Source organism: Buteo buteo, chromosome 11, assembly GCF_964188355.1.
Source record: "Buteo buteo chromosome 11, bButBut1.hap1.1, whole genome shotgun sequence".
Lineage (NCBI taxonomy): Eukaryota > Metazoa > Chordata > Aves > Accipitriformes > Accipitridae > Buteo > Buteo buteo.
The window spans coordinates 36,680,486-37,257,201 of NC_134181.1; the positions used below are offsets into that span (position 1 = coordinate 36,680,486).

At 40.7% G+C, this 576,716-nt stretch overlaps 6 protein-coding genes across 36 annotated transcripts; 3 read left to right on the forward strand and 3 right to left on the reverse strand.

The window, feature by feature from the left end:
• Nucleotides 1-5,060: 5,060 nt before the first annotated feature.
• TANGO2 (transport and golgi organization 2 homolog) lies at nucleotides 5,061-47,578 on the reverse strand. 3 transcript variants are annotated; one of them, XR_012652328.1, is made up of 10 exons: nucleotides 47,503-47,578; nucleotides 38,230-38,351; nucleotides 32,052-32,140; nucleotides 30,003-30,122; nucleotides 28,899-29,013; nucleotides 19,063-19,133; nucleotides 16,702-16,855; nucleotides 13,115-13,219; nucleotides 8,862-11,348; nucleotides 5,061-8,092 (listed from the first exon to the last, which is right to left on the reverse strand). XR_012652328.1 is itself a non-coding variant. In XM_075041532.1 (9 exons), exons 2-9 carry the CDS (start codon nucleotides 38,283-38,285, stop codon nucleotides 11,228-11,230), a joined length of 831 nt encoding a protein of 276 aa, XP_074897633.1. In that variant the 5' UTR covers nucleotides 38,286-38,351; nucleotides 47,503-47,578; the 3' UTR covers nucleotides 8,176-11,227. The 3 variants fall into 3 exon arrangements, 1 of the variants encoding a protein (XP_074897633.1); XR_012652329.1 differs by lacking the exon at nucleotides 5,061-8,092 and adding an exon at nucleotides 14,261-14,312 and having other exon boundaries at nucleotides 11,332-11,348; XM_075041532.1 differs by lacking the exon at nucleotides 5,061-8,092 and having other exon boundaries at nucleotides 8,176-11,348.
• A 139,446-nt stretch (nucleotides 47,579-187,024) lies between these two features.
• ARVCF (ARVCF delta catenin family member) lies at nucleotides 187,025-339,072 on the forward strand. Of its 3 annotated transcripts, XM_075041533.1 has the most exons (18): nucleotides 187,025-187,158; nucleotides 238,302-238,340; nucleotides 246,868-247,026; nucleotides 255,205-255,812; nucleotides 264,539-265,038; nucleotides 273,642-273,825; nucleotides 288,442-288,559; nucleotides 289,828-289,999; nucleotides 296,779-296,850; nucleotides 323,050-323,177; nucleotides 324,133-324,283; nucleotides 325,644-325,836; nucleotides 327,048-327,159; nucleotides 327,761-327,851; nucleotides 329,063-329,116; nucleotides 334,449-334,540; nucleotides 336,647-336,760; nucleotides 338,186-339,072. In XM_075041533.1, exons 2-17 carry the CDS (start codon nucleotides 238,302-238,304, stop codon nucleotides 336,746-336,748), a joined length of 2,775 nt encoding a protein of 924 aa, XP_074897634.1. In that variant the 5' UTR covers nucleotides 187,025-187,158; the 3' UTR covers nucleotides 336,749-336,760; nucleotides 338,186-339,072. The 3 variants fall into 3 exon arrangements, with proteins under 3 accessions (XP_074897634.1, XP_074897636.1, XP_074897635.1); XM_075041535.1 differs by lacking the exon at nucleotides 336,647-336,760 and having other exon boundaries at nucleotides 187,028-187,158; XM_075041534.1 differs by lacking the exon at nucleotides 238,302-238,340 and having other exon boundaries at nucleotides 187,055-187,448.
• A 9,232-nt stretch (nucleotides 339,073-348,304) lies between these two features.
• On the reverse strand, nucleotides 348,305-373,975 carry COMT (catechol-O-methyltransferase). Of its 9 annotated transcripts, none has more exons than XM_075041550.1 (6): nucleotides 370,372-370,433; nucleotides 356,942-357,018; nucleotides 355,374-355,656; nucleotides 353,415-353,608; nucleotides 351,303-351,434; nucleotides 348,305-348,716 (listed from the first exon to the last, which is right to left on the reverse strand). In XM_075041550.1, exons 3-6 carry the CDS (start codon nucleotides 355,654-355,656, stop codon nucleotides 348,537-348,539), a joined length of 789 nt encoding a protein of 262 aa, XP_074897651.1. In that variant the 5' UTR covers nucleotides 356,942-357,018; nucleotides 370,372-370,433; the 3' UTR covers nucleotides 348,305-348,536. The 9 variants fall into 9 exon arrangements, with proteins under 9 accessions (XP_074897651.1, XP_074897644.1, XP_074897650.1 ...); XM_075041543.1 differs by lacking the exon at nucleotides 370,372-370,433 and adding an exon at nucleotides 367,487-367,667; XM_075041549.1 differs by lacking the exon at nucleotides 370,372-370,433 and adding an exon at nucleotides 366,073-366,407.
• TXNRD2 (thioredoxin reductase 2) lies at nucleotides 373,897-419,665 on the forward strand. 11 transcript variants are annotated; one of them, XR_012652330.1, is made up of 20 exons: nucleotides 373,900-374,042; nucleotides 375,198-375,263; nucleotides 375,973-376,029; nucleotides 376,677-376,821; nucleotides 377,133-377,207; nucleotides 378,068-378,146; nucleotides 379,161-379,223; nucleotides 379,749-379,819; nucleotides 384,579-384,598; nucleotides 384,981-385,072; nucleotides 386,838-387,012; nucleotides 395,645-395,781; nucleotides 401,182-401,277; nucleotides 401,523-401,615; nucleotides 402,945-403,016; nucleotides 404,822-404,919; nucleotides 406,975-407,120; nucleotides 410,482-410,643; nucleotides 417,495-417,699; nucleotides 419,483-419,663. XR_012652330.1 is itself a non-coding variant. In XM_075041540.1 (17 exons), the coding sequence occupies exons 1-17, from the start codon at nucleotides 373,967-373,969 to the stop codon at nucleotides 406,994-406,996; spliced, it is 1,437 nt and encodes a 478-aa protein (XP_074897641.1). In that variant the 5' UTR covers nucleotides 373,900-373,966; the 3' UTR covers nucleotides 406,997-407,158. The 11 variants fall into 11 exon arrangements, 6 of the variants coding, with proteins under 6 accessions (XP_074897642.1, XP_074897643.1, XP_074897641.1 ...); XR_012652331.1 differs by lacking the exon at nucleotides 402,945-403,016 and having other exon boundaries at nucleotides 373,897-374,042; nucleotides 419,483-419,665; XM_075041540.1 differs by lacking the exons at nucleotides 410,482-410,643; nucleotides 417,495-417,699; nucleotides 419,483-419,663 and having other exon boundaries at nucleotides 406,975-407,158.
• A 12,732-nt stretch (nucleotides 419,666-432,397) lies between these two features.
• GNB1L (G protein subunit beta 1 like) lies at nucleotides 432,398-477,425 on the forward strand. 7 transcript variants are annotated; one of them, XM_075041554.1, is made up of 9 exons: nucleotides 432,406-432,489; nucleotides 454,490-454,585; nucleotides 455,508-455,612; nucleotides 459,451-459,578; nucleotides 459,826-459,951; nucleotides 461,985-462,147; nucleotides 465,952-466,050; nucleotides 470,833-471,048; nucleotides 475,823-477,425. In XM_075041554.1, exons 4-9 carry the CDS (start codon nucleotides 459,463-459,465, stop codon nucleotides 476,087-476,089), a joined length of 987 nt encoding a protein of 328 aa, XP_074897655.1. In that variant the 5' UTR covers nucleotides 432,406-432,489; nucleotides 454,490-454,585; nucleotides 455,508-455,612; nucleotides 459,451-459,462; the 3' UTR covers nucleotides 476,090-477,425. The 7 variants fall into 7 exon arrangements, with proteins under 7 accessions (XP_074897656.1, XP_074897655.1, XP_074897654.1 ...); XM_075041553.1 differs by having other exon boundaries at nucleotides 432,421-432,489; nucleotides 454,487-454,585; XM_075041555.1 differs by lacking the exons at nucleotides 454,490-454,585; nucleotides 455,508-455,612 and having other exon boundaries at nucleotides 432,398-432,489.
• Nucleotides 477,426-486,289: 8,864 nt separating this feature from the next.
• Nucleotides 486,290-502,070, reverse strand: TBX1 (T-box transcription factor 1). Of its 3 annotated transcripts, XM_075041562.1 has the most exons (9): nucleotides 501,709-502,070; nucleotides 500,289-500,417; nucleotides 498,655-499,117; nucleotides 495,136-495,237; nucleotides 493,537-493,708; nucleotides 493,142-493,297; nucleotides 491,670-491,737; nucleotides 491,369-491,469; nucleotides 486,290-490,564 (listed from the first exon to the last, which is right to left on the reverse strand). In XM_075041562.1, the coding sequence occupies exons 2-9, from the start codon at nucleotides 500,320-500,322 to the stop codon at nucleotides 490,113-490,115; spliced, it is 1,548 nt and encodes a 515-aa protein (XP_074897663.1). In that variant the 5' UTR covers nucleotides 500,323-500,417; nucleotides 501,709-502,070; the 3' UTR covers nucleotides 486,290-490,112. The 3 variants fall into 3 exon arrangements, with proteins under 3 accessions (XP_074897663.1, XP_074897662.1, XP_074897661.1); XM_075041561.1 differs by lacking the exon at nucleotides 501,709-502,070 and having other exon boundaries at nucleotides 498,655-499,066; nucleotides 500,289-500,556; XM_075041560.1 differs by lacking the exon at nucleotides 501,709-502,070 and having other exon boundaries at nucleotides 500,289-500,556.
• Nucleotides 502,071-576,716: the final 74,646 nt, after the last annotated feature.

Here is a 576,716-nt window from a genome sequence, read left to right on the forward strand (position 1 = left end):
TGCTGAAGGCTTTTCCTCCCTACACTAGCTAGCTAAAAAAAAACCCAAACACAAAACCCAAAAAACCAAAACACAAGCCACTTTTCCCTGCAAACACTGCCTTGTATCTTTAAGCAGCACAACTACAGCATTACCCCTTTAGAACTGATTTACTTAAAAAGGGCAAATCAAACTAGGACCATCTTTCATGCCATATGTACCAAGCAGTTCACAGAATAAGCCTGAAATCTGATTGTTTACACACAATTCCTAAATAATTGTAGAAAACATCTTACACAATTCAGGTAAAATTACTTCTAAAGGGTTAATGAACATTTGCTGTTCTAATTTGTCCTGATACTTTATAATTTGCTTCCTTCCCTGAAACAGAGAAGTATAGTACCTTTTATTGATACACTTAAATTACAGGGTTGCCTCTTTTGTCCTTCACTGTAACACTGATTGAAATCAACATCAGACAAATTATCATAATATATCAGTATAATAACATTTAACTGATAAATGTTTTTGTTTGCTTCCATATGCAGTTTCAGAACATTTTTCTAGTATTTCACTCATCTCATGTCTTTGAGATCCCCAAACACTGTTATGAAAGATAACTAATATTTTAATAATATTTTAAAATATTTTGAAGACTGCTGTTAGGCCTTTCATATTTGTGTTTGTCTGACTGGACCAACGTATCTAATGATATGGTGGCAATTCATATGGACATAACATCATGGTACTGTATCAATACATGATAAGGTTACTGAAATTGGTTTAAATCTTTGCAAGCTGCCCTCAAAAACTGAAAGCAGTTTCTAATTTTTAATTCCTCATAACACGCTTCTGCATTCAAGCCATTACTTTAGAGTGGTTTTTAAATTATGACTGCTTTTATTAATGTTAAACCACTTCAGAATGCATATTTAATAAATATCCATGGTTTGCAAAACTGCCACTTACATCACACTTCAACCTTCAAAGCTGAGGAAAAAATCTCATGATTAAGTACAGAATTTGAGTGGATGTTGCCATTTGCTGTAAAGTAGCTGTGTCACATCACCTCATAAATTGCTAACATTGTGACAGAAGATTGTCCCTTTCAAAGGGTATATGAAAATGGAGGTATCATGACTCATTTGTATCCAGTTTATGTGACTGTGTAACTGAAGTATTGCACAGAGTATTGCACTCTTCAGAACATATATTAAATTTTTTGTGTGTACATAAACAGCAACATTTCAGTTAGGATCAGAAGCACAAACAGATTTGTGTGTAAAATCTGAAGAATTAAAGTGCCTGCAGTGCTTTGAAAGTGAAAAAATAACCAGTATGTTAGTTTTCCCATTGTATATCTGTTTTCAGAATCATAATACTATGACTTAAAGCAAGGATGCAACACCTGATTCTTTGAGACACTGACACTGCAGGGAAATACACTACTAACTTTTTATAAACAAAATCATAACAATCCAGTAGCAAAACAGTAGTTTCATCAAAACAATGTTAAAATTATTGACAAATTTTTAATCCAGAAGGCCTATGTGACCTCTGGAGAATTAAATCTGATTGATCTGCTATGTTTGACAAGGTGCAAATTCACCTGAAAATTTTGATGACCTAGACTTCTGATGAAAGACTTGTCAAACACGCACAAAAATCTGATCTTCCACCCAGACTTCTAATTCAAAAGTATGCAGGTCCACCTGCATAGTACAGTAAGGATTTACAATAGTATGATGAACTATCATTGTCATCTACAAAAAAATCAGTTCCTAATGACAAGGAGATTTTCATATACAAGATACAGGAAGGCTGGACAGAAACAATTGCTGTGAACACAAAATACAGAAAACAGGCCTGTAAGGAAAACCACTACAAGCTTCCTAATAAAGCTAACAGGCTGCATTCATCAGAATGAAAATTAGGTGGAGCCAGCGTCTTTTTCATATTCTTAGTTACAATGTCAGTAACTGCAGCCCATACTGTGCTGTTCCAACAGTGAAAGCTACTGGAAGACAAATTTTGCACAGCCCACATTATTTCAGCAACTTTTTTTTTTTGTTACTGGTAAACTGGTATTTGCTTGCATCATATATTTTTGTCTCTCACTTTTTGCTGAAATCTGCTTTCCTCAACCTAACCTCTCTGTCAGTCATCACCTGACAGCCATGGAAAGATGTCAAAAGGACCCCAGGAGCAAGCTCAGATCAGCCCTCTAATGTCAAGAGAGGTGGCTGATTGCTGTGGAAGATAATCAAAGTAGATGCATCCTTTGGCTCAGTGGTACCAGGGAATTACTAATCTCGCACTTGGCATCCATGCAGATTTAAGGCAAACTGAACTGTATTGTCCACAGAAGCACATCTAACATCTGTTTTTTTCTGCTGGAGAAACTTCAGCCAATGGGTTACTTCTCTGAAGCTTCAGATTGCTGTTAGCATTTTGTCCAATAAGGCAGGCACTTTTCTAAAGGCATTACTTGAAGTTGGATATGTTGACTAAGAGGTCAAGTAAAAAGTAACAACTCCTCCCTGTTATAGCCCACAAGTCAGTTTCTGTTCCAGGTTTTCCTCCCACCTGAATTACCTCTATCATATATAAAGTATTTTATATATGGAATGTTCTTGTGATAAATGCATCTGGATGCAACAGTGGAGATCTGAATTCCTGCCTGCTATACACTTTGAGTGACCTTGCCAAGTCACTCTAACAATGAAATCTCCTACCACTTTGGTGGAAAATTTACAAGGTAGATGCAGCTGCAGTTTAAATACAGGACATGTGCAATGGCAAGGCTCTTTCCCTCTCATCTATCCTGGAACACGCATACTGTTCCATGCAATTCTAACCAGCAGGAAGAGAGCAATTAACTCCACATTCAATAACCTGCCTTTGACCAATTTGGTTTAATTAATGTTTTCTGTTTTGTTTTTTTAAAAAGATATTCCAAATTTGGATTAAAAAAAATGCCTATTTTTAAGTAACTAGGTGACCTTCACATTAGCATCTGGACTGCACAAGTCACTTGTAAGTAACATTCTCTGCAATTGCCAGTTGGACCTGGATTGGTGCTATTGTATAATGACCAAGGCTGCCCTTGCTTGTTCTTGATACATAGAACAAACTTGTTCCTATGGCTGAAAATCCTGCATTCTTAAATGCACTCCATTTATCTATGGAAATATTAGAAGAAAAAATTAAACAACATCCATGTGGGACAGAATAGCAGTCTTCATACTTTGCTTTCTATAGGCCCTTTCATCCAAATAGCTCAGAGCACTCTTCTAGAATAGATAATATTTATCTGCTATTTGTAAAGATAATCTTATGCACAAAAGAAAACAAAATCCTCTCAGCCAGCCTTGTGGCTGCTTTCACATCATGCATCTCTACCATACGCTACTGTTCAGTTGTTAAACTAACCCTGCAAGTCAATCTTTGTTTCTTTTCAAGAGCAGTAGTAGTACTCCATTGACAACTAGTACTTCAAACAGTCTGGCTTCTCCCAAACTTCTCCAGCCAGTGACTTCTGTTGAGTGGCAGTTTTTCTTGTGAGTCATTATACATCATGATGTTTTAAATTCAACCTTGTGATAACAAAGTGTACTTTGTTGTTCCATAGGACTGCTGTGAACTACAGTTAAGCAACTGTTGCTCCAATTCTTTAGCTTGGTCTACTATATATACTGCTGGTGGCACACAGACATTAATCAGGAGCACAGTCTTTGGCTGCCAAGAATCCAGGTGTAGTTGCACTTACATGAGCAAAACCATAAATGTCAGTACCTTTGTTTTCCCCAACAGAGGCAGAGTAAGTTATGCTTCTGAAAGCACAACTCTGCTGGTATGGCTGTTTTTTATACAACTGCCATTCTGGGATTGCTTTGCCAGTCTAAACACATGCGTATTATACCAAGAGAGTACTCAGACTTGACTGGCACAATATATTGCTAAAGAAAACAGAAAAATTTGCAACTGCCATACTGCAAGGATACCAATGCAACACACATCTATCACATGTTACATCTATAAGTAAAACAGACCAACATAAGGAGATTTATACAGCAAAACAATTGGTGCCGAGTACTTAATCTCCATGCTATGTGCATTTCAGACAGTTTTGCTTCAGGCTAAATCTATTACCTGTTGGAGTACACTTAGTGCATTCCTGAAGCACATCTACCAGTTCCATTCCGTCTGAAAACAGTCTAGGCCCTGTGATCTGAGGTTGCCCTGAAATGTGAGCCAAAGCACAGTAAATAGGGACTATCAGAAAAATCATGTAAGGGTACTCACTACTAATCAAACTAAGGTACTAATGTAGACCTACCTGTCATTGACAGGACAGTTAATTCCTCACTAAATGCCAGCCATTCAAGTAAGACATGACAAACAGGAGCTGTATAAAAGCATTTGACTAAGACCTTGGCTCTATAGTTATTTCCAGTAGCTATTCACAGCAGAGCTAGTACATGGAGAGAAAAAAACACCACCACCCTAGCTTTCTCATTTACCTTTGTCTTGGAAGAGCACATTCAACGAGAAGCAAAAGCCTCAATTATTGAATACTAATTATAATGTTGTACCACAAGACGACACACTACTGGCTCCCCATATTCTCCAGTTTATTATTTAATCTATCTTAATTAATGTCTGAGGAGTGATGTGGTTTCCTCCACTGAACAGAAGCAATCAATGTGTTTACACAATCTGGAAAGTTACTGACCAAAGTTGGCTCTGTGCCCATAAGGGCTGGCATGTCAGACGAGATATCCATTGAAAACACTTCCTCTGTCACCAGAGGCAAGCTTGTAAAGCACCTTATTGCATCAGTAGGTGCTGTCATTCTCAGAGGCCACAAAAAAACCTCATAAAATAGTTTCATAAAACCAGCTCAGTTCCAGAACATTTTACTGAGAATATTTAAGCATGTAATGATTATCAAGAATGTACTGAAGTCCCATTAATTCAGAGCAAGTTAAATGAGGACTAAATAGGCTTCTCAGTGCTCGCATAAAGGCCAGCTTATACACTTGTTTAAATTCTTATTATTACATAATGATTGCAGAGTCCAAACACACAGTAGCATCATAACATTTCATATTAATTTTAATAGATAAAAATGTATTCTGCATAAATTATTTTCATAACAGTTATTTCTATGCTATTCAAAATAATTTAAAGTTCAAATCCTATACCTATGTAACAATCACAGCTTCAATGGAAGGTTTATTATCTGTATGCAGGCAAGTTCTGATTAGGGGTTTTAGGTTCGGTGTGGGTTTTTTGTTTTGTTTTAAATCAAAAGAATACATCACTGAATGCCATTTCCAGCTCAAACACTTGAAGAGAGAGATCAGGACTTCATATGCATTTTTATAATGTTTTAGGAAAAATCAAGGTTTTGCCTGTTGACACAAATACTTAATAATGCAAATATTACAGTTTTAATGAGTAATGTGATAATTCAAGCTATATTTAGTAAAGACACAAAGAAAGAAAACAAGATAAATCACACATTGAGATGAAATGAAATGCATGCTGAAAAAGGTACCATTTTAGCAAAGATATTCAGAATATGGAGGTTATTTTGTTTTACTCACCTGTTAAACCTAATGCCTTCATTGAAGTCACTATCAAGTATTCTTCAACTCTGCAGTCCTGCTTGCTGTTTATTTTACCTTTGTGTTGCAACCACTTCTAAAAACATACACTCTCTAGCAATACATTACAGAACTCTCTATGTAGAGTGACCTTTTTGGCATGGTTGAATGCAAGTTATATTAGAACAGGTACTCCATTCTGATGATGATTCTTAATTCTCTGCCAAATCCTTTGTAAATATATTTTTATATATGTAAATATATATTTTAGATATAATTTATAAATCTATAATATATTTATAGCTATATATATAAAACAGTAGCTTAGTCAGGCCACGCAAAACTTCATGTTTAGAATAAAGGTCTCAACAGAGTGCTAGTAAATATTCCTGATGTAGCCTACATATCTTAAAGCTATACTGTCCATCTTTGTCTACTTGTAAAATAGCCACTCCTTTTCCATTTGAGCTTTTGCAGATAATCTTCAGAACATCTTTCAAGGTAACGGATTTTCTTCATTATATTTGTTCTCTACTAAATTAAGTATGGCCTTCTCCTCCACTTTGTTTCTCCAATTTCTGATCTGTTTTTAGTTTGCATTTGTTTTTCTCTGTTTATCTTTCTAGTACAAAGAGACAAGAATTTAATGTGAATCAGCAGAGAAATTGTTTTTTTCTTATTCATGTTGTATATGACTTAGATAGTAATCCTTGTCCATCCTACTTAAAAGTTTACATTAATTATTATTTTTCTCCATCATATATGATCCTAAGTTCAGTCCTTATGTCTTCGGTTTTAAGAGATACAGTAAATTTAAGTACTTTAATCTGATAGAAACTGAATGAAAAAGCACTAAGTTCTTGATACAGGCTGTTCCAGAGATATATAGTTACTTTATATATTCATTTTAGATATTCAACATTTTCTTCACTCTGTTCACCTTAACTTACATTTCACAGCATGAGTCATACTGATGGGTTATATAATTCTCACAGTTTATTCTATTGCCTTTCCAGTTGATTACAAATACAGATTCTATTTTCACCAAGTCAAGACCATTTCCTAAATCCTCAGAGGCTATCAACAAGATTTCTCTGCAGAAAATTAATCAGGTGAAGAACGTTAGCAATGTTCTATTACATGAATCTGAATGATATAAAACTAATTCCTAGTAGCTAATATTCCATATAAATATGGAAGCTTGCTAAGCCACCAATGTGCATGATTTAAGTTCTTCAAGGTAAATTTGAAATGTAAGATGTTTTAATTATTGCCTTATTACTGCTTAGTATTTCATTGACTCATTTTGTAATTACTTATTTCCTTATGATATTATGAAAAGCGTGTTCCAAATCTTATAAATATTTTGTCTTAATATTTAGTTTGGTATATTTCATTTGTAACAACAAAATCAGTTAAGCTTTGAACATACTAAGGACCTCCTAAGGACCAACTCATTCTCTGGTCTGTTAAGAGTATATTTATTAAAGCTACTGTTAACAGGGAGACAAGACAATTACATCTTGACCATAATGTCCAGGTATGGCAGAACATTAAGGTAGTCTCAACTCAGTATAACAAGAGAGTCTCAGGTCTGCCCAGGATCCAGAGTTTTTCCACAGTGAACCTGGATTCTTGCCCTTCAGTAGCATTTAGTGAGGCTCTGGCTTTTCACTAAGGAAACGGGTTTGCTCTTTCCTTCCTATTACCTGTACTGTATCTCTGCTGCGATTTATCCAAATTTTTTTTTTTTTGGGGGGGGGGAAGCGGGGAGGGAACCCGAGCCCCTCAAAGTACTTTTAACATATTTATCACTACAATAATTTTCACGGTCCCTCATAATTAATAACTGCTCTTGCCACAAACATTTGATGCAACCACCTAGTTTCAAGACCAGTAATCCAGACCAAATTTATCTTGTTGCATAGGCAAGAATTGGCAGTGACAACTTTAGAGGCTTGTGAGTTAAGAAAGCTTTTCTTTTTGCAGATTTTGGGAATTCCCCTAGATTCCATTTAGGTTGCCACCTTAACAATGACAATACCAGTTGCTTGTCTTGTCTAAGTGACTGTCAGTCTGAAAAGGTCACTGCTTGTAAAGCTAAAGCTAGCTCTGAGACTGCTCCACCACTTTACAGGCAAGAATATGCCAGTCCCTCTTCCTTTAAGGGCTTGCTTGGCACATCCAGGTATTAAGATTTGAAGGATCCACTCCAGTCTGCAAGGGAGAAGGCAGATTCCAAGTACCATGAGGTCATGCAGGAAGAATGACGCTCCAGACATTGTTTCAGACATTCAGTGTTTGAGAACCTTTGTGTTTTCTACCTGATCTTACTGTGCTTGGAGTGGAGTCCAGGCAGGGCTAGTAACAAGAGGATATTTGCTTTTGGGAGGGGAGGTGGTGGGCACATAGTAGTTGTCAGAAGTTGGAGAGTATTTCACAGAATTGATTACTGTGACACTTGGTCTGGAAACATTCCAGTCAATACATTGTTTACTAACCTGGAAAACAAAGCAAAATGCCCCAAACCTGATTATTAGCTTTAAAGAAATATTTTCCAATTTCTTACCTAGATAAGACAAGTATCACCATGCAACAGCATAGAATAAAAAAAAAAAAACAACAAAAAAACCAACAAACAAAACCCAAAAACCCACAACACCAAAAAACCCCAAAACAAAAACAAAACCCCAGAAAAATACAGCAGTCTTAAAAAGGAATTAAGTACCAGAAATAGACTTGACTTAAAGCTCTTTCATTGTTAATACCTCATGAAAGATTTTACTTCATCTTACCACACAAAGTTACAGGCAAATTAACATAAACATATGTGCAAAAATGCACAATCTATTAATGTTGACAAAGACTGGTTACCAGATTGACTTTATTCTGATTCTAGGTTTTGAACACACATGTAAACAACAATTATGAAACAATTTTAAGCAAAAAAATATAACTGAGTTTTTACAGATATTTTAAAATTTCTTCTGCTACCATTTTGATAGAAAAGACAGGAACCAGAAATTTCTTGCAAATTTATGACTTTGAAAAGATGTTATATATAAGCAAATTTAGTAAAATACTGTGCAATAGATTTCCATATACTTTTTTCCTTTATATCCTTTAAAACTAATATTTAAAAATCCCCTTTTATTCTTAAAAATACTTTTGTAAAAATAAAATACTTGAACTTTAGCTACAGTTTACTTTTTCCAGTGGATTCATTACAACTCTAATTTGCATACAGTAAATTAGGCACTTCATGAATACCTGATCATTTCTATGGACAAGCACCATTTGCTGATATCTGCACTGCAGTCCTGATCCTGTTTCCACTGAAGCCAGTGACAGAACTCTCATAAGCTTCAAAAGAAGTTAAAAAAGCTCACTTTATTAACTATTCTGACATAATAAAAAATAACATCAGAGATTTTAGTTATTTACTGTTTATTGTAATTGTCAGAAAAAGCAAGTCCCAGATCTGGAATTTTGATTCAAGCAAAGCAAAATACATCATTATCATCTGTTTTTACATCTAACCTCTGACTTACTTTTCTTTTGCCTGGATATAAAAAGTAAGAATAAGTTTTCATTGTTACAGAACTACTATAAAAACTAAGGTTTATAAATGCTTTTAGCATGAAACAGCATGCAGCCATTTTGATTGCCAATTAGGTAATGTCTTCAAAGAGAATGTGTTGTTCAACTACACACTGATGATTTTTTTTCTTAAGATATAAAAAAAGTCTGCTATGCAAACTCTCAGTAAGAGCAAGCCATCAAAGCAGAGTTTTTTTTTAAAATATGCATTTGTCAAATTAAAATTTAAGACCGCTATGGCTATTTCTTTGCATCTAAAAATAACAATAACATTTTTTACTCATACAAATACATGATTTAAACAGTCATCAAAAAAGGACTAACCGTTTCCTACAGCTCAGAAGGACGGTCTGGAAGTCTCCAAGTTTGAAACCATGTACAACCCAACAAGACTGTATTGATCTTCTTGCAATCAAAGTGGTCAAAAAGTCATTTATATAGTACTGAATCAACAACCTGTGACTAGTCATGCAAGCAGTCCTGGTATCTAGAAGCTATTTGAATATGCAAATACAAAGGAAGTAATTGACTAAATGCTGCTTCAGCATCTCCTGGCAATTACAAATCTGGGAATAGCCTTTCACAATACTTCACCTCAATGGCAAGTCTAATTTACTGCTGCCTCCATTACAGACACACACACACACACACACGTGAGAATGCTCAAACACACAAACTTGAGTACAGAAGAATAGTTGCACATCTTTGTAAAGAATATCAGAAATCTTGCTACTTTGTAATAATTAATTAATAATCAGAGGCTTGTAAAAAGAATAACATTCAGCATATATAGAAAAAATAGCAGCGATCCATTACTAACTTCATATTCAGCATTCAAAATAAGTGAAAACAGAACACCAATAGCAGCAAAATAACTTAGGGTTTTAGGAGATTCTAGCTAACATCAAGATCCTTTATCACCTATACTGGCACTGAATAATTGAAAAAAGCATGCATTTAAATAGCTTTTTAATTCACAGGTGTTAGAACATTCAAAGTGCATCTTCATACCCAACTTTTTCAGCGATAAGACCACAATAATGTCACCTTGCAACAAATAGCTATTTTTACTAAAAAAAAAAAGAAAAAAAGAAAATCTATGAGCAGTCACTCTGGGCTTTAATATATTATACCAATAAAGAAATGAAGCCAAGATTGGACATGTAGAAACCAGCTGATATGTGTAAACTTTATATTCAGCTTCTCTTTGCAAACAGATACCTGTACCTTACCTGCCTGCTGGGGAAGAAAAGAAGAAAACCAATATTGCTAATTAGACTATCAGGAAACAGGATGTCACAATATAAATAATTTTATTCCGGTCAAAGATAAGCAAATCTGCTCCCATGATTTTTTTCAGTAATACCAAACAGACACTAAACTACATTTCCTACCTACTCTCAGATCAAGTTTTAAAAATAAGACGTATTGCTGTACTATCTGTAGGAAAACAAATGTAAAGAATGCCCCCTGCTTTGCCCTCCCCAGGCAGAACATTGTACCATGGCACTGCTAAAAAGTTTAAATGTTATTAAAGCACTTAATGCTACAAAGATAACATACATTCATATGACACACATTAGCATCAGCTATACAATCTTAAAAGCATATGTTGAAGGGAAAGCAAAGTGTGGTAAAACCTTCAGATAGAACAATAAAAGCAGCAAATATTTCCCCCCCTCAGAACTGAAAACATGTTTAAGAGTCTACTAAAACATCTTTAAGAAGAAAAAAAAAAAAACCACCACCCACAAAAAAGCAATGACTGTTTTGGGCAAAGATGACCTTGCCCTGGAGGCAGGGTGATATTTAAAAAATTATTTCTGATTATAAGTTCCTACTTAATGTAAAAACAGTTTTCTTCTTTTGGTTTTATCCAAAGGATTTGTGAGCCTGATAGGGTATGCTACCAGTTTATTTAAACTTTTGCTTTCCTTGCTATTTTTAGCTTGTGGAGGCTGGCACAAAACATTTACTAGAGCTTAATGGCTTGTTCTCTCATTGCTATTATTACAAACCATTCGAATGGAAAGTTGTTAAGCGTGCAGTTTGAATTCATAGGTGCTTGTTTTCCACTGGTTGACATCTGCATTGATCATGTTGCGCTCTGTGAAAGTAACCCGTCCTTCTGAATCAATGAGAATGACCGTGTTAGTCCTGAAACAACATAAGGGCAGAAGGTTAAGCCTTGTGTCTGTTATATAAATTTGCAGGGTCCCATCCCTCACCCCCAAAGATTTTAGCTCATTTTTTTTTCTTGACCACATCATCACCACACTAGCAGGGCAGAAATCATCCTGGCAAGTTCAACTGGGCATTTTCAGTCCCTTCTTCTGTCACTCCACTGCTCTGATTCCCTGATGCACTCGCAGCAGCTGACACACAAAGCTGCTCATTTACAAAGAGTACGATAAAGGTTATACTTTTTTTAGTGCCAAGCGTTCCATTCAGAAGTAGCATAAAACCAAGTTTTTCTTCACAGCCTACACTTACCCTGATGGGTTATTCATATCAATAGTAGTCTTTCATGCTTTCCTTTCAAATCAATTGTCCATTAAGATTCAAACATAGTTAATTATTATCATAGGACACTGATACACAATCACAGAAAAACTTCTCTCCCTAGAAACCTTCCAAAGAGGAAATTTGTTTTCATGAAAACCAGACTCCATTCATGCATCTATGCCACTTTGCCATGTGTAAGCTGTCATTTCTCTATGGACACTGCAGTAGCCTGCCAGAGAAAGATCACTGACATGGTGGGCTTCCCCAAGTCACTTCACAGTTGTTCACTCATATAAAAAAAGTGCTTAATTTCCTCAGAAGAATATCGTGAGGCATAATTAACAATCTCTATTCACTAAGCCATATTGCTAAGGGAAAGATAAGCGTGAGTGTACAATTCTAGTAGCAGGGAAGACTTTAAATACAGTGTTAATTCACCAGTAAGAGGTCAGTATTTCTACTGAGTTATCCCTGTTTCCTTTGAAATAGCTGGCCTGCAACCTGTGAAGCAAGGGGAGGAAGATGCTTCTTTACTATTTTAAGTCTTCATTATCCCATATTTAAAATGTTCTTTGAATACATTTTATAGAGATACTCAGCTTTTGTAGTGGTTTCTTTCTCAGAATACCAACTTAAAATACTTAGAAGTGAGTGCTCTCTGCTCATCAATTTACATCTCTACAGTGTAAATGCTATGGCTGACCATGCCAGAGACCAATCCGACAAAATCATTAGCACACTTTTAGAGTAGGAATTCCCTACCAGCAGCAACAGGGTTCACCTACAATTTTGTCCCATTGAGGATTAAATGCAAGATGCATTGCATTATTCTATTTTTCTTACAGCTTTGGTAAAACAGTCTGAGCAGAAAGTGAGAATATCTCAGTAAAAACAGCAGCATCAGTTAGGGGAAAGTGGAAATACATGTTCTTTTGAACAAGAGTAATAGGTTTTTAATGTATGAAAATGGCAGCTATGTATTAGCTATGCAGATGACATATTCTTGCTCTTGGAAGAGAAATGTGTTCTGCAGTTCCGCAGATATAGAAGATAATTGTGTTTTTCTGCTAAAAACATGCTTTCAAAGCTTTTCATGTTTTGATAAGATCAAAATTAGAGGTGGTCAGATCTGCTGCTACAGTGGAGAACCAGAACTGTATTATCTTGTCTTGGACAAACTGAAAATATGTCACATTCCCCACCAAATACAAATTACAATGTTTGCTTAAAATGCTCATCAGTAGCAAATCTAAGACACCAGAATACTGAGCAAGGAAATACTTCACTGAATTACACTTGATTAATATCTGAACAAATTTAAAGCAATCACTATAGAATTAAAACTTATAGCAGCATAATTTTGATTTGAGATATGCTTTGATCCGGTACACATCTATTTCTGACTATGATTTTTTTACCTTGTTCCATAACCTGGGCAACGAACACATACGGCTGCATACTTGTTCAATATAGGACGTATATAATCCTTCCCTTGGTCTTCAATTGCAGGGTCTGGTAATTGACTGAAAAAAAGTAGTAACATAATAAAAAAAAGTGATAGAATTCTCCAATATTAACACATTCATCCCTCTTGAACGAAGCTGTGTTGACCAAGTGGTTGATAAATAACAATCACTTTTCAAAAAAGTACAAGAGTGTGAGTTGTGTTCAAAACTAAAGTATGAGGAAAATCAAAGATAAAACAGCTTGTAAGCTCTTTCCCAAAGAGATTCTTTCAAGCTCTTGAACTTTTGTCTCACTTTAAGAAATATTTTTCATATCTTGACAAGTTTTTCACTTTTCTTATTATTCTTTGTCTATCTTTCTGTATTTTAGTTTTAATTAAAACATTAATGATCAAGTAATTTGAGGCACATCACATAAACCAGCATTTTTCCAGTTAGACTTTAGGAGTTCTTTTTGTATTAAAGACAGACCTCTCTGCTTCCTTCAATCTTATTTGGAATACCTGGAAAATACCTGGGACAATCCTTCAAATAAAATTTGTGAAGATGCAGCAGAAGACAAGGTAAGCTTACATGCAAATTTCTCGGTATATTTTCCTATCACAGCTTGAAAGATATTTAGAAGCTTAATTTTATTATAAAGCATATCAAGCTCCATTTACTGTAATTAAACAAGAACCTGCATCCCACAGAAGAGATGCTAAGGTCACAAAGGTTACTGCAGCAACCTTACATCCCTGGCTTTCCATTCACGTCACCAGAACATATTCTCAAATGCTAGCCGCAAGTACAGCTTCCTATTTCAGTAATTAAAGATTCCAATTTTATTTATCAAAATCCAATTTAACTATTATTATAGCAGGTTTCTGTGTTTGATTTTTAAGCTTCTTCCATCTTCAAGAAATAACGCCATTTCTACCTCCTAGCACAGACACAGTTGTACCTATTAAATAACAATAATAATTCAGCAGCCTATCAGCTGTACAGTGAATGTTGGGGAAGAGGGCAGAACAAAACAGACTGATGAATTCAACCCCATTTTCAGAGCTCATCCTGATCTGTAGATGAGACTGTGCAATTTATTATACTGTAACTGACCTTTACATCTAACTGGGATCATTTTCTTTGTTGTTGTGGTGGAGAAGAGGACCTGTGGGTGTTTCAGGGAGAAGCAAGATTAGGTGCAATTCTAGTGTAAACAGAGCAACTAAGCTCTTCTGACTCCTGTATTGGGCATATGGCTGGAGCATATCACAATATAACAGAGAAGGCACATAGCAGGGCACTTCAGCCCGTGAGAGCCGTCAGCTTCTATCTCACACTCCACCACTGGCAGTTCTTTGTATGCTCTGCACAACTGGCTGCTATCCAGCTTAATAACCCCAAGCACTTTTAAGGAGACTGGAAGGAGTTGCAGTACATCCTTGAGATCACAGTCAAAGGCAGGGCTGAAGCAGAAGAGGGGCTAAAGGACAAAAAACCTGTATCCAGCAGGAAAGAAGGGAATTCTAAGAGTAAACCAACCATTGTACCCACTTAATTCCTGTAACACACACACAAAGTGATCATAAAGTAATATGTAATAAGATATTTTAAGAAAGTTCAGAGCTAGTGCATATCCATGTGTTCATATTTATTATGAAAAGATCATTTATTCTTGAAGCATGCTTTGGAAAGATTACAGACTTAGTTTTCAATATTGCTTTTTGTAAGTAAACATTTCCATTTTATAGTCAGATGACTTCAGATGAGATCATACTGAATTACTGAACGTTAAGGGAAGATCATTTGGACTGTATTGTATCTTATACTTTACCTTTTGCTAGTAAAAGACAAAGGTTTAACAATTTTTTTTACAAAATCACTTGATCTTCTTTCAGATGAAAAAAGTAATTAAGACAGGTTAGTAGACTTCTCAATTACTACTCATTGCTCAGATGTCTGAGTTATTGTGTAAACATTTATTTTGAACCACTGAAAAATGCCACAAGCATGAATGTTGGCATTAAAATTTCCTTTACTTCTAAAGATCTAGGTTATGGGCTGAGGTTTACTGTGTAGCCAGCAGTGAGTGAGTGCAGGAACCTTATTTAGATACTCAAACTCATCTGTTGGGAACTTCCTTGACCAAAGGCCTACAGCTGAACTGTGCAAATACTCCCCTTTTCTCCTTCCCCCATTTAGCCTAAACCAATTGCACTTTTGAGGAAGGCGGCTGGTTCGACTGAAAATAGCTTGCTTCTCTACCCTCTGTCTACACTCTGGGTAGGAACACAGAGTAGCTGGCAGCTACTAACACAAACCTGCTCATGGGGTATCTGGACAGAGGGATCTGGACAGGCTGGATCGATGGGCCAAGGCCAACTGTATGAGGTTCAATGAGGCCAAGTGCCGGGTCCTGCACTTGGGTCACAACAACCCCATGCAGCACTACAGGCTTGGGGAAGAGCAGCTGAAAAGCTGCCCAGCAGGAGACCTGGGGGTGCTGGTTGACAGCCAGCTGAATATGAGCCAGCAGCTTGCCCAGGAGGCCAAGGCGGCCAACGGCATCCTGGCCTGCATCAGAAATAGCATGGCCAGCAGGAGCAGGGAGGTGATTGTCCCCCTGTACTGGGCACTGGTGAGGACGCACCTCGAGTACTGCGTTCAGTTTTAGGCCACTCACTACAAGACAGACGTTGAGTTGCTGGAGTGTGTCCAGAGAAGGGCAACCAAGTTGGTGAGGGGCCTGCAGCACAAGTCTTATGAGGAGCAGCTGAGGGAACTGGGGTTGTTTAGTCTGGAGAAAAGGAGGCTGAGGGGACACCTTATTGCTCTCTACAACTACCTGAAAGGAGGTTGTAGTGAGGTGGATGCTGGTCTCTTCTGTCAGGTGGCTAGAGATAGGATGAGAGGAAATGGCCTCAAGTTGCGGCAAGGGAGATTTAGGTTGGATATTAGGAAAAATGTCTTTACTGAGAGGGTTGTCAGACATTGGAATAGGCTGCCCAGGGAAGTGGTTGAGTCACCATTCCTGGAGGTATTCAAAAAGTGCATAGACAAGGCACTTCAGGACATGGTTTAGTGGACATGGTTGATGGTTGGATTTGATGATCTTAAAGGTTTTTTCCAACCTAAATGATTCTATTCTATGATTCTATGTAAACAAGTGCTTACTCTGTGTGTAGTAAGAAACTGAACCTTACCTTACAGTGAGCATCCACAAAGCTTACAGCAAGCAACTTACACATCCCTTGTCTTGCACTCATTACCCTTACTTAGAGAAGTGCAATCTTTAAACGAAAAGGGCACAGAGAAATCAGCGTACAGTCTATGAGTACTAAGACTACAGTAATAATGTCTACTGTGTCTTGCTTAAAAATCAATATTGTTGAAAGTCAGCCTCTGTGGCGAGAAAGAACACTCCTTTTGCCCTTCATTACCCACCTTTAGTCAATTAATGTAAGGCTAAAGTTTCTTTTATGTCAAAATAGTTTCTGTATGCAATTTTCAAACTGTCATATCAAATTCTGAGTAAACTCTGGCTATCATTTTCTTACGGCTCTTGATTATTCATCACTGTAAGAAGCTCCTGCACCAAGTCTTCTTTGGTAAGGTCTTGACTTCTCTTGACCACTTCTGTGAAAAGCTGCTTCCCATACTGAAGTTTCTTCCACGGTGTATCCAACAAAGAATTACTCAATCCATATATTCCTAGACACACACACAAAAAAAACCACCAAAAAACAACCAAACAGCCCAAACAACTTATTAAGCTCTGGAGCAAAGAAAGTTAATTTATGTACTATGCAAAAAATAACTTCATAATTACCTTATCCCACATAGTCTGAGGGACAAAACCAAACGTTATCAGCAAGTTCATCATGATTATCTTATAATTTGCTTATTCATCCTATTGCTAGCTTTCATTTTGCTTCAAAAGTGAGATCATTAAATTATGTATCAAAGATGTATATCATGTGACAAAATAAATACAACACCCCTTCAGATAGTAAGATTCTCCTAGGTGTGTAACTCATAATAAAATAATGCAACCATTTCTCAACAACCAACTCTTCTAGACCAGTATTTCTGACTGTTTTATTGGAGGGGGGGGAAGCCCACAAAACCACCACACAACCACAAAAAAAACCCCAAAACACCCACTGCAGAGCATCATCCCTTTAAGTTTACTAAAGTTAGCTAAATTTGAGGTTTTCAGCACTGTCATTAACACAATGTACACTGTGGTGTGAAATCAGGTGAAATATCAAAGCCTTTTTTTTCCTCTAGAACACAACACTAATAGAAACATTAGGGTATTACATAACCTAAGCACAAAATAGCTCCTAATCATAACATTGAGTTTATTTCTGTAAAGCAACTTTAACCCTTCAAGCTTTACATGTCATAAAATTAATGAAGTCTGTAATAAGGAGATTATGTGATAAGTTTTAGATTGAAAAGTAATAACAATCAACTGTTTACAGACCAGTCCCTGTGGACCACTTCTAGCTGCATAGTATCTACATACTTACTAAATAATTTTGGGGGGACGAAGGGGTGGCAGAATCAGTTTAAGTGGAAAGAGTATTCTGATTTGCAATTGTCATTACAGATTTCACAACGTTTAATACAATTTAAGTGATTCCCCAGCTAATCTTTATCTGCAGGTAAGCTATAAAACACATGTCCCATTCCTAAACAGGAGACTAGAGCAGGCATGCAGCTTACACTAAGCTGTGCGTAAGCACTGTTCTGTGCTAATATTCAGTACCTTGTTTCAGTTTCACTCTAATCCGTATTTACAGCAGTTACTTTTAACATCTGGTTTGCTTAACTATGAAGATAGTACCACAAAATAACATCATTTTTGCAGTCTAGTCTTTTCCAGTTTAGCTATATTAATCATAATTTATGTTTGCCTCTGATTTTACTCTTGAAAAACCACTGCAAAGCAACCTTTGATGACAAGAAGGAGCTTTCTCTGTAGAGGCACCCTATATTTCTCACCACAGTCCAAACAAGTAAGCACAAAGATTTCCAAAGCTTGTCTCTGCCTAAAGGCAGCCACACACAGAGAAAAGGAATTTACTGTTGAAGCATGGAGACCAGAACTCTTTGCTACAGTCTGAAGATACCTAAAATTTGTGATTCAGTTCCTCATTACAAGTGGCCAGATTTTTTTTTTTAAATGTTTGTATTAAAACATGTTTTGTGCTTGTAGCTGTACAAAATCTAACAGCTGTTTTCTAAGGATTTATGCTGTAATTGCTACAATAACTATTTGCTGACTGGCAGCATTAACCTAAGCAGGCAAAATAAGCCACTGTCATTAACTGTTATCAACCAGCTACACTGCTCAGAGCCTTCTATGTGTCCTTGTCCATTTAAATTGGCTTTTTGGTGATGAATTCTGGAGTATTGTTCTGTGTAGTTGGCTAGCAAAGGACTAGATTTTAAAAACTGTAAATCAATCCACCTAATAAGACAGATAATTTTAATTTTTTTTTTTTAAAGCCAACTCTGTCCCTAGGTGGGCACAGTCACACTATGCTCTTAACACTGCTGGGTAAGGAGAGTTAGGGTCAAATCCACAACCTTTTGAAAATTCCATTCCTCAAGACAGACTTCTGTCCTTCAGTCGTAGTTAGCTAAGGGGCATCCCACTAATTGCCATGCAGGCGGGTATACTGACATGGATAGAAGCTTTTAATGAACTACTGATTCTTCACTGAAATTTATTAGTAAATCCTTAAATGAATTTGAGGACATTTTTTGTTTTTTTTTTTAATGAATGCAAAGAAAAAGTTAGTGAAGACAATGCTTAAATAGCTAAATTACTAAAGCAATACAGCTACATTCTGACTCCTTTAAAATAACAAAAAGTTAATATTCAGACCTTTCTGATGAAAACCTACCAGGATTTAGGAAAACAGGTTCTGGTTCTCCTTTGTTTCCATAGTAGCAAATTACATCTCCTTTGGTGGTACTGAAAAATATAAACAAGAATTTCTCCTTGAAAAACCATCAACTTCTATATTTGATTATGCTCTAATTTCATGCAATCTTCAAACACATCAAGATGTTTCTCCCACTGTTACTACTATGATACCAGAGCCCAGAGATTAACTGATGAGTTATATTACTCTCTTCCTCTCAAAATATCGTATTAGCTGTACCACTATCACATAGTACCATTATAATTTTTAAACGTAACTGTAATAGAATTCAGTAAAAACCCAGAACTGCTGCATGAAAGTAGCCAGGCTTAATGACAAAAATCTGTGCAGTTTTGAATAACTGGAGATTTAGTTACCTGGGGGAAAGGGGCATGTCAAAACAAAAGCACAGTCCATCACAGCAAGTAACATTTTCCCATACTTTCTTTTGAACCACTACTGCATTCTAAGAGGCTGACTACTGTGGGACATTTTATCTGGCAGAAGTAAATTTTTTAGGCCCACTTACAGCAATGTTGTAGGGCATAGTTGGATCCTTTAAGTGACACATACGCATTTTCAGGCTGTTTTCAGAGAGTTGTAGTTACTGTTTGTAAGTCCTCTCTTGCACACAGTTTAGCAGGAAGGTTCTCATATAATGTTCAACAACAGCTTCCAACTTTGCAAGTAACTCTCACTTGGCAAAGGCAATATCAGCATATCCAAACAGCATAGATTTTTAAGTAGTTGTTCTGATATTGACAACACTAAAACCAAATCAAGTGATAAGGAAAAACAAACAACTAAGGTCATCAGTAAGCCTTGTGTGTCTTGTGGGAAATAGAGGGTGGGGGATGGATTGCCATTATATGGCTCACTCTCAGCAACCCTCAATCCCATCAGCTGACATGAAATAGTGATTCCTCAGACTGCTACCAGTTGGTGGCTTTTGGTGGTGGTTTTTTTTGTTTGTTTTTGTTTGGGGTGGTGGTTGGTTTTTTGTTTTGGTTTTTTAAATTTGCCAGGACACAGCCATGAGGTCATATAATTCTGTACTTCCCTGTAGTGATTTCCTTGTTCACAGTGGAAGAGTAAAGAGTATTATTGCAGTTACCAACAAATACATTCCGACTGTAGTTCAGCTTTTAATTTGTCCCTCAAGCTCTAGCTCCTTACACAGCAGGCAAGACTTTTTGAATTTAAAAAAACTCAAACACACACAAAGTTTGCAGTTAAGATTGAATTTGGATTGAGTAGCATAAAACATAATACAGTAGAGAAGCCATTTTCAGCTCCTCATTTTTTCCTAGGATGAAAAGACATATCTGTGCCTTGATGCAAATAACAGTATATAGAATGCAATCTCATTAATGATGTACTGGAAGTTAAATTGCTCTGCATAAGTTAGCACCTGCTACTCAAATCTTAGTAATGAGCAAAGCAGTCTTGATTTAGCTGTTTATATTCTTCTTAAAAGGCCATTCTGAAAGATATTCTATAGCATCCTTTGCAAAACAGCCAAATGAAGAGGGAAATAGTAACTTATTAATTATACACGTCCGAAGAGGCAAGAGGAAGAATATAAAAAACACGTAAAGCAAAAATAAAACTGCCATTCCTCCTCTGTGCACTATTCTTCCTCCTCCTAAACCCACAAGACTTTCCTAGTACCTTACAAAAAGATGTCCAAGTTTTTCGGCATAGTTAGAAGAGAGTAATTATAGCAGATGGTATTTGTGTATTGTTCCTTGTGTTGTTAAATAAGCTCTCAGTTATTCAATTTACAATTTATCTACTGTTAAAAGAAATGTGGCATTTTTTGAACTTTCCTCTAGCGGCTTAAGAGACATTTATTTTCCTTATCCTTGTTTTTCTTTTCAACATTAAAATCCTTGTTCAAATTTACCTTATGCTCAACTCAAGACTCCTCACTGAACACCCCAACTCTCCACAGACAACTGCCCACATCAGGATTGTGACAACTAGCATACTTCAGTTTCAGCAGGCCACTGAATATTGATCACTCTGTTCCTGTTTTGGCCCTAATTCTTATACACTGAAGATTTTTACTAGTCTCTGCTAGAGTTCTCATGTGAATGTATTACTTGTGATTTAGTAAAAATATTCTTATCCATCAACAGGGAAGAAAAAAAAAAAAGTATATTAGTGAAAAGGCCATTTGTTTCTTTAGTCTGTTTGGAGTATTTGCATTGGGAATACCTAGCTAGTCCATACCAAAAGCTGCTGAAACAAAGCAGAAGGAAAACACAAGATGCAACCAGAATTTTCCTTCCTTAATTTCTTGAGATGCAAATTTCTGTTCCACTACCACAGATTAAACTGTGTATGTGACCCATTTATGGAATCTGTTATAACAGTTGTACTTTCTTAATCAGAGACAAAAGGGGTTTTAAAATTATTATTTTTAAACACACTAAGGTAGAGAAATACAGCATCTTCAATGAATATGAGAAAGTGCTGCTGCAAAGCACAGGTGGAAGAAGAAAAATAATTCTATTAGCAGCAGCCTGAACTTCCCTTCTATTTCTTGAGACTCCTTCAGGTACAAACAAGTTCTGAATTAAAAGTTACACAGAAAAAAAAAGTATAGTTTTTTCATGAGCAGGTAAACACAGCAATCAAAACAACAGCTGTTTTCACCAGACACATAAGCTTATTCAATAAAGAAAATGTTAAGTATTAGAAATAAATTATTGGAAGAGGGAAGAAAACCTCTAATGAAATATTCACCTATTATGCCGGTTCAGCAAACTTTTTTGCCAGTATACTTGTCTGCAGAAATATTTGGATGAGAAAAAAATGAGCAAAAGGTGTATTTCCTGAAACAATTTTTGTAGTCGTGCCATATATAGTGAGAAGTCCGACTCTTTTTCCTATTACTAGCTCCCTCAGTTAATTTACCAAGATATTTTGCTTTTAAGCTAGATGGATAGTATTAAAGTTTTCTAAAATTTCAAATATAAAACTCCCATACATTCTTCCCTTACCTGGATTCTGCCTGGTCTTCAAGGAGACAGGAAAAACTTTAGATAGCCAGAGAAGTTTAGCCATACTTTATTTGGCTGCAAATACTAAGCTATATATCTGAAATGCCTGGGACCTTACAGGAGTGAAAAAAGAATGGAGTTCAAAGGGTCAACAGACATTCTATGAGATCTGGGTGTACGAGTTCACTTATTCAAAAACCAAAGCCTCTGAAAAACAGGATGATAGTCAACTTCCTCAAAGCATGTTATGGTCCTTGCAAAGCCTTACATAAATAAAGTCTAGACCCAGGCTGAAAACTGAACAGAAGTTATACTTGAAGTTCTCAAGTCCTTGTTTATTAATGTTTGGTTAGGACCAAGTGGCCATTTTAGAAATGTCAGGTTTTTCCTCTTCTCAGCATTCTTTATATTTTCTTTACAGCTAGTTAATGGTTCACATAAAGCGATGTTAACATGTATGATGCGTGTCTAACCCAGCTGGGGTTAGACACCTTCCTACAAGCCTGGTTCCAAACAGTACATTTAGAGTTGGCACATGGTTGGTACTAATACTAGAAAGAATTCCTTGGCAGCTAAAAAAGGAGAGCATTGAGCTGAGCTGTCATTAATAGACCAGTCTGACTTCTTGGTCCCAGTCACATGCTAGGATACAAGAAGTCATATACTTGTAAGAGTACACTGGCACACTGCATTTTCCATGAAGAGGGGCATGGAAAAAGCAACACACAAGTAAAGTATTTTAGGTCACCTAAAGTTACTGAATTGGTGTGTTTCATGGAGCAAACTATTTATAAATAAAATCCAGCTGGAATTAATACAATACAGACAACAACTAAGCACAGGAAGAACAAATAAACCAAAGTTAAAAAACAGGAAAAAAAGTTGTCTGCTAATGGCCTATTTTAACATTAGCACTAGAGTAATTAAAAAAGCTACAGTGGCAATTATAATACATGCTTGTAATATATTTAAGCAAATAAAGCAACATCATTAAGGTCATTCTAGTCTTTTTTTTCCAGTTAAGACACCAGCATTTACACAAACTATTTTACTGGTGCATTAAATACTCTCTTTTCAAATTGTCAAACCTGTATCTACTTTAGAAGGTCTATGAAGAGAAAAGATCAGGGCAATTGTTACCACCTGAGCTCTCAAAAGACAGAGTTTTAGATGGAAAGGTAGACAAATGGCCCAAGCAAGCCCTTGAACACAGCTGTAAGACAAGTCCTGTCATAAACGAGACTGCATGCTGAGTAAGTAGGCACTGCTGACTTCCTTTAGCAATGGCTTTTTATAGGAAAGAATATTGTCACCTAGCATGTGTTCTGAGATTCTCATGACTGACAAATTCAGTAACAAGATCCCCTGAAGTTCAACAAAAAGATGGGGAATACATACAAACTGCAGGGTCACTAATTCAGGACATCTGTGTCGTATTGTTTTTACATGCCACACTCCCCTGGATGCGCATTTTTTATTACCCTTACCTCCACTGCAACAATGCTGCTGTCTTCTGTCAAAACAAGACTAAAGTCTTCCAAAAGACTTCGGAAATGGGGATACTTCCAAAATTTAGTTCACTGGGCCAGTCAGCTACTCTTATCATTTGGCTCTGCCTACTGTCTTCCTACTGTTTACAGATACTCAGTACTGATGAACATCCAGGCAAAAGCCAAGAGGGGGGGAAAAAAAAAAAAGAACCCCCCCCCCCCAAAAAACCAAACCAAAAAACCAAATCACTATAAGCTTGATCACAGCAATAGCCTCAAAATCCTGGCCTGGACTCAGATTCTCTTCCTTCCCAGCTTTACAAGTATAGATAACAATTTCACTGGAGAAGTAATAAAGGCATAATTATAAATGATGACAATAGGACCCAGTAGACTTTTTTTTTTAAATCCCAGTCATAGATGACAGCAGAAAGAGAAGAAACTATAACTACATAAAAATTATGCTCTTAGATACATCATTCCATCAAAAACTGTAAACAATAATAAATGTTCTAGGAAATATTCTAGGCAGCATAATCTCAGGAGTAATAGGTGCTTCAAAGCCATGCAGAGTTTGCCACAATTACTTCTTAATGCTGATGAAATATAAGCAATATCCTTCTGCACCCCTGCCCTGCTTCAACTTCAAGGTGGCTCCAAGTCACATTCAACAAAAAATACAGACAGAAGAGAGAAAAAATAATGAGGCCATAAAGCTCCAGAGGGTGTGGTTATCACCAAGTGATCATTCCCCTGGGCACTGAGTTCTAATCTTCTAACAGGGTCAATATTTTACCAACAAGGACATTGGATTGTCTTATGAATAACACGTGCATGTATTTTTTGTCAAGGGGAAAAAGATGAAACTGGCAGCTTGAAATGCTGAAAAGTAGTTTCAACTGAGTAGTACAGTTCACAGTTTAATTTCCTTTTGTTCAATTTTCACGAGCTAATCAGAAAACTCTTTCTGTTCTGAAGCTAAAAACAAACAAGAAAACACAAACCCACCAACTATAAAGCCCAAACATTTTTGTACATATGCCACCTAGCATCAGATAAAATGGTGAAAAGAATACTGCTGGACACTCACAGCATACAAAGTCTGCTTTAAAGCACTACTCTGATTTTGTTGTCAGTGTCTAAACATTTCTTTGGTGTTGTCCTATTTTTTTGAGTCAGGCAGAAGCTGACACCAGAGGGAAGAGATAAAATAAAAAAGTTTTTCAGAAGCTTTTTTCCTCCTCTTGACATTGGACTGTCCATCTCATTCAACTTGCAAATGACTGAGGATCTACACAGAAATATTTCAAAGGTGGTAGTACAGAACACATTAGAGAAGCACCTGGACACCTTATTTTCATGAGGAAGTCACAAGGAGCAAGACAGATGTACTCTGCCGAAGGTGGTATTAGGACAGACATTGCATGAGAAGAAATGTAACTGAGCTTACAGAGCAATCATGACGACTTGCCCATCTACATTCTTTCCACACCAGCAGTCTGACCCTATCTCACTTTTCACTGGAAAGGCACCTAAGTCTAATCTCTGGAGAGCAATCAAATCCTGCCCACCTAGCCTTGTCTTGATAACCATACTGAATGAGACAGCCCATGTTTCTAAAACCTGGTCACACTGTGCAGATGTTTTAATCTTGAGGCCCTACACTATCAACAGTTCAGTTAAGTCTTCTCCCAAACATCTTTTCTTCAGTTTGCTTTTTTTTTTACCTCATCAATGATGTTGCTACATAACTAACAAGCTGTAGATTTCCATATTAAAATACATATATATACACAGTATATATTTATATATAAAAACACTTTTAAACATGTATTTTATTTTATATATTTGTGTATCTATTCCCCTCCCCTCACACACATTCCAACCCCACCGTTTTGGGGATCTGCAGCTTCAACTGGAACTCAGTCCTATCTATCAAGGATAATACCTATTATTAGCCAAACTTCACTCTTCAGATCAGAACGTGAAGAATACATTCTAGTACATAATCTCCATTTTCAATACATTACCAAATTAGTTAATGCAGGTGATGGTATAGTTTACTACATTTCCCCTAGAGGCACTGAAAACTGCCTGTCACAGGGGAGACTAGAAAAGCTCACACAAAAGGACTTTTTCTGCAGCTCCCTCCAGCTGTCTTGTTTTGTAAGGGACAATTCATCTATTCCTCATGGAGAAAGTGATTCACTCCTATTACACAGGGTTCTTATTGCACATGAACAATATGGGCTCTAACTGACAAGCTGTCAGAGACTCTAAACTTCCTGGGAGAGTGACAAGAAGCTGCCCCTTCAGTTTGTCCTTCAGGGCAGTCTGTATTAACCACTTGGCAGTATGGAACACAAGTGAGATGCTACCACAGCAGCCCTAACACAAGTCTGAGATACCCAAGAAAGTTTGAGCAACTGTAGCAACTAGATTTGTTGGACATAAACACAGGTTTCCCCAACGCAGAAATGCTGTCCCGATCATCAGCAAAAGCAGCTCACTATTACTTCAGATACTATCACAAAGGGAGAAAGAAGGAAAACTACTATTAATCTTAAGCGGCTATTTTCTTAGAGACCAGTCCAGCCTCTGATAACCTTGCTCTGATCTGATCAGACCTACTGATAGTCAAAATTGGAGTAGCAGCAATACTGCCTTCTTAGAAGCTAGTTTTACAGCCCCACAAGACTTCAAATAGACACTGTTTGCCATATGCCATACGTTCAACGTAAAAGTACATTTCGCATAATGGGGTAAGTATTCATGACTCATACTCAGCAGATACAGCAAGATGATAAATTGAAAATATTAGAAAACTTGAAGTACTAAGTATTTTTTCCAATACAATATTCTTATTTAAAAGAAGAATAGTGTTTAAATTGACAGCATGAAATGCCACAGAGCAAATAGATACACTAAAAGTGTCAAAACCCATGCATGTTTAAAACAAGTCACACAAAGCTGTGGAAATAAATGAGATTTTACAACCCATCTGGTGGTTTCCAGCTCTCCCTTCTCACATTATGACACCTGTATCATCTAGCATAGTGTCATCGTAATAATACAGAGAGAAGATAAAAATTTCTTTTCCTGAAATGTGTACCTGAAAACTCAAACACTGTAAATGTCTCTAAATGTGCTGCTTAGTCAGCAGTATGATGTGCTCAGATATACCCCTCCCCAACAGTGCTTCATTTACACTTTCCATTTGAGTTTCCTCCCCATTTCACACTACTCTAACAGAGCCAATCACTATTTGTTACACAGCAGAAGAACATGTTAAGAATAGCCTTCAATCTTTATGTTGAACAGTAACATGGCCCAACAAAATAGCATCAACTACAGTAACATTTTCTAGTTACATAGAAAAGTAGCTTCCATTTATATACTACATTTCTCTCATGGGTACTTCTAATTTCCTAAAATGACAAGTTTACATGTCTTATAGAAATTGCTCTGCATCATTAGTTTGCCAAGAATTTCATTTCATCAGAGTATCCAAGACTAAGGACATATCAAAATGGAGAAGTTAATCAACACATACAGCTTTCAGACTCATGCTCAGCAAGGAATTATGACCTGCATCAGTACAGAAAGACTATTCAATTGAGCATACAATTCCCTATCAGCCTAGCATAGAAGAATAAACAAACAAAAACAACACATGAATGACTGCCTTGTCAAGTAACATCAATCAAATATACTTTAATATCATTATACTAGTAGCCATTACAACTATTCTATTTACCTAAATTAGCACAAAGAAACTCAAACTTACTGCTTGCTACGTCACACAAACTTACTTTTTTTCTTGAAAACAGAGTAAGACTTATCTTTTAAATTACAGATAGCCTTCCAACTTATGAAAGCTAGCCAGGCAGCAACATGCAGCAGAGAGCACAACAAGTCAAATCCTCTGACCATGGTAAAAATTAATTTAAGCAACAGAAAAGTTTTGGAAGTCTATGGTGGGATAATGAACTTTGTAAAGTAGAGGGTAAAAATAACAGAGAAGCAGCAAACCCTGTAATTGCCTATCCTGCTTCTCGATTAAACTTCTGGAAACATAACCTATACACTTATTTCTAAGTGGGCACACCAAGCAGAAACACACTCCTGGTATCTTCACGGGTGGTACGTGTCTGTCTTTCTGTATTCATCCTTTTAGACTTCAATCACCTATATGAGTTTCATTTCACTTTCCCATCATATCATAGCAAATTAAAAAATGAAAACTAATAGCCTGGCAGAATATGAAATAAAGGCCTTTCTTAAAAAAAAGATGACAAAACACTTGCAGGGAAGTGGGAGAGTAGGGAGTGGGAGGCAAGTCTGAAGTACCAGCTGAAGGTGGTCTAAAACAGAAAGTGAAAAATCTAAACAAGATCAGTTAGCAATAGGGTGCTAGAAATTATTTTCACTGAAAACAGTAAACACTATGACCTTCTGCTTTAAGAGTATGTAGTTTCCCAAAAGCATGCAGAAAAGCTGAGTGGGAGAAAGCCTCACACCATCAGCTTGTCTAATATGATTAATGCTTCTGCAGAAAGTGTGCCAAAGCAGTAGTGTGCTCTTGGCAATTTATACCTGCTTATGGTCATGAAGTATGCACTTAACTGAGAATTGATCCATAGCCTGGAGATGACTTAGCCCTGGATGTCCGTTCTTCTGAATCAGGCATAATGCAAAGAAAAATCAGCATATATACTTGTGCATGCACACATGCATGTGCATGGGAAAGGATTGTGCCAGCCACATTGATTATAATCAAGTATCCAAGGTCCTTTCTTCAGCTACAGAAACTTGAAGAAGTTAATGTATTTGTTGTGTGCTGATTTTTTTTTAAACATTTCAGCAAAGATTAATGATACAGCCACTCTGACAGGAGTAATAGCTTGAAAGCTTTCAGCTGTTCTAATGCTGCCACCGCATGCCACCTCTCAGAGAAAAAAAATAAATTCTGAGAAATTACAGAGCCAAGGTTTTATGTTCTCCAAAACACAAGCCACACAGCCTTCAACGTAAAGACTGAGTATGGCCTATTAGGGAAAAGTTGCAAGAAGTTTTGCAGGAAGCAATGATTAGAATACAAGACAGCCCTCCAGTATCTGAAAGATGAAAAAATAATAAAGGAAATTATGACTAGAGTACCATTAGGACCTTACATGCCAATTAGCAAAAAAGAGCTCTCACTTTAGTTTGTCACAGGCTTCTGTATTGTTATGCTTCTGTGCCAAGAAGTAAATGTACATCAGTGCTACTATCTATCTCCCTTTGACATTTGAACTGTGATGTTTTGTAGACTTACTTCAAGTCAGCTGCTAATAAATTAAATCCATTGTAAAGATGTCCTTCTACTGAAACTTTCTTCAAGTAAGAGTAGCTGTCCAGATCTGCAGTCAAGAAGTTTGTTACAAGAGCACCTAAGAAAGAGAAGTACATAGAGTAATTTGTGTGAGCTCACTATTCTGACAGGCTTGGTAAAACAAACAGTATACAAAGGATTCTTGTTACCAATAGGGTATAAGAGTGAAGAAAGAACCCAGCAAAATCAACCGACCAACGAGCCTTTAAAAGTCTTACAGCATTGTATCATGTTCACATTAAGAGCTTCACTTTTTATTCTTAAGAACTCAGTCAAAAGCCCTTGCTCAATATTTCTACAGAATTCGTATTTACTAACTATTCTATACTGGATGTGCCTTTCTCCTCCTCCCACCTTGCCAAACTCTTTGTCTTGCTTCATTTCCCCGATCTATGACCCTAAAATGAAATACAAATGACGTGGTTCATTTGTTCCTCTGTATAACATGTTTTGCCATTACAATATATTGCCAACGCAGTACCACATGACAGTTACAAACAGACCTATTTTACTTTAAAAAAAAAAAATCCACAGGTTTCAGAAGACCTTTCTTTCCTATTATATCTACTCATCTGATTTATCAGTGTGTAGGGCAGAAGGGACTACAATAATCTTTCCGGCTAACCTCCAGCATAATCCAAGCTGCATTGTTTCCCTGACTTAGGTATTTGAACAAGGACTTTAAAAAGTCTACTGTAATCTAAATCTAGTTCAACGCTTGTCTAGTTGTTCTGTTAATTAGAATTACTTTCAAGAGAAGACAGTTGGTGCTGCATTTCTTGTCTGAATGTAACTTCAGGCTCTAGGCACTACATCTTGTTTTGGTTTTGCCTGCTTGATTAGAATATCATTATCCAAGTCAAGTTCCCCACACAGGTACTCAAAGTCCAAGTCATCACTTCACAAGTTCTGTTTACAGCACATAACCATTTTATTTGTCCATAAAGTCACGTTAAAAAAAATTAATATTGTAATCATCACTGTTTTACTAGGACACCAGGGCTTGTTTGTCCATTTTCTTCTTCCTCCATTTCTACTCCTTCATACCTCTTCCTTTTGCATTTTTATCAATCTGTGGCTGCATATAGTTTGTCAGGGCTGCCATCTTGCCTTTCTTACTGATTCCCAGCCACGTCCCACCTTCTTTTCCTTCCTCCATATCCAGACCTAATGGAATAAGTAAGAGTTAGGCTATTACATTCATTTAAAAAAAACCTCAAGCTTAAATCAGAATTTCTTAATGCAAATCCTGAGTCTTGATCAGGCTGGATAAAATGCAGTAAGTACGAGACTGTCTTTCTGGATAAGTGAGGTAAGCCCACTTAAATTACCTGTCCTCCAATTCTGCACTATCAAATATTTTCCAAGCTACTGCAATAATAGATGAGAGATAATGAGAAATTTAAATGTAAAAGCAAAATTATAAGCTTTGCCTATATGCTAAAATACATATAAAACTAAGTAGGCTCAGAATGCTTGTTAGCTCAAAAGCATATCTCAGAAGATTAATGTTATTTGCAAGTTTAAATTCACAAGTAACCAGAAAAATTTAGAGCAAGCTAGGTAACTGATAAAAATCTTGGATGCTGGTAACAGTAATTTACATTGAGAAGGACCCACAGAAGTGGAACCCACAACCAAACCCCTTGAAAGAGAGCATAAACTAACCCCCCCCCCATTTGTAATGAGCTCATGTTAACCAGCAAGCATTTAATGCAAAACCAAGAACTAGTTCAATGTAACATGTATATTGTTAGAAACCTTTTAATTCTGAATCATTATGTCATAAGATAACTTTCATTAGAAGATCAAAAGAATTTTAGATCCTTATTCAGAAACTCCTTTCTTTCTTCAGTATCCAGAACTTCAATATTGAATTTAGCCGTATCACATCTTTACACAATACTTTTACTACTGTGCTCTACTTTAACTGAAAGGCCCACAAAGGAAAACATACGGCTTTGTTGACCAATGCCCAGTGATTAACATATAGCAATTACTGTTTTCCTGAAATTGCTCTAAGTGCAAAATATTTTTCATTTTTAAGTCATAGAAAAAATAAATTTAATTTATTTTGGTTAAACTCATTGCTTTCATTTGAGAGAACATTAGTAACTCAAAGCCATATATTCATGGGATCTCCACAGATACACCCCCAGGATGGAGAATATACCAGTTTCATATGCCAAATACGGACAGAGCTGATGAGTATAAAAGATAAAAATTCAGGGCCCTTCAGTTTTCAGCATAGCTTTTTGTTTGTTTGTTTTCAATTGCTATATAGCAGGAGCAGCAGCATCCAGCATGTCTGGCACAAAACAGAAATGTCAGCCAGAACTTCAGAAGCAAGGGAGTTGTAGTGCAGTGGGAGTAATTTATCCTCACAGGCCCCCTTGCCAATGACAGTAACACACAGCACCAACAAAGAGTATTTGCAAAGTCAAAATCTTGCATTTAAACAATGCTTTGTCTTCCAGAGTGTCACTTCTGTTTCTGAAAAAAGGCAGAAGTATTGATTATACTTAAAAATGACTACAGATATAGATTCCCTACATAGGAGAACCACACAGCTGAGTGACTGTACTATCAGTTTAGAAAAATGTAGGCACGAAAGCTAATAAACTGATGGATCAATAACTAAAATTATTCTGTAGCCTATAAATTAACTGACAAGAAATGAGAAAGTTTTCACTTTCTTGAGGCTTAGTTTAATGATTTCAAGTCAGTATTACAGACAATGAGTCTGTGGAATAACTAATTCCACTTATATTAAGAACTGTTTCAATGTATCTGACAAAACTAAAGTAATCATCTGTGATGGACAAATTAATCTGATATATTTCCACTGCACTGCTCAGACTGAAATCAGTAAAAGAACGTAAAACTGGGAAAAAGCCCATAAGATATTAAAACACAAATAAGATAATAATAGCACAACTCATCTTTCAAACTTATGACATGTTTTCCCCAGCATTATTGGGAAGAAGCATATTTCTTATGAGAAATGCACCACCACCTCCCCAGTAACAAAAAAACAAGGCTGTAATTCCCTTATAAATTGTATGAAACCCACTTAAAACAACAAGACATACATACCACTAAGGATCTCATTGCTGCTGTCCCAAAAATCTGCCGATTTGGATGGTCTGTGGTAAAATTCATCCCTATTAGCTGCTAGAATAAGCCTGTAGAACACAAGAGCAAAAAGATACTCTTAGAAACAGGAACTTCACAGTACAGACAGGAACAGAATCCAACCTTGCCACAGCATTATCTCATTTTAAGTATGAAACCATTCTTTATCCTCCCATCTCACTTTTATCACTCAGCGTAAAGGTCAAATGACATCTGACAACAGCCTTCTCTCTCATTGTCTTGAGACATTCAGCAAGTCTATCTTCTTGTGTAAATCAGGCAGCTACTATTTTCAAGGAATAATACTTGCAATGCAAGAGACTGAATTAAGATCACATACGCAATCTTAAGATTCCTCAGCATCTGAAGTTACAGCTTAATTAAAGAAAATTAAAGGTAACCCACAGATTTATAGGTAACTTACCAAAAAAATCTGAAGCATGAGAGTATGTTGTTACTGGATCACTAGTTAGGATCATGTAGTCACAGTATTTTTTTAATCTAACTTCAACACCTAAAGCTCTGTTTATGTGGTTCAAAGATACAAGTCACATGCTTTTGTCTATAAGTACCCAGAACAGAGATAAATTTGTGATAGTCTCAAAGGTCCGGCCCCACTGAAATTCATTTGAAGAAAGGACAGCATGCTCAAGGATGCAGAGAAGTAAAGGGAAAAGGCATGGGTTTTTGTAACAATCAAGAGGTATTTTGGTGGGGCTTTTTCCCCTGATTTTTGTTGTTTATGGGATTTTTTTGCATGTGTAGTTGCTTGCATAATCTGAATTCTACCAGAAGAGTAGGACAAAATAATTGAATCATTAATGTGAGTCAGCCCTTACAGCACAGAAACTACAAGAAGCCCTGGAGGCTACACAATCAGGAGGTAGGAAAAAGTTATGAAAATAACATGCAATTGAAAAACACTGCCAGATGAAATCCGTTATTTATATTTAAACACATCACTCCACAAGACCAAATGCTGTCCTGACAAAAAGCGTGCTGCAGCTCTTCACATGCCATTTAAGATTTGATAATTTTAGAAAACAAACAGGTATTAAAAAATGCCAGACATTATTAGGAAACAGCAGTGACAGAAAATTCTGCTAGCTATGCCTAGTTCCTTCTGCTCTGTACTTTGATAATTATCATAAATGGCACCTGCACACTTGAAAGACCAAGTTCAACATGATATTTAAGAAGCAGCGGACATACAAGATAGGACAGGTCTTCCTCAAAAGTTCCAGGCATGTCAGCAATGCAGATCAGTCAAATTCAATAACACCAGTTCAAGCCAGTCAGGCTGTGAATGTAAAGCAGGTAAGATTTAAAGAGTCAGTACAGCCAGACAGCTTCAGAGGAATTTAGAACAGTCTCAGCTCTTCGAAAAGCAAAAACTATTTCTCCGTCCATTTCATCCAGCAGAAGTTATTAAAACAAAGCAACTTATTTGGTGTACTCCCTTACAGATCACACAAATACCTTACTGAATGTATGCCACAGTCATTTCATTAGCAGTGTTAGTACTGGAACACTAGAAAGAAAAGTCTAGGCTAATCTGACTGTGCACATCCATCTTTTGAAAGTGAGAAAATTAACATTTTCTGTTACTCAAAAGCAATGGAAGACAGCATCAGCAACTAAATGTAATGACTTATTGCAACATCAAATAGGCACAAGGTATCTATGAATAAAAGCTTGAGTTAGAAGTGTTACTGGGTTTCTATGCTGAGAATCAGCATTCAGACACTGCCATTTTCAAACCTGTAGATGAGCTTTCATTTGATGCTGCTCTTCCAGTCTTTTTTCAATCATTTTTAGAATTACAAAAAAAAAAAGTGTTTTTCATTGGCAGCACATCCTCACCTGAAAAGCAAGTAATGGATTTGGCTGATCCAAATAAAAGGCAAAAGACAACTGCAACCCTAGGCAAGCCATATGCTGGAGACTCAGGGCAACAGGTGACTGCAGACACACTTGCACACAACACCACACCATGCTGTGATCCAACAGCTAGAACTTCCAAAGTCCTGCTCATTATTACCCATAACGTGACTTGCCTTTATTTCAATTACAAGATTACGAGTGTTCGCCATTCTCTCCAGCTATGTTGCTCAATATTTAATTTTAATGAAATGCCATCTTTCAGAAACCTGTGGATTTTCTTAACCAGTTTCCTACAACCTCAGTACCTTCTTCACTGTCAGTTCCTCCTACCAGCCCAGCCGCATGTCAATTACATTTACACAGCAGAAGCCAAGTTTGCTACTGTAAACTGAAGTTAGACAATACAATTTTCTTTCTAAATTTTAAGCCACAAAATGCAAGAATTGGTTCCAATGAAATCTTATTACTTTACTCATTGTTCAAATGTACTGACATTTTCTGCAGGCTCCTGGACTTCCCTGCAAATTCACCTCTTCGTTAAAACATGATCATGAGGTACCAGTTGCACATTAGAAATACTACAGATAAAAGAATTATAATCAGCTATAGAGAAAATAAAAAAGGCTAACACTTCAATGGCATCCTTTCTGTAAGGAAGGTGCTTAGTATTTTGCCCAACAAAGATAGCATTTGTTGGAAAGCACAGCATATATATGTTTTTATCTTTTCAATGCCAAATAATCATAATATCATTCCTTTCTGACTTGCATTATTTCTCTTCTTCCAGCTGATTCTAGTCTTCGACCTATAGGCTTTCAGCTGGTTTACCCAATTTCTGTCATCTTTCTTGAATAACCTCCATTTACAGCACGCATCCTCCTTTTACAGATTGTTTTTTAAATTAACATCTCTACTGTTAAAAAATAATTTGGCTGAAGTGCATTTCTCATTTCCTGAAGCTCCAATTACATTATGCCTTCAATAATTCTTGACATGAAACCACGGTTTGTTTATAATATCTAAATACTAAAAATAAGCCAAGTCTTTCTGGTGTGATTAAATATTCCCCATCTCAAGTTTAATCCACAGACTCCTAAATTTAGCATAAGGCTAGTATTCAGGATCGCTACAATCAAAACATCTTCATTTTGTCTTTTATGAAACAATCATACTGAAAAGGAGCAATATTAAGTGACCCTCATCTTCTAATAAATTGCAAAAAGCCTATTCAGCTATTTTTATAGCTGAAATATTTCAACTGTATTAGGATTTACATATTAAGATTTATTTTAATGTTGAGGCAGAGATGAAAACATGAGAAATCATTCCATTAAAGCAATTTCCTACAATGTAATTCAGTTCCATAAAAAAAGACTGTGTGATTATAGCTCTGAAGCTTGAAACATGTATTTATTTGTAAGACGCGCACAGTATAGTTCAGAAAGATGTAAAGGCAGCATGTTACCTTTGACAATAATAATGGACTACAGTAAAGCTTTTGTTACACTGCACTAAACTTTACTACAAATAGGCCTGTAGAGATGACACCGAGGAAAAAGGGTAGAACAGCAAGTTGCAAGGGTACAGGAAGATAGATTCATTAGTGTATCACAAAAGTGAACTGTAAGCTTTTTGCTTAATTAGGTGCTCATGAAAATTGGCCAATGTACTGCTCTAGAAACCAAAGTCTACCTGGATGGAAAATTCTCTTGTGTTATGGAAAACATGTTTTAATTTGAAAAAGTTTATTGGCTACAAGAAAATGGCCAATGACATGCAGTTTGTCTTTTCAAGTTGTTATGCCTTTTCTAGACACTTTATTTTAGTTAGAGATGCAAAGTAGATGACAGTAAGAAGAGTAATTGTAGATGTCTCTTAACATGGACAGACAAATTAGTATGTCTGCAGGTATGGGAATCCCCTTTTGGATGGGAAAACTGTTCCAAGACCTCACCAGGAAATAAACAGCTATACCACAGTGTAACACACATGAGTTGTCAGGAAAAATTATGTTTAGCAAGGGACCAGTAGAGAGAGGTCTAACTTGGTCTAATGGCTATAATGCTGTTCAGAGACTTAGGAGGGCTGGGTACCATTCCCAACTGATACTCAGACCTACGTCCTTCAGAAAGCTGAGGCAAAAGTGAAAAAAATGTCAAGAACAATTTAAGAAGAAAGAACTTCAACATTTTTCCAAATAAAGAAAAGCAGAAAGATTTAATTCTGGTGTATTAAGGAAAAAAAGGGGACTAAAGTTATGCATCTGATGTTAAAATCTGACACCAAGAACAGTATGGCCTGGCACTTACCACTGAAACAGATGGCTCAGAGTAATTTATCTCAGAGGAAGAGAGCAAGACGTTGCTTAACAAAAGGTACTAACTTAAATACAATTAAATATTCCTGAATCTGGGCCAAAACATCTCAAAAGCATTTTCCTATTTTGACACTGATAGCAAGTTGTCTTCTGCTATTAATCAATAATTTCAATCTCGATGCAATTTTTTTATAGCAAGTAAACTACCGTAAGTTTTACTTTTAAGTATTGATCATGCCAGAAAGTTCCCTTGGCAAGCAACTACAGTTTACATCCAAAGGATTTTCCCAAGAGGCATCGAACTGATGAATTTGTCTTTTGCTAACTAGCCATACAAAGAAAGTCAGACCAAATAAATGGATATATTAATTCAGCACCAGTCCCATCATAAACAAAACCCCTTTTTAGGCAGATTCAAGATGCAGAAAGAAATGCACTCTATGAACAATTGAAGTTCCGCTTCTCTTTTCCTTTCTTTCTATAGAATGGCATCTGCTTCTCAATACAAAAAGGCAGAAAAACAAGTCAATGAAAGGTACAATGATTTACTGCGCATACCAACTCTGACGCTTTCTGGATGAATACCAATACTTGTACCCCACAAAGTAATATGAAACCTAAACAGTATGTAGAAATACAGAAAGCAATAGAACTCCACAGTCATCTTACTGGACTGAAGTGCTATCTTTCTATTACCCACTGAACGTACTTAAAGATACTGCTGTTGCCTATGAACTTTCAAAATTAAGGGCTGTAATGGGAGAGAATATTATTACAGGAAGTTTAATGTTTGGGAAACTCACTGTATGACATCAACATGTCCGGTAAAACTTACCTAAAAGCATGGATGCTTATTTTGTCTTAAGCTTTTGGATAGATATTCCATACACATGGTTATTAGTTTATTACCTAAAATTTTATTTGCAAGCAGATTTTTGGGAGGGGAAAGGCTAGGACACTTACTAGAAGTTCTCTTCTGCAGTTCACAGCACTACTTGTTTTACATTGATATAGTATAATCAGTTTGAAAGCAGTGAGATTTGATTTCCAGCATTTTCTGAAATTTTAAGTACTTAATTTTAGGACAAACAGCAACTGAGGATCTTTAAGTACACCTTGTCCCAAAAGTAAACTGCTAGGCATAAATAACTGTGAGGATATCTTGACCTCATCTATCCATATTTTAAAAAGCAACTGCACCTATTCATAAGCTAGCTAGTTCTATCAAAAACACAGCGGAAGAGTGAGTAGTGGTAGCCATAATGTAACATGGAACAGAGCAGTGAACTACACAGTGAACAAGAAGGTACTGTCCTTGGGAGGAAACATGACAAAGTGGTAATTCAAAGTTAACCAGAAGCTACATAAGCAGTTAAATTTCAGTAGTAGTACCTTCTGGACTTACAGTGTGCTGCTCCCTTGGCTTGCAAGACTGGACCAGCACATATTAACAGAGGAGAAATTAATACACAGAGTGGTTAATAACTGCAATACTTCTGCTCAACTGTCTGCCCATTACTTTCCAGGCTAAATTCAAATTGTTAGTTTAAAACTGAAAGCCCTACTGAAAGAAAGGTACAGCTACAGCTGTGATGCTCTAATAAACACAGTTCCCCTTAGTTTACGTGATAAAGTAGAAGACAGGACTTTCAAACTCTGGATTACAGTATTTGAAGGATTTATCCTACACCACATGATAGATCACCAGCAAAAGGTCCATGATCACAAAGCCCAAGTCTTTTGACAGTCTAAAAACAAAGGGTTCTCAAAAGGTTACAGGAAGTCCTCCAATAGGGAAAGTCATGAAGTTAAACATTACAAAAGCATAATTGAACACGTAATACTGACTTGAGTTTGTAATTCAAACATTGGCTACAAAAAGAAATTGTGTAAAAAAAAAGATAGAAACAAGTCTGTTTTAACTAGAACCATCTTTACCTGTATGCATTCTTTGAAACTGGTCGGGGGTCAAATTTGAATAGAAGGATGCACATTGAAGAATTGATGTTTAAATCTTGCTTCTTCCACAAAGGCTCAGTGCAAGGTCATTCTGTAATAGCCTACAAAGTAAATAAAGATTATCTATTATACTGGAAATTATAAAAAGATAACCTTGCTTCTATGCTGAAGCTTAAAGATTGCAATGTTCTCACTAATAGCTCACAGTAAAAATAAATAAATAAAATAGGACTTCCTAAATAGATTTGTTTCAGTGAATGGTTTACTACCAAAATTCTTATGGAAGTTGTTTCAAAGTTATGTTTGGCTAATTTAGATTTTTAGGAAAGAAACAAGCATCAGGAAAATACTGACGAAGTCTAGAGTGCTAGCAATACATGAAAGAAAGACTATTATGTAATTTTCTGCTCATTCCCAATAAACTACCACTACCTTTTTTTCCACTGTCTTAAGTAAGGCAAAATGCTTCTGTTAGAATAAAAGGAGAAAATAAGACTCAAACTGTTGCAGAAGCTGGAAAAAGCCTGATCAAAGACACTCCCAAAGCTGTAAATAAAGTATACTTTAGGCCAAGCTACTATTAAAGTCCAAGAAAAAGTATTATTATTTACCATTGGGAAAAACATCAGGTACAAACAAAAATATACTGGATCAGAGTGTACCTTTTGACGAATAATTTCCAGCACTTGTGGTATGTTTAAAATTCTGGCCATGCTCAGATGGCATGACAAATGTGCTTTCTATTTCAAAACCATGTAACAGCTTTCAAATACTTTGTGTTGCCCCAATGAAAATGTTTCTGGTAATAAAACTGCAGCCTGATCTTTACTTTTTGTGGCTGCTAAAACAATTATCAGGATGTTACTAACCAACCACACATAGCTGTTTTAGTGCTACTGAGAGCATTTCCCATGCAAGAGTTTTCAAGGTGGGCAAAGAAGAGAGGGGGACAGGCATAATTTGACACCACAACTCTAAAGCCATCTGAGCAACCCAGCGACTAAAGCAACTTCTGTACAAAAAGTAGGATTTTTAACCATACTTCTTCCAGATATGCAAAAAGTGTCTCTCTTGCTCTTTAATTTTCACATAATTTACTTTAAGAGGTATCAGGAAATGGATGATCTTGACTACATTTCATATTACCAGAAGCAGAGCTACAAGTGCAGCATTTATACATATTTTTTTAATTAACAGCTTGCCAGTAGCTGCTTGGCTCCTGTTAAGTCACAGTTCAGCACTACGGCCAGCCTGTTGTTGCTGTCATGGCACGGCAAGTTCAGTCTTGCAATCTAACGTTCTGCAAAGAGACTCTTCTGCTGCAGGAAATGAAGTAACTCAAAAAGAGGTGCAACACTCCCAACACGCTTGCCAAGACACACAAGAAAATCAGTGCAAAGTAGTGTGTGCGTGCTGTACATATCTCTATCTCACAAAGTATTATAAATTCTGTTCTGTGACAAAAGGAATTTTCCTCCCAAGATGACTTCATAGTCCAGTAGCCAAGAGCAGCAATAGCCTAGCTATCCCAACTATTTTCTGTTTAACAGGTTACAGAATAAGGCATTAGAGAAAATGGAATTAAATCACACCATAGGCTTTCTTCGCCTCTACCAAGTCAATCCCAAAATAACTGGTTTAGAAAGTAATCATAAATTGAAGAAGCAGACTTGGAATTTTGGATAACTGATTTATTAGTCAGTTATTTGAAGAGATCCGTAGCCAGCTTTATATAGAAAATCTAATCAGTTTTAAGAAGGTGTTATCACCCTTCTCAGACTCCTATCACTGAATTTTCAATAGACTGCAATCATCCTGGACTCATACAACCAAACTACCAGTTCTGGAAGACTTGGATTTTCTACATACAGATCTTGTTAGCTTTTCACAAAACTCGGGATCTTGTACCCCAGCTGCTTTCTGTCACTAAGCAGAAATAACACTGACCTGTTCACACCTTCCACTCCAACTCTTAAAAAGAAACTGAAGCAAAACAAAATTACAGTCACAGTTCAAATCACAGAGCACAGATTTCCTAGAGCAACAGACAGCTTATGAACTAGCGCACAGTGCCATTTCCAGAGAATACAATTAAAACATAACACAATTCTAGGTATTTCTGAAGCCTTTTATACTTATTTTTTTACTTTAAAATTTCTGATGCTGTCCAGATATCCATGGCATATCTATATGCCATACACTACCCCAGTTTCCTTATTCAGAATACCATTTCTTCTACCAGAAGGGATTTAAATTGCAGATCCAGATCCTCCTATTCATGATTTCTTCTCTGGAACCTTACATTGTTCTTTATTCTGCACCAGCTACCCTTCTTTTAAACTTATCTTCTCTCAGTCCAGAATCTTCTTGTCTTGCTTTATGTCCTTCCCTCACCTTCAAAAGTACTCTGCCTCTAGATACTTGCTTTGTCATTGGACATTTATTTTTCTGTTTGGTAATTTTTCTGTCCCCAGAAGAACATGGAAGATGGGTTTCTTCATGACTCAGGTTCTCCAGCATGCTTATTGTGCAGCCAGAACATAGTCATGAAGGTTATTCACTTCTGCAGCACATTACCATACAGTTGTCAATCCAACCAGCCTCCTGGATGAACTACACATTGGCTAACTGTAGGAACCTGGTATATCGTCAAGTCTGGCAGATTTTCCCCATCAGAAGACTGGGCTCCCAAATAACCTTCTCAGGGATGCACAATCCTATATAACACAAGCCTACAGCAAGGCTGGGACAATTAACAGTCACCCCTCTTTCCCAAATGATGCAAATCTCACTGTAGTTATCGTTTATGTAACTTAGTGCATACGCTACACAGAAATCAAACAGGATACTCCCCCCCCCTTCAAAAAGTGACTCTTTTTGCTGAAGTCATTACTGTCCTCTAATTAGGACAGATGAGACCTTTCAACTCCCACTCCCAACATTACAGTTAGAACATTGCAATAAATGTCAAACTAAGAACAAGGGTTTATTTTAGCTGACTGACTGCTGCTATTCTATTCCTCAAGCAATCTCCTCAGACAGCTCCACAAGTAAATGGAAACGGTACTCTGACCTTGACAACTTGACCGAGCATAAAACTGGGAGGAGGAGGAATGTCAACAAACACCTGTGCTGCACTAGGCTCAGCGCTGTGCAAGACATCCTCCTACCTGTTCCAAGTTCTGTACACTGGGAGTTGTACAGACAACTGCTCCCCCTCTCCCCAGCCCCCAATGTTTCAACAAGAGTTGCAGGCTGTGTTTATAATCCACACTGTAAAGATGCAAATAAATTGCTGCAACAAAAAGGAAAAGCAACGAGCTTCCTGTTAAGAAACATATTTAACATCAGCAGTTAGGAAAGCTAAACCTGGTAATAGCATTTTAAAGAGGCACTTTCACTTTAGTCACGTTTTTGAACACGCAAAGTCTAACATAGATTATTGGATCTGCTACTGCTAGTTGCGCTTCCACCAAAAAAAAGAGCAAGATTATCACATGCTGGTGATTTCAATTATGCAGATTTCAATTTTACAGTTCAAATCTCTGGTTTATCTTATCTTTTCCTTTTCTCCCCAATCTGCAGCCTACAGGGGAAGTAAACTTTTGTCTCTGAACCAGAAAGCCACCAGAGCCAAGCATTAGCCAGTGACTTGATGCCAAAATGATCTGAATTAGTCCTGGAAAAGTCTTTGCAAAGGAAGCAGCAGCACAAGACTGATCCTAACCATGGCTCTGAGAATTCAGATTGCAAAATCTTCCTTGGAAGTCCACAAAAAAAATATGGACAGATTAAGATTATCTGTCCTTTATTTTAGCAAACATTAGGAGCTTTAGTTTGTCTTTAAGACATGTACCAAAAAGCAATGTAAAAAAATAAGTCTAGACTGAGTGATTTCTTGCCTGTTTGTTGAGCAACTTGTTAGAAAAATAAGATAGTGACTTGCAATTCAGTTTAATAAGCAGCTTCACTGTAGTTACAGCTTTGCATATCCTTCGGAAGGTAAAGGGCTACAGCTTCTACCATCAAGGATATATAACTGTCTGCCCATCAGAAATGAACTTATGTCCATAAACCACATTAAATAAAATGCATTAACAACGTGGTTCATGGAGCAAGCAATACACTAGAATAATGCTGTATACTATTGTTCACTGGTCCCTACTTCACAAAGGCAGAAATATGGTAGCTTCATTCTTTTTGCCTTTTCCTCAGTGTGAGCATCAAGATTGACATTTATAAATATCAAGCCATGCTAGACTGTTTCAGAAACAACACCCATAGCTCAGAAGATATCCCCTTCAAATCTACAGTTGAGAGGTACCCATTTACAGTATCAGCATATTTATGGTAGGTAATCCTTAAAAAAAATTTTTTTTTTTTAAACAAAGTGCAAAGAAGCACACTTGCTGAAAGCAGGGATATAAAATACAATTTTAATGGGCAACTGTCACTGACTACTCTTGCTGACTATGGAGATATTGCTCCCAGTACTCATTAGTGTCCTGCCAGATAATTAAATGGATTACTCAAAAAGAACTGTTGACAATTAATCACTCATAAGACTACTATTTTAATAAACAGGTTTCTGGCTCCATTAGCTGATTTATTGAGTTCCTTTCAAATAATCAATTCAGTCCAGCTGTTTGTGCAAAGTTACTGGTCAACATAAAGCTTACACAAAAACTGCCAGTCAGCAGGAGAATAAGTTTGTAACACTCGCCACAATTATCTACAGGGACAAGTATTCTCAACACTTCAATGGCTTTCCAGAGTCCATATTCATTATTACTGGGTACTACTGCTTTGACAGAAGTATCTTTTTGTCACCCCATCAACCCTACTTGATGTTATTATAGTTCAAGTTACATTTGTGCTTTTAGTAACTCCAACTATCAAAACAGTATTATTTATCTTGGGCTCCACCTGCCGGCCTCAAAAAAAGCATAAGTGTTTATAGGTCCCATATAGGTCCCATCTTTTTTTTTTTTAATTCAGACAGAAGTGTTTAAGCCAGCTAAACCAGAGCTACCTCTTAAAATAGCAGCAATACTTAATTGGCAAAGGAAGCAACCAACATATTTTGGTATCTTCTTCTATCAAAGCTGACATTGCATTTGCAACACCTGTTGTGGTTTTATACCCAGGCTGGATGTTAGCCTTAAAATTCTTAAATAAAAACATATTGTAAGTCAGACTCAAATTTGGATATTCTGAAAATTAAGACAATTAACAAACATTAAGAGGAGAGAAAAACTGAAAAGGGGCTGTCATAGACATGATAGGCACATAAACATTTAATCAAAAAGTCTTTATGCAGGTGTCATTCTTTCAAGCTCATATTCACATAAAAGAGGGTGCTGCAGCTATGGGTATGAGAGGAGCATATTGCACAGAGCTGCCATTACAAAGCAGATGGGCTCAACTCAGCCTTCTCGTCATTCAGTGATAGTCTTCCACAGATCAAGGGGAGAAGATGAAGAAGATTAGGTCAGCACTAGCTTCCACACTTGCAACTTGATCCTATTGCAAGTCCAAAGCTTGATCAAAAGCTGACTTTCTAGCTCCATTTCAGCAGAAAATGTGTCTTCAGAACTATTCTTAGAGGTGCAGGAGGCAGCTTAGTTAAAAAAAAAATTCAAATAAAAACCGGTAAGTTGTGGCACAACACATGCCTTCTGGTTTTCTTTTCTGAAGACAATACAAGCCAGAATATACATACTGTGCAACCTGACAAGGTCTGCAGAATGGAGGGAAAAACCTCCACTCTAAGGTGGGACAGTGAAGACTTACTGCTCTCTGGATAATGAGCTTTTATAAAATCTAGTTGGATTATTCCCAGTCATCAAGACAACAGTTATCAAGGATTAAATGACAACAACAATCTCCTATTTCTGTAATATGTTTCTAGTTTGCTAATTTACACCAAATACACACAAACCAGCTTGACAAGAATTACAAACACCATGTAATTAAGCGTTCTGCTCCAAACAGCACTGCTGATTCGGAAATGACATTAAAGTAACTAACATTCTTATTCTGTGCTACTGTACTCTGCTAGACAGTACAGTGTGTTGTTTTGCTCATTTTAACGATCTGTTAAAAGCCTGAGTGGATACATGCCAGCATAAGGTAGCATTTAGAGGGACTATCAAGAGACCAAAGCATGATAGATTGTGTATGTTCTTTTCATAGGGTTCTACCATCATTTGGTTGATTAGAGGCAATCAGTTCACAATTTGGCATAAAACCATTTTACCCTTAAGAACTCCCAGTAGCAGCCTTTGAAAAATGAAGCCATTTGTTATGTATTTTGTTTTCACAAATGAAGCATCATAAATAACATCTGTCAGTTCCCACAGTGATCTCAATTGCTTCTCAAATGATCCAAAACTGTTGTTTAGGTGCCATCTAAGAGACAGCTAAAGATCATCAGTCACTGGATTCTGATAGTTTTATGTACCACAACAATAACTTGTGGTCAGCAGAGTCTAAAACTATTTTACTGCTTCTTTTTAATTTTTCCAAAGGAAACTGAGCACTACACTCCTCAAATGCCCATAAAAGAATAAAATTGGATGCATTTTCTTTCAGTAGTGGAATGATTTTTTTTTTTTGATATATATATAAACTGAACTTGAAAATCATGGAAAATAAGAGAAGCTTGATTCTTTTAAAAAAGTAATCTACTTTTTTTTTTCTCCACTTAAAAGCATCTCACAGTTGTATTTCTTAAAGCCTTTTAGTGGCTTGCTTTTGCACTTCCCTCGTGTAGCACGTGCTCCTGCGCAGTAATACTAATCATTAAAGATAAAGATGAGGTGGAATAGATGGATCCGCAATCTGATGCCTTTCAGACTGCTCTGTATAGACAATTAGTAACTAACCTAGGGTTTGTAACCCTACCAAGGCAAAGGGTCAGTCTTCACTGCAAGAGACAGCAATGCAAGATGGAACACTTATGAAAACACAGAAAGTAACATAAGGTGCATGCTGTTCCCAAGTTTAACGAGTTAATTTTATTTTCAGCTCCTCAATTTCTCTCTCTGGCATCTTACTAGATTACGTCCACTGTACAGCTCCCAAGAGAAAAAAAAAGGACAGTAAACATCACATTTCACCACACTATATTTTAAAAAACATTTGCCAGGCATGGAATAAGACAGCCTTTCCCCTAGTTTCTCAAGAGTGCTAGCTTCTCCTCTGCCACAGATCTGCAGACCCAGAGCCTTTTGCTAGACTTCTTCCTCCTTTTAGACAAAGACTGTTATTTTTAGCTTTCACAATTCTTAGGTTTTCTTCAGTGAGGAACCAGTTAGGAATCCTGTTTTGGGGAAAGAAAATTTGTTTTCCACTTCTTATTCATAGGAAGTATATGTTACAAGTAACTGGAAGAAACAATTAGTGGAAGATTCATATATACTTGCTGTGTTCTTATGCACTTCCCTAGAGATGTTCCTCTAGACGCTCACAGAGTAATACCAGTCTATATGGACCTTTGACCTGACCCAGTATGGCTGGTCTTAAATTCCTACGCTTAATTTCCTGGGACAGAAGGGCTGCAATCAACGCTTATATAAGTGTGTTTTCACTCCCACTCTTCCCACCTCACCTACAATAACTCTGCACTTACTACCTACCCTGAACAAAACTTAAGAGGGGCCATGGGGTGATAGGCAGCCTACAAACTTGCAAGGAAGGGACCAAAAGAAAAACACAAACCCACAGCAGTTAAGCAGACAAAAGAAGTCCTGCAAGTTATCCTTATGTAAGAAAAAACCACATTCATTTCTTTCAAAATAGCAGATACAAAATGAACATTGCAACACAAGAAGAGCTTCAAAGCTTTTTGCTTTGAGTTCAAATAATCCTTCTAGGAGACATAAGGCAAGGACAACAGAATTTTGTTAGTTCTGCTGGTAACAAAGTTATTTATTTAATTGTCATTTTAATATGCTCTTTAAAAAAGCATCCCCGTAAAAGTAATTTGGCTGATCATTATCAGCATTCAGCAGGTTCACTTTGAATTGCTCTCACAAGAGCAACACCACTGTCTAGGCCTACCTACTTTACTGCAGGTATGTTATATGTCTGGTTGTGTCCACTTTCAAGAATATAGTTGCTACGATGGTAAACATCCTATTACTGAGTCTGGAACAAGTGTAAGTAGTTAACAAGAGAGGTGCATAACTGCACTGAAGCACTGCCAAACATACCAAAACAATTACTGTGAAAAATACTAGCCCACCCTTTAGCCACTTCATTTAAAATATTAACTAATTACAATGAAAATAGATAGCAAGTTGGCTTCAGTTAGAGCCGAGATACTTGAATCACTGTATAGCCAAGATCAATTCAGTCAAACTGCTCCTCAGAACTGTGGGAAGTCTGAAAACAACTCAACTAAAAAAATTATCGAATTTAACTTAAAAAAAAAAAAATCAAGTTTCTGTATATTTTGACTTTTAAAACCAGTACAATACACAGCGGAGAGTGAGCTAGTAATCAAGTGCACTTCAGAGCAGCATGTGCCCTGTTGACCTCATGTAATGACAAAAGAAATCTCTCAAAACCCCCCCAGTGTTTTCAATACCTACAAACTGAAACATCAGTAGTTTTCAGTGACTTTTTGTGACTATTTCTTGACAAACTGCCATCAAAGAGTCACCATACTTTAAAACAATTACTTTATCAAACTGTTGCATGCGACACAAGTACCAACCCGCCGCCACCAGCGCAAGAATGATATGCCATCACACAACCAAAGAAAACACGCGTTGGTTGACACTTTAAAACAGCCCCGTAGTTGCCGTCGGATAAATTTAGGACAAGAAGTTTCTTCAGCGAGAGGCGCTCAGCACCTTCCCGCCACTCGCTGTGAGGAGAGGCGGTCACCGCTGCCGCCGGGGCCCTGGCGCTCGGCCGGGAGGGGCCCGCCGCCCCCTGAAGCACACACAGCCCCTCACCCCTCAAACCCGGAGCCCGTTAGCTCCCAGCCAGGCTGCGCCGGGGGCTCGGGCTCCCCACTCCTGACAGGTGAAGCGACTCAAAGCCATTTCTGAGGCTGGCCCCCGCCCTTCCCACCCAAGCGCGAACGGGGAGGGGCGCCGCCCCGAGGTGACTCCGCCAGGACCGAGCGGGAGAAGGGGACCGAGCGGGAGAAGGGGACCGAGCGGGAGAGGGGGTCCGGGCCGTCCGACACCCTCCCCAGCCCCCTCAGAGGGAAGAGCCCCGCGAGCGCTCCGCACTCACCCAGCGCGGACACCAGCCCATCCCCGCCGCACCGCTTCCGCGAGAGCAGCCAGTTCAAAACAACGCCCGCCCTTATTGGCTGCGAGCGCCCCGCCCTCCCGCGCGCTATTGGCTGTCATTGGCTGGCTCGCACACAGGTGTCCGGTGGGCACCGCCCCCTCCCAGTCCCGTCGTCCCCGTCCCCCCCGCCCCGGGCGTCATGAGAGGAGCCGTGGCCTCCAGCTCCTGCCCGGCCCTGCGGCCTGAGGAGGACTCTGGCCTTGGGGTGTTTCGAGAGGAGGCGGTACAGGGTGCCCGAGGCACGTCACCTTCAACACAGCCCGGTACCCGCGTCCGCCATAGCGGATTGAAGAAGTCATCTGTGGTATTGCGTGGTACATGGGCTGCTTCTTGGCCGCCTCAGCCTGTTTCCAGTATATTTTGTTTCAAGGTATGAAATAATAACGTCAAAGGCCTGATGTGAGCTTCAAAGGGCTCATACCTCTGAGGACTGGTACCCCCAGGACCGGGTTGCTGATAGTCTCAGTGAGTTTGGATGTAGCTACTTACCCACTTCTAGAATGAGGTCACTGTGTGGGACACGTGTTAACGTGACTACCTTCAGGGGAGACTCCGCTGCCAGAAAGGCCCCGAAGTCATTGAGCCCTGAGCTTGCAATGGTATAAATTCAGGCCAGGACAGCTTTCCTGAGGATTGAGGAAAACACAAGTGACAAAGTCAAATTTGCTTTCAGCTATTAAGCACAGCATGATCAGAACTGATAATTAAACCTTTAGTAGTTTTACTTAGATCTGCAGATTTAGGCTGGGATTGGATCTGTGCCACCTTTTTGTCCTTTCATACTGAAATACTAACTTGTGGGTTTTTCAAATAAGATTTAAAACTTTATTTCTGATTTTTTTCACAGGTGGCAATAGAGGGTTTCAGTGGAGCCTGTAAATTAAAAATGTTTTATGGTGAAGCCTGTAAGGGGAGACCACAAAAGCTTTGACTGCTTTTCTAGGTTCTAAAACTGATAAACGCAATACACATAAGATACGGAACACTAATGAAAAGAACTCCCAGGGGTATATGAGTGTGTAATGTGGCTTGCAAGGCAAAACCTTTCATCCTAGATGCAGAAAACCTGAAGTCAATTGTTAGCTTTACCACTGGTCTGGCATATGACATTGAGCAAGTTCATCTCAATACTTTCTTTCTCCATCAACAACAACGGGGTGATAGCATTGACCTTTGCAAGGTCTTTTGAGATCTACTGATGAAAATTGCTGGGTGAGTATATTATCACCGTTATTTGTACTATTGCTTTTGAAACACAATAATAGATTGTAGTTATTACCTACATACATCAACCTTGATACATATAAACCTAAAATATATTTATGTTTTCAGGTATAGAGTTATTTAAAACAGCTATCTGATTAATAAGTAGACAAATTATACAAATCTCTTCATCTCCATTACATTAAAATTGGTAAAATGCAAGCACATTAAATATAATTTGTTCTTTGCTGTCACTCTGTTGCTCAAAGTATAGACTCATCACTGTGACCAAAGATTATTTAGCTTCTATGCTTGATGCCCATTACAAATCTTCAGATGATAGGTCTGCATACCTTCAGCAGGAGCTAACGTCCGTGGGAAGAAGAAAAGGAAAACTGTCCATAGGCCTAAAACTTAATGGTGTAAGTTCTTACTAATTTTTAATTTTTTCATTCTTTTTAATATGTATGGGAAGTTAGAATAATTTCAGAGTAATTTAAAAAATATTTTTTAGGAGGCTTCACAAAAACATCTGCTCCAAGGATTTGTGAATACTGGATTTGGTGGCCATTCAGACTCTTCCTTCTATTTCTTGTGTCTACCTTTTGTTCTGCCTATACCAGCTCAGTTATTGTTGTCCCTTTTAGACCCTGCCCTAGGGGATCTGTGCATAGCTCCCATTGTTTTTCAAACTCAAATAGTCTGATCCCAAGTAGGCAGTGATTCTGTATCCACTTTAAGTATCTTTAATGAAGAGAGTGGTACTGGCTGTCAGTGCAGAACCTCTATTGGAGAAAGCTAAAACCCAAGCAGCTTAGTGAAAAACTTGTAGACTTATTCTCCTGAGTTAGTCTGAAAAACTAAAAGAGAAATAGTCCTGACATTTATGTAAAAACTTTGTTCTATCTTTTAAGTGCTGGAATGCATGTTGTTTGGAATGCACAAAGCACACCTTGAATGGATTAAATACCTTTTCCCTGAGAGCTCTCAAAAAGTAGTTGCTAAGAGGAGACATCAGTGATGCAGAGAGAGTCTTCCAGAGATCGGTTCTTGCTCTGATCCTATTTGATATCTCTATCAATTGTCTAGATGATGTAAGATCTTTACTAGTAAAATCTGTAGCTTAGTAGACTATCAGTGGATAATTCACATGACTGATTAGTTATAGAATCATCTGATGTGCCCAATTAAAACATCCCAGTCCAATAAAATGCATTTTTTAATGTCAGAAAATGTGAGCAAACACATCTGGAAATAAAGAATGCAGGGATGGAGGCTAGCTTGGCAAAAAGTACTTCAGAAAAGAATTTAGCTGTTACTATCTATAAAGGTTTCAACATGACCTCTCAGGGTAATATGGTGGTAAACTGGACTAATGTAATCCTAGAATGTATAAAATACAGTATAGGGGAGACAGGGGAGCGATACTGCCTTTGTTCACAGCACTAGTTACACTGGAACACTGCACCATTTCTGGCACCCACGGTTAGGGAGGAGAGGAAAAACACTAGGAATAATGCAGAGGAACGTAAAAATGATGAAGGGGATAGATAACAAGATATAAATAGGGGTGCAGGCAGCTCAACCTATTCAGCTAGTCAAAGAGAAGGCTGAGAGGCGACTCGATGGCAGCACACAAGACCACTGCAAACGGCAAAAAGGTCAAGTTAGACAAATCCACAGGGAACACGTGCCAGCATTACCTGGCTGCATTGCACCTGACGAGCCCTCTGTCACAGCACGCGTTTCAGACATTAGTTGGGCCCGGAATCTCCCCGTCTACAGCTGTGAAAAGTACCACTGAGCCTCCCCAGGAGCAGAAAGCCTTTAGCCGTACTGCAGGTCGGTGGGCTTAGCGCTGCAGGCCGCGTAGCGCGGTTCCGCCGTACCCATCCAGTGAGGTGACATAATGGTCGCTGCTGCTCCTGCCGAAAGCACATCGTCAGCGCTCCGCTCCCGCCCCGCTCTCTGCCGTGCGGGCAGCCCCGTCCCCGCTCTCGCAGCGGGAGCCGCCTCTCGCCGGGCTGCAGCGGCTCCTCCCGCCGCCCCTCCAGCCGCGCTGCTGCCCCGCGCTCCCGCCGAGGGACCAGCCCGCCCCGCTCGGACGGACAGTCCCGCCGGCCAATGGCGAGCAGAGCAGCCAGCCCGTGAGCGGCGCGGGGTGGAAACGCGCCAATGAGGTTTTGGTTGCTGGGCTCGATCGGCAGAGGAACTACCCAATAGGAAAATTCGCGGCGAGCTGGTTTGCGTGCCCGCCGCAGGCAGGCAGGCAGGCAGGCAGCGCGAGGCAGGGGTCGCGGCGGGACCGCTGGCGGGTGTGGGTTGCGGCCTCGCTGCCCTCCCCGGCCCGCCGGCCGCTGTGGCGATGGCGTGGGGGCAGAGGAGGGTGCCTTTTCCCTTTCGATAGTACTTCCTCCCCCCCAGGTGTGAATGCTGAGGAACGATAACGCCCCGCTTAAAAAGAAAAAAAAAAAAAAAAAAGAGTTGGAAAGAGGGTGCTCACAGGGGCTGACTGGGAAATGCGTTCCCCCCCTCCCGGCGGGCCTCTCCTGAGGGACGCTCGACCGGCGCTGCTCGGCGGGCGGTTATTTTCTGAAGCGTAGTTTCGGAAAGGGCACGCATTTTTCTGCGTTGCCCTTGGACCTTTTTTTTGGAGCGGCCTCGGGGGCCGTCGGGAGGACCGCGCTCCTCCGGAGGCGGCGGGCGGCCGAGCTGGGCTGAGGGAGCGGGGACCCGGAGGGCCTGAGGGCAGCGGGTGTGCGTGCTTTGTAGAGAGGAGGAATCCCCCCTGTGCTTTAAAAACGCAGCCAAAAATCTTGGTAGAAAAGGTGAATGCAAGAAAAGGGTTAACGGTCGCTGCCACCTCCCCCTCCTCTCCGCCGGCTGGATAAAGATGGTCTTGGATACCCTTTGTAAATAGGAATGTGGAGGTGGGAGGGGAAAATCAGCCCGACTCCGTCCGCTGTGTTCGTCTCGGTGGGTAAGAAGGCGATAGAGAGGCTGGCGCAGCCCGGGTGCTCTCCCGGGAGAATGCGCGGGGGGACGGACGCGCCTTCCGCGGGCGCCGGGAACCCGCGGGGCTGCGCCGGGGTGGGGAGGGCGTGAGCGGCGGGCGGGGAGCACCGCGGAGGGGGCTCCTGCGCCCGGGGAACGGCAGGCGAGAGAGGAAGACAAGGGGCTTGGGTTGATATGCTGCCCAGCGGTTGCCGAGTATTTTATTGAAGAGTTGGTGGGGTTTCCACCCCCCCTTCTTTTTTTTTTTTTTTTTTTTTGGTACACCCGCCTCCTTGAAGCCAGCAGAAGCAAGGAAAATAAGCTGAGAACAGAGAAATAAGACAAGACGGAGGAGATGGTGAGCAGATCTTTGGGTTGGGGGGAATGAATGAGGTTGCCGGGCTATTTTCTGTTGAGATGTTCTTGCAGGGTGTTGTGCGTTTGGGATAATTTTGCATTACGACTGCAGACTAGCCTTCTTTGTTTGCTAAAAATTGCTGTTTAACAGCGTTCATCAGTTTATTGTGAGATACGCAACGAGGAGTTGATATGTACGAATAGCTAAAATTACATACGCAAGCCACACACACAAGCAACCCCTAAACAACCCAACATTGTATTAATCCTGCAATATGATGGGCAGCTCTTGTCATGGAGGGAAGTCATTGCTCAGGTTATTTGTGGCATGCATAGATGAGTGTCTTTGTAGCAAAGACCAAACAAAACTAACCTATTTCTTCATAAACGTGAAATCTATTACAGATCTAAAAGCCAAAGTTAGGCAGTTTTTTTCCTCTTCGTTTCCCCTGCAGTATTGCTGTAGATGATTAAAATCTAATGTTTGCAAAACTTGACCAACTCTAAAATGTTCACTTCTAGCATGCAAATAGTAAAGATCATCTTTCTCCCTTTCTCGCTTTCTTTTTTTTTTTTTTTTTTAATGTAGGCACTTGTTTGTGTATGTGGAAGGGGGAATTCTTGTAACATGTACTTTGCTTTTTACAGTGTACTGTTGTGCCTTAGGTAGGTCACAATACAAAATGTGATTCTTCGTATGTTAAAAAAAACCTCTAAGTAGATTTTTTTTTTATATATATATATCAAGTGAAGACGTGTTTTATACTAAAAATATCTTAAACACTAGATAGAAGTTTGTGTGGAAAAACCCTGCAGTTTTGTATTAATGGGAATGCTTTATGGTAAAAATCATGACTCTAAATGACAGAATATTGACATTGGCTGATTGTATCTTCCTGTGGATGAAGTGCTGCAGTCTGTTTTAAGCACATTAGCTCTTTAAGCTTCCATAAACTTAAACATATTTTGTTTACAAAATTGTGCAGGACTGCATGGTGCAGTAGTAAAATCTGAAATTTAGTGGCTTTAGAAATGTTGCAAGGCACTGCAAAAGAGAAAAATTGCAGCTTCATATTAAATCTGCTGTGGACAAAAAAGGTTTGTTATAATAAAGTAATACAGGATATACATGGTGACTAACTGAAAAGGCTGGATAGTTTGGAGTTTCTACAGAAAAATAAGTTGTGAACTGTGCTGTGATCTTCATCATGCAAGATACTTGGATGGATGGCTGTTAAATTTATTTTAAGCAACAACTCTGTAAATGCTTGTCTGAAATATTTAAATTATATGCCCCATTAGGCAAATGGGTTTATCTTCCCATTGCTTGGCTAAAGGAATGTATTAAGAGGGCAAGGTTTAGAAGAACAATACAGTTTGACTGCATAGTTTCACTGCATAGTTCATCCTCATGTATTGTTCAGAGATGCATAGAATATATTTTATTTGACATTGGTGATCTTTATAAAGTTGACTTTGCTGATTTTATTTTTATGCCATAGTTGCTGTCAACATAAATACCTGAATTTCAATTAATATAACCATAGATTTGACCTACTATTAAGCTAGAATGTATGAAAAATAGTTCCCTTCTTTGATTTTCATCTGTTCATTCAAAATCTCTGCAATGGATTTCAGTCGCAGCAATTCTTTAATATTGGAAGAACTGGTGAGAGTTACAAATAGAGAGATTCCCATTATATTGAGTTAGGACACTGCACTAGAAATGGCAAAATTCCTGCCTTTTGCTTATACTTCAGATTTTGTACAGACTGCAGTTCGGAGAAGATATCTTATCCTGAAGACCATCTGCATGCATATTACAGTTATATAAAACTAAGCTTCTGTATTTGATTTTATGTAATGCAACACATTATTTTTGCAGTGCTTTTGGTGGATCTTGGTTAGTGCCAGAATTGATACACTGTGAGGAAAACCTGTTAGAATTCTTGTGCTACCAGGTTTATAATTTGTTGCTCTTAATATTTTATTGTGCGAGTATAAATCATTGACACAGACATTGTAAACAAATGCTGTAGCAGCTAAGTGTGAGATTACGTTTAGCTTATGTCTTTACAGTTTAACCAGAGTATGACAGTATCTTGTCTAGTGCGAGTGCATTCTATTCCTAACAGCCATCACAGTAATCTTCAAACCAGAAAGGTTAGGTCAAATTTTTTACTTTATTGCCTGTCTCTACAGAAGAAGGAGGAAAAAGGCCAACTCTAGGGTTACTCCAGTATGGATAGGGAAAGAATTTATCAGATGTGTTGTGTGCAGTTACCTTATTCAGACTTCGTGCGAGTCGCCTGGAAATTAGCATTGAGATTTCTGTTAAGATTAAAATTCATGTATGTTTAGAAAAAGCGTTCTTTCCATAATGCAAAACATTTAGACTATACATGTAACTTGGCAAACATATTTTCTTCAGAAAAGGGCATTAGCAATATCATGGGTTTAAGCATTCAAGTAAGAACAAGAAGATCTTGAAGTATTCTCTTAAATTCCAGGTAGGATGTGGTCTACATGTGTGCTGAAGCAAGAAGGTTAGCCACCTATCTCAACATCTGAAAAAAGTAGCAACCATCTCACGTAATGAAATGTTTTTCTTATTTCCCTCAGCTAATTTGTGTAAAACAAAGCCAAACCCCAAAAACTGTGGTGCAAGTTTTTTGTTTCTTGTTTGTCCTCTTTGCTCCTACCTTTCCATGTCACAAGCCATGCAAAACAAGCTGTAAAGCTACTTCTGGTTCTACGTGCTGAGGTTCTAGAGGTCTAGATCTTCTGCATTAGCATAGGTCACATTAATTTTGAATAGTATGTAAGACAAATAACTAATTCTAGTGAATCTCATTCCTTTGATGTGTCTGCTTTTCTGCAACATTGTAAGAACAGGCAGCTCAATTTAGTAATACCCAATCTTTTGAAAGGCTGGCAGTAACCCTCTGGCAGTCAACCCTCTATCAGTCCCATTTTCAGGAAGTAGCATTTTTGGTGTGTGGTGTGTAAATGGCTAATCATTTAATAGTAAGTGGACAGCATCTATTATTCATCATTAATTTATACACGCTACATCAAACAAAATATCATTTTAGAGTCTTGATGAGACTCATTGATTGCCACTGTGTTTCAGGATAGTTTCACATTTTGACCCACCAAAATACGTGCTTTTCCTGGAACATCAGTTAATCTTGTGGACAAAAAAATGTACAAGAGACCCGGTAGGAATGCATATATGGGTGGCATTTTAAATTTTTTTAATCTTTTGTAGAGAACACTTCAATTTAGTTAATGAAGCTCAAATCTTGTCACTACTCATTCCTACAAAGAACATAACTGAATATATTTTCTTACAATAGCTGTCATTACTGGGAGAATACCACTATTGAAACAAATGGCCTCTTCCTGAAAATAATGAATCTTAACTAAGTAAGGCACCATTATGCCCCTGAAATGACTGACTTTATTGATTTTTTTTAACTGGTTATTTTATCAAATTCTGTAAAAGTTGATACTGTGTTTATACCCTCATATTTTCCTATATAGTTATATTTTTGTTGTCCAATCTAGATAAAATTGAAGGAAATGTCACTGGTTCCAAGTAAGAGCCATCTAACGTTGGTTCTAAGAGGGTGGCAACAATGAAGTCAAGGGATCTGCTTAATCATCTTTCAAAATCAGGCCTTCTGAGGAGTTAATGTAGAAAAACAAAATCGGTGGATACTTCTGTCGATATCTAAATCTGTGTTTTCTCAAGTGTAGACTATTTGCACAAGATAGAAAATGTTTGTTAGCAATAGTACACTGAGGAAAGAACCTGTGAGCCTGAGTATGTCTGTTCTGCATCTCTCCAAATACCTCCTTGTGAAGGATCTCTTGGTCTGATTCTGCTAGTCTTAATCCTCTGTAATCAGCTGATATTAATTACCATGAGACAAGTTGAGAGATTTTGAATATGGAGTATATTTAGAAAGAGCAAAATTGTAGTATTTAGATCACAGGTTCCAGGCTGAGCAGCCCAAGACCATAATTTTCATCCAATGCTTGTCTAATGGTGATACTGCTGGTGGCAAGTACTAAGATCTATTAAGAACACCTGGGCAGGATTGTGCTTCTCTGCTTCACTTTCCTGTTTATATTACACTGTGAAGACCTTTCTGTTTCTGAACTACATGCAGTATGCTTTATCTCTACAGATAGGACAGCTTTCTTAGTTTAGGATCTTTGTTCCATAAGGTCCTTGACTGCAGTGTCAAAATCTTCTGTGCATGCTTCAGTTGATGTTGTTTATAATCATGGTTTTCCTGCATCTTGGAGAACATGTGCTTTGTTTCAGAAGCTGCAACAAGGTTTTTGTGAGCTACTGTGCAGATATATGCCAGTTCACCACTAATCTGTTAGCTTATGATTTGTAGGTCAGGGAGAAATTGAGATTTTGCTATCTAAACAGTATCATCTCTTTGCTGCTTCAGTGCTTACATGACATCTCAAGTTGGCTGAAGATTAAAAGGACACTGTCAAGGTATCTTTCACAATTTCATTTTTATTATTTATTTTGTTTGCCTTATTATTGCTGTCATAAGCCATTGGAAGCTTGAATTCTAGTGCCTTGCCAACAGGCCTTTATCCTCCAGAACAGTTACTGTTTAGCTGCTTATGGTTTATTTAGGAGTTGTGAAGCATTTACTGTCTTCTGAAATACATTACTGAAGAGTTACAGCTTAAACATTGCAAGCAAGTGAGAGGGAAGAACTGAGTAAATCAGTTTGGGCCCAGTCCTGACACTGTGTAGTTATGGTAAACTCAAAATATTTCTTCTTTTCCTTATTTCTTTCAGAATTTAAAAATTTGGGAGTGTAGAATTAGGCATCAGTGCTTCCTTTGTACGGCCATCCTTAAGGGTGGACTTTCCAGGGGATTGATATCAAGACCTGCATTCTTAGTTGGATATACTTTGAATTATCTAATGAAGTAATCCCTGTAAGAATTCTTACAGGTGCAGTGATGTTGTCTGACTTTGAGGTGCTGAGCAGTAGCTTCATTTGGAGTATTGGACAGAAAAAAATACCTTTGTAGGATCTGGGCTATGTATCAGATATGCCTTTTTTTTTCTTTTCTAAGCTTAATGTTTTTTTTTTTCCCCCCCTCTTATTTCTGCTGTCATAAAAGCAATGATCATGGGGGGTTTTTTGTACAGAAAAATGCTACCTTAACTTGTTGCTGTAAGAAGGTCTTTTCTTAGTTGGTCTATGTTCGTTGCAATGTAAAGTTAGTGAAACTAGAGCTATTGTTTTCAGTAATTTGATTGCCTGTTCTTCATCTGGTCTGGCGGTCTAATTTCTACCCATGAGTTGGAAACATATCAGCACAATTTCTCCATGGGACCTTCTCATTACAGTAAACATTCTCTATTTAATTTGGGTTATGTAGTGATAAAATTTTAAGTAACTGCTATTCAGAATAGTGACAGAAGTGATTGCATAGACTTTTACTGGATTATTCCTATGACTAAGAAACTGTATTGCCAGGTTTACCTAACCAATAGTGTCCACATCTACTGGATTCACAGCTTGATGAGAGCTGAATGTATGTAGTGATATTGGGTAGACTTATTTTTGCAGGTTTTAAATGAAAAAATAATAATCTTTTTGACAGTATGCAGAGTAACAGAGGTTACAGAGATTCCCCAGAGGAAAGTGAATCGCAGAATGACTTCAAATGCGGTTCATAAAGCACGGACTATCTTGGGGAAGGAGAATCTGAGTTGTGACACTTAAGTTGGGGTAGTTACAATAACTTCAGGCATGTCAATTAGATACCTGAGTTAGAAAGGGCACCCACTTCTGGCTGCAAATAAAAACAATGGATAGAGACAGATAGACTTCTCTGGAGGTTGATTTAGATTATGAATTTGAATCAAGTGTTTTCACTAGCACTTTGAAGGAGCCTCTCTCTCTGCTGACTAGCAAGTATGGATAGTATATGGAGACTAGCTTCCTAAATTAAGCATGTATGTCAGGTGCTGAAAGTGAGACAGCATGAATATTATTCCTGTTATGTATACATCAAAACTTTTAAGAACTTTCAGATGTTGTGTATTTTAATTGCTCATTGATTGGTTGAATCACTCATAGCTGTGTAGTAGAATCCGTAAGCTTGCTACTGCAAGAGTTTCTGTTTTGCTATTCCTGAGAAAGAGAGAGAAGCCTTAGACAAGTGCATATGGAGAGAAAGGTGGGCATGAGCATGACTTAGTGTTATATTGGGGCTTGTCAAGGAGTATCCCTCTAGTAATAACAGGAGATACATAGGAAAACAGTGTTCCTTTAAAATGGTGTGTTTTGTTGTTTTTTTTTTTTAAGCAGTGCTTCTCTAGAATGTGTACAGAACACTGTAATTATTGGTGTAGACATTTTTAACAATATTCTGCTCTTTCCTTTAACAAAATGTTAGGATTATGTATCAATCTTCTACAGTAGGTTAAAATGGCATAAAGATCAGATGGCTGAAAGTAAGAAGTCTTTTGTCTCATGTCTGGACCTGTTTCTCCATTTTGATAGGCCAGTGACAATGAGTATTCTTCTTTTGCTATGTGTCTTCTTTGAAGTATTTAAAAGAAAAATGCTTATATATGCTAACATTAATAAAGTGTTTCATACAATTGTGGTAATAACATTGTCTATACTTAACTTTTCAATACTTCACAAATCTTTGGCTTATGGTTAGTATTCTGCTGTTGTATATTGCTGTCAAGTTTTGATTTAGAAATGAACTCTATTTAAAAAAGTGAAATAATCTAACATTCCTTCTACAATTCTAATCTGATGCAAGGAAGCTTCAGTCATGTTGATCAGTAAAATGACAATAACCATCCATAAAACTTTGATTCAGTTTCGCATAACAGTAAGTGTATCCTAATGATGGTCCCAAGGTATTGCAAGCATAGTTTTATTGTATGCAGTAGCTATAAATTTAAGAGTTTTCCAGTATGTTTAAGACATAATGTCTTCTGCCTGAATAAATATCACATTTGACTTATTTTATCAATGTAATGTCAAGTGAAGTCTCAAACATGAATCCTAACTTAAACTGGCAGTGTTCTGCTTCTTTGCACCACAGGCTGGGTCATGCCATGCTGGTATAACTTCTCCACGTATTTTTAGACTGGTTCTTCTTTAATTCAGTGTGACAATACAAGTAGTGAGTTATTGACAGCAGCTAAAGTGAGACCATTATGACTGTAATCAATAATACACCTGCATAGAATAACAACTGCTACTAGGGACATATTTTGTATTGAATCAGAAATTTATGCTTTCTCCACTATACCCAGTCTGCTACTTCCATAATTTATGTAATAAAATCTCTACTTTAGAGAAGCTGTTACTAAGTTAAATACCAAGAAATTATGACATACCAAGATGTAAATTACATATTGAAGATTTTACTACAAGCAGAAGCAGCACTTGCTAAATTCCTGTGGGTTCTAATTCAGGACCAAGGCACTTCTTTACTGCAGCCTGAAAGATAATGGAAGTAAAAAAACTGTGTTCCCTCTCCTGAGCCAGTATTTTAGAGGTGGAGGGTGAGACACTGTTTTTAATGTGATTTGGTGATGGAAGCTTGTTCAATTGTGTAATCCATAAGTTTGAAACCTTAGTAGACTTTATCAGTAACAGTAGCCCTTATTACACTTCTGTCCTTAAACTGGAATGTAATTTTCTCTTAATACTGATACATCTCCTTATGTGTCCCTTACAACTTGAGATATTCTATGATTCTATAATCTTTCTGTGTCTCTCTCTCAAAGATTTACTTTTCCAAGTCTAAAGTCAGTGAAATTGATCAGAAGGTACAGATTATGTTGAAGAATTTGGGAATACCACTGTTCCTTGAAAGTAATACCTAGCTTCCTGGAGATATGTGTATATTCCCTTACTTGCTAACTCTCTGTTTTGTTGATCAGATGATTAGCTATGAGTCCAATGGAAAATTACTGTGTATTTATACTGCATAGAACAAAATCTCTTGGTGGGTTTTAAGCATGATAAGAAAACCTAAACCATGTGTCACAAATAATCTTGGCCTGTGAAGCCTGTATGAAGCTTCGAATTCAGTTGTTCATACAGATTCTTGTACGCTTTATTAATTCTTGATTTGAATGTCAAACAGAAAACTCAAATTTGCAAGTGTTGCACGCACTGGCTTTCTAGATATACAGCCTTCTGTTTTTGATGGTGTTACCATCTTTATATCCAAATATACCTACAATTTGTCAACGGGAGTAATCTCAGTGTAGTCCAGAGAAATACGGATGTCTTCAAATTTACAGTGCTTCAGGTTATTAAATAAAATCCTAGTTCTTGGTTAACTTCTAGGTCTTATTTGTTGCCTGTCTTCTGTTTAGTGGTATTATACCAAACTCTTCTCTGGTCTTTGAACAATTACAGTATAAAAGGACTGGTTTGTTCTTCAAGTGTTAAAGACTCAGTACTAAGAATCTCAGCATCAGGCCTGTTCAGTGAAACCCTTCCATACCAAGCTTAGATGAAATAAAATTCAAGTAGGATATTATATTCTTTTTTTATGTAATAGTATATTACGTGTTGTTTTGTTGTTTAATTCTGAGATAGAACTCCGAAAGTATGGCAAATAAGAATCCAGACAGAATGGATTTCCCCGGACAATTTTCTTAGTGGGTTAACGCATGTATAGTACCTAGTTCTTAAGAACATGTTTGGTGCTGGTATTTTGCCCTATACAAAATGAGGATATTTTCTTGGAAGAATTTTGCTACGTTATCTTTTTTTACCAGTGTTTCATGATGGTACGTTCCTGTAGGTAACAGAGTCTTCAGCTTTTACAGAGTACTTACTGTGTTGATGGTAGGGTTTCTGAATCCCAATCCATGCTAATCTGCTCAAGAAAATAACCACCTCATTTCATTTATGACACCACAAACTGCTTTTCACTGTTTTGAAGCAGAGAAGCAGTATGATAACTCTGAATTTCAGGAACTTTAGTTTTTAAGGGACTGAAGAAATAATGTTAAACAGAACTGTATTAGCTCTCCAGTAAGATCTAATGTAGCTTGTCTACTTATATACAGGCCAATAATAAAATTCTTGTTTTGTATTGTTACCAGTGGTTTTTAAATTGAAAATAAACATAAACTCTAAATATTAATAATTGTATAACGGTTAAGCTCTTCACAATGCTAGGCAAGTATTTGCATTTAAATGATCAGGAGATAATACAGGGTTCTGTTTTCCAAGGGATTTTTCCTTCCTGATTGTTTGAACGCACTCTCTTCTCAATGCAAAATTTTTATTTTTCTGGACAGTTATCATTGTACTTTTTCTAAGCCTTATTGAGGGGACGGAAAATTTACTAAGGAATTTCTTAAGCTGTTGGACCTTCTGCTAATAAGTAGCAGAGATCTGATGAGGTTTGCAGCCTGGCTTGCTCAAATTTCCTTTGAAGGAAGATCAGTGGTGATTGAATCCTGAGTAAAGGGAATATGTGACAACGTCTCTGTGATTTATAAATAAGTTGATACCTTGGCTGAGACTTTTAGTGATCCCTTTGGAATTTAGGTCCAAATTCTTAAAGGGATTTAGGCACCCAGTGCCTGTTAACTTCCATTATATTTCTTTATAGTATTGTCACTGAAGCCAAGGGAGTTAGGTTTAGGAATACTTCCAAAGGTTTGGATTGCAGGTATAAACTTCCCTTGACTTGTTTCATTTAAGTTTGTGTGGCTGTTTCAGCTTTATTTTGGAATAAAGATAGATTAATTTGGTAAGATGTATTGACAGGTATGTTTAAAGGATTAAATTATTGCAATTACTTTAAAAATGCACTTGCAGATCAATTTGAGGAAAAAAGTCAATTTCCTCAGACTACCAAACTAAGAGGAGCTTTTAGCATAAAACTTGATTTTTTATGTTGAAATATAAATGTATATTTGTATACATTTTGATTTGTAAGACTGGAGGTCATACAGTAAGCAAAAGAATTCCGTGGCCTTTTTCACCATGCTTGTTCAAAACTGCCCACAGTTTAGAAGGCATTTATTACATTCCCAAACCTGAGTAAAAAAAGTTCAGAGGTACTTAGAACTGTGAAGAGCTTCAGAATACGAAGTTTCTATTTATACTATTGTAAACTGTGTAATTAAGTCCAATCTCAAGTTGAGATTGTATCATTCAGAGAATATTGAACATCCACACTTGCCTCAGGCTGTCTAGTGGACTATATTGCCCACAATTAAACAGATGAATGCACAAATAAGGATAGGCATCCTTCCAAACAGTTCTAGCTATATTTAGCAAATTCTTCTCATTTCCCTCTCTGTAGGAGGGTGGTGATGTTGCTAACCTTAACATTGGCCAACAGAACTGTGAGTGTCTTAAGCCCTGTCCTACAAGATGTTTCACTTTCCCATATTATTTTGACCTTATATTCTCTCCTTTTTGGATTAAATGGTTTTATGTCCTAAATGAGAAATTTGCTTCACATTCTCCATCTGAATATAGAAATAAGTAGAAGCCAGGTCTCTGTGCCACAAAGGAGTAGGAAGAACTTGAAAGGTTCACAGTTTAAATGTTTTGAAATTTATGAAAGGTATAACCAAGGCAGGGGGTCAATATGAAGAAATCTCTTTTTTGTGGAAACCAAAGCTATAGATTCTGTAATTATGTACCTCATTTTATGTATCAATACTTGAAGGACTGCAGTGCCTTTTGTTAAAATGCAGTAAGCTTTCTATGTAGCATTACTTTTAGAAAATACTGAATTCAGTTTGTCTATTTTTCTTAACTGGCATTTGCATTTTCCTTTCGTAAACTTCTATATTATCCAAATATATATTAAAGTTGATGCTGTAGCTGGCAGGCTTGAAAGATGCAGTCTGATTCACAGTATAATGTGTATAATTTTCCTAAATAAATGACTGACTTCAATTTAAGAAAACAGGAATAACTATTTAATCTCATTCTTGCTACATGGAAGTGTGTTTCAGTAGGGAGACCTTGTAACTGTTAAATTTGGAAAGTAACTGGTGTGAATTGTTGTGGATGCCACCCCACCCCCACCCCACCGCTCCTTTTTTTTAATTGGGAAAGACAAGTATTCCAAACTCCCATCCACCTGAAGCCAGAACAAGAGTAGACACAGGTTTTCATGAAGTTAATTTCTTTCCTTCTGTGTTTTCATCAGGAAATAAGTTTAACATGAATTTATGGAGAATAATCTTTAGTTGTTGAACTCGCCACGTTGTTTGGCAGTGTCAAAATAAGATGCAAAAAACTTACTGTTGCAATGAATCTTAAAGAAATAGAGGGACAGAAAACAAGTCAGAGCAGATTAAATCATAGAGTAAAGACCTGTCCGACCATCTGGTCCATCTTTTGAAAGATTTCTCCATACAAGATACAAAATCTTTGCTTCAAACTGTAATGTTGTATAGTAATTCAAGGAGGAGACCTCAAACTTCATTCTAGGTCCCCTTTGCTAATTTTAGAATAAGTTCTTTCACTTGCTTCTTTGCCGTTTTTACTTCTGAGTACCATATTTCCTCAAGATTTAAGTGTTTAATGGCAGAGATACTGCTCCTGGGACCTCAGATTATGACAAACTGTATAATACTCATTTTGGTAGTATAGTATTTACCATAGCATATGTCATGTTTCCTGCATCAGCTGCACCTCTGAACCTCATAGGTCTGGGACAGTAGTCTGAGTTTAGCACTTCCTTCCCTTTCTTATACTTAAGGAAAATACTATTTCCTTTTCTTTCAAATATGAAGTTGTATAGATACCATAACCTTCATCTGCATTCCTACAGCCAAGTGCCTGGCTTTGGTATTTTAGGGGAATAAAGTAATACATAGTAGTTACATTTAAAATTATATTCTCTAAACTGCCAACATGTTACATCATTCCTTTGTCATCACAGAAACCTGAGCTGTAGAGTAAGCAAATGATTTCTCATTGGAACTTCCACTGAAGTTCAGCTGTGTGGGCTTTCCTTTGAGTCTAGACAGCTCTGCTGTTCTTCTGCCTTTTAAGCATCTTCTACATAACGTCAGCTTCCCGAGAACTGATCATTCGGATGGTTAAAAATTTCTCCGTACTTCAGCTTATTTATTTGGTTTTTTATTTAGCCAGTTCATATTGATTTGGTTTTATGTTTCAATGGTTCCTCTCTCTCTCATTTTCTCTCTCTGAGAAAATTGCATGTTTAGTATATATAGTGAGGACAGTTCTACCTCCTTTCAGCCTTTGTTTTGCTGGGCTAAATAATCCAAACTCTTATCCTCTGCTCATAAAATGGGCAGTGCATTCCCAAATAGTTTTAGTAGTTCATGTTTAGACTGAGTCAATCTTTCTTTAATATGGATCTCTGGGAATATCATACTGAATTCCAGATGCAGTTCTTCTATTGTCACATACACTGGTATTGGCAATTCCATCCTACTGAAAATAGTTGAGTTAGATCTTAGTATTTTGTTGTCCTTTCTCACATACAGCTCTCCTAGTTCTTATGTAGCTGACTAAGACTTTTTTCATTCTCTCCTGAAGAAATCCAGGCTAGGTCTACGGTTTCTAAGCTTACTGAAGATGTATGCATCTTACAAAAGAAATAATTTGGTTCTCAGATACAATCTAATATAGTGTGTTTTGTTGCTTTTTCCATCAGACTTGATGAAGGGGCTTGTATAAAGAACCAGCCACTAGAGATTAAACAATAGCTTAGATAAATAGGGAATATCCCAGATACCACTCAAATAAAATAACTAAGCTTTATTTAAGAGGGAGTATACTGCTCTGTTCCTCTTCTCAGTACTGTGACATTTCTCTTTTAGTGTGGTCAGGCTGAGAGAGGATTCTAGTATCACTAACCATCTCAGGACCCTATGTCTAGAAAAGAGGGAGAGATTTATGTGAACTAAACAGGGAGTATTAGAGGATGCTGGTGTACTAGCCAGGGAACAGTGAGACTGAGATTGTTTTCCCCATCAGGAGATGGGCATTAGTTGGACTGACAGAAATGCAATTATTGGCAATAGATATTTTAAGCATAAATAAGACTATGTATGGGCTTTTTATTGGTTTTACCTTTTGTGCTACTGGTTTACTACCTGTATGATAATGAATAAATACTGCTGCATTTTGAAAGTGCTTTGTCTTCCTTTAATAAACAAATTGGTTACTGATCCCTGCGATGAAAGAACTTACAGGTGCCAAATGCAGATGTCTCTGTTGCAGGAATTAATTTGGGAGAGGGAGGCTGTAGGCTAGAGATTTAGTGTATATGTGACTGTACTGTGTGGTTCCACCAACGATGCAGGAAGCAAGGCCTGTAAGAGAAGCCTTTTAGCCCTTGAGAGGCTTAAAAAAAAAAATGTAGGCTGTAGTTTGTCATGGTACTACAAAATAAGGAAAAGACTAATAAGAATTACAAAATAAACACGACTATTTCCTGTGAAAAGAGGTTGAAGTCAAGGGGAAAGTAGATGGTCTCACAAAGGAAAGAGTGTGGGTTTGGTTTTTTTTTTAAAGCAGTAAGCCAACATGTTTTGGTATTGTAAAAGCTTCAAAACCAGTAATCCGGGTATCTCTGTTAAAGAACAGAGCTCTTGTTTCAGAAGTAGACAAACTTTGGAACTGTAATCTGTAGGAAAAGTCCTGATCTTTGGATAGTTTCTGACTTTGGTTAAATTTAAAAGGATAAGTAATGTAGAGATCTCAGAAGCTTTACTGTCTGCATAGTAGCTCAATTAAGAAAACTAGAATTTCACCTAGTGTCTGATTTAAATGAGCTTTCTACTGTCTGTAGATCTATTAAGTATATCCACATGTACCCATGAGACTGCTATACAGAGAATGTAATTATTTTGTTTACCGTTTTGAGATTGATGTGAATGGAATCAATAACAGTTATTTTGCTTTTCATTACTGAAGGCATCTGAAATGTTGACCAACCTTATCTTACTTGTGTCAAACAGATCACAAAGCCCTTATGTATACAAACCATTTGACGTTCTAGGACATTCTTCAAAGAACTGGGAGGCTTACCATGTCACTTTTTTCACTTGAAGAAATTAAATCTCATTAGGAGCATCCTACTAATACAATGTAGATACAGATTACAGGTGCACACAGTGTGTGGAGGGCCCAGAATGGAAATAGCTGTAATGAAGAAGGAGGTGGGGGGGGGAAGACCCTGAAATACGCTGACTTATTTTAGAGTACAAGATTGATAATTTAGTGACTTCAGTAGCTGCACAGATATAAAATATTTACAGCAAGTTGGAGAATTCTAGGGGGAGAAAGAAATATCTCAAGGCATTTTTTTCTAGAGGATAGAAAATGAGAATGGAATTATGCACAAATATAACAATTACACAGTTTTAGTGTTAGTGACTAACTGCCTGATATTAATTTCTTTCTTCTTCACACAGGTGTAGTTTGATTGCATACACCTGAATTATGTGTTTTAAGAGGAGAATCATGAACAGAATTGACTTCTCCTTGGGAAACCTTTGACATTTCACTGCCTGTTAACATTGTCTTTTTTACAGCAAATGTCACTTGAGACTTTTGTAATAAAGAACAAAAAAATAATGCTTTTGCATTCTTGTCATTTCACATGAAATCAAGTGACTGATTTCTGATAGAAATCTCAAGAGCATTGAGTTTATACAGGTTTCTCCCAGTTCCACATCAGAATAACTGCTTGCATGTATTTTTGGAGGCAAAGAATGTTGATAAACTAATTATTTGAAGTATCTTTGACACTATGAAATTGAAAGAAACTTAACGGGTATGTACAATAACAAGACAAAACCCAACTGGTTTAAAGTAGGTGTAATATCCAGGAATAAAAAATGTATGCCTGTTTCGTATGTCCTTGAGTGACTAGGGAATTTAGAGCAGTCATTGGAAGATGAAGGAATTCAGCTCTCTGCATTATTGGACCCAGAGGCCATACTGTGTCATTACTAATGCATGCAGGCATGTTCAATAAATTTCATGGTTATATATCTCATTGTCATTTTCAGAGCTCATTGATTTAAGCAGCTCCCACTGATCAAAAATACTACAACAGGCAGCACAGCCTGATACGCTGATAGGTACAAAGTGGAGAAGTCTTATTTCAATCAAAAACTGAGAAAAAAAATTTTGCTGTTAGGGTGAACTGAACACTGGATCAAGTTACCCAGACAGGTTGTGGAGATTACACTCCTGGAGATTTCCAAAACCTTACTGGAAAAGATCCTGAGCAACTTGCTCATAATTGACACTGCTTTGAGCAGGAGAATTGTACCAGATGATCCCCAGCCGTCCTTTCCAATCTCAACCATTCTGTGATTCTGTGAAACTAAGATGCTTAATAATTGAATATCCTTCAAATTATTATGTCTTCTACAAGAAGCAGCAATGTTGCAAGGATCCTGATGGTACAAAGGGCAGGAGGTCCAGAAAGGAGTTTAGGGGATGCAAGACAATCTCCCTTTACATTTCTCACCAGTGAGTATAACCCATCAGTGAATCTCCCAGCATGGGCAAGGTGTATGAATGGAGAGCTGTGGGTCAGGCTGGGATGTGGCCGCAGTTCTGAGGGTACCATTAGCAGCTGCATTTATGAAACTCCAGTTTGTTTGGATTTTTAACCAACTTAATTGTATCCATTTAAATTGACACTTAAGGTCAAACTTCTGCCTTTAATGAAATAAAGAGTTTTAAAAGGCTTATTTAAATTTAAAGGCTTCTACTGTCACTTTATACAGCTGGCTTCAAAGCATATTGAATATAAACTTCTAATGAGTTTTGGCTTTGCCAGTAGATGCATGTTTCTTCCATTATCTTGTTTGTTTCTATTTGGTATTTTGTACTTTGTGAGTAATATTTGCAATTACTTTTCTACAATACCGTGTTAGTAACAGCAGCAGGAAGCCATAGTTAGCTCAGCTGGAACATTTTGGCCTCTAGAGTTCTTGTTATTGCATTCAGAGTAAGAAATAACTGCCTGCTTATCTTTGTGGTGTTCTGATTCCCTTCTTCCTCTCATCCCCTTTTCTTGTTCAGTATTACTTTATTGGTTAGACTTAAGACAGATGGTAGGAATAGTAAATCCAAGTTGATTGTAACAGATATTGTCTGACATTGGCATGTCTAACTAGGGAGATGAAAACAATGGGCAGTTAATATTTTGGACAAGCTGAAAGAAGATGTTAAAATAATTCATAATTGTCTCACCTCTTAGGCTGGATAAACAAAGTGAAAATTATTTCCTTTTATTTGTGCACATTTTTGAAGAGCCTCAGAACTGCTGTGATGGTGTATTGAGCTGTATTCCTGCTCAGGGCTCACTGCTTTTTGTTGACATATTTAATGTTACCTGTAACTTTTGTCAGTGCAATCCTCCTGTTGAGGATGTGGTACTGTGGCACAGTCATGGGACCAGAGATCTGTGCTTGGTTTTCACCTCTACAACTGGTCTGCATTAAAGTACCTTGAGGACATATTTGTAATATCAAAATAAAGGTGCTTAGCCTTTGTTTAAAATCCCGTCTCCGTGGAACTAGGTTACCTAATGGGCATGTTTTACTCATCTCATGGGGACAAAGCCTGAGCTGTTAAATCTGTGGCAGCAAAACAACAATTTTTGAACCAAGTCATCATTTTCAGCATCAATAGAAGGTCATGCCCTTGTCAGCCAGTGTTGGTTCAACATAAGGTTCCAGTCAGAATTGGCTGCATTATGCTTAGAGCTGTTCTTTAGGAGACCTTCACCCTTTACTATGTTTGGAACTGCTAATATGGTGGGTCTTCTGAATATTTATAAGAGACTTATTAAGGTAGTCCTTACTGCACTTATTCAGAGTATATACTCATTAGTTCTTGGTAACTGGTCTGGCAGAAAGAAGTTAGTTCAAGCTCATGATACAGCACTAGATTAAGTGCTCTTTTTCCATCATTTCTTCTCTCCTTAGTGTTGTGTGTTAAGCCATGATACTTATTAGGCAAGTTCAAAATACAACTCCACTTGTACTACTGTAGTTTCAGTGTTGGCTTGGTTCCTGAGAAATTCAGACCTTCTGGGACCTGGAGTCTGGCAGACTAAACTTTTTAAACAAGGTTATAAGTGAAGACTGGAAATCTTGTTCTCTTGCTTTACTGCTTGACTTACCTAGTGTTTTGCTCAACTGTACTGTACAAGGATATCCAAAATCATATTACATCCACACCCCTTGCAGTTTTAAGAGTATGTTATTGCAAACAGTTAGGGATATGTTTTAATGACAGGTGATTGTTCTCATCAAGAATTGCTCTAGTCTGATCTTTTTACAGTGCATGTATCATACACTTGAATTTTTCTTCCCATGAGTCAGATGCTGCATAGTGGTTAGTTTTTAATCAAGGGAAAATTACGAGAATGTGGAACATACTTGTTGAGCTATGTTGCTCAAAATAGAGAAAAAGTCATAACATACATATATGTAAGTTATAGATAATTATGATTTCTTCCTGAGATCTTCCTAGGTGCTACAGACATGTATAGGTAGCAGAGTACCCAGATCTGTAACTCAAGTGACATCTTGATTTATATTGAAAACATAAATTAAAACAGCTTGCTATTCAGTGTTCGATGTTCTTAATCAGTGAGATTCTTAATGGTGATTTTTTTTTTAAATATGCCATAATTTTCCATGTTTTTTTAAAGAGTAGAAGCTTTTAAAATGGCTCATGCAGAATTGCCATACTTATTAAAAATAAATTTACAAGGGTCAGTTTAGGATTTGTTGCAATGTTTTAACACTTAATCAAGCTATTAATGGCATTTTTTTAATCTGTAATATTACTCCACCTATGTCTGTTTAATATTATTTCTGATTGTTATCACTGCTTGCATTTCTTTTTGGTTAGGGGGAATCATGTGTTTATCTTATTTTTTTTGGAAAAAATTTTTAACAGGACAAGCAATGGCAAGGTTTTGCTTCTGAACTCTGGATTGAATTGCTCAGCTGGCTAAGTCTGAATTGCTAATAAAAATGAAACTTTTGAGGAAAATTCTTGCCTGAGGCTGGATTTGGACTGATTCAACACATTTCTTATGATTCTACCATCTTCCTCACTGCTGTTTCTGAAACAATATGACCCCTTTAATGAAATTTCATTTTGTGACAAACTAAATTTCTATGTACATTCCTTATCAGAGTTAAGATAAATAAAGCATCCTGTTTACTGATTGGATACATTTTCATCAAGTGTCATCCTAAAGTCACTGGAATTACTGTATTAAGACATAGTGTTGCCTTATAACTTGTAAATTATTAAATGAAACATAAAATTTACCATGGAAGGTGAAGGCACACATGGAGAATATATGGGTTTTGTAAAGCAGCCAAATGCTGACTGGCTTACAAGAATGGGGGTTAAAAAACAAAGTCTTCCTTCATAAAAGCAGTCTGCAGATAGCTTTGTTAATATTTTTTAGGTCTCTTAAAAAAAATAAATCAGTTTCTCTGATACAAAAAGCTGTTTTTCCCGTTGAGTGCACATACATCTTTTATGGGTCTGAGTGTTAGTCGTTTTTTACTGCTGTTAGTGGGTTCAGGTTGGGCCTTGTGTGTGAGCACTCTTCATTGAGGACTATTAAAAAGAAAAAAAAAAAACCCCACCAAAAAAACCCCACCCACATCAAAACTCCCCCAACCAAAACAAACCCTAGTTATTTGTGATACTGATTACTTAAATCACTTCTGTTAGGGGATACCCTATATGTCAGTGTGACGGTCCTACAAATCCAGTCTAGCCAGCAGTAGAAGGACCAATGGCCAGTGGTGCTTTGGCACTGTAGCGGCATAGCTACGCTTGGGTGTGTATATATATATATTCCTCTGTGTCTTGCCCAATACGTAGTGATAATCAAGAATTCTGTGGTACTACCATTCAAGTATCTTGCTTCTCTTTTTTTTTTTTAACTTCAGAAATTCTGTAGAGGAATTGGGGATCTAAAGTATTTTAGATTTTAAGGTCAGAGTAAAATTTATCCTCTTCTCTCTTGTAACCTCCATGCTGCTAGCTCTTAGTGTTCTACATTAGGTGAAGGCGCGACTTCCAACTTGCAGTGTACGTATGGAATCAGATGTATTTCTAATTTGGAAACAAATACAAGTAGAACAGTTGGAAACTTATGATTTTTGAAGTTAAAATAAACACAGAGAACAGTTGATCAAGACTTCACAAAACGTAGCCCAAGACAATGTTTGTGTTCCCTGGGAATTAACACCTTGTATTATTGCTAACTTGACTTGAAAAATTGTCCAGTTTCCTTGTAACTTCAAGTATGTATGTTTTCTGTAGAAAATATTCTTGTATGTATGTAACAAGTGTTAGGTCATTGAAATCAAGTGTATGATCGAGAAGAAATATATTTAAGCAAAGAGATAATAAAGACAAACATTTTGGCTATTTTGCATCTTGTTACTGTACACTTAAAACAAATTATTTTTGGATTTTGTGATCCAGAGTTTTCAGTAGAAACTTGTCTGCATACTAGAGTGTTCAAACCAGACAAGAAATTTCTACCAGGAAGGAAGCAGGAACTCTAGGCGCAGATTAAAGTCTTGACTCAGCTGTTTTGAACTAGGGATAGCAGTGCAGTTCTGGGAAGTGTTTGGGCTGTGAAGCGTTATATAGAGTAGTCTCATTACTCAGGCCAACAAGCCATTAGTCACATTAGTTACAGAGCTTCTATTCAGAGTTTGATCTGTCTCTTATGTTTTTCAGGGATATCCATAACTTTGAGTTGTGCTTTATGAACAAAGAAAGGAGCCTAACAACTCGCCTGAAAGGGTGGTAAGAGTTGTCAAAATTTCCTTACATATATTTTTATTTCTCTTATTAACTACACGTGTTCATGTCTATTAAATCTAAAAAGCAGAATTATTACTAATTTAATCCTTCTTGCTATTTACTGTTCCAGACAGTCTCACAATTGTCATTCTTTAGCCAACAATAAAGTGATGAAAGACTAAATTCATTTTATAGTAATAGTCTTTAGTGGCCTTTTTCTCAAACAGTTGGACTATTGAACTGAGTACGGTTAAAATATGCAAGAGTGTGAATTAGTCTGCTTGGAATAGCAAACCACCATATAAAAACAAATGTCTGTATAACCAAAATGTAGAATAATTAACTGCATGTAATGTAACTAATAATAAAGCTTCCAAAACTTTATAATAGGCCTTTTGAAACTGTTCTGTTCTGCTGCTGTCCTGCTTTTAGACAAGAGGTGAGCTGGCTTCTTACCTCCTAACTGCCTGCTCTCAGCCACTCTCTGTTTTGTGTTCACAGTTGTACCATTAGACGTCATTTGAGGTTGTTCTCTGAGCTCTCTGTGCAGGAACTTGTGGCACATTAATGTAACACAGGTATAAATTCAGTCGTTGTCTACTTGTGTGATGGGATGTATGGCTTTCTGCAGCATTTGACCCTTCTGCTAACTTACTGATTTTAAGTGAAGGGCCCTATTCAAAACAGTACAGCCAGCACAGTCAAAAGACCAAGCAATTTATTAATTTGTATGATTTCCAATGACTTGGGAAGTCATTCCTGAGATAACTAACCAGACAGAAGTTTTCTTACCCGAGGAAAAGCTGTCTATGTTGGGATAAAGGAACATAATTTTAAAAGTTGGTCTTTTAAATGACTAAACCCAGAAGACAGCTGTACTTGCTAAATGAATAAAATGGAGTGAATAATTAAAACTTTTGAAAGCCTGGATTTTTTAATATAATTTCTTTTAATAGTCTCTTACTAACTTTGTTTTAGGGAAAGTAGAATTTCGGGTGAAAGATGGGAATACAGTTTACACAGTACAAGCAAAACTGACAGTTACTGCTTCTAATATCCTAAACAGTACAGAAGAGGTGGGAGATTTCTTAGGAGATTTTTCACTGTAACAGTCATGTGGAGGTGAAATTTATAGTATTTAGAGCAAAGAAAAATAATTGTAGGGGTGAAACGGAATAAAGTGACAGGAACTAGGAGGAGTCATCTCCTACCAAACAGCCTCACTATTTGTTCAAAATTAGGAAAAAAGTAGCAGGCAAATGAGATGCTGTTTGTGGGTACATGAGCATCCTATTACTATTCTGCAGCATATTTATGAAGTAAAGGAATGTACAACTTTGAAAATGTTCCTGCTTCTTCTGTACTGAAGAAACAGTAGTAATTGTGCTATCATTACCAAAGATACTTTTTACAGAGTTCGTGACTAAGACTGATTTGCTTGTTTCAAAGTGAGGTATGCTCTGTACACATCTTAAAGAGTATGTCACCCTTAATGAGGAGTGCCATACATTTTCAGAGTGATGGTGCTTTCAATTTATTGCTTGTCAGCCCTGAAGAATGCTGGTTAGTTCCTTTACAAGTGCAACTCATTGCCTGAGACTGCTCACTTATAGAACAATTGTAGGCTTATTTTGATTGGTTGTTGGTTTGTGGCTTTTAATGATAAAATAGAATTGCATTTTTTTGCGATAGATGTCTTGGTGGAAAATCTGAAAAGTTGGAGCCATTTGGAACTGCTCTTGCTCCCACTGAGGTCAGCAGCAGAATTTCTGTGGCTTTCAGTGGGAGTAACGTTATACTGTCTGAATGTGAAGACTTCCTTTTCTTTCAAAAAACACTTATAATAGTCTGCTATAGCTAGGGTTACATGAAAACTAAGTACCTATTGTACTACTAGATTATGGAAAAAAAGATATTTCCTAAGTGGGAGAAAGAAGTTTTAACCCTTTCTGTTATGCCAGCATTTATTATTTTTTAATACCTACAGCTCTGAAAATCATTGCACCATAAAAATTGGCTATCTATAATTATTTTGCTTATACCATCCAGTGTGTTTTACTCTATTGTATGCAGGAGTAGGTCTAAAAAGACAGAGTGCCTTCTCACAGGGCAAGAAGGAGAATAGCAGGACGAATACTTATTGGAGTAATGGTAGCCATGGCTTAAATTCTACAATTACAAATATTACTGATTGTCTAAACAGGGAATCTAGATTAGAGTGAAAGCATGCAATTTTGTGAATAGATGTAAAGTCTTCACAACTGTGTATTAGTTCTCAACTCTTAATAAAAGCTTGATATAGTATTATTAGTGGCATTTTCATGGATGTCATTTAAGAAAAAGATTTTTCAAAGGTGAACATTTCAACAAGTGAGGTACTGTATTAGCTATGCAATAACTTTAATTAAAAATGTCTTTTTTTTTCCTTTTTTTTTTTCCTCTCCCCTCTAGGAAGATGCTATTACAAGTGAATTTGGTATAAAAGCTTCTAGCCAATGGTTGCCCAGAAATAATTTGTGAAACATTAAAAATAACTGCCTTTTCAGAAATTAATACCAAGTAGATATTTCCAGAACTGTGGATGTAGCATTTAAATGGTCCTTTTTGATTGTAAAGTGCAAAATGGAGTTGACTTGATTTGAAACTTCTTCCAGGCTGCTAGATTTCAGATCTGAGCCATCCAGAACATGCGTTTTTTATCTATTATAAACATTTTTTTCCCTGTAATTAATTTTTTTCCCCTAATTCATTGCTCGTACATTAATGTCTCCTTATTTTGGGTTTCTATGATCTTTTCTGGAACAATCAAGAATGATGCATTAGTCTTGTTTAATTGATGGATTGCTCTAGATTAATCAAACTCCTACTTAATACGCTTGATATTTCTTGTAAGCAAGCTATTTTTTAAAAAATTGTCTGTAGTTAAGTTTATTATAAAATTAAGTCTTGGCCATGTCAGATTCTTTGTCATGCTTGCAAAGTGCAAGATATGACCCAAATACTCAACTGACCAAAAGATAGCATTTTGGTTTATAAAGATTTGCAACATAAACAAGCCTGAGTTAAGAAATTTTAGAAAGGAATTTCCCTTCCATGTAGTGTATATTATATGTAGATGTTAATTAGTGATTTTTGATATGTAGTTCTTGGAAATTATTTCCATCTGCTTTATCTGACACCAACTTTATTTATCTTGAATTTGAACTTTTACTATTGTCTCTGCATTACATGGTTTACAAACTAAGTCTGATGACTTACTCGGTGTTGTATGCCTGAGAATTTACCTTTACCTGATTATCTTTAGTTAATGATTATGTAAGCCTTCCAGAATTGCTGATGAGTCCTAATTTTGCCTTTGTTATTATTCACGCAATTCTAGTGCCTTTGGTGGTGTTGAATGGATTTAAAAAGGAATGTTGGATTCTTATGTACAGTATGCATGGATTTAATTTCATGTATTTCTGGTAGTGTTGTTTGGAATCTTAATTAGGAATTATAAAGCGAATGGTTACTTGTTTGAAATAGTGGGGAATTCACCTTGGTGCTGCTTATGACCTGGCGTGGTTGATTGATGATGATGTGGTCCAGGCAGCTGAAGAGTTGAACTCCTTTGTTAACCTGTGTGAGGCCCAGGTTGCAAGCCACTGTGATGTTGGAAGCTCCTGCCCTACATGCTTAGGTCTTCTCCTAGTGATGGTGATGGTAACAAGAGCCAACCTGGTACTCTACAGCAATGGTGCAATAGGCTATTTTCTTTTCTGCAGTTCACTGTTTAGCCACCTATGCACTAACGGAAGATAGTTTGTATTACTACAAATAATATTTGATGGTTTGATCAGGTAGGGTTTAATAAATTATAATTCACGCTAGGGAGCATCAGAACTACTGGAATACTGATTTATGAAAACAGGCAGGCTTTTTTTTGGTAGGGTGTAGTTAATCAATTTCTTGATGTAGCACATAGAACCTACTTGTGAGCAAAATGTCTTGCAAGAGTACTTATCTGTCTGAAGTAGAATTTTATTGAATTGCCTGGATAAGGTTGACCTTAGAAGTGGACCTTCATGTAGCTGAAGCCTGTATGATACTTCATTATGTGCCTACTTGCTTTCTACTTCATGGCCCAGAGAAAACTTGCTTCATCTGAAATGCATTAGTATACAAAATTTGTATGCTTTTCTAGATACCAAAGACTGATCATCTGTAGACAGTATATGCATGTGAAACAAGCTAATGTACACCTATCAAAAGGAGTCGTACATCTTTGCACACCTTAGTATTGAAAACAAACATGTAACTTCTGATCCTTAAGATCTAACTGTGAGTGCTTCAGTTCTGATTAAACATACAATGTAACTAATTCCTCTGTGATATCTTTGCTGGCATATTCCCTGAAGCCATACTGAATTTCCCCATGTGGATCCAATTGGGAGATTAAAAGTTTAGGATTTAATCTTTACTTCCATAGCAAAAGCCATGGTAGGCCTTCTTAGTATTCGTTCAGTGTTCTTGGAGACATCTCTGGCAATACTGGAGTAATATTGGCATGGTCTATTAAAACTACAGTGAATAAAACTTTAAGACCCAATCTCTTGATTTACATTTCTTACAGCAACATCTAATAGAATCATCAAGGCATAAATGTTAGACAAATTTTCTCCTTTTAGATCCATTAAAGCCCCTTCCAAGCAGATAAAAGAAACTTAGATGATGAAAAGAATTAACAATAAATATAAAGCATTATCTTAGAAATACCTTACCATACCTGTTCCTTAGTATGCTCCCCCTCAGAAAGGTATGCTTTTTAGTTAACTTTAAATTGCAGAACAGATACAGATGCAATTGAAATGCAGCCATTTTCAACTGCTGCACCATGCCATGGTGACTGCTTTTAATTGTTGTTTCTTTCTTCAGGTGTTAAAAGGTATACATTATAAAAGAGGACAGGCAATTTTATTTGGCCTTTGCTACTTTCTTGATTTCTTGTAATTCCAGTATTATTCTCCCATTGGAAACTTTCCAATTATGCTTTAGAAAAAGCTTTATGGTAAGCACTGATTAAATATTGCTTTTTTTTTTCTTTAAAGCTATATATGTTGTATACATATTGGTGCTGTTGGCTCAATAGGGATGTTCATAGAACAAGTCTTCCAAAACTGACTTGCCAGCTTTGCAGTAGAAACTTGTTGAAAATTGTCAATAAGAATTTTGCTAGACCCTTTTTCCTTGTACAACTTAAGTAAAGGGTCTTCCTGTTAAAAAACCTGATGACTTTGCTAAATTTTGAAATAGGCTCTTAAAATACCTAAATAGTAATGTCAAAAGCATTAAACTCTAATAAAACAATCACCTTTGCCTTTTACATTTAAAGCTTAATTTTCCCTCCATCTGGAGGGCTATGCTTGAACAACTGCGGAGATGCATTTGTCCCATGAGGGTTCTGGCAGAGATTGTTTCCCTGAAACAGTGCATTCAGAAACAGAAGGGAAATACTCCCTGATATGTCTCAGAAGCTAAAAGCATTGCTTGTTCCTCCTCTCCTTCCTGACTGGAATTCCAGTAGTGGTTGCAGCTTTAGCATCGCCCACATCAGTAGAAAGGGAGACTTTTGTTTCTTTCAACTGCCACCTACCATTGCAAAGCTTGATCTCCTGCATTTTTGATTGAGGATATGAAGGCATATTTGTCTCATTAAAATGATCATTAGCATATTCTTCCGTTGACATTATCTTCAACATGTTCCTTCTTCTAATTAAATTGTAGCCTATTGTATGGTAATTCTTTTGCTTTCCTGAAGTGTTTTTTCTCCTTAAGATAGCTGTAGAGAATCAGAATTGATAGATAGTTACCTCAATGAGCTGCATGAGAGAAGATTGAATTCATAATGCTGTAATGGATTGCAGCACTTCTTGTTTTGAGAATTTCTTCTCTTGGCACTAGGCATTTGTGAAAATATCTGCTGGTATTTTTTTTCAAGTTTTACTATTTACATGTATGGGATGTTATTTTTGGCACAAAGATGTAACAATTTATTTGGTGACAAAGATAAAATTTTCAGCATTCTTGGAGGAAGTTTGGATTTGGTTTGGTAGTTGCACGTCACTTTCTGGGTATTTATAGATACAGGGGGCAGCACAAAGGCTAGATGCTTTCCAGTGTGTGTTAATGCAATAGTTTGTCGTTCAAGAAGATTTTTAAGGAGCTGGTGTGGAAATACATTTGAAAACAGCCTTGTCACACATGTCATCACGGTCAGAAGGGAGAGACAGCAGAGACTTCAACATTTCAACTAAGGTTTTGTGAAAGGAGTGTAGAATGTTAGCGTTTGCTAACTAGTAAACTAGACTCTTCGCGCCTCTTGAACAATCCTGCAGTAGAGATGACTCAGTTTCTCCTATTGCATGAAATGTTTAGATCACACTGCTGTTTGGGACTTGAACATTGAACTCGCAGTGAATATACTTCATAAAACCCACTGATGATGGATTATGAATCTGAAGTGTTAAAAGTGGTATCAGATGAAAGCCTGGAGTGTGGAAGAATCCCCAAGTGAGGTTGGGAGTGTGGTGTCTGTACTTGGAAGTACTCTACTTGTTGATGTAATGGAGAACAGAGATTAATTCACTCTCTGTGTTTATAGACAATGGAGGCTTTTTTGACAGAGCTGTAGTGCTTTGGAAAGGACCTCTTCCAGCTGTAGTACTGACTTTATCATGCTTTGCTACAATCAGCTCTGAAGAAATGAGAACAGTTGGTTTCATGTTACAGCAATTCAGTGGTATGTGGTGAATACCAGCTCATTCCTTTGAGTGGCTTGGAACACCTTTTAATTTCAAATAAACATCAGCTGAAAGATACTTTGCTGAGCATTGGACCTGATTAACACCATGTGTTTAGTAATTTAAGCTTATTACTTATAGTTTTGGGAAACTGCCATGTGTGTTGGTAGCACTCAATTGTTAATTAAAAAAAAATACATATTATCCATCAGTTAGACTAATATTAGGGCCCTAGATCTGGATGTATACACCCTTATCAAAAGCAGACTTTGTATAATAATCTTTGTGTGCCAGTGACATTGCAGGATAAATGCTGCTTTGTGTTCATTTTGTAACCAAGAAAAACTTCACTGATTTATTGGATTTATTCCAGACTTAAACCACTGCAAAAGCATACTACTACTGTGTAAACACTTCCTGCCAGCAGGTGGAAATACATATACAACTCATCCATTGACTTATTTCTCTCTTTCGCTCCCTGATGTCTCTCCCAGTCACTGAAGCTGAAGGTTTGTGAAAATCCTGTTTAAGGTTTGCAATATAATGGATCTTGCTGTGCCAAAATTTGCAAGTTCAGCTCTTTTATGGATGCCTACTGCTCTTGGACCTGTCAGGTCTTCCATCTCTGTGCTGTAGTATTATCACAGAACCTTCTTACATAGTCATGTATTAAATAAAAATCAATAATTATTTCAAATAAATATAAGCCATACCTTCTGTAGAAATAAAAGTGGATAGGAAAGAAGTAATTATTTTTTTAAGTATTAGAGGCTGATATTTTCCTGTCCAAAATACTTACCAGCAGTAATGATCCTCAACTGAATAAAACGAATAAAATGGAAAAGGGAATTGTGCCATCTAGAACCAGAGGAACAGGTGATCATGGGATCTGTCTGATGTTAGGAAATTTGAACTATATATTGAGGCAGATTAGGAAAGGAGCTTACTTTGAAAGGTGAGACTCATAGCTGCATATATTCCTTCTTGTTTGCCCTCCTGTTGTCAATGCAGTTACCATTCTAGGACTTGCCTGTGAGTGGAAGGTAGATCCTGAAGGAGGTAGTCCCAAAACCTGAAACTAATAAACTGTTCCTAGGTAGTTCTGTGGTCATGCATAACTCTTCTCCAAAGAGCATGAGGGTAAAGTATCTTTTACTAAAGGGAAAGAAATATGTATAGCTCTATCTATACGGGAAAGTTACTTTGTCTATATATGGGAAAGTAACTATGAAATAAGCTAGGATGTGAATTTATATTCTTTCACTGTTCACTGGACTTTCCATTCTTCTGTGAGAGGTAAAGAGAAGGACAGTTTTGAAGATTGAGAAGACCAGCTTGTGCTTTTTTGGGGGGGTTAAGAATGTCGTGGAGGGGAAAAAAACTCACTGCCTTCCCGATGTAGAGAAGATTGTAGGTATTTGTACGGAGTTTTTGTGAGGAGGCATTGTCTGCAATTTGTGTTAGTTGTAGCAGTAATAGTGGAAAAAGTGTATGGGTACTTTTGGGGAACAAAAAGTTGCTACTGTTTAACAAATCATAGAATTATCTTTCACTGTAAGTTTTCATCTCTTTCCATGCCAATACTTGCTTAATTTTCAGGGACCAATTTTTCAGTTGGTTCAAGTGAGTAGAGTTACTGCTGCCTGATTGTCAGGTTCTGTTTTATTTGGTGTATGTGATAGCAGTGGACTGGATAATATTTGACCAAAACACCTTCCTTTTCAGTGAAGCTATTATGCAAGTGCATACAGTCAAGATAAAGGAAAATGCACGTTACAGAGTGGTGAATGTTCTGGCAATCCTTTAGTCCTAGAAACGTGATGGGAAGAGTGGCGTTACCCTCACTTGTTGTTAATCCTTATTCTCTCCACTGAAATTTGACTCTTTTAGCAGTGATTTAGAAGAAATAAGGAGCTTTTACAGAGATGACTACAGGCAAAGCTATCTATAACAACATTACTGCAAAACTTAACTTGTTTTGATCTATAGATCCTGAATTAACTGCTTATAGTAAATGGGTGCTATTCTTCTTTTTGCTATTATCTTCAGAAACTGTTTTCAGAAAATGCATGGGCTAGTAGTCATTACATGTGATCTCTTTAACAGAAACTGGAGAGTCCAGACTTTCTGAAAGATAGGAGTATTAGAATAATGTGCTATAATACCCACTACAGGTAATCAAAAGTTGTAAACTATGGCTAAGATATCTATTGTCTATTGTTTCTGAAATGGTTTTCTGTGGTATGCATTTGTTCATTTGGCCTTGGAACTGTTGTATTGCAGTAAATATACCTGTGTTATAGGACTAGTCACATGTAAGGATGATCTTTGCCAATGAAGTTCGTAGTTAACACAAAGCTTATCCAGCTTTTTCGTGGCGATCTTGGCTATTTGGAATTCAGAACTAGTCATGCCATCTTGGCACAGTAGGACACATTTAATTGAAAATAACTTTGTGGAAGCAATTTTTACTTGTTAGAGCTTACATAAGATCAGAATTGGATCCTAGCTTTGTATTTCAGGTTGAAGTTTCCATGCTATTTCTATTACTATATAAATATTATATAGTAAAGAGTTGCTATTATTTATTATGGTATGATGGAAAGTCAGATTTTCAGGTCCAACAGAGTTGCGGGATAATCAGCTTGACAAGGCACTAGGTGAGATACCTTTGATCCAGTTCTTAAGTACTAAAAGCTTGGTTGGTCCCTGAGGAAGACAGTATTTAAGTCAAGAGCAGGAGAAGACATCTTAGGGGCATTGATACTTGATGTTCAGATGAAGGCAAACTTTAGAAAGGAATTTGGAAGACTGTTCTTTGAAGTGTGGCTGGATGATGGTGGAAGCAAGGGATGGAATAGTACATGTCTGGACTTACTCACAAAATGGCTAGAAAAGCTGTTTATTTTTATAAGGAGTGGTGACGCTTGCAATACTTATGCCATTCAGTTTGTATTAAAGAAATAAAGCAAACATGCTGGATTTTGAAGCTGACAGGCTGATTTATTTATTGTCTTTAATCCCAGAAGATACCAATGTGAATTCTCAAATTTGGGAGAGCTTGCTTGTAGATGTGTCATGTTAGCCAACTTTCAGGCTGAGCAAATTGCTGACTGTACGTGACAGGGTACATAATTTTTCAGGGGTGGAAGGAAAGAGTTACATACAAACTAGAGACTGTGGAGCCTTTACTCACAATGGAATTTGTCAGGCAGACACACATGTGCAGTGGAATTGTTCACACTTGCTAATGGCTAATCGACCACCTTACAGCTCAGCTTAAATATGAAAGCTTTTGCCTTCCATTTTTCTGTATAACACAACTAGAGGAGAGGGCACTACTGCATCACCTGGTGCATTTGGTGTGTTACATGGAGAGCTGATCACACCCTGCTTAACTTGTGAGAACAGACAGCTCACAGCATAACACTTTTTTTTTTTAAAATTTTTTTTTTTCCCCTTTTTTTCTTTCCTGCTTGGTAAATATTACAGCTATTTCTTTTTTTCCTGGAATAAACACAGAATTATTTCTCTGTACCCTTCTGATCAAGAGATAAAAAGGGCTTCTTTCCTAGTATACCACAATTAAATATGAAAAGGTTATCTAGCCTTTCTGAGGAAACTCATTTAAAAAGAAAGGAATAAGAATATTTTCTCTCATTTTTCTGAATAATAATGTGCACAGATTACATTTTGCATCTTGGTCCAAAATCCAATCAGTTCTTTTTATTTCTGAAAATAATGTAATTCCTTGGCATTTTGGAGAAGACGGCACTAGGAAACCAGTATGTATGGATTTTTATTCTTTTTTTTTTTTTTTTTATTGAAGCAAGTTATTTTGGTGTAATGAATTAGAAGCCCATCCTCAGTCAGAAACACTTGATCAAATGTGACATAAATAACCAGACTGCATTAAAGTCTGTGACTAAAATTGTAAATTTTAATATGATTCATCCAAAACTATAGGTGTAAAATACAGTAGAAAAAATTTTGTCTTGGTCCACTAAAGTCAAGTTAATTGGAAGAAGGACAGTGCAGGAGAGAGTGGCATTTTGTTTTGACATATTATGACCACAGGGTATTTCAGAATAGTTTGAGTTTGTTAAAAGGCAAATTTTGCTGGAAGGGATAAATGTGGGATTGTGTTTGTCAATTTATAATAGGAGTGGAATTTCATTAGCACTACTATTCATTTGTGTTGTGGGAGGAAGAGTAAAATAGATTCTCATTGACTTAAAATGTCACTGTCAATTCTAGCTGCTGGAATTCTCTGCAGTTTGTTGGCTGAATATATGAAAGAAAATAGGACTAGGGTCAGCCCCATTCTCTCTAATTAGGATCCTTGGGTTTTTTTGTGGGCTTACATGTTTGGGTTGTTGTTGTAGTTGGATAACATTGAGCTTTTGTCTTTTCTTCTAACACCCAGGTGCTCTTTGCTTTCTGATAGTGCTTCATTTTTATTTCTGTAATGCAAACTGTCCTCTCAATTGTAGAAGCATAATTTGTTGTGCCTGTACTTCATACCTTTCTCTCCCTGATCTCTTGTAAAGTGCTTGACATTTCTTCCCTTGGTCTATCCAACATAATGTTTACATGATTTTCTTGTCCAACTGCTCACTGTCCTTTCTTCAGTGTTTCTCGCAAGCTTCTGTTTATTCTCTCCTTCAAAGAGTTGCTCAACAAATCTGTGTATCCCTTTTCTCTCTTCACATTCATCCCATCTTCTGCTCTGTCTTTCTAAGCTTTGTTCCTTGTCACAAATTTCAGTATACTCCTTACAGGGCATCATTTGAAATCAAAGTCTGCATACTGGTGGAAAGATATATGTGGTTAGTCTTAGCTTTGGCTTAAACAGAAGAATTACCATCTCTGCCAGTTCCAAACACATAGAAATTGCAAGCTGGCTACCAGATCCTAAACTTTTTGGAATGAGATGTTTTGGGGCTTTTTTTGGTTTTTGGGTTTTGGTTGTTTGTTGGGTTTTTTTTTTAAGAAATACTTGGTAAAGATTACTGAAAAATACTGTCCTCCCTGCTCAAAGTGCCAGATTATATTGATCATGGAATTCTGCTAGTACTTATGAACAGCCTCGAGTGAAAGTTCTGTATGAGCGTGCAGTAAAGTGATTTTAAACCAAAGCAAATTAAATCAGAAATACCTGTTGTTAATTTCACATTCAGAAGTAGCACATTAGCTGAAAATCACTCTGGCATCTTCTGACCTTCTGCCCCCTTAACTTGTGAAGATAAAGGATCATTCTCCTGCCATCATTTTCTGTATCTTAAAAAAGAAAACTGTGTAAGGAAGGCCTTTCATTTATAGATGACCAATCTTCCCATCAAACTTTCTCTGTAATAACTGCGTTTTTTTTCCTGATTGTTTTTAAACTTGCAGAGTAAAAGTTTACATTCCTTCTCCCAATAACCCCAGCGGAAATTATATTACCTGGAAAGGATGGATTGCTTGTTCTGTTATTTTTAAAGTCGGTATCAATCACTGATATTCACCACAAGAATTGAAGACCTCAGCTCTACAGATCTTTGGGGAAAAATGAAGTGCCCCTTAAAACACTTGGGCACTAGTTCCTCCTTGATTCAGAGAGAAGAGTTTCATGTCTTTATAGTAGCAGTTATTAATGGTAGTGTGTTAGACAGGAGGTTTTATTTCTTTAATTCCAAACCAGCATATGTTAGACATAAACAATTAAAAATACAAGTATTGTTAATCCTTTACGACTGTTTTATAGTAGGTAAAGTCTAGCACTCCCTGTTTTAAATATGGCTTTAGATGAACTACTGCTTCTCAAAATATTTCCACTTATCTCTGAAGTCATAATTATGGCATTCACTGTATTTGAATATAATTGCTGCACTTTGCATTCTGTTAAAGTCATGGAATTTAAGTAAGGACTTAATCTCAGCTATTGCTTTTCTTGCCTACTGGAACCTACATTTTGGACCCCATCTCCTTTGGTTTTTATCAGTTATAGTGTAATGTTTCTAATGAGGCTGTCTCATATGTGTAGAGTATTACTCTAAAATGGAAAGAGACATTTACGAAATAATAAACAAATACCATGTACATGGTTATGAGGCTTACCCTTATCAGGTGCACAGAGATTTCTGGATACAGCAACTGCAACAGCTCCATGTTAATCCTGTTATAGACAAATTTTCCTAAATTATTCTACCTCGTTAAGAAATTAAATGGTGTGATCTACAAAATGAGAAAAATACTATCTCTACATAACAAGACTTAATTGATACTTGTCAAGTGTTTGAGGTGCTCTGCTTTGCAGAAGGTGTTGCTGGGTAGTTAAAAATATTTGTTCTACTGGATGCAGTATCAGTGAGTAGAACAGACGAGTAATAAAGGCATGCATCTTTAACATGTCTGAAAAGAATTAAAACTCACAAAGAAGAAATTGGAATGTCGAGAGACTTGTGCTCCTGGTAGATGAAGACCTTATGAAGCATTTTCGGAAGCCTGGTAAGTGCACTAAACTACAGATGCATTAGCATGTTCACTGTGTACTGGCAATCACACTGAAATTGGGATGAAGCTTTGAAGTAATGAAGTAGCTATATAATAATACTACTCTGTGTGCCTTTTTTAATGTGTGACCTTTTGATGGGAAGGAGTTGCACATACACACTCTGAAGTAGATATCCTCAATTTGGAATTAATTAGAAAGGAGTTGCTAAGCCCAGTCCTTTTCTGTCACAACCATGATGCTTTATATATTTAAATGTATCAAGCTTCTGCCTAAAAAATAATTAGTGTTTGTGTTTTGTTCCTGTTTATTTGATTTGGAGATGCTTTCAGGATGTTGTTTCTCTGATGGGTAGAATCATCCTGATTTCCACCAAAACTAATAGCACAAATAGCTCCTCTTTTCAAAGCAGTAGACTAATGACTCTGAAATAAGAACATTAGTGAGAACTTTAGTGGAACCTGATGACGCTTAACCTTGTTGTCCCTGTCACCTTCTATTTTCCTTGTCTCTGTTGAAGAAGAGACATTGAGTTTTGGGAGAACTTGCTCACAATAATAACCTTCTCTCTTGCTACTTCCCCATATGACCTGCAATGTTGAGAACACTCCTTTGATGCTGGTGAGCCATCTCTGGTGCTCTCTGCTTTGCTCTGCAGTGACATTCTTGCTGCACACACTGAAGAGAAGAATGTGCAAATCAAAGGCAGTGCAACAGAGGATTGGGCCTCAGACCTTTGTGGAGCATTACCAGCTCTACCCACTAGTTAGCCCAGGGAAGAGACAGGCTAAGCATATGCTGAGCACAAACCACTTTGAGGCTCTCTTTACATTTTTCTCCTCTTTATCAGTCTTTTCACTGGGGTACTCTGAAGTTTCTTAGTCTTTGGAAATTATTTCCATCTGCAGCCTTGCTATTGAGCAATGTAGTAATACCAGAGTCCAATTTAGCAGTATTTCTTCAAGAGCTTGGGTCCTTGACTGATTTGTAGAGGACAAATGAAAAGAGCAATTGCAAATGGGTTTCTGTGCTATTAGAGTTCTAAACAGGCTTCGTTCTTGGCTGTGTGTCAGATTATAACTCAAGGGGAGACGGGTGGGCTGTGAACTTTAACAAGATTTAAATACTTAAGTGCAGGGTCAAGTATTCGTATCAGTGGGTGTCTTAAACTGGTCTCAGAGTGCTCAGTAATAATAATTTTCTTTAATATTTTTAGGTAGCACTGAAAGTGGTAATTGAATAGCAAGTGTTTTGAGTTCTTACATTCTTCATCAGCTTTCCCTACAATTTACCTGTATCATAATTTCACTATAGAACCTTAGTTTTGGATTAATTTTATAAAGCATAGTGACAGGTGGTTGTGCTGTGGGGAAGACTTGTATCTAATATAGCAATACCTGCACAAAGAACTGGTAAGCCAGAGAATGAACCAAGCTAGGAGAGGAGGAGGTTGTTATTGTTAAGGTCTGTTAAAAAGAACTTCTCAAGGAGAGACATTAGCATACAACTTCTTCCCCCCTGTGGACTCTGTTTGCACCATTATTCAGCTATTTTAGGGTATTCCATCAATGCATAACTAATCAACAGAAAGGGAATTATTAGCTTGTGGACGCTATCCTGTAGCTCCTTGAGCTCTGCAGCCTCTCTTCCCATACATATATGTAGACTTCACCTCTTCTGGAGCCACCAGTTCCACCATACTGCAGTGTTTGCCATTTTCCTCAATGATAGCCCTATAGGTCTTTAAGCATTTTCTTTATTCCTCTCAGGTGTGCAGAAAGTGGTAGGCTTAAATTGACTTTGGCAAGAAGCCATAATAGATGGATGCAAGAAGGCTGTCATCTGCTAGTACAGACTAGTGGTTTCTAGATGTGAAGTCCATACCCTGATCCTTTGCTTCATCTGCTATTTCAATGGCCCTGCTTCAGTTTAGTCTACCACTGAAGTATATTTGCTTTGTTGTTTACAGTTGGTTCTCTCATCTCTAGAATATATATCTGAGCAAAATGATATTATAACAAAGGATCCATATGTTGCCATGGGAATCTGTGCCTTGGACTTACCAGAACTGTGGCTGATTTATGACTTGGTGTGGGGATAACTGCCCAGTCTCTTCATTTTTCTAATATTTCACATATGAAAAGGAAATACTGCCCACTATTAAAGAAGTGGGCTCATCAAAGAGAAAAGATAATTACAAATCAACATTAACATTCTTCTCTGAGGATAGCTAGTTGCAAGAATTCGGGAGGAACAGCAGAATGGAAAAGTTTAAGAATTTAAAGTATCAATATCTCTGACCTCCTGTTTGAGTATCAAGCCTGCCTTGTATAAGAAAAGCTATTTATAAATTGCTGCTCTGTTAAACGTGTACAGAATTTTATGATGCATAAGTTGGGAAACAGAGCCAGCGAAGGGACTTAGCAGAGTGATGAATGGATGACAGGGTGCAAGACTGAAACTTTGTGTTATTCATGGATTGTGAGGTCAAGAAGAAGAACTGCTGGGAAAGGCTGGCACTTGAAGGAGAAAGACACAGAACCCAAGAGAGAAAGAATCCAGTAATCTGAGAATTATCAAGGCACATTGTCACACTTCTTTTTGGCAGTTACAACTCCAGGTAGTAGCTTTTTATTTTTACTTTGCTACATTTTCATGAGTATTTTTAAGTCTTTTTCCCAGCTATAATTGCACCACTGTCAACAGCTGCTTCCAGTGTCACAGCCCTAATCCTCCTAAATCTCAGTAATTTATTCCCTTAGATTTTAAGCAACAGGTAAGAAGAGGTTTGGGTTTTTTCCCCTTTTGTTTTGACACCCTCCTCACAATTATACTGTGGAGAGTATGTGATCAAGCAACCGAAAATCGTAATCTTGATCTGGGGCCTAGCTAGAAGTTCATTAATCTGTTCAGCTGGTTGTCACTGCTCAAAAGACTGTTAGAGACTGATAACTCATTAAACTGCCATTTAATGCTATTGGTCATGCAGATATTCCTCAGCAGAATGCAGTTAATGCAACTTAATTGCAAACAGATGAGTCAAGTTAAGGTCACTAGGTTGCAATTATTCTTTGTAGTATTGTCACAGGGTATGTTCAACATGCAGGTGCATTTTGTATCCTCAAATACCACAGAGTAAAACAAATCAAAACAAGGCTAGAATAGAACTGTTTTGGACCAATGAATGAAATCTGATCTCTACTTGGTTTTTATTCCTCTCATAAATTTGTAAGGTCTTCATGTATTTAATTTAAAATTGGCAGATAGATTGTTTAAAGATACGTGGTTGCACTTCAAAATGGATGTTTTTCTATCTTTTATGTGTTCTCTCTGTCCTGAATTCGTAAGGATTTCTCCCAAAAAATATGGAAAAGGAAATTGAAAGAGGCACTCAAGATAATCATTACAAAGAGAAGAATTCCTTTATCTGGTAGGAAATGAGAAGATATATCCTGGTTGTTTTTACATTAGCAATGGCCTTGAGGTTTCTTCCGGTACTTGGTGGGTTAGTTTCTTAAATAGGTAGTGTACAGGACTTTTATGTTTGAGGAAGCTGCAGCACTTCTTCTTTCATGTAGAAATCACAAGAGATTCACTTTTGAAAGCCCCTGTGTCTTGACATACCCATGATATTGTTACCTTGTAATGCTGTAATTTGATTAGAAAAAAAAAAAAGGCAAGTAGTATTAAATAAAAAAAAAAAGTAGAAAATATTTGGTTGTGATTCTTTATAAATTAAATACATGTGACTGTGCCTGCAGTATTGCTTTTGGTCTAATTTGTGTGTTGCAGAGTAACAGTAAGTATTTGTTGGCCAGATTTCATCCTGCTTTTGGCCACCAGTGTTGCTGAAGGCCTCTTTGGAGCATGAAGAAAGTGGGTTGAAAGTGGATTCATTCTTTTCTTTAACATCTTTTACAGTAGCATGATATTTTTCAGGGAATGGCCTATTGCTGCCCAAGCTTGCAGTATGTCTCTGATGAGCCGTTAGGTTAGGAATAGGTGAGTGGGAGAGCCTTAGTTCCGTAGCAATTATTCAATAGACTGCATGCTGCTAGCAGACCACTTACACACTCCAGTTCTCTGGAATTGCTTTGCATGCTGACTGGTGTACTAGGAAAACTAGTTATGCTGTATGAAATGCTTTTCTCAGCCCTACCTTTGTCCTTGCAGCTATCCAGTAATATAGCATATATCTTAGTCTGCTAATTTTACTTACATGTTGAGCCAAAACGTTACAGGCTTGTTTGGTGTATCTGTCCTCACTGATTGAACTAAGGTCCTTCACTGTACAGTAAGTATTTTGATTTTTATGCTATAGCAAATGTAATTTAAGGGGGATATTAAAGTTTGTTTGCACTGATAATAATACCTTATGCTTGGAATAACATGAATGTCTGTTCTGCAAATAATTGCAAGTACAGCCTGCATGCTAAGCAAAATGCAAGGGGAGCATGATGATTGTTTTGTGAATGATTCAAGATCTTAACTTTTAAGTTAAGGAACTGTTTGTTCTATTTTTAAATTATATCTTTGAAAGAGAAGATCTGTCATGTTTTTTTCCAATAGTAATAACTTGACACTTGTCTTCTAAACTTAGTCAATGATGTTTCTTTTAAGGAAGCACATTTTCACTAGATAATTATTTTATATGGATATTTTATGGATAAAGATAATATGTATGAGAAATTTATTATGATAGTATCTGAATCAGAAATGACTTTGCCATAACTCTAGATGGGATTTGTTAAGTTAGCTGTAAGAACCAATGTTTTGGCTTGCAAATTAAGCAAATATTGCTTTGGCAATTTGAAGCAGTAAATGTGAAATTCCATGCAATTTTTAGACACTTTTCAGAGTAGGAAAACATTTTAACATGGAATAGGACAGTGTTTAGAATAGTTAATAACAGCATCTTTTGGAAATGCTGCAAAGATGGCATTGCTTGTTTCCACATATCACAATTGGCTCACTAAGTAGCATATTTTCTCTTCAGTGCTTTCCCTGATGTTATTTCCTCCCTGATATGTTGACAGTTGAATCAATCCCTAAAAGTAGAGTACTCATGTTGAGAAGCTAAGGATGCACAGGAAAGAAGCTTAGTGTAAATACTGGTGTTGGTTTATATACCAGTTGGTTTGACATACAGTAGTAGTGGTGCTGCACTATGATCGGCCAAAATGATGGAATGAAGATACTTTATTCCTTTAGCATCTGTTACTTTGTGCTTTCTGTATATGAAATTTTTATGAAAATTAGAGGACATGCACATTGTGCATGTGACTTGAAACATGAAGAGGGAAGGATAGTACATGATGTCTTATATAGGGCTCTGGGAAGGAAGCAAATTACATACCTGCCTGAAAATAAAAGGCTCACTAACATGGTGTTTAATGTGTTTTCCTAAGGAAGCAATTACATATTTTATTCCTGAAGTCTATGAAATACATGCATTACATGTATCACTTTTGTATACATTGATTTGCTTTTCTCTGGAATTGGCAAATTAGACTTGCTTTGGACCAAAGCCAAGTAATACATGAGGCAATTTCATGCCCTGTGAATTATTGAAGAGAATGTTTGGTACGTAAAACTTGTCTTCAGTTTGCTGGCTCCCCTCCCATTTCTCTTAATCCCTTTGGGAATCTTGGTTTAAACTGTCTTCCAGAGGCTTAACAATTTCTAAAGGCTGGGTAACCATTCCAGTGGAATGGAAGGAATTTTAAATATGATCTCCCTTTCCCCTTACATTTGTCCCTTTTTGGATTGCAGTCTCCTTTTTGCTAATTCCAAAGAGTAAGTATGCTAGATTGCAAAATATGCTTTGATCATAGTGGTCAACCCTGTCACAACAATTACTGTCTAAACTTGGGATCAGAGGATGCTCAAGGCAATAATTTGATTTTTTTTTTTCTGTATCTCTGCAATAAATTTATGAAAGATATTATGATCTGTTTTTTTACTAAAGCATGTGTTTCTCTTTTGTTTGTACAGTCTGATGAGGTTAGTTACAGGGCAGGACTGCTGGTGTTCTGCTGTAACAGCAGCATAAGTGAGGAAGACAGACAAACAAGTAAACTTTCCATATAATCATGGTGTTGGAATAGAGTATACCTCAGACAAATTTGGTCAAATGTGAACTTTTATAATAATTTTGGGCTGGACTTTGTTGGACACAAGTCCAATGAATTACATGAATATATTGTGAGATGAGGCTATATACAGGGGTGATTCTTAAGAGCACTAAAGATGCCTATTACACTTAACTTAAAGGCTTTTTTTTTTTTTTTTAATGGTATGATACCTCTCCTTTTATTTCTATCTTTGGACTTTGCCAATGTCTGAAATAGCATATATTTTAAATGGGAGGAGATATGCAAAGAGGTACTGAAAACATAATTTGTTAACCTCTTGGGAATTCATGGGGATATAAGTATAAATACAGAAAATCTGTTAGAGCGTTTTAAAGCCTACAAAACCACAATTTTAATAGATAGAAATTATTTATGTTGATTTTCAGTGTCACTCATAGGTAAATATTTTTCCCTCTTTCCAGATACTTGTTACATAACAAATTTAATGTATTGATCATATTTTAAGAAGTGATGGTTTAGATTTTTCTTTATTTACTCAGAATGCTGCATGGAAACACAATAAATGAGATGGGCATTGTTTATTTAAAAGAACTACAAATTGTATTAAAATGCTTACCATCTAGACAAGTTTGTATAGCAGTTTTTACTTTTCCGCCGTATGAGGTGATCTGTGTAATCCCTATTACTGATACGCTGTAGAAAGTTTAATAATAGTACAGTTTTATTACTGCATAAATCTCAGTTATGGCAACATAAATCTCATGTGACAAGCTTGAGACAACATCACATTAATTGTATCCTTCTATTGACTTCAGCTGAGTCATGTTCAGATTCTTTGACAAAATTAAATATGAAGAAATGCAAAGAGGCTGCTTGTCGGTTATGTCTGTACAGAAAAAGCTAAAATGACTTAAAATAGGGCGTAACAGTGCTAAGGCTTGCTGGAGAGAAGACAGAGGTATAGATATTGATGAGTTTGACTCTCTTATGATTATGAAGTCCTCATCCACACTTCTCATGTAACCAGCTTTAATGTAGAAACAAAGAATCTAGTATAATATTAACCATAGTAGTTGAGATTAATATGTTGTAGCAGGGAATCCTGGCAAGATGACCTGGAAGACAGGGGAAAAATGACATTTGTTCTGGTAGCATAAACTCATCAAGCCAAACCTGGATCTCTTCTCAGGATGGGTTACTGTCTATAGGGAATGCCATCACACTTTCCTTGTGATGCAAATGGCAGCCGCTAATATTAGGCTTTGGATCAATTGATTCATTTCTGACTGCAGTTGCTTACCCATGCTGTGCTATAATGAGCTTATTTTCCATAGTGATTGTATGTAGGTGTGTCGCAAAATGAGTGGTTCGGACCGCTTAAAGAATCACCGTCAAGGGTATTAGCAAAAATGATTTAATATGAATTTATAAAAAGTGCAACTTCAGAAAGTTCGATGGCAAGGTTCACTATTACTAAATACGTGGATGAAACATACAAAGAAAGTCAAGTTAGAATCAAACTAGAACGATTTATACAGAGTCTGAAGATGCAAAAGGGTAAGAGAGAAACATACAAAATTGAGCTAGAATTGATTTGTCATGATTTGCACAGAGATCAGGGATGTAAAAGGGTAGGGGAGACCCTGCCGTCAGGTCATGAGGTTCAGAGAAGACCCCCTTGCTTTCTAAACTCCTGTTGGAGCTGAGGTGCAGCTGCATCCACCCCTAGTCTCAGACTTGGTCAGTGGCTTATTTCTAAAGGAATTACGTGTGTAACAGCAGTCTGAGGTTCATTCACGGTTTAAGGTGAAGCATAGAATTTAGAGAAGGCAATATTTATACTATACTTGCTATAGGATACCCAGATTAATTCACACACACATGCACACAGACACTAATATATATATGTATGTATATAAGCAAAGGTATACCTGTCAAAAATTCTCCTTGGGTTTAGTGAAAATATTCATGTCAAGTGTTTTGCCATTTTTCTCAACAGGCGAAGGGTTGAGCCTCAAGGAGTGAAGGGTATTAGCCCAGGTCCTGTTGTCAGCTTTCAGCGACAGTCCTCTGATTTTCGCAAACTGGAGAGTTTGCGAGCTCTGAGAGGCATCCCACTCTGAGGGAGATGCTGGTTGTAGCACACTGCGGTCCAGGAGAGCTCAAAGGGCCTCACTTAGAACCACTGTTTATAGGTTCTCAAGATGATTGACTTTAGTCATCAGCAAATAACTGGAATTCCAGTAGCACTGGTACCGTTTTCACATGAGCTACGATTCAGATAAAGGAGGTTGCAAGGCTGTCAGGGAATGACTTAAGATTCAGGTAAGGGATGCTCTAAGGCTGTCAGGGGATGACTAATATTCCCGTTCCCGCTCCACGCCTCCACCATGCAACAGGAGTCCTTGGTACGGTCAGTGCTGCTCCCTGCTTTAGCCATGCAAGAGTTCCTGGTACGGTCAAGGGATGCTTAAGTGCCCAACTCATTACACAAATGCTAAGGCCTAACAGGAATTCACAGAGCAGCCCAGGAGGTGGGGGGAATGCACCACCACAAGGTGGGGGCAGTGTAGAGAGAAAAAAAAACAAACCAGAGGGGTTATAAAGAAAGCAAGGGAGGTGATTTAAAATCCTTCATGTGGAAAGAGAGAGATGGCTCTTTTTCCTCAGTTTTTGCATGGATACTTTTCTTAATTTTACTAGCATCTCTAATTAACTAGCTCTGTTTCAATGGCCTTCTATATACATGCAGGGATTTGCATGAAAGTGAGAAATGTTACTCATGAAGATGAAAATTTGGCTTTGCTTCTGCTCAGTCTGGTTATTTTGTTTTTATTGTAATGATTTAGATTCTGAGGATAATTACCACAGTATCTGATATGGACTAAAAGCTCACGGGAGAGCTATTTTTAACCATGGTATTAAAAGTTACAGTAAATTATTAATAAATTCAATATCTAATTTGGCAAAACCTGATAGTACTTGCATTAACTGTTCATAAGCTACAGAGTAGGCTGTTGAAGGAATTTCTTTAAAAATTAAGTAGAAGTAGCAATTTATAAAGGAAAACTGCATTCTTTGTTGTCCTGAATACTTCTGTTAGGGTGTAGATAATCAACTTGAGGATCATGAATAAAAACCTGAAACAACTGTGGAACAGTTTTTAGTTTTAGTTTTATAGTTATTATTGCTCATCAGAAATAGCCTGTTTGTTTCCATATGCTGTACTGGAAAAAAGGATCTGAATTAATTGCAAATTCTTCATAACTTAATTGTGTTTAATGGACATGTAATGTACTACTGAGGTTAGATCTCATGACAGGCAGGCAGATTTTGAATGAAACGTGGCAAGACTGGGATGTGGGACTCATGGCACCTTAAGAGAAGGGCGTGTAAAATGCTTCTGACTCCTAGAGCTGGAGACCATCGGTGAGCTACAATCTGTATCTTGTCTCTTGGTAAGGCTGCAGCTCTTAGTTCTGAGTTTCTACTGACATGGTTCACCTTTAAATTCAGGCATGCTAACTGTCACAATTAAAGTATAATCTGATGTCAAGAAACACAGACTGTTTGTGACATTGGATGAATGCCTTGGTCTTATGAGGAACAGAGATATTATTTGAGTAAAAAAGTTATTACCTCAGAAAGTTAGGATCACTTTTTAGTTTAACAAGTCAGTTCAGGAGTATGAGGTGTATGAGGATTTAGGTATTTTTAGAGTGTCAGGTGGTTATTCCACTCAAAGTATTCGGCAATCCTTTCATTAAATGTGCTTTCTCTTTCTTTCTTTTAATGTTTTTATTCATTTAATGACAAAAATAGATCCAAGAAGTTGTGGGGGAATTTGAAAACCCCGTGAACAACTTTAAAAAAACAGTTCTCGTGTTCATCTAGACTTGGTGTATGTCAGCTGCTCCGGCAGCTCTGAGTGCTGACACCTGGCTTAGCATCTGGGCAAAAGCAGAAAGTTTTCAATTACTGTTCTGGTGTTCCAGTTTTGTGCTGGTTCCTTCTTCCTCCCCCATATGAGAACTGCTGGCTTATCCTGCTTTGTCATTACTGGAAAGTGCAGCATGCCCTGAAAACACAAGATCTCAGTTTGTATCTCTCTTGTTCCTGTAGGCATGGATGTTTAATCCACAAGTGAAATGCTGGGCAGGAATGATGCTTAATATGGAGGATGTTACTACTACACAACAATTCAAAGAATGTTTTTGGCAAATAAGATTTCTTAAAAAATGAAATTTCATAGGTTCTGAAACTATTTGCAAAGAAAGTTGAACAGTTTCACCTAAGAAAAATATTGAGTTTAGATTTACAAACCAGAGAGAATGAGACATCCTTTCCTTTTATCCAAAAGTGTACTGATTAGAATACTACCCAGGATTTGGGAAACCTGATTCAGCACTGTGACTGTAAATCATACCTCTTCAATCTTGGGCAAATGCTTACTGGAGGCTTTCCTGGCCTGGGCACTCTCAGCTTCTTCTGTTGCTGTTGGTCCAAGATAATTAAAATGTCCTAGCTTGCTTCAAATCTTCTGTTTGAATTAACTGAAGACTAGATTAGAGTGGCAGGAGACTTGAGTTCAGAAAGATGTCTTAACTGCTTGCTTCTAAGGTAGGTCTCCTTTGGTCTCTTAATTGGAGAAGGTTCACTATGAATGCAGCACTTGATCATGGAGAGATTGGTTTTCTAATAGATCTAAGCTAACCTAATAGTTAGTGCTACCAAAAAGGTCTCTCCCACTTCCTTTGCTACTACTTGTGTTTCACAGTAGGAGCACCAGAATGGAGGTCAGGATGGCTCCTTTCACCACTAGGTAGCTGTTGCGTTGGCTTAGCTATCTTGAGGGTCGCAGGGACAAGGGAAGGTAGAGGAACATAGAGCTTTTCTAGAAAAGGGAACTCCTCTTTCTCCTCTCCATTTTGGGAATCTGGCCTTCATTTCACAGTTTTTGTTACAAGACTGAAATGGAATGTGTCATGTCAAAATGAAATTTTGAGAGGGTTTGAGCAAGAGAATGAGCTATTTCGTATTCAGTTTGATCTGCCGAACCGAGAAATGAATTATTCACACAGCCTGACTTAGGACATAAAATGAAATAGTGTATTATGTCCAGTTAACCTTTCTGTCTGTAGTTTTAAGCAGGATATTTGAGCTAAGACATTGAGGGGGGGAAGGTGTGTGTTAGTGGTGGTTTTTGTTTTGTTGTTTATTGTGTGGTGGTGTTTTGGGTGGGTTTGTTGCTGGTGCAGCAGGATCTTTTGTTGACTAGAATATGTGGCGAATACACTGTCTGGGATGGACAGCTGCTATTGACTAGATGGGGAGAATGACACCTGAATTCTCAAGGCAACTTAGTTCGTGTCTGTCCAAGGACGGTGTGAAGCTGAAACCACTTAGACTGAGTTCTAATGAGGTCATGGTCCGGGGTGCAGTGGCTGCAGAGCTGACACAAATGAGCAGAATGTAAGTACAAATGTGCTTTCAGTTATTGATAATCTGTTTCACTATAAGAACATAGGTCATTGAATAGCAAGAAACGTAAAAATGTTAAACTATATATATTTCAGCAAATGAGGCTTTTTTTCAGATCCAATCTTAGGCTCTTTTGATGTAATGCTGTGAAGTTTTTAATTTTTTTTTTTTTAGCTCCTATCCTATTATACTGTTTCTGAAAATGTCATGAATGGATGATTAATAATAAGACAGTATATTCTGCATGCTTTGACTTGCATCAGGCAATCCATACCCTAAAGGAACATTTGACCTAAGATAAAAATAGTGCAGCAATTAATTGGAGGCAATACACAACTCTATTGGTCCCTTTTAGGATGTTAGTGGATGCAAAGATGCTTTAGCAAATCTTTGCAGTCAGCAAGAGGGTGACAAATGACTGTCTGTCCTCCTGAAGACCCATCTATATAGAGATGGAATCATCTTTATTGTCTCCATTCAGTTACCCCAGGCCAGCATTGTCTCAAGCTCTTGCTGGGATTTAGTACTGTGGCTTCAAGCTATTTATATTAGGATAGGAGGGAGTAAGCTATTCATAGCTGGGCACAATTGGAGAGAGATACAGGGAGACAGAAATGGCATTTGTATTAGGATCCTTATGGTAGGCAGTGACTTTATAGCTTTTCAGCTCAGAATCTCTTGTTTGTAATGAACCTTCATTTCCCTGGTGTCATTTCTGCATCTTGTCTAGGATTTGTCATTCCATCATCAGTCCCTTTCTTCTTGAATTTTTGTGTTCCATTTTTACTTTTCTCTAAGAGTCTTTTCCCTGTCCATTTCACTCCAGCTTCCTCATTAGTTTTTAGCTTTATGCCTATCCCTGTGTTCAGTCCCACATCATTCTGGTCTAGGGCTTAATTTTTTGACACACTTTGCATGCCTTGTGTTCTTATATGTGCATTATATTCCTACTCAGAGGACACAGGGTTTTTTGTTCTAGTGTGTTATTTTAGTTTTCAGAGAAGGGAGGCATTAGGTGATAAGAAGCCATTGTTGTTTAAATTTTCCAAGATCCAAATATTCTCTAGATGATGATGTATTTGTTGTGCCATCTATCAGCCATTTCTAAGTTGCGAGAAAGAAAGAGTGGTATGCTTTTCCATGAAGTTCTCATAATATGCTGAATGAGGGAGGGAACTTAATTTTATGTTCAGGCAGTGATTCACAGTTGTAAATGCTTTTGTATAAAGCTCTGACTTAACATTCCCATATATGAAAATACCATACCTTTACAGATGTAACTGGGAGATGTAGCTGAATAAGAGAATTAGAAAGCTTTCTGTTCTGTTTATTTAACTTTTAGGATTGACTTAAAAATTCCACTAGGAAGATCTCACTTATTAAACAGAGTAAACTGAGTAGGTGTTCTGAAACAATTTCAAACCTATTTACAGAACTTAATTGAGATTATATCTATTTATAGATTTTCACAGGCTTAATGGAAAAAGTCCACAAATGTCTTATTCTTTCCTAAATTCTAAATAGTTTTTCCATGAGAGATGTGTTGTTTTCTTTCCCCTTGGTTTTCTCTTACTCTTTATTTTACTAGTCATTGGAATGTGCTAACATTCCTAGCATTGAAGAGATCTAAAAATTGAATCTAAAGCACTGGAAATGGTCTTCTGTCTTCCTTGTGCTTTATCTATTTACATGAAAAAGACTGGGTTATTGACACTGTATCATATTTATTGTAGGTTCCTGGATCTTGTTGCCATAGTTACATCTGGTAGTCAGAAAGAGTTTTGCTGGGTTCAAAGTTATGCTAATTGACAGTTTCTTAGGGAGAATAATCCTCGAATTTCAGGGAATAATCATTCTTTCTTTCTCTAAAACTCGAGGAAACTCTTTAGTTTACAACCACAACGATATTCCCCCCCAACCCAATACTATACCAAGGTTGTGTGTACTTAATTTTTCTCAGAGAATGTTTTTGTTCTTGAATGCTTTTTGCTATTTGATCAATCCTCTTGCCTTTTTCACCTTCCCCCATTTCAGAAGACAATAACCCTTTTCTGATGCTAGTATAGATTTTTCTGGAGAAGTGACAGTAAGACAATGTCTATCTTGAGTTTCAAGGTCCTGATTTTTGTCAGTAATGCAACCTGTTGTCCAAAGAAAGATAAGCAGGGTTAAGCACATGGAAAAGCAAAATATTATTACTGATGCACCATTAATCTTTTACACATTCCTAAAGTAAATTGACTTACTCTTACAAAACAAACAAACAAAAAACAATCAAAAAAACTCATCAGAACTCTAACGTTTGGTCCTAAGCTTTCTCTCGTGTAATTATCAAAGAAAAAGAAGCCAGGGAGGTGTAATTGAGCAGAGACTCTGTACTGGAGATTCATTCTAAACAACCCTTGGTATGTGTAAAAGGTACCTAACAGGAAAGCTGCATCTACAAAATCATCACAAATGCACAAGATGGGATAAGCTACAGAAATTATTAATTTAAGTTGTTTGAAGATACAATCAAGCCTCATCTACCTTGAGATTCCACCTTACATTAGTGTAAATGATTTGTAGTATGGGAGAGTTTTATGTAGTTTCAAGCAAGGACAAGCTATGCCTCCTGCAATTTTTGCCACCTTATGTGGGTAGCTAAAATCCTCTTATAGAAAAGGCTTTATTGGAGCAGACATTTAAATTTTATAATGCTAGTGTGCAATAGTACTCAGGCCTTGTACTTCCATCCTGTAGTAGAGTAGGGAGAAGAGGAACAGCTGCTAGTTCAGCTTCCTTGTAATGTCCACTTAATGCTGTATATTCAAGATGTTTTAAACTGAGTCTTCTGGATGATGTCTAGTGGTTACCCAATTAAAATGTAGAATCTCAGGCACTTCCAAGTCACCAAAGTTATCAGAAGAACTTTTAGAACTAGATAAACTTTAGTTTGTCTCTCTCAATGAAGAAGCTACTCAGGGGGAATTACTGCAACTAATGCCTTAAACACCTTTGATGGAAGTCTGATTTAAGAGCATTTAAATGCTTTCTTTGGACTGGTGATAACTAAAGACTTTGCAAAGGTGGAGTTTTTATTGAGGAGCAAGCCAGAGTCTTTTGAACATGCCTTCTTAACCAGCCTGTTCAGACTGCTTAGCTTTGTGAAGGGTTGGTAGCTTGTGGCTAGAGCCTAGCATATGATTTAGCAGTGACTGAGAACAATTGCAGACTCTGGCTAAGAATCTTGTGCTCAGAAGCTGCTGAGGCTGTTGGTATGGGGAGCTTCCAGAGACAGAGGTGATAGGGAAGGTTTGAGATGGTGTATTTAGGACATGGGGGTTGGGCTGAATAAGTCTGGCTTGGTATCTTGTAAATATTAGGCTGGATCTCTGGAGCAGAGGCAGTGTCTGGCTGCATTATACCAATGTGCATTCACTTGCCATGATTAAACTGGTGTCCAGGCATTCTGAGTTTGTGAATTTTCCTGTCTTCAGTCTGCCCTTTAACTCCTGCAGTGTGTGTCCACCCTGTTAAACTTATGTTCCTAGAGTGTCTTGGCAGACTGCTGCTCGCAGCCTTGGAGTATGCCATGGAGGAACCTGGCTGCCCAAGGAATTTACAAATGTTTGGGATTTTCATTTAAAGCTTAGTGACTAGCTAGTAGTATAAAATGTAACTTGCTGAAATGAGAGACATGGTCTAGTGAGAGAAATGATTTAGTGCCAGGAGGTCTGCATTCTATGCCTAGCTCTTCTATTGATTTGCTGCAGCATTACACATTTCATTTATGCTGTGTGAGCCTTTAATGACACTTTTTTTTAAACAGGAGGAAAATTTGAAGAGGAGTAGCAGTGATGGCTAAATGGCTCCTTTAATAATATTTAAAAGACCTTAGGTATTTAAGTTTGTAGAATACTGGCAATCCTTGTCTGTGACAAAGTGGTATATGAGAAATATATTTTTATTATAATTTTGTTGGAACTTGATAAAACAACAGTAGTGTTCAGTCTGTTGAGATTGACCAGGTTCAAACTGTAGCTTACACGTTCTGAGTTTGAATTCAAAATATAGTCTCTGTATTCTGTCTTAAAGCTATAGTTCCTTTTTACTATTGTTTAGCAGCATTTGTATGCCTGTCTCCCCTTATCACTAGCTCTGAAAGGCTGCTTTTCAAAAGTGGATGAATATTCTTAAATTTAGTGCTTTGTGTTACCAATTTAAATTTGTGGGTTTTTTTCTTGGTAATAACATATATAAATGTATATCGTTTTTTTGCCTTAGGTAGTTTAAACTGCATTTTATTAGCATTTGTTTGGAAGGCGACTCTTTTCTGCTCTTTCAGTGTACTGTGCTGTCCATTTGCTTCAAAGAACTTGTGAGTTAGACTCATGTATAAGAGATAAATTTAGCTACAGGATGGTGTTAAAATTATCTTGCAGTGTACCAATTTTCCTCTAATTTAACTTGGTTTATAATGCTACCTTTAGAGAGAACAGGACAATTAACAGGATTCTCACATCCTAAAATGTAAGACATTTGAATAAGTACAATTTACATTTAGCCACTGAGGTATTTAGAAAAATACACCTCCTATAAGCAGTGCAAATTTAAAATTAACATCCAATTTCTTTAATATTTTGCTTGTTGTACTCACTACCAACTAAAAATTGTAATCAATTCTCTATTACATGCATTCTAAATTTTCCAGATTTAGTTTAGTCTTTGCCTTTTTTTCCCATGTGTACTCTAGTGCTTAGTTTTCTTTGCAAATTTACATAAAAATGAACTCTGAAGGCCTTGAGAGAGGACTATACTAAGAATGTCATGTTCCTGAATGACTTGCTTCTTAGGTCTTTTACTATTGTCCTATTAAAATTGCAGAGAAATTTGCTTATAGTATTGTTTTAATTACATCATAGAAGCATGGTCTTCCTCTTCCTTTTTTGAACACTGTATTACGCAATGTCTTAAAAGTCTTTTGCCAGGCTTTTTTTTTTAAAATTAGTATTAAATTACTGATTTCTCGATAGTGTGAAGCTGTCTGCAGTTAAGCAGATCTTAGAATAAAATCATGTTTAAATCATAAGGCCACTGACTATGTTAAAGTTGTGGGGATAGGACTGAAACTTTCCTGAAGTTTAACAGTGTTTGAATTGTGTATTTTAAGTCAAGCACATCTTTTGTTCCCGAGTTGGGCAGCAGCCAAATTGTGCTATATCTATTTCTATGCCTGCAATTCACTGGAGGAGTTTTCAGCTTTATTTTATGCCTGGGTTGAACATGCTATATTTTTTGGGGTGGGGATAAGGGAAGAGAAGAAAAGAACCGGACTCTGAATGCTTGGACATTATACAATAAGCTATAGAACATTGCCCTGAAGAATTTGTAGTGACTTCAAATAGGTGGTCTGTAGCTTCTTGATTTGACCCCTCCATATCTGGTAGCTGCTTTGAAAAGGTGCATGGTTATAAATATCACAGTGTCAACAACAGAGAGATGTAAGCTTCTGCTATTGAGACTGTAGCCATTAGTGTAACAATAAATGGACCGTAACTTTGTTTGAGAACAGATTTGACTCTTCCATATGGCAATGCTCAGCTTAATTTCTGGAATTTTGTAATTGTGTATAAATAATAGAGTCTGTCAACCTGTAATTAACTTGTTGCTTTTTCCTCTACCTGCTTTATAGTTTTCTTTAAGAATGTATGTGTACGTTTATTATATTTCACTGGAAAGAAAAGCAAATCAAAACATTAATTTCTCCTATTGAATAAAAAATGCCAACCTAATGATGTTATCAAGATAAAGTGCTTGTGCATAACTTAGTCTAGATTTACAGTGTTCTGTTCACAGTCAGCTGCTTCAAAAATCGTTTTGTGGTGTCTGCTGGTCATTTTCTAACCCTGTTATGAAGGTCATATTGTCTGCCAGTAGAGAGGACCAGCTGCAGTACTTAAGTTATGGCCTAAGTTTATATTACATTATTTTGATGCATGATGATATGATTATGCAGTAAGCTACAGTGTGATTCATGAGATCCAATTTTGTACTGCCTCTGATGTTATTGAAGCTAGTGCTATGATTATGACTTTGTGTTAAGGCATTATTTCCAAAAACAATTTTTCTTCTTCTTAAAATATTGCCAGTGTATATTCTTATGCCAGCTGATATTGAGGATCTGGTTGTGCCCTTAAATTGACATTAAAGTTTGGGGTCAGAGAACTAGATTCTGAAAAGAGTAGACATAAGATGCAAAATGATAGTGCTAGCTCATGTTGAGTACAAACCCCTTGTCGGATGAATTGTGCAAGGTTTTGATACATGGATATTTCATGCTGGTAAGTAAGACTCCCAGAAAGTAAGTGAACTAACACCATAAATAATCAAGGACACATCATCACAAAATATTCTATGGTCTATTTATTTTCACATATGTAATTTAATTGTAATTATTTATGCTTCTTCTTTTATGCTGTGGTATTCCATAAAAGTAATGAGGTCTTCATAATACGAGACCTTTCTACAGCCTAACCATTAAATCTTTGCTGAGAGTTGTGGTAAGAATGACAGATTATTAGTAAGAATTATTATTCTTTAATTTGGTGAATTGTCTGGCTCTATCATACACTTGTCTGTCTGTACTCTGTATACCTTTTGGACCAAAGACCAATTCCACTTCTGTTTTGTAGTTGTCTGCCACTACGTGTAATATGAATTAAAGTATGTGCCCACCTTAAAGCGAGTGGGGTGAGGGTGGGGAAGGGGACAAAACAGCTGGACCCTCCTGAAACAGATGTTGCCAGAGGAAAATGACCACATATTGTCCTGCTCTGGATGATATGCAAATCTCTTTCCTGTCTAGGAAATAGGTTTATACATCCCTGGAGGTACTCAGAAGACATGTAGATGTGGCACTTAAGGACATGGTTTAGTGGTGGACTTGGCAGTGTCAGGTTTACAGTTGGAGTCAATGATCTTAAAGGTCTTTTCCAACCTAAATGGTTCTCTGATGCTATCTAGTTTGTGTGGCTCATTGCTGCAGAGCTCTCATGAAGCATCAGGGTACAACTCTACTGGTTCATGATGTGTCTGTTATTACAGTTGCTCTTAATACTCATTTAGCACTTTTTGGGGGGAAAAATGCACAAGAATTATATGCAACTTTTTTTCAGCTTAGACTTAATGTGGTGAAAAGTGAAAGCTTAAAGAATACATACTTGCTATAAACCTGAGAATTGTATTACTACCCGCAATATGTATGATAGTATGTAATCACGTAATGTAGTGAAAGTGTCACCAAAAAAGACTTTACATCTTGCCTTGTTTAGTATGTGTGGCAGATACACACATGGGGAAGAATTAGAGGTGAAATGAATGAGGGCAGTTTGACAGTTTTGACCTGTTCTAGAAGCTATGGCTATGCAACTTAAATATAAAGCCCAAACCATTTTCCTCAGCAAATCTGGTGTATAATAAATATATATGTGTGTATATATATATATATTCTGGAACTTTCTTATCTGTAAATGTGATATTTTTACAAACGTGCTTACTTGCAGTCTGCACAACCTGCAGTCAAATTCAGTGACATTAAATTAATTGGTGTTTAATGACCAAGTTCCATTTGGCAGACAGCAATGTGTTTTAGGTGAACAGCATAAAAGGATGGCTTTCTTTGTACTCTTCGTGATATCTTTGCTATGGTGAAAGTGTGCGTGTACATACATAGAAATATTAAAAATATCTGTAATTGGCTTACGGTCTTTCAGGAGATTCATAAGTAATTTTATGCTAAGATTTTTTTTTTATTTTCTATAGAATGCATTAATCACATATGTGTGAGCATGTATATATGAATGTCATAAATGAGATAATCTACACTGCAGATGTAAAAACTGATTTAAATTAGGCATAACAAAAACAGGGAGTGAGGAAAGAGAAAAGTGTATTTTTAAAAATTCATGATAATGTGAATATTGAAAAGCAGCATGCATTTTTAAATAAATAGGGATATAAGATGAAAAATATTCAGCCAGATTTTGCAAATGTCAGGTGTGTGGTTATGTGGAAAAAATATATGTAGTATGTATCTAATGTGATTGGGATTCAGGGATTTCTTATGTAAGAGAACTCAGGGATTAGTTATGTAACAAATGCTTGGGATGTGCTCACAACTGCAGTGAAGGTAAAATTTTTAAATAAGACACATAATTGTACACATCTTGCAGGCTTTTGTGTCTGCGTGTTGATCTTTCCCAAACCAAATTGCTAACTAGCAATGAAGTTAAGTAGTATAAAACTTCTTATAAAAACTAACTTCACATATTTCAGTTATATCACAATAACAACAACTTACTTTGGTTAGCAATATCCATATATAATTTTATGGCAAACAAATTAATTTATAATTTAGACTGTAATTATATAACTACATATTATGCTTAAAGTAAAGGAGCAGGTTATAAGGAAAGTTGTTCAGAAATCCACTGGAAACGATTTGCTTTTAGTACAAGTCTGTTATCGGTTTATGATTTAATCCTTTGTCTGCTATCACTGGACCTAACCCAAGAATGCCTGTGTCAACCCACATATACGTAAACCGTCTAATTAACAATGTTGTATTTGTTGTCTCATGGAGCAAGTTAAGGTCTAGGGCTAGTGTTATTTTATGTATTATGTTGAAGATGTAAAGCGACAAAAAAGGTCTTGGGTTGCTGTCATCTTAATGGGGTTTACAATTCTCAGAAAAATTCCTGACGCAGTAAAGATCAGGGTTTGGCTTTTTTTTAAAACTCCCACCCTGGAGTGTCCAAATTCATTGTTAGTGATTTGATACAACTGCACATGTCAAACTGTTCCTCAGTTTTTGAAGCAGCTGTAATCTAATGCAGATATGAGTGTGTGAGTTGTTTTCTGTGAAACTTAGTTGAAATAAAATAAATTCAATTTGGCTTTTCGATAACTATTTAAGGCATAAAGTTCCGTAATGCTGGAATCCAAAAGCATCTTACCTTGGCTAGGTGACCTGAGTCTTAGTTTATCTGGGCAATTCTTAATTATGTCTAGCCAGGCATAAGTGAGATTTTTCTATTGGTTCTCTGTCTCAAACAAATATGGGAATATTGGAACTACTTATCTGCTCCCTGAAAGTCAGTGGAAGTTGGTGTTAACGAGGGAAATACAGTGCAGAACTGTGATGGAGTCCACTGTGGTTTCCCTTAGGGTATTAATTACTTGCTAGACAGGACTTGCTCTTGCTCAGGGCAAGGTGCTAGGAACAAAGCCTTAGGGTGTGTTTACACCAGCAATTAGGCCTTCTCTCCCCTCTCAACATGAACCAAGCCATGCAAATAATTTCACCTTGACAGCACTTCTCTACTGTCCGTTCTGACTGTGCTGGGAAAGTCTATTGGAGCAAGATGTTGCAAGAGCCAGCCTCTAAGGGAGCGTGTCCTCCCTGTGTGCTAGTTAGTAGCTGGGAGATGGTGCTGTGTAGGTGCCTCTGTGACGCTATGTTTCTGCTCTTACTTGCAGAAAGTCAAGCAGGTTATTCTCCAGGAGCAACAGGGCTGAGAAGGAACACTGATCTGGGCCATGGTGTAGCTAGGAGGCTACACTGGTGCTTGCCAGTCGAGAACAGGTGACTGGTCAATCTTCCTCCTATCTTCTCTTCCAGTTTAAAGTTCAGTGATGATGTGTTGGGAGGTAGCAATTAAGAGAGAAATTATTCTGTCTCCAAACTGACATGTGCCTGTCTCTGTCCTAACCAGGCAACAGAAGTTGGCTGGTATGCTTGCTAGTCTAAGGCTAGGGCCAGTTGTGCAATGCACGGATACCTATATTTGCACCTAGTATTTGCGTAGTTGTGCTTCAGTCTACTGCTATGGCCCCAGCTCTAGGATTACTGGTTATGTTACCAGTTACCACATTAACATGTGGTAAGGACTGGTCAACTGTGCAAAGGAATTGCTTTATTAAATGAGCAAGGACGGTGGCTTGGTTGTGTGTCCTAGTCAAGGGAATAAAATCTCTGCTGGAAGTTAAGAGTAGCAGCATGAAGGTGTTTTGCCAGATAATTCAGCCAACCATATGCTGCAAGAAGTCTTCTGGGAATAGTTTTCATGTCTTGGTAAGATCTGAGAAACAAGTTCTGCTTTCAGATTTGTGCTTGTGTAAGCACGAGAAGTTGTATGAAAAATTTCAGGTGTCATTTTATAATTCTATGCCAGTTTATTCAGTACAGATATTGGAAGAGACCCTATCACAGGAGGGTACATATAGGGTATAGGTAAATATTTCACGTTTGACATTCTTGTACTTGTGTTTGAATACACTTTTTCAGTTAAAGTATGTGTCGAACTTCAGGCACGTACTCTACTTGTACTAACACTAGATGGGATTTAGGTACACAATTATGTATCCCACTGAAAATGCACCAGATCACCTAATTTCTCAATCTAAAACTACACATTGCTGTAACTTATGTATGTATTATTACATCATAACATACTTTAATGTTGCATAGAACACACTTTTTTTCATTCAAAGTAAGAATATCGGCACTACTTCTATTCCTTTTAGCTAGAAAAAGGACAGGATGTGAAATATTAGTTTATTTTAAATTATGTTTTTATAGGATAGGTGATAGGAAAACAGAGTTCTGTTTTTACCAAAGTACTTGACTTTTCTAGTGCATAGTGGAAAATAGCTATAAGGTACCTATTTTTTTTGTAATAAATGTTCAAAAGTTACCCCAACCTTCAACTTAATAAATAGAATAATCTTTCTGTTATGCATTTTATGTATACAATTATACTTTCTGGAAAGAGGAACTTCGGTTACTGAACAGTGAATTAGTTTAAAATAAATTGAACATCTTTTTTATTTAATGTACAGAACACACTTGATACAATGTACTATTTTTGGAAAATGTAACTGAAAATATCAATTCCAGTTTCATTTCCAAATAAACTGAGGATTTTAAGGGTAAATAAAACTACTCTGCAAACTGTCTTTCATTGTTGTTGTGTGCTATGGACATAATTCCTTAGAAGTTTGTGCACCAGGAAGAGAAAAGTACACAACAGTATTACTAGAATAAAAATGTTGAGTGTGTTTTCCATTTTGGCATGATGGCTGGCAGCCAACATTGAAGTGGAATCATTAAACAGTGCTGACAATGAACAATGTATATCAGTGTTGTACTGACATGGCTTCGTTTTGATTTGTATAGAGGGAGCAGGTGTAAGTGTGATAAGGAGCTCCGATCCTCTGTGTTAGAAACTGTCCACTTATCTGTGTCTTCTGATCCCAGAAAAGTAAATCGGCCACTTCTAACCTGAAGACACACAGAATGATCTGATAGCAAATTTCAATATGGTGTTGCTGCAAGCTGCATGGATCTGTGGGTAGTCAGCCACAGGGTAATAATAGCAATGCTGCTTTTCTTCCTAGCAATGCGTTAGCTTGTTGAATAAACTTAATTTACATTTCAGATCTTCTGAATTGATGATCACTTCTGACCAAAAATAAAAATTGTAAATAAGATTAACCTCCTTTACTAGAAATTAAGTATTTAGCCTCTCTTTATTTAAAGAACATTATGTTTGAGTTTTTCTGATATCAGTGGGACACTGATTCTCTGGTCTCAAATTATTATTCTGAAAGTAAACAACTTTGCTCAGATGCAAATGTTTGAATAGCACTAACAAAGATCTTTTGACACCTCTCTCTCTCCTTGGTATTGTAATGATAAAACAGTATACCTAGCAGGTCATACACAGTCAAGTTACTCAGCTGCTTGAGCAGATGGGACAGTTATCTTTTTGAAGTAGAGAGCTGACCTTAAATACCTGGCTGCATTTGTCTTAGAGAAAATAGTTGTTAAGAAGCAGGTAGACAGTACAGGCAGATTGTCAGAAGCACCCAGGGTACCAGTGAGGCATGTCATATCCATCTGGCAGTCAAAGTTAGGGTTTTTTTCTCCTTAACACTCAACTAGGATCCTGGAGAGGGTTATACAAGCATAAAATCATTAGAATTCTTCAGTAATGTGTGTGGGTTGTAGATATGGTAAGTTTACTCTCTGTATTCATAAGCCAGTCTGAATTTGATTGTATCCTGGAAGAGTCCCTTAGGTGTCTTCCTGCAGCTCCATTTTTTCTGGTGCACTCATTAAACTGAAGGTGAATTATCTGAGACAGAACCCAGAAACTCTAGTTGTTTTTTTCAAAAGCATTTTCCACTCCCTAGCAGACATGCTTTAGAGCTAGTTGTTCTTTCTTCTGTGTAACTCTGCTTGAAGTTTCCCAATCTGAAGTACAGCTTTATAATGGTTAAAAAATTAAGTTAAATTTGCTTTATTACAGCTGTTGGTTTCCTGCTTTAAGTACTAAAAAGAGAATGAGCTTGGGATACTCATTCTTTTTCTTCAGTTTCAGATACAAATGCCTAAAGCCTTTAAGTACTTCTCTTGAGTGTCCATCTTTTTTACTTGATTTGCATGCCTCTTGCAAGTCCTACTAAGCATGCATTTATTGAGGAATTATAATTATGACTATATAACTTCGGAAATACAGATATAATATGCAACTTGGTAAGACAATTTGTTTCCTAGCACACTATGTATGCCTCTATTCTTTTCATCTTTCCATTTCAATGTTTCATTATATCAGGTGTCTAAAGTAATGCTCTGTACTTACAGTGAGCACACTGCTTACTCTTCCAAAGGATTTCATTGAATTCAAAAGAACTAGTCACAGTAGTAAGCACTGTGCTGAGATTTTCTTTGTACCCATAAACTATGAGATCTATGGCATTGGGTCAACATCTTTATCTTCTCTGTAGGGCATAGCATGTTGCTTTAGCACCATGTATTAAGTAATGGTACTACCTTCTGCCTGCAGAGAAGGTTTTATGCAAGATACCTGTGTGTGCTACTTCATCTGCCTTCAAGGCAATACCATTGGAACATAAAAGTAAGGAATCGCATGAATATTAAAATACCAGCTCTTGATATGACAGGTACGATAGCTTATGTACATAGTATGGTACTTACAGAATCTGAAAGACATTTTTAGATGAAAATGTGTTTTGACTTTGTCTACTGCTGACAGATTAAGCCTATTTAAAATGGAGTATTTTTCAGTTTTGTGGCTTTTTTCCAGAATAGTATTAACTCTTAATTTGTCACAGGAGACTAAAATACAGAAGTTTGTTCTGATGCTAAGTTTCGGTGTGAGACTTTGACACATCCCTGCTAAAACCTGTTTACATGATGTTGAGGAAACAGTTCACATCTTGTCATGAATATCACAATGGTATACATTGCCAGAGGTGAGATGCTTTAATTTCACTGGTAGGATGACAGCACTCTGTGGGAAGCTATCCACTTACCCATCCATTTAAGCACAGCTGAGAGCCAGCAATTATGTTTAACTATGTCAATGTGCAGAAAGGTAGTAAGCTTTGATGAAATCACCTCACTAATTCAGAATTCAAAGTTACTTTCTCAAGGTTTGCTACTTTACGTAAACTTTCAAGATTACAGATTATATTCCTGTGATTCAAAAGGGAATTGTCTCTCTCTTTTTTTTTTCTTTTTGTCAAGACGTGTTAGATTCTTCTCATTTACCTGATGACAGCTATGATACATTAGGTCCTTTTTGTTCTTGACTGCTGAGTGTAAATCTTGCCTGATTGTTTCAGGCAAGTTATGTAGCTATACTCAGGTAAGTGACAGGAGAAGATGGCTAATAATCCTTGCTCCTAGCTTAGTCCTGTATTTAGTGACATGGCAAAGCTGTTGACATAAACTGATTTGCAAATTCAGCTGTTAAGATTTATTTGGTCAGTCATTACAGAGGAGAATTACGTAGTAATAGTGCATATTCAGTAAATTAATTGAAAATACAAGCTCATACTTCTCTTAAGAAACCTGTAGAGTTACAAAAATCATGCATGAATTCCTTCGTCTAAGCAACTCAAATGAGAAAGCACTATATGCTAGGTATAAACACCTTTTTTGTGTGTTTTCATATTGTTAAGGAGAGGACTTGATTAAGCCAGATCACACATAGGCTTTTAAAATCTGCAGTAGAAGATTTCACATTAGATCTAGACCAAAACCGGCCCTGTTGAGTTTTACTGGACCCTGGAATCATGTTCTTGAATAACTAGTTTCTTAAACTTCCAAATTTTGATGGGTACTGATCTGAGAGCGGTGGTTTCTGGACAGAATCTTGCAAATTGCTCCTTGTCTGTGAAACCAAGGTAAATGATCTGTGAAACCATTTTAAAATACTTTCAAGAGCATTTTAAATGAAAAGTTTTACGAAGATAGTATTTCATAAGAGATTGGAGAATTTGCAGTTGGTCTTTTGATCTAAACTTTAAGATTACACTATTCATTTTGGTGGAAGAAAAATTGTAGTCTGATTAAAATGAAAAAAATGTTTAACAACATCAACTGATTTATTACGAAGACGCATCTGCTCGGCTAAGAGGGAGGGCCGTATTGAACAGGAAGAGAAGACTATGCCAGCTCCTTGCATACTGTGAGGATAAAAACCATGTAGGAGTTGCTGAAGGTACAACCAATACCTGATGTTAATTTGCTGAGAATTTAATTCTACACAATGTGTCCCTAGAAGAGATATTGTTTAGACATTTGAGTAACTGCTCTGGAGTTACTCAATTTGCCTATTAGCTTGTGGAGGGAAGTGTGCCTTTTTCCTCTCAGCAGTATGTTTTGAACAAAACAGTTTACACAGTTGGACTCTCAGCAGGGAGAAAGTCAGAGGACTGGCATGTTATTGTAATAATGGCAAGGTCAGCAGCGAGATCTGCGGTGTAGCACAATTGAAAGATTAATATCATACGAATCTATTTTTAACATGAAGCATAAGATAATCTGTCTTTAGCTGTAGAATGTTAGTAAAGATTGTAATAGTATAGGGCCTGGTTATCTGTCAAGTTTCTAACAAGAGGGATCATATTTAACTGAAAAACAGATTGAGTTTTGCAGAAAATAGCCTCCTCGTTTAATTGTGAAGATTTCAATCAGACTAAGTACTCTGTATGAAAAATACATTTAAAAAATTAACTGTCCTTGTACTTGGTTGTCTGTGATCTATATTTAGAAGGAGTGGTCTGAAATTTTTCCTAACTTGTAAAAGTGTATCATGTTTAAATGTACCTAGGTATGGACAGCCTGTTGATTTTGATGGCTGTCATTAGTATCTTTGTGAATTTATATGCTGGATCTGCAAAAGAAGCTACATTTTTACTCATGTAATTGAGATTTTTGTCATAAAACCATTAACTGTAAAGGAAACAGTAAACTCAAAATTACTAGATCCATGGAAACAGTACATTTACTTAGAAAATCTAAACTTTCTTTCAGCAGTACTCTTCCAAAGACCTGTTGATTTAATTTTACAGGTTCATAGTTCTTTTTTAACCTCCTATTGATTTGTACTTAGGTGGGGCCAGACTCTCTGGAAGGTTAATCAGTCTTTCAGGAATTCCAGCTTGGTCTTGTTTTTCCTCCCAGCTGAAAGTGTGTCACAACCTCAGACTGCATTTAGACTGAATTAGGCAAACCAGAACTGATTAATGTAGCTATACTCTAAATTGGCAGCTCTTCTAGAATACTGTTTTTGACATATATCCCAACAGTAGCTTAGAGAAGCGCTAAACAGTGAGATGCAGAGCTTACTGAAAGTGGTTTTGAGGTAGAAATTCATGGCCATTCTTCAGTATTGAAGATTCTCGTGCTTTCTTAGACACAACTGTGAAGACACTTTAATTAAGTCAATATCAGTGTTTCTCTTAACAGATTTTTAGTGCTCCAGGTGTATATCAAGTTTTCTTTGATGATGGAGCTGGCTCAGGAAGCTAGTTCCTGGCCTCTGTTCCTGTGCCACTGTGACTGTGGCTGTATCACAGGGGCTGCACTAGATTGTTAGACCTATCTATGGTTAGAAAAAAATGAAAAAGACAAAAACTCTTAGTTGACACAGAAAAGGTCTGTGGGGAAGCTCTACTTTGAGAGGCATCTGTAAAGGTTAATCAGCCAAGCAGAAGGGAGTGACTGTCATACACATCTTTATCCTTCTGCGATTGGCTACTGCAGCAGTGATATTCCAGCCACACACCTTCTTGTGAGTATTAAAATAACAAGTGCATGTTGTTTGCACTTTGGTGATGGCAGTTTAAACTATAGCATGATTTAGTAACTACAGTTGGGCTTGTTAAGTATTACAGAAGAGATCAATTAATTTGTTTTCTCCCTCCTCATGACTGTGCAGCAATTGAGTCTGTATCTTACACATCTCTGATGCAATGCAACTGCCTGCTGACCATTCCTTATGTGCTGATGCAGATAACGAGCTAGACCTGTATCCTGTTGACATACTGTGTCTGATTCATGGAGCAATAAAGAACAAGAGGAGAGACAATGTGAATGTGCTGTAACTGGAGTCATGCTAACCTGTGAAGTTCTACTTACACAGACCTGATCCAGTGCAGTTTCCCTGATGTTTTGGAACTTGACCCCACACAGGCCATAAAAGTGTTTTGACACCTAGAGTAGGATGTCAGTTTGTTGTGTTCCTATTCCCGTTTTTCCCAGCCCCCCAAATACCATAAACAAATGAGCTTAATTGAAAGAGGGGTTCTGCTTAGTGTAAGTTTCTGTAGAGCCTTCCTCATGGTCCATGCCTGTCTCCATGAGATAACTAATTTATAAAAATCAGTTTACAGTTCTGCTGATGTAATTGTCTTTATTTGTTATGTCTCATTGTTTTTAGCTATTGTTAGAGATCAAATAGCATTTGATGCCTTCATTGGAACTTGCACTGGAGAGAAAATAAGTGGTAGGGGTCAGTACAGTGTTTGATTTTGTCTTTTGCTTAAACTTGTACTGAATAATACAGAGGAGAGCAACCTGGCTTTGTTATTTTTCTTCAGACTTGTTTTGGTTTACTTGTTTATAATTAACTATTTTCTCCAGCTGATAAATTCAATGCACTTCTAGAAAAAGAGTGTGGTTAGAGTTTTCACCCGCTGCTTCTTCCCCTTCCTTTTTTATAAAAACTTCTCCAGTGCTGGGAGACAAGCTTAGAAGTTTATGAAATACTGGGAGCTAATAGACTGTGTGATAGTCTCTTTTCATTTTAATAGTTGATTCTATTCTCTTTCAAACAGTTGATTCTATTTCCTTTTTAATTGTTATGTGTACCAAATGTACTGGGGGGGGGAATCTATTTGAGGGACATTGAGAATATATGTATATATTTTTTTCTAATCTGTGTATTGGGGGTATTAAAATTGATCATGAGTGTGAGTTCTTGCCATTCTTTGTTTATTGACATAAAAAAAAAAAAAAATCCCAAAGACTTCCTTGCCCAGATTCCTGCTTGAGGAACCGTATCTGAGAAAAATCTTTGAATAATATTTGGAGTGACTGACACAAAATTAGATCAATTGCAATACTGCTGACATTGATTGAGAGGTGTTAAGTGAGGGATGGAAAAAACATATTTGATCAAGCTTAATACTTTTTTCACCAATGCTCCTGAGACTCGTATAAATAATTTGTTTCCTATAAAGCAGCTTACAGAAAACTGAAAAGCCAAATCATGACTTGCTGAAGTCCATAGGAGTTCTGGACACAAAGGTCTTTGAAGACCTTTAAAACTTTATAGCTGTGTGTCCTTAATGCAGCTGAAACATCACTACAGTTTAAGATGCTGAAACCATTTAGTATTATGGATGCATAACTTTGTCTTAAAAATCCCCTTTTCTCATCTCCCTGGGAAAACTGAAGTGGAAAGTAAACTTGTAAATGCTTTGAAATGATTTGTGTTTTTAACTGGAAACCCACCCACAGTTTTCCCAAAGCGCAGGTTCACTGAATCCTAATGGTTCTTTTAAAGAGAAGGGAGCTTCAAAAATTGCCAGAGATACGGTTTGGAATCTGAGTGGGAAATGAAGTTACTTCTTGCGTTCGCTCCGTGCTGATGAAATTAAATCTGTTGTATTTGACATGTAGTCAAGAACTTTTAAATACAGTGCTAAAGTTTGAAGTTATCCAAAAGCAGATTTGGTTGCAGGGTTTTTCTGCAAAAGCCAAGGATTCACATGCGACTACTTACGTAAGTCTTGGATAATGTGTACCACCTCCAATCCTGAGAAGAGAAAAAAAAAAAATCTTTTTAATCATATACCACCTTTTTATCTTTTGATCTCAATGTTACTGTTGCATATAGCAGAAAGTGACTATTAACCTTGATAATAAAATTGACTCTTATTTCTTTGTGCATTATGAAAATAGTTTTTGCTGACTGTTGCATGAAAATACTCAAATACTGCGGTTATCAGCATTATTCACTTTCAACAAATACCTAATTAAAATCATGGCAAGTCTTTCTTAAAGAGGATTTTGCATCTGTGTTTGTGGACTTCCTGATATTCGGAAATCCTAAATCTGTCCACAGCTCTCACATATGTGCTTCTTCATCTTTCCCCAAACCCAATGCTTTGTCAGAGCACCCTGGATTTTCCACACGTGCATTGATATGAGCAGTCTATGCGCAGCAAAAAAGCAAACACTGATGCTGATGGAAATGTTAGATCTACTATATGTGTGGTTCAAAGTGCATGGCCCCCTACTTCTGTTGGGCAAATTATGTATGGGCAAAACAACTTCCTGTGAGTTTCATTATATTTCTCTGTTAAAGACGTAACAGAGCCAAGCAGGAAACAGGCCTCTTCTGAGAGTACTGGATTTCTATCAAAAAAGAGACCATGTTCATGGCTGATGCTAGCAGACAAATTATAGCAATAATAGACCCTCAGAAGATAATGGTCCATTACAAACAGTGGGTTTTCTGAACCCTTGCTGTCAGAGAGTTATTCAACATTAAATCAAACCTGTTTGTTTCCACTGGAGTTCTGCAAGGGTTGGGACTACTTGTCTGCTAAGACCAGGTGCTCGGAAGGCTTCTGATAGTTCCACATCTGTAATACCAACAATGGGAACTTTATTGGTACCTTCAGTCCAGATAAATTAATTTTGTAATTAAAAATCAACGGTGACTTTAAAAGGGCCTTTGCCTAATTTATGGTTAGCATTAACCACCAATTTTACTGTGGCAGTACTGCCAATCTGCACTATTAAACGTTTCTTTTGACAGCCAGCTGACCTAACTGGAATAGTTGGGTTAAACAAATTTGGGCATAGAGAGCAGTAGTCGCAAGTAATTGGACATAGTTTCCTTCTTGGTGATAAACAGATTTGCGTCCCTCTCCTAGTGGTTATGTCTAACACTATAAAATGAGCTGTCCAAATGAACAATAAACTTTCATGTGATTCTTTAACTTGGATGAACCAAATAAAAGCATTTAATCAAATCTGAGATGGGCAGGAACTCTTGGACATAAATTGCAAAGTACGTACGTGGATTATATTGCAGCAGCGACTGAAGTGTCCCTTCTTTTCTAGCTATCGGGGAATATCCTTCAATATTCTCAGGCCTTATACTGAAGCATAGTGATGTATGCTGCTTTACTAAAAGGAAAACTACACATTGGAATCCAAACTGCTGGGTAATTAAGCCCAAACTCGTACCAGTGGAGTGGAATGGCCTATTATAATGCTATTTACTTCCAGTATTTGCTTGACTGTTCTCTGCCCTTTTGTTTCCAAAGGGATGAAACAGTCTTCACTACATTATTTTGTATTTCCATGTTATAGGATCGTACCTGGAGTGCCAAGGATTGAGTGAGTCTAAGTTCATATGTAAGATAAATTAAGAACTTAAAAAAAAATTTTTTTAGATGAAATACTGCTAATCTTGAAATTCAGAGCAATAAGTTGAATTTGTGGAGTGAGCTATGTTGCTTCCATTAAAAGCATGGAAATTTCAGATTTAGATTTCTGGGTGTCATGCTGTAAACGTGCTCCATGATATGCTTGTTCTGGACTTCCATAATGCCCGTGTAAATTATTGTTTGTCATGTGTAAATCTGTTACATTACAGCAATTGAACAATAGTTTTGGTACTACTTTAAAGCTGAAGAAAAAGGTATTCAGAAAAAAATAATTACTGCCCCTTCATTTCCAGTTAGAGAATTTTTATTTTGAGCATGAACTGATGTATGCTCAGCTTTTACCTACAGTCAGATTTAAAGATACAAACAAATGTTCTTTTTCAGATAAACTTCTACTTTGTGTCAGAGAAAATGACAGACATGTCACTCTGAAAACAAAAAATTATTCCCTGTGTTTACCAGAATGGGTACAGCATTCCGTGTAACCTGTGCTCACTTTTATTAATTCTTTTTCTTCTTAAGTTATAGTATATATAAACTTCTATAAACGTAGATGTACATAAGCATTATCATACTTATAATTCAGGAGAAAGCTATGTCTGCAGAATCAGTATTCTACTCATCTATGAACAGAAGCAGAATAAGCAGAATATGGGAAGAGCCCATCACAAGAAGCCACTGTTTACACTTTAAGAACTTTGTTTAAAAAATAGAATGCTTCTGTTTATTTTAGTTCTCCTAAAATCTGTTCTTTTGCTGTTAAGTGAGTTTTTTTGTTAAGCTCAAATTCCGTGTTAGCAGTGACATTTTTGTTGCTAGTTGACTTGTTTATAACTCCTTTTTCTTCTGTGAGTAAGGCAACAAATTAAAAACTGGCTTGCAATATTAATACTTTATTGTTAATTGACTTGACTTGGTCCCTTGCAGTGCAAAATTAATGTCTGCGCCTTCTCTTTTTTTGCAGTCTTAATTGTAGCAGAGGGTGGTTTTAAAAAAAAAAAAAAAATTCCAAACAAACAAACTGGAGCAGCACTGTTCCCAGAAAGCTACTGGAGAAGGTCTTTCAAGAGTGGGGTTCTGTGAAGCATACTGCAAACCAAGGTGTGCAGGAGAGGGGCTCCTTGGGAAGAGGCAGGATTGCTTTTGTTCTGGTTCATAAAGAACAGCTGCGCTCCAGAGGTGGTTCCTGATGATGTACCGGTAGCTTTTCTTCTCCCTATGTATTGTGCTTAAATAATTCTGAAGTAGTCACTCTTCACGTTGTAAAAAGAGCGGTTGATATAAGCCAGACTATTTGCAGCAAGGAGGCCCAGCGGTGCAGCTTAGGCCAGTTGTCGTCCATCTAATGATTTAGGATGCAGCCGCTGTTGGTAGCCTTCTTATGGAGCTTCGGCTGCTGCTCTGAAACACCCCTTCCATGGAGGGCAGAGACAAGCTACCTTCTTTTCTCCTGCAGAAGGGCAATGTCTGAGTAAGTCAGCTTCTCCTGGACTCCAGAATATGGATCAGGTCAATGGCCTGGAAGGGTTCTGGGACCTGCTGGGTTTGATTTTTCTTGGTGTAATGCTTTATGAGGAATATATGACCACACAGTATAACAAAGGTACAACCCAGAGAATATTTTTAGCAGTACTGACATGGAATATGAACTTAAAGAAACATGCAGTTTCTGTAACATGATCATAGGTAATGGTTACAAACCAAATTAAGTCTAAATATTTGAGGAAATTAGCCTGCAAGACTGGATGTGAAGGAGTGAACACATACTAAATTGTTCTGATGAACAGAAATTACCTTCTGAAGTAATGTGAACTTGGGATGACTTTTTACTCTTTGTGTGATGAGGGGAAAATGGTTCATTTTTGCTCTTCAACAGATGCTGCCTTTGAATTGTAACAAGAAGGGGGGAAAAACAGATAATGATTTCCAGTGAAGTCTAATTTGTTAAAAGGCACAATTAAGCTTTGAGATAAACGATTTAGCTTTTAAAACACTGAGAGTGAAGGAATTAAACTCAATTTTCACCCACTGCCTGTAGGGTAGCTTTTTGACTTCTGTAAAAGGGAGCATTGTGCATTCAAAAAAAAATTTCATTTTTATGGTTGTGTTCTGTCTCTGAAACTACACATGTGCAATGACAGCTATTTTGCATCTATTTTAGGGCAGGTTATCTTATTTGATTCTTCTGAGAAGCTAAGCACGTTGCTATAGCTACTGAGCTTGTGGCTCTGGTGAGGTTTTTTCATCAATTTCTAAATGTAATTGTTAAATAAGGCTGGTATAAGGCCTGTGACATTCTGCTGTCGATTCCACTTGAAGATTTTTTTTTTCCTTTGATTTCTTTATTTAATTCTAACAGGTACATGGAAATAAGTACATACCATTTTTATGTAAATACGTAGAGACGACAAATGAAAAAATGAATGTTCAGGTTTTCTAAACCAGTATTTGCTTCAGAAAGCTCCTGTATTCCTCTTGTTCAGCTTGTGGTTGGGTGTGGACTTCTGGTCTCCAGAACATAGTAACTACAGTATGAGATGCTGCTGAACGTGACGGCTGTGTGAACCATATGCTGAAACTCCGTTCTTGAAAATGATCTTTTCTTTCTGGTGTACTACAGCTAAAACAGATGCACTAGATGAACTACTGCTAACAATATATTGCAGATACTAGGTACAGGCTTTTAACACATAAAGAACCATTTGAAACCAGATTTAGCTTGTCCTGTAATTTGTAAAGGCTGCTACCCGTTCTTGAACCTGCCTGCAGCACTTGATGAATTCTTTGTTCCCTACAGTTGTGGTCCAATTTTTATACTGACTTTACTAATATCAGGCAACATTACTGAAAATGTAGTATTGGATTTGTCATGGGTGGGTGTGGCTTTGGGTTTTTTCTTTTTTCATCCAAAGTCCACTAGAGGTCCAAGAGCTGTATGATTCTTATGACAGCATTGATGCCTTACAGTGTGTAGTTTTTCAGCCATCCTGGAGTATGGGCATTGGTGAAGTTCATCTGCAGAAGCAAAAGCCTTAGTACAAACCTGTTACAATGAGGGCAGGGTAGTGGATATTAGATGTTAATGGCTTTTTGTCAGGCAGCAGTAATAAGGAGTGGAGGGAAAATACCCTGTAAAGTAGCACCATCGCTGGAAAGCAAGGATATAGAAGGATGAGCTGGATTTGCAAGGATATTTAGCAATCAAAAGATACAGGTAGGTATCCAGTGAGATTTTTCAAGCCACTAGTGTAAATTAGGAGTCTAATTCTCACTGACATAGACAATGGGGGGCAGCTCTCTATTGGGTCTTTTAGTAGATTCCAGAACTTGCGTATTTGTAACTTTAGGTGCTTTATTACTGTTGTACATTGTGAATGCCTGACAAATTCTTCCGTAGCAGTGGTGGGTTTAGCAGCTACTGGCCAAACCTGAGTGTCTGGAATGCAGTGCTTCTGAGCCACTTGGGATAGTGTAAATGTATTCTTTACACAGGTTTTATTCAGTTGAGATTATTGTCCTATTCAGGCTTCAATAGCTAATTCCATCACAGAATAATTTATTTCAGAGCTCATAACTTTCAGAGAATGATATATATACAGTGTCCTGCTTTCAGCTGGGATAGAAATAACTGTCTTCCTAGCAGCTGGTACAGTGCTATGTTTTGAGTTCAGTATGCGAAGAATGTTGATAACACTGATGTTTTCAGTTGTTGCTCAGTAGTGTTTAGACTAAAGTCCAGGATTTTTCAGCTCCTCATGCCCAGCCAGCGAGAAGGCTGGAGGGGCACAAGAAGTTGGCACAGGACACAGCCAGGGCAGCTGACCCAAACTGGCCAACAGGGTATTCCATAGCATCTGACGTCCCATCCAATTTAGGAACTGGGAAGTGGGGGCAGGGAATTGCCGCTCGGGGACTGGCTGGGTGTCTGTCGGCGGGTGGTGAGCAATTGCCCTGCGCATCATTTGTACATTTCAATCCTTTTATTACTACTGCTGTCATTTTATTAGTGTTATCATTATCATTATTAGTTTCTTCTTTTCTGTTCTATTAAACCGTTCTTATCTCAACCCGCGGGTTTTGCTTCTTTTTCCCAATTTTCTCCCCCATCCTGGCGGGGGGGGAGTGAGTGCGCGGCTGCGTGGTGCTTGGTTGCTGGCTGGGGTTAAACCACAACATACAGACATTTTGCTCCTGTTGGAGAATACTAGGTATTCCAAGAATAGGAATAAACTACTGAAGAGATTATAAGAGAATAAAAGTACTGGAGGTTGATACTGCAAACTCCTTTAAAGATTGACTTGAAGACAGGTTCATAATAACCAAACTGGTGTTACATTTTTAGAATAATCAATCCACTCACTGTTGTGAAGAAAAAAATCCCTACTTCAGGAAAACCCTTTGATCATGAAAGCTCTTCCCTCTTAGACAGTCTTTATTTACATAAGGCCAGGGTGTTACCAGTCATCTGTGGAGTGGATGAAGTATCGGTCTGGTGGCTTGGGACATCTGCCTGCAAAGTGCTGAGCTGGATGTATGACTTGTAAGTTCGGTGCCCTCTATTTCTGTTCCTGAAATAGTAACTTCATTTTTAGGGAACTCTTACCAATTCCATACACAGGTACACGGATGTAACCTGTTAGGACATTATCATTGGCAGACAGCTCTTAAGGTAAGCAGTGATCATCCCTTTAAGGGTTTGGATTACCAGCATATTTCCTTCATTTTTTGTTGTTGCTTTCCTGCAGTTCCTTCTTTGTTGCAGAGTAGTCTTCATTTCTTCTACTCATATGATCTAAAATATCTTTTTAGAAAAGAGCTAAGAAATGATTATGCATGTAATCAGGGAAATGAACAAATGAATGCAAATCCTAGTGACCTAAGAGATATTTGATAAATTGTAATTGTGAAAAAAATTTTTTTTTTTTTCTGGTAAACAGTTACCCATCTGATTTCTGACTGCAGCAGTTGATTTAAAATGAGTAATCATGCAAAATTTTTAAAGGTTTATAACCTAATCTTGGTTTCACATAAATACCTGATTGTCAAATCATTTAGTAAAAAATACTATCATTTAAGATTGTCTCACTGGACTGTTTATGAATATGAGAAATATGTAGTGTCTATATTGTGTGTAAATGTATGCATACAGGTTAAATGCAGTTACACAGGCAAATTCCTGTCTCAAATCTAAAGTATTTCAGTCACTAAATTTTAAATCGATTCACGTTATATTAGTCTGATTAATTGCACCAATATCTTTAAAAATAATATGCACGTTTGCATGCATGCATAATCACCTAAGGTGCTTATCCTGTAATTTACTGAAGTGACTGTGGCCTATGATGTGAGAATTCTTGGCTTATAAAAATCCAACCTTTAATAACTACTATAAAAAATAATTGTAATTAGAGCTTAATCAGCTTATAAAATACAGAAATGTTTAAAATCTTACTTTTGCTTTGTGGCCATCGAGCTGGTGTAGAATTTACTGGAGTACTGCTGGTAGGTTACATCAGTAGCATTGCAGGAAACTAGTAATTTCATAGTAAGTAGAATTAAATGCGGAAATACAACTTTTTATTGGCAAAATTTGACTAGGGTACTGAGTCAGTTTCTGTGATTTTTTTTTTACCTTTTTTTTTTTTTTTTTAATCCCTGTAATATTTTAAAACTTGCAGAGCATTCCTTGATTTGCAGCTGAAGTACAGCCAGCTTTGGGTGAAACATAGAAGCTGTTTAACAGCAGGACTGCTCTGTAGCTTAGGGCAGGAAACAAGGATGCTCTTTCCAGTTAGAACTATAGAGGTGTAACATGCTGGTGAAGCCTGTCTTGTGATTTCTCAGTTGGCTGATCTGACTAGCGAAGAAGAGACTGCTACCAGTTTCAGCTAAAAGAATTACTCATTTAACTCAAGTGAACCAGCGTTGGTGCTTTGATGCTAAAGATTAAGGTTCAGTGCCTGCTGGCGGCCATTGGGGGTTGTCTACCATTGAGTATATGGCATAGTTGCTGTATAATTATCAATGCTGGAATTTGTTTGTGGCGTTAGGCTTGATATGTCTTCCATTTCAAAATCTGCTGTAGGATCACTGACTGTAAGATAGCTAGCATTTTGGATGAATTGCTGGTTATTGCCTTATCCTTCACTTGCATTTAGAAGAAGCATTTCACAGAATGAGGTGTTACTTTTCTAGGACAAGGTAAATTTCTGGCTCTTATTCACCTTATTTATACAGAGAGCTAAGAATGACTTCACTCATTCAATATATTCATTTGAATATTAAAAATTGTGCTTACCTTGCTTACCTGCTCCTTAATTTTTTTTTTTTCCAAGTGGTTGAATACTGTAGTTAGAAAATAGATAAATGGACAGTGGTATATAATGCACCTCTGTACTGTACTAAGAGAAATAAACCGTCATTTTCTCCATAAAAAAGCACATTGTTATCTTTCCAGTATCTGATCTCTTTCTCTTGCTATATTTTATGCAGAAATGCATAAAAATCCCAGGCTGGTTTTAAACTTACAGTATTGAAATGAGAGACAGATGTGTATTCTGCAAAGAATCCTCACAGAGCTACTCTGTCAGTAACCCTGATTCTTTTACAAGGATGGGAAATCTCTTATTCGGTTGTCTTCTGATACTATCGGTGATAGTTTTGCATAGAGTGAAGTTGGTATCAGTAGTGGAAGCCTATAGCTTTACTTCATCTCCAGATCAGGTAATGCTACCTGGAGTATTAGCTTGCTGTGATCACTTTAACAAGGCAGTGTCTACATTCTTGCTTTTTGTAGATCACAAGTTGTTTATATTTGTATTTTCTGGAATGAAAATATAAGTGTAAGAACATTATCATTCACTTAAGTTATCTTCCCATCATTTTTAACTCTCAAACTTTTTCTCCATACCATTTTGGACATAATTTTTGAGAAGGATTCTCCATGTGCTTGTCACCTTATTTCCTTGTAGAGTCGCTTGAAACATGCATATTCAGAACCTCTTTGGAGAGCCAAGGCCCTGCTTTGTTCTGCCTGTCAGAAGAGCTTGTGATTTTCCTGCATTTCCAGTAGAGCTTGAAATTAGTCATAAAGTGATGTTCTACTGAAACAAGCATGGGACTCAAAATTAACATGGGTTTTATTTGTAGCTTGTTTTGTGCATGGTCATAATCTATAACATTAGTACCATACTGCTTGCTGCATAGGTTTCTGAAGGCAGATCTGTATGTTGTTTTTTATGGCAAAGCCAGCTGGGTGGCACCGCTTCCTATCTGGAATCTTTGCAAACACGTTTAGCATGGCACTGAGCCTTGCTAATGCAACTCCCCGAGTGTCACTGAACCCAGGCTTTAGCGTGGATTCGTAGTTACAGCTGCATGGCTTCCAGGTGGCTTCAGCATGGGCAGAAACTGCCCTCCAGAAAACAGCATTGATGTGAGTGCAGAGGCAATGTGGAGGCTTCATATCTCTCTCTCTCTCTCTATGTTCTTTAGAATTGCTTTCTATTAATTTCTCAGTGGTAAATGTAGACATGGGTTTTATGAGAAGAAAATACTTGCAAGAAAGTAAAATTTGGAGCTTTTGATCAGAATTTCCTGCCAATGTCTTTTTAAAAAACAAATGAAATACAAGTCCCCCTTTTTTATTGCTGGAATCGACCTGTAGTCAACTCCTGCCTTCACCCTTCCTGGTAGCACACATACAACAGTTGTCAGTCTTGACCATCAGACATGCTAGATCCTACTTGTGGATCACTGGAATATTATGCCAATGCTTTCATTGTCACTGAATGTACCCTAGAAAAGTAATTGAAATTCTTCATATTGTCCTGGTGCCTTAGTGTTACAATATAATGGATGAGAGAGGTTTATGCATATGACAATTGCATCTATTAGTGCTTGCATGAATAGGATGGTTGTATTTAGTGACTGGGCAATAAGTGTATCGTACTTTGAAGGGATCATCCACTGGAGGGTTGTAGGGGTTCCACAGTGATAGTTTTTTTTGATTGAAGATCTAGAACTCAGGGGACATTCAAATCTACAGAAAAATGGAGGGGGCTTAGCAAGAATGTAATAAACCCTACAAATCTGTGATCTTTATTTTCCACTTTTGACCATAATTCTCTCTTTTCAAGTACCTACTGATTCGCCGCTACTGATTGCAGAGTCCTACCTGTGTGCACAGCCACCTTCACTGTGTTTCAGGTAAAATAAATGTTCTGAAGGTCACATATGAAAATGAGTGATTTGAGTGATTTAATAGAATTAAGTGTAAGCAGAACAGTGACCATTGTGTTGACTACAGATTGGGTTTAGTAGGTAGTGTTTTATTGTTTAATTGGTATGATACCTGCTGCCAGTGAAACCTGGTACTTCATCTGGCCATAGCACAGTTTCAGTGACCCTTATTGATTTTTTTTTTCTTCCACCCCTCCCTCCCTCTAACTCAAGGTCTTGTTACAGTAAAAGCTGATGTGTGACAAAGAAAATTACAGCAATAGATGCTTCTGGGACTTGCATACCAAGGACGTAATTGTTTCTATGCCTCTTTGAAATAGTTGCCTATCTGCAGCTATAATGATACTCCAGAGGAACAAATCAAAACCTGGTCAGCTCAGTACCAGAGTTTTTCTCTTAATCAAAAGAATGTATTCTTTCTGCAGAGCCAGTTTCTATCTCCAAGAAAAGCTGGAAAGTGCTGCCTGTCCCTCAGAAGTGTTTCCCTGCAGGCATGATTTTGATGGATGTATGAAGGGAATACCATCTGCCTTAGGGATGGTAGAAGGAGCTGTGTAACACAGGGCTCCCAGGGGGTTACAAAGCTGTAGGACATTTAGGAGTGTCAAGGAGAGAGAAAGGAAGGGCAAAGGGAGACTCTTCTGCTGAGAAGCAGGCTACTGAAGCAAGATGTGGATGCAATTTGTCTTGGGTTTTTTGTATCATCTCAGTACATGCTGGCTATTGTGTCTCAAGATTTTTACAAGGCTGTCTTCTTCTTATCCCCATAAGTCATTAGTGACTTATGATATAGCATCCTTTATAGCCTCTGCAGGCTTAGCTGTAATTTAGATCACTGTACCCATACACTAATTGGCTGCTTCCGCCTATTGTCATTTACTGACTCCGTAGGTGTCCTTGCCTTTCCTCCTTCATGAGTTTCATGATTCTACAGTCCTAAAGGCAAATGGTTGAAAGGGCTCTAACATGAATGCCTTGGCTTAGAAATGCCACACATTTTCTTGATGAATTTCTCTTGCATAGGTTGTAGACCTTGTCTTTTTGACTGGGTCTACTGACCATTCAGATCTCATGGGATCTCTGTTGAGCTTCACTAGTTTCTTCTAGGGTAGTTTAAAAAGGAATTTCAGCTCCATTTGATGTACTACTATTTCACCTGTCCTAGAGCATCTGAAGCTTGAGGTCCTCTCAGTTGAGCCCAATTACCTAAGAATATAACTTTATTCATGTCTGAAAGAAAATCTGATTTTAATAGAAAATTATATAACTGGAAAAGAATAAATCAGACAAAAAGATCTGTAGCTAATGTACACTCAAGCACAAATGCTGTGGAATAACTAACATTGTTAGTGCTGATAATTGTATCTGTATTGTGGTATAACGCCAATCCTAATCATGGACGGTGTTGCATTATCTACTGGTCAGGAGGTCACAAGCTATAATTCCCCCTGTTTGTGTAGGTCTGAAATAGACAAGTGGAAATGGAAGTGATTGTGTTTGGGAGGATGAAAGAATTGCTTATTTGAAAGCATGATGTTACTACAAGGGTAATTGAAGATTCTGAAATATTGAAGCATTCAGGGGAACTTTCTGCAGTGAGGTACTGTTAGAACAGTTTCCTCCATCACTTCAGTACAAGCTGTCCCCATGAAAGTAGTATGAATTGATACGGGAGCTTAATAAACGAGTATTGTACGTGTGGGTAGGTGTATCTATTGCATCAAGACTTACAGCCAAATAAGAACAAGAGCGATATATGTTGAGCCTTCACCTTTCATGCAGTAGTAGGTGAAATCAACAGCAAGAACAAACATTTTTATTTTACATCAGAGTTAAGGGTAATGTTTAATTAATGTTCAGATCCTTCAACCTTTAAATTTTCTTGTTTCATTACAATACTTCTTAGACTTAATAAAAACCTCAGTTCCCATGATTACCCCTTCACAGTATATCCCAGCTGCAGAGGAAGTTCTGCACAGCATTAATTATGCACTGAAAATACAAAGAAAGCACTTGACATTTTTCCCAGATCCATATTGTGTTGTTTTACTGGTGGTTGGATTTTTTCTTTGCGTTATATTTATTGATTCAAAAACCGTGGTTTGAAAACTTGTTCCAGAACTTGCTTTAGGTGTATAGGATTTTCCCCCAGTCACAGATAATGACAAAAAAAATGGTTATTTACTGTCCCTGAAGGTTGTTTAGGGCTATATCTGAAAGGCTGTAACTAAACATGACTAATGAGATCATTGGCAATTACTTCCTGTGCTTCCTTTCCTGGAAACAACGCAAACAGTAACATTTTGTTTGTTCATTGATTGCATTATTATTAAATAAGTAAATCAAATGATGTTAGAACATTACCATTTCACAGTATGGTCAGAAGACTCTTTAATTTTGTAGTACACTCAGGAGCAAATTATGTTTGGGGTCTGGTGCACACTCAGAGCTATAGCACCATTCATGGCTTGTTAGCTTCTTTACTCTTAATTCTTTCAGGAAAGTAGAAAGTACCACATTTAAAAAAATAATTAGCTGCAATAGAAATGAAAGCAAATTTGGTTTCTAACTACTTTTACACAGTTGAGCTAGACCTCTAAGGGTGGTGGCGTCATTTTATAAATATGAGAACTAAGGTACAGAAATAAAAATGAAGCCATAAAGGCAATCAGGAACAGTGCCAGTGATAAAAACTCGCATCATCTGACACAAAGCCCATCGTTCTGCGATTGAGAGGAATTCAGCTGCAAGAAGTGACTATATTTTTTCTCTCTAGCCTGGAATACTTACAGAAGCAGCAGCAGAATGGAACTTTTCAATTTATTTTCAGATTTTATTTCTTGTGTCACAATAGATGGAACAATGATAAGTAATGAATAAAGAAAGTTGATCTCTTAGGTGTTCTTTATTTAAGAACAAAGTGGTTCAAAGAAATAAGAGGGAACCCATTAACAATTCCCAGCTCCTCCTAAAGCACAAGCTTGCTCATATTTGCCACGTTAAGTCCTGTTCTGAGCAAGTAAACAACCCGTAAGTGAGAGCCAGAGATTAACTACATTCTCCTGTGGAGTTTCCAAAGCAGCAACATCTTTCATGGGAGCAATTTGTCTGAGAAGATAGCAACATACTCTTTGTCTCAGTGATGTAGGTCCTTGTGAGTCCAGAGAGAGAGGATCCTTTGTTGCCTCTATTAATGCTAGAATTATTTTGAATAGACATCTCCTATCTCTCTGTTGGTCTTGATCTCCATCCCTTGCAGCTACAGGCAGTTGTAACCATGAGGGTATTGTGCTGTGGCCAGCATGAAGCGGTGTTTACTCTGGATGGAATTTCCATACAGAAATCTGATAAAAGGATTGCAGTGGAAATTGAACTAGAATGTGTTATTTATGCACTGTAATTGCAAAAATACTTTGGAAGTACATACTGTGCTTTGAGACTTGCAAACAGATTTCATTTAAGTTAATTACATATTGGCATATCGGTTAAAAGGTATCAGGAAGGACTCCTCCTGCTTGATGCGTTGTATTAACTATCATACTCTGCTGTTGCAGTAATGTAAGTTAATTTGGAATGATCAGCTCAGACTTTATGCAGCCTAGGCTTGGAATTAACAATGCTGAAACTGGTTGTTATCTCATTTTGCCTTTACATATCTGGCTTTAAAATAAAGCTTCACAACAGCAGATGTTGTATATTGAAAAGCAGGGGGAGCTCTTTCTGTCTTTTACATTTAAAGAGATCAGTATTTGTGCTAGTTCTGAGTAAAAATGTTCACAGCCTCCTGATAAAACTGTAATTAGTAGGGCGTACTAGCTCTTTTCCATGAAGGTATATAGTTTTGAGATTATCCCATGATTAGTAAACCTTGGCTTTGTAGGTGGATAGGAGCGTGGAGTTTTGTCAAGGTAAGCCAGTCAACCTTTATGAGTGCTTGTCATGTTCCTGTGCTCTGATTCTACTGGTGAGTAGTAAAAGGAAGTGCTGTTTGTAAGGCAGATCAATAGGGTGAAAAAACATGTCTGATTTAGTAATGGAGACTGTATGCATGAATGCAGGCTGGGATGGGAGGGATAGAGTGAAAGAAGTTACACCAGAATTTTTACACCAAAGTCTGTCTTCATTTTAGTAGTCACACTAAAATCTCTTAAGCCAAAACCCACTGAAGGGGTGAGGGGCTATAATTTCCATTGACTTCAAAGGAATTGCTAATGCCTGATTTCTGTCAGCATTTGACCTCCTGAAAATTCAGAGGAATAAAGCCTAAAGGTGTGGGTCCTTTTTGAAGGCTTTGGAAACCGGAGCGTGTTTTTTGTCTTAGAATCACTGAATAATGTATGTTGGAAGGGACTTTTGGAGGTCATCTGGTCCATCCCCTGCTCAAAGCAGTGTCTTTAAACCTTTTATGACATCCTTGTAAGACTGGGCATTTGCGAGTAGTTTGGAGTTTTGTTAGGTTTGACTCAGTCATAAACCATAAACTGTAACCCTTTTAGCTTGAGCTAAACAGTGAGAAAAAAAACTCTTTCAAATATTGAGCACTCGCACTCACCACGGCTAACATACAGTTCTAACTTCAGTAATTTTAGTCTTGAAACACAACAGTAGTAGTTGTGGAAGTTACTGTGTACAGTTACTGTGGATGTAAGTTGTGATTCTTACAATTGCAGATTGACCAGGTAGGGGGCTGTGGCTTTGGGGAACAGAATTTCCAGTGGAAAGGTTTCAGGTCACACACATACAAAAAGATAAATAGCAAGTAAAATCATTGTAACATGGTAGGCTAAAACAATTAGTAGTTTGGCATGATAGCTAAAATGTATTATAAATGTTGAGTAGGCCATTTTTTTACTTTTAATTTAAAAATCTTTATGTTAGGGTCATTAGAAACAACATGCAAAAGTATGAGAAGTAGAATCACTCTAAAAATAAAGTAAAAATTAACAATGATGGAGATGCTAGCTAAATTTAAAAGAAAAAATTGAGATCAGGTGCTACTAAAGCTGATACATGCAGAATGCATGAAGCAAGATGAAATTTGCAGTTTGGAAGATTACTGTAGATTTACTTTATGCAGAACACCTGTCTGCATTTGCAGTTGTAGCTACTGCAAAATTTAAAGTGGTCTCTATTTCTAATCACATCATTAATATGTTTGATGGGAGATATCCACAGTAATAATTTCTGGTGCATAGAATAAAAAGAGTTGAAGTTTACTAGCTGGGCATAAGTTTTCTGAAAGATATAAATTTTAATCTTTAAGTGTATAGAACATTATGAGGCAACTCTGGTCTTTTGCTAGTGAAGATATAGTAAATTCATTATGACCTTGTGGTTATATAAAATTAAGAATGGCAAATGTTGGACAGCTGTGACTTGATATTTGCTTGATATCAATACCATAAATAGTTTGAAGCATATCAAAGGTGTGGTCCAGATTTTTTTGATAGCACCTGGGGCAGCTGGATGAACAACTGCAGGGAACTTGCCTGCATTTTTTACTGGCCTTGCAGTGTAACTTTCAAATACTGGCTGAGGATACTGTGTTAGCTAGCAAAGACATTTTCTTGGTTTGAGCTCTTCGTACGTTAAACACGTCTCCACTGAGGAATTCCTGTTTTATGTTTTCCTCATTCATCAGGGTTTATCTAACCTGGCCAACTGGGGAGGTCCTAGTTGACTGGAGGGTAGCAAATATGATGCCCATCTACAAGAAGGGCTGTAAGGAGGGTCTGGGGAACTACAGGCCTGTCAGTCTGAAGCTGGTGAAGGGTCTAGAGAACAAGTCCTATGAGGAGCAGCTGAGGAAACTGGGGTTGTTTAGCATGGAGAAAAGGAGGCTGAGGGGACATTTTATTGCTCTCTACAACTACCTGAAAGGAGGTTGTGGTGAAGTGGATGTTAGTCTCTTCTATCAAGTAACTAGTGATAGGACAAGAAATGGCCTCAAGTTGTGCCAGGGGAGGTTTAGATTGGATATTAGGAAAAATTTCTTCACCGAAAGGGTTTTCAAGTATTGGAACAGGCTGCCCAGGGAAGTGGTTGAGTCACCATCCCTGGAGGTATTTAAAAGACATGTAGACAAGGTGCTTAGGGACATGGTTTAGTGGTGGATTTGGCAGTGTTAGGTTTACAGTTGGACTAGGTGACCTTAAGGGTCTTTTCCAAGCTAAATAATTCTGTGATTCTATGATTCTAATGTGTTTTCACATGCCAGAGTTTTTGACTGTGTGGCCAAGTGAAAGCATGTAAGCTGTTTCATGTAAGTTGCTATGCTAAATCTGGCATTCTTCTAAATATATAGAATATTTGGGCCTGCATCTCACGTAGTTGAACCATTTTGTAGTGAAGAAAAGAATATAAGTAGAATACTTAATACTGATTTCCACATCTGAAGTATTGCAGAAGGATCTTACTTGTCAAAGATAACTTCCTCTGTCAGCTGCATAGTCACCCGATTCATTCATTTAGTCACCAAAAGTACTAGTCACCTTTCTCTTTTGCCATAGTAAGGAGACTAGATTAGAAATAGTGTTTGATTGGAAAACGTAGTGATCACAAAACTGCAAAGCAGGATGTGTTCCTTCTTATAGTCTATGGCCAACCTGATACCTTAAACACTCCAATTTCAGTTTTTGGAAGATGTTCTGCTCTGCATTCATAGTGCCTCAGGTGCTTAAGTTAGGCATTTGATTGCCCTAGACCTCCTACATGCAGAGAGATAGCCATCTCTTCTAGGGTATTCATAACTTATGCAAACATAGAAAAGGAAACTAATGGTACTTTTAGATTATTATCTTTGCTTAGCATTACTGTCACTTTGTTGTTTATAGGCGTAGGTCAGATAGATAGTCCTGTATATACTCATTCAGATTCTGTAACTGATGGATAATGCATCTGTTTCCTTTAAATTGGCATGCTAAGATGAGAATGTGAGCAGCTAAATAACTGGAGTCAAGAATAAGTGCTTAGCCCTTGCTTGGGTAATCAATCTCACAGACTCAATAGGAGGCATGCTACGGAAATAGCAGGAAAGAGAATCTGAAAAGATGTGGGATGATTTCTTTAGCGTAAATGTGGTTTCATGTCACTTTATTTCCATGACTCACTATATCTAATATAAACAATGAAAGACAGAAGAGGACTGGCTTTCCGAGGGTGGAATCAAATGTGAATAAATTTAACAGGGATTTAAGCTGCAGAGAGCTCTAGTGGAACTTTTTTGAGTTACGTCTGACACTTATCCTGTCATTACTGGCTGAAAAAGAAATGTTTCAGCCTTTTTATTCAGCAATGCTAGCAAAAAAAGGAAAAAAAAAAAGAAAAAGTAGAAAAAGGGCCATTTTAACCTTCTGTCCCACTGTACATAGTTCTTATTTTATGTTATTCCTGAGGTAAGCTAAGCACCTTTAGGAACAAATAATAAATGTAAACTATATCCCCAGGTAGAGGTAGTAACAGAAGCAGGAGAGAGAATGGAGGAGTAAGCAGTAAAAAGCAGGAGTAAGCAGCTTTATTTTAACAGTACAATCAAGTCATGTTTACCACTGTTGCAGTGCTTTATCCTCACATCTTTCAAGCTGCCTACTAAAACTGAGGAATTTTGCATTGAGCACATCAACTTGCTTGTCTGGTAACTACGTTGTGACAGTGCCTGGAGGCCTCAGTTGGGACTAAGACCATACTGTGCTAGGCATAGTACAAATGAGGAAAATTAAGTCAGTCCTTTCCCAAGAAACTCACTAGAGAAAAATCTAGCTGTGATGACAGTTGTGGTTAGGTCTCTATGGATGCATATTGAACTGAAAAAAGTTAGCTCCTGTTATAAAGAACATAAAGTACAAAACATTCCTATTTCTGTTTTGCAGTTGTCTGTATCTGTATCAATGTATGACAGAAGACAGCAGAGCAATCTACTACAGAATATCCACATACGGAGCATGCGTGTTTTATTTGTCTTGCATATTGATAGTGATTGTACTTGGATTTGTTTTTATTTACCCAGCACATACTACAGTCAATTCAGTGAACGTGTATTTTGTAGGTTTATCTGACCAGGATGGAAGGAGAGGCCCATCTGTGTTTTTTCTTGTTTCTGTCATATCCTCAGCATTTGGTGGGAGAGGGCTTTGCAACCGGAGCATTTTCTGACTGCAGGACTCCATCATTGCAGATGTTTTTTTCTAAGTAATTCCTCTTTACATTCTGCTCTGAAATCCCACTGGGTGCCTGCTCAGCAGTGCTTTAACTTCTGAATATTGAAACCAGCAGGTATGGTGAGAATGGAGTATTTTAAACAGCAGAAGAGACACTTGGTGTGGTGTATAATATCTGGCGCTCTGTACATTGCACTGGAGAGAAAAGCTCTTTGTGAGTAACTTAGGGCACAACTGCTTATGGAGAAGTGGCGAGGACTTCCAGGGTATGCAAAAGCTCTAGAAGAGGAGAGTGGTGCCAGGTGCTGGAAAAAAAGGAAACAGAAAGACATCTCTGGATTGGTAACTCTGCTTTTAAGACAAGATGGATATAATTCTAAATCAAAAAATTTTGCTTGGCAAGGGTGTAAGATGAGAGACATTTATCCAAAGGCAGACATTTATGGGTAAAGCATCTTCTTTTAGTGCCTGTCTGCTGTACAATGCGGAGATCATTATGGTAAATGCTCATCCTTTTAGATGAAGTTGTTGGCTGTGATATGCTCGGACTTTGTTACGTTCAGAGGTTTTTGTAACCAAGTGTGACTTTCAGCGGAAAAAGAAAAATGCAGTAGAAACTGCGTAAGCATATAAAATAGGTTTGTGTAGGTCAAGGAAGCAGAAAGAAGGGTGATTCTGGGCTAAAATATGATAGCTTCTTGTCAAGTTCCTGAATTTATGCTTTACTGGCAAGCAGGCATGCGTGCATGTGTAGGCGTGTATGGGAAAAGAGTGAAATAGATTACAGTCCAGAAATCGGATTCTTGAGCAAGGTGTTTTTCTTTTACTTGATAGGAGAAATAGCTGAGTAGTAACTTTTCTATGAAGTCAAAAGAGGGCACCTTTGACATAAGGTCTCTATGGGGAACAGTACAGAATGCGATCGAGAAAATAACAGGGGAATGTTTTTTAAGGGGTCTGTTTCTTTTTCTTAGGAGGGCTATTGAAATAGAAAACCTCCCTGAACATAGCAAAAAGCAAATTCAACCTAGTTATGGTACTTACACTCTTCTTCTGAAATGCCTTTCTCAGTTGTCTAACAAACAGGAAAAGAAATGCTGATTCAGCCAGTAAGATTGTTTTGTTGCTATGCTTAATTTCTTTGCGTGTTTAATTCACTCTGAACCTTAAAATAGCTTTCTGGTGTTTGTCTTGGTGGCCTCTTGTTGCTTTATTTGCTTTTGAATTGATGTGCAAGCTTTCACTCCCTCCTTTTTACATGAAGATCTGTGGGGATAAGGGGATTGTATCTCTTCCTCTCTGTCCTCTGCTGCCTTGCTTCCTCTCCTTCCTCTCCTTCCTCTCCAAAGCATGTTTCATGCAACATTGAGCTCATCAGCTGGGTTTTTTAATACTCCAAATGGAGGAGTTCTGTAATGGTTGTTGGGAAGCAATACTGTAATACAGTTGGCCTGTATGACTAATCAGTTAGATAAAGAATTCGGGCTGCAGAATAGCAGAGCCTTCATGCTTGATTGATGATAACAGCAGCCAACTGACTTACTGCCCTTACTGCTAGCATCCCCCACACTATTAGAGAGGATTTCCAGCATAGTACAATAGATTTGTCCTAGTAAGCATAATGCTGGGGTTTGTAGCGCATGACATCAAAAACAAAAGAAAAGCAGGTCAAAATGGATGATTCCCTGAATATACTTAGAAAAGCAGGAGTGGAAGAGTCTGGAACTAATGTTTGCTCATCCCCTACCTGCATACTTCCTACCAAAAGAAGTGGATTAGTCTCTGTACTCAGCACACCGTAAAGAATGTCTCTTATTCCTAATGACCTTTACCATGGAGCTTGTTTTTCTTTGGCAAATCTCCCAGAGCATAGGCAGGGCTGATTTCTTTGGCTAGTAGAAGTTATTCTCTTTGAGTCAGGGCTTATGGAACTGGCACTATACATAAGCATAGAATATATGAAGTGAAATAAAATATCTTTTATGGAACCATAAGAAAGAAGGAAAAAATACACTTGTTTAATATAAATACCTCTCAATTTCTTTTGTCTTACAAGCTGTAAATAGCTCTCAGAAAATCTTAGTTGCTGTGGGTTTGGGGTTTTTTGTGTGTCTAGTGATGTAAACTTACTGCCCTATCCACAAAGCCATGAATCATACTGTTACAGTGAAGCAAAGAACAGGTTGAGGTGGGAGAACTTTCTGTTGCAAAACGAAAGATGGAGGTTTTCCTGGATGAAACCAAAATCTGTTTATGAATCTCAGGAGAGCGATTCCACTCTCCTGTTTTATAGGAGAGTAAGGAGCCAAGAATATGGATATTTCTAACACATACACATAGTAATACATTTTATGGACACTGTGAACTTATCACGTGTCAGGTGTTAGTAGATTGATTGCATTCTGTGTCATTGCAGAAACCTAGCTGTATTTTTTTTCTTTTTAAATATCGTTGCGACCCCTGTTCTCATTGCACCTATTAAAACAGAAGCAAAAGACACCTAAAATAATATCTATAAGCTGGATACTAGATTTAGATTGATGTATATGTTGCTTGGAGCAGAAATCCACTGAGTGCATAAACTAATATTTAAGATATTTCTGTAATCAGACTTCAGTTGCTGGAATGAGATATGTACTTTGATTTATTATCTGTACAAAGAAATTGTCTAAACTGTAAATAGCTGGTGATGCTTTCTGTCCAGAATTTGAGCTTTGTGTTTGACTTAGTACCTGAGAGAGGAGTATTAAGCTGCAGTACTGATTTTGATTTGAAGTTAAATGCTGAAAATTCTTCATGAGGTTGTTAACAGCAGGGAGCTTCTTTTGTGAAGAACGAAATTAGAAGCTTTCAAATCTTTTAGTACTGACAGACTAGGTGACCTCAGCAAATGATTAAGTTTTTATTCTACCACTGATTCATTAATAGTTGTCCTTCCTTTCTGGGTCCATTATTCATAACAAAAATGTTTCGGTATAAAAGGGAACTTTACCTTTTACAATTAGCCTTCTCTTCCTGCTTGCTTCATTCCCCGTTGCCACTATCTAAGCCACAGAAATACAATTACAATATTGAATAACTGGAATTTATGAGACAATTTAGTTTTGGGAAGTGAATTTGTTGTTTGTGATGTATGGACCTCTCTGAGTGGCTGAAAGCTAGATACCTGTGGTGTGAATGATAGACAACCCTTCCCAAGCGACTTTGCTAATGGGAAGATTGCCAGTTGTACTGCACTGCGTGTTGTCTGACAATGGTTACTCATTCTTAGCAGTTTACTTTTTGATCTACATGCCACGTGAGCTTAACATCCAGCATATCACAGAAATGAAAATTGGGCACTGTGTGTTAACCTGCAGCTGAATCTAACAACCATTTTGATGCTGTCATAAAACTGCAGATCCTTTTGTAGCTTAAAATACACCAGATTGCATCTCTTAAGCTATTATGTTAATGTTTTGTATTTATGTATGTGCATTACCTAAAAGATGCAGAGTTCTCAAATCGAAAATAAAGAGTTCTACAATATGTACTCTGTAGTGCATCTGCACCATCTATTTATAAGCGAGGTTTGAACCGATGAACTTGCCTTATGCTGTGCCTCCCGAACAGATGCCAGAGATAGTCAGTCCAGTTATAGAGATATCATAAATCTCTATGCTGTATATTCAGTGTTTGTCTAGGTCGGTAGTACTCAATGGTGTGGCATGAGGGGGGAAAATCCTAGATTTAATGCCTGGGTGGAGCAAGGGATGTTCTGGATATATGACCACAATGAAGATGGAATTTTAAGCCGTTTTGTCCAACGGAAGCAGTTACACAATCTACTTAATACTAATTTTTTATATTTTTCAGGCTAGGCATGTGTTATAGACAGCTCTGAATGGCAAATTAATTTTACTTTAGTCTTTTGTGATTGACTTGGTCTCCTGGGTCTATAAATCAAGACAATTGATGTTTAGCTTGTTTAAAGTTCAGTCATGCCCAAGCTTTTGGCTTCAGCGAGCATTTTAGCTGTAGAGCTCTGCACCAATGGGGAACACGTGAGGCAAGAAACATTTTGTCATTTTCATTTTTCCTTGGGGAAAATAAGCTGGGGAAAGGATTGTAATCCTCCAGTGATTTGGTGAAATGGATGGGTGGTACAGAACCTGAAAAGAGTCTGGAACAAGAAATCTCCTCTAACCAAAATGTTACTGAGTTAGTTCTGGTGCTCTGTGGAAAGTAAAGGTAGGAAAAAAGGGACACAGAACAAGAATTGTGCTGGTTGGAAAAAGCAATAACACTTCAGAAACTCATAGTGAAGCATTATTGTGTGTTAACAGTGGTACTTGCTGTGTGTTGAGTGAACAGTGTTCCAGCATCTGCCAGGAACCAGTTCTTGTCCTACTGATCTTGGAGCAACATGTCCCTCTGCAGGAGGGGATTAATTTCCCATTTATGTTTACTTGCCGTAATCCCATATGGGGGAATGTGCAAACACTGGCATTGTCCTTGGGAAAATGCAGAAAGGATGTGGGAGAGGGGAAATAAGAGGGACTACAGTACGTTTGAGATTGTGTAAGATCTATTAAGGAACTGTGACAGGTAGAAGTCGTGCCTGTTTACAGTTTATGTACCTGAAGGAAGAAAATACAGATAAAACATTGCAGAGTGGTTTAACCATTAAAGAAACAGATAAATTTTTCTGTTATACTTGCACATTTCCCTTGTACTTCCACTTGTAGAGATCTTTAGAAATCTGTGCTTGGATCTCTTTGCTAAAGTCTCTGCTTTAATCTTCAGAGAAATCTTAGAAACCTCAAAGCCACTCCTTCCTGCTTAGTCCAGACACAGGTGGTTCTGTCAATGTCTTACTTCCTGACTCAAGCAAAGGTATCAGTTCTAGGTATTAAGACTTCATTAACAGATTAGGGTGGACTTGCACCATTTTTGGCACCGAAAAGCATTTTATCCAGCAGTATGATCAGAAGGAAACACAAACGCACCTGTCCTTTGTCTGAGGACTTTCATTCCTTTATTTCTTCTAGGAGGTGTCTTCATTTTATTGTCTCAAAGTCCAGTATTTCATAAGCCAGTTTGATCCCCTTGCCTTAGATGTTTCTTAGCAGTGACAGGAAATTTACTTTTAATATCTATACTTTTAATAAGTAGCGTTTATTTACCTGTGTCAATTCTCTTTTCTTAGTATCCATCTACTTCTATTCCATAATTACAACCTATTTTTAATATTCAGAATTCAAGCTGGTCTGGACTTGATGAGGTACGTGAGCCATAAGATTCATGCATCATATGTAATTTGTTAATGATTCAAAACTTGCCTTTCCAAATATATTTTTAATTTTTACTCAATGTTAACGTTTCTGTAAACATTCTCTTGGAAAAGTTGTTTGCCTGAATACTTAAGGAAGTGGAAATAGCATGAAAACTACTGAGAACAATTAAACTGCATAAAATAGAGTCCCGTAAAATATTTTGAGGCAATTACTCTAAACCTGCTGTAATTATAAGGTTAAAAAGCACAATACAAGTTCTGCTGACACTCTGCAAGTCCATTTCTCAAAGGAGGGTAGTTTCAAAGCAGCTCTACCCAGATTTACTGGGCTGCTCCGTGGAACCTACTTCAAGGCACTAATCGATTAAACCTATGCTGTTTAATATTAAACAGCATCCCTTCTGTCCTAACCTGCTTTTGCTTTTCTGTCTGCTCATGAGTGGCAGAATTTTATAGAGAAAGAGAGTAGCATGAATTTTATGGAGACAGTCCTTTGGTTGAGCTAAATGGGTACTGAATTAAATAATACAAAATCTTACTTCGCTTCTTCAGCAGGGTGGAGATAGGAATCCTATGGAGTAATGCCCATTATTAACAAAAAATATTAAAACCAAGAGAAGGTTTTATATTCTGGGGGTTTTTTTCCTCAGTCTTGGTCCTCTAATAGGTATTTTGATGACTAAGACTAATATCTCCTAGCTGTCCAATGATATTCCCATAGGTACTCCAAGGCCAGACTTACTCGAAAAATGCCAGGTTATTTGGAGTGCACATATGCAGTGTATTTTCTACAGCAATAATAACAGTTCATCGCACATTAATCTTTGCTAGAAAAGTAATAATAAAAGTCCTCTAGTAATATGCATTGATATTACTAGCAGAGGGACTAGTTTTCGTTCATCCAGGCGGGCACCAGCCATCCTAGAATATTGCTTGGATCTGCCAGAAGAGGGCACGTGTTATCCAGAGCAGGCAATGCCTCCCACTGCTGTCCTGCCTGCTGCCATGCACCACTGGGTGACTCCAGGGCCGGGGCAATTTCAGGCACTAGCCCAAAGAAAGGCTTGACGTTTTTCCAGTTTCTAAGTTAGGTTGCTTGCTCTTACGGGCTGGCATTCCTCATGGCAGTTTTCCCCCAAAATGTTAAATGACTACCATAAAAGAGAAGCCTTAAGATCAGCTGCAAGAGTTTTTAATCTTGATCCTACTCTATCGTAACAGGGTTCCCGAGAGATCTAATTTCATTTGTGTTGTGTGGGGTTAATGGCTTGACAGGTACAGGGATATTAATAAATAATTCTTAATTATAAGGTGTATTGAATTGCTAAAAGAGGAGATAATATCTCTTTATGACAATATTGTGCATAACACAGCTAGCCTACCAAATGAAAAGGGATAAAATAATAATTTGCACAGTCAGATGTTTTGAAGCCACAGAGACAGGTAACAAGATTTGAACATCATTGATTCATCTCTGAGCGGAACCAGAGTACAGGCAGTGCGATCAGCAAAATAACCTGCTGGTTTGTCAATTAAATGTCTCTAGTAAACAATCCAAACAAGTGAAATTCTGCTTTAGGCATTTGCTGCCTGTTTCTATAGCAGTAGCTTATTCACTGCTAGACAATTCTAGTGGTTAAATAGTATTTGGTTTTTTTGTGTCTTCAAAGTACCGTCTATCAAATAAGTTTTTGCAAGGACTGTTGCATTAAATTTCTGAGTTACCCCAATTTTAGACAGTCAGAATAAACAGTTAGCAAGCAAAGCTTTAAATGACAGGGGAAAAATAGAACAGAAGTTCATAGTTTTAAAACGTTTACCTGCTTGGACCACTATGTCTTGGACACTGCCTAAGATGGACACATATTACATACATTGAAAAAACATGTTATTTAGCACAAAAAATCATGATGTGATTTTTAAATTTTTTTTTCTAATCTCCATTCAGTCATTTTGTTTTTAAAAATAGATATGAGGATTTGAAATTGTTATTGAATGCCCCAAAAAGTGCTAGGTGAATTTTACGGGGTTTTTTGTTGTTTGGGTTTTTTTTGTAGCACCTCTGATGCCTAGTCGTGGACTAGCACTGCATTTAGGTCTTAGAGACAGGGATTTATGACCAACTGTTTAATATTTTGAAGTTACCATGAAGGCTAGGAGTTGAGATCCAAACTTGTTCTCTCTGTGTCAGCTTAATTAAACTTGGTTCTTCTATATTTACAGAAGTGGAAGGACTCAGTTCAACAGAGACATATTACAGGGGAGCGCCTTATATTAGTTTCATCCATGGTGAACTGTGCAGCAGTCAGGGATATGTTTAAAACTTTGTTTCTATTGCCTTATGGAAGTCCCAGGTGATGTCTGAGATTGCAATGCACCAATTTCTTCCTTGTCCTGGGGAACATCCAGAAGAAATTATCAAAGGTTGGTTGCAGGCAAAACAGACGTTTTAGAAGACCCATCTGAAGTGCGAAATACTGTAAAGACTAAGACAGTCTTAGCTTGTAAAAAAATAAATAAAAATAAAAAGTAGTTTTACATTACATCACATTGAAATGTAGGACCGTGTGGCTTAGCTCTGTTTACCTTGCTAAAAATACGGTATACTCCAAAATGTGCCCCAAGTTTCTCTTCAAAAACTGTGCTGCTTAGGTTGTCATGGGAGCTTATGACACAATACTGAGAAGATGATTAGGAAGAAAAAAAGAGGGAGCTCTGGGCTCAATGTTGTTGGGGTGGAATGGAGGAAGGATAAATCCGAAGTCACTTTGCCAATTTCTCCATGAGAAAACTAGTATAATGCAGTAGAGGAAATATGCAGGAAACGAATACCTTCCATATTCAAGTGTTCAGAAGCATCCCCCAAATTTGTAATTTGCAATCCATTGTGGATTGTATAATTCCCTGCCTTTCCTCACAAAAGAGATCTTTTAACTGAAAGCGTCCATGTTCAGGGATCTGTTTGCAAACCACAGTATTGCACCATGTTGCAAGGAGTTCAGAAAACTCTTCCTATGCAGTTCTGTAGTATTTGGGCTGTCCTATAGCTGCTTCTGCTGTGGTAGAGCATCTAGATTGATTATCCAGGATAGCAGCCTACATTCCTTCTGTGTGTAACATTATCCTGAGAAAGTGCTACTTACTGTAAGTTTGTCTCTATTCGTATTTTTCCTTGGCATCAGCTATTGGCCACTGTTAGAGAGTAGGAGTCCGGAGTCCTGGAACAGCTGAAATATCTAAGGCCAGTCTTATACTTCAGTAGACTTGCACTAATCTTGAATTTGTTCCAACTTCTACATATTTTTAGATATTGTAGCATGAAATTTCACACCTCCCAAACTGTGGCTTCAGGGCAGTAGCACTCATGTGGCCAGTTTTCCCAGCTCCAGTAGGACTAATGGCATGACTACAGCATGCAATTCTGCATCCATTCTTTTCTCATTATTTAATAAAACATGTTAACTGTCATAGCTTTGGTCTTCAAAGTAAGTTTTGACACAGTTTTTACATTTATTTATAAATTTCAAGTATAAAGGGGAATAGTTCTCTGTGTAATGAGAATCTTCACTAGTACCTGTTGTCCTGGGCAGTATGTGTATTAATAAAGAGTGGAGAAACTTAAGTCCAAGGGCTGCTGATGGTGAGCGATTCTGAGTAAATTGGTATAGTAAACTGAATGGAAAACACAGCACTTAGAGTGACAATTTTAGCTTTGTTCATGTGTTTCTGGATAAAGAGGATTTTTTTTAATGATCTGATTTCTTTCGCAATTGGACTCAGAAGAGCAGTTTTACATAGGGAAGGAATAATGTGAAGGTTACACAATTTTACAGTAGATGTAAAAACTTAGTACGGCTATGGCAGGGGAATGAAATTTCAGGGTTATGACTGGGTAACTTATCTTACTAAATATGATTCAAGATGAACACTGTACTGAGTTTACCTCATTTGATTTAACTGCATCTTCTTTAATAAAATGGAAATATAAAATGATCAGATATTTACTTAGGGACATTTTTCTCTAAATCATGAAAAAGTATTCCTCTAGCCCCTAAAATTAGCTTAATTATTTACATTTAACTGTGATTTTTTAAAGTCCCACAGTTTCAGATGCAGCTTCACAGTTTTGGTTGTTTTTATTTTACGCCAGCATTCCACTTCCGTAACTGAGAGAGTGACTTCATCTGATCCTACCTTTAGTAACAACTGTCTTGTTTATGTATGTGGGTAGCTGTTTGTCACTGCTGTTGTTTCCATCAAACCCTTATGTGTACATTGGACACAGACATGCAAAAAAAGAGTCATTTCTTTTTGAGACTTATTGCAAAACAGTTTCACAACATGAAGTACTGGTGGTATATCAACAGAGGGGAAATACTGTGGCTGACTTAATTGTGAAGAGCAACACACCAGACTATTCTTCATACACTCGCTCTATGGTGAATTTTATTATTGCTTCAGTGGGCTTTCAAGAGAGGAATGAAATTGTCACTTTTTTTCCAAAAAGTCAAACCTCAGACCAAAGAAACCTGAAGGAACACTGCCTCCCTCACCCCCATTCCCAAAACAAACCCCAACAAACCAACCCCCACAAACCAACCCCCGCCTCTTTCTGTACCGGATAAATCTGTATTTGATCTAGTTACATGCTGCTGTGTTACAGTGTTCCAGTAAACAAAATTTTCATCCTTTTCTGGTATTCCCAGTTTGCCAGATATAGCCTGGATAGTTTCTGCAGTCTAATTCTTTTATAGCCAATTAAGGTTGTCTTATTTTACAGTGAATGAGCTGATGTGATCTTTTTCATTTCTGTGATATGAAAAATCATTGGAGTTAGTGTATAAATTAAAAAGAATATTATATACATGGAAGTGAAATAGCTGAGTTGAAAGATACGTAGAAACTGCATGAAAAAATCTCTTCCTCTTCTAAAATTATGTAAGATTTCAGCAGTACCACAGTAAATTGAAGCATACTTATTAATGTGTGTAAGCCTGTATGTTTATCTGTCACAGGAAGTTAAAATCTTCAGATTCAGTTTCATTGTTCAGCCAGTGCATGCAGCAGGCCTAGTTATTGCTTCAGTCTCTTGGCGCTCACATGCATTGAAACTACACTTAATGAGGACTATAGTTACTAAATTTTCACAGAGGCCCTGAAAATGACTTCAAAGATGTTTGAACACACCAATTTGTGTGTGCAGAAAATCATAAATGCATGTGGAAATATATACTGTTATCTACAGGTTTGAATTTTAATGGAATTTTTTTGGTTCCCTTTTGAGCTACCCCATTCTTAGTACTCAGCATGGTGATCAAAGAATAGGAATATGGATATGAAAGTAAAAAAATATTTCTAATCCCAGGTTTTGCAATGCATTTTACCTTGGGTACATTGTGGTGTGTCTCCAAAAGCAATTACTGCTGATAACTTTACTTCCATTGGAAAATACATTGAAGTCTGAAGTTGAAAAAGATCTATAAATGTAAAATATTTGCATTGTGATGTTAATGGTGGTATTTCATTTAAGTTCTTACTGATGAATGGAATTACAAAAATTTCTTCTGCTTTTTCTATATTCAGCATACTTGTTTTTTTGACATCAGACAGTATTTCAAGTTTTCGTAGGGATTTGAAACTTTAGAGTTGAAGCAGCCTGTGCAGGTTGTGGAGAAGACTATGACAAAGAATTCGGTGAGTTAATTATCTTTCCAGATTGTCCGTTTGGAATGTAGCAAGCTGTCAGATCACTTTATTTCGTCTTTTGCTTCTGACGTAACCGACTGATAGGTTTCAGAAAGGGATTAAAAGGGGTTAATATATTTCATGCTTTCAGTCCAATAAAGCTGGAATCTGGAGTTGCTATTTGCCACTGTATACAGTCTTCTCTATAATACAGTTTTCTTTCTTCTTTTCCGTAACATTTTGGGAGAGGGGTGGATGCCACCCTTTTGACATGTATGAATAAATGTTACTGCACATTATTCAAATTCCTCCTCTTAGTCTTTCGTGAGTATGGACTTGGGTGCAGCTGAGAAATGAAGTTGTAAAAAGAAATGCTAGAGTTCTGTGTGATGTCTCCATTGTATCCAGACTACATATACATATAAATGAATATATTTAATTATATATACTCGGTTACAACAGCCAGCTCCTGAAACTGAGCTCACAGTCAGGAGTCAGTCCAAGTAATTTCTTTTTGCATGATTACATCATTACAGATATTAAAGACCAAGCATCCTCCTGACATTTGTGCTTTGAATTACATTGAAAAGTGTCAATAACTGCAGTCTATTAAAAGGGTGGGCTTTTGATAGCAGACCACTGCTTTTACAGATCTCTCTTTCAGGGGCCAAAACATAGGATTTGAAGGTTCATGTGGCATTGCAGCTGACAGATGCATACTCTGTGCAATCCATGTGCAGCAAGGCACACGCCTGCTTTATTGTATGTGCTGCATGATGAATGTGTATAAATAAGGAACGTGGCTTTTTTAATTTCAGTTGCTGACTAGTATGTGCTCATCAGTTTCTAAACAGTTTGTGCTCCTTCTGTAATCTATTCACAGTATTAATGAAAAAGCAGATAACCCAATCAAAGCATGGATAGCAAAACAGGAGACATAACCTATGTGCATAGGTTTGTGAGAAGGGGAAGAACAGCTGGAGTTCAGGGCAGTAATTTAGGAACTGAAAGACCTAGAAAAAAGAAAGAAGAAAATAGGAAGATCTGGGAAGACCTATAAGGAACCTTATAGGCTTCCTTTAAGTTTTCTATGTTACTTGGTTTTCTGTTTTACTTTAGATGAGTTAGTCCTAATTCCTCAACAGTCAGTGAGGATTTAGGTACCTAAAGAACTTGTTGAATTTGGGTCTGAGTTTCTCTCTGTTTCATCTCCCAGTCTGCAAAACAATGCTGGTAGCATTGCACTGCCTCAGAGGCAGATGCATCCTGTTGTGAGCATAGCCATAATTACAGATCACAAGGCAGATTTTTGAGGAATGGTAGCCAAGTAAGTGGGTTTTCTTGATTTGGAAAAGCAGTTCTGACCTAACTATTGTGACTGCTTTGGAAATCACCTGTCAAAGATACAGGGATATCACATTAATTGCTATTTTAACAATCACATTGCTTACTTGTCAAAGCAGTATATTAAGCATGATATGCCTTGCTTATGCCTTAAATTCTTGATTGACCCAGTTAACCTAATTAGTCGTGTTTGAGGGCAGACGAAAACCTGGGAGTCTTACAGAATTGAAGTATACCATATAAAAATCCTGCTAGCTTCAATACAATCAGAATAATGCACGTTTTCTACAAAAAATTTAAGTATCAAATCCATTTAAAGTCTTGGCAGAGCACTGTGTCCAGCAGCATGGCCATTACTGTGATTCTATTCAGCTTAATATATGCAAACCAGACAGTTTCAGTAAATTGCAGCAACTTTTGTTCCAGCAGCCAAGTTAATCATTTGACTGTTCATTGGAATGACTGTGTGTTACCATGACAATTGGATGGGTTTATGACTGACACACATACAATTAGAATCTGCCCTTCAAAAGTATAAATCGCAGAGACCTAATGAAAGCTCATTCATATTCTTAAACAACTTTTCATGAAAAGAATGTTAGATTGTGACTCTCACCAGCAAAGGTATTCCAATTTGTGGGTCTCAACACCAGTGAACACAGCAAAGTAATACTAAGATTTATTGTGGCCTTAGCCTTAGATTTGATCCCACCTAAATGTGGACTTCTATTCTCTTATTTATTTAAACCTCCGTGGGTTTAGTGATTTCTTTTAATTAACATCTAGAATGAAATTATGTAATTCTTGAACAATCTAATTTCCTATTGCCTTCATATAGAGCTGTGTGTTCTTAACAGTTGGAGAGACTGTTAGGTTTTTTAATAATAAGGTTATGCATATACCAACTCTAAGAAAATATATGCTATGGCTCTACCAAAATTTACTAAAATCTATGGACATTTTTGTGGACGATTAAATTTTATTTAATAACATAAAATTCACTTTATGTTATTAAAACTCTAGTACTATTAATCAAAGTAAGTTAATAGCAGGGTTTCAGTGGAGAGTGTATTTGCTTCTGTGCTTTCTTTTAGTGTCTGGGTGGCCTCTGGACACACGGAAAAGTCCATCTCCATTTCTAAGAGATCAAAAAAGTAAGACTTAGATGAGGCCTAGAGGGAATAGCAGATTGTTTTATTTTATCATGGAGATTTATTAGCATTATATGAATAGCTTAATATATAGAAGCTTTGCAAATTATTTTTTTTTTGCTTACTCAGAGTGATTACATTTTTTTTACATCAAGTTAAATATTATTTGTTCATTCATTACAATTATTCTAGCAAGTTGCAGACAAGTATATTTTTGTGCAATTTTGCAAGGCTGATATGGTGTCATTATATCTGATACTATATTCATAGGATCCATTTCATTCCTGTATGTTTTGACATGTGAGAAGCACCTACAGCTTGTGGCACTGTTGCAACTGGAAATCAAAATATCTTGCTGATTTCCGAGGTACTTGTATGAAATACAAGGTTTTTTGAGACTAGTATTTTTGGCCTCATCAATCCTTGGCTGCATTTTCAATGCCACAGAAACCAGAGACATCACTGAATCATTCAGGAGGAATAATATAATGAGAGAGGAGAAAACTAGCATCTGAACATTCATGGTCTGCCACAACCTTCTAATGACGGAGTCAGGCTGGAAGCTGGCGTGCAAAGTCCCACAGAAGTGTCGTGACTGTAGTGTCTGCAGTTGCTTAGCTGCTTACATTAAAAGGCATGCATTCAGATTAAAAGAACAGATGTGCAGCCATACCATATTCAGTCTCTTAAATCTGAAGATTATAAATATTTAAAATGCAAATAAGACTTGTGTGTTGGAGTTACTACTTCTGTATTTTTGATGGTTAGGCCTGTTCATCAGTTTTATCATACTTGGTGCTTGTTAAGCGGACACTGTCCAGGCTGGCAGAGCTAAAATTAGAACTGCCAGCTTTTTTACTGCTTTGTGGTTTCCCATGTCATCTTACTCCCCATTCTGCCTGTTCCATTCCTGTGAGCTTGAACTGTAATGAGCAGTGTACTTTGACAAAAAGGTTCTGTAAGGCACAGTACCTCAATTATATCTGAGACCAGAGCAATCAAGAGTGCAGCACAGTATATCCCCACTTCCAAATGCTATGGCACTGTGAGTTTCTCTGACCTCTATTGTTCTCATTTGATTTCTCTTTCTTTTGGGAGCAAAAGGAGAAAGGTTATACGGTACTGAAAAACTGATGCAACAGGTATATCAAATGTATACTGATAAATATATAAAATTTAAGTGCGATGCGGTTCCACACTTACTAATCTTACCAGGAATGTGTATTAATCCAACTGTCAACATGACTAGCAGGAACTATAGCATGGCACAAATGTATGTGAATTGTTTACCTGTTTATTTCTCTTCTATTAATTACCTATTCCCTTTCCAGAGCAAGCAGTAGCTTTCTAGGATGGAGTCAGTGTGTGCTTTCTTCACTCTTAACCTTACTTTCCTTGTTTCCCTGCTTGTGTGTATTTTTTTTCTGCTTATTTTTTGTCTGCCTAGCCACAAAGAAAGTTCTCTGCAGTCACTAAATCAGGTACCAAAAATATTAATTAATATTAATTAGTCCATTGCTACTTCATACCTTCCAATGTTTGTCTGGGCAAGTTCTCACAGCAGCCACATGAAATGCATACATTGAGAGGGGTAAATACAGTGATTCTGGCACTACTGACAGTTCTCTGGTTTTTAGCTCCAAATGCACTTTGGCACATGCTTCCATTGCCAGTTTACACTTGGCACTACTGCTTCTGTTTACAGTGGAAATGTGGGTCTCTTGAGCGCCTTTCCTTGCCAGTGTTTCTGTGTTCTTCCCACTCACAAATTTATTTGGTGTCAGCATATTTCATTGCTAGGCTTTCTAGCATGTGCTATACTCTTCAATACTACCACTGCTGTATTTAGTTGGTTAATTTTGCCTTTCAAAGACATCTTCGGTCTCTTGTTTGTATCTCCGCTAGTAACAGAATGCAGTATTTGGGACTGAGGTCAAGCTGTCACTGAACTAGATCAACCAGTTTATTGTAATTGCCAAATTTCTAGTGATCTGAGTCTGCAGGTTTTAAAAAATAGGCAACTGCTGAAATAAATACACTTTCTTTTTCCTTTTAGTACTGGCTTATTGTACTCTTTCAGAATCCTAACACTCTTTCTTGTTTAGGTTTTCTTTAGCACATCCCACGCTAATATTTCTTAGAAAAAGCAACAAGAAGTTGCTTGAAATTAGCAAGACGTCAGAGTTTTAGGAATATGAATTAATTTAATCTCCCTTCATTGGCTTAAAGATAAACATAAAGCCATGTGGGTCTAAGAAATTGTTTCAACTTCTTTACAGTAGGATTGTAATAAATTTTCTATATCAGAAGAGCTGCAGTATACATGATAAAGAGATGAGAGCATTCACCATAAAAAAGGAAACAGTATGGCAAAGCAAATAATTTGCTTCAGAAGTGTCTGGATAACCAAATTCCTACTGTTTTCACATTTTAATCCTTTTAAAAGAAGAGGCTGAAGTCTTTTTCAGTGTTTGAAGACCAGATTAAACCCAACAAACTGTTACAATTCTAGGATCCTTAAACTTATGAACTTGAAAGCACTAGGAAACAAGCTATGTTAATAAATGTATGTGTTTACCATGCTTTAATTAACATAAGATTATAGGTACTTACATAACCTTTTTCAAATGTGGAAACACATACTTTTGGAAGCTAATACTGCACATTTTAGCTGCTCTTGTTTCTCCTGGGAATTGAAAAAACTGTAGCCAAGTATTTGAATAAGTTGGTGTATCTTTAAATAGCCTAAGTAATATGACTGCCCAGTAGCCTCAGTGTATTAAAATGAAGCATACAGCTTCTAAGAGTTCTGGGACTTAGAATACAAATATGCTTCGTATTTCCTTCTTCAGTAAGCCATCTCTACTTTGTGTGTGAATTCCCAGTTTGCCACAAAGGTTACTAAGCTCTGATCTGTAACAACTACAAATGATTGATTTATTCTATCCTTAGATATTCTTCCTAGCCGTCTCTTTTACATTCATAGAGCAACGAGTTTGGATGCTATTTATATCTTTCCCTGGCAATTGTTTTTCATTTTAGGTTGCTACAGTACTTCACCTTTAATTTTCACTGTGCTTTATTGAAGCAATTTGTATTAGTGATCTTAACCTGTGCTAAAGTAACACTGTTTTGTGTGCATGACTGAGTAAAGATCCTACTTTTTCCTTTGATGTGAACTTCTCCCTTTGGGTCATCATTAATAAATAGAACTTACTAAATTATTTTTCAACAAAGGCAAATGGAAACATTGTTATGCAACTAAATGGAATATACATAATTTTTGTGTAAGTCAAACAGATGGGCTACACACTTTCCCTGTCACCCAGGTACAGATTTCACATCCCTGCAATTTCTACTAGCCAAAACCTCATTAGTAAAATCAAAGCTTCTGTGGAACATAAAATTTAAAAAATGGCAGCACATCTGAAATAATCTGACTACTTGTACCTTTTGATTTCCTAACCGTTTGTGTGTAGTTTGTTAGTTTGGGAATGCTCGTTAGGTTTATCTGCATACATATGCATCCACTTGATCAGTTTTCTGCAAGATGAGTGCATCTCCTACTGTCCACAAGCATGCTATGGATTCTGTAGGTTTGCTATGTGACTTCCAGTTGTTTCAAGCTAGTCTTCTGTGTTCTTGTTTAAAACAAAAATAAAAATCCTGCTTCATGTAATTAACTGTAAGACTTGGAGATGTGACTATGCGATTTCTCCAATCTTGCCTGTATTTTACATTCCTTACTTTTAACTTTGTTAGCAAGTAATGGTAGTCTGTCTATCTATGGTAGAAGGTCTTGCCAGTTACAGGGCTTAGGTACCATTGTAATAGTGACTGCTTTAAGTATTCTAGTTGTCAGCATGAACTAGTAAGACTGTTCAGGACAAGTGCAGATTTATGGAGAAAATACATTTCTTAAGGTAAGCTAGGCTACTCTATAATTATATTCACAAAATATTGTTAGTTGTTAAGCTTTCATTCAAGCTGATTTTCTTCTTCCATTTGGGCACAGAGAGTGTTCTCAGAAAGAACTGGACATTTTTCAAGCACATATTTTCGGTAAGAAATTTCCTAGCTTGACAAAATATCTGGTAACTGCCTTTTGTTCAGAGTTGAGACCTTGCCAGCTTAATTGCCAAGCCAGTAGATGTTAGCCACTGGCAGTCAGCGCAGCATAATTAACATGCTAGAATGATGTCAGATCAACACAGAAACATCTGACAATGTTGACTGCAGAGTGCTTCTGGTTATTGTAATCATAATGAAACTGTTACAGCATTGTGCTGTTTTATAGCAGCTAATCTATGTTGTATGAGTACAGTAAGATATTAATCGTAAATTGCAGTTTTCTTTTTTGAATTAAAATTGTCAGAAAAGATTTTCTTTTTATAGTTTACTTCTAAAAATTCCAGCTTGCTGAAGGAGTTATTTAAAGACACTCCTAACTTTATAGTTTGACTGTACTGTAAATGAGTTTAAAACCTGCTGGAGTAGCCATGACACACATGTATTAAACTTCCCTTTTTTTCTAGGCAAGACCTTTTTCCTCTTCATCAAAACATCTTCAAATGGGCGCCACGTGGGAGAGCTTAATTTCTCAGTTTTTTCCGTCTACTATTTCAATTAAATATGACGGTGAATTGAATAGGTCACCTCTAGAAATTCAAATACAAACCCTTGGCTAAATTAATGTCTGAATCTGCTGGATTTTGTGTCTTGCAGTCAGTGTTGAAATTGGCTACTCACCCACAAATTAAACAATTTGCTTCTTTTCTCTTCTCTCCCTTACTTTTGAGATTCCTCCTTTCTTATTTTCTCTCCTGGTCTCCTTTGGTGTCTTCTGTCCTTCTACTCTGTTTAGACTGGAGCCTGCTGGCCCCCTGCACAGGAGCAATAACCTTGAATTAGGAAGTCAAGTTTGGAAGCCATTTCTCACTCTCCACACTGTTAATTGGACTTCTTGATTGGTTAGGAAGCTGTGTAATGCTGAAGTTAAAAGTCTTCAATAAGCAAAGATCATTTGGCTTTTCATGATTTTTATGGCTGGGGATGGCTGCACTGAACAGTCATATTTTTAAAACGACTTTAATGGTATTTATATCACTTGGAAACGTTAAAAATAAATTTCATCATGTAAATTCACTCTATAATGTAGTTATTAATTAACAGGGACATGATTACTAGTAATAGTAACTAGAAACTGCTGGTTTATTTAGAAAAGACCTCTTCTGCAAAGCACATTTTTCAAATCTAAGATAATTCTTACACAAATTCAAGTTTATTAGTTTAATGCTAAGCTTATGTTTGGAGTTGAACAAGTTGGTGTGTAATGTGATGTTGGGAAGAAAAAAGTGTAAGCTGTAAGAAAAGAAATTAAACCTGTACTCGGATCTTACATAATGGTAAATTAATCTTACTGATTGACTCTTTGTGTCAAAATCTGTATTAAGTGCAACATTCTTCAGCAGATGTATTTGAAAGAGGAATGATTTTTAACTGCCACTCCTTGCAAGGTAAAAATGTTGGTTTGGGAGTTGTTATTTACTGAAATTTTTATATGGTGGGTGATTTAATCTCGATTAAAAAAATAATCTGGAATTTTATTTACAATCATGAACCTAAAGTTTTATCTTCAACATACCTCTGTCACCAGCACTTGCTGTTCTTCTCATGTTGTCCATTATCGCTTGGGTTTGCATGACACTTTGGAAGGCTCTACTCGTACTACACGCATGTTGTGGGCCAGTATCTCTAATTCTTGCCTAGTAGGAGTTGACCCGAGGCATATGAACCTAGCAGTAATTCAGCTAAAACCACTGAATCATGCAGTGGCCCTTCAGAGCTATGAAACGAAGATGATGATACAGATTTGATTTTGGGGTAATCATATACTCATGCATATACAACTTCTGGGAACAAGAAACAAAGCAGCTGGTATTCAGTCAGTAACTTCAGTGCTATTGTCTTGGAGTTTTTAAGCAGCAGTTACAGGCCTAACTGTGCAATTTCTATGCAGGCTGAACAGTCATGGAAGTGATTACAGGGTCTGGCTTGCTTGCTTGCTTTATGAGAGGAATTTCTCTCCCTGGAGAATATAACCAGCTGCAACCAGAGTTTCCCGCAGTTGTTGTAAACTTTATTGGCGCACTAAGGTTGTATTATCACTAAAACCAGTATTTAATTTTTTTTCTTCTTTTTTTTCAAGATTAAATTTCATTATAAATTTTTGGAAGGTCACCTTTGCCTGCAATTTAAAATGAATAAATTCATCCTGTTTCTGTAATACATGTGAAGTGACTGTGGTTACCCCATGAAAAGCTATCATGTTTGATTGGGATATCCTTAGTACACTGGAAAACAAAATTAGGTAATTCATCAGCTAAATGAAATGAAACTCCATATTCGCATATAATATAACAAAATTCCTTTTAAAAATTTGCATAAAAGGTGATCAAGTGCTGCGCCTTAATTTAATTGGGTGTGATGAATTCTTACGCACATTAGGCTGTAAAATTCTACATCACCTTTTTATAAAAGGTGTTCAGCTACAATTTTATTGCTACGTAAATTCTTGAAACATTGTTGGCAAAGTCTCACTTATTACATATATGTGTAATATATATGTGCACCTGTGTGGTATTAGATTCTGTGTATACCTAGTTGTTTTTCCATTCCTAGATGTTTATGATTGTAATGAGAAATATTAGGAAAGTAGTACTAGCAGCCATCAGCAGGATCTTGATAGGAAGATTATTATGCATGACCTTTAAAGAGTTATGAATGTATAATTCATGGCTGTTTGGTGGATTTTGCACATCTCCCAGTTGTATACAGTTGCTAATATGTATGACATGTTGGAAAACAAATCTTGGAAATACTGTCATTTAGGTTTGCGGCAATCAAGAAACTGCAGTTTTAATGCAATTTTTCTGTTTGATGTTTAGGAGAAAATCCTAGTCTTATATTAAAAACACTAAACTGTCTGGGAGACTTCTAAATATTAATTTACCAAATGCACAAAAGTCTGTGCTATTTCCTTCAGTAGAAAGGATTAGCTTTAATTTTACTTGCTTGTGTCATAGCACATTGAAGTGAATCACTGTATGTTGGCTTTTGTAGTTCTATATTTCATAAATTTTCTTTTAACATGCCATGTTTTTATCAGCACTAACATAGTCGAGGAAATGGGTGCATCTAGTTTGCCAAAGTTAGTTCAGCCATCATTTTCTTAATAAATGATTTACAACACTGTTAGCATGTAATGACTTGAGCAACATTTTATAGGCTGTTGTACATTTTCAGTCCTGACATTTTAAAAAGCTGCAGTTCTTATCTATGACATGTCTGTGTACTGATGCATGGGCTCTTTACTGCTTTTGTAATATTTATATAATATTTATTGGCAGTAACTGCTATTACCCAGAGCATCTATTTTGAAAGGCCTGTGTATCTATCCATGTTGCCTGAGCTGTTCAGAGGGGTTTTGTAACTTTCTGGGCATTTTGCCACTGCTTCTGTCCGAACTTTGTCTGCGTTTGTATCAGCTGGTTTAGTTAATGGTTGCTTGCTTGATGTTAACATGCTGATTTACATTATAATTAAGAATGAGTAGGAGTTTATAAGGGAACTCAAAGCTCATAAGTAACACAAAAATAATGCTGTTTTAAATAAATTTCTGAAGATAATTGGGTGTAAATATTAGAATATCAAATAGCTTGTAGTCCGCCTCTTTTGATGGAAAGCCTTATAATGAGCATACAGTGTTGCTGTTGTTAAGTGTGTTGTGTGGTAGCTGTGTTTGTATCCCATCTTTAAGGGGAGAGACCTCATTTCCCATGACTGTTTCATATGTTTTGATGCAAGTTGTGACAGAGTATATACCCACATACTGAGTTGTATAATGTAGATACTTCACGTTTGCCGTCTGATGTCTTATATAAAAGCAGAACTATGTTGTCAGTCAGAATATCCTATGTTTCTCTGTGAAATATAACATGAAGGAAGAAGGAGCTTAGGGGAAAAAAATTCCCTCTCCTCACCTCCTTGTCTCTTGGCTAAGGAAAGTAAATCACAGCAGATGCAAAATACAGCTCAAAGAATACTATTCAGCTCTGCCTATACTTCTGGTGATTTATCTGTGACAAAGTCCCTGCCGAGGAAAACATACAATTGGAGGGTATGAGCTTCTTGCAGTCAATACAGACAAAACATGGACAGACAAATTTAACTTGGGACCAAGTGAGCTCTTTTCCACTGGTGTCTTTTCCATTGGTGTAACTGTTCCTAACTGAAGTTGTGCTCTCTGCAATACACTGCTGTAAGCAAGAGAAACATTAGCTCCTTAAGGCTGATTTTAAGTGTGCAGTGAGGGCTGTAGCTATGAATCGGCAGGTAATTTTCTGTTACCAAATAAATTACATCATCCAAATTCTTTATTAGTTATTTTAGTGCCAGAAATGCCAGAGAGAAGCTCATTTGAGTGACAGAAGGAGCCAAAGATATACAGGCCTTCCATTCATGCCCTTGGCAAGATTTTGCAATACGTGCTTATAGTAGTGTTGCAGCTGAATTGAAAAGTAGTCTGCTTGTCTATCCAGACCATTTTATTGTCTCTCTCACTTATTTTGGACTTTACTACTTGCCTCACGCTTGGCAGTTTTAATTGCAGCTATTTCTGTGCACAGGCGAGGAATCTGCTCAGTGCCACAGAATGCATTTCATTAGTGGGTTTGTGTAACGCTGTCTCCACATCACTAATAAGCAGGCTAGCGCAGTGTGAACCAAAGGCCAAGCAAGTCCACTGAATTCAGTAGATTTATCCATGCTTTACCTATCCGAAGACTGCTTCTCACACAACTGACTGCGCAAAAATAATTTTCAAGAACTGGGTGCATGTTCAGAAGCTTTTTGAGTTGGGGACCAAGAAGGTATGATGAGTGGATTACCAGTACAGTCCAGACTTAGTGGATGATGCAAAATAAGACATTAGGAAAAACAAATGGTAGGACAGATGCTATAGTACTTTCCATCATGCTGTTTGTGTAAAAATACTGGTCTGTCACTGCTGCGTACACTTGTGATGGTGCAGCATCAAAATTTGTCCCTAAGCTTTCCTGTAGTCCAATAAGCTACTCGCCTTCTCACCACATTAGAAAGAAGTTTTAATAACTAATTATGTTCACTGGAGTAGGAAAAGAATAAAGTGGTGGTTGGGATGCAATTGTGGAACTCGCTGAATGGCAAGAAATTGTTTGCTGATAGATGCTTTACTTTCCCATGCATTTTGCAGTGTCAGTGTCTTGCTGTTCTGTTAAGTTCCTTATTCTGAAAATATTTATCTTAATTAGTTACTATAGCTAGAGACTAATTGTCTGATTTCATTTTTTTAGTCATTTGTTGGTGAGCGAACATAAAACTGCTCAGAATCTCTAACAGTGCGACTGGGGTAATTAGTTACAAGTGAGAGATAACAAGCAATTTGAAAAGGCATTACAGGTTTTTCTCCACCTTTCTCATCTGAGAGCTGTAAGATACTTGATTAAAATCAGCGATAAAAGTATATCACTGGAATGAAGCAGCATTTTCATAATGAAGTACAGGTGTTTCATTAAATGTCATGTGGTCCAAGCTGGTGGGTTTTTTCCCCTCTCCCCCTCCCCTGCAGTACAGGTCATGTTATCAAATGGACAGCAACCAAGGGCTGAAAAAGAGACTTTGCGATATAGCCATGAGCCTCAGCAAGCTCCAGCCTTCCCAGGATTTCGGGCTCAAGCTCTCAGCTGGCATCAGCCAATATAAACCCAACACCTGGTTTCCCAGTGTCAGTTAGCCTGCACCCATGTGAATATGAGAACGGCATGGTCTGTCAGCATTAGCCGATGCAGTTGTTTGCCTTAATCCAGACAACACATTAGGAACTGTCACTCATAAGAGTAGGTAGACTAGTGCCTGTCTTGCAAGAGGAGGTAGCCCATGTGGTTTTGAATTACTGTCCCAACTCCTGCTGACCCATCTCTTTGTTTTATCCACAGCGTGGATGTGCTGTATTGGCAATGCAGCCTCTTCCAGACTTGCCTTGATTATCTATTCTTATCTTACCTCATTGCTAAACTTTCTGGTTGCACAAGGTATTGAATGTTTTAACAAAAAATTCTGCTTAAAGAATAAAATGAAACAATTAGATTTGTATTGAAAAGACAAGAAGTTTTTTCTTGATAACCAACACTAAATTTCAGATTATACAAATATGATTATCACTAGAAGACCACCAGTAGTAATGTGGGTGGTTCTTTTCTGAAGTACCTGATACCTCATGGTATTTTTATATATATATATATATATATATATATATATATATATATAAAATGAGATGTTGTGAGGTAGGAAAATGCAGTTTCTTCCCAGATTATATGATAAAAAAAGGTTTAATAGCCCACAGCCATACATGAAGGCTGCAGTGGATCTGGGCCTTACCCAGGATGTCCCAAGTGAAGTCAAATGCCTTAGGCTGCTTGTCTTCTTGACTCTGAATCAACTAAAAGAAAAAATACAGGTGGAAAAGGAGGAAGGAAAAAATCAAGCAAAGTATTTTTTCAGTAGTTTTTGTCTGCTCCATGTGACACCTAAACATAAATCATGAATTATTTCTGGCTTAAAAATGGAGAATATTTTAATAAAATACATAAAATTAGCCTACTTAGAGGAAGTAGTCATATTCTTGTTACAAGACAAAAGCTAAAAGAAATTAGGCTTCAAAGAAGCCCTCATCTTGCATCAGAGATGTATAATTTTGTTTTAGCACCCGTTTGGTTCCAGTGCATCTGCAGGGTTGAAGTGTTTTTCCTTATTGACCACCGATATATTTATTTGGCCTTACTTGTACCTTCTAGCCAAAGGAGGAACGGAGGGGAAGGGTCTAATGATGAAGCCATGTTGCAGTCTAGAAGTGGAAGGGTAGTGGCATGTCTGTTTTATGGGTAGACTTTAGCCTGAGTGGATCTAAGCAAGGATGATCTGCAGGAATCACCTACTCAGATGTTCTTGGTCTCAGAAAGAGAGGAGGAGACTGGGAATCCGAGACAAGGGATCCTGCTTCTTACCTGTATGAGAAATTTCTAAGATAAGAAATGCTGTAATGGGAATATTACCTTAAGCTCAAACAAAAAATGAGATGTTGAAAAATGTTGAGTTCTTTCTGGTGAATTTCAAAGGTGAATGTTTTCCTGCCTGAATTTCTCTTATTTCCTGCTGCTAGAAGTAAAAATGTCAAATGGGATGAGGTGTATTTATGTAGCCACAGTTGACATTTTGAGAGTCACTATATGGTATTTAGACCTGGATGACTGAAAATGCTATGGTGTATGCTTATGAAGGAAACATTTTTGGCTTTAAGATCTATGAATCAATGGGAAATTAAATATATATCGGACTAAATTCTAAGTTTGGAAATGTTTGATATATGCACATATAGGTAGCACTGGGACAGAAATCAAGAGGATTGGAATAGGTAGTTAGCCAAACGAGCTCTTCTATGGAATGTACTTTCTGTACTCCAGTTCTGTGGGATTTTCTTGGGGTTTCAGATGATGGTGGAATAGATATCGCAAGTAATGTTTTTTTGTACACCAGCATGACTCAGGAAGGGAAGGACACCAAGGAGAGATACAACTAATAGATTTCCACTGTATTATGTAAATGTTATCAATTATTTAAAAATAATTCCCTCTTCCTACTTCCCCTAGATGGAATAAAAATGTCTTTTTTGTTATGTTTCTTTGTTTCTCTGACAGAGTTATCATCTAACCAAGGGAGAATTTCTATCTTAAAGCCACTACAAGAAAGGAACACTATAAAAGGTATTGTGCTGCTTTATCATTGTGTATGTTCTTAAATCATTGTCCTTTTATGTTTTTAAATTATCTATACACCTCTCAGAAATCCAATAGTTTGCATGCTATTGAAGGCCTACTAAAACTTGTTTTAAAATAGTGGTAGAATGGTTGAGGGGCAGAAAGAAGGAAATACCCGTGATAAATCTTAAAACCGTGGAACTAGGACAGGAACCTCTGTAATTCTGTATTGCATTGAGAGCTGAGGCACTGGCAAGGGTAAAATTCAAGTGCTAGCTGAGGAAAACATGGATGACAATTTTCGCTTGTGACTTCACACTGTCTCTGATCCATGTCTCCCTTCTCCTTCTACCATGGAAATCCTCATTTGGTTTCATTCTACCCCTGACAGAGCAGGGAATATCTCTTTCTGTGTGACTTCTGTGGCCACATTTACAGCAGGTGGACTCTAAGCATTCATTTCCTATCCTGTTCTCAGCTAGCGCTTTCCTAAGGTTTTTCTGTACCTGAACAGGCTCAATTAAAGGCTATGGTTATGTCTTGGATCCCAACTCCTTCTGCAGTAAGGGTCATCCTCTTAAGATGTGTCTTCCTCTCTCTGTCCCCTCCCTGCCAGCTATGTCTTAGCCTTTCTTGAGATCAAAAGGCCAGTCCTCTGGTTGCTTAGTGGATGACCACAAGCATTTTCAGCTGCTGTGAATTCACCTCAATACTTTGGTGAGTCTGTTTTAAATCTGGGGCCTTGGTGGTGAATAATGGGATTAAATATTAAGGTACTCTGTTGTTCGTTTTCCTGAAACATTACTCCCTTCCGTGTACTGCTTTATTTTTCTCAGTGTAGGTGGATTATAGTTTTAGCCAAGCATTCTTCGAAAATAATCCTCTGAATAACAAGTATCATGTTACTGAATTTTATAAAGTTCTTTCTGTTTCATTTGATTATTTTTAGATTAAACATTGTCCCTTTTATATGTGTCAAAACTGAAAGTGTATATAGCCCATTTAAAGTTTCAAAGCTGTTTGTAGGAAGGATTCTCAACAGAGTTTACGTTGTATTTACTGTCTGAATTGTTTGCTACTTACCTCTGTTACTTACATAGTGTTAGTGAAATGAGTTAAAAGCATTTATTATAGCTGGAATACATTCCTATTTATACAGTACAGGAATTTCATTTTGATAAAATAGAGGGAATTTGTTTGAAACATTTGAAATGGCTAGACAGTTAAAGCAAAATTATTATTTTTCCCACTCAGCAAAGTTATCAGCAGAATGCTTATTAAAAAGGGATGTTTGAATAGAAAGTTGGTTCTTGGGGCAGATCTGGAAGAAATATTTCTGCTTCCAAATAACTGTAATTAGGCATTAGTGGTAAGTGCATTCCTGGAAAGAAGAAATACTATTGATAGGCGATAAAAGCTACAAAAAGCGTTAAGATTTAGTCAAAGATACAAAAGCAGGATAGCCTTGGAAGGGATGAGATCAGTGTCTAACTATAGCTATCCGGAAGAAAATGATCTGTCCAAAAGACAATTGATAGTGACCCCCTAAATCTAATACTTTCCGCAGTTCCTACTGATTTTCAGATCAGGCTCAACCTCAGCACAGAAGAGGTAGTTTAAATGTTGTAGTTGTCCAGTCGAGATGGAGGCTTATGATAAGGTCAAATTCAGAACAGGTTTCACAGGCAGGAAAAGAGCGATAGGGAAAAGGGGAATCCCTGGAGGTTTGGTATGGGTGTTGGTGTGTTGCCAGTTCCAAGGTCGTGGTGATCTCTGCCACCCTTTCAGCTGCATACAGAACAGAAGGGAGACACTGCATCCCTGTGCTGGGCTGGCAGCCATAGGGTTGCTGACTGACAGCAAGCTGCTTGACCGTGTCTTCAGAGCCACTAATGGAAGAAACTTGCACAAAAATTTCCCTAACTGATATGAGAAATGGTCAAATTATTCTAGCTGAAGTTTTCATAAAAGAGAAATACAGCCTCAAGGAAAGATCTACCAGGGAAGACTTCAGCTCAAATGTTTAAATTTTGATAGAACTACAAGCCAATTAATAATAAGCTGTTATAATAAAGATAGGAATCTTAGTTGTGAAAATTGTTACTTGCAGTGATGTAATAAAAATAATTTTTGATTAATGTATTAATGTAACACTTCGCAGACTAAGCACAGCACTGCATTTCTGTTTCATGCAAGTGAAGTTCTAAATGAGTAAAGAACACTTGAGTCTGGACTAATCAATGGGGTTACTATGGCGTCTTGATTTACCCAATGATATGAACGATACGTGTCCTGAACATTATTCTCTGAAGGCTGTTTTGACTGTCAGTTTAACCCCAAAGAAGCCAATATGTTTGGCTAATAGAATAGAAAATACTTCTGATTGATAAAGATTTCTGCTTTCAAGATTCAGCAATGTCTTGCACCTGAAAACAGAGAAATTAAATTGGCAGTTCTCGTGACATTGTTTCTGCCCCTCAAACAGGCAGCAACACTCTGAAGCAGGATGTTTTTGCAATGCCTATCAAAGACTGTTCTGTTGAGAGATCTTACATGCCAAAATCCATCACATGGAAGGATGAGTCTTTCCAAGACTGCCATTAAAATCTATCTGTTTTTTCTGCCTTTATATGTTTATGCATGAACTGGATGTTTATTCAAGACATCAGATGAGCTAAATACTTTTATTTTGCTCAGATATCATTTATTAGTTCTCAAATGCATGTTTGCCTTGTAACACTAAAAAGCTGTGGTGTTAATCAGGACAAACTTGGATTGCATCCTTAACTTACAAGGGTAAAATGAACTTGGATTGCATTTTAAATTTTCAGATGCTGAAAGAGGGAGGGGTCTATCGCTGCCATCTTTGAATCTGCACATATGATTGCAGAAAGCAGATCTATAGTTTTGGTCTAATGGAGTACATTTACTTCATGCCTTAGGCTTCCAAATTTAGCTTGGTGAAAAAAATACTTGATTTAGAATGAGACAGATGTTACTGGGGAGAATTAGAGCTAGTGGGCCTCATTCTGTTTATTCCCTCTTTTTGTATTGCTTTAATCTCCTCTTCATTGATACTGTTCCTGGTTTAAAGCAATGTAAGGTCAAAATCTGGTTGTTATTAATGAGAGGGGTTGAAATATGGGAGAGTAATGCAGTAGAACTGGTTGGTAAGCAGCTAATAAAATTCATTTGATTTAGTAGCTTCAAGAATTAAATATGAATATTGACCTTTTTTCTTTCCTGTTTATACTAATGTCTTCAGTTCCCTGGTGGAGCAATAGAACAGCCACACAACCCACTAGATATGACTGTGAGAGTTAAACAAGACACACGTTTAGAAAAAACAGGTTTTTTTGATTTGTTTTTTTTTTTTTTTCCTGAAAGCAGTAAGAAAACCACAGGGAAGATGCTTCCTCTGAACACTTCAGAACTGTGATTTTTATTTTTTTTTTCTCCTAGCAATACCAGCTTGTTTATTGGCGTAAAATGCTATGGGAGATATTAAGTATTTGATTCAGATGGGTTAAAAGATCTATTTCCTTTTGATGCATTTATTTACATTAATCTTAAAAGTAGTAATTGGAAATGCCCTCATAAACCCTGAGATTGGAGCCTTAGAATTAAAAAACATTCATTATTACCCAGGAATGTAGCTATGCAGTTTTATTAGCCTTTATTCTACTGTAATCTATGGATCTCATTTAGCTGCACGCAGCCCTGTCCTTGTGAAACATAAAAGGAAGGAAATCTCTCAATAGCCTGAAATCAAATTATCTCTCTGTGTTAATCTACATGTAAAACACCCAAGACCACTTCTTTAAAGGAAAATAGTTTTACTGATAAGCAAAGCTGGGCTGTGTGCTTTGAATACAAAAATTAAGTGGATTTTTTTTTTTTTGTCTGCAGAGTACTATTTATAGCATCAATTAACTCCTCATGGTTGGGATAAGTCATTCGACACATCTGTTGCTGAGCTTAAACGCTCACTGTTCTGTGGGGTCACAGTTGGATTTTTTTCCTTTTCTCTCAAACTGTGTAGTGAAATGACGATTTTCTACCTAATGGCTGTTAGTTTAAATACACTGTCTGCTGACACCATTATTGGAGCATTTGGAATAGATGAAGCAGGCTGTTGGTCTACCTAACTGCATAGCTGACCTGATCTTTGTGGCTTACTATTTTGTTATTTATTTTATCTGTTAGAAGATAACACGATAGTGTCTTTTATGAAAGAATTATTATGACCATCTGCAGGATTTTCCAGCCTTGCTGCAATATTTCAGTTATTCCATTTTGCCAAGGAGAAACTGGTCTGGCTATGGAAATTGCTGCCTACCCCCTGACTCTCTTGTTCCTGTGCTTTGTGAAATGGAAATTTAATGCTTGTAAATATATGGCTGTTCTCAGCTGTAGTTCCACACATACAGACAGTTTCAGGCTGCATTCCTGTCAGTAGCTCTTCTCTTAAAATGGAAGCCCTTTTACCAAGACTCAAAACATCTAGAAACCAAGAAAAGTGAGGATACTTGTATATTGTTTAGCGAACTTTCGTAAGTATTCTGTGGAAGTACTTGCATAAGGTTGTAACAGTTTGTTTATGTGATTGGCTTATTTGTGGCCAAATTGGATTGTATATTAATGAAGCCAAGTTTTAAAATACTAGGGGAAGAACTACGGAGTGAACTTATGAACTATGCTGCTTTTGATCTTTATCTTTTTCACTTTCTCATTGAAATAGCTGTTCTAAGAATAGATATATTGATTTTTGGTGGCTCTGCTTGCAAGGTAGCCTCTACAGTAAGGAAGTGTTTCTGCTGAAAATGAGATCAGACCCAGTCCATCCATACAACCCTATGCAGTCAACAATGCCTTGATAGTTAATTTAATGCCTGATACTATCTAGTGTTCATATAAGCTGCTTGAGGTTTTTTTCCTAGCTGCTTCGAAGACAGTAGTCTAGTAAAATGGTTGTAGTGGAATTTTCTACTCAATAAAAGTTTGCACAGATTGTCTGTTTCTGCTCGCAGCAGAAGCACAGCGGCTAAAGCATCTATTGATGTCAGTGGGAATCAGATTGGGGTCAGAGGAAGTGGTGAAGCTTGGTACATATAGCTTCTGCTAAAAGCAGCTATGAGAATACTTGGAAACCTGAATATACATGAATCAGAAAGGGACCACAAAGTGCAATCCATTTTTAAGTAGAACTCCTTATTGATTTCAGTGGGGGAGACCTTTGAAAAATCAATGACGTGCAGCAGCTTTAGGATGCAACGACATGTGTTCTAGGGTGTTAAAGTGATTGGCCTATGAACTAATCAAGCTGGTAGCAGTCATGTTTGGAAGGTTCCAAGGCAGAAGAAAAGGTGTCAGAGGTTTGAGAAGCAGCAAATCTACTATTTGTATTCCAAAAGAGATAGCAAAGTATGATCTTGTTCATTCTAGCTTTAACTTCCCAGTGGCATTTTATTTCTATAGAAAAAGAAAAAAATATAAAGGGAAATATAAAAGTTTCTGGGGATATGTAAACATAGCCCTGTTCATTATGATGTACAGAATTAAGCAAATGGAACTGCTGAAATCAAAAAAATACTCTGAATTTTTCCATGAGTTTTGTGCACATCATTCAGCTCAGCTGGTTACTTCAGATTTGGCTGCTTGATATGGGGAGGTGGAGGAAGAGCTGTCTTCCAAATGCTCCTCAACTGAAGTACATAAATAGGAATTAAGTTGCGCAAAACAGTGATTGTCTTTATGTAGGGAATGGAGTATTAATGATGCTAGTATTTTCACGGTTGTGGCTGAGTTGACAGAATTAACACTTATTGATATAGAACAACAGCAAGGGATTCTAACTGTCACATTCAAATTCAGCAGACACATACTGAAGTCAGAATTCAGCCATCTCTGCCTTGTTCAGTCTTCTGATACTTACAAGGTTTTTAAAAAAACTATTCCGCTTAGACACTTATTTGAAAATATATGGGGAGTGTTTGTTTACACAGAGAATTTACAGTGCACAGTGTGAATTTATAGACTATCACATACCCCATTAAACCTTAGTGTGGACACTTAGTAGGTGTGAGGTAACGTGATGCCACTTTGCTGTGCTGTTTTATGCTTAATTAACACAAACACTGATCTTTGAAGGAAGTGTGGCATAATGAGTGCTCTGTGACAGAAGAGTTGAGCTTACTCCGTGTAGACAAGTTCTTAGGTCCTGGAGAGCAAGAGCTCTGCTTCAGAAAGGTGCTGTTACACTGTTCTGGTCTATAAATGATAAATTTCAAGGAGAAATGGAAATTTTTTTACGTTGGGTAAAAGTAATCATAAGCTAAAACATTTACTTTAAAAATTGCCCTTGTAAAAATATTTCAATTTGAAATTTAATGTATTACTGAATTATTTATGCTATTATATGTAAGCAGTTGTTAGAAAGGTGTTCTGTATTGCTCTAATTTATTTTCCTTTCCATTTGGGAGTACAGTATAGCAATTGAAATGTATCTTATTAGGGAAATAGAGCTACAGTATAATTAAAGCTATGTAGGCACACTGTATCACCAAGCCCTGAAGACACTGCATGAAATTTTGGAAGGAGAACCTGAAAAATTCCTAGTAGCAAACTGCTGAAGTGAGGAATCGTTACTGAAGGGAAGCTGTAGAAGGATGACTGGCGTCGTTTAAACATGCACTGATTAATCCATGAGAGAGATTTTATTAGATATAAGAAAATTCTGTATTCTTTTTTGCTGAGAACTGTATCTTTTGTAAGCTAACACAGTATGATTTCAGAGTTTTTTAACTAAGAGGTTAATTAAAGTATTAATTTTTAAATGGATTGGGAGCCATTGTGGTAAGATTGGGGATGCTATGGTGCTACTGACCAGAGCCAGTTCTGTAGCGAGTGAAGTGTTGGAACTGTATTGCACATACAAAGATGTATTTGTGTCTGGGTTCTTTTGTTGGTGTTGCCAGACCCAGATTGTGGTATGATATTCTGCAAATTTATTTGCAGAATGAATTTATCTCTATCCCTGCTGGATGATCAGATGAAATTTCCTACTGATGTAAAACTCAAATATTACGTATTGACTTTTTTTCTGCAATAATAGAACTGGTGAGCTGCGGTGTTCATTGCTATGTCCTCAAGATCCAAAGTTCCTTCTCAAGGAGTTTTCCTGTTAGCATTTCCTCTGCCCTTGTTCCTTCCCTAGTTTAAGCCTTGTTTCACAGACTGCTTCTGTCCAAAGGAACAAAAAAACCCTGACCAGCTTGTTTTTTGTTTCTTTTGACACCAACACAGTATGTCTGTCTGTGCCTATGAGAGAACTATATTGAAATAGCTTTCTTTGTGAATTCCTCATTGCTATTCATTGGTGGAGATTGTCACGTAAGGGTCAAATTAGAACTCAGTCAACCAGAGCAGCAACGAGAGGAGCCAGGCTCGAGATAGATTTCGCCATAAGGTCTGAGAAGTGGTTTATTTGGAATTTGTTATGTGTAATATATATATTTTTTATTTTATTTTCCAAAGTGTTGCTCTTTTGTCTGTAGAAACTGAATTATGCTTAATTTATTCCCTCTGGTCATTTACTTGAGAATTAGTCTTTCTCTCACTCTGCCTCCTGACTTTCATCTTTGGGCATATCTTTGCACAGTTTTGTTGTATCTAGTAAGTTTTGAGCATAGAATTTACTTCTGTTTGTTTAAGAAAAATGAGTATTCTGGCGTGATGGTTCCATGCCCTTGGAGATTGGATCCATGCAAAGAAAGGATCGTATTTCTGGTACTTTGGCTGAAACACAAGAAATTGTGTTTATGCTGGCTTCAGGAAGGCAGACAGTACCTGGTCAAGCATAAAATCTGCTGGGGCAAAACTGCTCTCTGAAAATGTTCTAAAACATTTGAACCAGCAAAGTGAGTTTGTACTGGCTCTGCATTTCATGCCATGTGGTTGCAGCAGTTTTGATGTGGTGGTAGCTTAAAACTGGATATACTGCTTCACAGAACCATGCCTTTGCAAAATGGATTCTGTTCTGTACATTCTCCAGCAAAAACAGGTACTGAATTTGCAGTCACTGACCCAGAGAAGTTTTGGTGCCAAATGTTTTAAGACAGGACAGATCAGAGATTTACAGAGCTACACAGATGACCTAATATCCCAAAAGCTACTTTCATTTGGGTTTTGTATAGGATTAGATTACAGACAGGTAGAACAAACAAAGTGGCTGTAAGGTATTGCGCAGCGTGCATCTTGTAGAAATTAATGTACCGTCTCTAACAGGTATCTATGAAATGATCTTGAGCTGTTTGCGGGCTCATATGTCAGACATTGGGCCTAAAGTTGCATGCCTAAATAATTGATCTCACTTCTGAGAGCATCGTGTTAGGTTTCTGTGTTTTAAAATGTTTGGCTAAAATATCCAGTTTTGTAACATTCAAAATCCTCATTCCAGTCCAGAGTTTCCCCTGATTTGGGACATTAACAGTAAGTCTTACAGGAACAAGCAAGTATTGATCACTGATAACATATCAGATTAACCGAGGTTGGTTTTTTTTTTTCTTTAGGAGTCTCAGGATTGGCTTCTCTGAATATTGGTTCTTTTTCCTCCAAGTTATGAGGAAAACAGTATAATAAATAATTTATACAACATAGTGAGGAGAACCGGGAGATAACTGTGTACAGAAAAGGCTGTAATACCTTATTAACTAACTGTCTTCTCTTTCCTCTCTTGTAGCTGGTTCTGCTTGAGGCTGCTCTCCTGCTTTGTCTATACTTTCCTAGTCTTAGTGGGTGATGTCACAGCAGCTCTAACATTCAGACCCCAGTAATCCACTAGGTGTGTATCACTTCTTTTTCTCTGCATGCTTTCTGATACTGCATGGGGGATAACAGTCATTTTATGCTATTCATCTCTTGTGGCACTTCAGGGTAAAAATATAATTAACATGCATTATGCTTCAGTTCCATAGATTATTTAAGCCCCATTTTTGCTTTTATTCTGATGCTTTTCTTCCCCGTAGAAGCACATAGCTACTGTTCCCATGCATGCTCATAGGCCTTCGTGTTTGCTCCTACAGCTGCTGGTTGCTCTATGTACAAGCTTCTTGTTGCTCATCATAGTACCATCTCTTGTCAGCAGGACCTAGTGGACTTGAATTGGGCTGGGAGAGGGCAACAGTGGGACAGCTGTGCTCAGTATTCAGACTATTGGACCGGAGAAATCTCCTGTGTGCCCCAAGAGCCACTTGCCCTCTCACTGAGAGATGCCTCTGTGATGTTCTGTAGCTGACTGGTGATGCTGTTCTCCTCAAACGCAGCTCACTCAAGTACCCGATTGCCTTAGGCAGGCACATTACTTTGAAAAGTGCAGGGGATTTGAGGTTCTCCAGGACTGTTAGGATTTAGGTGCCCAAATCTCACAGAACTTGACCCCCCCTTAATCTCAAGGGCTCTTTAAAAGCCCTTGACTATTAGCTACATCTTAAATTAGCAACATTAGTGGGCAGAGTTAACTCACTTTTTTTGCAGAGTACCAAGTGACCCTAGGCATGTTAATGTTTCCAAGAGCCTTCGAACTTGGGCATGGGCTGAGGTATTAGTAGTGCGTAGGATCCCCTTTTGGGGGGGTGATTTTCATCCCTGTTGAGCACCTAAGTTGTACTGACTTACAGGAGGCCATTTGATGCATTAGTTCTTCATGTGAACAGTCAGGAAAATACAGATCCTCTTACTTTGCTCTAACTCTAATGCAACACTAATATATTTAGAGTCACGTAGGCAGGAGAGAGATTTGCTGCTGTCAGCGTAGCCTTTGACACTCTGTAGGCAAGTGTTTGCCGTGTTTAGAAGTGCAGCCTAAGGAATAATCTTTACCTGGCTGCTATAGGTCTAATATTTTCATTTATTTATACCCTTTTCAATGTGCACTTTAATTTATTTACAAATGGTAGCAAATTGCAAGTGGCAGCCTGAGTAACTAACTCATGAGTCAGTACTTTTATTTTTCTCCTCTAGTCTAGACTGCTGATAATGTAAATTGTTGAAACCCTGGGTAAATAATTGGGAGTGCAATCAACAGCAAGCAAGTATTTATCTGCTAATAAAACATTTGAAATACAGAAGTCTGTCTTTGTCCAACAGTTCTTAAAAGGCACTTATTGGTCCTGCTGTTGTTTCTGCATAGCAATTAGGATATTTATGGTCACTAATTGTACATCTGAAAATTTATACAGTTTATTTTCTGCCTGTGTTTATCTTTGCACAGAGAAAAGAAGCACAATATTTATGGTTGTAAAGTTAACGTTATATTTTCTGCATGGAGATCTCTGTAGCTCACTAGAGATTTGTACCATTTATAGAACCCAAATTTTCTAGGTTCTCTCATGTGTGGCATCAAGGGCTTATAGCTCATTAAGGATTTTCTGAATGGGATCTTTGTCACATTCTCAGAATGTGACTTGAAAGTTATGTACCAGCTCAGTCATCAACTGTGACTTTTACTGTTAAAGCTCTTACTGCTTCAGAATCTGTATTAGAGGAGGTGCTTCTCGATTTTTCATGCTGCTATTGGTAATGTTTTTTCTTAGAACAGAAACTTGCATTATATATTCTAAAGGGAACCTGTTTTTTTTAAATTTAGTTACCGTAGTTTACATCTTGTCATCTTCTTCCTACATCTCTACTTGATTCACTTTTTGAAATTAGTCCATAGAAGTATCCAGCCTCTTGGGCCCCCAAAAGATAACAGCTATGTCATATCGTAGTCACATGTGAGAAAGAGCTGTTTCAGCTGCAGACAGTGAATTGCCTGAAAGCTGGACCCTGTGGGGAGTGATTGAGGAAACCTGAGTTCCTGCTCTGCACCTCTGCGGAGCCTGTCTCCATTCATTAATCCCTGACCCATCCAGACTCTTTTTCTTTTTTTTTTTTTTTTAACTTGGGCCGGGAGCATCCCCTCATCTGAGGTGTATTTGGATCTGTGTGTCAGTCAGGCTGTTCCTCTGCTGTAGCATAAGGGTGGTGATAATTAGTAACCAGGTAGCTGTCTTTAAGAATATACGGTTAGAAATGCCCCCCACCCCAACCCCCATGTATGTTTTTCCAAAAATATGACTAGTGCCTTGGTCTGTGAAGTCCCACTTCTTACAGGGAGTGTGAAAGGAGTCTGTGATCATGTCTGCACTACTGGGAGGAAAGGCAACAAACAGAGCTGTCTCCATCTGTGCAAAGCAGGGAAGCACAAAAGCAGAAACATACAAGTTGGCTGCATATGAGCCAGCTTAGGTCCAGAAAGTCTGGCTGTGTTTATGTATAGCTGTGCCAGGGCTAAATCATGCTGAGATGTAGCAGGTGAGTCACGCAGTCCTGTCCTGCGTTATACAGACTTCCCGTGAGTCACACTACCCTTTCAGGTGGTTGTGATTCTCCTTTGCAGAAACCAATGTACTCTCTGAAGGTTTTACAGACTTTTAATAATCTAGCAAAACAAGGTTCAGAGTGGAAGGTCTCTGAAGCTGACAGCTTGGTCTATATTTGACTAGTTTGCGACATCTGGAAAACCCTTTGGTGGTTTTGGTTTTCTTTCAGAATCTCAATAAAAGTTAAATCAATGCATAAATGAGAAAAGTCACTTTTGCTTACTGGTCTGAAAATACAAAAGGCTCAGATCGTGGTTATATGTAAACATTATGAGAAGAATACATGGTAATGCTTACACTGTTTCCAATGTGATTTTGTATCACCCTGATTCCTTTCAACAGCAGCTCCCTAGGACTTAACAATGAACCACAGAGCTACTGGCAGGTTATTTCCCATGAAGTCAAGGCGTATGTCATTGGGTTTGGGTCTGTTACTTCTGCCCCAGTGTCTTTTGGGCCGGTTGGATGATTTCAACCATGTATGACAAAAGAAGGGAGACTTCAGGCCTACTTAAAAGTTTCCAACAAACTGTGAAAACATGCAGCTTAATATCTACTAATACCCTTCTTCTGGGAATATAACAGTATACAACCACATTATCATTAGCTATCAAAGAATCAGCACAGGAGAGAGACCTGATAAATATAACAGTCATGGAAAGCGCATCATTCGAGAGCGCACATCATCTAACGGCACTGAACGATGAAATGCAAAGCTTCAGGAAACCAGGGTTTGGTACTATCAGTGCTCACAGAAATCCTTGTGGATTGATCGAAAACAAAGAATCTCTGGGAGCAGGAAGGATCACTCCTGATTTGCACATCAAGGGACAATTTCTAGGGACTTAACTCTCAGTGCAGAACATGAACTGTTTTTGAATTACAGGAGCTGGAGAAAATTCTACTTCTGTGCTCATCTCAGAGGTGCTCTAAGTAGTTTAGTAGTAAATGGTAGTAAGCTAGTTCCTTGTTTAGCTTTAGTGAAAAGGTTCTGTGGAAGGCACCATTTAAGCTTATATTACGTTGCTGATTTTATATTCTTATGAAAACATTTTAAATGATGTTCACATTATAGATCTGTGGAATCAGTGGGGAGTTTTGCTGCATGCACCACACAGATGGAGATAGGGTTTTAAATGGAATACTTCATAACTCTGCTAAGAGAAGACATAAGGCAGAAGATACTTCCCATCTAGTTGGTTTCTGAGTTTTTTCCTCCGTTGAGAAATAAGCAGTCCTGTGCGTTTTCCATGAAAGATGTTTGATTTTGGCTTTTTCATTTGCATTATTAACGAACAGCTGCATGAAGGACTGTTTCATTGGCTACCATGCTGAAATCATCAAGCACATTTCAACTGCAATTGCCCTGTCTGTATTTAAAAATATTTTCCATATTGCAGTGTACTCCTATAATTTAAAAATGAAAACTATTTTCAGCTACTGTCTGCTAAATTTGGGGAGGGCGGGTCCATTCACTTGGGAAAAATGGACAGAACTGTTTTCTTGTACTGTGAAGTTTCTGTCTTTAAAAATGTTGAACTTCTCATTTATGCTGCTAAAGACAGAAATTCCAGGTGTCTATAGTGAGAAGGATTGTGTTCCTCATTCCCTCCAAAGCTGTATCTTTTTTTATATATGTCTTTTAAATACATTATTATTTGCACAGTGAAATTAGCTTTGCAAGAGGGATGAAAACCCTTGTCAGAGCAATTTTAGTGAAAAGATCAATGGAATTAAATATAAATTATCTCCAAGGTGTGCATGTGGGTTTTTTTGAACAAGGAAGCCTTGGATTAATTACTTTTAATTTAAAGTCAAGTGGATGGAAAGGAAGTCTTTTCAAAGAGCACTGCAGTTTGCTTCTTAGAGTGAACAGTATTTTAGTAGGGTGACTAACAATGTGCATTTTTATTTTTAACCTCTGACCTGTGCCCTCCCCACCCCTTTACCTAACCCTTTCCATTTGCCCTGGTCAGTTAACAGGCAGCAGCATTTGAAAACAATCATGGATGACTATGATATCAGGTCTGCTGCCAGCATTTTAGCATCTGTTAAAGAGCAAGAAGCTCGTTTCGAGCGGCTTACCCGTGCACTTGAGGAAGAGCGGCGCAATGTCTCCTTGCAACTTGAGCGTGCCAATCAGCCAGCAGACCGAATGAGCATTTGCAACATTGGCAATGGTCAGCCACTGGCAACCGCCTGGCAGCAGCTTGTACTGCAGGTAACAGCCTGCTCATTTTACCTGTTGCTAGAGTTCACCTATACCAGAATTTCCCATTCCAGAAAGTCAGGTGCATCTTGTTTGTCGTCAGCATTTCATTCTGTAGCTTGTTTTCTGATACCCCAGAGTTTGTATGCTTCATTGATTAATTTGGTAGCTCAGACGTCAGAGCCTTGGCTTAGAAGTTGCTCTTACTTCCTCTTAGCTCATGGGATACTTTAAAAAATGTATGCATCCTTGAGTATTAAACCCTAAAGAGAGATCTTCACACCCTTCTCTAAATCTATGCACTTGCTGTAAGCATAGTGATGTGCTGGTGATTGAAAAAGAAGGCTGAATCATAATCTCCATAGCAAACAAAATTTCCATTAGAAATAGCTGGACTTTGAATAGAGGGAACAGCATGAAAAGCAGGGATTTCCCTCCTGCGAAGTCTTATTGTTTGCGTAGGGAGGACTTCATAATTTGTTTCTTCTGTTTATTGAATTGGTAGGCTTTGTTTTAGTGATGCAAACTGGTTTTGTGGTAGCCTTAGATTTCCAAATATTGTTTTGCATGATATGTGTTCTTTAACTGTTTAAATGTGCAATGATAAACTATTTACATCTCTAAATTACTTAAGCTCGCAAATCACTCTGACATGCAAGGTAAGTCATGCAGAAGCAATAGTACTGTTTGTGAAGGTCTGTTTCCTAAGAAAACATTGTTCAATTCGGAGAGAAACTCCAGGCTATGGGGATTCTAAAAGTTGTTTCCCAATTATACCAGACTGTTTTACAATTATACTTGCATTGAGCTGTGTTCAGGCAGTCTTTACATTGTATTATGTTAGCACGGCTTTCCTATTAACAGCTGCCATGTTTCTGTACATGTAGGTGCTTGAATATGGGACTTCATGTGAAAGCAGCAGCCTGCACTGGTTAGGCTAAAAGTCTGATAGTAGCTGGTAGGAGATGTAGGTTGTTATCGTCTGATCAGCAGCTGGGCTAGGGAGAGGGGAGATGTGCTTACATATTTTTTTATAGAAAAAGGACAAGTTCACCTTCACTTTTTCTGAATGACTTTGTGCAAAGTGCCTGATTAATAGCTCCAGAATGAAATTCCTTATCCACAAAACTGATGAAGCATGAGTTTTCTGCAGTGTTACGGCTTAAGGTCTAACCACTTCCAAAAAAACTTAATAAAAGAGTTTAAGTTACTGGGGTCTACGTGACACTTCGGGAGAAACAGCCCCTGTAAGTGACCCCAGACTGAATCTGTGTATGGTCAGCTCATTGCCACTGGATGAGGGGAGCTTTCGTTCACAAATAATTAGTGTTGAGGTTTTTAGAGTAGCTTGTACATGAGATAAAATGGTTGAATAGCCAAATATGTACAGTTAAGAATTAATGTAAGGTTATTTGTGTGAATTTTTATTAAATGCACTGAGAGCCAAATTCCTCCCTGACTTACTAGAATGAATTACATAGTGTTTAAATGAAGGATGAAAGCTGTACATTCAGTCTTATGCAGAATATATAATTTCACCTTTACTATAACATTTCATTGTTAAGAGTACATAAAGCAAAAGGTAGTCTGTGTTCTCTGTAAGGATTGCCCATGCACTATAGTGAAATGCATCTATCTCTGAAGCTATGTTTCAGTGAAGACTGACTGAATTCTGCTTATCACCCTATTCAACCTTTGTTGTAAGTAATACTAAAAACTAACTCAAGTAGTAGTTTTTCCATTTGGAAGTTGCGTAGGTGATCGTATGTAATCTAGTTATTCTGAGTAGAATTTGGGCAAAAAATGAGGGTTAACTCCATTTTATGAGAATGCCAAATAATCTTAAATGATCTCCACAACCAGGCATCAGTTTTCCATGTTGTTTGATTGTCAAAGTGGAATCTGTCAAAGGGATTTGTTAGAGAAGTGTGTTTAGTCAGGGCTTTGTTAACAGAGTTTATCTCAGTACTTTTTTGTAATATACGCTCCAGAATTTATTCCTTTCTTAGAAAAGAAAATAACCACGCTTTTTTATTGTAGAAAAGGAAAAAATAGTATATGGGCAATGTGCCAGAACTGTAACAGTTTTCTGAAGCCCTCAAAAGACAAAGTCAAGGTCTTATGCAAATACTGATTCTATTTAATTAATTCTGGATTTTTTTGCTGGCCACTCTTTTTGTTTGGGTTTTTTTGTTGTTTTTTTTTTTTTTTTATACCAACTTAAAACTCATTCCATAACAATAGCTCCTTGTCCTTGGCAGCCCATTTAGCCACTTCCTTCACTTAACTTACTGGTGAGTTCTGCCTGTTCAGTGTGAATTTAGAATATTCAAATGGAACATGTGAACTGCGGTGCACTTGTTGAGATTTGCTGGGAGTGTATATGGCATTGTGTCTATTGGCCCCTGACAAGAAATATCAGATCTGCAAATGAGGTCAGGGATGTGCTGTAATTGCCAAAAAACATGTGCATGGACTTCTTAATTCTACATTAAGAAAATGTGGGGGATTTTTCTAAGAAGTATCTTAAAGTTGTGAACGGGAGAAGTTGATTACTTGGACAATCTAAACAAATCATTAATGGTTTGTTCAGATATTAATTGGAAATAGCTGAGATTATTCTTTAATGGGAATTTTTCCCAGAGGAGAGGTTTCTGGGAGATACTGTCCTCAAAATAAGAGGTCCTAAATGTTGCTGAAAGGTCTCCCATTAATATCAGTGAGAGTCTTTTTATTGAGGTAGCGGCCAAAGCATTCGTGTTTTCATAGCCCGTTGTAGAAGGCAGTGCCTGCCAAACCTTCGGGCTGTGCAGAGGTTTTGTACCCATCTCTCCTTCCCGCAAGAGGCAATAATCAGCTACCACCATACGGGCAGCTAGCTTTAACCAGCCCAGTTTCTGGCAAATAGGTACAAAAGTGCTGTGTGTGGTTAATGCTGTTGAACAAGTCGGTAAATGTAACTTCTGCCCTATCTGGCTTCCCCAGTCTTAAAGGCTGGCTTCGATTAGAGTTTGTTGCTGAGCATACAGTCGGTGATATGAATTAGGATGTTTCAACTCCAGAACTTCTGGAAGGTGTGCAGTGTTATACATGCGTTACTGCAGATTTTGAAGTGGTCAAATAAAGTGCTCTTCCGGACTAAGAACCCCCTGGACAAAAGGTTATTAGTTACTCAATGAAAACCTTTGCATTACTCTGAAAAATGTGACATTTAATGAAATTTAATCATAGAGCTTTTATCTGGTTAATAAAAATCTCCTAAAAATCCTTCCAGTTTTTAAGGATGATCTTGACTACTGTTCCCGACTGTGGCTTTGAGTGGTGGCAGCCACATGGCTGGCTATTGTTACTTGTTTCTGAAAGTGAGAATCTGGTTGTACAAAAAAGATCGGAGCTGTCTGTTAATGTGTATTTGTGTTTGCTTCTCCAATTTTTACAGTAAAGAACGTAAAAAAAAATAATTTTTTGGTTGTTTTATCATCCCAAGCTGTAGGAGTCTTGGCAGTCTTTGCCTTCTTACCAGTTTGCCAATGCAGGCATAGTCCAATAAGCTTGTAAATCACTGGTGAGTAGCACCTATTGTGTCTTCTACATGTTAAAGTATCTGGTTGATAATGTTTTTTACAAGCTTGTTAAATCTTAATACTATTAATGTGTGAGGTATTTAGTTTAATCTACCTGGTTCTATTTCACTTCTTGTCAAATCAGCCTTCTGCTGCTCTTCAGAGTGGGAACTAAAGTTGGATAGGGAGAAGATAGGAAAAGTGCATGCGTAGGGTATGTACTATAGTGGGCTGAATGCACAAAGCTGCAATATTTTCACTGGTTAGCTAACCATTCAGAGCATTACTTTTTAATAATAGAATATTCTCTTTTTTTTTTTTACTTTTGTTAAAACATCAGACATGTGAAACTTGTTAAACACAAGGCTATATCCTGAGTTGGTTTAAATTGGCATGGCTCCATGGGTTTCAGAGAAGCTTTGTCAAGTCTGATCAGCTGGGGAGCTGAACAATGTTTGCATTCAAAGATTGTTTCCCCATTGGTACACATTGACAATTTCCATTCCTGTTAATTTTTCATAACCAAAATAAAGTACAGCATTCAATAAACCTTTTTTGCCACAAACACACTGTGACAATACTTTGACTTCAGTGATTTTGCAGTGACCTATAAGGATTTGAGAGGGGTTCCCATTATAAAAAAGGTAGGTATTACCCCCTTCTTACAGGTAGGAAAGCTGTGGGAGTTGCCAAATCTCAGATGGTATAAATAACAGAAATCAACGCCTTGCTTGCTGGTGCGGAGTCTTACTTATCAGATTGACTCTTATGCTTGTAAGAAGTAACGTAAGTTGATCTGAGAAGTCGTTGCATTGACAAAATCATCCATAATTAAAAATGTATTTCATTTGACTGTTATTTCTGTTATTTTAGGTTCCCCATGGTGGGTTTGTTGGGGTGTTTTTATGTTTCGTTTTTTTAGATATATTATCTAGTACATTTGGCTAAGGAGGTACTGGAATAGATTAAACCCAAAATGGAGATTGTGTGTGTGCATATATGTTAGTATAGTATAGATAGTATCACATGCTTTTTGCAAAGCCTGTTATTAAAAAAGCCTATCAGCATAAATTCACTCTGGTGTACTTTTTTTTTATCCTTAGAATTATATTTTAGTTTAAAACCTAATGGTATTAAATTGGTAGTCTTGTTGCGAGTTTTACAGAAATCTGCTGTACTTTATGGAATACTTTTTACTCATCGAACAGTAGTTCCCGTAAGAAGGGAGCTCCATTACAGTCCTGGTGCCGCAGAATTGGTAAAGGCTGCCAAGGAGTAAATAGTGGCTGAACAATGGCTATAGGGTTTGTGGTATGCTTTCTAGAGGTCTGTCAGTCAACAACATGTGGCAAGAGTACTATGACTGCAACTCTAAGTTAAATCAGTTTCAGTGACTGGTTTCTTCCCCTAAAAGGAGTGATAAAATATCTTCGTTTTCAAAAGCAAAATAAAGTTTTGGATCCTGTTTTGACTTTAAACTTCAATCCAGCCAGCTTCACTGATAAATTTTTGACTCAGCATTAGGCCAGCAGCTTCAAAGGTTTCATCCTGTCAATCTGTTGTGCTTTTTCACCCCATGTAAGAATGAGGCTTGCTGAGATTCTTAATGGTAAAGTGTGCAAGTGCGTTGTATGGGCTGAAGTTTCTAATAATCAAACCAAGCTGAATCAGCATGATGTGATACCGATGAATATAGCTTAATATCTTGCATTTGTGTAGCTATTACATCTAGTAATATACATTATTTTACAAGCTTCTCACTTGTCACTTGTAAAGCCAGCCCTGTGCACGATTGTGCAATTGCAGCAGTTAACATGGCATGAATATGGTGTTGGAGGCAGAACTGAGCTTGTTTGTACCTTTTGTGATACCATGCACAATAATTTGGTCCCTCGGACGTGCCTGAGACAGACTTCTCTGAAATAGCGCTTGTGATCGTGCCATTTATAAAGGCTTATTAATGATTCACTGAAGCCTGCTCTACGGTCATTTGGTACTAGCTTAACTATTTTTTCTCTCTGTTCTTTAAACTGAAAAGAATATAATTAATGTGATGCCAAGTATGGTAAGTTACACTGTTACAAATATATCTTGTCTAAGTCCTATTGGTAGGTTGTTCCCCTTTTTATACATGGCTGTCCTGAAAGTGGTGGAGTTAGAGCAATGCAAAAGCTGTTGCTTCTGAACTGAGGAACCACACACAATAATAAACTGTTTAAAAAACAAGGAAAAAGCAACTTAAATTATTTAAGTGATGAGGTTTTTAAGTCAGTCTTTTTTTATTGCTACTGTGATTATTTGTTAAGAGGTATGGTAATAAACACAGGCTCGAAATTGTCTATCGTGTTTAATTAGTGTCCTACCTCTATAACTGGTAAGAGCTTTTTTCATATGTTTCCCTAGATCTGACATATGTTTGACCATGCTTTTTTATAAATTGATACATAGTTTTGGTGCAAATATTACCTAACTTTGTGTTTAACCAAGGTATTAGCAAAATAGAGTTGAAAGGAAGGCAGAAAAGTAAGTGGGAATGAAGAAACTTGAAATCACATACTGTTTGGTTGGTTTTTTTTCTATTAACACCCTCGTCAAAAACCAGCCACCCAAAAAACCCCCTCCCAACAAATAATGCCCCAAAAGACCATCCTGAAATGTCAGTAATCAACCAAGTTAATAAAATTAATCTTTTCTTCACTTTGCAAATGTGATTATAGCTGTTCAAGGAAAATCAGCTTATGGAAAAAGCTACAGAATATTTTCATAGTTATGATTTGTATCATTTATGATTCAATTTATGTTCCAGAGAAATAACACCTGTTTAAAAACTAACACACACATTTTCATTTTTTAAATTTTTAGGCAGGTATTTTGTAGTGATAATTAAACACCAATATTCTTCAGTCTTTGTGTTAATCTGAGGTACCACTGACTTCTGCCAAAAATGACATTTTGTGAATTGAGGGTCACTTTCAAGTAAAAGGTGAACTCTAAAGCACACCAGAACGCATAGCGAGAATTTAAAAAAATACAAGAAGATTAGCTCAAATTGCTTTTCTAAGAAAATACCATCAGGTTAACCTTTCTGAGTTAGTTTGGGCAACAATAACTCTTCTGTCTGTATTTCATTACTTTTCTTTAAGATTCTCTGCTCCACGCTGACATAGTGCAGACTGTTAGAATATAGAGACTGCTTCCAGTGCTTTGATTGTAAGAACATGGGTGCATTTATATTGTATTTATGTTTGAACAACTGCAGAGAAGAAGCAAAAATGGGTTCTGAGCTGCACTGAGTCATCAGCTTACCTTTTTTTTTTTCTCCTTTCCATCTCATACAGAACGCAGTTCCATCTTTGCATGTAAAGTTTTATGTAATCAGTTGTCGTTTGTAGTGCCTCCTGGCTTCCTTTGTTATATAACATATTTGTGCTCGTATTAAGGGACTGACAGCATGGAAAATGACTTTTTTTTTTTTTTTTTTTTTTTTTACCTCACAGGTAAGGTCAGGTACAGACAACAATGCTGTTGGTTCATGACAGCTCCCTGGTGTTACAGTACTATTTCCTGTTACAATGCCAAAGAGCCAGAAAAAACCTCATCGGTAGTTAACCCATGCATGTCCTACTTCTGCTAGTACGGAGCAGATTGCAAAATGTTGAAAGAATTTGCGGGGATAGCCCTAATTCCTTTATAAAACCAGTTGAAACCATAGAAATGTAAGTTCTGACTCAGGGGTACAGTATGGTTCGGTGTCAAGAGTCATATCGTGCCAGTTCTCCAGCCAGCTGCTGGTGCCCCTGCTCTCAGCTCCCCTATCTCTGTAATTCAGCTCTTGTGTTCTTTTGGCCTACAGATCACTGTGCAGTTACACATGCGCTAGCTATGCCATCAGCCTGATCCTGTAAATTCAGTACGTATGAGTAGTCTTACTGAATTTCTAGGAATGACCTGGGTCCGGTTTCAGCTTCTGCATATGTGCAACTATTCAAAGGTTCCAGGGGGAAGGAGGGGGGAGATTTGGGAATATGATTCCCATGGGAGAATGAGTCCTTAGATCAGAATTCAGTGTGAGCTGAGAGATATTTGCAGTACCTATGAATCCCAGCACAGTTAGGTACTGGACCAGAAGCCATTACTCAGCTACTTTTCAGGGAGACGTGTTCCCCATGCGTGAGGTGTGATCCTGTCTCTGGCTTCTGCTGTGTTGGAGATGATAATAGTTGAGTTTAGTTTGGAGGTTGGAGATTTTGCTGCCTTTTTTATGGGCAGTGTCCTGTCTCTGCGAAAGCATCAACTCCTGATTTACAGTGAGAGTCAGGATCTTTTGCTGATAGCTCAGCAACAGTGGAAACTGGAAGCAAGGAACTGATGTTTCTCAGGGCCAAAGTACTGCAGATGGCTTAAGACAGTGTTGCTAAGCCAGCCCACACCTTACAGGAATTCAGCTAGAGCAGTAGCTCTCTTGGAATTACTGCAGGTGTTTGAAATAGAGACTTTCCAAAGTGACAGTATGGCATGTTGCACTCAAGGAGCTCCTGCTGTTTGCCCTTCTGCTGGGATTACCCAAATTCCAAAAGAAATCCTAGAATGTGCTTCCTGTATTGCAGGAGGAATGCGATAGCACAAGGCTAACAAAAAAAGAGAGTTTGTGCCACAGGCATCATGGTATGTCATATGAGAGCCTCTGAAGGATGGACTCAAGTAGTATTCCTGTGAGAATTTACATTTTCTGGTGGTTCTATTTCTTGTTTTAGCTTCTCTCCTATGATTATTCTTCAGTCTTCATTTAAGGCCTTAGATGGTAAAAACACGGATACAAAAGTGAACGGGAATATTGGCATCAGTTTCAGCAACAACTAGGAAGATTTGACCAGCTGCATCAGAAGCTGTGAAGTGCTTTCCAGAAGGGATTTGTTTGATAAGCAAACCACCTAAACCTCACTTATTAGAGTTATTTGGGGCTGAGGTCTGCTGGCATGCAGCAGACTTGACTCAAAATCAGTTGCGTTATCTGAGAAGTGCTTGTATAAAACTTTGTCAGCAAATCTAGTTTAAAAAGTATCTAGTTTAAAAATCCCAAAGAATTCATTAAAAAAATTTAAAAAAGGGAACCCAGCAACTGAGAAACTGACCCTCTGGTAAGGAGATAATTATTTTATTCTTTCCAACACAGTGATTTGTTTTTCAGAATTTAATTACATACTATTTTATAGTTTTACATGTGCAGGTTGAAAATATGTCTTTTAGCTCAAAGATGCATGCCTTTGCAGAAATCTCACTTTTCTCTCTAGCATCAACAGTACCTCACTTTCATGTCTCATACTTCATCTCTTAAGTATGTGCTCTGCAACTTCATCTGGTAAATACTAAATTCCAAAGTGCAATCTAATGTTTGTCAGCAGGACACCAGCTAGTTTATGCTAATGATTATAATAGTGCAATGCAATGACCACATTTACCCTAAGCATCTCCAAAATATTTTTGCAGTTTCATTTGCCTTGAAAAATCTCAACTTTTGTGTGGTTTTTTATTAAATGAGGTTTTGAAAGCAACTGAAAGGCAAGGATTTTCTTATTTTGTTTGCCAAGATTTGTGAACGAATAATTTTCCACAACTGTTAACCTTTCTGGCCTGGAACTGTGCCAGGTTTAAATTAAAATTATTTAATTTGAATGACAAATTCACAGTTTCATAATAATTTTCCATGATTTTACATTGCTTTACTAATAGAACTGTGTTTTCTTCTAGAAGTACTATAAGAGAAACATGTCAAAAATAAATTCTGTTTGCTGTGTGTACCTTATTATGTAAACAAGCATCCAGGTTGGTCTTTGCATGAGGTCTCTGAGTGTTGCAAGATCAGTAATTATTAAAAATGTCTTAAAACAGGAACATTCAAATGTAAACATTAAAACATTAAAGAGTATTATCAGGTTTAACAGGATTTTTTTTAAAAAAACAACTTTCTAGTCACATTTACGACATTTGCTTCTTGATAATTAAAATGAAATGAAAACATCTTACATTTTAAAGTCACGATTTATTTTTCATGTTCTCCTGCTTGTTTATTTCTCAGCTCAGACAGCAGAACATGATTAATTGTACTGGCTTTTTAAGATTTTTAATTCTCCTACATTTTAGTTCCCAAGCATACTGCTGTACTAGTTCAGCTGGGATGTTCAGGAAAAAAGCTTTTAAACCTTCACAAAACCTTTTTGCATGATATGTCTCAATTTTATGAAGAGATTTTGTTACTAATGTAGGCCTTGATCTGTACCCGTATAAGCGAGGCAGACCTTTATCCCTACAAGGCATTGCACAGGAGTTGGTCAGTCTTCATAAGCCTCTACCCTTGCAGATCCACACGTAGCCGCAAGAATGTTTTGCAGAAACTTTAAAACCAACAAGCAGGCAAACAGGCAATTTCCTCTGCCCCTGAGCCCTTTGAGCTTTGGACCTTAAGGGTTCAGCCTGGCTTCTAAACCCCAAAATTTTCTACAATTCCATTTCAGCTGTCTCCAATATCTATAAGCTCTTGTGAACGAATCCTGAAAGAGCCCAAAATGAATGTTGGGCTATGATGACATTGATAAATTACTGAGCCTTTTGCTAGTTTAGGCCATCTTGTTAATGGTCAAATTATGCTCTCGCTTGCTTTGTCACAAATATGGAGTAATTCACTGAAGTCATCGGTGTGACTGAGAACAGAATGGCCAAAGATGGCCATGTGCAGCCTGAGGCTGCGTGCCAACTATAATTAAAACCTTTGATCTAAATGTTACAATTTACTTTTTTTATATGTATATATTTTAAAAAACCCAAAAAACAAAACTGCTTCCCTTTTTAAGCTACCAAATTACTAGCTGAAGAGAACATTTTTTTTAACCATAGTTGTGGTGACAGGGAAATGCTGTAGAATACTGTCAGAGTTCATTTTAGGGACTTAATCTAAAATGTATCTTTAGCTGCTGGCAGAGTGGCATTTTTAGAATACTGTAGTTAAAGATTGAAAAGGACTACAGTCTCTGTGTTTCTAACACATATCGATTAGTTCTTCTCCATTTTTGCAGTCTTACTTTCATATGTAAGTATTTCAAATACAAAAACTTGCTCTGGTATAAAATTTCATACACAGAGACCTTAATTCTCTCTTCAGGAGAAAATTCAAAACAGCTTCAGGTTTTGATTTGAGGAGGATAGTAATTACTATAAAAATCGGTTGATAGTACAGAGGGGTATCAATCCAGTACATAATGGCAAACCACATTTTTTGCCCTCTGGATGAGAGAATGACATGTTAAGCTGGTATCTTCTGAGCAAGTGCTTGTAATGTGCAGCTTGAAATACAGCACAAATCATCTGGAAAATCAAAAAACCAAAACAAAATCTAAGAAATGAAAAATGGTTAATACTGGGTCTGTCTTTCCTGCATTTGAGTGTCTTTGTTTTCCTTTCCATTAACTACAGCATGAAATTATGGTCATAGTACCAACCTTAAATTTGATTTGTTTTCCTTGCTGTTGTCATTCTGTTATAAATGTAAAGCTATTTTAATTTTTTTTTCTTAAACTGGAGGAGATTTTTCTATTTTTATCCCTGTAAAATGCAGTTGATTCTTACCTAAATGAAGCTGCTGGGAAGAAACATAGGTCATTCATTCAGCTGTGACCTATATGCAGTGACATGTAGTTTCCTCTGTCCTTTATTTCTAATGTAAGCAGTGCTGTCACCAGACTGTCCTTGTTCTCATCCTGTCATATGACAGCTTGGATGAAATGGAGTTGACTGATACTAGATGTAGCAAGGTGGAAGCTCTTTTTGTATACATATGAAAACCCCCTGAACTTGCTGAAATGTCTAATGGTGTCCCCCTACAGAAAGTGTCCGCTTCCTCTTTGCCGTATCGTTCTTCAGCCTTGTGATCCTTTAGACCTCTTCTTTAATACTGTATTCTTAAATAAGGATGACACATAAAATCATCCTCCGTTGATATACAACTGCTCTCCAGTTGAGGCAGTCTGGCTTCGTCTCCATTTCTAACCTTACAGTATGAAAGCAAAAAGATTGTCAAAACCATGTTGATGGAAATGTTAGAAATATCCTGGTGGATTTGTCCTACTAGAGTCATGCAACCATTCTGGAGCAAGTACAGATGCTTTGAAAGGGCTCATGTAACTTTTCAAATATATTTTAAAATTATGGAAATGGTAACAGGAGAAGATTTCAAAATGTATCGTGAAGATACAATGTTCTATTTTCATTTGTCTGTATTAAAATCATTACAGTAGGGCACAGGGACACATCACAGTGTACTTACTATTCTTCAGTTCTCTCCCTCACCTTGTTTATTTGCTGCATGAAATTCCCAGAATAACAATAAAATATCCTGGCCATGGAAGCACCTATATGAATATAGGCTATCTAATTCTAAGAGTTGCCATGGGTGACTGTGGTGTTTTTACCTATAGGGTTAGCTGGGATTCTTGATTCATCTTGTGCCTTCTTGCTCTGTTGGGTTTATGGAAGTTACATATCACTGAAGCCATATGTTATGTTTCCAGGCAGAGCTGTAAACCATTTCATTTTTACTGCCTCTGAGAGCAGATCAATCTATAGTACAGCACTAGTGATGGAGAATTTTTTAAGGGTAATGCAAGAAAATAAAAAAAAGAGAGCTTGGCCCAGATACTATACTACTCCATCTTCTAGAGAATTAAATCCCTTCCTATTTATACATTTTTAATTTCTCAGAGAGAAGAAAGAACGTTTTCACCCTACTTTTGCAGCTGAGAAAAATGTGACAGATTAAGAAATTAAGGTTCATTAAAAAGAAGGAGGGGGAGGTTGTGGTGTAGTCAGCAGTCTGATGCTAATGGATAGAGTGTTTGTTGCCAGAATTTGGAAGTTCAGTATAACCTTAGGGATCTAATCTATAACTCTTATTTAGGTAATTAGTTCTTTTACTTCAGCATTGCCAAATCTCAGCATTCAGAATTATACGAGCTGGTAAAATATTGTAAGCCGCTAAGAAATAAGGGGACTTGAGATGTATTTTGCCTTTTTTTTTTTTTTTTTTAAATGTTTGGCTTTGAGTCAACACATTTTCAAAATCTACTTTACAACCAGAAGGCCTACAAGCATGTATTATATTTTTGAAAGGAAAATTGTGTTTTTAAATAACAACCTGACTCCAGAAGGTGGGAGTTCAAAATCCAGCAACGCTAAACTTGCATGGCTTGCACAAATACCTGTGGGTTTACAACATGAGAGACTTCTTATGTGAGTAAGAATTGGCAAGTCCATCCAGGAAGGTTTTCAGTTTCGTCGTTTTGCATGCAAGAGTAGCTACTTCAGTGCCCTATGGATACGGACTTTATAACGTTTTTTTTCTTTGACAGTGTATAAAGGTCTGGCACATATCCATGTGCATGCCTAAACTGAATGGTACTTTTCTATGCCAGCATGGCCTCAACAAAAGTTGAGCTATTTTAATTTGTTAACTGAAGATAAGTTGGACAAGGAGAACCCAGGGGAAAGTGCTGTACAAAAGTACAGGAGACTCGTACAAAATGCGTTCCTTTTGCTTTGCTTTGCCCTTTAGGTATTTTATTAACGGCTACCACCAGTTGCCTCTAAATTATTCCACTGTAGCTAGACTCAGAGCATATTTTTTCCCTCCAGTGAAGCAAATACTTTGCTTCAGCTAAACTTTGTGAAACATCTACCATTGCACTTGTCAACCTTTACGGCATTTATTTTTAAACAAATTAGGATCAGAGTTGGGTAACATGGTTCTGCTCTGTTCTCTGCTGCTAAAATACAAAGCCTTGGCTCTAATACTCAGCTGGAATGCTGACATTGGCAGTAACAGGAAGCCTGAAATTAGGATTAAATAGGTCTGAAACATTCCTTCCGATCTTAAAAGTCAGTATAGGAGATGCCACCTTTTAATGTTGATCTGGTAGGATTGATAGTAATTAACATGTTAATTATGTTGACACTGGAAGCATATTTTAGAATTTTCTGGGAACCTGAAGCTGGGATGAAAAGACACTTTTCTGCAAAGGTACCTATTCTGATAATTAATTAAAGAAGATTAAATTGTAATGTACCTTTCTGCTTTATAGCTGGTATTGCTGTCTCTGACTATCCCTGTTGTGCAGGGATAGTCTCTAATTTGATTCCAGTAGCTTTCAGTCCCTAATTACCATTGCTCAGCTACCAGCTGTTAGAGTGGTGGATTTATTTATTGCTTTGGTTTGCTGCAGGAACCTAGTACAGAAGAGGAAAAACAACCATTACCCTTTGGCTGGTGACTGCAAGCAGTGCTGGTTATTTAGCACTGGGGGAGGACTTAGCTGGCTGCCTCTCAGACCTGGTTAACTGGTTACAACTGAAGGGCAAGGCTTTAGTTCCAGTGCTGGGTAAGCATGCCTTCCTGCCCCTCTGGTGGGTGAAAAAGTCTTCAGGTTTAGTTAAGGTTGGTTTACACCTCCCTACCTAGGTGTCTTTCTTATAAGAGAGACTTGATGTCTTAGTATATTTATTAATACCTACCCTTCCTGTGGTTTCTTGGAAAAGGCAGAAAGAAGGATCAGATCCTAGAATAAGAAGTATGGGAAGCTCTCTTCCTTCCCTGGGACTTCATGGAGGTTCACAGCCTGGCTGCCTGTCCAAAGACTTGAATGTTAAAAGCTGGGTACTTTGAATTTACTCGCAATAAATGGACGTGAAAACCATGCTGTATCATGCTGTGAAGTCCCAGTGTTTGTTGCAGAATGTGGTGGATGCAAGGTATAGCACATCTGGCATTCATTTTGGTAATGAGTAATTTATCAAGACAATCTTTTAATGAATGTGGGACAGGTTTGTGGGCAGGTGAATGGTTTTAAAAAATGAGGCCAGTTGTACTTTGAGCTCTAAGCCTCACTGCATCTGTGTAAGATGGAAAAGGGAGGAGACTGCGATGGAAGAACATCTTTCTCCGGTGTCGGTGCCTTAGGGATGGCGTTCATCTCGAAGCGAAGTGCAAAAAGTAAGCAAGCCAGAGCGTTTCTTTTCGTGTGCCTTCTCCTTAGACCTCCCTGTAGTTCGCGAGGCAACTGCGCTTTCCGGGCAGACCGTATCTGAAGGGCTTTCTCCTCCGTAGCCAGCAGGTTAGCCTTTTAGGAGAGGCTGCGAACAGCCGTTTTGCTTCGCGACGTTTTCCCTCTTTGTCTTTACAATCCAGCGGGAGAGATCCGGGGGGGGAGGCGGGCCGGGAAGCGTGGGAACCCCGGGGGCTCCGGTCGGTGCCCCCCCCCCCCCCTCGCCCGCGGGCCGCCGCCCTCCCGCGCCCGGCCGGAGGGAACCGCACGGCGGCGCCGGTCACGGCGAGAGGCTTCGTCCGCCGGCGCTCGGCTCGCTCGCCGCCCCGGAGCCCGCAGCCCGCCGAGGAGCCGAAGCCGGCGGGCGCTCCCCGCTCCCCCGGCGCGCCGGGCGTGGCCGCGCCCCGGCCCCGCTCCGGCTGCGGCTGCCCGTCAGTGCCGCCCCCCTGCTCGCTCCCTCCCGGGACGGAGCCTGCCGGGCGGAGGGGAGAGCCATGTGAAAGGGACGCGTCCCCGGCGGTGGGTTTGGGTCGTTTTTTTTCTTTCCTCCCGCCGGAGCGGCGGCGTTGGTCGGTGGTCTCTTTTTCCCTGGATGGGCTCTGTCCGTAGGGAGGCTGCGGAGGGGCTCTCTGGAGCGGCGAGGTTGCTGGTCGGGTTACAAAAGGAGGGAGCTTCGCGGAGGGAAGAGACTCTGGAGGCTGTCAGAGGAGAAGGCTGGGTCCGCGGAGGGTTTGCAGGGAGCTGGAGGTGTTCTCTGCCGGGGACTGTGAAACTGGCACCTTGCGTAAATGCCTGCGGAACTCAAACAGGTTAGTGCTAAACTTGTGTCCTTCCCTTCGGGCTCTGGCAGTTCTGGGCGTCCGCATGTGCAGCGGTCCCGGCTGTGTGGAAAGCAGAAAGCTGTCAGGGGGGTGGAAGGGTTTGTTTACTTGTGTTTTCATTTCTTAGCTGAGAACTAAGAGCAAAAGCTGAGCTGCTCTTTCTAGCAGAGCATTCGAGAGAGATTTTGCTTTTGTCTCTGTTGTGTTAACTGGTGAAACACCCAAAAAAGCAAGCCATTGTTTTCTTTGACCTTCTTGTCCTGCTCGATAAATCTAGGGAACTCTTTGACACGAACAGCAAGAAATACTGCTTTTAAAAAAAGAAAGCTTTGCTGTTGGGCTTTTGTTAAATGTTTGCTTTTCCCATACAGTGTTCCGCTGCTTTCACTTTGATTTTGTTGTTGAACGTACCAGGGAAATAACTTCAGTTTTCGACTCTAAATGTTATCTTAAACAAAAAGCCATCTTGGCTGTCACGTTAATAATTATAATGGACTTACAGCTCTGTGTGAAAAGATCTCAAATATTATTCTTTACCTTGGAGTGTCATTGGGCATTGCAGACTAAAGCTGTTGCAGACTAGATTTAAAGAAATAGAGATCATGTAGACTCCTGTAACTTACAGGTGCTTACCTTATTAACCTCCTTCATCTACCTCGTGAGCCTCAGGAAACCCTATAAATTCAGGTGGTGGCAGGGTAGAGCTGCTCCTCAAACTAGGATGAGGTATTACCTGTTTCTTGACCCTCCTTTCTCTTTTCTGCCTTTTTATTAAGACAGAGTATTTTAGGATAAGAAAATGCAATGGTAATACATCACTGATAATACATCTATGAATTCGCTTAGGTTCGGTGCACTGGAATTGCCAGAGGTGCTTCGGTGTGGTGTGGTGTAATCGTGTTGTGTTCGACTTGCCCATCCCAGGAACAGAAGGCTGAATCGTTTCTTGATGCAAATACGATGTTGGTTCCCTTGAGGGAAGAGTAGCCCTTTCAGCTGGGCCCTTGAGTGATCATTTCTTTGTCTGTAGGCAGTCCCTGTAATCGCTGCCCTGCCTGCTAGAGGTGACCGAATCCTGGTTTTGTTTGGGTGCTTGTTTGTGTCACGCTACCTGTGCACTTCTTAGGGAGGAAGGGATTTTATCTGTGTACGTGGTCCCGTTCCTACTTCCTGACCTGAAGTTACTGTACCTGTCAAATTACAAGCAACGGGTTGTTGATTTTTAGGTAGATATAATTAGCAGCTCTTTGGATCTTGTTTTTGGTTGGGTTTTTTTCAATACATGAAGAAAATAATTGGAGGTAAGGAGCAGAATGCTAACTGTAAAAAAAGGTGTGTTTAATGTCTTTTGTGCAGTAGAGCTCTGTTCTTGTCTTCTGTTTTTTCTGTTTTGAGAGGAGGAAAAGCTTGAGTGAGAGTGGAAGATTATAGTTAATCACTTTAGGTCATGCATTTTAGTTAACTTGTAAATTCTTCTTCCATATCAAAACAAAAAAATCTCATGGTTTTAATTTTCATGCTGCCTGTCATAGTTGTGGATCAGACAGAGATATGTTATTTTATCTTTTCTGATGGAGCAAGGGTTATTGATTCATTCTGAGGTCTTTTTGCAATGTAACTGATCAGTCTGACACTGCAACAGTGTGTTAGAGAATGCTTTGCTTGATGAAAGGCTGTAGTTTTAAACAGTGAGTTGTCAGAGAAATTTATTGTGCAGTTACAGGGCCTCTAGAAAGTAATCTTTTTAGCTTTAATGATCACAATTAAGTAAAACTAAGCCAAATGGATAAGGGACTTCGAGGTGAATGGCAAGTCTACACAATCCATACAGACAGAAATAGGAGAGATGCTAGAACGGATTTCTGCCACATTATCTAAACACATTAGGTCTTTACTTAAAGACAGTTATGGAATCATAATTAAAAAGAACCAAGAGTAACTTCTAACTATGCTTTTGGCTTCTAATGGGAACAGTCACGCTTCCTGAAGTTTTGGGCCACAAAAGCAGCATTGTACCTGGGAGCACTGGTAGAAGAAACAAAAGACTGAAAAACTATTCTTGTGGCCATGAGTGGGCAGGGCAGGTGTCACCTTGGCATTCTCCCTTGGCCGTTCCCCTTCCTTCTGATGAGGGATGAAGACTGCTGAAGTTTGTGCCGAGTATCTGCAGTCTGACATTCTGCAGTGGCCTGAAAGGAAGTATAGAGCTTATGAATTCAGAAGGATCTTGAAGTCTGGAACTGTTAAAATATGTTTGGTTACTATATGACATACAGCTTTGATCTGGATCTGAAATCTTAAGTGCTGGCTTGCCTCAGGGCCATGAAGTTAGGAAGGGGAAAGGAGTCACTAAAAGTGATTTTTGCCAAAACTCTTCAGTTCTGTGTTATTCCTGCTTCAGAAAATACTTTGCTAACATTCCTAACTCAGGCACCGAACTCAGCGATGCTGCCATTCCTCAGCACTTTGTCCCTGAAGCATTTCGCTAGATGATGATGCTGATGTGAGAGAGTACGAAATCTTAGATCTGGCAGGATGAAAAAGTGGTTAATGCATTAGTGACATACCTGATATGAGTCTGCACTGCTGAAATGTTCATTGGAGGTGCAGCATGCAAAAGCATCATCATTTTCCAAACAGTTGGGCAAGTCATACTAGAAAAACCAAGTACGAAGGGAGCTTAATTTTTTAACATGGATCATTATACAGATTCACCCATGGATTCTCACATATAATAGACCTGAAACAGGTCTAATGTGCTCCACTACCTTGGAGCGAAGAGATGCAGCAGTCTACAATGTTGACTCCTCCCTACTTCCCAAAGTAAACCCTTTGCCAGCAGTTGTGACCTCTGTAGCAGAGCTGGGCAAAGGGAATATGTTTTGGGACTTGGTTACTGAGATGTTGAACTATGTACTGGAGCAACTGAGTGGAGGCACACGTTCCCTTCTGCTAGCTCTGCAACAGAGGCAGTAACTCTCTGCAGGAGGGTGGACGTTGTGACTCTTTAGGCAGCTACTGCTTAACTTGGGTATGAAACTTCAGAACTCAGGTGTGGGGATGTGCCGTTACCTCTTGATACAGGGGTTTGCACAGTGGGGTCCTTCCCCATGACTAGGATGCTCTGGAGCTGCAGCAGGATGCAATGTGTAGGTTGTGAGAATGGAAATGTTCTGTTTCTGAAAATGCTGTTGCAAGAACTGTGTTCTTCTAGAAGTGCTGTTGTGTGCTGTTGGGATATGAGGGTTTATAATGCCCAATTTGTGTGTCTGCCTGTGTGTATACAGCTTTGTAACAGCAATAGATATACCAAGCAAAGCATTCCAGCAATTGCGCTTCCCGAGGCCGTGTTGCTTAGCCACCTGTCCCAAGGGTCGTGAGGTGAGCTGGTGTACGGGGAGAATCAGGCTGTCTGCATTTTTTGCTTAAGTTACACTGCAGTTAACTAAAAATAAAACTGTTTGGTGGTTGTTTGTTTGTTTTTTTAAAAGTACACTCAACATCTTTCATAATGTAGAAATAATCATTACAGAAGATAAAACGCATGGGGAACAAAGCATGTTAACCACATTTGAAACTGCACAGGCTGGACATTTCTAACGAGGCTTCTTGCAAACATTTCATGTGAAAGACTCTTCTCTGAGGAGTTTCTGCCATTAAATTAAGGTTTTCATACTGACCGGTAAGAGTAGGTTCAGGGCCACTTGGTGAAAATAGTTGTGTGTCTGTATTTGGGTGTTACATAATGAGGCATATATCTGCATATGAGGATTTTAGCATGTTCTCAGTATGTCTTTACCTGTTCTTGCATCTGTTCCTTAGTTGCTCTAAGTTAATTTCCTCTGTGATAGAAAAATTGTGCTGGGAGACTTCTAAAAAGCTCCTGTTTCATTTGAAGCATGCCATAAAGGAGTAGGGAACATACCATATTTCACTTACTGCTTCTTCCCACCCCGAAACTGCTGAAATGCCTATGCTAATTTAAGGAGGTGTTACTCCCTCCCCTCACCCCCTAAGATACCACTCTGAGACACAGAATTAATACTTCTAAGATAACATGTATTTAACTAAGGAAACTAGAATTTCAGACTCCACCACTGCTTGTTCACCTTTCTGGAAACATTTGTGGGTATGGTTGTGTGAGATGGGAGCTTCAGCTTCACTGGGCTAAGAAGATCTATCCTTTTCTGCTGCTGGCTGTTGGTTTCCCAAATTATGCAACAGGTTACCCTCTTGCTCACGCAAACATGTGTTTTGAGGACTGTTCTGTGGACAAGACCGGTGATCCAGCTTAAAAACTGAAGCAAACCTTACATGCTTTAGGAAAAGAGGAATGACAGCTTGAGCCAGACTGTTTGAGGCCCTTGGAAGAGCTGTACCTTCCTCCTGGAGGTACAGCAGGGAAGAGAAACAGCTCTGTATTAAGCAGGTTAGTGGGAGAAAGAAAAGGACAAGGAATAAACAGAAACATATGCATAGGATCTCATGTAACTACTCTTGCTGGTGAAACAACATCAAAACAATACAGGGGTTTCACATCTGCAGTGACTTGGCCTGGGAGCTCTGTGTACATTTTGTTTGGTCAGATCTTCCCCAGGGCAGAAGGGAGTGTTAGAAAGACACTGTTGTTCATGTTTTTGAAAACTACTATTGTTTCAGTAGCATCTTTTGTGTGACTGATGTAGTCCAGCAAAACTCAGCTATGCCCAATAATGACTTTATGGAAAAATGGCAGAAAAAGTTAAGGTTGCGTATGAGGGTTGATAGTGGATGGGAACTTTCTTCTGTTTAACTCTGCCTTCCAAGGTATTTTTGTTAATAGGAAACTTCCTCATAATTTCATATTAGCCTCTGTATTTTTCATAGCATTGTATTTCGCTAGTAGGTTTTCTTTGGTTTTGTTTCTCCTTGTAAGGATGAGGGGGACCTGATGATTCCTCCCTGTGTCCCAACCATGGAATAAATAGCAAGAGGAGAGGTTTATGAGTGAATGAAGTGCCTGAAATAAATCCTGAGACTAGAGAGAGTGTATTTCAAATTCTTGGATAAAAAGAAAACTGAAACTCAAACTTTGATAGTTTTAAATTTCACGCTGTCCTTTGTGTCTCGTGTATCTCATTAGGTTGCAGCCAGGCTTTGGGATTATTTTTTTTATTATTATTCATTTGTCTGCATGCCTAAGTAGTGAACAACTGTAACTGTACCTGAGAGAAGCTTGATGAGCATGCAGAGGCTAAAGTCTCACTTTCTCTAAGGAATCATAATCTTTTGTATATACAAATGGGTGGGCAAGATCTATTCTGTCTTACTAGGGGGTGGTGATTCCGCAGACTCAGTGCTCCCTGTATACTGCAGTAATGTGAAAATTCATTACTTTCAATGGTGTTCTCTGCCTCTTTGATGAGTCAAGCCCACACCTGCTTACAGCAGGAAATTGAAATGCCTGAGTTTTCCCTTTTGGCTAATCCCACACATCTATCCTTAGCATCACAACGCTTCTATTTGGCATTCAGAAAATAAAGTGAAAACTGTTCTAAGTAAACCTGGAGAATTTTTGAGCTTGGGAATTTCTGCCTCCGCAAGCTAAATCACTTGGCATAGCTCTGAACTTTTATTTTTAGTAAAATTTTCACAGCCTGACTATTGTAATGTTCAGAGAAAGAGATATTCCTGAAAGCCTGAAATGAAACCAGAATGTGAGGGCTTATTTTTATACTGTAGAGAATGTATTTTCGTGTGTGTATGTGTGTTTTTATATATATATAAATATATGGAGGAAATGAGAAGATGATTTAATTTAATAGCATTACTTTGGAGCTATGTGTAGTATAACACTGATCAGTATCACCTGGAATGTTCAGAAGACTTTTAAACTTCCAAACTTGTAATTCATTGAGGAGCTGATAAAGATACACAGCAGAATTGATTTATGGATGGTAGAGCCCTGAGATGTAAACAGCTCCTGTGTGTGATCAGGATTATTCTGCTGTTTGACTTGTAAAGTCTTTCAAATTATTTTAGCAAGTTTTGCATCTGAAGTTATTTGCATCTCCCTCTTTTGATGATATGATTCTCAGGGGAATTCAGTGTTATGGGAATAAAGGCTCTTTTGGCTTCTGGGCATGGCAGCATGTGGGCCTTAGCTGGTTGGTTTTGTGATGCATTTAACAAAGACATAAACCACTGTTTATATCAGAACGTTATGCAGAGATGAGAGCTTTCTAAATTTGAATGAGATGGAGTTACTTGGTTTAGGAGTTTAATACAGGCTATTGAAAATATGTTAAATTCCAAGTAGCTTTGGAGAAAGGTTTGGTAAGGAAACCAGTATATAAGGCTACATATTGTACATTACACAGTACTGCGTTACAATAATGCAAAACAAATTGTTTTGAATGGACTAAATGACTTATAGAACAAGTTATGCAGGTGGCTGGATTTCTCCATCGACACCTTCCTGAATCCTTATTAATCGTTGGTAAACCAGACCCTAATTTTTTTAAATTGAAATGGTGGCTAGAACCTCTTGCATGGTACCACTGTCTCATATTGGCATGAATTCTGTAGAGCAACTGCTCTGGTTCTGCATCAGGTCATGCTGATGTTCTCCCAAGTACATCGTTTACTCCCAGTCACCTTGCTGACTTCTGTTAGTGTTTTGTCCTTCTTAAACCTTCTTCCTAGTGGTAGCAGTGGTGACCAGAATAATTCTCCTATTGTTCATATACATTAAATTAGGAGGAATGTATTACCATTTAAATTTATTCTAGCAGATGCTTTATGTTACTGGCCTCAATTACATTGGTTATCAGCTCATCTGTACAACCAGCAGTATGTTTTGAGAGACCAGTGTTTCCCAGCTAGGCTGTCTTGGTGATCTCTCTGCCATTTTAAGTCTCTGAGGAATCCTAGATGGTTTTCACTAGCTTAAGAGTGCAACTTTTTAGATCATTTTTTATGATGCTCTAATGAGGCAACAGTTATGAATACTCTTTTCCTGGGTTGTAAAAGATTTCAACTTAAATGCCAGCTGCTGTGAAAGTAAAGAGTGACTTTGTAAATTGTAGATTTTATTTATAAAATACATGTTGATGCTGCTTACTATTGTAAAATCTAACTCGCTGCTTCCACAGCATCCAGCCATGAGGTGTCCCCTTGAACTCTGGGATTGCCAACAGACTTTCTTTTTTAAGAGTAACTAATGATATTAAGAATTGCCCTTGGTGAAAAGGGAATGGTTATTTCTATGCTGGTAACTTCAAAAGCTATATGGTTTCATTGCTATCACTAAATGCTGCTTGGCTTGTGTATTATCATGCCTTAGTTGTTTTCTGTTGAGTTGGTAATACTTTGAAATTGGCTGGTGTGCTGCAAAATAAATTCTTTACTGTCTAGTTGCTTTTTTCCTTTTTTTTTTTTTTGCTACTAGATCTTATAAATACAGTCATATCTTGATATTTGAGGAGAGGTGGTCTTCATAACATACGAGAGTTATGTGGTTCTTAAATGCTCATGAAAGAGGTGATTGGACTTCATAGGTGAGATATTTCCCTTTGGGTGTTCTCACTTGTTGCTCATTTGGGTAAAGAAAGTGAGCAGGTGAAAGCCCCTCCTAAAGCAGCACTTGACTACCCTGTTCCTGACCTGTGTGAGATTGTAACCTTCCCACCTTACTGGGGCATCAGAATGGCAGTACTTCAAACATTCCCCAAACTTAAGAATACAAGACGTGCATAATACCTTGGTTTACATGTGCACTGAAACCTTCATCGCCATGATAAGGGCTTCAGAAGTGCTTTGCATAGTTCATATGCTGTTACGGAAGAACCCTGTGGCTGGTTTGCAAACAGGAGGGGAACAAAGTTCTGTCTTCCTCCGCAGCAAGGGAGGCAGCAAGCTGGGACGATGGGAGTGGCTGCCAACTAATGCTGGTGGTTGGGGGAAGTTAAACATGCAGTTTTCTGGATGAAATTTCAGTGAATTGGTTATGTGGAAAGCCTGTCCTTGCCTTCTAGCACTGGCAGGCAAGTTAGTAGATATTTAATAAAATATATGGAAACTTTAAGTCTGCTAGTTATGGGATTATTTCACTTCTGTGGGGTGATTGTGTCCTAGCAATAAGAGTGTCAGAACCTGATGCCACAGCTCCCATCTTTGTCGGGTTTTTTCTTTTTTTTTTTCCCCATCTTTTTTTTCTTTTTTTTCCCCTTGTTTTTCGTTTTTCTTTGTGTTTTTTCTTCTGCCACCCCTTCCATGCTTTTTAATAAGCTTATTGTACTTTCTGGTTCTTCATTTTTCTCTTTGTCCAAAAGGAATGGACTATGGTATGTTTCCAAGAGTTTTAAAAAATTGTATTTCTCACATTAGCATATGTAAATGTGAGTAAATACTAGATGAGAAACATTTTGCTTTTGTCCTTAGCAATTTCATCTCATCTGGGTCATTCTTTCTCTTTCTACCATGACATGTTGTTTTATTACCTGAGGTTAGAATGCATCTTGGTCATGGTGGCACATTTATCTTGTATTTTATGATGTGATCTTATCACATCCCATTTCTTTTCTTTTTCCTATTCAGCTTTTCATCTGTCAGTGACAGTCATGACACCAGCTAGTGGCATAGTAATACCAGGGCAATGTATTAGTGCGTACAGTTGGCAATTTTTAAGGGTAATACTTTGCTTCTAACGTACAATATTCTTTTTAGCAGGTTATTTCTGGAGGGAAGAGCTATTTGTAATTACATCAAAAATGGCAGCCATCAATCAATTTCAATGTAGGAGGTAGCAAAAAAAGGCTTCCTTGGATAACATTCAGTAACTATAAAGCAAACAGAAGGTGACACTACACCCTTCTCTCCTGGCTCCAACTACAAGGAGGTGCAAAGAAGTGCTAATTCATTATTTCCGTTATAGTGACAGACAGACCTTTGTATTTGCAGTTGCAGCTTCTGTATTTTAACATACAAAAATAAGTATTTTCCATCAACTCTATGAGAATGTGAAGTGAGAGGGAGAATGTTGTTCAGTTCCATTGTTGAAAATGTTATGGCCCTTTTTGATATGTTGGATTTAAAAATGTATTCTTTCCTGCCATTGCTTCAAGAGCCAAATCTTCAAAGAGAAAACTGCTGCCATATAGGCAACCAAAAATGAGGGACAGACTTTCAGATCTTTCAAGCTAGTATATACCAACTCCAGATCAATTAAAGATCAATTAAAGAGTGCTGCGTCAAGCCACTGAACAATTTTGAAAATCTGGCTGCTGGTGTTGGTGTGTAAATAGGAACTGAAGATCTGCCTACAAATTGCTTTAAGTCTAATGTGACACACTGTTAATCTAGTAAGTTTTTCTGCTTCTTGATTTTTGAGACTCCAGTCAAAATCATCTTTGTGTTTCAGTTACATGGGATCAGTTTATTTTTCTTTTTCTTTCTTTCACAAAGCTGATACTTTAAAATTTCAGCTTAACAGTGCCAACGCAAACTTTTCAATACTCAAACAAAATGTAATTTTCTTCCTTTGCTGCCTCTACCAAGAGGCACAGCGAATATTGTGTAACGCCCATCCCAAGCTTGGCTGGATTCCAGAGACTTTCCAGAAAGAGAGACATTAGTAAAATGAGCATCTGCGGTGTACATCAAGATAGTAAAAGAAGAGTCATGTCCACAGCAGCTGAAGTGCTGTGCATGCTTGTATAACTACATTGCAAATGCGTGGGTATGCTTCATGAATTGTTGCACTTTGAATTTTTTTGTGTTCAAAGAAACTTGGCTGAGGTACATTATGTGGATACTGTTTTGGCAACTGGAGTCACAAAAATATTTATGAAGACTGTTGGGTTCTTCCCCCATGCTCTTATCCCTCCTTCCTGTATTTAAAATTTAAGTGTTTTGTTTTATTCTTCAGAAAAAAATCCACAGTTTCCTCTTAAAGGGACAGGGAGAATTCGCTTTCTCCTGAGTGTGAACTATAGATAAATGCTTTTTAAAGATGCCTTGAAAATGTAATGTAATGATGGAAACACACCACTTAAACTATGTTGTTTTTTAATGTTTCGTGTGGATTACAAAGACTGTATTTTCGGGTGGCTAATGAATTGGGAAAAGGTACTTTTCCTTCCTCTTAAAATTCAACTCCATGTTCTACTGAGGAAAAATGTCAGGATGGCTTTGTTTGGCACTTCACACAGTATAGCTCAAGTAAAAATACTGTTTTGTGGTTCTGCTGTATTGTGTTTCCCATAATGGTGGTGGGAATGCAGTATGAATGCCCATAGGATCATGTGGGCTCCTGGTTTCATCCAGAGTGGAGGTAGGCTGTGAACTTATCTGTGAAGCATGGTTGGGATCAGACTGCACACGTGGTTAGTGCGTGGGAGGTAATGCGAGGTGACGAAGGCCAACTTCTCCATTGGACAAACTAAAGTAAATATTGGCCCTGGCAGCTGTTGAGGACAAATTCCTCAAAACTGTTGCACAGTTTGACTAGTTGAGCAGTGCACTTCAGTTGGTTATTACAATGCCACTTTCCAATTTTTTTACTGGTCCCTGAAATTCTAGATTTGCTTCTGATAGCACTCATAGCAATTTAGAGCTGGTTTTTCTGGCAGAACTCATGTCTTATTAATTCTGGTAGAAGTACTGTCACAGTCTGGACTTTGGGCTTCAGGCAGGTACAGGTCTCTGTAAAGTGTCTTTGGATCTAGTTGAGAATTGAAGGACAGGGAAGACTGCGATGAGCTGATCAATTGCATTGGAAATGAAAGAGTTAAGAATGGAAATCTGATTGCACAGCTGAAATCTCAATTTGAACTTGTGGTCTCTTGAGAGAAAATGCCATTCAGCACCGTTGCACAGAGTTATTTCATTCTTAATTTTAATTGACATGTCCCAGAATGCAACCTTCTCTTACGAATCCTTACAGTACAGAGATGTTTGTGAGTCAGTGTGTCTCTGTGAGGGTGATTTCTGTGTTTTAAATTCAGGTCATCATTAATTTCCCTTTTGATACCAGCATCCTTATTCACTCAATAGGTTTATGAAAATTGAATGAATCTTTCTCTAAGTAAGATGTTGGTTGCCTCCTGGGATTTCAGCTTACTGATCTGACCCTGCTCCTTTTTTTCCTTTCTTTCTCTTTCTCTCCCCCATCTGCCCAATGGATGCCTGTTGAACAGGTAGAAGCGATGCTTTCATGAAGTGTTAGCCCCTTGCCTTGGTGACAGGGGTATCCTGTGCAACTTCAGTAACAGAAAAGTAATTATTTTATTGTTGTAAAAATGGCATCAATGTTTCAACTTTATTGGGGGGGGCGGGGCGTAAAACCTCAAGCAAAAACTTGTTCTGGTGTAACATCAATTTTTCTTTCCTCTTCTGGGTTTAATTCAAATCCAGTTATCTATAAACGCAGCAATAATGTCAGAACTGGCAGCTCCATCCTGTAGTAGTTGTGAGGAGTAGAGCTATCTGCCTAAAATATTTTTTAGTATTTTATATCTCCAGTATTGATTGCATTTTCCAAATAAACTGTATGATTGTCCAGTATTGGCATTATCCCAGAACTTAATTAACTTTCTTATAGCTTTTGTCTCTGCTTCGTATCTGATGGGCATCAGTTTAAAGAAATACTTTGCAAATGGCAGAGAGCCTAAATGCATACAATAGTCACAAATATAGTGGAAAACTTGTGCTTCAGAATATCAACTTGCGTTTTAATTTGTTTTTAATCTGTAGGTGAGCACAACTGCAGGCAAATCTGGAACACTGAAAGTTTCATTGCAGTGCAGACTTTGACTACCATTCCAGCTTATAATGGATAGGGTTAGTGTTACAGGTCTAAATGCCTTCAAAATATAAATTTCCAGAGTAGAATTTGTTTCTAGTTATGTTTTTATATTTTCTGTTATTTATCTTCTTTGTCTTCATAGCTGTGTTATGTGGTACAGTATTTGGCTAGCATACAAGGTGTAGTAGCTATGATTTTGGAGAACAGTCTTCATTCTCTCTTGGATTTTTGCATAACATCAGCTCCATCACAGAAACCATGTAGTAGTGTTTGGATGGTGATGATGACAATCAGACTTACTGCATCTGTGCAAGAATGTTTCTGTTTACAAAGGGTCACTCTCAGTCCTAAAGACAGTAATTGAAGTCCTCTAAAGGCTTTGGCTTTTTTAGATGATACCCACTGTTCACATTTTCAGAAAAATTGATCAGTGATCATGCAGGTAGACTAAGTAGGAAAAAGGGCATGATATGGTGCATTCTTAATTGTTTGTTTTTTCCCTCTGAGCATAAATAGGATGTGGTGTGTTTTAACATACGAAGTGGTTTTGTATTGTTGTTACTACTTCATTGAAGTAAGCTATTGTGTGTGACCTACCCTTCCTAGTAAGCCTGAGCGTTGCTTCTCATGTAGAGTTCCTCACTTACCCCAAAAAACCCGTAACCTGTTTTATGTCTCTTTTCTGATAAGGAATTGAATGCCCCTAGATGCAAGGAGACAAAGCTCCCTGTTTTATCTTTGCAGCTGATGGGTCAGCTGTAATGTAGAAACGGTGCAGTTCAGTACAGTGTACCAGGTGATGGCTGGAACTGAGAGCATGCTTCACGGCCACTTTTCCTGCTTCCTACTTATGAAATGCCTGTTCCTAGGCTGGCATTAATTTCATAAACTCACAGCTAGACCCTATAGTCTCTATCACATCTTTCCATGAATCTTGATCTGTCACATACCTATACCTGCAATATTTCCTGGGTGCAAGCTTTTCACTGCTCTGTCGTTGGAAAGCAAGTGAATTTTACTTCTGGTGTGCTTTATGAGGTCCTGTAGAACTTGCTTTTACCCAATTTCAGTCTGTTCAGCATAACAGCAAGGCATGCAAATAATGATCATCTCTGGGTGTTTCTTAGTGGAAATTATCACTCCTGGCTTAGTTCTTCTGGTCTGAGCTTTGGAGCAGGAAGGGAGCCTACCTAGGCTTTGTCCATGGGTCATTTCACAAATAGCTACTGTGATCTGACAAAGTGTGTGATTCAGAAGAAGAGAAACTAAATTTAGTTCTGTTACCTGGTCATCTTTTGGTATTCTACTTCATTTTGAAAAACGTGTCTTTGTTTGAATTTTAAGCAGGTGAATTAAAAATACTGTGATTTGGTGTGTTTATACTCTTGTACAGCTGACTGCCTGCCTTAGCTGGGGTGGGGGCTTTATCAATTATTAAAGCATGGCCTTGTTTGGTTTTGTCCAGCTTCAGTGCAGAACACAGCCTGCTGAAGTTGTTGACAGGAGGTAAGTATGAGAGCTTTGTTCTCAGCAGAATCATTCCTCTTGTGTATGTTTCCTCAGAAACCTAAAGGTTTCAGAATCTATTAGTGTATACATGTGTCTGTTTCTCTACTAGAATGTGCATAATATTACAAATATACTTTACAGGGGCAGTGCCATAAAAATTTGGAATGTGTCCCTGTGTATATGGTTTGGGTTTTCTTTCTTAAACTTTCTTTCTTTCTTTCCTCCCTCCCCCACAAGATATCCATATGCTAAAGGTCTGGGGGGAAAAAAAAAAATCCATTGTTTACGTGCAGCCTATTGTTCAGCCAAAGTGCATATTGTCAATGGTCGCATGCTTTGCTTAAATATTTTATAAGATCAATGTATACTATGCTAACCCTGCCTTCTTTCTGTTGTCTGATTGTGCGTTTCCATTTATACCTAGTTAGTAATCTAGACAGGCTTGAAATGTGTAAGCTTTTAGCAGAGACTTGATTTCAGACATGCTTTGTTCTGGAAGCTCCCCTTTGTTGTGCTCAAATGACAGAGCTTTGAGTAGTAAGAAACTCCCCCCCCCCCCCCCCCCCCCCCGGGTTCTGACTGTACAACGCTGAAGTAATCTTGTATGTGTAAAGAACGGTGTTGTCTCCTGTCCCCTCATGCCTCCAACATGAGGCAAAAACCATGCAGGTTCATGCCAGTAGGATAAAATATGAAGGTGGGTTTTAGACACTGCTTCAAAGTGAGTCCTGTTGCAACTGGGTGAGGAGTACGTCCTGTGAAAGGAAAGTCTCTGCACAGCATTCTGTATACGGTAGTAATGTTTCAGGCATGACCACAGAAGTAACTCCAATAACAAAACAATCTGAAAGAAAAGTGGTAAGAAAGTAGGTAGAGGAACTGAGCTTTGATTGCGCTTGCAGCCTGAACAGGGCAGAGACCAGCAGTGAGCTGTCGGCACCTTCGTGACACCACACGGAGGTGGGTGCTCCACCGAACAGGGGACCTCTGTACCCTTTGCTCTGCACGGGGAGGGAGAAGCGGCTCTGGTGCTGCTCACCTCCCTGTAAAGACAGTGATTTCTATTCCACTAAATGGTTTTAATTCAACTGCCGTTCTTAGCAAAGGGGTTTTGACAGGTATTGAACTTGGACAACTCTCTTGCTTTGTTCCTAGAATTCAGAGCACTGCCGCTTCTACGATCAGGCCACAGAGTAGGAGAATAAAGAAATGCCAAGGAAAAATGGAGCTGTTGGAATGAATCTTTTCCTGGCTCTGGGTGGAGAAAGGTCTACATGCTTTCTTCTTGCTGCTCCTGAGTGCAGAAGTGTACAGTTGCAATGCTCTTTTGGTCTCTTTACAGAGGGTCTGCTTTCCACTTTTCTCCTGAATTTCCAGTCAGGTATTACAGAAATTTACAGGGGCTTTGTAACTAAATGTGACAGAAATAGGCCTGGACCATCTGCAGGATCAGTAGACATTAGACTCCAGAGTACAGGTCCACAGTGGGTGAAGTTGCGAGCAATAGTGATTATCCCTGATTATTTTGTTGTTGTTGTTCTTGAGTTTCATTCTTACTTGGGCCAGGACTACTACTTGTTATTATGTTAGGGTCATTACCCTGAGGACAAGTGAAAGCAGCTTATTGCTCGGGGTCAAGCTCTGGAGTTTCATTGTCCAGAGACAGCGGTTTCTGCCTTCTACCCATCCAGGCAGATTCAGCAGAATGGACTTTTGATTCTTTGCTTTTAGGAGCATCATTATCTCTGAAAGCAATTTAATTTACAGGAAATGCGTGCAACTTCTTGCAGTGTGTGCATCAAGAAGATTTGAGTAGATAATTAATCTGAGGAACTGGGAATTAATTGGGAGGGAAATTGTTGCTTTACAGATGTGCTAAATAATAACTATTTTACTATATTTAGCTGTCTATTGAAGTAACATTAGATGTAGGGAAGATAAACCTTTATAGCCTGGGACTCCTTATTTTGGAGGGACAACACAATACAAACAGCCAAATATTTCTTCCTTTAACTCATTGGACTTTCTTAAGTGCAGAAGGCTAGCTGTCAGCTGTCAAGAAAGTTTGGGAGCTATTGGATGCCTGGCTTGTTGTAATAAGCTTTTGAAAATTTCAGCTTGCTTTAGTTTTCCAGAACTGGAATTCATCCACATGAGTAAGTACTTTATAGCACTGGGGCCTGGAGGCCCTGCTGTTCCTCAGATTCAGTGATAAAGTCTGAGGAATGACCATGGGAGCAGTGTGACCCTTCAGGAGAGTCAGCTATACCTCCTGTTGAGTTGTCTTCGGAAAGCAAACAGCAGTGGCAAGGTATCTCTGGGCTCTCTCTTAAGGGGTAAAATAGAATGGTGATGCATTTGAAGAAGCGTTTCCTCAGTTTGCTTCTGGACTTTGCAATAGATACCCAGTGGTAAAGACCACCATTTGGCATGCTTTGAAATCACTGCTGAGTGGAAAAGGTGATATCCAAAGCATGCTAGGGACACAGTAATGCTGTTTTGAGGAATGAGATGTTTTGAGGAAATTCCTTTTGCTTGATGTTGTATTATCCTTACACTCCAAAAGGCTTTGTAGGTGACTTAAGTACTACAAACTATCAGACTAGATCGAGGCTCTGTCTTATCTTTGGGGTTTTTTGCTTTGGGGGCCAGTGAGTTGCTACCAAAAAGAGAGCAGGAGGCTGTTAAAAGGAAGGTGTTGATGGCACAGCAAGTTATTTTTGCTGGTGCTGACTTGGACTTTCAGCCATCTGGTGATAATAGTGTCACTCTTGAATTCAGTCTTTCCTTGTTAGAGAAATTTAATTGAAATGAGATGAATGAAGATTGTGTGCAATGTACCAGTTGCGTTTTTATGTCTGACAATAGCAAGGATCAATTTAGTAAGAAGCACATTGGAGCATACTATGGCTACTGATTTAGAATCTAATTGAGGATCTTTTTTTCTCATAAAGTGGCTGTGAATGTCAACATATAATAATATGGGGCGATGTGTCAATACCATGGAGACAGACTGTTAGAAATTATATGGAATTAATTCTAGACAACAATGATGTAAAGGTTAAACAAGCACAGAAGTGGGACAGAGAGCAGGTATTTGTTATACTATTAAGAATATATTGCAAATGTAAAGAACATACAAGAGAACATGCCTCTTAACTCACAGTTGGGACCATGTGCTTAAAGGTGCCTGATTTAAGGGGGTTGATTTGCAGGATGGGAATCTCAGAATCCTGTCCTCTAAATAAGTCAGTCACATAGGCAGAGAGTGGAGAGGGTTTATAGTGACAATTGATGATGAGCTGGATTTCAAGGAGCTTTTTAAGAGAGATTGTGGAGTGTATGTTTGCATGCTTTGGCTTCTTCAGGCAATCATGTTAGCAGGATCACAGTAGTCTGAAGCTTTGCTAGGCCATCTGATACAGCTGGGGAGAGTGCAGATGAGAAAGAAGAAAGGCAGGCTTTAAGGACACTTCAGCTTTAAGGACATCTCCACTTTCCTGGTGAACTGCTAAAGATAATTTTGAAAGATCCTTTTGCTGTTTCACCCAAGGTAATGAATTCTGAAGGGATTGTCAACACTTTGTTATTGAGATAAAGGTAAGCGTGTTACAGTTCCTGGATGCTGTGGTCTGCAATGAGGAAATACGGGAATGTAACTTTGGGGTTGTCTGAGGGAAAACCTCAGTACTTCTGATGTTTGAGAAGTCAAAGTTTCAGACCATACCTCAAAGTATATAGAAAGAGTAGAGATACTTTATAAACTGTGTGGAGCAGGTATTCAAGTGAATTTCTTGTTCTAATCTGTATCACTTCAGACTATGGCATATTAACTTAATTATTTGGACAGACATGTTGTGGATTGAGTAGATATCTGGAAGACAAACTGTTCTAAAGTGTTCCAGTCTTATTTTTATATCTACATTTGCCTGTCTGATGAGCAAAAGGAAACTCATGGTCTTTTGTGTCACAGTAAGAAAGCAATGCTGACTGTAGTCTGTTTATTTAGCCCCAAGTAAAAATGATAATTACTATGCATGCATTTATAGCTGCTGCAGACTTGAATGTGAGGGAGGCAATTCAGAAAGGCTTTGAGGTTTGGGGTGTTTTGGGTTTTTTCCTCTAGGCTTGTAGGTGGGGAGAGTCTAGAGAGGAACTGGAATGCACATTCACAATTTCAAAAATAGTAGGATATATTTTGGTGGCTAAAATGGAACAACAGAATCACCAAGTGGTTGAGGTTGGAAGGGACCTCTGGAGGTTGTCTGGTCCAACCTGCCTGCTCAAGCAGTGCCACCTAGAGCTGATTGCCCAGGACCATGTCCAGATGGCTTTTGAGTATTTCCAAGGATGGGGACTCTACAACCTCCCTGGGCAATCGGTGCTAGTGCTCAATCACCCTCGCAGCGAAAAAGTGTTTGCTGATGTTCTGACAGAACCTCCTGTGTTTCAGTTTGTGCCCATCGATTGTCTCTTGTCCTGTCACTGGGCACCACTAAGAAGAGCCTGGCTCCGTCATCTCTGCACCCATCCTTCAGGTATTTATTTACATTGATAACATCCCCCCGATCCTTTTCTTCTTCAGGCTTAACAGTCCCAGCTCTCTCAGATGAGAGACTTGTTCCTCCTATGAGAGCTATTCCAGTCCCTTAGTCATCTTCATGGCCCTTTGTTAGGCTCTCTCCAGTATGTCCATGTCTCTCTTGTTCTGAGGAGCCCGGAACTGGACACAGCACTTCAGGGGTGGCCTCACCAGTGCTGAGTAGAGGTGAAGGATCACCTCCCTTGACCTGCTGACAATACTTTACCTAATGCAGCCCAGGATGCCATTCACCTTCTTTGCTTGCAAGAGCACACTGCTGACTCACGTTCCACTTGGTGTCCACCTGGGCTCCTCATCCTTTTCTGCCAAGCTGCTTTCCAGCTGGGTGGCCCCCAGCATGTATTGGTGCCTGGGGTTGTTCCTCTCCAGGTGCAGGACTTGGTGCTTCCCCTTGTTGAACTGAAAGTGAAACTCGAAGTGAAATCTGTTGAAGAAAAAACACTTTGGTTTATCTTTAGATACTGTTTTTTAAACAACCTTTGGTCTGAAACACTGGGAAACAATGCTTTGAGCATGCCAAAATGCCAAAAAATTCCAGGCATTGCCTATTTAAAAAAAAAAAACCAACAACAACAACAAAAAAACAAACAAACAACAAAAAAACCCAAAAAAAAAACAAAAAAAAAACCAAAAACAAAAAACAAAAACAAACAAACAAAAAAACCCACCAAAATCTGGTGCGTACACCTTAAGCTCAGGTGATGCTGTTAAAACCAATCTGCTGATTTAGAAGGTTGCGTGTTTATTTCACGCAGCTTGGACCAAACAGAATACTGATTTTGATAGTATTCTGTTTGTTTCCAGAATGCATCTGTTGAAGTGACCAGCTCAAAGGAGAAAGGTTGCAAGGCATATCCACTTTAGCTTTTAGGAGATGTTACGGTTCACTGCTGCCTGTTGTCTTTTCAAGTAGATTGCTTATGGTTTCCATTTGAATGTTGTTTGTTCAGAGAAATCTAATGTAAATAAATCGGTGGTGAAATGTAGTTAGGTTTTTGTTCTGTAGTTCTCTTGATGCAGTTACAAGGATCTTCTAGAGAAACTGCAAACAACCTTACTTTTAGTGCATCTGTTTTGAGAATCATAAAAAGGCCTTAATTTCTGTGCTTTGGAACTTCTTCAGTTAGAGAAAAGGACCAAAATTTCGAACACTATGTATAAAAAGAAATGTGGATGGGTGGGGCTTGAGTCACTGAACTCAGAACCTCTGAATGACACGTAGGTGTTTTGTGTCTGTTGGGAAGCCTTGAGGGGCTTCTTAGCAGAAAGGAATAAGCACCTTCAGGGACTAATTCATCTTCTCTTCTGAGGCTCTGCGTGCCCTGAAGGCTTGCCCTTGCTGGAAGGGGCATGCCTGCCTGCGCATCTGAGCTGCTCATCTCGTGCAACCCCATGAGGCAAAATAGCCCTGGTGTTGCTTCATTTTTTCTTCCCTGCATGGTATGAATGGGGAGAGAATATGGCTAATCCAGGGGCATGTAAAACCTCAATAACTGTCTGTAGGCATGTGGAAGAGCAGCGAGGTAGGAAGACTAAATTACTAAATTGGGAAAACTGCGGGAGATATATTTTAATTATAACTTCTTGTAGGATGTTGAAATTTCTTTCTAGTCCAGCAGAATAAGAAATAGATGCTTTGAACACTTTGGACTTCCAGGGAAAAGGTGTGATATGTAGACATCCTTCTCATATTGTACTTCCTTTCATCTAGATGGCAAATAAAATAAAACTGCATACTTGATAAGGTTCATACTTCACCCTTGATCAGTAAGGTTAATTGAGTGACTTCTCTTCTGTGAAGGTAGATGTCATCAGTGACTTAGTCTAACATGGAGTTTTTTGTTGGGTTTTTCCCCCCCCTTGAATATGGATAACCAGCATGTGCGCATGTCAGGATTCCCTCCCTCACAAATTAAAATTGAATGTTTTACTCTTTTAGAGAATGATAAAAAGAATTTTAAGTCTGGATTCACTTCTACCTAAGCAGACTGGAAAACAGAGTTGTGAGATGTAGTTGGAAGCAAAGACAGAAAATTCAAGCTAAGTACTACTTTTGGTTTTATTGACAGTAAGAATTAGGAGGACATTAGTATTGAGTTTTCAGCTCTGAAATAGCATTACTGATACTAGGAGTTTGATTCAAATCTGTGAGAGCAATGATTTAAGGCCAAATGCTGGGGGTTTTATTGTCATACAATGATGGTGTATCTTCATCATAGGATAAAACATTGCACTGTACCTGTCTGGTAGGATATCTGTTAGACTTTTTGAGTGAGAAAAGGATGGTGGTTGTTTTAACCAAAAAGTTCCCAAGTCACATTCTTCATTGCATCTTTAATGGTTTGGGGCATCTATCATGTTGAGCCAATTTTGTCCTCACCAGGCTGTTCCATGGCCCGTGTCCTCGGTAGGCTTTAATGGGTTCTCACTGAAGTATGAGGCCTGTCAGGCCAGCATGGGTGCCTTTAGCCACAGGGTCAATACAAGTTTAGGCTGGAAACCCTTAACTCTGTGTGAATGAGCAATCTTCCTTTCTGTTCAGAAACATCTCAAATAAATTAACTAAAGCTGAAATTGGATCAGAATTGCTGTAAGCTTACAGAGGCAGGATGCAATTCTCTTGTTATTAATACCTTTTTAAAAATTATTTTTATTTAGAGATTACTGTGGAAGGGAATGGCATCAGGATCTTTTGAAATAACCTGGAATTGTGATAATGGTAACGTACAAGAGTTCGGTAACAGCAGGATAATGGAAGAAGTCTCTTCTGCTGTAGTGGGTGCACTGTCTGTGCTAGCTGCATGGCTTAGTATCTAGAAGTAGTTGACTTATTTTCCCTTCCTTGCCTCTTCCAAAGTCCTACTCCGTGCTCTTTCCAGAATAGGCATTTTGTATGAGCCTTGTGAACCATGAGTTGGAGCAATGATTTGTAGAGCACTGTAGAGAATGCTGGGCATATTTACGTACCATTATTTTGCGATACGTGGTCTACGTGTTGGATGCAAATTCTCTGTGTGGTTGTGACCTCCCTTTTCTGGGTTACCTATTTCTGCATTTTTATGCTGTGGATTTTATTGAAGGTGAGGCCTTAGTTAATGGTAATGTCTGCTCTAGCGAGTCTGAGTGTGGGAGATGAAGGATCTACTTTTATCCAATCGAAGATAGTTGGAGTTACAGGAGAGCCTTGAAGAGAGGTTTAAAAAGCTTTTATGAGTAAAAGAGCTTAATTGATTGTATTATGTCTAGAAAAACCTCACTGTTTTGGTTCGGAAAGTGATACATAATAGTTACAACTATTGCAAACTTCCAAAACTGACTATTGCCAATCGGAGAATGCAGTTCTGGAGGGGTGTTTTTGCAGAGGGAGTTGTAGAGTAATTGGAGGACAAACATTTGGTAGTTAGCAGTGTGGTTGAGTACACGCCAGCTTTTAATTGTGGTATGTGGATCCTGCTGATGTTTCCAGAGGCATTTGGAATGGCAGCAAATTAGTTTGCCAAGTGTAGGAGGATCATTGCTGGGGAAATGCTCCCTGTGAAATTTCCAGATCTTAAGGGAACGGAAGGGGGGGTTTTGTCTTCCTTTAAATGTGACAGATGCCAATCAAGGGGAGAAATGTTAAGATTTTCTTTGCTTTTTCCTGGAATTGATGTGAGATTTCCATTCCAGTGGTTTTGAATAATTCCAACTCCACATCTGCCATGAAGAAGATCTAGCATGATGTTGATGTAGCATTGAGGTACCTTAACTGCACCGTGGCTTTTGGAATGTGGTCGTTGGCATTGTTACCGCCTGGATTAATGTCTTTGTTTTTCTTTCTTGTGCTTGGAAGGTCTACAAAGAACATTTAGAACCTCCTGTGCCACAAGGATCCCTGGTTTTATTTATTTTTCTAGAGAAAGAATCTGAAAAAAGGATCCTAGGCTGTCTGATTTGTTCTCCCTCTCTCCACTTTCCACGTTGTATGCCTTGTTTTTATTAAACTGGAAAAAAATTAGTAAAACAGCCCACATATACTTAAGGGTAGAGCTCCTCTTGCTGCCAAGAGTCAGTACAAGCTCTGAGAGCCCATCACCAGGCTGAAGAAGGGTTTGGTACTGGCTCTTGTCTTGGGGAATCCTGCTCTGGTGTGTTACAGAAAAGTCTGTTAGCACAGCTGTGGGAAACTAATTTGGCATCCTCTGTGTTTGTTGGCTACCTCTATGAGAAGAGAGTACCAGGAAAAAGTTACTGAAGTTTGGGATAAGTTAACCAAAAATTGTTCTTTCTGAGTGAATGACAGGATTTCCAAGAGTTTTATGTGCAAAATCTGAGGTGATACAAATACTAAGTCTGCCAATTTGAATCCTAGATAACATTCTAGAAATCTTAAATAACGAAGTAGCAATATAAAGAGAAAAGGTGTATTTGGACATCTTGTAATGTCTTGCCCCATCCAGGGATCTAGACCAGGAGAGGTGTGCCCCCAGTTAACTCCCCCTTCATGTTATCTTTAAAGGCTCAGAGTATTTGCTTCTGCTGTAATCTCTTCAGCTGGGCACATTCCTCACAGAGCAGAGAGGAAAAGGAGCTGTAGGAGTTTCTTGTTCTTTCTTTATAATGATTAATTTCTGACCCCTCCCCTGTAGGGAGACAAGAGGACAGTCCTTGGGCAGGTTAAATGTCTCTGAACATTTTGGCGAAGTAAATAATACCTGCCCTATGTGGGCTTAGATGAAAGCAGGCAATGTGCCAGGAAGCATGCATGGTTCTAGGGCTGAAGATTGGACCTTCAGCTGTATCTGTGATGCCAGCAACAGTGATGCTTCCAGATGCTTTCCCTGTGTATTCTCTAGGTGGTAAGAGACATGGCAAGTGAAACATATGTAATAAAACACTGCCCACAAAGTACATATGTTAGGAGTTTTTGCACATACATAGGATGTCCAACCTGTTTCTGCTGGATAGGAAAAAAAAAATGAGAGAAATTTGTAAATAAATATGTGGTGCTTCTGTGCAGCAAGGCCTCCTACGTGCTTTCTCCAAATCAATCTCTCCCTGGGGGATTTAAAAAAAAAAAAAAAAAAACCAAACTCATCCTCTCCCAACCATCAGATTTTCCTCCTTCCTCTGTCTTTTAGCCACTCCTTATTCTGCTCGTCCTTCATCTGTTCTTCCCTTAAACTTCTGCTTCTTCCCCAGGTTGCCGTTGTACTAGCTGGGTCTCAGGCCTTGTGTGTAAGCATTGCTGTGTCTTTGGCTGGCCTCATCTGGTTACTGTTCTGGCTTTCCTCATCTTCTTCCCTGGGCATGAGGCTCCATGATTCCTTACTGGAGTAAGGAGAGGGTGAATCTTGTTTACTGCTACTGATTACCTTGGTAATCATCAAAAAGGATGGAGACTTAGCGGGAAGTAGGGAAAGGGGACACACTCAAAAGCGAGAAGTTAGGCTGGCATTAAAAGGAGGGTTCACACCATCTTGTGTGTGGCACACCATCTTGTATGAAACTCTTCGAGAGCAATATTTCTTTGCAAACTGCTGTTGTATCACCTGGATGCTGCTGAAGACTTAGGAGATTGCTCTCATGAATGGTTCCTGTACAGTGTTTTAAAGTAGCTTGTTGGAGATGGTGTCAGATTGCCATCCCAGCTGCTGCTGGTTAGGTTTTCTGTTTGAAAGATGTCATTTGAATACCATGGTACCTCTGTCCTCTCTCCATTTTTCTAGTTTATTTGGTAGTACACATACATCCAAATAACAGTACTAACGTATGTAGCTTTGTTCGCGCAATCAGATGTAACCGTGTTAGGTCCCCTGGCAGCTTGGGGTCTTTGGTTACCTGAAAGATACAGTTTGAAAGAGTAGGCAGAAGCATCGATGCTATAGAAATTGTAGGTACACAAGCTAACCCTGCAAACGGATCCTGACAGTTCCTCTTTGGTTTTCAGGGAGCCTTTGCAGTTGAACTCCTCTGTTCCCAGGCTCTTGTGAGGCACCTTCTCCCTGGAGCAATTACTTCCCTTGTGAGGGTCTTTCATGGGTCTCAGCCGCCTTCCTCTGCTGGCTGTCAGGAGAAGATGTGACTGCCTATGACTTATTGAAGGAACCCCTCTGTAAAGAGGGTATGGACGGAGAGGTTATTCATCTTAAAACAGATTCTTGCCCTTATGCTCTTTGTTACCAAAAACCCTGTTGGCAGCCCTTTATGGAAGAGGATAATCTGCTGGTGCTGCATAGTTTGATTAATGCAAGACATCTTTCTGGGGGGCTGTCTCGAGGTTGTGTGATGGAGTGATGTTTCTGCAAGTCTGAGAAAGGTAGAGTTATTTGAATAGAAACTCTCTATAAATCTTAAGTTGCATTGAACTTACTGATTGGTGCATCTCAAGCTTGCATTGCTCTTCCCTATGTACTTGGTGTTCCAAAGAGTGAAGATAAAAAATGTATGCAAGTTTAGGCAACACTTGGTGTCTGAAGGGCTTACTGTCAAAATTTGCACCATGTCCTATCAATTTTGCTGCTCAGTGGTGTCATGAGAGTGGCCACACCAAGAAAGGAGTCATTAGTCACCTGCAAAACTCTTATAAAAGTTGATTTGTTAACTGGAAGGGTTGCTCTTAAGAGGGGGAGGGGAGGAGAGAAATGCTTACCATATGTTCTCAGCTTGTTGCAAACAGAAGGCATTATTTACTTTATATAAGCCACTTTTCTGTCTGTTGCATAATTTCTGTCATAATTTTCATTTGGTTATTTTAAAAAAAAGGGGGGGGGGAAGGGGGCAAAAATAAAGCCACATTATTTTAAGGTTAAGTTAGTGAATAATTTTCTCCCAGTGATGGTGTTCTAGATTACTTCAAAGATATGTCCTCAACATTGAATTTTGGGTCTCTATAATAAACTTCATTGATTGGTTAGGGTGCTGTTCTCTGGGTAATGCCATGTCAGCTTAATACATATTCTAATGCTCTTGGCTAGGACTGAATGGAAGTTACTCGAGTGAGAATTTCCCCATGACACTAAAGCCTGAAAAATGGCATTGTGCAATACGCATGGTTACAATGAAGCAGCTTTACTGGAATACAACAAAACCACTATGTTCTTAATTGAAAAAAAGGAGAAAAAAAAAAAAGGCAGATTGATTGTTTTAGGTGATTCAGAAACTTGAACTTCTTTTTTACATAAAGGCTATTAAAATATCCTTTTGAAATCATTGTAATGAGTAAGTCTTACACTGCATTAATAGTTATCCCAATGAGCACACACAAACTAAAACCACATTTTTGAAATTCCTGCATCAATGCTATTTCTGCAGTAATGAGAAAGCCTGGGTTTGCTGGAATGGACAGACTTCATCTGTACAAGAGATAAATGGCTACCAAAGAAAAAGCTAGGAAGAACTTTTAATAAGATCAAGACACAGGAAGAAAAGATGAAAAGATTTCTGAAAAAGGATCTTTCCTGTTTTGTAATCAAAACCATGTCGGATATAGCAGGAAGAAGCAAATCAGGTTCCTAAGAATGCAACAGTTGGGATGGAGTGTTTTGGTTGAAGACAAAAACTGAAAGAAATGGGAATTCTTCATGGGAGATAAATCCAGTGAGTATAAACTATTACTTCTCCATCTAACCTGAGGGCAAAGAGAGGTAATTCAATGACCACTCTCTGGTACTTGGTAGGGCTAGCAGATTATAGGGTCCAGGTCTGGGCCTCTGTTAATTGTTTCTGACTCTTAGTTTTGCTGGCTTTTACTATTTTCACATGCTCTTGAGAAATATTTGCTTCCTTCATTGACTTCTACATATCTTTGTCTGGCATTATAGTTATTTGCAGACTTTAAGCAACTCAGATATTTAGTTTGTCATGATTGCCAGAAAGACTGAGTGATTTTAAAAGGAAACTGGGAAGCTTTCTCGTTCATCAAGATTATCAGCTATTTAGAAAATTCAGCATTCTTTTGTCACTTCATTTCCATGTGCATATGATTTCTATATGTTAAAAAAAATAAAAGGCAACCACAGGCTTGTAGTTGAGATGTAGCCTTATGTAGTCTTTGAATTTCTGCACTGAATTTTTGTCATTCTGTGAGATGGCATGACAATGCCAGTCCTTGCTGCTCTGCAGACTAACTCTGCTGAGCAGAAAACCAGGCCAGAGAAGGTAAGTGACAAACATCTGAACCTTGTCTGTCTTTGAGCAGGCTTTGCTATTGCCTTACATCTGTTTACATCTTAGGAAGGTAGGTATTAGTATTTATATAGTTAGCTGTAGCATTTATATCTCTTTAGGATCACTTTGAGTAGATATAAATGACTATTTCAGGGGCAGTAATGTTCAGAATTGGGAGAAGTCTGGAAGGATCTTTGTGTATAATAGTTCCTCAGAGATGCTGTGGAGAAAACATCAAATCCTTATAAAGGTCCAAAGTGCTTATTAGCTGTCAGTGCTACATTCTGGTTTTAGTCTTTATGTTTGAGAATTGTGGAATCCTGTAATTTACTCACATCAAAATGCTCTGATTGTGTCTTTATAGATTATGTGCCTGTAAATTTCTTGTAATCTTTAAAGAGGAAAGAAGCCATAAATAACTCGAGTTTTATTTGAGGTATACGTATCTGGTTTGCAAGGGAACTGTTCTTTGGGAATGGTAGTAAAATATGTCATAAGGGAGTAAATTATTGACAGGTTTTTGTGTTTCTTTGTTGTTAGGTTGATTTTTTTTTTTATTCTTTTTTTTTTTTTTTTAGTGTAGTGAAGAACTGTGTATGTGTTTGGCTTCACTGAGTTGCTGCCAGGCCCTTCACATTTCTGGTTACATTAATTTTTTTTATGTATGGTTTAATTTGGTTTTGTCTTGACATGCTGATTGATTCCTGTGTTTTCTGCAACCAGCTCTGATTACTGAGTGGGCACAAATGATAGCAGGATTCCCTGTTGTCAACAGGCTTTCTTCTAGCAAGCTGTTTTTTTCTGGAGCAAATGCCTCTTCTTTGCTAGGTCAGAAAGAGTTTTGCAAGACCTGTTCTGCTACTTCATGACCAACCATTTCTGCTGCTGCTGCTGAAATCTGGAAACTAGCCGCTGATCATATGAGCATCACACGGTGTTTTCATTAATTAAATACCACTATAAGCCACTGTGAAGTTGAGTCCTGGAATTGGTGATCCATCAGAAATATGGGGGGGAATGTTATTTTTATTAGCCTGATGGTTTGGTATTTGCCTCACATAGAGACTGGTTTCATTCCTGTATTCCCTGTCTAGTTAGAGTCACTCTGGTTTTGGCTGGCAAAAAAGTGCTACATTTTCTAAGCTCTGAAGGGCTGTCCAAAAACAGCTTTTTCACTCCACTGGACTGCAGGAGAAATTATTCTGACTGTTTTGTTAGGGATGAGAAACTTCCAGGGGAAAAGCATGTGTTTATTTCCAAACACATCGTTGGTATCCCTAAGGTTGAAGCCATGTATCTTACTTTGTTGGAGTAGCAGAAGGGTTATCACCCTTGTACTAGTATTATAGAGACAAGGCTGTCTTCGTTTTGCTAGCTTTACAGCTGAGCTGTGCATCTCCAGTTCATGGCAGTGCCTATGTGGGACAACTTTCCTTAGCAGAAGGCTTACAGAAATACTCCCTCCCTGCTTCTGAGACTTTTCGTAAATGGATAGGACCCCCTTCTGTTAAATTCTTTAACTTTTAAACATGTTTTTATTCCCCCTCGCCTTCTGTCTTCCTCCCCCAGAGGTGGCCCAAGTGTTTTAGAAACAACATAGTCAACTGGAGCTCATTGAATAATTCAACTGTTGCCTGAAGTGATAGTGAAAAGAGGACGACCCATTTAATAAATCAACCAGAGCTAAAAGCTCTGTGGTTTGTAAAAATGTTCATCTGCCCTCCCTTTGAACTACCCGCATTTCTCTTGTGAAAGACGTTTTTTTTCCCCTTCTCAGTTAGATTTTCCTAGCTCTGGAAGGGTGCCCAATTTACCTGCAGGTTATTCTTGCAAGTTGTTTCTGTTAAGCAGATCTTTTTCAGAGAATACTGGGGGTGTCGCTTCAGCAATATGGGATGTTGTGAACCGTTCTCTCCATCCACACAGTGTTCCTGGCTAGCTGTATTCCCTGCTGAGATGCTCTATCAAAACCATTGCTGCATTAGGAACTTCCCAAGAACTCCCAGTGTTGCCTCTGGGGTTCCTTGACCATTTTAAACCCAGGAAATAAAGATATTTTGGGGGCTACTGAAGTATGCCTTCTGAAGCAATGAAAAGTGACCTATACTTTTCATATATGCTTTTGCTTTTCTTTAAATAGATAAGAATTCTCTAAGTGCTCTTTATTTCTTACTTGTGCATTATGTCTCTGTTATCTAAAATGGATCTAAATGCAAAATACTGTTTTAAGGGACATTGTGCAGAAATATGACTGTCTAGGGAAGTTCATAAACCTTTTGCTAAAGACATTCTTCTGTCTATAGTCTGTGTCAGAGTTTTATTTAATCCCTTTGGACAGGCGCTTGCCAGTACATCAGTGTGTTACTATATAAATTGCTTTTTCATTGTTGCTGTAATTGTAAAAGAATCCCTCTATTATACCCACCCAATGATCACTGCATTATCTTTCTGCTGAGCTGCAACATTTTTTGGTGCCTCGTGGTGTCCTGCCTGTTGAAATGAGAGGTATTTATTAAATTGGCTTTTCAGTTGTGGCTCAGTTGAAAAACTGGCATAGTGATCAGTAGGAGAGACTTGCTATGTGCCTTGAAACATCATCATCTCCCTTGTAGTCTATTGGGTTTTATGTGGGTTTTTTGGGTTTGGTTGTTTTTGTTTTTTTTTTAAATGGTCCCTACTTCAATCTATTTATCTAGAGTCTTGCTAACCATATTAGGTTACTGAGCTTTGTGTTTCAGAGGCTGCTGGGGATGAATGTGTGAACGCTGCTGTGTATAAATAAATGATTGTAGGTTTAAAATCAAGGTCTGGGGAGAAATGATCCATTTGCTTCTCTTGCCTGTTTTGACTGGAGAGTTGAATTAGCAGCTAAAATGTGTGCTGTGGTGTGTTAAACAGCATTGAATACGAGGCTACAAAGATAATCCTCTGGGGACAGGCTGTTGAGGTTGGTACCTTTCAGCACTGAGCCTAGAGCAGGCTTTGCTGTTCTCTTGTCAATGCTGAGGTCGTGGCTTCTTCAATAAAATTTTGTACCCTTTGGAGCATCCCAAACCTCTTCCTTAATCAAGAGGTAAAGTGCGAAGTAACACTATGCTTGATCATTTTCAAGAGCTTTTGGCTATTTTTGTTTTCTGCTGTGTTTGTTTTTTCGTAAATTGTTGGATTGCTTTCTCTCTAGCTGTAAGGCAAAAAGTTTCCCATTGCAACATGAGGCTTCTTTGCCAGCACCTTCTCGCAAGTGTATTCAAAACTAGATTTAAAAAAAAGCCACTGGGTGTTCTAGTTTGTTTCTCTTGAAACACAATCAAATTCAGATTACTTACTCCAGACATAAACTAGAGAGACTGAACAGCATGTCTGTATTTTCTTGTACCCTTAATCTTCCCTCCAGGTTGGGATCTGCTTGTGTGTGCTGGTTGGTGTGCAATGTTGACAACCTGGTGTTTCAGAAATTACCCAGGTCTAGAAGAGAAGTTGACCTAAGTTTGGAGAGTTAAAAAAGCACAAAGAAATTCAAGCATCTCGTGTCTCTTAATATACTTTCTGCACTTGAGCCTTGAGAGAACTTAAGTTTTTGGTTTTGAAGCTCTTCTGTATAACTACCAGAGTTACAAATAATTCAAGCGAGTACTGAGCTTCCCTAAGAGGTCTGGATAACTTTTTCAGTGGCAGCTAGTGGCATGGTCCCTTGCTGTGCAAAGCCATCATTGCAGAGGTCATGGTGAGAAAGTTGCCAGCATCCTGGCTTTGTGGTGGGGAAGGATTGAGGAAAGGATGAATTGTTGCAGATTAAGAAAGCCAGAGATCGTGCATCCATGCTTTACAGACTCTTCTTGGCTTAAACCACCCTCACCTCCCCCTGGTAAATTAATATCTCCCTCCTCAGCCCTAAACAAAATACTGGGACTTTGCTCAAGAGGGAGGCAATAAATAAGGCAGAGTCAAACTGACATAGGCAGGACATGAAATACTAGGCTTCTTTCAGTTAGTAGTCTGAAATTAAGCTTTTCCTGTAAATGAAGCTTCCACTGGCTGCGTTGAACTGCAGGAGGAAAGGGCCAGTGACTAGCCTTGAAGCGCTCAATCTCATGTCTACCATCAGGAGTGGTTTGGAGCCCATTTCTTGTTTAAGAAACTACTTTTGAAGAAATATGGCTAATTTGGAGGTGTTTTAAGAGTGTATTTTCCAAAGAGAGGTCAGAGGTTTTTTGTTCTGGTCAGAAGTTTTTTGTTTTGGTTTGGTTTTGAGCTTCATTTAAAAGTAAGCCTGCCAGTTTGCAAAGATCAGCTTTAATTTTATTTTCCCCACTTGCCATACCAACAGCAAGATATGTTATCAAATGTATGACCAGGCCAAGTCAATAAATTCTAGATGCATCCTAAAACGTGCAAGGCAGACAGAAAATAATTTTATGAGGTTATTGAGAGGCTCACCTGATGCACGTTCAGATGAGCAGGGGAAATTAAACTGTTTTCCCCTTTCCTTCCTCTTCTCTCCCTGTGATAGACTGATATGCTTTGGCTTGAAATTACAAAATGTCCTTTAAAGGTCTCTGAAGCAGACAATAGAATTGGTCTCAACTGTCCTTTTTTAAAAGAATCTCTGTAAATGCTCTTTTTTTGTCTGTTTAGAAACTGAAAAACATAATATTTTTCCCTTGAAATCTTACTCTACTACTGAAAGACTGTCCTTGTCCTGATGGAAAATACTTTGCGTTACTGTAGGACAAAACATCTAGGGTATATGATTTTCTTACTGTATCACCTTGATGCAACCATGTTAAGGTAATTGTCCTCTACTATTTTTGCATTACCGTATTGAGGAATCTGGCCCCTACGGGGTTAAGAGCATCAAAAGATTATGATGTGTTTTAGTAAGAGGTTTGCTGTTGGATGTGTTCATACAGAAGCTGGCTGAAGCACAAGCCGTTGTTACCCTTACACTGCTGGGTGCCAGCCACACGTTCGCTTGGGCATACAAGTCACTGTAGGCTGCTGTTGTGGAAGCTGGTTCCAAAATGCTTTGCTCCATCTTTTATCACCTCCTTAGACCATGGTTGCCCTATTCATGCTTTCCTGTGCATAGGAGATGAAATCTCTTGTTACTGTAAGATTTCTTTGTTTGCTTATTACAAGCAAAATAATGCTTTTATACTGTAAAGGATGGTATTCTTTCCAGATGCGTATCTGCTTGCACTGGTGGGAGAAATACTGGGTGTCAGCACAACTTAGGTGCTTTTGAAAATGTTGCCCAATAAACTAGAAAGAAAAATGTTAAGCTTGGAAAAAATCAAGTAAAACCAAGGCTACCTAGTAACTTTTTTCATCTGCATCAAATTAAAGAAGTTTTATGGGTATCATTCAATCGCTATGTAAATAACTTACTTGTAAAGCCACACTTTTGACCAACAAAATGGATCTTTGCTGTAGACAAGTGGTGCTGGCCTGTTAGTCTGTCACACTGACTGCTGTTCTGTGCTTGGCTTTCCAACAATACAGGGAAATATTTGGGTAGGTTTCTGTATGAAACTCCTGACATCCTTCAAATGCAAAAACATTTTGTTTCAAAGCTCAGGATATATCTTCATGCTGAAGTAGTAGAGTGATTTGGATGGCTCAGTTGGAGAACAGTTGCTCTGTTTTTTGTGGGAGAAGGATGTGGTATTTTTAACGGAGAAGGATGATGATGTTGTTAGGCCAGCAGCTATTTGGCTGCCTGCCTTGCAGCCTGCCAGCAGATCTTGTTGCACAAGCCAGCCTCACCAGCGCAGCAGATGGTGAGACCAGTGCCGTGGTGAGCTGCGTAGTAACAAGGAATGATTGCTTATAGCGAACCACAGCTATTGATTAATTAACACAGAAATCGGCAGCAAGGATGCAAAGAAGAAAAAATAGTTTTCCCCAGAAGGTTCCCTATAAAGTAAAGGCAGGAGTGAGCCGGTGAGCTACAAGAAGAATGAGAGACTTCGTAAAAGAAGCATGTAAGCACGTGTACAACAGACAGTCAACTGTAAGACTAGAAAAATCCGTATACGGAGTGATGCTGTGTTTTCCAGCTGTTCATCTAAGCAGGACTCATGTTCACATGACAGGGAGAATTCTTTAGGTTTTGTACTTGGTACCACAGCCATGCTTTTTCTTCATGTCAATGTAAAGAAATAGCAGGGTTTGAGATTTGACCTATGGATGTATGAGGAGCTGGTTTCAGTTTGGAGACTAGAGGAGAACTTCTTTATTTTTTTGAAAAAAAGGTTTTTAAAAAGCTCTTGAATGATCTGCAAGATGAGAAAATACTTGAAAAGTTCATATTAGTGTTGAGATTGGACTTGCAGGACTTTAATCCAATGGAGAAGGCTTCTCTCACTCTGTAGGAATAAGAAATGTGGGACAGGGAGTGTTTCTGAAATACTTGATTTACCTTGGTAGATATGGAGTTTTCACTTGCTTGCCAACTAAAAGTTAAGAACTTCTCTAAGCTGGATTGTTGCCTCCTTTGTTGTTTGCTTTTTTCCTTACTTTGTTATTAGCCCGTATTAAAGAATCTGAGAGATGATTGTGTTGATACTTCCCAGGAGAAAAGAAGCTGCTATTAATAGAGCAACTTCAGGCAAAAAAATTGAGGTTAGGCTTTGTGGAATTGGAACTGAGACTCTTCAAACAACCTGAACTTAAACACTTACAGGTCATAAAGCTGCTTGTAAAGAAGATAAACATATCTTTTTGCCTCCATAGATGGATGCTGTTGGGTTAGTCGCTATACATCCCTGTTCCTCAGGCTCTCCATTATGCCAGTGGTAGAGTCAGGTGTCCCACTTCAGCATCCTGTTCCCTATAGGTCTCTTAAAATGAGCAATCTCTAAAACACAGTGCAAAGTAGACCCAGGTATGCTAAAAATGGCTGTGATGGATACTAGGTTGTAGGACTAATAAATGAGATGGTTTATTTTGGCCCAGTGCCTTTGATTGAAAGGGGCTGGTTAATAAAAACTCTGAGGCAGAGCTCCTGTGAATTCTGTTTGATGGTTGTAAAAGGTTGTGAAAGGGGAGGAAGAAATAGCTCATGCTGATGTATTGGTCGACAAGCTGGCTTTTCAGACTTACTAAATGGGAGGCTGAGTGCTTGAGGCATGTACTGAAGGAGATGGATGTTGGGCATCAGATGCTAAGGTAGGACGGGCAATAAAGCAGCAGAGACAGAATGCTGTTTGAAGATATCAAAGGATATTAGAACCGCTACAGAAATGATAGCTGATGCTGAGAATTTAAGAAAATTGCTAAATACTGAGGACAGCGAGTGCTTTTGGCACAGGGAATGCTTAGGAAAAGTTTAGCAAAAATACCTGAATTGTAGCTAAATGGAAGGAAAAAAAGTATGAGGGGAAGAGGACAAGATAAGGAAAGGCTTCAGGGCCCTAGCGAGGTGCATCATGCCAGTGAACTTCAGAGGACTTTAGAGTTTTGCTTTGGTTGTTTCAGTCTTTTAACTCTGGTATATTCTCAGTGCCCTGAGAGGGAATTGCTGTTAATGTTCATGGGAGTTTTGCAGTTTAAAGTCCTGTGGAGTTAATACTTCATATTTGAGTCCAACAACATTTTGCATTTTAGCAGGAGCCTAAAGTGATATGCAACATCTGTGTAGAGCATTGCTGAAATTCCTGATAAATGAGTTCCAGAGGCAACCTTCCATTTGTGGGACACTTCACAAAATCTGCCGCACAAAAAGAATAAACTTTTATCAGCCTAACTCTTCAGTGGCCTGGAAAGTTAAAGAACTGGAGTCTCCTCTTTGGGTGATGGGAGGGACAGGAGTCTGTCAGATGCTGATGCACTTGAGACTTACTTGCTGTTGCTGACAACTAGTATGTCACATAAGCTCAGCATAACTGGAGGCACTGAAACACTGGGGGATAGTTTGTGCCTAAGTTTTGTCTTCTGTGATACAAGTAGCCTCTAAAATGAATGCTGGTTTTGAACTTCTCAGGTCATAGAGAACGTGGTGACTGTGAACTGTAAAATATTATTGGAAGGTGGTTGAATCATTTTAAGTTATACAATACGAATGAAAACAGGGCCTTTGTTTGCTTCAGACATCTCCTGCAGTATTAGAGAGCTGTTGCTGTCCCTACTTTGTAGCAAGGTTGCTTCTGTCAATGCCATCCAGATGTGTATCCTCAGGGCTTGTCTAAACATGGTTTTCACTGTGTGGTGTTAATAGCTCTTACGCTGGCTCCCAGCGGGGTCCCACCCTTGTGCTTTCACCTCCGTGTTTATCCACTTTTTGCTACCCTCCCACTGCTTTCTATTTTTTTATTTTTTTTTTGCTATTCAGCTGTCTTGATACAATAATATTGGGGGAATAAATCTTGTCTCTTTTCCTCGTATGGGAGAGAAAAATAAACAAAAAAAGGAGGGACTAGAAAGCCCGTTAGAGAGGAACAGTGGGTAAGAGCAGACCTGAATATTTCTACCCTTGGGACTCTTTCTAGCAGAAAAGAAGCAGTGTAAATTTTGGAATAGGTAAAACAGTGCAGGATTAACCATTCTGGAAGTCATCTCCTATTAAGATACTTGTGGTATTCAAAATGGATTGATTTAAATGGCAAGCAGGAAGCTCAGGGCTCTGCTCATATTCACTGCATGGTATAACATGAATGGCAATACCTGCATAGGTACACTCAGGTGTTGCAAGAGAGGAGGTTCAAGTGCTTGCTCTAAGATGGCATTTGTCTGCTCTGCTCTTCTGTTGACAAGTACCAGGTGATTTTTAGTTAAGCTCAGGAAAAGGTTATGAAAGTTTTTTTCCTCTTCGCTAGTGGGTGAAGAAGGGATGCTGTGGATGTGCAAATGCTAAGGGATGAAACTGAGCACATCCTCTTCAAAATGTGGAACATGATAGTGTCATTGCTCAAGGCATTTAGTACTGAAGTCAGCGTAGGAGATAACTGCTTCAAGCCCGCATGGCCGTAATCCAATCAAAACTTCATTTTTTGCCTGATTGTGTTGGCCTGAGCAAGTCAAATGTTACCCAATTTTCTGACCTAGTTCTGTTTTGTGCCTCCAGGACAAACTGTTATATGCTTCTGTCTTTTCAAATATGTGTTTTTGAATGTGTTTGTGTGAGTTCCTGAACCATTTCAGAGGTGTGGGAGAGTAGTATAACAGTCAAGAAAAAATTGTAAAAGCTTCTAGCTGGATTTCTTCCCCCCCCCCTCCCCTTTTGTTTTCTTCTGATGGCTTTATCCTAGCAGAAGCAATGTGTTCCTTCATTTGTACTGTTGCAATGGCATGGATTTAACAGAGCTGTGCCTGTGACATCCCAGTATAGGTGATAGCTTCTTGCTGAAAGGTGTCCTGCATCATGAAGCTTTCTGCTCAGGTTGGACTTTTCATTTTAGGGTAGCTGCTGTGGTATTGGCCTGAGTTAGGCTGTCTGAGATTGCTAAAAGATCTTTTAAATGAGGTGTTAAGAAATAGACTGGAAGTAAATCCCGTGAGTTTGTGAAATATTTGTTCTTTGAAAGGTAAGAATGGTTCCTGGGGTACAGGAGTGGGTCAAAAGGGAAGGGCTTGACTCTAACCGCTGCTGCTGACCTAGCATTCAGCATGCAGCTGCCCATCTGCAAAATGGGAAGTGATTGCATTTTTCTCCGTTTTGTGAAGTGGCTGAGAATCTATGGCTTAAATGTGATGGAGTTGTAATTCAAAGATGCCCCTTGTCACTGTGGTTCATTTATCCTGGTTTATAACATTCAATTGAGAAATTTCTCTTCTTTCCAACATTTTGCTCGCCTGATACTTAATTGTGTGTTGGTTGCATGAGCCAGACTTGGCTCAACTGAAATGAAGCCACATTCATTTAGTAGAGTTATGCTGTAGATGAATTTTCCACTCAGTGCTAAATCTGGGACACTAGTCAAGTAGGTTCTGCTAGCCTAAAGATACTCTGAAGTCCTTCACTGCAGGGTCAAAGGTCAGCACAATTGTGTGTGTGCATGAGGGGTTTTTTTTAATAACACAGGTGCTCTAAGTAATGTGCCTACACAGCAGTTGGGAGGCAAAAATTTACAGACTGATGTGGTTGGCTTTTGCTTAACATTTTTAATTGGCATTTGGTGTGCTGTGTAAATTTGTCCTGGCTGTCCTTACAATATTTGGCTAGATTTCAGTCTTTTTGCTCTCTCACACCCAAATTACTGTTATTTCTCAGAAGAGTGTGTTGTTTTGTATAAAGCTTGCATACCTTGTACAGTTGTGTTTTTGTGGCTGTATTACAATATCGTTTTTTGCCTCCTGTGTAAATCCTCAGGTTAACATCCCTGGTGTGTGCTGGAAGTAATGATCTGCATCGTTTCAGGTGCTCAGTAAACAAGAGTAAACCATTTGGCAGTTCCTATGCTATTGCTAAATGGAAAATCAGTGTCACTGCTCTTTCATGCTTTAATTCATTATTAGCTTAAGAAGCTTTTATTTCAGAATGGAGAGAATGGTGTTAGTAACTGTGCTGTAATTGCGGTCACAATGGTACATATTCACCCCTTCTTAGAGCACAAGTGATTCTATGGCGAAAAACTGCTATGTGAGGAAGGGCAATTAAAAGGAGTTATTTAAATAAACAGTTTGTACTGCAGGCTTAGACTCCCCACACCCACCCATGCTGACCCCTGTTTGGACATACTTGAGGAAAACACCACTCCCTTAGTAGGAACTCCAGTGTGGCTGGAGTTTTGGGTTTTGTTTTGATTTGTTCCAGTTGTGTTCTGCCGCTTGGAGTGAAGTTGTCTTGGACTTGTCCAACAAGTAAAAGGCTCGCAGTCACTTTCCCATTTTTATTTTTCTCCAAGGCTTCAGCTATTGCACTCTACCTGAAGATTAGATCACTCCTCGGGAGTGGAAGAGAACAGTGTTTGAACTGCTAATACAACCTCTCAGGCCAGTAGGTGTGCCAACTTCAATTACCATCTCCACGAAAGGTGAAAGTAACCCAATTTGAGGCGCACTTAATCATATGTTAAAATTGCCAGAAAAGGTGTAGTTATCTTCTGAGCTATATAAATGCTAAACTGAAATGAGGCCTAGAAAGGTGAAATGCACTTTGTCTTTTTCTTAAGGAAATCACAAGTGCCACACCTTTTTGAAAGGGAGTGGATGGAGGATATAATGGAGGGCATGGGGGAGGTACAGTTGCAATTACTCATGCCCTCTCAAAGGTGTGTTGCACCTGTTTCCCAAGTGAGCTCTACTGTGTATTTATAGAAATCCTGATTTTCAGAGGAACAGTTGTTGCAGCTGTATGCAAAATAATGAATTCAAAAGCAACAAGTGAGGAGAAGGCAAGTAGATTAATAATGTAGCAATTCACATGTTCTCTCCCTTGGGGAATGTTGTCCGTGTTCATGCTGGAAGGCAACATTTTTTCCTGAAATAAAATTGGAAAATCAGAGGTAAGCATCCCAAAAGTCCAGACAAAGGCTATGAAGGAATTGATGTTAGAAGAGACAGAGGAAGCTTTCATAAAGCTGTGCTGTATTGCGCTGTGGAATGGTTGAACAGTCTCAAGGGGGTTAGAAACCCAGTAAAGCTGCTGGGTGAGGCTGCAGGGAACAGACCCACAATAAGCAGAAGGTTAGACAGTCTGAATGGGTGTCTTCAATGTCTCTGATCTCGACTTATGCTGAATGAGCTTATTATTTAGATGCTCATAATGAATTAAATAAACAGTGAAATGATTAACAAAGTAGGTACTTAAATGGTTATTGCAGGTTCTAGAGCTGACTTTATTTAGGTGAATGAGGTAGTTCATTCTACCATTAGCTGCGCCCTAGCAAAAAGGATTTTTTTTTCCCTTTCTTTTTAATGAATAAACACCACAAACTGAAAATGCAGTGGGGCTTTTACTGGAAAGACAGCACAATGGTCTGCTTTCTTTAGAGAGGGAACATCAGAGACTCTAAGTGACTTGCATGCAACTTCTGAAAATACTTCCTTGGTTCTCCCAAATGTCAAAAAATTCTCAGGCTCTTTGATAGAGTAGTAGTGATCATCAATTCATCAAGTGTTGGTATATGACTTTCTGTCTAACTAGATTATGGCTGTAACACAGTATTCCAGGTACTGTTAGGGTACATGCAGGAGTTGGTCTCCTTTTTTGCCATTCTCTGAACTGCCATTTCTTTTCCTTCAACTAGTCTTTAAGCCTGAGCCATCAGTCAGCAGAGTTCCTTACACTAGAATGCTCGTGGATGATTCTTGTTACCCCTAGTCAGCTGTAGGACTCCAAATACTTCATACCTGGTGACTGGATCCTAAACTAGAGATCTTTCATGCTGTGACTTCTGGCAGTATTCTAATGTCTTTTCCTGATCAGTGTATGTCAGCTTAACCAAACCTAATAGTCTCTTTATATGTTGTGTGGCTTTTATGAGTCTTACTCAGTACAGATAATTTAACAAGACTTGCAAGCTGTTTGCTTTAGCTTTCATTCTTTTACACAACACCATGTGTAGCCTACTGCTTGTCCCAATGAAAAAGAATAGCGGTTACCAGTGGTGTAAACCCCTGACCTCAATTCTGCAGGTTTTCTCTTTATCTGTTGCAATACAGCATCCTGTCTGTGCAAGACTCATGTATGTTGTGAGAAAATGCAAGGGGATTCAGAAGAGTGATTCAGATTACTGCAAAAGCTGACCGAGTTTCTGATACTTTAAGGTATGTCACAGATGCAATCTTTTCCTCTCTTCTTTTCTTTTTTAAAGAACAAAGGGAAAAAGACTTAGGAAGTTGACTGTAACTGCAGAGACCAGTCCTGGGAGTGGATGCTGCTGTATGTACTCTGTGTGGTTTGGCTTTCTCTTTAAAGGTGTTACCAGAGAGACAAAATGCAGCTGTCATGGAAAGCCTATCTTGGGAGAATGTTATTAGTAAATCCCTAGCTGTGAATTGTTCTTAAGCAATGTTAAATCAGATCAATCAAGGCAATTTTATTTCCCTGTCGTCTTTTGCATGCTATGTTTGCATGTTCGTCTGGCCTTTCCTTACTAAAACAGTCCAGCCATTTGGTACTTTGCATTCCCTAGTCATTCAGCTATTTTTTGCTATGACTGTTGCGTCCCACTGTTCCCAGAACCTCTCAGAGATCTGGAATGGTAACTGGATGGGGAAAACACTTTTGTCATTTGTCTTTGTGGATTGCTGCATCAAGAGGCAAGTTTCAGGCAGGAAACGGCATTTAAGCACGCTCCATAAAGCTGCTTCTTGATTATTTTTTTTCTTTGTACTTCGATATTTTGTGTGTTCTATGTATGAAATTGTCAAAGATTTTCCCATATATTCTTCTGAATTCCTTTTGCAAGCCTTTATACTAAGGAAAAAAATCCTGTGAATTTGGACAGACGCATTAGGATAGTTGTGTTGGTCTGTGTAGTCTATTCCAGTGTAAATTTTATACGTTACAGTTGTCCTTGCATGGATTTTATTATTATTAAAAGTGGCTTCACTCCAGAGTAATTGCTCTGCTTTACCAGTGGTTTAATTTTATTTCAAAAGAGCATGTTTTTCCTTCAGGACAGGGTGTTTGCATCAGGAATTACTCTGAGAAGCTGTAGCTGTATCTTTCCTACAGTCAGCCTCCAGGTAATGTACAACTACAAAAGACATCAAGAACTCATCTGACAACCCGTACTGTGAAAGCAAAAGTTGGGAGTCAGAAACTTTTTGAGAGTTTTTGGTATATTTTTATCTGACAAGAAGTCACTAGCACTTTTTGTCTGGAGAAGTCTTTGCAGGAAGTACCTTTTAACTCTGTCTTGAAAAACCTGAACAATGTTTTTGTTTTCAAGAGCAGAGAGACTGATAGGTGAAGTAAATCTAAATCAAATGGCTTGGTTCCACTGACTGCACAAACCATGGGCTTATAGATAAATTAAAATATAGCTGTGACTCTTTCCCTTTTCACCAATGCCTAATTGGTATTTCCTCCCTCCCTTTGTCACCTGCTTTCATGTTCTAGCAGTTGAGATGCATTAGCTTCTCATGGTCTGCTCAAGTTAGGTACTCCAGAATACCTCTAGAGCAAGAGCTGTCTGTAAGGGTCTGAACTGATGCTTAAGGAAGGGAGCGTGTGCTGCTTTTGCTGTCGGTTGCCTTTTGGGCTATGTTTAGCCATTCCCCAAAGCTGCACTGCAGACAGGAAAGAACAAATACGACATCTTTCAAAGGACTGGGCGGGGAGTCGTGGTGGATGTAATCTTTCACCATAAACTGAATTGTCTCTGCATGCAGAGCCTCCTTCAGCATGGATCTTGTATAAGTCCTTGCTCGCTCCTAGGGGTGAAGCTGGCAGCACAAATCACATCTTCACATCTTTTCACCTACTCTGATTTATATAAAATCCAGTTAAAATAATGTTTGCAAATTAGTCCACTGTATAATGGTTACCTTGTGTGACAGAAGACAAAGTTTGATCTGGCATGCACTTTGTGTACTTGAAATCATTTCTCCTAATCCATGGTTTCTGATTAAAACCTTTGACTTCCCAGCTATTGTGCTGAGACTGAAAAGTACTGCAATTTTTTAATATCTCTAACTGGAATTTACATGATGATGTTTCTGCTCTTTTTTCTTCAAAGCAAGCAATGAAGAAACAGAGGAAAACCAAGAGCTGTCTGTATTTGATTTGCTTGGAAATTAATCATTGATGTCTTCCAGGTGGACAGCAAAAGTGTTATGAAGTCCTCCATATCTGCATGCAGGGTAGTGAACCAAAACAGGATTAAGTGCATGGAAAAGATCCCTTCAAACCTGAATCCTTGAAAAGCAAATAGGTGCCTCTAGGAACAGCTCAGTCTGTATGCAAGGGGGTTACTGAGGTTATATTGACATGATGTTGTGGGTACTGTGGTTACCACTTCTTGAAATCCTTTGTGTAGGCTTATGCCGTATCAGAGTGGCTAGAAACTGAACGTTTATCATTTTTGTTGTTGTATGCTTTTTACTAGCATCTGGAAGAGAAATACCTCCTCCTAAATGAAATGTCAAAGGATTTAATCATTGGATGGGGCAGATATTTTGAATTAAAGAGGAGTGGTTCATAGCTTTAAGAGACATTTGCCATCTCTCAGAAAGATGAAGTGCTGCACCTAGCTCCCTGTGGCATGTTGCAGATCTTTTAAGAAGCAATAGAAGTCCCAGACAGGAGGAGTCTTCCCACCTTTGCATTTGCTGCATTCCTAACCACTGCTTTGTGCACTAATGTTTTATATGGATCACTTCAAAAGTCTTGCTTGTCATATGCTCAGTATAAAATGAAAATATGTTTGCCAGACAGGTAGTGAAGATCCTGCTGACTCTCATTTGCAGCCTGCTTCACAGCAAATGTTACTCTCTGAAGGTAGCTTTAATTTTTGTTCTAGCTGTTATGTACTTGTAAAGAAATTATTATTAGCAAGGCTCTTTCTGTAGCCCCTTCTGTTTATTACCAGCACAACCTGGTGGCATCTTCCTCTGTGGGAAGCTGGTTTTGAACATGTTACAATCACACCTGTGTATATTGATAAATGTTCTTTTTGTGGTGTGCTTTAACCATTTCCTGCAGCAGAATTGTCTTGTTGAAGTTCTACAGTAGGCTGTTTTCAGCTTCGTTTTCTTGAGGTCTTAAGCATAGTATTACGGCTGCACCCAAGACCTTTCTGATGTTGCGAGAGCAGTTTCTGTCTAAACAATGGTCAAATGAGTGGTCCTTGGGCCTGTTCAGCTTGTGGTAGACAGCGTGGTGGTGTACTGGTGGTATGGTAGTAAAACCTTGGAACAGAGTATTTTAATTTAGTTGGGACAGTGCTTTTCTACTATAGAAGTTGATTTCAGAATATTTCTGAAAGGGAGCTGGGGCAGCTAGCTTTGTCTGCATCACGGATGCTGTCGCTGCAGTCCAAGTTCACCACTGGGTGTGGTAATTGCAGTTGTTGGTGTTCAAGTTTCTGATTCGGAATAATTGGGTATTGCGTAGTGAGGGAATGCTGAAATTGGAGACCTGGACTAAATAAACATCAAAGGCCTTTGAATCTGCTAGAGAGCCTGCTGTAATGGGCACTTGTTCTCCATTAATGTGACAAAAAGGGTTTTGCTGGCCTGTGCACTGTGTAGGTGCATCCAGGGGTTTGGGAAAGGTGGCATTGCAGTGGAGGAGGAACGTCTTGGTGAGGAATTTGTCCTCACAGATGAGAATGCACAACCTGCGCTAGCGCGTGTTTACAAGAGGATGGCTGTAGGACTGCTCTCGCTCCTCTGCTGCTACAGCCTGCGGTTACTCAGACAGGCTGGTGAAAGATGACTACTATACCAGGAATGACCAGAGTTGTGGGCCTTACCAGCTGACACTGATGTGTGATGAATAAAGTCTCTCAAGGAGATTGATAACATTGGAAAAATGATGTCACTGTTCAGAGTTGTGCCAGATGTAGTCAGAACCCGAAAATACCTCTCTTGCACTGATGAAAGGAAGTGGGAGGAGAGAATATGGTGGATGTTAAGTTTAGTTTGGTAGTAGTGGCACCAGCTACTAGGAGTAGGTATGTGTAAAGAGTGTAACGGTAAGTGTGTGAAAGGAACACTAGGGTTACTGCAGGTAATGGGCCAGCAGATGAGCTGATGGCTTCAGATCAGCATCTTCCTTCTGTTTTTGTGCTGTATGCCACACTTGTGTCTGAAGTAAGAGCATGTGTTGGCTTTTTTTTTTTTAAGGTGATTATGGGTTGGAGATTTTAAATGCATTTTCCGTGACTTCTATATAGATGGACACACTTTGAATTTGGTGACAAGTAGAATGTAAATTAATCTTTTGGATTGACTGAAGTGTCCTGATGAACTTTCTGGGTAGTCACCACACCTGACACCTTCCAGTAATATCAACAGGGCTGCAGTTTTAGCAGCACAGCAGAGCATATGGGGAATCAATTAATACAGTAGATATTAATTGATAAACACTCCTGCTCTGGGGAAAACCTTTTAGCACATCTGCTGTTTGGCCCAAGATTGCATGCATGCACGAATGGATAGTGAACATGCTTTCCTGGATTGTCACTTGTTATTTCTCTTGATAGGCTGGGGACTACCTCTTCTAGACTACCGCTGCCAGGCTTTTAGAAAAGCAGACTGCAGTTAATGCTTGAGCTGTCTCTCAGCCACCAGCGTTCTCACATACAACTGATGTAAACACATGCTGGTTTTCACCATTGCCCTGTGGACTGCTTAGCTGAGTCTGGCCAGCTCCTGGCAGTCTATGGTCTCTTTGTTTTGAGAAGCACACTTCATCAGTGGTGTGCGTGTGAAATTACCAGCTCTGAATATAGCTATCTTATGTATTGAAGCATATACATACACTTGCAAAAAAGAGCTGCTGCATGAATGGGTAGTATATTGTCAGTGCCTTCCTCTTAATATGAAACAGCTTTGTTTGCATCTGTATGTGGTACTGCACTGACTTGAGCATTGTGAACTGAATACTTAATAGACACTGCAGGGCAATTCAGCTGAATTACAAGCCTCCATTTAATTTATCTTCTTTTAGAAAAAAGTCCATTGGTCTGTTATCACGATCATATAGCTCTGAGAGAGAGAACAGTAAACTAATGCTTGTGTTGTAGTGTGTTGATTGATGGTTAAGGTCTTAAAATATCTCCACCTGGTCCTGACAACAAATTAGTTCTCTTGTGAAACTTTTTTTAATAGTAGTAACAAGATAGAACTGGGTTACAAAAGCTATTTGCTACTGACCGTTTGAACTTGCTTGGCTGCTGAAGCTGTGAAATGCTGCTTAATGCTATAAGCAATGGATTTCACTGATAATTTCTTCTTCTGTGGTGTTGCTGCAGGTGTGAAGGTAATATTCTTGAAGCAATTCGTTCAGTGATTTGTTCTGAAGTTTTTAACTGTGTAAAATTCTGTTAGACTAATTATAAGGTTTTATATTGATATTTGCTTTACTTCCTGCTGAGTATAAAGATAGAAACCTATTATTGGAATGCAAATACCCTATGATGGAAAATCACCTTCATTGCAAAATATGGTAGTGCTTCAGAATTGGCAGTATGCTGAGATGTGACCTTACTTGTAGAAGATTGAACCAAAAATGCTTAAGTTAGTCTGCCTTTACGGTTTCTCAGGTTCTTCTTATTACATGAAATACTCTCCATTAAAAAATGGTCTTATTTCTTGTGGTATGTGTGCAACTGTGAAAAAGAGGAGAAATTTCTTCATGAAAGTCTGCAAAGAATACAGAGGCTTATCTGATGATCTCGCTTCCTCTTGGAGGAGTTACAGGTATAAAATGCATTTATGATGACAAAGCAATCTAATCAATTATGTCTTTTAAAAAGCAGTACAATTTCCAAAAGATTTGAAATTTAAATACCCTATTTGAACTTCATGGAAGAAATAGTGAAGTACCTCTTCAGTGCTTGTTCACTGTATTTATTTCTTTGGGAATTTTCAAAGCATCATTAGTACGGGACAACTTGACCTACTCTTGTAGATAAAATTAATTGTGAATCTGACTGTTGTCCTATATTGTAAATGACGGGCAGAATGAATGGAGGCAGTAGGGCTGGACACAAATACTGAATGAAGAGGTGTGTTTCCCAGTAGTAGCCTTGTATTGTGCCTTCCCCAGCGTACCTTCTGAAGTTGTACCACTTTGATACAATCATGGCTGCTCATGATGGGTCAGAGAAAGTAGAGAGCTCTGAGTTTAAATGTCTCATCTAAAGAGCAGCAGGTATCTGGGTTAGGGAAGGACTTACTGCAACAGCTTGTCAAAAAGTTTGAGAACTTTGAAATTAATTAGTTGAGAATAAAGCATCTTTTATTAATGTTTGAATATCTGTGGTCATGTATAAATTAGTATGATAGAACAGCTGCCACGTGCCCTGTTTCCCTTTCTGAAGGAAAAACTCTCTGAATACGCCTATAAATAGTGAATAGTAAATGAATAAGAAATCATTTGGTTATTTCAGAACACGATTCAATGCTCTAAGCAGTGCTGTGCAGTATCCAGTCACTTCTGGGTTGTTTATGTGCTTTTCACTTTTTAGTGAAGGACCATGGTTTTCATTAGTATAATTTATATTTAATGTCTTTATTGGTATAGTCAAATATCACCTATCAAAATGTCACCAGTCTTTTTCAGACACATGCATAACCTTTTCTACTTAGTAGTTGCAGCCTATATCCTTAGCAGGGAAAATCATTAATCCCTGATGAGTGCAACTGAAATGATATATGAAGTCAGCAGAAATCTTTCTACCCAGTGAGCTGGCAGGGCATGTTTATAAGCCAGCAAACTGCAGTGCTTTGCAAAATATTATGGATCCAAAAGCACAATGAATTATGTCTACAAGGTTTACAAAGCTAGGATTAAGAATAGCTGTAACGTCTACTGCTGAAGGTATACAGAGCACGTTATCTGGTATATTTTCTGGGTTTCCAAACACGTTTGAGATGTATACTGAGAGCCTGTCATAATATGTTGGGTGGCTTTTGTTAAGTGAATGATACGGTTATCCTTAGGTTTCCTTTAATTTTCTAAATGGAGCTGTACTAGTTTAACTTGGCAAAAATATTTTTCTGCATTTTTTTTCTGTGATCAGAGTTGCTGATGATTCCCTATCTGGAAGTTGATTTAATTTCTGCGTGTGTGAACTGATAAATGGTGGGAAGCTGTAAATACTGATGTGTTTGGTCACTGTTGACACGGATAATTGAATTAACTGTAGAATCAGGCTAGTTTTCTGCCTGTGGTGTGTGAAGTGTTCGTTGGTGTTTGACAGAATTTGTCATTCAGGATGGATATCTTTGTCTTCCACCCAGATAGCTAGGCTGTTGCATTTGCTCTTCCTGATGTGCTGTCATCCCTTGTAAGCAAGATTTATTAATTTGGCTCTGTTTCCGTGTTGTGTTGTTCTTGCACTTCCTCAGTACTTGTGGCTCAGGGCAATATTCCTCCCCAATCCTGAGCTCATGTGTCAGATGCAGCAAGCCAGCCTGCTGGGAGGCTGAAAATGGCGTGGCTGGCACATGAGCTTTTGGTGTGGGAGGTGGGTCCTGATAGATCTGGAGTTGTGGTCTCCAGGTGGGTCTCAAAAAGACCCTTTCTGTCCCTTCCTAAACGAATTGCTCACACGCCAGTATGGAACAGTTGAGGCACAATCGGTTCATCCTGAATGTATGCAGAAGTATCACGAAGTCACAAGGAAGGCATTGTACTGTTGCTTGTGCCTGTTCGCTTGTGTAAAATCAAATGCTGGGCTTGTGTTCAGGTTTCTTGTATTTTATAATCTCTTCTCTGTCAGTAAGTGCCAGTACAAGATATGCATCTAATGAGAGGTTAGCAACAAAAACATAGTCTAGGCAAACCACATAAAAAGCCAAAGAATGACATTGCATTGTTTGGAAAGCCTTAAAAAAGAATCTTAATATACTGCCGTGTGTGGCGAGAGCTACTGTTTGTCAAAAGACTTAGATGGTGAACTAAAGCAGTGTTAACGTGATGAAATTAAAGACTGAAATATTTTTTTAATACTTCCCCCCTCCTCCCCTTTTCCTATGACTTTTTTTTCATGTGAAAGCCACTGATTTTTCTTTCTTGTGGCACTGACTCTTCCCATTTATGGATTCTGTCTTTTCTCACTTTTTCCTGTTCTCCCCCTCCCCTTTACCTGCCATGCTTTATTGTTTTGTTTTTGCCCTCCCTGGATAGACTCATGCATTTTGTAATGCTTTTCTCCTCTGCCTATCTTTTCCTGATGTGCTTCTGGCTCCCAGCGTTGCTTTTGCATCTCCTTTCTGCCAGACTTGCTCTCTTCCATGCTTAGGTTTTGTCTGTTTTATAATTATGGTACTCCCTGATTTAACAAGCTGAGCTGTGGAGTACTATGGATTTCTGTCAGGCTGTTCTTGAAGATGTCTTCGTTTTTTAAAAATATCATTGTGAATGATGGGTTAGTCCAGATCAGCAAACCTCACTCGTGGGTTCAGCAGCACCTTTTTGGAGATATTTTTGTGCTGCTGGGGACTCTGGGAAGGGATTAAAAGACACTGTACTCCCCTTAGAAACAGGGTAAACCCGAAAGTTGAAAACTAAAGGAGAACGAACCCTACTAATGTATATTTCTGAGGATGTTTCCAGTGCTGTGCTCAGGGTGAGTCCTGGAGGCAGGAACAATGTTTATGGCAGGGTGTTCATTGCTGGTGGTGGGCTGGCTGCTGCTAAATTTGTACTGATTAAGTCTGTCCAACTGTTTAAAAAAAGGTGGGTGGGATGACTGGCTGTTTATTCTTTGATTCTTTGTAAAGAATTGGAAGAAAAATAAAACAACTTCATTTGAACTCTGAGAAAGACAGCTGTGTGTACAGATGATACAAGGACTGCTAATGCTTATGGAGAACTTTGTTCCTCTAATGCACTTAGAAGAAGTTCACTGTAAGAAACAGTTTATTTCTGCCAAAATTTTAGTAGTGGAGGTGGGTCTTATGGAAGCAGTTCCGTTTATCTAAAGGAGAGAAGACAAGGCTGGGTACCTGGGTGCTGGATATTCTGCCAGAACAGATGAAAATGGCATATCCTGCACAATCCTGAATAACAAAGAGAGTCTTAACGCAGGAGGCTGGTTCGCATGAAAGTGAGGTAGTCACTGCTGCCAGCATGTACATAGGGAATTAGGCGCTTTGAAGAGTTCTGGCCAGGGTATGAGCAAGCTGGCTAGAAGTTTACTAACACACCGTATCCTATTTGCAGCCTTAGCTTGGCAGGGTTCCTCTGGAAAAATTAAAGATTCCGTTTCCTGGCATAAAACCACAACAAGGAGTGGGAGTGGAACACAGCTGTCCTATCCCTGGGTTGAAACAGCAATCTTGCAGCTTGTCTTGCCAACTGTAGGGAAGTACAGCATTCAGAGCATGAATCTAGTTTTATGACTGATGCTTGTTAATAGCAAGTCCTTAATTTCATCCTTTGTGATCTGTTGTTGTTATCTGTGTGTGTTTAATTGAGAAATGGCTCTCTGAAAAGCCTTCTGAGAACCTGTTTGAAAGTGACTTAGATTGCTGGCTCTAGGGCTGTGTCTTGTCTTAATCCTTATCATATTTGAATTTCATTATGAAGTGCCAAACAAAAGCACATCAGAAATAATAATAAAAAAGATATTATGTAAATAATTGGGTGGTTGGCAAAAGCGATTGCATTTTACAATTCAAATGCTTTAATCCAGAAGTGCTGACTGTATGCACAGTGCCAATAGGAGTGGTCACAGAAAGATGCATATTTCCAGCAAGCGTGTGGAACACTTAGCTAGGGCTGATGTAAAGTGAAAAAAAGCCAAACATTTAACTAAGAAATTGAGAGCTATTTTACTTAACTAGTGAAGATATTTACCTCAGGGCAAATGACTTCCACCTTAGCTTAAATGACTTTTCCTTTCTGAGATTCATGCTCATCATGCAGTAATAGCAGTCCTTGCTAAATGGCCTGACTGTCGATATTTAGCATTCTTATTATACACTGAATGGACCCAGTGGTTTCCTGTGAATTTTCTAGGTGACAGTGCCTGGATAAATGGCCCTCATCTCTTCTTTTTTCCCCTTTCCTTCAGTCACTGGCTCCTACTGTTACGTAGCCATCTGTTACGCTGGTACAACAGGTTTTGGGAGCTGTGCTGTAGATAGCAAAGCTTGGGGCGTGGGACAGACAGTCATTCCTTGGTGATGGTGGTTTTTCAGTTGAGCTGAGACGATGTTCTCGTTTGCAACTTAGCCTTAGTTGAAGTACTGCTGCTCCAGCTGAGAAGGGGATTCATCATCGCTCACTGGTAGGAGGAGAGGGAACTCCTTAAGCCAAAACCATTGCTGAACACGGAACCTTCATTGGCCTCTTCTCTGTCTGACAAAAATCTTTGTTGCATTTAAGTATAATTTGCTGGGGGCAAGCTGGGGAGAGTCCTTCACAAGCTTTAAATAATTTGTTCTTAGACTGAAAAATCTTCAGGGCAGTGTAGAAGTCAAGTAGGAGTAGTTGTGTGCATGCACATGAGCACCTCTTCATTATCACATTTCGGATTAAATAGGAATATGTTTCTTAAAAATAAATAGGTCCAACCTGTTAAGTGGTTAGCAAAACTTCAGCATTTTTATTACTTGCACTGCTCACACTTGCTGTCTAAAAATTAAAACAAAATGTGTCTGTGTGTCTTGTCAGCCCTCAGCTTCCTGACATTGGGACTAGTTAAACCTTTATCTGTGAGGCTGAAGGCTTCTCTATCAACTTTCCATTACACCTTTAGGTACTTGAACTGTAATCAGATTGCCCCTTGACCTTCTCTTTGAGGTGAATAGCTTGGACCTTAGGGCTGGATGAGAGACCTTTCTGATCCTTATCTTGAGCTGTTCTGTTAGCTGTGCCCTGAGCCCACTGCAGCATATCCACATCCTTCCACAGCTGTGGATACGAGAGCTGAACAGGTTGTCCCATGCAGATGCCAAGTAGAGATGATTAAATGTTCTTACTCAGCATTTTCCCTAATATCCGAGTGCTCTCTTTCATTATTTTTTTTCCTTCTCTTTCTACTGTTTATTGCTAGTTTAACGCTGGCTTAGCAAGTCTACCTGCTGTCTTTCCAGTCTGTGTGAGGACTGTCCATGTACAAGTAGGGGTTGTAAGCTCAGTCTTACAAAATAAACAGAGAATGTGTGAAGTAAACGGACTACTGCAAAAAAAGCCACTGGTGAATTCTCTTGGGTAGTTGAAAAAGCACAGTAACTGCATCGCACTTGGGAAAATTGTCTTTCTGCTGTAACCTCTTCCATTTGGAAGATTTACAGCAGATGGGGCGGCCTCTGGCTTTGTTGGCTTGTTTGTGTCTCGGTGTTCAAATGGACTTGTAGTCATCCAGAGACCTCCCGCACAGTTTCTTTCGTGCTGTCACATATTTGCTCTCTGGGGTTAGGTAATATTGAGAGCTGGGCCTCTCTTAGGGGCTGTTCACACGTTTCCTGCTATGTTTTGTTTAGACGGTGGCTTTTGGTGTGGGGCTGGGAGGGAAGGAGTCGAGATGCAGGGGGAAAAAGTAGAATGTGATTTAACATGGGTAGTCTCTTGGGGAGCTGTTTGGACTGAAGCAGTCCTGCTGTCTTGGTGCCAAGCAAACCTGCTTTGGTGCTTAATAGTGGGAGACATTGGCAAGTACATTCCTTATGAGACGGGTGATTAGATTTATTGTCAATCACTTTGTATTCCCTAGAATGAGAAATAATTTATTAAAGAAACGGCTTTCTTGGAACACAGGCTTAAAAATTCATCAGTGATCTGTCTCCCTAAGGATTATAAAAGCTTTTTTTTTTTTCCTTTTTGTGTTGTGGCTGTGTGTTTTGCCGCAAAAAGCGTTTTTGTTGTGTAGTTCAGATCTACAGGCAAGATTGTGGGTGGGTGAGGAGATTAGTTAAATTTAACACTGATCTGATATGGCTGCTAGGACACCCAAATAATGTTCCCATCTTGGTCGTAATTCAAAGAATGCAGAGACGGTTTACATGGGCCTTGAAGTTAAAAAGCAAATCTCTAAGGTAGTTTTGTAGCAGTGCAAGTAAGCGTGCATTTGTTAGCCTAGAACTGACAGGCTGGGTCTGACAGATTTTTGGTTTAATGCAGTGGTGATGTGTTGAAGTGACTGGGGTAGAGTCTGGGACACACGGACTGCATAAAGAAACTTGCTGCTATATTCTGCCAAACTGACAGTTCTTTTTTTTGTTTTAGATGAAGGACCTAGCTTGTACTTCTGACTCCTATGTGCATGTAAGTTTGTGGACTTGATATCTAGTAATACATGGATCAGTTTAATTTGTTTCCCAAACTCTGTGGGGCCAGGAAGAAATGAAAGCTGAATGCCTGTCTTACAGAAAGGAATGTACAAATGAGTCATCCCACACCACCCTTAATGCCAGCATTGTAGAGGCAGCAGGTGGAGATGAAGGAAAAAACTTGCTGGAAAATTGTAATCCATGATGTAACCTCATCCCACTAAAAACCTTCCTAATTTAGCCTTGGTTAGTTCATCTGAAAGACTCCAGAGAGGAAGCAAGTCAGATCTGTTCTGGGTTTGGTCAAAGATTAGGCATGCAGATTTGCATTGTGTTTGTCTTTGGAAGGTAGTTTGGCAAATCACAGTGAACTCTCTGTACAAATCTTGGTGAGAAAGTCATTTCCTGCTCATTTAGTGTGGTTTCCTAGTGGGCAAACTTTCCAGATAAACACTAGCCATGCTGTTGACAGCTAAAAGAAATAGGGCTGGCCCTAACACTGTGTATGCCAGGTGTTCATTCTTTTTTTTGGCTTTATCATTTTCATATTAAAAATAATGGTTTATCCTTCTATTTACTACTTGATCTTTCTTAACCATTGGGGGAGAAAAAGGGCTTCTGACTAAGGGACTGAATGATGAATTGTGTTACCCTTGCACAGTTCTGGGTTCTACCACAGACGACTTATATCGGGGCTCTGAGGCCTGGATTCATCCCCCAGGTTTGATGCTTTCTTGAAGTGCTTGATGTCATTTCCCTGCATAATAGGTGTCAAGAGCTGGATGTGTCCAAGGAGGTAATCTGTCTAGTCTGTGCAAGATCTGAACTTTTCTCTGAAGCTCCTATTCTTCTTTTTGACTGAAGTGGAAGAATTAAGTTATTGTGCATTTAGATACCTTACTAAGCTGCCTGAAGATAGGTGCTGTGAATTTGAACCTATTATGCATCCATTTCCTTACCTGGAAGATGTGTGTCCTCACTGTTCCCTCCTAGGAGCTGTTTAGGTCAGCAGACTGTTCTACCACATTGCAGCAGTATTGCCCTTTTGTAGTACAAAAGTTACTAGTGATTGTTTTGTTCTGAAAAGAAATGGACATGCGTGATTTGCTGCGCATCACCTTTAGTGTAGTGGGACTGATTAACATGTAAGTTTTAAGTATATATTATCACATCTGTTGAAGTTGACCGAGGTGTAATGTCTTGATGTCTTTGGTTAACACCCAGTCAATCTGAAAAGCAGGGCAAGGCAATACAGAGCCCTGAGAGACGTCTTACTTGTCAAAGTGACAAATTGCCCTTTCTGATTCAAAGGACCAGCTTGCATGGCAGAGCTAAGTAGCTACTGGAAAAAGGGAAGGAGAGCATGGGAAAAATACCCTATTTGTTTAGGCCTTCCCCTGTATTTTTTGTTGTTTGTTGCTCTGAGTTGAAGTTCTTTGTTTTCCTTGGTCTGAAACAACTTAACAGCAGGTTGAGAGGAGCAAAGCCTCTGGGATTCTGTCTCTCCCACTTCTCATTCTTATAAACTGTTTACAATCTCCTTCAGTTTTCTAGCGTTGTATGGAAAAGTTCAGTGGGTCAGCTTTCCCTTTAGCTTCATCCATCATTCCAGTCAATTAGAAATAGTTGAGGGCCAATTGCCCGGTCTTCCATTAACTGAGACACTTCAGATTGTTTAAAATAGCATAAAAGCCCTCTTTGTTGACCGTTGGGCAAGCACTGTAGATTTCCCTGTGATGGGCAGTTACCGCGTGGCTGAACAGAACCCCAGTGTGTCTTGCAGTACTTGAGGGATGAATATTACTACTACAGGCCTTGTCTGGGTTTTGATTCTTTCTCCTTCACCTCCGCCTCTTGCTTTCCCTGAAAGGTGTGATGCCTTCAGATGGTGAATTACCATGCCTGCTTGCAAAAAAAGCTGCTCTTTGTGGCTTTTCAAAACTTCTGTAGTTGCGTTTTTTTTTTTCAGTTACTGAAATGTTCCTTTTTAACCTTGGTGCTTTAAAAGCTCTTGGCATTATTTGTTAGTCGCTTGTCGTGTGTGTTTCTAAAGGACAAAGGAAGTGTGTAAGTGTTCAGGAAACAGTTAGCGCATTGTGGTGTGTGGCTGAGTTCATTCTGGTACCCAATGCCAGGACAGCCTTCTTTCATTTAGGGCTAACATTTTCCTTATGTTCTGAACTGACCAGCCTTAGGGTAGAGCTTGTGTGAGAGCTCCAAAAGAGAGCTTGAAGCTTGTCATAGGTTAATGTGTTTGGGTTCACACTGAAGTGAGCTGAATCCATTGTGTATATAGATCGATATGTGTATTTATATATATATAAAAAACACATTTTGTTTCACATGACATTTAACCAGAGAAGTAGGCTTACTAAATGGAGATCAGTATATCTGCAACAAAGTAGATATTTCTGTATTCCCATCTTAAAATCATTGTCTATCTTGCAAACTCTCCTTCCAGCGGTGTATACTACCTAGGTTTCAGTACAGGCTGGTCTGTGTGCTTTTCATTGTTCCAGAGCCATTTTGCCTGAACGTGTCATCGTTTGATCCCAGCCGTGCAGCAGTGTTTCTCCTGATGGTGAGGAGTTTGGATAGGTGTGACTGAACACCTGTGCTTGGTGCTGAAGACCTGGACCTTGCTGCATTTTTTGAACTGGAGGCGTGCAGCAGTCCTTGAATGTAGGGCCTCCATGTTCTTCCAGAAGGTGCCCTGCCTTGCAGTATGCTGTATGCAAGCTCTGCTGTACGTGAGGGTTTACCTGTTTCTCTGTTCCTGAAGCATGATCTAAAAAGAGTAGGGCAGTTTACTGTACAGCTGCCTCTCAGATGACACAGGCTGAGGGATGTGCATGTCCTGGTTAGCTTGGATTCCAGCTGTTGTGCTACTGAGATGCACAGAAAGCTTTCTGGACAAATTCAGGGCAGAGAGCACAGCAGGGGTCTTCAGGCTGTGGTGAAAGAAAAGGGGCTCTGACAAGGCAGGAAGACGTGATAGTAATCAGATTTGAGAGTCTTCAGCTGCTGGGGAGCTGGATCTTTTACTGGAGAAAGATATGCCACAAATACACCAAGTTCAACAAACTCTAACAGTGGTTTTCTTCCTCTTTGATGTCCCATTGGGATACTAATCTGATGCAGATCTCAAGATAGACTTTTTCAGTTGGTGTGTTCCTGCAGACTTGCCTTTTTTGTCTTCCTTTCTCCTCCACATGCCTTCAGCAGATAACAGCTTGAGGACATGACAGAGCTGGAAGTGCAGCTCTAAGTTGGAAGGAGACCAATGGGGCAGACCATCAGCCTGAGACTTGACTTTGACAAAACCAATGTTTGCCTGCTTTGTACTTATAAATAATCTCATGCTTTGCCGAGATTGAAGCTTTAATAAGTAATTTAAACAAAGAGGAGGAGGAGGAGAATCCACATTTAATTCAATTAGCATTGTTGTCCAATGCCATTAATTATGCCCAGACTTGTAATGTGTTTCACAGGAGTTGATACACGAGCTTTGTCTGTGCTGGGGTCGACTGAGGACAAGTATGTCCACTGGTGTAGAATCCAGCCTTTGTGCTTTGCAAAAACCTTCAACTTTGGTATCTGACAGTAGCCTGGAGTAAGCAGTAGCCTGAATAGCCTGCACTGCAATCTACTGAACAAAGGGTATCTCTGGGAGAATGATGATTCGATGTACGTGTTTTCGGTGTTTTTGAAGAGGGACTGTTTTAGTGGAAGTAATAATCTCCTGCAATTTTATATTATTTCCAGACTGTTTTAAATTGTTTCATAGGCAGAGAATAAAGAACTTTGTTTACTGTCTTAAAGTAGGATGTCTGATCCTCCTGAGGGAGGTTATTCTTTTATTAAAAAAGATATAAAATAGCTACTTTGATGGAAATATAACTCTAGGAATTGAAATGGTGATGATTATAGAAGCTGTAGCATTTTAATGCAAAATAAGCCCTAGGAGATATGTGCCCTAAATGGTAAATCACTCTGTTTTCTAACAAAACAAGAATTACTGTTATTTTATGATTCTTGCTTATTTTACAAGGTCTTTAGCTATTTCATCTGCACTTAGCTTTTACAGGCTGGAGATAAATTGATTGTTGTTTTGCTTTTTAAATAGCTTGGCTTTTCTAAAGCACGCTGGAAATGCAAGCACAGATCAACAGGATAGGATTCATTTGGTACTCAAAAAAGCAGGGAGAAAAGCCATGACTACTGACACCATATGCAATAACTGGATTGGAATCTGTTCTCGTAATTTGGTGGTGTTTTATAATCTTCTTGGAAGGAGCCAAAGATGATTATTTGAAAGGGACCTCATGGGTAACGCTTAGCAATTTTGGGGTGGATATCACCTTGAAATGTGTGTGTTTATTACTAAAGAACTCCTGCTGCCGTTTTAGAGGGGCTGTGGGGATCCCTGAGGGCACTGATAGACCTCAGTGGCCCTGCCCAGCTTCATGTGGGGCTTCTGCCCAGAGACCTGGGAGCTCTGTTTAAGCTCAGCCCTGAGCCCTCAGTCCATGCTTGGGCTGTGCTGGAGGAGTACTGGTCTCCCGCTGAGCTACAGCCATGCCTGCGCCTGGCCACGGATGCCATTGATCCAGACCCCTGACTTCCCAGCCTGACCTCAGGCCTGCCTTGACACTGTGGACCTGCCTGGCTATCGTTGGACCCGATCCTAACCCTGACCTGCAGGTTTGCTTCCCAGGTTGACCTTGAGCCTCCCTCCTCCCCGCGGTACTGCCTCTCGGTTGGACCTGGCCGCCATCTCAGGTCTGTCCCGCTCGCCTCGCTCAGGTGCTGTGGAAGTGGGCCCCAGCCAGCGAGGCCCCTGCCCGGCTGTCCAAAAGATCCCCCTCAGCACCACCTCCCTCGGGGAGCTGCTGGCCCTTGAGGCTCCCTGGGACACGATATCTGCAGCTTGGCTGTTGTGCCAAAGGGAGGGTCCCTGGGGGAGAAGGGAGCCAACCTGCGGGAACTGTCAAGGATCTTGATTGTCTCCCGCTGAAGAGGACTGGAAAGAAGCTCCTTTTAGATTTGGTCTTCCCAGATGCTCAGCTGATGACAGCGATTGCTGCGGCATGGCAGATCCCTCTTCTGCTGGTGAACACCCTCTTGTTTGACAGTAGGGGAAGGACCACAGGGTCTTGGCCGGTGTGGTAGGAAAAGAGGAGTTGTCTGGTTGCTTTTGCTTTGAAAGCCCCAACGAGGTAAAGGGATGTTGTGTTGTACTAAACTGGAATTACCTATCTCAAGCAGGCAGGGAACTACTGGTAGAATTATTCATTAGGGGTGTCATGTTCCAGCTCTGTCTGGCAACTTTTGTTTTACTTTGAATAACTAGGCTTACCTGCCAAATGTTTGGAATCTGAGATGCTGAGATGTATTTAGCAAAAGAGCATCCTAAATACTGACTTAAAGCTGAGCACGGAGGAAGGTGGTTGAAAGGGGTAATGTGTCCCAGTTTCTGCAATTTGTGATGACCTAAAATCCTTAATGATGGAAACTAAAAACAGATAACAGAATCTTTGCATCTTTTCTACATTAATGTTAGCTTGTGACACCTCCAAGTTAGCAATGTGGAGAAAGTACTGGTTTTGGAGATCAAAGAACCACCTCCTTTAGCGAATTCAGGGAGTAAGCTGGATCGTATGCTGTCCTCTTTGCTCACTGCATTTCCTTAGTAGCTCACATAATAAGTAGGAAGACACAAGAAGATGCAGTCTGGTTAGTTCTCTGTGTGTTGGGATATCTACCTTGAACTTTGCAAGCTTTTATTCTTTCTGATGCTTAGGACAGTCTCTTGCTAACAATACTTTTCTCTTGTAGGAATGCAGATCTGTACCGTATCTCCCTGAATCTTCATTTTGGAAGCAGCCAGAGGATAAAGACTGGCGCAGTGCTCATTTAAAGTCAATATGCTCTAGTTTGCAATTTGCTCATGTTTAAGTGCCCAGCTTTAAAGGTTTCCTTTGCCCACAGGCAGTCTGAATACAAAGGGAGACACTATTTTTTTTCATAAAGAAAAAGTTCTGCAAAAGCTCAAAGGGCGAAATATTTCTTTCCACCTTACATCTCTTCAGGTTTATCATCACAAAGCAGAGGTTGCCTCTGATGAATCTGGAGAGGAGCAGAGAGATGTAAATTCACGCAATCACTTCTAGATGCAGCTAGAAATGAGGATGATGGATGAGATGTGTGCATGTACATACGTGTGTGAGAGGAGTGAGAAGGTCTCACCTTGAAGCAGTTTTGGCATTCAATGCCTCGGAGATGACGGGGAAGTTTACAGGGACAAGGTGTAATGGAGAAAATCTCTACATGTAACTGGTTTCTTCGCTGTTGCAAAGGCTGGGGTTGCATGAAGATGAATAGAAGTTCTGAGTCTTTATTGCAATATTGTGTAAATTCTTCTGTTTAGAGGGAAGTTTTACTGTGGGGTGGGGAAAAGGGAGCCGCAGTTAGAATATAGCATCTTCAGAGGGGTTAGTATATTTGTCCCAGGAGCTAGTTTCCCTTCTGAAGCTGTGAGCAGAAGACACAATGTGACATCTGAACCTTACCATAAAGGATTTGGTGTGTATAAGTTATTGGCCATAACGATTATGTACTGCAGACTGGAAGGAGTGATTTTCTTTAGGATTTCAGAAGCCTTTGTCTCATTGTTTGAGCCTGTAGCCTGAGTTATTCTGTGGTTTCAGTAGAAATGGAAGTAGTGCCTGCTTATATCACCTCTGGTAGTCCAGCATGTGTTATCTTTGAAGGCTGTCCATGTTGCATTTTGACTGAGATGATTGCCTGAGGTTTATTGTCATAGTCTTGGTTAATATTAGCGCTTATCTGAAAATGAAAGCAGCTTTCTTACTGAAGTCCAAGTTACAGAATGTCAGAATACAGCTGTAAGTAAAGGAAACTAAACAGGGGCATTTCAGCGTGTTTCAAAGGAAATGATAGATCATGCAAGGATTAAATTACACTTTTCACTGTGGAGCTTAATGAGACCTCAGTACCTTGCTCCATCTTAGCAGCATAAGGTCCCTCGGAAGGATACTGTTCTTCAGGGCTTGCACAAAACATGGTACAGTAAAAGGGGCAATCCAAAGTTCATCTTTGGGATTCAATGCAATTTTTCTAAATAAAATATTACAAAATAAAATATTGTAGTTCCCTGGTGATGAAGCTGCTCACAGGCAAAGAAGGTTTAAACCTTTATGTAATTACACTCGCCTCCTGCATGGCAACAGCTTCATCCCAATCACTTTGTTTTCCTGTGATGTGAAAAGGTATACTGAACTTGCCTACGGTGTTTTCTTTAGGGGAAGCGTGTTCACTTTGCAATTTAGGCCTCTGTGTCATTCCTTTCCTTTTTTCTTTTTTTTTAATACTAATATTTTTTATAAGTGTGTCTGTGTGTGTATATTTGTGGGGGTGTGTGTGTATAAATATATATATTCCCTAATAAAGGATGTTCTTTATGTGCCTGTTTGACAAGATGTGCAAATAGAAGCCCTGCTTTGGCTTTGAGGCCTGTGTAGCCCGATACCTTCAGGGCTTATAATGAAATGAACAGTCTGTCATTTCATTTTACATAGTTGAGGTTTCAAAATGCTGGGGAAAAGTCTTATTTCTCAGTAGGTAAGCCAGTTCTTTATTGGTCACTTGCTGTGAAACTTCTGAAATGTATTCATCTACCAAAGGGGAGCTTCTCTGGTTTCTGTGCTGAGACACACAATTGTGTAAGAAAAAGGAAAGTTCAGACATTAGTGCTGGTGAGAAGCAGAAGCGTTCTATTTGGGCAGTAGCCCTGCAAGAACCAGCCTTTGATCTACTTTTTTCCTGTTTAGTGTTTCTTTATGTTGTCTATCTATTAGAAATTTTAAATAAGCTTATAGCTAGTTAGATCTTATGGACTTAGTGAAGGGAAGATGTCAGAAGGGTAGCATTTCACATAATTCAGCTATTAATCTCTAGCTATCCATTTTTTTAAATTATCATTGCTTTGGACAGTTTGAGAAAGGTGTCAGTTTAATAGCAGGTCTTGATGTTTTATAGCCTTCTGTAGTCTGCAACTGAGTATATTTTATCAAATGGAAATAAACTTTTAATGGTGTGCAAGATTAACTGCTCTGAAAGCCAATGGTCCTGTTCACTGCGGAACTGAATAAATGTTTTTACGGACAAAAATTCCACTTCTCCTATACTGGGCATTGAAGGGAAAGCTTAAAGCAGGTGTAAATATAAGGTAGTAGTCTGTTAGTCTGTAGTAGGTTGCCTATAAATATGAAGATGCCTTGATAGATGCTTCATATGACTTCCATTTACTGAGCTGAGCCCAGTCATACCAGCATAGTTGCAGCATGCTTTTTTGAGACAGTAAATACTTCTTTCTCTGAATCTCTACTTGCAAGTTGTTGGGTAAAATGTGTTTTTCAATTGAAAAAGCTGAAATCAGTAGAATAGTTTTGCCATGATGGTAGAAGTGAAAAGTTAATTTTTTCTACCTGCTTCTTTAGGAGCAAAGCCCCAGTAACCAGACATCAATAGCAATGATGCAAGAGCCTCAAGAAATGGTGGAAGAGACAGTTACTGTGGAGGAAGATCCAGGCACTCCCACTTCCCATGTGTCTATTGTCACTTCTGAAGATGGAACCACAAGGAGAACTGAAACCAAGGTGAGAGGTTAATAACCAATGAGGAAAATGGCAAAATACCACCTAATCACAAAATAAAAATAGCAGGGAGTAGCATGAGTGATAACAATCATGCTGTTGTGATCCTCGGTGATTTTGAATGTTCTATTTGCCAGCAAAGCTGAGTCCAGGGCTTTTTTAGTATTGCCTCTATGTCTAATTTGCTCCCTATCAGCTGTGCTGATACAGCTGTTCACAGAGCTGTAGACTGAACAGTAGAAATTATCTAGGTTAACCAAACAAAAACACTAAAACCCCTTCCCAGACTGTTTATTCTTCTAAGATTCACTTTATTTTACTGAAACAGTTCACAGCATTGCCCTGCAAACACATACAATGATACAAGAATTAGATGAGTTGGTAGGGCTTGGAGTAAATTACTTTTGCAGCTGAGGAAAATGTGCTTGGAAATATGTCTTCAAATTAGTTACGATCTGTAATAACAATATGTGATTATGCATTTGTCCTTTAGAACAAGAAACATCCTATTTAAATAACACCATAGCATTTAAGTAATGCAGTAATCTTGTGAATGGAATTTTACTCCTGGTGCATGAGGAAAGCTGGGTGTATTCTCAAATGACCTGTACCTCAGGTTCGGCTGGATTACAGGTGTTGCATACGTTCTAATTTTCCTGATGTCTTTTTGCTCCCTTGTGTGAGATAATTTTGCAGTCTCTGTTCAGCAGGTGCTGTATATTCATGGCTGCCTTGCGTGCTTTCTGGTACCACTGGAACATTAATACGCCTTGTCATTTGAGTCTTGGAAATTGAGCTGAAATCTTTGTTAGATTTTGGTCTTGTGAAAGATTAAGGGCAACTCCGTTTTTTAAGACTTCTTAACAGCACTGATTAAAAAAAGAGACTTTACAACTCTTCCTGTGTTAAAAGGACTTGAACAGAGATCGCCACATAAATCAATGTTTTTACTGGCATTCCAGAATTGCAGTCCTCTAAGATATCTATTCAGGACATCAGATCCTCAGGTTGGAGTAAATGAATGTTGATTTCTTGAGGTCACTGGGCCTGCACACATTACTACAAACTGAGTTACCTGGTTTAAAATTTGTTGCAGTTAGTTAGAAGATAAATATAACTGGCCTGTTTTCTTATTGTTGGAAGGAGAGGAAGGTCTTAAAAATAAAAGACAAACAAAAACCTCCACATTTTGATTAGCTCTTCAAATAACCTAATGTATTTAGTTTGTGACTTACTTGAAAGAAATACTGTTTTCTTTCTAGTAGCAGCAACAACAACTGTTTACAGGAAGGAAGTGATAAAATTACAGTGGTGATGGACACCTTTTTATATGCACTAATAGGAGTGCATAGTTTTAGGAGACTGTAAGTGCAGCTATGCAAGGGAATAAAACAATAGCTATGACTGTAAAAATAGAGGAGAGGCTGTGCAACGGTCCCTAGATAACGGGACCACATGGAATGAAATAGTTTGTCTGAAATAGTCATGCCACTGATAAAGCTGCATGTTTGTCATAGCGTAAAAGGTGTGATTTTTCTCCTGTGTGGTGTACCTGCTATTTTTCCATCTTCCCACAAAAAAGGACAGTGGCAGCTCCAAAACAGGCATTGTATCTGTATGTGGGAAAAGAAAATTGAAAAAATAGCAACGCTAGAGCTGCTGTTCTATTTCAAAGAGCAAGGCTTGCTTCTGTTACTGTAGTTCATTCCAGGCACTGAAGTGTGTCCAGAATGGGCAGAGGGTGCATAGCTGTATTGCTCTGCATTTATGTTGTTTCAAATAATGCCATTGACTTCAACTTACATACTATCTGGAGGTGTTTCCTAGTATTTCATAGCTAAAAAGACCAACTCTTAAAAAAATAATTAGCAAAAAAAATCCATTTGTTGAGGAAAGTGGTTCTGAAATGTCAAAACACAGATGGGGTTGGCTTAGCCCTAACTCTATCAGAACAGGTGCTCTGACTTTGCTGAGGTGGTTGTCATCTCTGAAATGGTTTTGTTTTGACTTTTCCTTGCTGTGATAATATGGCATAGATTTAGATATGAATCTCAGGTCAGATTTTATAATTTTTTTTAATCACATTGGTCTTCAACTTGCTTTTTGTTTTGATAGAGAACGTGAACATGAAAACTGTTGTCACTGGGGTTTAGTAGCATGAGTTAAGTGTCCTGGAATTAATTGGCATCAACTTACTATCACTTCTAATAAGTATCATCATAGTGCTTTCATAGGTCATACTATTATATTTGTGAGAGCCTTACAGAGAAAATTACAGCAAAAGCTGTAAATGTGAATGCTCCTGTATGCCACTGTGCCTTTATTCCCCCTTCCCCGTTTCAAAAACACAATTTATAGAGGTTATTATCTTCAATATTGTATTAAGTAAACAACCTTAATCTAGAAGCATTGACAGTTTTGCTATGCTTTTCCCCACATCTTTGAAGATGCCTGTAGCAGTGATGCAGAAAGAAGGCATAAATAGAATTTAATATTTGACATATTTTAAATAGACAACATCTGCCTTTTCAAAATGAGATACCTCTGAGTAATTTTCCCCAAACTGTTATTCTCTTAGTCCTATACTAAAGTCCCTACATAACATTCATTGCACAAAAGATGTAGCAGATAATATTGCATTTCAACTTTATAGGAAGCCAAATACCTATCACGCTAGAACAGTGAAATTTACCTAGGGGAGAGACTACCACTTCTTGCCTGTTGGCTAGAATACTGCCATGTGTTAAAGGGAGCCTGTTTCTAAGTGGCTCAAGAGAACTCAGTAAAGCAAATTAGATGTGTGTGTGCTTATGTTAATGGTTGCTTTTTTCTTTCTTCAGGCACCTTTTATCTTTGAAATGCTGAAAGATTGGAGAGATTTAGGTCACTTCATTGAAAATAATGTTTTATGATAACAAACTGTGAAATCAATCTCTATACAAAGTTGTTTAATTTGTAGTCCATCCATTTGCCTTGTGCTTTCTAGTACTCAGCAAGGCCAGATCTTTCCCAACAGTGATTAACTGCTGCTCCCACTTCCTAGCACCGGTGATGTGAAAGTGCTTGTGACTGAAACTCTTTGGTTGTGGTGGTGCCAGGTACCCCGAGATGCAGTTTTTCGAAACTTTGCAGAAAATTCAAGGGAGTTGGGTAATAGAGCAGGAATGGATTTCAGCCGTAGTTGAGGGCCTTTTCAAAATGTGAAATGTTAAGCTTGAAATTGAAGGGGAGAAATTGAGCTGTTGTTTTGAAAACCTACGGGGCAAGTTCTTGCACAGCATTTAATAGAAAGGTAATAGCTTCAACCTGCTTGGGCTGATTAATTTTTACAGTCCGTAGTTCAAAAATGAGCTCTCAGAAATGCTTTTTCAGAATGCTTTTATCCTCATACATTCCCTCTCATCTGTTTTTTGGTTTATGACATAGTTTCAACAAAATTTTTAGCCCTGTCAGCTTTTATAATGTACTTAATCTATCCCCCCCCCCCAAAAAAGGGGGGGGGGGGGGGGCAAAACAAAACCAACCTCAGTAACAAAATGGAAGGCAAAATTATAGGTACTGGTTAAGATAACTGCTTTTGACCATGATAGCCTACTTCAGCTGAAATCTCAGTATTGTCTTTCCTCCTCTTGTGTCTGAGCACTGTGCACTTTGAAGGATCTACTTGTACCATCTGCACATGCATCCAGTAAGTCCAATTATTGGATATTTTCATGTTTGTTCTCCCATCCTTCAAGACAAATAGAACGATGAGGGACAGAAAAATACAGAAGATGCTTCAAATGTGTGATTATTTCCTTTGTGTTCTGTTGGCAAATATATTTCCAGAAACAGAATTAGTGAAACATTATCATGGGGCCTGCAGAGGAATTATTTAACAAATTGCTGTCTGGGGGGGGAGAACAATGGTAAGGTCAGTAAACTTTATATTCTGGGGTGGGGGAAGCAGCAATGAAAGCACTAACTTGCAGTCTCATAGGATTTTGGTTGCAGAGGGCCTGAATAAGTTGATATGTTGGAACTTTTTTTTACTGTGGTTGAAACCTTGATATGGTTTACAGGGAATAAAGAATTGAAAATATATTTTAGGCATACTTAGGCAACATCCTCATAGGGAAGTAATCTGAAGCTTTTGTCTGATACTCTGAGATTGTAGCATTGAAACAATTGAGCACCTTTGATTTGTAATTTGGCTAAAAAACCCTTTGAGCAGGTTTTCTTTAGAGATGGAAAGTAAACAGAGGAAATCAAATTACACTTGCTCAAAGTAACTTTTATCCCTAAATTTTTCATTAGAGCATATCTGTTGTGAGGAGTTCATGCTAATAAATCTTTCTCATGATTGGGTGCATCTGGAGGATCAGGTGTGTCTCAGATAAGACAGTCTGCTGGGACTTCCATTTGGAATAGCTTCGTTCTCTCTGGCTAATGTATCAGTATTAAGAAAACCACAAAAATGCTGGGGGAGAAGATTACTGTGCTGTCAGCTGCTCAAGACTGCCTGTGTTCTTTTAAGAGATATAAATGAAACATTCCCTTGAGCTGGATTTCCTGAAATAAAGATGTTTGGTTTGTTGGTGTTGTGGTTGGTTGGTTGTTTTTTTTTTCACTTGGAAACCTAATAAATGGACCTTTCTCTGTGTGCTGGCTAATTGCTTCCAAAAAGCTTCCCTTTATTGGCCTGTAGGCAACAAAGTCTGTTTATCACATGATGAATCTTCTATCTCAATGCCTACCCCTGACAAATGAGGCATGAGTGCAAATATTCCCCCTCTCTGAAAATATAAAAAGCCTTGGTTTGATTGCCACACCATAACACCTTTAGCACTATTGAATGCTTTTATGCTATGAGAAATGTGTACTTTAATGCTTGACTGAAATGTTCCTTTTTATGTGTCTGACAAGGGAGTTTTGATTGTCCTGATTCTTTCCACTCATTAATAGGGGCAGCATTCAGAAAATAATACAGGTGAAGCTGTGCTAACGTTGTAAACTTGTTCTTACATGTGCTAGCTGATGCTAAGTGTGCCTTTTTGACTGGCCACAGCCGTTGAAAACTTGTCTATGCTAGTCTTGAAGACAGGAAAATAAGGCAAATTGGGGAAAAAAATAGCAAATTAATCTCCTGCATTCTGTGTTGGTCGTATTAAAAAATATATCTCTAAATACTCTGTAGAGTACCAGAGCATGGTACTCATTAAGTGTAACTGGTAGGTCACAAATTGTCTAGGAATTGATTTTTAAAGTGTTCTGAAATTCTGCTTTCTTTTTTGTGTACATGTACTGAATATTGGTAGACAGTTGTCTTTGCTGTAATGTTTCTGCGTTGTTACTTCATCCTGTTTGACAATAACAATGATTCTGCAATACAAATTAAATAGTCAAAAATGAGCAAGAGTCCAGAACTGGCATTAGGAATGCTGGATGAAGACATACAGCAGTGATGCCTTCTCTGCAAAGCCTTTGTCCAAGGATCCTGCAGGTCAAAGCTTGTTCCTTCTTTCATGCTATTGCTGCAGCCAGATGTGGTATATTGTGTATCTTGCATTATTTGATCTTGACAACTTTATGAAAAATGATGCATGACAAACTATGCATGCATGGCAACATATGTCTTCAAAAGCAAAACTCAGAGTTAGATTTAAAATACCTGGCTCCCGTTGAATAGTTCTGAAAGAAAGGGCTTTGTGAGGTTATGCGAGTGCTGCTCTTGGCATCTAGAAAGCTGCCTCTGTGTTCCTTCCTGGGTGAAAGTATCAATTTCTGATTCATCAAATTGTTGAAATGCTACCTTACTTCGTGTTATTCCCGTTACTGGTTCCCAAATTGAAGAATGGAAAGGCCCAGCACTTTGAGCCCAGTTTTGTCATTGCTTTGCAAAACTCACGTATTTCAGACCTGAGAAATGTTGGGTTTTCTACTCTTAGAAGATCACTTACGAACATACTCTTTGAATAAAACTACTGTTTCAGACTTCAGTAGGAGAATACTGAGCCTTGCGCATATCCATTTTACAAAGAGTTACTGTAAACTACGTCAGCTGCTCTTCTTCTCTAAATGCTGTCTAGTTTTATAAGTGCCATGATGGTAGTCATGCTGTTGGAAAGTAGAAGTATTGTGTGCAGGTAATAAACAAAACCTGCTGTTGCATTCTATGTCATGAAATAAATATTTAGCTTCTAGTTTCCTTTCTTTTAGTTATTAAAATATGTACTTTAAAAACAGGGGGGGGAAAGAAGATTTGGAGGCCTGGAGGCTGGCATCTTTCCTGATGCTTAATTGCCAAGGAAATCCCTTTGGGTTAAAGAGGAAAATTCTTTCAGCTCTGGCCCAGATTAGATACTAAGGTCATGTTGGTACCTGGCTATGCTTTATTCAGCATTGTGATGCTGTTTAATTATGCTGTTGGTGGAGAGCCATTTGTGCTGTTTTCAGTCTTGCAGGATTTCATTACTTCATTAGGCTGAAGTATCATTTGCTCACAGATGTCTTTAGGAAAAGAAATGCTGTTTGGGTGAATTTTTGCTATTTGGGGTTTCTGTGTGAAAACATCTGGCTAGAGGACATCTCTGGAGCTGCTTCAAGAGGTATACTCTTAATTATTTTGTTTTAGCAGCAGCTTGGCTGATCTGGTGCCAATCTAAATGTTGAAATCAGAGGCTATAGGTCAAAATATCTATTTGGAGTTCAGAACCAGTGAGCAATCCAGGAATACATGTTATAGTTACTGTTTCTCTTGATCTACATGTTTCATTCTGCAGGTTACGTGAAGAAAAGTGGCATTTACTGATGTTTATTTACCTTCGTAATACTTTAGAAACCCAAAATACATCTTAACAATTTTGGTTTGTGTTCTTCTCCCCGTGTGTAATACTCTCTGGTGGATTGATTCTCCCTCTCATGTTTGTGGGTGTGTCGTTTTGTTGCTTGGTTGGTTTTTTTTTTTACAAAGGGCTGAAAGCATTTACTAGGGTTAGGGTAACTTTTTATAGGTTAAAGTAACTTTATTAGTGTTAAGGTAACCAAGGATAGATTGGCTTCTGCTGGACTTTGTATGTTCCCCAAAAGAGCTTTTGCTGGTCGCTCTGACGACAGTACAGAACTTGATGGACCCCAGATACCAACCAAAACAGAAAGTCCTTTGCTAGTTTGTAAATAGTAGTGGCTTTTGTCCAGTACTGTTTTATGCACATTACCAGACCTTTCCCATGAAGGCAGAGTGTTCTTGGAAACTCTTGAGGAGTCTTTGTTCTTACCCTTTAGCAAGAAACTCTGAACACAAGTGCCCTCTGGATACTTAACCATTTCCAGTTTTTGTCACTTACGTGAAATAGTCTAATTCTATCTGTGTTGAAATGAAATGTGATTTATAGGAAGAAAAGATAAAGATGTATTTGTGTACAGATTTTTCTTTAATGTTTTAAACAAGCTTGTCTAGTCCAGTATGTTTAGGGTAGTTGCAGTTGCAAAAGCTGTGTGGTGCTAGTGTTCGTTATTGCAAATTTGTTAGTCACCAAAATAATAGAATGACAACAACTACCTGTTGGGCTTGTATGGTGATGGTCAGACGTTAAGTATATCTTAAAAGAGAAAGTAGTTGTGCTGTCTAAAAGCTTGAAGCCCAAAACTTTTCTGTTTGAGATTGTGGTTCCCTAAATGTTACTGCCAAATTTGAGCTCCGTCAAGTTACACAGTGGTACAAACTTGATCCAGATCAGGCAGAAGCATATAACTGTATTTTTGTCAAACTAGAGAATGTGATGTGATATTTATGCTAATTGTGGGAGGATAAGCTGTGGCTCCTCAACATTGTAAAGTCTGCTCTAGGAAATATCCCTCCTGAAAATATTTTGGGCAAATTTCAACTGGTGTGATGACTTTGCACTGCTTCCATGCGTTGTCACATGGCTGCAGTGTTTTTGATTTGGTAGTAGGAGCTACAGGGTGCACTTAACTCTGGCTCTATGACCTGTCTTTTCAGCTTTCTATGGAAATATTTTCCCACTATTAAATCCTAAACCTAATAGGGGAACTCATGAGTACACTAGTGCTTCCATTCGACAGGCATGTAGTATGCTTTGTGATGCTCTCTCCCCATTTTACTGTTCTAGCTCCCTGTATGTCTCATCACATTGTGCAGCAAGGAGAAAATTAACATACTTATTCACTGCTTCTTCACAGGTTACTAAAATGGTCAAAACAGTCACCACCAGAACAGTGCGTCAGGTGCCACTTGGGCCTGATGGCCTGCCATCAATGGATGGCTCGTCTCCCATGGGCAGCTACACAGATTCAATAGACAGAAGGTACATGAAGAATGGAGAGCGGTACATCACACCACAGGCATCATCCACGTTAACCAGATCTTACAACAACTACAATGATTCTTACCCTGAAAGCCATGAAGGCCAGTATCGCCCTTATATTGGTCACGATGGTTATGGAGATTTATCTGATAACTACGGCAGCTTGTCTCGTGGTGTCAACTACCGTCCTCGCTATGCCTACGTGCCAGGAAACAGTTACAGGCCAGATGACGGTAGCTTCACTTTGCCAAGCAGAAGGGATAACTATGGTCCTGTTGCCCAGCCTCAGGTGCCAGTGGGTAGCAACGTTGACTTGAACCGTTCCCAGCCAGAACGCTTCCAGCCAGAGCCCTATGGACTGGAAGATGATAACCGCAGCCTTGGAGTAGATGATGAAGGATATGAACTGGATCCTGATTATTCCACTGTGAACCGGAGGACATCTGCGGGTGTGCCAGAGAGAGGAAGACCTCACAAAGGAAGGTAAAACCCATTTGTTTTTTATAATGCTGATCTGCAGCTGTTTTGCTTATTTGAATATGTGCATTTGAACTTTTAATGGTGTGGTAAGTTCTGGAATTACTTGACAGAAAAACAGGTAGATCCCATCATTTCATTACCCATAAATGCAAAACACATATGAAATACAGAAGGCAATGAGGGTAGTGCTTAAGAGCCCTTTCACTGTGTTTCTGGGCTGCTTAGTTTAGGTTGAATTTAGAAAGAAAGAGGTGATCTTGTGGAAGAGGGCTAAGTTACTTTTTTTCCTCTTCCTAAAAAAGAGTTATGACTGCATTGTTGTCCCAGAGCCATCTTATGCTAGCAGGGTGAAGAGAGAGATTTGTAGTCTGTGAGACTTGTGACAGGTCTGGTTATGTGTGCATGTGTCAAACAAAGATTTTGAACAGCTGGTTGGGGTTGCAGACAAGCTGATACTTGGTGGTGAAGGGATGCCTTGTTATATAAAAGCTGTCTTGTGAGGTGTTTAACAGCCTCAGCTCCTAATCCTGTGCTAACCTCACACCCTCAGCTGCATGACCAGGTTGTGCTGAACCTCATTGAAGTACTTCAACATTTTTTTTAAGACCAGATCATTATTTTTGTCCTGTCCTGTATAAAGGGGAGATAAGAGCTGTGTTGCACTTAATGTAACTAAAGTGACCAGTCACAAATTACTTCTGGTTCAGTCCTCTTTCTAAGGGGTATTCTATTATATGCCATATTTTCTGATATTAGTTGTTTATGCTGGGCTCACAGCTATCAGCCTTTGCATTAGGAGAGAAAAAAAAGCTTGGAAAGAGAGTCTTATCACTCAGCTGAAAGTCATCTTGTGGGTATGAACCTGAAAAACTTGTATACTTTGTTTTCCAAGCAGTGTACAAACTTTTGTGTGTGCCTGTGTGAAGTCATATCATCATGGTTCATGTTCTGATATGGATTTAGTTAATTTACAGTAGTTTCCAGAGCTGTAAAGGGAGTCTGGAACCCACCTGCCTCTGTGTGTGTAGATGGTCTTCAGACTTAATAGTTTTGACCAAAAGCTTTACTTCATCAGCAGTAGTTGTCGGTGGGGTTTGGGTAGGCCCTTTTGCTCTCTTGTCTTGGAGCGCTTCTACTTGGAGATGTTAGGTTGTTCATTGTTTCATTCATGCTTTCATAGGTCTATCTTCCTTTGCATTTCTGTAAGTTCATTTTAAAGCTAAATGGAATCAAGCGCCTGCAAATTGTCATCGATATTTAAAAAAAAAAGAGAGGGAGAGAAACGGTATCAAGGCATATCTCCCAGAACCCCCTTTAAGTCCCGTGTGACGTCTTTGATCTTGCAAGCTTACCAACCAGTGGAACCACACCAACGTTTTATGGGGCTAAAGGGAATACCTGCAGCCAGTGGGTGCCAAAAGACTGATCAATCTATCAAACTTTAATTGCTGCTCCCCTGCATCTAAGCAAGTTTACAGTTCTCGTTAAAAACAGTCAGGCAGCAGTTCTCTTAAATTTTTATTAACATTTTTCAAACTGTATGCACGATGAATAATTAAATGTATTCTCAGAACCTACCCATTTGCATTTTGAAAGGTGGCTTGTTTCTTATTTTTTTATTAAACATCCCTTTGATTTATTGTTCCTTGCAGTTTGGATAGGACCAATTCACAATTTTTGTTTTATGTGTCTTTTGTTGTGAGGGGTTTTTTCTGTATTTAATATGATCAAGAGGCTTTGACAAGTAATTAGCCTGACTGTGGCAGCAAACTTTAGCTGGAGAGAACATAAGATGATTGTATTAGGGCCTCTTCATAAGTAGTTACTTTTTGACATTTCAAAGATATACTCGAACAATTCAGTAAACCTGCATTTCAGACATGCTACTGATCTGCAAGAAACTAAAGACTACAAATGGTGCTTTGTACTAGATGAGGGTAACTACTACTTGATTATTTCTCTCTAGTTTTTTTATAAATAAATTATTCCTTATGAAAATGATTAAATGAATGTGAAAAATTGATGGCACTTTTGATTTCGAAAAGTTTGTACATGTAGGGTAGATAGAATAACAACACTGTTAGAAGCTTCTCTACCTCGCAGTGACTTTCAGCTTGGGGCATCTTCATCAAGTCACGAACAGAATTGTTCTGTTGGTTAACTCGCTGTGAAAACTTAAGTTATTCTCTCATTTGCTTCCCAGTAAGTACTGCCCTCATTTCTTAACAGTTTAAAGGTAGAATAAGGATCCTTACTGTCAGTTCCTAGTTTTGATGCTGTTCTGTCTCAGAGGACTGAATGGAGGTTTCTAATCTGAATCTGTGGTAGCGAATCTCACCCCCTATGTGATAAGAAGGCAACCCAGCTGTGTCTGGAGGGGATCCTAGTCAAGGGGATTACAAGTACAGATTGTTCTTTCCATCCCTTGCCTGCTCCATTTGATCACAGAGATAAATATCTGTTGTGATTTCCTACTGTCATCACCAGCCTCATTTTAAGCTACTTATATTTCATTTTAAATTGGGGGAAAATGTGCCTCCTCACAAACATCTACAAATCCAGATAAGTGCACAAAGGCAAATATTCCCTCTGTTGGCTCTTCAGTGCTTGTGGCTGGGTTTGTTTCTTGTTTTCTTTTATACAGAGTCTCTGTTGTAAGATATATTATTTTCTGCAAGAAGAATACCTTGCGCTTAATGTTCTTTTCCTCAGCATGTGCTCTGGTTTGGTTTAAGTCAGACTGCATAATAAATTGGGGTGAGAGAAAGGCACTTCGGGTATATAATACTGATATAATATTACTCAAATTTACTTGTGAAGGTATTTACACATTTTTAATTGGTTTTATGCCCTTTTTTTTCTTCATTTGGTAGGTTGCCTTTATGAAATTGGGGGGGGGGTTGTTGTAGTCTTTAAAAATTTGTAGTCTTATGGTCTTGCTATGTGTTTTATATACAGTCCTTTTTGAAAAGAAGCAGGAAGTACTGAATATTTTTCATTCACAAAAAACTTCTGTATTATTATTATTTGAGTATTTTTAATCATTAAATTGAAGTTAAGACAAATGAGCAGGAAAAAATGGCAAGTCATAATTTTATTTTTTTTTAATTCTGTTCAACTTTTCATTTCTTGCCTCTGTGGTAATTTCATTCCAGAGTGGATCACTACAGTTTGCACTTGTACTAGCATTCGTGGGATTTCTTTTTCCCTAAAAACTCTGGAGTAGCTATTGCCAGCATTACTATTCCAGACTAGACAGGATATGAATTTTTAATGTTGACTGAATAGACAACAAAACAGTTTTCTGCTGTTACATTTTCCATGGCAGAAGCCTGACCTAAGAGACTGAGACAGCATTTGGTGGTCACTTCATGGTACAAATTATTACTACCAGGAAACGAGCCAGATTTTTAGATTAAATAACTGTAACACTAGGTCTTTCTTGGTCCTGTTACGTATAGACAGTGCGAGCATATTGGTATCACGTACATGTTAGTCACGTTCTACTTCTGGTGTTATTTTTCAATGTAGAATATGAAGGCTTATATTTGTAGATAAACTTTCAGTCAGCACTTCTGGCCTGACTTTACCCATTTCAGGTGTGGTCTTACAGCAGCACCGATGGAGGCGTACTTAAGGCTGAGGAGGTATCTATGACTGTAGATAGGCCTCTCTGGTTTAATGACCAACCATAAGTGTAATAGCAGGATGTAGGCGACATTGGGATGTTGTCTAGTTTGGGGCAGGAGCATATGGACACGCCTGGGCAGAACGGGGTGAAGCAAAAAATGCAGTCAGTTTGGAAAAGATTTGTTTTTTTCTGAGGCTCCTCCTTAGAGCAAATTTGATCTCAGTTTGTTGATCTGGTAGCAGAAGACTGACCTATGACTTGAGTTTTACATGGCAGACGGCAACCTGAGTCAGCTCATCCATTAGCAGCTTTAGATGGTTCAAGTCAAGGGGATTTTGGTGTTTTAACCATATGGCTCATAACTCAGACTTGTCTCAGCAGAGGATTCAGTCCAGTTTGGAATCCTCTTGGGCATCCTATTGGGGAACAGAGGCTGGCAAAAGTAGGACTCATCTGCAGAGTCTTCAGATTTCCTCTTCAATGTTTGGTACAAAGTTCCCTACTGAAATCCCAAGCCTTTCTGGTCTTTTATCCTAAGCAGAGATCAGCTGCAAACTGCGATGAATGTAACACTTGTATAAATTGTTGAGGGTTAAATGTGTAAATCCTTTACCTGTTTACTCAAATGTGCTTATGTTGAAGCCACAAGGAAGGTGATAAATCCACAAGCTCTCTCCCAGTTTTAATCTATGCTAGAATGTGTTTTGATCAATTCCCTGAGAGAGGTGATTAGTGAGACCCATGGCTTCCTAAAAACTCGGCTGCCTTCCTACAAACAGATGGAAGGCAAGATGCTTATAGTCGGCAACTCTGACGTACTACCAGATCTCTTCAGTCCCGAGAGTAAAGAGCTCTTGGCTTCCTGAGCACAGATGACTCTATCTGCTGAAGCTCTAGTTAAGTCCTTCTTGTGTGTCAAGTGGCTTTCCATTCCAATGTAGCTGCTCTGCTGGTGTGAAAGTGAAAAATCGCATTTGATCCCCACCAGTCCGACTTGGAAAGATGATTTCTTTACTCTCTCTCTGTGTAAACGTATTGCTGATTTTACTCATTTGTCTTCCGAAACTGGGTGTGTTTAACTCCCTGATAGATACTTCCTTTTGACTTCTTCACTCTTTGCCTACTCTGTACTTCTCTGGCTCCCAAGCCCCCTGTTAAAGGAGGGGAGATGGGACTTGACCTGGGCCAGACCATCCTCACTCGCACAGAGAGTCGGGATCTGTCTGCCAAGGCAGTCAAAGGCCTTGTGGTAGTTCTGCATTACACTGCCTGATCAGTTATTTTGCTCCTTTGCAGTGCGGCTTGTTTGGGGGGGGGTTGGGTTATTTTACCTTCTCCAGACTTGATCACTGTATTTAGTCATGTGAATCTGAATTGGTGTGATACTTGCCTCCACTGAGCTTTCTTGTACAGCTCTTAAGTTCACACTAGGATCTTAGAGTTTCTAGATAATTATTTAGGGTCTTGAAGGGTGAAGTGTCCAGGTGTTATCTTTGCTGCCAGGTAGAGTCATTGGGTTTTGTTACTGGTGCATTAACGAGTGGCTCTTGATTCTGTTTCATCCTGCGAAGGTATGTTGCATCTGACCTGCGTGGGCTTATTTCAGCAATAGTGTTTCTTGTGTTCATCCTTTCTCTACAGGTACTTGAGAGACAGTGTCTTGTTTCAAAGTAGCTGTCTTTGTATACTAAAATGGTCATGTTAGACCTGCAATCCTTTTTTTTTTTCACAAAGGAAATGGTCCTGCAGAATCAGGTTGAGATTGGCAGGAACAGTTATAAGTGAATGGTTCATGTAAGAATGGGATTGTTTGAAAGTGCCAACGATTGTTAAAAGTCACTTACGGTTCAGGGTCTGTTTCCTAGAGAATGCTTTGCTTCTGCTGCGGGGATGGGGCCAGCAGTATGTGCTGTAGTCACCACCTCACCACAGAGTAGTAGCTGGTGGGTTCTAAGCAATGCTGCCCTCCCCACCACCACCTGCATGATACATCCTAAACCGTCCGCAGCTCTCTGTACCTACGGCACTTAGGAATGCAACCTCTTCCCTGCAGCATGAAACACTCAGCATCTTCCCATGTCCTTTTCTACCCCAGCTCTGTGTTTTGGGGATTTCATCAGAGAGGGATCATCAAAGGCAAAGATCATCAAAGCCTATTGGCTGTCTTTAGTGCATCAGTAGCTTTGTATTGGAACAAAGAGAGGAAAAAAAACTTTAAAAAAACCAAAACAAACTTTGTTAAAGTTAGCAAGTTGGGATGTGATCTTCTTTCTTTTTTTAATGACTGATTCTTTACTTCAGGTATTCACATTCATATTTAATAACTAGTGATTGACAATTAAAAAAAGTATTGTTGGTACAAGAGTTATGTGGTGCTCTCTCTTGTCATGATAGTGTTGCAATTTAAAGTCCTAACTCTGAAGTTTTCTTTTGGGTAAACATGAAACCAAGTTGCTCTGTGTGGGCACAGGGCAGAGGACACAGCATGAGGAAGATGGGCCTATCCGTGTGGTTCTGTTTGGAAGGCTTCATGGAAATAATGCAAACAAACTGCATCCCAAGACAGTAATTTTCTTTGTGTATTTGCATGGATGAGGAGGAGAGAGGAACTTAATTGTGCAGGTGTAATTGAGGTGGTGTACAGTTGTCTTGTGGGCAGCTCATAGGACTGAGGCGTGCTGAATTGCATGTTACCAAGTCAAGCCAGCAACAGCTGTGCAGAGGGCAATTATTAAAATTAATCTTCTGCTTCTTTTCTTTTATGCAGTCAACAAGAATTTAACATGAAGATGAGTTTGAGAAATGAGGTTTTGTTGTAGTTTTAATGCTGCTTGTCTCAAATTTGCATATGTAAAAACAGATTTTTTGTTTGAGGAGTAGTTAAGGAGTTTTGTTACTACTTCTGTGCTGTGTATATGCGCAGAAGTAAATCTTTTCAGTGTTGTTACTTCTTGGAATGATGGAAACAGCTTTGTTCTGTAACAGCTGTCCAGACGTTGTAAATTACTGTGTAGAGCAAGTACTGAATTAAACATACACAAATAACTGCATCTGTAAAAGGATTTCTTCAGATTCATTCTGAGTTTTGGATAGTGGCCCATTTTTATCCTTTCATTCAGTTTATGGTTTAGAACGGCAATTAAAGGAACTTAAAGTCAGTAGAGGTGCTTTTAACATTAAAAACGTTAATTGTACAAGACTAAGTTCAGTCTTCACCTCCGGTTGCTCTTCTCCCCAGAGTCTAGTTTAATTAGCAGTCCCTTTAGGATAACAGCAAGCTCCATTTTCTTTGAGTTCTAATGGTCTGTACTTCCTTCGGCATGACATCAGAAATAGTTCAGTAACATCAGTCAGTGCTTAAAATGAAAGTTTTTAAGAATCATTTTGTAACAATTAAAACTTGACTGAGATGATTACAGCACTGAGATGGTAGCTAATCTGTCCAGGACAAAACAGTAAGGCCAAAAGCTGCTGCTGTTTAAAAAGAAGATATATATATAAAGAAGTCAGTTTATATTAACATCTATTAAGAGTAGTATTAGAGGGAAGGGAGGATGAAGAAAAATCTTCTAGGCTTGAGATTTAAAACAATGGAATTCATTGGAATTCTGATTCAGCTTCCCAGTGGGTCACCTCAGCTCATCATCCCTCTAAGCCAGGTTAGTGAGCTGGTGTGAGCCTTTGGGGCAAAGCCTGAAAGAGGATAGATTGCAAAGTTGAAAGTGTTTGTGGGAGTTTGGAACTGTTAGGTGCAAGTCGCCTTATTGCCCTGTGGGCTTATTCACGTATAAAATTGAAGACTTTGTGACCAGTGGGTCACTGTGTGCAAGCGTCAGATTTCCTTTTGTACTCCTAAGGATTTAAGTATTCTCTCACAGATGGGTGCACTGCACATGCGCCAAAGCTCCTCTGCACAAACTATGCATATTTGGGAGGATGAAAGGTGTCACTGAATAAGGGATGAAGTATATCAGCAAATCTCAAAAACAAATTCTGAAGTTATAACACCTTTCCTTACAAATCTCTTGCAGAAATGTTCTGTCTTTAGCAGGTAGTTGTAGGAAGTGATCAGAGGGGGGCAGATTTTTTTCTGAAGGTTAGATATAGTTGCAGCGGTGGTTGTTAAAAAATTTGTCAAATACTGATGTGTTTTGTTTTTTAAAGAATACGGACATTTGTAGTGTGAGAATGTACTGTGTTAGAATATTTTCAGCTGTGTTGATTGTAGCTTTGTCTTCTATGTGACAGTAATATCTAAATAGGTGTGTTAGCCGGTTGTGACTGACCTTACTTCAGTTACACACAGTGAATTATGGCACAACGAAATGGCTGCTATTCATTCTAATGCTGTAAATGATCTTAAGAGCGTCTAACATCCAGGTTAGTTGCTGATCTGGCGAGGGATGCTTGGAGTACTGGAGTTGTTTTGGATGTCAAGCAAATGACTCTAGTGTTAAAACTTGGACCCAGGTCTCTTGATCATCAGCATTTTTACCTGTATTCCAAATGATTTTGTACAAGATAGACTTCTATTACATGCTTGGATTCAGGGTGTAGGTTTTCCATCATCTTTGACATTGTTACGTATATTGATGAGTTCCATGTTGATGCTCACACAAGCATACTGAAATGTAGCGGAACTTCCCAGACTTGCTGAAAAGTGTCTGTGGTCTCTGCTCAGGCCTTGAATGCCTTAATTAGAGTTTTGGTTTGTTGCAGAAGTGGCAGCATTAATGAAGCTCAGTGTTTCCTACTGAATGTAATCCAGCTCTATCATAATTGTTTTGCTAAGTGACCAAGATGAATGCAATCTGTTTAATGACTTGCAGTTCCTGTCATTGTTTCATTGCTAGCAAACAAATACTGTGCTGTAGTCCCATCACTGCTGAGTACTCAGCTATGGTTAATTTTCAAGTTACTACAAATAAATTATTTGAAAGTGTAAATACGCTGCCCCTAATGATGTTTGTGATATTGAAAGGTTTGCTCATAGCTAAAATCTCCATACTGACACAGAGGTACAGAGTGTTTAAATGTGCTTTTTTCTTTTTTACCCCCTCCCCCACTTTCTTTCTCTTGGGACTGTTGCTTCTTACAGGGGCTACGATGACCCCATCGAGACAGAGATGGTTGAAGAGAGGATACCTTACCTTCATGGTGGCTACGCAGCACCGTTGGCACAGCCAGAGAGAGGAAGCATGGCTAGTATTGACCGTCTAGGGAAGCGCTCCCCCTCTATTGACAGCATTCGTAAAGACCCCAGGTGGAGGGACCCTGACCTCCCCGAAGTAATTGCCATGCTCAGCCACCCTATTGATCCAGTCAAGTCTAACGCCGCAGCCTACTTGCAGCACTTGTGCTACGAGAATGATAAAATCAAAAAGGACGTGAGGCACCTTAAGGGGATACCTATCTTGGTGGGCCTACTTGATCATCCAAAGCCAGAGGTCCATCGTAAAGCCTGTGGGGCCCTCAGAAACATCTCCTATGGAAAGGATAATGAAAACAAGGTGGCTATAAAGAACTGTGATGGGATCCCTGCATTGATCAGACTGTTGCGAAAAACAAACGACATGGAAGTCAGAGAGCTAATTACAGGTCAGTGTCTGTAGTTTCTTTAATGAATTATTCTTTAGACGAGTTCTTTCAACTCCAGGAACAAGAATTCCTGGAGATCAGAGCATTGAAGGAGAGTTTAGATCAATTCTTAAGCTGCACCATGTTTGTGGGGTGACAAAGTCTAAGGCAAACGTGCCTTTCGGGAAGAAATTGAGATCGTCTGCGTGTGTAGCACACTCAGGTTTCCCTGGCTGCTGAGAGATGGATGATGCTTCTTGGATGTAGCATGCAACTGCATGTGGTTGAGTTACTGAAGCTTAAATGAGTAATAGCAACTTCATTGACAGGTAATTTGTAGTGTGCTTGCCCTCAGCATGTTATAATCGTGAGGTAAGATATGCTAATCTGAAACTTTCCTTGTTAATCTCGTATAAAACAATCCTGCCGCCGTGTCCCCACTACTTCATATTGATAGAACAGTCAGTCTCCTCAGGAACACTTCCAGCTCCTGGTGCTGGGGACTCTGAGGCTGTGTATAAAGCTGCAGCACTTCTGGGCTGGAAAACTCAGATTTTAAGGAGCTTAGAGTCTGCTGTTGAGTTGCTCTGGACACAGGGTTTTCTTGTTGCAATAATTGGAAAAGGGAGAATTACATTTTGAAGTTACTAAGTTTGTGCGCGCTTTGCAGGGAGTTTTCAATCACTTATAACTCCGTTATTCAACCTGTTTTTTATTTGAACTTAGTCTTGGACATAGTCCAAAAAGAGTGATAAAGTATATGCCAAGTTTCAAAGTTCAACCATTAAGTGGAATAGGGTGGAAAAGTATGTCAGCTCTTAAGCTAAGGAGAAATATATTGTTCTTTGGTCTACAATAACTCATGAGGAGTGAAATGGATTTCCCTTTCTTTTCTCAGAAGCAGCAGGGGATGTTTGGATGGAGAGCAGGGCAGTCGCAATGAATTTCAGTGCCAGAACAGAATTTTTCAGAAAGTTTCGTGAGTGTGAAAATGGGTACAGGGCTGAAACTGTTTAGCTACCTTATCAGTGTTGGATTCTGCAGGCAGACCCTATTGCAAACATGGATTAAGCCATTAGAAGTAAACATCATAATTCTATAATCACCTCAAAAAAATTATAGCAGGTCTCCAAGTTCTTACTGGTAATCATAATTCTCTGAGATGAACAGTGGCCTTGGGTGTTCCAACTGTTCTTCCCCAGCCATTATAGGGTATTTAGCAAACTAGGTCTAAATATACAGTGTAGAAAGTAGCAGGGATATTTTTCCAGTCCTTTGCTAGGGAGCTGGTATAAGAGAGCTGTCTGTTTTGTCAGAGAACCTCTAAGTAGCATGTATTGGTTATGCTTTGATTGCTGTCTGTGCTTTGTCTCTTAACATGGAAACTCTGTAGGTAATATTTATACTCTATTTTTTCACTCATTTAGTATGATGGCTGACTTTATTTTTATTTTTTTTTAAATAAAGAATATCTGATTTTCTGCTGTTCTGGTTTACTCAAAGCTCATTTCTGGAGTGCTGAGAAGGAATAAATTTATTTCTTTAGATTCGAGAAAGGAGAAGCCAGTCTATAATTTACTCTGAAGGAATATCATTATAATGCTAAGTGGTAATCAGTCACTTTTGAGATGGCAAAAACAAGCTGGATGTTTTCCCTTTTCACTCTAAATGGCGATTGCTTTGATTTCCAGTTGATTAATTAGTTTTACAGTTCAAATACGTTTTATTTGACAGTAGCTCCTGCTAATTAAATGTAGTATTTTTATTCCACTTCGGGATTTGCTATTTAAAGCTCTTTATTTCCCCTTACCGAGAAACACGAGGAATACTGAGGGCATTAACCTAAACAGATGTCCAGCAACAGATGATGTGCATTTAATCTCCACCTAACCAGGAATAATTTCATTCCACTTCTAAAATGATATCACCAGATCCGGTGTGAGACATTCAAGCATCAATATAGAAGAGAATAGTATTCCAGCAATGCCTCTGTGACTGATGCTCATGTACTTGCAGTCAGTGTTCAAAGCCTCAGCTGATAATGTGGAATTGTCCATTCGAAAAATGAGCTTCAAAAGTCAGTACAGAGAAACAAGAGCCAACTTGAAGTGCGAAGGGAGCATTCAGCCAGGGCTGCTACAAAAGGACTGTGTTTTGCAGCCTCAAAAATTCAGATCACAATTCTGATGTTCTCATGGTGGGAATCTTTCTTATCCAAGTACTTTTCCCTAATGGTAAACCAAAGTCCACCTTTGCCATGGAAGTTTTTCATTCTGTCTGGAGTGAAATCTCTGAGGACTTCTGCAACAACGCAAAAAAAAAAAAAAAGGAAGAAAAGACAACAGCATACAGGGTTTGCTTGTTTGTTTCTTTTAACAGGCTGCAAATTCACGTTTGGTATGACACATTGACTTTTCTGTGGTTTAATATTTCTTTAACTCAATACTGGCTGCTTTTTGAAAGATGAATAGTAATCATCAGCTGGTCATCCCAGATGTGGACAAATTATAAAATGATCCTGCTTTCAGAGACTTAAGTAATTTAAATAATTCAGATGTCTGAATTCAAGAGCACTTCCAGTCTTGAAGGTTTGCTTCTCTGGGTGTGGGACACTGCCTGCCTGCAGGACAGGAGGTATATGGGAGCATACAATAAGACTTGTTATTTGCAGCTGGAGAGGGTGCTTTCTGGAAAAAGAGAGCATCATTCTCATCTATTTTGAGAGTCAGTCCTTGGGTTTAGTACAGCTCCATGGCCTCTCATTTACTTGGTGATCTGATGCAGCAGCCACAGCTGTCCAGAACAGTATGAATCAGACCAGCCAGCTGGGTCTGGTCAGTGGATTAATGGAGTGGGAAAAAGTCATGCCAATATGTTAAAAACATGTAAGAGGTAGATGCAGTGGCAAGGGAGGAATTGGATGTGTGATGCTCAGCGCTGAACGAGTGAGACTTGATGAGTGAGAAGTGTGTTCACTTGACTACTTCTCGGAATAGATGCTTTGGAGAACACAACCTAGACAAACACACTGACATGCAATTCTGAAAGCAGGCTGAGTATATTGATACAACACTCCTGCCAGATTAAGCAAGTCTGTAGCATTTTTCTTTCAGATAGCACTGGTTTTAGCAGAATTTGAAAACCTTCTTGGGGTTAATGCCATCTCTGTTTTACCAGGCATTCTTGATATATCTGCACTAAAACATGATGTCCCTCAAGGTAAGATAGATAGATATGTGATGCATGTAAAAATACCTTCAAAACTCAAGATATATTCATAAAATACCACAAATCTCACTTTTCTTTTTTTTTGAAGTGTGGAGTTACAAAAAGTCTCCCATCTACTGCACTGAGAAGAGCTTGATTTAACTGTTAGAGTGTCCATAAGTAAATAATGAGTAGAGTTGTGATAACACATGTTCCATAATACTCTTCCTTGCATCGCTTTCTAGTCTTGGAACGGTACTACTGAACCTTCAGTGGATCATTTTCTTGAGAAACTGAGAGAAATGAGGATTAAGCTGATAAGGAATTAAATCTGTTCTGATTGGGAAAGCTGCAAAAGTTTTATCTTGAGTGATAAGGGGGTTTTGTGGAGGAAATGTTCCCATCAGATATGCAAGACCAAAATTCTATTACATTCTTTGAAAAGCAATCAGAAGTTGGTAGCTTTAATGAATAATTTTGTTCTTTGTGAGAACATTGAAAGTAATTTTGTTGTTTAACGACATTGCACTGATTTTAAGTGGTGCAGAACGTGATTTTCCTGATGCTGTATGTTGCCAAACTGGTTTTAATTGAAAAATGATTGACCTTCAAAATGCTCTACAGAGGAAATATTTTGATCTAATACTGTAATAGAAACTTGCAGATTGATTGACTTGCTCAGAATTCACACCTTCTGGGCATTTATGTACACTAAGATCCTGTCAGCTGATCAGACACTAACTTCTCTTTGAAGTACCATGCTGTTTTGAACTTTCTGATTACAGATGAGCTTACTCCTTCCATTTTCTATTAGAAGGCTTGTCAGAAGAAGGTTCCTTTTCTTTGTGTATTCCGTGACACAGTAGTTCACGTTGAGGTTCTCAACTTGACCACTACTTAACTTGAAGTAGCGCAGCTTCAGTCTTCAGGACTTAGAATGATATAAGCAAGTCTGTCAAATGCATACAGGACCAACATGCAACAAGAAGTCCTTGGTGTATGTAATGCAAAGTGCTTTATTTTTCCAAATGGTAAATGATTTGGCATATATGTATTCTGCCACAATTTCTTTAGAAATCTTTCCACAGCTCCAAGGAGGCGGAGATTTAGGAGAATATGGCTGTGGCCCTAATCACTTTTAATATTACATAAATCATATAGCTATGTTTATAGCTTATAGGTTTTTTCAATATATTTTTACAATAATCAGTACTTTTGAAATAAAAACTTGTAGCTCTTGTCCCTGCTTAACATGCTGAAAGAGTAGAGATAATGGTTGTAGTTAGAAATATTTAAGTATATTATGAACAGTATTTATGAATAAAATTAAGATTGCTAATGGTTGTGATCATCTTCTGAAATGTAGTAGTTCATCTTCTTTCACTAGTCAGTGGTCAAAAAGGCTAATACTTGTAGTGAAAGTACATGGAAAATTTAGATAACTTCATTTCCCTTATGCTGCTGTGTTAGTGACTTGATTTCTCTTGAGTGCTATTCATATGAATTGATTAAACTTAAAGTTTTAAAAACAGTGTTTCCAGCTTGTTAGATCATTAGTGTGTTATGCTAATAGAGATGGAATGATTTTTAAAGATGGATGTCAAATTTACAGGGATTTTATAAATTTTTTTTTTTGCTCATATTTTCTCTTACACTGGTAAAACCTACAGTCTGATCTGAATTTGTTTACTTTTTTTTTAAGTTTCTGTGGCTGTCACTATCAGTGTCTTTTCCATGGAATTTCCTTTCTCGAGCTGAAAGGATGCTGGGATTTAGACCTCTTTGTTTCATAATTTTGCCTAAGAAAAATATATTGTAACTGTTTTTCTGTATCCTTTCTCATGGAATACTTTCCCAATGAAGTCAAACTCCAATCTGAATTTTTTTTCTCTGGCTTTGGAACCACAAGATTCCCTCATCCTGTTTATCTTGGGCTACCTTTCTGTTAAGTGCTGTGCATTTTCCTTCACTGGATGCTGTTTAACAGAGGGATTCTTTCAGTTTTCCTCATGCAGCTGTCAAAGAGAATATTATAAATTTAAGTGTTTTGACATTTTTGAATAATTTGAAGAGTTTGCACTTTTTTTCTTTTTTTTCTCTAGTAAGACTGTCTTTTATTCCTCACGGTTTGTTGGTGTTTTCTATGAAACATTTGAGAGATGGGAGGCAGATGAGAAACTGAAAAGCTTGTAAACTGTTGGGGTTTTTTCTTCAAAGAGGATGGAGGAAAGGCATTCTGTTTAACTTCAATCCCTGTTGTCTGGTAGCCACTAAATGAGATCAACAGTCAAAATGTGTTTGCCCTAAATGCTTTATTACATAAATTGCAGTCAGCCTCTTAATAAAAATTCTGGATAAGTATGTATAAGACATCCTTTTGTAGGGACAGGTAGTTCTCTTGGTCCGGATGGGGTTACTAGCATCAGTGAAGCTGACTTCTGTGTGGTAGATTGGCAGGTTAGTGCTGTTTACAGTGTTGCAATCCAGTTAGAACACTATTGAATCCCAGTTGCGTTTAGTCTCTTGAAATAACTACTGGTGAATGAGAATATAGGAGAGAGGGAGTTTGGAGGTGATAATTTTATTTTACACGTTGGGGTTGAAAGTATTGAAATCTAGACACAAATCTCTTTAAGCAAAAGATTTGAGCACTGGAAAACTTCTGTATAGTCCTGTAATATTAGAGCTTTTGGAAATTTTATAGGTATTTTTGGCTTTTTAATTATATGTCTGCCTGATTTGTCTTAAGCAGTGAAATTTGCCCTTGTATTTTCACTATACAGACAACACATTATGTCACTCCTCCAGGAAAGGGGGCAAGGCAGAATCTCATTTCAGGTGCAGAAGAAGTATGTGCATTTAAGGAAAGAGATCTTAAAATTGAAGGGCTGTCAGATTTTAAAACTTAGCTCTTCCACATACAGATGATTTTAAATCTCCACATTGTTTCCAGTTGCAGTATTTTGCAGTTTCAGAAGAACAGAAATGCAGGATCCTTACAAACACTGTACTTGGTTCCTCAGTTGATGCTATCTTTTCCTAATAGTATTTTTTTGACCACTGCAAATACCTAATGCTCCATTTATGATCCTATGAGGGAACTCTGACATAACCCACCAGAACCAGGGTATTTTGCACCCATTGTTCTCAGTTTGAATCTAGGTTTGCTTCAGAGATGATTATCCTGTATAATTTCCTGGGATTTATCCATCTTGTTCAGTGCTGGATGTTCAGATTTTGCATTTGAATTTTGAAGTACTGAGCCAGCAATGCATTTAGGGATTAATTGTAATTATTACTTTTATATTGGTGAGTCTGATACGCTTAAGGAATTGCTGTACAATAACTAAAGGAATACTGTGTAGAGAAGTATTTAAAATTAATTGGGCAGCTTATATGTCAGTTTTTATAGTCTCATTATAAATATTGACTTATGTTTGTTTCTGGTATGATCTATATTTTTGAGCCAATTTGTTATGAGTAGTAAAGGGGGCCAGTTAGCATTTTCTACTTGGTTTTGGTTTTTTTTTTTTACTGTCCATTGTTTGGTGTTTTGTAATGACAAAGGGTGATTTATTGTAATGGGTACAAAGAGAAAATTAATTCATATTTCACCTATACAGCCTTATTTGAAAGCTAAAAAAAGTAGGTTATATTTCATACAGCGTGTTGTCTATGAATGGCAAGGGCAATAGGCCCTACAAAAAAAAGCAGTATTTTTGTATGGTTTTAGAAAAAGACTGAAAGAAACATTATGGTGTTCATTCTGTTGTCTGTCTCAGAGTTTCTCTATTAATTAATACGGTCTCCTAAGTCTGAACAGATGCCTGGACCTTGTAAAGATCACTTTGAATAGGAGACACCATAGCATTTGACTTCTGAGGCTCTGCTAATCATCAGCCTTTGAGATTATCGTATAAGTGGCAGCCACTACTCAAATGGAGATAAAATTCCAGTCCTGACCTGGTACCTGTCACGACCCTATATGGACAATACTCTGATATTAAAGTAGGCCATTTGGCATTTAACACTTCTAACTTGTAGCAGTGTGAAGCCTGAGTGTGAAGGAGAGTTCCCACGAGATAGCTGCCTTTGCATATTTGGAGGTAGGTGTGTGTGGCTCTGGTGGTTCTCCAGCACGCTGGATCTTGCACAGCTGCACACTCCCTCACTACTACGTGCTTTCCATTGACTGACAGGGTCCAGCAAGCCCGTGTGTTTGTTAGACTGTGTGACAAAAGTAATAGATCCAAAATCTTTTTTCCAGTCATTTTTCCAAGTTTGAAAATTGTAGGTTTTAAAACTTGGAGTGATTGAAAGGGACCGAAACAAAAGGTTGCACCTTTGTTGTTCTTTTGTGTTTTCCTTTAGACACAGATACTAAGAGGTGAGTATCTACAATTTGCACTGTAATATGCACAGATTCACATTTGTAGTAACACAGGTAGCCTCAGGTTAATACTGTATCCACTTAGGAAAGATTTCCTGTGTGTTCTAGGGAATCTAGCTTTTCCATTCGGTCTCTGAAATTCTGCTAGTCTTCACACTTCTCCTTGGAGATCAAAAGTGTGCATCTGGCTCCCTCCAGGTGTTGTTACCAGGCTGGGGTTATGCAGAAATTATCTCTGAAGTGAATGTCCTGGTTTAGTCCTAACCTAATGAGCAATAACAGTCAGGACACTGACACAGGTCTGCTGGGAAGTTGTATTGTTTGTCTAAGACTGGGTATTTTTACAGTTGTAAGGCTGTTCTTCTGTTATGTTGTTTTGATGTTTGACTTCTGTCTACTTTGGCTCATAATTGAGGTAAAAATGGAAGGACGGAGGAGTTTTGGTTCTCGGCTTCTTCAAGGAATCATATGCTTGTGGCACCAGATGATTTGAACACAGATATTGCCTGTGACAGGAAAATATGAAAGTAAATAATAGAGAGGAGTCTTGAATAAAATACTGTCTTGTGCAGAGGATAAGCATATGATCAATGATCCTTAATAAATTCATCCCTGTTTTTAAGACTTGCTCAATATACTTGTCTGCTGCACTGGATGATTTTTACTTTTTAAGGCATCGCTAGACTTGAAAGTGTAAGAAAATTTGTATATAGCAGAAAAATCCTATTTATGTCCAATAGCACATCACATTTATGTACTCAGTTGTAGAACTTGATGACTGCAACAATATCCATGTCTTCATAAAAGTGCTTCCGTGCTTTTGGAAATGTTCCTGTTGCAGCCACTGTGGAATTTTCCCTAAGCTATGTGCTAGTCTGGCATCTCATCAAGTGGTTTCGCCTTTTCGTTTAGTTTTATGATTTAACCTTCTAGCAATTCTCTGTGAATCTAGTGATTCTATTTAATCTAGAGATTTAAAATAGTTATTACTCTCTTGTTTATTTAATAATCACTGTTTTTCCTGCAGGCACGCTGTGGAACTTATCCTCCTATGAGCCCCTGAAGATGGTCATCATCAACCATGGTCTGCAGACGCTTACCAATGAGGTGATTATACCCCATTCAGGTTGGGAGAGTGAGCCAAATGAGGACTCCAAGCCTCGCGATGCTGAGTGGACAACTGTCTTCAAGAACACTTCTGGTTGCTTAAGGTAAGGCAGAACTGTGAAGTATTAATCTGTTCACCATGTCCTGTGTTTAGGATTTTGTCAAAATTATTTCAGTTTGAAATAAAGTATCATATATCTTTCATTTTTGCAGAGATACCCCCATTTCAGTAGCCACAATAGCAATGTTTGGAGGTATTTGCCTGCCACAGACTCTCTTGTGGGACTTGTCAATGTATGTCTGTCCAGTGGGGTCAGTGTGAAGAGTAGGTCATTTATCCAGGTTAAAGGGAGTGGATCTATATAGGACTGTGTATAATACAATGGAGAGTGACCCAGGTAACTGCCAAGCTAAGTACAAAAAAAGCATTTTGCAATACAAACTGTGCAGCAAGTACTGAGAGTCATACTTCCATTTGTCTATTGTACTGTGATCAGTGGGCTGTTTCTACAAATTTTTAGTACCTTCTCTGGTTCCCTTGGCGGTGCTATTTTTATTTATTTGAAAAGTGTGTTTTCAGACAGCTCCCTTCTTGGTTTTAGGACTTCTACTATTAAAAGGGGGTTTTTTGCAGATGCTGGGGAACTGGTTTCATGGAATTACATGAGCCTGAAACATGGATCTAGTTTTAGCCACAAACACTTTGTGGACACATTCCTATTTTAAGCTAAAGTGGCTAATGACCTATGGGAAATTAGTTAAGAACCTGAACTACTGACCATTTAGGAACGTATTTGTAATATTGCTTGCAAAGGAGCCTTTTCTGGTTAGAAATTGTATTTGCATTTCTGAGAGCACCTTGAGAGTAGGACAGTAGATGCTAGAAGCTGGGGTCAGGAGGAGTCCTAATGCAGTCTGCAAAACCTGAAGAACCAATGTTCCCTAAACTCAGCCTCTTTCATTTTGCTTTTCTTTGAGATAAAATAGAGGAGATGCCCTGTTAGATTCTTTAGCTTTGTGATGAAGTCAATTAATTTGAACAAAACTAATAAAGATTTGGCATCATACCTTCTGTTGCTCTGAAGTATACTTCTGTCAGATTTCTACTGATTAATGCATCTTCAGAAGTTGGTTCATTTCTGTTTCTTGGACTTGTGGTCTGTAAATTGCAATAACTATTCCCCTGAGTGACTTCACAAATGAAGAAAGTAATGAAAAGTGTTCTGAAAGTGCCCATTACTGAAATTATTTGCAGTCCCACTGGAAACTAAGGTGCTTTGAGTAGGCTTCAGACATCATAGGTTTTTACTTACTAGTGTCTCATTTTCTAATGGTCTTCTGCAAGAGGAAATTAGTCATGGTGGGGGATAAAAGGATTATCTGAATGAGATTCTCCAGTAAGTGTAGACAATAAATTGATCATTAGTAGACTAACCTAGACCACATCATAAATTTTTAATTGTATGTGGATCCACTTCAAGTTCCACATTCCAGGATACCTTTGGGGGGGTGGGAGAAGGGGTGTTGGTGGCTGGTTGTTTGGTTTGGTTTTTTTTTTTTAATTTTAAAGTAAAGTGCTGGTTTTACAGGACATGCAGAAGCTTGTGCCACTTTGGACATTGTATTTTTAAGGCTAATGAAGAGGGGTGTGGAGCATAGTAGTACTGAGATATGTTAGTCAGAGAATTTGAACTTTGGGTAATTGAAAGTGGTCCTGATGTACTTCAGATGCTTCAGGGCAGCAGCCAGTGAATGGTGACTGCTTCTGTTGTTGGAGGAGGGAAATGTATTTCAGTCCTTTAATCTATAGTCTCTGCTGTCATAGTCATGTGGGACTACGTGCTTCCTTGTGGAAATCTGAGGCTTCAGTCAGATGTGGGACAAGGTGATTTCATTCTTGAAAGTAGTTGGTTAAGGTAAATGGAGACATGATGGCAGGTTAGCAGGGAAAGGTAATCTGAAAAAGGTAGTTTGTCCATGTGTCTCTGTTGTGCTGTGGAGAGAGCAACCTCTTGCATAGGAAGGGGAGAGAACTGTCTTGCTGCCTCCTTACTTCTTCCAGTGAGATAAAGTGAGTCCAGGACAACAGACAAGTATGCAGGAGTAGGTGAGATACGAGCTGTCTTAGAGTTGATCGTACTTCTTGTTACGATGTTGGTGGTATTACGTACCTTTTGTAGTGCGCTCCCAGATCTAGCGATAAAAATGGACATATCAAAAGTAATTATCGTTACTACTGTTGGAAATGATTTTGCATTGTTTGTTGAAATCCTCTGCAGCTCATCCTTAAAAGCACCAGCAAGATAAGATAGTTAACACCAGCGGAGAATAAATTGTTGCAGCCATCTGTCTGACAGACGTCAGTGTTTAAAAACCCCTTTGCCTAGTCTTCTCTTGTTGAGACAGTAGCTGGTCCTAGAAATTCAATTTTCCATGAATGGAGGTTATTGCAGACTACAAACTGTTTACCAATTTGATATTTAATTGGGAGGTTAGTCCTCTTGATGATGTGCCAGACTCCTTTGTCTCCTTTGGAAGTGAGCCTCAGGTGTGTGCTGTGTTGTCTTCCAAAAAAACTGAGAGAATGTTTGAACTTTTGAGGTTTCAGATGTCCTTGCAGTTCAGATATCTAAGCAGAAGAAAGGCATTATGCATGCAGGATGGCATTCATTTCAGTATCATTTTTTCAGTTAATAAAGTTTATCAACAGACGTGGGCAAGTTTGGTTTGTTTCAAACGCAGTGATTCACAGCGTGAACTGCTGGTTAATTATTTACCTTTTTTTTTCCCCCCCTCTTTTTTTACACTGCTTTCTCAACTTTACTTTGTTCTTAAGCTAGGTTTCTCTTTTGATAACGTGGAGCCTTGGAAACGCTTATTTCAAAATAATTGAAAACAAGTAATTTAGGGGGAGGGAAAAAAAACCCACAACACTTGTTTGGCTTTACCTCTTCTTCAGATCTTGATCCGTCCTATTTTCCTTTCCAGTCCTGACCTATCAATACCTTTTTTTCCCCTGTGTAATTTGTAAGTCTGTCCCTCCTCGCTTTGGGAGTTCAGGTGCTGGTGTATGTCCACGTCTGAGTAGGGCAGGGTGAATTGTATTCCATGTAGTCAGCTTGGTCTGCATGTGCCTAAGGGTAGATTAACATCTGGTATTAGCAGCACAGATAGTATAGTGCTGCAGGTATATGTGGGATGGAAGGATGCTTTAGCAGAGGGGTCAGTAATTGGGGCTAATAGCTTAGCAGACATCTGAACCTGCACCAGAGTTGCTTTACTTGGGAATTAACTTTGCAAGATAAGAGGCACGATCCGTGCGCTTTTTCCCCTTACCCAAAGCTAAGGTAGTTTGCTGGCTTTATATAGCCCTGATTTCTACCACTTTCTGAAGTAACAAAAATCCATCTGTGATGCTTGATGTTGATTTTAGTCTGTATGACCAAAGGACTTGCACTCAGGAGAACGGATCTGTCTGAGCTGCTATTTGAGAAAGCCCTGTGCGTGATACTGCGTAACATTGGACCTGGTCATTTACAGGCTGGAAATCAGAGAAACTGCAAAGTTTGTCATCATCAAGCAAGCCATTCAAATACTATCTTTTTGCTATGAGTTAAATAACTCTGGGATTACCTGTGATACTTAGTGATGTCCATGCCAAACTACCATAGCTAACCAGCAATGTATATGTAGCCAGTAAGAATCAAAGGAAGAAGAGGCAACTGGTTAAGGTTTATATTGACTTTGGAGACCAGTGTTTATTTTAAGGGTTCCTTCTAAAGTCAAGCCTTCTCCCATGATTGTGGCTGTTCTAGGGATCTTTTGAGTCCTGATATCATCTGGAACATGACGAGTGGGTTCTTTTTGTCATCCCACTCAACTGGATTTGCCAAAAACTCTCTTTGAATGTTTTGGGAATCCTGTATTCCCCTTTGCAAAATAAAGACTTGGCAGCACAGCCAATTTGCAAACTATGATCTGATAATTAGATTTATTGCATGCTTTTTCTGTAGTCTTTACCAAGACACACACTGAGGTTTTCAGAAACTAGTGCAAGTGATGATAATTTTGTCTCCATTCTCATCTTGAGATCAGGAAAAAGATTTTTCCTCTTACATTACCGTGTTCTGTTTCTAGGGGCAGACATGGTATGGTGAATTGATCTGCAATATCCATAATAATTTTACTACTTAAAATGGTCGTGAGCTTCGTGATAGATGCTACCTTGGGTGTAATTTTATAAAATGGAGGTATTCTTATATTCCGTTGAACCTGTTGAGAGAAATAGGTATGGTGGAAATCTCAAAAGAACAGTAAAAAACAAAGCAAAGATTGATTTATTGAAATTAAGTGGATATTTGGTTATGGAAAAGTAGGACTAGGGAAGAAGTAAGACATTTGCTAGGAGAATCATCAAATATGCACAGATGTTCCTTTATTTCATTTGGAGTACAAGTTTCATGTCTTAGCATTGTATTTTATTCTTTTAGTTATGTGGAGAATGTCTCTTCTAGTTACTGTCTTTTTTTTCATTTTTTCTTTTTTTTCTTTTTTTTTTTCTTTAAAGCCCTAAATCCCTACTGGGATTTGCAATCCAGAAGCATTCATTTTTAAATTGTACTCTCTTCCAGTTTAAATAATGTAATGATCTGGTACATCTTAACAAGGCCATTTCATGATCTTTCCTACAACTTTGACCCAGACGTTAAAGTGATTTAGGAGAAGAATACAAGTTGAATTGCTGGTGGGGTTGATGGAGCTAAGGCTAGCTTACATGCACCCAGGCAGTGCCAGAGACCTTTGCTGTGTCTCCAGGTTTCTCCAGAGATGCTTCTCTGCTTTAGAGGGGAAGTGCTGCATCTGTGGGTCAGAGTGTGCTGCTGCAGTCCCATTATTTTTTTTTGTTTTCTTTGTAGATACCTACCCTGATTCCTAGTACTCTGGAAGCAGCAAGGATTTTAATGATTTAAAAATGAAATTCATTCTGGGCTTAATTGCTGTTTTCTGCCTAATTACTTTTAATTCTCCCTTGGATTTTTTTCACTTCTGAGAGGACAGAGTAGAACTTAGTTTCTAAATTGCCAACTTTCTAGCCTCATTCCTGTGCTAAACTGACCTGCTGTCAACAAATGTTAGATGAATTAATTTGCATAGCAAACAGATGCAAAGTGCTCCTTTTTCCAGGGTACCATCTGTAGTTGCAGCATTTCTTGTCAATTCTCCAAGTACGCAGAAATTCGCATTCACAAATAGCCTCAGGGTTCAGAGACCTGGCCGTGGGTGTACGAACACAAACAAACTGCACCCACTTGACTTCCACTAAAAACATGCATTCTTCAGATCAAAATTGCACATAACAGCTTGTCCAACATGAGCTCCTGAGAAGAGAAGGGACAATGTGGTGGCTAGAGCTGTAACAAGAGACTTGAGAAGTATGGATTTAATTGCTGTTCTGCTACTATCCTGACATAATTACAGGCAAGATTAATGGTATAAACCTTTTTGTGGTCTAATTTTTAATAGCCCTGTCTCCTTCTGGTTTTGGTGAGATTCAGGCTCCTACGTGCCTGAGTGGATCTGGACTTCAGTCACTGATCTTCACTTTCCTGTCTTTAACATGGGATTGGCACCTCTGTCCTTACCTTCCCCTGAAGCTGGTAAAATACCAGTAGTTCAAGGATTTTGAAGGGGTTGATCCTAGAGACAACAACTGGGAAAAATCACCTCCTATAGGTATAAATTAAAAGTTTGGTCCTATGGAATCAAAACCTAAGAGCTATGGTAAGTGTGAGATAGGATGTTTGAAGACTTGAGATAAGGCCTCTGTAGATTCAGAGCTGAAAACATACTCCACCAGGATGAGAAATGATGTATAAGTTTCTGCAAGCTTCTGTTACTTTTATGTGCTTCAGAGGAAAGACGACTGCAGGAGCTTGATGGTAAATCATTAATACTTAGGATGTGCCAGGTAGAGTTTTTGTATGGAAATGTTTTAACCTTTTTCTAAGGACAGAGAGCATTAAGGTTACGTTACACGTACATCTTGTCCTGCAGATGTAACTTACAGTTCTTCAGTCATATGTAACAGTGCTTGATGGTAATACATTTGTTCCTTGAGTCCTAATGTCTTTATATACTTGTGAATATATGTATGCATGCAAACACCTACAGCCCACACTGTTTGTAGCAGGTGTGTGTGCATCCGTGAGGCGCATGGAGGTAAACAAGGTTTGTCAAACAGAATCTGTGGTCTTGTTTTGGCAGAAAAGTTCTCTCTCTTTGCACCCTGGAAATGACTGTATGAATGTCTCAGTGATACTGGTGTGTCCGTTTTTTCTTCCCATCTCTGCATGCTGAATTTGAGGAAAGAGAGGAAGAAGGGCTGTCAAAGCTAGGTGCTTATGCCCTCCTTTCTTATTAATGATTAATGTATGGCTTTTCTCCGAAGAGAAAAATGCTTGGGAATTAGAGCTTTCGAAGTGAATTACCTTCAAGCTCTATCCATCTTTAAATCCTGCAGGCATGATAATAGTATGTGGTGACAGTCACATAATATTTGTCCTACCTACATTCTCATATACTTGAGGCAGCCTTCATCTCCAACTGACCAAAGAAAGAAGGCACTTAAGTGCAAGTCTTTAACCTGCAAGTGCTGTCTAGTGAAGAGCAGGGCGCAGGAGGTGAAGCTCAGGTGATGCTGCTACAGTGCTGCCAGCCAGGCTGCCCTTGGTGTCAGGGGAGCTTTGCTCAGTGAAGCATGGCAGGACAGAGAAAGATATGTAAATGTGAGTTTTCAGGTGCCAGCTTTTATTTTCTCTCTTTTATCAGCAGCAAATTAGTAATTGAGTGTCATGACTCTAGCATTAGTACAGAAACCTTCTTGTGGCAGCTGCGTTTCTCCCCCACTCCAAAAAAGGATTCTTTGACAAAGTCATTTGGTTGACTTTTCCTCTTAATCAGTGTGCTCCACTATCACAGTTCAAGTACTCTTTTTGTATGCTTTTGTAGGGCAGTTGTTTAACCAAGGAGGTCTCGACAGGACTTCATACAAAGCTTAGCACTTCCCTGTCCCACCCGGAGGAGATGAGGGCAGATGCTGCCATGTCTCTGTCTGCCCACCCACCATGCTTGAAGGCTGGTGCCCTCGTCTTGTTTTCATACTGAGTACAGCCTTTGGGAGACTGCTGCTCCAGAAATTGGAGCTAATGATACAGTCAGTGTTTTGTTACGCAACAGGTACTTTTGAACTGGACTTTCAGTAGAGGAATTGTTTTAGAAAGAGATAAAAACTGAACAGAAATTTGCCTGTGAATCTCCACTTTCGAGGCAGCGAGCAGCACGGAACAGGGAGAAGCTTATCTGCCCAACTCAGACTGGAAAAAAACCAACTCAAATTAAAAACCCACACAATAGAGAGGAGTGAACGAAGGCAGTTTCTTAATTAGCTAACTGATACTGTGCAGGATCACAGCATATGGCTGTCCTGGGGCTTATATGATGAGCAGAGCGTTTAATTCGTGCTAGTAAGGAGCTGTTAGGGTTCCTCCTGACAGTTCCTGATGTTTAGCTTGTAATATAAATAAATTATGCATAGATTTTAGCAGCAGAGACATAACCTAGTTACATGCAACCTTAATGCTTTACAATCAAATCTGAAGTATAAATTTAAAGTTGTGCACTTGCTTATTGCCTTCTGTCATTACTTAGGAATGAATCTAGGTCCCTTCTCCCTTGGCTGTCAGTGAAAGGAATCTACAAAAATGTCTGTCGCTGTGGTGGGATGAAGAGCAAGGCTGAAACAAAGCTCACTGCAGTTACTGTAATGGACATAGTTTGCTTTGGAAGGCATGTGAGCCGTGATCCTTTATTATATAAATACTGCCTCATTTTTGTATTTTTGAGATTCTTTTCATATTGCAGCAAGCATGTGCGATAAAGCAAGCAAAGCCCCTTAGCCTTTCCTCCAAGCAGAGACTGGAATAATTTGGAAGCTAAGTAGCTGCTGGGCATCATGGAATTCTTGTGTAGTGCATTTCTGCATCGTTTTGCATTACAGGAGAGCAAGCTAAGACCCTCCAGGTAGGTTGTGCAAGAGGTAACCAGTCAGTATTTTACTGAAAAGGCATTACGTGGTGTTTTGGATATAGAAAGCCACAGATAACAAAGGATGGACTTGACATCTGTACCTTGTTAAACTGTACTGATGGCTGTTAAGCCCCTGCTTATTGCAGGGAGCTCTTATAGACAGTGCTGACATGAATGTGAGACATGTGACAGTGTGCTTTGTACATCTCTTGCTCTATGCTAGTGTCGCTGGAGTACAGACTAGACTTGTGAAGTCCTTTTTCAGGGGTGGCCTTTGGTACGTCCTTTTTTGAGCATTTGGCCAACTAAACAAAACCAATCTATTTATTGAAATAGCTGGAAGGGTTTTACATGCAAGGCAACCAGGGCTGCTCTGCTGCTTCTCTCTTGGGTCTAGCTGGTAAGTGGAAGCTGAAGTGGAGCAGAAATCTCCAGTGGGATCTCCTGCCCAGATCTGATACACCTTTTCTCAGTTGAACAGCTGCTCCCTACCTAATGTCACCATCAGGAGAGCTCCCCTATCTTCCTGTTCATTTCATTTGGACTGTGGCTTCTTCTTATTTTCTTTACCATATTTGCTGCTTGAGTTCTGATTCTGCTATCTGCTGCCAAACTCCATTGTGTTGTACAGGGCTCTTTGACCAGTGCTGCCTGGATCAGGCTATCTTTGTGTTACAGGCAGATTCTTTCTTTTTCTCTCGTATTTTCAGAACAATGAACTTAATACCAATTAAACTTTCTGGTATTTCATGTGAACTGAAGTATGGAATTCATTCTATTTCTACATGAAATGATGGAATGATTTTAAAACGCTGTATATTCTTCCTTTGAGACATTTAGTACCTAGAAATACGCTCAGAAATAGAGTACATTTACTGCAACTGTTATTTATCAATCTCCTTTGGCTGACATCCAAATAAATATTTCTTAATAGTGAAGCAAAGTGTGGGTGTGGAAGGGCGTTTTCATAGCAAGGGTTCTGACTGCCAGAGTAGGTGGATAGAACAACTAATATATTTAAATTAGACTTGTGAGAACCTTGTAGGTTTTTTTATCAGCTGAAGTATATAAAACTCAGTGCCTAGACAATGAAGCCTCAGTGATGGTGTTAGTCAGGGTCTAGCAAGGTGTATGTACTGCCTGTCAGCTCTGCCACAGCATTGCCATAACTCAGCCCACTTGTGAAGTGCCACTCACTCAACCCACCAGGAAACCCAAATCATTTGTAGCAATATGACTTGTAATGATCTCGGGTATCCTTATCTTCTTCAACAGTGCTGAGATAAACTATATAGGAGCCAATGTTACGTTTTAGCCTGGCAATACCAAAATAGCTGTTAGAAGGTTGTTTACAATAGTAAAAAGTAGGATTCATTTGGGCAATGTGAGACTCCACAGTGTGCACAAAGAGGTTGTTGAAAAGAGCTCATCACTGTCTCAGCTTCAGCTCTCATCCATGCTTACTCCCGAGAGAGGTGGAAATGTTACTAGGAGGATATCTTAAAAATTTCCAGTTCAGCTTTCTTATTTATATAAAAAACTAAGTCTGCAACCTGTTGTCTTTGTTCCCAGCTGGGTCTCTAAACAAAGTGCTTTTTACACCTGCTGAACTGAAGCAGGATGGTAAGTGTTCAGTAATGCTCTAACTTCTGGCTTTCAGCTTTATCTGCAGCACTGTGGGATAACAACTGATGGGCCTTTCCAGCCAGGTGGCAGACACAGCAATAGTCTTGAAAATACTATTTTTAAAGTTCAGAGAAAAAATGTGTCTTTCTGATGCTTGTATTACTAGGTTTCTCTTTATCATTAAGAAAAAAAAACCCAAAAGCTCTCCACGTCTCTATCTTTCAAATTGTTAGAGAGAGCACAGTGGGGGCATTGCTACATGATTTGCATTGAAATAGTGCAAATTAAGTGCCATGCATTTAATTACTTTTAAATCTTTTCTCTTGAGGATAATTTTGGTGTGTGGCACAGATAGTAGGAGCAGCTCACCTATCCTAGAGGTGATGAATACCAACTTTGTTCTCCAGATGTAAATGTTACGTTCAGACTTGCATATTATTAAGAAGACTATTTGGTGATAATGATAACCTTATCTAAAGCATGAACAGATTTCTCAGCACATTCCCTGCCATTTTCTCAAGTCTTTAATACCAACAGACTGGATTCCTAGCCTGATGTGTTTCTATGCTGGTAGGTATTTACTTTTATTTAACATTTACTCAGTGCTCCTCTGTTTTGTTTTCCCAGGGAAAGCATATATTTGAACGTCCTTACAAATCCTCTTTCACTAGTCCTGTCTACAGTCTGGACTCCAAGAATTTGAGGAAGAATCCAGGTTGCTTCTTCCAGCTAAAGGCTGTGGATTTAAAATCTCTGGAATGAGATTTGTGCTTTACTATTTTACGTGAAATCAGTCATACAGTTTGTTTCCTTCTTATGTACTTTGAGTAACATGGACAGTAATTCCATATCTTGCTCCTAGAATTGCTCTTTTGAGTGTTGTATATATTTACAGTAAGGACACTGTGAAGCTTTCTATTACCCTTTGCAGTGTGATGTGAGAAAGATACTATTATTTTTAAAACACATTTTTCATTTAAGGGACTCTTGGAAAAGTATTGAAAAGCAGGGAAAGCAGCAGAGGCCTCTCTGGGAGTGAAGAGGCAAGGCAAGGGAAGCAGTCTGTACAGAACACGAGAGATGAATGGCAGGTATCATTCGTCACTTTTTTGTGTAAGAGTAGTTCAGGTAGTTCCTCCTCCCCATTCCCACCCTTTTGAACAAGCAGTCAACTTCATTCTCACTTGTAACAGGATTTTGCCCATTATCAGTGCCTCAAAAGCCCTGCAGAGTTCCTGTTTCAAGTTGTTCAAGCTTAAAAAGTGTCTTTGACTTCATCTCTAGAGGTTCTTGATATTAAACTGCCCCAGCAAGCAAGTCACCGAGGTAATGTGTTTAATTCCAAAATCTTTGGGCAGTGCCGGTTGTTGCATGGCAGCCTAGCTCCGAAGTAACAGAGTTAACAAGCACCTCAGCTAGGGTTTTGGCTTCCTTTTCTATTTGGTGTCTTGTATCAAACACTCCATCCACTGAAGAATTAATTTTCTTCTGATATAAAACAATGCTTGTCTCGTGTAGAAAAGTTTGGTGAAAAGCAAAACTCTCTACTTTATCCAAGTCTGGATGCCATAGGTTGCCTATCTACCTGTTGCATGAGTTTGGGAAGTTTTTGCCCTGGGTGAGGCTTTGCATTCCTTCTGTGAAGTGTCACCCTGTGTAAGGCGACTACAAATCCTCTGTTTACATCTGCTGGAATCTGTCGCCTGTTTGTTGATTTTCATCACTCTTGAAAGAAGGGTGTTTAGAAACTTTGCTTTGAAAGTTTCCTTTGGAACACGTTTTAGTTATGGCTTTCATTCCATAATGTGTAATAGATCTGTAAGATGCATCAAGAACAATTCTAGTGCAGATGTGAAATTGGAAGAGGTTTTTCATTACTCTAGTCAGTGGAGTGCGATACCAGGTTGGCTATTCCATTGCAGTTTCTGTCCTTTTTAATGACCAATACTAGCACTAGCTCTCTTGTCCATGGAATGGCTCTTGTCTCCACACTACAGTCCCTCCTGAAGCTCCAGGATGTGAATTTGCCTGATGACTACCAGGTGATGTTTTTCAAGGAGGTAGATAGTATAGAGTCTTAACACCCCGAGGCAGAAATGCAATCTGGTGTTTTCCTGGGTTGCAGGAGCTTTTGAAGGTTGCTCTGGATCATGGAAACCAACCCTGGCAGCACTTCTGGGATTGCCAGATGAGAACTTACTCAAAGCATACTGCCTGCATTTTCACCATGCCCGCCTTTGCTTTAGGGATGTTTGGTGTACTTGTGCATGTATCTCAAATGAAAATATTCCCATGGGAACTGGGAGATCTTCACTGCTTTTCGCAGTGTTGGAGCAGCAGAAAGAGCAGACTCTGAAGCAGGTGCTTAGTCTCCTGAGATCTGTCTTGCCTAGACTTCTGTGGAGAAGAATGTGAGCTAAGCTCTCCAGTAGGTCTGGGTTATAGTTACAGACAAGGAAATGGGGTTTGTTGTTCCATGTTAGATAAATCCTATGGGCTGCAGGAATCTCATTACCCAAGGAGGGAGGACTAGCAGAATCCCAAGAGTCTGGGGTATTTATAGAGCAGATGTTTCTGCATGAGATGCTCATAAGGATACATTTTTCTGATGTTTTAGTTACAACATTAAAACTGCAAAGTTTGATATCTGGTTAACTTATTCATAGCATTAATTAGCTATTAATTTGATCCTGCAGAGTTTTCATGCTTATTTATGTGTGATGTATGTGGGAATTTTTTCCTGAGGCATTAATTTTCAGTAAGTTTTTCTGTAGTCGAAGATACAGCAAGTGATATCAGCAAGCCACACTCTTACTGATGCACTTTTATAGTTTCTTTTTCAATTATAACCTTATCCACATCTACCTTAATATTAATCCTAATACAGATCAAGAAATAAGAAAGCAGGATACAAAATACTATGATGCTATTGATAACCATAGCAGTACAACAGATGTGCTACAAGTGTGGTAGCACAAATGGACCACAGAAAAACCTTTTACGACTGGGCCATGGGGCAAGAAAGGTGTGAAGAAATATTTTTTTTTCAAAATTTGATTGTTTTTTTTTTAAGTCTGCAAGTGTTCCTTATTTATTTTAGCTTTCTATTTCTATGATTTAATGAGGGAATAAGAAATGTGATGCACAGCTCCAGATAAGACCATTTTTAGTGTTTCTGTTACCCTCAAGCTTAGTAAGTAATGTTCCCCTTTAATGGATGTGCTTGGAGGTGGAGTTGCTATCATTTATTGCTAAAACTCCTGAAAGGTATCACAGAGAATTTGAATTCTAATTTCAGTTTCATAAAGACTTTAGATTAAAATTCACATTTGGGCTTTTGATACAAAAGGATTAGTGCAACTAGAGATGGAGAAACCGCATGTAGAATTCTCTCTTCCATATATCCTGTGGAATCATATTTTAATATCCACTTTACCTGCTTTGTATCAGCCATTGCTAGAGGTCAGGCTGTGTGTTAGGATTTGGGGAAAGGATTCATTTATCTGTGCATTTCATTTGTGTTCTTAATTGAAAGTTAATGTACTGTTACAGCAACCAGCTCACAATTAAGTGTCTTCAGATTTTGAGAGGTCTCTGAGAAAATGTGGGTTTTTTTCCTAGTCATCCAATTAACATACCAGCCTGCCTGGGTGATGGGGGGACATGGGAGGGGACCATGATTGATTTGTTAATTACTTGGAGATTGGCAGTCCCTCTAGTTAAAAAGAAAAATTGGCTGCACGATCCTGATGGCAGAAGGTGATGGTTGTGTCCTGAGCTTTTGAGAGCTAACCTTACACGCGTTTGTGGAGTTCAAAGACCCTGAAAGCTGAAAGGGTGGCTGTGGTGTTGTTGAAATTGGTGTGTTTCAGTGTTGAGAAAACTTTCCATATAGGTTTTGCCTGCGAGCACTATTAAGAATCATTTTGTCACTTCATTCCCGCACCCCCAAAAAAGAAAAAATAAAAATATAAGAGAAGGGGGAAAAAAAAAGGTAGCATTTGGATAATTGACTTGAATTTTATTTATTTATTGGGTAACAGCAGGTTGATGCTTATGCAAGGCTGGGCCTTCCATACGTAGTGTGCATGATTGCTGGACAAGTGAGGCTGTTCATAGCTCCCCTCTAACAATTTCTGCAGTCATTGATATGTGCAACTTCAACAACTCCAAGCAGCCTTTCACTGCTCTGTCTCACATCTTCTACCTGTGCCATTCTCTTCCTCAATGTTTTGAGAAATTTAAAGCCATATAAACATACTGACTGTCGTCTTTTACTTTTTAAATGTGACTGATCCAGGCTTTGTGCTGAACCTGCTGTACACAGTGTGAAAGGTGGGCTTTAAACGTCAAAATGTGGGATTTAAACTGGGTGGCAGTGACTTCCAGTCAGAAAGCTGGGAATATAGAACGTATTTGGAGAACCTTTGAGCAGTCAAGGAGACAGCAGTTGTATATGGTGACTCCCATCTGAACTTCTTTGGAGCAGATAAAGGCCAAAGAAAGTGAAGAAGAATTTTTCATAGAGATTGATTAAATAAAATATAGCTTATTCTATACCTGTTTTTAATCTTTTTCACTTTTCAGTTTCTGTGGCCATGAATACTGCTGAGCAGTCTTGTGATTTTATGTGCTTTTCTTAAGATGGTGATGAAAGTATTTTTCAGATTAAAAGTTCTGGCTTTGAAATTAAATTTTTGCTTTGTGTGTTGTTTGCTCTGAAAACTCCTGTCCAGTTTAAGGTATATCACTGGACTCACCAGCAACTCAGAAAAATGTGTTTTTATAGGCACCTCTGTGACTGTGTTCCCTTTTCGTTCAGATTCAGGGAGTTGCAGATGTGCATTGCCCATATTTTACTGAGTTTTAATAGGTTTGTCAGACTACTTTGCCTCCAAATTGTTCGTCCAAGGTAACGAGTTCTTAGTAATTGTAGTATAAATCGACACACCTTCAACTTTATGGTGAAGGTTAGAGGGCTAAATTTTCTTTTAAATATCTCCTGTTAGGAATGTAAGTTCAGACGGAGCAGAAGCACGCAGAAGACTAAGAGAGTGTGATGGCTTGGTGGATGCCCTCCTTCATGCTCTACAGTCTGCAGTTGGCAAGAAAGATACAGACAATAAGGTAAACTTGAGTATTAAACCTTAATGGATGTTTCTGTTAATTTAGGCTGAAGTGTTGCACTGGGATCTGACTTCTATTTGCTAGTATCAGAAGGGGATTATGCTTGCCTCAGAAAACATAGTAATTTTCTTTCTCACATTTCTGTCATGATATCCATGGTACTACTGATGGGGTATCAGCATGTTGCTGCTATGTTACCTTGTGTGGCTGATGAGGTGAGCAAAGGCAAGTGGTTTTGATAGGTGGGGAGAGTAGTCAATTATTATTGTCAGTGACATTATTGCTATTCTTCTGCATTGTTTAATTGACACTTACAAGTGCAATCTCCAAATCAGAATTGAGTCCCATTGTATTGTGCTTTGCACAATACCAGCAAAGGAATCAATTCTCATTTTAAAGACTTTATTCAGCACCATCTCTAAAAACTGTTGTGCTTAGACACTAAGGTATGTCTTCAGACCTGCAGCAGTTAGATTGTGTCTATTTTTTTAGGTGCAGATTTTATTAATCTGTTTTTGTTGTCATCTCATCCTATGGTGCTTAAAAGCATATTTATATACCTAAGGAAGATAATAAGTTTAACCTGTTTAAAAAAGAAAGAGCATACTATTGCTTTATGCCACCAATAAGGCTTGTAAAGCATTGTTATTTTATTCTTTTTGAGTCCTACCCTGTGATGGACTGTACAAGGGAATTACAAGGCCCTGTCACTTAGATAATTTTGGAAGTGGATTTTGTAACCACCTGGTGGTTTCCATTGCAACCTACAGAGCATTGCTCTTGTCAGAACCTGATGTGCTATGGATTAGCTATTACTACAGGATAACGTGTGTTCACCTTGAAATTCTCACAAGGCCTAGGTTTTGACCCAGAGAAAATTTAATAAAATGGGCCTCTTAGGGATTGTAAAGGTTGGAAGAATGAGAGAGAGGCTTGTATTAAAATAAGATCCTTCTGTGATCATTTTCCACTGTGTGTTTGATCTTTTGGTGAATTTTATTCTTTATGTAAGATCAGGTGGTATTTTTGATTAGAGAGTTTTCATTTTGAATGGGTACTATTTATGAAGCACTTCACTTCTGGAAGATTTTAGAACAAGAATGAACCTTAATTTAAGGAGTCTTGACTAAATCTTCCTTGAAAGCTACATTCTTTTCCTGGGGCAGGTGAGCTTTTTTTAAATTCCCCCAAACCCTCCATTGTATAATGTAATGGTTTGCAAATAAGAGGGTGCAATACTTGTTATAACATAAATTTCTCTGTAACAGTCTGTGGAGAACTGTGTGTGCATCATGCGGAACCTTTCCTATCACGTCCACAAAGAGGTCCCCGGAGCTGATAAGTACCAAGAGCTAGATGCCAGTCAGACTACAAGCATGGGAGGCTCTCAGAAGAAGAAGAAAGACGATGCTGGTTGTTTTGGTGGAAAAAAAGCTAAAGGTATGTGTTGCAGAGAGCTCAGAACTGGACATGGATTTGGGGGTAAATTTTGCTGTGTAGGCCTGCTCTTGCAAGCATGTTCATCATGCTGGTTTAGAACGGTGCAGTTTGTGGAGGTACGTGTTTGTAGTGTCGTGGCATGTGTTCATCTCCGTTGTTGCATTACTACTAGATATTTGGGAATTTTTTCCGTGATTGCTATAGTTTTGTTTGGCTTTTAAATAGGAGTGGTGCATGCTGACGGATGACACTGCTGTTGGACAAAGGGGGACGTGCTCTGCTTCTCCTCTACGTTGCTGTGTTCTTGCATCTGTCAAATCTACGCTAAGTCCACTTGCTTGGCTGTGTAGCATGTGTCACGGCCTCTGGACGCCAGGCCAGCATGCATTCATCCGAGTGCATGGTAGTCCTGTCTGTACGTCTTCTATGCCTCCAGTCTCTCACATTTGAAAACAAACTAAAAGCCTACCCTTCCACTCACAAGCAACACATACAACCTCCCAATTCTGTCACTCTTTCAGTAATTTAAATTGCAAACATGATTTTGTAGCTTTTAATTGTCAGTCACTTGTAGACCTGTTCTCTCCTCTGGGGCATGAGTGTTGCAAATGAGTTTCATTACAAGAGAGGATTAATAGTCTCAGTAACCCCCTTCCATCTTTCCTTTAGAAAGAGACACTCAAATTATATCCGTTTTCTTTGTTGTTTTAGAGAAATGACTATTCTAGACTGAATTCTGAGATAATTAACTCAATTTTCTGTCTAGGCTCCGTTCTCCTCATTCATGTGTACCCACATCCTGGCTTACTATTTATAGCCAGGTCTAAGGAAGGTTTTGGTCCTGAAGAGCCCATACGGAATTGTTTGAACTTGATGGACTGTGTGCTGCATGTTACTCTTCCTTTGATCTGACCTGTACATGTTATTAAAATGTTACATGTTTCCAGATGTGCCAGGGAGGTCATCACAGTGTGAACTTGCTTTTGCAGACTAGTCTGTCATCAACTAGATTTAAACTGTGTTTAAAAAAAAAAGATACAAAATCGATGGGAATCTTTTAATGACTGGGGGGAAAGCTCAAGAAAGAATTTCACCTGCTTGGCCAGCCTGTTCCCACAGTGAATGACTAAAACACTAAAGTGTGATATCCTTTGGAAACCTTGAACATGTGCTGACTCGAGCCTGTTTCCTGCCACTTGCAGTCTCTGTTGTTTTGCTGCTTGAGAGCAACACAGTCAGTGAAAGCATTTTTAGACATAAAAGCTATGAGTGTGCACTGTGGGAGGAGGGGAGCGTGCTGATTGAGAACTGTCATCATCCTCTTGATGACAGTGAAAAGAGAGCGCTCTCAGGTGGCTGTCCTTTGTCAAGTGTCTGCCGGTTTCCTCTGGGGCTGACCTATATATGCCTTCTGTGTACACCCTGATAGTTTCTGTTTATCAGCCAAAGCATCTGATCATGTCTTTTTGGACAAATTGGTTTCAAAATCATCTGACACGGAGGACGAACCTGCAGATTTCAGTGAGCAGTGCAGACACTCAGTGACAGCTGGGGTTTGGCTCTGTGTGTTCAGCAGGGAATGACAATTTCCGAAGTGTATTTTAACGTACTTTTTTTCCCCCTTTTTGCAGTGCTCCTTTTAAAGTTTGCTGTTCTCTAGAGGGAAATCAACTGGTAATAATGCTGAGCTCGCAGCTGGTAGTATGTAGATCAGAAGGATAGAGGGGGACAGGCAACCGTTGTGTTTAAAAAATAAAAATCCATTAATAGATGTGCTTTTAAAATAGTAAAGAGAAGCTTCCTTTTCTCACTACTAAATTTATGTGAATACCTTGTTTGAACCTGCCTTAATTTTCTCAGTCTAGGACTTCAAAATAGATCAGTTCTCTCCCCCTCTTGTTCACTTAATCTTGCAGTGTTTCCATGTTTATTTTATTTTATTTCATGGTCATTGATCATAGCATTTCAAACACCTCTGCAAAGGGCTAGTCATCCTTCTGTCCCCTCAATTCTGTAAGCACCTTTTTCATCTAATGAAAAGAGGAAGAAAAAAAAAAAAAAGCTGTGCAGAGAAAGATTGGTTTTTTTCAGCAGGAAGAAAAGGGAGAAAGTGGCATATCTTGTTTTGGTTTGGTTTTTTAATTGATGAAAGTTCTGTAGTATTCTTGTAATACTCAGGTTTTGAACCTATTCTGTGAAATTCTGCCTCTTTGTGACTGTTCCTTTGTGTTTTCTTCCTTCCTGTAAATTTTTATTTTTCTTTTGCTGCTTTTCTGGTAATTAGAGGAGTGGTTCAATCAAGGTGAGTCTTTGCAATACTTTCTTTTCATCATCGCCATAATATGCTTTGTTCAGCTTTTACATGCAAGGCTAAGAGCTGAGATCAAGGTCTTGCTCATTCACCTTCTCCTCTGCTCCCCCAGTGCATCCCTCCTGTTCATTTCAGTAGGCATGGAAATCCTCTAATTGAGTGAGCATTTGTAGTTTGCTCTTCCCACACTGAGAATAGAAAAGACAAGGTTTTATTCGTTCCTGGTGTAAGTGCAGTAAGGGAATTGATTTGCAACTGGCCTTATAACCCTATGAGAGAGGGAGGGAACACCTGTGTGCGAGTTGCCTCACAACCCTGTCATGTCAAAGTACAGCTTTGCTAGTTGGTCTGCGTAGCAGTAGCCATGAAGACTCAGGAGCTTGGGTGTGTGTTCTCAGGGATCCTTGGTATTTTGTCTGCTTGGGCACGCATGCCTGGGCTGCTGCGTGTTTATTACTGGCACTCAGACTAGCTAGATGAAGCTACCCCCAGTAAATGCCTCGGGGGCTATGCCCTTTAGTTTCTCATCCTAGCACGATAAGTAAAATTGCAATTGGAATACACAAGAGTGAGGCTAAAGTTTGCCTCTCTCCCTTCTAGGCTGGGGAGTTGTTAGGCTGTGAGTGCCCTGGAGACTTCCACTGTGTTACTGAGACTGATTCAGGGGTAAAGGGTGACACTTGCTTCAGATCAGTGATTTCTAGAGGGTTGAGCCAAAGCAGAAATGTTGGAAGGAGAAAAAAACAAACAAACAAAAAAAAAACCCAAACACCAAAAAAACCCAACCCAATGATCCTAATTGCTCCACCCAGTAAATGATGCTCAGTAGTGTTCTGTGAGATGCTGCTTTCAGACTATGACTGGTGAGTCTGTGGAGGATGGACATGTTGGCAAGACAGAGCTCAGCCCTTGCTTTCTGTCACTCCACTGCAGTCTGGTTCAGTGGGTGTATTAACAAGCACAATATTGACTGTTGGGGGTGGAGGGGTAGGCAAGGGGAGGTTGTTGTGAAGAATCTCTTTCCCTTCAACTTTTTTTATTTTAACTAGAAGGAAAGCGTTTGGGAATTAATCCTTCAGAAAAAATGGTCTAGCTGAATAGCTGTTTTGATTATCCAGTAAAGCAAAACGACATTTGAAGAAGATCAACAACAACATTAGTGGTTAATAATGCTGGGTCACACTTCAAAGTCCGTACTGAGTTTCTGACAGATTGAAAATGCCAAAGGTCATGTTTTCATTGTTTCTTACATAATGAAAAGTAGTGGGGGGAGAGGGAAAGAATTTTAATCCCACTGTTTCAGAGACTGTAAATTGCATCTTGCACAAGCAAGTCTCATGTCAGGCCGTTTTCCCAAACCAGAGTGCTGTGCCAATTCCTATAGCCAGGTCTCATAAAACAGACCTTTCAGCAGGCATGTTCAAAGCTGTCTGTCTCTTGGCAAAGTTTGGAGCCATGCTTCTGATCCAACAGCATCGTCTCTTCTCCGGCATACCTCGGGCTGGAAAACTTGGAGAGCAGGGAGATGCACAGAAGGGCAGAAATTGAGATGTACAAAAACAGGGTATTAAACTTCTTTTCTACTGCTAGTGTGGTCATTTCAGTATCCCTGTGCACTAGCATTACTGACAGGCTTGAGTGACAGAGGGAGGTGTTCAGAGGTACAGAAGCTGGCAGTGAAGCTGGTTTTCTCTGATATCGATCAGGCCAGGGAATGGCTGAGAGGTTTGTAATTGGTAGGCTCCTGAACCTCCTAAATTTGGTCACCTTTTTAGAAACTGCAAACCAGTATTTGTGGGTCCTATAAAAATAAAATGGGAAAAATACCAGCTGGGCTGCAGATTGAAACCTTTGCCATCTAGATGGATTTCTTTTGGAGTCTCCTTACAGCTTTGTCACCTTCTCTCTATAGGAAAGCCCTGGAAAATGTAGGTGCTTCAGGTATTTCTGAATCTGGCCCTTGCTCAACTTGATTAAGCAAGTAATTTGTAGAGTTGAACTCCCCTTGGTCAGAGCTCTGTGCTCTGAATTGCTTCCATTAGTAAACAGCTGGCAGCTTCTGGTTTGAACAGATGTGGTTTTGCCACTGAGGTGGGTTAGTTTCTCAGAGGGCTGAGAGACAAACTAGCAAAGGCTTCATAGAAGATGGCTGGTATTTGCAGTCTGGCCCAGAAATTGGGAGACAGTGACTGAAAATCACAGAGCACGGGTGGGGTGTGCTATCTTAATGAAAGATGGTTTAGTAAACAGGCAGCTGCATCTCCATTGCCAGCTCAAAAGATGTAGCAGCCAACACTGCTCTCCTGGCCAATCTCTTCCTTAAAAAGTTGTGCCCAAATACATACTGCTTACTAAACCTTGCACTAGAAAGAAGGGAACTCTTACTGTGCCATCTCAAACCCCAACCTTTAAATTATAGAGAGAACTTCTGAAATGAGTAGTCGTGTTGAATGAGGTCTGGCTCTTGGAGTAAATGTTCTGAGGTTTAAACTAGCTAATATCGGAGACATGAAATTCGGGGTCATGTGAAAAAACAGTTTGTCCTACTTGTAGATAAGAGTCACATTTATCGGACTGCCTTAAGTCTGTAATCTTTCCTAAACACTGACTGACTTCCTTCAATGACTTTTTTTTTTTTTTTTCCTCCCTCTGCCCTGCTTTTTCCTGTCAATGCTCTAAGGGTCAACAAGGGTTTGCAGCCAGTGACTGGGTTCAGCTGCCATTATGAAATGCAATGTCCTTTGGTGATGCGCAGCATTTTTTCTTTCTGGTATTTGGTTCCCCAAGCAACATGTTTCTTGTTCTTTCATGGAGCAAAAACTTGAGGGAGGGCTGTAAAGTGCAGCTAATTCCTGTCCCTTCCTTTAGAAAAGATACCTTTTAAAGGAGTGGCATGGTATCTGGCTGCATAACCTTTTGGCAGCTTAGGCTTTTTCATACCTTAGTTAAGCAAATTACTTCAGATGAACAGACCTTCTAGATGCATGTTTTGTTTTGCACAGTAGTTAAAGTTGGCTGGTATTCTGTGTTGGCATTTCAAAACAAAAGTGTGTGATATTTCCAAGGAAGGGAGGGGTTGGAATACTACCTTAAGGTTGTTGGTGTTTTTTTTTTTCCTCTTGATGTTATTTCTAAACATTCATATTGGTATTTAAAAGCTCTATTTCTTTTCTATATAGTACTGCATATGTTTATGCTTTTGTCAAGAGAAAAGGTAGAGCCCATTGAATTCACTGTGCAGAAGCTGTACCGGCTCCCTGCTATAACAGGGCAGGTATTGGCCTTTCCCATTTTGTGACCTATTCCCAGTCAAGAGTCAGACTAATCTCCATGTTACATTTTCAAGGACCATTTTCCTGTTTGCTTTTAAGAATCCTGACTGGTGGAGCTTTCAGCCCTTCCTGTAAATCTCCACTAACAGCCTGGTAAAGTCCCTGTTCAGAAGCCACCTCTAGCAGCTTAAATTTTGTTGTTCTGAATTCATCCCATCGCAGCTGCCTTCCCTGCTCTTGAGGGAGAGGGACTAAATAACTTAATTCCCTGCCCACCCCCCCCCAATAATTTGGGAAAGCTAAATTGTACACTGCTGTCCTCAGAAGCCATGCAGATTGCTGTCCTTCCTTCCAAATCTCTCTCTCTCTGCTGTCAGTAACTCTCTGATGGCAAGGTGCCTGCTTATCCCACAGCATCCAAGTGGGCTTTCCCAAGGCAGTGTGTCTCCTTGGGGGGAGAAGAGGGAATGAAAATTAACCCTTTCCTCCCCAGCTGTTTACATAACCTTGAATTCCCAACCTAACTAAAACAAAAGTCCGGGTTTTATTCTGCTTTCTATGAAGGATTGTATAAATTAAAGCTGATGCAGTGGTTTGAAACTGTCTCTTAGTGGAAGTATGGAATTATTTCCATTACTTTCTAATAAATAGTCAAAATGGCACTTTATTGATTGAAGGGCAATTCAAGGTTAAGTTGTCACCTGCTGTCTGTACAATATATTAAATCTAGGCCTTCCTGCCTGATAGTCACAATGAGAATAGAGGCTGCAAAGCAAGCCTGTTGTTTTTTGCTCTGCTGCTCAGTTTCTGCTTCAGCTAAGCTTCAGGTCAAAACTCCTCTGTGAAAAAACCTGAGTAAATACTGGGCTTCTGAGGGAGGGGCATAGCTTTGCCAGGAAGGGAAATGGCACAGTTTTCCAAGATCTTAAGCACTCTTAAGACCCACTGAAATGCTAGTGCTAAGCATGTTTGTGGATTAACCTGAAGGTAGCAAGGATTTTTGTCCCTAAATTGCTCATGCTAAAACCACAGCTGTGCAGCTGGATTGCAAGTCAGATATGTACAAATATAGGTAATAGTCTGTGATTTATATTCTTAGTCTGTATCTTCTCTCATCTTGTAGATGCACATGATAGTAACTTACCTGTCAGTATGCTGACAGTCTTTTCCATCTGTTGTCTTATTTTTTTGCACAGGAAAGAAGAATGGAGATTTGGACAGGAATTTTGATACACTTGATTTGCCTAAGCGATCTGAAGCAGCAAAAGGTAATGCTAATGTTTGTGCTTTTGGAAATAACAGGTAGCCTGGGAGCTGGAGGCTCTTAAAGGGACTTGAGACGCAAGCATATCGGGCTGATCTTTCTTTTGTATTCAGTTAATTGAAATAATGGATGTGTCAGTGCTTGTTGTTATCTAGTATTCAATGCTGGATATAACCAGCTTTTATATAAAGCTGCTGAATTGGTGGAATCTTGTGGAAGCCCATCTGATTTGGTGTTAGGCGATTGTAACTCCATAGAGGGGTGGGTGCATGCTTTCTTCCTTTACAACTCCATTTGCAAATCATCTGCTCTAGATATGAATGTAAGGAGTTATGAAATGCATTAGGTGAGTGTACTTATCGCTAACCTTTTCCCTTCCCTGGCATCTCTGTAGTTCTTCAGTGTTCCGATGCATTGGAGAGTGACGGCAGGGAATGAGTTCAGTTTTTTTGTCTTTACTGGTAGTCTTCTCCTGAATACGGTATTCCTCCCTGTCTGTAGCGAGTAGTACTTGTAGTTTTCCAAAGTCGGGAGGTTCACAGAAAAATTCTTCTGCATTGTGCTTTTGTATTTCAGCTCTGGCAGAGGTGAAATCTTTCACAAACAATCTGCATTCTCTTCCTGCATGCGTGGTACTCCTTTTAATTGGAAATTAGCAGACGATTTGGGATCTCATCAGACTTCTTACCGCATTGGACGGTGTTCTGAGAGTTGCGCAAGTTTTCATTTGAAGTGCGTGCAATGTCATTGCAAAGATTCAGCCATTGTCATGGCAACTGCTGCGGTGCCCCCTGTCAACCTAGCCTTGCAGGAAAAGGTCTCCCATAGCACCCTCACCTTAATGATCTGTGAATACCCAGAACTACCTGAGTATTCTTCAGAAGGAAAATCTTAAACTCTTCCTGCATCACTTGTACAATTTCGAAGAGTATGAAGAACAGCATGTCTCAATGGAGGGATCCCTGGACTTGGGATACCTGAATTATGCTACTTGGGTGACCTTCATCAAATCAACTAATTTGTGCTTCAGTTTCCTTACTGTTAACTGGGGGCAGCAACAGAGGCCATATCTAACATCCTTAGAGATGTACTGATAGTCAGTAATGGTATAATAATTATACATGTAAAGTGCTGCACTCTCACTTAAATTCATGGGCAGTAAACCTCTGATTGATGATATGCAAACTAATCCTAATATATAGATGGATTTAATCTATTTACAGACACCCTTTACAATAGGTACAGTTTCTAGGCTAATGTCTAAACACAAAATTTCATTTGGTGCATTATTGCACAAGATATTAATGCACCTCTTAGAAGGTGCAATGTCATCCTATTGAGAGAGCTGCAGGAAACTTCTAACCAACCTTTACATTAATGCCATCAGTTCAGGTTTAGGTGTTGATTACATTGCAGAGCATGGAGACATCTTAAGGATGCAGAAAAAGGAAGGAACACAAAATATACCAAGGACTTCAGCACTTTCATTCCTTTCTGAATTGGAATGTAAGTGCCACTAAAGGAAAGAGATGGAAATCAAGGATTTCTGCAAAGAAATGGATCTTGCATAACTTTCTTTAAAATAAGTTAAAAATCTTTCATGTGGCTCTGTTAATGGTAGAAGTGTTGTGGCATATCTGATGGGAGACATATCTGTCTTTCTGAGCCTACGCAGTTCTTTATTATATTCAATTGCTAGAAATCACACACTCTTGAAGAGGTTTTGTTTGATAATTTCGAGATTAGAATAGATTTTAGTCTGACTACATATCTCATGCTAGATTAGGTCAGGAGATTAATGCCACAGAATTTTGAAAGAAGCCCTTTGACATGGAAAAAGGCATGAGAAACTATTCACTTGTGTGCTAAGAGTAAAAAATAAATTCAGTGATGTGTTTTTGTTCACTAGTAGTTTCCTGCTAAGCATCTAGTTTACATGAGAGTTCCTGGATATTAAAGGTTCTAACAAGATTGCTAGGACTTTGAATTGTTTGGTAAGATAAGAAAAATAAAATTGCGGTTTTAAAGCCCTTAAAAGCTCTGGTCAGATCTATGCCATAGAGTATAATTGGTTCTGATGACATCAGCTCTCAGCTGAAGCAGAACCTCGTTACTAAGATTGAAAAATCACGCAAGTTTTAATGATCAAAAGCACTCAGTTTGAGTGACACAATGAAGTGCTATTTCAAAAATCAACAATTATAGATTAATCTCTTTCATGTATTATTAAAGCCATATTAAAGTGAGTTTTCAGCTGGAATCTTTGTGGGCAAATGAAACTGCAGTAATAAGATTTGTTCGTGCAATGCAGCGAACGAACATTGCAGTAGTTAACAAATACTGGGATGCAGTGTTGTTAAGTTTCCTGTAATCTTACAGGCAACATCTACGGTGCTTATCTGGTGGATCTAAAGATGAGGTTTCAAGAACCTGACATCACAGTTTCCCTATAAAATATTCTTGGGTATGATCACTGAGTTTAATTGATAGCATGCTTACGGTTGCTTGTAAAACTGCGAACTAGAAGCAGTGAACTAGTTAAAACCTATTTTCTATCATCTCTGGAAACTTCGCTTGGTCTCCAAATAACTTTAATTGCAGGAATCTGCCTATCCTGTAGCCGAACATCATAAACCCAGAACCTTCTGTAGTTTCTAGTTGGGGGGAGGGTGTGGGAGAGTGTCTGTGTGGGAAGCAGAGGTTTTCTCAGTCTTGTTCAAGAGAGCTTAGGAACACGTTCATATCCTCAACAGTCCAAAGGGTCTTGTGAATTATTACCTAGTTTAAATGCGGGGGGGGTGGGGGGGTGGGGAGTGGGGTGGGGGGGGTGATTCTGGAATTTGTGTGTTCTGAAGAGGAATGGATGAATGAAGGCAATTCTTTTTTTCAAAGTGATGAACTAAAGCCTCCTTTTCTTCTGATTGCTCTTGGTTTTTTAATGGAAATCAGATTTTGCTGCAGCACAGCATTTGAGCAGCCCTGAAACCATTTCTAAGCCTTTAATAATTCTATGTGCTAGGCATTCTGGAAGGGGAAAGCTTCCAGTTCAGGGTTGTTATCTGTGGTAAACTGGATAATGTCAGATGGGAGAACTTGCAGTGCTTTCAGAAGCTGTCTCATCTGATATTAAAAAATAAATATATGTGCTCTGGCAGTGTCCAGCGTACTGCTGTCCTCATGAGGAAAGATTGTGGAAGAGAAGCTTCTTGTTTCTTTTTTGTTGAAAGGAGCATATTTTTTTTCTGACAGTCAAAGAGGGAGAGAGAGGATGATACATTTTGGGGGGAAGTAATAAGAGCTTGCATAGAGCTATATAAGAGGACAGCACTGACAAGAAATTATGAATGCTGTCCTCAGGACCTTGCTAAATTTAGTACTTTCAAAAATTGCTGCTTCGGGGGTGGGGGGCTAGGGGTAAGTCTTGCTGAAATCCCTTCCCCAATATAAAGTAGGTCACTGATAGTGGGGTTGGCTGTCTCCTCTGCAGCATGTTCTTTTCTGCACTACCACAGTGTAAATGCTGATTCCTCCTGTGTACACGTTAAATATATAGCATGGTACAGTTCCTTTGCTTTGTTCACAGAGTCCTTATTTCTGAGCAGGAATAGTGACAGGAGGCTCGTGCATTGGGGGAAAGATAGGATTAATCATATCTGTGCAGTGGAAAGCAGTGTCTCAGATGGCAGACCGTGCAATAAGGTTTTCTGAAAAGAATTAGCATTGATATGTGTCAGCCCTCTGAAGATGTTATAAAAGTTGTAACATTTAATCCTCCTGATGTGAAGGTGTTGGATTGTCCACCTCTGTTCATCAGTGCTGCAACATGGGAGGGGAAAGTCCAGAAGAGCAAAACAGCTTTTTATATGGAATCAGCGGGTCATCCCTAATTAAATCCAGACCTCTGTGCTATTTGGTTTAAACAAATCTTGTGGCTTCTTGTTGATGCACACTTACATTTAATGGCATAAAAGTAGGTGCTCTAAGGTGCTTTGGGTGTTGAAGTTCAGCTATGATTTCAGTTTATCTCATTAGGGAGTTGAAAGTCTTCAGCCATCAGATGTGCAGGTACATTTCAGCCTGGTGGATGAGCTAACTCATTCTCTCCCTTAAATCAGTTATTAAAGTGGTTATTAATTTATCTTTTCCACTTTGATTATTTAAGCTTACTTCTATTTTAATGGGAACATAAGTTCAGGAGAGAATTGAGCAGAAATACTGAACTAGTGCTAAAGCTGCTTATAGTTGAACGTGTCTTTTGTTGCAGTAGGGACCTCACAGAAAAGCTGAATTTATTTGAAAGCTCAGCTTTGTGTGTACACTTAGCCTGGTCAGCAGCCTATGTAGGTAGGGAATGAGATTTTGGGTGAACTTGTCAGCAGGTGAATTTCTTCTTTCTCTATTATCTGAAATCCCCAGTTGCTTTCCATGTAGCCTGATGATGATGATAGATTTTTCTGTTCCAGAAGGTGAGTGTTTAAATTCACTTATAAATCTTTGTGTTACTGCTTCAGGAAATTAGACTTCCTGGCACTGTCAGGGTAATGACTTTAACTTAGTAGATTACAAAAATGCTGGCAATTTGTCTTCAGCTAAAGGCAACATGTAGTGGGGGGAGAGAGAAACTTCACTGAAGCCTTACTCTGACTTTAGGTTTGTAATTAAGATTAGCTGCTGTTCTCATTTCACTGCTGTTTTAATTTGCTTTCTTTAAATCTTTACAAGTTGACTCAAGCACTCACCTGCCCTTTCCAACTCCCTTCAATCATTAATTTTGATTGTTGTATTGTGAATAAGTGAGTAGAACTGATTGATTAATGGAATCATCCACACCTCTCCTGTGCCTGCTAGTGGATATTGACGGACTGGGAAGATCTCCTCTGTGAGAGCAAGTAACGTGTTCTTGTATTAATGTCTTTTAAGTATTTCATGCATGTTGTTCAGAATTCTATCAGAATTATTAAGTATCTCTTATTTCTGTTGCTTTACTAAGCAGAGTGTTCATTTTGGTCCCGTGTGTTTTTCATAATTTACAAAGCAGTGAAAGATATCTCATCCTTCTTCCAATGCTTTGAGTCAGAGAAAATTTATTGCCTTGAATAGGAAAATTCCCATATGGAGCCTGCCCTTGCCAAACTTTCTCCAGCCCGGTACCTGCAAATTCTCATTCTTCTTCCCAACATCTGCAAGGAATTCAGAGCAGGCACCTGTGGATTTTTCCTTTCTAGCATACACACTCTTTCCATAGCTGACTGCTAATTGTTCTGGAATACTCTGCTTTTATTGTCATAATCTTCTGCAATTCTTATGTTGAGCCACTTCTTTGTTTAAAGCGGAGTTGATACATGCCAGTGGGTTGCTTCCTGGCCTGCTGAGCTGTGCTCTACAGGTGGAAACTCTTTTATTTGTGATCTTTATGGACCTGTTAAATTTGATTATGTAGAATATAAATTGTAAGTTTAGGGCTAAACTGGAGGGTTTGAAAAATCATATGGGGAGATGCAGCTGGAATGTGAATTGGAGGTCCAGGAGTACTGTTATATCTTTTGTCTTGTTTCTGCCCTAACATACCTTCCAATGAAGAGAATGAGTCTGAAATAGCTTCATGTTGTTCTTAGCATGACAACTCAAGCAATTTGAACTAATACCAAGTGTATTATAGAACAATGATTATTTTCATTACAAGTAGACTGGCCTAAGCCTGTAAGAGTTGTAGCTGATATTGACACACTGTGACACCTTCTGTGTTTTAATGATGTGTGCATTTCTTGCATGAGTTGGATATGGAGAGGGTTTAATGGTTACTCAGCATGGATTTTAAATGGAGTGCAAAATTCTGTCACCAATAGTTAACTTGAATGAAACTTCCTTAAAACAGAAAATCATTCCCGTAGGAGTGTTGCTCTTTTTACAGAGGTTTGTTTGGTTTGTTGTTCAGGTTTTTTTACAGTTTACAGACAACACAAGTTCTCTGTACGCTCCAGATGAGGTGAGTAGTGATGGGTGGTGGTGACTTAACTGCAGAGAAGGTGTTTTTCTTTGATTTCTGTCTCAGTCCAAGTCCCAGTACCTACTCCAGAGTACCTAAAAGGAAACTTGCTGTAGGATTGTACCTGATTAGAAATGTTTTGCAGTTCTTGCTTGAGAAGTTTCATGCAGGCCAACAAGGCAGGAAAAGGAATGAGTAGAAGGGTCTGCCTTGCTTTTCAGGGACAGCCGACTTTGAATGCTGTTGAATAAACACTGCTTCATTGTCATTATGTTCCCTGTCACTAGCTATTCTCAGTTCTCGCTGCCTGTTGCCAGGATCAGTCATTTCTTTATGGTAGATTTGTGTCATACCCATGCAGAGCTGCTGGACTTCTTTGCTAAAGCAGTCCAAGTAGTTAGTGATTCACAGTCTTGTCTTGTGATAAACTCACCTTGCTGCACAGATGTTGCATAAAATAAATCATTAGCACAATTCTTAAGGGTTGTTCCTTCCTTGTTGCTTTTGTGCAGGTAGTAAGCCTTGACAGCTTGGCCTTTGAAGGATGTTGTCCATGAAACGACCTCTGTTTCCTTCTACATAACTCAGTGGCATAAGGTTTAAAAAAGCCAAAACAAACCCTGCCTGTTTTTAAGGGGTATTGAACTAGCTGAGCAGTTAAAGCAGCAGATTTTCCCCAGATAGTGTGTTTTACCTACAGGTACTCCTGGCGAGAGATTGTCGTGCAACGCGTTAAACAACAGCAACTAGACAAAGTCTTTTGGGCTTTTATCTTGGTGCATGCTGGTGGAACAGGACTTTGGCAAACATGTAAAGGGCACAGTTACACTTTTGTATTGCATTATATTGCTAGAATTTGGATTTAATAAAACAAAGTCCTCTGTTGTGTAGGAGTCAGCAAACCTTTGTAGGGGGAGGTAAGTTACGTCACTGAACATCACCGAGTGTCCAAGTTTCTCTAACGGTCTGCTTATGTTACTATTCATTTGTAGGCCAGATATGGTTTTCTTCAAGCGCTATACCCTTTTAGCTCTCTCTTAACATACAGGTGACTTAAGTGATGGTTGTAGTTGAGCAGTTACCTAGGTATGGCATTGTTTGTCAACCACTAGATATATTTGTTACCCACCAATGTACGCATGCATTTTCTTGAGGTGGAAGATGTGTGTCTGCCTTGACTGTAGTTTTACTGTCATCGTTCGTGGGTGTGGTCACTTGCATTCATGTAGACGTTTAATATTGTATATTCATCGTACTTATTTTTGCAGGATTATTCAAGAATCAATAAGGACTTGCCGTTCAACCTTGCGTTTCTCAAGTGTGTATGACCTTTCCAAATTCTGCCGCTAATTCTTTTCCCTTGTTAATACACTTCTATACTTCAACATTCTTACTTTGGAGACTGTGAGGAAACAAATATTTTTCTGGGAGAAATACTAATATGACTGAAACCCTATACAGCAACTGTGTACAGTAGTGCTGCTGAGACCCTCACAGCTCTGCTGTGTGGGGTTTAGTTATTCCACCAAATCATGTGAGAGGAATTTGAGACCATTACAGGACCAGCTCTTACTCTGGTGTCATCTGTCTGCTCAGGAATGTGAGGAATAGTTTTGGCTTTGCGTTCTGGTAATTGCTACCATGTTTGTCAAATCGTTGCACTCTCACTTCTGAGAATGCCTCAACATTGCAGCTCTGAGCTGTGCTTTCCAGTCCCTTGCTACGTCCATAGGGACATCCAGGCAAAAATTTTATTTACAGATGAGACAGGCTAGTTTCCTGGTAGAGGTGAAATGGCATCTGTGGAACAGAAAAGCTGTAGTAGGGGGAAACACAATGTTTGTGTGACTAGACTATCCTATAAATTGCCCAGTTAAGAGAGATTTACTTCTGTGTCAGGAAGATTTGAGCTAGGAACTTGAAGAGTTCTGCTACATGGAGGATATGTAACCAATGTAAACTGGAGAATAAATTTCAACTGTGATAGTTAAATGCCACTAACAACTCCCCACCCTCAGTATGGACACTTCATAGTGTGAATGTCTTTTTCAGTTTTAGGTTGTGTAGCTTTGAAGTTTAAGCTGAGGGAGTGATGGGAAACAACTGCTGGGAAGGGGGGGTAGGAGGAGCAATTGTAATGATAGGAGAATTTCATTCAGCTCTATATTTATTTATACAGAGTTGAGACTATGAAGCTCTTCATGAAATCATAAGATGGTTGTTCTTCTCCATCACTTCTTGGCTCTGCTACAATTTGATTGCCTGTAGAGCTCTTCTTTTTCCCTTTGTCTTTTACATCTGTCTTAACAGCTAGAGGTCACATGCAAGATGAGTTAGGAAGGCAGCTTGCTTTCTGAATTGTTTCATACTCTTCCATCTGAATGAGAAGAATTGGACTTACCTCTAAGGTACTCTGGTTATCCTGGAAATAGTGAATGAACATCCACAACTATTCCTCCTTTTTATCCTTCTCTTGTATTCTTGAATGTTCAGTCTTCCTCAGTGCATGGAGGAGAAAAGCTCACAGTTGGAGACAAGATTCTCCCTCTCCACCTTTAGGTCCTTTCACCTGTGGCTCTTACGGGACTATAACATAACTCCAGTAGTCAGCTTCCAGCTCCTTCTTGCCTGAGGCTGACACCCAAGAATATAGATCTATTCTAATAACTAGCAGTATCTTCAAAAGACAAGAATCCCAGGTGGTAAATTCCCTTTCCAACTTGATGGGAATTTGTGGCCAAGTTATAAATGCATAGAAAATGAGACTTATGCATGTGGTTATAACATCTTAAACTAGAACAGCCTATATATACTGGCATAATAAAATAGCCTATGAAAAACTAAACAGCAGGAACTCCACTCGAGCATGTGGTAATTACAGCAGCTACTGAGGAGATGGAGTGATCTGGAGCTTCAGCAAAAGACAGAGCTGGAAGTAAGAAAGTCTCATTTTCACATTCCAGCATTGCTACCGACTTGCTGAGCGGCCTTAGGCAACCTAATTGCATTCAGATGCCAGGGCTATAGTGAACTTGTTCATGAAGTGTCTGCTACTTCCACTGCCTTCACTAGAAAAATTACTGGTTTTTTCACTGCTGCTGTGATAACCAGTGCATATGGAGTGTACATGATACGTTTGTGAAAACAGCGAAATTCTGCCAAAGTATTGTGTATCACAACTGTTGCTAGCACCACAGTGATAGAAAAATTAAATAAAAACACAGTTTGTGTTAAAGGTGGATGGTAGTTGCTTGCCCCAATGGGATATTGTGTGAATGGACTGAGGAATTCATGTTGTAGAGAGTGTTTTGAAAATATGTAATACCATGAATTACTTTGTATTCTTGCTATGCATATTACACTTACTGTGTATTTTTATGGAGAAGTTCAGCTGTATTATTTATGATGCTCTGTATAGATAGGTATATACAGAAACCAATACATAACTCAAGACCTTGGCAAGTTTTACAGTCCAGCTACATTTACTTTAGTTATAGCAGTCTGTGCTCTCTGGCAATGCAGGACCTTAACCCTTTAACCACTGATGGAATTTTCATGTCCTTTATACTTGGCTAGCATATCTCATGATAAAATAGTTAATGTTGGAAAGTGATAGTTGTCAGTCATATTTTTTTCTTTTCACAGACTTCCCTGTGCTGTTTGCCCCACTTAAGAATGGTTAATACTCTTCTTTCCCCACCCTTCAGTTTGTGTGTATGTTTTTGCATGTCTCATTTAGCATTTCTATTCTACAAGCAATTCTAATTGTTACTATAAAATAGAGTGCCTGTTATTACAGAGCATAGTTCATTATACAGATGCTGCTCAAGGACTGTTTGGAAAATGATAATGTGCCAAGAAAGTCTGCCAGGAATAAAGCAGGAGTTGGTAGGGAGGTGCTTATCCCACATAACTGTAACTGCTTCAGTCTAAGGACTTGGTCACTGCAGTGAAAAACTCACTCCATCCATCCAATCACTGTTGCATAATGTCACATTTCTACTATGCCACTTACTCAGTTTCAGTTAAGAAACAACAATGAAAGTTCAGAGACTTTTCCCCACCTTTTAGCATAAGCATAAAAAATGAAATGATACTTTGAAGAAGTGTGTGAATCAGAAAGTTGTCCCGATTGCCTAGCCAGTATTACCATGAAGCACAAAGAAGAGGAACTTAGCTTCTGTCGGAATTTAGAGATGAAATTTCATGTCAAAATCAATTACAAAAACCTAGTTGCACAGAGTTACGGTTGTCTCTAGTGTCCATCAAAAGTACCGCAGCAAAGTTCTGCTGACAAAGCTACTTGACAAGTTAAGAGAACAGCAGAAAGTTTCAGAACAGCTGAGGCAGAAAAATGGTGTAATGTTGATTTAAATCCCTTGCCAGATTTCCAGAAATAGTGTGTGCATAAGTAAAGGAAGCAGTTATTGCTCCAGGTGAGTGTTATGAAGGCTGTGCCTTTAGGAGTAATAGGAGTGTGGATAGCTTTCTCAGAGGCCTACGTGACTCAGATGCTTTCAAAACTCAATGCTAGACAGACATCTCTCGAATCTAACTTAAAGCATCTGTCTGGAATACTCCGGCTGTCCCATCTGCTATTCTTTTGCCCACAAAAATGCAGGCTAGTGCCCTATAATTAAGAATTGGAACAGATTCCTCAGAGAGGTTTTGAAGGCTTCTCTATCACTGAAGGGTTTCAAGACCTGATTGGACAAAGGCATAAATAACTTGGTCTAAGCTCAGCATTGAGCCTGCTTTGAGCAGGAAGCTGGCCCAGGTGACCTCCCACGCTCTCTTTCAACCTAGTTGTTCTGTGTGACTCTTGTTAACTGATTACAAAGTCAGCCAATAAAATCAGTCTGAAAAAAACCAGCATATTTTTTGAGAGACAAGGTTTTTCCAAAACAACTTAATCCATGACAGCTAGCTAGGTGACTTAGGTGGGAAGAAGACTGAGAGAGCCCATTTGCCCATGGAACCTGGGAAAGGAGCATATATGCAAAATATATCTTAATTGGTGGATCTCAGGTTGATTGATATTATTGACTTTATTATTATTATTCCCCCAAGGTATGGCTTTTTTAAAAGACAAATATATTTTTACTTCTGATACGTACTTTCTCTAGTGCCAGCACAGTAAACCATGGAGTCCTCAGAACACTACGTTCATCAATCTTTGAGGGTCTTATAAATGCTAACAATGGGGGAGAGACAAAGGAATAAAAATGAAATAGTTGTGTGATTCTGAACTAATTGCAAATTGAGGTACTAGAGATCAGGCAAGGAGGCCTTCCTTATAATGCAGCCAAGACAGGGGAGGTACGTGCAGTAAGGTGTCTAGCATTTTTCCACTTCGCTTGAACAGTATTTATTATAGTTAATGGAGAGCTTTAATCATGGAGTTAATCTGAAAATTAAAATAAACTGGAATGTCAAATAACCTGTGCATTCTAAATTGCAGAAGCCACTGATGCTCATTAGTCAGACTAAAGCTGCAGTTGTGTTTTGCAGAAAGGCAAATAAAGAGAATCAAAAAATTAATTCTGTTTTCTCAGCATTAATTTCTAGTGCATTTACCTACACAGCTGCTGCAGTCCTATTATCTGACTCATTACTTTGTAAACCACTTTGAGATATCTTGAATGTGAAAGCTGCCATATAAAGCCATATTTATTTCTATAACCCTGAGCACTCTGTACAGGCTTAAAAGCTCCCCCCTTCTCCAACGTGACAGGGGAATGATATGACTTAATGTGCCATATACCTCTAACTGTGGATTGAAGAAAAATGACCTTGAACTGAGAGGCAGGCATTTTACATTGTAAAGCAGACACTTAAATTTACCTGTCAGCTGGAGGGAGGCGGGGAATCTTACCTCTGAGTAGTTTAGAAGGCAATGTCAATCCAACTGTTCATTGCTCTGAAACCACTGAGAGCTTGATTGCTGACCCAGGCATTTTCAGATGTGATCAGTGTGAATGTTGATCAGTATGTGGTAGAAGGGAGAGCAATTTTATTTTGGCCTCTCAGACCATTAGTTTCAGCCCTGAATTTTCGGTGTCTTGGTCAAAGGGAAAACTGGAAGTCTGTAATACCATGAAACGTTATTTGTCTGTTTAGGAATAGACCATGATTCAGGCTTATCTGGAAGGAGGATATGGGACGAACAATCCTTCCACCTCATGTCCAGTTCAGTCATGTTTTGCACACCTTGCAGTCTCCTTACTTTACTGAATATATTGTTGCTTTTGTAGGAGACGCTTAGAGCAACTTCATATTCTCTTTTACCAGTAGCCTCTGTAAAGTGTAAGTACCTGACACACTGTGCCACTCTACTGGAACAGGCCAAGTCTGGATAGGCAAGGCAAAAATAGTGTGGGAGGGGAAAAGGGGACACGGACCGCTGAAGTGGGTTGTGCAGTTACACAGCGTTTCAGTGGCAGAGCTGGGAATGGAGATGAGGTTTCCTCATTCCTAAAGTAGTATCTTTCTTGCTGGCTTGTGTGAACAAGTCAGGTAGCAAGCCCATGGCATTTGGAAACATCAGTTCTTCTTGTCCCTCTCATACAAAGCCAGGAAGAATATTTAATCTAATGAGTTTTGTTTTGAGACTTCTAAAATTGCAACCAGCAAATCTATAATCATGATTGAGCATATAATTGCATCTTGTCCTGCTGAGAGCTTAAAAATGATGAGCAAGAAAAGCATCTCCAAAGTCTCATTCAGAATGTGAGGGGACAAGAGTAAGACCTAGAGAAAGGATCTGCCTTAACTGGAATGTCCCCAATGACCTTTAAACACTTAGGAAATTGGAAGTGTGCATTCCTTGCAAATGCAGGTTTTCCACTCCCCTTTTGGGGATACTTTGTGCATTGAGTCATAAAATGTGCCAGTCATCACTGCAGAGCACAAAAGGCAACTTGCAGATGTGAGAGATGAGAGAATGTCAAGGGTGACTGAGGTGTTAGTTGCATTGCAGTGTGTTTGGGATTTCTCAAGGAATGAGAAAGTGTGGGTGTTAGGAGCATGAGAGCTAATCCCATTTATTCAATTGCAGGAGCGCTGCTTCCAGGAGAGTACTTGCCTTCAGGTTAGTGCTAGTGTCTAAAACTTACAATTTGGTAAAGGCATGCGTGATTTAGATTTGAGCAGTTCTGCAAGGTTTTGCTTAATAGTTAAATCCTAACAAGCAGGTCCTTTCCAAGTCCTACATACCTGCTTGCTGTTGAGAGCAATGTTGAGATTAAACCCATTGAATTAAACTGTATTGGCAGTTTTCTGTGTGGCTGGATCCCAGCTTCCCTGAAACACTTAAAATTTGGTGCCAGTTCTCTCACTGCAGTCTGGAGGCCTATTTCTAGATCCAGCTACAGACTCAGGTGGCCCATGAGAAGCCATCAGGGCATTCATAACACTGCCTTGCATATGTGAATGATTAGAAATGGGTATATAGGTTGTAACATGATGAAAATTTCGATACTCTTGAGGAGGTATCTCACCTTATTTACACTTACACTGACCTTTTCAGAGTTTTCTATAGGCATGAACAACCTCCACAGTAAATGTCAGCTTCTGATTAGAATCTTTTACATGGGTAGTTTTAAGCTCAATTTTTAATTGCATAATATTACCATAAGAAAGCTGCATTGAAATTGAAAACTGTCCTAAACAAAGTGGCTATTGGGTTAGGAATCTTTTCACTATTTTAATGGCGATGAAGTGGTTTCAAAGAAGCTGTCAGAGTTGCTTTGAGGTAGTGTCTGCTGTGGCTTTGTTGTAAAATTTCTCATATGACTTTCTGCTGGTTTGTGAATGTGGGCCATTCCTGTAGGATGGTAAAGATGGGGCCAGGCTGCAGCTGGATGCTGTGTAATGTTCCCCTGCTACCTCTTGAAAAATGTCTCTGTGCTTCCTCTATTCATTTCAACTAAGTATCTCATTCATTGCTACACGCTGGGGCCCCAATCTTTTTCTCTTTTTTCTTTTTCTTTACTTGCATATAGATTTACTTGTGGTTGTAAAATCTGCGTGTGTTTGGCTAGCTAAGGCTTCAGAGAGCTACTTCTCTCCCGGTCATGTTGTCTTACCTCACATTTTGGTCCAAATTTAAGTTGTATGGCAAGATTCATGTTTCCAGGAAACCTATAATTCTATGGGTAAAGCTGCTTTTGTGTCAGTTCTGCCTGTGATTATCAGATACACAGTCAGTGTATCAAACAGTAGACATGTTTACATTTAATAGAAACTTTCCTGTTTTTCTAAAAAGCTGCAGAGAATGGTTGGCAGAAAGGAGGAGAGTACCCCTTTGCTCCACACCTTCAATGCGGTATGTCCCAGTGCATCCCAATTCAAATGAAGGAGGAACAGCAGCATCTTCTCTTGCCTCTCACCATCTGTAGTCCCTGCCTGGATACAGTGCTTTCAGGATGGGTGGAAAATCTCTGTTCTTGAAGGCATTAAGGTTTCTAGCTTGTACTGAAATCCATGAGAATTAAGTACCCAAATACTGTACCTTGAAAACCTGGGCTGCAAAGTCCGTTTTTTGTTAGAGAAGTTGAAGAAAACCTTCTGTTCATGCTGCTTCCACTCTGGCCTGACATTTATTTGACATTGAAAACATCAAATTCTTTTTTTGGATGCTTGGGAGATACTTGAATTGCCTGACAGCAGCATAGTGACTGTAATTGAGACAGATTAGAGGCACTGGGCTGCCTTTGGGTGCGTGTGGCAGCTTTCGTGAAATGGAGAGAGGAATTGAAACATACTTTTGACTTTGGAAGCTGTAGCAGGAATTAATTAGCAATTTCAGGACACAAACAGGATTGAAGGAAGTGTTTGGGTTGGCGTATAATAAATTATTTAATAACATGAGGGATCCTTGCCGTATGGCACTTGCTTATAAAATGCTTATAAAGGCAAGATTGCAGGACTCTGCTTGTAATGAGCCAAACAGGCTTCCATTATCAGTTCTGGTAATTAGGAATCACTGACCTTTCATTTCTCTATGATGACACTGGACCTGCTAGCTTCTTCTCAGCTTGGATTCTGATAACTTTTCCCCAGAAAAGGTTAGTTGTTTACATCCAAATATTTTTCCTACTGGGAAGTATTTTGAAGTGTTTGATGTTTCCATGAGGGTAGATCCACTGGAGAATAGACAGATTTATTCTTCGTTCTTGTTCTTGTTCGAGGAATTTAAGCTGTGGAGTTCTGCTGCCTTTCACTGCCTTAAGCAGACAGGCCTCTAACAAGCAACTGAATTGATATGAATAACCAAACACCTGTGTAATGGCTTATGACCATTTATGAGACTTTATATAAAAATCGTGATGAGAAGTGGGAAGTACAAGTAGACTTGGTGAAGCATGAGTAACCCAGAAAGAAGCTTTCAAATTGGCTTCCAAGCGTAGTTTAGCGTGTGTGAGCTCTGAAAAAATCTGGGTTTTTCTTGAAGTTGTTTTTCCCTTGGCACTGAAGATAAGTCAGACGGGCTCCGAAGGGGAGAACCTGACAGGTGCCAGCCCGAGTGGAAATACTGCCTGTCGATCCTTGTCTGTCGCAGCTCTAAGCAGTACCCATTGCTGATACATCCAAACGCTTGTCAGGAGCGTGCGGGCTTTCAGACCAGAGCAGAAAGTCCCTCAGCAGCAGGACAGTGTTTTGAAACGCAGTCAGTGGAAACCCCCATAGTCCCGTACCTGGCAAAGCAATCCTGTTTCTGTAAACTCCCAAGTGACAGAGACTTTGGTTTTGCCTTGCTGGGTAAGAATCAGTGCCAGCACCCCAGTGCGTAAAGGCAGAGAATGGCTGATCCCAGAAGGTGCTGTGGGTCCCCCCACACCCCAACTCACCACAGGCTTGGTGGAGAGAAACAGCATCCATGGAGGTCTGGAGGAGTGTGGCCGCTGCAACCAGGCAAAGCAGTGGCCACTTGCTGCAAGCACCCACAAGCCAGGCTGCCAGAACCGCTGGCTGCTGCCCTTTCTCAGCTGCTAGCTCTGCAGTACCACCTCACGGGTGGGTAAGCGCAGAGCTCTCCAGTCTGGCAGCTGTTTCCCACCTGATGCTGGATCTTACAGCTTTGCACTGTATAGCACTGTGGCCTTTCTTCCACTCCACAGCCCCTTAGGAGCTTTGATTTACTGGCCTACTATGTCTGATGTAAGTCATATAGCAGGGGAGGGCACTTGGTGGGACCATACCCAGCCTCATGATCCAGTGCATTTCATACAGTCTCTCTTGGAGACAGGAAAGAAGATACTTAAGAGGTCTGCAGAGGTAAGAAAGTTTTCTGTGCTTTTTCCACCTTTCTTGCATAACTTGGTACTTAGTGTCTATGGATGTGTGGATATTTCAACTAAATAAGCATTGCCATGTAGGTGTTTTTATTTCGCCATGCAGCTGCCTTCTGCAGAGTTTCTTCCGCTTTTCTGTGCTTCCCTACTTGCTGGGGTTTTAAGACAGTAAGTTTATAAAGATGTTCAACACTTAAACAGTTCTGAATAATGTCAGAATCTTTTTAATAAAATAAATTTACTTAAGCAGCATCTGGAGCCAAGGACTAATGCAAGATTCCTTTTGTAGTAAGTTTTTCTCTGCAGACAGGTTTCTGCTACTGAGGTGGGAAGAAGCTAAAAGCTCGTTAGCTTCCTGGAGTCAAAGCAGCTGATTGGCATCTGGAGCTGCAAAGCTGAGTTTTACAGGGGCTTGAGGCCAAAAAAGGGCAATTTGGAACACATGATCCTTAGTTAAACACACACAAAAGACAAAAGGAAAGAAAATGGCAGGTCTATGCAGCCACAAATCGAAGGAAGGAGTCCCTTAACAGTGCTGTTGATTTTCAGTGATGACTCTAGTTCTAAGACATTTGTGTGTTATGAGGCTCTTGGACTTACTGGTAAGATACAGCAACACATTGTATTTTATTACTGGACAGAGCTGTGGTGTGATTTTTGTGTTTTTTGGTTGTTTTTTTTTAATGGGCTTTCTTTCAGGGAATCACTCAGTATCTCTCTTTGTCTTTAATAAACACATTTTATGCAGTAAGCTCAAACCTTCTGACCGTTGGACTGGACAATTAGTCATCTGCACTAGTAATGGCAGTGAAAAGAGTCTGTCTCGGACCTCAGGTCTGTTCAGCTGCATCACATGGCAGCTATGATCAGAAAAGCAGTAGCATGCTTTACTGAGCTGTATGTGGGTTTTCTAAGGAAAATGTTTTTGCTTAGTTTTGTTTTTTTCAGTTTAAGGAAAAGTCCTGAAAACACACATGTTCTGGCATGTATACATGAATGTATAGTTGTAAAAATGCATTTCCTCAAGTTCCCCATCCTCATTAGCTTTTCCAGCCATTTCTGTATTTCTTTTGTTCCTTTGGGAAAGCTTAGCTAAATGGAAAAGGCTTGCAGTATGCTCTAAAAAGCAGTGAATTCAAGCCTTACAAAGGCAGAGAGTAAGCAAGTTCCAGCCTAGAGATTCCTCCATTTAAAAGCTTTCCCCATTAAGAAGAGAGACCATTTTCACACCTGCTTGTATCAAATGAGGCTTTCTGTAGCATCACCTCGTTACTGCGTCTTTCCAGAGTTGCAAACAGGGAACAATCTTTGGCTGTGCTACCGATTTGGATTATTGTGGCATCCCCACATGTTCTTGGCTTATGCTTGCTACTCTGAGGACAGTAAGTTGACACGTCCCTGAGCTTCCGCATTTTCTACTGGCATAACTGGCCCAAACGCTGCAAGGCAGACAAGCCAGATGGGCTGGACAATGTTCTTATTTCTGGCGTGGATTGTGCAGTCCTTGCAATTGCTATCTGTGGCTGAAAAGGAGGGGTGACAACATAGAGCTGTTTGGTGCCACGCACAAGGAGAGAGCCCTCAGGGCATGTGAGTGGTCACCAAGCACTACCATCTGGGTCCTCTCAGAGAGGAGAAAGAAAACAAGTCAGTCATGTAATTCTGGACCCTTGCAGAGATAGGAACAGACGTGTCAAAAGCACCCATGGTCAATAGTAGCAGCAGTAGCACTGAGATCTAAAAGAATAAGCGTGGACATTTGACTTTGTCCACTGTTGTTCTAATATTCCTGTTATGTAGCAGACAGCATCTGAAAATTCAGGTTTTCCTTCCCAGGGAAGCATAACATGATCGATTACACGCTTGGTATTGATCTTGTACGCATGGGCCAAATTGCTGTCTGTTTAAGAAGTCCCCGGTGCAATGCGCATCATCGCTGTACCCTGTGTCCTTTTGGTATCAGCTGTTAGAGGCATGTGTCCAACCTGAAAGCTTCACAAAGAAGCTTCCCTGGAGGCAGCAGGCAAGATTGCCCGCATCTAGGAGCATTTGCATTGCTGTTCTCCTGGCCTATTGATCCACTCTCAGTGAGATCACCAGCCCGATAAGCCTAATCTGGTTTTTGTCTTGAAATGCTGTAGTGGTTGAGACTAGAGTAAGGCACAACCCATAAGACTACCGCAGAGGCAGAACTTCTCCAGGTGAGAGTGTTCACCCCTAGCTTAGAGTCTCAGGTGTGCCTGAGCTACCAGGAGTACAGTACACTTGCACGGCTAGCAATGTCATGCTGCGAAACCCTGCAGAGCTGGCAGACCTTTGGTGCCAATTAGTTTGCTATTCACTTGTGTATGTGAGCCAGGATTTTGAACCAAGTCCCATTTTGAGATTCTGCAGTGGTGAGGCAGAGCCTGGAGTGCGTTCTGGGAGCTTGCTGACACCATGGTAAGCTGGTTATGGGGAAAGGGGAATCTGTACTTCCGAACAGATCATGTTTGATAGGTAGCTCACAAAGCAGAGACTCCAGTGTGTGTTCTGTGTGTGAGAGGGGGAAGAGAATGTTATTTCACATTTGATTTTTAGATACAAATTGTGTTTCGAAAGAGACTTGCTTTTGGAATAACATGATTGTCCTGTTCCCTTTAAAAGAAAATGCATTCAGTGATCACTGTGAAGTAAATAAAAATAACTTTGGATCAGAGAAACTGGCGAGAGAGCAAGTGTTAACATTTAATATACTGTACTTAAAGTCTGCAAGGTCAGATGCAAGTCTTCCGGGACTGGGGTAGAAGAAGCTGTTTACCATCCATTTTAATCATTTAGCCAAAGGGCTTAATGTTAATTTTGGGACTAAAGCATTTTTGCTTGTATCAATGGTGTTTCTCAAAAACAAACAAAAAACGCTGCCAGAGGTGACCTTCAAATGCCTAAATGTGCTGCAGTTCACCCACATGGCTCCTCTCCCTTTTGGTGGAGACCCTAAGCATCTCTCCCTTCTCTGCATCAGCCTGGCTGCCAGGTATTTCCTGCCCTTCATTAACAGGCCTACCGGGACAGCGCGTTCCCCTTTTGAACTAGTAGCTTGGGTAGTGCTCTAGTTATCTGCAGCAACTTTCAGATCCTTATTAAGTATTAGTCCTCCAGAGCCTTCGCTACTGATTAGTGAACAGAGGAGAGAATGTTGTTAACGGAACATCTCCAGTTGCCAAGAGACTTAGCTGCATATGCTTGAAAAAAGCCTTTGTTACTGGGCAGTGTGTCAAACGCTGTTGGGAGAAATGCTGCTTACAGGTCCTTTGGAGAAGGAAAACTGTATTAGCTTTAAAATGTCTGCTCACAGAAAACAGAAGTGCTGGAACTCACACAAGGTCAAAATGGGTTGTGTTTAATTGAGCCATCTCTTTGTTGAATTGCGTATTTGGATATGAAGTGGAATATAACCAACCTCTTACAAAGCACTCTCTGTAAAAGAAGTCACTTTGATGACAGCTTGTGGAGCTTGGGAAATGTAAAGAATAATCGAAATAGCAAAAGACAGTTTGCTTTCCCAGGCATCCTTATTTCTCCCGCACTGCCTTGCCCTCCCATTTCCTTCCCTTGCTGCCTTTCTGTCTTCCCTGCAGTCAGCCTAGCTTCTTGTGTTGTTTTTTTTGCATACCTCCACTCTTGGTAGTGCTGGTAACATTCCTGTTCACATCCTTTGGGGTGAGGGGTTGCTCGCTTCCCTTTTTAACTAGCGTGCCATTGCTTCTTTCATTGTGGGAGTATGTGGTAAGCTGGGAAGAGTTTACGTAATTTTAGAACTTGTGTGTGACTTAGTAGATTAGTTGGAAAGGTCACACACTGGTGTTCATTTTCTAAATAGAAAACCTCCTCTTAAACATTCCCTCAAGCCTGATTTGAGTCTCATGTGTCCTGTATTATTCTGGTTATTCTTTTCAATACTATTCAAAGGCTGTTCTGTCTGTCTTCAGAGCTGCTTGCTGCTCAGTGGTGGATGCTGCATTCATGATTGAATCTCTGCAGTAAAGTGTAATACCTGTCCTGACTTGTACTGTACCTTGAAGTGAAAGCTATAGGGACTATTCAGAACTTTCCACCTATTATTTCTTCTTCATTTGTTGCAGAAGTTTGCTATGCCTGGGCTGTATGACACTCGGTATTCTCCATGTATCTGCATCGAGCTGCATTCTCCATTGATTATGCCAAGCATTTGGCTCTGTTGGAGCTGGCTGCATTTTTGCTACTGTTAAGCCTTTCAATTAGAAGAATCTTGCAAGTTTATGTTGGCATTCAAGCTGCTTTGTGCACTGGGTGCTGAAGCACAGCATACAGATGTAATGGAACTGATGGGTCGGTTTTTTTAAGGATCTGATTACTGTTTTTATAAAAGTAACCAGCTGCGTCCCCCCAGCCTTCTGTGGGGTTTTTCATGTAGTCTACTATAAAAACATACTGCGGGGTGGGGCATTCCTGAGATGGGAGGGTTGAACTGCTTGACTGATTTGTTGCTTACATGTTCTGAAAACATTTCTGTAGCAAATAATTCTGAACTCAGGTTTACAGCTGTTTAACTTGCAAACAATGAACTACACAGGCTGTAATGAAGTTACTTACTAGCCTGTTGTTGGCAGAGGGCAGGAGTCCAAGATCTGTGGAGCTTTTTTCTTGCAGAATCAAATTGTTCGTTTCTTTTACTGACAGGATTCTTTACTTTTTTTCTTATTTCTTTTTTTTTCTCTCCCTTTTTTTTTTTTTTTTCTTTTGGCTCATAGCTTCCCAGTTGCTTAGGGAGCTGCTTTCTTATTCTACAAAGTCTGTTAGTACATGACCTTGCAGAGAATTTGCAGTTTGGGCTCCTCTCGCTCCATCTGCCGGTAGCTGTCACATCTTGCGCTTGGAATTGGCCAGCACAACCGATGTGGCTCAGGGCGAGCAGACCAGCCCTTGAACTTCCATTCCTGGTCAGCACACCCTCGGTGTGGTCCTGGAGTGCATCTCTTGGTTTAGTGTCATCCTAAAAGGAATCCAGGTGGTGCTGCGACTTCTCTGTGTTGGGAACCAAAGCGCAGTAAGTGGGAAATTTGCTTCAAAAGTGGTCCGAACAAAACACTAACGTAAACGTGCCTATGGACACACAAGAATGAGTAGCTAGCAGAGTTCATTTTAGTGATCTTTTTTTTCTTTCCTAGGGCTAGGGTTTTTTTCATTTTTTTCCTACAGTGTTGCCAGTGTCCTTCCAGCTATGTATGAAATTTGCCTCTCTTTAAACAGCAACCCAGCGTTTTTGTATGGGTAGAAAATGAAGCAGCACATTTCTGCTACAGCAGTAGAACTCTTATCTGACCAGTATCCACATGTGTATAATTTCCCATGCCTGTAGGGGGAGAATAAATCCTAAATGGGATGGGTGGTGAAGGGGAATAGATTTGGCAACCTTGCTCCAAAGAGAGTTGTCTGAATTTGGGATTAAGCTGGTGTATCAGAGATAGGCACCTGGTTCAGTATTTTATGTTATTGCCAGAATGTTGCTAAGTACAGGTACAGGATCAGCTTTGCCAAGATGAAAGCAAGTAGGTTTGTGGAGGAGATAATCCAGGAACTGCTCCATCATTCTCAGCACAGAGACTGAGGGTTGAATGGATTGAGATGGCTAATCAGCCCCAGTTAATTCCTCAGGTGCTTTCCGATGAGGATTGAAATTGCTGTCTGTGCTGTCACTGTTCTGTGGGCAAATAAAGGATAATCCATTTGGCACCTCCTGGTAGCGTGAACTTCACACAGGACTAATCCATTTGCCAATTTTGAGCAACTCTGCTGCAAAGCAGCTCATCTTGCTTTTTTTTCAGAAAGATGAGACTACAGCATGTTGGTGAAGATGAGTCTAATGTGGAAGATCTCCCATTGTATACACATTCGTGCCATTAGCTGGGGGGAATGCTTAGATGCTGTAAAATATCTGACACTCAGAATGACATCAGTGTCCAAGGCATTTTCTGTTTCTCTAAAAGGCAAAAGCTAATATAGTGAACTTGTTTACTTTTGCTTTCTGCAATGAAAAAAAGCAATAAATGACTTATCCCCGTGCTTTTCCAGGAGGAAACAGTGTAGATTGCAACTCAGCACAAATCTGTAGCTGATGGAAAAATCCCATTTATTCCAGGAGAAATTATCTTCTTAAGGGCAGTGCTGAATCTGGACTATAATTAAAACAGCTTTTTAAAGAAAAAAACAGTGGATGTTTTTCTCGTTTGATGTATTACCTATCACTAATGACCCTCTTTTCTCATTTCCATTTAAAAAATGGATATAAGCAATTAGCCATATATGGCACAAAAGTAGCATTACCTGAAAAAATAATTAAGATGATCTTGAAATTAAGGAAATCAGTTTTGAAGAGAAGCAGGTGCTTAATGGAGGTGAGACCAGCTGTGCTTCGCAGGAACGTGCTTGAAGTGCTTCATGGAAAAACGTGCGAGGCCTCCATGCAACACTGGAAGGAAATTTTTAATAATTCAGACAAATTGCGTCCTATAAATAGCAGAGCTGGATTCATTAGGACAGGAGGCAGATGGAGAAAATATAAAACTTGTTTGTTTCTTTTTAAAGGACTATAACGCTTATGAGAAGTGTCAGCTTGCTGTCAATGAGGGAAAAACCCTCTGGTGCAGCAGTAACTTTCTCGCTATTAGGTTCTCATCTCTGCTAATGAGCAGCCATCCATGAGGGGCATTCATAATACTTTGTTTTAGCAACTCCTGCCTGCCTTTTTCCGGCATAACCAGGCTGGCACAGAAGTGCTGCAGTACTGGAAGCATGTAGCAGTTGAGGGGAGCAGGAGAGACATGAGGGAGGACAGAGTTTCATGTCTAGTGCGTAGCACTTGCTAACTCTGTTTAAAAAAGATACTAATAGGGCAGAGGCATAAATGTGGTTGGAAGGTGGGGGTGTGTGGAGTGAGGTGGGAATCATCCACCAGACTGGCGAAGGGGTTATGCCTCAAAGTAGGAATGTACTGGTAATTGGTAGAGGAAATGCTGTGCGTTATTGAAGAGAGAAGGTGAAGACATTTTTGAGATGCTCTTACATTAGTAAGTAGGAAAAAGAAGAGGCTTTCATGCATGAAGAGAAGTAATGACAGAAAGCGGGTGGCAGGCGCGTGACTGGAATGCAGCTCTGTCCACAGGAGGTAAGCAGAGGTGAGAGGGTTGTTGCATCTTAGTATTCATACACAGTGAGGTGCTGCAAAGAAGGAAGTGTCCAGTCAAGAAAGAACGTATAGACTGACAGAAAGGGCACATTGTAGACTGCACTTAAATAGTGGAAGAGGGTGAGTGTGTGGAGCTGTTTCCAAGTATGCTGAAATTATAACTAGGCACTTTAAAACAAAGCCATCAGAGAAGACTGGCTAAACAATCGTATACTATTCAACCACAGTCAAGTCTGAGCTCAAATACAGAAGCAGTAAATTTTCTGTATTAATATTATCTCTTAATGAACCTGCTTTCATCTCTTTTGCTGATCTGATTTACATTTCAGCAAAGCTTCCTTAAAAGATAACAGCGTCAAAATTCCAGTAAGCTATCCTAAGAGATGTTTTAAGTAGTAGTGTTCAGGAAAGGAATATTGCACGCTTATCAGGCAGCAGTGTTTTTTCTTGAGGAGTTCTTAGATTGCCAATTCACCTTGCGAAGTGGCAGAGGAAAAAGGTGATATGAAGGTCATATTGGAGTCAGATAATCACAAACTTATTTGAGGAATGGAGAAAAGCCATACAACTGTTCATGCTTCATGTATTAAGTAACTACAGTTTTTCTCAGCATTCAATATAGAGGGCAATGATCCCAACGCAAGGAGAGGACATTGGAGAAGAGGAAAGTAAGTGGTATGGATTGGCAGGATGCCTTTGGGGATTGCCATCTGTTGCAGCTTGCACATATCTGTAGGGCGTCATGTAGTGAGCAAGTGGTGGCATTAAAACCAGTCGCAGACATGGAGCAGGTTAACTATCCAGTCATTTGAAAAGAATGCAAGCGTGCTGGGATGCATGTGAGAAGCTGAGCAGGGAAATTATGAGCCAGCACATGGGAGCTCATGGATCCTCATACATAGATCATTTTTTTTGATATGGAGCACAGAAACCCTTGTCCGATGAAGTGTTTTCTTGCTTTCAGTGGGATAAATAAGACCTATATATCCAGGGGGTTAACATGGCCTGTGTTTATGGGTAATGTTATAGACGGTTTAAAGTATTGAGTTCTGAGATCTTGACTCACGCAGCACCACAGCAATAACTAGTATGAAAAATATGGAGAAACAGTTAGATTTGAAATGTAATGCTTTAATTTCAGAAAGCCTTTAGCAACAAAGAATTTTAAAAAGGAAAACATTGATAGGATATCCACTGGATAGGGTAGCATCGTTCAGTTTTCTTGCTTCTAGGTTTGGTCTGAGATGTCTGAAATACGATAATCTGTGATATGTGCTGAAAAATATGTATGAGAGGGGTGATTTTGAAGAGAAAATACTGAAGAGAGTAAGTGATTCATGTTTGTAGGTTTCCTGTCTTGCTAGTGGAAAACTTACTTTGAATTATGCTATCCTTCTAGGACAGCATCTTGTTATGTGAAAAACATTCTTTTCATGCGTACAAATAATAAAAAAAATTTCTTCTGCTCAAAACAAGCTTCAAATTTCCTCTTCGCTCAAGCTCATTCACACCTTTATGCTTTCTTTCATGTCACGTTTTTCCGGAAATCCTTTCATAGGTAATGCCTGCTGAACTTTAATTACTGCAAACACCCCAAAAGCCACTAATCCAGAAATGTCTTCCAGCTACAATGACTGCAGATTGAGTCTACGTTGACCATAGGTTGCTTGTGCCTTCCTGCACGCACCAAAACACTTTAGGGGATTTAGTTTTTTGTTCACATAACCTGAACAGCACCATGATCTTTGAGATCGTGTTTGTCTGGCAAGTCCTTTAACTGGATGCTTGCACGCTCCTCCCCTATCGATGCAGTGTGTCATGCCACACTTAGTGAAGAAAAATAGATAAAAAATGCTTCAAAATATGCAACAACTTGGAGTGATATAGTTCTTGCCCAAGACCCGCATTTTAATGTGGGTAGATGGATAAATCCTAATCCTATGGATGAGGAAGTCAAGACACGGATGCTACTGTCAGTTACTCGGCATCACAAAAGGAAATCCGTGGCAGAGCTGGGAATAGTTCTCATTCCTGTCGTGCTTAAACTGCAAAGCTGTTGCAGCGACTCTGGGGATATTTAGTTAACATATGTGTCTGTCGCAGTCTCCCAATGTGGTACGATGCTGGTGTATTTCTTTACCTAGTATTTGAAATGGAGTCAGCATTTCTCCCTGCCCCTACCAATTGGGGATTCTAGTCACTTTGACATTTTGCATCTTCCTTTTGTCACCTAGGTGTGAGAAGGGGATGGCTGATAGGATTGTGTAGCTTGCTCTCTTTGACCCTGTTGTTTGTGTCTGTAAAGGTACTGAGATTTGAATGAAAACAGGAGTGCAAGGTGAATTTGCAACCCAATCTAGGGATGCAAATATTGTTGCAGACAAAAATTGTCTCTTGTCACCTTGTTATTACAAGCATGTACTTAGCCTGCTAGGCAGTACATAGCATAGCACAGATTTCAGAAAAAATTGTCAACCTGAAGACAAGCAAAGGGACCTTTGGCCCAGGTGAATGTCCTGTGCCTGAGTTCCTGTGTGCACCATTTTCAGCAACTGCAGATAAATGTCCTGGATGTGGCAGAAGCCCTTCTTTCTGTGGCGTAGCTTTCTCTTGGCTGTTTTCTTATATGATTAAATAAAAGGTGTATTATGTGTCTATTCATACATTGCCTGCTCTGCTTCTCTTGCTTCTGTTTTCCCCTTCCCCCACCTGCAGGTTTTGAATTACTGTACCAGCCAGATGTGGTCCGACTGTACCTCTCCATCCTCACTGAAAGTCAGAACTTCAACACTCTGGAAGCTGCAGCAGGGGCTTTGCAGAATCTCAGTGCCGGCAACTGGATGGTGAGCGCAGTCTCCTCTTTAGTCTCTTTTGTTTCCCTTGTGTAAGTAAAGAACAAAGCTATGTCCCATTATAAGTGCGCTGTTACTTTCTGCATTTACATCTCCTTTAAAAATTAAGGAGGTGGGAACTCCGAAGAAATTTCCATCTTATTTGCCCACTTAACATGTTTTGCATCTTCTGGACAGATGGTATTTACCTAGTGGAAGTGCCACTGAGCTCGTGACGATTTAACCATGAGCAGGTTTTACTGCTTAAACCACTTAACCATTGCTTTGTCCATTTAGAAAAGCTTGTTGTTAGATGATTGTCCTGAATACTTAATTCATTGGATTGTCAGATTGCTCAGGAAACTGCACTCCAAAGTGTCCTCTGATATCCTCTCTGAAGCATCCCCAGCACTAATCAGGCAGTTCTTCAAAGGTATGCCTGATCACTTCTAGAACCGCATGGTAAAGTGGGACTGATCAGCAGCCTGAGGATCAGCAGGGTGGTGTTTCACAGCTGTCTTGAATACCATTTATTTTAAAATCAATCATGAAACAGAATAAAAGCATGAAATTGAGGGTGGGGGAAGATAACAGATGCTTTGGATGCTTTACTGTTCCCTCCAAATGACCTCTATTTTCCTGACCCAGAGGGATGTGTTTTCATACTGAGGTGTGTACAGAACAGATGCTGGCAGATGATGCTCCTTCCTTCTATTTCTGTCCTCTTTGCCTAGCAGCTTGCTAAGCTGTAGGATGAACTCCTATATCCTTTCTTCTTTGTGCTTGATGAGCTTGAATGGTGGGTTAAGTTATAGATGCATCACCACACACAACCTAACTAGTCTTTGCAGGTTAAAAAAAAAAAAAAGAATTACAGCACTGAAAGAAATGCCGGGGCAAGGAAAGAGCAGGTATATGAACTCACAATACTTCCTGTTGTTTCTTTTCCCTTGTGCGTTCTGATCAGTGGTCCACGTACATCCGTGCAACAGTGCGGAAGGAGAGAGGCTTACCAGTGCTTGTGGAGCTGCTCCAATCTGACTCCGACAAGGTTGTGAGGGCTGTGTCAATTGCCCTGAGAAACCTTTCCATGGATCGTCGCAATAAAGATCTTATAGGTATCTTCTGAACTTTTCTAACCAGGCTGGGATCTTGGATACCCTTGAGAGACCTCACATTTTTTGTCACTTGTGCTCAGGATTCATTTTGTGTGCAGTTTTCATCTGCACTATCTAAGATTACTCTGTAGCCACCAAGTGGAGTGCTGTCATCTCAGAATGCATTTCCAGCCCATTCAGTCAAGCCGTGGTTTGAGGGAAATCTCTAACTCAGGAGTAAAAACTGATGTAGATTTTTGCAGGAGAGGGGAGCATGTGTAGGTGTGCAGAGGATTGGGTGGGTTAAGAGGTTTCTTGTCTCTTCCTTAGCTCTGGCTGACATGGCACTTGTGCTTCTAGTCGCACGTGGTGGTTATGGAGACGTTGCTCCTTAGGCCTGCTATTTAGATAAAGTGGGAGTCTTGCCCTTGGCATGTTGAACTAACCTGAGGAAGCGCAGTGGGCTCTAAAGTTGTCCCTTTTTTTCTTGCTTCCTCCTTCCCTTCTCAGCCTTTTGTGTGATAGGTACTTGTAGAAGCTGGACACCAAACAACTCACTCTTCTTCAAGTTAGTTCTACAGCAGTGCTCACTAGCTCCTATCTAAGGAGGTAAATTAGCATTCACCTGCCCATAAGCAGGAATCTTGAAAGTTTCAGCTGTGAGTTGAGTTTGCCTCTGTATTTAACTGATTTATTTGTTTAGGCTATAACCTTGTCAGGCCAGGAAGTACTGGTCACACGTTTAGGGCCATCACTGAAGTTGATACTAACAAATAACAAGGTGGAATTCCGCCTTAATACATCAGGTTCTTTTCTTAATAGTTCAGAGTTGTAGCTAGGCAAATGGTACAGACGGACACCTGGGAGTGATAAACTCTGGACTCCTTGTTTTTTCTCCAGTACTATACAATGAGAAGGCTAATGGCACCCAGGAGGAAATACTCTTACCTTTGTTGGGGGAAGGTTAATAAATGCATGGCTGCACACCTTGCCCCAGAAGACCTATTACAAAGCTGAGTAAGCCATGTGCGTGTATTAGCATGAATATGTGGCATCAGCAGCAGCTACTGGATGCTTTTTGCCTCAGGCAGTGCGAAGTATAATAGATGCTGGTTGTAAAATTCTCAATAAAGATCGCTTTTTTTTTCCCCCCCCTCTCAATACCTTTTAGTGTTCATGACGAAGGACTTTGTCTTGGGTATCAACTCTCAATCACCTTGAAATAATGAATGATAAATACACTGTTAAGTTACAGTCTTGAGGTTCAAAACGTGCATTATTAGTTTTTCAACATGGCAAACACCCTTGAGTTTTATCATTCAGGATGGGAAGCTGAAATTATTATCAGGGCTGACTAATGGTATCTCTTCCCCTTATCTAGGTAGTTATGCCATGGGTGAACTGGTAAGAAATTTGCCCAGCAGGCAGCAGAGATCCGCAAAGAACCTGGAAGAGGACACAGTGGTTGCGGTGTTGAATACCATCCATGAAATCATTACTGACAGCTCAGAAAATGCAAGGTCTCTGATCCAGACACAGGGTATTCAGAAGCTGGTAGCTATCAGCAAGTCAAGGTAAGTGACAGTTGAAAGCAAAATGCGTAAGAACTCACTGCAAACATGAAGATGTCACTATGAACAGCAGTTTTATTTGTGAAAGTACTCAAGCATCCTAACCTTTCAGAGCCTTTAATTTTAGAGCAATTAATATATATGCAGTAAAACCAGTCAGCACCTTTAATAGGTTTACTTGATTAAAAAAAAAGTTTATTGAGTAGTCACTTCAGTCATGTTAAGACATGCTCTCTCCTTGTCAGATACATGTTAGCACCATGTATTCATTTAGCAGACATCATTTGCAGTGAAACCATGATCTTTATTTTTAGTGTGGGAGGCCTTTTTTCTGTGGCAGCGTTCCATTCCTGGAATGTCAGCGATGAAATCTGTTTCTTTTAAGTAAAATGGTTAATGATGTGCAGTAGTCATTCTGGCTGAAGGCCTGGTGGTAGTAATCTGAAGTGGCAAATTTTCACTCTGCAGTTCAGTTGAAAACTGTGTTCTGACTGCTTTAGAGAAAAGTGTTTCATATCGTTCAGCCAGTTAGACATGAGCTTCTTTATAGGTGTGTTTTCAGCAAACTGTTGAGAGAGTAGCTGAAGACTTCGTTGTGTTGCATTGTTACGAAATATGAGAGCCAACCAAGAATCCAGCCCTGTATTATTTTGTAGAGGGTGCTTGTGTACTGACTTAGTAAGGAATGGATAAAATTTCATTGTCTGATTAAAAACAGCTTATTTTTTGCTGACCCAAATTGCTTTGTAAGGTATTCTAAACCATGAAGCAACTTAATTGAATTGTGAGGAATATATGTAAGTTGGGGTGAAGGTTTGAAAAGTGGCTTAGAACTTGGTTTGGGTTGGTTTTTTTTCTAAATAAATCAAGGCAGGATGGAATCCATCTGTATTACGTTAATGACAACTACAAGACAGAAGAGTCACCCTGGTCTCAGTGCTTCCCCAGCAATACATGTGACAACCCAGAAATCTGCACAATTTACAACTTTTCGTTTGGATTTTTTTTTGGGGGGGGGGGGGGGGGTGTCAGCAAATACCTATGGATATGAAGAAGTCACTGAATGATTTCACATATATCCTATAGCTTATAGATTCAAAGGATAGCTGTATGGAGTACTAAATATCTTCTGGATATTGTGGTGCAAAGTAGTCAACTTATGAATAGTCTTACATTGCTTGATACTTAAGCTCTAATTTTGTCTTGCAAATCAGCCAGTCTCCCAGAGAAACAAAAGCAGCATCTCATGTTCTTCAGATGATCTGGAGCTATAAAGAACTACGAAATGCACTGCAGAAGGATGGGTGGAACAAATCACACTTCCAGGTAAAGATGCTGAGTCTTAGATTTAGTTAGTAGTTATGGAAATGCCTGAGTGGAGGATGTGCTAACTTAGCCTAATACTACAAGCTGATAGATTGTGGGCTTTGGTTCTGTTCTTCTAGGTGATAGAACAATGTATTGTAATCTATTCAGTCACAGCATCATGCATATACTTGCTGGGTATGTTCTTCAGTGGTCTGTGAAATGCAGCTCTTGAGGTGGCATACTTCCAAAACCTAGTATAGGCCAAATGCCCATGCTTTACTGGAGTAAGAATTAGCATGTCTTTTTCTCAGTTGTCTCTCATTTGAAACATTCCATCTAGCAGTGTAGGGCAGCCACCTGTTCTTGACATGCAGCCTCCTCATCTTTCCTTGTGAAAAGGTTGAGCTTCTTTCACAGACCAACAATGCTGCCTTTTAGATAACAGGAAAAATATTCCGTCAACAAATATGAAAATAAAAAATACTCCAGTGTCATATTATCAATAGAAGGGAGGCTTAGCAGCATTCTGTGATCTCTCTCCATACTGTTGGTTTCTTTATTTTTCTTGTTCGATTTCCCTGAGTAGCAATTTTGTATTTGTGTGATTTTTGCCTTGTAGTCTGTTTCTGCAACTCCAAAGGGTTCCAAAGGTATTGCTGGCAGGTCTGGCTATGACGACAGCACTTTGCCTCTGGTGGATAAAAGTCAAGGTCAGTTCTGCTCTTTATCACTTTTTCTATTGTGCTTTGCTTGCTTGTTTTCTAGATTTGCCACATCTGTGTTATAGGAGTGATAGGGCCAGCAGTGAGTGGGTAAAAATGTACTATTTAGGTGGTACTTTTTACCTCACAGTTCTGAAAAGATCAATCCTATTAGCTGGATATGGATAGTATTCCTTCCCTTGTGAAATGTACACTACTGATTTTGTTTTCTCAACTTGTATGCAAAATAATCAGTTAAATCTTCCTCAGCAGATTTGGGATAGACGTGAGTTGGAACTTTGAAAGAGGAGAACAGCCTTGTTTGACAATGTTATATATTAATAAATCTAGCCTTTAGCCAGGCAGTGGGCTTGGCCTTACCCCTACTTAGTACTGGAGTCTTTTTCTTTCTAAATAAATGTGCCTGTTTTGGCAGTGCTTCTTTCTCTACTGTGCAGTTTTTTTCATTGGAGATGGTTTATCCAAATGCTAGCTAAACCTTTCTGTGCTTGTTCATCAGGCCTGATGCAGCCATACCGACACTGGTGTAGCTCCAGCTTTAGTTTCATTATGATTGCTTTGTCTCTGAATCTGGTTCTACTTTCTAACACTCGGATGTCAAAATTTCTTTTCAGAAATCTTGTCTCCTACAGCAGAGTTTGCCATGTTGCACTTTACCTCGTTTAACTGCAGATTACTGCAGAAAAGAGAGCCCCACACTGCCTTGCCTGTTTCCACCTTCCCTGTCTTTGATCAAATCTGGCAGATTATGCAGACACAGGATGACTCGGGCCAGTTTGCTGATCTGACAATAAACTTATTGTTTTCTTTGTGGGTTAGCTTTCTGCTCAGCAGGCCACTAGATTGGATTGTGTGCCATGTGAAGCTGCACCCTCACTTATTTTCTTTCTCCTCTATTCTGGAGAGACCAGAGAGAAGCGGCAGGTAGTCCAAAGCAGAACTGCATTTTCTGTTATCACTTGCAGAGAGGGAGTTCTATATTACAGTGCCAGAGCAGAAAATGCAAGAATTACACGTGGTCTCTGGAGAGCTGAAATCAAACTTCCCTTTCTGAATGGGTAACAGTTAAATAGTTTGGGGTTTTTTTACAATAGTCTCTGCATTTAGTACTTCACGGACCTCTCTGGTCCTGTGACTAATTTAAAGGTGTTGAGAAAAGCAAATGTAACTCAAGTAATTTCAATGTTTGTGTTTTATAGATAATGAGAAGGCTGGGAGTCGTGATATGATACCTATGGATGAACTTGGCCCAGGTAAATTCAGTCATAGATCAAACCCTCTGTCTGTTTCAATAGAGCACGCTGTCACTTCCAGGAAAGTTCAACTATTTCTCTAGGTGATATTCTTTCAGATGGATAAAGCTGACATTTAAAAACAGAACATTACCTTACAAAAGATTGGTCATCGTCTTTTTTTCTTTTCTCCTGCCTTTTTTTTCTTTTAAATACGTGTAGAGTGTACACACCAATTTCTCAACTACTTTCAGCACATAATGGAGATACACTGACCTAGCTTTCATTCTAGTTTCTGGCCCTTCAGGCAGCTGCATTCCCTATTACAGATCTGGAAGTCTGGGGATTCAGAAGGATAAAAAAATGTTGAAAATTTACTTCAGTGTAACACTTGTGTTTAAATCTGTTCTGCCTTTGTTTTCTGTAGGTAACACCAAAAATAAGTTAGTATGTATGATATTCCTGGCTCCACCTTTCATTTACCTGCATCTATCCAGGCCTGGCTTTTCCTATAGTCTGAGAATAGCCACTTACTGTCAATGGAGTGCTTTGAGATTGATAAGCTCTGTAATTTAAGACTTCTAGAGGGTTTTTTTTCTTTAGTGAGGTAGATAAAGGTGCTGTGTGTTCTCTTGGGAAATTGTTTGACTTTTTCCAGTTGATGTTATTTTTATTTAAATATCTACATTAATGCCTCCAAATCAAACAGTTTCATATATTGCTATTTGTGATTGTAGCTGAAAAAATAGCAAGTTAGAACCAAGCTGAAAGCCAAGAATGTTCAGAAGTTAAAATAACAGGTATATATTACCTTTCATATTCTTAGAAAAATGACATGCCACCTGCCATGAATCAACTGTCCATATGTATTTTGCCTAAGGGAACACCGAAACATTTGTTCTCACAATGGAAGAAAATAACTTCAGAGAAGATTGCCTGGCAGGATAGCTGTGTGCTAGCAGGTGCTGCAGGATGGGCAGTGCTGATTGTTTATGGTCTCAATGTTAAGTGTTGCCTTATGCTTTCAGGAGTTACTGGTACAGCTCTGAGTACAAAATTAAATGCAAATTAGCAGCATGTGTACAACATCAGGCAGATTCTCTAGGCTGTTCTGTTCTCCAGTCTTGTTATCACTATTAGAAAATGAAATCTGTGAAGTTTTCTTGACCCCAGCTCTTGAGTGCTTTTTAACTCCAATTTGACTATGACTTTGTGCTGTTTCGTATGTCAACTGAGAAGAGACTAAATTAATTTATCCAGTTTACTATCCTTAATTGCAAGGAACTGAAATATCAACTCTCTTTCCTTCAGGCTCTTCCAAATGCTGTATGTTTTTTGTCTTATGGGCATACTTACATGAGGAGTTGCTCTAGACTACATTTTCTGATTTTAACTTCATTGTGGACTGTTGTATTATGGAGTTTTTGTTCTTTTCCCACTCTGGAGTGAACTGGCAGATACAAGGAGCAGAACATCAACATGCAGTCCTCTGGGTTTGTACCTCCAGTAAGGAGTTTGGTTGTATCCCCACATAATCCACAGCAGTCTACGTTGAGCCTCCAGGAGAGACTGACCTCACTTACGTTTGCAAAGACAATGCATGACAGAGTACCAGACAGAGTTATACAGCATCCCAGCTTATCTTTTTATTTCTTTTTACTGCAGAAAGTCCTGTGCCCTGGTTTCAGTTGTGTGTTTTTCCCTTGCCTTCCTCTCTTTCTGATTTCACTTGCCCTAACATCTTCCTATTTTATATTCACTGTCTTCTAGAGAATTCTCATCTGTCTCCAGCGTTATGTTGTCCATTTCATTTAATTCAGATGCTTCCAGGTTGCATAGTTATCTTTCTGCTGTACTGCTTCGGTACTGAACCGTAATTGCCTCAAACACGTTAGAGTGTGCCAGTGCAGAACTCAGTGAATTTCCTTGCCATGCCCATGTTAGAGGTTCCCATCCATTCAGCCAGGTCCTTCCAGCCCAGAGTGTTTATCCTGCTCCCCTGCCAGTGTACAAGACTGCTTGTTCGCTGCTCATCTGTTGCCTCTTTTTATCAGAGTTAAGCTGTCTTGGTGCCTGGGCCTCTACTGTTAACCCATGTTGACTCTTTTTCAAGATTGCTAAAAGAAAATTGCTATTGGTATCTCAGCTTGTTTGCTAATGCTGTGGGGGTCATCCTTCTCTGTAAAGGAAATTAATTGACTGTCAGTGTGGCTAGGGAGGCAGAAAGATACATTCCCCATTAGCTGGCAGTACTAGACCAGTCAGATTCCTGTTGTCTGGAGCAATAGGAAGGCCTGGGTAGAGCGTGGATGTCCTGGGAGATGGAAGAAAACATGTTTTATGAGTTACTGTGGGATGCACTTGACAGCCCAGTGCAGAGATAGCTCAGGTCTGTCAGACCTCATCAGCTCCAGACAAGTGGCTCTGCACCGAGTAATCTGAAGATCATCAATGCTTATTGTCACAGTGCTGCCTGAGGGTGGCTGTGACCCTGAGCTGTCTGTAGAAGCAGCAGAACTGTGATCCTTGAGGCTGTATGCCAAATTCGTGAGTTCTCTAAAACTATACCTGTGCCTCAATTAACCTACAGCCAGTCAGACAAGAGCATCTGTGAGCTGGGAATTGTTCAGGCTAGAGACAAATAGTTCAGATGCCCCTGTCCTGTGTGCCCATCTTCAGGCGTAACTTTTCCTTTCTCCTTCTCCTCCTTTTTGATGGGTCCAGAGATTTGATCTTTATAAGATGAGAGCTGCGTGAGGGCACGACTGGACAGACACTCAGCAGGCATTTGGTCCTGTAATGTGTGAGGACGTAAAAATGTTGCTGCAGAGCGAATGGGAGATACTCGGTGAAGCAATACAGAAGACAACAAGCAGAAAGTTGAGAGGGAGGAATAAACAAGCCAAAAATGGAATGTGCCTCTATTGACCGAAGTAACTTTTGTCTCTACATTGGATTGTATTAGAATAATGCATTTATACCTTGGAGCAGTAAGATCTGCAAGATCTGTGTAGGTCTCCTTTATGCCACAGAAACAGAGTTAATTTTGATCACTTTTTACAATGAACCTGAAATGTGGGAGAAGCAGTACTTTCTAATTTCTTTGGAGATCTGTGGCTCATGGGGCACTGACATATTACTTCTCTGATGCAGACTCCTTCAAGATATTTCTCATTTTTAGATCAAATCATGAACTTCTTATCTCTGCTGCTGCTCATCTTGACAGAGTCATAGCACAGTGTGTGGTTTTTAGAAACACATAATCCATTAGTGCTGATGTGTGTGGCACTGTTAGCCTGCAGACCACACAAGAGTAGGCTGACAGTATGAATTGCAAAATATGTTGGAGCTTAGATATGAAGAACAAAGTTCTTGACTGTTCTTCGTTGTTAGATTACTGCCACTGTGCAAAAGCTTGATCTTCCTGTTGCTGCTGTCCTGGCTAAGCATGTTTTTTTAATTTTTTAGTAGTATTAAAGATCTGTTGTGCTTTTAATTTTTTGTGACTACAGTCCTTACTTCTGACCTTGCTCTCTGGAAAGTGTCATAGTTGCCATACTTCACTTAGTAGCTGTTGCTTTCTGGGCGCAGGTTAAAGGTTTCCTTTGTACCTTAGCAATTCTTTTAAAAAATATTTGTGGATCACCCATGATAACGGCACTACAAAAATGCAAAGTGATCCATTACATCATTGTGAGTATAATTAATATTAGATTGTAAAAAGCTACTGCTTAGTTGTCTGATTTTTTGGGGGGGGGGAGTCGGTACGTTTCCATCATTTAAATACATACCTATGTAAACTATTTACTTCTAAATAAATGACGAATCTTTAGATTAGGATGTGACTTACTAGCAGTATTCATGCCTGTCATTTGAAAGAGAATTATTGGTCATGCGTTCCTCCACAAATGCTGGCTGGGTAGCTGGATGCAGCTGGTAGGCTTTAAGTTTTTTTCTTTTTTGTTCGAAAGGAATAGCCAAGAATGTTAGGCATCTTCATTGTCAACAAATAATTGTAAGTAAAGCTCTGTGTAGCAATTATTTTCATGCTTCAAGATCTGTGTACTACATGTAAAACTCCAAAATTCTTTAGGTATTTTTAGGCAGTATGGTTAAATAATCTGTTACTATCCATGATGTCATAAACATACACTACTTCGGGTGCTTGTTGCAGGTCTGTGTGCTCTTTGATTCATGTGATATAAAGGAAAACTACAGCTCTTAAAACTAACCTGGCAGTGGCCAGCATAAACATCATTTAGGGCCCTGCCCTGCGACTGCATTTGGTACGAGTGTCTCTAGCTGTGTGTGTTTTTGTTACGTGGGCAAACAGTGCCTCTTTTATGCCATGGGAACAGCACAAAAAATATGACTGACTTGACCTGTTGCAGGCAAGTAATAAACCAAGAGAGGAGCATTTTGATAGTTTATGTAAAACCTTTTTGTGGTATTCTAAGAACCCAGTTTGACAGGACATGAAAACATTAATGATCCCTCAATTACATAGGGAAAAACAAAAGCCTACAAGGAGCTATAAATTTGAGTGTCATTTACTCCAGATTACAATGCTGCCAAAACAGAGCAGGAGAGGATCTATTTGTCACTGATAATGAGGGAAATTTGATGCATCAGGAAAATAAATTAAGATTTGCATTGGCTGACAATGATTCAAAGTAAAGGTTCTGAAATAATTAGAGGCATTTCCTTATAAAACCCTCTCACACTTTTCTTCCTTGTGTTCATCTTGGTTTCATATTGTTTCTTAGTTGTCAGAAGAAAAAGCACCAAGAGGTGCTACTTTGTAATGAAAGACAGTCCAAGCACAGCAGGGTTTGCATCAAGATTTCTTCCAACTCAACAAGCCCTTTTTCTCAGTGCTCTGAAGGGGACTCTTCCAAATTATTGTCATGTCCTGCTAGTAGTCAGGCTCAGCAAGAGTGGGAACATGCTGCAGAGCATTCAGAGAATGAACACAGCCAATTAATCAGGCTGCTAAGCAAGGAACACAAGCTTTGGGCTGAATTTGAAGCTCATTAGCCACAGGGCGTGAGATGACAACTTGCTGCTTTCCTTGGGCACACTAAAAAGTGCAGCAGGCTGGGATGAAAACAGTGCTGCTTGCTAATGAGTGCCAGCATCTGGCAGTGATATAAAAAGAGGGCTTTTCTGTTTTGTTTTAAGCTGGTAAAAATGAAATTTCAGAGCTGGAGCACATGTGAAAAGCAGGCTGCCAGCATCTTTGGGTTCTGATGGTTTATATTCCTGTTTCTTTGCTGAAGAATTCTGCTTGCATCAGCTCTATTCCTGCTCTTATTTGTGCTTCATGCCTGACTGTCATGTTATTTCTCCTCAGATGGGTACTCCACCATCGATCACCGGGACAAGGAGCGCAAATACAAGACCAGTGATAACACAGGGGATGCCTCGGAGAAAGAACCTTTAAAAGTGAGCTTCTTCTTAATGCTGAATGCTAGTTAATGCCTTTAAAAGAAAGGAAGCCTGGTGTCCTCAGCATGAAGTATGTTACAGGGGGCTGTTAAGGGCTGGAGTTTTTTGGTGGTGGGTTTTGTTGTGGGGTTTTTTTTTCCCCCCAGATGAAGGCACTATTTTGTAACTTAGCACTTGGCTAACTAGAAACAAAAACAAAATGCTGTTTTCCAGCGCAGGAGCAAGTGCAGGCAATCACTGTATTCTTGCAAATGGGGAGGTTGTAAAAATATAAAGTGTTTGTTCTGTCACCCTTGTCCAGGCAGTATTCCCTGTCCATAAAGTGTATAACTGTGCTCAGCCTTTGTTCTGAAAATAGTCGCTTCAAACTGTCATGCTGCTTTATTGTTTTCACCATGAGAAGTAGGTGTGATCTTGTGAGTCTCTGTACAGCAGCATGGTGAACAGTATTTGTTTCTGCAACACTCATTCACAGTCCTGATGGTGGACTATGGGCATGGGCCAAGGAGATGGAGAGGAAGGGAGAGACATGCATAGTTACATATGTGCCTTCTAAAAACAAATATAGACAACTTCCTAATTAAAAAAAAAAAAAACTTACTTAACAAAGCTCTTTGTATTGTGGGTTGTGTGCAAATGTGGCTTAGTAGGCTCTGTGTAATTTCTTTTGCATTGCTGTACCTTTTCAGCAGACCTTTTAAAAAGTTGATTAATGTGGTGGCCATCAGTTCTCCCTCGCCTCAAAATAAGTTTGTGTTTTCCCTGGGGAAGTAATTTCAAGGAGGAAGGGGAGGAAGAGGAGGATTCATTGAAACAAGTCAGTGGTAGGAAACACTATTGTTAGTCTGCAGAAGGCTGTCCTTAATAACCTTCAGCATGTTCTTGATAATATCAGAAAATCCAGGTGATTCATGTTGAGTGGAAACAATTAAACTTCAGTCAATTGAAAGGAAAACCCACTGTTATTGAACAAGGGAAATAAAAATGTGATTTGGAGAAAAATACTTCCATAGATCATGACTTGGGAAGATGTCCTGCTGCATCAGTCTGCCTGTATTAACTTGCCTGGTCATGCATTTCTTGCTGTCTTTTGCCTTTCCCTGAAGGTATACCCTGGAGAATGGTTTCAATCCAGCTGGACCTTTTTTTAAGCACAGATCACTCTCTTCAGTTTGCCAGTTCTGGGTGTGGCTGCACCCTCTTGGAGGCTGCCCAGCTAGACTTTCTGGCGGAGGTGGTTGTGCTTCTTCATTTGTTTTTGGAACTGATAAAACTGAGCTGATTACTGAAGTCATGCAGTGTGATCCCCTGCTCCAATGTGGCAAGAGATGGCCCTGCTTGAAACAGAGTCAACGAAATAAACTTTCTAGTTCCCTCATCACAGTTCTAATATGTTTGGCAAGGATGCAGTGGGAGTGGAGCCACTAAGTGACATAAGAATGTCGATCAATAGGAACTTGACAGAAAATGTCTTTCTAAGGAAAATAGACTAAGGCAGGAAAGAACAAAACAGTTGTTATTTTTGCCATTCAAAATTCATTAAAGTGGTCCAATACAACCCTAAAAATCACTTCAAGCAGTCCAAACTCCAGTGTATGTCTGAAGTGAAGCACAACCTAGAGTTCAGTGAGTTAGCTGCTTTGCTTTCATGAGAAAAAGAGAAAAAACATTTCACTCCACAATGTGTCTCCTAAGGTCTGTGCTGCCTCTTGGTTTTCAAGACAGAGGGTAACCTGAATTCAGCCTGCTGTACACATCAGACATATGCACTGCCATGCCCTCAGTTGAGCAGAGCTGAGTAGCTGCTACTCATCCCTCTCACTATGCTGGGAAACAAATATATCTGTGGGGTCTTCTGGCTTGTGAATTGTTTGATAACCATGGCTCTGAGGCTCAAGAGAGGCTGAAAATTGTGAATAATGATGGCAGGGAAGTGCAGCCTTTTGGCTGTTACAGATGCTTTTGTCAGTATTGTGCCTTTGCTGATCTTGTTTCTTTCTCTATCACTAATTTTCCCTTGTGCTCCTTCAAGCTGACTTGTTTGGTGGTTTTGTTTGATTAATCCGCTCTGTTTTGCCTTTAACTCCTCACCCTGTGCTGCAGAATGACACAAATAGGAAAAACATTAACAGGAGTAACAGGGCTTCGGTGAATCTGGTGGATGCCCGTGACATTAAACCCCAGCCTGTTGACTCCTGGGTCTAATTTGCATGCATGGTAGGTCCTTTTAATGGTAATTGGTGTTAGTGATTAACTTGTCTCCTGCATGATCTGTATCACTGTGGAATCTGTTCAAGGCTAACTGCTAACTGGGTCCTTTCAGACAAATGAAAATGCATTTGAAAAAAAGTGGTGCTTGTATTATTCAGTGTATCTTTAATGAAATGTAATCAAACACCATTGTTTGATTAAAAAACAACCTGTCAAATAACCAGACAGAAAATTAATATCATGAATGATTGGTTGTCAGCTGAGATGTGAAAGATTTCTGCTGTTAGGCCATGGGAATGAATTTGAATAGTATGTTCCTGCTTCCAACCATTCTTTTCCCCTCTATGCTCATTATAAGGATTAGCCTGAGACTTAAGGAAAAGCATACCCTTGACTATTTATGGATGTCCCTTGAGGTTCCCATAAATTACACAGTCCTGGCCATCTGCAGGAAAGCTGCTGGCTGTACACAAGTTACTTTGCAAGGAGAGATGATTTTGGTTACACAATAAACATTGACCCACAACTCTCACTTCTCAAATCTTTTTTTTTTTTTTTCTGTTGTTAAAGAAAGGTGCCTTTTTGTTGCTCTCTAGTTCTCTGCCTTTGCCATGTGCCAAGTTCCTCAGTAATGTCACTGGCCTTTCCTTGCTCCTGCCACTGCTAATCTGTCTCCTGCTGTCTTGTAAGACAGCCCTCTACCTCGGTTATACCTTCTGGCACTCCACCAGATGTGAGGCTACGTTTTGAACAGCAGGTTTTGTGCCCCTGGCTATGACTAAAGGAAAGTCTTAGTGACTATTGTGAAGGCACTGGGCAACTTTACCATCAGAGTGAGCAATAGGCCTTTAAGGCCCAAGTTCCAAAACATCATTTGCTCCCATAATTTTACATGGAAAACACTTGCATTAGTGGGAGAGAAAACTCTAGTACGTTTGGGGGGGGGGGGGGGGGGGGGGGATTGTTTTTTTTTCCACCCTCCTTCTTCACTTAAGAGTCTAGTAGAAGTGCTAAGTGTTTACAGATTGTTTCTGTTCCTGGGTTGGAAGCACCTCCCCAGAGCAGTCTTTCAGCACTGCCAGGTACTCTTATGTAGCCATGGAGCAGACCCTGGCACCATTGGCTTCCCACAGCTGGTGAGCACTGCGTGGTCAGCCTTCTTGGCCCAGCCAAAGGGCAGGGATAAACATATGTGCGTAGTGCCCATATGCTTCACTCCTGCACTCTTCCTCTGAGCAGTGAAGGCTTACAGGTGGGGTACAGACTTTGAAAAATGTGGTCCGTGCTTGTTTTCTCCCAGTCGTACCCTTCAAGGAACCCACATATTGGGGATAGGTTGGCGTTTCCAGTCACTGTCCTACCACTGGGTGATGGAGATCACCAAGGTCATGTTACTTGCTGGTATTAATCAGATTTGATTTTATTTTGCAGGGCTAGAGTCCAACCACTTTTTTTTTAATTGAGGGGGAGAAACAAACATTGAATCGACACAGAGGATCTCATCAGTCACCACTGCCATTCAGATTTGGAGGGCGCTGCATCATTGACCAGGCTGCAGATTCTAGGAGGATGTGGGGAGAAGACACAACTGACTGCCATTGCCAACCCTGGAGCACCATGCCTTACAGCGAGACAATTTGCTTTTTAACTCAGTTACATTCCCACCAGAAGTAGCCACCACCTCCCCCTCCCTCCCACTCCTGCAAGAAGAAAGCAAGCAAGAAAAGAGAATCCAAGCTTCTATCTAGCTGGCCGTGCGTTCTTAGGTGACTCTTATGTGTGAATGGTGCCAAGTATGAGAAGTGAAGGTCATGCGGCAGCAAAGAAGACAGCTTCACAAGGGAAAGAGTGCAGAATATTTGAAATAATATCGTAGGTGTAGCCATGAAGATAATAGCACTTTTCTGGTTTGGGGCTCATTGTTTTGTTTTTTTGTTTTGGGGGATTTCTTTTGAACTGTGAATCTAACATTTTTAAAGGCTTTTGAAAAATGTTTAGGTTTTCTTTATTATTTTCACAGAAAGTGCAGGAATGTTGAGTGGGGTTTTTGGATTTCAATGAAGGGAGAAAATGCAGAACAAAAACTATTAAATGCTGGTCAAATGAACTGGAGAGTGGATGACAAAATTGATGCGAGCTGTATAATCTGCTTTTAGAGTAAGCTATATCAATCACAGTGCTATATTATCATTATAATCTGGTGTACAATACTTCTGCCTTTTGAATTCTGTAATGGCTGTTTTTATTTCCAGATATTGAAAAGCAGTTTATTGAAGATTTCAGTGTCCCTGGTTCAGAAATCTATGCTGAGAAATGGAGTTGGCTGGCTTCTTATTTTCTTGTTCTCAAAGATTGCAATAAGGGGCTTTTACATTTTAAATGTACCAGCGTTGCATTGATGATGATTAACAATTTCTTTTGCCATAGCTGTTAACACATTGGAAAAAAATAGGAGCTTTTTCGTAGGATGTCTTATTTTGAACACACTATAAATTTTAGATGGGTCTGTCACTTACATTTGATGGTAGATTTATCACTGTTGGATCCATGTTTGGTTTGGGCTATAGATCCTGATGAAAAATGCCACAAAGGGAACTGGTTTGGCATTTTTTAAATCATCATCATGATTTCTGTGTTCCTTTGGTTTTGTTTTGAGATTACATATTTCATTTGGTGTGAAAATCACCCATGTGCAACGGTTCTCCTCTAAGATGCCAAGGCCTGCTTTGTGTAAGGGGGGATTTTTACCTCACGAGAACATACTCTGCATATATGGTATCTGGTAATGCCATGAACTAAATGACTTCAGATCACTGATTTTCTCCAGGCATTGGTCAAGGGAGGGCAGCAGATGAGAATAGGAAGCAAATGTGTCACTAGTAGCATCAGTGGACTTTTGCTGATTTTATTTGGTTGCCACTGTTCTTTGATTGCCACGCTTAGTTTTAAACAAGCTCCTAAAAACGGTGTGACTGGAAAGCACATTTTGAATCTAGCAAACATCATTTGCAGTTTTCAGTGCCTGCCGTTTCCTTTGTAATTAAAAAGGGGAAATATCCAACAACCTCACCTCCCCCAAAATATTACTGTAATAGTAAACATCTAAAATTTTTGTAAAAAAAAATTTAAAACTTAAAAAAAAAAGGCAAGTTCCAAGAGCTTTGTATCTTCTTGAGTATATTAAAAATTTGACATGAATACATATATATAAATAAATAAAAAAATCTATATATCTATATATATATATTGTTGTGCAGAGGATAGGTTAACAAAACCATGTAAAGTAGTTTGCAGGAGAGGGAAGCCTTTGTTGATTCAGGGAAAAAGACCGATGCCAGAAGCTGTCAGTGATTTGGATGATACATGTGCTCCTTCGCACCCTCCCTTTTTGACCCTCATCTTCCACGTACGTTGCAGTGGTCACTTCTGGATCCTGGGGAAGGTGAAGTTGCTTGGAGCAAATTAAGATAGCAAAGATTTGTTTTTTCACCTGCATGAGAGTCCTATTGGGCCAAAGATGCTCAGCGGATCAAGGGAAGCAAAGAGATACATCTGTGATTATCTGTGTCGGGGCAGTGTCTCTCTATGTGTAGACATAAAGTGTGGCAATGAAACCAGATACATAGTCTGACTGTATATTATATCAATGGTGCTCTTTTCATACTTGTTCTGCCAATACGCGGAGACCCTTTTAACCAAGCTACACAGAAGAGTTTTATATCACTTTTGGTTATGTACTTGGTGTATTCTTTTTGTATATGAAAGGATTTTTTTAAAAATGTTCAGTAATAGCAATGGAACCTGCTTTGTAGCTGATTAGAACAGTGTAAGAGAAGGGCCGTGCTGTCAGTCTGTCCCTGATCTACTTCAAACCATATATTTACCAAAGGAGTCTGAGCAAAAGTTCACTTAAAATAAAGACCTGACTGTTGAAAGGAGTTTCTGCTAAGACTTTGTGATTTAGTTATTGTACAGGTATTTCAAAGCCAGCAAGAGGTTAACAGAGAAGACTGCAGGAAAGGGGAAGTGAAGTGACTAGGGGCCAATCATGTCCATGACCTCCTATCCCAGATATCCCATGGCTCTCAGTGGGACACTACAGGGACACTCAAAATCTGGATTGGAATCTACTTTCGTCTCTGTCATTAGTGGGCTAACAACACCGAGGAGTATTTGAGAAGCAAATTCAGACCCTATCCCACTTTGCCCCCAAAAGTCCTTTTCGTATTTAAACTGCATCCTGTGATAAGCAAACCTCCCTATCAGGTTAGATGGCATTGGCCACCCAGGGTCATTGTACCAAACTGTTCTTTGCTTTCCTGGGGGTAAGTGTTCAGGGCAGCCAGCGTAGCTGTGAGCTGACAACATGGTTTATTGCTACAGAAAAGCAAAGGATGGTATATCAAGAAGTCAAATCCCAAGCCCATGGGCCAAGACTTCCCCTGGGGATCCCGTGTCTTGCCCCTGCCCTTCCCATGCCTTACAATAACAATGAATTCCCAAGTATGTAGCAATAACCCATCATTTACATTACTGTGGTTTTTTCTTCTCGCCAAACTGTTGTTTGGATATTGAGAATGGAGAATGGATTGGGGGGTCACTTCCATGTGAGATTATCGCCTTGCATTATCAGCCCACCAGCTGAAGTCCAAAGCAAGATACTTTGAACCAGGTCTGGTGATTTAATGTCCTTTTTATCTATGACCACAAGCTCACTTGTGGAAAGCGCTGGTGGGATGTGTGCCCACACCTGCCGTTACCTCTCCCCTTGTTGGCGCAAGTGTGACTGGCTGTTTGAGCTATTCTGGGATGTGGGTGGATGAACCTGTAATTGTTGTATTTTGGCAGCAGGGACTGTATGTAAAGGAGGGCAAGCGGCAGTGTGCGTGACTAAAGCTGCAGTACGGTCTAGAGTCTCCTGCTAAAAGGCAGGCAGTGCTTTTTAGGGCTCAGGTATGTGACCTCCTCTTTTCCTGTTGGCTCCACTGTGAAAACTGGAGGGAATCTGCCTGCAAAGGGCTGGGGTAGGAGAGATTTCTACCCGCAGAAGTTCTAGTGGGAGAGATGGTTGTGGAAAGAAGCGATGGTGTTGCAAGACTCCTGCTAAAGAGGAGGAGGAAATTTGTTGGCCCAGTGAGGGCTGAGATAACGTAGGGGGAGAGGGAGACTTCTGATGGCAAGTAATTACTGCAGAACTTTCTTCCCAGGGAGGCGGTTTGCACATCTCCCAAGCATCTTCACTAAGCTGTGGACGTTTAAAAAACACTGTGTGTCAAGACTCCCCTGGAGAAGCATCAAGTTTGGCTGTTGAGTGTGTGAGCAATTGTACTTGTGCTTACAGCTTCCCAGGTTGATCTGTCTGTCTGCAGAATCTGAGGAGGAGAGTGGAAAGGCAAGGCTTTAGGACATTTTGTTTTTGTCTTGGAGTTAAGTAGCAGCTTAGCCATAAGCGTAACTTGACAACTCAAGATGTGTTGCCAGCTTGAAATGCTTCCCAGGGAACAGCTTGGGCAGCCATAGGTCCTGATCTTCAGAGTCTTCTGGGCAAAACACCTGCCTATCCTAGTTAGACTCTTGTGCACTCAGACATGCCAATTCTGAATGCATCTGTATCAGGAAAGCAAATCTTGTCTCTGTTGCCAAGACACCGCAAAAGGGACTGACTTGGGGACTCGGAACTCACTTGCTCTAAGTGACACATCAAGAAAGCAGGGGGTGGCATGTTTGTTACAGCAGATGAGTAAGTTCTTGCCAACTCTGAGGAGTAATTTACAGTAATGCTTTCTAGCATGCAAGGCTTACGCTGAGCAAAGCAGTTTTCAGTCCTGGAGTAGTTCCATGAAATTGAAGGTGGTGAGTTACCTTCTGTTACTTGCCTTAAAGTTGAGCATATAGGCTCAGCTACATGTGAGAGGCGCACATCTTAAACTCTTCAAGTAAGCGAAGTTTCAGAAGCCAAATGGGCACGTTAGAGTGGTTATAGCCTCTTCTGCTCTCCAACTGCCCACTCCATGAAAACTGCAGTGTGCCAATGCTTCAGCCAGCATTTTTGTGCTGTTGGGGTGGAGTCATGCTCTCACAGTTTTTGAAGATGTTTATATAGGCATAGTTTCTCGCAAAATTTCTGATTTGATGGGGGTTTTGATGCCCCTAAAATCTGGTGTTTCCTTATCTTTGACAGAGAAGTTCTGTGATTTATTGGTACAGTAACTAATCTAGTGCATTTAAGGGGAAGGTATTATGAACCTTTTTTTTTTTTCTGTCTTAAGTTTTACATCAGGGTAGGATGTTCTGAAGTCCAAGGTGAGGAGGAAGATAGCGCAGATACTACAAGGCCTGCCAATCTGGTTCTTACTGTTCAGAAAAACAAAATAACTAGACTAAGAAGCTTACTGGTAATTAGTAGCTAATGTGTTTGTAACTATCATGTGCCTTAAAATTTTCATGGTAGGAGAATAAAAAAAAAATCAACAATGTGTTTTCTGTAATACTGCTCAACATTCTCTCTGTAGTTTAGACTGGTGGGATTTTGCATTGTATTTACACTGTACTATAAACTGAAACACTTAGAATGGTTTGATTTTACAAGTATGGAGAGGAAAAAAAAGGTGGATTATGCTTTTCATAGAACAAATGTTACCGTGACAGAATGTATTATTATTATAGGATCTTTCCATAATGCAGACAAGTAGAATGCTTGTTAGAAACCAGGTATGTAGGATAACAATTTGGTGTGTTTTCAATAAACCATGCCTGGAAAGAATACACGTGCCATTGGTTATCTTTTTGTTACATCAGCTATCTCAAAATATTCTTTGGCTTTGAAACAGCAGTTTTCTGTGGCAGGGGATTATTCAACCCTAGCTCAGGTCAGCACTTGGTGTTAGTAAAAGGTCAGTGGCAATGAGGGCAGTTGGACTATCCTTTAAACTAGTATAGCTGAAAAATTTTGATTCATTGCCATATGCTGGAGTTGTAGCACAGAGCCCTGTAAGGACTGCAGATCATGGCTGGTTTTTTTTCTTTTTAATATACAAGCGTATTTCTGTGGGAAAGACATCTGCGTCGCTGTTCAAAGGCCTGCACATTTGAGACCACAAGCCTAATTTGCTGATGGCTTTTCTATTTGGGAAGTTATTAACCTTTCCCAATTTAGTCATAAAATCCATGTAACTTTACAAAGATTTCACATTTCTGAAATGTGTGCAAGTATTCTCATAAATATAAGTGTGTAAGAATAACAGAAAATCTTTATGCTTATTGTAGCGATATATGAGGTTTGGTTGACATGAGAAATTGTTATTTTGGGGATGTGCCAAATAATTTACAATTGTTGCTGTGTGGGGGAGAAAAATCCCAATACTTGAAAAGTCAACCATGTATTTCAAGTAACAGCTAGTTACTGACAGATCTTAATTCTCTTGAGAACTGCCTCTCCCTGGCACATTCATCTGTGTTGATAAGATCAGTAGGGAGACTAATGCACCTAAACACATCATACTTACTGTTATGCCTTCGTGAAGCATGACAAAAACCAGTAAATCTTGACATGAGTGTTCTGCAAGGTCTTACAGATAGAGTGGAGGTCAAGTTTTCTGTGAGTGAAAGGTTGATGAATCATTGCCAGTAACAGAGTTTGCCATACGTTAATTCCTGATTCACAGGAATTGGCAGCACTCTGAGGTTCCATTTACTTGCAAATGGTTCCAAACAGCACTTGGAAGGTCATCTTCAGCTTGCCTTCCCTCCTTATTTCTTATGTCCTGAATGTCCCCAGGAGTTTTGTAAAATCATCGGATTCTGTTCTTGCAGCTGGAGGATCTAGTTTCACAAGTGCTGTGGTAAGATGTGGGCTCCTGGGTTTAGTGTCTTGCTCCTAGGTATCGTCGGTGTTCCACTGCAATGAGGAATCTGATTTTTTTTCTTTGTGGATGCACTAATATGGCAATGAATAGCAGATGCTGTAGGTAAGGTACTGAGCTAAAACAAATATGTTGTTTCTACACCTGACCTTTTATAGCTGTCAAAGTGATTTCATTTCCAGCTTATCACAGGTTGGGCAAATGGAAGCATAGAGTCCTGCAGGTGAAAGGTTAACCTGGTAACAACAGGCAAGAAATATCACAGCCCTCATCTGTTTCAGGTTTCAGGAGCATCTTGGGGGAATATTGTGTCCTCATGGGTCTCTTCCCCAGTGTCTACTGTGAAGGTGCTGAAGCACAGCAATGGCAGAATCTCATTCTGGTACAAGCCGACAGGGGATTTTTTACAATGGGAAGTTGTTTTATAGTGGGACCATTAACAGCTGTAGAGACAGAGGCAAAGACTAAAACTCTTTTACTATACTTTTAGTGTGTGTGCACAGCAAACATACTTAGCTGTTATTCATAAGATACCTTATAACTGATTCCTAATTGATTTGACTACTCAACCAAATAAGCACGTATCGCTGCCGTGGTGATGTCATCTTTGGTGGGAGAGTTGGGATCTCAGTGGTCTCTCCCTTGCTGCTATTGTAGGGGTTTCTGTATGTTCTCTTCACTGCATCTTAACGTTTGACTCATTGCTCAAAATTCTTCAGTGGGGTGCTCTTCACTTTCTCATACCAGTGGGAGGAAGCACTAGCTCCTGTACAAACATATGATGACTGCTGTTTGTTCTGATGAGTAATTTCTGCTGTAAGGATTGCTACATGAGTGCTGTTATGCTCAATTTGGTATTGAATTAGGAAGCGAAAGGGACTAGTGCTGCATTTGACTTCCTCATAAATCCTCCTTCTCTCTTGTACACTGATTTAAAGAATCAGTTTGATGTTTTGAAATACAACATCATGTCCCTTTGAGGTTACAGAGAGGCTCTGGCAGAAACCAGACCTCACTTTCACGTGTTGCCTGAATCACTAAGACAACCTAGAGAGTAGCTGTCATTTGGAGAATACATCTCAATTACCAGTATTTGGTGGGATCAACCATTTGTGACAGTTGTGAGAATTTGCTGAAAGCTGTGTGTTTTATGGGAGTTCTTTCCATTGGGAGCTTTCTATGAGTGGTACGCTCTCAGTGAGCAGTCTTTGAACACATGCTTCTGGATGCACAGTTCCATACCTGTTTTGTGCAAGAATAGGTTGTGTTTTCTAATTGCAATAGGCTGATGTTGTGCTAATACTCAGTAGGTTTTTAGAATATATTTGAATTAGAAGATCTGTTGTCAACCTTCTGCTTTTCCCAGAATTCAAAGCATGACTTTATTTTGAAAAGTAACTCTTCTCCCTGGGAGATTTCACATTTCCGTGTCAGTGACTTCAGATCATATTTGCTCAACTGACCAAAAGTCTTTTTTTCTAATTGTCAGTCATGCAAACTGAGTCAGGCTTTTTCCTTTTCATCCCTTGCCACCAGTAATTAAGAGCATTTCAGAAGCGTGGTCAAGTGGAAGAAATTTTCTTGCGTATAGAATTCTGTAAATAATCTGATGATATGCATACTGTGTTTATTTTTACAATTTGCCATGTGGGAGATCCTTTCTAATGAACTAAAATACCTTTTTTATACTAAAAAGTGGCTTTTATATTTGCACATATATCATACATGCATTATTCACTAATGCATCTTTTGAAATACTCACGCTAACTCTACAGGTTCCCTCCTTCCTTAATTTTCTTGACAGTCTCTTGGACAGTAATGTTGGATATTAACTAGCAGTAGGAATGTATTTTTCTGATCCTCTGTTGTAAGGTAAACAGGTAGACTGTTTTGCACTTTACGCATCCTTCAGCATGTATCTGAGACTTTGGCTTGTTTATCAGTATGTGCTAAGTGCCCTGCAATGGCAGGAGTGTCTGCTTAGGTACAAAGGTGTTTAAAGCTAGAAACAAAAGAGGATTCTTTGGAGTCATGACCTTTAGGTGTATAGAAAAAATTTCTGGTCAACTGTATGTATCTCAATTCTCCAGTGTGCTCTAGAAACATGTGTATGCCAGTAAATGGACTTGAAGATCACTTTCTTTTGCAAATTTTGCAAAAATTGCTTGGAGATGCTACTAAGCAAGCTTACAGAATAAATCATTGACTCACAGTGTGGGATGGAAGTGTTAGAACTCAGGGTCTGCTCCTATGCAGGATAGCACAACAGAGTCACAAGGGCTGCTTCTGCATAATCTAATCCAGTACAGTAAATCTTGTGTCTTTCTCAATGTGACACAGTTTAAATTGTTAAACTCTGATAACGTTGCCTTCTCATATCCCTGTGAAATGCACACATTACAAGCTGGCTGGGTCACCATGGTTTGCTCGGTCCATTTCTAAACTGACTCTGTCACCTTAGCCTCTTCTAGTTTTCTTTTATACTGTGCGGCAATTCTCTGTTATGCTCATTATTGGTGTCTAGTGGTGGATTTTTTGCAGCACACAGGCCAGGGTAGATATCACTTCAGTAAGGTGGGCTATAAAAGGAAGAAGCTGATTAACAGGTCTGAAAGACTCCATAGTGGGAAGGATGAGAATGGTTATCCCTGATTTTCACTCTGATTTTTAGCTGTTGGATCTTTCTGTGGCTGTTCCAAGGCTGGAAATCCCATGTGCAGTGCAGAATTTATGGGAAACAAAGGAAGTCATGTTCCTGCTCTATTGTTTTTTAGTTTTTATTTATAAATGCAACCATTGCCTCATTATATAATCACAGCAGGACATGCTAGGAAATGCCAGTGGATTTTTGCATTGTTCAGGTGAGTTAGAGACTTCAGATTTGGCTTTGTATCTTCTCGGTGACAACCCTCAGTAATCACATAGTGCTAACACCACTGAGGTTAACCGGGTTGTGTAGGACCCACCTGGCAAAACCCATTCTCTGGTCTTTATTTTTATACAGCATCTTAAACATACATAGTACTTCAGAGTAAGCAGCTTGCCCTGCCCCTAAAAAGCACACACTATGTATATACAACATAATGAGAGGTGAGTAAATATGAGGGGATAAACAGCATTTTCTCAAGGTCTCTGGTGTTATGTATTTTTGGTGGATTTTTTTGAAAGACCCTGCTCCTTTTGTTATCTGTCTGTTACTGTGTTTATTTTAATCTATTTACTACTTCAGTTTTCCTTACCTCTGCATGGGCAGATTAATAATTTTATTTGTTCATCTTCTGCAAAATTCTGTTTTATTTTCTCATCATATACGGGTCAGTCTTCTTTCAGTGCATGCCCTTTTCTCTCACATAGAGATGATTAACTTCTGCAGTAAATATGCAAAAATCTGTCTGATATAACCATAGGAGCCTTCACTGCATTAAGTGGCATGCTAGTAATTTTGCAAAATCAGGGCTCCTGAAATGGTCTTTTCTTGCAGCACGCATGCTTTTATCCACTCTTGATAATGATTATTCAATTTAGCTTGGGGACACAAGTCTTCAGAAGCTGCAGTGACTTTCTCTACCCTACTCTAAGCCCAAACTGTGGTTGTTTGGGTCTGAGCTCAAAATGACAGTGTGTTGTTCAATGATGTGTTGGTCAAAGCAAGGCAATGTGCATCACCTTGGGTTTGCTGAATTATGTGAAACAATGGAACAGACCTTTGAGCAGTTACCCTACTTACTCCTGACCTTGGTTTCCACCTGGCCTACAATGATCTCCGCTAGTGCTTGCTTTAATTACAGGCTCCAAAAAAAAAAAAAAAAAAAAAAAAAAAAAAAAAAAAAAAAAATAAATAAATTTAAAGCATGGACAAGTTAACCCGTACAGTTGCATTTACATCATTTGAAACAAAGGTTGAGTATTGATAGCTGTCTTTATCCCAAAAATACAGCCTTTTCCATAGCATCCCCCACTTTCATATATTCCAGATGAGATGGGTAGTTAGTGCATTGGAAATGGGGGTTGTTGCGGATATAGTTAAGGAATTCTGGAGCTCCTGGGAAGATGATATTGTCAGCCAGAAGAACCGAGCCCTTCCTCAGCAAGTTGCATTCCTAGAAAGAAGAGAAATTGCTTCACGGTGGCTGTTAAGCAGACATTGGCTTGAATGTAACGTGCTTTCATGTTAACCAAGTCATATTCAAGTGCCTGCATCCAAAAATCCATTGTACTACGGATTTGGAGGGAAGAAAAGACATGGGAGAAGCTGAGTAACTCTCTGATCCTTTGTGGTCATGTTTAATAAGCTGACTTTTTCTGTTAACACAATCAGTAGAATGATAGAGATGCTGATAACATGTTGGGTCTTTCAGGTTCTGAAATAGCAAATCAAGTGCAGTGGAAGTGGTGCAGTTTGCTGCTCAGATTGTTTCCAACTATGTCTATATGATCAGTAAGATAGTTTTGTTTTGGCTCTCTTGCCTAATGTTTGAAAATGGCTTTACTGTTGCATTAAAATGTTGCAGTAGGTCTTAACATCGTCTGAGAGACCGGCATGTACCAGTCTGCTTTGGTAGTCTTGGTCAAACTCCAAAACCACTAAATGAATAAAAGAAATTTTCTGTGCTTTTTTTTTCCTTTAATCTTGTACAACTTCCTGCCACTTTGTTCAGGAGCTGGGCATGAAGCAGGGTTTGTGCACAATGAAGATCACTGACAAATTTCCACAAGGCATAATTAACTTGCAAGATTCACTTCAAGTGCAATGTTTATCCTCAGTAAACCTACAAACATAATTTTTACTGGTATTTTTGTCTAGTAGAAGTTGCTTATCTGAACTTACCAGCTGTTTTAAAACAGTCTGTAGTTAATCAGGCTGGTTGTTATTCTGTGTTTACAGGCAGCAGTTGCAGCCAAAACATGGAGTGGTTTTTGTCACTCCCGGTATATTAGAGAAGTCCTGTTGATGAATGCGCTGTGGAGGCTGTTTAGCTTACTGCTCTTGCCTCTGGTGACTGAACATCAGTCAGCACAGTAGAAGCAATTCAGAGACATGGCAAATATTCTCTGGTCTGTTGCATAGCTTATAGAAGCCTACCAGTGACAACACGCTGTATTTTCCACTGGTCATCAGGATTTCAGATGCTCTTTGTGTCAGGCTTTTCTAGAAGTGCATGAAAAGGAATGCTGTCTGGGCTACTTTCAATATGTATTTCATCTGAATATTTTATACACATATTTCGTATTCACTATTCATATTTCAATACATGCCAAAATTGCATGTTAGAAGGTTTGTAACATCTGAGGAAATGTGGAGATCTTTTCTTCATCTTTCTCCTCTTAATTTCTAAGGTGTTTGGTTTTTTTTAAGCAAAGCAACTTTATGTCACAGTTGCATCAGACTGACCACTACAATGGAACTAAACTACCTGTTTGTTTTGGCTGTGTTGTGAAGGTTAAGCTCCCTCTGATAAGGATGCGCTAGCTCTTCCCAGTGGAAAGAGCTCAGTCATCCTTACAAAGCCAGTTAAAAAGAAAACATTCTCTGGGTACAAAATAACTGTAGGGAGGGAACATTTTCTTCAGCTACTGCTGTGTAAATTCAATACTGGCTGTTCATAACCCCAAACAAATTTCCTTTCAAACAGCTATCTGGAAGACAGGGCTGAAATTAAAAAAACAGGGGAGCCTGGATGAGAAAATAATGTTGTAGTCCTCAAGCAGGGGTCAAGAAGAAGTTGGCAGGTTCTCAATGTAAGAGGCAGCCTCAAAAAAAGTGGATTTATTTGTGAAGAAAATAATTGAAAAATTACACTTCCATACAAATAGTTAGGCAGTTGTAGAAAATTTTATCAGCCTGCAGCTCCAAAGCTAGGAGAGTATCTGTATATGCTGTGTTGATAGATACAGATGTTGTGAATCTCAGTTATTTAACACTTGAAAATACCTTCCTATTGAGAAGTCCTGTAGTAGTTACCTCACTTATCACTACCTGCTGCTGTTACAGCCAACTTGTTTTGTAATGCTAACAGTAATGGTTAAGGCGGGTTGGGAAGAAATGACCATAATTTTTCCACATTCAGGGCTGGAGGTAGAGTAGCACAGCACTTCCCTAGCAAGTGCCTGACTGGGGCAGTCCACACTCCTCCAAAGGTTGCTTTGCAGTCAATTAATAAGGTGGTTTAAAGAGTCCCAGAAAGGTGATACCCAGCTGTGCTACCAAAATAGGATTTCATCAAAAGGCTCTGCTGGCACCACAGACCCATGCAAAAAAAGGAGTACTGAGGAAATTAGAGAGGTGGAGCTGGGATATGCAGGTCCTAAGTCTCACCTGCTCCAAGGATGAGGATGTTTTGGGGTCAAGTGTTCCAGTTAGTGACCATGCATGCAGACACTCCTTCTAGGGAGTGTAAGACCCAGACCATGTACTCCGCCAGCTGGGATTTCTACTGCAGACCCGTTTGTTCCGGAAACAAAATGGTTCAACAGTATTTGCCAAGTCCTGAGCTATGTAGCGTTAGCAATTGTCCCTGACAAAAGTTTGGGATCCTGTCCCGCAAATCCTCTTTTCTTGTAAGGTTTCTATTTTGGCTACCATTCTTCATTTTACAGAGGATGAGGTCCTTCATAAAGAATATAGGCCTCACAGACATCAAGGCATTTGCTACTTTACTTTTAAGACTGGAATTGTGCAAACTCACCTGAAGTAGGATGGTGTCTGGTGTGTACCTGTCTTTCCAGTGGTCTAGAAAGACAAAATCCAGAGTATCCACTTCATATTTTTTCTTCAGCTGGGGGATTATTTCCTCTGAAGGGCCTTCTAGGAGTTTTACCTGAAATGCAAATCCATCTGATGAACTGTGAACCATTAAGAAAAAGCACATGCCTCTAGCTTATTTTAAATTGTGGCTAGACATCAGTGATCCTGATTATAGCTCAATATTGCCTCAGTTTAATTATTTTATAGAGCTAGATCAAGTGTACTTTTTTCTTTTTGACAAATCAACTCAGTTATGTTCCAAAATATGGGTTTGGGTGGTTTTGTGGTTTTGGTTTTTTTTAATAATAGCAGAAAAAGTGACCTGTTGTTTCTGTTGGATAATGTGATTCTTTACTGGTAACATGGGAATCTCCTGTTGAAAACAATACTTTTAATTACTTTTTTAGTTACATCTCAGTTGAATCTTGTAGTCCAAGGGAAGGAAAAAATACAGAGAACAGGTTAGTTTAGAACAATGCTGGAGGCCACAGTGTGTAGAATTGGTATGCCCAGTAGAGGGAGGAGGCAGGACAGAGGCTATTACATCTTCCTCACGGGTTTATTGGCATAAATACTGTTAAATTGAAAGAAGCTGCTGCACACTGATTTGTTAAGCAAGCGCCATATACTGTGAGCAGAGGGAAAAAATGGCAAGGAAATCTCTCTGGTTTATGACTCATAGCTGATCAGGAGATTAAATCAGATGGGGAAAATGCAATTTTAGGTGTCACTAGTACTTCAGGTTCTCTTCAAGAAGTTAAATGCATTAGAAGATCTCATGTTGGGATTTATTTCCTCTAGTTTTATCATCTATGTTGAAGGGAGTTGCCTAGTTGAATAGACAGGCACTTCTTAGGCATGAATCCCCTGACCTGCTGTAGATGTCTGCCTTGGGCTGAGATGGATTATAGACTGGAAATACCTGCATCTCAACCAACCGTACAGAGAGTCAAGACACGTCAGATTGCACAAAATTCAGGTATATATATTGTGACCAACTAGATTTGGGTAAGTACCTCTCCTCTGAAGTCCATAGCACGTAATGCAACTGCTTCTTGTGAGCTTTTGTAATAAATTAGACTATGGTTCAGTTTTCTGTTGTACTCGATCTTGACACTGATTTGAACCTTTCAGTTTATATATAGAAAACCAATATTCTCGTCTAGCTTTTGGGAGGTAACATAGTGAAGTCCTCAGCTGTACTGCTGTGAGAGGTCAGGGACTGTAACTAGGCATAGAGCTAGTTAAATTAGTAAGGACTGTGGGTGCAAGAAAAAAAATACAAAATGTCTATGAATAAATGCTGGACAGAAAGCATAGGCTTCTGATTATCAGGAGCAGGAATCTGTGGGGTAGTCTTGTAGTTCAATAATGGCAGTAAATCTAACCAGTTTTGCAATAGTGGTTACTAATTTTACGAAAAACTGTGTGTGCTGATGTCCTGTGACTATAATAAGTGAAATAACTGACCCCGGAGCCTCCCTCCAGGTCTGTATTTTTCTTACAGTCACTATGTGTTTTGAAAATAGCTCTCAGCAAATGGCCTGTCTACTGTACTTACCAGTGAATAGTGAAGAGACCAAACTGGAAGATGAAGTCTAAATGCTTTCAAAATGTTAAGGAGATATGGATAATATATGATCGTTTCTGGTCTTGCCCCTCTGAATCTTCACCCTGACACACGTAGCAAAGAACTCTGGCGAACAACCCTGATTGTTTTGGTCATGCACACGTCTTGATAAACCTCAAACTCTACCATGACTCCCAGCTGGGTCTGCATCGTACTTGGACATCTGACTGATGCTAACAAATTTGCTCACTTGAACTCTATATACAAAAGAGCAGACAACTTTGGTCCTCTGCATGGACACTGGTAGCTTTTCCCTACTGTCAAGCCTGATGGTTAAACTGTGCATGTTCCCAAACACTTAGGGTGCTGTACTTGTTTGACAAGTAAAAGACAAATTTAAACCTATTATTGTTGTTTCTATAGATAAAGTCCCACTCTCTATGTATTGCTTCCTCGTACCAACCAGAGACAAATGGTATTTACCTTATCTTGTACTCCAGCAAACTCAATCATCTGTTTAGCTATAGCAGCAAATTCTGGGTTGAACTCCACAGTGAGAAGATAAGCTCCTGCCTTCAGTAGCCGAGCAATCCTAACTGCTGAGTAGCCACAGTATGTTCCCAGCTCAAGTGCAACTGATGGGTTGACCTCTTCCACTGTCTTGTCTAGAATTAAACCTGAATAAAATGGAAATAGGTTAACTTTGACAAAATCAAACTGGTTCACAAACAGAAGAGCAAGTTAGTGACAAGAAACTTACAATGTCCATGTACTACTCAGTTGCTCAGGACATTAAAAAATTAAGGGTTGATATATACTGTATCCTTTGCAAATTGGCTTATCTGTGATTAAGTTGATCATGGATATTCTAAGTTTCAAAATGCAAACTTTCAACTAAAAAAAAAAATCTTACTTAGCTTCACAATATAAACCTTTCTGAGTAAGGAAGTGCCTGAATTAACTAAAATATTTATAGTGTTACAAGGGAAAAACGCAGTGTTTTTTCCAAGAACTTATTGCAGAAACTGGCCATATTTGTGAAACGTGTAACTCCTGAATTCTGAGTGCTCATATTTGTTGCAAATGTTACATGCAGCAGTCTGATACAAAATTTCTTATCCTAAATACTTGTTTTTAAAGGGAAAAATAAAAGTCTAGTTATAAAGTTGCAAAATATTTGGATGGAAAACATTAGTCAATTGTTAACAACAAAAAAAATGTTCCCCAAAAGAGATGACAATGTACTATATTCAGTCCTTGTGAAGAAAAGGGTTTATTTGTGAGAAAACTCTCTCTTCTTACTTGTATGGCTAGAAACTTGATAACTAATCTGAAAAAGTATTTGAAGTGATTTTACACTGAGCCATGGAATTTTTCAATGTACATACACATTTCATTACATATTTTCCTGGGTGTCACTTGCTTATGAATAGTGTGATGATGCTTGCATCTTGAGGTCATGTGGTCACTCTCAAAATCTTAGGCACTAAAGATGCATTAACTTTGATGGCTCTCATCTGAGGAAATGTCATCTTGTCAGAGCAAAACTAGAGTGAAAGTCTTAAGAATATAATCCCAAATGATCAAAGTTTAGAGCTTTAAGAATTCCTACTCAGCCACCACCTACTGTTCTGTTGCCCTAAGCATCCCAGCCTGGTATGCAGAAGAGGTAGTTTCACAAAATGTACCCATGACAGGGAAGCATTTTTATTACAGTTGTATTTCATTAGCTATGATAATCCCAGATGAAGCAAACTTCCCCTGCAATTTCCCAGCAAGAGGTACTTTTGTGTTGAATTCATAAGGGACCATGTTAACATTTTTCCATTACAGTATTTTGAAGATTGTCACTTTCATGCATCTAAGAAAAAAAATATTTTGTCCACATATTTTCCTTTAGGAGGCAAGAACATTTACTTGCTAAGCAGCAACAATGCCTGATAGCTGCTTTTGGGTACTACATGGGTAGGATTTCTCCCCCCAATGGTAACTTGTAACGTATGGTTGCATGTACAAAATTCAGAGAGTTTAAAATACTTCTTTTTTCAATTTACTATCTTTTAGTTAAGGATCTGAAAGTACTTAACATAATGAATTATGCCTTAAGGCCACCCTGTATAGGAACTGCAGTATAACACAACCCTATAGTTTTCCCATAAACTGTCACCCTCTGCTTACATACTTGCAATGTACACAACATACAAACCCAGATTTGGTCCTCTGACTTCCTGGATTACTCACTGGATACCCCTCCTCAAAGATATCTATCTGCACAAGCATGCATTACTGTTTACAGAACTACTCTGCTGACCACAAGGCTGTTGCCGCTTTATTTTTTTTTTTTTTGGCAGCAAATGGAAGTCACCACGTGAATACAATAAGATGTCCTATACTATGCTAGACTTGAAGGATCTTTTAAGTGCTGATCCCTGCTGCAATTACCTTTCTCATCGCCCACATTCATGGCCCACTCTTTCTGGGAGCAGTACTTATCTATAGTGTCCAGCACACTACAGGGGTCTCCTCGGACTGCATTCTGCAGCACGAAATTTAAAATCCTCTGTTCTTTGCTCTGATTCATGATGAAATTGGTTATTTTCTCCCGGATTATTTCATTCCAGATAAGGGCTGCAGTGGCGTTTTTCCTGATGAGCACCACAAAGACCAGCAAAACGAAAAGCAGGATGAAGACAATGAACAAAAGGACTGAAGAGCTCTCCAGCATCTGGAAGGAAAGAGAAAAACAGCCCAGGGTTAAGGTGGCACGGGAGAGAGCTATCCTTTTTGTAAATATTAAGCTGAATAACTCAAAACCAACTGTACTGAACAGGAACACACAGAGTTTAATTACGATATTGTCCAGAGTAGCTGAAAATTACTCTCTGTCACTTGATAATGGATGGTGCTCTGTGGCACACCCTTTAGAAGTCAATTTTACAGGCAGTCAACAAGTAGCTTTATTTAATGCTCTGGTCCCTTCCCCCACACAGCTGCTCAGTCTGGGCTTCAAGCATGCCACTGCACAAGAAGCCTCTCGGCATCAAAGCTGTTCTAACCATTTTTCAGAGGATTTAAAATCTTAAATTAGAGCCTGCATGTGAACCCACTCTCCTAATTTTTGAGCATTGGGAAACTTCTAAGCTGGCCTTGGTAAGAAAATATGGAATGTCACCCTTCAATTTTGAGCACAGTATCAGCAGAAACTGGGCACTGTTAGGTAACATTCTTTTTCAAATCAGTCTACAGGTCCTAAGTTACTACCTTGCATGCAGACTTCTTTGCTAGCACCTGCCCTTCTTGCATGGTCTGCAGAGAAGCTGAGCTTGATGTTTCAGTAGGACTCAGCCTGCCTCCTTCCTTTCAGAGCCTGCAGCACAGGTACCCAGCTGGAATGGTTTACAGAAGATAGTAGCCTTTTTCCTGCTTATAAAACCTTTGACATGAGCCATCAATCTGATACTTTTGAGAACGAGATATGTTTCCTTTTATAAAGTAGGGATGTTTTCTCACTGGTTATAAAAACCTAAAACTGAATCCCTGAATCAGAGAAGAGCCCAGGCTCATAAGATTGAAGAGATGTAACAAAAAGGCACAATGTACTTCTCTGATGGGCCAGCTCAAATTATCTGATGGGATTGTGCCTATTCTCCCCCTGAAATTCAGTGTCATAGCTAGAGGTGCCTATGTGTGTGCAGCATGGGTGGTGTGTTTCTGTTTGAGAGTTAAGGGCATCTGAACATAAAGCTCAGCAGATGGGATGCATGTCACCCTGTACAGCTCAAGCAATAAATCCCATCAAAGCCATTTGCTCTGATGGATTTCTGACAAGTTAGTATAGAGAAAGGTGCATTTGGTTTCATGCAGGAGTCACAGCACAAAAGATCTGATAAGGAAAGAGTTCTTAAAGTTAAGGAATTGATTCAGCCTTTGAGAGGGTGCCAAACTAAGGGTTGTGATTTGCCTGAGGGTTCTCTGCATGTGAAGTTCCCCTTGTACAACCCAAAACACACCTCATTCCTGATGATGTAGCTTATAACACCTCCACTTTTCCACCTCTGCTTCCCACAAGCAGGGGCTGACAGTTGAACTGTGGGAGGAGACCACAGGTTAGAATGTGCTCTAGTTAGTATCGGGATGAGTGAATGCCAAGTTCATTTGTTCTTTAAGTCTAATTAGTCATTTGAACACAGGTCTAAACAATTCAGAATCAATTTCTTAACCTCTGCAGGCTGGCTTGAGTTGCACTAGTTTTTAAACTGTTATTTTTAAAGAACATGATGCTCAACTCTTTCTAGTCTCTGATTCTTTCTATTAAGTCTCTTCCTCTCTGAGCTTGCTAAAAACAGTGAACAGTTTCCACTTGCACTTGTATTAATGTTCCACCTACCTGGAGTTCAGCAAAAGCATTGGTCCAACAGGCGCTACAACATCCTCAAAAGTTTTGCCTAGTTGCCCAAGACCAGAGGTAAAGGGTCTATATGATTAGCCAAATATTCCCCCAGATCTCTTCCTACATGTTCTTGCTTCCCTTTTTTGTTTGTTTCCCCCAAAATTGTCCCAGGAAAATCCTAAATTTTATGGGTGGTTAGACCTCCATTCTGTAGTGGGACTTGGCACATACACATTACACATGGGAAAAAAATCTATCCCACTGCCTTAAGTTTTCAGTCATTACGCAGAACACATTTTGAGTTCAGAAGATGACTGAGTTTCCATGGAGATATGCTCAACCTACAGTACAGCTGATGTTTGTTCACCCATCCACTTATCTTAGCTGCACAGCAAGTATGATTTGTTTGGAGCAGATAAAAGCCTATTTCTCTTGCTTTTAAGTATTTACCAATGTCAATGCTTACGTTTAATGCTTTCCTTGCAAAGTCTGACCTGAGATACTTCCTTTCAGGGCTCACCAGCATCATTAGCATATGAAAATCTTGCTTCTTGGGCTTTCTGAATTTTGTTTCCTAGCTAATAAGAACCTGCTGCTTTACCTCAACAGAATCATCAAGGCCCGGCCCCCCAGTTTTTTCCATTCTCAAATGTTATCCCAGAGGCACTACCACTGTTGCTGATTGGCTCGGCCTTGGCCTGTGGCAGGTCCGTCTTAGAGCTGACTGGCATTGGCTCAGACTTAGGGGAAGCTTCTAGCAGCTTCTCACAGAAGCCACCCCTATAACTGCCCCCCCCCCCTCCCCCCCCCAAAACCTTGCCACACAAACCCAATACATCTGTCCACTGAGAAGCTGGATTGGGCTATATATCATGGGTTTAACAGAAAAATATCTCTCTGGCTTCACTTGGCTTGTCTTCACTTGGCTTTCATGGCTTAGTTGATTTTATGGTCATTGTTGATGGATTTGGATTACTGACATAGTTGAGAAATAATTATTCTGAACTGCAGTGAATGGATGGCCAGAAACCATTTACTGATGCCAGCAGGTGTCTAACCTTCCTGCCTTTGGACAAGGGAAACCATGTGAGCCCTGCATGCCAGTGACTCACTTGGTGGCAGTCCAACCATATTCAGGTCCCTCTAGAGCTGAAGACTGCTTGCATTCAGAATTATTTCAGGCTACTGCCAGACATAATCCTCTGGTTATAATGGATACTTTGGCATCCTCTGAGTACAACTTGCCACAGGCTGTTGCTTTGGCACTACAAGATTCTGCCAGCGTGTTTGGGGCTGCCCTTCAAAGATCTGTTGGACAGCAAAAATGGATGATAGCTGCAGGATAAACTAGGTGGTGTATTTTTTAAGGAAAAGATTTCCTCCTTTATTGCTTAGCATAGATATGAGACCATTTGGTGAGATTTCTCAAAACAGGGAGAGAGAGCATCTGTAGGCTAACTCAGCCCCACTCCCTGTCCTGCAGGAACGCTGAGACTTCTTCTTTGGACCTTAACAAAAAGGACCTGCTTGACAGTAAAATCCTGCCCCTCCATTTTCACATTGTTTCCCAGGCATGGAAAAGTATCAGCAAACCAGATTTCCATTGTCTTATTTTCCCACACTGCTACAGGCTTTATACACCAGAATTACAAGACATCACATGCTCAAAAGCCCATGTATTAAAGAAGGACAGCTTCTTCATTGTCTGCAGCCTGTGAAATGTTATTTCTTAATGTATCTCTGTTAGCCAAAGCAGAGAAAAGCACTCAGATTAGACCTGCTGATTTTTAGTAACTTCAGCTGATCTCAAACAAATAAATACTTTACTCTCATCCTTACTTGGACAGCAGTATCCTTTTAAATATTTTGTTGTTTTAAGAATGCACTTTGTGCAGGGAAAGACACCTTGTTTGAGATGTACATGCCCTATCTTTTCAAAGGCATAGATTGCATTTAGGCTGCTGCCACCCATGGCAGATACTGCAGTGTGACAACTTGATACTAAGATGCAACTAGCTTGACAAAAAGGTCTTAAAGTGGGATATGCTTCTGAACCACGCAGATAGCCATAGCCTTCTATCTCTTCTAGCCATTCCTTATTCAAAAGCATGAGCAGGCTGACAGCCCTTTAGGCTTGTCTGGAAAGGCAACTGATAGTTCTGCTGGGCCACCTGGAAAACAAATTTTGGATCTTCAGCTATGAAATCTTACTGCTTCAAGTTTACCCAAGAATCCCCTCTGAAGGCAAAATACTGACCTGCATTTCTCTTCGTGTCTCTTTGGATCTAGAGTTACGAGTGGCTGTTAGCATTGGTTTGTTTACATGTTTTGTGTAACATATGTGTCAAGAAGACAAAAAAAGCTATAAAGTTAAGCTCAAACGTGTGTGATTTGGGGATGGTCTTAGATCTAAAACTTAAGCAAGGAAGCAATTCAGCTTGGCTACTTCTATGATCAAGTGCTCAGAGGAGGGATCCATTTCTTACAGTGCCTCAGTTAGACCTTTGCACTTCTGAGTCCCACATGAATGCTACCATACGTAACAGCAGAGCCCACCTACCTCCACAGATCTTTAGAGGTTGCTCACAGGTAGCAACAACCTATATAGTACATGCTCCTTTTTTTCCACTCCTAGACAAGTGCACCTGGTTTTGCTGTAGCAAGGAATTTTTTTCAACTATTGGGGTTTTTTTATTATTATTATTATTGCTGTATAACACCCCAGCGCCTTCATAAGCTGGTAGTATGGGTTGTTCTTAGCAGAGCTCCTTTAGGAGACAATTATCCTTAAAACCACTTTCCCGAGAAGTTAAAAGGAGCAAAACAGACATATCTTGTTTTTCTTTTCTTTTCCTTTTTTTTTTTAAACACAGTTTCTTTTACAAAGTTTGTCCCTCTTAATTTCTGTCTTCTTAGATGTGAAAATAAATTTAGTGATAGCAGTAGGCTGTAAGAGCAGCCTGCCAAGAGCAAGATGCATTGGTGATGGTCATGCACCCGGGGGGGGGGGGGGGGGGTGTGTGTGGTGGAAATCTGTACCAAAATAGGTAATTGCTTTCATATTCTTAGCTGGAAAATATTTGATATGAAAATTAAGTGCATAATTCAACCAATTTAAAACTACCACTATCTAAGAGACAGTCATGTTATGACAGCTTTAGAAAATGCAACTGTAATTTTAGCTTTAATGTGGATTCATGAGATTCATTAAATATGCAATAAAACTGAACTTGCAAATAGTCAAGTTTCCCATAACCATTTATTACAAGGCAATCACTCTTACTATTTAATGCTTGTACTGAGGTTCCAAATACACAGTTAACACTGCAACCTCTTCTGTGCATTAGAAACACCATGATAAAGTAAGCCTTCTCTTTGAAAGCTAAAATTTAAAGTGGAAAATAGCAGGCAAAATGAAAAATTCAGCAACAGAATAAACAGAAAACTGGAGGGATAACATTATGGAAAGGAATGAATAACACGTATCACTAAATCTGCTTTTGAGAAGACAGAGTTTAAAAGAAAACATATTAAAATTTCATGCCCAAACCTGTCAAACTACTGACGAGTCTTTCTAAAGCACTGGGTTATTTTCTTATGCATGTAATCTTACCCAATTTGGCAGGTTTCATAAGACCAAATCATAACTTGACAATGCAGTTCAGCAGTTTTCCCCTGATGCAAACCATAACCAAACAATCAGCATTTGAATAGGAGTACCTCTGTTTCAGCTTACAGAGATTTAAAAAGACACTTTCAAAGAGAAAAACAAACACAAATTGTGGGAATCTGCTGCCCCAACTTATCTGCCCCTGAAGATAAAATACCCAAGTCCTTCTAATGGCTATAAAAGAAACTTCAAGAGACTGGCTCAGCCTTAGGGATCTATTATTATGGCAGTAGTTGTTAAATTAGGGGATTCACTACCCCCTTACTATTATATGATCTCCAGTTTTTCTGAAAACATAAAAATGCCCATGTGATGGAGCACAAAGCAATACATCCTTTTCTTTATTCTTGTACAGGTGACTCCAGATATTTCACCAAGGGTTACAATAAGGATCTTTCAGTAATGCTATTTATCAGTCCTTCTAGTAAATTTTTCCATGTAGTGTTAAAAAATAATTGGTCTTAGAACTCCCTGAAGTGAAAAAATAAGGATTAGAACAATTAGTAACACCAACTTTTAAGGTAACTCTGAGTAACCAGATGAATTTAAATTGAGATTTTTCTTAGTGTTTCATAAAAACTGTATGAAGTTTTCAAAACACTATTAGAGGAAGGTGTGTGGAGATTTGATCTAAACTACTGATTGCTACTGTTTCTCTCTCAGATTCCAAAACAACCTCCCTCAGCTAAAAACTGATATTTACTGAGAAGAAAAATAAACATGTTGAAAGTAAGCACCTTTAATAAGAACCTATGTCTTCGTGAGTTCCACACTCAGTGAATTAAAAAAGTATCAAATTTGATTATTTAACTATTCTGAAGCTTGGTTCATTACATTATGAGTAATTAACAAGACCTCATTTCCTACAGATGCAACAATAAGAGATGACAGGTATTAAAATACTTGGGAGGTTGAAAACTGTTGGATAGAACACTTTACTGATCAAGGTCAATCCTTATAAGCCTAATTACAGAACCTCTCATTACAATTTTAGCTTGGATAAACTGATATTGATTTGCTTTGTACTGAAAATGAAGTCCTAAATATAATCACAAAAAAATCTCTTTTACAAAGACAGCACATACATTAGACTGCTATACTCCAGGACTGGAATGAGAGTAAACTTTGTGATCCTGAGTCAGGGGACTTAGGTTTGAGTCTCATTTTGGCAATATTTTTCTGATATGATCTTGGGTGAGCTGCCTTACCTACATCTTTGTTGCCACAAGAGTAAATTAAAGTTACTGCTACCTCTGTAACTTTCAAGGTGTTATAAAGCTGAATTAATCTTTGTCAGAAAAGTCCTGAGGAAAGGCAAAGTGATTTTATCTGCATTAACTAAAGAGATCAATTTTGGGATACCAAGACAGCAAATGCCTATGTGACATTATTATTCTTGAGTTTATGGACAACAGGGAAAATGTGGAGACAAACAGTGCTTCAAACACTTTCCTTAAATGATTTCAACCTGCTGACAAATCAAGCCTTTGAGGAAAGATGATGTTGCATCCAATCTTGCTATAATTTTTCTTGCATTTAATCTAACTGCCAAGTACTGGTTGGCTGTTTAAGAGTTTATTATGACCCTCCAAGCATCCAGACAGTACTTCAGCATTCTAATGCTAAAGGGTTTAGAATCCAATTTAGACTTTATTAGCTCACATAACCTGGTGAATGGGGAGTGTTTGGTAAATTTATACCATTCAACCTTTTTTCACAAAAGAATCTCTCCATCGGTCTGATGGTATTGAGGATAATAGAAATGGTCTACAATAGTAGAGTGCCAGGGGACAACAGGGCTTAACTCATTGCAAAGACACTGCTGTTAAGTCTGCAGAGAGAAAAATGTTATAAAGCAAACAATTTTCTAGAGGTTTTTTACAAAGGCCATATAAATTAAGAGATTAAACCCTCCCATACATGTACCTGTGTGAAGGACGTACGTGTACCCTTTATTATTAGAAAAGGGTTAAAAATGTTTTAAGTTCAAACTCTTTAAAAGCTTTTGCTGAAATTATGCTTTTAAGTTTCTCATGCACTAAAGTATGTAGAGGATTTGCATATTAGCAAGGATATATTAGCTGTTTAAGAAACATTGTGAAAACAATGCAGAAGAGTCAGCACATTTCTACACATATTTTAACAATGTCTGTTGCTCTGCACTAGGCCAGAGATCTGTGCCATGACTGGGACAGGAGTTCCTGACTCTGTGTCCTATGCTGTCGCGAATGAGGCAGTCTCTGTTTTGTGATCTTTTCCCAGAGCAAAAAAGGCAGAGATTTTGGTCAGAAAGTCTAAACTAACTTCAGCCAAACATATTGTATCCTGTTGCTGTAGGCAACAAAATTCAACAGCTTCATACTTTAGTGCTTTCAAAGGTCAAAAAAAAATTTTTTTACCTCCTATTTTTTCATTATTGTTTATGTATTTTCAAATGAGTGCAACACTGTGAAGAATAATCAGGATATTGCCAAATGTGAATAGCTTGTGTTTCAACAGGAACTTAGTCTGGGAGTTTGACATTCAGATTTTCCACTGACATCATGAAAACAAGCTGAACAGACTTTACATAATTTTTCACTACATACTTCTTGCGTGAAATCTAAATTTCCCTCTTCCTAGGTTTTTCCAAATTACTACAGTTTAGCTTCACTACCATGACTACAAAAATTCAGACCTCTATAAATACAAAGTTCTGATGATTTTTTTTCCCCCTAAGCCTTTTGTCTTTTCTTTTTCCCTCTTTTCAGGTTGAAAGGAAACAAATACTTCTTACTGCATGAAAAGAAAAGAACAGAAAACTGCCTATTGCCTATTAGGGAGCCCCACCAACTATGCTTCATAAGGTTGTTTAAATCCATTCTCCCCAGATAGATTTTAATTTAGATAATTGCTACCCACTCAAAACTCCCTTCACAGTAGCCATTTTCTGTGACATCCAGTGCTATCACCCAAAGGAAAAGGTTTATATAATGGTTTATGTGCCCCATAAAGAAGAGCCGACTTCAGAATAAACTGCCCACACAGACAGGCCTCATCTCCATTCAGCAAGCAGGTCCATGTGGATCTGTAGTATTCTGGTCCAGACTGGCCTAGTGAACACACTGCACAATTAAAGCCAGAGTTCGAGGTGAGGCAATTCTTAAAGGATAATGCACTTTACCTGAGCAAACACAGCTTTTCAGGAATAAGATCCTTCCAGGTACCTCTAGGAAGCATTTGTTTCTAACAGTCCTTATTCCCACTCCAGAACTCCAGATGTGTTTGTACTATTCATACTAGTGTTTGAGGCCAGTGGTTGGCTTAGCTCAGCTAAATTGTACGAATCCCACCTGGGAGGCAGTGGACTGCTAAAAGCAGAAAGTGGTCTGCCCTGTCAGCACACTAGGAGCTGGTCTGTAAAAAGTTTTCTCAGCTGAGATTTTCATGTTCCTCAGGGGGGTAAAACAAGCTCCAATGGAATGATTTTGTCCCAAATGAAGGTAGGGAGAAAGGGCTGGAAGAGGAAAGACCAAAATGGCTAGTTGCCCTCAGTATAATCACCTGTGACAGACCTATTTCACATTCTCTCTTTATATCACAAAGATCAAGGGCTCAATCCTCAGTGTCCCAAATCCCCACTGCGTGCTACTGCCCTGCTTCCAAGGCTACCGGCTAATCTAGTGTAAATCTGTCTCTCCCAGCACAGCTTTCTGCTCTCCACAAGCTGCTCCTCAGACCAGGGGGAGTGCATGACTGCAACTTGGTAGTGAGGACCCCGTACTGAGGAATGTGAAAGAGTAGGAAGGAAATCGCTGCTGAAAAGATGGCTTATTTCTATGGAAATGAACAGCTCTAACAGGCCAGGCAAGGTGGGATCCACCACAGCACAGCAGGTACCCAAAGCACTGCGTGGTGAGAGGCAGCCTAACTGCGACAGAGCAGGGCACAAGACCTTGGTCTCAAATCCTGACCAAATGCCTCCCCCCAGAAAAGTAGCTGGAGTGGGCATAGAGTATCTCTTACTTTAGCTAGGAAGTAGCTAAACCTCTCTTCTGAGAAATCTCTCCTGAGAGAGTTTTAGCAAAACTGGTATGGATAGCCTCACACATTAAGATCTCGTTCCAACAACTGCTGCCAAAATTATGTTTTTTCAGAAAATTCCCAGTCAGTTCTAATTCAAGTGATCCTGAAGGAATGCTGAAAGACAACAGTGTGGGACTGGCAGAGATAAACCTGATACCAGCTCCAGGCTGCTAAGAAATACTGCTACACTTGAGTGACAAGTAAATTATTTGCAGTGTTAATGTGCTTAAACTGTTTTTCCACTGATGGAAACTAAAGCTGTAAATCAGGAAATTTTTCTTTTGCATTTAAATACTGCAGTGCTGTGCAAATGCATGAGATAATGAACCTGAGGGCTTTGTTAGAGGAGTCCATGGCTGAGTAAGCAGAAAAAAGTAAGCTTAGGTAGAGAGATTAAGTATAGGTTGTTTATGGAGATCACTGGTATGACATATGGTTGACAGTATTGGTAAATATGAGTTTGTTTTTAAAGGACAGAAGGTAAAGAATGTCTCTAAAGGGCATCAGAAAGATACTCGATAAGCAAACAGGGCTAGCAAGCAAAAGTACTAGCTTTTTGTCTGTTCTTCGCAGACATTTTGCTGTAGCAGAACTCCCTCTTGAGAAGGAAAATCCCTGTAAAACACAGCTGCAGCAACACATTTATAAAAGCTATTCAGACAAATATGACTGAACTGAAGCTTGACTTCCATTCAGCTTTTTCTTGAATACAAATGAGTACCAAATTCCAGCATACTTATAGCCATAAATTACATTCTCAATTTAGTCGGGGTTATCTCATCTCACTTCTCTCAACTGTCAAGGTTTACAATACAGTACAAATGCATTACACACAAATATGTCCTATTCTCTCTGTGAAAGCTGTTGCTGCCCACGGACTGGCTTCCTGACAATGAGTACCAGTCAGAATGTGAAAAACGCCGTTTCTTTTGTATTCACCACTTTTTAAAATAGTGACATTATCTAAGATAACAAATCATGTCAAGTCTGAGGAATAAGAAAATATAAATATGTACCTTTCTCAGTACAGCAGAAGCTGTTCCCTCCGATCTTTTCCTGTGCTGCTCTGATGTGGATTTTATAGAATAAGAGTCCAAGAGCCTGCAGTATTCAGTCACATTCGATCACATCACAGGAATAGCTTATCAGTTCTGTTACACAGACTCTAAAAGGAGCGGTGTCCTTTTGCCCAACTCCTCCTTTCACATATTTCTGCGCTCCTTAAAGGTACTCAGTGCTCTAATAATCTTTGAGAAAGCTATTCATCTGTCCCTTAATGACAGTGTTCTTGTTACTTAGTTACAGCACAGTGAATGCTGACAAAGTCAGGTATGAGCCAAATCTGTGCTCAGTGTAAATGCACTGTGTTCAATCAAGCAACTCCAGGAATGAATTTGGCCCAAGGGATTTAGTTCGGTTTTTTCAGCTCAGACGTGGCATGCTACAGCCAGTGCAGAAGTCGTAGAAACAAGAACTAGGCATGTGGGTTAAGTACAGAGTGCTGCTGGAGGGAGGGGAAGCACGTACAGCAAATTGCTTAACAGCAACTAGTAGGAGGAGGTGCAGTCAATACATTATAAATAGTATACTTGGATTTCTATAGCTTCTAGTTGGAAAAATATTCTGCTACAAACAGCCCTAAGATAAAAGAAGAGGCTTATTCTAATAAACCTTGTTCTTGGCTTGACTGTCTGCATTGTTATTGTTTCCTTCGAGGTAGAAACAATATAATCAAGCTGCAATTAAATTGCACCATAAAAGAAAATAATAAGAAAAAACAAAACTCAAACATAACGTGGTAGTAGTTCTCTGCTGTATTCTCACTACAAAACTCAGACCTAGTCTAGTGTTTGAAGCTCTAGCCTAGGAACTTTTTAAAGATTCAAAGAAAGAGTTTGTATCAAATGTGGCAGAAACAGGAGGTGAAGAACTGAAAACAGGCTTTGTCACATGAGGGGGGAAGTCCTTGAAAGAATTAGGGACTGCCTAAGAGCATGACAAGAGAAAAATAAAAAATTTTAAGTGGATGGATTGAATAAAGAATTGTGGAAAAAAGAGGTAGGTGAAGATCAAAGTTGTTTTACTAACTCTAAACAAAACATAACTAAGACCCTGCAATATAGCATAGTACCTAATGTCAATACAGAATAACTTTGAAGCATCCCTTCCACATATAACAGAGCTTTAGCTCAACAAATACTTTCTTATAATCCAGACATCAAGCAGAACAAAGAATGAAATAAGCAATACTGCACTCCAGCTTCAGTGACAGTAATTTCCTGTCTGGTCAAAAGCTGACTGTGAAAGCATGACAGGTTATATCTGCACATTCCCTGATGCCACCCACAGTTAAAATTAACTGAGAATTTCTTCTCTGCTGGGCTGTGGAGAAAAGAGCTTAAAACAGTAAAACTTCTTCTATGCACTGACCTGGTTCTGTAAGCATACAGCTATTCTTTGGAGATGTCCTTGCAGTTAACTATAGCTAGTTGTGAACTGGTGGGTGGTATCAGCCCAGCTTCTGCTTAGCAATATAAATTAGTGCCAAGACTTAACAGATTGAGCAGCATCCCATGACAACACTTCTAAAGGACTTCTAACTTTGAGCTGGATCATATTCTTCAGGCTAGAAGCATGGGAGGAGCAAACTTGCTTCTGCCTGCCCACAACTGTTTACTTGTATGATAAAGGCTATGCCTGCAAAGTAACCCTTTCTGTTGTCTAGATATGTCATTACATAAGTCAAAATGGTGAATGGCAGTAACTGCAAATTAGATAAAGCCAGAGGTTCAGTTAGTTAAACCACCCAAACTGTGTGATAATGTAAGTTGCTCCCAAGTTAAAAGAAAACTTGTAATACGTTATTATGGGATATTTTCTTCTCCAAGAGAAGTTTCTTTGGTAGACTGGTAGACATTGGCTTATGCCTTTCTTTAATTTACTTTTTTGCCCAAGACAGGGCCTATATAGATATGGATATTTTTGTAAGTTTTCACTAACATAATAACAATGCTACAAACTCCAGAGTGCATACATTTATACACTATTCACATGATTTATCCTTGTAATGATGCTTGTGTCCTAGTAAAAATTTACCCTGATATTAATACATCCAGGTTAGAGAACTGTGGAAAGCTATAAATGTATTGGTGTAATACAATTTTTACATAGAGACAAGATCTTAAAGCATGGATTTGGTATTGCAGAACGTCAGGATACTGCATTCACAGGGCACGCCTATGGGAAGATGTAGACCCAGGATGTCTTAGCCTGGGAGCAACATCACATGAATAGCAACAGGTCAGAGTAACTGGCTAGTGCAGACTGACTCACTCTGACAGTTTAACAGGGTTAAGCTCAGATCTGTATGCACAAACTTGAGTAGACTTGCTCATGTACAGAGCTCCCAATTGCAAATGGAGGCTATACAGCTGCAATCACATGATGCAACGTGGCAGTGCTATTCCCACTTGCTGTGCATAGCACGGAGCTAAAGCTTTCTAAGTAAATCCATGCCTGGCATAACAACAAATGGCATTCCCTTCTTCTAATAATCCTGGCCAAAGACTGGTTTTTAAAAGCCTAAACAAAGAGAGACAGGAGAGCGAGCACATTATCGTAAACCCCACAGATTATGTGAAACATGGAGTGGAAGAAAATTCTTTTGAGCTTGCATTTTCAGAATAGCAGGAGGGATTTTCTTTTATGTGAATTTGCCGTTTTCAACAGTCAAATTAGTTTCTCTTGCTGAGAAACATGCAACAGTGGAATTTTGAAAAAGGAAGCACCACTCATATATGAATCAGGAAACTGCCTGGAGATATCTAAAATAGGAAACAGCTAAAAGAGAAGAAAGATGGCCAGCAAAGTTGTATTCTAACATTTAACAGATTATACAAGCAGTTAGACTATTTTGCGTTTACTGTGCATCTTAAAATGTCATCATGTAGACGAAAAAAAACTTCCTGCTTTCTAAGACTTTATAACTCCTCATAAAAACTTTGAAGCTCAGTTAAGTCTGACATATTTCTGTCTTTTCTCCCCTCGCTTTTTTGGTAATATGTGTATGTTGAAGCATTTGAATGAAGTCAAGAACTTGTGTTACTTGAAGCTTCATTTGTCTCTGCTGTTTTTTTCCCCTCATTTGCAATCAACCAGTTGTTTAGGACAAACTATGAACAGAAGATTCTATGTTAAGGAAGGAAGGAATAAAATGGCATAGATTAAATTCTCAACAGCAACGAGTCCTACTCAGACAAATTTCTGAAAATAAAAAAAAAGCAAACAAAGGGAGAAATTGCAATAAAACTGAAATGTTAAAGCATTTTTGTTGGTTTATTAACCACACAAATGTTTTAAGTAGAGGAAACATTGTTAGCCAAAGGATGTATTCTTTGTAACAGGATGTCCTTTTGGGGCACCTAGCAAATATTAGAATGGTTGGTTTTCTTTCAGAATTACATTTTTAAATGGAATTTAAAGTATGACCTGATTTAGAGTAATTTTGTCCTATGTGTACTTTTCTTAGCTTTTTCAATGATGTAGTTTGTTTAGATACATTTACAGACCTTACATAAAAAAATTATTAGGTAACGGGATATATTTGTCCCACCTTAACAAGATGTTGTAAACTTACTAGACTTTGCACGGAAATCTGATCAGCACCTCAATCTCATAAACCAAAATTAGTCCTTTTCTTCCCTTATCAGTTTGACTTTTAACTCTCCTAAAGATGGATTTGTCAAAGCTCTTAAACGCAGATATAAAAAATGCAGAAGAGTACAGCAGAGTTTGACTGTAAGCAAACACCCACAGACTCCTTCATGCCAATGTGAAGCAATAGCCAGCAAAAAATAGTATTAGAAAATTCTTGCTACACAGGTCAGTTAAGAAGCCTCAAATAAAAGTGGTAAAAATACTTCTCTGGTTTGTCCAGGATCTGTGCCTTCAAACAAGGGTCCTCACTTGTCAGCATAACCCCCGTGTTAGAATGCTATCCATATATTTAGCAATTTGAATCATGAGAAGGTTTTACCTTGCTTTGAAAAAAGACTGGTAACCACTCCTCCCCTGCTACCATTTATTCTGTCCTTTTCATAGCTCTGGGATATGGTTCTCTCAGTTGCCAGGGACTATGCCACCATTTCCACTTTCGTATTCACCATGTGACATGCCTTTCTTCCAACATGCTTTTTCTTTCCCTCCTCCTTCCTCCTTAATGCTAAGGACACCATGCTACACAGTAGCAGAGGAACAACAAGAAAAAAGAGTACAATCAATCACAAGAGAGATGGTAAGAAACCAAAAAGTCCTACCTCATGCAGAGACCTCATAGTTCAACCAGTGATCCAGTACAGTTCACTGACACTTCTGTACATTATTAGTTAGGTCACGTCACAAAATGCAACCTTTGATATAACCCATTTCCAACCCCACCCACTAAAAAAGAAACAAGTTATGACTTCCAAAGATGGTATCTGACACATTTCTTCTTTCCCCCACCCTGCCAGGTCACTAATCCGGGAACATAAGACATAAAGCAAACCATGCCAGAAAAACAGGAAAGACATGAAGATGTTTGAAAAGTCAAATTTCTAAAATGTTATGTAGAAAAGGTAGTTGGTCCTGGTTGTCTTCATGAGGAAGAATTTATGTAAGCCATTAATAAATGTAACAAAAAGTATTTCATATGAAGAAAAAAAGAGTACAGAATTCCAAGCTGTCCTTACAATAAATTCAAAAAGAGAAAGTCTGTCCATTAACAGAACCAATTCATGCCTTACAAAACCTCTACTTTTGTTGAATGGATTTATATACATTTCTGAAACGTATTACAGTGGTGTTTCCTTTGCCCTTTTAATACTACACTGTTTACAGTACATTGAATAAACACCTTCCCCTGGAAATAAACCAAACCACATCTAATGTATTAAGTTAATTTATTACTTTAAATATGACTAGCTACAACTGACAAAATTCTGCAGAAATATGTTAAGTCTGATAGCTATCTTGTAAGAAGTTCTTTTTTAATCCCATGTTTTGAAAAAATATGCTTTCACTGCAGAAACACAATGCTTCATGTAAATGATTCCTGATACTAGAATGTATTTGCCACTAAAGGACTTAATGCTTGTTTTCTTAAAAGAAATTAATATATATATTTTATATATATGTAAAAAAAGTATATCACTAATTATTCTGATCAGCTTAATGCTAACAACAAAAGAATTAAAGTAAGAGGATAGAAAGCTATAGGAGATGAGCCAAACACACAGCAGAAGCCACACCTGATAACCAGAATCTGTCTTTCATCCCTAAGAAAGATTTTTGAAGTGTAGTGCAGACACACCTACTCAGTGCTGACTGCAGCAAATATCAGCAGCTACTCCTCTTATTGATATTGTCACCATGGGCAAACCCTACTCCTCATTGCTGATATTTGCCTCTACCGTTCTCAGCGATCAATTTTGTGAGAATGTGCAAAAACAAGCAGAGTGGCATTACACAGGCTTTGTACTTTCTTCTGAAGATAGCAGTCCTGATGGGAAAGCCTTAGCCTGTGGAACTGCACAGTGCTTTATCATTAGCTGTGAGATACAGTCAGAGGGCTGGTGACACCCCAGCTTCACTCAGGCTGCCAGTGGCACAGCAGCAGCTATGGATAGTTCTGGTTCCCAGATGATTTAAGAAGGATGCCAAGTGAAAGCAACTGACTCACTTTCAAGCTAGAAAAGAGAAGTTGTGTGCTGATGTGTTTAGGAAAACACAAACATCTAAAAGAAGCTACAACCTCACCACTGCTGCGTAGGCTGTGGTTCACTTAGACTCTGAGCTCTAAAATAATGAAAGCAATCAGTAATGCTGGTGTACAGTGTGGCTGTTACAATGGGCACTTGGTCAAGATCCTGTCCTTAGAAGAATTTAGAAGCATTACTCCAAATTTATCATCAATTCTTTCCTAAATTGCCACTGTAGGTGCTGTTTAAAGGTAATGTTTCCTACTAACAGCTTTGCTACGTTTAAGGCCTTTCCTTATTAGCAAAAAACCATAATGCTGCAGGGACATTTCTTCAAATAAACTTGTTTTGTGTTTGGGGAAATTTAATTCTATCCTTCATCCTATGTGTCTGAACTAAATGCTGTGTGAAGAGCATATGCTCAACACTGCCTGATTCAATTCAGGATAGTGGCTAAAATGAACAGCTAAAACAACCTTGCATGCATGCACCTGAAAAGCATAAAAGATTAGTATCTGAACACGCTTGCAGTTTCTTTAATTCAAAGGCCTCTCAGTATGCTCTAGTCATGTATTTCTACTGCTGCTGCAGTGGGTAAGAATCTTTCTAGTGATTTATTGATTAGTGCTGCAGGAGGCAACGGAGAGGGGTTTTACCTTTTTTGTTGTTTTTAACAGCAGTGATACTAGACAAGTTGTCAGTCCATTTACTAAAGTGATAGTAACTCCTGTTTCATGTATTTTCAAACATTAATGGAGTGAAAAAATTTAGACCTACAGTGGAGGTGATGTTTGTTCTACAAAACTTTCTTCTGAGTATTTTAATTTCCTGCCATTTCTCCTCAATTGTAGATGATCGATGGCTTCCGAAACAAAATTGTTGGATGCTGCCCCCTTGTGAGCCAGGCCCTTGCTCCGGAACCAGCTGAACCATCACTACCTAAAACATTTTTCCTGTCGCCAGCTTCCTCCCCCCAAGAAAAAACAGCTGATTCTTTGTCCCAAACTCTGATTTGGCTATGGTGGTATTTATGACATATGACTCACTACATAGAGCAGCCTGCAGGATCACTACTGTCCTTCAGTAAAGGCCAACAGCCAGCACTTCTGAATGAGAAAGAACTTGTTCCCTGTGGTATTGTTTTGATCAGTGCCTACTTTGAGGCCTTTTACCTTAGGCTGCCAGAATACATTACAGGCATTAATAACTCTCACAACTCCCATCCGAAGTAGGTCAGCAGCATCACCCTTGTTTAATCAATAGCTGGCATGTGGCACAGGGATAGGAAACGCTACCGAAGTCTGTGAAACATCCATCGGAGGTGCTCCAACAGGTCGTGCAGATATCCATACCACCACAGTCAAACCATGTGTTAAAGCTGTTTGTGCTGGTCTAGTTCACTGACCTGTGTAGCATGTGCCCCGCTCCACCATTTTGGTTGAGGAAGCCCTCTTCTCTCCGACCCGAGTCCCTAGCGCCTGCTCTCAACGCTGAATATATCTTAGCCACAGGAATCCGAAGCAACGTCCCGTTGCCTGTAATACCTCATGGAAGGGAGAGGCTTTATTCAAACCACCTTCTCGGAGGTTTTTAACTTTCAGTCTGCGCACTGCACCTTTGGAAGGGGCTGTGGTAGCCAGCCTCTCACCGTGTCTGTTACAAAGGGACGTGCAGTTTCAGAGGGGAAAGAACAGGGCTCTGAATAGCGGTGAAGGTTCTGGGCACTCGTCGCGTTCCTCTTCTTTCCCTAAAGGCCTCTCCTGAACCCCTTTTGCAGCAGCACCTCAGGGAGAAGCCAGTCAAGCAAAGCGTGGGGTTTTTTTTCCCCTTCCAAGCGCCTGATTTTAAGGCAAACGCGCCTCTCTAACGCCAGAGTCTGTGCCCGCCTTCTAAAACGGCCTCTGGCGGCTTCGCAGCGGCTCCAGAAGCCGGAGCCCCCGGCGCAGGGCGTGCGTTCTCTCCGGGCGGGAAGCGGCCGCCTCCCCTCAGGGCTGCGCCGAGGGCGGGCGTTCTGCTCGCACGCGCGACGCGGCGGCCCGCGCGCCCCTTCATCCCACCGCCTTCACGGGGCTCCGCCGCCCTCACCTGCCCGGCGTCGCCGCCCTCCGCTCAGGCGCTGCTCGGCCACCTCGCAGGGGTCCTGGGCGGGCGCGGAGGCCCTTTGCCGTACAGCATGGCGGCGCTATGGCGGAGGCGGGAGCGTCTCCTGGGAGTGTCGGGGCTCTGCCGTACAGTACGAGCCCTCTCAGGTACGGGGTGCCCTCTGGGCTCGGGCCTGGCAGAGGCAGCGCCTCCGCCGAAAGCGCCTGGGGAGGATCTCCCGAGCCCATCCCACCACCCGCACGGCGGGGAGAGGCCCGCCGAAGCCTTCCTTGGGCGACCGCTGTGGGGACCGGAGACTGCCGCCCGCCCCGGCGGCGCCGCTCTCCTCCCTCAGCGGCCGAGGCGGGGAGGGTGGCGGGCTGCCTCCATCCATAACGGCTTTTAGAGCCACCCCCGCCCCGATGCCTCTCTCGGAGCCCGTCCCTCGGCCCTTGTGTTGCTGAGGGAGTCCCCGGCCGCAGGTGGCCGTGAAGTGGGAAAAGCCTCCTGCGCCCCTGAGGTGGGGCTTTCTGGAGAGGTACCGGAGCAGCCCGTGAGGCAGCCAAACCTTTCCTCCAGGCTTAACTGCAACGACCTGCGGGGTGTCATCCTTCACAATCCAGCTGCCCGCCCATAACTGCCAAGAAAAGCCCCCCAGCCCTATGGTGGCACAGCTGGTGTCAGAGGCTGCGGGCCTCAGCTGTCCTCCCTGAACAACTGACAGCTCTGTGAAAGTAGGGCTTGTCCTGATGCCCTTGCTAAGAAACGAGTTATTGCTCACTTGTGGGCTTCTCCTGCCACTTCAAAACTGATCTGGGGCAGTGGGCTGATCTGTGGGGACGCTGAGGTGGCAGAAGGGGCCAGCTTCCCTCTGACAGCCGCCACCACCACCCCTGCAAGGCCTACACTGCAGCTGAAGCTTTGCGAGTCTGATAAGGTGACCCCACTGAAAAATCTCTGTGTAGAACTTGCTGCTGTAATGCAGAGACGGAAGACCTATAGTGGATCCCAGTTGCAACTGTCTAATCATGCAGACAGAGCTTCTTCGGACGTTGCGTAAAAATCTAATCTATTTCCTCACTTCTTTTGCATTGCTTTATTTTCTCTATTTCATTCACGAAACTAGACTAGGTAGTTAAATGATTTTTGGATAATGCTTTGGGACACTGGAAAAACACAGTGCCCTAATAAAGTAAAGAAAACCCAAATCAGCAATAATCAACTGTAAAAAATAGTGTACTTTTTGATATTTGCCTTCTTACATACCTCTTCCTTCTTTCTTGCCTGTTTCTTTTCCTCCTTTTTTCACGTCCTCTTCACAGGAAAGAATGAGTATGATCTTCTGGTAATTGGTGGAGGGTCTGGAGGCCTTGCTTGTGCAAAAGAAGGTTTGTATGTATAAATAACTAACAAAACTTTTGTTTTAGCTTAAGTGGTGGTTATGAAAACTAAGACAAGTGTAACTGATAATGCTAAAGCTTCGTAAGAAACATAGTATACTTCAGTCCCTGCACGTTAATTATTAACTCAGCTCCATACAGTTAATCTGCAAATTAATTCACACCCTCAGGCAGGGCGAAATTGTTTGGCTTTTCTATTCACCTTTTAAAAAACATTTTTTCTTTTGTCATGGGAAAATCTAATAAGCTTTTATTTCACTGCTATTGTAAAATACTCTGAGTGCCTCCATAGATACTGTATTTTTAAATTACACTGTTTCTTATTTATGTGTTAAAACAACAGTCCCTTCAGACTGATTCCAAGAACTGTTTAACTGCTGTAGAGAACCTTGCCCCTTTGTAACTCAATGTAACATGCTCAACAACCTATAAGGTTCTTAAACATCTCATTTGGGGTCAAATTGCATTTTTAGCATCAGTGGAAGCTGCAGGCTCTAGTCTGGGTTATTAAGTGCCTTCTGGAGAATCTGCTGACTACATAGGCAGCCTGGGTCCCTAGTCCAGCATCTTTAGTTAGACAGTAAAAATCACCAGCTGTCATCTCCTGTACTCTTTATCTGTACCTGTGCTACTAAAAATGTTTAGGTTTGTGTGTTTCTCCCTCCTCTAAATACCTTGCCTTGCTTTTTGTTTAAAGCTGCTCAGTTTGGAAGGCAAGTGGCCGTTTTGGATTATGTGGAACCTTCTCCACAAGGTATGGAAGAGAAATACTAGGATAATGTTTGGACATGTGTATAAAATGGTTGCCTAGGTGAGCAGATTGCTCCAGGCAGCAAAGAGACCAAAGCCATGCTGCCTGCTTTGCTTGTAGTAAAAGTCCTTAAGCCCAGCTTGCTGTACCGCTCATTCCCTCCAGTGATGTCCCAGCTCTGCCTGCTTCCCCCGCACATTAAGGTTGTTAGCAGTGTTTGCTGCTACCATTTGTAGTAGACTTTGGTCTTAAGTATGTGAGAACATTGTCTCTGTCAAAATGTCATTTACAATTTCTAAAAATTGTGAATCGCATCATGTTGAGGTTCTTCATGTACAATATGTAAAATAAGATCTGCAAATGCAGATAAGCAAATGTGATGTGTAGTACCTGGATCTTCAGAGCTCTGAGAAACATCTTGAGATGGTTTGAATTTTAGAAGAAAAATATACGGAGATATTTTTTGTCAAAAAAAAGGGAACATAAGCAGAGTTAGAAACTGATCTGTAGGAGATAGTAAACTGTTGTTTCAGAAATTTTTAACTAATTGCATAAACAACCTAATTCTCTAAGTAATCCAACTGTGTTAAGTTCACTAACCTGATACATTTACTTTTTTTTTCTTTCTTTTTTTTTTTTTTTTCTCCAAGGAACCAAATGGGGACTTGGTGGAACTTGTGTGAATGTTGGCTGCATTCCTAAAAAGCTTATGCATCAAGCAGCCCTTTTAGGGAGTGCCCTTAAAGATGCCCAACATTATGGCTGGAATATAGCCCAACCTGTTCATCATACCTGGTAAAGATTATTGCCCATATCCACTTGTGCATGTTGCAAATGCGTTGACAACTTTTCCCTGTTGGTGTTTGTTTAGGGACAGTTAGGGAAGTGAATTTTGCATGAAGCTCTTTAGACTGCTCCTTCTTTAAACCACAGAAGTATATTTACTGATTTATCAGGGCAGATATTATGTTGATTTGGACTTGATAATTTATAATAAAAAGTACTGTAGAACATTCCTAATTTCTAGCAATTGCCTGTATCTTTGAGTTGCATAATCTGAATTTGTAATGTGATGACTTCATGCTCAGTTTCTTGTTTTGTGATAGGTCTGTGATGGCACAAGCTGTTCAGAATTATGTGAAATCCTTGAACTGGGGACACAGAGTGCAACTACAAGACAAGTAAATAAGACTTTGAAGTTTATCTATCTTCCTGTAGTCAAGGAGCTCTCCTTTACTTGTAGAATTGCTGAATTGCCTTTGGAGTTTCTCATTAGAGCTAGTATTTTGAGTTTATGAGCCCTTTCTGCTCAGGACTGTAAGTGCCCTTGCCAATTTAAGTGGTATTTTTTCTTTTCCCCTTCCTTTTCTTTTCTGGGAAATAGTGGTTGAAAGTGACTGTATGTGAAAGCTTTCTAACGGTGTAGTGATCAGGGAATGTTCTCTTTAATCTAGAGAGGTTTTGCATTAGTATGAAGTAGTCAGGGTTTCTCAAGATAATTTCAAGCTTGTCCACCAAAATTTATATGCCATACAAGCCCACAGATAACACTGTACAAGAGCAGCTGATTTTTTTGCTTTCAGTGCAGAAATGGTTCCAAGTTTTTCAGCATGCAGATTGTTTTATAGAGAAATTATATTAATAGATAATTTAACAGGTACTAGTCTTGTGAATCCTGCTAAGTCACTTTTGTACGCTCTCAAATGAGCATTGTATTAGTAATGTTATAGATAGTAATAGTGATGCTATGGCTAGTGGAAAATGTGTCATTTGAAGAGGTCAATAACCTGATCCCAAAGCATGTTACAAGGTTAGGTACTCCGCTCTATAGAGGAGTTAACTGTGACCCAAGAATTAAGTGACTTAAATTATGTGACAGAGCTGCAAACAATCCTATGAAATGAGACGCTTTCTTCCCTTTACTTTTCTATGACTGTTTGCTATCCTTTTTAGCACTTCAGATATGGAAAAAGTAGCTGATTATATTTCATTCCTGTTCTTCATTAAGTGTGCATTTATGTTGCTGTTTTCTTCTAAACAGGAAGGTGAAATATTTCAACATGAAAGGGAGTTTTTCTGATCCGCATACAGTCCGTGGTTTAACAAAAGCAGGTAAAGAGGTGAGCTGCTGTGTTGATTTCTGCAGTATCATTCACTTCAAACATTTCAGGTCTCCATGTGTTGGTTTTCAGGTCCACTGGGAGCTAGACTGTACTTTTGCAAATTGCCTTGGGTATTCAGTATTGTTTTGATGAGGGAGATTTGCACTTTCCATCTAGAAAAGATGTTTATGAACTTGACTGTTGCCTACTGAGTCCCTAGCCTCTAACCTGTCAGTTAGATGCCATTACTTTTTCTCTGCAGATTGAAATGCTGAGACTTTTTTTTTTTTTGTCAGAGTCATACTGCTTTGATAGATGCTTACAGTGGTGTAAAGAGCACCAACATCTTATTGCTCTGAGCATTAGATCAGTCCGAGATGGTTTTTTCCTTCAGATGAATTGTAAGGGGGATTAGCTTGCTAATACAAAACTGTGGGTGGCAATTATACTGAATGCATAGCTTCAAGCAACTGGGTCACATAACAGAATGGTGGCCATTTCTGCACATTTAACAAGAGACTGAACATGCATTTTTAACACCTTTTTGAGGGTAATTATATGATGTTACTAGTTAATACCAGCTTGAGAGAGCAATATTTTGGGGGGTTAAATGCCTAGCACTTTCTAAAAACGTGCCACTTGTGAGGTAGCTTAGCTCCAGGCCTTAGAGACAGAATTCACTTGCTGTGATCTCTGTGTGTTTTGTACTAAGCAAAAATTGATTTTAAAAAGCTGCTATTTGTGCACAACTGTTGCTTCCAAGTTGTCATCAGAATCTTGTCCAGTATAGGAACAATTGCAAGCTTACTATTAAAACAAAAACTGATAGAGAATGTGTAGGAGAAACTCCTTCAGGTATTAGTTTATTTTATCTCCATCCTTTTTTTAATGCATTGCTGATTATTATATCATATAAATCAGAGATGGCAGTGCGAGCTTTCCCATTTATCACTCATTTGTACATAGATAAAATCTAAAGACAGATAAAAGGATTTCAAATGCTTGATTTTGATTTTGTATTTTTGTCGGTAGTCTATTGTTACTGCAGAAAACATTGTCATTGCTACTGGAGGAAGACCAAAATATCCTATGCATGTAAGTTATACTTGCCATCTAACAGCTCCGATGGCTTTACTGGTTTTGTTGTAGATAATAATGAACGTTTGGAGGATAAAGCATGTAAATATAAAATAACACACAAGAGATTTTTGTATTTGTCATGTGAAAAATTATCTTTTATATAAAGCACACAGGCTTTTCAGAAAAACATTTCCATAGAAGACAATTTGCATTAATTCAGTATGTTGATGTTGCTTAGAGCTGTAGCATAATTCAGGTTGGAAGGGATCTCTAGAGGTCATCTAGCTCAACCTCCTGCTCAAGGAGGTTGGGGTCAGCTGTTGAATCAGCTGTGAGGTTAGATCATGTTGCTCAGGGCTTTTTGCAGTCAGGTTTTGAAAATCACCAAAGGCGAAGACTGGATAACATATCTGGGCAACCCCAGATATATTCCCCTTGGTCTGCTGGCTATACTTTAGCTAATACAGCCCAAGTTGCTATTAGCTTTTTTGCTGCCAGGACTTGCATTGTAGATTCAAGATCTTACCTGTGTGATCATAGATTGCAGGTGCACTGGAGTATGGAATCACAAGTGATGATTTATTCTGGTTAAAAGAATCTCCTGGAAAAACGTAAGTTACCTTACCATAGCTTTAATAGTTGCTGGCATTTGTACTTTTTCTTTATGGCAAGGTGAAAAATGTTCAAAATTTCCTTTTATACACCAGTTTTTCTGTCCTTCTGTTTTCCCTCTGAGAATATGTTTTGCTATGCATCAACATCATACTACCAACCTTCATTAGTATGTAATAGATTGCCCGGCCCCCGAAATTCCCTTCTAAAATTGAATTAAATACGAATTTTCACCATCTTGGGTTAAGGCGACTTGTTTGCTGTAGCAATTATACATGGAAGTCACAAGAGGGCAGCATAAACTTAAATGAAGGCTGTACTGTCCCTATTCTTTGCTGCGGGTGTACATTAAATTGCTCTTCAGTTAGGAAAGAAACTCCAACATAATTTTATATTCTCTTAAGTGGTGGAAGTTCTGATAACAAAAGAAAATATGATGAGACAATTGGGTTACTTTTACCTTTTCTTATGCTTTGGGAGCTATTGTTTAACTAAAATAGTAAACTTTTTTTTTTAATGGAAATACTAAAATGCCATAGTCTTTGTTTTTTGCAGCACGTAGCACAGTAAGATTCTGAGTCAACGTTGCACTACAGAGCAATTTCCTTATGCAAATAATTGTGACAGGAAATGCAGATTTGCTAGCAGCAAAGTCAGATAATACTACTTTTTTCTTTTTCTATTGAGTAATTCTAGAAAAAAGCAAAGTCTATATAAGAAGAAGAGACTTGAAACTATAATACTGGTGTTTTGAAAGAAAACAGAGCTGCCATTCATGGTTGTGACTTTCTAATATAAAAAATGCACTGTGTTCAGCTAAACATCAAATACATAAACAAGGCTCCTTGGTACCATTTAAAAAGGAAAGTAAATTTGCTGTTGTTTGTAGTATATCAGTCACCTCTTGAATTTTGAGAGCATGATTTATGCAAGGAAATTGTTTAAAACAAAACAAACCCCCGAAACTAACCCTTCCTCCCCCCCCAAACTAAATATAAGATTTATCCCTGTAAGATGTTTCTGTGAAAATGTGGCTTTTGTCCAGTTGCTGCTAATGCAAGTTGTAACAGTGTAATGTGGGAGTCTAGTGTTTATATGTTGCATTCCTGAGATTTAGTCAAAATAAGCCTGCAGGGGCTACAGTAGCATTTCTGTGCTTTATCAGGCTGTGTCCTAGCAAATGAAGGAGGGAGTTGTTAAAGGTTTGTTTCTGTCGGATTTGTTTCTATTATAAATATTCCCAAGGTTCAATTTAACACCTTTTGTTTTTAGTCTGAGCTGTGTCGTACTGTTGTACTTATTCTTTCTTTTCTCTCTATCCAAGTGTACATATCTCAACTACAAATTACATGCCTGGGGGTTATAGAACTGTCAGTCCTGCAGTTATTTAAAAAAAAAAAAAAAAGAGCAAACTGTTAACCATCTTAAAAGTCCCTTAGATATACAAACATTGTGAAGAAATTCTTGCTACTGAGATGAGGGGTTTTGGCAGAGTAAATTGCAAAAGATGCCTTGCAGTAAGTTCAGAATGAGTGAGAGACTGAACAGGTGTGAACGAGGTTAGCTTCTGCTTTCTTAACTTTTCTATTAGACACTGACAATGCCCAGGAACCCTCTACTTTGTAGAAGAAATTGTGAATAATGTGGTGCTGATACTGTGAACGAGTGCCAGCTGGCATCTACTTTTCATCTAATGAAAAAGAAGAGCAAACATATGCCCAAATTACAGATATTCTCATTCTATTCCCTGTGAATCTCCAGTAGGTATTTCTTCATGGGCAGCGTGTGGCTTTGCAGCACTTCCCAGGAGCTAGATGCTAAAAGAGGGGCTGATAATCCATTCACAGATGAATCGGGTGCCCTAATGTTGGAAGAATTTATTTCCCCCTATGTTAAATTGTTTGCCAAACATAAAACCCAGACTAGCAGATTTTAATCTCTTTAGCTCAACCTGTTCTCTGTACACCTTCAGAAGTTGTATGTTTTTATTATAGGATAGATAGATGTTATCTAGTGTCTTTTGTGAGAAAACGTGTTGTACTGACTCTGCAATCCCTGGGGCTTATGGAGCAGCAGCCCCCATGTTTGCACTTTTCAGAAGTTTAAAAGCATTTTTTGTTAGAACTAGGAGCTGGTGCAGATTGGTTTAGGGTAAGGTATAGGCTTGTGAGCCAGTGTTTCACCTACTATTTTTGCTCTGCTCTCTTAGCATAGGATAGACTGTGTATGAAGAGCTCTCCAAGTGTTGTACTTGTTTCTCTCTTGCAATATTGTGGAAGAATAACTTTCCTAGGTAAATGTGGCTAGTTAGTGGCAGAACCAAAAAAAGAAGCCAAATTTGTTGTCTGCAGAGCTCCATCGTGCCTCTAACATTGTAGTTGCTATACATGTTCACATATAAAATATTTTCATTTTCTAAGGTTCTTGATGTCCTTCTATGAAACACACTTCTGTCTTTGTAAGTGTGTATACCACTACACACTGGTAACAGGGTGGAGGAAGGATCATGGCTTTGTAAATTTTAGTTAAAATTGATGAATGGTACCTCCTTCTAAAGAGACTGCAGTGCATGCACCACTTTGTGTTACCCTTCAGTTTGTGTGTGTTTTTGCATGGATTTAAGGGTTTATGTTTATTGTGTGAAGCACCATACTAGCATATGCTACTTTGGCCAGGAATCGAGCAAAATGTAGAATACAAAACAGTGTGGGATGTGTAGGCCACAGGTTGGTAATTCAAATGTGTTCCTTCTTGTGATCTGACTGCTTTGGATTTTCACCTGTTTGGAGCATGTTTTGTCAAAAGTTTTGTTTTGTTGCTTAGGGTTTTTGAATTAATGGAGGCACAGCTGCTGAGGGAAAAGGTCTTTACTTAATGGATTATTTCCATGCAACTGTTCTCTCTGCTGGCATTGTCATTTGTGTTGCTAAAACTTACTTTCCTCAAAACAGTCAAACAAGGTTAGGTATGGGTAAAAGAATATGATACAATTCTGTGACTTATGTTTATAATGCTTATGCTTCCTTGCTTATCCTCCTAACTTCAAATAACATTTTTAAACTCTGTGATTATGTGAGTTTGTATTTTAAGTTTTTTAAATAAATTTCTAAATTCAGGTGTATTTAAAATTTCTAGCTTTCCGAAACGCAATTAGCAAACTACTTCTTCCATACCCAAATTTCCAAAGTTTTTTTTTTTCTTTTAACTTGTGAATATGGCAGTGTAAGAGAGACCTGCTTTAAAAAAAAAGCTCAAAATAAACAGAAAAAATGTGCCAAATACTCAGGTGGGTTCCAAGTGTTGTGGCCTTACGTTGCTGGTTTTTGATGAAAAGTTCTCTATAAAGCATGGGGATGAAAGTTTTTTAAAAAGCATGTATTTCCATAAGTGAAAATCATAGTCCGAAAGAGCCTAACATTCCACACTCTGCTTATAGTAACTAGAAATATTGATCCCAAATGATGCTTTTTTTCCTAATTCAAAAACTTAACAAAAGAATTTGTTGTAAGTGGAAATATTATGTGGAATGCACCTCCAAACTGTGAGATTTTAACAAGTTTGCATAACACATAAACAGCAAAGGAATGCGGGTGCAGCCTGTGCAGCAGCTGAGTGTCAGTGACTGGCTGGTTGGACCCACTTTTACCAGCAGAACAGTGACTGGGCATTCTGTCTTTTGTGTACCCAGCAGACCGTAGGGAACTGAGGATATGGTCAGAATAGAGAAGACTGCTGCAGTGTATAGGGCATCAGGGGACAGGCATGGAAACTGCTGTGCTGGATTGCTGATACACCTCATAAATTAAAAGTGTTGATGGACAATTTTAGTGATATTTTTGGTTGAAAGTGTGTGAAATATGGGGAGACATGGGAGCTGGAGTTTCATTCAAGATCTAAAATGGATGTATTTGATAAATACTAGTCTAGGTAAATCTATTAAACGGGTTTTCTATAACTGCATACACAAAATTCTGAAGACAGGAAGGGCATATATTTGGCATTTGGGAAAATAAGATTATTAAAAAGCAGATGGTTGTAAATCAAAATGAAATATAGTAATGAATAAAGTCTTACACTGGGAACTGAAACCTACTTGATAGGAAGATGATGAATTTCAAATGTGCTTAACTTCTGATTGTGTTAAGTTTTCTTAAAAATAGTTAAAAATATATATTTAGTAATTAAGATACCTGTAGAAATTTTGAGATATACTTGAGTTCCAACAAGACTGCTGCATGTCAGTATGTTTGTATGTTGCCTACTGTCTCAGAGGCAATGGAGCTGAGACACCCTGTAAAGATGAGGTATCAGTAGCAACGGGCACTGGGGGAAAAACCTGTCAGTGTCCACTCCAGACGTTTCCAATGGAGGTATATCATAGAACACAATTGAAATATTTGTGATGCCTCTTAACCCTGCTAGTTTCTCTGAGTTTTTCATGGCTTTCTTCACTTTGTCTTTCAGAGTTTGTGTTTAAATGACTCTTTACAATATAAAAATAATTCCTTATGTCTTATAAGCCTGTTCTTTTTGTTTTATTCTGTTAATGAAATAAGCCCACACATTATACCACATGTTATAGTGTTGTCTTTGTTGGAGTTGATAAGCCACACTTTCTTCCCATCTAACAACATCAGATCCACTCTTCAAACCTGTAATTTTGTAACTATACATACTTCAGAAAATAGTTTTTCGGTTTTCCGGAAATACGCACTAGCTCATTCTGCTGCTTTATTCTTTTTTCTTTTTATGTAACAGGTTGGTTGTTGGAGCCAGCTGTATCCTTTGAAAAAGCTCTGATGATTTATGATTATAAGCAGTATAGCTGTCTTTCCTATGAAAGCTCAGTTTTTTGAATTCCTTTGCTCATGCCCTGTAGTTGAGTTGGTAATAGAATAGTAATGGTTTTCTATGCAGTTGCATCATGGGAATTAAGGTCAGGTGAGGATAAATTCTCAGGATCTTCAAAACAATGTTACCTATGAGGAAAATAATCTAAGCCTTTGAAGTTTTATTCTGTGCAAGAAAAGCAAGCTAAAGATGTTGTCTGTGTGAGGAGAACTTGATATCTCTAGGTAAAAAGCCTACTTATATATTACCCTTTTATATTGCATTTATATGAAATTATTGTTTATATTTCCTTAACTGATCCTTCACCAGATGTTTCACTTGAGTGTGCTGGTTTTCTAACGGGCATTGGACTGGACACTACAGTCATGATGAGAAGTATCCCACTTCGTGGGTTTGATCAAGTGAGTATGGAATATTTTACATTTCCTTATATAAAAATATATTTTAAAGTTTATTTGATTATTTTTGTCTCCTAAAGAAAAAGTGTAATTGGCTTTTTCCAAACACTTCCTAGTATGTGCTTTCTGAAGAGAAACTAGTTAATATTAGCTCTTGTTTTCCTATCATATCTCTTGATACTGTACTCAGAAAAGTAAATCTTTTTTTTTTTTCCCTTTGCTTAATTGAAAACGCTATTGAAAAGGTTGGGAAGCAGGGGAGGAATTTATGCCACTGCTAAAACCAGACAATCTCTTTAAAGTAATCCTGAATTTCTAGGAGTTACAGATAATGATTTTTAAAATAAATTATTGGACTTAGCATTAAGTAGTTCAATGTGGAGTTCATTATGATGAATATAAATAAATCACTAAGCTGAAAGTTTGTAATGACAATAGGAATTGGAAATCTTGACCTTACCACTTTCAAAATAGTTTGGTTATAACTAGGTTAAAAAAAAAAAAAATAGTGATTTCAGTAGAACTATCAACCCTAAGCTGGAGAAAATTAAAAGCAAAAACTTTCAGGCAGGGAAATATAAAGAGAAAAAAATATGTTTCAAAATTGGGAAGGATTTTATTTAAAAGTATAAGTGGTCATGATTGTGCTGACAAAACAGAAAACAGTTTTGGCCAGAAAACCGTTCCTGTATAAAGAGAATAAAAGCAATTAGAAATAACAATGAGAAAGGGCAACAACTAATTGCAAAACATTGTATAAGAATATGTCTTGGGATTTGCACTCATTATTGAAGAAATCTACACCTGTAACAGCATGAGATCTGAGCAAGCAGGGAAAAGAATTAAGAGTGCGTGTGTGGCACTTCATAAAACACTTACAGTAGGGCTTTCTCTGAGAACTTGATCCTTTGTAGGTATGAAAAGCACAATGGACATTTCAAAGTTAAGAAAGTATTAATAGAGGTAAAGTAATTATGTTCAGTCTGTAGCCACATTGAGACTGATGGAAACTGGTTAGTGAGCTATCATGTTTCTGAAGAGGTATAACCCTGCTGTTGCCTTCATATTAGTTAGTATCAACTTAAAAAATAGTTTTGTATGCTGAGAGCTTGCACGTAGTTGTTCTGTGTGAGTGGTTCTGTGATAATATCCTTTAAGTAATAAACATATTCTTAGACAATGTGCAACCTGAATTATCGCAGTCAAGAGCAATGATATCTTTGGTTAAACCCGTTGATGCGATGCTTTACTACTTGACTGTGGTATGGCGTTATTTCAAACAGGCTCTTAGAACAAAAGCATTATTTCCTGTTTGTAGTAGAACTTTCCAGGAAACTGTAGTGATTCATAGTCCTTGCAGAGAAATGACAGGTGTCATGGCAGAGGGAAATATTCTTCTTCCTTAGCTTTATGAAAGTATTTAATTCTCATCAAGCTGCCAGAAAATGGTCATTATGGTAATGTTAAATTGAATATGCTCTAGGTGCTATTTTTGTGTAAGTAACAAATGATTTAAAAGCAACCTTTTTATTCATATACTATTTTACTTTTTAAAAAATAATTTGAATATTCAGATGTAGATGCCTCTTGAAATGGAGTTGCAGGTCATAGTGGCTCAATAAATTATCATGTAGTAACTAGGTGACAAAGAATGTTTGAAATGCACGGTATATTTACTGGATTTTCATGAAGACAGCTGAAGGAGGGTTTTACATTAAAAAGGTCATATATCTAAGAGTGAACAATTTTTTTTTCCCCTACTCAACAGCAAATGGCATCTTTAGTAACTGAGCACATGGAATCTTATGGCACAAAATTTTTAAAGAGATGTTTCCCAACCAAAGTTGAAAAATTGGAGAGCAACAGATTGCAAGTCACTTGGAAAAATACCGACTTGGGCACAGAAGAAACTGATTCCTTTGACACAGTGATGTGGGCAGTAGGTAAACTTGATTATCTTAACGTTTATTTGCAATGCTTTCCATTCTGAAAATGAAGTCCCCTCATCATGTTTTATGGGGCCAAACACTCCCTCTCTTTTTTTGTTATTAACTATTTAGTGACCTAAACATTGATAGCTTTTTAATTCTTTTCTTGGATGTCTGACTTGCTCACAGTCTAAAAACGTATGAAAGTTACAGCAAATGGAAGAAATCTATGGTAACTACTTTTGATGAGCTGCAATAAATGGGAGACCATTTAGTCTTCCTCAATGTTTACTAGAGGGTGAAAGCATGAATTCCAGCAACCACTGTGGTGCAGGTAGTGTTCTCTAAGGCCATACTCTTGACTTTCATGAAGTTATTCACAAGTTCCTATTTATCCTGTTCCAGAGGCTACCATTTCTTCTAGGAATTTTTCTAAACTGTGCTGCTTAAGTTTGTTACCGCATCCATCATCCAATTTGGAGAAAGAGAAGTAATTGCCCCTAAAAATCCAAGCTCGTTGCAGGGAACCTTGGAACTTTAGAGCTTCTTGAAATCTGGTTAGGAACTTTCAGGTATCTCAGACCCATTGGAACTGACATATGATGCCTAAGTCAGAGTAAATCAGTCTAGAAGAATTTTGTGACAAATGGCTGTGAGCATAATCACCAGAAGTGGGAATTAAGTCTGGCTTTTGCCTCCTTTGAGTCAAATGCTACTTCTTGTAAGGATTAACACACTAAATCATGTATGGTACAAGGCTTCAGCCCACAGGAACGAAAATACTCTTTCTGCATTGCCTCCCTAAGCTGCTCATTTGTTGCTGTTACGAATCAGCCCTCAGTTTTTATATTGGTTCAGATGGACTGCAAGCCCACCAGAGTAGGAGACCTCTTGTCTCCTGTGCGTATAAAGCTTTGTGAATATCTGGAATTCTAGATCAATAATGGATGGCTAAAGGTAGTAGTGATATTTGGCAAGCGGATGATATCTGGTGAACAAAGTAAATAGGCTTAAACTTACTGCCCAAGAAATCTGTTTTGATGCAGAGCAACCAGTTTTACTAGCAGTTTTAGCAATACCTTTAACTACTTCATTTTTATGCTATTTATCTGACACGACGGTTTTAGAGTAGTGGGGAAGCATTACTCTTTCATTTGTTGATAACAGATAAAGTTAAATTCCTGTGGTTGTAGAATAGATCCATTACAGGAAGCAGGAACAGATAATTTAAAGCGTTTTGTATTTTGCCCAGTGGACTAAATATGTTGTCCTGTTCCTTTCCCCTGGTAAGTCAGCTTTATTTCTTTCTAATACCCCAAAGAGAGAGCAGGTTGTGTTTGTGACAAACATTTTCTTTCACTTATTGTGATTACTATTCTCTTAGAAGTGCAGTGGGCTTCTATAAAGTGTGGAAACAGTCTATAATAATGGATTATGCTCACTAGAACCAATCAAAGGTGCTAGTCCTTGCCGAGAGCAAAAAAGGTCATGCTATCTGAAGATGTGATAATCCTGAAAACTGTAGAATAATATTCATGAAATGAGATGAAAATGTCTCAAAAAAGTGGGTTTCTCAATGCTGTATTTGATTTTCCTCAAGCTTTCTGGTAAAACTACACTGAGGTGGAGTCACACCTGTGAAATGTCAAGTCAATTTGTTTACTTTTGTCAAAGATGGAAAAAAGAGCTATTAAATTGAAATAATAAGAAAAAAAATCTTGGTTTAGTGTTAATTATACTGGAATAAGGTTGCATGGTATACTTACTATTGCAACTCAGTTGTAATGCGACTCTACTCGCTGTTTTGATAGAGAGGAACTACATGTATTATACTTTTTGTCATAGATTTGAGTTACAATCCATATTTAGAAACCGTAAAATGAATAGTTGAGGGTTTGGGGTTTTTATGTTGACTTTTTTTTTAGTGTTCAGATTGGCACTCCACCCTTAAGGATTAAACACATTAACAGTTAAAGCTGCTTAATTGATGTGCAGTCGATATGATTCATTGTTTTGCTCTGTATCAACACACCCACACCAGGTGTCTCAGATAATAGGCTGGGAAACTTGGTAGTGTTGAGGATTTCCTGTCTGCAGATGTGTCAGTTACAATACTGATTGAAGAAAGTCAGCTTGTAGAGTTAGTTAAAAAGCAGCCGCTATTGTTAACTAATTGTAGCCTGAATTATGATAGATATTTCCTTAATTTTTGTGAAGGCATCATGGAATTTTAGTAGGATTTTATGAATAATGTTTAAAATATTTACTGACAGTAGGACATAGTTTGAGTTTGGTAAGCTACAGTATTATCTCTTAATGTAGGCCCTTTGAAAAAAATCACATTGTGTTTCTATGAAGAGTTTTGTTTATCTTTTGTAATGTGTAATTTTCTGCTTGTATGGATAAACCAATAAAAGCAGGCACAAAGCAGGCTCTTTGCTTTTCTAGCAGCTTTTTTGAACCAGTCAAAATATTCCAGGCACACTTCCCTCCCCCCCTTTGATACTTTTAATGTAATTTAAATGTTTCAATCCAAAGCTTTCATAGGTAACTGTTATGGGCCTGTGTTATATTGCTGAGTGACTATACTGTTATATGCCAAATCAGTGAAATGGCTCTTTCTTGACCTTTTTTTTGATTCTGCATGTCTAGTCCTGTAAAGTCCTTCTGTCTTTTACTAGTGCTCTGTCTTCTGTTTTTGTAAGAATTTCCCTGAAATGATAAGCTTTTGAGATTTTCTTCGTTCAATATGTAACCAATAAACTTATATAGTATTCCCCCTCCCCTTAAGGACACACAAAAAATTATGTTGGGTGCCTAATATACCTGAGCTACAAAGCAATGGTAAGTGTGTGCATGTACAGATTGAACATAGGGTCTTCATGCAAAGAAAAGGGTAGAGATTGACACCTTTATAAACAGATGTAACTGCTGAGCTGCAGGGCAAAGTTGCAGGAGGTCAGGCTTTGTAGAGTGGGTTTGTTTCAGCTATTGGAGGACTGAAACCTGTGGATTGAATGCTGCAGTTGCAACACAGCTAATATATAAAAGGAATTGGTGAGTAGTATTTCCATTTGAATTTGCAATAGGTGGCAGAAGATCACTGCTGTAACTGGCATTTGATTATTCACAAAGTCCTTAGAAAAGATACGGAGTTACTACGTATCTAATGGTGTCTGTGTAGAGGAGCAACACTGAATTGAAGATTAAACTATGCAGGTGTTTACAAAATATCCTAGAATTAGTTTGACAGAGAAAGTGCGGTAGTGGGCTAGTAAATTGTTAACAGAAAGAGCAATGACCAGCAGCAGATTTTAAGTTTAGCTTTACAAAAAGAGTTTTCTCCCTGATGAGAGCAGTGGAACAACCATTCTCAAGTTCCTTTGCGTTCATAAGCTTAGAGGAAAGCTACTGTGTCTTTGAAATAGTATCATCTTTGCTATAAAAAGGAATTATAACTTTAGCTCAGTGTAAAGCTGAACAGCTATCAGGTGTTGCACATCATGAGCTATCAAGCATATTGTCCTTTGTGTCAGGCTGGGTGCTTGGCAGATTTATTCTGTAGTGTGGTAAAATAAGATCCTCGCTGTTCAATATCAACAAAGGGTTAAATACATAACTTTTTTTTTTTTATAGCAGTTTTCTTCAAGTCTTACAACCAAATCAGTTTGAATTAACTAAGAAAACAGAAATTTTGTTTGGAGATTTTCTTTGAAAAGTCCCATATGGTCAAATATTGCTGTGATCTCCTGTGAGCCTATCTCTGCCAGCTCCTATAGAAAAGGAGATGGGCTTTAGATTCTTCTTTGCAAATAAAATCTTGCCATCCAGTTTAACCTTTGAACTATTCAGTGAAAAATAATGCACCTGGGTTTATCTCAGACAACTGTTAGTGCTAATGTGATGTGATTTGCTGAGGCTCTGGGTCTTTATTCTGAACTTCCCATGTCTGTGTCTCATTAACTTTAATTCAGTACTGTCTTGGTAAGATGTGGTTTCTTCAGTCCTAATGAAAATTATCATTCCCGTTACATCAGCCAGTGCTTCTAGTTTTTTTCCCAATAACTAGTTGTAATGACATTCAGTCAGACTTTATTCAACCGGGCTGGTTTTAATGTGCAAGTAATTTGTTTGCATTGAAAGAGGGTGGGATGGTACTTTCTCCTTCTTTTGTTTAACCCACCCACAAACTTTTGAGTGCAACTCCTACTTTACACTACTTATTTTACCAGCTTGTAACTACAAAAATCACTTCTTCATGTTGAGGAAAAGTTAGATGCTAGGCTATGCCTCTAGTCTGTGTGTGAGAGAAGGTTTGGGATTCAGAACTATAGAATGCTATTTGAGTTGATAGGCGATGGCTAGCCTTTACCTGAATGGTGGCATAAATAAATTAAAAAATGGTGGAAAATGCTCCAAAGTAATTTCATTAAACTGGCATAATTAATGCAACATTTTCTACAGAGTACAGGTTCTGTTCACCTGTAAGTGTCCAGGAGATTGCAGCCAATGACCTCACATGGGAATGGTGGTGGGTAGGTACTGGTTTTTGAGACTGCAGAGCCATCCTTTAAGGGTGTACAAAACCTTTGGTTAAAGCAGGCTTAGTGTGGGAGAATTAATGTGAAGGTGAACTGTAGCTTTCTTCTCAGAAAATGTTTCCAGCCCACTTTACCTTGTACAGGACCTTGAGAACAAAACAAATTGTTAGAATTCTGTCCCAAGCTGTAAGGTTTTAATTTGGTTGCATGTCACTTGGAGTTGCTTTTTTCTGTTGCTGTTGTTTGGGTAGGACCACAGCAACATGTTTCCAGACACAAGTAACTTCAGGTGTGCAGTGGATGGTGATGGCCAAGTGTTTACTGATTGCACCATGGCTGCCACAAGCTTTCTGGTGAGATGACTCCTCTGTGTAATAAGTATTACTAGTCAATGCTACAAGAGGTAGTACAGCTTAGCAGACTTGGCAAAGAAATAGTTACTGCCCCAGCACTGACTAAGGGCCAGACTTTTTTCAAATCGTGGCAGGCATGCTGAAAGTTTATCAGTAATGAATGAAATGTTCAAAAACATCCTTGTAAAATTGGTGCACGCTGCTATCAATGTGGTAAGGGTTCTGAACTTTTTTTAACCTTAATTAACCTTACTGTAGTCAATATTTTCTTGTAATCTGAACATTGGTTACACTGAATTGGTCTTTATTAGTTGTTATCAGCTGGCTATGTTTTAGTGAACACTGTGTGAGTTTTGAGGAGGGATTTGAAGGAGGAAAGGGTAGTGGTCTTGCAACTAATCTTGGGAGTGTGTCAGGCACCCAGAACAAGATGAGAGAGAGTACCAAGACTGGGAACACGGATGAGATTTTGATTAAGGTCAGATTGGGTAAAGTTACGATGTGTCAAATCGCCAATGTATAGGGAAGAAGTGGAGAAGACTATTGGGCTTAAGTTTTATACTAGAAGAACCATCCTGTCATCCTGCAGTATCCTCACAGTGGCCATCTGCAGTATCATGCCTGATGATAATAAAATGCTTGGTTGGCTCTAGTTTTGATTTTTCAAATGCTGAGGGGCAAACAGACATTCCAGCTTTTGTGATTAAGAAACTGCAGAAGACCCATTATAAAATTCTGCTGTCAGCTGCACCTTTATCATCCTAGGAAATCTTACTGTATGCAAGAGTATGCTATCACTCACTTACTGCTGCTACTTACGTGACTATGCCTATTCCTGTGGTTTCTTCTCAGCTTAGCTGCTTCAGTCTCCATTGTTGAAGGTCTTGCACCTGAAGGTCACAGCAGCCTGATACTGCCTTCACCTTATTCTGTGTGCAAGTGTGATTACCAGAGCCCCCCAGCAGATGATGGGACAGAAATGCTACATCACAATATAACCAGCATAGCACATATCCAAGATGGGTGCTTTAACCAGTCTCTTGTCACTCTCTGTAGCTAAGCTGCCTGGCAGCCCCCTTAGGAAGCCAGGTTGTGGATTTTACAAAAACAGATCAAAAAGCTGTTTTTTCTTTTAAAGTTAAAAGTGAATGGTGGCGGGCCATGAAAGCAGGGACCTGTGTGGTTTTCACAGCTATGTGGTTATTGTATGGGTCTGTTAAAGATGAGATATGATGTGGTATTAAAAGTGCAGGAGGCAGGTAACCTTTTTAAGGGTCATATCTGAATTGGCACCTTTCTTCTAGATGTCTGGTATAATATCTGCTGTTTTGAATAAAAGCTAAATCTAGTCTTGTGTCTTGTACAATCATACACTCCTTGTTCTGTGGCAGTTTCAGGGCAGTGGACATCTTCAAACTAAAAGCAGGTGTGCTGGCTTTAGAGGGAGCTATCTCTGTGTTGTGTGCCTAGCAGGATTTGGTATAATTTTATATTGCCCTCTGGATCTTAGAAATAAGCTGTAAACTCAGAGTTTCTTGAAGCTGTAAATGTAAAAAACTTAGGAGTTATGGGTATGAAACAAATGTCCTTCTGATCCAATACTACTGAGAAATGGTGAGAACTAGTTCTATAATACAAGTAAGTGAATGTTAGGAAATATCAGCATTTCCTGAATTTGACATTAAAACTTACCAAGACACATTGGATAATCATGAACCTAAGCTACCTAATTTGAGGTGAAGCAAGATCAGTAACTGTAATTCTGGCTTATGGACGTGAGCTAGCATGGGGCTTAAGGCCAATAAAGCTTCAGTTCAGTTTTTTAAAGTTATGGTTTTGCTTTCAGAAATAATACTTAGGCAGAAAAGTTGAGAGAGAAATTTCACTGAGTAGCAACGTATTTTAACTCTTAGCTATTAATACCAAGCTGTACACATGTTAAAATAGACTGGAATCAAAAGGTTAAGTGTTATCCTGCAGATTTGATAAATTCAGCCGTTGTTGTCACAGGTCTTTAAATGACTCTATTGACAGTTTTTCTTTTTTTCCTCTTTCAGTGCCTGCCATTGCGTGCTAAGCTTTCTCTTGGCTCTGCCTGGCAGGAAAAAGGGGAAACTAGAAAACCCCATTAGTTGTCCATTTGCAGAATATCCAGGCTTTACTCTCAATACACAAAGAAATACAACGGTAGGAAGTTGTTTCACATCCGAGCCAAGATAAGGTCCTGGAGGTTTATTATTTTTGTTGCCTGATAGCATCAGGACTGGGGAGCAGGGGGCAGAGAAGGAACAGCAGATCAACATCCCATGGGGACAACAGAAGGGAAGACAGACAGATAGCCAAGTGCCGACAGCTTCAGTCAGTACTCCCAGAGGAAGTGTTGGTTTCACCAGATGAAATTAATACACAGAAGTCTTTACAGAGGCATTCAGATGTGACATTGTTTGGGGGGCCTGGCTGTATGGCAGATGTATAAAGCAGTGAATCATATGTTTACATATAATTAGGTCTGTATTGACAAGCCAGGTTTTCCTTTTGTTTAATAATTTCCTACATTAACATCAAAGAGCTTGTTTTTATAATGAAAACACATTTCCCCTTTTGTTTTGCTTTGCTATAGCTCTGTATTAACATCAAACACAAAATCATGACTCAGGCAAAGGAGACCTATATATGTAGATGTAGATATATGCATATTCATTTATAACCTCTAAAAATGGATGCAATGTTATAAAATTTCCCTCATTTGGATATATTCACATAATATTTTATATGTGATCCTGTGTGTCCCTACATATTTTGGGAGTACCTGATAATTTCACTATGTTTATTAACCTTCAAATACATTTGAAAAATTGGATAGGATTTAAGATTCCAATTTCTGGGTCAGGAATTGCTTTGTTAGATACTCTATAGAAAGCTCAGTGTAATGTTATGAAGACTTCAGTGGTCTAAGTGGTAACTCTATGCAGAAAACACTACAAAAATATCTTTTTAAAAAATGAGATAACTTAAAATCATTGGAAGAGAAAGTTGTAATAAAATCTAGGCTTGGCAGAATTTGCCTCATTTGTTTTTAAATCCATTTAAAATTGTGTTCCTAAATTCTAGGAATAGTGTTTCTAAACTCTACAGAAATACAGAGTTTGAGCTAAATAACTCAGTGTTAAGGACTTGAGAGCAAAGCTGGTAAACTTTTTCATCCAAGCTGAGGGAACTAAAAAAGCTTTAAGATAAGCGTATCAGATAATAAGAAAAGAGGACTTCAGGTATGTTTAATGTTGAACAGCATTATTAATTTTTATCCACAAGCGTGCACAACAGGCTGTTTGTTAGTATTGAGTGTCATTTGGTTAATGTTTATTGGAAATTTTCAGTGTAGAAGCTACTTATTATATGTATATTCATGCTACATTGGGAAACTGAATTTAGAATGTTCAATAAATATTAAACCATGTGGGTTTTGCACTTTTTGCAGTGGATGTTGTCCCGCACGTTTTTAAAGGATAACTTTCTCTGAAATAGTTTGAGCAAAGGCAATAGTAATAGAGCTCCTTTCACAAAGAAATTAATATCCATGCTTTCCACCCTTCCAGCTTTTTCATTATGAGCTAAGTTTTGTCATATTTCTGCTTGGACTATCAAATAGCACAAAGTTCTTGGAAAGCTAAAGCGGAGGATGCCAAATTTTTAGATTAACACTGCTGAAGTTTTCCAATAGTTTTTACTTTAATTTCTTTTTTTTTCCTTAAGGCCGAGCCCCTGACACTGAAACTCTCAATTTGGAGGCAGTTGGAGTGAAAACTAATTCTGAAACTGGAAAGATCATTGTTGATGCCAGTGAAGCTACTTCTGTTCCTCACATTTATGCAGTTGGAGACATAACAGAGGTACTGAGTCTACATAAACTATTTTACAATAACAGGAAGCCAACTTTGTTCCTGACTAATAACTAGTCCCCAGATGTCGTCATGCTCTAGTATATATCTTAGTGTTTTGCTCTTTTTCATTTTGCAGAGCTGTAGTGTTTATGCCAGCCACCTGGGTCAGTAATTTCCTTCACGTGGATCTTGTGAAGTATCTCAGTGTTAGAGATTATTACTGATGTTTATCAGGGAATGCATCATTGGTCAGAGGCTAATAATAATGTCTTTATCATTTCAATTATCTTTCTAATAATGTTTTTATCACTTTAGACATATGACTTCATACTGCCTGTGAATGCTGAGTGAAAGCAGTTCTTACCTTCTGGAGTTGAATATACTTACTGGGAATGACTGTGACAAGTTCTGTAATTCCATTTTTAGTATTTCGGGTTTAATTGAGACTAGTCACAAGACAGCTTTTCTGCTCCCTGACACAAAATGCTTCTGACAAAAGTATGCTCCTCTAGAATAAGAAAAAGTAATTGCTGCAAATACTAAATGCATTTGACTTCTGTTCATGATTTGTGAATGATTATGCCAAGTAAACATAAGGTGTGGTTTTTGGTTGGTGTGGGGTTTTTTTGTTTGTTGTGTTTTTTTAAAGGGGGACATTATAACTTAAGCAAAATTATTTACTTATTATAGAGGCAAAAGCAGAATTCTGTGGCCTTAATCTAGTGCTATTAATAATCTACAGTTATCTATGACAAGACTGTCTTGTCCTGATCAAAGTGCACACAAATGCTTTCAGTCCCTCAATTTTCAGTTTACAGAACTCAGAGTATTTACTGTAAATAGGGCATCTTCAAATATGATGTCATAAAAAATAATGTTTGTCTGGATTCTGAACTGTACAGTTACAGGAGGATGTTTTCATCAGCTGCCTACTGTTCCTGAAAAATTTGGTCAATATGTAGAATATAGAAGCTGGGCGTTGCAAGATACAGAATTCTGTCACCTGTTGAACTTAATGGAATTGAGCACATGCCTTCCTATCAAGATTGGTTTTGATATAGTGAAGGCATCTGTTTTAAAAGTCTGGTGAATATAAATACTGTAGCAATATCCAAACACCATGTATAGTATAATTTGACAGACCTTTAAAAGATTTTTCATTCTGCCATGTTTAAAATCTTTTAAAGGTGTCTCAAATTTTTAAATCCTACAGGTGCTCTGAGTTATTGAAGGGATGTAACAGGTTACATAACATCTTGGGAATAGCCCTGCAAATTTCTGACTGGACTCTGGAACTGCCAGAGACACTTAAATCTCATAAATCTGCTGACCATTCCTGACCTCTTCCCCTCCATGTAGACATGTGTTTCTTCCTGTCTGTCTCCATCTTCATGTGAATGACTTGCCATTTCCTTTTAAACTGTGTTAAAACTCTTTCCTGCTCAGCTATTTCTCCTTTTTTTTCTTACTCGCCACAGCTTCTTCTGTCCTGTCCAGTCACACAGAGCTTTGGGATTATGTACAGTTCCTCTCCTTCCTTCTCACTTCACATACAGGTTCCCTCTGTACTTGTCACTTCTTGCTCTGGGATGTTTCCTGAAGTCCTCTTTCTGCTCACAATGACCTCCTACACCTGCTTGTCCCTGATATATGCCTTGGTTAGGCCTCCTGCTTTCCAGAATTTTCTTTTTAATTTCATCCAAGAAGCAGTAGTTAGAGGCAAAGCTGTCAGAGCCTTAGATTCTGTTGCTCATTTTACTGCTAATCTGCAGTGTTATTTTGGGCAAGTCATTTCCTTTTGGGTGCTTTTTGTCTTCTGCCCTTTGAGGATTTAGTTGAGTAAGAAATATAAAGTTGGAGGCAGGATGCTCTCCTACTCTGGATCTAAAAAATCAGATCTTCATTTATTTGTCATTTTCATTTTTTTGTTAAAACTTAGATTTCCTTTTCCTGCTTTTGTCCTTATTAGCGCAGATATTTGAACCCGAGTTGTTCAATAGGCACTTCTAAATGTAAATGTTAAAAACAGCAACACAGTTTTATACCATGTCCAGAGTACAATTGGGGAAAAACTGGAATGGTAAATCAGTGCTCTGTAGAAGTTTTCTCTTAAGCTTTTATTGGCATATGGGCTTAATATAGGGAATTAAAGAAATCACAGTATAGTACTCATGCATTTATAGAATTTAAAGATAGAAGGAATTATTGGCATTATCTTACTGACTGCAGTACAATGTGAGCCATGTAACTTCCACTTGCTAAGCAATAAAGTTTATTTTATTTGAATACTTAAATTAATTTTGTCTTTTCTTAAAGCAGAATTAATTTAGATAATAAATTTCATTGGCATGGGAACCAGCAGTGAAAGAAAGTTCTGTGTTATGCACATCTCAAAAACTACACACAGAAGAATCAAGTGCATCCTGCTAAGAACCACAAAGCTGTAGAGCTTGGTGTGTGATACTTTCAGGGTGAGACCTACCAAAAGAGCACAGGAAGGGGAATCTTGTTTCCTGTGTATGAGCATCAGTGATCCCTAATATTGCTTATAAGAATAAGATTTTTTTCTCCAGTGTTCCTGTTCAGGATATCTCTTTGCTCTCTCCCTGCCAGAGTCTCTTTGCTGCCATAACATGCTATTGCTCATACCTTGGCAAGTAGTTCTTAAGCCCTCTTACTCCCTCCTTTACCATGCCACACTGAATAGACACTAAATTGCTACCAAATAGGAAGAACTAGGTTTTTTGCTTTAATTCAGTGCCCTGGCTGGAAGGGGAGTAAGAGAGGCGAAAGGTGAGTTTCTTGGTATGCTCAGAATGACTGTTTTCATTTGGGAGTCATACCCAGCTGGCACAAATGGGAAACTATTTGTGCATGGGTGTCTTGTTGCACACTTGTATGGCAAATGGAATCCTAATGTTATCCAAGCTGTTCATTTGGAGAAGAGCGGGGGAAAAAACCCTTCCAGACGTCAGTCAGTTTGTCTGCCCTCAAAAAAAGTTTTTCAAGCTTTGGCAAAATATTATTTTCAACTGACAGGTGAAATTGCGTTTAGGCATTTTCATCTTCTGTAATCAGGATGAGGAAGATCAAGCTGGAATTTTAGTTTGAATTTCTTTTCAGTGCTGATATAAACTCTCTGTGTTAAAATTCTTCCTCCAGTAGTATTCTTGTTGAAAAGCATGGCCCACACTATAAAGAAGTTCTCTCAGAAGGAGGTTTATCATATGGTCATGCCACTATACATCTGTCATATTTCAAAGAGTGTTATAACAAAGATGTGTAAAGAAGGTGGAATGTACAGTATGTTGCTTTGAATAGAAATAAGACCAAAAAGAGTTGTGTTGGAACAAATACACGTTACTTCAAAGCTTTTTAAACTCTCTTAGGAGCCATCTCGTTTAAATCTATAATACATTGGAGGATTCTTATGAACAATTCGTATCCATAATAATCAGCAGAGTAGTTCTACACATGACTGCAAAGTGAATGTTCATTTCAAATATTTACCAAGGAAAGTCTTTAAGTCATTGTTTATGAGAAATTGGGCTTTATCTGCATGGATGTTTTAGTAATTAGCTGGGTTTTATGGAATGCGTAGCAGTGCTTTCACAATTTTATCTCTTGTTCCAATCTTCTATTCATTTCTGGAATGCCAAAACAACATCTGTATTTCCTGCTACAGAAATGATTGGCAGCCATGTTTCAGGCAAATGTGTATAAGAAAAAACAAATGGCAAATTTCATCTGGTAAATGACATTTACAGACTTGAAAGTCAAAATGCTGGATTTGAAAAACCATGACTTAATGGATCTTAGTGGGGGAAAAAGGGATAGACTTGCATTTTTGTGATTTGTCATGAGCTGTGGGGAAAGATAGGTTAGTCTTCATTAACAATTAGAATTGTAGTTTCTGTTATCAGGTTAGACATAATGTTGTTTCAGTTTGGTTTTTTGCAATGGAAGTTTTAACTTAAGTGGTTATTAGTACAGATGAAACCATAAATGCGTATTAATATGCAGATTATTGATATGGTATGTGTACTGAAGTAAATGGTAGCTAATACCATATACAGAATCTATCTAGCAACATACAGAAAAGATAAGGTGGGAAAGAGGAACGGATTCCAGTAAATGCTAAAAAACTTCAGGATAGTGAAAAAAAAGTTTGAGAAACTTGAATGTGTGTGGTGGGGAATCGTTATTTTATTTTCTGCTGAAAACTGTTCTTGAGGGCTTATTGTATGACTACCTCCAAGTGGGGCATTGCAAGAGTGTGACAACCGTTATATCTAGATAGGACCTGTATGAATCAAAACTTCACATGTTTTATAAAGCATTCCATGTTATCCCGCAAAGGTGTTTTTAAGTTATGGCTTTCTTATGTCTCTTCATCATTCCTTCTAGACTTGTGACCTCTTTCCTCATCTCAGACAAGAGATTCACACAAACATCCTCATCTCAAGATGTATCTTGATGATATGTCTTGGATGAACTGTTAAATAATGTTTTTTACTAGATTTATGAAGTTTGTTAGATCTTACTAACTTACATGGACTGTTCTTCCTCAGACTTCAAAAAATTTCTCTGAAAATGCCTTACTTCAATTTGCAAAAACTTCCAACATCCTTAAAACTAGCACTGGAGTTCTGATGCTCCAGTGGTATTGTGCCAGCACTCAAAATTAGGGTTCTGGCACACTGCATAGTCCTCTTTGGATATAAAAAGTAGCCAGGACTCATGGCTTGAACTGGAGCATGTCCTGGTCATATCCTGCTATCATTCCATTTCTCACTTGCAGGAAGGTAGCATTTGCCAATCGCAATCCTTTTCAAGGCCCTCTCTAATACCAGAGCCTGAGACTAGGACCAACTCAACCTATAGGTTGCAGTGCTAGCACAATAGCGTTCCACTTCTCTGATCCAGGACCAACATAGGAAGTCAGTAAAGGTGCCTACAAATAGCTATGTTTTGTGCCTGTGTTCTGTAAAAATGTGACAGACAACTTTTTTTAAAAGGTCTGATGTTATAAAAACACTGTTGCTTTATACTAGGCTTTTCCTGCTTTAAAAAGACCATCTGAAAAATTTCTTGATGACTTACTATAGAAGGAAAGGGGGAAGTGAATGGTTAGCATGTGAATATCCTCTGCTTTTTCAAGAGGTGACATGATAAGATATAAGATTTTGACACATTCATGGCATTTGTTCCCCACCATTAAGGGCGATATTAAACTCGGAGACTTAAAAGCATGTTTGGACAGAAATTATTACTGCCTCCTCTATTGGGAGCCCTGGCTAGTAGGCTGGAATTCCAAAGATTTGGCCGTCCTCCGACCATTGTCCCGGGAGAAATCCTTGGATGCTGCTTCCTTCTTAGTTAAAACAAAGCTTTGTGCTCTCTTCTTAGGGCCGTCCTGAATTAACACCCACAGCAATAGCTGCAGGAAAACTGCTGGCTCAGCGTCTTTTTGGCCAGTCTTCAGAATTGATGGACTATGACAATGTGAGTTGTTTGGTGTTTTTTTTTCAATAACAAAAAACAAATCTTACGCTTTTGTTTCTCTTAAGAATTTTAAAGGAATTGCATTTTGTCATCTGGAATCCAGCTTTGAATCCAGCAGCCAAAGTAGATATGTGTGACAGAGCTACACTTCTCAGTCATGCAAAAGTCTCCCCTGTATCTGCCATGCAGCTGCTTCATATGGTTCAACAGTAACACTTTCTGTCTCCTCTGCTTCTCGCAAGCAGGTACCTACTACAGTTTTCACTCCCTTGGAATATGGTTGTGTTGGGCTGTCAGAAGAAGCGGCTGTGCAATGTTATGGATCAGATAATATTGAGGTATGAAAACATTTTTGATTTTATAGTTGGTGTCGGAGTTGCACTATGAAAAGACAGAAGTTTCACTCTTGTATCAGGCAAAATTTTTGGTCCCCAAAATACTATGTTTGCAGTTAGGGATTTGGTGTCTTCAGAAAAGCTCAGGACTTTAAAAGTATTGCAGCAGGTCACAATGGAAGCTGTTACCTAGTGGGCTTAAAATTATTGACAGGGTATGACAGCTTTAAACTAGTTGCCATTTTAGTAAGTTATATTGTGCAGCATCATTAAATAACAGTTATGTTCCTTTTAGTTGTCAGAATTGCTGGTCAGGTTCATTAGTCTAAATTTTTGGGATGTCCCCAGAAATATTCACACAAGCTGCTAAGTGTCTTTGTGGCTAAAATGTCTTGATACAATAAGCCTGGCATTGCATATTGAGGAAGAAATCTGTTGTGGTATATATTCGCACCCAGCCCTCTGATATGAGGAATGAGATTAAGGTGCTCATGGTGAAGAAATTCACAATCAATATATAATAAGACAAAATTCAAACAAGTAATCCTTGAAAAGATATGTTGTGTTACCTTTATTCACTCCTCAAAAAGACTGTCAGCATATGACTCGGTAAGCTATGGAAATACAAGCTGCAATGCTTTATTTCATGTCCAGTCAGTTATTAGTTTTGTCTTTTGTGATGCTGAAATACAGTTTATACTTCAAAAATCTGTCCTAGGACTCTTATCTGGGTTTCTGGATGCTAGTGCCCTCTAGAATGATATAAATTACTGTAAAACAATTGTTCTCATCTGATTAAGGCAGACAATTGATGTGTGTGTGTGTGATAAGATGCTGATGTTATGTATGTATTGGAGAGCAAGTTCAGCTGATGGATTTAGCTTGGAGCCCCAGGCAAAATCATTAATGAAAAAATAAGCATTTACTATTCAGAATGCAAAAATTACAGTTTGGGTTGTCTTGTGGTATACATTATTATAGATATGGAAAGCCTTTGGGATTTCATTATTTTCAGTAAACAAGGTATTAAACTTTTGGGAGAAGCTTAAAGGAACAAACCTAACATTTTTAATTTGGGACACTGGTTTGAGTAATGTGATTATTTGTGATTTTTTTTTTTTTCAGTTTTTAATCTTAATGATTCTCTAAGAAACGTTTGTGTTAAACTTACTGTGCTTTCCATGTTTTTCTTTAAAATAATGAACGGGTTATAAATAAATAAATTTTTTCTATAACATAATAAATATGTTGTAGTAGTCATTAAAATACTAAATAGCAGTTTTTCACATAATAGTGCTCTCTAACACAAAATGTTATTGTTTTCCCTACCAGGTATACCATGCGTATTATAAACCTTTAGAGTTTACAGTGGCTGAAAGAGATGCAACTCAATGCTATGTGAAAGTGAGTGTTGTGAGCTTTGAACTTAAAACAAGAGACATGGTACAGCCAGGTTTAAGGAGTACTGTTTGGCAAAAAAACCTCTCAAGATGGATGAGATATTTTCTTGGTGACAGCCCGTTTCTTTAGTGTAACTTCAAATGTTTAATATTCTTTACATATCCTATTGCATCTTGAAATTGCTTTACAGATATTAGCATTTTTCAGAGCTGACATTCTGCTGATGGATACCATCTTTGAACTGCTCTTAAGGTCCTAAGAAATATTCCAAATTCTATAGAGATTAGTCTCTGCTTCCCCCAGCAAAGTTCTTAACTAGTCATATGTAATATTTGAGTTGCCATCTCTTGGGGAAAGTATGCTACTGTCAAAAAAATTAAGCCTAAGGCTTACAAAACTAGAGTAACTGTTCAGTCTTACGAAAACAAAAACCTCCTGGTTTAGACCAAAGTGTTGGCCTCTTCTCTTAGAGCAAGCCAGTTGCTTGAGCGTTGAGAAGGTTTTTGATGCACTTGCCCGTAGTACAGAATCTCAGATAAGGTGAAGTGTAGTGTTGGTAGAATATATCATAGTTTTCTTCATTCTTGTCTCTTCAATATCAGGGAACAATCTTTTTTGAATAAATGTAGTAACTTCTGTATGTCCATCACAAATTATTATGTTGTTATTGTTGTGTTATGTAAGGAATATCCATTGTCAATAGTTGCAACCAGTTTTTCTAACTATATTTTGTCACATCTGATTTGTGTGTCTTAGTAGCTTGCCTTAACTGTCCCAAGTATCGGTGCAACTAAGGTGATACTACTTCTTTTTAGCTATTCCCTTTAAATTATGTCAATGAAAGTGAATATTTGAGGGTGAAGTAGTAATAGCAGAATAGTTGTTGAATGATATTGAATATAGTCCTTACTAAACTCCCAAAACACATGAACAAACATTAAACTTGAGAGTTTCAAACTCTATTGCAAGAAGGTTTTTTCTTTAAAACTCCTCACTATTCAAAGTACCACGTCAGGATTGCTGCTGTTCCTGCAATTCCTAACGAAAGAATCCAAGCCTTTACTGAAAAGCAGAACCTATTAGATGAGTGATGATTTAATGCTTGATGGAAGGACACAGGGAGAGAATGATTTTCTTTTCATAACTATAAAGATGGTGTCCTTAAAGGAACTAAAAAGTTTTCATTAAGTTCTCTAATAAAAGTTAAGTGTGCAGTGACTCAGGCCCTCCCAGATACTTATTAACTTCATCTTTGGCTGTTTCCAAGGCTTTACTCCTTTTTAGGTTATGTGGCTGATGTGGTAAACATATCTCACCAAACATGCTGCTGTAAGTGTTTACTGACTGAATCACAACGGCACGAAATATCCTGCAATTGGTAGTGGTCATCTTTGGAAATACAGCTGATTAGCTGCTGAGAATAACTGCACAGGCTTAGGCAATTGCTAAGGTGACCATTCAGTGTCAATATAACACTATTCTGGTTACTGGACTACAGAAGGTATTTTGACAATTTCATACAAATGACAAACAACAAAGTATTCAATTTACCACAAATTATCATTGTTAGTGGCTCTCTGAAGTCTGAAAGAAATACACTAATAAAGCTTCGATTCAGGAAGGTGCTTAAGGACAAGCATAAGACCTATTGAAGTCAGTAAGACTTAAGCAAGTGTGTAAGTTCTTGGCACACTGGGAATAAACAGCTGAACTAGGATCTCAAGGCACTTCAGTTTCATTTAATTCAACTTCATGCCTTATCTTGAAATGTTCTAAGAAAAGATCGCTATGTAATGTATTGTTTTCAGATGGTGTGCTTACGAGAGAGAGAGCAACGAATACTTGGCCTTCATTTCATTGGACCAAATGCAGGCGAAGTTATTCAAGGATTTGCTCTTGGAATCAAGTAAGTACAAAAGAATGTCTCTAGCTTCTAAAGACTGCTTTTTAAGTTATTGTAAGATTATAAAAGATATCTGCCTAGTATTGGCAACACTATAAAGAATCCATGCTTTTTGTTACTTTTATGTAGCATTGCACATATTTTAACTAAAAATATTGCAGTTCTTCATTAAGATGTACTGGATTCAGTTACTGTAATACTGGATATAGTTAAGGACAACTGAGGAAAATATATTGTTGGCTTGATATAGTTAAAGCAAAAAATAAATTGTGCATTAACTGACTAATGTTAGTTTTCTCAGAGTGTAGCTTCTTTTGCATTCTATGCACAGGATAGGAAATCACCATACAGTTTTGCAAGTCACTTCTTTAAAAGGATATTTGTGCTTTTCATAAAAACCTTTCTTTACACCTGTCAAGCATTTCCTTTCCTAATCTCATCTTTAAATGTGCACAGCCATTGCTCCTCATAAGCTCAGCAAGGACTTGCATGAATTTTTGTATTTCTGGGGTATAAGCTAACAATAATATGATAAAGTAAGAAAGAAACCTCTGTAGGATGATGGGAGAGGGGAGGTACTTTTGTCTGGAGCTATCTGATAATTGCAGTAACAAACTTACCTGAGTAGGTGAACCTTGTGATCTGATCTTTTTTAATATTTTGCTGAAATATTAATATAAAAGTCCTCCCTTTGAAGGAGTAAGCAATGACTCTGGGTCCTCTCTGGTTAAATGGAGAATTCCTGCTATGCCTCATGTGCTACAATTATTTCTTACTTGCTTTTTCATTTCCCTTCTTACTGCTGATTCACATCTTCAGAAATGTTGATTTGTATATTTACATTACTAAATTATAGTTTTTAACTCCTCTTTGAAGAAAGTCGGCTGGGACACAATAAATCACCCCCAATTGTGTTGTTAGTTCATTTTCCTAAATATCATCACAATTTTATTGCAGTTTTAGTCTTACAGTTGTGAGTGACTAGCATAGATGAAAAGCAGAAAGGATTAAGAAGGCAGGACCGCAAGTATCATGTGAGGAATATCTTGGAAATCACTGATTGCAGTGTACCCTCGGTACAGATTTTCAACATGTGTTTGTAGTCCATTAATTGCCAGTGGTATAGATTCTAGAACTACATTTTTGGGGGATGTCATTGTTTTGAAGTTTTATCCAAAATAACCAATGAAAAGGAAGCACATGAAACTGGAGTGCTTTTCTGCCTTGCCTGAGGGAACTTAAAACTTTAACCACAGTAAGAGGTTTTCAGCAGGTCAGATTCTTGTATTGGTTTCTATTGTATTTCACAAATCCAGAGCTTTCAGTGTGGAACACCCGCTGCAAGAGCTGCTTTCTCCTTTGTCAAGTATTAGGCCTTGCTTCAGCCTCTCCAAAGGATGATTTTTCCATCTTCCTTCCCCACTTAGCACTCCAGTAACATCTGCACTCAGCAATGCTTTTTTGGGTGTAGGTGGGGACACCAGAAGACATCTGTGGCTTTCTTCCCTGTGTTTTTTTAGAGGGAGAGAACATTATTCCATAGAGAACTTGAAACAATTCTTAAATTTAGGGCTATTTCAGCTATTCTTACAGCATGACCTGCCAGAAATAGCAGCTCAAAGGAAAGTCATCAAGTCTAAGAATGTTATTGGACAAGTAAAGGAATCAGGCAAGTGGGATTTTAGATCAAGGGGTTTTTGGTGATTTTGTTTTGTTTTGTTTTGTTTTTTCAAATGAGTGGCTTTTTCCTCCTGCTTCTAACGTTGATAATTTCAGTGTAAGCACCACACTTTCTCTAAGATCATGCAAGAATATTCTGGTATTACTTCATTCAGCAGATTTTTTCCAGCAGTCCTAATTAAGATTTTTCTTCCTCTGTGCGTATGTGGGTGTTTTTCCGTCTGGAGTCAGAGTTAGTGAAACACACATGCATGTGCAAGAAAAGCTGAAGGTTGCAGTTTTGTCATATGTTTTTGCCATAGGCTTAGTTGTGACTTGGGGTAAATTGCTTAATTCTCTCTGTCTCAACTCTTATGACAATTCTTCCCTACCTAACAGTGTTGTGAAGCTGGGCGTTTAAATGCTGTTGTGTAAGTGCCTGAGAAATAATGGCATTGTTTGAAGAATAACTGCAACTCCTCTACCTGATAAAATGGGCAAGAGCAGAATTACTCTGATGTTTTAGGACATTCTAGCTGCTTCAGGTGAATAGTGTTTGACTTTGTGGGTCTTTTTTTTTTTTTTTTTTTTTTTTCCCTTTGTTAGATGTGGTGCTACATATCCACAACTAATGAAGACAGTTGGCATTCACCCTACCTGTGCTGAAGAAATTACCAAGTTGCACATTACAAAGCGTTCTGGCTTGGATGCAACAGTCACAGGCTGCTGAGGTTAAATACCATCCCTGGAAAGAAGGAAAAAAAGCACAAAATATTTCTGTAAAGAAAAGGGGCACTTAGAGTTGAAACAGCTTTAATGGTTCAAGTTCCAGGAATCTTCCTCATTCTCCCTGTAGACAGCTTTTTCTCACAGCCAGATAAAGAAATTGTCCTTGCACCATCACAGTTCTAAAACCAATGCAGTCCTGCTGTAACAAATCTCTCTCTTTCAAAGTGCCTGTAACTCTTCTCTTGCTGGGAGCTAGGGAATAGTAACAGTTTTATATATGTAAATACAACTGAAGCCAGTGACATCTGAGGCCATCTGCAAATTAAACAGTTGTCATTTGAGTTTCTCTGTTGGCATGACTGACTGCCAACAGAATTGTCTCACATAATGTCCATAGAGATGCTAGGAACTGGACAGGGCCTCCCTTAGGTTTGGTGATGATACTTTCTCCTAAGTAGTTGAATAGCTCATTGCTGATCCTAATCTTGAATACTGAGACTCTGTACTCACTAGTAGAAACACAATCCCAGAGTGTGTAACAATGGGTAAGCAGTCATCTTTGGGTTTTTCCCTTTAAATGTAATATGTACAGGAATTAAATAGAAAATCACTTATCACTGAAGCTGTGCTGCTACTGGATGAATCCCAATGGATTAATCAGTGGCAGCCTGGTTGTAACATTATGGTGATGGCTGAGAACAAATGAGCTCAGAGGTGCTGAAGAAAGAGTTGAATTTTATGGTGACTTCTTTGCCTACTCTTGAAATTTCAGTTCAAATTAAATTGACACATCTCACAACTTACTGCTTGAACATCATATATTAAGTGAGGCTGACAAGTAGAATCAAACCCAGTAATAATCCAACTCATGCAGCATTTTCTCTTTTACAGAATGTGGAAGTCTGACTGACACAGTGATATATTTTGTTGATTTCTTGTTAAGATTTTCTCACTGATGAGCCAGTTACTACATCTGAATGGATTTAGGTCTGGCTTATTTTACTGAAGGGAACTATATTAAACAGTGATCTAGAGAAGAAATGTCCTGCTCAGAACAAAGATAGAAAATAATTATCTGCCAACTTTTTTTTTTTTTTTTTTTTTTTAGTATTGGCCATTGGAAGCATTAATCTGTTGCAAATTTCTGCTTATTTTCCTGCTATCCAGAAGGGGGAGATGCTGGCTAATTTGTGGCAATAAAGAAACAGAAATCTGATAGTGAAGCTTCTTTTGCGGAACCCTGTTAAATAGGTAGCCTGACAAAGGCAAACACAAAATAAACTGCACTGAATTTCAATCCAGGATGCAGTTGCCAACATTTTGATACGCATAGTCACATAGTTTCTTGCACCCTTTACAGTAGAATAGCGCATGTAGGAAAAGATCAGCTTGAGGTGAAACAAAATGTATCCTTTTTGCAGTTAATTTATATCCGTGTTTTTGTGTGTGGAATTTGATATTTTCATAGCTCTCCTGCTTGTTGCACAGTTTAGAAGAATAGTCTGATGATCATGTATATCTGCTATTTTTAATTTGATTGCTATTTCACTGCTGCAGCATGCAAGACAGACAATTGGTTTATTTCTAGTGTGAAATCTTTTTTACCATGAGAATTGTACCTGTCACAGAAACTTTTAGACAAAATGTGATCAGAGCTTCCTTCTAAAATATGATGTAATAGCATTTATCACACTCTCATTGATACTAGAATACTCCATTTTCAAAGATTTGTTCTGACTTAAACATCAACAAAAGAAATCTTAAATGCTTTCTTTACAAAGTTTCCTGACTTTTGGTCCATATTTCTGGTCCGTAAAAGAGGAAGGAGTGATACAGTTTGACTGCAAGTATTATTCCCTATCAGATCTGCTGATGCCATTTTTCATCTGTGAAGTCACCCATAAGCTTGTAGTTGAAAAGAAATACTTTGAGTGGAAGTGTAGTTAAAACACTGCCTGAATATTGCAACTGCCTTTAGAAGAAATGAAAGAAAACTTTTTATCTGTATATAAATGTGTGCATACCTGCACATTCAGAAGTTCCTGTTTCCTTTAATAAAGGTCTTACGACCTTATTAAAGGTCTTATGACTTTATTAAAGTATGAGTGTGATACAATCAAAAACACTACTAGATTTTCTGAGCTGTTTACACAAAAAATGTTCATAGTAAGTTAGGGGGTTTTTTAATGTTTTGCTTAATATTTCAAAACATTGAGATACTGAGCATCTCAGTCTACAGAGGTTTTGCTGTTAGAAACACCGCACTTCCAAATAAACTGTGCTGTGTATGCATGCAAGATTTTTTTTCCCTAGTGATTACCTATTACAGTTCATTTGTACCCATAACTGAAAACATTGATGCTTAGCGATGTGAAAGTTGCTTCTTTTCTCTGTCCTACCAATGTATCCAGCAGACTGAGTTGTCTGCCCCTACAGACAAATCAACGGAAAGATGAGTTAATTTCCTTCATCATAAAGTTCAAAATAATGATTTCGGACAACAAGTAAAGAGATCTCAAGGAATCCGTGTCCTCAGTGTATATGGAGTGTGAAACTAAGGCATGTCATTGTTCTCAGAAGTAATAGAACTCTCTTGGTTTTAGAATTGCTGAGTGGACTGCATTAAAATTGATCCTGTATCTTGAACAGCAGCCTAGTTCTATTCCTTATTCAGTGGAAAATGTTGTTGCCCCCCTGAAGTAAAACTAAACGTACATTCACACCTATGTAACCCTAATGTCAGAATGAACATCAAGACAGAATAATGACAGCTACTGTGATTGTGCTTTTTTTCCTGAAGGATTCGTCAGGGATGGTACTTAAGAATTATTTTTAAAAGCCTGACTAATGTAAATTGAAATGACTGATGTACCCTGCAAATTACTGATTATATGTGAAAATGTAAAAAAATAAAAAATAAATAAATTTAGTCAGGCTTCTCCTCAGGATGCCAGCTGATGAGGGCTTGTTTGTCAAACCACACCATGGTGCAAACAAGTCTGAGCATTGCTGGGTCCCTCGTATGTATGATCCCAATATTTATTGTGTTGTGAATTAATGAATTAATAAAGTTCTTTTTCTAGTAAATGTTTGATTGTGTTTGTGTAATTTTGTATGTATGGCTTCTACTTACAAAATATTTCCTTTTTGATCTTAATGCTGTTTCTTTTGGTTGAGGTATGTGTTAAGGAGACGAAGAATTAGACAGACTCAGACTTTTTAATGAGGAAATGTTGATACCTCTGTGTCTCTGATGAGTAAACTGAATAACCATGGAGATTATTCCAGGCTGGATGACCTTCTTATTTTAAATTTAAATTAAGAGAACCTCTAGACTTGGTAAGTATGGTTTCAAATACTCTCCTGTTTATTCCAGCTAATGAGGTCTAACAGGTATTTTCACAGTCCATATGTGTTGACATGCTTCTTGAAGACTCGTCAAGAGTAAACTCCCTTGAAATACAGTGCAGTGAGAGTATTATACAGGGCTAGACTATTCTACATTAGCTATTCATTTTGGGTTTTAAACTAGAATGTGTAGTGGAAAAAATGCATTGCACAAAGCCAATTAGTAGCTGTGGGTACTGGTAGGTAAAAATGTTGGAAAATGAATTAGGAAATTACTAACAAAATATATTTAGAAACTTCTCTGTCAGAAAAGAAAGGGACTACATTGTTTGAATTTATCTCAATTTTCTTTTATTTCTTTAAATCCACTTATTTTGATGAGAAGTTCACATTAAGTCAGGGAATGCTGAGTTTCTAAAACAGGCTAGTTTAATATTACCTCAATATATGACCTGGATTTGATGCTGAGAAGGAATATTGACTTTATTGTATTTAAAGGTATTTTTACTTCTGCATTTTTAATCTGTATTAATTTCCTGGAATACTTCATTGCAAGTTCTAACTAATTAGGATAGCTATGAACAGTGGCTAAAAAAGGCAATAAGGTAAGCATAATTCTTGATGTTTTTTTCTCCTTATTTTCATACACCACTTAATCCTGAAGCAGATAAGAATAACAGACAAGCATATAGACAATAATCTTTATAAATTAGGAAATGAATATACTGCATTATTTATATTATACCTAATGATAGTTTGTTCTCAATGCTAAGGTATTATGTGCAATTAAGTTTTGCCTTTTCCCATTTATGCATGCACTGTATATCGTTATACCTACTGGAAAATCTTTCTACAGTTTAGATCATTCCAGACCAGGAGCTGGAAAGGCTATTTCAGTACAGCAGATATACTTTTTTGCTAGCACAGTTATTCTGATAAAAACATAGATGCCACAGGGCAATGTATTTCTAAGCAAAACAGTTGCACATTGTACAGACTTTTCAGTTTGAAGGCTTCTCTTCAGAGGCTAATGCCTATCCAAAAAAGTAGGCAATTTTGTGCCCATATAAATTGCCATTTGTCTAAATCCCAGTGAAATCAATGTACTCAAAGTTAATGTTAGCCATTAATTTCAGTGGGATGCAAGTATGTGTCTTAAGTGCTTTGTTAAACAGGAATCAATATAAGGATATGCCAAAATGTCTTTCATTATTACAGTTGGGGAACAGACTGCAATTATGATTCAAAACATAAAAGGTACAATAGACATCTATGATTAGGCAATGAAATATGCCTTTAATAAGCATAGTGCAGACAGTTTGTTTTGCAATAAGTAAACTTGTATAAAATTCATTGACTTTTTCATTCTTTCAGATCTGTGTGCTCTCTTTTAAGAGAGATTTTTTTAGTTTTATGCACAAAGTTTTCCTGATGTTCTTCCAGCAGAAAGGCTGGGTTTGCATGCATTTATTCTAGTGCCAAACTTGAATTTTACTGGGACAAGAGGAAACAGCAGAGCAGACTTTTTTTTTTCCAGGACAGCATGCAACAGATAAGGTGTAATTACTCTAACTGATTTTTTTAAAATGGAATATTTCTGTCCACTACATGTCAAAGAGCTAATTATGTTTCTGTTGTGGCACTCAAAGTCAATATTGTCAGCTCTTCTTAGTTCTAATCCTCTACATTGAGTTTTGATGGGCCAGGTGAAATATCCCCTTCAGCACCTTACTGCAATTCTTGTCAATCATCTTGCCATGAAAAACATGCGTATTACAAAGGCTTTGGCAACACTGCATCTGATTTCAGTCTTTAATCTTATATGCACCTTAAGAAAACACCATTCCAACTACTGATGTTCTGTTTGGGACATGAATGGGATCCTATTTGCTGTGGGAAACAAAAGAAATCCATCTAATCTTTAATGGATATAATAGAACTCTTTGGCCGTTGCAGTACAAAGGCTTAGTACTAAACCATGGATCTAGGAAGAAAACAATTAGGATGGTGAACTGGTGCAGAAATGTGAATAAGTAAGAAAATGCATATTTATCTATTCATCATGTAATTGTAAAATACCGCATTTCAAGCACTGTTGGACTTAAGAGACTTTTTTTGTAACCCGTAGACTTTCTTTGCAAGTAGTGCTGTTCACTGAAGTCCATTTCTAAGCATGGTACTGTGTGTGCCATTTTTTTTGCTGTTTCTTATAGACAAGATCTAGCACATCCAAAGTCTTCTGGTCCTACAATGGAAAATTAACATCATCCCTAAGAAGCTGGAATATAAACTAATAAGGCAGGTTTCCAGAATCTGATTGCATCAGTCAGAAAGATAGAGTATGAAGAGAAAAGTAGATATTCCCTGGGGGGTAGTGTGAAATGGAGACCAGTCTTGTTTGAACAAGGTGCTTTGCATTGTTAGCTATGTAGAGGTATTGGGAGTTGCAGCCTGTCAGAACCAGCACCTCCAAGGAGGGGGTGGGGGGAAATTTTTCCAGGTAAAAGTCTCAGCAGTTTGTGGTAGAGTATGTCCAATATACTAATACAATAATATAAGGAAACCCTTTATACTCCATGAAAGAAGAACCATACAGATACTCACCTGTTCTGCACTTCCTCCCCCATTTTCCTTCAGATCATATGAAGACCAGAAAGACTATTGGTTTTTTTCCATCCTTCTTCCCTCTACTTTAAAGCAACATGGGAATCACGCTTGTTCTTCCTTGTTTCGGCATGAAACCGAACAGCAAGATCCCTTTTCTTAAATCTTTCACGAGGAGACTTCTTTTTCCCAAGGCTGTGTGAGGAGTTAGAATTAGCTAGGTAGTAACATAACTCAAATCTAAAACAAAAGGACTATAGATACCTGCTTAGGCTTTGTCTATTAGAATATTACATAACTCCAGCAAAATAAGATACTCAAGGGAAAGAAAACAGTGAAAAAAGACAGCTTTTAGGCTTTAACAAAAATCAAGAAAATAAATAAATGGTCCCTTCTTTGCAGGCTCCCTGTGAAACAAGGCCCAAATATGTTATTCCATGGTGTACTCCTAACAAAACAGTCAGAATTGAAAGCTTGTTTTATTTTTATCCCTTACTAATGTGTGAATGAACTGCAATGCAGCCAACCAATATTCTCTTCGCACTGTGTCAGAGCAGCAGGTTATGTAGCAGCTTTTAGCTTTATGCAGGAGGTTGAGCTGTTGTACATGACGCCTTAGTTTGTAACGCAATTAGTGATGCACAGCAATCTTTATTTAAACACCTTTGTTCAACAGGGACAAAGGATTGAGCTTTGGCATTTTTATTTAATCTTGATAATCTTCCTTTTTGCCTCTCTCTCAAAGGATCAAGAGGAAGTGCATTAATTTTCAACTTCACACGAAGGCAAGTTGTACAAACACAGCTGAAAACATCAGGAAAGCCAGGCATTTTCCTTAGAGAAATGGAGTCAACTAGTGTTCTGCTGGCAAGAGACTCCTGAATAATTGGGAAGGTGTTGTTAGGCACAGTAGTTTGGGCAACAGGGTGTTGATACTGTGATAGCCATGTTCAGTTTGGCTAGCATAGATGAATGATTCCCATAATGTAGAAAGCAGAGATTATTAACCATATAACAGGAAGCAATTTAAAGAATACAGGCTGCTTTGGAAACTGAAGAAATGGCTCTCAGATTGTCAGGGGATTTTTTTTTTTTTAACTGATTTAAATTCCACCAGACTGGGATCTAATTGAATCATGGAGCGCTTTTGATTTTTCCTCTGCAGTTTTCATTGAGTTTATTTCTTAAACAATATTTCAAACACAGGAAAATTAAGGAGAATTCTTGTGACGCTTCAGACTTTGCTTGCGTTGATTTCTGGCCTTGTTCATTCTACATGTGTCCAGGATACCTTGAAGTTTCAGGTCAGGACGTTGGTTCTTTCCCTTAATTAGGGATTTAATTGTATTATTCTTTGCTTCTGAAATCTTTCTTGCTCCGCTTTTTTGCAAGATGCTCATTCTGTTTTACTTAGCTACTTCTAGCCCTACGTAAGTGTTAATAAGTGAATTCCCTTTGGATGGGTAAGAGTCCAATGTATTCATAAGAGCATTTCAGGATTTTCTGCTTTCATCTTCCTTTAACTCCCCCGTACTTTCCAAATCTGGAAATGCCACAGCTCCACAGGAGGCAGTTCTAAATAAGTCCTGTCTTTAGCTGTGGTATAGTCCCCGTTGAAGAATAAGAAACCAACCGTTTGTGAGTGTTTACAGCTGGACCTTCTGAAGGGCATCATCTTTCCTTAGTGACAAAATGCATCAGATTCACAAGCTGTGACAACAGCACCTCAGGGTTTCCGTGACAGTGGCAAAGTGGAACATCTGGTGAAATCTGCTTGTGAAATACAAGGCTGCCTTCTCTGTCACTGTGGTTACTGAGAGCAATAAGGTCTTGCTTTTTTTTTTTGTATCGAGTAGCAAATTCTCAAAGTGCAGAAAGCTACCCTAGAGATTGTCAATGTGTGGGGCTTAAACATCCTTGTGAGGCCACCTCATTGTCTTATGTTCTAGTTCTGGAAGTCCTAATATTTCGCAGGTTCACTAATTGGGCGAACATTTGCTTTAAGCTATTGAGTTGATGCCTAAGAACAGCAGAGGGGAGTGCTCACTTGGATCTATGTTATTGATTGAAGCACTCTCCCTCACTGTACTTCAGTGAAGTGTAGCCAAGAACAACAAGATAAGAATTAATGTAAGTGACAAGGGAGTTTCTCAGACTGTGCCGGTGCACATTAGCCTGGCTGAAGAGAAAAAGAAGCTAATACTTGAGCCTTTTGAGTTGCGAAGGGTCTGGTCAGCCCTTGAAGGGGAAGCACATGAATGGCCTGGTTGTCATCGCATTTTATTTTTCCTCCAACTTTGACTAATGGTGCATTTCCTCTGGCCTCCCACGGGCCATCCGTGGCTGACTTGCTTTGTCACTCTTCACGTCTAGTCGCTGCCTTTACTGTCCACACTGTTCCCATGGCAGGAACCCGGTGTCCTCTAAAAAAACGCACAGGCACAAACCATCTGTCATTCTTCCCACTCCTCTTTCAAGTGACCACTTCCCATATTGTGTGGCCTTGCAGACTGAAAGCAGTCTGCCTCCCCCCTGCATGCCTGGGGTACATGCCAACTCTCTCCCTGCTTGATAAGGGACCTCCCAATATTCTGCCTGTAAAAATACTAATGGGCATCTCCCTGTTGATAACTAGCTCTGCCTTTTTATTGTGTTCATGGAGTGATAAGTTGTCTGGATCAACAAGGAGTTGTCCCTTTTGCCACTTCGCAGGCAAAGTTATTAGGGTCAAATTAGGTGTGAGTTGTGAAATTAATCATTGCAACCACAAATAATTTGTAGTGTGCTATGGACAAAGGAAAAAAAGAAGCTGGAGAGTAGAAGGGGAAATTATTGTAGGGCACAAAGAACCAAAGTGATTGGGAAGGAGGGAGGAGAGAATGGCTGGCAATGCTGTACAGGATGTTGAGGTAGGACTGTAGGCTGTGCTCGATTTGTTCTCCTGCACCTGTAGACTGTGAAATTGTAGAACAAGGTAGTTCTTTAATGTAATTTTAGATTCCTAATTAATCCACGCCCAAGGTGTCTTAGGGAGAGGAAGACACCTGATTTTACACCAGAAATAGTGCTTTTATGCATATGTTAGTTGATGCTATTTCTTGCACATCTCTAGATGTGGCCCCACCAGAAGCATGGTCATAGGGCTTGTAATAGTTAGGTACTCTAGGAAAATTTGCAGCTATGGTGATTGATGCAGACCAAGCTGTGCCTAAGCTGCATCTGTCAAGTTGTCAACATTGATAGTGTAATTAGATACACTTTTATCTATAAAAATTATAAAAAAATAATCATACACTTTTTTTTTACGTGTAGTAAAAAACTGGGAGCAATTTTGGTTTTTTTTCAAGTACTGGCTTGTGAAAGATGTCAAAATCTGAATCACAAAATCTGAATTACGTGGATCTAGTCTCTGCTGGAAATGAAGTCCAACAGATTGAAATTATAGCTGGGATTTCTAAGCTAAAAATCCAGTCCATCCGTCTGAGGCAGCACTTGACAATACGTGTATCACCTATGTCTAGGAATGGTGTCCTCTGAATCATGCCTTTTCCTACAGCATAGCTTAGACTCACTGCTTGGGGACACAGCTTTTTGGGTCAGTGGTTGCCACGGCTGCACTCACAGCTGTATTTAAGAGAGTTGATAGAAGAAAGCAATGTAGGTAAACCTTCAGTTTATGTATATAAACAGTGTAACTGGCATGACCATGTTTTTCCAAAACCATTAACCAAGCTTGGGAGAAGGAAGATGCAACTCAGAGGTCAAACTTATGAAAGCAAAGCCTGTTTGACACACCGAGAGCTCTCTGTAAATTTGGTTCTAACTTCAGAAACTGGGGAGCTGTGAGGGGAGGATGGGAAGAGAAGATAGCGCAACACCCGCTGAAAAGCTTCCATTTTGTTTTCTGGGGTGAGAAGTCTGAATTTTGTGCCTAAAATACAAAGCTGAAGGTGTGCTGGATTTACTTGGAAATGCTGCAAAGCTATTCTCATTTCCTGTAACTATTGCAAGGTTGGCCTTTTTCCATGGCTAAGCCCCAGTTCTTAGCTAGCCAGAATGAAGTGGCAGAAGAAATTCACACTCTCTTTCATCTCACTGTGTATCTAGGAAGGCAAGAACCAAGACTTTGAACCATTAATTCCTAAGTCTGTGGCTTGATTTGCTGCAGTAGAAACTGTTTTAAGGGTTTTGTCTTCTCTTACCAAAGCTACTTGTTAATTGCATCTTCTTTTGTCTAGCCACTGCCACAAGGAATGACTGCCTTCTGTGCTGATGAGAGATCTACCCCTCTGTTATCAGACACTGCTCTTTTGCCATCTCAGTTTCATAACAATTGCCTCTGCCTGGGAGCCAGTGGAGCATCCGTGTTGGGCAAAGCAGTTCTCCAAGGAGAAGGAGGATGGATGATGGAGTGATTCCCTTCAACATGGCTGGGGCACTGAGGTTGTGTTAATTTTTTATCCCTGCCATATTCCCCCTTTCCCTGCTCTGAATTCTAAAATTGAATCATGGCATTGCTGTATGAACAACACACACAGACAATGCTGTAGTAACTTGAAAAAGCATATTTTATGGCACTGCTATGCATCACTTTTGTCAAAATTGTCAGGAAAGAGGTAATTGCTACAGGTGGCAGAGGCTGCCGGATGACCATCAGAGGGTACGTAGAGAATAAATTTGACTGTCTCTGCCAAATTTCTAGTGTTTACACCAGCAATACTGCTTCCTTTTCTCTCACTACTGTCATATATGGCATTTTGCTACAGCTTGCATATTGGCCTCCCTCCTGTGCTCAAGGAAGAAGCAGGTCTGGCACTCATACTGTGTTGAGGTTCTGAGTGGCCCTAGGGGATGGGTTTGCAGTTATGCAGTTATACTGGCACAAAACTGGAGAAGTTGTACCAGCACAAAGCAAAGTTTGTCTGGAAGCAGCTTGCTCTGGAAAGTGTCTGCAAGCAGTACAGATGTCCTCACGGAGGTGGGTTCTCAGGACTGGATCTCAGCTGTATTGAGAATCAGCTTTCTATTCACGTACTTCCCTGAAATATTCTCTAATAGTTGATTTGAACAGTCTTAGGAGAGATCAAATTTCTAGTTTGGGATTCCCTTTATACATCTCTCATTAATACAGGGATTCTCCACAATCAGGGACCAGCACCGCAGAACAGCTGGATCCATTTTGGCTTGACAAGGGGCATGGGCATTTCTTTATATATATTTATGGCTCTCATGAACATTCAGAATGCTTTTTATAAATATTAAAAATAATCAAGGGTTCTGGAAAGAATTCATATTGCATTGCCATCATCTGCAGGAGTTCCTCCATCTTCCTCTAGAATATGTATTTCTGGCTGACACTGTGAACTAACTGGTCCAGTCTGGGAATTTCTAGCTACAGCTAGAGGAAAAGGGAGGCTGTGAAGGGAATTGGTATCTCTTGATCATCAGAGAGAGCAAATATAATACAGGCGGCAGCCTGGCTGCCCCTGGAGCGAGTCAGAAGTAAGAAGCTTGCAAAGAGGCACCTCAGAAAGCTCCCCAGAGTTTTGTTCTGCCTGCTGCACCCGCTGTGGTTACTTGGTAGGTTACTTGCCCTGCTTGTCCTGAGGTAGCTAAAGTTGGAGCATATGTTTTGCATTTAGAGCTTGGAGGATGCCCAGATCCGACTTGGCATGCTGTCTGCACTGGGCATCAGCAGCACAGATGTGGAAACCACAAACCCTATTAATATGAGCCTAGAGTAAAAACTCAAATAAGCTTATAAATAAAACCAGACTTGCAGATTATTTGTTTCCATATTAGTCTATAATAGACCCTACTCAATATGTTTGTTTTATTTGGTTTGGTGACCGACATAGGTATTTATATTTCCAATAAAAATTTAAATCAAAATACAACAAAGTAAGCTTAAATTATTTGTGCAGAAGATGATTGCAACTGTCTGAAGCATGTAATTCCTTACATGAAATGTTAGCCTGCTTTGAACAGAGATGTGACAAACTCCTCAGTATCTATTTTACCATTCCATCATAGCTCCAAATCTTACATTTATGTATTAAAATGAACTTCTAAATGCCCTCTAATCCCCAACGAACAATCCAGAGGTGTTGGATGGTTTGATGGGTCTAATTCTTGGTGTAAGCACCATCTGTGTGATCTTGGGTGAGACACTAAATGATCCGCATGTCTTAGCTTAAAGTGGTGACTGTCCTTTTTCCCCTGCCAGTCTCCTGCTGAGCTCTGGGCATGCTTGAGGACCTCTAGCACTCCTTTCCAGTGCGACTTCAGCTGCTCCAGTGCAGGTCGTGAAACCATCCAGAGAAAAGAGTTCCAAAGAACCATCTGAGAAGATTCTTCAACAGTCCTGAAAGACGTTTTACCCAGTGGAGAGGATCTCTTCCTGGGAATTGCTGGCCCTTTATCCAAGGTGAGATTGCCTTGATTCAGCTCCATTTAAGCACAGCTGCACTAGAAAAATCTATGGTTCAGCAGCAGTAGAGCTTCTAGTTTATTTTGCCTGTACTATGACACTTAGGATGGGACACCTGCACAAAGCCTGACAAGCCTTTGAAGTGAGACTTGTACTAAGGCCTTGTACACATCTGTGGTAAGTAGTATCTACAAGTGATCAATTAGGCCTACCTAGCTTTCAGACCATGCCAAGGTGACATAACTGGAATTGTGCTTCTCTCCCCTAGACCTCTTAAATAAACAATAGAGGGAAATAGGCACTTCCACATGCTGGTTTGGATCTCACGTAGGCTATCAAGGGAGCATGCAGTTCTTGCATCCTAGTGGGATGAACCTGAGCCTTGGATAAGTATTTGCAGTGACTTTTTTGTGCTAGTGAGGCTCTAAGACAAATGAATAAACAAACAGTGCTCTCTTCCCAACTTCGCCTTGCAAAAACATAAGGGAAAAAACTCGCACACCCTTTCTTAGGCTGTCAATGCCAGAGGAAAGACACCAGCAGTTATTCCATTCAAATGTCCATTTTTTCTTTCCAATTGTTTCTCTGCGTTCCTTTTCTATTTTTTTCCCCTTTTCAGCTGTTTGAGCGATGGCCTGTTCTTATGAAACAAGTTTTCAGCTTCACAATGGTCCTGACTTCTCATTGTTTGAAAGGCAAGAGGGTCACTCAGAGTAAACTCTCTTGTGCTAGATAGTGTTTTTCCACATGGAAATGTTGGAGGGCCACTCTGTGCTGTCAGCCCAGAAAGGCCAGAAGATGCCTTCAGACTCCCCAGGTGCCTCTGTGTTTGTTTTCTAATGTTATTGCACATACAGTATCATTCATATTATGTCCAAAGCTTGTCTTTTTAAACAGAGTCAATACATTTAACCTATTAGTCAGCCACAGGGAAAAAGGAAAGGGCTAAGTCAACACTGTAAGGAATTAACCCTTTCCATTGCCCAGAGAAGAAATTGAAGATGATACAACCCCTTAAATTGCAAAAGGGGCTTGATTGTTTTCTCTCACAAAGTAGTGGAAATAATTCCTCTCACTTTGGCACTCAGATGTAAAATGCAACAGCCTGTGTGCTGCAGGAATCAGAAAAGACTGGTGACTTACAAGACATCATTTTCTTTCCTGTGGTACATGCCATTGAAGGTCAGGAAATTTCCCTCCCACCCACCTTTTTCTTTTTTTGAATCTCCATTTCCCTGTGGGCTGCCTCAGGTATTGGGCTAGGCTTGGCATGTAGACACAATTAGAAATATAGGCGAGACTGCATGGAGCAAAGTGTCCAAGTGCTGAGTGAGTGCCCAATGGGCCGTAGCAAAATGCACAACCAAGTCAAAGAAAAATGGAAAATATTTCATAAAATTCATCTTTGCATCCCTTTTTCCTCTCTTGATATATGGCCCCTTATTCACAGCTGCCGGGCCCTGGCCCGTGTATAAATATGTCAGTGCACCAATGAGACGGAACATGGTCACAGAAATGCCGGCGGCTGTTCCCAGATAAAACGCTGAGCTGGAGCCGAGGCGTTTATTGTAAATAAAGATCAAGGCAAAGCAGCAACATTTCTGTTCAACTCAAGCCTGCCAAGGTTGCTAGTCCAGCTCCTTTCACGACTACCATATGTCCACATGGATTTCCCTTTCCAGAAAGTGACATGTTACTCTTCTGACAGCTCTGAAGCCATTGCAAGTTCCTCAATACTTTCCATGTGTTGCTTTACAATAACCTGGAAACACTGGTGGCAGATGGGGCAATGGGTGCATGTGTGGGCATGGAGGGGAGAGGTAGACTTTCAACTGTTCGGCCCTAATACTGCTGTACTTTAACAGTGACTTTGTGGGGCCTGGGACACATTAATGCTTTTTTTGGTTCTGCTCAGTAGAGGGCACTGGATCCTATAAACAGGAATTGATACAGCGAAGCACAAAGGGCCCGATAGCTTTAGCAGATCGACTAATCTTTTTTCTTCTGGATACTGGTGGTGTGGAAGAGAAGTCTGCGGCTCTGGCAGCTGCATGCCGATTGACTGAGAGACGACCATGGCATGTGTTAGCAGGTGATAAACTTGTGTCTTTTACATATAATTTTTATTTTAATTAAAGTGGTAGCTACAAAAATCAGTCATCTGGAAATCAGGTTGGCTCAAGTACTAGCCATCTGGCATCCTTCTGAACAGCAACACCAGTCAGCTGACACAACTTGGGGGAGATGCAAGCACCTACAAACTAGAGCCTGAACAGCCAGGCTCGGTGGAAACTGGCTGAATTCTGGAGGCTTGTTCCTGCAGTCCACAGGGGAACTACAGGAGTGGTCTGAGGGGAGTTCGCTGAATCAGGGAGTTTAGCCTTCTTTGTAGCCCTTGATCCAAAGTCCCCACAATTTCACTACAAAGTTATCATTTTTTCCAATGAGTTTGTTTTGTTCTCAGCAATACCCACAAACAATGCGCTCTCAATCCGCTCCGCTCTCCCTCTTTCGTCACTGAGTTCTGTTTGCTGTCTGCTGGGGTTTGCATTTTCCTCGCTCATGGCTCAGATGAGCTGTAAGCCAAAGGGACTAACAAAAAAATATTAGGAATGTAGTTTTTTTCAGATGATTTTTTCTAAGTTTAGATGGATCTTGTGCATGTATGTTGTAACATAATTCTTTTAATAATAAAAGTTTTAATGCTAATAAAGAACATATATTAAAAAAAAACTTCCTAAGCCTTCATCTGGCACTAGTCTAATATGTTGAAGATTTGGCACAATTTACTCATATAATTCAAGAATAAGAGCTGAAATTATTCATTCTCCACGCTGACAGATAGTGACCTAAGTTCTTGAGCTGACCTAGGATGCTTCACTTTAGATGACAGCTCCAAATGCAAGAAAATTGAATACTACCACACTATATGTTTTAGCTCTGCTGAAGAAAACTGCAAGGCAATGCTGTTTCCCAAAAAGCAGCTAGTTAGTTATTGAGGGGTTTGTACTTCTATAGTAACACATCTCACCACACCCTAGCAATTGCCAGACCCAAACTAGAGGTTAAATGTGCTGGAAAAACGTGGCAGTAGCTTCCAACATTTGCTGATTCCTGAGCTTAGTGGGACTCAGGCATGCCTGCCTTGCATAGCAGCAAGATAAGTCTCAGAGCTGGGAGAGAGGAGCAGCTTTTCCTTCACACACCCTCTTTCTCACAAGTCTGAGCTCCTGCCTTTGCCTTGGCAATGCAACATACAGTTCAAGAGCTGCCCTTGCGCCACAGGTGCCTGGCCCTTGGCCTGTAGTGCTGTGCTGCTGTTCCCGTTTAAATCAGATAGAAGCCATGATTGCTAAGGGTTGTGGGTTTGGGTTTTTTATTAAATAGGTCAGCAGGCCCTAACAGTTGGCAGCCATCTCCAATCCAGGAGCTCTGTGATGAAAGGCCATATTATGGCAGGCTCCAGTGTATCTTTTTATCTGTCCTACTTGGTACGGCATGTTCCAGGTGGAGACTGGCAGGACGCTAGTGCTAAACCCTGCCCTACCACCGTTCCTTAGTGACAACAGCAGTCTCCTGCCTCCTCGTCCCTGTTCAGATCCCAGCTCCCTTTGACCGCCCTGGAAACTACTGCTCCCATCACAGTTCTTTGATATGTAGAGACTTCCCGACTGGGGCATGTTGTTCTGGGAAGGGAGATCAATCCATTTTAACTCATTTGCAAACAGATGTGCTCTTCAAGTGGTTCCTATAGTCTGTATTAGTCTAAAACAGGTCTGCATTTTGTAACCAACTTCACCTTCCATTGCAGAAGCCTGATACTGTATCTTCGTTCCTGGTACTGTCAATCATTATACCTTAACACCATTCAACAGAGAAGTAGGTAGATGATAAACTCGGCCATAAGTTGGGTCAGTAGCAATTTCCCTTAGCAGTTTTAAAGTGTGATTTTAAAAATACTTTTTCTAACAGTTCCTTGACAGGTTAATGGGGTACATGGACAGGAGACTTCTGCTGTATCCCCTGGAGCCCTGACAATTTAAGGTGTTGCCTGGCTCAGCTCCTAGACGTGAGAGGAAGGAATAACTTGCACTTCTCCCCAGTGATTTCCTGATGCTCACTGGTGGAGAACAGACATGATTCACTCCAGAAGGTACTGCTGAGCGCTCCAAGCTATCTGATCTGTCAAGCAAGGTTGGTAGCATCAACTCCCATGAGATTTCCGTCTCCTGAGGAGAGGCTGGTGTCAGCCCCAGCTAACTCTCAGAGGCCTGACATCAAACTGTGTAGAGTTTTGTTAGAAGCTGACTGAAAACCTGGTGCTGTTATTATCTGACACTGGCTGAAACAAAAGCCAAATGTTGATGAATGTCTGATCCTAAAAGTAAACAGTTTGATTTTTTTTTTTTTTCTTTGCGAGTCAGGGGCCCTCTAGGGTTTTATCTGATTTTGGCAATCTCCTGCACATTTTGGGGCCTGGAGCATGGTTTTAATTGTTACATCACAAAAGTTGCCAAATAACATTGAATGCTCCTTAAAAACTCTCCCAATTTTATGGAACTTCTCAACGGCTTGACTAATACAATAATTACTGGAACTCGGCTATGTTGCCTAGTGGCAAATGGAATTTTTTCATAATGATTCTGTCTGTCGTTAATAGCAGGATTTGTTCTTTCTCTCAGCGGGAGAGAGGCCAGAAAGCCATGGTATCTGTCTTTTTTAATGACAGCCAACAGCAAACGGATAAAATAATCAATTATATCTACAGATAGGTAGATAAAGTGTAATTTATCATGTCAAAAATAAAAATGTTTTTAATTGGGCTGTTAATCATTTTGTAATTTTGACTAAAGAGATGGGGGCTCTACTTTATGCACAGACATCACTAATATTTCATACAACATTAGCTGATCTTATTATAGCTTTAATAATAGTGTTTATTACAAACTGCCAAAATACAAAATGTGATTTCTGCTCTCGTTAGCTGAAGCCTTTGCAGTTATAAAGGGATGCCCTTCCCTTTTATTTTTCTCCTTCTAGAAAGATCCAGGAAAAAAAAGGGGGGAGGAGGGGTTAGGTGACTAACCAGCTGTAACAGTTTATAGAATATGCTGATCTTTCTGTTTGATTAGGAATACCCATCCTAGTTACCAACAAACATGTTACTGAAATGATTTTTAATTTTTTTTTACAGCAAAGCATATAAGCAGATAAGTGTAACACAGCAAAGATTTGAATTTGGGAGTTTTGATTTCTAGCCACACCTGTGTTGTCTTGTGGGAAGCCGGGCAGATCATTTAATCCCTTCTAACTTGTTTTCCCTGTCTGTAATGTTGGTATTAGATAGCTGCCTCATCAGATGGCTGTACAGTATCTAAGTGTTGTAAGATTCCTGAAAATTTGTAATAAAGATGGTAAACATCTGGATGGATGACTGCAATAGCAGTCTCTCTGACAGCTAGCTCTTTGAGGAAGGAAATGGAAAGTTTATGGCTGGAACTAAATCTTCCCCATATTATAACTGAAAATGTCCTCATGATGGTTCCTGATTTCAGTATCAGTGAGGAATCATCTAGCAAATCATCTAGAAAAATCTCACAGCACTGGGGTACTTTGGCTGTCTACTCTTCTGTTATTATTCCTATCGATGTCATGAGCAGATGCCCTATGTGGGACAAGATCTCTATTTTACCTATAAATTCTACATTAGAAAAATGCCAGCCATGCTAGGAAAAGAAATGTTGTGACTCTTGAGGACCCTTTTGCCTCAAATACACTGGAATTACTTCCCTGCTTCAGAAGTGTTTTGCAGAGGCAAATTAATCTCCATTCCTCTCTATTTGGTTTCCCTCTGAAAAGCTCTACCTGCCTTAAATCAAGAGCCAGCCTCTAAAGTACCTGTTTGGGAGCAGAACATGCACTTAATGTTGTTTGGCAAGGGCAGATTTCACTTTCAGTGTTACAGTGGATGTTTCTGGCTATGGGTTGAGTTTTATGTCCATAGCATCTCCCAGTGATGCATGTAACACATAGAGGGGCAGGACTGCCCTTCCTGTAACTGGATCTTCCCTGGGAATGGGGGAAATTTACTGGATTGAGTGGGGTTTTTACAGGTCTAATGGCAGGATTGAGGCTGTATTCATACTGGGAAACAGGGAGGAGAGGCTCTGGAGCTGGCTTACCCAAGCATAAATAAATTGGAGGTGCACGAACATTCAAAAAATTCCCAGAGAATCACATTGCACAACTTAATGGGCCTGGTGCCTTCACCTGTGCCAATTTTATGTGACTCTTAACTCTGGCGTTAAATAAAAATGAGACTTGCTCTAATGACATCAACAGCCTGCGGTGAAGAAAATATGCTGCTACTTTGATACAGATCCCCTTTTAAGGAGGACACAGTAGACAGCCAAGGCTCTTTTTCCCATCTGTTAGGTGAATGTTACGATCCCCTGCTCGGAGGCACGCTCTCAACAACACTCCTCCACTTTCAGCACTACATTAGATGATTTTTAATAAGAATATGGTTATCTGCTGCCCCTGGTTTTGCCACCTTGATTTTACTCTCCTTCTCCATTACATGAAAGAGTGGAAAAGGGGGACATGAGTTAGCTGGGGGAGGGGAGCAAATAGCATGGGGAGGGCGTTAAATGAACCAGCTGTTATGTGTGAAGTATCTGCTTTCTAATTGCTTCTGTTGGAATTCAGGGGAAAAAGGCACTGGCTACACTTAATTAATAAGGCAGGACTCACATAAACTCCAGCTGTGAGCACAGGACTGGTCTTTAAAGGATAAGCTCAGGAGGTGGGGCAGAGAGTTTGATTTCCTTGCACTAAATCCCATCACATGCTGCTGGTAGTGTGTGTGTCCACTTAAGCCTTTTGGTTGGTCTGTCTGAACCAGACATGAGATATCTGTTGCTGTCCACGTGCCCCACCCCAAGAAAAATGATCTGTCCTCAGAAATCAAAGGTGTGAGGCTGTGTTTCAAGCTAGGGTGAAACCGCTGTGTTTTCACTAGAGTTTGGAATCCCTAAAAAGCGGGGATGTTTGGATCAAAGGTTTTTGTTCAGACTTAACAAAAGCATCGCATTTTGCAGCTGGACCCAGATATAGGTTTGCCCCTTGGTCCACTTTTCTGCCTAGTTCCAGAAGGTTTGGATTTGGCATCCTGTCAGCATCTCTCTCTCATCTGGGCTCTGCCTCAGGAGCTTTGCTGCAAGGGTAGCACTGGTGGGGTGGTTGTGCCGCTGATGCCTCCAGACCATGTCCAAAGGACATTTTCCAATGATCCCTTTGAGGAGAACAATGCGCAGTTAATTTCTCTTTTTTTGAGAAGGGCTCAAAAAGATTATCAGGAACTTCCCCGAGTCATAGATAATGCCCCTAAAACCCACATGGAAATGCAAATGCCACAGTGTTTCCCCATTTTGTCCAGCCTCAGGTCTCACTGCCCCCCACCACCAGTGAAAGGTCTTCCCAGTCAGAGCACAGCAGTACTGGGGTCTGTGCTGAGACCGAAGTCTTCTTCCACTTCCCATGGGATGGCATCTCTGGATTTCAAGCTTGTTGTTTAAGTGTGTTACTCTAGGAAACAGTGGAATCAGAAAAAAAGGTGGAGAGGATGTTCCCATGTAGTTAAGAGCCTGTTTTTCCTCACTGGCTGTGGAGGGAAATGAGCTTCCTGCTTAAGGTGAGGTGTCATTTGCTGGATGGAAACCTTTGTGTCCCAGCTGGGCTGCTCCTTTCGGTGCCACCACTCAGGGCAGGTCTCTTCCAGTGTGACCGCTCTCCCTTCCAGGCCCTCTCCTTTCCTGGTGCCATGCTCCTGCCCTGCATCAGTCCTGACGCGCCTCAGATGAGTGCTAGGGTCAGCACAAGGGAGGGGGACGTGGCCATGTGGCTGCAAATGGGTTGGGAAAGGAAGAGCGCTCATTTTGGCACAGAGAGCCCAGCTGTTCATCCTCACCGCACCCTTCCTCCACAGGCTGGAGCTGAGCAAGTCTCCGTTTGACTTTATCATGCTCCTTTTCCTCTTTCTCTGCTGGGGACCACCCACCACCTTCCATAAGCTCCCTTCCATGAGCTCCAAAAATGCAAGAACCCTTCAGATTTCTGGTCAGAGTCCTTTGTTGTTTTGAAAGGTAAATAATGCAAGGTTCAAGCATCCAGGAGGATTTTGGTGTTTCACTGCTCCTGATTTCAGGGACAGCTAGGCCTGGTGTGGGACTAAACGCACAGATGCATCAATAGCTCCAGTCCCTTGAGGTAGCTGCATGGAGCTGGACTTCCCACCCAGAGAGAAAAACAGTTCTCAGGTGTTACAGCATGTTTCCAAGCAAGCAAGGTGGGGCGTCACTTTGCAAAGCTCTATAAACAGCAGCTCTTTGTCTCCTCCATTTCTCTTCACCCTGAACATGTTGCTATTTTCAAAGGTTGGTTTCAAAGTGCTGATTCACAGCCACCAGCTGTATTATTTTATCTGAGGAGATTAGGGCTGAGAATGTTGTGGTTTTGTAGTGAAAAGACTCCATTGGAAATGGCAGCATATTTGACATGAGACTGTTATTTATGCTCAAATAACCATCTCATTTAAGGACGAGGAGTCTTTTTTTTTTTTTCTTTTCAAGTTTAGATCAATCATGTATGAAGACAAACTCCCACTCAGCCTCCCTTGGACCCTAATACTTTCATTTCATTCTTCTTCTGCTCATTATTTTATGATTTTGTCCTTGACTGGAACATTTCTCTCTTGTTCTTCCTTACATGCACCATTAAAGAGGGAAAGAACTTACATTTAAAGCTCAAGCCTTGTGTAGCTCTTAAGCCATAAATAATGTTTTATACAGATTCTAAGATTATTAAATCCTTTTAGTTAGCCTCCCTCTTACTTTTACAGCTCATCTGATTAGAGGGGACATATTCTTTTGAAACTTGTCTTAACTATTTCTGTTTCGCTTTTGCAAGCAGACATGAGAAGACAGGATCTGGCTGTATGCATTGCTGATCGGAAGACTTGCCGTAGGAATGCAAAAAAGCTTGCCTGCAAGAGAACTGATTGCTGGCATAGAAAAAAACTCCAGAGAAGCCCTGTAATTCTGACTTTCTAAATACAGGCAAGTCAGCAACTGAAATTGAAATCTATCTGGGGATAGAAATGCATTCAAAATATACTACTTCTGGAGAGGGCTGACAGGCACATAGTCAATGAAGGGAATGCTTTGGTATGAGGAGATAGTTACATGCAGGTAGTAACCGATTTTGGACAGCCATAGGAACTAACCCATTGGGCTCTGTGCATCACTGCCTGTAACTACATATCCAGCTCTTTTCGATACCAGGGCCAGGATTCACAGAGCCAGGCATCTGAAGTTCAGCTTTTCCCTACAAATGCAGCCAAACCAGCTGCCGCAGTTTGCAGAGATCCTGAGACTATAGTGCTGAGCTGCTCTTCATTCTGCCTGATGAAATCTGCTCAGCTCAGACAGTACCTCAGGGGTATGGCCAGTTAGTCAGGCCTTGCCAGTATTACAAACTACAGAGCTGAGCACATAGAGGAAAAATATCCCTACTACAGAAAAATCTAGTGAAAAGTGCTGAAAAGCCTCACGGTAGACAGCCTACACAACGAAACTATCTCCTCCAATTAGTCCATGGTCATCAATGAGGCAAATGTCTCTGCCTCCTGGGCCAGACAGGGTGGTGTTTTAATAATAGGCATAAATCTATTGTGCTTTTCTCCTCATGACCTAGCATATTCTGTCAGGGCAATGCATACCCCAGAGAAGGAGCAGAATTTATGTGTACAATAAAACAATAGTGCTTCAGTGATATCAGCTGTTTGATGAACTTTAATATACATTTGCTATAAACCAGGCAGCAATTACCAGAATGTGATACCCAAATAAAAATCCATGATCCATTTGCACGACAGATCTTCAATTTACTCACATTCATGTGAAAAAGACACATAAAAATTATATCCATGCTTAAAATCACTTAGAAGCAGTCTGAAAGACCCCACAGTTGCAAGTGATACTGCAGTACTTAGCTAATACTCATGTTTCGATGGCTTTGCCTTCATGATTCTTCCAGTGGTTCCTTTATATTTTCTGGTATTTTGCCAAACACCTGTGAATCAGTGCACAACAAATATTCCTGCCATTTAATTTAGCCTTGCACAGAAAGGCTATATTAGGCCTGATGCAGACCTAATCCCAAACCTCTAAAGAGGTTTAAGGCACTCTGGTTTCACCTAATCCCGAAACCTAAACCAGAATCATTGAAAACCTCCATACCACCACAGGAATGGGCAAATAAAGGGTTTCCACTACGAAATTATTAAAAGGACACAGTGTATCTTTCGGATTTGAGACCTAAAGCTTTACCTAAGGAGCTTGGACTGCCCACAATAAAAGTGTTTATTTTGAAGACAGGAGGTTGAAAGGTTTATTTGACTAGAGGGCTGATTTCACCCCTCCCACCCAAAAAAAGAAGAGGGGTGATCCCCTAGCAGAGTGAAAAATGGGAAAAGGGATGAACAAGTAACAAGGCAGGGGCAGCCCAGCAAAGCAGCCAAAGAAAATGAAGCCCAGGTTTCTGTTTTAGCCTCAGTCATGGCCCACTGTGAGAAAGAGCAAGAGCACAGCTCCTAGATCACAACTGGGCTGCTGGTTCCTGAAGTTCCTCACAGCAAACATGTAAGGAAAGACTTATTTGAGATATAATAAATACATTGCTGCTGTTCAAAATGGAGGATCTGCTCTTTTGAGATGTCTTACTGATGGGAGAGAACATGTAAAAACATGCACTGTAATGGAACTTTCAATTACAAATTGCATCCAACTGTAATAAATTTGATCTTGCATTAATTCATGTTAAATTAACTGGATTCTGTCATTCCTGAATTCTGGTAACCACCTTATATTGCCATATAACTCATTATCTTTGTGTTGTGAAAGGGGTATTTAATTTTCAAGGCAACTGTAGGGAATATTAACTGTACCATATTCTAATAAACATTTAGCGCCTAACAAATTAAAGACCTGAAAGTGTACTGCACATGTGGTTTCATTATGCATAGCATTTTATAGCAATGATCTGCTGCTCTAAATCTCTTAATTCAAATCATTTCAGCAAAACACGTAGGGAAATATTGGGCTATATTTGTGCATTATGCAATACTGAAGGTATTTATCTGTGCTTAGGACATTCCTAATAATGAGAGGCATAGCCTCCTCAGTGTACTGCGTTTTCATAACCACTGAATGCCGTTTAAGAGCTCCTTAGAGCAAGGATTTAGGAATCAGTGTTCCTACTGACAAGAGGTTTGATATAATCTGAGTAGAAAAGCAAGCCCCAGATCTACCTTCACAGACTCACAAAAAATCTCTGCACCTTTGCATCAATAGAAGTGGAACAGAATTCAACTGTTTAACAGCACTGTGGTACTCTAGGTGTAATTTAGCTTTGGAAGACTCTGGCTCCATAGGCAAAAATGGCAGGAAAACCGAAAAGCATTAGTTTTATGAGGTACCAATCTTTCTAGCTGGAATTATAGCAGTATAGCCCTCTGAGAAGCTACATAATGACAAAGCTTTTACCTCCTAGCCAGGTGATACAAGCAAAAGATGGTTTATTTGCTTTCCTTGAGCAAGTCTTGGTGTAGCTGGAGAGCAGCAGGGGGCTCTTACAGGGGAAGACTATGCCTCTCTGCAGTGCTGTCATATACATGCCTGCAGTGAGGTTGCCATCACCTGTCTGAGGAGGGTGGATGGCTGTGTTACCAGGGTACAATTCCAATCCCACATAGCAGCATTTTCATTCTAGTAGCAACAATACATCCTAGGTTATTTAACTGTTGCCTGATTTAGTCCAATTATGACACCTAACCATTAACCTCCATTTGGGACCATTTCAGGAGGCAACTTTCTTCTCTGAAGAAGCTGTCCTGCAGGACGGCATCTGGAAAACTAAGTGTGGCTATGTTGCACTGAAAGACTTGGGTCTCTTTATCCCAGAACAAATCCCGATTGACAGCAGTTGCCAGAAGAGACAAATGTATTCAGGAACATGATAACCCCGTGCTCAGCAGAGCTTCTGGCAAATGAATGCTGTGCAAGCAGAGAGGAACAGAGCCTAAAACACTGCCTAGCACGCACCCCACTGATCAAACTTCATAATGAGCTATGGTGAATCATGTAAGTCACAAACTGACTCGAAGCATGCTCGACAGCAGTTAACAGCCTGACACCAGCACCCCAGCCAAGGCCTTCCCAGCTGGTTCAGCACCCCTCCTCACACCTTGTCCTTCGCACCTCCTGGTGTTCGTGTCTGGCTCTACAAAGCAGTGACACGTTTCGAGTCCAGCCTGGCCCTGCCTCCCGGTGAAGGCAAGGTCCTCCCGGGTGGGGGTGAGGCGGGACTGGCGCAGAGCGGGGCTGCTTCCCGACGGCTGCGCTGGCTCCCGCCGCCCTGGGGTGCCGCTGCCGGCACCACGGGCCTCCCTTACCGGCCAGATACCCCTGTGGCTACCCGGGTGGCCGGCGACGGCCCACAGCCGGCCGGGCCGGGACTGCCCGGCCACAACGCGCCGTGAAGAACCAAGGGCCCGCCGGGCGCGGAGAGCGCACGCGCGCCTCCCAGTTTCCCGTGACGTCACGAGCGGTCCGTGCGCATCACGCTAGCGCTCGGCGCTCCTCTGTGTCTGCCTGGCTCCCGAGAGGCAGCTTTAGGTTACAGCGGAGGATCGCCGAGTCATCGCTGTCACGCTTCCTCCCCCGCCCCGGGCGGAGCGGCGCGCGGTGAGAGACGGCGGGGGGAAGGAGGAGGAGGAGGAGGAGGGGGGGGAACCGCCCTGCAGCCCCGCCGCCGCGGGGGAGTCCTGGCTCGGCCGCTGGGGAGGCGCAAGCAACGGCCGGAGGCGGCGGCAGCAGCGGCGGAGCTGGGAGGACGCGCCCGTCACCGGCGCTGCGCCGCCTCTGAGGCCGGGCGGCGCTGCGCGGGGGTGGGGGCGGGCGAGTCAGGGGGAGTGTGCGCCTGCGCGGGGGCGTCGCCACGGCAACGGCGGGGCGCCTCGGGCCGCCGCGTGCGGCGCCGCGCGCGCCGGGGGGCGACCGTTATCGCCCGCCCGCTTGCCTCGCGCCTCCTCTCACAGGCGACGGCGACCGTGGCCGCTCTGTGCGGGCGGTCGTGCTTGGCTTGTCCCGTCCCGTCCCGTCCCGGGTACCCGTGCCGGTCACCGGCGCTGGGAAGGGGTACGCGGAGTTTGTCCCGGCCAGCGGAGCGAGTGGGGGTGGGAAGGTGCCCAAGACAGGACGAAGGCTTGAGGGAGATGTAGCGTCTGTGGCTGACGTGAGGCCTCTACTAGAGAAAAGTAATATTTTTATTAGAGTCTGCATCTACTTAATTGCAGTTAAGCTGCTCTGGAGCAGTTTGCCTGGAGAGTCTCCGTGCAAGGTCTCTTCTGGCAGCTGTAACGCTAATGCCTTGTGCTTTGACTTCAGAGTACACCCGATCAAATATTGAGTATCAGTGAGCCATAAATACCAAACCTTGTTGTAATGGAGCTTACATTTCTAATGTATTGAATTTTACAACTCTTCCATAATAATCCCAGTGCTTTTCTTTTATGACCAACAGAAATGAGTGTTTTTAAAGTACTTAAAAGTAAGCGTTAGTGAACAAGCTTACCTAAACGCTGCTTGAGCAGGTCAAGGTGAGGCAGGGAACTGCATCTACTGAGTATTGTACCCAGGAAAGCATAGCCTCAGGTGGGTTGGTGATTGCTCTCTGTCTTCCCCCCATCATCTGCAAAATTGTAATGGCAGTCCTCGGGAGGACTTGTTGGTGAGTAGTGTTTTAAGCGCTTTAATACCCTTCAGTTGAAAGCATTTACAAAAGTAAAACATGGTATTGTTAATAATACATATAGTAATGTGAAAAAATAATATTGCATTTATCAACTGGATAAAACTCTGACCAACCTGGTCTCATCTCATAGCTGACCCTGCTTTGAGCTGGAGATCAGACTGCAGACCTCCTGAGGTTCCTTTCATCCAGACTGATTCTGTGGCGGTATAATTAATATAGCCGACAGAAATCCAGAAAACTAGCCTCGTTTCAACAGATTGATTCGAATCCCTAGGTTTTTAACTTAGATTAATATCAGAAAACGAAGGAAACGTTGCCTTAATAGATTTTTCACAGGTTGATCCATTGAAGGGGAAAGAAAAAGATCAAGACCGCTCATTTGTCTTCGCATAGTACGTAACCTAGGTGTGCCGCTCCTCGTTCACGGAGCGGCAGCATTGGTGTTTTCAGTTTTCGTGTAGCGGGCCTTGCTTGGTTTTGCTCCCTCTACTGGCAGTCTGATCTGCAGCAAAGTATTGCACAGTTAGCAAGTAAGTGAGACATAGTCTATGTTACAGATCTTTTCAGCACGGGCGCTTTGTTTGCTATGTAGCATTTTATGGATGTAGCTGGCATTCTGCATGTAACCTTGCAGTGTTTGGATGACATCTGCATACTGATATCTGACATTTGGATTCTTTTATTGTATATTTTTTCTTCTCAATGTAATGGTGGTTTGAAATGAAGAAACTGCCTTATACAACTCCTTTATATGCCACTTTATGGTAGAAAATAATCTAATGTCCACATTCAATAGCTTCATTTTGAAATGAACAAGGTAAAAACCAGACATGGTGTGTGCTCTGGAAAACAGAAGACATGAGAGATGGAAATTTGTGTGTAACTTTTTCTCTGGGAATTGTTCTGAAGAGCACTTCTTTGAAGAGTCTGTTTGTGACCTGTCATTCTTGCAAAACTCCTTCCACCAGCGCCCAATTTTAGTAGCACTTCTGTGAGGCTTTTAGAGAGGGCTCCATGACTGGGAAGCATTTAATTAATAACTTGTCCTGTCTGCATAAGTTACATGGAGTATAAAGGACATTTTATTTATTTTTAACTAAATCATTACATTTTAAATACTGGAATAACGTCTTGTTTTTTAATGATTCCTGTTAACATTTTTATTGATTTACAGGTAAACTAGTTTTTTCTTGTCATAAAAATATCCTGTGATCAGGAAATCTATCTCTGTTTCATCTGGCTTGGATGTGTCATTATCAGTTATAAAGATTCTGCAGATGGAAATTATGTTGGTGCATGCACTGGAATAGATGCCAGTTTCTAATATGAGATAGTCTGGTTTTGGTTAATTGGTGTAGAGAGTTATTTTAAAGCATTAGAATTACAATTTTAGAATTGTAACATATTAGGGAACAGATCTGTTGTCTAGGTATGTTGTGCCTTTTCTGATCCTGTTGACCATTTTAGAATACTGTGAATTTCTTTTTGCAAAGAAACGCTGAACTACTGACACGTATATGTTCTTACATTCTAAAGAGACAATTTCTTTGGCGCTCTATCACATAGTACATCGGGCTATATTATGTTTTGTGTTTGCATATCATCTATTTTTAATTTCAGTAGTATTTCTCTGCAAGCTCAGTCATAACAACATACAGTTTCATTGGAACAGTAAGAGCTGTAAACCAGTCATCTCTAATTATCTTATATGGGAGATTTAATGCTGAAGATTCTGGTTTTCCAAAATTATATTCTATGACACACTGTCTTCATTGGGGAAAATAGCTACTATCGCTACTCTTCTGTAATAAATTGTTTTGTTGTAGCTGCGTTGGGTTATAGATGTAGGTCAGTGAGATTTCTGGGTTTGTGAAGACAAACGTAGTAATGATTAAATAAAAAGGCTGAACTTTCCTTTTTGGACATCTCTTCTGAGTTGTAATGCTGATACATTACTTTTGTACAAATTGAAACCTCAGCATAGTATTAGACATTTGTGTGTATGTCTGTATAAAGGAAAAAGGTAACTTTAGTAGCAGTAATAGTGTTTTGATCCCCAAAATATCTATGTGGATAGATTTAGGCTTTCTTTGTAAGAATGCAGTTTGACTGCACTAGAATATACTTGGTAGTGCAAATGAAGGGTTTCAAATTAGTAATAGTTTGAAAACTACTTTAGCTACTGTTTGGGTTTTTTTTCCAAATTGTCGTTCTCTGTGGAGCAGTAAAAGTGATCACAAAGCAATGAGAAAGAAATAAATCTATGAAAAAACCTGCACAATTTTTGCCCAAGCAAGCCAGCTTCCTTTTGAGCTCTGTGCTGGCACAGTTGTGTGATAAAAAGTGGAATTTTTTGCTGCTCATAAGCAATAAAAATAATTTCACAACTGTAATGAATGCACTTCCTATGGTACATTTTAATTATATGCAGCTAATGATGGCATAGCTCATCATTTCAAAAATTGTTTCAATGGCATTTATGACTTGGTGTAAGTGTTCACATGGCATAGGATTATTTGAAAGAACTGGAACTTTAAGAGATGTCAGGTTTGCCGTGTTGAGAAAAGTGACTCATTAAACAATAGGTGCTAGTTATCAAGAGTAGATTGAAGAGCACGTTTAGGCTACAAATATTTGAGTCAACAGATTTACTTTAAAAAAGAGGTATTACTGGATCTCTTTTAAAAAGGCATATATTAGCCTTGAAAGTTTCCAGACCACTAAACTGGAGAATCCAGGCTATGTCATGATTCAGAAGCATTTAGAATATGAATCAGTCTCTTCTGCATCTCAAAAGTGAAAGTTATAGGGGAAACCACCTTTTCTATAAATGGATTTACCATTGCAGGTCTTCAGAATTGTAACATCATACTGTAAGCAAATTAGGAGTCTTAGGAGCAAAAAATCTTTTAGTCAGCAAATTTTCTCTTTCATGATTTATTTTTAAAGGTCAGAAGGTGCCCGTTACAGTCAAAAAATAGTAATTTGTACAGGAAAACCTTCCCAGATGAGATGCAACCCTGTTCTAAACCCCTGAGTTTACCGTCTAAGTTTCCCAGAGCTGCTGGGTAACTGTTGGTCGTAAGGTAAAGCTGAGCAAGAACTATTTCAAAAGAAACACACACTAATGTTTAGCTTTGTTGTTGTTGTTATTCCATAGTTTTCAGTAGAAGCTAAACTTCTCTGATTTAGGGGAGCGAAGGATTCTGCTTTAAAACATACCAGATAGGAATCTTAGGACAGACTTTTTGCACTCAGACAGCTGGAGCAGCTGTAGATTCCCCGCTGAAATGAAAATGCTACAATTCAAGATTTAGAAAGGTAAAAAGTGTGACCAGAGCATTAAATAGAAGGGCCATATGATACCAAAATTAAGCTCAGTGTTTATAATAAAGAAAATCCTAGTTGTAGAAGGGAAAAAAATGAACTTGTTCCACCACTTTCTTTTTTCCTCAGGAGAAAACACAGAATATATCCTAGGTAATAAATCTGTTTTATGGCTCACATGAGAAAGGGTGGAGAAACTCCCATTATTTTCTTCCCAGAAATTGAAATACACATGAGCTAACATGGGAGACACTGGGATTTTCATCCAACAAATGCACAGCTGGCTTCTGCTTTTATTATTTTTCTAAGCCTAATAATTTTTCATTTGATTAGCTGGTGGCTGACAAAACTATCACTTGCTTAGTGTTTTGTATATTTAGTAGAGTAGGTGTGATGCGAAAAAGATATTGTAATATGTACCCAGAAGCATAGCTCAACTTGTTCAATTGATGAGGAATTTCTACTTGCCTCTCCTTAAGATGCAAGTTTCTATCATCAGGATTTGAGTTTGAATACCAAGAAAGTAACTTCTTGAGAACTAGAAACAGGAGAATTGTGTAAGCATTTAAGGATTTTTTTTGTTTGTTTTATTCACATTGTAGGATTGCATGATGCTCTACACATATAAATAAATTGTCAGGAATCAGTTGGTAGTCTACAGTGCCAATTGTGCCGTGAGAAAGTGGTGATACTGAGGGGAAAAAAGTCCTAGTTAGTGTTAGGAGGTGGAAGAGGTAGATCTGCAAACAAGATATATCAAGGATTTTAAGCGTACACAGGGTGAGCTGTGGAGAAGACCCATGGACACACTTAATGTGAAAAAATCCCAACACCAAAACAAACCCACCCAAAACAATGAGACAAAGTGATAAAGTGAGTACAGACATAAGAGTGGGAGAATAGGAGCCATCTAGGAATGGGGTTGCTCAGAGCCATGCCTGTGCAGACCTCTGTAAAGCCATGGATTCTCAGTTTGAAGTCAGGAGGGAGAACGGCCTATCACAAAACTTCTTGTGCCTTCTGGAGAATAAAGAAAACATATTCAAGAACCCCGTATCCTGGTCTAGTTTGCATTGACCATTAATACTAGGGACAAAGCAGATTGGTTTCTTCTGTATTGACTTTCCTGGTGTTTTAAGTGCTAAGCTATACCAAAGCTTGCTATCTTTGTTGTCCTGGGCAAAGCAATGCTAACACCTTTGCTAAGTAAGCAGTAGAGGAAGAAGAATGCAGTTTTATCCCAGATTGGTACATCTGTGTTGTGTCCAAGTGTTTAGTGTGTTTCTAATTGTTATTTTAAAAAATTCTAAAACAACTTGATGTGTTCTGGGGGCAGGAGAGAATGTGGGCTATCTGCTTCCACTTGAATATTGTGTGATGTCTTCTCTGGTTTTAGTTTTTAGTCATTTATAAATGGTAGATGTTTAAAACCATGTAAAAAAATTTTAAGTGAAATTACCTTGAAGCTACAGGTTCATTACAAAGCCAAACCTCTACCTAATTTGAGGTCAGTTTTATGTCCTTTTATACAGTGGCTGGCTGGGAAAGGAATGATTTTGTAAAGATTAGTAGAATCTATGTACTATGTATCTACATTCTGACCCAGCTCCATTGCACTCACTAAATAATTGTTGATAAGTTCAAGCTCTGTAACTAGAAGGTTATGACTTTGCTAAATGCCATGAGCCAATATATTTTCACTAATAAGGAAAATTACCTTAATGGAAAAATATGAGACTACTGAGGAGGCAGTAGATCATCATGGGAGCTGTCTTTTGGTTGTATCTCTTAGAGACTATGTCTGCTAGGGATCAGAATACTTGTGTATGGGGCTGTTGCTTGCGATGTGGAAGTGTATAAGCCTGTATCAGTGATGGCTGGTTCTGACTGGGTGTTGCACAGTGCAAAGGCCCATGCAGCAGTGTCTCCAGAGGAGGTTTGATCAGTGCAGCCAGCTTCACTGTCTGCCTCCTTTTTCCTCAATCTGCCTTGTTAGAAATTGCATTTCTGGCCTGCCGGTATTTAGCTATTTGCTCTAATAAATTTTCTTTTCTGTGATGGGCCTGTTTGACCTTCTGAAGCTGTACTTTGAATTATTCTATCTGCCTTAGACCCTTTGATACTTTTGTCCTCTGACATAAGAGATGATGCTGCATTGGTTCCCAGCTGGGCAAACATGTTACTGTGTGACTGGAGGGGATGTGTTCCTGACTTGCAGCTGGGGATGCTGCTGGTTAGTAGAGGCCCTTGGAGCAGAATTGGCTTGCCGTGGTGGCACATACTTTTCCTGCAGTGCAGCACCCTGGCCTTTCTTTTGCAGTTTTATCCCTTGTTCTAGGTGTAGAGAGCTCTACCCTACTTGCAATAGGTTGCAGAGAGGGAGAGAGTCCATAGTGCTGTGCCACATAAACAGGTGATACACACTCTTAACTGCAGAACGGTCTCCAGCCTGGTATTGTTATACAGCATTTATGCTCTTTGCATGAGATTTGCCAGGTCTGCTGTTGGTAAGTTTGACCTTATCAAACAAGACTCTCAAATTTGAGAGTAATTGGGGAAAATGTGAAACATTCAGGACTTTTTAAATTTTTACCTTTTTTTTTTTCTAGTTGTGTGTTTAGGCCCCCCACCTTTCACTTCAACAATTGAGGGTGTTGGTTCCTTCCTCCAGTGTTTGTGTAAGAAAAGCTTTTTATAGTCCGTTTTTCCAGTTGGCGTGTGTACTTCCTCCATTGCAGCTTAACACATCATTCTTCCCACTCCCTCCCAACCCCCGAATCTAATGGAAGACCTTCGGGGTTTTTTATTTATAATAAAAATGGAGCTGTGGGGTTGGGAATGGTCATTATTCCTGCTTCAAAATGTGTTCTTCAACAAGTTGTGTTTTGTTCTTGGTAAAGGAGAAGCATGTAAGGAAGCAAAGAATAATCAGCTGTATTTAGTTTACAGGACATTTAGTTTGAACTGGACATTTCCAGCTCAGTTTTTGTTTAGCTGAAAATCTGCCTAGAAAAAACAAAAGTTTATCAGCAACATGAATGGAGGTGAGCTGCATTCTATATTTTGACAAAAAAAATTCTTAATGCCAAATGTGAAGAATTTTTCAGTGTCATTCATCCCAACTTCTGCAAGGATCACAGCTGAGGTGAAGGCAGTCTAGGAGCTCCACAGCCACCCATTATTTTTCCCTGTATTGGTGAGTCTGGCACACTGCCAGCACTTGAGCCTTGCAGATTTGGAGCTGTGCTGGAGGTCTTTCCTTTAAGCAACATCAGTTACACCAAGAAGGAAGGGAGGTGGCATGGCCACTTTGCCTTCATTGACTGACAGAGGTATCCCTGTTCAGGACAGTGTGCACTGCATCCTGCTTAAGGACAGTACAGCATCTGCTTTACCACGGCTTCACTCCTGCTTGCTGGATGTTTTTATCACCATTTGTCCAGGACTGTTATTTAGCCCCCAAATGGAATTAGTAATATTTAATATTGCAGTCTTTTTTTCCCTTCTATGACAGGTAGCTTATTGAAAATATCTACTGGGAATATCCTTTATTTCCTATATTTTGGATGCTATTTCTCAATAAAGGTTATGTTTTGGAACTAGATTTCCAATGAAAATGATTTTTTTAATATAATCTTGCAAGGTTTTCCAACACTAATGAACACAGCCCAGGTCCTTCAGTGAAGAGGCATGTGCAGACATGGCCACTGTGGACTGAACTACCTCACTGCTTCAGATTTTTAATATTTTTAGTGTCTATATAAGCCTTTGTGTTTCCCAAGTGGCCAGTTTTAAGGTGACATGGAAACTCTAACCCAGTCAGGGCAGAAATTCACTCTTTTCTCTTCCCAAATACTAGCTCCACTGTAAGCTTGCAGCAAAAAAGTGGATCTGAGGGACGCAGAGCTTAATTGTGACACTGGGCCTGAGAATCCTCGCACCTTAAATCTCCTGTCTTACCATGGGGTGTCTGTAAGGTCCTGACACATCATTGTTTAGCTCCTTTTGTATTCTGTGATAACTCTGTGAAAATAACATTTTAAAGGCACTTGCTTATTTTATTGCTCCACTGCTAAATAATTGAAATCAGCACTTAGCATTTAACTATAGTGATTTTATACTATAAATATTGTGTAGTGCCTGATGATGTAATTGGGCATTTTTATAACAACACCCTATTTTTTAAAATAAGGGGAAAACGTCTGAAATTTGTGCCTTCATGCTTGTGCCCATTAAATGTGGTTATCATTATCTAGTGACAATGTATGTTCTTCCTAACAAGGATTCTCTTCTCTTTCATGCTGATACTATCTCCATGCTAGATTATTCCTGTCCATAGTAGCACCTTGGGGTGGAAGTGGGAAGTAAATATGTCCCATATGGCCGCTTTAGACAGCAGTTTTGGGTGTGGGGAGATGGGAAAGGAGAGACAATGGGGTGGAGAGACAGTGGGGTCTTTGTGCCTGATCCTTCCTTCACTGTCATGTAAGTAGGGCAAGCAGAGAGGGAGCAGGGCCATGGCGCTTTGTACTATCAAGTTAGTTAGGAGTACCGTGGGAGTACACTGCATTCAGGATGGGTGAAATTATTTGTTCTCCCATGCGAGAGGAAGGGAGCCAGGGAGGAACTGTGACTCTGAGTCACTCGTTCTTCCTGGAGCACCTCCTGGGGTGGTGCCGCTACATGCAGCCCAATACAAGACTGAGCCTGAAGGCTTGAACAAGCTGATTGCAAATATTTTACAGAAGTCTTATTTTCTGGTAATTACTTTAATATGATTCAGTGTTTTCTCTTTTGTCTGATCTTGTTGATGAGCCTTCATGCCTGATCCTTCCCCCGCTGTTGTGGGAGCTGGGCAAGCATTCCCAGACCAGCTATACCATTCTTGCTGTGTTTTGCCTCTTGGTTTCAGTGGCTGTGAGTAGTGCATTTTGAAGTGTTGTTGCTGTTTAATGTAGCGGACCAAGAATGTGTCCTTGCAGAAAAATGGCTGATCCTGGACCTGTTCTTGTGAAACCTTTGAAACTACTACACTGATTTAGATAGTGGCGGTAGAGCAATTTGCAGAATTGAGGTCTGGGTACTGTTTGCCAGATCACATTCCTAGTGATTCCTGAAATCAGAGCTCCTGTGAATACCTGGAACTTTGCTTCTGAGGCAAGTGTTGTGTATGAACTGACTCCAAAGCACCCAGTGTTCAACAGATATATGAAGAATGGCTAGGATTTAGGTTCCAGTGGGTCACCAACAGTATTTACTACAGACTAATAATAACAGTGAACAGACTCATTCCATTCCCAGATCTCTAGAGTTTTAAAAATCCAGCAGAACCAGCAAAATACCTAAAGCCCAGCCACTGAAATCCAGCCAAGTTTTGTAAAGATTACAGTGGTAGCTTCAATTAAGTATAAATTGTGCACTTTAAATGTACAATTTATTTAAAAGGAGTTATTTTGCCAAACCATAAATGTACCAATAACTAAACCAAGAAATAACAGATTAAGAAATCTAAGTTTATAAGTTTTAGAAAAAAAACCTTTCAGGTATTTTTAATGCTTTTGTTTAACCATGTGATTCATATTTAGTCCTAGTTAGACCTAATTCATACATACATATCTTTACAGCAGGCTGTACACTTCTCATAAGCAACTGAGTGGTCTGTGTTATCACATTTGTTCAACACAAGTCGGGGGAGAGAGGTGTAGAGTACAACTCACTTGCATAATCTTTTGCATGTAGTAGAAAAAAATCTGTCTCACATTATACCTACAAGAAATACATGGGTGCTTATAATTCATATTATCCCATAAAATTTAGAAGAGCATTCAGAGACTGCAAATGAAGGTAATTTATGTGTAAAACCTCATCCATGAAGAATTTATTGCCATAGTAGGTATAATATACTTTGGCACAGACTTCTTCCCTGAAACTAGTACTTGCAGACTTGAAAAAGGAACATACCAAAGACCTTGCAGGTTAAACTATAGTCTGGTTTTATACAAAACACATTATTATAAAGACTTTTGTGTTTGAGAGAGCTAAAGTAAATGTTCCATGGCTGTTGCAGATGTGTGTGAACATCTTCACTATGTGAGTAGTCTCTTTAAAATCGGTATTAGTTTAGTGGTGCTACCTTTGTGTAATTATTGATATATATAAGTATTTTGGACCTTAGTGGGAACTGAAGAAACTGCAGAAGTCCATTTATATAAAACATTCTAATGTGTAGTATTGAAATAGTATCTGATTTGCAGAGGTAGTTTGCTAGCAATGCCATGAAATCCACATCTCATTTCCTCCAGCAAGGACTGCACTGGGAACATGGGGCCTCATCTTTTTCTCTGCACTTGGGCAAAACTGCCAGATAAAGGCCATGGGATCCATCCATCTCGTTGCCATTTTGAGACAGCAGCATTTCTGGGTGACCACAGGGAGATATGGCTCCTGTGTCCCAGTAGATTCTTGCTGGTAGACTTGGGCATGTGGTGGCAGAGGCGAGGCCAAGGCACGGCTGTGGTTACATTGCAGCGATGTGTGCACAGTCTTGGGGAGATTCCAGCACTGTCTACTCAGTGCTTGGGTCGCTCATGCAGCTGGAACAAAGATATACTTCCTTTTGTTCCTCCTGCTGGGGTCTGATTTCTTTTTTCTTTTGAGATTACATTGTGCACATATGTTTTTATAATTGTTGCCTCTTTTTGACCCAAACACTTTTACTTCCATGAAAGTTAATGACATGAAATGAAAATCAAGGGAAGAAGGCAACCCGTTGCCACTCCAACATTTCCGCATAGTACAAAGTAACCTTAAAATCGGTAAGGATCTGGCTTACTGTAAAATATACCACTTAACTGCATGTAGCTGGGAATGGAGAGAAGCAGCTGCTAGCATGATGTATTAGAGGGATTTTGGCCCAAGCCAGCAAGAGAAGCTACAGGGCTTATTGCTATAAGAATGGACCAAAGCTCTCAAGCATTGATGTAGAGTGGGTAGGACCTTTAAAATTCTTCCTTGAAAGATACACAGTGGTGTAAGGAAGCAGTCTGTTAGGCTTGGATGGACAGAGAACATATCCCCAGTTCCTCTGGGATTTTAACTAGTAATTCCAGGAAGTCTAGGTGTTTTGGGAAGTGCTATTAAAATATTATGCTATTTCTTCCGGATACAGATCCTTGGACAGTACACTTACACTTAGCCTTTTCTCTGTTGGCTTGCCCTGCAGCAGGAATCCTAAACTATTGAGAGCAAAGATAACTTCCTTTGCCAGGTGTATTAGCTGGAATTGTATGTGTTGCAGAAAGAAGTAACTTCTCTCTTGAAAGTGACATGTGATTTTTGAGGTCTGTGAAGATCTATCTTGTCTAGGATGTCATTTTGCTACCAAGGAAAAGCTCATTCATCTCGTATCTGAAGTACTATGTTCAGGTCTCTACTTTTCCAGATGGATTTAGTGGAGTTAGAGATGGTGCATAAAACGGCAACTGAAACGATTGGGAGAAATGGAACAACTGTCCATATGAGGAGACATTGAACAGGCTGGTACTCTTTAGATATTTATCACTGAGATTTACAAAATCAAGAAAGCGATGAAAAAGCTGACTGTGAAACTGTTGCCCTCCAAATCATGCAATGCAAGAACTAGAGGGCAGTCAGTGAAGCTAGTAGGAGATCAGTTTAAAACAAATAAAAGAAAATGCTCCTTCATTTTCTGAAACTGAATCTTTTACCACAGGAGGTAGTGAAGGCAATGGTATCAGCAGGTGCAAAAGGGATTAGACAATTTCATAGACAGCAGAACTACAAATGGACAGTGAAATTACATGTCCTGTAATATCATTAATACAGGAATTGTGCATGGAGGAGTATGGGGGGGAATGGACTGCAAAAGCAGTGAGGCTTCTGTCTTTTCTCTAAGTAGCATCTCTAAATAGCATGCCACTATGCCATGTTGGAAACAGGATACTAGGCTAGGTGGTGCAGTTGTCTGACCCTGCAGGGCATTTTTTTCTGCAGTACTAGAGCCATACAATGTTTTTCTTTGAAAGGTTCTTATTGTTAATACACTGAATTCTCATAAGGATAATCAAGGAAAAATTGGTAGCAAGTGTGTTAATACTGCATTGTTGATACCTGAAATATTCATATATTTTAAAGTCTGATCCATTGATAGTGAAATGGCTGCCTGTTACTGTGCATGTTACTAACATGGCATTTATTTGGAAAATGTACAACTTGGAAAATGAATTTTAAGTTTGTGTGTTTATTTTTCTTGGCAGTGAGTTTTAGTTATCTCTGAAGTAAAAAGCTATCCAGGTGCAGTGAAGCTGTATGGTGCCATGAGTACTCTAGCAGGAAGGTATGCAGGACAAGTATGCAGGAAGCTGAATCAAAGTAGTTTCTTCATGCTCCAATACTGTGTGCTACTGAGATGTCTTTGTGCTAGTTCCAAGTAGGCCAAGTTGAGAGAATGAGACAAAAGAGGGACTTTGGGCTGACCACATCCACAGATCAGGGGCCCAGAACTTGGGACATGGTCTCTGTTCCAGGCACTGCGCTTTAGTGACACCACAGATCTGCAGTGACTTCCCTGCAGGTTTGGGCATCCTCCCCATGCACCCTGTTTAGTGCCTGCCCAACTCCTGATCGCTCAGTCAAACCCTAAATATTTAGGCTACTGCTTCTTATACAGTAGCTAGCTCTTTTATTATTTATATCTTTTTTTTTTTAATTTATTTAGATATTGTTTGTTATCAGCATCAGCAGCATTTAGAGGAGACCTGCAAAGGGGGCGGGGGGGGGAGTCACTAATTCACTTTAATATAGGACACAGAAAAGTTCTTTAAAAATTAAAAAAAAAAAGTATTTTCTATGCTTTATTTTTTGAAACATTAAGCATATCAACAAAAACATTCTCTGTTTTAATTAGAGGATGTGGGCTTTGTTTACATGGAGACTTTTGAATATTTGTGTAGCTCCTCTGCTCTGGGCACAAGCTTTTAGTAGAGATACTTAACACAAGCCATAAACTGTACCAGTGCAGCTCAGGTCAGCTCATTGTGTCTGAGGAAGCTGGTAGTGCTCTGCTGTTGATGAGAAATCCAGTGTAAACAAATCCTCACTAGTGGTCTCAGAAGTGCTATTGGGAAACATGTTTGGCTTTTAATCAAAAGAAATTGAGTGTTTGGTTCTTAAGAGTATCTTTTTTTCTCTTGTTTCAGTTAAATAAATGTTAACACAAATGAAGAGCTTAAAACTGTCTGACTAAAGCCTCAGCTAATTGAGCTTTGGTTCCATGAGAGTTTTGATGTCATCGTCCTTTTTGTTTTCCAGTTTTCTCGGGAAGTACTTCGGCTATAGGGCAAAAATAAACAAAAGAAACCTTTTAAATCTTCTTCACACATTTATGCATATTTTTAGTTACTATTTACTTCTTGCAAATATATCTTGATCTGAAAAAAAGTTTCAGATGTATTGTTTTCTTAACAAAGATTTGACCTTCATCTTTATAGACACAGTTTCACTATTTTTCCTACCAGCATTTAGTTCAAAGGAGCACTTCTAAGCATGCAGACAAAAAACAGTTCTATTGTATAAAATAGAGATGTGTGTTTTATATCACGGGAGTTTAGAGAACAATGCAAAGGTCAATTGTGTTGCTTGCTCTCCTGTCACATGATGTGGGTGTGTATATGAATGCATCCCTGGAATTCCACTGTGGGATCTGCATCTTTGAAGCTGATGCTAAAATTACTGCTGAGGCTCTTCCAAAGGCGGATACTGATAGAAGATTCAATGAAATCGAAGGTCGCCAGTCTGGTAGGCGTTGAAAGATACCTGGCTATGATACTATTTCTGATTTAATAATGCGAATGGGAGGCTAGCCCTTTGTAATAATTAGGACTAATTACTGAAGAGGTGTTGACAGATGGGCTAAGAGGAAACAAACTGCCTTTATCCAGTGGCTTAGAGTCAGATTACTAGTCTTGTGTTATCTGTTTCTCAGAAAGTAGAAGCTTCAATCATTCACTAAGTCTTCAAAGGGGAAAGGGATCCTAACAATATACAGGATTTGGGATGAAGCTATGAAATACGTCTTTGACTCAAAATGGCTAAATTAATCTCCTTTCCGTAAATTATCATACTTTTAAAGTTTGAGTTACAGATGGAGAATCTGATTGTAGTACTGAAAAATACGTGAAATCAATATTGAGGACTGTCCTGTCATTATTTGTTGTTGCTGGTCCTGCTCATGGATTAATCTAAACTCAGTTCCTTGCTGTTAATTATATCAATATGAATTCTTTGATTCCGTCTTATGCCATGCTTGTTATCCACCTGAAATGGAGACATACTTAGTACTCTCACGTTCAGTGTTTGTTTTATGCAGATGTCATATCTACTCAAAAAGCAGAAAATATATCTGCCAAACTTAGTTATTTACCTTTTTAGGAGACAAGATCATGCATATTTTAGGAAGTAAACAAATTGCAATATAATTGCATTTACTGATAAATTCCTCATTGATGTAGGATTTCCTTAAAAAGTATTTCTACTCTCCTTTTGGATATAGCATCCACCAGTACATCTGCATGAAGTAAGTAGATACAATTGTCCAATATGAATGGAGTTAACAAAGACATTCAGGGGTTAATGCTTTGTCACTAGAATGAACACATAGTGTGACTTACTTTAGGCAAATGATTTAAAAGTCTAGCAACCCTCCATCTTCTCAAATGACTGCTTTTAAGTGCATTTCTTCCCACTCTCCACCATATATAGGTCCTGCTTTTCTGAGAGCCATGAGATAAATATGGTTGTATTCAATAGCATTTATAAGAAGAGGTAGCTTTCAATTATTTATTTACTTTTAACAAAAGAGGCCTTTTAATTAGTGTTTAAATATTTATAACAGTTTTATTGTGCTGTAGAATCGGTTATACTTTGATCTGGATTTTCTGGTTTGAGATAATAGGGTTGGTAAAAGTTTTCCTAATGAATTTGGTCAGAACATGACATAATCTGATTATCTGATGAAAGATTGACACTTCAGTTCCTGCCAGCATAAAAGTGCGGTACAATAGGGGGCTGTTCAGCGCATATTCAAAGGCTGGGAGTTCAAGTTCAGGTACTGCAGAATTGTTCAAAGTTTCAAATTAAGGCAGTGAAAACAGTTTTGCATTTTTCACTATTTTTGGTCAGGAGTAGTTTATGTGGATGAGAGGAGTGAAGCTTGAAGTTACAGGTGTAAACTATGTAACTCTGTTCTGTAACTTTGGTTTTATTTCTCTCAGTTTGCTAAAAAGTAGTTAGCGTTACTCCTTAAAACCTGGAGCAACTAACTGATCAGAACATTGCAGACATAGGAAACAATCAGTACTAGAAACTGGGACTTATGCATCATCAATATTCAACTGCTTTTAAATGCAGGAACAGCTTTTTATTACTGTCCCTCACATTTTAACAACTTAACTGTTTAACATATGATTACTCTTATATCAGAGCCTTGGAGATGAACATATTTAATTAATGCATCCTACGTGGTTATGCAAAATGGATATAGATTTATGTGATCAGCCTGGCATGAAAGAACAATTGTGGGTTTGTATCTAAACTGTAAGCTTAGCCTAAACTGTTAACATAAACTTTTTTTATTATTATTTGATATTCAGGTAATATTTGCCTTGTAAATGTCATTCCTGTTTGCACTGGAATTATAGTGATCCTTACTAGATTTATTGGACTAATTTGCTCTCCAGTGACTTGGCTTATCCAAATACTTATGCTGTATTGGATGGGAGTCCTAATAGACAAATGACACACACTATTAGTAATTAAGCTTGAATTTTGAGGGATATTTTGCAGCATAAAAATACTTTATTATCTGTAACTTTGACTCATGTATTTAAAAGTGATTGTCCTGGTTTCAGCTGGGATAGAATTAACTGTCTTCCTAGTAGCTGGTACAGTGCTATGTTTTGAGTTCAGTATGTGAAGAATGCTGATAACACTGATGTTTTCAGTTGTTGCTCAGTAGTGTTTAGACTATAGTCAAGGATTTTTCAGCTTCTCATGCCCAGCCAGGGCACCTGACCCAAACTGGCCAACAGTGTATTCCATACCATGTGACGTCCCATCTAGTTTAGGAACTGGGAAGGGGGGGGCAGGGATTCGCTGCTCGGGGACTGGCTGGGTGTCGGTCGGCGGGTGGTGAGCAATTGCCCTGCGCATCATTTGTACATTTCAATCCTTTTATTACTACTGCTGTCATTTTGTTAGTGTTATCATTATTAGTTTCTTCTTTCCTGTTCTATTAAACCGTTCTTATCTCAACCCAGGAGTTTTACTTCTTTTCCTGATTTTCTCCCCCATCCCACTGGGTGGGGGGGGAGTGAGTGAGCGGCTGCGTGGTGCTTAGTTGCTGGCTGGGGTTAAACCACGACAGTGATATACATAACACTAAGTCTTCCCTTTTTTCTAAATACTGAAGGGGTTCTTGGAGAAAATGTGGGTACCAAATGGTATGTTCTTTACTGAAACGCAGTTGCTTCTGTCCTTGAGAGTTCACCTGAATAAGGATTTAAAGTTTTAGTCTAATGAATTGATGCAGATTAATGTACTGTCCACATTGCTTTTTCTTAACGTATGATGTGGCATGTGAATCTCACTGGCTGTAGGAAGGGACTGTCTGTGCCTGGAGTCAGTGAGTGGAGTCCTAACCCCAGTTCTAGTGACTGTGCCACCTTGGGAGGTCACTTACAATCCCTGCCACAGTTTCTTCATCTACAAAGAATGACCCATAATAATGCTGGTCTCAGAGACGTGCTGTAGTTTACACAGAAGCAGAAACCTTCCAAAGAGAAAATGCTTTATAAAATACTGGTGTAATGAATGAATCCTGCAAACCCTTCCTCGTTTGAGCAGTCTCACCAATATCATCTAGCAGTTTGGATGGGTGTAGATCAGATCCAAAATTTGGAATTCGAAGTATGAGCTGGACACAAATAGGAATTACCTTTGGTTATTTAATATTCCTATGTTTACATCAATTTATCCTGTTTGCTATTTGCAATTTCAAAGTATATTTTTAAAATGTTATGAAACAAATGTTGAGAATATAAACATGGGGGGTAGGAAACAGGTACAATATTCTAATATAAGTGTATTGCCCACTATGGCAATGCTGGTAAAGTACTTAGTCTGTTCAATTAAGTGCAGACGTTTTTTCCTCTTCTAATGAATACATATTTTGTGAAAGTATTTTATACTTGTCTTTTTCATTCTATGAAATGTAAACTGCGTGATTAAAGTAAAAGTAAACATTTTGGAAAGCACTGTCAGAGCTCAACTTGCAGTACATTTTAATTTAATTGCCTACCTCTGCAAGGCGTCTCACTCTTGGTAAGGCATATACAATAGGGGGTTATTTCATAAGCAGAAGAAAGCATGCAGCAAGGAACGCAAGCAGAAGTTTTAAAAGTGCATGAAAAGGCAATTGCTTCATTGTGTCTTCATAAGAGTCACTACTCAGTATCTCCTCCCACCAAATGTGCAAGAACTGTGAATTTCAGGGACATTCATATTCAAAGAAACTTGAGGACTTCTGACTGTAAATGACAGTCATTTTTACTTCAAGTATGGCCAAAGCAAAATAAAATACAACACTACTAATTCCATGTATATATTTCTTCTATCAGAGTTTAATCCAAATTTAGTATTTATAGAGAAAGAAAAGAATGTATGTACTTTTGTTTTAGTTGAATCTAAGGTAACTTGATGCAAAATTAAAATGCGTCTTGTAAAACTTACTGAGATACTGAAATGAATGTAATTTTAAGGTAAGTATGAAAATGGGTTTTGGTCCCTTATTCTTTCTATCCCTTATTACCTTTCTCCCTTATTGCTGACTGTACTCCCTTATTGCTGACTGTATCAGGCCAGATCCTGAGCAGAGCTCAATGTCAATGGTACGTCTGTTTCTAGCAGCTCTGGACATGGTCCTGTACATCAGGAATCAATTGATAAGTCATTGAGTGATGTATTTTAGAAGTATAAGTTAATATCCTATAGGTTATATTTTTATTATGTAATATCATGTTACATATACATTTCCTTAATACTAAAAACTCTTAAGTTATATTTCACACTTTGAAGAAAAAAGTATAGAAGACAAAATGTCATCCAATTTGTACTGTGTTTTATGTTCCTATGCCCTGTGGGAGGAAAAGAAAAGTAATAGAACAGACAAATAAATAAATGTGGTGTTGAAACTGGCATGACAGTTTCTGCTCTTGTGCAACGGAACTGCAATCAATTTATTGTCTTCATTGGTCAAATGCCAGAATAACAGTATAATATTATACAAGAGTAGATTAATTAAAGTGTAATTAGAATAGAATAAATTAAATAATCATAAAAGTTTGTCATGGGAAAAATATGTGTTTAGAATTAATTAGTTTTCAAATAAAGTGATATTTTAATTGCTCAGAGTTACAGAATCCTTAATTGCAGACATATAATTCTGGCCCAAATAACTTCAGTTGCTGTAACAACTTGATATATTTCTTCTCTGTCAATTCTTTTTAATAGTTTGTTACTAAACAAGATTATTGCAGGAAATGTCTGCTAAAATGTCTGGAAGATGTTTAATTAAGCCCATGCTATCTGAGGACATTATTAGCTCTTGGAACCAGAAGATTTGTAGCTGATGCTGCACTACGCAGCACCCCTAATTAAGGAGGATGGGCAGACAGAGTCCCGTGGCTGACAGATTGCTATGCATGGCTGAACTAGAGGCTATTCAAAACAATCTTTTGATGGTCCTTGGTTTATCAATTTTCTGCTAGGTTACAATGATTTATCAAGTGTACAAACTTAAATTCATTTTAGGTCTGATGGTATGGCATAGAGAGACAGTTGTTTCAATATTTCTTTTCACTTATATTGTGCATTTTCTTATTCTTCAAGTTTTCAAAGTGATTAGGCATTTGTTGTCTTTTTTTTGTGTGTATGTGTATGCATTAATTTTATGGAGAGTGTGTTGCAGAGCTGAACTATTGTGGGCTCTTATGCCTGCTTTCTTTCTCCAAACAAGGCTGTCTGTGGTTATATCACTGCACTTTACCAAACAATTAATGGTATTAGAAAGTAAAACAGATGAGTGTCTTTTTCCTCATCTGCAAAATGAACCTGTTTATGAAATACTGGAATTTCATCTCTTTCAGCTGTATTTCATGCTGTATTTTATACTCCCTTATTAAAAGCTAGTGCAATGACATGTGAGGCAGGGGCTCTCATGTTTTCAGACCCCGTATTTTTGGCATAAACATATCCATGATATTTGGCTGTCTCCAAAATGTTTACTTCAGTAAGATTTGCAATGCCCAAAATGTTTAACTGTGTTAAAAAAGGTCAACCAGCTGATAGCTGAAGGCGAATATGTCAGAATGAAAGACTGAAAAAAAATTATTGGTCCGACACAGTGGGAGTATTAGAATGATTAATGTTTATGTTAATTTATGGCTTTTACATATTGATTAATAGCTTTTTGTTTCAGTGACCAAAATGTGTAAGTGGCAATGAGATCCATATGCTAACTCAATGTCTCTCAAATAATTACAATCATTCTTAGTTTTGTTCCCATGCTGAATCTATGTTTTCATAGAGAAAATAATTATTGTACAGTGACTTTTTTAAAAATTGCAGATGGAAGTATTTGAAAGTGAATCTCAAGACACAAGCCTGGGTTTCAGTATTCCTGAAGGTTACACACTGACATTTATATACATTTGTCTTGCAAAATTCATTACTTAAAATTGTAATATATTGTGGTTTAGCCTCATTCAGTTAGGGGATGCTTAGAGACAAAAAAGGTGCTAACACTGTGAGGAGCCTTTATCTGAGTGGAAATCATTAAAAATGTGTTGTACTGCATGATGGTTATTAGTCATTTTCTTTTCTGCTCCCATAAGATTTCTTGGCATATCACCAATAGCTGATAAGCAGTTTTGTCTGCTATCTGTCCATTGACTATTACAATTAAAATGTGGAAACTTCCATCATTCATTATCTAAATGTCAGAGGAGAAGGTAATTTTGGGGAGCTCCTGAGAGAGGATGAACTCCTAACTTCCCTTGAAGTCAATGGGAAATGGAGGTTCTCAGCACTTCTCAAAATGAGACTTTTGAAGTGTTTTTCTGAGCAGGCAGTCATTGTTAGTCATTAGAAATGATTTGGTGACTGTTTAGAATGAAAGCTCTGACAGCATTTAGTGTTCCCAACCTATAAAAGGAAGGATTCTTCTCAGTTGTAATGTTGGCTCTATGGCAACAGGTTTATGATATCAGTTAATAAATGATTGTATAGCTAGGTCATATAAATCATTGCATTCTCTTTGACATTGATGTGTCTCTAACTAGCAAGTTTTTCAAGCAAGAGAATTCTATCTAGAAATCTATCTACAGTATCTAGATACTGTATTTTCCAGTACAAGAACACTAATGAATGCTCCCAGTCCACCATTGTGATTTTTTTTCTTTTTTTTTTAATTATTTTTTTACGTTTTGAAGTCACATATTAAATACAAATATACATCACTGTGCTTAATCTCTACTTTGGTAGTCATAGGTAGGTAGTAGTATGAAAAATAACCAATTTAAGAGAAAGCATTTGGTTATCCTTACGCCTGAAAATTAAGAGTGCTTTATTAGTACATTTTACTCGTTAAATCAGAAATTTCTACTAATTCTAATTTCTGCTTGAAATAAATTTCTTGATTTAAAGATTTCTACCAATTTCTGATTTCCACTTGAAATAAATTATTTTTTTAAATTAGCTTTAAAGAAATCCTGGAAGTATAATGCAGTTTATATCTCAATTTAGCACCAAAGATAGCAAAGGGAGCTTTAAACTGAAAGCTGCAGTATTTGTTGACTGATGAGTGAATTTTCATGTATTCTGGGGCTCTGACCTTTGCAACGATTTGTGTAGCACTCCCACATCTCTTGATCTGTGCGGGCAGTTGCTATACAAGCTTCTACTGATTTTACTTGTGCATGTTTCTGTCTGCACACAACAGACATATCATGTGTTTTGGGGGACTGCAGCAAGAATGCAAAAAGCTGGCTGCCTGGCTTTTAATTTTGGATTTTAACCTAAGTGGCTGTTTCATTCTTCGCTAAGTGTTTTGTATGTGGTAGCTTGTTACAGGACACAAAAAGGTATTTCTTTGTACAGTCACTTCCTTTTAACCTCAGGTGCAAAGAGATTTCTTCAGATGACTATCTCGCAACATCCCTCTCTATTGCTGAGTTCTGTGTTTCAGTGTGTTCTGTCATTTTTTGATTTGTACGTGCAAAATGAAAAGCTGGGCTTAGAAATTTGTCATAACACATCTGAAGAATTATTTGTTTACCAAACCATATACCTGCTTTCAGACCTTTTGCAGTCAATAACCTATAAAAATTCACTTTTGCAGTCAGATGAGGTGAACTTTAACTCATTAAACTTCTGCAGATTTATCTGCCGTCTCTTTTAATTATGTATGGAGATACTACTCATTAAATGGGTTCTTGTAGCCCTAAACTCTTGTTCTCTGCTTCCTAGCAGTGCCATATAACCAGGCTGCATTTTGTGTCAACGAGGGATGTCTAAGATGTTTCCAAGTCCTGCTGTGTTCTGGCATAATTCAGTGAGGTGAATCAGGTACTGTTGGGACCCTCCTCACCTACCTTTGCTATTCAGGTAACACATGTACCAGCAAGGCGATAGTTGGCTGCACGAGGAAGGGCCACAGTATTCAGACAGCCGTGTTGTAAGGGTGTTTCTTGGGCAGAGGATAGTTCATAGTTTCACCACTATGAAACCCAGTTGTCTGCAGTGGGTTACAGGCTGAAAACATGGGAATATTTGGAAAGCTCATACTGCAGGGGCTGCCTGCTGTATTTTAATGCTGGAGATTGTAAATGTAATGGAATAAACAAAATTGTTTGTGTTGCACTATTAATTTGAGGGAGTCTCTTATTTCTCCCACTTCCTCTGCAGTTACAGCTAGTGACCCACTTTGAAAACACACCCGTGCTCTAGAGCTACGCTATACAACATGGCAGAGTGTCACAAAAATTTTGAGTGAGTGCAGGTAGGCACTGAAGTGCAGGCTAAAAAAGAGCTTTTGTATGAATGAAAAAGGAACAGCCTGGAAAGGGGGAAGAACAATTTATTCACATCTTTCTCAACTTGTTCTTTGCTCTGATTTTTCCTTTGGGAGGGTGGCACCTGGTAGACTAGGAATTTTCAAAAAATAACAGGGATTTTATATATCTGTTTGTGAGCACACCTGGATGTGTTGAATATTTTGCAGTAGTAATTATGTCTGCACACCTGCTGGTTTCAGTCCCAAATCAGTTTGCCAGACATGCCTAGAGAGATTTATTTCTCCTATACCTGAAAAAGCTCTTTTACCACTGAGGTTTTTACTACTCTAAATAAGCCTAAAAAAAAAAGCAGAGGATTTTTTCTTGTCTTTGCTTGAGCCATTGGTATCTCAAACTGAACTGAGTTTGTAGGGGGAGGAGGGTGTTTGGATGATATTTTAATAGCAATTTGTTTTTGCTTCAATGTGTGATAGAAATACAAGTGACAGGAGTGGGAACAGGAGAGTTGCTGAATTCTGCTGGAATTTTTCCTGTGGGAATCTGTTAATGTTTTTAATTCTCTGAGAGATTTTTCTAAGGTAATCCTTTTGACATTTACATATTTTAAATGACTCTCATTAAATAAAAGCTTAACTTTTTAATATCGAATGCTGAAGTGATGATACTGAAATACCACTGCATAGACGTTCAAATGGTTTGAAGATGATTCTAATTGCAACCTAAACAAAGTAAGTTTTGTAAGGGATATTAATAGTGAATTGTTCTTTAAAGTAATGTAATTTTGAAGGAAATTGAATTGTTCTGGCATTTAGTAGAAGCAATTTTTTAGACAAAACCCTTTTTAGTACCTAATGTGTGGTATGCATAGCCATTTGCTTATTGAAACACTAATTTGAACAGCTGGGTTTTCCACTCCTTGCTCACATAGCAAATATAATCGATGCAGGAGCCCAACGGTTTGCAGAGCACCTTGTGAAAAATACTTCTAGTTGTCTGTATCATATCAGAGTGTAGCTGAGACGCTGCAGGAAGATGCTGTTACCAGCACAGGGAAGGCTGGAAGAAATAAAAAGTGGATCATCTTTTAAAAAACAAGAGCATGATGATGTGTTGCATCTCTTACTGGTGATACCCTCTTGCAAACAAATAATGCCATAAGCAAAATGATTCCTATCTTTTAACATACTTTCATAGGAGGCAGGAGTCATAGCATGAGGATATCTCAGGGACAAACATATGGTCTAGCCCTAAGATGCTTTTAAATTAACTTTCTTCTGTAGGTTACACTTGGCTTGTTCAAGCCCTTGAGCCAGACTTTGCTCTCAGACCAGCCTAAATACTAAGAAAATTCATTTAATTAAATTTGTTGCAGATATCCCCAGTTAACAAGAACAGATTAGTCTCCCTGAGGCTAGATGGAGTTAACAAGAAAATAAATGTTGTGCTAATTAGAGAACTCATTTTCAGACACCTGGGGTGAAACTTTAAAAAGTACTAGAGATTTAGGATTGAAAATTCATTTGAAAATGTGTCTTAGGCTTCTAAATCACTTGGGCACTTTTGAAAAATTTACCTAGGGGCTTTTACCATCGCACAGTTGTCATATTTAGTATGCTTGTAACTGGTTAGCAAAGCATGGTATAACCATTATCTATTAGTATCGGTATGCCACAATGTATTTCATTATGCCTGTAAGTAAAATAGAGATATTGAGCTACCTGGTGAGTTGAAAGTAGGCTAAATGACATTTTTGTGAGGATGCTTATGTGTCAACAGGAACAGATGGATGCTTTCTTGGAGTTTTTAAGGCACTGGTGCACCAAATTTCCATCTATTTGCAACCTCATGGGACTTTCTGTTGACTTAGGTACTTAAGAACTTTTAATTAAATCTTGGTCTTCAGTGACTTGTCCAAGCTCATGGATGAAGAAGACAGCACAGATGCAATTTTATAGTTCAGCACTTGCTGGAAGAAAGATGAGACACTTAATGCGGTCACACTGTCATTCATCTGCTGAGTCATGATAGGAAGTAATAAGGAGTCATCTCGTAAGCCCAATAAAAAATGCCATAGGTTTAATATTAAGCCAAATTTCCAGATTCATGTATCTGATTAGCAAAAAAGCAAGCAAAGAACCAGGCTCCAAGGAGAAAAAAGTCACTTCATTTGCTTACAGCTTGAAAGTATGTTTTCAGTTGTTTTTTTTCCTGTAGCCAGTCTGAGGATTTTTCTGAAATATTGTCCTTGTAAAGACATGCATTAGTAGCGTCTGTTTCATGCCAGGTAAAACCATTCCCACAGCCACGCACACACTTGCTGTCTGTCAGCAAAAACTTCTGTGTCAGTAATTAGAAAAATGCTATTAAAAACCTGCCTTGTAATCCCAGATAGCCTCTGGGTTTACTCAGTTCTATTTTGTCTTCCTTGCTTAGTGCAGTAACCTAGGATCATTCCACCGTGAAGAGGAACCCAGCTCCTCTGCAAGCCGCCTAGCTACTATTTTATTTACGTGGTTCTACAAAGTGTCATTTTGAGGACAACAGCATACAGCTGTAGTGTCCCAAAGAGGTGACCTTTTGTGACAAAATCCTCAGTCTAACAGGTTTATAACAGAGGTGAAGCGTGTTACAGACAGGCACTTGGGAGCTGGATCTCACCATGGGGGCAAACCTGTACATCGTGTAATCATCTGAAAATTTACTCCAGCCTGTCATGAGTCTAGATCATCAGACAACATCATAAAACAGATGAGTCAGGGCACTAAAACATGGAAGTTATCCACTGAGCTCATTATTTTCATACCTAATTACGCAGTGCTATTGAGGGAGAATTGCACATTATGCTGAAGAATCCTGTTTCATCACTAGTCCTATAAGATAATTGTGTTTAGTTAGGACCTATAGATACCATGGTGATTACTGATCTATAAACACTCAAGGTAGACCTGCAAATGAGGTGCAATAGCAAGTGCATCCATTAACACAATCAAAAGCTGATACTGAGGTGAGAGAACAATTAAAAGTTGAGCTGTTTTAATTTACCTTGTAACTTGTAGCTCTAGCGCTCTGTTCTGACTTTGTGCAATTCCTCTGCTGTGAACCAGCAGGCAGAAAAACACCTGATGATCTTCCCTTACTGAATTTGGAAAACTTCTTGTTTAATCCGGTGTAATATATGCATGAATGGGAAAGAGTGATGAGAGTTGACATCTGTAGTGGCAAAAGCTGTCCTTTTCTGTACGAGGTCAGGTCAGAAAGGAAGAAGCAGAAATACAAGCTTGGCTAGTAATGTCACAGATAAAGCAGTAAAAACTTTTCATGGTGAAAATATTTCTTGTAATGCATATTATAACACATTTTCCAATGAACTGCAAATTGTACTTACAGTCAAAGAAGCTGCTGGCTACCTTGTCCCAGCACAGGTCTGGGGGGTCATTTACAGCAAGTCAGAACACAGAAAAGTCATCCTTGTCCTTCTTTGGCGCTTGTGCGCAGCTGCCTGCAAAGGTGTTAATGTGAATGGAAATACTTGGTGAAGGTGCCAGATCAGTAAGACTGTGCCTAATCAGATCACACAAACTATCCCTGTGAGTTCATAATGAATTGTCCTTCATGTTTCCCATGTTAGACAGGGCAACATGTTTCCCGATATACTTGTCCTGTTCTTTCCTGACTTGGACCACATTTGAACTGATGAAATAAAGCTGAAAGCATCCATCTCTCTTTTTACTGATCCTTTGGGGAATACAAACCCCTTGGAATAAAATGTTTAACACAGTAGTCACTAAGTTAGTGTGAAATACTGCATTTCTTTTTTTTCAAGTAACTGTGCTTGGAACCAAAAATTCAAACACTTGGGAGTAATGGGATTCTTGTGTAAAAATGATCATAACTCTAATCTCATCTGAAATTCTTTTCAGTTGGTATGTTCACTGCAATGCTTTTCTGTAAATGGTTGTGAGTGGAAAGCACAGAAGTAGTATTTTTAGAAGGAGGAAGGGGAAAGACTTGCCAAGGGGCTAAGTGGAATGATAAATTGCTTGCCCACTGAAATTATGGGTATCCAGTTTCTTGCATTTTGTAGCTCTTCCTTTTTGCAGCAGGGAGAACAGCTGAACAATTTTGTATTTACAAGTGCACAAGAGGTGCATACACACAGCCAGCTCAGTACTTACCTTGCTTAAAAAGGAGTGCAGCAAAAAAGCAGATTTGACAGCTGCTTGATCACTTGATGTTATGAGGAAATACTTTACACTGAACTGTATGGCAAAGAGAAATAGTATCCAATAATGATAATTCAAAGAGGAAAGTGACTAGGAAAAGCAAATGTCCTGATCAGAATATATTTCAAGTTGCAGTTTCACTTTAGGCTGCCTTACCCTCTGTGGCATCTGTGTCTTCTCCTCACTCCCCCAGTTCATTGCTCGGATGGCTCTGCCACCTCCGGATCCACAGTTTGTTCTCAGAGGTACCAGTGCTGCAGTCCACACTCTGCATTTTTCCTGTGGAGGCCAAGAACCTGACATCCCCACTCTTTTCTCTGGGTAAGTAAACCAGGATTTCTGGCTGAGCTGAACATTATATGGACATTTCCTTTCAAAACAAAGTGTATTATTTAGATAAATTATATCTGGAGAAAACAACAAAATGCATGGTTGGTGAATGATGGGTGTGTTATCTTTGTACATACAACTTCAGTTTTGAGGGGGGGTGGGGGGAAGGAAAAGTATCAGACTGTCTTATCAGACTGTATACAGTGGTCACACTAAAAGCATCTGTTCTTACTGCCAGGTCTGAGAATGGGTTTATCCATGTCTGGAACCTGAAAACACACAGAGTGGACACAGAACTGGATGGCCATGAAAGAAAATCTGTCTACTGCGTGGAGACAATTGGTAGTAAAAACAGGCTCCTCAGGTTAGCAAAGCAGGCAAAAAACAGTGAAATTATTCTTGTTTCTATGATGATTGAAGAAGGAAAAAAAAGAGAGAAAAAAAGGAATCTCTTATTTCTGGAGTCACTGAAAGTCTCTCCAACACGTACGGAAATGTACAGAAGTAAAAAATACAGAAAAACTGTAGAACAAAAAGTGGGGAAAATGATACTATTAGTTTCTTTATGATATGTATGTGACAACATCGCAACTTGGGGTCCATAGTGTCTTTATTACTGCATTGAGATTGGGTGAGGTCTTTGGATAAAGGAAATACACTTGGATTTGAAGTTGACAGATGCTTCACAACTGGTTCTCAGGGAAGATCAAAATTGATACAAAGAGTTTATAAAAAGGGGGAAGAGGGAGAAAAGCTAAGGAAGGAAGTGAAGAATTGGAGAGGGAGAATGGAAGACTGAAAATGAGCAAGAATGTCAAGTCGCACGCCTTTGTTGCAAAATATCTTCTGGTCTCGTTTAGCAGGGGAAGGTTGGGAAGATTTGTGTACTTTGGATTAGACAGGTGATCTAGTGTAGATGCCAAAGTGTCGGTATGACTAGGAGGTGTTCTGACATGTTTATCTAGAGAAGACATCTCTTATAATATACAGTGGAACTCATTAGCATTTATATTTGTTATCTGCTTAAGTACAATTATCATCACTCTCCCCCATAAAATCATATTGAATGAGCATTGTTTGTATAATTATAGAGTTTTTTTCATACCTCTATTTTTGCTGTATATTTATAATAGTTCACATAGCAGTGCAATTTTTAGGACAGCAGTTACCTGTATTTTTTGTTTCTCTGTTCTAAAGCTAAATCGCAACAATTTCTTGCAGTACCACGTTGTTTGTATGCCCAGTGCTATAAATGTTTTGACAGTTTGTCACTCAGCTGAACAGCAGATGGGAGTTTCTGTATTGATGTTGAAGAAGTCCCAACAGTCTGTAGATTTGCATCTGCCTCTGTTTTGGTTTCATACTTCCATCAGGTGATACTGCTAATTAAAATAAGAAATGGATAAGGGATTTTTGATGACTCCTTGTCCCAGGTGATAACATGAGGACACGTCCTGTGCTACTGTAGTTTGTGGGTTGGAAGCTTCTCCACAGTGGTACTTTGTTCCAGACCCAGTGGGATCACGTAAATACGTAGCCAATGCATGCTGTGCCCTTTGTCTGGCCTCCTTGGTCTTACTGTCTGGGACCAACACACAGGCTTTTCTGCAGGACGGAGAGGTATGCAGAGGAGTCTCTGCGTGAGCTGCACTAGTACATCAGTGATGCAGCCACTGGTTCTCTGGTTTTGGACGGTTTAACCCCAGCGTTTCATTGTTTAATTCCTGCTACTCACTGCACTGCCAGTCCCTCTCCTGTTGTGACTCTGTGCATACGCAGCCATAACAGTCTTCTGTGCCCTCCCTGTGGCTGTGGGAAGTTGGCCACTGAATAACTGTAGCTTTTTATTTACCTTTGATGCAGTCTTTGTTGTCTTGCTATTTGTCTTCTAGCTGTCAACACGCCTGACATTTCTAGTTCATTCCTAGGGTGAAAGAGTGTTAAATGTGTTACTCTCTGGATACTTTTGTTTCCTTTTAAATTAGATCTAATCAATGGTAAAATGTGAGTATTTTTATTATGAATATGTTCAAATACTCATGAGACTTCATAAACACATATGCACATAGAAATAGCATAACTGTGTTTGATCAAGCCTCTCTTCACAAGGAAACGTGGCAAAGAGTGACTGCAGTGCATCTGACTGACTCTCGGGTCCTCCCTCCTCCCGGTAACTTTTGAAGCTATTGGCCAGTTTTGCAGTCAGCAGAAGGGTGGTGGTCTCGGTGATACTGAGTTCCCACACGCTTCATGAAAGACCCAATTAATACCCCACAGAAGCTGTACTAAGCTCACTCCTTTACTGCCTGTTAAAGACCCAACATTGAGATACTAACATGCAGGAAGTCAGGCTTTCTCAGACCTGTGGCTCATGGGTAACTTGTTTTACTGTAACAGTCAGGGTCGTGACCAGAGGATCTGCTTGTGGGATTTAGCAGAGGGACGTACTTCGGTGACGGATTCTGTCTTCACGGAGAATGTGGGATTCTGCAGATGCTCTCTGTTAAAGGTGGCACAGGGACGCTGGCTAGTGGCTATGGCAGCCAAGGCCCTGGAGGAGGTAGGTTAGGTATCTCTTTTTCTGGTGCTTGGGAGATTGCTTTTGGTTTTGAAATGAGATAGTTCAGAAGGGGAAACGTCATTGCTCTCAAATTCTCTGCTCAAGAGAGGGCAGCACAAGGAACATTTGGGGGTTCCAATCACTAATTTTACCTGCCAGAAAGATGACTGAATTATATAACTTATGCTCTAATAACTAGGATACCACCCCAAGATTTTTCTGACATTGAAGTATTTGCAGCTGCTGCTGGTCTTTCATGTGCAGGAGTTTTGAAAACTCTTCTGGTGCTGCTGAATACTGTTAAAGGGGAACAAGAGTCCTTCTGGGGAACTAATGGTCAGAAAGTCTGTCATCAGATGGAGGTACTCATCTTCCATCTGAAGCTGAAAGTCGTGTTTGGTGAGAGAAGGGGAGGTGAAGGTGATTTGTAATGCGATATGTGGTCTTTCACCCGAGGCTAATTCTTTAACTGGTACTTTGGCTGGAAATACTTGAATTACTATTAGCGGCCAAAGGTTTGCTCAGTGTGAGATAATTGTAGGGTCCGTTTCAGTTCCTACTGGATAAGTCCACATCTAATACCCATTATCGCAGCAATCACTGACTGACAGCTTTGTTGGCAATTTCCACCTTCTGCTGTGTAGAAATCGTATTTTTGTTTTCTTTGAAGGACTATTTGAGGACATCACACAAAAATAAATTATTTCAAATACTTCACATCAAAATACCAAAAATATGAAAACAGAAAGAAGTGGCATAAATATGAAAAGATATATTGTAGCTAATTGCAAATTGTTCATGAGCATAAAAGGTCACATGCTTTTCTGGACTATAGGATGCGGTATCTTGAAACTGGAAGTTGCATATTTTATATACGAAGTAATAAGTGGAAATGGTGCCTGTATTGCAAGAAAATGTGAACTTTTTATTATTCAGAAGTTAAGCACATATTTAAGTACTTTGTTGGCTCACAGCCAGAATGTTCAGCCTTTTACAGAACTGAATAAGCCTGTAAACACAAATGCTGTACCAGTAAATACAACCATTCTAAGTCCCCTACATTGTTCTGATCAAACAAAGAACTCTCTCCATTTTACAGCAGTGCTCAATAATATTTAAGTTAAACAAAATTGACATGTGCATTCTTGTGTCAGACGGAGAAGAATTTTTGTGTCAGGCAAAGAGTACACACACACATTCTGGTAATGAAGAATTAAATAATTGTCTGATCCAAAGAGAAGCCATTTACCCCAATGTCTCTTACAACTCATCTCTGTTTTATTTTCATTTGTTTGCTTGGGCCCTGCAAACTGATAATGATTTGCTGTCTCCTAAGGTAAGAGTTCCACTCTGTGTATGAACCTTTACATTAGAACTGTGTCAGGTTTCAATAAATTCACGTAAGCTCCCATAATATATAGTGCTTCCAAATAGGCAGCACTGTGTGAGACACAGTACATTTGCAGCTTATGATTAAAATTAAGACTTAATAAGTGTTTATGCTTGGCTGGTACCCAAAAAAAGAGTAATTTTGTCTTAAAGCAGGTTCAGTCCATAAATAATGAGATCTGAACAGGCATTTATTTGTTCATGATTGCATTTAAATCACCAATTATGAGTTACACGCACTTTTCTTGCCAATTTGCCAGAAACATGTTAAAAGCTTTATTAATGTGAAAAAGAAAAAGGGTGTGTTTCCTTGTGGCCAGTTTTAGCCACCCAGGAACACTATTAACCTCAGGCAAAGGCAAATCTTTCTCCTATTAAGCAAAACCAATATAAACACAGAATTTCAAGTTTTAGGTTACAGTTGTCAAAATATATGAAATAGTATTTATTTCTAACGCTCAGTTGCCTCTAATGCAGACAGTCTCTGGAACTGTCAATCTAGCATAGGCAGCTGATGCCTGCCTGCCTTCTGCAAAAAGCTTTCCCTTCTTTGTGTTCTTTGTCCTTTGCAAGCCCAACTGTAGCCCTTGTACCAGTTCATCCGTTTTGAATCAAAGTAAAGCAAAGGAGGGGTTTTTTTGTCTTTTAACCTGCAGAAGTGCATTTATCACAGTGCACTTATCCTTCCTTATTATGTAAAAGTTGCAGTTTCAGTCTTGTCTAGGAGGCAATGCCCTTTGGAGAGCCAGTGATGAAAGACACAAGAATGAGAGCGGGTCATCTTCATATAGCCCATTTCCTGCAACAGCTAACTTGGTCATTATGTTGATAGCAAGAACCCTGCCAAGAGAAAAGCATCTTTTGTTAAGAGTGTAGCTCCAAAGAACCAGAATTCCCAGATGATCAAACTTTGGGCTGTTCATAGGTTTGGTCTACATATCGGATGTCTCTTTGCTGTAGTCACCATTCCTTAAATCTGGAGAATAGTTTCCTGCTGCATTGCTAAGTGGCTTTAGAAAGTGTTCCGTATGTTGTGTTTAGTACATTGTCGACTTGCAGTCCTAGAGTGCAGCTGGCTTTTGGCAGGCTAGCTGACAACCTCTAGAAATAGGAAGATGTTCTGGCAAGCTTTGAACTAAAGGTATGGGATTGGAAAGCCATCACAGCTGCTGTGGTCTTGATTGATGGCTCCCAGAGGAGCCATATTTGTGTAATACCTCATCTCAGATGCTTAAGGAAATTCGCATGACTGGGGCTGTCCAACAGCACTGCTGGCCTTTTGCACATTCTGACATAGCCTAGAATGGCTGGTAATGCTGGATTTATCAAATGTTTGAAGTCCCTTAATTTTATAAGATAACGCAGACCATTGTTTATGTAATTAAAATAAAAGATCACCTTAGTGATTAAGTATACATTTGAGAAACAAGCGCTGTTCCTGGCACCAAGTTTTTGATACCTAAGAACTTCTATTTCTCCATAGTTCCAGGCTTGAGAATCAGCCCAGAGTGAGGCACTTCCGTGTCAATCAAGAGACTCAAAACCTTCCAGTGCCAAATTGCAAAGGCAGACTCCCTTGATCTTGCCTGCCATCATCCTGAGGTGGAAATGAGCTACTACTTCCTTGGCAGGGGAAAGACTTGCCCAATGCTAAAATAAATAAATAAATAGATAGATAGGTGGATAAATAAATAAATAATCATCGTATCCATAATTCATTACCACCAGTGCAAGCGCAACAGTGGAAGCTGCTATGTAGACAGAGAGCAGGTGTTTAACACAATATTGTCTGACCTTGCTTTGAATAGGGTCAGACAATATTGTGTTAAAAATACTGGTATGCCATCACTGCTCCAGCCTGCATTAGCAGATAATTCTGGGCTTGCTCTTTGTTAGTGCAGTCAGCCAGTAAATAAAAAAAATCCACCTTAGGTATATAGATATATTGCCTACATTTCCACACAAGCTCTTTGTTAACATGACAGAACAGAGGAGACAATGCAATTGTCCACAAGTGAATATAACAAAAAAAATAGCAGCAGAGATAGAAAAAGGGGAAAGGGAGAGGAATAGGGAAGTGTTTTCAGATTAAGCAGTCTGCAGTATTATCTAGTGTATGCACAATATCATCTACTGTATGGAAAGAAGACTATAATACAGATTAAAAACAAGAGTGGAAGAAGAAGAAGTGTTCATTCTAGCAGTTTTTTCTGGTCTTTCCTAAAACAATGCATTTATTTAGATAGCTGTAGATTCCCCTACAGCTCCAACTTCACATGCATTCCTCAGTTTCCTCCAGACAGTTTTTACTGGAAGAGCTTATACTAGCCTTAAATCACCTTAAAAGACTTGTGTTTTTAACAGCAGAATTTTGACCTGGAGCCTGACCAAATACTCTTGTTTTCCTGATGTCAGGTTCAGGTTTTGGAGCTGCCATCCAAGACGTCAGTCTGTACCTTGAAGCCAGAGGTGGGTGCCAAGCTGGGCATGCCCATGTGTCTGAAGTTATGGCAGGTAAGGCAAGAGTGCCTGCTAATTGTGAAATGTTTTCCCTGTGATTCATTTTATATGAAGCACATGAATCTTTCTTCACTTAGATTTTGATTTATTATCAAACCAATCAAGTAATTATACTATTAAAGGGGGGAAAGATTTGTGAACATCCTTAATGTAACTTTCAGAGCTTTCCAAGCTTTAATGGAAGATTTGCAAATGCTATGGGAAAGCTTTGTATCCTTAGGATAGATACAGTTTTTGCATCAATCAAGAAGAAAATGAGTGACTTGCCAAAGCCAGTTGTTTGATATGGTTTCTCACTGCATTAAGAATGATGAGAAACGACTGGGTTACTCAAAAATAGTGATTTTAATGGCAGGTTACATTCACTTCAATGCCCTTAGGACAAGGAAGCACTCTATGAACATTTCTATTCCAGACATACAATAGGAACAAAATATTTATGGTGGTATTGACTTTGGACAAAAAAGTAAATAAAAGCAGTTAATGAAAAAAACCCCACATTTGCAGAGTCTTCAGCAAATAATGTTTATGGGGTGCCAACAGTTAAAGACAAGTAATACAAAAAGGTGGCAGTAGAGGGAGGATGGAATTTAGGTGATTGGCTCTAAATCTCCAAAGAATTGATGGCAAAGCTGATTCCCAGTTTAACCCCCTGACCACACACTGTTACAGGTTTGCAGTACCATCCGAGCTGATTTCAAGTATGTTATTCCTGCAGGTTCATCTGAACATTTGTGTTGGTTTCAGTTGAAAAAATTATCAATCGGTTGTGAATTTGAGGCCTTAGTGTCTTCACTCAAGGTCCTGAACCGACTGAAGTCTAGAGGAATTCAGCTGCTGACTTCAGACAAAAGTGGGAGAGGCCACAGTTCAAGTCCCATGCTGTAATTAAAAACTAGAAAGAAAAAAAAAAAGAGAAGGAACATTAAATAGACTGATTAGGCTTTTATTAAACAAAAAGTTTCTCCTAAAAATGCAATCAGTGTTCAGTACTCAATGAAATGAATGGGGCTTTCTGTCTCCTGGACGTTTTTTAATAAGATGAAGATAACTGAGGAAATGTTCAGTGTTGAAAATTTTGTTGCCTGTATAAAAAGTCTTCTGTCTTGCCATATTTTCTATGTGCATTAATATTGCTATTCCTCTAGGAAGCAGAGCAGGTGTAGAGTCTTAATTTTATGTAGTTTTTAATTTTGTTGCCAGTGGGGATAAAGCAGAGGACTGGGAACAGAGAGAGGTAAATGCAAGCCATGCAAATTCTGGCTTTGGGAAGTCACCACAACTTCCTAGACTGCAACAGGCAAAGATAGATAATCCCTTACAGTCTCACAGCTGTATTTGCTCTTTTACAAATGTGTGCAGCTCGGTTTAAAAGCATGGGGGAGGAGGATACTCTTAAGGACAAATAATTATATGTGGTGTACCAAAGTGATGCTCTGCATTCTGTTTTGTGGTTTCACTGGAAGTGGCTCACTGAGTAACCCTGTAACCATAAAAGCAGAGAGGAACACGAGCTAACCCAGCTGCACCCCTTCCTGAATAGAGGCCGTCCAGGATTTCTTTGTACATTACTGCATTGGGCAATATAGACATACCCAGGAGATGAGCACTCCCCAACCCATCGCTTATGGGCAATGTGTTGCCTAAGAGACTATGTGATGTTGCTTATGGCACAGTAAATTAACAAGTTGAAACAGAAGCTGACATGGAGAGAGCCACATAATGGTCTGAAGGAAGTATGCTCATGTTGTTGTCCAACATGAGTTTGGGGGCTGCAGCCATGTATCATCGTATTTTTCTGCATGCCAATAAAAAAAAAATCCACGTATCAGAGAAACAATGCACCTTACCAGCAGCAGCGTGAACTAGATAGAGCAGAAGGAAATTGAGGCTTCGGTTATGCTTGTAGATTAAGCCTCACTGGCTTCTCCTAAGCAGTTAAAAAGCTTGCAGCTGTTTATTTTGTTGTTTTGAAGCTTTTTTTCCCCCCTCATTTTACTAGGTCTGTCCTTAAATATATTGGTTCATTGAATGGTTTTTTTTTCCTTGTGAAGGTTCATATTCTTAAATACATTGTCCCTTCAGATTCACACCTTCCTGCTATTACTAATTGGGTGGAGTAGGATTTGTAGGAGTGAGGATAGTCTTCCCTTAAATTTTTTTGCACTCTTTGGGGAAGGCATCATGTTGCGTAATGGTGCAAACAAAATAATTCAACAGGAATAATACATGTAGAAACTGGAAATGCAGAGTTATTACTTTATATAAACTATAGCAATTATTCCTGTTGAGTTGACAGCAGATCACCTTTTCTTCCTTCCTTGACAGTTATCCAAATGCAACAATAAAATATTCTGCTGAGGAAGAACAATGATTTATAATTTAATTTTTCCACTGAAACAGAACATGAATGGTGAAGACTTTTCGCCAGAAGTGTCCATTATTAGGAACTGAAATAAATGGGCCGTTGTGAACCACTGCTTGGTGAGTCCAGGCATCAGACTGAGAGCTCCCCTGATCTTTCAATAGCTTTTATTGTTTAAGTTCAAGTATATGTATTCATTGAAATATTACACTTCATATGGTTAGGGAAAGTCAGGAAGAAGTAGTGTGGGAGATCTTCATTTCATAGAAAACAATACTTTGTTGTTAAAATAGACCAATCTTAGATCTCACTTGCAAATTACGTGTTTTCAAATCTAAGCTAAGATACCTGGGGGTGTGTGTGTGTGTGTGTGTGTTAAAAAAAGGGTTTGCTTGGCATTTCCCGTAATGCTGAGCACTCACCTGTCTCTCTTATCTTAATGAGGGTTATGGGCATCTATGAAAATCTGGCCATCCCATTTTGAGTAAGGCAAAGGAGCCGACTCTGCCCATCCATGCCTTGTTTCATTGGCTAATGAAAGCTATACCTTCTGCAGAGCCCCAGGGCTCTGGAGGAGTCATGTGCTCATAGAAGAGCGGTACAAATAATTGGGGGGGCATGGTTTATGCCCAAACTGGGGGCTTTTTTAAACTTAATTGAAGTACCTATGAAATACTTTGTTTTGCTTTGAAGGCTTTACCCTTTACTAAATACAAATAAAATCTGGAATGTTCATTTCATTCAGTTTTTTTTTTCACTTTCCCCTGGTATTAAAAGCCAGGTACTCTTCACCCAAAATACCTCATGAGTTAACATTAATTCACATAAATTTGACATATATTCATTGTTCTGATGTTATTTTAGCAAATCAAGAATTCAACAGAAAAACTGTGCACAGTTCTAGGCATTATGAGAGACCTTCTTTGTGGGTCTCTCTAGCCAGAGCATGCTCCCTACCTTTTCAAAAGAAAAGGGATCTTAAAGCAAGGAATGAGGCTCCTGCAGGATCCCAGGTGTGGACAGACCTGTTCAGAAAGATGATGTAGGGGATTTCCCCTTGGTTTCCTTCTTTTAAGGGGCAATTTTCTTCCCTGCTCAGTGAGATCTATTCCTCATTTAAACACTTCTTTAGGCTGAATAAATCTGAGAAAGAACATGAGGCTTTTACTCAGCAGTCTTATTACCTAGACCACCCATCTCTTGTTAGTTTAACTCCCCCTAGAACAAATAATAACCACTGGGAGAATAGTCTGGACCATTAACAGAGGCACTGAGCCTTTGGCTGCTGCAGGTTTGTATCATGACATTGACAGCCAGCGATTTTGAAGAACCTCATTCAATAATGTGATACCAGTAAAAATTAATTTTCTATAAATGTCCTTTTATTTTGAACTGAATACCAAGCAAACAAATCCTGTAGGCTCACACAGTGTTTGGAAGGAGTTGAATTAACCTATTGGATACATTTCTTATATGTGCCTGCATGACATGGTCATAATCCCAATGTTTATTTTGGTGATTCTTCTCCTATTAAAAGAAATAACTGGCACTAACAGATGCCTATTTTTTAGTTGCTTTTCATTAGGGATTTGCATCTTCACTCACATAACCAGTTACTGCTTATGGGGTCATTAGTCTTTTGGCTGGAGCAATGATGAATATTTTCCTTAAGTGTGACATGTAATCCAGTAATGTTCCCTTCCTTGAGTTATTTCAGAGGCTTAAATAAATTAGGTGTCTGCCCAGGGTGCCATGCCCTTTGGCCTGTGACATCATTAATCAAAATAGCTTTCAATTGGTTACAGTGGGACTCGGATGCCCGTTAACCCCTTGGTGACTCACCCAGAGATTCCTGAAGAGAGGTTCAGTGTTTACCTTTAAGCACTGTGGTGCACTCGGGTAAATGATCCCTATGTGTAACCCTACACTTGGCAATGTGAAACTGGAATCTTTAAGCATGGCACTTCTTTCAATGTCCATACGGATTGATAGTAACTCATTGCTCTTAGTAATTTTTTTTTAAGGAGCACAAACAAAGTTCAGGCCATGAAGTAAAGCTTCAGAAAACTTCAGGCAGCCTTTTTTCAGGTGTTGTAGAGGGCAATAGTTTGGATTTTCAGAGAGAAATTTTCTAGATGTGTGTATGTTAGATGCATATTATATATGTAAAACATCATAGATTTTTATATGTAGATGTAAAAACCATAAGTGCATGTCAGCAGTTACCTAGTAATGTTTTTTTGTAAGTGGATGGACTATCAAAATTTGACATTCAGGCTTAAACTTTTCAATCTATGCCAGTCAGCATTTTCATTTATTTTCTTGGTGCTTGGACTGAAACCTATCTGGGGACGATAATTTTCCTAACAGACTGTTTAATTCTCAAACAATTTTACTTTTCCCTTGATCAGCTCAACTGTGGTTCACAACCTTTGCTTCTGGCTGGCTATGAAGATGGATCAGTGGTCCTTTGGAATCTGTCAATGGGAAAAGTGTTGAGCCAACTTGTTTGCCACCAGGAGCCAGTGATGAGCCTTGACTTTGACTCGGAGAAGGCCAAGGGGATCTCAGGCTCATCTGAAAAGGTGCTTAGCATCTGGAGCCTCAATGAGCAACAGAACCTCCAGGTCAGGATCATTGGCCCTCTAGTGTCATTTATCCCACTTTGCACTAACAGTTTGATAGACTAAAAAAATATTTAGTCATGAAGAGGAGTTGTTGCAGATCTCTAGCTAATTAATCACAGACTGGTTAGAATGTCTGTGCTATGTGACTAGACTTAGCAAAAGATGGTGAGGATTTAAAAAAAAAAAAGAAAAAACCTCTCTCACATGTTTCTGGTTTTACCAAAGTTGCAACAGGCACACAAGCCTAGCATTACTCAAGCCATTGCCTCTGTATCTTCATTTATCACGTTAGTAGTATCCAGCTCTTGGAATGTCCTAAACATTATAAATGAGTTATAAAAATGAGAAACAAAGGATTGCTTTTCCAAAGGTTCTGCTTGAATGGATAGAGCTTGCTTTCCACTGTGGGAAAGACAGAAATATTCCATGAAACACTTCACAAACAGAAAGAGTAGTAGCAGCCCAGCTAGTACCAAGAAGACATGAGCTTTAGGCAGCCAGCTTTCTTTGGCACCTTTAGAGCCCTAGCCAGAGACAGGGAAAATAAGTTAATTGGATATATGAGTTTGTGTCTGAGCTATGCGTACCTGGAATGGCTGGTTTAGAAGGAGATCTCTTAATCACTAGTTCAGGCTATGCTAGTGAATGGCAATAAATATTGCTTAATCTAGACAAATTTAACAAGTGTTCCAACAGTGCCAAGGGGTTAAGTAGGTTTTAAATAGGTGTGGAAATGAAGTGCATAAATAAAGGCTCTCATGAAAATTAAAATGGCCCATGCATAGCCGCTCCACTGCTGAGTGCTTTAACCTTTTTTAAAGTGGCAGTTGTCCCCTGAACACACAATGAAGAGGACCTGACCTAGGCCCTGTGTGCCCCCAGATCATCCTCGAGAAGAGAGCTGCTGGATACACCAATCAATGGAATAACAATAATTGCTCTCCCAGCTTGCAGCTTTTGTGGAGATTTTTTTAGGTAGTGTGGCAAGTTAATGCTGTTTTCTGAATGGTGCTACAGGAAGAAAAGCAAGTGCTTGGACATCCAACGGTAACTCGTCAGCTGGGGGACAGTGTGAAGGTATATAATCTGTTAGGCATCACCACAGAACTAGCATTTATGGAGTAGCAGGGCATGTAGTGTAAATGCATCCAACTGAGATGAAGTTTGGAGGACACAGCACTCACTGAGAAGAACATCTAAACTTAAATAAGCTATACGACATGAAGTAAGAGAGGCTCTCTAGACTCTAAGTAGCAAAGGCATTCTAAGCCAATGTGGTAAAGAAGAGTTTTAACATGTCTGATACACAATTGTCATGGTTTAGGGGTTTTTTTTGTCATGTTTGCCCTCCCCATGCCCTGGCCTTTTTATCACTATTGGCACACATCTGCACCTGGTCCTCAGCTCAGGGAAGCAGAAGGAAGTGGAGCAGATTAAGTCCCACTAAGAAACTTGGTACTGAGACTAGTTTTTTAAGGCCAAGCTGTCAGAAACCTGACATCATGACAGGCTCCTTAAAGCTTCAAATACTCTGGTGTTGGAGAGGAAGCTGTTCCTTCATATTAATTATAGCATAGCTTTTTCCTAAATTCAAAGAAAATATTGTTCTCCACAGCAAATTTCAGTTAGGACTTAACCATAATGCAGGGCTATGGGTATGACTCATGGGAAAAATAAACAGTTGTTCACCTGAAATATTCCAGGTATTGTTTTCCACAGGGTATTCATATTCCCGGGAGATGTAGGATTAGTTACATCTTCAGCACATCACACTGAGAGATAGTAGCTTTTCTCAGAAGAAATTTAAATGCCAAGCATTATAAACTATAAGCAATGTTTCTGTGCTTCGCGCATAGTGTGAATGCCCTAATAAAATGCATCTTTCATGTGAGCACAAGAGATTGTCAGGGACATAGATTAAGTTTTTTTCCCACTATGCCATTAATAATATAAACCAGATGGGGATATTTTTTTTCCCTGACATTCCAGGTACCTGAGGTAATGGTAGACGTTGGAAAGCCACTCAGTGGCACATTATTTTTATTCTAAAAGGTTTTAATAAGTAAACGTGGTGCATAGCTATCTGCTGTTGGAGAAATAATGACGCAATGATGGTACTTCAGCTCTGTTTTAAATGGCAATGTTCCAGTGTGTCAATGAATAGATGATGAAGGTAACTTCATAGTTTATTGCTATGGGGAAAGTGTGGTGTATTGTCTTCTACAAGAAAGTTGCTGAAATCATCACTGTCAGAATATGACTGGATTGGTTGTGAGCCTTCTGATTTGGATGAGATAGTGTAATTATGTGATGATGTTCATGGTAGAATGTAGGAGGTAAACAGCTTCTGCAGGTGAATAAACAAAGCAGAACTAAGAAAGCTGATAATCACAGAAGCTCCTTTATATATGACAAGAAAAAAATTCTATAAGCTGTAATGTAAGTAAACACACAGGTTGTGTTGGTTGGGTTGCTGAGGCTTTTCCCTCAAATGCTTAAGCTAAGGCTGCTGCTATCTTAGCTATTTGTCTAGTAAGAATAGGGCTTAAAGGCATGACTTGGTGTAGGAGAGGGAGATTTAAAAAAAAATCATAGATAGCATGTGTTAAGGAGGGAAGGAGAGGTATCTGTTGGCCTCAGCATGTCAAAATTTCTTAATGCATTTGCTAGTAGATGCAGGTGTCCTTGGTCATGACTGGCTGAAAGCAGCTCACCCGTTTTTACCTCTTTGTTTTCTTAATTACAAGCTGGTTTTCTGGTTAGGAAATTATGTTGGTATGCATTTGACTACAGTAGTTGCCCATAAGTGACTGGATGGCACAAATCCTGGCACTAGGATTTCACCTGGCTGCATATACCTTGAGCAAGTTGTTCTGCTTTGTTTTGTTTTTCTCTCTCACCTCCTGTATTTGCAGATCATGCACAAATGCCCACTGTTCGCTCATGTTCCATAGCCAAAAGGCATCACCATTACAGGCTTCATTTTCAAGTTGCAGCTTGCTGATGACATGCAATTTCTCCCAGTCGCCCTGATTTTGCTGTATGGATCTTGCCCACATAATTGACAGTAATGATGGGAAGCACCACACCCAGGATTGGTTATAGCCATTAGCTAATAATCTCAGGTACAGAGTAAGGCCCATCTTACATTTGCCAGGCTGGTGATGTAAGTAATAAATCCTTCCCTTGCCACTATGCATACGCCAACAAAAATCCCACTGAAGCCATGCTACATTGGCGTAACTGGGAAGTATGGAAGAACATACGTACTAGCAAAAAGCACAGGTTTTACAGTAGCAGGCCCACATACAGCCTCCTACTGTTCATGAGGCTTGGGCAAAACTTGCTGTCCTCTGTACTGAATTGGTTGTAGACACATTTGTCAGGTCCTGTTTAAAAGAGGAACTTATGGAGCATGCAAGAATCATGTCAAGTTTCATTTAGCCTTTTTTCTCATCGAATTACATAGTCAAAAAGCAACTGCTTATAGCTTTGTGCCTGTAAGATTCCAAGATGCGTTCTGCTCTGAACTGCATCTGAAACCAACTTTGACCGGCATTTCTGGAGTTTTAGTGAGGAGGAAAACTACTCAGATGCAATATGCCTGTCAATGCCTTCCCACCTCAGAACAGCAAACAACACACAGTGTATTAAAAACATGCACTGAATTATATTAAGCTTTGGTACAAGATAGCTACAGATTCAGTCTTAAGTAGATGGTGGCATTAATGCGTCATTTCCAATTGCACTTATAAATAACAGCACTTCAAGGTCAGTATACACTCAAAAGGTGTTTTCCACATTGTGACAAAAGCTAGGCATTTCAACATACATGCATGCATGCACACATACTCTGGTGCGTATCCTACATGTGTTCCAGAGGTAGACTGCTGACTAATACAAGTTACCTGAGGTGAGAACAGCAAAAGTGTATTATATTGAGCTTTCCCTCTGTGCTTCAGGGGAAACTCATGTCAGTGAAGTGAAAACTTTTCTTTCCAAGAGCTAAGTCCTGTGCAGCCTCAGTGCCTCCTGAAGGAAGTTAAATGCCTTCCAGTTTAATTGTGCCCCTCTGAAACTTGTGCCTCAGTAGTCTCCAAACAGTAACAAAAGGCTTCCAAGATTGAAATCAATAACTTGGTTGTAATCCCCTCCTTGGAATTTCATGTAAATAAAAGTCTCTTGGGAAGGAGTACTAGAAATATACATTTCCTAACACTGTAACCTAATTCCTGGAAGCATTCCTTTCTCAAGACTGTGGTAAATGCTACCACAGCTTATTGGAGTTTTTGTGAGGGGCCACAGTAGTAGAAATAAGTAGCAGGTAGTTTAAACATCAGCTCAGAATCTGAGCATGGGAGTATTGCAGAAGCAGGGAAAATATATGGCCACAGCTCTGAACATTGCAGTTCATGCAAGAATAGCTGGAAGAAAAGAGCAAAGCTGTGTAGTCTGGTTCTCAAAACCTTGACTCAGAGCTTCACTTGTGACAGAATATAAATAGCTTTAAATGTAATATAAACTAAAAACATACAAGGGGTGCTTTTATTTTTTAGAGAATGGTGCTGGAGATAGATACGCTCAAGGTAAGGTCTTTTCCATCTCTGGTAATAATTGTTCTCTCTAAGGCATCATCCACCATGGGGTGAAGAGCTCCATACTACCTGTGTGATACCAGTGTATGTGGGTGGGCACTATACCTTCTAAAATCCCAAAAGGTTCCTTTTTCTTCTGTTTTAAACAATTAGAGCTCATCTATAACTTTCTCACACAGGTTTACAAAACACACAAACTTGTCAATGCTGGCATATCTGATATCACCATCCGTCCAGACAAGAAGATTTTAGCAACAGCAGGGTGGGATCATCGCATCAGGATCTTTGGCTGGAAAAAACTGAAGCCCTTAGCAGTGCTGAACTACCACACAGCGACTGTCCATTGTGTGTCCTTCTCAGATCACAAAAACCCCAGTGAGAGACTGCTGGCAGCTGGCGCAAAAGATCACCGCATCAGTATCTGGTCAATATATACTCAGACATGAGATGTTCTGCGCTGTCATGGACTAGGAAACCAGCACTGGTGAAGCAATGCTTTACACTGTAATGTGGGGCATTAGTAGAATGTATTTTCAGGCTGAAGTGAGAGTCCTAGGTTAATTCTTACGCTGCTTGTTCAAGCTGCAAGTTCTGTTTTACAGAGAGGGAAGTGGATTTTTAAAATTCATAACAAGCAGAGCAAGGCCAGTCACAAATGAAGACAGAACAAGTCACTTTGAGTTCTGCTACAGGTTTTGCAACAGCTTTTCTTTGGCAGGTTGCTCAAATAACTTGTGCCAATATCTTCTTTTGTAAAAAAGGACTGGAATCCCTCAGACTGCAGTGGGGGCAGACTACGTCTGTTTGTAAGTCATGTATCCAAGAATCTGAATCAGTGTAAAATTTCACTCTTTCTTGAAAATGTATACCCATTAAACCACCTCCAGTGGTTTCTCATTGTCAGTTACTTTTTCTTCCCCGTAACTGAAAGGCTATCAGAACAACCTTGATTTGTTCACACTTCTGTCAGTTTCTAACTTAAACCAACAGCCAGGAATGTGACTAGGGACGGCCTTTGGCATTTATGAATTTCATTATGTCTCCTGTCACCTCAAGCCTCACAATTAATCACAAGAAAGAAAGGGGAAAAAATCTTCCCCTGCACTGCACTGCAAAGATATGTAAAGCCTTTTACAGAGCCAGTGCTAAATCCTTTCCACAGACCAACTAGCTGAAGGATTTAAACTCAGCAATCCAATTAGCGCCCTTCTCCTTGGAGAGTTAGGGGTAAGTTTCAGCATGGCAAGTCTGGGATTCAGCTACACAACTCCCATTAACATTTAGGGGAACTGCATGGATAAATCCTTATCCACACAGTGCGAATGGCTCCATTAACTTGTCATCTCTATGGTCATGGAAGCTAAAATTCATTCATAAAGGGTTTTTTGTTTGAATCATGAAGCAGCATTTGCATTCTTTTCAAGCATATTAGACATTCGACAGTGTGTTCATAGATGCCTTGCTGTTGTATTCGGTCACAAAGTTGCAGTTACAACTGTCCCACTGAAGCAATTAGCAAGGGCCAGTTTGTTAAAAAGGAGGTGGCCTGGAAACTAGAACTCAGCTTTACAAACTGTTCTGTGTCCAGGCTTTGCACTGTTAATACTTTACTGGAAATATTTGTTTCTGCGGCTGTACAGAGCTTTACATTAAATGAAAAAGTCACCAGAATTGTACTGAACAGCAACATCGAAAGACTTTAGAAATTATTTCAGGGAAAACTCACAAGCAAATTAAGGTCTGGGTCTGCTATCCAGCTGTGCTTTACAGGCAGAGAATACTGTTGGACTAAAAGTCCTAAGCATGAAGCCCAATGTTCTGTCCATTAAAACACAGAAACAGGATGCTGTTGCCAGGCTTTTCTAAATAAAACTTGGCCTTACACATTTTGGAGTGTGATGACACTTTAAATACTGCATTTCTTTGATTATTTCTTTACTGTTCAGTAGCTGCATGGAGGATCACATTGCAGTTGAAAGTTAAAGCCTAATTTTGAGTGATCCTGAGTCAAGAGGAGGTGCTGGTGTTCATTACATCTACCAGACAGAGCTCCGTAGCTGGGAAGTGCTCCATCTCCACCCATCATCCTCCTCCCACACAGAGGAGGAGCTTCCTACACCATACAAGAGGTTCCAGCCAGCAGCCTTATGGAATGAGACAGAGTTCTGCTCCACAAACCTGCTGCTGGAAGAAACCTTTTTTTCTTTTTCCACTTTCTTAAAGTAGGTCAGAATCGACATAAATAAATAAATACAGAAAATATTGTTGTGTGTGGTCCAGGGACCCATCACAGGGAGTTTGCAAAGAGATTTCCTTTTGGCTGTTCTGTCTCATACTACACCAGACATGAAGCCTGTCGGGCAACGTTGAGATTGGTGTCTCCTATTTCAGTGGTGCTCTTAAAACAGAACCTAGTGAAATTCTGCTGTATGAGAACAATTTCACAATCACTTAATTTTTAAAAGGACATAACCCAGTGGATACATGCTTGGGCCTTAGTCTCCTCTCCACTTAGATTATAAATATATAAATAAATAAGTTAAATATTAAATTAAATAAGTCTCCATCTGCTCAGAAGAGTGCCCTGCCCTGTGCTTTAACCTGTGTAATCACCGCACCTTTCTAATCAACAACCTCGAAGTGAGAGCTGATGAAATTAAGGCCCATGCCCTAAAAAAAAGCACTGTCAAGCTGGTGGTTGGGCACTGTCCTGGAAGGTGAAAAAACCAGCTCTGCATCTCCTCATGCATGGATCCAGGCCAGGAACACCTTGGGACTCCTGGTACAACAGGCATGGGACTGCTCAGTGCTGGAGCCCAACATGCTTTTGGACTATCTGAAAAACCTAGCTTCTGAGCAAAATTTAAGTTTCTACAGCTTATCACTCAAGAAAACCCAAACCAAAACCAAAACAACCCCAACCATCAAGACACATAGTGAGGCCCTGCGTTGAGAACCCACACTGTTTCCTCTCTCATCTGAGCTGTTAAAAGTTCCTTTTTCTTCCCCTTCTTCCCAATGGACTTGAGAGCTGGTCTACATTGGCCCTGGGGTTGGGGGGATGGCCTGGAGGGTGCAAGCATGCCTCTTCTCCATGGCAGCAAACAGCAGCCTACGCTGTTCAGCAATTTTCACAGAATTGAGCTGTGGGTTTAAAGTTTATGCAGTGGAAAAGGAAAGCCAGGGCTCACCCGTCTTGGGCAAATGGTTACAGTAGGAAATGAGAAGGGCCAAGCCTGCTCCCAGTAGAGAAGTAATTGCTCTCTCCTCTCATCCTTTTGATGAGAGGAAAAGGCAGCTGTGTCACCAGAGAGTACTGTAAGCAGTGAGAAGCCAGGTTCAAGACTGGAGCAGGCACTAAGATGCAGATCTCTCCAGCATTTCAGGGCAGCTCCATGCTCAGCAGACCCTTGTTCTGAATGCTAGTTGTGAGCACCTAATGATCCAGGGCCATTGCAATGCTCCAAGGCATTGATGCAGCCTGGCTTCTGCTCCTGGCTGATGGGCTGCCTCACAGCCACCCCCATGCGGTTCTAGACCTCAGGTCCCAAAGCAGTGCACAAAATGCATCTTTAATGAAGGCCTGTGCATCTTACATCCACTGTAGGAAATAACTTTTGATGCAAATATTATTATATTGGCACAGTGGCAGCCTCCTAGGAAGAATGGATTCACACCCCATGTCTTAATAAGAGTGCTATTAGATCAGAGTCTGAAAGTTAGGAACTCTTGAGTATATTCCTTTCCCTGAAAAATGCCATTTACTGTCAATGACAGTGTCTAAAGTAATTATGGAGACTCACAAGAGATGTTTAGATTTACTAATAGGTCTTTTGGAAGGTACACTAAAGACTACTATGTGCCTTCAGTCTAACTTACCGTCCTTTGCTGGGGGTTAAATATTTATGTTTGTCTGACTAGGTAGATTTAAAAATAAACTCAGTCATGCAAGCACAAATTGAAAATGAGGGCATGAACTGCATCTGTAATCTTACTAGCAGGCAGACACAGAAGAGTTTCATCAGCTTCAAGAGGAAGGACACGTTGCAGATCTGCTTGCAAGAACAGACCCATCCTATCGTTATTTACTTCCCATTACCAAAGCACTATCCATGTGATACTTTTGCACATTACAACAATTAATTCATTAACACTTTACATGACTACTGATTTTATTTAAACACTCAGTGAAGGGATTTTTTTTCACATTATAGTCTCCTTGAAATAAGCAACCAAACTACATTAGTTTGCTTTATAGTTGAGCCTAAATGCCATAGTTTGAATGTGAATTACAGTCATCTTCATCTTCTACAAGTTTATTTGCTTAAGGAACTGACTTGGACATTCCCAAAGCAGAATTATTTCCAACAGGAAGGACAGTCTATATTGCTATAGACTCTAAAATACAGTTGTCTGATTACATCTAGGAAATAAACAATTCCTTTCTCTGAAAAAAAAAAAAATTAAAGCTCTTTACAATTGTAACATGAGCATGGTTATCACTCAAGATTTCAGCTGACTTGCTAGCAGGAAGGTTGTGAGTGAAGAGCCACCTTAAGCTGCTGGAGTTAGCTCTGGAATCTCACCTGCCAGAAAGGAACAGGGCTAGCCTGTACCTGGCCTAAAGGATTCAGGAGTGAAGGTGATGACAGCTAAATGATTACAAAAGGCTTCCTCCCAAGAATCATCGTCTTTAGCACTGTGAGAGGGAAGAAAGCAACGAGCATTCGTAAACTAATAGAAATAAATCCCAAACACTACCATTTGTGCAGCAATTACATGGAATATTTATCACCACTGAAATGAATGGTGATCTCTGACCCTCTAACATTTTTTGCAAATGAATCCATTAGTTCCAATCCCTTTCTCTTATCAGTACATAAGCCATAAACGGTTGATCTCCTAGGTGTAGATGAGCAAGGAAAGAGATTAATTGTATTTGTAGCAATGAGTGAAAAAGAAAGTAGGCTGAGGGCCTGCACTAAGACAGTTGTTAAATTTAGCCCTATACAATGCAATTGCTTTAGTAAGCCAATAAATTACTCTCTCCAGCGTGACCTGGATTGTTGCAAACATTTGAGTTTTAAAGAGCAGATTTTTATAGTTAAGTCAATACTGGCTTCTGGACTGCTTTGGTTTTTAGTACATTTAAGATGCATCTGCAAAGCCAAATTACAAATTAATAAATCTTTCCTTTAATTCAGTTTGCCAAGAACAAAGATAGAACACTGACTACTGCAGGAGCCATGTTAGTGATGTAAACCAAAGGACTGGGGATTAAACAAGGATTACCAAGCGCTAAATCAATGTGTTTCCTTTTCTGGCTGTGTGTCTGTGGTGTGAAAGTATGGATCATTACATAAAACATGGCACATGACTGCCTGGATTAATACTAGACAATGTTACAGCAATGCTGAGACACAAGGTTTGATGTTTAAGCATGACCAGTGTGCTACCAAGAAAGTGATGGTGATGACTAAGTCTTCCAAGTAAATCTGGCTGTGTTTAATCCATGCCCTACTCTTCTGGGGCATGCTGGAGGCTTCTTTTATAATGTGAAGAAAACTATCAAGAATTCATATCATACTGGGTTTTTTTGGCAGTTCATTTAAAGATCTCACAGTATGAAATGAAACACAAAAAAAATCCATGTCTGCACTGTTAGATACAGCAGATAGAAATGTAACTTTTTAAATAGACTCCAACTGAAGCATATCACTTGCCAATAACATCCAAGTAAGCGTGGACTAAGTAACTGTATTCTGGATACCAAATTCTTTGTCCCCCAACCTTACCACATACTCTCAGCCCTTTTGGTCAAGACATGACCAGCAGCAAAAGTTTGGGCTGGTTAGTCACACAGCCTTTCTTGTGTATGGTTTTATTTACCACCACCCCTTATCAAACACCACAAAATAGCAGGTCTGTTTGGGCTGAGCCATCTGCTCCCTTATGCATTTTTAAAGCTATCAGCTGCATTTACTCAGCCTATTAAGAATTTTGTTCCTGAGTAGTGACACCCCCCTTCAATACATTTAGTAGTGATGCACACCCCCAAGTACATTTAATGCTCATGTCTGAGGAGGTAAATTTTGGTTTAGCTATTAGTGGTTTATTCCCCTTCAATACAATCCATCACAAAAACTTTTGACACTGTAACGTATTATTAAACCACATAGTTGGGACCACAGCAACATAATCTCTCAGTTGTGAATGTTTTGCTCATCTGATTAATGGTATGAAATATATCTGGATGTTCTATCAGCTTTACTGCATACTGCTTTATTCTGACTTATTTCAGAGGAATCTGATTTGCAGTTTGGTATTGTAAGAGGAGGGGAAAAGGGAGTGAGGGTGCAAATCAAAACGAAGAAGCAACTTGCCCCCTAAGTTAGGTGATACAAAGGTTCTGGAAAGTACAAAGGACCTTCAAGGAAACCACCTCCAGCAAGGTGCCAGATTCCTTATAGGAAAAGGACAAGGATGGCAGGAAGGAAAAGTACCTAGACTAAGCATACGGTGATAGGTCTGTCTTTTTAAACTTGTACACCAGCTCACTTCATTTTCAGAAGTACTTGCTTTTACCTCCCCACCATGCTTTTTTAAAGGTGTTGGAACACTAGGAAATCCTATAAACTCCAACCTACACCACTACATAAGCCTGTGCTCAACCAGAGGAGCATATATTTATTTCTCTACCATGAACAGTCATAATGCCAAATGTTAACAGTGCCACTGGACATAGCAGCGGGAGGGACTGAGGTCTTGAAGCAGCCATGTGCACTGCAGAAGAACCATCCCAGAGCAGTACTGCCCATCTCCTTCCAGGCGAGTGACATAGCAGTGAAAAAATATTAATTCAAACAATTGTCTATTACAATTTGAAGTTCTAATTTAAAAAAAAAAAGCTGTTACATTAGATTGAGATTACAGCTGGATGTTGTTTCCTCCTAGTTTTTATTCACAGTATATGTAAATTAGGGCAGCAAAAAAATATAGAAATCCTTTGGCACTTTCCGGACAGCAATGATCTGTCTTTCCTACCAGCTGCAGGGTTGATTGATCCTGATTACGTCCAGATCAGGGAATCTATGGAGGATATTAAAATGCTGAGCCGTTATTCTGCTCCATAGCTCTGGCATCTCATGCATGCAAAGGTACCTTTTCCAGGCACCCATGGCACTGCTTGCTATAAACATGTTCTGACATAGGTAGGAGGAAGGTTGGTGCGTTGGACCTACATAATAACTTTAAACATGGCAGAGAATGTGGACATGGCATTTGTCTTGATGGTAATTAAAAAAATTGCTGATATGAAATCTCAGTGATTCATGGGTATATTGTCTGTGTTCACAGAAAAGCATCTAGGCTGCTTTTAACATAATACTTATGGTAAGTATTGTCTTTTCAGATTTTTTTGCCTCGGATATTTTGATGGCATGCAGAGTTGGCATCACACTAAATAGAGACATTGAGTCTTTATAGTTTTATCTCTTGAGCCCATCTGGTTTGAAGTAGTTGACGACAAGCAGGAAAGGGAATAGAATGAAAGACTCACTTCATGTTTGCTGAAATAAAAGAAACGTGTAAGGCAGTGCTCAAATAAAATCAGCCTGGGAGGAGGGCCACTGCACTCCCCTCTCACCACCCCTCCTCTGCTCTTTTAAGATGATTGGAATGGGATGACTTTGCCTGCAACTCCTCCACTCTCAGTGCTAGCTCTGACCGCCCACTGTTGGAGCTCACACCCCAGCCAAAAGGCAGCTGAAGCAGGCAGTCTGGAGCACCATGGGAGAAGGGGAATCGTCTGCCCTCCAGAATGAGAGACAATGGGAGCACTAAGCAAGCAGAGTAAAAAAGCAAACACAAATGCAGGGCCCTTGTCCATCAGCCAAGCTAAAGCCATTAAAAAACTAATAGCGCAAACACCTCACACGAAGGTGCTTCAATACGTTTTACATGTTGTTTATTCTGTTTTTAACTTCCTTTTGCAATTTACAGATACAGCCCACAGACTTCAGTCCAAGTACCTGGGCACTCGTGCAATTACCCCTATTACAGGCAGGTACAGAACATAGAAATAGCACCAGAAGTGTCCTGCCCTGCCCACAGAAACAAGCAGTGGGTTAGTTACCAGAACTAGCTTCAGTGAGAGCGTATTTGGTTGCAGGAAAACATATCCTTTCCTTCTCCATCTACCAATGACCACTAAGAGCTGTTCATACAGCAATACAAAATTCTGTAACTAGAACTCAGGCTAGAACACACGCTAAAGGGCACTTGCTTTCTCAATGAGGCACTCCGTATGTAATGTTCATCCTCTCACGGAGGTGATGAGAGGCTAGGCTTTATCAGCTACCGAATCACTCTGGGAGCATAAGATGGAAATTGCTACACAAGTTTGCATGATTTTACACCATGTAGCAGCTAGCCTTGAAAATGCATATGCTCTCTTTCCCACATTAGGTCCTAAATGTGACTCCTCCGGCTTTTGTTCTTAATCACTTTATTACTAGTTCAATTTTATAATTTTAAACTAAATAGAAATGAGTGATTTATTGTAATTATTTTGTATAGGCTGCTCTTCATAATTTTTTTTTTTTTTAAATCTGGAAAAACATTTAATTTCCCATATGGAAAGAACACATTTATCATACTTTACTTGGATGTACTTGGCCAACTATCACACATATATGCAAAACATATGTGACATATTCGAGGCTGAATTTCATAAAACAGAAATGCTATGAAATGTGATATAATAAATATATTACACAGACATATGTGGCCAATTTATAAAACTATGGTATCTTTGGTAAATTTATAATAGGTCATTTCTATTAATGGGGGCGAATGAGTGCATTTTTCTGCCATATGCAACACATACAGTACTTTACATAGACTTCCTGAAGGGAGGTGGACCTTTGAAAAGCAGACTTGTACATGTGCATATATAGTGTATATGGGATGTGTCCATATTTTTCAAAATTAATGTATATCTTCAAAACCAGCTCTTGCTTTTTGCATTGATCGTGTGTATAACCTGGGCAGAAAAAAAAGTATTAAATACTATTCTTGGAGATTAGCAAACCTCTGATACACTAACTAGGTTCCCACAGACAATGGGTCTCTCTCGCTTTAATAGAGAGCACATTTTATAAGCACACGCTGTGCTCGTGATAATGGCCAGTAATAGAAATCTTTAGGTATGGTTGCTTTCATCCAGTTGTGTCAAATTACACTCATGTAAATTAAATATCTTACTGATCAACTGAATTAGAATAATTAAGAAAAAACCTGCATATGTTTAGAAAAAAGTTAACATATAAACAGATATACCAGCCTCTACACTAGTAGACTGGACTCTTCATAATACCAGCTTATAGCAACAGCTGAATTATTGCTGGCTGATGATCTTCAAATTCTAACTCGCAGATTTCTGCCCTTCCTTATTTACGCCTGTGTGTTTCAAAGATCAGATCTTCGCTTTATAAAACAAATCTATAGTTTTCTCTCAGATTGCGTATTTGCAAGCTCTGGCAAAAGTTCTCTCAGGGCTCATTTTCCGTGTGTGCATGCTCTAATTCGTGCGATGCTCAGCTCTTCCCTCTGGAGGGAGCCTGCTCTTCAGACACCGCCGGGCGGGGGGGTCCGCGTGTGCAGCATCCTCGTCCACCGGAGCCGCGGTGCAGCGATACACACATGTACCCCCCAAAAGCCCAGCCCCGGGGCAACACGGTGTCTCCTGGCTACACGGGCAGCTTAACATAAACGGCGGGTCAGACCATCGCACACACCATCTCAACGCTCTGCCAGCAAAAATGCGTTTGTTTTCAACCCATCATGAAACTGAAAAGACAGAAACGCAACATGAACGAGAACCTGTATGTGTGCACACACACGCACTCTTTCCCCACCCTCTACCCCAGCCGTGTTCAACAGGCTCACAGCAACTTTTTGAGCTCCTCTGATTAAGGTGCTAAAACTAGCTCTGTGAGTACTGCTGCTTTAGCTCTTCCAGCACTCCTCTGGGCAGCTGGGCTCAGCTTCTGCCCCCCAAACCTAACCTGTGGGTGCCTAACTTGTTTCCAACAGCTATAGGGATCCCTTTACACAGGCAGAATGTTGCACAGCACAAATGAACCTGCTTTTCTTATTCCCTTCAGACAAGATCAAGGTGCGACCGCCCCTTGGCCAGGGATCCAGGCATCACAAGCTGAAATCCACTTGCTGGAGAGAATGAGGTCTGTTTGGTGGGGGGGCGACAGCGCACCAGCTGAGGTGGCCCTGAGCCATGCAGACCCACTAGCCGCGGATGCACTGGGAAGCCCCTAGCTCATGGGAGTCCCACACTGTCCCCCAGTGGCCTAGTGGTTGCAAAATGCCTTTTTATGCTTACTGCAGCCCTTGGGTCATTCTCCAGACTGCAAGCCACTGTTACACAGACTGTAGCATGAAGGAAGCCGAAGTACTTGCTCCCCTGGCAATGGCAATGCACATGCGTGCTTGAGATTGACTGAAGATGCCAGCACCCCAGGATGCCGAGAGGCATCTACTGGGGACCACCTTCACAGTTCCACCCAAAGCAGTTCTAGGGTCTCCCTGAACAGGAGAAAAGATTAAAAAAACCGTCCATGAAGTGTGTAAACAGCGTGCATGGATGCTGCAAGCACACAGAAGTCTCATCCCCATGCTCCTATCCTACATTGCATTTAGTCAGATCCATTAGCAAGGAAAAAATAAAACCACCACCACCAAAAAACCCATTCCTGAAAACCTGAGCTATCCCCAGTGTTTGGGGTAAGTGATCAAGCAAAGACCTCCCTTGTTTCACCTGTGGGTGCCTAATCCTATATTTATCCACTAAGGTAAGTGATGCGGTTTTCAGACCTTTGGAGCAATCAGTAAATTCAGCCTGTACCTCTGGAAAATGGAGCCACATGGCTAATTTATTCTCTAGCCCTGTTTGGAAGAGACAAAGGGTGCTTGTAACCTCTGTGCTTGGGCCTGTTTTACCAGCAGCTTTTAAATACACAGTGTTATGTGTGACTTGAGGCGACCATAAGTGGAAATATTGTCTAGAAATGCTGCAGCCTTCTTTCCGAGTATGTGCCATGGACCTTGGTGACAGCACGTACTGCGTGAAGTTTAAACATACATGTACTCAAATCATACAAAGTCACTTTTCAAATGAAACTGCAATACATATAGATAAGGCATGACCTGTACATGACATATCTTGACTAACTGGCTGACAGGTAACATGAAATTAAACTGTTACAGATTTTCTGTGATTTTCAAAAGGCTTTTACTAGTCAATGTGCAGTGTTACGTGGGGTTTTTTGTTTGTTTGAAGTGGATTTTTTGTTGTGATACAAAAATACCCCTGCTTGCTTTCCGTATCTGGAACACTCCCATCCAGTGAGACAGACATAGCTACACAAGAAGGAAACACTAGTCAAAGTCCCGAGAAAGGTTGATTTAAGGACTAAAACATGACATGAAATGGACTGCTAATATGGTTAATACTAACATATATAACACCTTGCATGTTGATGGCCTAAAAGCAAGGTTAGAAATACCATTTTCATAGTTAAAACTGTAGTCTTGATACAGCTGCATGGTCTCTCTTTTCCACTCAGACACAAGATTTCTGTAGTGGTTCTTCTAGCACAGAGGATAAACTAGTGATCCTGACGGCCCGCTGCCTGCAGCCATAGGTTGGAGTTCTGTAATTTTCTCTTCTTCTAACAGAGATAAATTAAAATTCCTACAGTCAGAGCAAGGACCTCAATCCACTTTCTGTAACAGTACCGTTTAGTCCTGGCATCTTGGGTCATGCAGTCCCCTCAGCTCTTGTGCAGTAAAGTACATTTGAAAAGGTGTGTGGCCAGTCTGCACTGAGAGCCAGTGGCACTTCTTGCAGCAGTCTATGTATGTTTAAAGAAAATAGGTGCTTACCAACACAAACAGAAGTGTACGGTATCCTTTTCAGCCCGGAACCCCAACCCTGCAAGTTATTGCGTAACGATAGATCACTACAACCAGGCAACTCCAGCAACCGGAGAGAGAAGGGAGGGAGCAATCACCTATGGAGAGTCACTATTCGCTCAGACTAAACAACTCCAGTTTAGTATCCCTCCTTATTTAAATGACCTCATTTGGTAGGGGAGGTTTAGACTTCAGAGCAGACAAATATACACAAATGATCAAACAAGAAATGAAAGAAAGAAAGGAAAAACATTTATAAATGTCACTGTCCAATGTCTTTTCAATTTAAATGAAATAAGATTATCTACAAATATCTACAAATATCTACATGTATCTACACTGTTTGCAGATATGATTCTTTGGTTGTCTTCACTTTTTTCCTACACTGCAACTATCAAGAAAAAAAAAGCGTTTGTATAATCTTTGAAGGAAATAATAAATATAACAACTTCATTAAACGTTTGACCAAAGCTTTGGCACTAATCAGTTTACAGGTAACAAATCATACTGAAAACTCTGATATAACAGCGGCAAAGCAACAGAGCACATCCGAGAGCCATTTCCCACTGACTAGTAATAAACACAAGGCTATTTTACATCAACCTTTCTGAGAACATCAGTTATGGTTTAGTCAGACACTAAGAATCTCACAATTCACTGCAAATGTCAAATAAAATACATATTTCTTGCACAAGTCTTTTTCATGGATCCAGATATATTTTTTTATAACAGAAAAAAAAAAATTACATAAAATATTCATGTTAGCCTGCATCCCTTCTTAAACACTTCCAAAAAGTTTTGGAAGCCCAAAGCCCAAAGCCCACTGCCAAAGACGGAATAAACATTGCTATTAACACTGCCACCTGCACAAGGGAAAGATTACGTTTTAAAAGGTATGTAGGGAAAATGCACAAACATGGATGAATAGAGGGCTTCAAAAAAAAAACCAAAACCAAAAAAACCCCTTCTTTTCATAGAGTCATGTGGAAGAATTGGAAAAGTGTTCATAATACTGTATACCAACACAGCTGAGGAGCTGTTCAATACCTTCTCTGAACACAAAGGGACTGCCATTCGGTGAACATCTGACAAAAACCACAAGCCAGCTACTCAAAACACATCACTGGAGAAACTGTGATGAACAGGCCCATCTTTTCAACAATAAGGAAAGACTACTGAAGGAAGATATTAAAGGAAAAAAAAGAAAAAAGTACTTACCAGCTTTAAGAGGGAAGATGCAGCAAGCAGGTAGGTGCAGAATAGGTGCTTTGGGACTACTGCAGTTTGGGTCAGCCAAATATAAGGGGTGAGGCATTCTGGGAAAAAAAAACCCTGAAGTTCCTCTAAAAGGCACCTCTCAACGGGAGAGCATCAAGAGCTCGGAAAAGGATGTAGGAAGGCAGTACTGTGAGGCTGCCTGGGAAGCAGCCAGTTCACAAACTACTGCTGAGAATACACAGCCTAAATTCCGCAGGTATTCCCCCCACCCCGAGGCTGTTTTTTAAACCTTAGCATCCGTCGTTGTGAAAACAAGAAGCTGTACATGGCTGTGCTCTTGGCCACGGGCTCTTCTCAACAGCTCCAGAAAATGCTGTTGTGGTTAAGCCGCCCCAATGAACCCCAAAACTCACAAGTAGGTCAGGACCGGAGGAGAAGCGGACAATTTGTTCTGACAGTGAAGATTCAAAGCGTTCCCTTAAGCTAAACCCTGCTTCCTCTGACAGACTCCTCAAAGAACCACCTGAACCAACTGTGAGGGAGGCCATGCGTGCCCGAGGTAAAAGAGAGACTTACATCGACACGTGCAGAATTACACTCCATCCCCGGGGGGCCCGCCGCTGCCGGGGGCTGGTGTCCGCTGGTGCTCACAGCCAGCCCCGCGGCCCTCCCTGCTCGCCGCTAACATTACACATCCCGCTGGGCTGGGAAACACCCGTGGCAACGCCAAAACTGGCGGCAACACCGAATCTCCATCAGACAACCCGGCGGGCGAGTGAGAATGGGGCAAGTCACCTCACCGCGGCCGCTTCCCCGTCCTCCCGCCGCTTCCCAGCGGCCCTACGGTCTTCGGTGCCCGGCGCACTCGCGAGGCATCCGCGAGAACGGAGGCGCGGGGATAGGGAGAAGGGAGATAACCACATATGGCTTCGTTTATCAAAGTGCAGCTGCGGGTCACACCGCGATGGGAAGCGCCCGGCGCGCCCCGGCCAGCCTCCTGCACCCCCCACCCGCACCCCGCCGCCGCCCGCCCTCACGGCCCGCCGACGGGTGGGGAGCGGGACTGGGGGGGGGGGGGCGGCGTCCTGCGATTGGGCTCTCCGATTGTCGATCAGGTCAAGGTGGCCTATCAGCTCACTCGTAAGGCGGGAAGAGAGGGAAAGGCGGGAAGGGCGGGGAAGGACGGTAACGGTCGCGGCACGCGCGGCCGCCGCCAGTCTCTCGCGCCGTCGGCGGCTCGGCGGGGCGCGCGCCGCGCCGTTATCTGGGCCCGTAGTCGTAGTTGGCGGGCGCGCCGGCCGACGAGTACATGTTGGCGGCCGCCGCCGCCGCCGCGGCCGCCGCGTTCATGTGGTGGTGGTGGTGATGGTGGTGGTGGTAGCTGTGCCCGCGGATGCCGGGGAGGGGGTAGGGGGCGGGCCGGCTCTTCGCCCCCAGGTAGTGGTCGTAGGCGGCGGCCGCCGCCGGCGGGTACTTGTAGGGGTGGTGGTGGAGGGGCTCCGAGGCGGCGGGCTCCAGGCGCAGTTCGTGGTGGGGCGGGCTGGGCCGGCCGCCGCCCGCGCCGCCCAACGGCACCAGGCCGCCGCCGCCGCCGCCGCCCGGCAGCGCGGGGCTGAGGACGCGGGACATGAGCTGCTGGTGCGCGGCCTCGGCGTGCAGCGGCGTCCCGCCGGCCGCCTCCCGCTCGTACTCCCGCCGGCTCTCGGCAGCATCTGCGGGGGCACACAGCGTCAGCACCGCCGCCCCCGACGGGCCGGGCTGCAGGTAATCAACTTAAATCAATTAAAAAAAAAAAAAAGCGGCGCGCGAAGATAGAAGCGAGGCTTGCAAGCGAAGTGTGCAGCAGCATGCAGCAGGAACCGGGGCTTGTGGGGCAGGACCTTCTCACTGCGATAAATGGAGCTGAATTGACTGACAAGCTGGTACACGCCTGAAATTTTTGCAATTGTGTAACACTAAACAAATACAGACTTCCCTTTATTTTGCAGGCCCGGAGTGTGTTGGAAGAAAGGCCCTCGGTTGTCTTTGCAGTTGTTTGCTCTGCGTAATGGAAAAGGAGTCAATGGGCAGAGGTGCTGTTCGACCTGACTGCAGCTCCTGAATGGGAGCAGGTCGGCCCTGAACGCGCTGCCGAGGAGCGTTAAAAGGGCAACGGGAGGAGGAGACGGTGGCCCTCGCGGCATCCCTGCCTGAAAAGCTGAACCTGCTGCCGAAAAGTCAAAAATGGGACACTAAAGGAAAAGGGCAGCGTCATTCAAAGCAGCAAAGTTGCTTAAGCACAACAGCAGTGAGTGTTTTAGACCTAGGAAGAACAAATTAGGCTTTGAAGGTGGCTACTTTTGTTTAAAAAATAGGTGGTAGTGCAAAGCTCATTAGCAATGGAGCCGTGCCTGCTGCAGGTGGCTGTGGACCAGCATGGTGTGCAACTCTGGCCCCAAGCATGCATGCGCTGAGGCCGGCCGTGCAGGCCAGCAGGTCCAGGGTGACAGGCTGGCCCAGCCGTTGGGGGCTCTCACCTTTCTCTGTCCCGTTCTGGTGGGCTGGGGAAGAGACTGGATTCCGGGATCTGGCAAAAGCGCTCATGAGAGGAAGGGCCCCTGGCCTGTGATTCCTGGGCCTGGAAGAAGGAGAGAAGTGATACGGAGCTGATGGTCCAACAGAATGAGCACTTGGAGCATTGCTGCTGTGAGCTGCAGCTGGCAAACGGGGCCTGACCCAGTGTCCCCTGAATTCCATGCAAGCCTTGTGCAAGTGTAAGCTGGGCAGGTGCATGTGAAAGTGGGGTGCAGTCAATAGCCAATAAAGACACAGCCTTACCAGTCCTCAGGGTCACAGTCTCTGAATCCCTTGGCGAAAGGGTTGCTGGCAATCTTCAGCTGCGTGATCTGTGAGGAAAAGCGGGGTAAATGTCTCAAAGCAGTTTGCATGGGGCTCCCTGGTCAGACAGTGAGCGTGACCCTGAGCGGGCTTTGGGAGTCAGCAGTGCCTAGTGTAACAGAGAGGGCCCAGGTGGCCGGTGGAGCCAGGGTGCGCTCTGCCACAGAGCACAAACGTGCTTTCCCTCTGTTAGAAAATGCGGGCTGGTACGCTATCTAATAGGAGTTCAAGGCGAAGGGAGAGGCAGCCTGAGTCGGCTGCAAAAGCTGTGTAAGTGCACTTGTAAGAAAATGCCATATTATATGGGTCACCACCGGAGCAGCTAAAACAAATCACTGGATAAATCATACTTATGTATTTATTTAATTCGCCAGGGAGAAGGCAGGACATTTTCTATATTTAAGCAAATCCACGGATAAAGTATGCGATTGTGAGTTTCCGGAATGGGTTGAAAAACAAACGTTAAGCCCCTCAGTGACAGTTCCAGCCTTAGAGGTCAAACTGATAGAAAGCAGGAGAGAAAGAGCAGCTGTCCAGAGCCATCAGGCAAATGCCAGCCGGGGAGGGACTCCGGAGCCCCTTAAAGGCACAGCCTTGCTCCGGCCCCGCCGCCTCTCCGGGGCGGGGTGCCGGTCCGACCGCAGCATCCCAGGGGGACCCGGGTCGATTTGCTCGGAGCCACTGCAGAGGGTGGCACCGCCGGCGGCTGCTCGGGGACAGCCCTGCGACCCAGCCCCGGCGCGGGCTGCGGCATCAGCGCGGAGCGAGGCGGTTTGGAGCAGCGCTGAAAAGCCCCCGCTATGAAATTGTATTTGCACTCGCGGCTGGGATTCCTGCTCTTCACGTTACGCTGATGCGATTTAAAGCAGCAATTGGATTAACTGCTGCCCAGAAATCCACATCACATTAGGGGGGCTAGGTCGTTTTGTTTCGTTTTGTTTCTTTTTTTAACATACAATTGTATTCCAGGGAGGAACAGACCGCTACGAGTTTAGAGAAGTAAAATAGCAGGTTTATCCAAACAAATTGTGAGTGACGTTTCACAGCGGGAAGCCTGTAGTTTCCAAACTAGCCCCAGTCTCGGGTTTACATAGGTAATGAGGTCCCCCCCCGGGCGGGGGGAAGCGGGTGACGGGGCTGGAGCTCACGCGGCTTCCTCAGCGCGCAGCGATGCAGCTCTGCGCAGCTCCCCGGCTATCGGGTTCCTTGCGCTGCCCCGGAATGGGTTTAGCAGACGGGGAGGAGGAGGCGGGAATACCCCCAGACACCCCCGCCACCGACGGACACCCGCAGCCCGGCCTTCTGTCCGGGAGAAGGGGCTGAGCGAGCTCCGGGTGCGCCCGCACCCCTGGGACCTCCGGGGCGACACCACCCCCCCTTTTTCGTTGTCTCGGGCCCCGCTGCCGCCTCACCCGGTGGTTCTGGTAGGCGGTCACGGCCGTGAAGCGCGTCTCCTCGAAGACGAAGGTTTTGAAGTTCTCCTCCGCGTATTTCTCGCTGTCTTTCCGGGGGTCCACGTAGACCACGTGAAAACGCGGCTGGTATCTGTGCATGGAGTTCAAAATGATCTGAATGATAAAACGAGCAAGGAGACAATAACTGATTCAGGCGGAGCATCGAGAGAGGAGAGCGCAGCCCCCGGCCCTGCCGGCTCCCTTGCCCGGTGGCAGCCATGGGGCTGGGGCAGGACCGGGCCGCGGAGCCCCCGGGGAGGGGTGCAGGCAGGGGCATCCCACGGGAATCACGGCGCGGGGAGTTCCCCCCGGGGCAGCCCCGTGCTTGACACCTTTTCCCGGGGGACACTTACATGCCCGTTGTCATCCAGCAAATTGTTGGTCAGTTTGAGCTTATCGAAGGAAACGATCTGCTTCATCCACTGCGCCCCTTTCGCCGGGGAGTCCGGGTGGTAATGCACCCTCCCGGGGGTGGCGGGGTCGGCTTTGCCGGCCACCAGCCAGGAGGAGCTGTGGAAGGCGTACCTGAGGGAGGGGAAGGCACCCTCAGCCGCAGCCCGGGGGGCTCCCGCCACCATCCCCTGCAGCGGCTCCCCACGGCCCCACAGGACCCGGCCCGGGAGGATCCCCCCCAGCCCGGTGAGGGGGAAGCGCCGGCTCCCCCGCCGCCCCCCAGTCCCGCTTCCTACGACAACAAGAGGAAAGAGCACTCCTCCACAGCCAGAGGCATTACGGGGTGGAAATAATATCTTATCAGGTCACCGATGGAACTGGTGGGAGAGAAATCTGCAGGGCAGAGAAAATGCACAGCTACCTGTGCAGATTTGGCAGAGAAGCCACAAAAGCTCCTCTAAAAAAACGGGTGGAAGGGAGCCCTCTATACAGTAATGTTCTGGCTTTAAGTGAAGAGTGGAAAGTTAGTTATGTGTAGATTAATAGCAGGTCCAGAGTTTCGCAGTCTTGTTTCATTCTTTCAAAGTACATATTCAACTGTAACATTTAAAACAGAGAAACCAATCTTCTCTATGCGTGTTTACTTTAAAAGCCAGTGTTTGCACAGGGGGAATTAGACACCATTGGACTCGAGCAGAAACATTACTTTTTAAAGATATACTCAATTGGATGTTATATATCCCACTTCCCTTGACAAGCAAACATTTCTAGGACGCCCTGAGAATTTGGATATCTGTCTAAATATTTATATATCGGACCCTGTGATTCCTACGCGGGCTGCCTGCTCGGCGTCCTGATCTGAAGCTAAATACATAATGCGCCTTTCACTGTCTTTAAATTAAAGGGGTTCCCAACCAGACCGCATCGCTGCCTTGCGAGTCACCAGTTTCCAAGGCCTTCCTACGCTGCCGCTGGAAACAAGGGCAGGGTTTTGTGGCTCGGATGGCGGGTGCCTCCCCAGAGCACAAAACCCGCTCTCTTCACCCAAGCACCCAGGCGGCTCCCCGGTGGGCATGGCACAGCCCCAGGACGCCCGCGGGGCCAGCACCGCCGGGCCACCTGCCCCAGCTAAGAGGCTACGGCACTTGAGGAGCACCGGGGGAATTTTTGTTAGGGGGAATGGGTGTTTGCTGGGTAGAGATGTGGAGCAGCGGGATGGGGAAGACTTTTCTGGGCAGGACAAGGTGGTTCCTGCCCTGCTACCCCACAGAAACCTGTGCATCTGCCTGCCCCGCACCAGTCTGGTCCCAGTCACTGCGGGTGTTGTGAGAAAGCCAAGGGGGGCCCTGCGGGTCTGCGCCCCACACTACTCCTGGCCCCAAACTCGTTGCAACAGTGTGAAACAGACCCCAGGGTAGCCACATCCCTCGTCTCATCCTCATCTCGCACCAATACGTGTCAGGGGCACATCCCCGAGCCACGGGAGGGGGAGGGGGCGGGCAGTGACCCGCCAGTCCCTACAGCGCCGAGCATAGTGGGGCAGGCAGGGTGTTACTTGCCGGTATCGCTTGTCATCCACGGGGACGAAATCCATGAGGAGCATGTAGTCAGCCATAGGGTCCATCCCGAATATCTTCACCTGGAAGGTGGGGAACATGCGCCTGGCACAGAGAGGAGAGAGAGGAGACCTGAGCTGAGGGGCAGCAGGGAACCGCAAGGAGCCGGCGCAGGTACCCACACCCTCCCCGGCCCGGGGGTGCTCAGGGCCGGGTGAGGGACCCTTGCAGCCTTCCCAGCCCTTTCCCTCCAGCTGCCCTGGCGTACGCCCGGTTGCAACGTCAGGTCTCCTCGCAGGAACCGCCAGCTGAAACAGGAGGAAAAGGCAGATACAGCCGGGCAGCATGAGGAGAGGGGCTGTGCGTCCCTCAGCCCCGGAGGACGAGCTGGGGCAGCGCTGGGCAGTCCTGCCTCTCTGCCGGTTCTGGGGCCGCTTGTGTTGGACACAGGAAAATGCCCCACTGTGGCGGGACACAGAGGCCAGAGGGGGAACAAGCACCACCACTGCCTTTGCCATGGGGAGACACAAGTGAAAAGAATTTCCTCCTCGCGGTTTCCCCATCCTTCCAGCTGACCTGATCTGAGGTAGATGCAAGGCACTACCCCGTCTCCGGACCTACACTCAAGCCAGGGGCAGAGCCCCAGGAGGCTCAGGCAGCCTGGAGGGCACGTCTAGAATCTCCTGTGGGCAACGCGAGGGGACCGAGTTCCCACTTCTGCAGCTTCTGCCTCCCCAAATCTGCCCAGCAGTTACAGCAGCAGTGTGGTCCCTGGGGCCAGCGGGAGACCTCCCGCAGCCCAGAAGGGCAAACGCACCCCCCCGGCGGGCAGGGACTAGAGGGCAACGGGGACCTCCCAGCGAGCAAGCTCCCGGCTCCGCTTCGTTGCCAGAGCCCGGTCAGGCTCCCGGTCCCCGTAAGTCTGCGGGGCAAAAGCAGAGCGAGAAGGAGCCCGCAGGTCGGCCCCCGGGGCTGTTCCCACTGCTCCGCGCAGGCCCCCGGGGATCCCAGTCTAAGCCGGGGGCGCAGGTCCCACGCTCAGCAACGGCACGACTCCTTCGAGGGGCTGCGGGGCAAATGCGATCCGAGGTGGGTTAAGGGAAGGGGCTGAGGCAGCCCCCCGTTCCTTCCTCCCTTCCTCTGCACACACCGGGGACAGGGCCCAGCCCGCGGCTCCCCGGCGGGACATGCCGAAGATGCGCCTTCGCGCCGGGGCTCGTTACGGCTTCAGTTTTGTTTGATGTATTTTTTTTTCCCGCGAGTAGGAAACCAAGCGAGCGACAGCGGGCGGCATTCCGGGAAGAGGGTTTGCAGCCGTTGAAAAACCAAACTCCCAACACCCCCTGAAAAAACAACTCGATCAAATGCGGACATCGAGAGCCCCCCCCGGGCTCATTCTCGGGGGGCACGGCCGGACCTGCTGTGCGTCTTCCCGGGGCTTTTTTGGTTGTGCGCCGCTGCTCTCCGCTGAGGAAAGTCTGCCTGCCAGGGCAATGGGGCAACGGGGCTCTAGCCCCGCAGCTCCTTCCAGTCCGGGCCCGGCACTGCTGGGCAGCATCAGGATCGGGAGGCTGCGTCTCCCTCTCTGTAACACTTTAGCCAACTCTGGAGAACGTTTCCAATCGCTCCCTCTGTTATTATTATTTTTAAAGGTGTTAAAGCCCCCATTAGCTTCAGTTCCGGTGTTTCTTGTTTTAAAACTTAGTTTTAAAACAAACAACCCGAGATGATAAGACCCACCTAGACAAACAGCAGGGCCAGCCCGGAGGTGCTGGGAGAGAACAGTGCCTTCCCCGAGCCTTTCCCTGCTGGTTTTACCCCGTTTTGTCCTCTTTTTAGCTGCATGTCTGGAGATTTGTCGGTGTCATAAAGTAAACGAAGAGGGGGGAAAAAAGCCTCTGATTCAAAACGAGTTGGTTCATTTCCGAACCCTTTTGGAGTGGGGTATTTGCAATCCTTTCGCTGTCCCGGGACAGCGAAGAACGCCAGATCGAAGAGCTCCTGTTCGCAGAGAGCCTCCGCCTGGAGCCTGAACGACCTTTTCCGCTAAGGAAAGCAGCGCCGAGCCCGGCGCCGGGCTCAGGGGCCGCAGCCGGAGACAGGCACCGTCTGCGGGAAATCACGCCCGGGGTCCCGCAGTGCAGCGCCGGCCTCTCCGCCGGTTCCTTTTCACCGAGCACCGCGGTGATTTTTTTATTTTAGCAAACTGCTAATTAAAAAAAAAAAAAGCAACGGTGTACATATAAAATATTTCAATTTTTGCACCTTCGGGACCCTCAGAACCGCTGGAGGGAGAGCGGGAGCGCACGGCCGCGGTCACCGCTGGTGCTGGGCCCTTTCGGAGCAGACCCCGACGAGCCGCGCTGCGCCCTTCTCCCCCGGCGACGGGGGCTGCGGCAGTGCCCAGGGCTCCAGCTGCCGCCACTGCAGCCACCCCCGGGGCTAACTGCGAGCAAGCACTGGAGGATTTGTTAATTTGTTTGCTTTGCTTTTCTTTTCTCCCCAACCGCCAGATCGCTTTAAATCAAGGGAAGAGACCAGAGCCCGAGCAATGCGCTCCCCCCCCAACCCCGCCGAAGGCAGCGTTTGCCCAGAGCCTGCGCGGGGAAAGCTCCGCAGCTCTGCCCGAGCCGCCACGGCGCTTCCCGGCGATCGCAATTAAATGCAGTAATTAACAACCGTAACTGGGGCTCCTCTTCCCCCCACATGTTTTGCTCGTTTCTAACGCGGTCGCATCAGCCGTTTCCTTTGTTCCCTGGCCGGGAGCCGGGTCGCGGCCCGCCGAGCCCAGCCGAGCCGCCGGCGGAACCGCGCCTCGGCTGCCGGAGCAGGGCCGAGGAGAGCCAGGCTGAGCCGGGCTCCTCACTCGATAGTCGGGAAATGCAACAGTCCTGGAGGACGTTCCAAGGTGCAGAATTGGGGTCTGTTTGCGTCCCCGCCGGCAGGAAAAGATCTGCCCGTGCTAAAGATTTATTTAGTTACAGGTATTGCACGGGTTGGTTTGTTATTTTTTTCTCCCCCCGCCCCGTGCCGTTGCTGTCCGCCCCGGGAGCACAGTGTCCTCCGCAAACAGGGATCCGAGTCCCGTGCGGGGTAACCGAAAGCCGAAGGCGCCCGGCGGACACAGCGCCCTTTCCAGCGGGAGTTGCAACCCGGCGGCGGAGCGCACGGCGCGGCTCCCCCGGGCCGAGCCGAGCCGGGCCGCCCTGCCCGCCGTCCCCCGCATGCCTTCGCCTGCAGCCCGCATGAGCCGCGCGTTCTTCCCCGCAGCACCCGAGGCCTTCGGGCCGCAAGAACTCGCAGACTTCACCCCGGGAGAGGCGCTAGGATCGAATGACGGCAACTGCCGGGCCGGACCGCCCCGCAGCTCGCCCCTGGCCAGCCTCGATTCTCCCCCACACCGCGACTTCAACCGCCTCCGGCGGGGCCCGCGGCCGGGGTCTCCCGCCCCGGCTAGTCTGGGTGCCCGCGGCCGGGGGGAGCGGCTGGAGAGCCGGGGCCGCTCGGGGGCTCCGCACTGACCTGCCGGCCTTGGTGACGATCATCTCGGTGCCCAGCTGGTTGAACTCGTCCCACAGCGCCTTCATCTCCAGCTGGACGCTCACGTTGGCCACCTTCGGGTTCTTCTTCACCGGCGCCTTGGCCGCGGCGGCCGCCCCCGCGGAGCAGCCCGAGACGGCGGCCGGCCCCGCGGCGGCTCCCCCGGCGCCCTCGGGAGGCTCGGGGCCTGGGGGCGGCGGGTTGGCCCCGGCCGCCGTCGCCGCCCCGCCGAAGGGGTAGCCGTGCTGGGGCTGGGGCGGCGGGTGCGGGTGCTGCTGAGCCGTGCAGGGCTCGTAGTGCGGCGGCTCATGCTGTCCGTACGGGTCCCCCGGGGAGGGGGAGAGGTGGTACCCCCCGGAGGCGTTCAGGCTGCTCAGGCTGTTGGCCGTGAAAGCTGCAACATCGCAAAAATGGGACAGCTGGGTGAGCCAGGGGCTGGAGATAGCTGAAATCATTCCAAAAACAGGCCGTCAGGGCTCCGCTCCGGCTCCCGCTTTCCCCCCCCGAGCTCCGCGCCGCTCCGCGCGGCCCCCGCCTCCGCGCCGCGCCGGCTCCGCGGGGTGCCCTCCGCCTCCTCTCCTGCCCCGCGCCCAGCCCAGCGGGGCGCCTCCCCCTTTCCGCTTTGCTTGGCCCCAGCCCCGCTCCCCCCGGGGCAGGCGGGGAGCTCGCTGCTCCCGCTGCCTGCCTGCCTCGGCTCTTCTTTTTTTTTTTAACTTTTTTTTCTTCTTTTTTTTTTTCCCTTTGCAAACCCGAGAGATCTGCCAAGAGCTGCGGCGGTGCAGAGCCCGTGCTATCTCTGCAGAAGGCCTCCCTCGCCGCACACGATTTGGGACAAAGCAAACTACCCCCCACCCCCCGCAAAAAAAAAAAAAAAAGAGGAGGAAGGGGGGAACTCAATGAAAGAAACCCGTTCTTATTTCCGTGTAGCTACGGTGCTGCAGGTAATGTCCCTCGCTCTGGGGCCGCGGGGCCGTAGCTGACAGGGGAAGGCGGATCTGGTTTGGCAATCCCCCCTTCTTTCCATCCCCGGGCGAAAGGGGGAACAGACGGGGACCAGAGCAAAGCTCCGGGTCCGCGCCGAGGAGCGCCGGGACGGCCCCGGCAGCTCAGCCCTCGGCCGCCGGCCCGAGCGGGCCCTGCGGCGCATGACAGGCCACCCCGGGGAACGGACGGCTCCTTCGGATCCCCTCCGATGCTGAAAGGCTCCTCGAGGTCCTGGGGGTCTCTTGAGTTATTTCCGCCGCGGCCCCCGGGCCGGACAGGGGCTGCAGAGCCAGCGGGAGCCGAGCCCCGGCCCGCCGCTGCCCTGGGCACGGCCGGCGCTGTCGGAGGATGCTCCAGCACCTCCGAGGAGACGCGGGTCCAAGCGGCGGAGCCGTCGGAAGCCGCCACCGGGGCACGGGCAGAGCCTTGTTCTCCCAGGGAGGGCTGCGGGGGCCCGAGCCTGCCGGGGGGGGCACGGCAAAGCCCCCTCCGACCGGCGCCGCGGCCAGGCCGCGCTCCGTGCGCTCCCCCCGGCCCTGCCGCCGGGCCGGGACGCGTGAAAACCCTCCGAGACGCCGTGGCCCGGGGGGGTCCCGTCCCCGCAACCCTGCGGGGCCGAGCGCGGCGCTCACCTTCCATGTCCCTGGTGACGGTGCTGAAGTGCATCTTCTGCGGGCGGCAGCCGGGGCGGGCGGGCGCGCTGCGGCCGCCGCGGCGCTCCTCCAGCGCTCCCTTCCCTGCTTGCTCGGCGGCGGCGGCGACTGAAATCAGAGAGGCGATACTGAAAGCATTTGCCTTGGGAGACAGAGGGCTGTTTTCGTCCATAGGGGAGACACCAATGCAGGAGCAGCAGCCGCGGCAGCCTCCCACCACGAGCCCCCCCTCCCACCCCCTCACTCCCCTCCTTTCTACCGCACCATCCAGGGAGGTGCGAGCGAGACCCCCCTCCTTCCAGACGGGGGGGGGGGGGGGGAAGCTTAAAAAAAAAACCAAAACCCACAACAGAAAACAACCCAAACCCTCTGTCCCCCCCCCCGGGAAGGGCGTTGGGGAGCGAGAAACTTCCCCGGGGCCCTTTGCAGCCAGCGCCGAGCGCTGCAACGGGCCGGATCGAGCCCTGTCAGCGGGAGGGGGACAGGGGGGACGGGGGAATAAATAACCCCACGAATTTCTTCCCCGGGGTCTCAGTTTCTGTCCCCCCAACTTCGTTCCCTGCGATTTATTAATTTATTTTCTCTCTTCCCTTCCCCCCAACCACCACCTCCTGCTTCTGCCCCCCCGTCCCCTCCTTTTCTCCTGCACGTAGGGAAAGTGGCTCCCTTATAGGCGCTTTCCCCCATTCAGTGGCTGGGAGGCGTCACATGGAAGCCGGGGGTGTTTGCCTGCAGAAGCGGCGGCGGCGGCGGCGAAAGCGAAGTGAAACTCCTGCCGAGATGGTGTCAAAGGGCTGGGGAGGCCCTTCCCCGCCTCCCGGGCACGGCGAGCGGCCGGCGGGGAGGGATGGGATGTGCTGCGGGGCGGGCGGAGGGGCCGGCGGTGTCAATCACGGCGCCGGGAGCCGGCCGACGGGAAGGGAAGAGCCGAGCCCAGCCGAGCCGAGCCCGGCGTCACGCTGCGGATGTCCGGCACCGAGAAGGGGGGATTGCTCCCTTCCTCCAGCCCGCATCCACCGCGGGGCTGCGGGCTGCCCCGGCCCGACCGCGGGACGTCGGCGCCCGCGGGGATTCGCAGCCCGAACCGCCGCAACGGGCGGGGGCCGGGCACGTCGGGGTGCGCTGCGGGCGCGGGTACCGCCGGGCGCCTCGCCGGTGCGGGGTGGACACCCCCCCCAGCCCCGGGCCACCAAACCCCCAAAGCACCCGCTGGCGTTCGAGCATTTCCTTCGCCGAAAATAAAGCGGAGAAAACGGAAAGCAACCGGCGGGGCGGCAGGCGAGCCCTTGCCCGGCCCGGCGTGAGAGCCCGCTCCGTCGGCAGCACCTGCACGGTCCGCCGCCGGGGAGGGCCGCCCCCGTTCCCCTCCCTGCCCCGGCGAGGGTGAGGCGCTACTCACCGCCCAGCACCGACCCCTCGGAGAGCCGCGGCGTCCCCCGGGCCCTTCCTCCGCATCGGCGCGGGGCGAGGCGGCGCGCCCGCCCCGCCGGGCCCGGCCCGGCCCCGGTACCAGTCCCGGGACCAGCCCCGGTGCCGGTCCCTCCGGGAGGGTGGCTGCACCGAAGTCCCGGGGGAAATGCCCCAACGGGGCGGGCGGAGCCGTGGGGCGCGCCGGTGGCTACTGGCGCGATGGGGGTTGCATAACCCGAGCGATGCGCGGAGAGCCGGAGTGAGCAAGCGGGTTATATATAGCTGCCCTGTCTGTAGCCTGCGGGGCTTGATTCTTCTGTTGAAATATTATCTTTGGATGTGGTAAAAATATTTGCAGAGAAAAATCTAGACTACTCTTACATATTTGAGCATATGTTCCTGCAGCTAACGGCATAAGGGCAGAGCGTGACACGATCAGTGTTCTGTTTCTTCGCTGCTGCTGGCAGCGCGGTTCCCGGCCGGGGCAGTTTCTATCCCGAGCTCAGGGACACGCCACGGAGAAGAGTGTCCCAGTGCTGACCCGCGCTGCTTACCTGGCGGCAATACAAGGAGGAGGGGAAGGGATTTCGTTAGGGCACCCCGGGGCAATACCGGAGGAAAGCGAGGAGCCGCGGGTGGGAGCTGCAAGCCGCCTCCGGGAAGATCAAGGGCTGATGCGAGCGGGACACGGGGCACCCTTCCCCGAGGTGTGCTTGGCTCTGGGCAGCCTCTGCCCCAGGAGGAAAGAAAATATTCCCCCTCCGCCCCCCCCCCCCCTCCGGAAAGTAAGAAAAGCCCCGAATCCAGCGCCCCAGCAGAGTCGGGGAGCTGGGGGCTGCTGCCCGTGGTTTGCTTGCCCGCACCGTTTCCTAGGTTTATGCCTTTCTCCTTCCCTGCTCCTTAGGTAAAGCCCCAGCTGGAAGCGGTGCCACGTCGGGGACAGCCCGGGCGCGGACGGACCCCCCCGGCCTGTCCACCCGCCCGGCGGTGTCGGGGCTGAGCGGTGCCTGCTGGGGATACGGGACCCGCCGGGGATCCTTGCCAGCCGGCCCCCGGGCGGCAGCGGAGCAGGTCCCCGCTGAGCCGCGGGGCTGCAGCCCCGAAACCCCAAATCCCTGAAATGAAATCCTGCCGCCCCGCTCCCGCACCCCGTGCCCGGCCTCGCAGGCCGCGCGGGGTTCGCACACGCGTGAGCGGCGCCGGGCGGAGCTGAGACGACGGGAGGGCGAAAGCAGCCCCGGCTCCCCCGCGACGGGGGAACCCCGCAGCGGCAGAGCACACCCGAGTCAGCGGGTAGCACGGCGCTGTGCTGCAAACGGGGTTGTCCCCTCTCCTGCACCCCCAAAAGGGCCTAAACCCAGATCCTGCACCCCCAAAAGGGCCTAAACCCAGAGGCCGCGTTTGCCAGGCGTCTCGCTCAGCCCCGCGGGCGCTTGTCCCGTTCGCCGGCCGCTCCACATCTCCGGAGCCCTGCAAGGCGCATCCAGCCTCGACGAGGGGTTGCTGACCCCGCCGTTAGCGATACTGGTTTGCCCCCGGCTCTGTGGTCGTCCCTGGGCCGGCGGGGGGGAAATGGATGGAGCCCGGAGGCTGTCGGAAGGGCACCAGGGAGAGGGCGAGGGGGGCTTCTCCGCTCGGCTCACACCTCGCCCGAGCAGGTGGAAGGGAAGGTCGGGGTTGTCCCTCCGCCTCTCCGCCGGGAACGGCTCCACGCTGCGGAAACGCCGAGAGCTCGACGGGGAAGAAGGGCAGACATCCCCCCCCCCCGCCCTCCGAGGACACACATCTGCTTCGCCCCGAAACGCTCCGGCCCCGGCGGTGCAAAAGCCCGTGGCGGCACCGGGGAAATCAACGCGTTGCAACGAGTTCCCCGTCCCCCCATCCCCCCGACGGCAGCCCCCAGCCGCAGCACAGCCCCCGGAGCCCGAGCATCGCCGCCTCCCAGCCGCTCCACCACCTTCCCCGGCCCCGGCGAGGCCTCTCCCCGCAGCAGGTATCCGCTGCCGCCCCCTCCCCCGTTTGGGCCCCGCAATCCCCCAGACCTTTCAGGCGAGGTGGAGGCGGACACCGAGGGCTGCTGCCTTCGTCCTCCCTCGCAGGGGTCTCCCCGCCGGCGCCGTTCCCCACGGGCCGGGCCAGGTGCACCCGGGCACGGACACCCCCGCTCCGCTCCAGCGCCGGGGCCGTGCTCACACCGACCCGCGGCCCTCGTGCTGCGGAGGTGCCCGGGTCCCCCAGACCGGGTCCCCCCGCGCACCCTGAGCCCGGGCTGTGCTGCAGATGCGCCACGGCCCCGACGGGCTCTCCCCGCGCCCCCGGGGCCCAGCTGGGACACAGCCCCAGCGCCCGCCGCCTTCCCTTCGTCCGCTCTTCGCACTCACCCCTCCGCCCGCATCTCTCCTCTCGTCCCTCCCGCGATCCCTCCTTTCTGCCCGTTCCCCCGGCCCTTGCCCGGCCCCGCCGTCCCTCCCGCCCCCCAACCCCTGCGCCCCGATGGGCCCCCGGCGAGCGCGGGCTGCGGAGGCGGGGGTGGGTGCAGAGTCTGGAGGGGAGCTGGGGGCGGCCCGGCTCGGGCTTGGCACAGCAGCCCCGGCTCCCCGCTGAGCCGCGGGGCAGCAAGTGACTAGCGGGGGGGAGAGCGGCAGCGAGCCGGGGCTGGGGCCAAGCAGGGCCGGGGGAGGCGGCAGCGCACTCCGCGCACACGTCCGCACACGCTTATTTCTCCGCACAGTTCCCTGATGAACAGCCCTGCGGCGGGGTGTCCCGGGCAGGTTCCCGCGTCCGGGCCCGGGGAGGGTGAACCCCGCGGCCCCCGCTCTTCCCCGCCCGCCGCGGCAGCACCGGCCGTGCGCTGCGAGCGATGGAAAAGAACAGTACGGGAAAGGCTAACGCTGCCGGTAGCGATGGTGCTGGCGAAACAATAATAATTCGTAGAGGTTCAGCTAACGGGAGCCGCGGACATTTACAGATTCGTTGTAGGAGGGGAGCTAAAGAGGAAACCGGGGACATCTCGGCAGGTGAAAAAAGCCTGCGGTTCCCGCGGGTCCCCGGAAAAACGGGGATTTTCTGGCGTTTGATTTGAGACCGTTATCGATGAAGACTGTTATTATCATTACAGTCATCCTCGTTATTACTCCGACTACGGCGACTATTAGTATTATTTTGCAACTTACGTTTCAACTATAGGAACCGAAATTAACGAATGTATCTAAGAAATTAAAAAATCAAATGTGTTAACCAGGTCTCACCGAGAAAGACAGGCAGAAAGACAGAAAATAGGACAAGACACACAGAAAGAAAGAAGAATGAAAGAAAGAAAAAAGAGACAGAAAGAGAAAAATAAAGAAAGGAAGAAAGAAGGAAAAGAGAAGAAAGATTAGAAAAAATAGAAAGAAAAAGAAAGAAAAGGATGGAAAGAAAGAAAAAGAAAGAAAGAAAGAAGACAAAGACAGAAAGAGAAAGCAAAAAGAAAAAGAGAGCCAGAAAAAGACATCGGAAAGACGGCCAGACCGATAACGACAGAAGAACGAAACGCAAGGCAAGGCGAGCCGCGCTCTGCCGCAGCCCCTTTGCCCACCCGCTTTCCCGCACCTGGAGCGGTTTGGGCTGGGAGTGCTGGCACCACGGCTCGGTGCCAGTCGCCGTCCCGGCGCGGGGCCCCGCGGGGTCCCCCGGCGTTCGTCGGGGCTCACTCCCTCGCTGCAGCTCGCTGGTTTCCCCGGGGCGCCCCGACCCCGCTCGCTACTGTTGCGCGGCCTCCAGAGCCCCCGCGGCCGCCCCGAGCCGCTCCCCTCCGGCCGCCGGGACGCCCGAGCGGCGGCAGCGGGCGGCACTGCCCCGGCCCGGCCCGGCAGCCCGCTCCCGCCCGGCCCCGCCGCTGGTGCTGAGCGGGGATTTGAACCGCCCCGTCCCGTCCCGTCCCGTCCCGCGGCAGCGCGGCAGGTGCGCGGCCCCACGGAGCGCGGCTCGTCCCCCTGCGGCGACGGCGACGGGACCGGGCACCTGGGGCAGCGCCGGGAACAGCTCCTGCCCGGGCCGCCGCTGGCAGGGTCCGCGGCTCCGCACGGCAGCCGCGCTGTGCTCCACCGGTGGGCGCGTTTGGGACTCGGGGCTGGGGAAGGAGGCAATGAAAGGAGAGGGAAGAGAGGAGAGGAGAGGAGAGGAGAGGAGAGGAGAGGAGAGGAGAGGAGAGGAGAGGAGAGGAGAGGAGAGGAGAGGAGAGGAGAGGAGAGGAGAGGAGAGGAGAGGAGAGAAGAGAAGAGAAGACAAGAGAAGAGAAGAGAAGAGAAGAGGAAGACAGAGGAAAGGAAAGAATTAAAGAAACAAAGAGAAAGAGAAAGAGAGAAGGAGGAAAAGAACAAAAGAGGGAGAAAGAAAGAAAGCATGAACAAATGAAAGAAAAAGAAGAGAGATAAACACCCTGAGGAAAAAGTATCCAATAATAAATAATTATTGTTATAACCAGCACAATGCTCATCAACAACAGTTGTTTTCTTGCTAGTAGGCAGTGACACGCCTGGGAAAGCTGCGGCTTGTGGGGCTCCGTGGGCTGCCTGACCCTGCAGATGGGCACGGTGGGGAGCCTGTGGCTGTACGTGGGGCACCGTAGGGCTCAGGGGAGTGGGGCTGGGCTCCCGCACCTCCCACACTTCCCGGACCCCCACTGGCTCCCACTTGCCAGCCTTGGCTCTGCGTTATTTGCTATGGGGATTTCAGGCTGGTTTTATGGGGTCACTTGCCTGCAGATCCCAATGTAGAGATCACGCACAGGGAAATTCTCAGAAATAAAACTGTCAGCCACTCTCCCCCAGCACACAGCCGGCGGGGTTTCTCCCTTTCCCCCTCTTTTTCTCTTTTTTTCCCTTTCCTTTTTTTCTTTTTTTTTCTTTCCCCCTGACAACTGCTCATGCTTCTCCAGTGAGATATCAGTGCTCTCCTGCAGTGCAGCTGCCCTGTGTGGCCCACAGTTTGGGGCTGTGAAGTTTTTGGGACCCCTGCCCAGCCCTGGAGTGCAGAACTCCCTTGGGAGCTCTGAGGTGGCCTGGGCAAGGCAACCTGGCAGTTGGCGTCATTGCCTGGTGCTCCCCCAGGAGCCCACCCCAGCTCGTCTGCTTTCGAGTGCACCAGGAGCTGCCCTAAAACCAGTCACTCTCTGTCACTCCTGTCCTCATTAGTGTTCATTAATGTTCATTAATGCTGTCAAAAATCTCTGTACGGGGGTGCTGTTCTGCTGCCTGGGGCTTACACACATACCTGCCGCTTAATATGTGCATGTGAATTTGTCCCTGTCCCCTCCGGTCTGGCCCTTTCCTTCCTTGCTCGCACCCCGGCTCTGGCGAGAAGGGGGAAGCTCTTGCCCGGCTGCCTGCAATCCCTGAGTGCGCAGGGAAACGGGGCTGCAGCTACAGGGGAATGAGGTGCTTTTAGTTTGAAAGAAGGATCCCCCCACCCACTACTGAGGTGCCAAAAATGGCTCAGTTGAAGCGTGTTTCCTTATCTCAGCACAAGTTTAGGAAAGAACAGTGAGGAGCCCCACAGAGCACAGGAGGACACTGCTGCTGCACTGCATCTGAAGGGAAAGCAGCCGCCTCGCTGCTTCTTGCTAGATCCTTTCTGTGGAGCAAGAGTCGTTTTCAAGCCATCTACTTGCAACCAAGTCACTAGAGGGAAGGGGAGGCATTTCTCCGTGACTCGGTTGTGGTTGTTGCACCGAAGGTTTATATTCACTCAGTCCCACAGCAGCATCCTGTGCAGACATTTATTTTGGCTAAAGGCAGCCTGGTTCTCGTTTGGATGCAGGCACTGAGGCCTGACCCACACGGGCGCCGTGTGCTGGTGAAGCCACTGTGTCCATGCAGGTTGGCTGTGTGTGGGTTCGCTTCCATGCAGGGGGGCCCAGATGGTGCCACCCCACATTGGGCTGCAGTTAAACGGGCACAGTCCTTGCACGGAGGGGCATTACGGAGCTCAGTCACTGTCAGGAGATGAGGTATCCCCCAAAGCTCCCTGCCTGCAGTTGCTGTAGACTGTCCTGTGAGGATTTTTACGTTGCGAGGACTTTTCCCTTTTTTTGTTAGGCCAGTAAAATGCCCCTGACATTCCTTATTGTTCCACCCTGTCCCCTGTCACAGCAAAGAACAGACCAACCTCAATTGTTCTGGAGCTCATATGTTTTTGTGGCGTTTTGGTGTGTCAGATGGTGTTATATTTTAATCACTAACACAAGACAGTATGTTACCACAAACAAATTAACACAATAAACCATAGGGCTCAACATGCTAATGGGAGGCTGCACAATCTACACGGCTCTCACTGGGATAAATCCTCTCCCTGCATTGCTGAGTATTTCATCGGACATGTTGCAAACTTAACTCAAGCACCGTAAGGAACAGATGCTTCAGTTGATGTCAGTTGCTTCTTCAAATCCAATCCAGCATAAAAACTGACTAACTCCATCCCGGAGATTTTTCTTCTTGCGTTAATGTTGGAGCTGTACCCTCTGGAACGTGTCCAGCTGGGAGGCAGTGGGCTCTGCACTGTCACCGAGGGCAGCTCGCGCATGTTAAAGTCTTATGGAAGAGTGCAGTCTCTGAGAGCAGAGGCCAGAACTGAAGATGCACCCAGGACCCTTCCTGGAGCCCATGTTTGTCTGCAAAAAAGCAGTGTTGCTTCTGCCAGCCTGCTCTACTCCTTTCTCTTCTCCCTTCTCCTTCTCCTTCTCCTTCTCCTTCTCCTTCTCACTTTACCCACTTGGATGGGTGGTGGATGTGCCTGTTCTCAGTGGGTTTTGTGATCTGTGGGTTGTTCTCAGCTCCATTTGCTATTTGTGCCCCGGGGGACACCTCACCCCTTTTCAGAGCACTGTGGTGGAGCAGGAGAGGTAGGAGTGGTGGTCCCTTCTGCCTGCCTGCAGACCCGCTCCAGTATTACTGACAGCACATCCTTGTCACTGGGCACAAGGAATTTGAGGATTTCAGCTAGGGCTCCTGCTTCCACCACCCCATCAACCCAGGCAGGTACCTTGCTGCAGGTGCTGGGGACGGGCAGATTGTCTCTGCTGGAGCTCAAGGCTGCTGGAGCAGGCAGCCACTGTGGTCAGGGCCTGCCAGGCACAGAGACCAGCCAGCCGGGTGGCCAGCCTTGCCTGCAGGCGTGACGTGCCCTGCACCCTGCACCCTTCGTGCTGCTGCCTGCAGAGTCCTGGCCGAACACAGGGGACCCCTTAACAGGCATCTCATGGAAAGGAAGGGGCAGGGACTTCTCCAAGTGCCGGGAAGCCCTTACAATAGGCTTTGTAATCCCTGCACAAGCCCTGCTAAGGGCAATGGTGTGTTATTAAACTAACTTAGCATAATGAAGCAGAGCAGAGTGGAGCAAGGCTCAGTGCTCCCACTCCTGCCTCTGTGATGCCTCAAACAAGTTCAACACAGGGTGCCGAGGGTCACTTGGCGCATTTAAATCCCTTTCCTTGTTGCATCTCAGTGTCATTCTGTGCAAGCAACAGTGACGATGTTTAGTCACCTTGGGAAAGCTGTTTGGCATTGAAAGGGATCCAGGATAATCTTGGCTTAGGTTTTTGTATAATTTATTTATTGTATTTTTAGGTTTTGTTGTATAAAATAACACTGCACCATTTCTAGTTCTTCTCTGTTGACATCTTAGTTAGCTCTTGTTCTTCCTACTCATTAATTCCATTTCCCCCTTTTTAGTTGAAATGCCAGCCTGGAGCCAGTCAGGAATCCACGTTCCCATGGATGGTTTACGTTTCTTGTGATTCTCTCAAAGAATATTTTTAATGGAAAAGTGTGTTCAAATCTAACCTGTTCTCACACACGTGGCTGATGCATGAGGAACATCCTCCTTCTTGTCCTACTGGGCTCAGAGGCAGGGTTTGGAAAAGAGATGTGAAGGCTCACAGTCAGACTCCCCAGAGATGAGAAGCACAGCTGTTTCCTTCCTCATGGCTTTTGCTGGAGAAAACTTGGCCCTAGTGAAGACAGTAGCGGGACCCCTGTCATATGAGGAAGGCACACGTGTAAGGGGACACATGACACACCAAGGGCCTGAGCTGTGCTGGCCACTGGCTCTGTGGGGGCCCCAGCTGCCACTGGCCCTGGAGGCGAGGGCTCTCCACCTCCGCCACGCACAGCTCACTGCGGTCTGCGGGTGCTTCCCATGAGCCATGGCCTGGGAAACACCACCATCCCTGCAAATAGCACAAACCGACTAGTGCTGAAGGGTGGTTCAGTTTCGGGAACTGCCAATGCTCACGCCTTCCTCTGCGGAATTAGCACAAGGACAGATTAAAGAAAGCCAATTTCCTTTCTCATCAAATCAATTCCTTCTGGGGCAAACAAAGCCACGAGCGCAGCACTCTTGTCCTCCCGTGATCTTGTGGTTTGCTCTGGCTGGAAGAGGCAGCTCTGGAAAACCCGAGCCCATTTCCTGCTCTGCGTGCTGCAGTGTATATCCTTGTCTCAGCCATGGAAATGCTTTGATGGATATTATTAGGCCCGGAAAGCATTTGGAGCTCCTTTCTTCCGTACGAGCTGACCGAACTGCTATGGGATGAAAGAGGGGCAAATTGGAAGGGTCTGTAGATGCTGCTGGTAGGCTGCCTCGCTTAGGGAGCCCAAATTGCATTGCTGCGTGTGATAGGGACCAGAGCAAAGCAGCTGTGGGGCCAGGGTTGCTGCCAGCCCCCAGGGAGGGGACACATCTCTTTCATACCCTCCTGCCAAGAGGCAGATCTGTGGTGGGGTACCACCAAACTGATGCCAGCAAAGACTGACCCCTCCTGGCTGCATTCAGCCCCATGCAAGGCACCTTGTCCTCCTCTTAAACCCATATGCCAGGTCCAGCAGATCCCATCCCCTTCCCCAACCCATCCTCATCAAATCCTATGAGCGAGGGGAACCAGCCTTTTGCCCTTCTCACACCGGCCATTGCCCACCCTGGGTCTGCACACCCTGGTCCTTGCTCAGCCCTCCAGCCATCAGGAGTGGGACTCTCTCACTGCTTTGAATGGGAAAGTGGCTGAAAAGCAAAGCCAAGCAAAACTTTCACTTTGCGAGGGACTGGAGCTCTGATGGGTGTTTTGCCGCTAACGCAGTCAAGAAATGATAGCGCGGAAATCTTGGGGAGCGAACAGCACTTGTGGTTATTGGTGAAATCCCATATTAGTAGAAAGGTCTGGTAAATGGAAGCAGGAGTCGCTCTGACTACAGCATCTGTTGGATGTGGAGAGTGGTTATGACTCTCTCCAAATACAATGCACATGTACTGGGGAAAATGACTGCTACAATAACAGGAATAAATCTTAATAGAGACTTGGGTGATAACAGACACCATAGGGGAGTTATCAAAATGAAAAACATATGGCAGCGTCTCTGCCAGACCTGCATGGAAACCCCTTGGAAGGACTAGCAGACCTTGTACCTGAAAATGAAAAAAGAGCAGGGGAGACAGTGATAGGGGAATGGGGCTGAGGGAACAAGATAAATCCCATGATTGTGCCCTGCTGAGAAGGTAGGGCAATGGGGGTTCGGTGTCAGCGTCCTGCTCCCTGTCTTCCTTCTGCACAAGTCTGGGTCTAAAAGCAGGCTGGTTTGACAGACTTTCCTCCACTTCTCTCAGCTTTGGCAAGGCAAAAAGCTGCAAGTCAGGCCCCTGTCCACAGGGGCCATTTTTGACTGTGTTCAAACAAGACCTTGAGCTAGATTGCTTATTAGCATGAGATCCCATTTTCTCTGCCTTTTGGCAGCAAGCAGTGGCAAGGCTGGCAGAAGCAATAGAGAAGGAGAAAACTCAGGGGCCAGGGAAGTTCAGGCACAGCCCTGGGCTGCGAGGGCAGGATGGATTTGTTTTCCTGCAGTTATAGGAGCTACAAACTGAGCCCAGACTTCATGGTATGGCAAAGAACAAGCAAACGGGAAGCTTGGCTGGAACTGACAGTTTCTTGGCAGGAAGCAGCAAGAGACAGGACAGAACGACGTTAAATGAAATCGCACCTTCTCCCAAGCACTTAAATGTCTTCAGCAGAGGAGAAACCACAGATTAGCCGGAGTGCAGAAACCCAGCTTTGGTTTGCTCTCCTCGAGAGCAGCCTGGCGGGCGATGGATAAACATGAGTGCAGCGGATACAGAGCAGGTCGGCGCGAAATGAGCGTATCGTTTATCCCTTGGGTTTGCAGGAAGGGAGCAGGAGGTGTGAAGAGTATCTCCAGGATCCCTGGGGCAAGGGGAGGTGTCCAGCCTCTGCTGATCAGACCCCAGACTTTGGGGTCAGGAGCAGGATATACCAATTGATTACCTGGGAGGTTCCCCACCACCATGGGGACCAGCCATTACTCCTTGATTCTGTTCAAGGGCTGGTCCCACACCAAAACCTGACTGCACTGACCTTCACGGCCATACGATACTGGGGCAGAGCCCAGGGGCAGAGGGAGAGTCTTGAGCAGGGACCATCACCTCCTCCTTCACTCTCAGAGGTGACTGTGCAGGTTACCATCATCCAATCCAGGGCCAGCTTGACAACTGGTGATTAAATAGTGGAAAATTCGAAAGACAGCTGAGGAAGGGGCTTATATCAGTCAAGACACTCGGCATGCTAGTGTTAGATGACCAGGGACACCAGCAGTAAATAGAGATGTTATGGTAATGGAAACAAGGATGGAGGGAGGACCACAGAGCAGACCCTAAGTACTTAATCCCTCTAAGTTGTCAGGGACTTTCCCCCTGGCTGTCATTATTTTAATTGCATCCTAAATCTGCAGCCTCTGGTTGGAGCGGGTGTCTGAGGACATGGGATGGATCGACTCTGGTGCCTGCCACAGCCAAGACTGTGCTGAAGAGAGAGTTGGATGTGATCTTGGCTACACCGATCATCCACGTTGATATAATCCAGGGTTAATAACCCCGACTGACTTGTTTGCTTACAGCCAAAAATCATCTCTGTCCAGGGAATCAGCAAGGAGGAGCCTGAAGCTTTGAGCTGGTCTGTTCCAGCAGCAGAGGGGCAGATCCTGCCCTTGCTTCCCCAGGCTGGGGCTCACTCATGCCTATGGCTGGGATAGTCACTGGGACAAGACTCTGTCCCAGGGACAGGCAGGGACTGTCTGACCCCAGACGGGCTACAGATGCCTGGTTTTGGCTCAAGCTAATGTACATCAGGCAAAAGAATTTGGAGATCAAACAGCATCTTTACGCCAGCCCCGACCAGAAGGTTTGCTTTATCATGCGCTTAGTCACAATAAACTAGCCAATAAAGTAGTAATAAATGGTCACCAAAAATTATTTCAGAGTCAATAAAACAAAAACTGAGTTTAACAAGGAGAAATGAATTGTTAACACTCCTCCCCTTCCCTGTCCTATAAAACATGTCAGGTTTTATAGGCGGCGGGCGAAAGCAAAGCTCCTCTGGTCTTGTGGGACAGGCAGCGTGACCATTGCTGCCTTTTGCTGTGAGTGAGGTGACAACCCCAAAACCCCATCAACAGTACAACCGCTGTTCCCACTTCTGCTACTGGCTGGGGACCCCTCCATGAGGCTGTGGGCTCCCTATGGCTGCGGGATGTGGCCCATGCCCCATGTTTCCTCTTCATTGGCGACGGGAACGCTGCGGTGACACAGCCTTTCCCTGCAGCAGTCACAGCACTGTCGGGAGCCAGACAGTAAAACTGCGGGGTGCTGAGCTGAGCTCTCGCGCTGAGCAAACAAGCCTTTCTAAAGGTTTAGAGGACCACCTTCATGCGCAGAATGACCCCCCATGTTTAAACCAAACAATCTTGACCTCTCTATGAGTTTTAACCACATAAAAGCTCACCTTTTGGACTCTCCATTAGGTTTTATGATGTGCTTCCATATTTAAATGGACATGACTCACACCAGGGTTTCTGCTATGCGTGTGAAGGAAAGAAAAGATGAATGCCAGATGTTACGTATGAGTTACTTCAGGGAAAAAAAAAGGAGAGAAAAGGAAATTAAATGTTGGGCTGGGCTTTCACAGCTCTCGCTGCTCAGGTGAACATCGGGCTGGTATTTGAATTTGCTTTAAAAATGCAGCCTCCTCAGCCTGGCCATGCTCCTGGCTGCCCTGCAAGCACGCAGCCCTCCTAGCTCTCCCTTCTCGCAGTGGGGGCTTCAATTTTCTGTCAAAAGTCTTCTGGCCAAACCTGGCAGCTGTCAGCACCTCCCTGTTTATTTGCGGAGCAGGAAGGGGCAGGAGGGGGAGTTGAGAGGGGGGCAGAGGGCAGCCCCGCTTTGGGGTGATGCATTCCCTCACCCAGAAAAAGCCGGGTAAGGCAGGCTGTACTGCTGTGCAATGCAGAGGAGCTGCACAGGCAGGGTGGCTCAGGTTCGAGGGTGCAGGTTCTAACCACTGCAACTGGAAAAGCACCTGACAAGCTGCCAGCCATCCCCACCAGCTTATGGCTGCTTTAATCTGGGCTCCAGTGTTGTGGGGAGGTAGGAAGGGCTCAGCAGCAGACCACCTTGCAGCCTTGCTCCTGCCTGTCCTGTTACTCTCCAAAAGGACCATCTATGCCTGCACAGACCCCGTGGATGTCATCGCCTTGACCACTTGGCTCTCCATGGGCTCATCTGGCACATAACTCACATTCCCACCTTGAGGGGATGATGGCAGAGCCTCCAGCCAGGCAAGCATGAAATCCCCAGGCTCGTGCTATGGGTTAGTCCTTCCCTGTGCTCAGTGCTGTACACACACAGAGCATGAAGCACAGCCATGCCCACGCTGAAGTCATGGGCACCAGGTCCTGCTCTCAGAGCCAACATGACAGCACAAGGGCTGTAGAAACCCTCAGCAACACACACGGTGAAAGGACTGCTCCACCCATTGCATCTTTTCCAGCATGGGTGGATACAACCTTAAAAATCTAACCAGCTATTTGTGCTCAGCCATTCCTGGGAGTCTCCTCCTGGGAGGGCCTGATGCTCCACGCAGCCTCTCCTCCCCGCAGCTGGCCGGGGGACCGGCACGTTGACATGAAAGGGGTCCTGCTGCTCCCAACTGGGGCGGGCTGTCCCGCTGCAGACGGATGAGGCTGAAACTCCACACTAAGCATGTGTAAGGACATTAAGCTGTTGGAACTAAAGGATAATTTGAAAAGTATTTTTCTTAATACTGGCATTAGGTTTCCCCAGCTTTGCAGTTGGTAAAGAGAAAAAGAATGTCCTTACTAAGGGAAAGAAAGTGAAAGCTGAACCGGGGAGGAATTAGGGGGTGGTGGATGCTCGGAGCCGTGTCCCCTTGCTTGGCTAAGGGCTCTGATCACGCTCGGGGCAAGAAGAAGGCCTGTTCCCAGCCCAGACCCTGCTGAAACACCCTAGGGGTCACTGGCTTTCCTTCCCTGGCAAACTGCAACATGGCAAGGGGGAACCAACATGGCCACACACATTCTCCCAAGAGCAAGAGCATCTGTGCTGCATCCCACCTGCACTGAGGGTAGGGCTGCACTCCTATTGGGGCCTTGGAAACCTTTATGTTAGGCAAAACCTCTGTTTTTCCAGAAGTGATGAACTGAAAGATTTTTCATCTTATCACACAGAAAGTCCCCTTGGGTACCTGCTGACCTCTGCAACTTCTTTATATGGCTGCTGAGTGACCAGGTCATGAAAAGAGCGCACAAAACTCTGCAACTTTTATTTCCCTTCATATTTTTAGACGTCTCTCCTTAGCTGGGTAAAGCAGTGCAGAGTCAGTGAGATCAGTAGATCTGCAGTTACAGCAGCTGCGAGTGATGTCTGGTGAGTTATGTTAGTTCTCAGCACCATCCCGTTCCGCGACCCTGCAGGGATGGCAGCCCTTCCTGATGCCCTGGGGCTGGCGAGTCACAGCGCTATGGTGCAGCCTCTCCGCTGCCTCTCTGCATTCCCACCTCTGCCCCTGAGAAGGTCCTAGGGCTGCGGGCTCTGCACTTGCCTCTGCTTCTGCTCCCTGCCCCTGCCACCACAGGCCAGGGCAGCGGGTGGGATGCGGGACCCGATGCTGCATCCCAAGCTCCTGAGTGTAGGAATCTGATAAATCAGTGGCTCAGGGAGTGCAGGGAGGCACGGTGCCGGCTGCGGGGCATCAGAAGAGCCCACGTCCCTCATAGAGGAATTCCTGTGCCCTTGCAAAATGCCCGTGTGAACGGAGGCAGGAAAATTAGCTGCAATATGGCTTTTTGTGATCGCAGAGAAATTGCGAAAGGAAGGAAAATAAAAAAACGTTCCGTTTTCCTCTCGTTCCCCTTCCCCACGAGGCTGGAAAGGCTCAGGAAGTGCCCAGCCATCAGGAACAATGTGAAAAAAGCCTGGTACCATTTTCCCTGGTGAACCTGGCGGGATCCCAAGCAGGGACCGTAACACCTGGCAGGAGCGGGGCTCCCTCATGCCCCTCATGCGGAAATGAGGGCTGGCCTCCCTCCTTTCATTTTCTGCTCTTCCTTTGTTGACCCCTGCTGCCATGTCCCCAGCATGATGAGGAGGGATGTCTCACCCTGCCTGGGCATGCTGACAGGGGGTCCCCAATGAGCTCCCTGTCTCTGGCCCGAGTGGGAAGCAGTGGCTTGCAGAAGGACACATACTCCGTCACTCCATCAGCCTCTTTAACTTCTCATCTCACCCCCAAAATGCCTTTTGATTGAGCATCAAGGCTGCTCAAAAGCTGTCTTATCCTGAACCACTCATGTCAATGCAGACATTGTGGCTGTGACAACATGCAGGACATGTCTCAGGGAATGTTCAACAAATTTTACAAGATCTGCAATCACAGGAGTGTCTGAGCAGAACTGCATTTTACCACAAGCCATGCTCCTTCCCTGCCTGCCTGTCCGTCTGGCACAACTGGGGGAAGAGGAAAGGCAAGACCTGATTCCCAGGGTTGTAGCCCTGGTGCATTGCTCACAGTGGGATGAGGGGAGGTCTGCGGACAGGCTGGGCCCCGCCACATCCCCATGTTGTGTGTGGGGAGGGCCCAGGATGGTGAGAAGCATCCATGCTCCCAGGCAGTGCATTGCCAAGGAGCAGGCACCATGGCCCAGCCTCCTCCAGGGCTTCACGCATCCCCTGGGCTTGTGTGTAAATGCTATGCTTCCCCAAATAGATGCTTTTCTGGGAATGTCCCATGGGCCCGCGGAGGCTCGGCTGGTTGGCATCAGATGACCAAAGCTGTTGCGTGCTCCCATTGTTCCCCAAGGCGGTTATTAATAGAGCACTGTAATAATAGGGGATATTTATAAAACACCTCTGTGCCTGGGAATCCAGAGCAATCTGCAAACCTATGCAGGTTTGTCTGTCAGCCCCGAACCACTCTGGTGATCACCACAAAGGGAAAATGAACCCTATACTCCATTGAATGGCATGGGAATTGTGCAGGCTGGAGGGGCCGCTGCAAAGGTCCAGTGCAAGATGTGAGCACTAGCACTGTGGTCCTGCAAGGGCACGGAGGAAGGGACCCCAGCCCTGGCCATCTCCCTGTTAGCAGAGCAAAACAGGGGAAAAGTGGGGGTCATAAATGCTCTTCTCCTGGTCCCAGCTGCAGCCTGGTGCTTGGGGGAAAGAGAGATGCCACTAAAGAAATCAAAGCTGTCATGATCCGTGGCAGCGTGACCATGCCCAGGCTCCCCAGGACTGCCCATGGGGCCAGGGTGCAGCTGGCAAGGGAGGCTGTACCAGTGCCATCGCCTTTTGTGCAGGGTTTGGTTAGAAGGACCCATTTGCTGCCCTCCCATGACATCTGGGCCATAGGGACCAGGACCAAGCTCTGGGGACAGGCTGAAGATCTGTGATTAAATAGCAGAGTTTCACACTTGCAGCAAGCTCTGCAAATCTCCCAGGCCCTGTACAGAAGATGCACCAAAAATGCATCTTGCTTAGCTTTATAGATGGAAAAAGTAAAATGAGGTGCAGGATTCAGTCAGAGCAAAGCCAGGCCCTCTGTGCTTTATGGGCTGGGGCCAGGCGCAGTGCATGGGATCTGCCAGGTATGTGTCCAGACACCACGCACAGCCAGGATGGGGACTGGACAGGGAGGTGAACAGATAGCCTTGCTGTCAGGCTGTTCCATCAGGATCATGAAAACCAAACAAATCCAGTCCTCCCCCCAGCTTTACTTGAGGAATTAGAGAAATGAGGCCATTTATGTCTTCACACGGGCGACTGAGCCTGGCAATGACCTTTGGTCACTTCGGAGCAGGGCTGGATTTGAAATGTGAACCAGAGACCAGGAGGTGAAAACCTCCATATCCCATTACAAATCCCTGGAGATGCCCAAGGCTTGTCAAGTCACAGTGCTTTGCTGCTTATTTATTACTATTTGTCTACGATTGTAGCCATCGCCAGGGCTTGCATTACTGCTCGGGAAGTGGTCAGCTGCTGAGTGGCCTCTGGGACCAGCCTGTCTCCCAGCAAGGCTGGAGGCTGGGACCCTGGGGCTGGGGTGGCTGTGGTGTTGCTCCTTGCTGCTGGGAAAACACATTGGTCCTTCCCTGGCAGCAAGCAGGAGCATCGTGGTGGGTGACATGGTCCCCAAGCTGGTGACAGCCATGAGGATATGAATTCATGCTTTAAGATAATGAAGTATATAGCCCTACACAGTAAGGGATCCAGGTAAAATATCCCTGAGCCATATTATAGTGAAATTAATTCTACATATTGTATTTGCATTATTATATACTTGCTTATTCACAACCAGACAGCACTTGCTGTTGGATTGTTGGATTATTAATGCTCTAAGATAGGAAAATCCTCTGTCTGGCTTGAGTTTGTCCTCCAAAATAACTGCAGAAGACCTGCATTTATTCAGCAAGTGGTTTGACTGACTTAAGTTTTCTTTTATGTAAGAGATCTCTAACCCACCAGGTAACTATAGCTTCATGAGAAAAGCAAGTTGGAGACAGCGTGCATTTCTTCTAAAAAAATATTCTATCTCTCTATAAACACAAAATTCCCTTTCATCCCTTTCAAGCCCGCTTCATCCCACTCCTCCCCACTAATCATCTTATTTCTACTTTTGTGGTCTAAGAGGTATCAGTTAATTTTGCAGAACGGGGGCTAAGGCAAGCCCCTGGGTGGTCAGGGGCAGTCTCCCCGCAGTGGCTTTGCTGGATCTGCCTTCCAGAGGGGCAGGTTCCCATAGCTGAACAATGGGGTTTGCAAGAAGATGTTTTATAGAAGAAGTTTTAGCACCCCTGTGTGGCATCAGTCTGCTATGTGAGAGCTGAGCAGTGCATGGAAAATCTGCCTGAAGCTTCAGGGAGTCTCCAGCAGACTGTGTCTGCTGATGGAAACGTGAGTCTGCCAGGAGGCCGAGCCCAAGCGATTTCCCCATTAACAGCTCAGCCTCCGGGGAAAGCTGCAAACCCACCTCAGGGCAGGGACAGACACTGCAGGGCTCTCTGAGGTGGAGTTTCTTAGAGGTACAGCAAGGTCTCTTGAAACAGGAAAGAAAAGAGTGTGTAGAGAACACGCAGCGATAAACTCACATAGATCCATGTGTCTGGCTGTGACATTAAATGCTTTACAGCAGAAACAGTGATAATTAAATTGCTTATGATGTGGGACAGCTGATGGAGGTTGCTGAAGCTGTCAAGAGTCAGTGAGGCTGCATTGATTTCCATGCAGATGCAGGGGCTCTGCTTGTTATACATGATGGTGATTTAGGAGGTGGAGCCCCATTTTCAAAGATGAGAAAGTACTTAAGTGCATGTTTGCTGAGTACCCAGAGGTTTGCCATCTGAAGGTATCCAGACACTGGTCAGTGATGGAGAGAGAGAACAAAGGCCAGTAAAGATGAATAAATCAGAGCAATACTGCTCATGATCTCTTGACTGGTTTATTAGTTTCACTAAGCACTATGTGCATAAATAAGAACCCTTTATACACTTCTGCAGATGTGATGCAGGCTGTCGAAATGCTCACAATCTCTTGAAAATACCATCCTGAGTCTCACTGACTCGGTGGGATTTATGCTGTTAAGTCAGTTCTGGAAACACCAGCCAAGAAGTGTGCATTTCTTCAGGGTCCAGCTGAAGTCCATTGCCTGCAGGTGCAGGTAGAAGTGTGAAAAGCAGCTCCAGTAGCTCCACTGATGGGATGTAACTTGTATGTTGATTGTGCCAGTTCCCATATCTATTCTTAGCCTTTTGCTACTGGGAAGCTCCTTTCCCCATGAGGCTGTCCTGCTTGGTGCTGCAGCACATCTTGTTAACAGTCCTATCACTTCTGAGCAGCTCTCCAAGTCCCTGCCGCCAGCAGAAAGATCCTATGGGGGTGAAACAGTGCCAAATGCCTGCTGCTCAACAGACTAAATATATTTTGAGGGTTGTTCATCAAGAATGAAACTACAGAAAGAGAAATACGGGACTGTAAGAAAGTGCAGCACAGGTCTAGTGCTGAATAATGGAAATCCCCAAGAATGGGGCTCACTGGTGGCTCTTCACGCATGAAGTTAATCCAATAAAGTGAATTGTCCAGTGCAATCTTTCCAGTACAGCAGCCGATATATAGGATTAACTTCAGGCTCAGAGTGAGTAAACACAACCTTTGTATCCAATGCTGAATTATTCTGCCTCGGTGCACCATTGGAGTGTGATTTTCTTATTTTCCATTTGCTTGCTTTAGCAGAAGCATATTGTGGCCAACCTGAATTGACAACCTTGGTGAACACACAACAGAAACTTTTAGGTTTCACTGAAACACAAGTTAGTCAAGTATAAATAATGATTATGCTGTTTATGATCCTAAAACTTAGATTGTCTTCTAGTTAAAATTACGCATCTGTTCCAAGTGTTTGTTTTTGTTACTTGTGTCAGGAGTAGAGTCCAAAATACCTAGGACTATATAACAGCTTTGGGAATATCACGTTTTCAGTCCAGTGGCTGGGTTGTGCTGTAGTCATTTTAGGCTTCTTGAAAACACAGACAAAGAATAAATTGGCTAAGTAGAAAAAAATTAAATGTAAAATCTCTTTGAAACAAAGTACACAGCCATTGCAAAATAATCTGCAGAAACTGTGCTTTTCTTGGTGTTGCTGTGCTGAGAGCATTTCCAGTTCAATGCCAGGTTTTCATGATTTCCACCTTATTTCATGCTCTGACAAACCTGCAAGAGTTTTGTCTGGTCCGAGGTAAAGCGCTGTGCTGTGCCAGAAGAGGCAAGCAGCTCTGAAGGCGAGTGGAGGCAGGAAAATGTGCTCAGCTTTTAGTGCAGTGCTAGCTCCCATTGTGCGCAGAGGGAGATCTTGGTGCAGGACAGCTTTTCTGTATGGTTACTCCATGCCCAAAGGCTTGTACAAACCTCCCCTTTGGCCTGGCAACTAAGTCAGCTTTGGGCTCCTTTATGGAAAATCTACCTCCTTGCAAAATCTTTTGTCCAAGGTACGTGGTCACCACAAAGCACCTCCAGGTCCCCACGGCAGCCTGGGCATCAGCCTACCTTGCCCAATTTGTGGTGTAAATGGGGCTTTAGCAGGTGGCCAAACCAATGCTATCAAGTCAAAGTGTCAAATTCCTGGGGGAACGGCCTGCCCTGGTGAAGGAGGGGCCGGGTGCTGCTGTAGCTGAGAGCGGGTTTTTGGCTTAGCGAGTTCGGCAGGCATCTGGCAGGTATTCACAGTGTCTGTGGGGGGCTGATCCAGACAAATTTGACCTCCAGCCTGTAGACAGCATCAGGGAAGGGCGCTGATTTACTGCCATATCCAGTAGGAAAAGCTTAGTAGTTTTGGGGGGCAGACCCTGCTTTGCCCCCAGAGCAATGTGCTGTGCCTCTGCAAGCAGGGGTCTGGTAGGGAGGGCACAGCAAAGAGTGGCTCAGCTGATCCCAGCTTTACCTAGAGACGTTTTTAATCAAGGGAAATCCAGGGGACAAATGGCTAAGCAAAAGCAATGGTGACTGTGACTGAAGAGAACAAGACTTTGTGGGAGTAATTTGGGGTCCAAACTGAAGGGCCTCATGCCAGTTTTGTGGGGGGTGGCACTGCCCCAGGACAGGTCCCCCTGCAGCCCCCACGGTGCTTCCCTCACAAGTCCCTCTCTGCAGATGATGGGAGAATGGGTACAACCTGTAGCAATGACAGATTTTCAGTGTATTATTTCTGAAAGTCTTGTTTTAACTTCTGCCTTGAATTATCAGGGCATCTTTGGACACGGGACTCTTAATCTCAAGTGCTTGCACTGCCTCCAATGGACAGGTGAGGTGTGCTGGCAAGGGAGGGCTGACATGGAGCATGCCAGGTGCTCACTGCAAACAAAGACATCAGATGCCATCTCAAGGCCAAATTTAAGTGTGGGTAATTACATTTCCCCATTTAAACTGCTGGCCAGTCTCAGCTGGATAAAATGTTCCCTTCCTGGCTGGGAGTGTAGCCGTATCCTGGGAAACAGCTGCTGTGGCAGTTAGTGGGCAGCTGCCATGCTGAGAGGACTGCGGTATTTGTGGCACATAGCTGCCTGAGGCCAGGTACCTGGTGGCAGGAGGCAGCGCTGCCAAGAGCTCACCCACGTGCTGGGAGACCCAAGAGCCTTTCTGGGCTTTGGTATAGCTTGAACCAGTGCCCGGCTGTGGAGGGATCAGCGGGATGGAGAAGGGCTCAAGCCCAGTACAAGTGGAATTTTCGAGGCCAGGTGAGGGGCTATTGTTGCCCGAAGCACTGCCTGCAGTAGAGAGCTTGGACTGGGATAGGGACAGAGGCCTCTGCCCATCTGGGTGCCCATGCTCCTTGCAGAGCACGCTGCTCCAGCTACATGATTTTGATATGGCTAAGTTTGCAAATGAGACCAAGTCCAAAGACATCTGAGTCAAAGACAAGCTGAATCAATGGCCCAACTTAGTGAAAGCTGGTGAAATACAGACTTTGCCCTTTTCCTTCCCTGCAGCCCTGGTGAAGTGCACGGTCTCTCAAGTAGGTCTTTATAAACGATCAAAGCGTCTGTGTGGCTTTTCAGGGGGTTGAGCTTCCACTCACAACCCAAGGTCCAGTTTAATAATGTAGCTTGTTAAATAAACAAGTGGCTATGCAGAGCCCCAGCACTGTGACGATGGAGAAGATCCGGTGTTCTCTTCCCCCTCCAGCGCCAGCTGTTGATGGACATCTGTCTGTAAAACATTGGGCCTTTTATTGTTTTTAATGCAAGAAATGCCTTTTCCTGGAGACCACCACTGAATACTGCTTTGCTAGAAAGGCTCCTTCACAATCCAAACAGAGAGCAAGTGAGCATAGAGGATCCATTACCCAAAAACTCAACAAAATCTTCCTCATCCATGAAAAGTGTATGCACAGCGGAGGACGATCTTGGGGATGGGGCTTGGAGAAGGGGGGAGCTGTTCCTGGAGGGTGGCGTTCTGGGACCCACCAGAGGAAAATACTTCCATTTTTGTATCCGATAACTCTACTGCCTGGCTAACAAAAATAATCCCTTATTAAAGATAACAGGAATCTGGCTTGTATAATGCATTCATAGTGATTCATGTACTTCCAGCTTTTAGAGTTTCTATACCTTCAGAGAGACTAAAAGGCACAATATCAGCACGATGGTGGGGATGACCTTTCTTGCGGACACAGTTTGGGTTCACATTTTTGTGTGTGCATTTGAATTGCAGGCTTAAATCTGATCTTAGCCACCAAAATAGAGTTGTCAAGGTCTTAACCTGCCTAAAGGGGTGGCCCATTCACCCTTGCATGTGCTGGGGAGTCAAGGGAGGTGTGTTTGTAACAACCTCTTTTTACCAAAGGCATGGAGCCACACTATCTTAATTCTCATCCTTTCATTAGATCAGAGATTTGTTTTACTAAGAAAATATGGAAAATGCAAATGGCAGTAATATGTTCCTTTCACTGAGCCAAATTCCACATTCTCTTACACTCTCAGATACCTTCACCAGCAGCATTATTTTGTCTAGCGTGCAAAAAGCACAGCAGGCTCTTAGAGCAAGAAAGCTCAGCAGAGCCACTGCTACCATCCCTGAGGACGGCTGCCACAGAGTCCCTTGCTGTGAGACAGAGGCAGCCAGAGGCTTACAAAAGCACTACACTGCCACAGGTCACCTAGAGTCACCTCAAGGCTGGCATATATCCCCCACATCTGTTTTGTGTGGGAAGAGGTGATTTCAGCCTGACAGGTAAAATCAGGCGTTCTTACAGATCGGTCCTGGAGGAGACATTGGTGGCGAGATAGATGCTAATTGCTAATGAGAAATGGTCCATCGGAACTGGCAATGGCCCCAGCTCTGAGGTGGTAAATAACCCTAGTGCTTTTTTGGCAGTAAAGCAAAAATCTGTTTTTGTGCAATGGTCAGCAGAGGAGAACTCAACCGGAGCAACCTGGGGTATGCAGGGGGGCTCCCAGGGAGAAGGTTAATCCAGGGGTTGTTTTACTGCCTCGCAGGATTTGTGATCCACTTTTGTGCCCGGAAAAGGTTTACTTCAGTATAGGAAAGTTCCACCCATCTCAGAATAGCTTTGGTTTTCCGAAAACAATTTGATATCATCAAAGATGATTTCACCCTTTGCCTCTTCACGGGTGAAGTTGCAGCTGAGTGACATTCTCATGTTATGCAGGGATGAGTGCAGCAGAAATGCCTCTGACTGAGGAGCGCTAAATTGCAGGGTCACCTTGTCAGTGTGGCGAGGAGATCCCCATTTGGCTCCTACTGAAGGCAGGTTTGAGAGAGGCCTTGACCCATGTGGCTGCTTCCCGGGACTCAGGTCTCCCACCTTGAGCTCCCTGTGCAATGGTAGGACCATGAATGTGCAGAGCCCGGATGTCCATCTCCTGGCTCCTTTCATTCCTGTTTTTCACAGATGAAAAGCATGATTTCCTCCTGGTAACACCCAGGAGCTGGCAAGTTTCAGCCTGGAGTGATTTCTTTTTTTTGCTCTAAAGAGCTGTGATAAAAATAACCCCCGGGAAAAAAAAAATCAAGCACTCAAACCCTTGAAGGTCTGACGCAACCTTCACTCACAGGAGCACTAGGACCGACAATACCATAATAAAGATCTGAGGTATCACCAAGAAAAATAGGAAGCAGCCAAAGGAAAAAAAGGTCACCACAAGCTCGCTGTAAACACCCTTGCTTTGCACCTATCTCAGCTTCAGCAGTTTGATTGCTGGCAGGCAAGAGTGTGACGCTGCATTTTCAGTGCTACAGGTATTTATTTTACACTCTGGCTCTGAGTCTGAGCCTCCGAATGTAAAAACAATCAGAAGGCTGAAGTGTAAATTCTCCCTGCTGATTTATTTACTGTTGTGTTTTTATAGCACCACATGGCTCTAAGTTTGCACTGGGCCCATTCAACCAAAACCCATGTCATACACTTCCAGAGAAATGAATGACTTTATAAATTCTCTACAATAATAATCCCACGTACAGGAATGCATGCAGAGAACACCCAGACGGGGCTGGAATGTTTTAAGAATATAATATTGTGCTTTTTTGGTCAGGGAAACACATTTCTCTCAGGGATATGTGGTGTGGCCCAGGCTCCAGCTCTGTCTGCCTACCACCTGTAATGAGCCCTGTGGGAGATTTTAGTTCAGGCCACCCAAACTGTGAGCTGGGCAAAGAGACATCAGCACTACGAAGTTAACAGCCTTAATGAAGCCCGGCCCAGAGGAGATTCAAAACATCCACAGTGGGGAAAAAAAAAGGAAAGAAAGAAAAGAAAAGGCTTTGATAGAAAAAACATCTGATCCTTGTTCTCTAATCTTTGCTTTGTTAGTTAAAGCATCTTTAAAGGGCTTAATACCCCTGGAACAGGGACCTCTTTCTCTCCCTTCAGAAACATCAATTAGAAAAGCAGGAAACTGCTTCCAGAAAGGGGGACTCTCTAAAAGAAAATTTAACTTTAGCTCGAGGGATCTGGTTGCTTCTTTTTCACAAGCTATTTTTTCCCCCTGTTGTGTGGCTGAGCAACAGTTTTCTCCAGGGTGAGAAAGCAGCTCCTCATGCCGATCCTGCTGATGGAAAGTGAATGCCGTGGAGCAGAGGGAGAGGGGAGGTTCATGGATTGATGGAATCAAGGGGTGAGAAGACAGGAAGGTTTCTCTCTTAAATACAGTGGGAATGACACCCATACGGTGTGGCAGCCGGAGGAGCAAGCGTGCCGCGTGCTGGGAGGGGGGAGGCAGTGGGCTGGGTCCTAGCACCCATGCTGACCCTCTACCCAGCACCCCAGCCACCAGCTGTGAGCGAGATTGGTGCGTGGCCCCTCCAGCCCTGGCCGTGGAGGCAGTGAGGGCTCAGGTGGGCAGAGGTAGTGTTGATGGTCCTAGTTTACATTGTCTTTGCTCTGCTCTATGCTCCATGGGGAGAGAAAACCTGTCTTTTCCCTTCCCCAGGGGTCTCGGTGTTGGGAGCATGGGGGCAGCACCCTATCCCTTGACAGGGCTGCTACAGGCACAGCCAACGGCCGTACACCACAGATGATGGCCAAGGGTCTGCACGCTGGTGTAGCACAGCATGGCCAGCCAGATTTTGCTGTCAGCAGAGCTGGTTACAGAACTCCTGGTGGCACCCTGGGGACCATGGGTCACGCTTGCCCCTGCCTCAGTGTTTGATGGAGGGAGCAGAGATGCCGCTGCAGCCTATGGGGTCCTGGCCAAGTAGCAATCACCTGGACAGTGGTGCTTGCTGCTGGCATGGGAGTCTCTGCAGCCAGGCTGGACCTCTGATGGCTGTCCTCCCTGATGGCCACCCTCGCTCAAGGCTGTCCTCCATGCCAGGCCATACTGCAGCCCTTCTCCAGTCACAGCTGTTATGAATGATAAACCCTCTCATCTCCACAGACCCTGTTAACCCAGAGCCTAGAAGGGAAACATCTGAACAAGCTCCTGGCTCTGTTTGTGAAATTCCTGGACATAGTCCATGCTAAGATCTTTTTCCCTCTAGCAGAGTATTTTCCTTTGGACCTCAGGGATGTTACAACAGCTGTTTGTAAACAGTTTTCATCCAAAGTTAGCAGAGGGGTGAGCAGGGGAATCACGTATCAACTTTGTCCTCTTGAACATCTAAAAAATGTTGCAGCTACATTGGCATTGCCATTGCAGATTTAAGAAGTCAGCTGAAAAGGCCAGTAGCCATCAGGCAGCTGCCCATGCCTGCCTCTGCCTGCGAACACACAACCACGCTGGAGCAGGGCTGTGGGATGCAGCCCTGCAAGGTGCCTGCCTGCTGGAGACACGTGCTGCCTCTGCTCAGGTTGAAATTAATTGCAGAGCCTGCGGCCAGGTAGAGACCAGTAGAAGGAGGTTTTCTGGGGAAGGAAGGAGACAGAGGCTGATAGGAGCAGTCAGAGCTGAGAAGCTGCAGGGCGGGTAAGTGCTGAGGAGGCTGAGTAAGAAGCACTTTGGAAAACCTGGTGTCCCCCTGCAAAAGGCTTGAGTGGCCATGGAGTGGCATAAAGCTGGGCTTGAACCCAAGCCTTGACTCCCCTCCCCATGCTCCTGAGCCTGTTGCAGTATCCAGCCTTGAAAAGAAGATACAGACCCTGGGTCCCTCCCTGTCCTCCTTTCCACCACAAGTCCCTGCTCAGAGCCAGCTGAGTTTTGTATTGGAAAGAGAAAGCTTGCAAAAAAATGCCCATAAACATCCTGCACCATAATGGGGGGAAGGATAAAATCTTGTCATTACTGCATAAATGATTTCTGGATTTTAGAAATAGGATTTTCCTATACAGCCTGAAATGGTCTGGCCCCTGTAAGAGCTCAGTCCCCTTGCATGAAGCTGTTGCGACGGTGATCCCTGGAGACACCTGAGCTGGTGTAAAAGGGAGGCTTTGCAAGACTGTGTAGCCCTGACATGAGACCTCAAATCTAGGACAGCCAGAGCTTGTGACCCTTAGGAAGAGCAGCAGGGGCCACAGCACTAGGCGCAATAGGGCTGGGGGGCATCTGCAGGCCATCTATGTTGGCAAAGCTTTTTCCATCTCTTTTTCTTCTCAGGGTGCCCCAAGACTGTGTTACCTGTCATCATTTCTGGGAACAAGTGTATTGTAAGAGACATCTTTAAAAGTGCGTCCAGTGACAGGCTCCCATTTGTACATTGCCCAGAGTGCATTTGAGTAAACTAAACCACAGCTTTCTCTTCGGGCAGTGTTTGCTCCCTCAGGCTTTTCCCTCTGGAGATGCCTCCGCTGCCCGAGTTCCCCTGCTGTCTCATGTGGCACAATGCCTCCACGCTCCTCCCTGCCAGTCCTGACTGACAGGCACTGTGTGCTGGCAGAGCCCAGCCATCCTGACAGGTCCTTGAGTGTTTTTCTGGATGTGATGGATTGGCACAGGCCATCAGCAGAACCCAGAATTTTTCTTTCCATCTTTTGCTGGCAGTCTTTTCAGCTGATGTTGGGAAGACCTTATTTGCTTTCTTCTTCAACTAACACTTTCCCTTGGCGTTAAAAATATCGGCAATGGTGCTGACACTGGCAACAACTCGAGTATTTTTTCCAGCTCCAGTGAAAAGGTGAGTTATGACTCATTGTGCTCAGCCTGAGACCAAATAATTCTGGGTGTAGACGTGTGTTAAGATGTGAAAGTGTTTTGCGTGCATCTGCTGGGGCTGCTGCTTGTTTTCTGATGCTATTCAAGGCAGCCCAAACTGAAACACAGAAAGCTGAAGTACATGACCTCTGCAGACCTGTGGCATACAATTAGCAGCAGGAACTACCTGAGATGGGGCAAGGGGCTTTGTGGATTACTGCCCTGGTGCCAGGTTAGTGCCAGGCATTTGCCGTGGAGGGTCACTGCAGTTTTCTCCAGATGCTTAGCTAAGGATTGAGCCACACTGTCCCAGGTATGGTCCTGGTACAGCCCTGGATGCTGAGGCTAGGTTAGGATGTAAGCATGTGCAGAGATGCTTATGGATGTCACACCCCGGAGCAAACTGACCAAAATGTACGTTGCAAACAATTGCTCAATAAGAGAGGAAAAACAAAGTGGAACTAGCCCTTGGGCTTTCCCATAGCACAAGGCAGAGAATTATTTCTACTTGCTGCCAACCATGTCCACCTCCTGCTTGCTTCTCTCCCAGCCAGAGACTCCACTTGGTACTAGATGCACTCCCTCCACTGCTTGCTGCCACTCAGATGCTGCCTTGCTTTTGCTGCCTGACCCGTCAGACTGAAACAATACAGGACATGTTTTACAAGGTACTTCTGTGGTGGGGAGGGAGAATCTGTAATTTTATGGAGCTTGTAAACTGAACTTGTAAAGTCCTTTAAAGCTCATAGCTTGGGCATTTCATCCTACTCATGCTTAGGGATAAAGGCCAGCAAGGGCAGAGGTGAAAGGGGCCAAATTCATTGCTCAGATGACTGCAGACACTGGAGCTTACACAGGGAATTAGTTTGTTTTTTGTTCAACCACTAGCTTTACAAAATTAGCCTAGCTTGTATCCCTTGCAGCGCTTGAGAGCCTCTCAGAGCTAGTTATTTCCTCGCGTGGATATGTGAGCACGAAAGACTCCAAGGCAACACAGCTGAGAGACTGGAACGATGCAAATGAAGTGCTTTTGGTTTGCACTTCACCAAATATGAAGGCATCTGAGGAGACAACTTACACCTCTGGCAAGTTTTGTTTATATGCCTCAAAGGTTGGGGTGAGTGCCCCTGGACTGCGACACCACAGGAATGTAAGGTACCTGTTGAAGCATCCCCCAAGAAGGAATAAATAGCCATCTATTGCAAAGCACCAACCATGAACATAATTGAAGGCAAATGATAATAATGGCGAGTATTACAGCGGGGCTTCTAATAAAGCCTGCTCTGTGTCCTGAGCCAAGTGCTTTACCTGCCACTGTGGGCTCTGCAAGGTAATTATTCCAAGGGCAGCTGGGATGATTGATGGAGGTATTAATTAAACACAAACCTGACACTTTGCTCTCTAAGCTCAAATAATCCAACCAGGCTGTCTCTGAATAGGGCACCCTCCCCTCGGCACATTTTTAATGGGGGGTTTCAAAATAAAACCAGCAGTCAAGTACCAGAGCCCAGACCCAACTGGGGGATCCCAGCTCGCTTCTGAGGGCCGAGGGCAGGTGCTCAGGCCGGAGCCAGCTGTGCACACACGGACCCTAAGCAGAGAGTATTAGGCTGTGACAGCTGCAGCTGGCTCTGAAATAAGTACCGAGCATGAAGAGATTATGATAGATTTTGCTTGTATTATGAAACTGATTTTACATCATATACGAGGCAAAAAATGTCTGTCTCTCAAAGGGATGGAAATCCTTTTGCAGGGCCAGAGCCGCCAACAGAGCCAAGCTCAGGGCTGCTGGCAGGGGTCAGGCTAATGGAGCATCTTTGCACAGTGGCTGGTCTGCAGTGTATGGCACAGAAAAAAAATCTGTGTCCGATAGCCTGGCTTTAGTTTGAGGGAGAAATAAACTGTCTTTTATTCTTTCTTTTCTCTCTTCTCTTCTCTTCTCTTCTCTTCTCTTCTCTTCTCTTCTCTTCTCTTCTCTTCTCTTCTCTTCTCTTCTCTTCTCTCTTCTCTTCTCTTCTCTTCTCTTCTCTTCTCTTCTCTTCTCTTCTCTTCATAAAAGAAGTTTTCAAATTTCTTTGCCATTTTTGACCAAGAACCAGGCTGCTTTGGTCCAGCTGTTTTTGTCTGTAGTGGCAAAAGTAGGGGACAAGCTAGGAAGGAAGGACTTTTCTCTCTTCATCATAACCAGCAAGGGACATCTTTCCCATCAGGGATGATCACATTGTGTTTGCTGCATTTCTAGGATGGGGCTCTAATGACAAGGCTCTGGGATGCTGGCAGGACCTGCTTGTCTGTACTAAGCCTCTCTGCTTTAAGCAGGTTTGGAAAGAGATGGCCTCAGAGCAGAGGGGAGGCCGAAGTGATGAGATCTCCAGGGCAGCCCAGCCTAGGGCCCTTTCTGTCACTCCTCCACAAGCGGGGAGGTTTGGTCTGTGGTCAGCAATTCCTTATGCCATACAGATGTGTTAATTCATAAAGAGATCAATCTCACAGTGCTGAATATTATTAATTGCATAACTAGTACCAGCTCATTAGTCCTCTAGTACCTGCCCCTCAGGAGAACAACGTTTAAGAGAATAACAAAATCCAACTTTTAAAAAATACTCTCTAACTTTTTTACTAGTATCTCTGCACCTATTAAAATGTCAAAGTTGCTAATAAAGTGCTTCTGTTACTGGTAAGAGGCTGTACAGCTGGTTGTGAATTTTTTATGAGTATATTGAACTATGTGATTTGGGAGCAAAAGGGATATGTACTCATTTCTGAAGCAGAACATTTTCGTGTGACTGAAATCATGCCTAATTCCCCTTCAGTTAATACCACAAAACAGCATCCATCTCAAAACTGAAAAAAACCATTATCATATGATTAAAGCTCCAGATTACATCTTCAGACCTTTTAAAACCTTGGCTGACATGTCTTAACAAAAGGAAGTTCCAATTTTGGACACCAAAAAGTCCCTGCAAAAATGCTGTCAATGTCTGCTACCTTCACCTGAAATTAGGGTGGTTTTTTTTTAGTAACTCTGCTGGGAAGTGGCAACAAGCATGTCTCGGGCAGTGACCAGGTCTGAGGACAACTTTAGCAACAGCTCTCTAAGCAGGCTAAGGCTCTCCAGGAGCAGGGGAAGGGCTCACCATGGGCACTTGGGAAAGGAAACTGTGGGGTCTCAGTGGAGCAAATAGGCAGTTTTTTCTAAGGATGGATGGTGCACCACCAGCAAATCACAGAATTGGAAAATGGGTATAGAAAATGATGACTTAAACACATGATCCAGAGGAACATGTCAAGTGGTGATGCCCTGATGGGCCAGAAGAGGTTTATCTGAACCCTTAGAAAGCTTTATGGGGGTTTGTCTTTCAAGACGATCCATCAAGAAACCCTGCTGTGAGAGCAAGGACTCTGCCACAGGCAGCTGGCCCCAGTGCAGCCCTTCAACTGCTCTATGCGTTCTTGCCCTGCCCAGGGCTCCTGCTGCTGTGATACAGCTGAATGTGGCTGAAGAGAACAGAGCTGCAATTCCTTGCTGTCAAACTACTGGATAAAAACAAGTAGGGTAATAGGACTGGAAAATAAGAGCTTGTAAATTCCCTTCTGGATACAGGCAGGTATTTAAAGCCTTGCCTGTCACCTGAATGATGCTGCTTGGACCATCTCTGGGCAGGACTGTGACAACAACCCTGTCATTTGCTCCTAAAATGATGTGGATATGAAGGACCAGCTTTCTCTGTGGCCATCTTCATAGTCCACAGACAAAAGAATGTTGCCTTTGCCCATGATCAGCAAGTGGGGCTCCCTTCTGCAAGCCTTACTCTGAGCACAGCAATCCCCAAAGTCTAAGCAGCCCTTCAGATAATTCAAGTGGAAAACCTGCAGTTTACACAAAGATAACCTCTGGGTCAGGAATTTAGAATGAACTGAGCCACAGATTGCTGAGCCATAGCAGTGTTTCTGGTGCAAGCTTGACTTGCTCTTCCTCAGGCAATGGCCACTGTTAGAGGCAAGAGATGGGCTTTGGTGGAGCTGTGGTTGGACCCAGTGCTATCTCCCTGAAGCTTGCCAAAGCCCTGACTAGCAAGGGCACTGCGTAGGAAACAGGGTCTCCAGGCCACTTTGCAGGGCAAATACTTCCAAAGCTGGATGTTTTTACTTGCTCTTGACTCTCTTTCAAAGCCAGTGAAAGGCTTTTGGTTCCCAGGGTGCATCCGACACCTCTGGGATGGTTCCTCACTTCCTGCATGAACCAGGTGTCGGCTGCGGTGCCTGGGGAAATCTGCATGGGGAAGCAGGATGCATCATGGCTTCAGGCTCCCCTCATGGCACTGTTTAGTCACTGGGGTTATGGGAAATAGCCTGAGCTATCCAGGAACTGACAGTGGGACCCCATCCTGTTATCATGCTCTATGATGGCCCATCAGGAAATGACATAAATACCCTTGTTACTCTCTATTTTATTTTTCACCATTGTGAAGCATCTTTTTTGTTTTGTTTCTGCAGGCGGCAGGTGACCAATCGCAGTGCCCTGGCTCCCCACATCCTGCTGGGCAAGGTCTGCCTCTGTCCCTCTGAGAATCAGGCAAAGGATATGCCTGTTTGCCAGTGTTTTTTGTTGCCGCCCCAGTGATATTGCCTGGGTCAGGAAATAAACCTATTTGGAAAGTGGCAGGAAGGCAGACTTTTATTAAGCTGCCTGTGCAAAATGTCCACAGCAAGATGGGCACTGTGTGTCAGCTGGGACAAGCGCTGTGAGAATATGAGTTCACACGAGTCTAGCTGTTGTGATCCAGAGTGACTCCAGCTTGCTGAATCCTAGCAGCTGACCCCTTCCCTCTTGGAAACCTGCATCTTCCTGGAGTGACCTTTACTGCAACATTTTTAATTTAACTCTTGCACTTTGCATCCTGCCTATGCTGAGAGGGGAAGCTCCCTTTCTTTGCATCTTTGGAAATACATTAAATATTACTGCAAGTTAATTGCCTTCTGAGAGTTATACATCAAACTGCTAGCTAGGGGAGAACCAGCCTGCCCAGTGAATACAGGAAAGACATTCACCAGCTTGGTGCCATCGTCTTTCCCTGCTGTGGTCACAAACTCTTTGAGGACAGCAATATGGATACCATGGGTCCAGCCAGCAACTTGCACTGAGCAGGCACCAGCCTGAGACCTACGAGAGAGGAATCCTCTTGCTCTTGTCTGCTTGCCATGCTCCGAACAGCCCAATGCATAAAGATCCAGGGAGAACTGTCACAGGGTGATTTTGTGATTTACAATGGGACTGTGGCAGACTATTTCTAGCTCAGTTAACAGCTGTTTTGTTAATTCCTAATTTCTCCCATAATCTGTATATTTTTGTCCCAGCTAGCGCATGGTCTGTGATATATGATGGAGACCTTTCCCATTAATCATGTGCAAGTGAAAGTATAAACTGGTTTTATTAGTTTTCAGAGTGCCAGGTCACATAAATTAACTGGAGCATGTGTTTAATGTGTCCTGAGCAGTGTCTCCTACCTTTTCTGGCATGACAATATGTCATACAGGAACTTGCTTTATCTGCATTGGTAGCAGGACCACAGACTCTCTTGTGCTGCTCTCGGGGTGACTTTTGCCTACACTATCACACTGGGGTTTGGCTGGGCAGTAAGACAGGCAACCTGAACGCAGAGATGTCCAGGTGCTGTGAGACAGGACCAAGCCTCAGGGAAGGGCACTGCTGAGTTACTCTCCACACTGGGACATGCACTGGTGGGGCTAGGGCCCCATCACTGCTGGAACCCCAGAGCAATGTATTTGAGGTCCATGGCAAGGGGCAGATGCCACAGAAAGGCTTCAGATACTGGGGTGGTATTTGTGTGCCGCTTCAGCAAGTGGCTTGCATGTCACTATTGGTAGCCAGGCTCTGTTTGCTGTGGGCCTCCCCTTCCTCCTAGCTCTCACCAGCCTCTGTGTGGATGAGCCAGTCACCACCACGCAGCTAGCTGGTACATGAGCTCATTTACCCAGGGCTGCAGGAACAAAAGTGTAATGGCAAAGCTAAATAGAAATAACATGCATGACCTTGGCAGAAACTTCTGCCAGTGGGGACAATCTTGCAAACCCCAGCCCTAAGGGGAAGCCAGGAAACTGCTGAGGCTCAGCACCCTCTTCTTCTCAGCTGAGGACTGTGTGGTGGCCACATCTGATGAGGTTGGCATGGGTAATATGTCTTGATGCCATCCCAGGGGCCATGTGTCATGTTTAGTTATCTTTCTCCTATATAAGTAAGAGGGGAGGCAGATGGGAATGATATCCTGCTATTGTGTTACTTAAGCACTGACTTTCCTAAAACTTCAAGAAACAAAAATTTCCTCCATTTTAATTGCAGTAGCGTTGCTGGGACTATACTTGCACTAGATGCTATATTTGCATTTAGGGTGGCCTGCCTATCCCTGAGAAAGTGTTTTTTTACTATTACTAGAGATTATGCATGGGGGAAACGAAGGCAAAGCGAGATGATACAGCGGGTGTGATGCCAGCATGTGTAGAACCAGGAGCCCAGCCTGTCTCTCGAGTGAGACTTGAGGGACATAACTGTGAGACCAAGGAAAACTTCCTGAAATTATTTCACTGCAACACAGCATGCTCCTACATCTGAAAGTCAGCTGTTTAGGGCAAAGCTGTGCTATGAAAAAAATAGTGACTCAGCTCTTTACGGGTTCCACTGCATTTGTTTTCCTATGGCACACGGTGAGTATCCCTCCAAGGGCTCAGGTTTTTTTGGAAGGAAAGTGTGTAACCAATTCATTAGCTGACCCTGGCATCCCTGATTTGCATAAGATGCTTCTGCTCTGTAACTCTAGAATAATGGGAGTGATTATAAACACATGACGGAGAGGGGTGAGGGTGGTGAAAACCATTGTAATCACACATGGGGCAATGTGCTGACGGACGGGCTGTGGTTGCAGGATCCCGGGCTCTGGGCAGCCTGCTGAGCTCCCACATGCTGCGGGAAATCCCCTGAAGCAGCTCAGCAGCTTTCCCCGCAGGAATTCAGCTGCCCCCACAAGGGTCCTCCAGACATGGAGCTGTTGCTATTGGGCAACACAGAAAATATAATATTGCTTCTATGCTGTCATCCAACTCCCAAATCAGAGCCTGTGATCCTGCACGTGCAGTCTAGACAGCCTGTGTCTCGGTCCTGCAGCTCAGAGCCCCTGGCTCAGCAAAGCCAGAGCAGCTGGAGCACAAAGTGGCCGGATCGTTTTTGCGTACTCCTGGCCCTCGAAGGATGCAGAGACTGCTCAGGTTCTGACACAGACTGGAGCCACCTGTGGGCTGATCTAACCCGTGCCAGCTGTCAAGCCCCTGAGCTTGATCTAGTATTATAGGTGGGCCCATGCTCTCTCCTGACCTTAAATATCCTCTCTTGATCTCATTTGGATATCTAAGTTTTGCTCAAAACACCTCCCATTCTTCATAGTGCCATCAGAAGAACCTCAGCATGAGAACCAGATGTGGTACCTGCTCTCCTGTCACCCATTCACTCATACACAGACTATTAATCTGTGCAGGGGTGTGTTATAAATGGTCTGATATGTATGTAAATCCCAGAGCTAGAGTGTTGTTCTTGGCAGCCTCTTCCACGAGCTGATGTGCAAAACTCTTTTCTTTGAAGTCTGCAAACAATTTGCTGGATCTCAGCACCTTCCATATGAGCTCGTGGAGACTCAGTGTGAGAGACATGGGCAACACCAGACTAACCTGCCCCTTATTTTGGGGAGCTGTCAGATCTTTCTCCTCCATTGTTCCAGATGAATGCAGTTTTCTGGCTTGCCCCAATTGCCCCCAAGTTCCCAAAACAGCTGCAGATAAGACTCCAGTGTCTTAATTGTCTTGCTCTTTTGAGGAGTTATCACCATGATTTTTCTATTATTCCCTCATTTTGTTTTGCATTTGTCTTCTGATTGCACTTGCTTAGACAAGCAAAGTGAGAGAAGGGATATATAGCTTTGAGGAAAAAGAATATGGCCTTAAGCTCTAGACTCTTTGATACCTTTGGACTTTCCTCTGCTTTTCCACTTTAACTGAAAGCTTGCAAACAGAAGTAATTTACATTTAGGTTACTAATGCCCAAAGCATTAGCAAGAAAAAAAAGCCAAAACCTGGATATTTCAACCAAGTCAGCACTTATTTAGACAGTATGAATTAGACCATTTATTGTTTAATCGAGTATTTTATTTCTGATGCAGACTAGGACCTGTACATCAAAGGAGAAGCAAGAATCCTTTTCTGGGATTAAAAAAATAAAGAACTGAATAGTTCATACAGAAAAGAAGATGTTTTTCCTAACACTGGCAATTAGTTAACTTTTTCCTTTGAGGCATAAGTGTTTCTAGGATCAATCCATCTATCCTGTCTACTTATCTCTGCCCTAACTCAATAAATGTAACTATCCTTCTCAAAGATGAAAATGTTTGTGTTCTTGATATGAAATGACCATTTAATATCCTATGGTACTTTGGTCTCCAGTGGATCTTTCAGGAATTATTTCCATGATCTAACTGCCACAACAGAAAAAGATTTCTTCGTATCATGTCCTCCTTCCTTTTGCCAATGGAAATAACTAACCTCTCACATCCTTAAAAGGTCTCATGTAGGCCCTTTGGTAACTCCCGTTGGCTTGGGAATTATTCTTGCAATTGCCTAGCTACTGACTTGGCACTGCTGGATATTTTTCTGGTGCAGGAAAGAGGAAGGGGAGGGGGTGCTCCTTACTGCAGGTAGAAAGGTCCGAAGAGCCATTTGAATATTTACTTGGCATTTGCTCCAATGCTTAAAACACACTCTTCTTTCCAGCCTGGACCCTATTTTTCTCATAAAAACATTCCCTGATTTGTGACCCATCTGCAGGTGCCTGGGTTTTTGTTGGCTGAGTGTCCACATCCTGAGGTGACATCATTGACTATTTGAGGATTTGCTCCTTGCCTTGAAAAGACCTTTAAATTTCCAGACCCCATGAGCATGGGCTGCTGATCAGGCTTGTTTTCACATGTAGAGGAGAAGGGATGCTGCATACTGGTTATTGCTGGAGACTCGCACCTGACTTCGCTCTGGTGGGTGCTTGGGTTGAGGTCATGCTGGGGAACTTGAATTGTTGTCCAGCTGGTGTGAGAGAGGATCATGTCATTTGTCCTTTTGCCACCCAGCTGTTCTTTGGGATCTGTCAGGTGTTTGTTCTGTCAGGCCTATCTCTCTCTGGCTCACACACCAATGCCACGTCCCAAATACATCCCTCCCATGTGGGAGGCGCATAATTTCATTTTCACAAAATGCTGTATCTACTGGGACTTTTCTCAAGTTTCCATTTATGACTGAGCAAGACTGTTGTTTAAGCTAGAAAACACCTCAAGCCTCTCTCAGGACTTCATTTGCATCTGTCGTTGTCTTAATGGTCTGGGCATGGGGTGACTGTTTTGTGCAAGCTCCCCTAGTGATCTTGCTGGCTGCCACTGTACCATTTTATCTCTGGAGGGGAGCTTGCAGCAGTAATTTCTGTTAACTTCTCTTTGTCCTTCCATAAATCAGCCAGGAGGCATAGTCAGCAAAGAACAGTCTTTAACTGCTTGCACCAGGCTTTAGTTGAGCTGCACACTCCTCAGTTGCAGGAAACCCAGGACCTACATGGGTCTATGTTCAAAAATTAGGGCTAAATCCCACCTGTTCAGTATTGTGTCAATCCACCCAAATTCCTTGTGAAGCCCAGACAAGAAACATTGATATGTCCAATGACTTCATGTCAAAACTGTTCCCAAACCTGGAAACCCAGTGAAGGCATTAGCTCCTCTAGGAAGGATGTTCATACATGAAAGTGTGACACACAACGAAAAGAGATTACTGGACAAAGAGCTCTGTTAGCTTCTTGCTTTTCATTATTGTTACGGATTATGTGTTTAGCAGATTTCTACTCTATTGTCTTATAATTCCCCTCAGTAGGGAGGCTTATTTTAATCAAATGGACCACATTTTTACTTGTTTTTCTGAGAGCAAACCATCTGTGCACCGGGGAAGTTTTTATGGGTTATGAAGGAGCACTTGTAGGTGTAAAGTATCAACATTCTTGAAAAATTAAATAAATTACCTGTTGGGATCAAGGATTCCTTTTTCCCTCATTTGACTAAAATTGCCAGGTCTGCCCTCCAGTTCCCTTCGAAACTGGGAACTCAATCAGATTAATCAAGGCTAAAGGCATTTCTGCTTGCTATTCAAAACATTGCAACTCCCCTTTGTCCTTTATCACAATGCTGTTCAGTCATTCACTGCCATAGAGGAATGGGCTTGGCTGGGGGACGGGGACAATGCATGTGCTTCCTTTGACTCAGATCTACCTTCCTTCCCTTTAGGGTCACTGTAGCACCTTTCATTGCTTGGAACTCAAAAGTAAAACCTCCTCCTCAGGGATGCGACAAGGTGGTCAGAGCTGGCAAAGGTGCTTGCCAAGGTGAAGGAATCTAGATTATAATTTCACTGGCTCATCTTCCCTATCTAGGAGGTCTGTGCCTAATTTTTTCCCTTCTCTGAGAATGATGCATGACTTTCCTATCCTTCCTTCATTTTTATATTTCAGGTGGCATCACCTACAGCACACAGGCTGCCATCACATCCTTTCCTTTTATTTGAAAAGACTCCATAGCCTATCCCAGCAGACAGCTCCACTTTGGCAGGAATATGTTCAACATTCAGTGATGAAGCATAAAGTGTACTGGATATCATGATGTGGAAGGAAAGAGGGGATGCAAAAGAAACATGGAGGTCTGCAGGAAACTGCATAAACTCAAGAAGCCACTTCAGTTTAGAGCTGGGGAAATCTTTCTTTACAAAAATCAACTAGTTGCTCAGAAAATATACTCTCCTATTTCTGATAGCAATACAGACTCAACAGCTGACTGCCCGGTTGTCATTTGTACTTCTGAGAGCCATTTCAATGTCAGAGGAATTTCAAAGAAGCTCATCAGTCAATCAATTTAATCACTTAACCATAAATATGGAGAAATCACAACCAAAATGGTAGAATCCCTAGCAAAAGCCTTCCCAGTTGTTAAAACAGTTCAAAGATCTGGACAGCAAAAGCTTGGCCAATTTAGCTTATGCAGCCCACCATGTAGCAGTCGTCTGGTCACAGTCTTCATGAGCATCTCTAGAAAACATGCATGTAAGAACATTAACTGCAAATATGGGCTGACCACAGACATATACCACTAGGATAATACACTCTTCTATACTGCAGCCTCAGTTACTGGAGCAAACCCTCTGTGGTCCTTATAGCAACTGCAAGTTATAGCCATTAGAAACAGAGAGAGGCACTTAGAGCTAGAAGTTATATTTTTACATTCTTACAGTTGGCTCTGTAGTCTTTATGTAGTTGACTTGGGAGATCACCTACATTAGAGATGGAGAAGACTCCCTGTGTGTACTGCTGAATTGCCTGGTACAGAACCCTTCCTTACAGTCCTATGTGCAACTGGTGCTGGCAGAGTTTTAAATGTCTTGGACAAGGGGTTTCTCTTGCTTGTCTTGGAAGATGATTAGAATCTATCAGCTGGATGTCCTTTTGTTTTAACTTATTATCTAGCTTGAACACACTCATGGTGTTAGTACAAGTCCACAGCCAGGTGTATACATGGATCTGAGCTGGCCCAGCAGGAATTCCCTGACTGGGGAGCGGACAATGTGTGTTGGCATGTGGCTTGCAGGAACTCAGTATATTTAAGACAGTTCTGTGGCCATGTTCATGGAGGAGGAGGAGTTTCCCCTTTTTGTCCATGTGACACACACTGAAGGATCCCTGAAATATTAAAATAAACAGAAAGCTTGACTTGCAGAACCTGTCTGCTAAGCCAGGAATCACATTTCTTGCTGCAGTTTCAAACCGTCATCCAGAGACTTGTAAAACATTGACATGAACCTCTTTGCCCTCAGAGCTTTCAATAAAAACAACAGCCCAGTACTTGCACCCATCCCTGAAAGAGCAAATATATTAAAGTCTGCTCCTGCTTCACTCTCCTTGCTTTTACCCCTACAAAAGGAGCAGCTCTGAGCATGTTCTTCTTTGTAATTTCAATTTCTTTTCCATTCTTTCTATTACAGCTGATTTAAGATTTAGAAGGCCCCAACATGCCAGATGTGGAGGAAGCAAGCTTAATGGATGTAGTAAAAGAAATGTAAGGAAACCCCTTGATCTAAAGGCCCATTTCCTGCTAACTCTCATCACTGCCTGCTTTCAATGAGAAATTCATAATCTCTTGTTCGACAGAGCACTGCTAGCTTGTAAAATGGGACTGCTCTGAGGCTAGCTTACTACTACAAGGTGTAGTAGAGTAAAGCACAGGGTGCCCATGAGACAGAGACCTCTAACCAGATTATAGATGGATCTAAGCAGATATTACATATATGCTGGCTATGTAAGCTCCCTTCCTCAGTGATCTGTAGGACTCAATAGCCACCACATACACACACAAGGACAGGGCAGGGTTAGTTTGTGACTCACCCAGGAGGTCTATAGCAGAGCCAGGAACTGAACCCATGTCTGGAGGATGACTGTTTATGTTCTGCACAGTAGACATGACTTTCTTCACCTTCATTCTAATAAAATGCCTGTTGCTGTCTGTATTGTGAAAAGAGAGGGACTTTCCTAAGTGACTTTGTTTGAAAAAAACCTGAGTGAACAGAAATCATGAGGAATATTCATGGATGGGGTGTGAGCTTCATTATAACTGAAGAATTTTTTTATCCTCTAACACTTTTTGGTACTAAATAGATACTCAGAAGGATGCTGGAAATGTCTTCTTGACTGAGACTCTTGTGAGTTTATGTAGGGTTTTCAGATTATGATGTTTTATGGAATATACCCCAGAGTCTTCTGTCCTTGTGTTTGGAGAGAAGGTTCAGCTTACATGCCATCCACAGGAGCCATCAACTCTTATACTGAAAAAAGATTGAGCCATTTCCAAAGCAACTTGGTATTCTCTTCCATACTTTGCTGCTCAGCAATATTAAGTAGTGGGATTTGAGAAGATATTTGATATGAAAAAGCAATTTAATTCTACATCCAAGCAAGCCAACTAACACTATCCCACCCTTAGGACCAACAAGTTTCATAGTAGCTGCTAGCAGAGTGTCCCAGGTTAGGTGTCCAGTGCTTCTAGCAATCCACAGTCAGCAGCCAGTTTTGAAACAGGGGTTTGTTTGGTGAAGAAATACCAATCATACACAGACAGATGGACTCTTTCCTCCTCTGGTTTTCTTAGGGAATACTCTTTCAGCTGTTCGAACACACAGATCTTGTTCATCTCAGAGGAAAGTCAGCAGGGGTAGAGAGCATCCTTCTCTTGCCTACCCACCCGGCAGGACCCAGCTGGGGCTGTTGGATCCCTTTGCTGAGCAGAAGGAGCATTCTAGGATCTCTCCATATTGTCAGTCTAGACGATCTTAGAGAGCCAAATTGGAAAGTTCGATACACCCAGATGAGACCTCCAGTCCTTTTGGTGAAAGGAAAGGCAGAAAGGTGCCAGACAAGAGAAAAAGCCTTTCTAAAGCAGCAGAGAGGGAGAGGGCAGCTGGGTGGGCTGCTGTGCTCTAGGTGATGAGAGACAAAACCATCCCCAAAACCATCCCATGGAGATAGGTGGTTCAGACCCTAACAACTCCCTGCTGGGTAAGCACCTCAGCACCTGGAAGTGTTTCCATTTTCTCCTGTGTTCCTTTCCTTCTCCTTCTTTCTCCTTCTTTCTCCTTCTTAATCCTCCTTTTTCCTTTTCCTTTTCCTTTTCCTTTTCCTTTTCCTTTTCCTTTTCCTTTTCTTTCCTTTTCAAGAAGGTGTTGCCAGCCAGGTTTTCCTATAGCTTGGCTGGCTCTGCTTTGAATTCTGTTGAGTTCATTGGACAAAAAGGCTCTCACTGCTTGGCAAAGAAACCTAGAGAGGCTGTGGATACCTGGGACCTCTGATCTGTTTGAAAGACCTTGACCCTGCTGAAAACCCAGGATTTCACTGACAACCCCTGGCTGTTCATTGCTTCCTTTATGATCCATTCTCTTGAAAAGCAGAGTCCATGGCTACAATTATCAACAGTTAATATCCCACATTTCAGTAAGATCAGACCTCTGTTCTACATCTTCTGCTGTAGAGAGATCCAGTGTCTACAGAGAAGGGTGGGTGGTTGACAACTTCTTGGGGACTTGTTCTCAGGGATTTCTGCCCACATCTGCATGATACTTTGCTGTGCACAGCAGATGCTGAGACCAAGCATAAGAGTGCATTTAATACCAATGAGTCCAGTGGATAATATCAGGAATTAACCTGTTTGGCAACAGGTATAAACCAAACCTGGTCTAGAAACCATCTTAAAGTCAAGAGGCAAGAGTGAGAACAACTGGTTTTGCCATGTAGAGGAGAAGTATTTTCACTGGTCAAATCAGGCCAGTCTCTACCTCAGTGGTAGGAGCAGTGAAAGATGAGAACTGGGCTGGATTTCAGCAGTAGAGCAATAGTAACCTCCTGAATAGGAAACCTTGTGCCTTGGGAATGTTCACATTCAGTTTAAGAGAGGACTGCCCATACAAGCCTCAAGGACTGAAGAGGCCAGAAAAGCACAGACTTAACATCTCAACAACTCACCGAGAAGGTGATAGAGAGGTGGTGGGACAGAGAACATAAAATTGTAAGTTTTTATTAGGTGTGGATGATAACAAACGCGCTAGGCAATTGCTGTGTGTTTGGCGTCCCAGGAAAACTGACTCCAGAGGTGGCGCCTAGTGAAATGAGCTCTCCAAACTGTAAAGCTCAAGAGTTTTGCTGAGAATGTAAGTCAGCTCTTTCTTTATCAAATGCTGCAGGAGACCAAGTGAGAGAATTTGTTTCACCTGAATCAGCAAATCATTGCTAAGTCATTGCCTGGGCTTATCCACACTCACAGCAAGAGTATCTGCCTGGCTCGCTGGCTTCCCTAAGTGCTGGCTGAGTGGTTTGCAGCTCTTCAGCTACAAGCGTTGGGAGCAAGGTGTGAGATGCTGTACTGAAATTGTCAGCTGAAAACTTCCAGTGGAGCTTGGGAAGCTCCCTGCAGCCTGTTCCCTCTCACACTCTCTGACTCCCGTGACCTCTCTGCAGATGTGTAAATGGCACCTGAGAGGCCTGTGTGCAGAGCTGGTAATTTGTCCTCACCCAGTCTATCCCCCACCGGTATGCAGAAACATGCTTGGTGTGAGAAATGTGTCCTTGGCACAAAGCCAGGGCCCAAACAGACAAAGAAATAATGTTTACCCCCAGGGCCTTTCTGACAAACAATAAAAAAGCAATAGAGTCAAGATAGATTACGCGTCAGCTAAAATATTACCTCTTCCTGCCAATTCTTATAAAAGGAGGCAAAGCTGCTCTTCACGCTGAACTAAAACTTCTGTTAAAATACTCAAGGAAAACAATCATTTAGACAGCATCTTTCTTTCTAGCCAATGACAATAATATTCTTGTTAAATCTTTACTGTGACAGTCTGCTTTATGGGATGCAGCAGGTAGTTTGCTTTGTTTGAATACAGAGTTGCACAAAGGACTAGAGGACTTACACCCTGAGATGAACGGTCTGGTGATAGCATCTTTGCAAGCAGAGGAATGGACTAAATCCACCCCTAGCAGGTACAGAAAGCAGTTTAGGTTGGTTGTTGGCTTCTTTCTGCCCTGTGCATAATCCACTCTCAAAGGCATCAAGGAAACCATTGCCACTTGGGCATCAGAGGGTATGGTAAGTGGGAACCCGAGGCTGCCTTCACCTGAGCCAGCAAACAGCACGCCAGCTACTAACTGGATGCCTGTGCTCACCTGAATGGGTCCTAACCACAAGGAGATGAATAGGCACTGTGTGAATATTTTATTCAATAAACTTGGCTCTGCTGTTGTGTGGAGGGTGAGGCATGTGATTTATTACTTACAAGAATTTGGACAGCCCCTGGCTTAATGTGAAAATGCTGGCAAGTGTCAGGAAATTCATGAACTTTACACACATGATTATCGATGACTTTTATTCGCAAACAATTCTGTATATCCTCCCTTTTGAACAATGCCACTGGCCAAGCAGAGCAAAACACTTATGTGGGCCTAAGGTGGCAAATCACACGCTATCATTTGCAAATAACCCATAGTCAGAAATTTGTCTGGGTAACATCAGCAAGAGGCAAAGGTTCTACTTAGGAACAGATTAAGAAAAGGGCTTACACTTCTGCAAAGGCTAGCTAAGTTTTCAACAGGCAACACTATAGCAGTGTTCAACACAAATGCAAACCTGCATCAGGCTATAACTCTCTCCATTCACTTTGATGAGCATCACGCGGAGTCTCTCTTCATGTCTATGCCATGGCATGACCTGACAAAGGAGAATCATGCCTTTTTCAGTGACAAATATGATCAGACAGATGAGATAAGCTTGAGATAGCTTCCTTGGCTTGGCAAACCTGAAACTTCCTGTTACAGAAAACTACTCTCCGCACTCAACAGAACCCAATTTTGAATACTGGGCTTCCATGTTGGTTATTGGATGAAAATACATGTTTCTGTGAGTCAGCCAGATCCTACTTAAAGCCCTCCATACTTGTCTACATGCACAGATCTGGCAGTGAGACAAAATGTTTACTCACAAGCATCTGTACCCGAAATGAAGAGTTCAAAGTGGCATATTTAAAATAAGTATTTACTATATAAAGTAAGATCTATTTCAATAAAGACAATTGAAGCATAGAGTCCTGGCTCTCCCAAAGCCCATGAATGGAGTTTGCACAGTGGAGATCAGATAATACAACATCACGCTGTCCACAGACACTGGATATTAAGTTCTGCAGAAAGGACCAACTTGTTTTGCATGAGAATTCAACACTTGCTGGTGTCCCACTTGGGAGTTAAGAAATCGTTCAGATCTTAATTAAGTACTTAAACATATGCTTAATCGAAGCTATTCAAGGACAAACTGCAATGGAAACTAAGCCCCTCCAGTTTAATGGCGCTTAGGAGTGCAGTTAACTGGGGTTATTAACATAACCAATTTTACCCTGGTTGAGAGGAAACTAAAAACTGCCTTTCAAAGTAAGAATAGTAATGGAAAACTAAGAAACATATCCATAAGTAATGAACCCCATTATAGCCAGTTATGACCAGTCCCTCAGTCAGGAAGCACTCATAAATACCTACTTCTGTTCTGAATTTGCAAAGGAAGAAAAGTGGCATATTTATATCTTTCAATGATAATGACAGACTCTCTGGTCCATCAGAAACCAGGGAGAACTTTCAACAGGAAGCAGTCAAGTGCTTTAAGATCAGCAGAATTGGGAGCTGTATGACCTGCTACTGTTGGTTTCAAGGAAATTTTGAAACATCAGAGAAATTTCACAAGACTGAAAAGAACTGCAAATTGTGCCAACATTTGAACAGGGGTAGACGGGAAACCCCACGTGGTATTAAGTCAGTCAATCTGATCTTGATTCTGGGTTCAGTTGTGGAAAGACTGATACTGGATACAAGCATTGAAAAAGTTAAAGGTAGCATATTTCATGCCAGTCAGCATAGTTCTGTGGAAAATAGGTCTTGCCAAACTAACATTATATTGTTTTTTGATGGAATTAGAAGCTTCATTAATAAAAATTCTTGTGTTGATATAATACAGAGAATTTCCTGTAAGGCATAAGGTTTGTCTGCAAGGCATTCTGATAAAAATAGTAAGCACTCTACAAAGCAGTGCAGCATTTCTTAAGTTGATTACAATTAGGGAACTGATAGAACACAGAATATATGTAAATGAGGAACTGTGATGAAATGGGGCTGTTTCTGGTGGCTTCCTAGCAGGCACTGCTCTTGACCAAATACTAGCCAATTTCTTTCTTAAGTATATTGAATCAAATGCAAATTTAAGTAGGGATAACACCTAGAACTGGCTTAGCAAGTGAATGTGGTAGCTGGTAACAAGGATGAAGAGCAGCTCCATAGACTGCTGTGGAGCTCTGGCTCATTTGATCAATATGCACTTGAATGTGACCAAATGAAAAAAAGAAACAGCCAGTGTGAATACTGGAGTTCCCATTTCTAAGATGTGAAACCCTGAAAACATTAGAAGGGACCTGTGGAGCATGAAAACATCCTCGCAAAACTATGGCTAAGAGCATTTGAACTCAAAAAGAAGAGACTATCAGGGAAGATGAAAATGATATTATCTTTGCCTGAGGAATTAGTGAACTCCTGCAAGAAATCCACTGCAAGAATATTCTGTCCTGCTCCTGGACCTACCCTTCAAAAGGATGTGGAAAAAATTGGGATGCACTCAAAAATGTATATCTAAACGAGACAAGGTTTGGAAACTACACCAGATAATAAAAGGCTTATGGAACATAATCTATGTAGTTCATTGAGGAGAAGCTGAGAACAGACTTAGAGGAAAGCTGCAACTTTTTCTGTGTTCGTTTTTGCTTGGAGTGAACCCAAATTTTAAAACCTGACATCTTTCGTGAAATAGATCTCCTGCTCTCTGAGCTGTTCTCATCACAGTGATCCTAAACTCTAATGAATCCTATGCCAAGGGTAACATGAAGCTGAATTTTAACTGGAGATCGATTACATTTCTTTCTAGGCAAATCATTTGCTGGTGCATGCAGCTACAGAATTACACACCCTGATGTCATGAACAATTTCTCCTTGCACCCAAAAAGGCCATGTGGCTGAGAAGTGGTTAGAGAAGGCGAGGACTAAGCTGTGAGCATCCTGGGCTCTAATCCCACCTAAGCCCCTGCCCAACATTTTGAACCTGAGCAAGTCATTTAACCCCCTCAGCCTCCAGTCCAGCTGTAGAACTGTGCAAAAATCAAGATCTTGCTGAAAAACAGATGTTGCATCTTGGCTGAGATTTACATTTCTAAAAAGTAACTCAGTGAAAAGACCTGCTGGGGAATGCAGGCAAGCGGATGGATGGAAATTGTTGCAAATACTGTAAATTCACACTATTCACATGGATTCTTAGGGATAAAGGGGGAGAGGCTTTTCCCTGATGATCAGTTTATTCCAGTAGCATCCCCAGCATCAAATTCACAGTGATAGCACATGCAGTGCTGCCAGCAGCCAGATTTGAATTCTGTGGATTGACAGCCTGGGCAGTCCCACTGCCCCAAGTAAGGGTGACGGGTGGTAGGCACTTTCTTGCTACCATCTGGTTTGGAGCAGAGCAGCAAGCCCTGCCACTGGAAAGCCCTCTGTTTCAGTTCATATTTATTCATGTGCTCGTTTTTCTTGTTTGGTGAATGTTGCATGTCAATATTTAGTCATTGCTGTGGAAACAGCAACACACATGCAAAGGGAAAGGGAAAATAAAAGAGGAGGGAAAGAACAGAAAACAGTATTTTAAGGCACAACCACTCTGGCTGTGTTTGCCCATTTGACTCAAGAATGTGAGTTCCTTTTGCCCATGTGCCTGCAAAAGGAAACAGGAATTAAAAAGGGAAGTGGTACCAAACTCTTTACTTGAAACTGTGGGCAAGAGTGGGAGCCAGAACGTCTGGGAATCCCATCAGGCATCCTCTGTGCATGCACAGCGCCCTGGAAGAGCTGCCTAGGACCAATGCTGCAACAGGATTGTTTTTTCAACCACCTACCCTTCTCTCCAGGGCTTCTGGGGTAGCCTGACCTTCTCTTGGAGGAGTTCCTTTCCTGATGCTAGGGCCTTGGGCAGGCTGGAATGGAGCTAAGGGTGGGCAGCGAGGACCAGAGACACATGCAGGAATCTGAGGCTCACTGGGTTGGATGTGGAAGAATATAGCACCTCTCACTCACAGATAACAGCTCCTCTCCACAACTCCTCTGCTTTTGGATGGGTGATATCTGCAGGGGCAAACTGCTGTAATGCAAAGGCTTCCTACATTAGATGCTGGAGGCCAATACAGAGGAGCTGTGACCATTGACATCAGCTTATGTGTCTGCCCTACCCTGCTTCAAAGCACATGACGCTTGTGGGCTGTGCATCTCCTGAGAGAGTTTCTGATCAAAGCTATGTAACTCTGAGCAGTGCTGCAGGGATCTCTCCATCCATCAGCAGCAAAGAGGCAATGGAATTCTAGGGCTCCTGACCTTCCCGTTCATATGCAACTTGCATTGAAAAAGCTGCGACAACAAAGATAATACTCAAAAGACTTTTGCTGGTAAGACCTACAAAACACTGGTTACAAATGAAATTTCAGTGAGTAATACAAAAAATTGCCCAGCATTTTTTAAACTTCATTTAAATTGCTGCTGATAATATGTACCTGCTGCATAATAAAACCTAAATGATTTTGGGAAAATACTGGATTTTAATTACAAGAAAGGACATGGGAAAACTCCATCAGTTTTATATTTGAGTTATATTAAATTTGAAAAAAAAAAGAAAATGTGGTGACTGTGATCTCCAAGGAATATTATTTGCTTCATATATACCAACAAATTAGGGGAAGTTTCCTTTGTTTCTGTTGTTGAAAGTGGAAGAGGGATAACTAGCTGTGATTTGGAGGAAGAACCATCAATACAGTGAAGAGTAGTTATTATCTGTTGCACTTGGCAATGGGTACATCCTGAATAAAGATACAGGGATGTGCATGCAGAGACCTGAGGAAGTCTAACCTGAAAGAAAGGTCAGCTTGTACTGCCAGTTAGGGCTGCAGGGTTTATTCTGCTCAGGCTCTAGTCTTTCAGTATGACATTACCCTTTGTCAAAAAATGCCAAGTCTCAGTGAAGCCCTGGAGAAAGGGGAGACTGCAACACCCCCTCCAGGCTTTGGCAATAGTTATAGAAAATATGTGTGTGTGTGTGTGTGTGTATTTAGATCCTTGATTGCAAAAGAAAAATGGCATGAAGTTGGCACAAGAAAGGAATTTTATACCTGTCAGTTTTTGCACAGGACTGTAAACGGCAGAAACTTTCAACTTCTGCCAGAAAAGCATCAGCATTCCCAGATACAAAGCCAGAGAAATGATACATCTAGACCAAATACAAGAATTGGATTTTGATTTCAATACAGGCACTCTGAATGTAAGATCTGAATAAGTTTGCAGAGACTTGATATAATCTCAAATTGAAATAATTCTTGGTATGGAGAGTTACATCTTACATTTCTGTATTCAGACCAGCCTGTAGCATATAAGCACCAACATAAGCCTCTTCAGGAGATATACCTAAAAGCTACTTATAATCATTGATGTTTTGGAAAAGTCTAATTTGACCTCTCAGGAGCTACAATGTTGGAACCGGAGACCAAGCACCATTAAGCACCAAGGCAAAGGTGACCTGCAGTTTTGTCCTCCCCATGCATGTGCTCTCCAGATTCGTACGATGGTATTTGTGCATTTTCTGCCTTCTCACGTAAGCAGGGACTAGCCTCTCTGTTTGGGCTAAATGTAGGATGCAAACTCCAGCCATCATCAAAGCTGGCTTGTTGGCTCCAGCCCAGCCGTGCACAGGGCCTTTGATACAAGGTCCTGGAGTGGCCGAGTGCCAAGGAGGAAGACACAAAACTGTCCTGCAGCAGATGTGTGGTGGGATGCTGTTTACATGGGCCTCATTATGAATCTCATTCTAATAACTCAGGATTGACCCAAATCTTCAAGTCCTTCTACAATTTAACAATTAGAGATAATCTGCACACAGCTGCCAAGCCACTTACAGGTCTTTCTAGGATTCAAACTAGTGCTGCTGGATCACAGGTCTAAGGAGATGTGTGGGTCAGGCTCCAGGCAGGTATCTAGGGTTGCCAGTCACCTTGTCTGCTCTTCCCTGTGGCTCTCCAGTTTCCATTAAGAAACTGTAGAATGCAACTTTTTGATTTCTGTGCCATGTTCCCATCCAGACCAGCGATATCCTTTCTTGGAGAGGGTGTATAACTTGTGCCAGGTCTGCACTGTGAATGTTGAGTACATGCAGTCCCTTTTGAATCACAGGAAGTATGTAGGCTTTGGAGATTATCAGCCCATTATTAACATTTCAGAAAAATATAAAGTGGTTTCCGCTTTATCTGTTTACTCTGTGGCTGATAAAATATTAACATTTTTCAACCTCCACTGAATAATCCCTGGTCCCCATATTCCCAGACAATATGGTGTGTGGCTTAAATGGATCACCCCAAATGAAGCTGTTTCTCTTGGCTACTGTCACACAGGAAGCTGGTGAGAAAAAGGTTGTTTGCACAGGATTTAAGCATTTAAAAAAAATTTATGAAAACGTGATGCTGAGGAAAACATCAGGCAAGTAGTAAAAGTGCTTTGCATGTGCGCAGCTGTTTCCTGGACGTTTCTTTCTATTGCAGGGGCACTTGGTTTACAGGAAATTCCAGTTCACATACAATGCCAGTCTCCCCAGAAAACAGGCTCTGGGCTCAGCTGTGTCGATCTGCTTTGTGCAACTGGTGGTGCTGGTGATTTCACCACCTGCACGCCCATAGGCAGCAGGGACTGTTTTGATTTGATCCTAAATGGTTTGTAGGAAATAGTAGTAAATTCGCCTCCATCTGTTTTATAGCAGGGCTGCTGTTTCTCATGGTTAGTTTTAGACCTGCCCAGATTAGATATTGGTCCAGATATAACTTAGCGCCAAAGCTCTCTGGGCAAGTAGCTGGCTCTGGGCTTGTGCTGCACATGACATGGAGTCGTGCTTTTTGGTGGGAGGTCCCGTGGAAAGAAGCAGAACTGCAAATCCACAAGCTGACACACTGGCACAGGCTGAGGGTCTAACATCAGCCTTCTCTGTACATCCAGAATTTGTACCAAGTTTAGGGGTCCTGAGAAATTAGTGGTTTCTACCAGCTAAACTTTCTGGGCTGTTTTTCCAAGTTTAGAACAGTGACAACAGGAGATGGGTACAGACTCCAGCAAGCCCAGATAAACTTTACATGTTTAGCATTTTCTCTTGGATAGAAACCCTAACGTGCTCTGAGCACTGGTACGGCTCACCACATGGCAGACCCAACCATGTTCAATTCTCATCCGGAGGTGCTGGGAGCAAGACAAGTGCGAGCAGGGTTAGCTGGAGTTCCCATTCTGCTGAGTTGGCAGAAAGCCTCGTAGCAGCAGATGCAGGGGGACTGAGATGATAAATGGACTTTGGAAAGCAACCCAAACATGTACATACAAATTAGTATTTAACATACAGTTGCTATTTGCAAATTATCCCCTTGTGATTTAGCTCTTGAATGAAAGCAACTGTGTTAGCTGAACAAACAGTAGCAGAGGGAGCTGCAAAAATGCACCTATACTCCCACCCACAGCCGTACCTTGGCGAGTCCGTATGCCAACACTGTACACAGGTTCACATGCGGCACACAAACCCCCTTCCCAAGCACGCTGTGAGAGCCACCCAGCCATGGTCTCTTCTCCTAGTCTACCAGGCACTGTAAGCCACATGAGCCACCCTCACAAGCCACTAGCCCCTGAGTCAGGGCCCTGGACTGTGAGGAAGGGGCTGACGGCACGTTGCACTGCCAGCACGCAGGTTGCTGGTGAAAGGGAGACAGGCAGCTGGGCGTTTTGCCAGATGCTTTGGCAGAAGATGAGCTGGGTCACTAGCCCAGGTTTTTAATGGGAGGTGATGTCATGGCAACACATGAATCATAATAATTTGACACCAAAAGGAACAAGCCATGGTGGCCCAACACCTAAGCACCCACCTTGACATCCGGAGTGACGCAGTGGGCTTGACGCAGCAGGCCAAGCTCTGACGTGTGTTGTAAATCCTCCCAAACCCCAGAACTCCTCCAGACCTCAACAACCAAAACCAGACCTTCCCAGCCTGGCCTGAGAGTCCCTGTGCTGAGAGCTTGCACTGTCCCTGGGCCTCTGGAAGGGACCAAGGCAGAGGTGAGGAAATCAAGGCTGGGCAGCATAGTGAGCATCCTCTGTGCACGCTTGTGGTGCAGCCAACTAGTTAGCTTGCAAGGTGTGGGACAGCAAGTCCCAGCTAAGGACCCTGCTTGCATTCAGCAAATAGGAAGAGCTGGTGAATAGCTGCCTCCTGCCATTGCTCCTGGCACTGCATGCTCAGGGCAGTGCAGGGCAGGCAGCCCATGCAGCTGAGTGCCCAGATGAGTGCTGCCTCGACTGCACTCTGCAGGGACCTACCAGGAGTGGCACAACTCACCATCCTCCCCCTGATCCCATGGCAGGGCTGGAGTTTTGAGGTACCAGAAAGGTGGTGTTACTCAGTGGTCCACATTTTGCAGGTCAGGTCTTTCCCAGCCAAAAAAAGAGGAAAAGGATTACATTTCAAAATAGTTTCCCTTCCCTTTGGAGGCAGAAGTCAGAGGTAGAGCCAAGCAGCTGCTACTATGCATGATTTAAGGAGATAAGCAGCAGCAGCAAGAGGGAGAGACTGGGATTTATAGTATCAACCCTAAAAATAGCTGTTTAGAGAAAGCCTAAGCCTGGCAAAGCCTCACCGGGAGTTGTCCCATACACAACGGTGCAGCTCAGCAGATGGCATCTAGGTGGGGAAGATTTGGCTTTGAAGAGATTGTCTCCACCATCATCACTTTAACCTAAGGTACCACTTTACACTTGAGGTCAAAGTGGCTCAGTCCGTTGTGTGGATGTCCCTGGGAGACAGGTCACACTGAAATACACTGAAACAGAGCTGTCAACACGGCAGCTCACACTAGTTTATAAAAAGAAAGTTCAACTGAAGCCAATATAACTTCCTCTTTGAGCATCTCTGAGCAGGGAAGTGACTTGCCCAAGCAGGTTGGTGGCAGACACTAGCGTGGAGAGGGGCTCTCCTGGCTGCATTTACAGCCGAACCTGAATGACATGCCCAAGTTGGCAACCAGGCCTGGAAAGATCGTTTGCATGCTGAGTCTAGTCCTCTGCAATCACAGACAACTGTGTCATATAAAACCATTTAGTTTTGCTAACTATGCCGCTCATGCCTTCAAACCTACCAGGAGTGGTTTTAGACCCTTTCTTGTCTGCTGGCGTCGTCTTTGCTTTCCTTGCCAAAATGAAAGTCCCCAGGGCAGTGGGACCAATAAATACACATTCCACACCCAATCAGGAAAACCCGTCTGCTCTGAGAAAAGAAATATAAAGACAAACCCTAGTGAGAGTGAGATCAATATGTATCAGTAAGCTGTCAGCTCTTCTGCTGGAGATGAGCCTTCTACTTGCATTTGCACTGAATGTCACCCCCACACATAAAAAGGCACTGGTGCTGTTGCACAGGTATGTATCATGCACTGTGAGGAAAAATGTGGCTTTATAAAGTATCTGTTTTAGAAGTTGTTAGGAGGTTGATTTGCTGCCCAAGAAAAAAAATACTTTTCTGTTTTCTTTAAAAGCTTTCTTTGATTTTTTTAAAAAATTAATTTCTTTTTAGTGATAGGAGAGGGGCAAATACTTTTAAAGGGAAATTTTGATGGTAAAAAAAAAATTGCCTCTGGGGATGCCCAGGTAGAGGGGAAAAAAGTCTATTTTCCACTAAAGGAACATGAAGGTAAACTGTTTGATCCATTCAGTGTTTGGTTGTCTCCCCCCTTCCACTCACTCACTATGCTGAGCATCACATAATCCCAGTCTGTGCCCTGAACTGGCCTGGCTCTGAAGCTGTGTCCTGCCCAGCTCAGCCAGAGCCTGTGAGAGTGTGCCAGGCATTGCTGCATGCCTCGCCCTCCCTGCCAGCAGTGGCAGAGACATGCCCATAATGCTGGTTTTGCTCAGACTGTCCACATGCTGTTTCTAATAAAACCCGATCTTGTTCCTTTTGACGCAGATGACAGAAATGGTCCTGGTTTAAGTCACCCTGCCGGAGAGCGCATACTACAACCAGCCTACGATAACACTGTGGAACTGGAGGGAGGGACTCAGGAAGCAATAAATCAACTGTGCTGAGTTATGACATTGGTGACAAAGGAATGGTTTCTTCTCTAGCAAGTCCTGCTGAAGGTACTTGGTCTTTGAAGGCACTGTAGGGGCTGGGCTGGCAGGCCCCGCAGCAGAGCAGAGGGTGTTTATTTGTCCTGGATGCACTCTAGAAACAACCAGAGCTGCTGTTGATGGTTTACATACAAGCCTAATAAATAGCATCAATAACACTGAAAAATTCATTACTTTGGTAACACTTTGAGGCCCCACTTAAAGTCTGTTTGTCACTACACTAGGGTTATACAGCCTCCTAATAGGAACTGGTTCACCCCTAAACAGGGAAGATGGATGAAGAGCAAGGGAGGCAGCCAGGGAAGAGAGCAGTGGAAAGATGTTGAAGGTCACAAAGCAGCTTGTTGGTTCAGCAGTCCTGGTTCAGCTTGTTACTCACTGCTCCTCGCTAAGCCCTCTGTCATTATTCACGCTATGAAAGTATCTGGTTTTGAAGCCTCTTAAATATTATTTGACCATTAAATCCCATGATGGAGCAGAGACAGGAAGAGTGAGACACAGGGAAGCCAGGACCAGTGTCCTGAAAAGCTATGGCTGGTAGAAACAGCCCCTCTTGCAATTGTATTCCCAGAGGAGCCACAAGGCTGGTGCTTGGCTGGGCAACATTATCTGAGCTCCGAGCACATTTTGAGCAGCCACATCAAACAAGCACAATTTTTCACTACAGCCCCACAGTACTTCGAAGAGGGAAGAGTTGTGACAGCAGTAACTTGTCACCCATTGACTGGCCAGGGAAAGGAACTAGGAGTCCAGGTTGCCAGGCATATTTTCTACTTGATAAATTACCCTCCTACCCCAATCAACAAACAAGACGCCCCTGTAGTGCTACATGGCATCAGAGACTCATCCACACAAGGGGTCTGTAACCAGAATGAGGAATCCATCTGGGTGAAAAACTGCAGCAGGGAGCAAAGGCAGACAAGCTGGTTTGCCTGGACACAGACATAGAGCTGTGTGGCTTCTAGGAACAAAGCATGGGGAGCTCAGGGTGATTTACTCTGTGCTGCCCTTACTGAAAAGCTGAAGGGTCTGGTCCAATGGAACACCAGTGGTGAACCCGCACACCCCGGGCCAGGCTGTGCAAAGCATGGCTCCCTCCAGGGGCAAAGACTGGGGTAATACACCATTTGTCTATCTTGTCTAGTTTGTCTATGGACTCCAGAGCAAATAACTAAGCATGCATCTTGAACTCAGCTTGTAAAAATGTCATGTCCCCCTGTTTACAAGAGATTTCTCTCTTATATTTGCTCAGACAGAAGGTAAAGTCACACCAGTGAAGCAAACAAGAAAGGAGAAGGAAGTTACACGAAGCAGTGAAGATTAAGGTCCCAATCAGCACAGGAGAATGGAACCTGTCAGATACGGTCACGCCACCTCCCTCCCTCTCTCTCATGCATCAAGCTATTTGTGGCCGAGGAAAGTGACTGTTTTAACAAAGAGAGCCTCCCAGGGAAGCCTGGTCTCAGCCCACAGTGTGAGGTGTGATCTCTTGGTCATACAGGTTCCTCTTGTGGAGCCAGGAGGACAGGGTGTGTATTGTCCACCCTGGAAGATGAGTGCAAATCTATGTAGAGCACACCAAGACCTCAGAATCCCTCCAGGGCCCTGCATGGCCTTTGGAGGGAGATGGATGGTGCTGATCTCCTAGGAAAGGTGTCAGCGTCTGCACCTGCAAGGGGGAGCTGACCAAAGGCTGGTGAGGCTCTGCAGAGCACTAAGGCAGGATCAGGAACGCTTTTCATTCCTGCTGCTCCTGTGATGGAGACTCTTCTGCCACTGGGAAGTGAGTTGTGGATTCCCCCATTGGCTCCTGTCTGCTCCACTGACAGTAGACGATAAATTGAATACATTTGACACCATAGAGAAAATTCAGAGGTGACGTAAATACCAGTGTGGGTTACACATTGGGTGCATGTTGGTCAGAAAAGAGGTGTAAGTGGCAAAGCACTATGATTTGGCATGTGGCAGATACGCAGTGTGTAACTGACCCCAGCTGGGATTCTGCAGGAGCCCTGGGAGGGCACAGAGATGACTGCAGGTGGAGGTGGAGGGCTGTGGGGTGATGCCACACTTCATACACTCTTGTCTAGCACTCTTCCTGTAGTACACAGCATCTCTGCAGGTGTGGGAGAGCTTCACACACCCGCTGAATGCCAAACCCCAGTGAGATACCCTCACAACAGCGGTTTCCTGACTAACTTATCCCAGGGTGTAACTGATACCACAGTTTTGCCTTCTACACAAAGGGATGAGGGTTAAGGTGTGGGGAGACTGAGGGAATCAGCCCTGTAACTTGGAATATCACCATGTTTCCCAGGTAGGTTTGCTCTGAGATCTGCAGGTGAAGAGCCAGACCCTTGGCTATCAAACTGATTTGTTTCAGACTCCAATGTGTAGCAGGCTACTGGGCAGATCATAAAGACCCTGTTCTCCCAGAGCAAAAGCAAATTCACTGAACTGAATTCAACATGAAGATGACACAGATGTAAACGAAAGCTGCGCGGGGAGCTTTTCTCATTTACACCACTTTGAAGCTTGTACAGCAGCGCCCATGACACTGGGAGTGGGGAAAAACTAAATATGGGTCTCAAATCTGATGCATTTGGGTCAGATAACGTCATCGCAGATACACGGCACCACTTACAGGCACAGAGTAGACCCTGCTCAAGCACAGCAAGGCTGCTGTGCTTTAACCGTCCTCCTTTGCCCACAGCACTAAATTCCTCATGCTCTGTTTGTCCCAGCTCTGTACATGAGGTCTGAACTGCTTGAGCCTACATAAACAGCTCCCTTTGAAATGAACCTCGCCTTCCATCACCACCTGCACAGGAAACTGAATCTATTAGGGTCTTGGTAACTATCCGTAGTGTTATGTGCTACACACAAAAAGTGGTTCCATCGATTCAGGAACTTGTTTATAAATAATTTTAAAAGCAAGCACATGGGCAGGCAGAAAAGTAGAAGAGGCATCTCTGTCCCTCAGAAACTGCTGGCTCCTGTCCATGGGATTTTCACAGAGCACTTTTATCTCATTAAAATTCTGTTTTTTCATGAGCCATGAAATGATTTTCCATGCATGGAAAGGGTTCATAGTGCTCTCAGCTCTGAGCAAAGGAACCCAGTGATGATGGCTGGGAGAAGTTGACAATACACCTGGCCCCAGAGAGAAAAAAGGAAACGAGAACAAAGCCACCAACTCTGCGGTACCCTCAAAGGAGATGCTAGAAACACCAACCTCAATGGCAGGATTTGGGATCACCAGGCAGGCATCACTTATGGCTCCCAGCTCTGGATGACAATGAGTCTGAGAAGCAGCAGCAGCTTGTTTCCCACAACTGGAGCCACTTACTTGCCTCGCCCTTCACCAGTATTTTTGGGTGAGCCCCCCAAGGAGGGAGCACACCCAGCTGTACCTCTCAGCAGGGTGAGAGCCCGTCTCCTCCTTGGGGTGCACCTAGCAGCTGACTCCGAGCCCCCTGCATGTCCCCTTGGGCTGGGGGCTGGCAGTGTTGGACACAGCCTGGGGCAGAGGGAGCTGCCCCAGACTCCATCCCTTCCAGCCATCTCCTTTGCAGAGTCAAAGGCCCCTTTGCAGTACCCTGGTACTGCAAAGCCCTTGGGGCAGAGCCAGGGTCTGCTTTTCAGCTGCTGGGGCTCCAGGAGTCTTCAGCCCTCTGGAAAAAGGAGTCTAAACATTGCTCATTTGGAGAAGGCACAGGCTAGAGGAGCACCTCTTCCCTAACCCCTACTCAAAAGGAGGATTCCAATGCTTGCTTCCCTGTGCTGTCTGCCAGCCCTGCGCAGGCTCCAGGCTGCAGGTCCTGTCAGTCCTCTTCCAGTCCCTTGTCAGCAGGTTGGTCCATTACTCAGCCTTCAGCGCCCTGCCACCTTCCTCAAGCTGCAAGTTTTCACATCCGCAAAACCGCTCCCAGCAAAATATTTGAACAGCTACTTCTCAAAACACCAGGAGATTAATATAAGGCACGTGCAGCGCTGTGGAGACATCTGTCCTAGCACAAGGAGATGAGGAAGGTGCAGCGAGTCCCACACTACTGGTAGGTGCCTCTTTATTTTTCCAAGCAGCTATGGTCAGGGCGTATCTCCCAGCTGCCACTCGGGACATCTTAATGTTGCATAAATACATCAGCTGGATTGGACCTGTGCCCCAGCCTGTGAGCTTGACACTCTGTCTTTATAAGTTCAGATGGGATCAGTCCCCAGTAAGTGACGGAAGGGCTCTTTCCACCCCTGCAATCCCCACCATGGCCCATGCAGAGCGTTGTGTGCTGTGTGCATGCCTGTCTGTGGCTGCTCTGTCTCCCTTCCAGCTCTTTGCTCCCACCTTCTGTCTTTTCCTTTCTGAGGGTGTTGATGTTGGATCAAGAAACACTTCTGATCAGCTTGCAATAAATGAAGCACAGTATTTTAGCTCCAAGAAACTTTGGAGAGACTCACGCAAGGCTAGAATTTGGCTTTCATTCCGAAAGCCAGGCTGCAGAAAAAACCCCTTTGAGATCACTTTACTATTACCTGGGTTACTTCTTCCCACCCTTTGGCAGGAGTCTACAGCGCCAGAAAGTGTCAATTTACTCTCGCTATTGGGCCAAGAACATCCCTGGTACAAATTTATTGCTCTTAATAGGGCTGGGCCTTTTAATTCCTAGTGCATACTTGTGAAGAATTTTGGCTTGTCACTGAGGAGTAGGAATTATTTTCTACAGGTAGAGGCAGGTCCTCCTTTGGCTGAAGGTTCTGCACATCCCGAGAGGAGCATTACTGCAGTGCTCCCATAAAGGGGATTTGAAAACCCCATAAGCACCTGCCTGTGCTGAAAGCCAGAAGCAGAATGGCTGCTGGTTAGCACACAGGGCTTTTTTCTTATTCCTTCCCCCTTTTTTATTGCTCTGCTACTAGTTGAAGTGCTACTGTGGGATCAATCTGCTCCCAGTCCCCTGGGGAATTAGACAATGGAATAAAGGGCTCCTATAATGAAGACAGGGCACTTTTGCTATTAAAGTCACTAACAGCTGAAGCGAGGACTAAGGTTTCACAGCAGATTTTATGACTTCTTCCCATTTGTAAAGGGATCTGGTTTAAATGCTCATCAGGCTCAGCTGGCTGGGGTTTCTGCCATGCTTCTCTGCACACAGTGCTGATGTTCTCACTGCTGCAAAAGCTGCTGCTGGTGGCTCCCAGTCACCGATCAGGGAAGTGGCCACTAGTAATGGCAGCCCATTAAATGTTATTCCCTGAAAGAGGCTTGTGGGCAACTGGAGGGAATCTGCCTCATGCATTCCAGCTAACTCAGTGTCTGTAGGACAAATCTAGGCTGAATACAGATCTTTTCAGATTACAAAAGCACCTGCCCCACATGTAGCAAAAATCAGTCTGAATGAAAGCAAAGAGCAGAGATGAGCACACTGCCAGCGTGTGCCAAAAATCCCACCAGCCTGTTGGTGTGTCACCTGCAACCACTGCAGTGTTCCCAGCAGTGCAGCCCAGGAGAAATGAAGAGATGTCTCTGAGCAAATGTCCTTCTGCAACCCAGGGTGGGGGCTTGGCAGATCTGTCCTCTACAAATCAATTTCTGCTTTCTATGCCTTTATATCTCATGATGTTTTGTGTACATCTGAGAGTCTGCACAGACACTCAACAAACCATTTGCCTGAGGCCTTCATTTCATGGATACTATGTGAACTGGTCTCCTGATAGATAAGGTTGCAGAGGTTAAATAGCTAGTTATAGTACATAAAGTTTATATCCACTGTGCCCAGATGAAGCTTTTCCCTTGTTTTAAGTGCCTTTTTTCTCTTTATTAAGAAGAGAAAGATGACTACAGTCACATCCCAGCTTTATAATACAATCCTAGTTTAATGGTAATAACATACAAAATCCTTCCTACTTTACAAATACCTGCACTTCACTTCTGTAGCAGTGAGAGATGCTACTCAGCATGCAAGGGAGACTCAGCACCTGTGTGTTGACAATCTGTTTGGCCTAACACACTGCCACTTCCCTAACTACTCTTCTTATATACTGATTCCAAACTAGGGTTTTCTTAAATGCAGCTTCTCTAATTGATAATATTCATTACATTATGGACTTGGAACATCTGATTAAAATTATTATTAGCTGGTATTAGAGTATGATTTTATTTTCTGGTTCATCAGGTGCAAAATTCTAAAAACATGGTGAACGACTGTCCTGGTTTCAGCTGGGATAGAGTTAATTTTCTTCTTAGTAGATGGTACAGTGTGTTTTGGATTTAGTGTGAGAATAATGTTGATAACACACTGATGTTTTAGTTGTTGCTAAGTAGCGCTTATCCTAAGTTAAGGATTTTTCAGTTTCCCATGCTCTGCCAGCAAGCAGGTGTACAAGAAGCTGGGAGGGAGCATGGCCAGGACAGCTGACCCAAACTAGCCAAAGGGATATTCCATACCATAGAATGTCATGCTCAGTATATAAACTGGCAGGAGTTGGATGGGAGGGGCAGATCGCTGTTTGGGCATCAGTCAGTGGGTCGTGAGCAATTGCATTGTGCATCACTTGTCTTCTTCTGTTTTTTTTTTCTCCTTTTTCCCCCCTTTTTTTTGTTATATTCCGTTTCATTACAATTATTAGTAGTATTTTATTTTATTATTATTATTATTGTTAGTATTATATTTTATTTTACTTTATTGATTAAATCACTCTTATCTTAGCCCATGAGTTTTAATTATTTTTTTTTTTTCTCCTCCCCATCCCACTGGGGATTTGGGGTAAGAGACTCAATCACTGCCCCACAAGGGAAAGGCAGGCAGTACTCCGCTGTTGTACAGTGCCTGGCAGCTACGTGCAGAGTCTCCCAGGCTGACCGCAGCACATGCTGCTGCTTGCCCCATTGAGGCTCATGGAGGACATGGGGAGAGCTGCAGTTATTTCAGCATATTTGTGCAAGAGTTAGAGGACAAAACCACAAATCTGAAGCAAGTCTGGTTCCTTAGTCCTGCTACTCATAGAATAATCTGCTAGTGGGTTTTTTTGTTGTTATTATGGAATATCAGAACTAGATCACGATTTTCTTCCCTTTATTCACTGTTTGAAAATTCCTCCCTGCATTTTTTTTCATATTTTATCCCTAATGGAATGAACCTGTAGAACTGTAACTTGGAAAGGAGTGAATGTCTCATACGAAGTGAACTGCATTTCAAAACTGATCTTGTCTTTGTACATTTGGAATAATTAACATGTCACTCTCAAAATCTAAGGTCATGTATCCTGGGGTTTTCTGTTGCAAGGCACAGTGCTGCAGAACGCAAGGCGCATTAAGGTTCATTTTGTGGGTTGGTACAACACTGGACAACAGAACATAAGTAGCACAAACAACTTTCATCCTAGAAAACTCTACTTCCTCTATTGTTCTCAACAGAGGACTGAATATGCTGTCATGGCCTTCATTAGCCGAGAAAGCACATACATCTCCCAAGCACCCTTCAGCACTGAACTCTCTTTTTAAGCTACCAGACCTCTGAACTTTTGCCTGAAAGGAATGGAGTAAATATACACAAGAGTAAATATATGATGCTTTATCTACAGCATCAATTAGGAAGAGGGGATAAAGATCAGCTCTGGGTTGAGATAAGGGTAATAAACCTGATAGCTGACAACAGAAAAGGGTAACAGGGCTGCCATACTTTCTAACTTCTGCAATATTAGTTCTGTAAAAGTTTCTAACATATTAATGATCGCAGCCAAACTCATCCATGCTCTGAGCTCCAATCAACATGAAATTAACTCTGCTGTTACCCAGAAAAGGCCAGGCAGCTCTCTCCTTCCACTTTTTATTTCTAAGCCCATTTCTGTTTTTCAACAGAACATGAACAAAAATTAACAGAGCAACACACTTCATCTTGAGGTACTTGTAGCTCAATCAGAAGTAAGGGGTAACAGAAATCTGCAGTCCTCCTGGGACTTCTGACTCAGTTTGAAGACCCAGGAGACACAGAGAAAGGGGATGGGTCAGATAAGTTTAGCATTTATACCAATTATTTCCAGTCTTTTGCTCTGTATCAATAATAATTTACCTCTATCTCAGCACTGTCATGTAAGTCAGTACTGCTTGTTTGCTAAAAATACAGCACAGTTATTTTCTTTTTCTTTACTCTCTTTTCTTTAAATATTTCTGAGGTATTTAGGCAAGGATTTAGACTCAAACTTTGGAGAAAGAGATAGATTGTATTAAGTGTAGCATGTTGGAAAACCTGTAGTGGTTAAGTGGTTGCCTTGGAGACACATGCTCAGAAGATAAAGGAGCTTAAAGTTAGAAGTTCCTGGAAGCTGTGTAATGAATTGTTTTCATCTGAGTCTTTTGCCTGTGTGTGTACGTGTGTCCTTTCCTGTTGGAGCTGGAGGAACTGTTCCAAGATGTGACCTCCACTCTGACATGAGACAAATTTGTCATTATTTTTGAAGAGCAAAAGAAACAATTTTTCTTAAAAATGGACAACAGAACCTATAACAGTGTCAGTACAGACTGACCACCTAGCTGGGTCAGCTCACTGGGGAAAATGGCTTTGAATTTTTCTGTGGTGGGTTGACCCTGGCTGGGTGCCGGGTGCCCACCAAAGCTGCTCTATCACTCCCCCTCCTCAGCTGGACGGGGGGGTGTGAATATAACAAAAGGCTCATGGGTCAAGATAAGGACAGTTTAATAAAGTGAAAGCAAAGGTTGTGCGCGAAAGCAAAGAGAAACAAATGATGTTATTCTCTACTTCCCATCAGCAGGCGATGTCTAGCCACTTCCTGGGAAGCAGGGCTTCAGTACGTGTAGGGGGTCCTCTGGAAGACAAAAATGCCCCCTTTCCGTCCCCCTTTACTTAGCTTTTATATCTGAGCTGACGTCATATGGTATGGAATATCTGTTTGGTTAGTTTAGGTCATCTGTCCTGGTTATGTCCCCTCCCAAGATCTTGCCCTGCCCCAGCCTGCTGTTGGGGGGGGGGGTAATGTTGGAGAGACAGCCTTGATGCTGTGCCAGTACTGCTCAGCAGTAGCCAAAACACTGGTGTGTTATCAACACCTTTCTAGCTACTGATGCAGAGCACAGCACTACGAGGGCTGCTATGGGGAGAATTAACTCCATCTCAGCCAGACCCAATACAAGTACCCGAGTACCTGAGCTGCCTATGCCTGCAAGGTTGGGCCAGAAATCGCTTTGGAAAGAGATTCTGCCAGGAGTCTCCAGTATTTTCATGTTGCTGCTCTGTTCAGGACATGAAAGAACTTCTTGAGACTTCTTCTTCAAGTCCTACCACAGTGAACAAGGGTTGGAAGAAGATGGGAAGTAAACTTTTTTTTTCCAAACTTGAAGACAGGTTTGGTTCTTTCTCCTTTGGTTTGGGCCAGCAAGGAGGCTGGCACAAATACCTGGTCTGTCATGGTTGTTCCTGCAGAAGCTATTGGATGTGTCCTTGCCAAGGGAAAGCAACATGACTGATATTGTTATGTCCCTGTAGCTCAAGTGAAGAGGAAAAGCTCTGGCTTTACTAAAAGAAAATTATTATTTAAGAGTGTCATCAATGTACAGAAGGTCCTCTGTCAAAAAAAATTTTAGGACGAGAGGAAATGGCCTCAAGTTGCGCCATGGGAGGTTTAGACTGGATATTAGAAAAAATTTACTGAAAGTGTTGTCAGGCATTGGAACAGGCTGCCCAGGGAGGTGGTGGTGTCACCATCCCTGGAGGTATTCAAAAAACATGTAGACAAGGCACTTCAGGACATGGTTTAGTGGGCACGGTGGTGTTGGGTTATGGTTGGACTCGATGATCTTAAAGGTCTTTTCCAACCTAAGCCATTCTATGACTCTATGATTCTATGAAAAGACAAAGTCATAGGTCCTTGTTCCAAAGCCATGGAGACATATGTTACGAAGTCAGTAGACGATGACATGAACATGGGACAGAAACAAAAATTAGTTTATCCCTTATTTTCTGTGGCATCAAACTACATCATTTCTTTCTCCTCACTTTTCACTGTGGAAGACCTGTTGGTCAGGAACAAGAACAAAATCAATCCTTCCAGGCAAAAAGAGGAAGGAGCTGAAGGCCTGGGAGGCTTCACTCTGGGCTGGGCCTGGATGCCTCTGCCAGACATAAAGGCAGCAGCAGTGAAAAACAAATTAAGAGATCCCTATGGTATGCCTTCTTTCCACTGCCAGCTTTAAAAATGACACTGATGTAATCAGGTGAGCAGTCACGGTAGGGGGGTGTAAGGCTCAATTGATGCTGTGAGTGGCATTTCTTTGATGCAAAGTGCTCTGATTATTATTATGGCTGGGGAAAGGGGTGTTTAAGAAATTAGGCTTGGAGGAGAACCACATATGTCTAGAAAGTGGGCTATGAATCTTACGAAAAAGGTATGATTTGTGAGAGTTCATTGCCTCAGGCCAGTAGGTGCTTCTGAGAGGATCCAAAAAGTGAAGAGGGATGAGAAGGAGACAGGTCTCAGAGGCCTGACAATCTTATATTTCAGACTTCTAGTGAGATGAGCAAGGCTAGATACAGTGGAGATCCAGAATCTGTCCCAAGAAATTGAATTCTGCAAGTAATTTCCTTCCTTTCATCAAATGTATATAGCAAGAATGTCACTTCCTTCCTGCTGTAACCTAGTTTTCTACCAGATTTCACATAGAAGGTCTTTGGAAGGTCTTCTGCACTTGATGGTTGATTACCCATTTCATTTCATAAAGTTAAGAATACTTTAGGAATAAAGTAAAGAAAATACCATTACCAGATACTCTGTGGTGGCCCTTATGGAGCCACACAGTCCCAGGCAGCTAGTGCCATCATTTCTTCCTCCACCATGCCAGGAAATGCTGTCTCTCTCTAGTGCCAGCTGGGTACATCCCAGGAGGAACAATTCTTCCAGGGGCTCACTAGTTTGGTGACTTGTTCCTACCCGCCATCTTATCCTTATTTGCACTAGTGCAGAAAGTGAGGAATTTTTAAATGACTCATGAGATAGTAAAATCTAATCTGAGGAGCAACCTTGACTGAATCTGGACTGTCCTACTGACCATTTTCAGCCATCTCCTCCATGAAAAGTGTTCTTCTTGATAATGATCCCTCTGTGCTCTGCAACAGGCACTGGCTATGCACTGGACCACAGCATGCTCTCATCTGTGAGATGTGAGGAAGCAAAGAATTGCAAAGCAGGAAATGGCCACTTGGCCCAATGAGCCTGGCCCTTTAAGTTTATCTCAAACGCACCTCCTTGCTTTGTCTTTGCATCTGCAAATCTCCTTTCTTCTCATAAAAATGTCTAGCTGTCTCTTAAACCCATTCAAAGTATTTGCTTAAGTGACCTAACTTGGCAGCTACTCTATAGCGTTTGGGCTGGCCTGAGTGACATAATGCTGTTAGAATCCCCTGTTTATTTTTCATGTTGCCTGCAATCCTGCCATGCTGGGCTGGGCTATAGCAGATAAACAAGTCCTGTTCAGCCCACAGGAACTATCCACAGAAAACCCAGGGATACCAGAAGTGGCGGTGCTGACTCAGCATCCAAAAGACTTCCCATGAAATAGCTCCGGAGCCAGCCTTTCTGGAGCTTGGGTAATGGTACTTGTGGAAGGGCTGTCTCTGGGTGGACTTCTGAATTGACTTTAGCCTGTTTTCAAGGACAGATGGGGAGAGTTTCTGCCACTCTCCCATCTTAACTGCTCTTTACTAAGCTTATTGAGGAGTCTCTAGTTCTCATTTGGCAGGCAGTTAATTTTAAACTGAGTTACAGTTGAATAGTAAAGATTTTGTGACAATTAGCTGACTTTTGTGCTCCTTATAACTTTTCTTAGGATAGACATCCACCTGCTTGTTCTAACCTTAAACTAGCACTGCCCTTTGGGTCATTTACCATGGTTCCTTCCTCCCTGGTGAAACACCAGCTTCATCCATCTGCTCAAGCCTAGTGTAACTCTGCCTTCCACTGGAGTTTACAGTGGATAATTTGTTTCCCTATATCTATTCTTGAATTGCTCTTATTGATGCTGCTGAACACACACTACCCCAAGAGGGTCAAGTTTTGATCATGTGGCTGATGCAGTGTATTTATACCTATCAATCCCACCCAGTGCTTTTCACCCGTTTTTGCTTGGCAGCCCCCCAGTTCTCTCTGTGGGATCGTACACCCAATAGGACAGCGAACTGAAGCCAATGAGTTTGTCATCAGATTTTTCTAGCTACCTTTCCTGAAAATCATAACTGGGAGAAAACTTTATCAGAGGATGTAGAACCTCACCCATATGCACCACTACATGTGTACCAATGGTTATACATAATTTCTAAAGCCTTAAAGTCACTAAAATAAATATTTCAACATCCAGCCTTTTGTCTTTTGTTGCAATTCATAGTCTTGAACACACTGTGAACAGCCAGCACTGTTCTCCTCTATTAGCTGCCAGAGTGTTTGTCAGCTGAACTGCAGCAGGGGGGAGAGGGGAATAAAAACCTCCAACCATAACCTTTCCACATACACTATATTCTTAGGTTACAAGATAATCCTCCATGTTCTTATAAATGTGGCCTCACTAAGGCAAAGTGATCATTGATATGAAAACTTATCTGAAATATTAGGATCTCTTCAGTTCTGGTTATTTTCAAGATCCTGTAAATGGTTGGCACATGGAAAAATCCTTTTGCTCTTAATATAAATCCCATTCTCATAAACATTTGAAAATGCTATTATTCCAGTTTTGCAAATAAGAACAGACCTTTAAAGCATGTGGAAACAGAATCAGTTTTTTAATGAGCCTTTTTGCCCCCTTCTAATTACTTTTTGAAGCATTTTAAATGACAGGGTTCCTGATGTAGCCCTTCTACAATCACTAAAAGACTATTGCTATTTGATATTTTTTTTGTTTCATATCTTTTGAACATTGCTGATGTGTTTTACATCTAATGTTGCTATCCATCTACAAGCATGTGCCATTCTGTTTTTTCATCTTGTTCTTGGGTGCATCTATGCCTTGTAAGAGAGGAGATTAGAGCCTGCTCTCCCTGGAAAGCTTAGTTTTAGCTCATTTCATTGGATCTATAATAAAACTTACTTTCCATTTTCCCATCTGACTCCTTCTATTGGGTAAGCCCTCTGTGTGTACTAGATTGTGCCGACTAAAGCTGCTGCTTTGTCATCAGTCTGTGTACAGAATATTCTGTATTCAGAGAGATATATGCAATGCTGCAAACCACATTTCCCTGCTGAAGGGTAAATCCCAATTTGTGAAAGTCCGGATGAGTATTTGCCGTAGCCTCAAGCCATTTCCCAGAAACTGCCTGTCATTTCACCCTGCATTTGGATTCCACATTCGCTTCGCCCAGCCTCTTCCTTAGCCTGGCAAACAGCTAAAATTCCCTCAACATTTTGATATCAACTAATGCTATATCAAAGAAAATCTAAACCTCATTTAACTGTGCATAGGGGAGAGAACTAACAATACACAGGTGCTAGTCCTAAGAGTCCCTGTCTGCACTGCCACAAGCCTGAGCAGCCTCACCCTCCCCACACCTCTTTCCCACAGTTAGAGAGCTGCAGCTGGTGCCACCCTTTATACACAGCCCAGCCATCCCAGGATGCGTTGCTGCTCCCCTGTGTGCAGCTGTAGCTGCTAAGCCAACGGGCACCCAACTGAGGCTCATACACTCATTTAGCTCATTAGACTCAGACAGCTGTAGATTACACAGAGAACAACAGGAGAGACAAACCTACTAGAGAAAACTGAAGAGAAGGCCCCAAGGATGGCTGTGTTGTAGTATTGCTTCTCCTGTTTCCACACTACCATTTTTGGCTTGCTCCTCCGCGTCTAAGTATTTCTAAGCAGAAATGTGATCTGCACATTTAGGTTCAAAACAGGCTAAGTTCCTGCTATAGCACTGCATATGTTTGGTATCCAGATCTGCATGGGAAGGAAGCTGCCTTCTACAGCAGGGGATATGAATATCTCTAGTGGATTTAAACATCTTGGCCTTTGTCATGGACACCTGACCATGGCTTCACATCCTGTGCAATCCAACTGTAATGGGCTAAAAGCAAGGGGAAGACTGGGAGAAGGGAATAGCCTTCACAGAAGAGCTGGAAAATAAGAGAGGCAGACTGTGCCTGGTTGGTACGTGTTTTTTTCCATTGATGATGGCAGATAAATCACTGCTTTCCCTCATGTCCCCACTGCAGGTGTGTACAGAGCAGCTGCTCTTTGGGCTCTGTTGCCCCGTAATGGCACGTGTACATTCTACCTACGCCCCTGTCACAGCTGCTGTGAAATAAATCTCTTAACCCACTGGAAGGTGGATTCCCCCATCATGCCATGGGGAGAGGTATTTTCATGGGGAGAGGAATGAGAGGATGAGAGGAAACAGGGCTTTGCAGCAAGAAATGTGCAGAACAATATTCAAAGTCACAGTCCTGTCTTGCCATCCAGATGTTTCTAGAGACACCAAACCAGTGCATACCAAACTCAGGGCTTCTCATTCCCACCAGACAGGCACTGCATGAGGAAAGGATATGTGCACTGTTTAACCTCATTTATTCCTTAGCAACTGAAAGCTCCCTGTATTTTCCCATCTTGAGGGCTTATGTGCGGATCCCCATTCAGTGACATTCTCCCACCATGAATGATTAAGGAATCTGAATCTTTAAAAATTGTCAGATCCCATTTCTATTCCTAAATACAGCCTTATAGAGAGAGATAAGCCTGGGAGGCCAAAGGATTTTAGTTAATGATCCCTTTTTATGGGGCCAAGCAGCAGTGCTATGAAAAGGAGGTCTGGGGCCAATTCTCCCCTCCATGCCTGTGCTTTGCAGAGATTTCTGCAAACATTTTTCATGTTTTACCTCGCTGTGCTGTGTTCACTAGGAAAGCATGCTAGGCTCTTGCCCTGGGATGTATTGCACAGCTATGTGTTGGGTCTTGGAAGTTATGTTCAACACTGGCTAGTGCTAATGGGAAGAGAGGATTAACATCTTAATCCCTTGGTGTAGCTGTGCCAGCAGTGACATCCTAGCAAAGACAAGGCAGTGGGCAACTACCTCAAGATGGAGTCAAATACAAAGTCAGTTTGAACAGGCTCCTCCTGAGAGAGCTGCCTGTTGCCTTGTCTTCCCATTTTGGGAATGAATGGGACTTTGCCTCTCATTCATGAGTAACATACTTTCATCGTAATGAGGGCAAAGTGTGGAGGGTTAACTGTTTAGCAAGTTCAGTGCTGTGCAGGACTTTCCTTACCTAAAAGAGCTCTTGAGAACAGGTTTACTTGAGCGGTTTACTTCACCTACCTGCAATATTCTCCTTACTGCCCAGGGCTGAATGTACCTATTTAAATTTATGCTTAGGACCAATTCAATGATCAGTCCACTACAAATAAGGTAGATGAGTTTCACTGTCTCATTATCTGTAATTTCCTGTGGGAGGAGGTGGGATTACAAACCACGGGGCAGGAGAATACAGCCATGGAACATGGAATGTCCTTAACAGTTGCTGTATGACCTTAGAGCCTGCAGGCTTAGGGAAAGGGGAGCGTAACCATCAGACCCAGCAGCTGGAATTCAACTGCCCCAGCAGGAACTGGAAACAAATGAACAGACTAACTGAAATATACCTTCCTCCTGATCTCTCTGAATCAACACCATGCTATTTACAGTAGTGTATAATAATATTGAATCAAGATTTGCATGGGACAATTTCTATTCCACAGCACAAGATAACTTTCCAATAACTTTTTTTTCAGAGATGCGAAAACATTTACTTTAATGATAATGAAAATAAAGTCAGTAAAATCCCTTTGTCCTGTCGTTCTGATCAGATAAACCATATCTACCAACTGTTAGAAGGAGGATTAACTTAGGTTGACATTTTTTTTAATGTACTATGAGAAAAGCCCTGGGGCCAAAACATTTACAGGCCAGGTTTTAGTGTATGTTGATCTAATAGTTTCTCTGAAGAAAATGTCTTTAGACCTGGCAGGTGTGTATTGGTTTTCATTACTTCAAGTGTCTACTAGCAAAGTTTTAATTAACGGGTTTGTATACATAAAATATTTCCCGTGTTGTAAGAGTGAGGAACTTGGGAGCAGGACTCCTGGGTTCTCTTTCCAGTTGCTGAACAGGTCATGGTATACAGGACTGTTGTACTCTTGTCTAAGTATCCCATGGCCCTCAAGTTAGTGAGACAAGATCTCCTCTGATATCCAAGTGTTCCTCTGATGTATTATTTGCAAGACCCCAATCCTACTCTGTCAGGTACTGCAGAAACTGTCTCTGCTATGGACTAAAGGTAAATACAGGTGCAAGGAGATGGACAGAGTTTGCTGAAGGCACCCAGCAGGTTTGGGACAGAACCAGGGACAGGCTCTCAGGTGCCCAAAGACCTACTCACGTGACCTAACCATCCTCAGCTGGCTGTCCGCTTCTCCCCATTCGACTTGGGGAGATGCCCACTTTTGAAGTCTGTGGCAGAACAGGGAACAAGCTTAGCAAGCTGCTTGCCTACTGCAAACATAACAGGAGAAAACATGGCATTTGCTTTACCTCTTATCAGAGACGTTAGACCACAAGAGATAAGGTTATTAGCAAAAACATAACGCTGGTCCTCCAGTCAGATAGCAGAGGAGATAGAACACTTATCAGCTCTTTTATGAAGTGTCCCTTGCTGTTACTATAATTTTCTGATAATATTATATACAGAATTGATAGCATTTTATTTTTCCTGGACAGGTTCTTTTCACTTGCCCTTTTCTTAACAAGTTGACCTTTTTCCTCTTCCAGTAAGTGGATTTTCCCTCTGAAGTCCTCACTTTGGCTGCTTTGTTTTTCTCTCTTTTAGATCCATTTCATGCCAGTGTCAGGTTGTTTTGATTGCATATTTTTTTACAGTCTTTTGCCTTCTGTTGTCTCTCTTTCAACAGAGATGCTGGTCTAGGGGATAGGTTTTTGACAGTGACAGCAGCAAATAGGACAATTTGCACTTCATCCAAAACTCTATTCTTTATCTGATAAGCATTATTTAATGTGGATCCTATAGTCCTCTTGTATACTTGGGAAAGAGCAACTTCATGATTTATGTTCTGTGCATTTCCACCAGATGATTCCCCAAGAAGAGAAGGGTGTGTTCCCGCTCTGCAGGTACACAGTTAGACAGAACTCTCCTTTCCTTGTCATTTCTGTATGCAGTGAGACATGAACTGGTAGAGAACTGGGCCTGGAGTCCAGGACTGTGCAAATCCAGCCACTAGGCAGCCTGTCTACAATCTCCTCTGTGTCCAGAGATCCACATGCCTTGTGCATGTGGAATAGTCCCCCAAATTCTTTCTTTCTCATCAGTATCCCTGTTTTTGAATGCCCTCATATTTTCTTCTGTGAATATCCCCAGTCTCAGCTCAGAGCTGTGCTGCTTGCTCCCTGTGGCACTGGAATATGATTCTTCCACGCAAGGTGCCCTATTTAAGCCAGACCTCCCATCACACTGCACTTTGTCCCTTTGCAGTAGTCTGAATGTTAATTAAAAATTGCTTTTATTAAATTACATAAAATTAAAAGAATCAGCAAGCATCAGAGAGCTCTCTGGTGACCTGCTTGCAAAGGCAAGCTCTTTGAACAGTCCCTGCTGTAGGCTCAATTTTTTTTGACATTAGAGTTCATGACTCTGAGAACATAAAAGCACCTTCATGCAAACAAAAATTAGGCCCTAAATTATGAAGTGCTGATCCTGTACCACTAAAATTAGTGAGAGATTAGTCACCAGTTTCAAAGGGCATAGGGTCAGGCTCTACCAGAAAAACACAGTCACCCTCAATTTATCGTGCATGTTTTCATGGGACAGCCTTTAAGATGCAGTGAAGATCTCAATATGGCCAAATTAAACGGTATGTAGAACCCCCCTGTTTAGAACCATCTGTATTCTCCTTATCGTGCCATGCACGTCAAGCTGAAAATTTGGGTTGTTACCATGCAGATTATAACTAATTTCATACATATGATTTTGAAAGAGATCACTTTACAGGGCCTTTGCACAGGGATTACTTGCAATCCTCCTTGAGGGGTGATCTCAAAAGTTTTTTCTCGGTATGATAGATTGATTTTTCTTTTGGCCATTTGGGATGATTAAAACAGAGATCTTGACAGGTCCTCCTATGAAGGGTCAAGTCCTGCTCCTGGAAAGATGGGAGTTGGCATCTGGTAGCCTGAAACTGGGACAGGCATTTTAAAATCCAAACACTTGGCCATGGCATTAATTCAAAATGTCTGGATGGGACTGTGTTTGTCTGCCCGTGTGGTTCTCATATGCACTGTTTCCAGGAGTTGTCCTTCCTAGAATAACACAAATCTCTTGAGTGATGCTGTTTGGCTGCCCTCAGAGTACCTCAGCCCAAGTAGGACATGTTGCCTTAAATCATTTTTAATTCCTTCCCTTCCGTGGTGTATAATGCCTTGTGTACACTGCTCTGGCAGACTAGCCTCTGGACTTAGAGCCTGGTGAGGGGCTGCGTTATTGTGCTCATTAGGGAACTAACAGCTTGGTACATTGTTGTATTTTCCTGCATTTTCATCAGTATATGCTTTAACAATTTTTTTCCTGTGATATCCAGATACATTATAGAGCATGTGTGAGTCCTATACTTGTGCCAAACTCAGCATTAACTGAAAAAGGCAGAGCAAGATATTTTTTCCTGATCATCTGAGTTTCTCACTTATAAATCAAGAAAGGGACAGATCTTCCCCAGGAGCAGAGCTGGGCTATTCTGTTGCAAAGGCTGGCAGTGCCCGAACACTGTGGTCTGCAATCCAGCCTGCTTCCTTCTTCATTCCAGGAAAACCATGCAGCCCTCAAAAGCTTGACTTTGTCAGTGGATGTGGTTTCTCCATAAATACTGGCTTGGTTTCTGATGCTGTAATACTGGATCATTTTGGCTGTTTCATATGAAGGTCCCATTTATAAATGATTTCTAAAGAGTGTAAATGCTTAAACCCTTGCATTTTATACATATAAATAGGGTATGTTATGAATGGTTAGAATCAGATGAGAGGAAGATGTCACAGAATGTTTTGGAGTACCTCTTGGACATTATAGCAATCACTATCTGCCCTATTTGTCGTTTAGTGACAACTTACATTGTATGTATAAGCGGAAAATACAAAATACAACCAGATTCTTTTTTCAGTGATAATATTGCAGTCTGAAGAATCCTCTATTCTAACTCACTGGATCTCCTCAAAGACCGCAAGACACCACACAAGTAGGAACAGTAGCTCTGACCTGTTTCCCTTTCACAGCCCAAATCACAACCATGAAGCAAATGAACTCCGGCCCACCAAGCAGTTTGGGGGCCTTGTTCAGCTACTGCTAAAAGTCCAGGTAACCTGGAACATGTAGTTCAAAATTAACTTACTAACATTTACAGACAGGTCTGAGACATTCATAGATTTCCTGGTTTGAAAGTGTAAGAAGAATGTGAAGGGGACATGTGAAGTGAAATGCATGTCCTTTAGCTGTTAAATAAGGTCAAAAGTATTTATTTACCTGATAGTGATGCAACACCACAATTTCTTAATACAAATTGAACTCCAAATCCTTTTTCACTGAACAAAATGGTGGGAGAGGGAAGCAGAGTGGCACTGCTTGGTGGAAGAAGAACCTGGCAGTAATGGGTGCTGGGGCACCGGCCAGGCCAGCTGCCTGCTCTATGCGGCAAAGAAGCTGCAAGTCTTGGTGTGAAAATGCACCCACACAAACGCCGTGGGTCCATGGTATTTCGATCTCCAGTGAAAGCAAAATCACTTTGACTCAGCTGCAGAAGCACTTAGGAGTTGTGTGGGAGTCCCCCAGAACACATAACAAATCATGGAGTAACAAAGGGAATTAAAAGGTGGTAATATGATACACGATTTAAGAACATGGATTAAATATTGAATTAAGCCCTACTCCCCATTCAGCCTACAGCCAGTCCCTTCTTTGCTATAAAATGGCACTGGGGGCCAAATTCTGCTCCTGCATTAATGGGAATGAGGAGGAATTGCAACAGAGTTATGTCAGAACAAGCCTGGGATGGCGAGAGGAGCCTGAAGCCAGGGCAGCAATGCGGTCAGGGCATGCCCAGGAGGGAATGGGGTGAACAGGTCTCCTGACACAGTTGTCAGTGTAGGCAGACAGGCCCTAATTGGTCTGATCTGATTACTTTTTCCAAAAGCTTTGAACTTTGCACAGGATGCCTTGGGCCTGCAGGGGCCGCTGCTCTGGTGGGGAATTAGCACAATGGCTGGGCTGACCTCCCCCCCCCCCCCCCCCCCCCCCAAGTTGAATTTTATTATCTAACGGGCAATGGTTCCATGATAAATGACTGACAGGTGTGATCAGCTGATGGGAATGGCTGGGGATGGTACACATACACTGCAGTTTTACCAGACCATAATGTATTCTGCAGTGGGCAAAGGATAAAGCTTGTAAAACATTTGTTTTAAGTCTTAAAATATCAAATTCCTCATAACTATGCGCTTCCTAAAACTGGCCCTGGTAATTACAAGTGTTGAGCCATGAATAATTTCATGCTAGGAGGTGCATTAATTTTAAACTCCTCCCGCCTCCTCCAGACATTGTGAAAGCACATTACCAGTGAGGACAAGTTTATGATCTTATCCAGGACAACTGGTGCAATAACATGAAATGAAAACCAAGACAAAAATGTCATTGTCTGCGCACCCTGTACAAAGGGATCCTGCAGAAAGTTCCCTTTGCAGCCTGAGACCAGGAGGAGTGCCCCAAAGGTGCGAGCAAGATTTATGGAGCCTTTCCAAACACATGGCTCAGACCCTGCCAGATCCGGCCATCAGCAGCCTGGTGTCTAGGGATTGTTTTAAGGAACAGGGAGGAGTTTTGACATCATTGTCCCCACAATGGTTTGTATTTAAAATCTTCAACCGTACTTTCACAAAAATCCACTGAGACCTGGGACCAGGTTGATCCAGACGTAGCATGCTTGGTCCCAAAAGAATTACCCTGCAGTCTTGGGTACTGAGGTTTATGATCTCACTGTCATTAAGTTCAAGGCAGTGGCATAAGGATCTGTTTGGCAACCTCTGCCTGCTTAACTTCTACATATTTCTGTCTGTTCACATTTACAGCAGCAACCCCATAGTTTCACAGCTCACTCACAAGTTACACCTCAGTCGGAGAGGAAACAAGCAAGTCTGGCTGGAGGAAAGATCAGAGATTTCTATCTTGGGCAGGGCACCCCACAGCGTATTTACCATTCAGGCTGTGTCAGAGGCTGCACTGTCAACACCATTCTCAAGAAGGATGTATAATACAGATGTTAAACACCAATTATCCCGCTACAGATCAGGTAAAGTTAAATAATGGCAAGGGTGTGATGCTTAACATTGAACAAATTAGGGATGATATTCTCTCCCTAACGTTCCCAGGTGCCCCTGTGGTAGCTGTCCCTCACCTTGTACTAACTACATCAGACTGCATGAGCTGTTACAGCAATGTATGGTTGCCAAGTAAAAAATTGTCTTGACGTAGCATTTGGAAACCTTGGGGTTTGCTTCACAAACTCAGTGCTAACATGCTGACACTGTCATTCTCAGTTGCTTCTCAGTCCCTTTGGACTGAGCTAAACACCCTGAGCTCTCTCTATATAGGCAGTCCTGGTTTATATCAAGACATGACAATTCAGAAGTCATTAAAGTTGTTGGGTTGCACAAGGATTTAGCTTCTGTGTCTCATCTATGACCCTGAAAAATAAAATCTTTGAGCATGTTTATGATTGTGCCCTATTCGTCCTTTATAACAGTATAACAGCACTGAAGCCAGCTATAAGTTATTTTCTTGGGATTTTTCATGCTTCCTTTTTACCCTTGTATCAGTGTGCCACTATTACTAGGATGAAATTTTCCCCTGGAAATCAAAGCACAACAAAACCTCTTTATCAGTTTCCCTGTTTTCTTCAGAAAGCTGTGGTAGCAGATGCTTTAAACTCTCTCGTGGGTGAAGGGGAAAGGTTGGATTACTGAAAAAACAAGGCAGGCTTCAGAGTGTGGAGGAGGCATTAGGAACTGCTTAGGATCTCAAACCTGCAACACCTTGAACCCATCACCAGCCAGAACCGTGATGGATGAGAGAGGATAAAGGGCACTCTAGCTGACCCATGATGCCTTCCAGTGCCCTCCAAGAAACAAGAAGAAAAGAGATTCTTATCACTCTGTGAAAGAACAGAGGGGAAAATTATCATTAAAATGCCTTCCTAATAAAACCAACAAACAGGGTTTTTTTTTCTTTCAAACTCCATTCTCTTATCCTTTCTCTACAAGCTTCAAGATGGCCATGACTTGATGAATTTTAGTCTTTGGGTGAACCTTTCCCAAGTAGGGGTCACATCCTTCTGCCTAGACTTCAGTTTTGTTAGAGAGTCTTCTTCAAAAACCTCAAGAAAATAAATAATTTTTGGGTATATATTTATAGTCATTAATGCATAGAATCACTGTGTAGAATTATGCTAATACACAGAATCAGTATATGTAATAAAATTTCTGTATTTGTGAATCTGAATTCACATCCCACAT

What these genes read in the sequence shown, in the direction of transcription:
- TANGO2 (XM_075041532.1), bottom strand. Translation starts at nt 38,285, where the DNA reads ATGTGCATCCTTCTATTCAAATTTGACCCCCGACCAGTTTCAAAGAAT. An exon ending in TTATTAGCAGCTGACTTGAA is followed by an intron (nt 19,134 to 28,898) that starts GTAAGTCTACAA and finishes TATATTTTTCAG; the next exon opens with TACCACCAAAGGAGATGTAA. An exon ending in ACCTGTTTTCCTAAATCCTG is followed by an intron (nt 16,856 to 19,062) that starts GTAGGTTTTCAT and finishes GTGTGTGTCTAG; the next exon opens with GAATATATGGATTGAGTAAT.
- ARVCF (XM_075041533.1), top strand. Translation starts at nt 238,302, where the DNA reads ATGAAGGACCTAGCTTGTACTTCTGACTCCTATGTGCAT. An exon ending in GGAAGACCTCACAAAGGAAG is followed by an intron (nt 255,813 to 264,538) that starts GTAAAACCCATT and finishes TGCTTCTTACAG; the next exon opens with GGGCTACGATGACCCCATCG. An exon ending in GGAACAAATCACACTTCCAG is followed by an intron (nt 327,160 to 327,760) that starts GTAAAGATGCTG and finishes TTTGCCTTGTAG; the next exon opens with TCTGTTTCTGCAACTCCAAA.
- COMT (XM_075041543.1), bottom strand. An exon ending in GCTACATCATCAGGAATGAG is followed by an intron (nt 355,657 to 356,941) that starts GTGTGTTTTGGG and finishes CTTTCCTTCCAG; the next exon opens with ATGCTGGAGAGCTCTTCAGT. An exon ending in GAATGTGGGCGATGAGAAAG is followed by an intron (nt 353,609 to 355,373) that starts GTAATTGCAGCA and finishes CATTTTATTCAG; the next exon opens with GTTTAATTCTAGACAAGACA.
- TXNRD2 (XM_075041537.1), top strand. Translation starts at nt 373,967, where the DNA reads ATGGCGGCGCTATGGCGGAGGCGGGAGCGTCTCCTGGGAGTGTCGGGG. An exon ending in GTTGGTTGTTGGAGCCAGCT is followed by an intron (nt 384,599 to 384,980) that starts GTATCCTTTGAA and finishes ATCCTTCACCAG; the next exon opens with ATGTTTCACTTGAGTGTGCT. An exon ending in CACTTCGTGGGTTTGATCAA is followed by an intron (nt 385,073 to 386,837) that starts GTGAGTATGGAA and finishes CCTACTCAACAG; the next exon opens with CAAATGGCATCTTTAGTAAC.
- GNB1L (XM_075041555.1), top strand. Translation starts at nt 459,463, where the DNA reads ATGGCTCTGCCACCTCCGGATCCACAGTTTGTTCTCAGAGGTACCAGT. An exon ending in TGTGTCTGAAGTTATGGCAG is followed by an intron (nt 466,051 to 470,832) that starts GTAAGGCAAGAG and finishes TCCCTTGATCAG; the next exon opens with CTCAACTGTGGTTCACAACC. An exon ending in ATGAGCAACAGAACCTCCAG is followed by an intron (nt 471,049 to 475,822) that starts GTCAGGATCATT and finishes TTTCTCACACAG; the next exon opens with GTTTACAAAACACACAAACT.
- TBX1 (XM_075041560.1), bottom strand. Translation starts at nt 500,481, where the DNA reads ATGGACGAAAACAGCCCTCTGTCTCCCAAGGCAAATGCTTTCAGTATC. An exon ending in ATCGTCACCAAGGCCGGCAG is followed by an intron (nt 495,238 to 498,654) that starts GTCAGTGCGGAG and finishes TCTCTGTGCCAG; the next exon opens with GCGCATGTTCCCCACCTTCC. An exon ending in TGCTGGATGACAACGGGCAT is followed by an intron (nt 493,298 to 493,536) that starts GTAAGTGTCCCC and finishes TTTATCATTCAG; the next exon opens with ATCATTTTGAACTCCATGCA.